This window comes from Diorhabda sublineata, chromosome 4 (genome assembly GCF_026230105.1).
Source record: "Diorhabda sublineata isolate icDioSubl1.1 chromosome 4, icDioSubl1.1, whole genome shotgun sequence".
Taxonomy (NCBI): Eukaryota; Metazoa; Arthropoda; class Insecta; order Coleoptera; family Chrysomelidae; genus Diorhabda; species Diorhabda sublineata.
This window is the reverse complement of record NC_079477.1, coordinates 5,342,623-5,881,198: the sequence shown is the minus strand read 5'-3', so window position 1 is coordinate 5,881,198 and position 538,576 is coordinate 5,342,623. Positions and strand designations below refer to the sequence as shown.

The 538,576-nt window shown below is 32.3% G+C and overlaps 18 protein-coding genes and 2 long non-coding RNA genes across 26 annotated transcripts; 9 read left to right on the top strand and 11 right to left on the bottom strand.

Annotated features, from left to right (window-relative positions):
• Window positions 1–4,492: 4,492 nt before the first annotated feature.
• On the top strand, window positions 4,493–25,874 carry LOC130442980 (E3 ubiquitin-protein ligase SHPRH). The gene is made up of 17 exons (XM_056777402.1): window positions 4,493–6,506; window positions 6,559–6,729; window positions 6,781–6,990; window positions 7,141–8,096; window positions 8,708–8,903; window positions 9,066–9,229; window positions 9,298–9,468; window positions 10,393–10,570; window positions 10,799–11,064; window positions 11,203–11,393; window positions 12,752–13,098; window positions 13,211–13,311; window positions 13,373–13,558; window positions 13,928–14,155; window positions 16,593–16,904; window positions 23,913–24,073; window positions 24,180–25,874. The coding sequence occupies exons 1-17, from the start codon at window positions 6,164–6,166 to the stop codon at window positions 24,445–24,447; spliced, it is 4,449 nt and encodes a 1,482-aa protein (XP_056633380.1). The 5' UTR covers window positions 4,493–6,163; the 3' UTR covers window positions 24,448–25,874.
• On the bottom strand, window positions 18,479–35,719 carry LOC130442981 (uncharacterized). Of its 3 annotated transcripts, none has more exons than XR_008909810.1 (2): window positions 35,472–35,719; window positions 18,479–18,490 (listed from the first exon to the last, which is right to left on the bottom strand). XR_008909810.1 is itself a non-coding variant. In XM_056777404.1 (2 exons), exon 2 carries the CDS (start codon window positions 28,561–28,563, stop codon window positions 27,427–27,429), a length of 1,137 nt encoding a protein of 378 aa, XP_056633382.1. In that variant the 5' UTR covers window positions 28,564–28,586; window positions 35,472–35,719; the 3' UTR covers window positions 26,792–27,426. The 3 variants fall into 3 exon arrangements, 2 of the variants coding, with proteins under 2 accessions (XP_056633382.1, XP_056633383.1); XM_056777404.1 differs by lacking the exon at window positions 18,479–18,490 and adding an exon at window positions 26,792–28,586; XM_056777405.1 differs by lacking the exons at window positions 18,479–18,490; window positions 35,472–35,719 and adding exons at window positions 26,792–28,586; window positions 29,495–29,910.
• A 239-nt stretch (window positions 35,720–35,958) lies between these two features.
• LOC130442842 (peptidyl-prolyl cis-trans isomerase NIMA-interacting 4) lies at window positions 35,959–36,582 on the top strand. The gene is made up of 3 exons (XM_056777209.1): window positions 35,959–36,087; window positions 36,143–36,307; window positions 36,402–36,582. Exons 1-3 carry the CDS (start codon window positions 36,015–36,017, stop codon window positions 36,548–36,550), a joined length of 387 nt encoding a protein of 128 aa, XP_056633187.1. The 5' UTR covers window positions 35,959–36,014; the 3' UTR covers window positions 36,551–36,582.
• A 247-nt stretch (window positions 36,583–36,829) lies between these two features.
• Window positions 36,830–50,430, bottom strand: LOC130442613 (uncharacterized). The gene is made up of 4 exons (XM_056776890.1): window positions 50,376–50,430; window positions 47,856–47,989; window positions 44,536–44,696; window positions 36,830–37,673 (listed from the first exon to the last, which is right to left on the bottom strand). Exons 2-4 carry the CDS (start codon window positions 47,983–47,985, stop codon window positions 37,311–37,313), a joined length of 654 nt encoding a protein of 217 aa, XP_056632868.1. The 5' UTR covers window positions 47,986–47,989; window positions 50,376–50,430; the 3' UTR covers window positions 36,830–37,310.
• An 11,338-nt stretch (window positions 50,431–61,768) lies between these two features.
• On the bottom strand, window positions 61,769–64,483 carry LOC130443147 (ATP synthase subunit delta, mitochondrial). Its single transcript, XM_056777642.1, has 5 exons — window positions 64,352–64,483; window positions 64,068–64,182; window positions 63,801–63,998; window positions 63,567–63,671; window positions 61,769–61,978 (listed from the first exon to the last, which is right to left on the bottom strand). The coding sequence occupies exons 2-5, from the start codon at window positions 64,176–64,178 to the stop codon at window positions 61,916–61,918; spliced, it is 477 nt and encodes a 158-aa protein (XP_056633620.1). The 5' UTR covers window positions 64,179–64,182; window positions 64,352–64,483; the 3' UTR covers window positions 61,769–61,915.
• A 55-nt stretch (window positions 64,484–64,538) lies between these two features.
• Window positions 64,539–74,902, top strand: LOC130443188 (thiamine transporter 1-like). The gene is made up of 4 exons (XM_056777701.1): window positions 64,539–65,023; window positions 68,605–68,809; window positions 71,211–71,422; window positions 71,477–74,902. Exons 1-4 carry the CDS (start codon window positions 64,715–64,717, stop codon window positions 72,020–72,022), a joined length of 1,272 nt encoding a protein of 423 aa, XP_056633679.1. The 5' UTR covers window positions 64,539–64,714; the 3' UTR covers window positions 72,023–74,902.
• A 458-nt stretch (window positions 74,903–75,360) lies between these two features.
• LOC130443187 (protein FAM210B, mitochondrial-like) lies at window positions 75,361–78,326 on the bottom strand. The gene is made up of 3 exons (XM_056777700.1): window positions 77,817–78,326; window positions 77,434–77,761; window positions 75,361–75,681 (listed from the first exon to the last, which is right to left on the bottom strand). The coding sequence occupies exons 1-3, from the start codon at window positions 77,875–77,877 to the stop codon at window positions 75,480–75,482; spliced, it is 591 nt and encodes a 196-aa protein (XP_056633678.1). The 5' UTR covers window positions 77,878–78,326; the 3' UTR covers window positions 75,361–75,479.
• Window positions 78,327–81,194: 2,868 nt separating this feature from the next.
• On the top strand, window positions 81,195–92,313 carry LOC130442434 (uncharacterized). 2 transcript variants are annotated; one of them, XR_008909770.1, is made up of 4 exons: window positions 81,195–81,323; window positions 81,652–81,769; window positions 86,058–86,196; window positions 87,830–92,313. It is a non-coding gene; the product is annotated as an uncharacterized LOC130442434 (long non-coding RNA). The 2 variants fall into 2 exon arrangements; XR_008909769.1 differs by having other exon boundaries at window positions 86,792–92,313.
• Window positions 92,314–117,116: 24,803 nt separating this feature from the next.
• Window positions 117,117–349,663, bottom strand: LOC130442432 (frizzled-7-B-like). The gene is made up of 3 exons (XM_056776528.1): window positions 348,433–349,663; window positions 128,116–128,408; window positions 117,117–126,798 (listed from the first exon to the last, which is right to left on the bottom strand). The coding sequence occupies exons 1-3, from the start codon at window positions 349,556–349,558 to the stop codon at window positions 126,574–126,576; spliced, it is 1,644 nt and encodes a 547-aa protein (XP_056632506.1). The 5' UTR covers window positions 349,559–349,663; the 3' UTR covers window positions 117,117–126,573.
• Window positions 349,664–352,550: 2,887 nt separating this feature from the next.
• On the bottom strand, window positions 352,551–354,962 carry LOC130442433 (frizzled-7-B-like). Its single transcript, XM_056776530.1, has one exon. The coding sequence runs from the start codon at window positions 354,824–354,826 to the stop codon at window positions 353,666–353,668; it is 1,161 nt and encodes a 386-aa protein (XP_056632508.1). The 5' UTR covers window positions 354,827–354,962; the 3' UTR covers window positions 352,551–353,665.
• A 2,404-nt stretch (window positions 354,963–357,366) lies between these two features.
• On the top strand, window positions 357,367–360,555 carry LOC130442493 (uncharacterized). Its single transcript, XR_008909778.1, has 3 exons — window positions 357,367–357,469; window positions 357,813–357,993; window positions 358,090–360,555. It is a non-coding gene; the product is annotated as an uncharacterized LOC130442493 (long non-coding RNA).
• Window positions 359,850–366,594, bottom strand: LOC130442492 (2',5'-phosphodiesterase 12). 2 transcript variants are annotated; one of them, XM_056776649.1, is made up of 6 exons: window positions 365,701–366,568; window positions 364,494–364,633; window positions 361,581–361,691; window positions 361,243–361,466; window positions 360,522–360,639; window positions 359,850–360,216 (listed from the first exon to the last, which is right to left on the bottom strand). In XM_056776649.1, exons 1-6 carry the CDS (start codon window positions 366,468–366,470, stop codon window positions 359,957–359,959), a joined length of 1,623 nt encoding a protein of 540 aa, XP_056632627.1. In that variant the 5' UTR covers window positions 366,471–366,568; the 3' UTR covers window positions 359,850–359,956. The 2 variants fall into 2 exon arrangements, with proteins under 2 accessions (XP_056632627.1, XP_056632626.1); XM_056776648.1 differs by having other exon boundaries at window positions 361,243–361,691; window positions 365,701–366,594.
• A 1,539-nt stretch (window positions 366,595–368,133) lies between these two features.
• Window positions 368,134–370,973, top strand: LOC130443159 (solute carrier family 35 member B1 homolog). Its single transcript, XM_056777659.1, has 3 exons — window positions 368,134–368,979; window positions 369,070–369,279; window positions 370,568–370,973. Exons 1-3 carry the CDS (start codon window positions 368,410–368,412, stop codon window positions 370,751–370,753), a joined length of 966 nt encoding a protein of 321 aa, XP_056633637.1. The 5' UTR covers window positions 368,134–368,409; the 3' UTR covers window positions 370,754–370,973.
• A 1,816-nt stretch (window positions 370,974–372,789) lies between these two features.
• LOC130443189 (ubiquitin-conjugating enzyme E2 N-like) lies at window positions 372,790–374,095 on the bottom strand. Its single transcript, XM_056777702.1, has 2 exons — window positions 374,035–374,095; window positions 372,790–373,979 (listed from the first exon to the last, which is right to left on the bottom strand). The coding sequence occupies exon 2, from the start codon at window positions 373,968–373,970 to the stop codon at window positions 373,515–373,517; it is 456 nt and encodes a 151-aa protein (XP_056633680.1). The 5' UTR covers window positions 373,971–373,979; window positions 374,035–374,095; the 3' UTR covers window positions 372,790–373,514.
• A 243-nt stretch (window positions 374,096–374,338) lies between these two features.
• On the top strand, window positions 374,339–399,266 carry LOC130442382 (caspase-8). Of its 2 annotated transcripts, XM_056776443.1 has the most exons (10): window positions 374,339–374,469; window positions 374,525–374,662; window positions 375,111–375,235; window positions 376,783–376,984; window positions 377,361–377,677; window positions 377,762–378,136; window positions 378,508–378,724; window positions 379,491–379,631; window positions 380,010–380,193; window positions 389,000–399,265. In XM_056776443.1, exons 2-10 carry the CDS (start codon window positions 374,581–374,583, stop codon window positions 389,163–389,165), a joined length of 1,809 nt encoding a protein of 602 aa, XP_056632421.1. In that variant the 5' UTR covers window positions 374,339–374,469; window positions 374,525–374,580; the 3' UTR covers window positions 389,166–399,265. The 2 variants fall into 2 exon arrangements, with proteins under 2 accessions (XP_056632421.1, XP_056632420.1); XM_056776442.1 differs by having other exon boundaries at window positions 374,339–374,662; window positions 389,000–399,266.
• On the bottom strand, window positions 380,235–386,344 carry LOC130442383 (uncharacterized). Its single transcript, XM_056776444.1, has 3 exons — window positions 385,553–386,344; window positions 382,632–383,474; window positions 380,235–381,337 (listed from the first exon to the last, which is right to left on the bottom strand). The coding sequence occupies exons 2-3, from the start codon at window positions 383,415–383,417 to the stop codon at window positions 380,921–380,923; spliced, it is 1,203 nt and encodes a 400-aa protein (XP_056632422.1). The 5' UTR covers window positions 383,418–383,474; window positions 385,553–386,344; the 3' UTR covers window positions 380,235–380,920.
• LOC130442384 (transmembrane protein 198) lies at window positions 390,088–460,172 on the bottom strand. Of its 2 annotated transcripts, XM_056776445.1 has the most exons (8): window positions 459,847–460,172; window positions 437,277–437,431; window positions 412,137–412,342; window positions 404,823–404,933; window positions 402,310–402,537; window positions 401,941–402,177; window positions 401,734–401,867; window positions 390,088–401,590 (listed from the first exon to the last, which is right to left on the bottom strand). In XM_056776445.1, the coding sequence occupies exons 3-8, from the start codon at window positions 412,330–412,332 to the stop codon at window positions 401,426–401,428; spliced, it is 1,071 nt and encodes a 356-aa protein (XP_056632423.1). In that variant the 5' UTR covers window positions 412,333–412,342; window positions 437,277–437,431; window positions 459,847–460,172; the 3' UTR covers window positions 390,088–401,425. The 2 variants fall into 2 exon arrangements, with proteins under 2 accessions (XP_056632423.1, XP_056632424.1); XM_056776446.1 differs by lacking the exon at window positions 437,277–437,431 and having other exon boundaries at window positions 459,847–460,146.
• A 13,071-nt stretch (window positions 460,173–473,243) lies between these two features.
• Window positions 473,244–491,379, top strand: LOC130442497 (FGGY carbohydrate kinase domain-containing protein). The gene is made up of 9 exons (XM_056776657.1): window positions 473,244–473,381; window positions 473,463–473,623; window positions 478,024–478,135; window positions 481,328–481,568; window positions 481,652–481,962; window positions 485,544–485,748; window positions 489,197–489,347; window positions 490,105–490,179; window positions 490,989–491,379. The coding sequence occupies exons 1-9, from the start codon at window positions 473,333–473,335 to the stop codon at window positions 491,355–491,357; spliced, it is 1,674 nt and encodes a 557-aa protein (XP_056632635.1). The 5' UTR covers window positions 473,244–473,332; the 3' UTR covers window positions 491,358–491,379.
• A 964-nt stretch (window positions 491,380–492,343) lies between these two features.
• Window positions 492,344–500,648, bottom strand: LOC130442735 (CCR4-NOT transcription complex subunit 9). The gene is made up of 6 exons (XM_056777082.1): window positions 500,242–500,648; window positions 500,050–500,187; window positions 499,806–499,983; window positions 497,703–497,897; window positions 496,561–496,652; window positions 492,344–495,842 (listed from the first exon to the last, which is right to left on the bottom strand). Exons 1-6 carry the CDS (start codon window positions 500,352–500,354, stop codon window positions 495,665–495,667), a joined length of 894 nt encoding a protein of 297 aa, XP_056633060.1. The 5' UTR covers window positions 500,355–500,648; the 3' UTR covers window positions 492,344–495,664.
• A 791-nt stretch (window positions 500,649–501,439) lies between these two features.
• LOC130443158 (E3 ubiquitin-protein ligase MIB2) lies at window positions 501,440–513,537 on the top strand. The gene is made up of 14 exons (XM_056777657.1): window positions 501,440–501,791; window positions 502,520–502,687; window positions 503,161–503,332; window positions 503,507–503,622; window positions 503,768–503,953; window positions 504,136–504,281; window positions 504,501–504,716; window positions 506,144–506,318; window positions 506,539–506,828; window positions 507,085–507,310; window positions 507,919–508,185; window positions 508,579–508,859; window positions 509,359–509,566; window positions 510,531–513,537. The coding sequence occupies exons 1-14, from the start codon at window positions 501,734–501,736 to the stop codon at window positions 510,959–510,961; spliced, it is 2,940 nt and encodes a 979-aa protein (XP_056633635.1). The 5' UTR covers window positions 501,440–501,733; the 3' UTR covers window positions 510,962–513,537.
• Window positions 513,538–538,576: the final 25,039 nt, after the last annotated feature.

The window sequence follows — 538,576 nt, the reverse complement described above, 5'->3', positions numbered from 1 at the left end:
ATGAAAGGGCTTGAGTTACTCAGTGTTTTTAAACAAAAAAGAGCAAATTACCTCAGTTAGAACTAGAGATATACAGTAACAATTCCAGAAAAATTTAAATGTGAAGCTGAATGTCCGCGATAAACTCTTGTCAGACTCAACAAACTCACTCATATTATGTATCAAATGAAAGATTTCGATTTATTTAGTGTTTATGAACCAAAACGAACAACTTACCTCAATTAGACCTCTAGATGTGCAGCAAAAATCTCAGAAAAGTTAAAAGTGAAGTTGAGTGTCCGCGCTTAACTCTCGTCAGACTCATCCGATTCGTTCAAATTATATCTCAAATGAAAGATCTTGATTTATTCACTGATCTTAGACCAAAACGATCAACTTACATTAATTAGAGCTCGATATGTAAAAGAAAACTATAAAAACATTAGAATTGAACGGGTAAAGGTCATGTTTGAGGAAAATTTTATAAGGATAGCATAAGTTGAATGATTTTAGTGCTTAATGACAAATCTAAGCATAAATACCGTGCAGTCAAAAAAAACATGAAATCGGCCGGACAGATTGCTATTAGATTTTTATAAATTTATTTAATATGTATATGTTACCGGCAATGTGTATAATCCGGTATTGTATACAATACCTAGGCAATGTATAGAATACCTAAAACGGGCAGGTAAAGTATGAAATAGAATTTATTTTACACTTTATCTAGGTATTCTATACAATGCCAAACTTGCAGCAGGTAATGTAACACTCGAACGCAATTGTGGTTATTACAAACAAATAAGTACGGTAAGCTTCATAGAACCCTGACACCCTTCCTAGAGGCGCCATTTCAAGCATTAATGGAAGTGAATCGTTTTAGCATGACCGTTCACTCGCGAGTGTACGCCGCACGCGGGTATCCTTTGCAAATAAAATTAAATCCTTTGACAAGAGACGGCACGGCGCCAAGGCGGCGCGATCAAAGTAAGTTTGTTTAGACAATGTCGGTACACCCGAACGCAATTGTGTTTAATAAAACAAAATACGAATAAAAATTATCGGGATACACAAGCTAGGTGCAAAGATAATTTTAATAAAAAATATGCGAAAGTAGGTAAATTCCAAGTAAAATTACACCACAATTCTTCATCACTCGAACTGTCAGAGTTACTACCACCCGTATTTTTAACAAGAGAGCCATTATCACGCTCTGAATCCAAAACAAAATATTTAGGTACTTATTTTCTTCTGTAATTGCGTGAACTACGTATACTTATGTTCCACATAAATGTGGAATTACCTTTTTTATTAAGACTTTCTTTTAGTTTGACTTACGGCTGGAGCGTCTGTAGGTTGCTACGGAGGTAAGTACATAGGTGTAATTTATCCAGAATCTTATCAAATGTCGGATTTTTTGAGGATAAATTCAATTCGTAGTACAACAGTTCACAAACACAATCTTTCACTACGGAGGCGCTTCGATATAAAACTGTCAATTTCACTTTCGGGTGTACGCCGCGGTAGCCTTTGTAAATAAAATTAAATCCTTTGACAAGAGGCGGCGCAGGCGCGTCGGGCGGGCGGCCGGTCAGGTCAAAGGAGCCGCCGCTTGAGAAAAAGGATACCGCGACACTATTTAAGCAAACAGCCGCATTTCTCCATTTCATTTCGCGACGTGCGATGATACTGTTAACACGTGTATTGAGCTATTTGCGTCATAGTTATTATTTTTGCTAATTTTCGTCAGGTAGGAAAGCAATTTAATTTATTAAAAAATGGCGGCCGAACAACGAATAGCTGAGATGAAAGAAAGATTTTATTTCTAATTAAAAATAAAAAGAGAAGCAGCAAATATAAAAAATCGCACGTTTATTGAAAAAAATCGTTATGAACAATTGATAGAAGAAACAAAAAATGCAAAAACGGCTGAAAAAAAGGCTTCTCGGGATTACTGGTTATTGAAGCATTATGATGTTATAACTGTTGGTCAGAAAGATAAGTTGATTTTTCCTGTGGATGCTACTACAAATAACAATATTATATACTACGTTGCTGATACTGAATTATTTCAAATACTTCACGACGCACATCAAAGTATCGGCCATGGAGGACGAGACAGAATGATGAAGGAGCTTTCTTCAAGATATAAGAATATAACTCGCCACGATGTTGAACTATTTTTGCAACTTTGCGAACCCTGCCAGCAAAAACAAAAAGGAATAAAAAAAGGGATTGTCGTGAAGCCCGTACTTTCAACAGAATTTAATTCTTGCTGTCAAGTAGATTTGATAGACTATCAATCTCATCCAGACCGGGATTATAAATTCATAATGCTCTATCAGGATCATTTCACAAAGTTTGTCATATTAAGAGCCCTGAAAACAAAACGCGCTGAGGAAGTAGCGTACAATTTACTGGATATTTTTACACTGATTGGTGCACCAGCCATCTTATAATCGGACAACGGTCGAGAATTCGCAAACCGAGTGGTCAGTAATCTTAAAATATACTGGCCGAACTTAAAAATTGTGCATGACAAGCCTAGACATTCCCAAAGTCAAGGGAGTGTCGAACGAGCTAACCAGAACATTGAAAACATGCTTACAACTTGGATGCAAGATAACGATAGCGAACGTTGGAGTGATGGTCTGCGATTTGTACAACTCATGAAGAATAGGGCGTTTCACTCAGGAATCAAAAGAACACCTTATGAAGCTCTTTTTGGGTGGAAAATAAAAGTTTGCATATCTTTGCCTTTTGAGGATACTCACAACCTGGAGAGCGCAGAAGATTTAGAAAAAGTGATGAAGTCATCTTCAGAATCTGTAATAGATGCGGCTGAGACATCAGAAACTGAAACAGCTGACACTCAACCTCTACAGGCACCAGATCAACAAAACGCTGCACTCGATAGTTTTAACATCGATAAGGAAGCTTTAAATGTCCAAAGTGCGCATGATGAACACATGGCTATCCCAAATACTAAGAATGTTGTTGAGCCTACGAATGTCGAAAATCTTCCTTGTGAGGTAAATGATCAAGCGTTACATGATCCGAATTTGGTATCAGTACGAGAGGAGTCATTGAGTTGTGCACTTACATGCTGTGTTTGTTTCGAGGAGACAACAGGTGGTCATTCGTGCAGAATGTGCAATAGGCCTATTCATACTATTTGTGCTGCTACGGAAGAAAATATTGCAGAAGGTTTTGGATCCAAAGTTGCTTGTCCTTTATGCGCAAAAAACGCCTTTTCGATAGAAAACCGCATCAGAGCCAAAGAGAATTTGATAGTACAAGCTCAGAAAATGATTAAAACTTCTGAAAAAAAAATTCCCTCCCGTATCGTTGGGTACGCATTCCTGTTCCAGAAGTCGATAGAGGTCGTGGTGATGCTCGCAATATACTGGCTGTAGTATTACACAAAACTGATGACGATCTATATCAACTAGGCACAAAGCAAGGCGTTGTCAAGACAACAGTTCACTGTTTGCCATCAGAAATTACTGCAAGAAGAAGACGTCCCCAATCTGAAAACGACACTCCGTACAGTTGCGACTTTTCAATCTACGGGGACAGGAGAGGGCTTTGTGAAATGTAGCTGCAAAAAAAACTGTGACTCTAAAAAGTGTTCCTGTGTCAAAAGTAAGGCTCTGTGCTCTTCTAAGTGCCATAATAGTTTGTCGTGTAAGAATAAATAAAACCTACTTTTACTTAAAATTGTGAATGCCTATTAGACCTACTTTTTGTTATAAAGAGAATTGTTTTGTTTGTGAAGTTCAATTACAAAATTACTTATATTATGTTAAAAGATACTTGTAATGTTATGTTACAAACAAGAAGAATTTTAAGTTTCCTGTTATTTTTTTGTGATTTTAAAGTTGATAATAAAGTTTATTTCAAGTAAATACAACATGTTTTATTTGTCCGCTATTTGATAAGTAAGCCTGTTAAGATTTATTGATATTAACCGGCTTACCTAACATTAGTTTAGTCTCAAGTTTTATTTATTTTACACATTACCGGTGAACCAGCAGGTATTCTATACAATCCCTAGGAATTGTATACAATACCTAGGTAAAGTATGAAATGGACAATGATATTCATGATATTTCATACATTGCCTGGACGCCCCAGGGATTGTATACATTACCTGAATTATACACATTGCCCGTAACATATATAGATTGTCGAATCCTAGATCATCCAGGGTCGAATAGCCACTATCATTATGCGGTACTTCTGCATGCACGGAATGTAAATAACACTAGTCGACAAAAAAATTTTTTTAGGTAACATAAGAATTAATATCATATTGTGATAAAATGGACCTTTACAGATATGAAAATATGAAAAAAATAATTGTAGCACCTAAGGTTTTTATGTTACATTTATAGAACCATATTCATTGGTAAAATATTTAATATTTATTAAAAAAATAATGTCAAGTATTTTTAAATCGTAATTTTGACAATATTTATAGTTTATATCCAATAAACATGCCCCAAGTATCAGATGGCAATGGAGGAAATGAATTTTAAATGACATTCGTGCATCAAGAGATTTGTAGGCGTCTAGAAGTTCATCAACTAACTGTTGGTAGTTTGGATCCATATTGTTGCCAAAAAATCCCCTCACTACTCTAAAAAATGCTCCAAGTTCCTGTCTGGTGAGCTTTTTTTGCAAAATTATCATCGTCCAGCAATTTTTTTATTTGTGGCCCCATAAAAATACCTTCCTTTAATTTGGCATCACTCAACTGGGGAAAGACTACTCTAACGTATTTGAATCCATCATCCTCTTCATCCATAGCTTTTAAAAAGTTTTTCATCACTGTCCCATAGACAAAGAAAAGAGCAATGTTTCGTAAACCCTCCCTGAAGACCCATTAAAATTCCAAACACCTTTAGGTACCCACATATCTACCACTTATACTTGTAGTTAATTTTGTCTAAAGCAAGCGAATATTTTCATAAGTTTCTTTCATCTTCACAGAATGAACAACTGGTATAGACGGTTTTAAATTTCCATTGTGTAATAGCACTGCTTTCAAACTGTATTTAGACTACTCTATAAATAGGCGCCAGTCAGTGAGATTATGCTCATTATTAAGTTCCTTTATTCCATTCTGTAGAATACAGAAAATGTAACATTTCTTTTTCTAAAGGTCATAATTTTTGTCTCTTTAATAATAAGCTCCATTCCTTAAGACGGGAAGCAAGAAGTTCGGACTGTTGTTTTGATAACACCACGTGCTAAATCATTCAACTCACTTTGAACAATCAAATGTGGCTCGCCGGAACTGGTACTTGGAGTAAAATAGTATCTTCTAAAACAATATTTTGTGGATCTAAAGGCGCAATTGGTCCTGGTAAATCTTCGTTATGGGGAATAGGTCGTATAGCAAACGGCAAATATGGATACTCGATTTTGTGCTTTCCTTTCTTAGAATAACCTTCAGTCTTTGTTAGACAAAAATAGCAGTCGTCAAAAAGGTTAGTAGGTTCCCACCATACCATTGGAATTGCAAAAGACTTGCTTTTCGTCCCATTCATCCACTGCACTAATGACACTTTACAACTAACACAGCACGCTTGGGGGCCCACTGCTCGTCTTGATCTCTAATTAAAGTACTAAAATATTTGAAATAGGCTTTTTTCACATTTTCGGAAAATGGCCTGGCTTGCGATTTCACCATAAATTCTTACCAAATTAGCAAAATTTGTCACAAGTTTTGCAACTACGGCGCGTTTGACTCCACATTTTCGTCTTTATAATCACTTTTTGCACTTTGAACAGAGAAACACTTAGTAAGAAACTCAACAGAATACTAATTTTTAAGTTATTTTTATGTTTATTATTCTGAATAATACAGTTCAGATATTTTTTTGGCCATAAAATTTACCGATATTAACCACCCCTTTATAAAATTACATACCTGCTAATGTAAACAGGGATAATTAAGCTATTGAAAGGTGGTATGTGTTAGGGCTTAATTAATACTTTTTCTATTTTTGGACAGGTATTTCCATTTTTAAAATAATTGTCTCGCCTGTGTTACGAAAATCTTGTTGGTCAGTGTAATTGTCAAAAAGTGTGGTTAATCGTTTAAAAGCTAACCTTACTTAGTCTCAGAAAACTTTATTTATTGTGGTGATTTAAACGATGCATTAAGTTATTGAAAATGGGGAGGCAAAAAAATACTCCTAAAAAGAATGAAATAATAGAAGTTGATCGAAGATGCCTTGATTACATTCCTGTAGTTACGAAGAGAAAATGGAGAAATACTTCTAAAAGGGAAAAAACATATAACATTTTAGCACCTACGAACCCAAAATATTATTTAGGAAACTTGTTTGTTGGTCAAACAAATAATATATTTCCTGAAGAATATACCACAGTAAAGATTTCATTCAACTTTGCCAAAAATGATTCCGAAAATTTAGAATCCTGTGATAACATTATATTGCTTTGTGGTACTACTTCAGTTATAATTAGAAGTTGTAGCGATACAGTTTTCTTAAAAGGTACTCTTATTACTTAGAAAAAGTGGATACCTACTACACAATTTTATTTTAGACTTAGCTTCCTATGGAAAATCATTTTTCTTTGAATTTGTACCGCACAACGAAAACGTATGGTTGAAGGTTTATTTGAGAACTTTACCACTGGAAAAGTTTTACCTAAAGCTTGGTAATTGCTTGAAGAGATTATTTTTAATGCTTTATGGTGAACGATGCTCTGCTAAATGTATGTATTTCAATAACAAAATATATTATTCTAAATATTGAAATATTTCAGTTGATGCTATTGAAAACATAGAAAAATTCCATGGGACTAACAAAATTAAATTGATGTATTCCCAATTGATTGAAAACCGCAAATCTAATAAAAAAAATGAGAATATGGAAGCTGTTCAACATCTGCAATTAAAACCTAAACTAAGACCATATCAGGAAGATTCTGTTAGGTGGATGTTACAAAGGGAAAGAAAAAGTATTTCATATACAGGCTAGTACACATATACTCTTCCCAAGAGAAGAAATATTTTTATTTTTCATTGAAAATTTTCAAAATGTACTGAATTTTTTAGATAATTATTGAATTGTATATCTGCAAATTAAGTGAGAGTGATAAAAAAATGTTTGTATTTTATTTCAGATGATCTGCATCCATTGTACATTCCTATAAAACTGGAGTCTGGTCTTGAAATTTACTTTGATAAATATACAGGATATGTTACTTCTGAAAAACCAGTCATTTCTCCAACTAGTCGAGGAGGTATTTTAGCTGACGAAATGGGTCTAGGCAAAACAGTAGAAGTTTTAGCTTGTATATTACTGAATCCAAAGTGTCCTGATAAAGTAGAAGAACTTACATGTGATTTAGAAGATATGCCAATTGTAAGAAAGATACCAAAAAAGAGAAACTGTATAATTGATTCAGACGATGAATTAAGCTCAGAAAATACATCTCTAATAAAAAAATTGAAAGATACAGAAGAAAGAGTTTCAGAAGAAGAAGATGCAATAATTCCTATAGTAAAATTACAAAGAAAAAAACGAAAAATGGTTATTGAGACCAAAAAAACAGATTACGCCCATAAACCAAAACCACTGAAAATACCAAAGGATTTTGTACAGCCCGAAAGTAAAAAAAGTGCTACATTCCTAGCTCTTGATATGTGGTACAAAAACATTCTATCAGAAATCAGTACAGTTAAACCAGAGTCATATGAAGATCCCAATAAAAAATCAGTTCAATGTATTTGTGGCAGTATTTCTGAAGAAAGAATTATTAAGTGTTCTAATTGCATCAAATATCAACACATAGAATGTTTAGGATACAAAAAATCTCTTGGAAAATATATTTGTCCGCAGTGTTGGATGGAGGAACCTCTAATAGAATCAAAAGCAACTCTTATAGTTACTCCTACAGCTTTAAAAACTCAGTGGAAAAAAGAAATATGTAAACATATTACTGGAAACTTTAAAGTTTTGCAGTATCAAGGGTTTAGTGCTACTCCAGTATATCCCACAGAGTTGAAGGAGTACGATGTGGTATTAACTACTTACAATGTATTACAGAATGAACTTAGATTAACAGAAAATGGACAAGTAAGAATAATATTACCATTATAATGATTCATCTATATAATACTTCTTTTTTGATATTACAACTCCAGACGACTGTTACTTAAAATCACTATTGCCCTACACCTTTGACAATCTTATACTACTATTTCCCATTGCTGGCTTCCAATCCTAGTTATATGCTGCATTGACATCCTTGCATATTTTTCTAGGTCACACTATTGATCATTTGTTCGTCAAAAATACTCATGACTATACTATCACCTATTCTGTATTGTGATGCCTTCTTCATAACTTAACTTTCATCTACTTGGTATCCATTCCAAGAACCTCGTTAATTTATTTTCTTTTGTTGAGAATCTGAGTTTCAATGCCATAAGTTGATTTGTAAATTTTATTTTTAGCAGTTTATATCTTAATAAAGATGGTTGTACGATTCTGACCTACTTATCTCATTTCGTTCGCTTTTATGTGACTGACTATTTTTTCTTTGCCAAAATATCTCTAATTCTGCCTTGTGTTGTTTCGACTTTTTGGGGCCCAAATATTGTTCTAAAAGGAAACACATTTCAGTTTGGTTATTTCTATTTTGAATCTATGATTAGATCTTTTGAGTATATTAAATTTGTTTTTAGGAATTTAATTTAAGGAAAGCAAGGAAATACTTAACTCCTGGAAGCCCTTTAACAAGATTAAAATGGTGGAGACTATGTCTTGATGAAGCACAAACTGTAGAAACTCCAGGTCGTATGGTGTCTGCAATGGCTAGAAAAATTGAAGCTTTTTATAGGTGGGCAGTTACTGGAACTCCTATTTCAAAAAATATCTCAGGTAAATTGCGTCAAATATAATAATTGAGATAAGATTTTTGTCATATCCCCATTTGGTTATCTTAAAAATTCAATGTTGCACTCCATAGCTTCTTACATTTTCATTATACAAAATTTTATCCATTTCCATTATTTTGTATAGAAATTTTTGGTTTTGTTATAGATCTTCAAGGATTAATAGACTATCTTCAAATTAATTCCTATTCTGACATAACCGTTTGGAATAAGATCTTGTATGAACCTTATTTGGCAGGTAATGAACAACCGTTGCTCAATTTTTTGTCAGATGTTCTTTGGAGGACTGCAAAAAAAGATGTGACAAATCAGGTAGTACTAATTTACTTTTAAGTATATATTAATTAGTTAATTTTTTAAATTTTGTAATGTGTTTACAGATAAACATACCCCAACAAACATACTTAGAGCATTTGTTGGAGTTTTCAGCTGTTGAAAAATATTTCTACAAAAGGGAACACGAATTGATCTGTAATGATTTTTTATCTAAAGTTAGAAAGTATGATTTATCCATACATCTTGAAAGTTTGGATAAGAGTACATTGAAAAAGGTAAAGTGAATAAAATGTAAATAAGTGAATTTATTTAATAGTCAGTTTATATTAAAAAAAACAAACTGATGTCAGATTAATGCATTTAATGCTTAAACTTTGATTTTACTTTACTTGTGATTTTATCTATTCTAATTTTATATGCTGATTAACTATGACGTTTTCTAATTAGGCGTTGAACATAATGAAGAAGCCTAAAAATGGCCGAACTTTATTTGATCGTACTGATTAAAAGCCTAAATGTGATTGAATTAGGGAGTCGTTTTGGTTTTCCAGCCACTTTGAACCTTTATCTAAAAAGATATTTTGTGCATAACTTTGGATCTCACTGATATGCCTCCAAAATAAGTAGAGTCCTTCCAGGGGCGGTTATTTTTCTGGACATTTCCCAAGGTGTTAACACTATTTCTTCAAGGTACATAAGGCCATTTATATACGCTCTACCATCCCTAAGGTTTGCTTGCAGAATCTGCAAATATCTTCGTCTTTGGCCTGCCTAACATCTTGAGTTGGTATTTGACAGAGCAGTGACCTGTCAGAAGACTGACCACCAGTTAAATATGTTTGCTTTGAAAAATTTTCAAAATCTCCAATTTAAATTCTGTGATGCTCATTTATCTACTTTTCAATTATTTTTTGAAACCTTAAAACATTTTTTTGGGGGCAAAAGAATTTCCAAAATCATCTAATTAATTCATATTCCATAAAGTTCTTATTTATAAAAAGGTCAAATCCTATTAATTTCGAAGAAAACCGTGAAACAGGAGATGAGGTTTGATCGTTTTTATAGTATGATTTTGTTTCTGCTGCAGTTAGATTTTTCATGTGTATCCTATACATTTGGAATCTTTCTCAGTCGTATTGTTTTAAAATATTCTCATATTATTGAATTAACAATTATAATGTAGATCTGAACTTTTTAAGTTATTGGCACCTTTATTAACGTTAAGACATGCTTGTACACATCCAAATACTGTACGAGGAAGATATTTAGCCACAAAAAAACAAGTTACATCGATGAAAGACCTTTTAAATGCACTTATTTTAAAAAATACGAACGATAGTGAAGATTGTCTGAGGTTGATCATCTCAGCCTATAACGGTAAGCATTTTAATTATGCTTATGTACTTTCATTTTTTGTTTAAATTGTTCCAAGTGTTCCATTATACTTGTCTATCATATACCAAGAAATGGGGCAATTTACTAGTTAAATTAGCCAGTGGTATGTTTTGAAATGATGTTATATTGAAGCCAGCTTTGGGAATTTATTCACTATAGAGGGGTCTGCCTTTTAACATTTGAAATCATTGTCTGTTTATATAATTATAGGTTTAGCTGGAATCCACATTTTGGAAAACTCCCATCAAGAAGCTATCAACAATTATAGACAAGTGCTTCAATTAGTAGCCAGATTTTCTGGTGATAAATGTGAAGCAAAATTAACAATTGATAAACCACAAGTTATACATACTTTGTATAATTTAGCAGAAATAATAAGTATTTATCCTCCAGAACAACCAACTTTAAGGGATGAAAACTTGAAAACTGATTGTATTGAATTGGAAAGAAAGTATATGGAAAAGTTTATCAGTGATGTAAGTATTAATTTAAAAATATAACGTCTTGTTATGTATTTTATTTCATAATTCGGGATACTTTCTACACTCTATTCAGTTTCATTTAGGTTTATTAAAAGTACAAGATAGGTTTATTAAAAAAATGTTTTTTTGTAGTCTACCAGTGCTTTTGATAGCTTCAGTGCCATTATGTTGGAAATAGAAAAAATGCAAAACCAGTTTTCTCTGAAAGATGGTCAGTGGTATTCAGATGGTTTGGATTGGCTATTTTTGAATGGTCATTATAATGAACTTCTTAATAAAATCCACATGGCATGTGAAAATGCGGGTGTGCCGAATAATTTGAGGTTGGTATTTCATCTATCAATACTTGCATTTATTTTTATTCAATTCTTTTAGCCAGTTCACGGTGACGTGTATGACTGTTTGATTGATGGTCATAACATATACTTTTTCTCTCATTGCCTTTCTCTTTTTCCTCTTTTACTCCTTCCCATTTTATCTCTTTTATCTCAGCAGCTTTTATCGCATTTTTGACAGATACCTAATTAATATCAAAATATGACTTTTAATTTCTTATTACTTAAATTTTATACTTTTTTGTAAACTTTTGTTAATAAATGATCTTAATTTCAAATCTCTTTGCATTATTAATGGATTTGTCAGTAAATAATTTTTTTATCAAATAGAAATATTTATTAAAAAATCCATTAATAATTAGAAGAGACCTAAAATCAAGACCATTTACAACAAAATTATCAACATTATGATTGACTCGTAAATCTATTTGACTAGGAAAAGCATGATTAAACTTGGGTAGGATTAACTTTAGAAGAATAAATTTTTTTCCAACGCTTATTGCTAACCCTGGACGTTCCGACTACGACTTAGATTTTTTATTGAATGAAATACTAATTTTTATTATTATTATTATATAACAGAAAACTTTTAAAAGAATTAGTAACAAAATACACACATAGAGTTAATAAAAAAGTTTACAGTTTTTGAAAAAACAATGAATCAAAACATTTGAGACATATATCAAGTTCGTGTTCACCACACAATGATTTAGTGCATTTGTGGCAACTGCTTTTCCTCATTTTTAGTTTTTCTAACGAGCATATGGCACAAATTTTCCTTTTTTTAACTATATGATAACCTGCAGCTTTTATTTCTTCAGTCTCAAGTATCAACTCGATCTACCACTTCAAAATCTGTCTAATCGAATCCTAAAGGATAGTTTGAATTAGTATCAAATATCTTCTTTGATGGCTTCATTGCTGCAGAAAACGTGAAAATCCCAATAAGAGCTCCAACTTCTATTCTATATCTGTTGGTCTCTGAGTGGCATATATTTCTCAGATTTTATTGCAATTTCATCATTTACCAAATCATCTGTTATATAAGACGAAAAGCAACACAAAATCTAATTAATTTTTGCACTCGCGTGAAGCTCCAGATCTATTGTGCACAATGTTTCTTGAGACTTTCTAAGTAGTATGGTACTCGATGGTGTAACGGTAAATGTTTTTAATACAATAAATTCTCATTCTCTTTTTTGTGAACCAAACTTACACCTCCATGCTCTTAGTTTGATATTGATCGATTTCGATGCTAATAAAATTCCAAATAAGTAGGGGGGATCAATTTTTCCCAATATTGTACGTTATTTGAATACTGATATACTTTCATTATTTTTGCGCAGGAATACTGATGAAAGGCAGCTACTTCGATCAATGTGTGTATGGGATGACGAAATATTTGAATTGAGATCTAAATTATTTGAAGCTGTTGAACTTCTGTATGATAACCAACCGGAAAGCGTCCATAAAATAATTATCAAACAAGATCTTGTAACGCAAGCTATGAATTGTCATTTGAGGCCCCAGAAAAAAAGCAGACAAGCAAACAAGTGTTCAGTGTGTGTAGCCAACGATCATTTGAAGAAATATGAAATAAAGTTGTTTTGTATGACTAAAAGGGAGAAAACATTTGAAGAAATGTCGCTGGTAGGCAGTTGGAAACCTACGTTGCAAGAGTTGGTATTTAGAGGTGTGTTATTGTCAAATTTTATAGATTTTTCAAACGATTTATTTTCTTTATGACTTGGATAAACTAGTTTTTAAATTATCAGTTTTTTATGAAATTTTTATTTCTGTTTTAGCTATTCATAGTGCCTTAAGAACAAAACATGCCAAAACAGAATATGTTAAAGATGGAGAACTTCATATTAACATAATAGAAAATTTAAAAAAGGAATTTAAAGTAACTTTTAATCATGAATATATTTTTATTGTATAAAATTCATACTAAATTCGATTTTTAGGAGTTGAGAAGACTTTGGACGTTTCTTGATCAGCAAATTTGCGCTAGAGATGAATTAGATATATGCAAAGTTAGATTACAATTAAAAACAGATAAGGAAATACAGAAAACTGATAAAACGTTGAAAAACCTAACGTATGAGTTAGAAAACAAACATGAAACTATAAATTTGTTAAGTGTCCATGAAGTAAGTTTCACTACATAAACTATCTGTTTAGATGTCATCAGAAATCTGACTTCATCAATGTTAATAAGGAAAGAAAAGTTCTTCCATCTAAGTGTGCCATCTTTTAATACTATTTAGTACCATATTTGATGCTAAAACAACACTTTCTGAATTGCACTTTGACGACCAAGTTTTCATCTTCAGAATCTGATGCTAAACAATTTGACCATCTGTTTCTGAAGACTATAACTTTGTTACTAAAACTCTTTCAAACAGCGTGTTCAGTTTTAATATAGCCAATAGTTGCAAAAATTCAAATTGAGTCAAAATTCCATATTTGATTTGACATTAATAGCTTATCAGGTGTACTGCATAATTTTTTTTTATTAGTTGGATTATCAAATGTGTTTATTGGAAAATGAAGTTAGACAAAACACAGCAAAACTGGAAAAGCTGCTAGGTACTCAGAGCTATCTAGAAACATTAAGAAAACAACAGTATGAAGGTCAAAGTCCGGACCCTTGTCCAATTTGTAAAAATACACTTGAACAGCATTGGAGCATTTTATTGTGCGGGCATAGCTACTGTTTAGAATGTATACAAGTACTTTTGGAGCAGGTAAGATTTTTTTCAATATTCTCATTACGTTGGCAATTGGCACTACATCTTGATGTGAGCCTTGGCTTCACCAACGTTCCCCATCCTGTCACATTCATTATTTTTGCGAACTGATACGGTGTGTACCTCTTTCTCTATTCTATATTCACTTAGACATTCGCTTGTCCTCCATTCTTTCAATGTGGTCAAATCATCTCAACTTCTGGACTTTAATGGTGAATCAAACGACGTTTTCATTGCCTAGTATTTCATCGAGTTCTCTATTATTTCGGATTCTTTAGTCTGATTCGTTCATTCTCATTCCTCCATCTAATCTTTCTCTCAAATATTCTTGATGTTTCTTACCCTTACCCACTGCTATAAGTTATGCTTGGTCTTATTAGAGACGTATAGATTTTCAACTACATTTTTCTTGTTATTAGTTTGTTTTTCAGAAGCTTCATATTCTCATTGAAAAACTGAATGTGTGCTTTCTTCATTTTACTTTCTTATGTATTGGATGATCACTCTTGTACTTATTTCTTAAGCTGTTTTTTACCATCTTCATTAATTTCTCTTAAGTTTTTCCTACTTTTGTTCTCAGTTCCTTTATTTGGTCTATTTAATTTTTTGTTGTTCGCTTTTTGGTTTTTATGAGATTTTTAGCCTCCACTATTTTTCTTATTGCCTATCTGTCTCCATTTTAACATATACATATACCAACACAGCTGTTTATTCTTTTTTCTATTGTAATTTTTTTGAAACTTCTTTTCTAATGTTTAATTTTATGTTTTTTTAATTTCCATTTTGTTTTATCTTTCTCCTATCGTTCCAATAGTTTGTACTTCTTTTATCTTACATATTTAGAATGAATCAAATTATGTAATGTATAGAAAATGAATATAATGAAAAGAAAAGTGTAAAGAGGAAATAAAAGAAAAGAAATTTGCAAAATGGAGAATCTACTAGAGGATAAATAAAGGAAATGAACACGCCAAAGGTGAAAATCTACACATCAAAGAAACATATATGTTGTTGATTGAAATACTACTTTTAATGGAAAATCAAATAGTATGTATAAGAACAAAGTATATGTCCCAAGAAACAAATCTCTTAATCGATAGAGGAGAAAAAGATGAATGCAACAATATGAGAAATCAATGAAATATATAAGGTAATATTAATAATAATTGTACACAAAAGTCAAATAACAAACTGGTGGACACAAAAAGGAAGAAAATTGAGGTATGTTCCTATACTGGTTAAAGAATTGAAGTAGAAATTTATTGGACATACTTCAAGACTAAAAGGCACCCTATGAAATGAGATATAGATACACTGTAGATTATGGAATCATAATTTAAAAAAATGCTTGTCTATCTTGTACACCAGCTCAATTAGAACCCAAGTTTTTTTGTTTATTTTCTACTTTCATAGTCATCTACGCAAAAGGATGCTTTAAGAATTCACTCTGTGACATAGTTCAAAGAGGACACAACTATACAAAAAGGTGATGTTGATCGGACCATGTACATAAATCTACATTATTGTTTTCTAAAATATTTTTCATGATTGTGAACCAATTCGAGAAGAGCTTTTTCCACTACAAGGTCTAATGCAAACTACTAAGAAATATCTAGAAAATCGTTGACCTCGCAGTTTGTTTTCAATGTGCTGGGACAAAAAAGTCATTGGTCTCAAAATCAAGTTTCTAAGGTGGATGGTCCATCAACTCGACCTGGGTAGTTAATATTTTTATAATAATGAATCTAAATGTTGTTGATTTTAGGTCTCGTCTGTTTTAAAATTGTTTTTTTTTGATAATATTTTCATAAAGACTTAAAGAAAAGTAGAAACGTCAAAATTTATCTTTTAAAAATTATCAAAAAAAACTATTTTAAAACAGAAGAGACCTAAAATCAAGAACATTTGGATGCATTAATATATCAAAAGGCTTAAGAAATAAGAAATTAAAGAAATTTATTTTTATAATTAGAACAGCTATGTGAGAACTTCTAAACTTTTTAAAAGGAGTGGGATTAATGGATCAGCTGTTAACACTGGATTTTCCAGTATCGTAGCGAGAAAGGGGTACACAAAGATCCTTTGGGTTACGTATATACTGCGACGACCCAAAGGATCTTTGTGTACCCCTTTCTCGCTACGATACTGGAAAATCCAGTGTTAACATGTATGTACATATATACATGTACGTAGGATCCAAGTTTTTTGTTTATTTTTTTACTTTCAATATACATTTGAATATAGTACTTTTGTACAACCCTTTTTTTATTTACTTATATTTTCAATGATTTGTTGGAGAGAATTTCTATAACAAGCTTTTATGAATTGATTTTAATTCCCATAAATCTTTTAAGATCCATTCAATTAGGATTTTGGTGTTTCAAGGCTTCCTCTTAATCAAAATACATTTTTCAGTTGATTGGTTTTATTTCAGACCGCCGGTGACCACATACAATGTTCAGTATGTAGAAATAAACAAAAATATCAAGAAATTTCTTACATTAAAGCTGGGACTACTGTAACAGATGACGATTGTAAAAAAATTAAGGGTAATTATTCCACGAAAATAGAGGGTGTCATAAAAGTGTTACTGGATTTAAAAAGAGACGATACTGATGTTAAGGTTTTGCTATTTTCTTCTTGGTTTACTGTGTTGAAGTGTTTGAAAGAGGCGCTGATTAAGAACAATATTTCCTGTGAGTTAGCGAATAACGGTACTTTGGATACTAAAATTACAAATTTCAAGGTAAGTAAACACAAGTGTCCAAAGTTATTTCTATTTGAATTAATAATTTTCTTGTTAGTAAATACTATTATTTGATATTGGTATTGGTGTCTTAGCGTACAAAAAGTCTTCACTTAAGTGGAATTGCTCGCTTTTCTCTGGACACAATTTGACATTGATTTTTGTAATATCTCCTTTACTAAATCCTACTCTTTGTCCCATTCTCTCTTGGAATTCTATGTAATTCTCCTAGAATTGGAAAAAAAATAAAGGTGATAAAAGCTTCTGTAGCTACTAAAACTAATCATTTCAAGCTTTAGAGGTGGAGAGGTAGATCAATACTTATTTCAGTAACAATTAGGTAACATTTAATTCTTGTGCGTGCTTAAGGGCAATTGGATAAAGTGTTTTCATCATAAAAGATGGAACTGTCCCATTCAGTAATTACTAAAACCAATTTTTGGTAAATATCTACAGTGTAACCTCATAGTTTATTGTGCTTCTCATCAGAGTTATTTTCTACATCTACAACTTCTAAAAAACTCCAATGTCTGTGCTGGAGGTGAATAGGAGTTACTTCCTCCTCCTACCCAACAGAATTTACTCATCACAATTTCTCATTGCCCTGACCTTATCATGTGTTTTGGGAAGCATCTCCAGTGTTCATGTTCCTTTTCTGGTAGTTTTATCGATTTATGTATGACTCGGAACCAGCGCCAGCTTATGTGGTGGTTTTTTAAACATTTGCTTACCATTCAGCTATATTTCTGTTGAAAGTGGGGATAATGCATTACCTTTTTCTGTCTTTGTTCATATCAGTGGGAAAGTTTTTTACCATGTTTAGTTTTTTGAAATCGTTTGGGGAAGATTTGCTACTTGATTAGGAAGAACCAGGCTCCCTGATTTTTGATATCGACATAATTCAGAAGAATGTCAATAAACAAATGAAATAATACAATTAAGTACGAAAAATAGAAAGCAGCTGATTGATGGAATAAAATATATAAAGACATCTACTGGTTTGGTGCATAATTCTACTGTTGTGATGCATCTACCAAATCATCGGATTCTACTTTTTCTTACCTTGGCTTCGATGGTAGGTGCATCATTCGATTGAAAGGCCCATGGAGAATAATGAAGTACAGAATCAAAATCGTATGGTAGACCTAATGTGTCGTATTCTGTTAATATTTCAAATTGGTCTTCATAACCTATGAATTTAAATGATTTATATTTAAAACAAATGAGCTACTTGTCTTTTTCGCATATAATATGAAATTCATAGTTCTAAATTTTAGACCTGAACTAGTTATTTCATAATATCAGAACCATTTTTACCCAGAGTATATAAAAAATAAAATTTGGGATCATTACCATTTTGGATATTTTCTGAAAGTATATTAATGTATTCCTCTCTGTCGGGTCTCATATGTTCATGTGCGAATCCCATTGCATGCATAAATTCATGTAATGTGGTACCAACTCTGAGCAAACAATCAGGAGCTAATTCAATCAGCACAAATTCATTTTTAGAGGATGTACTACATTCACTCGAGTTGCCACTAATAAATAAATATTCTTGGTCCGAATCAGTTCTGGATCTGAAACTAAGAAAAAACTTTTGATAACTCCCTTGTTCAAAATAGATTAATAGTACAACCTGAACAAAATACAACTTATTCCTTAAATAATAACAGTTCTTGTAATTAAAAATTATCTACATAACTCACTCTATTAGCTGTATGGTTCTGATGAAAATACATGAGTCAAATGAGAAACACTCAAAACAATCCAACATTTCCTAGCAATTAAATCAACAAGAAAAATTTCGAAAATGAACTAAATTATACAGAATTTCATAGAAATCTCAGGAGAGATCTTAGACGCTTAACCGTAACGTTAAGTTAAGTTAACTTATTGTCTTCTCTAAGGTACGATAAAAACTGCTTGGTTTATCCACGATCATGGAGAATATCAATCAGTTGATTCATTCACCTTTAACAATCCATCATAGCATTTTTAACTTCATGAGTAATTAAATGTTCCAATTAAGACCCAAATACAGTTACTTAAGAGTCTTGTTTTGGGGATATAGACTTTGATAGCCAGTTAAGGGAAAAAAATATCTTAACTAAATGAGTTTCCGAAACCACCTTTTGTTAACGTCGAGACTAAAATGTATTTTAAATTAACAAAAATGAACAAGGAATAATAGTTATCCACTTCAATGTGTGGAAACCACCGAGTCTAAAAATTTCACATATAACTGTACACAAAGAACGTTTAAGTATCATAATAAAATCAGGTCATCTAAGATTCTACCAGTGACAAACCAATAGATCAAATGCATAGCATGATGGAGACAGACATCACATTCGAATTGGTAATCAACGTTTGCCAATCATTGGCTAACTCGAAATGCATCTCTCTGGTAAACATTTGGTTATGTTTTTTCGGATCAAAAGACAAGTCTCCATACCACAAGGCACTCACTGTTTGTCGAGCAGAATTGCAGTTAGCAAAGCCGCAACGAGTGTTTCCGTACCAAACAAGTTGATGGAAAACGTTGGTGGACCGACGTCGAGTAAGAGGTGGTTTCTGAGGAGCAAAGTGTCAAAAAATATTAGCACAGGTGTAGAGAAGAGCGACTTCAACTTATCGGACAATCTCGGAACCAGCCATAATGACTAAAACGGAGATATTTGGAGTAAGAATAACACAAAGGAAAAAATTCGCATGATAGAAGAAAGTCAAAATCCTTGGGAACAAAATCAAAAAGGAATATTAACGAAGCGATAAATGCCAAGTGCAATCTTTAATAAAAAGGCATCATGGTAAAGCTGGATATTACCTCACACTTAACTTCTAGCTGGAAATGGGTATTTTTCGCGTTACTTGCACAAGACGGGCAAGGGGAATTGGCCCAATTGCTCCGACTGTAATGGAGTGGAAGATGATGTTCTACATATGTTTTTCTACCGTGAACGATGGAAGGTGAATAGAGAGGAGTTGCACATCTGCGGACACTATCATGATCACAATACAATCAGGGCGTCTGCTTATCCAGGCAACGATTTAAGCGAGACAAAGGGGGAACTCATTTAGAAGTTATGCGTTTAACAGTTGCAGGTTGGTCTTTGGAAGAAGAGGTGGAGATTTTACATGGTAGGTGAAGTGATAAACTTACGAGTCCAACACTTCGTGGGTAATAAACTTCATCCACCAGAAAAAAAAATAAAATATTTTAAAATATAAATGGTGCTTTACCGTATACAAGTGTACTGTTTGAATATATCCATCGCTGATTTTATTGTATATTCATCTTCTTCATTTTCTAAATTTTCAAGTTCGTATGGAATTGCTTCTCCCATTTCTAATGTTCTTAACTTTTTATGGATTACGTTTTTGTCGAGGACTATATATTCTTCCTTATCTGGTAGAAGTTGTCGAAATTCGATTTTTAATAACCTATCATCATTGGGAATGCGCGAAATAACTTCACTAGATATTGTGAAAAAGAAAAAAATTCCCAGTAGTTTTCTAAACATCGCGAAAAAAATTCACCTAATCCAAATATTGCTTTTTATTGATAAATTTTTATGACATATGAAAGTTTTATGTTCCAATTGTAAAAAAAATTAATTTGATTTATACAATTTGTGATTGCACCACAATAAAATGTTGTCAATTACTAAAAAGGGATTCGTGAGTATTTGTTGCAGTATCACGAAAAAATTTTTGTAGAAAAAGATGGCGCATGGTACATATTATGATAAAATAGGAAATTTTTTTATTTGTATAAAAAAATTTTCCAAACATGAATTAGGTACGTGGAAGGATGAACTGTTCATAATGGAAAACTATTTTTATTAATAATAAAAAAATTGAAACAGTTTGTCCTAACAAGTTGTTTACAAATTAACAAATTTGTAACTAACACTATACAACAATGTAAAAATAAATAGGTGTACAAAATAGAATACAGGAGAGTTATTAAATAAGAAAGAATAGAATACGTGGAGAAAGTAGAGGATATTTTAAATCCACACGAAATGAAAATTTAGAGGAAGAATGGAAAAAAAATATTTAAAAAGATCTACAGAAAGTAACAAAGAAACAATTATGAAAATAATAAAAAGGATCAACAAAAGAGTAGTACAATGAGAAACGCCATTAAGATGTAAAAATAAACGGGTGTTAAGATTGAGATTAAAAATGAGAATAACCCAAATTGGAAAAAAATTCAAAAAGGCAAGAAAAATACAATAAAACAATTAGAAAAATAAAAAGACAGTAGATGACAAAATAAGGAACATGAAAATGAATAATAACACAAAAGCATTTTATAGGAAAATAAATTACATAAACACATAAAACACAGACATAAGAGGAATTGAAAATAAAAGTGGAGAGTGGCAGAAGAGGAAAACTAGTTTAAAGATATCTAAAAGGAAAATTTGCAATATCTTTTAACGGAAAATATAGATTTTACTGAGGTATTGGAAGAAAATGAGAAATAATTAACAGAGGAATCAACAAAAGATGAAGTAATAAAAGTGATTAGAAAGGGTAAGAATGGGAGAACACCTGACAAATATGAAATAAATAAAACTGATAAAACATGGTGGGAATTACGTACGTAAACGATTATATAAATTGATATAAAATATATGGAGATAAGAAAAGATAACAGAAGTATGGAAAAAAGGGAGAAAAAGTTACAGTACACAAAAAAGGAAATCAACAACAGTGCCAACACTATAGTGGACTTACGTTTTAAAAAGTATCTTTCAAAATTATTTCAACTATAATAGATAGACGCTTTGTAACTGTAAGGAAAGACCAATGTGGTTTTTATCAAGATCAAGTCCACAGAAGATGCAATATATTCATAATGGAAAAACAGATGAACATAGAAATACTGTTTATAGATTCTCAACTAGGTTTCAACTCAATAAATAAGAAAATGAAGAATATGAAAGATTGAGGGATAGAAACGAAATTGAGAAGACTCATCTTAATGACTAAGAAAGAATTAAAAACAAGTGTACTGACCAGCAAAAGAGAAAATGAAGACTTCGAAATTACTAAAGAAGTAAGACAGGAGTAATTTGTAAGAAATATAAATAAATGGAACTTAAGAAACAGCGGAGGTCAAATGATAGCATAAGCAGACGACATAGTCCTAATTACAAAAAGAAGAAATGAGTTTTAAAATAAATACAAATGATACGAGAATTTTGAGGTGTGACAAGCAATTCAAAGAAGGAGAATTATTAATTTGATGAAGTACAAATATCTGAGAATAAGATTAACAAATAATAGGACAGAAGATCATAAGTAAAACAAAAAAAACACCGATACTAGCGCAGAAACTATGATAATAACGAAAAGAGAAAAGGAGTTAATAATAGTGTAAAGTAACCATATTTAGAACCAATCAAGATTGATGAAAATGAATACATATAACGTATGAATTATGAAATAAAGGAGGAACTTGAAGGGGAAAATATAATGAAAAAGATAAAAAACAAATGATAATATGTATTTATGGGAACCTGGCGAAGACACAATACATTTGTAACGCTTCAATAGGATCCAGAAGATAATGTGGTTAAAAGGAGTAGAGGAGGATCTGTGTAGAATGGGAATCAAACAATGGAAAGAAAAAACAAAGAACAGTATCGCACGGAGATTTACTTTATTATTTGTAATACTTGGTTGAGGGTAGCATTAAAATATTATTGATGTGTGCAAAAGTCATCAAACCATTTAGATTACTCACACATAATAAATATGCCACATATCTATATCTATCTGACCTAAAAGTGAGATTGATATATTTAGAAATGTTTTGATCGAATATGATTAAAAAACACTTAATTGCTTAGAAGGAGATGGTAGATACGTTTTATAATAATTTATTTATATATTTCCGATGAAACTTTTAGTTGAATTTTACTATTATTCTTTGTAGAAAGTTTTGCATCATATTATGATTAATAATCATAAATTTAATTTGTAAAATATTTAGTTGATTACAAGTTAAATTCAAAATTCGAATCCAGGTTAATTCAAAGGATTAGAGGTCGATTTAAACGCATTCATTCTTATATAATCTTTTTACAACTAATCATATGCAGTTTTCATAGACTGTTTTCTTAATTTAACCAAAAAATAAACAAATTTATACAAAAAAATTATTTTTGATGATCGATAGAATTTAAGTCCAGGGTACGTATAGCAACAATTTCGCCAACCTGTAAACACTGCCGTACCGAACCTACAGTATATGGACGGGCATTGTCCTGCATTAGTATGAAGCTTTAGCCGATGAAGCTGGAATTTATCCCTATATATTGGTTCGCCGTTAATCCCCCTGTTCTACCGCCAGCTTCGATAAAGACCAATTCGGTTTTTGATTCCATTGGAATGGCTTCCCTAACCATCCAGGAATATTCTCCAAAAGCCACGGTTTCCTTTATGCAACACTGTTGATTCGTTCTCTTATATCCCTACCATGCAGACACACTCTGCTTCCATGTGCTGCTGCTTTGCCCTTTTTGGCTCAAACTTAGCTGCCTTAAGTCTTGTTGAACTTATACACCAGTGAGGGCCCGATTTCACAGCGATGTGAATCAGTCATCTATCAAGGATGTGCGCGAGTCTCTTGGTAACGACGTTAAACTCTGGAAACAGCAAACTAACTCATGTTATGCCACTCTGGCCTTAACGTAATAGGGTGACCACTTGAGCAGCTTTATCACTTGTGTCAATTTTAAGGTAGAATACTCGTTTCGTTTGTTGATGATGGAGATGTATATAAAATTACCTAGTTTTTACTATTATTCTTAATTACATTATAGAGTATTGTGATCTCTGTATAAAATAGTCAAATCGTGTACCAAAAAAGTCTAAATAGTGTGTTATTAGTAACAAGTTCTTCCAATAATGAATTAAAAATACTTTTGATCATGAAAATTTATATTAAAAAAGTCGTCCTGGTATATATTTTTGTTTTTTTTATAGGATCCGTTAAAAAAAATCATGGTACTACTTTTACCAGTTAATTTAGGTTCGAAAGGTCTAAATTTAATTGAAGCTACTCATGTTATTTTAGTAGAACCCCTATTGAATCCTGCAGATGAACTCCAAGCCATAGGAAGAATTAATCGAATTGGACAAACAAAGTAGGTTAAAAAAATACCTAATCTCATTTTTTTCCAATCTTCATGGGATTGTTCCACTTTATATTTCCTATAATTCATATTAAATATTTTGCTTCTTAATTTGTAGAAAAACATATGTTCACAAATTTCTCATAAAAAACACCATCGAGGAAAATATTCATCAAGCTACAACATCAAATGCGGAAAAATGGGAAAAAAGTTCAGTGACGTTAAGACATTTAGTGGATCTTTTTAATACTACCGAACTGAACGATGAAATAATAGAAGATACGCAAATGACAGAAGTAACTTTAGAACATTCTACTGAAAATTCGATAGATTCGACTTTGGAATCTGCGGAGGAGGATGAAATAGAAGAAAATGATATACAGTAGTGTTTACATCAAATAGATAGTGTCAAAAATAATGATGTAGATTGTACTAAGGTGATGTCTGTGGATCTCAATTTAAGTTAAGAAACATTTTTTCATATCTTCAAAAATAAAGTTTTATTGTACTTATGATAATTTAAATTAGGTAGCAGTATTTATTAGAAGTTTTAATAAAATATATCTGATTTTTATATAATGATCCTTTTTATCTATCAAATATTCTCAATTTATTGCTTTTTTCTAAAATAAGTGAAATATGAGAATGAAACAGAATGTATGTACCAAAACAATTTTTTCGAGCCAAAAAAAAACTATCAAAAATCCACAATATTAAGTTTTATTAAAATTTTATATGTTTCAGTATATAAAATAATATTATTTATCTTCTTCGCTTTCCAATCTACTTTTCGGTGCCAGATGAGAGTTCCTATATGTATCATATCCTTATAGTGTATTTTCCATGTCAATTCCTCTAATTTCTTCTCTTTTTGTTCCCTGCTCTTTTATTTAATTTATTAATTTCTCTCTTGGTCTCATTTTCTCTTTGTTCTCAGTTTTTTTTATTTTTTATCTCTTCATACCTCCTTTGGTTTCTCCTCCCAATTTTTCCTCTTTTTGCCCAATTTATTTATTTAATCTCTTTATCTTTTCCTTGGTTAGTCCAATTCTTTCTCTTTTTTTTTGGATTCATTCATTTGATCTATTAATTATTTCTTTAGTCTCTCTCTACAATTCTTCCTCTTTTTTCTCCTGCTTCTTTATTTGATCTCTTCATTTATGCCTTGGTCTCTTTGCTATGATTGTCATGTTTTTCATTCCTATCAAATTTACTCGTGTCTACATGTTTCCTTGTCCTATTTTTTTGCATTGGTACTGTTATCCCGTTATATATTTGGAATTTTTAGCCTCAGTATAGTCTTACTTAGCGCATTGTAATTATTTATTGAAAAAAAGTCAATGAAGACTTAGGTGATGTGTGACCCATGTGTTTCAAATTTCCATCTTACTGGTAGGTTTTTCAAATCTGCTTATAACACCATTAACAATATTGCAATAACTATTAACAAAACTAAAAAAGCTAACAGTGTATTATCAAATAATGCATACTCTCATGATGAGTGGATTTTTCCCTAGTTTAATTTTTTGTAGTTACCCATGTAATTGTTATTTACACTCTATTTTATGCTATTTATACATTCTTTTAATTTACTAGCATTAATCAATAAAGATTTTAACACTTATTAGTTGTATAGCATTCCTTGGTTGTGTGCGTTGTCATTTCTATATTGTCGAGTTTTTTTATAATATTAAAATGTACTAAGTAATGGACATAGTTTGTATGAATTTTGAAAAAACAATGAATTACTACAATTAAATTGTCTTTTATTTGCTTAACATCTACAATTAATGAGAACTAAGTTAATGTCAAAACTTTGCCAATTATAATTACACTAACAAAAATTGTTTTCTTGGAAAATATAATGTGAATAATTTAGTCCACAATTAATAAATGTATTTTTTGTATGTTTATAGTCGCGTTAAAACTTTTATTATTACATATTTCTTAATTTGTAGTTCAAAAAAATTATGATAAAGACGGACTATCAGATTCTTTGTTTTTGATTAACCACAGAGAAGCCCTAAAAGCACATTGTTTATGTGTTGAGGTATGGTATATGGAAATATTTTAAAGCCTCAAAATTGATTGTACAAAAAGTGAGGAAAGTAATTCAATAAAATGGGTCCTCGAATGCGAAATCTGGGGTTCATGAATTTTTTATATAAATTAGTATAAAGTATTCGATAGATTTACAAAGAATTTTCTCTCAGGTAAAAGTTTGTGGTAAGGTTAAGGTTCAATGCAATCTTTTATCGATTTTAAAATAACTGTACATACATTTTTATATAAACATCTAACTTCTTTTAATATCTTACTTTTCTTGGAAGCAACAAAATCAAAGTTATAGATCTTTCAATTTTACACAAAAATAGTTTGAAATCTTATACTACTATCGATATATACAAAATTAAAGTGGCTAGAGATTAGAGAATGAAAATTACAGCTGTAAAAAACTCGCTGAAAAGTTGCGTTAAAAAAATTGAATGGAATTTTAACGTGTTTTTTGAAGCTGCAATTATCATTTCGCAAGCTATAGCCACCCTAACTATGTAAATATCAGTAGTGAAAAACTTCAAGCGAACATTTTTGTGTAATATTACAAGATATACAGCTTAGGCTTGAAATTTTTCCCCCTAAAATTCACCTTTTTTTTAATTAAAAAAAAACAATGTTTCAACGATATGATTTTTTTGAAGCTGCAGTTATCATTTCCCAAGCTCTAGCCACCCTAACTATGCAAATATTAATAGTGAAAAACTTCAAGCGACCATTTTTGTGTAACATTACAAGATCTACAACTTGAGTTTAAGATTTTTTCCCCCTAAACTCCACCTTATTTTTAAATTAAAAAAGACAATGTTTCAACAATATGATTTTTTTTAAGCCGCAATTATCATTTCCCAAACTGTAACCATCCTAACTGCGTGAATAACAGTTGTGAAAAACTTCAAGCGACCATTTTTGTGTAAAAGTTTTACAACTCTGATTTGAAATTTTTTTTTCTTAATTTGACGATTGTTGCAAAAAATACTAATAGTTATTTTTACCACATAAAAATCTGGTCAGATACATTGTCAATACTTCACAGTAACTTATATAAAAAATTCATAAAGTTACCCCTGATTGCGTCCAAAATGCCCATTTCCTTGGATTGAATTAATCTACTAAAACACAATTCACATAGTATAGGAATCAATACATGGAGAAATATTTGGAATAGTTGCCAGTACGGGTTAAGTAAAATTTATATATTCATCTCTTTAATTAACATTTATGAAGAGGGTTGTTCGAGGAACAATTTTTTGTCCAACTATTAATTAATGTGTGACTACATATATTTCAAAGGTTAACAATATGTAGATTCACCAACATATTCTTCTATAGAATACAACTTCAATTATAAACACTATAATAGCAAAAAGAATACCAAACAGCATGTATTCGAAAATCGTAACCAGATTTTTGAATTTAATTGTATTGTAATCCATAAGATTTTCCTTGTCGCTGTAAATATTAACCTTCCTTCGTTCCAATATGTCTTTTTCCCATTTAGATATGAAGCCTGCACTTTGTATTCTGTCTATCAAGTCTACAAATAAAAATAATAGAGGAAAGCCTTTCCTCATAACTATATTTATAGGTAGACTGAGTATTGGTTTTTTGAGACAATAAGGTTTGTATCGACTTTTATGCAGTTGTCCATATTTTGTAAAAAGGTATTCTTTAAATAGTTCAGTTGTTAAAAGCGCGTTATCATTTCCTCCTAATACTGCTTCCATACAAATTGTCGCGTTCTTACAAGTATTCCATTTTTTTTGTATCAAAGATATTGGTACACCCTCTATATAATTTTCATTATCTTCGAAGTAAGGTTGAAAATATTTTTCTGCCAAAGGTAAAAAGTAAGTATTCAATTTGTTTTCGTAGATATCTTCCATTGATCGGTACTTTTCCTTAAATTTTTGACTGGCGATGGTACTAGTGAGAAAAGTAGTGTATAAAATATTAACAAATAAACTAAATATCATAAAATGACCTGTAAAATACCGACTTCTGTTGGATGTAGGTAGAGCTTTTGCAGCAAAACCTATTAGCATTAAAAATGTGTATAAAAAACAATTATCCAGTTTTTTGTAAGTACACAATTCACTTTCGTTATTTTTACTCAAATACCAAATACTTAAAGAAGTTATGAAGTAAACTATAGCGATTCCCAACCAACCCTCTATGGGTAATATTTCTATCATAGGCTTCAGTCCTAGGAGTATTGGTTCATGAGGAGTACACCATATCAAAGATTCTTGTATAAAAGAGCGGCTGCAGTCAAGGAAAAGCATTTTTTGAAATGTTTTGGTGTATCCACCAATTAATACATCAACTTCATCATTCATTAAATAAATCAAAGTTCCAATAGCAGTTCCATTATCGTATATATCTCCCCAAGCTTCATCTTTATCTTTTTGGTATAGTACAAAAAGATTCAAATTTTCAGCTATCATATTGAGAAGATTCACTTCAATACCTAAAATTAAATAGAAATGAGACTACAAAATAGATATATCAAATACTAGAATTTATGAAAAATACAGATATAGCAAAAATGTTGTTATTGGTTAGATTTGAATAGAAATCATTATACATCTTGATCCTAATATATGCAGATGAAGCTTAGATATTTGATTCCACCAAGAGAATTTATCTCTCGAAGGTACAAAGACTGGCTGGCTTTTGTGCAACCAGGGATATAATAACATGCTCAACAGCTGCACTAATACTGATTCTAAATCTTCCACATCCTTATATATTATAGTGTGTCCGAAAAAACCTCATTCAATGGGAGAAGAAATAAGGAAAAATGCCATCACAGATTTATAGATGGTTCCAGAACAGCAGAGAGAACTGGAGTAGGAGTGTAAGGGTCCAAAATTAAATATTCGGCAAGCTAATGCAAAACATCAAGTATTTTTCAAGCAGAAATATACGCAATTGGAAAAGAAGGTAAATATGGGAAGAGCCAGTACAGTACAGGTAAGAATAATTTACGAATACTGACAAGAATCTTATCTTTGCGTTCCATAGTACACCTAAAGACTCCAGGTTTAGTAGATAGTGCAACGTGCAGATTCTGTAACATAGAGGACTCTCTTAATGTAAGATAGAGGGAACTCCATAAAATTACAACTAGGAATGTATGAAATAGAAGATGAAGATCCTTGATTGCTAGAGTCATACCACATCCTGAATTTTCTGAAAGAAATGGGATTGATAGATCAGCTTTAAACTCTGAGTATCCCCAGTTCCATAGCAAGAAATGGAGACACAATAGATCCTTTGGATTGCAGTGTATATGACTTTCTAAGAACAATATACATGCATACATTGATTCATGCGCACTTGCATCTTCATAAGTTTTAAATTAAAAGTACTCACCCAATGTCAGTCATATCAGCTGAATTGTTAGTGCACTTTTACAAGTAACTTTGGGCACAAGTAAGATAAGCCACTCCTCAACGATCATCATGGAACTCTATACATTGACTATTTTATGCGCAAACATTTGCTACCGGGGATACCAAAGATGACCATTATTTCAGGAAGGCTAACAGATATGGAACTATGGATAACTTTGTTCGATAGATCTCATCAAGATCTATCTGTGGGTGAAAAGTCATGATGATTGACTCATAGACAGAAGAGTTTCTGTGGAAAAAGTATGCAAATATATTATTTTCACGAAAAATCAATAGGTAAAATGAAAATTTAGAAATTTTTGTAAGGTTAGGTTAGGTTAGGTAATAATAATGAAAGTTGAATACATTGCAATAGAAGTGTAACAGTGTACTGCTGCCATCTACTGATTGAATTTAATTGATTTTTCGTGACTTTTCACACACAGATATATCCTGATGAGATCTATCGAACAAAGCTATCCATAGTTCGATATCTACAAGTATCAGCCTTCCTGAGATAATGGCCACTCCTGGTATCTCTGAAAGTAGATGTTTTTTGATAAAATAGATATAATAAATCGATCATCAATAGTCTATGTATGAGTTTCATAATGATCGTCGAGGGGTGGCTTATCATGCTCTTACCTAATTTTGTAATTTTCTGTAGTAAATATAACATCATAGTTTATGATTTTTGTTGCTGACATTAAATTACTTTTATCTTTGGAGGATTAACAGGTATATTGAAGCGAAAAAGGTAATTTTGATTAGTGGTAGCCAATATGCATTGGTTAATGCTTTGTATATCAAATAACACGCTATTGGTATTATATAATTTTTGTGTGGTTACAAATCATCTAACAGTGAAAGTGGACAGCAGCGAATGATACTGAATACACTGTTTACATCAACACTCACAAGTACACCGTCTGACGCGCGTTTTGATAACCAAGTTATCGTCTTCAGTGACTGAAGGTAAACAGTTTACCTTCGACATATTAATCCTCATATTCTTTCAAATCTAAGCAGAGAAAAATACATCTTATTTCACAAAAAGCATTTACTCCAAAATAAATGTATTGAACCTCGTACATTTTGGAGTAGATGCTAATATATTTTATGCACTTCAAGGTGGTATGCGGTTTTTTCCGGCAGTTTTTGAGCGCGCATACCAAGATATTTCTAAAAATTACATAATAATAAAATAAAAACAAAGTTTCCAGCAAGATGGAGATATTTTAGCCCTACTCACACACTTCAAATAGGTATATCAAACCCTTCCGGCAAAAAAATGGCTTACGTAATTTTTTTTCTAAAAGCCAATAAAATTTACTGTCGATTACATTAAAAAAAATTAATATTCGCGATGACAGTAAGACATTTTTTCATTTTTTTAATAATTTTTTTACAATGTTTCGGCAATAGGAATCCACGCATACCGAACTTAATTTATTCTTGCTCTACAAGCAATAGGGTAAACAAAAAGAAAGTCAAATAATGTGATTATGTATTGTGTAATATCCATATATGTAATACTCGAATTTGGACAGTTGGTATGAGAAAAAACGTAAGGTTAAGGTAGCGACAATATTCATTTCTCTCTCGTTCGAGACACTTTATCTATACTACGCATGCCTGAGAATACGCAAACAGAGCTGAAACCTCAGAGAATAGAGAAATCGTTGCCATTCTGACGGAACAGCGTCCACTTATATAAACTCTCCATATAGAAGTATCACATATATGGTAATAACACTTTTATTACCTTGTTGTTGTAATAGATGAGATTTTTGATAAGTCGGTTTGTTTGCGATCACAAAAGGCGGCCACTTTGTATATAAAGCTTTAATAGTACAATTGTAGAGGTCCCCAGTGATTTTTTTATTGAACCATGGATTATTATACTCGGTTTTTCCGTACGAACATCGGTCTATATAAGTATTTTCAAAATTATCTCCACAACTTCTATTACTATAAGGTTCCCAAGAGTAAACATTGAAGACAGTTCTATCTTTGGGATCGGATAATAAAATTACAGCGTTTTGAATATTGTAATTCCACATATTCTCTGTGATTTCAGTAGCCACTACATCTGGATAATTAAAGAACGACGTAGATACTATCAAAAATTTAGCATGAGGATTCCAAGATTTGAGCTGTCTGAGTTTTTTTAGAGTTTCAGCAAATTCCCCACTTTCTCTTATTTGTATGATATACACAGTTGTTACATCAAGAAATTTAACGGATTGAGGAGGTATATTCATGTTTCTTACTAAAAACGTCCAGCGGTGCAATTTTTGTAAATCACTCAATACAAAATGGCTTATCACAAAATATGAGTTTATTTTATTATCCAGTTCCATCAAAGGTAAAGAATAAGTAATTACTTCATAATCCTTATTGAAATATCTTGTACTGGTTTCTACTATGCAATTACCCAAAGATATTCTGGTCTCTACCGATATTTGGGATGTGTTCATTATGAAAAGATTTGCGGAGACTGTTGTTAAAAACAATAATTTTACCGCATAAATTTTCATGGCAACGAGAAGCATCGTGCTTCTGTAAGTAAGTGACATTGAATTTTAATACATTTTGCGCGTGCTTTCGATCAGATAAGATGTGGTAACGTATAATTACGAAGGCATTTATTCATAAAACAAATGGTTGACAAACACAGAAAATATCTTAATTGTATCATAAGAATATATCTTCCGATCATTACGCATTGACTGGGTGGTCTATTGAACATGAAAATTTAGCGGTGCTTTTGAATATTTATAAGTGTCTATTTGAATGGATGAATTTTCTTGGGACTTTCTGTGACAGATCCAAAATGCCTTAAAAACTTTCTGCAGGAATTACATTATTTTTTTTTGCATTATTCGTGGATTTCCCCGAAGTTTAAAGGTATTTAAAAGATATATTGATTAGGAAAAAAATAAAAATACAGATATATGTTTTCTTAGTAATACGCGAAGTTTCATTTTTGCGAGCTGCAACCTAATTTTACATTCTAGAAATCACTGGTAGTAGTAGGGCATATTCATTTGAAGATGATAAAAAATAGGATTTATATTATACTAAAGGTCAAATAGTGATAGGTATAAATCGTGTATGGAGAAAGCATAAGAGATTGGATTCCAAAGTAATTTGGGGTGTTTAAAAGTTGCAAGAGGAACGCGAGGCTATCCTTCTATTGTAACTGTAGTTCTTTCAATATCAATTGCAGAAGACAGTTATGCGAGAAACAATCAATATCTCAACGGTTTCTTCAAATTTTGTATACTTATAAATTGTGACAAAACGTTAACAGGTGCACAAAACTAACCTTTTGGGAAGTACCCTCCCTTTACTTTTACGGTACGACGAAAATGGCAATGATTTTTAAGCCACATAGTAATAGATCAAATATGGGTGTCATACGTTTTACTAAAATAGGAGAGGGTGGATTTCGTACCTCGTGGTGACACAATAAGTCGACCGACTTTGGCAACAGACCGCTGAGCTATTCAACACAAAAGGCGTGGCGTACTAAGTGCATGTACAACCCACAAGAGGACATCTCCCTGGAGGACACGGTAACTCCGCATCTAATAAGCAAGTGCCGAGTTATACATCGGGGACATCTGTAGAGAAGGCGAAGGACCACTCGGATCAGATCTTTTATTGCCGAAGAAGGTTAGAAAAGGCTTACCCAATGCAGTGAAAACACACACACATTAAGACGTCCAGACCAAGAAGACAAGAGTGTATAGTCAACAAGCTAACTCTTAACGAAAATATAAGACTTCCCGGAATCTACAATAGAACTCAGGGAAGAGAAAGAAAGAGAAACTGCGACGCGAAAGACGATGAGGACCTGTCAAAATGACAGGGGGTGGTGGAATATTCTTCTTCACATCCATCCGCGAATTTATCCTATGCTTAGAGGGACGTGTGTGTGTGTATACAGTTTGTTTCAAAAAACGTACCTTTTGTGTATGTTTGGCGATATAGAGCTACGAAATTCATTACTAAATATTGACTGATAAACAATTTTTCCACCTAGAGAGCAAAGTCGTACTTTTCCTTTCTATAGGAAAAAAATATATATCATTATGCCCTTAAGCAGATCAGACACATTTATTTGTCTGCCATAGAGCAGGAAAATGTATCAACCAAATGGATGGAACAAATAGGTACTATTGCTAATATTTCGGAAAAAATTGAAGAATTTTTAAAATTGCCTAATACCATAAATTATAAGGGGCATAGTTTCACAAGAACCTCAGCAAGTTTACTTGCAAATTCTAGAGGAGTAATTTTTGCTTTAAAGCAACACGAAGTTTACAAATGTCGCTGAAGGATATTGCCAGCAACCTTTTACGAAAAAGCGAAACATTTCGAATCAAATTATGGGAGTCACTAAAGTTATTGAAATTAATTGTAATCGGCCAATTACTTCCGGGGGATACCAGCTGAATAATAATGTTAATAAAAATATCACAAAAACTGCTCAAAATTTGACCTTCAATATTAATATCAATAATTACTCTATCACAAAATAAAAATATGTTGGATGCAAGAATGAAAATAAAGTACCTATAAGTTATACTATACCTATTTAGTTTTAGTTATTTAATAAATTTTTTATTAGTTTCATGAATAAATTATTTAAAAGTAACTCCTTATTTGAGGTAGGTGGAAAAATCATATGTATAACATGGGAGTAAAATGCTTTTCCTTCCTCGAATGATTACTGCCCGACGTGTAGTGGAACTACATCCTCGGGAGGAAAAGTAGCACTCTCCTCCCTTGTTATACAAATAGCTATTAACCTTTACGTGAAAAAAATTCAAGGACAGCTGGTCGGACATAATGATAAGGTTCAATAATTATTTTGTTTTCCTAGGTAGTATAAAGTGAATTTTACATGCTGTTTACAATACTGTTATGTATGAACTTTAATTATCAGAATACATAATGTGATAATTTGCTAACTTAATACAAACCAGCGTAGGTTGTAGACTATTGTTATGTTTTTCTTATTTATTTAAAATATTTATGACTGAGGGGTGAATTTATACACACTGCCTTTTACTTACTCAATTTATTTACAAACTTTAGACACTTTAATAATTTATTTAAATTCATCAGTCACTTCTTACTATTTCGTTCCGTTCACTATGACTTTGAATTATAAACTGACACGAATATATACTAGAAAAGAATTTCTAGAATTTTGAAAATTAAACAAACAAATGAATAAATAAAAAAGCTATCCTAGAAATAAATTAAAATATATATATATATATATATATATATATATATATATATATATATATATACAAATCACTGCAGTGATAAAAACATGAAGAAACAATATTAAACGCTTTCCGCTCAGTGCATTCACGGTCTATGTCATGGACGAGTTAAAAGCCTAATTTCATTTTTGTAATAATTTCAAATTAATTATTCAAATAACTAAGCAAATGAGATGAAGAAGAATACTAATACTAATATGTGGATAAATCTATCTTGGCAATCGCACTTGCGCTCATATAGTGTCATTAGACAAAAAAACAAACTATTGAGTGATAAACATTTGAAATTAATTCTAATTATGCTTTTTACATTCAAATATTTTGCATTACCTTAAATTATACTTATAAGTTTTGTTATTGATACAATTCGAGCAATTTTAAATATAAAAGAACATTATTGAAAATAAGTCTTGCCTCCAATTCAAGATTGCTGATAATACTTCGTGTTTTGTTATAATAATCTCATCTATATCTCTATAGGAAAATATTTTTATTGTTTTCGAAGTGCATCTTATGGATGTGTGGTTATTTTTATCTCATAAAATTACTTTAACCATATATTATTCTACTCTTTAGACTGGAATTTCATATAACACTTTCTATTGTTTATAAAATAATAACATTAGTTCGTATTTTGGCTTTTTTGCTCACCTCTATTGAAGTTTAAAAGAAATTAACAGATGTCGCCCATTTCGTAATTTTCGCGAATCAAGGTGAGTTGATTACTCATAAATCTGTTTGAGTATTAGATATGATACCGGGAAAATACAGCACTTTCGTCCGCGACTAACAGTACGGGACGAGAATCGTGTACTCGTTGTCATATAGACACACAATATTTGTACAATTTCTTAATCACCCAAATTTGTAATGAACAAATATTGTATGCTTCGGTCTTGCAGATATTCACAGTTACAGGGTTCTAGTATGATCTGGTAGCTGTTTTCGATTATTTCGACAGGTGTCACTAGTGCTACCGATGGTCTCGTATAGCTAAAAATGCTGCAAATGTTATTAGAAATAAACTGAAATATTATGTTTCTATATAGATTCCATATATTAAGTATTCAAAGTGATAATCATAAAATTAATAGAATTATAATAGTCAGTATGGATTATGATCAGATGTTCTAAACTGACTTCAGAAACGAAGAAGATTAAAACCTTTATTCGCTATTTGTCAAAAATATAAACATGCCCCCTAAAAAGGATAAAGGGGGTGCCAAATCTGCAAAATCAGGAAGAAACGACGAATCAGGGGATAAAGGTAATAAAAAGAAAACACAAATGTTAGTAGAAATCCATTCATATTATTTTCTTAGGAGGAAAAGAGAAAAAAGGCGGTACAGCAATTAAAGTTAGACACATACTGTGCGAAAAACAAAGTAAATGTTTAGAAGCGTTAGAAAAATTGAAAGCTGGTCAAAAGTTTCCAGAAGTAGCAGCTGCTTACAGTGAAGATAAAGCTAGGTCAGGGGGAGACCTAGGTAAAGTGGATATTTTATATAAATTTAAATTGAAGTGAACAAATATTTAATTAGTAAAATTTAATGGCAATGTCTGATACTGTTAGTTTTCTAGGTTGGATGACCCGTGGTTCTATGGTTGGCCCTTTTCAAGATGCCGCATTTTCATTACCTATATCAAATATAGCTAATCCTATTTATACAGATCCCCCCATTAAAACTAAGTTTGGGTATCATATTATTATGGTTGAAGGTAAAAAATGAATTTGTTATTTTCTTTTTTGTAAATAAAAAATTTGCATTACTTAGTTGTTTTTAATGAACTTTCTGAATAATATAACAGAATCCTTATTGGGGCGAGGAAATAATAAATAAACATTTTGGTAAGTAATTGTATTGAAGTATTTAGTTTATTGTATTATTATGAAAGAAATTTTTTCTATAATATTCTAAAATTTTAAATCTGAGGGGTGTAACCTAATCTAGATAATTAGTTTAAATTGGAATCATAAAATAAATTTCACCCTGAGACAATGAAACACATTTCAAAATAAATTATTTGTTTATTTTAATAAAATAAATACATATGTTTACACTTACAGGTTAAAACTACATCCACTATGCATCTATTTTTATTCAAATCAGTGTACATTTTTTTAGAACTTTATTTTAAATATAAACGCAAATTTGAATCATAATTATTTTTCGTTTGGAGGAAGCTATGCTATACATTCAATTAATACGCCTGGCTAATATGAATAGATATATTTATCAATAGCCTTGACATTTCCTCAAAAAATATTTTTATTACAAAAGAAATTTCAAAGCCTTTTCAACAATATTTATGATTATTATATTAGAATTACTATTCAGAAAAAATTGAAAAGGTGGTAGTAAATATTCAATAAACATTCTAATGAAATAATAAAAATAAATTAAGATTTTACTACCATTAAATATTTACATTATTGCAACATTATTTACAATGTTAAAATTTTTGAAAGGTAATCAAGTGAGCCATAGCTTAAATTAACAAGTTTGGATTGGTATACCTAACATATTTTAAAAGGTCTTCATTTTCTTCGCATACCCATGGTTTAACATGATGACAAGCTACATCATGCCAATTAACTCCATCATTATAAAATTGGTTTAGAATAGCTAAACAATTTTCTGAAGCTCCTCCTTGAATGAGCTCTCTATTATCAGGTTGTGGTTTACCAATTCCACCAGATTCTGACCAATCATTTTGATCTCTTTGAGTTGTTGGGGCCAATTTTTGTAGAACTGCAGTCCAAAACCATCCATTTATATTATTAGGTAATAAATCTGGTCGATCGCAGCCAGGGAAGTCACAGAGTCGACCTGAAGTCCAAATATACTTCACCTAAGAATTAAAAACATAAAAATGACTTGAAAGACAATCTCCATATAGTCACGAAATATGTATACAATATCTTAGAGAAAGAAAAATCGAAAGTGCCCTACAAACATATGAATTTTGATTCCCATAAAATTTCTTCTAGTATCTGTTCGCCATTAACCCCCCCGCTCTTCCACCAGTTTCAATAGAAATCAACGAAATGCCCATCCAAACTACAGGAACCTTCTTCAAAAGTCTCTGCGCGAATCTTTCTCCAGGTCTTCTATTGACTCGTCCTCTTCTATCGCTACCATGCAGGTACACTCTGCTTTCGTTTGTTCAATTAACATGTTCTCTGGCAAAACGTAGATGGGCTGGGGTTAATTTGGAGGCTGTAGCTGGCCTCCTAGGCTCAAGGTTAACTGCTTTAAGTCTTCTTCTTCTGATTCTTTAGCGTTTCTCCGAGGTTTTGTTGGACCTTACAGCCAGCGAGAGCCCTTCTGGCCTTTTCCAAATAGAGTGATCGCTTGAGCAGCTTTATCACTTGTGTCCGTTTTCAGGTAGTAGAATTCTTCATTGTTGTTAACGGAGATGTATATCGATTGATTGTTAACTGATAGTGATGGATTAGGTAGATAATATTTTATAAGGGTTGGTTACTCCCAATTAGCATTATTGTAAACAAGCATAAAAAGGGTGGTTACCGATCATTAGGTACATATTTGGCAAATACAGGAGTGAATATCAAGAAACGTACGAAAGGCACAAAGTTAAAATGAGAAAAAATTCGGATGACAATCTGGGGTAATATGCGCTTGGTGAATCAGTACAGTAAATAATCAAAGTACTAACTTCTGTACCCCAGAATAAAATATATATTCTATCTCGGTATCCAGTAAAAACAATAAAAGTAGGTACCCACGTAGTGATCTTCACTATCTAACAGACTATAGAACTGACAATAGTAATCAAATGTACCTACTTGAGAGACCGTACTAATCCCTACTACCATCATCTAGTAACGCTCATTTACGAGCGTGGCTATTTCATATTCATTCCTGTATTTGCCAAAGTGTATTTTATATGATTTTGAAGCTAATACTATTGGTTTTAAGATTTTACTAAGAAAAATACAAAGTCATGTTAAGTTTTTTTGCCTGTGACTTGCGATAGCAGGGGTGTCGTCTGAGTCGATTTTTTTGATTTTTGAACAGCTAAGCATCGAAATTCCGAATCTTATAGCCAAACCTATAATCACTAATCTTTTTGTGACATAGCATTAGATGAATTGAAGTTAAAGTATTGTCTGCGTTTGCATCATGGTCAATCTTGGAGTGAACTTAAATATAAAATTCTACTCGCTTGTAATGGATATTATTCACTCAGATAATTCAGATCAATCGCTTTCGGCTGGGCTTGTGTTATTTGGAATGGACAGCAATTATTTCAAATTTAAGAAGGACATTTTTTTCTTAATATATCGGAACTCTATACCCAATTAATTCAAAAATGAATTTTTATTTAAATAGTTTATCGGGATAGCGATGAATTAAATTAAATAATTATTTCATTTTATTTATTTAGATATCATTTTATTTTCTTCAAATTATATTCTAAAGATGCTGAAATTATTTTAATGTATTCACTTCATTCGCGGAATTAATTATCTCGAAGGAAATCGTTAAACAAAAAGAAAGTATGGCACACACCTTCCTACACATAATAAAATCAGTTGTTTCCGGTGAAACTCTACTTTGGGCATTTTTTGCAACATTTAAAGTTTGTAAAGACTAAAACAAATAACTGTTTTAGTCAAACTTTCCCACATTCATCAATTTTAGAGAGGCTTCGCATACTTAACGTAATATTTTAAACAGTTATATTTTAATGATCTGAATGTTCGTAATCCGGTATTAGACTAGCATTGTGTGACAGCTTGTTATATAACAGTGAACTATCCATTATTTGGAAAGAAATGAACAGAGAAACATAGTTTTATAAATTACGGATAAATTTAGGTGTTTTTTTCGCAGCCTCTCTAATCACAATGTGCAACATGGTAGCCTAAAAAATTAAAAATCAAAAGTCAACAGTGAGAAATTAAATTAGGTAAAAGCCAAAACGTAATATTTTACTCAAATTTTTGGAAAAGTAAAGAAAATGTGTTCAATGATTCACTGAAACTTGAAATAAAACCATTATTAGAGATACAAATTACCATATCAGGAGTGTTGAACACAAAAATGAGTGTTATTTTTGAAAAACTAAAAAAAAAAAATGAAAAATCATTCATATTAAAAATTCCGGAAGATAGTCTGTTAACATTTATTGCAACTATTGATAATCCAATTATGGTGCCGCATTAAAACGAGATACATTTTTAGAAAAAAGTACTACAAGTGATCAGCTTTTAGATAAATTGATTTTTGCTGACGAATCATAGTGTAGCATTTTACAGCCGCACAAACTACAGTTAGAAGTTCGAGGCCAGTTTAACCTTTTTTTTTTGGTTGTTCTATTTAATTTTTTTAGTGTCAAGGAAAAAGAGGTAGAATGAGAAGCTATTATCCAAGTAATAAGGGCTCAAACAATTGCGGAAAAAAGACTAGCAACTAGCAACTTGCTACACAACTTTAATCCATGAAAAGAATACAGATGCAACTCAGATTTTAGAGAAACTTTTCTGCTGAAGAATCAATTAGTCTGTATTCAATGTACCAGTGAATACATTTTTGTAGTCGATCCCGAGAGTTCATTTTAATAATAACGGAATTAAAAATTAGTTGATTATACCACCCCTTAATGGCACATACAAATAATACGAACTGTGTATATTAAATAATAGTAATCATTTTGAGCAATATAGGGTGTTCCGGTACTTGATGTAAAAAAATCGAGAGTGAGTAGATGACGTGAAAATAATATTGTGTAATACTTTCTCATACGCCCCTTCGTTTATGAGTTACATGCCTTTAAAGCTGCGAGATCAAAACTAAATAATAATTCTATACTACTATCCGAAAGCCAGGGGCGGCTTATACCCAATCATTAACAATCCGTAACTTTTATAAGGACAACCTGTACAATCTAAAGATAGCAAAAATGAAATTTTCAATCGATTTTTTAACAATAAAGTACCTACTCTTCCTTTAACTCGATTAAATTTATAGTTTGGGAGAAATGTAGGGTTTTAGATCATTGTACATGCCAAGAAAACCGTTCGCCATAAAGAGAAATTCTGAAGAAAATTATCATAAATTATAATTATTTTTTAAAAATACTTATAGAAGGAATTAAAATACAATCAAACATTTCTAATTAAACTGCATACTGTCAAATATCATGTTACTTACTTAAGGAAAAAATTGAAATGTAGAAAAACATAGTTGGCTTACAATTTATCAAATAAAATCAGAAAAATTATAATAAATGTTTGAAGTGGGCACCTTGCAGAAGTCTACGGAGGATATTTCTTTGAACTTGGACGAGCATTACCAGATTGTACCTTATAGCGTCACAATGGAATCGATCATTTCGTTCCTTGTATTTACCGGTGTTGCATATAATAAGTTTTTAAGATATATATAAAGTATATAATATATGTATATAATTCAGGTGGACGTGGTAACCAAGCAAATGGACCTCCTCGACTCATCCACCTATTAGGAAAAATGTTAGTTTTTATATTTTAATTATAGTTTTTTCTTCTGCCAGTAATAAGATCTGGAATAGTATGTAGTACAAATGTTTATTTATTTATTCTTTAGTTCTTCAAGATATATTTGATTGTGTTTGAAAACCTCCTGTAAGTATTTTCAATAAATTATAATTACAATTTATGATAATTTGTCTCTTGATATAAAAATCTACATGTCTTCTCAACCATAAATTTTATCTAGTTAAATAGAGAGTACTTTTTTGTTGAGAAATCGATTAAAAATTTATTTTTGCTATCTTCAGATTGTACAGGTTGTCCCTGGATATATTATGGATTGTTAACCAATGGGCATGAGCCGCCCCTGACCTTCGGAGGTTAGTGTAGAATTATTATTTAGTTCCGATTTCGCAACTTTAAAGACCTATAATTCAGAGCATTATTTTTACGTTATCTAGTCACTCCCAAATCTTTTGCATCAAGGAAAATATTTTTAATGTATACCCTATACTTACATAATGTTATTTATATTGGTTATTATTCAAGTACTACTAAATTTTCATTGAAAAAACTTTGGATTCATTTTGTGATATCATTTTGGAAAAAATCTCCATTAGTTACAAATGATCGGATAGGTCAAATAACATCGAAAAACCTGGGTATAAATTTGAGTTAGGCTCAGATGAATTATGTTTAGATTTAAATATTTGGTGTGATTTATAATCCAACGTTTTATTACATCCTCTATACTTAGATGTTAAGATCCGTATCTTTAGTTACGTTTAATGTAAACTAATTTGCAATGAAAACATTACCAGAATGACGATATCAGAGAACATCCTGTATGCAAAACATTTTTATGAAATCACAAGGTGATAAATCGTTTCGCAACTACATTGTATTACCTCCGCGTAATTAATATTAGGTCAATGATTTTTTATTATGTAGGTAATTCGTGCTTTGAATATTTACTTTGTGAGGGAATACCGATACTTATAATTATAATCGAAACGTTAATATCACGTGAAAACATACATGAAGGATTTTGTCACCATTTCTAATTTAAAACTTAAACAAAGACCATGGCGCATGTGTCTTTTTGAATAAAAAAGGTGGTCCAACAAAAATTTATCATAATCTAATCATAAATACAAAAACGATTTCCTTTAGATAAATAATACTATTAACTATAGGGAATCGGTGGTTGAGTCACCAAGTATATAATATTCATCCAAAAATCATATTAGGCCCATTCCGATATAATAAATTGCTGCGAGTCGAATACAAAAACTTTTATATTGACGATTCTATTGTTTTTCTATAAAAACTCGTTTTTTATAATTTTATCATGTAAAATACTATTAAATATTCTCAATTTAGTTCTGTATATATAAAAACTAAACTATATAAAACTAAAATTAAAAAATAAATTTTTCTAGACCAAATTCAAACCCGGGACTTGCAATTTGGATACACGGAGCATTAACATTGATCTATCAGCAACATTAAATGTTTTTGTAGTATATATGTTTCTTAAAGTGGTTTTTGACATCGAAGTACTTTTGGGAGAAATATGAATTTGACTCAAACCTGTATTATTGCGACTTTAAATGTCTCAATATTTTAATATTTTATGTCACATTATGGATATAGAAAATGAAAGTGACTTTATTTTAGCTCCACCAGAAATTCGAGAGGCTGCTGAAGTTGCCTCATCAAATTTATTGGCGGAAAGTATAAAATATTAAAAAAAATTCTAACAAAAAAACTTCAATAAAAATACTTAGTAGTCGTAGATAAAGTATAGGATTCTACTCGCATATAATGAGAATTATTGACTCATGAATTATATATCACTAAAAGGCATTTCTCAAATTTTTTTCAGTTATTTTTGCAATTTCTCTTTTATATTTTCTTGCTACTACTGGTTCGCTGGAAATACTCCTTATATCTGTGTGTGGGATTTTAGTAACTGCCAGCAAAACATTAGTTTCATTTCGGGAAAACGTTCATAGTATACTATACTCTATATTTTTATTGCATCCTCCCAATATCCAGATCATATCAATCATTTCATTTACTTACATTTCGACATTAATTTTTAATAATCAAATTATCTCAAGAACTAGTAATTTTAGGTATAGGAAATGCTTGCTAAAAAAAGAAGTATGTTCGCAGTACTTTCAATAACTGATAAAAAACAGGGTGACTCATTTAAAAAAACCGAGAAAAATATGTATTAGAATTTTGATTAACACTGTGTCAGATTCAATGAATATTAACGAAATAAAAAATTCTCTTCCAAATTTTTTACTACTATTCGAATGCTTTGGCCACTACAAATCTTCATTCTTGATTTTCTCTTACATTATACAGGTTATTGAACTTGTTACGATTTTGGTTATAACACCATAGAACACAACTCTATATTATTGTAGTCAAACTGATTCCAAATATGCAATAAAATGCAATGCAATTTAAAAAAATGTTACTTTGATTTGACACAGCATTCTGAAACATCATATAAGATTGTAAATAATTTAAAAATGTAATGACTAAGGAGGCACTGAACTTCGTAAAAATAATCAATCATCCTGTATAAATTATTTTGGAAAGACCTTTAATACGTTTTGTTGATCACAACCATGTAAGAACGAAATAAAAAATGATTTTACTTCACAAGACAACCTGACATTGAAGAATTGAGAGGATAATGGTTCTGACGACGCGATATAAAATGAAGTTTTTTGTTAGGTGAGACACTTTGAAACAACCCTCGTAGAATCGATCGTTAAAATATAGTTTCTTTTTTACCAAAACTACTCAATAAAATAGAAATGAACGAAACTAGAAGCAGTAAAATTTTGTTTATATCTCAATTTAAACGTCTAGTAAACATTAGAAATAAGTAAAAGCTGGCAACAGTGTAACTTAGCTATTGCAAACAATAGCGATTTGTTATATTATGTAACTCAAATTACAAGGTGATACGATGTCCATGGCGCTATAAGGTTCTCGGATTTTCCTAACAAATAAACTTGTTCTGTGCTAGATTTTTTAAAAAGTTTCGCGAACTTAAAAAATAACATTTTATGATAAATTTTCACTTCTTTAATAATTAACACAATTGAAAACATCGAAAAGAATCGTCGTATATTCGTTCCATCCATATACTAATACTTATAAAAATGAATATTTGCAAAACACCATAATTCAACTAGGATCTCTTACCTTGTCTTGTACAATGTGTCTTTTTATCCACTCATTTTCGGCACTGGTTTCCAGAGAAACTAAATCCATGCAACGCTTTCTACAATAATTTCTTGTGCTCAACCAATCTTGTTCAACACCTTTAGTATTTTGGTCCTTCCAACTGAAAAAGTATCCTTTTCCTAAAAAAAATATAGGTGCAGATGAAGTACAAAAAATTTTTATAATTTTGTTAACATTGGAGGCTAGTGTAACAAACCAAAAATGAAATTGGTTAGCTATATTATCGGTACACAAAAAAATATTCAAGTAGAAGCAACTATTATTATCATGTGTCTTAAACTACTAGAGATAGGTATTGCTTTGTTTAAGATTTATTGATATTTCGATGTGTTTTTTTTTATGTCTAACAGCTCAAGTTTGTTCTGAACAGCTTCATTGGTTTTATGAAAGTCACGTCGACCAGTTGTCGGTACATCAGTTTCAGTGTATGATCTAACACATTATCATCATCAATAATTCGTGTGACGCACTGAGAAAAACACATTTTTTGCCAAAAAATCGTTTTATTAAATTTTTTTGCCAAAAATCGATTTTATTTATCAATTTCCTTCAAGAGCAATTCCAACGCTTCTCTAACTTCTTGATGCCGTGCTTGTAGAAAGATTTGTGTTTTGCATCAAAATAGGCTTCAGATTCAGCAATTCAGCATTTTTTTGAGATCAGCGAATAGCCAGCAGTCACGTCCTGACTATACGGTGGATGAATAAGCTAATCAAAATGTAATTCGTTCAAATTAACCACTACTTGAGAATCGGTGCATTGTTTTGGAGAAACAGTGGTTTTTTCTTCGACATGAAGTCGTTTCTCCTTGATTTTTGCATTCAAACGATCCAACAACTCTATGTAGTATTCGCTATTGATTGTCTTTCCCTTTTGGAGATAGTTGATGAACTATATACCATGCGCATCCCAAAAATTGAAACCACAACATTCCCAGCTAACTGTTGTTTCTTTCGACTTGGTTCACCGGCTGCATTCCACTTAGATGATGATTCCAAAGTGATGTGATGGATCCATGTTTCATCCATTGTCACATATCGACACAAAAAAAATAATTATATTATATGTGGACATTTTTTATGTTTTCTGGAGTAACCACTTCAATTGGACGACCAGAACGTTCACCATCAACGGTGTCTTCATGACCAAGTTAAAATTCAGCAAACCAATAACAAATGGTTCTTTTCGATGGAGCAGAGTCCGGATAACACTTTTAAAGACATTTCCAAATTCATTCGAAGAAGATACTTAAATTGGTTCCTACTAAATCTTAGGACAAACTCTTCTACATAGTCTATGCTCTTCGGATGTACTTCCACATCGTCTAGTTCATTTTCAAAAGAATCTCCAAACGCACAAATTAAAGCTACTGCTTTCTCCATTTTTGGAATTGCATTGACAAGTCAAAAATCAAAACAAATATGAAAATTTCCTTTCAAGATTCGGAGCAAAGATATCTTACTAAAAATATTCAAAAATTTATACAACTGAACGCGAATAATGGCTTGCCGAATTTACCGCACAGTCAGATTCATCAGATGTACAGGGTCCTTCACTACGAGCAGAACCGATATATACATATATATATATATATATATATATATATATATATATATATATATATATATATATATATATATATGGCAAAGTACTGCGACTAGTGTTCTGAAAATTTGCTTGCATGGGTTTTCAGAAATGCACGTTTCAGCTAAAATAATTTCAGTTTTCTGAAACTTCCGGTTATATCGGAAGTGGACCCAAACTTTGTTATTTTAAGCGGAATGCTATGGTTTTTATTAAATTTTTTGGATCTACGCGAAATTTCAATATAAGGCATCGTATGCCTAAAGTCCACCATTTTTTAATTATTTCACATTTTCGAAATTTATGGACACATGCAGCCCTCCACTAAAAAAAATATATTTCTAAGTTTAAGTGAGTCAGATCTAATATTTTTGGGATTTGGATAAATAACACTTACAGCTTTCAAAATCTGTGAAAAACTTGACAAAAATTTATATAGGATGTTCAGAAAATGGTGCCGAATTTCGCTATCTAAAAACTTCGAAAACTTAATTTTTTCAAATGGCAACCCCCATTTTCTTTTTACTATTGGATTCTACGCTTTAAATTTAAGAGGATTTCGTTAGTAAATTCATATATCTGAAATTAACGATTTTTATAGAAACTAAAAACTTCATAGTTTTTAGTTGTCGGTTGTCTGGAACGATCAAAAAAAAGCTAACAAACAAACAAACAATAAAAATAGCTTGACCTTTAAGCATTGCAAAAGTGTTCATCATGTCCCGTTTAGGATTTATTCATGAAGATTGTTTCAATTTGCAGGTAATATACGGGGAATGTGATAGGGTTATTAAACGAGCCTGCGATACTTTCCGTTTGCAATATCCGGATAGACCACGACCCACCCCTGATACACTTTCCATGAAAATTTCAGTTTTTAATTTGAGATGTATGAATTTACCAAGGAAGTCCCCTTATTTTAAAGCGTAGAATCCAAAGAGAAAAATGGGGGTTGCCATTTGAAAAAATTAAGTTTTCGAAGTTTTTAGATAGCGAAATTCGGTACCATTTTCTGAACACCCTATATAAATTTTTGTCAAGGTTTTCACAGATTTTGAAAGCTGTAAGTGTTATTTATCCAAATCCCAAAAGTATTAGACATGACTCACTTTAACTTAGAAATTTTATTTTTTTTTATGGAGGCTGCATGTGTCCAAAAGTTTCGAAAATGTGAAATAATTAAAAAATGGTGGACTTTAGGCATACGATGCTTTACATAAAGTTATATTGAAATTTCACGTAGACTCCAAGACTTTAATAAAAACCATACTATTCCATTTAAAATAACAAAATTATTTTAGCTGAAACGAGTATTTCGGAAAACCCATGCAAGCAAATTTTCAGAACACTAGTCCCAGTACTTTCCAATATGCATATCGATTCAGCTCGTCGTGAAGGACCCTGTACATGGCTGAACGCAGTAACTGTATCGTCTACCTCAAATGATCACCAAAAATTCTTTACCATCACTGAATTTTGATATTTAATAATAAGAAAAACGAAACACTAAAATTTCATTTGAACGTTTCAAAGCGTACCTGCTTTTTGGTGGCACTTTGATTTCTTTTTGGGTGTCTACAGTCCGCCAAGTAAGAATACTGTAATTCGTTTATTATGCTCATATAGCTTATGTTAATTTCAAAGAAAAGTCTACGGATTCATTGTTTCCTCAAAAAAAAAACTAAATAACTTACCATCGGGAGTTCTTTCATGAATGATTCTTTGTGCACAGAGAGCTGGAATGGGAGCTTCTAGAATTCTTTGGTTTTGTTGTGCTATCGAAATTCCGAAGAATGCAACAACCAATACAGCATATTTAATCATTTTGCTGCAAAAAACGAGCCAAGTTACATAATTTAGATTTTCGACGACTTCATAGCTACAAAAAATCATTCAAAAATCGGTTTACATCGAGCCGCTCTAACTGATACCAAAATATACAGAAAGATATTCTCATATAATAATCATATTTAATCATTTTTCTGCAAAAAACTTTATAGTAGTGTCTTGTAGAATTTAATATTCATTGGAATTCGAATGTATAAATTATATATTACGAGTGGTATTCAGAAAGTAATGAACGATACCCTGTATCTCATATATCCACAGGGCCTGTTGTTGATTATGAAATTTTAAACATACTGTGGGGTTTAGTGTGTGATATAGTTTTGTTTTCTGATGAAAATTCATCAGCAAATGTGGGAAAAACAGTTTTCTTATCTAATCTAACAAATAACTGTCTACAAGTACAGCAATGTTCTAGATATTTTTCAACTTAGTCTCAAGATATTTGCTAGTCGTGGGATCAACTTTTGTATCTCTCTGTCGTAGAATTCCGCTGTCTTCTAATAGAATTATCTTTTCGTCGCTGCCAAAACGTTCAGCGGAGGACCAGAATGTTGTTAGATGGAAAAAAACATGAAAATCTCTAGTAATAACATCAGGGTTGTGGGGTGGATGATCAAACAGCTTCCAGTTGAATTTCGTTTAAACAGATGTTGTGCGTCAAGTTGTATATGGAGGAGCATTGTCAATGGAGGATCACAACACCTGCAGTAAGCATTTCACGTCTCTTGTTTTGAATGGCATGTCGCAAATGGGACAGAGTTTCACGTAAAGCTTTGTGTATTCAAGAAATTAAAAACCGACCGAATCTCACATCTACCGCAAGAAGTACTAAGAGCTTCCATTTTAGAACATACTACTAACACTAGGCGGGATCTGTCCAGCTGGCATATGATTGATCTGATACGAATTCGGAACTGACACGGCTGATTACGTTTTTTGTGAAAGGAAAAATATCGGGAAAGTTACTTTCTGGATGTACCTTGTAATAAATAAAAGTTCCGTCCAGAAATGGTGCATTCGATGTAAAATCATTATTTTTCAACATTTAATTTCTTGTTTAACAAATAAAAGCGAGGTTACCAAATAGTTTTTACATAATAGATGCCTTAATTGCTCACAGACCACCATAAAGGTGTAGTCTATATATTTATAGATGTTTACACAAGTGATTGTGGTTCGTTACTGACAAATTTCCTCAGAAAATAATGGAAATGATTGGAATCCTTGTCACCAAGTAAGGTATGCTTCATTTTCCAGAATTTTAATTGGGATAATAATGATTTTAATATAGATGAGCAATATCTCCATCACCTGCTGATGATTGAGCATTAATCTATCAAACAAAAAACTTGACTAATCAACAAAAACAACTCCAAAAGAAATAATAATCCGAATAAAAAACATCAAACTGAAGAAATAAAAACAAGACTAAGTTTGACGAAGGCGGCATCATTCTGAAAGCTATCAATACATCAAACAATGAAAAATATGCCAACTACCTAAAAACAAAAGTCTTTCGCCAATGTCATTACACACGGCTGTCAAAACTGGACATATACAGAAGAAAACATTTATAAAATAGAGAAGAAAATGATACGTGGAAAGACAAATAATCACGATCAAACTGGAAGACAGGAAAAAAGCAGCTGGAACTACGCACCAATGAATGGCTGAGATCTCTATCGAAGAAATGTGAAAACTCATTGATAAATGACTCAATTTCCCAATAGCTTTGTAGAAAAGTAAAACTTCAATTTCCCTTGCACATAGAGATAATATTTTATACTTCTTTCAAAACTCTGAACTCTGAACAGACAAAGTTTGATAAAAACACTTTTAATTTGTACTTAAAATCCCCATCTCCTTCTAAATATAATTCAAACGGCGTAGCTAGCGTCATCTAGCAAATGTGTTGAAATTTTTTTTGTAATATCACAATAAAACACAGTAAGTCAAAGCTCTAAGAATTTTTTAATTATTCAGTTCACTTTAATATAATTACTTTTCAAGTAAGATTTATACTCAACTATCGTAAAATTATAACTAATATCAATAAATTTTCTCAATTATCTAAGAAAATTACTAAAATTGTAATGAAATTTGAATTAGTATAAACTGATTAGTAATTTTAGCCATTATATGTAATATTTGTAATTTTACTAAAAATTCTTACAGCATAATTAAGAATCTGAAAGACACTCAATTGCATCACGAAATGTATATTGACATGTCGTTAATAATCTTTGAAAATGATGCAACAAAAAATATTAGAAAAATGAAATTTATTTTTTAACAAAAAGTACTAGAATTAAGTTTAAATAACAAAATAAGGCAATAATAAACCTAAAATTTCTAGAAATATTCACCTGCCAATACTTATTAACTATTTAAGCACTACTTAAACACTTTCGTTTATCAACTGAAAATGAAACGGAATACCTTCCGTGTATATATAGAAAGGTGGGGTGTGATTCGAAGAAAAAAAATCAAATATCAATAATTATATACAACACACATACATAGTACCTTCGGTCTTCTTTACCTTGACCTCCCAACGCTTCGTATTACCACCAAGAATCCCAAGTACGTCTATGACGGTACTGAAATTCCGTAGAGAAAGCACAATAGAATAATAACTTTATTACTTTGACTATTTATTCTTTTTATAAGGATTATAAGAAAAATAGTAAAATGATTAGTTCAATTTACTATCTTATATACATTTATTTCATTATCACTATATTCTTTTCTTCATTTTACTTCGTTGTTTATTTGTGAGTGAATCCGCAATTTGCGACACTATTTTAATTTGTATTGTGAGGTACTCAATCCTTTACAAATACTCAATAATTGAGTCTTGATATTGAGGCTTTACTATTTAGCACTTAATATATATTTCTTATGTTTTTGATTAATTTTACTGTCACTTTTCCACCATATATAATTTACTCTTTTGACTACGATAAAAATTTTAACAATGAATCTCAATTTATTCAACTGACGTAATTATAGGAAATAATGTTTTGTAATTCATTTATAATGTTTCAAAAATCATTTTCATCTGGTGTTATTTTCAATATTATAAATATATAACAGAGAAATATTATTGACACCATTTGTTTAAGTGAAATGCAACGCAAGTTTGATCAAATTACTCTCAAATCAAAAAAAAATCAAACAAATATCAGTTATTACAATATATTGCGAATGAAATCGTTCTTTCTTCCATAATAGGTCTAACGCCCGGTCCTTCATCGATATCTTTTCTCATCCTGGCTCTAGATTGTCACTCCACCTCTTTCGTGGTTGACCTCTACTTCGTGTTCCAATTGAAGATTTATCCCTTGCTATTTTTACCAGTCTATTGTCTGACATTCGACTTATTTTGATACCATTGTTTTATAAGTTGTGATACTCATTCGTTAATGTTATCTTCATGACATAATCATCTGGTGATTTCGCTTCTTCCTCGGTCTATGAGTGTACTCCCCGAGATCCACTTGAAAATTTTTATTTCTTTGGTCTCTAAGAAATGTTTCATTTTTGATGTTTCTGGTCTTGTTTCTAATGTGTAGGTCTGATTGTCGCTGTGTAAATTCGTGACTTTGTTCTTTTTCTTAGGTGTTTGTTCCGCCATACTACGTTCTGAAGGCACCCGCGACCTTATTTGCTCCAGCTACTTATATTTCATTCTCTGTTGTATTATTTGACCTTCTAGTTCTAATTTGCATTTAATGGGTTCTTTTGATGTCATATATATGATTTTTTCAGCCGAGATAGTAATATTCTAGTCTTTGAGGATCATTTTCATTTTCAGCAGGTCCATTTGAATAATCAATTTATGAGATACAACACAGGGTTGAGTGGAAGCGAGAGAATGTTATTTGTCCGCACTTGGATAATGATTTTCTAGACTCTTCCTCATTGAGGAGTGTTATAAAAATTGATTTGTCTTTATAATAAAATCGCACCACCTATGCAGCTAACACATATTTACAATGAATCATATTCGTTTATTTGAATTTCGAATCATGCCAATAATTATAGTCCTACAGTGTTTCCTCTTTTGCAAGTTTGAAGAGCATACTAAATGTTGCTCTCCCACGAAAAGACAGCCACGAAAGAATAAATTTGCCGGCGATATATATCAATTAGAAAAATTAATATTAAATAGTCCGTTCTTCCAAATTCTTCACGCCTTCGTCAAGCAACGGTGAATCCCGTGCGTGATTTGCATGCAAATTATCAATTGATGTAACTGAGATTGATCAACTAACTTCCTTCTTATAAATATGAATCGAGTTATCTATCAGTTTAAATCGTTATTAAAAAAGATGTAAATGGTAACCACTTGTCGAAAACATTATACAAAAGATGCAACCGTTAAGACAAATTTCCACTTAGATCCAAAAAATATATTAGAATAGTAATGACTGCCAACCGCCACTTCGAAATCAAAAGCAATAAGTATTAATGCAAATAATAGGTAGGCTTCTTCAAACTAATTAGCTGTTTCTTGGGATATGAAGACAATTGTCTGATTTATTACTAAAAAGTTACAAAGAATAGAAAAATTCACAAATTTTTTGTGTGAATGGATATTATTAACGCTTTTTTAAAACTCGACCAAGTACATATCAGTTCTGCAGTCGGAATTTTTTTATACTTTTTATTTTCTTTCAAGTAATAGTAGATAAAGTTTATATAACCCATTTCTATTTTCAAAGTAGCGTGGATATTCTAGAATTGTCTATATTTTAACACTAATATTTATCAACGAATTAACTTTTTTTGTTCCGTTTCTCTAACGAGATGTTGACGAAAGTAAATAACCAACCTGTTGTTGAAGTATTGGAATTTACTCACTGTTCACATCATTTTACAATGCACGAAAGAGAGAAAGTTGCACGCCGAAATGTTTTTAAATACCAATTGAATTTTCATTTAATTACGTGGCGCCCATAAGTTGCCGTATAGTGCTGACTGATTAAACAGTTTAAACAATGAACCTCGCCCTGTGGGTATTTCATTTTCTGCTTTAAAATATTAACGAAGTTGATCTGCATTTTTTCATTACTGAAACCGTTGAATACGCTTTCTCTAAACTTTTAAAAATGCACGGTTGTAAAAACGTTTTTATACTAGAAAAAAAAACCTCAAATATTATCTGTTGTGATATACCTACTGAAGCTTCGAGAAAGATTTTTTAACACTAGCTCTTCCAATATCAATTGCAGATTATAAAAACTGGTTCGAAACCCTTGCAGACAATTTTGTTCGATTTACCATTGGCGTAGATACCTCATTTTATAAATTTATTATTTTTATAAATACTCCTCAAAATATGTATATCTTATGCGAGAAAATAAATTAATTATAATAATAATAATTAAAAGGCAATCGAATCATTATAAATTTGACGGCATTGTATGCCGTTATTTAGACAGAAAACAATCATTATACCTCGTTAACTTGCTACAACTGAATATTAAATTATAAAACGTAAATAGACGAGTAAAATGTACCTGCCTGTAAGGGCGTTTGGTTTAAACATTGCACATCTTGTCAATATAATAAATTATCTCTAACTCTCTAACTTTAGACCTTAACGATTACTGAGTGTGATGGAATGTTAGGTAAAAGCTGTTGATTAAACCACTTTTAAAATAATTGCGCTGTCATATCTTCAGGATAATAATCTGCAGAGTTTTTTTAGCATAAAGCATTAGGCACGAAACCGTCTTTGCTTTTAGCGTGTACTATTATAATGCGTTTCTCTTTACAACATGGCCCATTCAGACAGCAATTTTTACTACTGTCAACCCAACCGAAATTTACTACATTGTGACTAGTTTGGTTTAAACAGGGTACCAGACGTGTACTGAGCCCTTTTTGTACTCCATTCGTCTATTAGAGCTTTGGTAGTCTAGAAACCCCTTTCGTTACTACTCGTTAAATGGAAACTTTATTTACTCTAGTTATTTCAGCAATTCTTATTATGATTGCATTATCAGTTTTTTATTTTATTCTCACTTCACTGTGCAATTTCATTGACTTCAATCCCCCATGGTCTAAAGAACACCATATTTCTATTTATTTAAAGAAATTTATGAATAAAATGAATCTCACCAAACGACCCCTTTGCTTATCGCAGACTGTCAAGTATATTTCGAAGAAATTGTGTACATACGCCTTCCGACAGCTACGGCCAATAGAAATGCATTTATGTTTACGATTCGATGATTTCTTTGGTAAACAGTGGAGATGATGATTCCACGTAGACTGACGGTTTGTTAGATGTTTACCGAATTTTATACGGAGAGTAAACATTATTTTTCATTTCTTAATTTGTATACGTGCCTTGCGTATTTATGAAAAATTGATTGGTCCTCGCGTAACTGTCTTCTTCAGTTGATATCGGAAGAGCTATAACCACCATGTGACAGACTAAGATTCAAAGCCTGTCATTCATATGTTGAAATATAAAGGCTTGCAATTTTTGTATAAAGATACTCTGGGCATTACAAACATTAACCAACGGTTAACTTTTTAAATAAAGTATACAATAAGTAGACTAATTAACATGTTATATCATAATCTACAGCAAAGTAGTTTCAGGATCTCATAGTTCAGATTGCGAAAAGGGATTTGTTTATCTCAAATGAAAATAAAGCAAATCTCTTTGTTACCATTTGTTCTGTGAGATCCTGAGATTAGTTTCAATAAGATTTTATTTAGCATAATTTCTGAAATAAAAAGAAAACAAACTTGTAGAATACTCATGCTCACACAAATGAATACAGATTTTTCATAGACTTCTAAAATTACAATACTTCACAAAAGGCACGTAGATCAGATAAGCCTGCAACTAATATACAAATTCTGCTACTGTATATGTTCGTAGAGGAGGATAAATGAAAAATCATGATTATTATATCCAAACAACATTTGAACTCAAATAAACTTTTCTAAGTTCTAAGTTGTACTGCCCTTCACCGATGTTTCTAATTCCCATTTCTGAACTCAAATCCTAGCTAAGCTAGCTGCGATAGCATTCTTCTGGATTGGCCTATCCAATAATTTGTTATCAGGTGTTTCAGTGTTTTGGCTGGTCTATGATCTTGAGTTCTTTATTATACAAGGAAAAAAACTACTAGACGTAAGCTTGAGCATGTTTTATTTAAAACCGAAAACTAAAATCTAGTATTTTTCTCGTGTATAATACACAATTTTTTCTGTGACGAGAAAAACTATTATTTAATACTGAGAGATTATATTATTACAATATTCAAGGCAGAAAATTATCGATGTGAAACTGATTTTTGAAATTACTAGGCTATGTTGTACTTATAGCGACAATTAGATCTGCGTTGCTAAAGGCCGTTTTGCATGACGAAATACAACGTGCAAGAAATTGCATGCAAGTCTGTGTAAACAGTAAAAGTAAACAAATACCTAACCTCAAATTTTATCTAACATTTTGAACCTAATTTAACAATGAAAATAACAAAGTTTTACTAAAGTTAGCTGATATGTTAAGCCAAAAGTAACTAGATTGCAACCTGCACGCAATAACAATGACACAAAACCGATAATATCTAGATCTTGCATGAAACAATCCGATGAAGTTCATCTGTGCACGCTTTTGATCAAGAAATATTGCATCTTGCATTGCACGATGTATTGCATCATGTCAAGCGGCCTTAAGGAAACTTTTAAAGTAATCAAATTTTGTGATTTGATTTAAATCTTCAATTCTTTCTTGGAGACGATTTTATTAGCTTATTTTTCGAAATTGGCCCAACAACAAAAGCCATAGACATTATGATTGAATTATTCAATGATTGAAAGTTACAAGCCTAATAAAGCTGCGATTTTCACGAGTACACAAATTAGTGATTTTTCAAATAATGATGAAATTTATTCAATGGTCAAGGTTGTTGTTGTATTTGGGATTGCAGGAGCTTGTCAAATTTGTGAAATCAGTCAGGTAACATTAGATTATATTGAAGATTCGGGAACGTTATTAATTGTAAAACTTAAGGAAACAAAGAATGATTTGTGGTTACTGAAAAATATGTTAGATTTTACCGAATGAACATAGCCCTTCGTCCATTAGTTTTATATGAGGTTCCCGAAACAGTGGCTTTCATTTCTAAGATCGTCTGTTGGGGACTCTTGATGACACTAAAAAACTTGGCGGCTGGATGTCATCAACGGTTGCTGAAGTCTATGTTGATGAATCGGTAGTACATAGGACAGAAATAGCGCATTAAGAGTTTAGAACGTGTTGTACTACTGAAATAATACCGGATTTGCGGCCAAGTACATTAACGGGAGTTGTGATGGCAGGAAGAAACAAGAAAATTCGACTGTTGTACCGAATCTTTTGAGAAAGGTGTCATTCATGCAATGCACATTTAAAAAGTATACTTTTGATGCAAACAAAATGTCACTTCATTATATAATAAATTCATCAGGGAAAAAAGTACTTATTTTTTCCCGTATTTATTTAATAAAAAGTGACATTTGCTACCTGACAACAGAGATAAAATATCAAACTTATTTCCCACCATACAAAAACAATATTTTCTTATGTTATAAATGACGGATCTACTGATATTTTTAGACCATCTTCTTATCCATGATATTTCGAATTATATATATATATATATATATATATATATATATATATATATATATATATTTCAATACTCCACTTCAACTGGATAATTAACCAATTAACCCCACAACAGCAAAGTTAAGACAATCCTATCATTTTGTATATCACATATTCATGTTTTTTTCATTCTACCGACAGTTACCAAGACCATTAAGTACCATAATGACGCGTAAGGTTCATAGTTACTTTACAATATTCATTAAAACCCATTATCCGATAATCGTCATCTAGACTAGGTCAAATTATGTTGTAACCCTTTCTTTCAGCTTCCAGTACACCACTGTTAAAACTCCAAGGAGCCATGGATACATAATAAACAAGTCTTTAATCAATTACTTTGAATACCGATGAAATTGAAACCACGACGACTGGGCCAAAGAAATGTTAAGGTCGAAGAAAGTGGTTATTGAACTTTAATACTAAAAAGTGGACGATGGGAATTGATGATCAAGTCAAACCATTTGATAAATAATAAACCATAAAATATATTATATGTTTACGAACTTTACGATATAAATGAAAATAAATTTAAAATATTAGGGATCTAATATGGAGTAATTGAATTTTTATTTATTTATTTTTTTGGTCATAAGTTAGAACTATTCAGAACTTTTGTATGATCAACTTTAATTTAAACGTTTTTTGGTCATCAAAAACCTTTGTCACATAATATAATATTCAATTTATATTCTATTTATTCGCATTTACATTTTATTCGGCACATTTCATCCAATAACTAAAGCAACTGTAAATTATCATTTCATTACGTTTAATCCATCTCGCAAACGTTCATTAAACTTAACATTACTTTTGTATGAAGAATTTCTTTTCTGCAATATAATATATGATATAAATTTCTTCTAAATATTGAAAACAAAACTTACTAACGTATTAATCTCTTTACTAATGTTAAACGACGACGTCTATTGATTAGTTGAGAAGAAGAGGAAAAGTTGGGCGCCAAGCGTGACGTATTATCAAACACAATATAAAAAATAGCAAATTTAATGAAGCTATGAAACTTCTCTAACTATGAATAACGAACTAAAAGGGATGAATATTTATTTTAGGTTAGGTTCGTTCCAACCTATCAAAGAACCGTCTTTGGTACAGTGACGATTCTGCGCAATAGAGATTGCGTGTTCGAACCGGGCGGTTACCGTTATACGAACAATTCTTATTTGTGTTCCAACCAACTTAGGTATCGGTTGTGAACGGTTTCCAGGAATGTCTTTTCGATACTTGGTTGATAGCAAGTACTGTTACAAGAGCCGTGCATAGCCAGAGATTGCGCAGAATATATCTATAAACCAATAACCGTTCCAAGTACCATCCCGACTAGCAGGTTGGAACCAACCTATTTACGGATTCGCCTTCACAGTTCAGTCCAATATATCTTCCAACTCGTACCAGATCTTTTTCTTTCGGTCACTACTCACACTTCAGGATTCTTAATAATTTTCAATATCTCGTACAGGATCTTTTATCTTTAGTGCACCACTCACAATTCCGCATTTTATTCATTTCTCCCAAACTAACAATCTTCTTTTCCGCCTTTTATAGTCTTTTCAACGATCGTCATTTTATATAATTACGTTTTTTTTACAATATGTCTGTTCTTTTGGAATATACTGAGAATTCTCTCGTACTTTCTTCCTTCATTTTTATAAGTAATTTTCGTCCGGGAGTCTTTTTTCATTGTGTCTCCTTTCTGTAATTTTCTTTATCCCTTGTCGTTTTTATATTCTATTTTGTCCGTACCATCGTAATCTTTTTTTACATCGATATTTATTTTATTTAATTGTATTTACTATATCCTCATTGTTTAAGATCTTCAATTTCTTTAGTCATCAACATTCACTACTTCCAACTTTCACGGGACTATGATTTTCCCTAATTATTCTCCTTTCATATATCCTTAGTTGTTCTTCGTCCATTTATGTTAGTCCCTCTTGTATACTATAATTTAATTGCTCAGCTTATTCCCTTACTTCACATTGTGTAATTTTCAATGAGATGTTTCCAGATTTTCTTTTTTCTTTTCGATTTGTTGAAAAGCTGATGGCATTAAATTTAATATTTATTGTTCATCCCATCTTCAACTGAACCTGATTAGCACTCCCTAGAAAGGTATTCAGTCAGGGACAACATGATTACGTTAAATAAATACCATTAATGGGGATTTGGAACAATATCTAGTGAAAAGAAAAATTCACTAATCGCCTTATCACTGTAAAAGCAGATATTTTTTTTCAAGTATTTAATGTAATGTAATGTAATCAAAACTTTTAAATTAAACACGTATTTAACATAATTTAACATAATTATAGATATTCACAATTCTTTTCAATAGGGTTTTCATGTCATTTGGAAAATTACATTGTTGTTTTTGTGACGCGTACAATGTACATTCTAAAAGTTATGTCTTACAGTAAGTTCTCGGTTACAATTTTCACACATAGGTTTGTTACCTCTACATAGTAAATATTCGTGCGTAATTTTAGTGTGACCTATTCTTAGGCCGGGTTTCTTCACTTCCTAATAAAGTATTTACCAACTATTATTTACCGATTAACAAAAAATTCGTTTTTTTTTCACCTTCTGATAAATTAAACCACCGAATGAATAAATAAAGTTATTTGTCAAATAAGTTATTAGGCAGTCACAACTGTCAATTAAAGAGTTTAGTAGAAACTTAACCTAAAATATTATACATCAAAAGTGGTTTGTTTATTTATTATATATTTTATTTTTGAAAATATTCGTCATACGAATAATTAATTATTTAATATGGATGCTTTCCAAGATTTCGAAGATTTGTTTGACGAGGAATTGATCGAGGAAATACAGCAAATTCCATAAGAACGAGTTTATTCCGTTCGTCATAAAATTGATCATTACAATTTTTGGTCCGATGATGAAATTTTTCTTTTACTTTTTCCTTTCCTATCAATTATTATCAATATAAACTATAATTTTCAGACCAACACAACTTTCTGCAAGTAGCGACTATTTCAACATAACCTTAACAAAACACGTGCAAATTTAATTAAGCACAGATCGTTGTCACAAACACAGATCATAGGAAACCGTCAATAGAAAAACGTTTTTTTTACTTATTTCTTTCCTTATTCAATATATACTTTTTCATAGAAACTCTTCTGCGCATGCGCCAATCATCATGATTTTTCACACACAGATAGATCTTGAAGAGATCTATCGAACAAAGTTATCAATGGTTCGATATCTGTTAGCCTCCTTGAGATAATGGCCACTTCCGATATCTCCGGATGTAAATGTTTCCGCATAATATATATATATATATATATATATATATATATATATATATATATATATATATATATATATATTAAATAGATTTCTCGTGTCATCAATAGTCTACGTATAGAGTTTCATGATGATAGTAGTGGTGGGGTGGCTTATCATACTCTTACCAATTTTGATATATCACGTCACTATATACCGCACTATTCACTATATGTAGGTACATCGCTGCATCCGTAGCGTCTTTTGCATATTTGTCAGCATCTTCATTTCCTTGTATTCCTTGATGAGAGGGAACCCACAAAAATCTGATATCTAAGTTGTGGTTTTGTATTAGATTCAATTGTTTCTTGATTTGTAGTTCAAGAGGGTTGTTGGTATAGATATTTTTAAAGGAGCCCAAGGCATTTAAGGAGTCTGTTATAATTAGGTTTGATGATTGAATTTCGACCAAAGCTTTTAGGATAGCATATATTTCTGCTGAGCTTACCTGAGGTAATTTATATTACAAAGGAGGCTTATGAGAGGTGATAACAGCAGCATCAACTTCAATGGGGGTTTTGGATGCATCAGTGTGTATTTTATGGTAGTTCTGATATACTATGGAGGCTGGCGTTTCTGCCTTGTTAAAGATATTCAAACTTGTGTCAATGCTCGGTGTTTTATGGAAGGAAGCAAATATTTTATTTATATTTGGTACGTATTTATAGTACTTTACATTGTCCAGTTTGGTTGTACTCCACAGTGACACAGAAAATTTAGAGATAAATTTTAGAAAATCAGTTTGTATGTAGAATGTTTTAAATTTTGATGTCTGTTTATTCTTCAATTCTGTTAATAAAAATTGACACCTTACTGTGTTACAATTATATGATTCACCTAAATTTCAATCATATAAATTGATTTTGGTTTTTAATCCTTTGCCTTATAGAGGATACCATTAACTCCAGCTCTTCATTAGTTACAAGTACATACCTGTGGGGGAAAGAAAAACAGAGTCATTACAATAAAACAAAACATTTCTCAGCTATTTTATTTATAAACATATCCTAACTTATATTATAAAAGAAAATCATAAATTTTAGGGTTTAAAATTTCTCAAAGTGTGATATCCGCTTCGTCGTTGCTTTTATTGCCCGAGTGACCGGGCACCCAAATGAACTGAATCTTGCAGCCATCACTCACCAAACAATTATCCATATACATTCGGGGTTTACCGGTCCAATTATTCCGAAGTTTATTATTAGAACACACAAGACAATATCTTCTCTTGCCATTTCGCAATATGTGCAGTCATTTGACCGGTCTTGTTTCATGTGTTCAAGTGTCTTGATCGATCTTCGCGGAACTCATCAACGACTTTATCGTCTAATCTTTTGACAAACTTCAAATGAAACAGTGGTTTTATAATATTGTTTTTGTTTACACATTTATATAAAATGTATACATTTATGGCAGACATTAGAAACAGTAATGATCCACGCGATCAACAACACCCACTGAAATTTTGTTTTCTCAATTTAATCTTGGCTTAACTATTTGTTTCTGACATAATTTCGTCCACTAACTCTTCGATGTTGAAAACTTATGGCTCTGGTACTCCATGCATTACTGTCTACAGGTGGTGTATCTTTGTCATCTTAATCAAATTCAATAATACCTAACTGTTAAGACCGTAGAGTCAGTAAACCATCCATCTCGCCATAGCCGCGACAGTGAATATAATATTAACATTTTACTGTCAGAAATACGACGACAACGGAGTGTAATAGGTTAAATGAAACAATGAAATTTTGGAACAAAAAGTGTATACTGATTCTCGTAATTTTCGACATTTACATAACTAAGGTTGCCTGATTAAATTTCATTGGAAATAATCAATGATCCATTAGTTTATTTCATTATAAATAAAAATAACAAAAATTACATTGTTCTTTTCTACTCAGCAGCTTTTACTAAAGCTTCTCCTACTTCTATGGCAATAGCAGCTTCAGCTCTAGCCTATAACAAAAACCAAGTTAATTATTAAAATACATTGACAAAATCCTAACAATATCGTTTAATAAGTTGATAAGAAGTCTCTTTTAGTCATTCACTAAAATTTGTTGGAAATATTATACCCTGAGCGACTTTTTCATATTTGTTTAAGAGAAAAATCAGCTTGATTATGATTATGAATTAGAACAGAAGCACACAGTACTTTCAAATGTAAATTAAAATCAACAATAAGTTTCAGAGAAGGTTTTAGGATCACGTGCCATTTCTACAAAATTCATAAAATGATGTTTTCAATTCTCAGTTGATTAGATCAAATGACGAATGTCCCTAAGAATTTTTTAACTATGTTAAAGAGATTTTACTTTGGTATAGAGCTAAAACAGTCTCCATACACATTTTGAAGTGTTGGTAACGATTCAATACCAAATATTTTAAACAATCTCAATATTTTCATTAGAAAATTCGCAGATCGCTACTTTGCACCAAGATGTGTCATTTTTAACCTCTTATTTATTGTGAAATGAATGATCATCTGCTGAAATCCATAAACAATAGGTTATCAGAAAAGTTCATATTGTGTATAATTATAACACCTTAGTACATAGCCCTTTAACATAAAAATTTTTCAGCAAAATCTAATAAGAAATCTTTCCACTATACTCTAGTAAAGTGCAGTGGTAATATACTGAAGCAGTTGAATGAATTTATGAATGGTTGAGGTAATGAGAACAATCTGTGTATATGAAAAAGTGTCTGTTGAAATATGTTAAATGAGGGAGGAGCCACATTAGCATCAGGGTAAATTTTAAAGAAAGTACACCCTGGACGACTTTTTACATTTTTGTACAGTGCAAGTTGTTGAAATCTTCAATAACTATATTTTTTTATGTCTGCATACTTCAATTCATCTACAATTTCTATATTCATCTCCATATCCTTCATTTAGACCAGCGCCATTTTACAAGGTTCTTCAACTGTTGTTCATCTTATACAACTGGACGCATTTGCAACTTTTGCTTCATTGCCTCTACTGCTACCACTACACAAACACTAGCTGAAAAGTTTACTTTCATCCCCTGAATATAATAACTTAGTTATGAAAAACTAGTGTTGGTGTTCAGTGGGAATATCACTAATGGATCCTGATATCCAGTTATTCTTCTGCCAAGAAATGTGCTACTACCATAGGATCTATAGAGCTATCTTGCCATAAGTTTAACTGGCAAGAATTTATAAACATAGTAGTATTCACTGAATAAGATTGATAGAAGTTGAATTTATTCCTGATTAGCAGTAGCTAATTCACTTTTTATCCCAAACCTCCAACAAGCCAACAACCCTAAGATTTCAGTAACTAGGGAGAAAATCAATGGGGAAATATTTTATTTGGTGATAAGTAACGAGTTTGTTATTGAGGTGACAACTGACAGAAGAGAATTTTTTAGCATCGACTCCAATATGTCTGATAAAACAGTGGGATTATGGTCTAGGAAAAAAATTATAAGATCAAAATGGAAAGATTAATAACTTGAGAATAAAAAATTTTCAACATTGTAATTGATTAATATATATGTAAAATTAGAAATTTTACCTCATCTGTACTCGCTGATGACAATTGACTTTGAGCTGTACTAAGGATGTCTCTAGCCGCATTTAGATCAAGATTTTCTACAGGATGCGCTTCTTCTGCCAAAATCTGAAATATTTTAAAGATAAAACTGATAATAGTTTAGGTTAAACTGGAACTATAACAGGTTTTTATTTCATTTTGTTTTGTAGCTGCAGTAATAAAACAGAATGAGACAAGTGAATTCTATAGTAGTACCTGTACAGATGAATCATCATTTATTGTTACAGTACCACTGGAAACAAAGATTTTCTTAACATTACCACCATCTTCATATACTGTAACTACTCCTGGTTTAAGAACAGCTAATGTAGGTACATGGGCAGGTAAAATACCAAAATTTCCAGAGAATGAAGGTACATCTACTTGTTTCACTGAGGATGCATTATAATACACCTAAAAAAAAAAATAAATTTATCAATTACTTGGCTTACCTATTTTGTCACAATATACAAAAAATATTACCTGGTTTCCAGCGGCAAAGATGAATTTCATTTGATCGGCGTAAGTTCTTCTTACAGTCGTTTGAAGGGTTCTGCTAGATAAAAGACGAGACATTGAGCGAATCGAAGCCATTTTTCTAAAAATTAATTTATTTTTATTAGGAATCAGTAGTAAGAATGTCTCTACAAAAAAAATCTCAGCAAGTCACATAACCTCTCATTACATAATAGTATATCGTTATCAAATGTTTCATTGTCCAACTCCTTATTAAAATCATAGTATCAAAATTTAAACTAAGAAGTTACCTTTAGTTTTGATTTATAATTTCAAATGTACAAAAACCTTAGTTTTATTGGGAAATAGAGCCCACAGTACCCAAAAAATGTACGAGAATGACAGATATGTTAACTGTCAATTTAATAAGGATGTGAAGAAAGGATATTCTGTATTTTGAACATTGTACGTTTGACTATTCGGGAAGTTGATCATCTCAGATACCAAGGTCGTAGTAAACAATTTAAAAATGTTTAAAACATTTATAATTAAAGATGTATCAGTTAACTTCGTGTAGAAGTGGTATGCAGTAAGTCGATTATTTAGTGTATGAAATAATTATGGTTTACAAGGCATAATATTCACTATTATATAAGTGCAAGAGAACACAAAATATGAAGGAATGGATAAGAATTTCTTTGGCACTTAGTATTTTTGGATTTCTAAAAGAAATACGACCTTCCGAACCATTTGTTTATGAATTTTTGATTGACCATCGATGGAGAAATCTTACCGAAGAAGAAGTAACTCAACAAGTGTACCCTGTTGGTACTTACAGTTATTTAGCACTATTAGTTATAATTTTTTTAATTACGGACTTATGTAGATACAAACCACTCATCATATTGTTAGGAGCGTCTGGAATTGTAATATGGAGCTTATTATTATGGACGAAAACCCTTTTTGAAGTTCAGATTGTAGAGGTAAGTGTGTAGTTAATATTATATAATATTAATACTAAGAAAATATATTTTGAAAACTATTGAGAAACAGCAATTTTTGTGCCTCATTCAAAACCACCATTGCTTCGCAATAGTTATAACTAAAGAAAAAATCCGAATATATATTTAAAGAATATTTTTAGAACTATAGAAATTGAGATGTTTACTTTTTTATTTGAAAAAATGATCTTAGTACAGATACGATTTCTTCATGAATAGTTAAAATTGAATACTTATAATGTTTTTACAATTAAAATTTTTTATTTTTGTTTCCTTTGAATTTTGTTTCTGAAGAATCTAATCATACAAATAAAAGTATTTTATTATTTGATTAAAGATGTATACCATGTGTCATTCAGAATTATATTATTTAGAAAATAAAGAATTAAATATTTACATTTATAGATTTTACAATAAAAAATAAACGAGTAGATTGTATCCACAGAAAATCTAGTCATATGATTACAACTATTCCAAGTACCTACCATATCAGTAGATAATGAGTTTAACAGTTGTTATCACAATTATAATATTTATTTTAAAAATTGATTCATTGAATCCCAAAATTAAATGTATTGATTGTTATTTTTCAAAAAAGAAATGAGTGAATTTGATCTACAGTAAATCTAACCATATGAAAGAATTATTCCAGGTTTCATATTAACAACAGATTAAGTGTATATTACAATGAGTAATTAACAGCAATAATTTCTTTTTTTTTGGTACCTAGAGTAACAGTTGTGCTTATTAATTCTGAGATATTTCAAACATGAAATTTGTCTTCAGATTCGTTTTTTTCTATTGTGTGGTTAACAACCTCAATTATTATGGTTTTATGTTTTTATTCATTAATACTAAGTTATTATAAAAATAATAATTCTTATCAATAATAAAATAAAATCAACAAAAAACGCCCAACCTCCTTCCTCTTTTTTTAAAATTATCTCAACATAAAACAACTAAAAAATTAAATCTTCATATCATGACATCTTCCCCTCAAACAAAACAACATTTATTCTTTTAATATTTTATATGGTGTTATAATTTGACAGGTTTATTAAGAGCCCTACCTCTACTAGAAGATGTTACCAGAGACTCTGAAATGGTGTTTGATCTTCTGGCTGAATTTTGATTAAATTTCCCACTTGTGCTTTGGTCATGTTTAGTTTCTCCATGACTCTCGTTTAAGAAGCTTTTATGTTGAAATTTATGAATGCTTTAAATTAAAACTATTTCTTCGCACAATTCGGCCGTTGTCTTTTTCTATTAAATAGGATCTTGGAGTATTCTCATTTTTGGCTATGATTCTAGTCAAACTCAATATTTTTCTATCCTTTACTACAACATTGTCATCGACTTTTAAATCTGTTCCATTAGCTGTTGTCTTATTATAATATATTTTGTAGAGATGTAAAGATAATCAATGTCTGTGGGACCCAATAGCATTGATTAGATAGGTTATTTTGTACTGAGTCTTCTGCTTTGCTAAATCTGCGCTGGAACGTTGCCTGCACCTGACAGTGGGGTGTTCCTGCATCCTAAAAGTGCTGCCTGTGAATCATCGCACATTCTCAACATATTCTTTGACGTTTGAATTGAACTTTCTGCTAGGTTAGGACTTGAACTACAAAACTGAAATTTCCGTAACCTAGCAAATTCTCTACATATCTGAGAATGATAAGACATGTTGTTATTTTGAATTGATTTAAATGTATTTACTAAAGTTTTATCATTTTTATTTTTAGTAGATATAACTTCAATCCACTTGGTAAAGTAATCCACTAATACAAGGTATTGTTTTGCTCAAATGGGCGTTCTTAAAAATATCTTGAAATCAAGAGTTCTTTAACATTATTTTTACTGTAGAATTCCTTCCAATAAATTATATCTTGGGCATTCCACTTGATTTTTAATCAATTCCACCTCTTCTTATTCCTAAAAGGATCTTAATCATTGTTATACACGTTATTTTTATCTTTTTTTATCTTTTCTTAGTTTTTTATATTCTATGAATAGATTTTTATTTATTTTTATTATTTTAATTTAACCATTTTATTATATTATATGAGCTATATTAAAGTGAACTATTATGTACATGATTTCACATAGGAAGGATTTAAACAATTACTGTAATCTATAATGGTTGTTTATATACATTTTATTGGTGGTATAATTATTGTAAACAACAAAAAGTAAATATTTATGTGATATTAAATAGGTACCATAAAAATAGAGTTTTCTCAACCTTCATGATTAGAAAAGAGTGTTGATTTGTCGAAAACCAAACCCAACAAATTAGGCGTTTGATATTGAATCCAGAACATGTTGCGAAACTTATTTTTCAATACATTAACGTAATAGTTCATATTTTGTTGGAAATATTTTCTAATAAACTGAAAATAGTTAACTTTAATGTAAAAAATATACAAATTGTTTGTATTTTTTTATGCCAAATTAAAGCTTAATATTTACTTATTCACTCACTGTTGCCTTTAAAATAAGAAGGTAACCTTGACAACATGATTCACTTTGTGTGTGTAATAACCATTTAAAAAAGTTAAAACTATCAATATCACAATCTTGACTTAAAATTGGCAAAGCCAAGGACTGATTCATCTAATAATTGAACCTGAAATTACTATTTATAACCAATTCACGTGATTTGTACACATTTTTATTTGTTTAAATTTTCTAATTAGAATGTAGTTAGGAAGCTATGTTTACCTACGTATATTTACAATTAAATAGGGCTGCTGTAGTTCTATTGGGTTCCCCCTTTTTTGTTGCGATACAGGGGATACCAGTGTTTACAGCTGATCTATTCATATCACTCCTCTTAGAAAAGTTCAGAACATAGGGTGACTGCAGCTTAGTTTTCTATTCCATACGTGTGCACTGGCGTTCTGTAGTGTCTCACACTTTGAGAGCATGTGGATAGAGATATCATTCTCTGCACAACAGAATTTGCACCCTGCATTATATGTCAAGTCGAGCGTCTGCAGGTTTCCATTGAGGCGACATTACTTCGACAAGATAGTATTCGTAAGTTGCTCTTACTTACTAATACATCAACAGATCTTTTCTGGTTATTGTTTCTTAGGAATGTTCTACCTTAGTAAGTAATTGTGAACTGCTACATTATAAAATCGTAGAAAGAAATGTGCCATAAAATAGTAAGGCCGACCGCTTTCAATGCAACTGGTTGCAAACAAGTTGGTCTTGCAACATTTTGGCTTAGGTATGGATGGATCCAATATTTTCTCTGTACCCCGTATTTTCTAGGATTTTGATAATAATCAATGACGTGTTCCTCATCAAAGTTTGAATACATTGAAAAATTACGTTTCACTGTTGCATCAACTGATTTAATACTGATTATGAGTCATATCCATGTGCGCTGAAAACTGTTGCAAGAACAAATGCTTTGCCATCTTTGTTTCAAAACTTTGGACTGTCGGTCTAATGCTTCCCAATATTAGTGCCAACAAATTATGCCAATATTTCCATGTTCTAATTGTCTATATTATATACTGAGTGTACATGAAGAATTTGGTTATTTCCAGTTTTTTTATGGAGTATTCTGTGCAGCAGAAGTAGCTTACTACAGTTACATATATGCTAAAGTTGACAAGGAGTATTATCAACAGGTTACCTCACACACGAGAGCTGCCATCCTGGCAGGCCGAGCTTTCTCTGGAATATTAGCTCAATTATTGATATCTTTTAGTCTGACTAATTATAGAGATCTCAATTATATCACTTTCACTGGTAAGTACAAATAGATAAATGTTTATAATTCCGAAAATTACTTACCTACTAATAAAGAATGAATCTCTATATTGCGACACACTAATTGGAAACGCGGAAAAAAATCTAAATTCATCTCCTTGGCGGTTGAAGAAAGCAACGATACGCGATCAAATTTCATGTAGTTTTGGTAAAACGGGCAAAGAGACTATCTACCTCCTATTAAAGTACCAAAATATTTTGAATTTCCTCAAAAGAAGTTTTGCAACTGCGGTGGGTTTGACTCGGCATTTGTTCTATTATTGGACGGGTATTTCCATTTTAAAAATCAAGTTCTCGCCTATGTTACGAAAATCTTGTCGGCCAGTAATGATCTAACAAAATTTTCCACCATAAATATTTACTAGTCGTAGATAAAGTATAGTATTCTACTCGCGTATAATGAGTCATTATTCACAGGGTAAACTCTTCGTGAATAATGATCTTATTGATTGCAATTTAGAGCCATTCAAACTGTTGAAATAACCGTATTTTATTATCAACATGACGTCTGTATCAAACAGTAGTATTATCCCAAAGGAGAGTTTCATAATTGAAGCTTTTTAACATACACTGTATGTTTTTTTACTCATTTCGTTATCTCTTTTATTTGATTCACTTTAAAAATAAAATCCCTTCCTTATTAATTTGGAAGATATAAAGTATAGATGTATACTGATATATATCTGGCAACATCAAATGAAAAATTTTAATTTTTGATATCATTCAAATTGTCAGGTTTTGTTTTGTATAAATTTTAGTATAAGTATTACATTAAAAAGTGATCTAAAGATGAAATAACTGGTAATTAGAGTTATTTCCCGTAATCTGCTTGATTGTTGGAAATGTTCCATATTATTTCTAAACATTTTAATTCATTAATTTGCTTCCAATAAAAAATGAACCAATCCGCTCGAACATCTGTTTTCTAAGGTCTCTCTAATATTCTCCATTAAGGCAGATTAAAACTAGCAGTTTTATCAGAATATAATAAAAACTATCCTATTATAGAAACTAGTGTGAATATTTTGCTTTTGCATTATGATTTCACAAAATTCTCGTAAAAAAGATACTTTGTAAGGATAAAATGGATTTTGTTCCAAAATACTATTATTGAGCCCACTTACATGGCGAAGGCATTTACAAGTTTTTGCACTTTTGATTTGAAAACCATTTACATATTACTTACAAACATAATAATGTAATTTTTTTTTCTTAAAACGCCAATGGAAACCCTGCTAGGAGTGTAAACCTGCTAACTCACTTTAACCCAAATTTACAGGAGAAAAACAAAACTTAATAAATTAGAATTTTGCAATTTTAGGTTAAAACCAAAAATATAGTTGGTTTATTTTTGCATATTCTACATTATTAGAAAGAAATTACATAGTTATTTTTTATTGCTAGAAAGTTATAAGTGTTTTTATTTCTTCTTTTTACGACGATAACTCCCTACGGAGGTTGGCGATCCAAATGGCTATTGTCACACGAGAAACCGCAGCTCTGAAAATTTCTGTGGACGTCTGTCCGAGCCATCTGCGCAAGTCTTTCAGCCATGAATTTTGTTTACGGCCGACCGTATCCATGGTCCAACTTTCGCATCCGTACAGAAGAACAGGAAAGATGTAACAGCGAAGTATTCTGGTCCGTAGTTCCAGGCTGAGGTTGCGGTTTGCCAGAAGTGTCCTCATGTTGTTCAGAGTTTTCCGCGCTTGCTCAATTCTTGATCTGATTTCGAGTTGACGAGCATAGAGTTTAAACAGTATGAGAGAAGAGAGAGAGAAGGGAAGAGAGAAGTCCGGTTATGATCTTTAGATTTTGTGCGTCAATCCCGTTTGATTTTAGGATTTTGATCATTTTTTGGTGTGACACATAGTTAAAACCTTTTTTATAGTTAATAAAGTATGCAAATACATCAGCATTCTTGTCTCTACATCTTTGAGTCAACACATTCAAGGAGAAAAGATCTTTCCGAGTTCCCATTAAAGTCGTTAAAAATTAATGAAAAAAGACAAAAAAACTGAAAACAAATTAATATTTATTGCCAAGAACAATAAAAAAACTTTCAGCAACAAATAAATTTATTGAAAAAATAATAAATTCGCATTAACTGCGCATCCAAAAGAGCACAGCGAACAAAAGTAGTTATAAATTAAGAACAACTCTGATTTCTTTATATATTAAAGATAAGGCTGGGACTTATCTATGGAAATCCGGAATGGTTGCAGCCTTCAACTGGATTCCCAGATGTTGGGAGTGAGTTGTACTTGTAGTCTGGTGGTTGGATCATTTGTGGTCGAAACTACCAACCTGACAGCTGTAGAACAGCGAATATAAAAAATAAAATTACCACAGATTTACCAAAATTATCATTTGTTTTCAGCCATGATCGTTGCTACAGTGTGGAGTGTGTTATTGCCATCAGTTGAAAAAAGTATATATTTTCACCCAGAAGATCTCAGAACCGAACCAATAGTGACAAAATTGTCAAACGCTTTCAAATTGATGATATCTCATTTTACAACTTCATTTTCAAATACCTACGTATTAAAATGGTCTCTTTGGTATGCTTTATCAACTTGCGGGTTCATTCAGGTAATTCTTTTATAGCAGTTAAAAGGACAATTCTATTATTTTGTCATGTTGTAGGTACAAACTTATATGCAGCCTCTTTGGACTGCTATAGTAAATGACCATTCAAAACCAATATACAACGGCGCAGTAGAAGCAGTATTAACAGTATTGGGTTTCCTAGGTGCATTAATCGCGGGAATCATCAAAACTAATTGGAGAATGAAAGGAGAACTTACTTTGACGATGTGTTCTATATTGCAAGCCTTTGCAATAATATACACGTCAAGAACTGAAAAAGTTTTTTTAAGTTACGTTTGTTACGTCATTTTTGGTGGACTCTATCATTTTATGATAACAGTTACTTGCAGCGAAGTTGCCAAATATATCGAAGATGATAGTTACGGCTTGGTGTTAGGTATTAATACATTCGTAGCTTTAATTTTTCAGACTATTTTAACAGCGATTTTTGTTACCGATGGTGTGGGTTTTGCTCTTAAGCCCAGAGATCAGTACTTTGTCTATGGTTGCTTTCATCTTTTAATAGCCGTCATTTTTATTTGCATAGGATTGATAGTGTGGATGAAAAGGGAAAAGGACTACAGAAAATCCGTCGTATTGTAGTTTATTCGAGTACATTTTCAAAAATTTTTATTTTATTTTTATTTCTTATTGAAATTGTTTTTTCAAATCACAATTTCAATGACTGAAGTGCTTAATTATCAAGAATTTTCTTTACTTAATGCTTTTATATATATAACAACTTATTATGTTACAGAAAAAGAATTTTGGGGGATTCCTACGCCCCAAAATTGTTAAATGAGCTCTATTTTATAGTGGAATGTAATTTTACCCTCAATTAGCTCAATGTAGTTGAGTGGCATGATTTCCTTCCAATTAACACCAATAAAAACCATGAATTACAAGAATCTCCAACGCAACCTTAAAATTTACCATAATCATGAAAACTAGGACAATTATAGTGGAATTAATAAGAATAAATTTCACTGTCCTTCTCTGTTCTCATTGCTGGGTAGTACTTTTACAATCGCCTTGTTCACCTCGTAACATATGGAATTGGAAATTCTTTCAGGCATCGTTAGTTTTAAAGCAAGGTTGTTCCACTAGAATTTTCTTTTATGATTTCATAAGAAAATGTGTATCATGATTTCTTCCTTCACCAACAGCCCAGTATATGTAAGATGGCTTCCGTAAGCCTTGTGACTGGGGCTACCAGAGTCTTCCTTCTACTTAAGTGTCGCCCTATCCTGAGGACTAAAATTACCTATGAAGATTTTAGCTCGTTTGTAGTTATGCTTCCTTGCTTTTCCCCTTTCACACAGCTTAAGATATTCCTTAATAAGCAATTTAAGAATTCTCACTGCAGTTTCAGGTCCTATCAGTGGTAGAGTGGCACAAATTTTAAACATTTAAACAGCACGTCATTAATTTCATTGCTCCTAAGTCTCTTATGTCCAAGGATCCAGAACAGCTCTTCCCCGTTTTCCTCAATCAGTTCTTTGTAACATTACAGAATTAGCTTTGATCTGGAGATCATGTTAGGTAATGTTATTAGTGCCACTGTAATGTCTGTGAAGATTTGTACACTAATGTTCTTATTTTTTTGCAACAATACAGTGAGCATGGTTACTAATTTGGAATTCATAACTATGTACTTTTCTAGAGGAAGGATTTGTTGTATATTCCCTATACGTTTGTATATTTCTGCTCAAGCAAACTCCCCTTTTTGGATCCAACCCTGTGGTAAAGTTCCTTCGGCCCATGACTTGTAACCCGTATATATTTTTATACCAGTAGTGTGCTATGAAATATTAAAATTAGTGCGGTAATATGTAACATTTCATACCTCACTTAATTGTTTGAATTGTTGGTCTGTTAGAATCGATCATTTAGTGAAAATAAACTGAAATGCTTTTAAGAGGAAAATTCATACTTGGAATTTCGTGAGCTAGTTTTTCATTAAAAGGGGGGAAGGTAGCCTACTATTCTACCGATTTTTGTACTGAATTTTCTAGGCTAGAATATTTGTGATATAGTTAAGTGCTTTTTGTTTAGTAAAAGTGAGAATAGCAAGTTTTAAAATAAAGTTATTTGTTTTTGAGTAACAGAAGCAAGACTGGTATTGTGGATATTCCTGTACATTTTCAATTACCCGTATTTTATGTATTTTTGACTTCATCGTTCTAATTTAGTTATTCCAATCACTCTCAAATCTTTTGTTCCAGTATTTGAGTTTAGTGATATAGATAGGTAAGGTAACTCATGTATGATGGGAATATTTTATTTTTCAAAAAAAAATTGCACCACATATAATATCAGGTCAATTCATATTTAAAAAACAAACAGCCATCTAGATGCCACATCCTGAATCTTATTATTAATTTTTATAATTTGAAACAGAAATTCCATTGTAAATAAAACTATACAGAAACTTATTAAAATAATAGATTATTACATTTTATTTAAGCTACTTCCATCATAAAACTAACAGTTTTCTTGCAAATTAGAAAAAAAATAGATTTTTCTTCAATGTTTCTAACCAAGTATACTTCAATATTTGTAAAGAGGACATGTCCAAGTCCAAGACAACCTGTTCTCAATTTTTGTATCCACTGATTAATTTATTCAAGTGCTTTATGGGTAAAACTTTTTCGCTGGCTTTTAAAACTATGGTGGTTGAGTTGTCATTCGATTCGTAATCGCATGTAGGAAGTTATTGAAAAAATTGAAGATGCGCTCGCAAAAATTATAAACAATTGACTAAAAAAAGTGTAGTTTGCTTTTTTGCTTGTATCTCAAAAACTAATTGAGATATTCTGAATCTGAAAAAAGCTTCGAAAAGCGGAGGAAAGTTCCTAAAAAAAGATCCAATTCCCCTGAAATATCATTATTTACTTTGTTTAAATAATATTTTTTGTTGCGCGTATTCGCCCTCGATAAAAATTATAAATATTGGTCCTACAGTTCCGGGAGTCAGGACTTTTTTTTTGTAAATTTCCTCCGCTTTTCGAATCTTTTTTCAGATTCAGAATATCTCAAATAGTTTCTGAGATATAAGAAAAAACCAAACCCTTTATTTACTTAATTGTTCATAACTTTTGTAATATTTGTCAAAAACTTTCTGCATGCGATTATGAATCGAATGACACCAGAACCATATTTTTAGGAGCTAGGGAAAAGTGTTGACCTAAAAAGAACTTGTTGATTGGACTAGATAAAAAGTAGCGTTGTTCTATGATTAAGTAGGCCACTAAGAAACACTCAACGTGTAGTTTACAAAATTTTTAAGAAATTTGTTTGATTTTACACTTTTATTTCACTGTTTATTGAATTGTTTTTTTTTATTTTAATCAAATTGTTTTATTTGATATTTTATGGGAACTTCATGATGTGATGTTATGTATTGTTTTTGTTCCAATGTTTTCAATCATTATATTTTTTAAGAAATAACCGTTTTGTAATTAAACATTTTTTTCATAAAAATGATTTTTCATTGTAACTGCTCTTTTCAAATGGAAAATATTAGCACAGAATACACACCTATGATATGAGATTGCTCCTCTCTCTTATATCGATAGAATTGTACAAAATTACCCCCAGGAAATGAAAATGTAACTACCTTGAATTGAACAGACGTAAGGTATCAAGCTTTTAGCCTCTTGGAGGATTTCATAAAGACTAAGGATTTAATGAGATCAAATGCAACTAGAAACGTTTGTTTGAGTATGTATGAACCCAGTTGTTGTATTATATGCACCTCATTATTACATTATATAGAAAATACCTATGGAAGTGATGATTGTATTTTGTTATACTGGCCAAGGTATTAAGTAATTGGAGAACAAACATGTTCCTGTGTCCATCAGAGGTGTCGCTCTACTACAGTTTTTTCTTATTTATTATAATACCAATGACAAGTTTTATACCACAAAAACAAAAAACCATTTCCAATTTTTTTATTAGAGAAAAAATATTAATTTATATTTTTTTACAAAAAATAAAATAATGTGAATAGTATATGTAAACATGAGATAGTATACTTAGTGATAATAAACTTTGGTCATTTTTTCAAAAATCCTATCCTCCTCAAATATCTAACAATGAATGGTACAGCTGCTAGAGTTATAGTGATTCTGATTGGAGCAAAAACTTTATGAATAGCATAAGCAACAGCAAAAGTCCCAGCATTTGTTGCTATGTTACTATTAGAAAACCAGTCTTTTAATCCTATACTCTCAAATAGCGACATCACATCTAATCCTCTGAAAAAAAAAAATAATATGTCTCAAAAATAATTCTTCTATTTCAGGTTGGTACAAATAAAATTTTTTAAAATCAAATCAACTACTAAAGGCCAGTTTCATAAAGATGATTGTTTACTGTTTAATTTAAGGACTTGATAAGACAATAGTATGTCTGCATCTAAAGCTAAGGTATGCATTCTTCTTATTGCAATCTACAATTAGAACAAGAATGGTATGAATCTTCCAACGAAGAGTCGCAAGGACTTCCTACTCCAATAAAAAGTTAAATACACTCTTTGTCCTAAAATATTCAAGCTAGAAAAAATTATTAACATTCAATTCCAGTATCCCGAGATACTAATTTTAGCGAAGAATAGAAAATTTCACTGTTAGTGGAAGTGGTAAAAGAAAAACATTGCAGAATGTAAAACTATCCACAAGCAAAAATTTTTTTTGAAATATGATTGTCAGCTGCTTGATAAATTATTCTTAAATAGGACAGGGCTGCCATGAATATTGATAGCAAGAACTTGTTGAATAGATTTGTGAAGCATATAAAATTAAAAATGAATTTTATGAAACCAAACTGATTTTCTTGAAAAAAGAGATTGAGGCTCAAAACAAAGTGCAGATATAGCAAAAAAGATGAAGAAATAATGCAAGAAAAACATAAATTGAATTTATTAAATATGGAATATGCAAGGCTATATAAATAAATTGAATAAAAGTAATTAATATGCATATATATTAAAAAATTGATACACTTTTGTAATTTATGTATTGCTTTTCAGCTCAACTCTCCTATCATTTTGGATTTTTAAAACAAGCATATGTTTTTCATTCATAGTTAAACAAGCTTGCCCTGTATTTTTGATACTGTGTGGCCCAGCAAAGTCCTGATTTTTTCCACATACCTTCGTAAATAACTCTCTAGAATTTCAGCTCAATACTCCTATTATTCTAGCATGGATGATTTTCAAACATGCATATGTTTTTAATCAATATTTGAACAAGTTGGTTGTCTGTATTTACAATACTATGTGACCCAGCAAAATCCTGTTTTTTCATATACATCCAATCTTCATAAACAACTCTCTAGGATTTCAGCTCAATGCTCATATTACTTTGATGTGGATGATTTTTTAAACATGCATATGTTTTTCATCTATATTTGGACAAATTTACCTATTAATAAATAGATGGAGACAAGGATAGTTTTCTGAATTTTGAGGATCAAACTAGAAAGAGTTGGCTACAGGTGCACTTTAAAAAATATGTAGTATAATTTTATTATTATAAAATAAAACAAAATTAAAACCGACTGCTGCTGCTAATAGGCTGTGCTAATGGAAAGCAATAATATGTTTACTGTTTCTTTCTTCAATCTGAAGCATTGGAGAAATTCACTGTCAAATAATTAATAAATGTGCCTTTCTTATTTTGATAAATCTTTCATCTTCTAATAATTTCAGGTTCATCATCAAATAACTTGTAACTAATATGTCATGCTTTATTGACAATTACAATGAACCAAATCTTTGGGGTTGTAGTAGAAAATTGAGATTATATTCAATATTGTTAATATTTCATGGATTGCATAAAATCGATTTACAAATATAGATGTCTAGAATTCGAAATTACAACTTTAAAGATCTCTAAAGTGGCTTTAAGCTTAATGCTTGATTATGAAATTGAAGAAGACTTTAAAATTTAAGGCCAATTTGATTGTTGGAGTCAAATATGTACACAAAAAATAAATTTTTTACTTACATTGATACAAGAGCATATGATGTACCCAATGATATTAGAGATATTCCTACATGAAAAATGATCACTGTTGACCCATATTCTTTAACGGCCTTTTTTAATTTTTCTTTTCTTGATAATGACTCTGTAATTACTATTTTATCAGGAGCTTGTTTAACAGAGGTACCACTATCTTCCTTCGCTTCTTTAAATTCTGTACTATTAAGTCTAAATGTTTGTCTAGATAAAATATTTTGATGCATTATAGATGGAACTATAAAAGAATTCACTACTGAAGTTCTGGATAGAGGAGTCAAACTATGACAATATGGTCTATAAACAGTGCAGTTTCCTAAAACAATGACCAGCGTTTTCTATGCAATTATCATTTATTTACATAGCATTACCTAAATTACTAGTACTTTTTCTTATGACATTTATTATTTGCGTATAATTTGCACGACCCATTATTAATAGTTATAAACAAATATGTCTTATTGAGTATTTAAATTTATATTCTTATATTTCCAAATAAAAAATCAGCCATAATAAATTTGTCAATGTCAATGTCTGTTATGTTGCCAGTATTACCAAATGCACATCTATATTATTCAAAATTGGCTAAATAGTTGACAACGGAAATATTGCCAATTGTATGTATGTTCCACTACTTCCAGCTACTGAAAGATGCATAAGCAGATAAGCTCATAGGTCACCAATAGAATCGATTCCAAACTATGTTTGATAACCAATTCGGAATCAGCGGTCCAACTTTTATAAAAACGTAGCGGAATCGTTCGATTGCACATACGCTACAAGAGGGCTCTTAATTTTTACTAGGTAGCGGCAAAGAACAAACCCTAAGAATGTTCTGTGGGTAGCGGTACTGAAAACTGAAACAGAGCCACACCAAAAATGCGTTAAATCAACCGTGTTCTGTGATCAAACGTTAACTTGTGACCGTTTTACATTTTTATATACATATATAAGTAGTTGCATGCGGATGTACGTTATTATGTAAGAAGAACCACCAAATAACAATTTACTCAGCCAATTACTAAATTGACACTGGCTTAGGGATACTAAAAAAATACTTGCTGTATTATTGGTGTTGGCACATTTTGATACAATACAATATTTAGAACAAACCTTTTCGATCCAGACTTCGACATTCTAACAAATCATACAATTAATCCGACGTGATACGATGGTAAAACAAAACAACCTGGTGTGGATGATGTCGGGCGAAACTCGATCGGCGCTGGTGACGTAAACAAGCTATTGGCGCGTTTCAAGAAGAAAAGAGGGCGGAGTAAAAAGATTACACTTTTAAAAATTAAAAAATATACGAAGTGTAAAATCGAACGAAATTTATCGTAATGGGACGTTAAAGACGAATTGTAATGGTAAAAAAATAATATATTCCATTGTTAAAAACTAAAGTAATATTAAAATAATACACCTTTTTAAATTCAAATATTTTATTTATATATAATAGCTCTTAAAAAGTCCAGAGTGTAGGTGGGCAACCGTGAAAATAACACCCTTGAAATTCAAATACTAGATTCCAACGAAACCATCAATTTTAACCCCCTATCGTCTACCCCCCTGCACTCTGGACCTTTTAAGAGCGTGGAATATTCTAAATCCATTGTGTGTGTGTGTGTGTGTAATCAGTAATTTTGAATCAATAAAATTGTATAAGGTATAATCTAATAAATACAATTGAAAAGACAGGAGCCCAAAATATATATATTAAGGTAGAGAGAAGTTTCAAATTGATATCCTGTATATGAAGAATATTCTAAATTCATTTCTAACATATATGCCCTGTCAATCATCCGATACTGATGTGACATCAATGTTTGTTTCGAGATCCACTCAAATCCTCCGTAAGGTAGAAATTCACACATTGCCCAACCGTATAAGCTATTTACATCCAATTACATTAAATATGTATCTGGTTTAAATTATATTCGGTACTTGTTGTTTGCTTATATCTATGAATCCTAAAAAATATATATCTTAAAATATCACTTAAAACTTTAGTATCATATGAATAGCCAAAAACGTTTCTATTAAAGGTATTTCTACACCAAAAATATACATAAAGTGTAAAAAAGACTATTGGTTCAAAGAAACTATTATTATATAAAAATACCTTCTTCTTCAATGATTACGTATATCCATTGTTGATGTTGTATCATCAATATCAAAATAGAATTTTGTTATTGAACCAACAACAACGATAAATAGCATCGTAAACATCAAAACGCTAAATTTTTTGTTAAAATGTCAAATATAGTGCAAAAACATCAAAGCGTCATACAAATTATTATTATTGAAATATTCTCTTATAGCATAATCATAATGACTTTCAGTTAATAGTATAATTGGAGATGTGGGAGTCACGTGATCAATCATTTTTTTATTAATTCATAATATACTAACCAAAAAGTTCCAGTAGCAGCAGCAGCAGCTTTACGATTGGGTTGTCAAATTGGTTTCGTGGTAAGTGAACTATGGAATTGCGTCTTCTTCTTATGGCATAGGGTGTGAATAAAAAAATAAACATTCCAGTCCTTCAAAACATTCTTTACCTAAAGCTGAAATGGTATATGTGAGAATAAATCTCAGTATAGGTCTTCATTTCAGTCACGTTATTACACATCTAAAACCCTCTCTAGCGCTTGTGCTATCACCTTCCTTCCCAAAGAGGTTGGTTACTGCAATCTTAAGGGAGGTACGAAGGTTTTCCACGCATAATAACGTAAAATAATAAATTTATTTGTTATTGAATATTTATTATAAAATAGAAGCAAGTGCAACACAATGCTCTGAAAAAAATCACTATGATAATTATTATGTAGTTTTTCATCATAATCTAAATCTACTTCTAAATTCAAAATGTAATTACCTCGTTAACCGCAGCGTTTTCACGCGGTTATTATTATTGTGAGGAATGCCATGTTCCTTTTTTATTAACTTCAAGTATATCAGCTATATCATATTCGTATAGGTAATATTCGACACCATATTTTCCAACTTTTAACAATTCCTCGTTATTATTATATAGTTGTGTAACTTTGACGAAATCATTGAAGACAAACACCATCAGGTCATTCTCATCCGAATAATGAGTCACGTTGAAAAAGTCTCCCAATTTTTGTTGAAGTAATTCGATGAAACAAACCCATTCGTATGTACTGAAGGAAATTTTACAACTTCTATTATGAAATTTCTTTAGAATTATAACAGGACTAAAAGGTTTGAGCTGGACTTAGACCACAGCTTATATCATATTCACTACAACGATATACTGATTCGAGTAGGTAAAATAATTCATCTTTTGCATCTTCCACTTGTCGACCACCATTGTCTTCAATATTGGAATCTTTCAGATGCTGGTAACCACTCTCTTGACTATTCATTTTGAAACTGACTTGTTTTTAATTGAATGAATGAATTTATAGGAAAAACTAGAATATACGAAGGGAAACTAGGACTAATACTTTTAAAATAATAAAAACATTTAAATTTCATAAGAACTCTCTCGGCACACGAATCATTTACCCCATATCTTTTTCTGGAATACATGAATCATATTAATATTCATAAAAAACCATGATTAAAATTTATGTTATTTTCCTAATTTCAAAATATCTCGTATATTTTATAAGCTGAATTAAACTGAAATATTCAGCGTAAAAGTGAAAACAAAATATATTTTATCATACCACATGAAATCATTTCAGCGTTATCGAGAAGCCTTATCCTGTGTGTGTGATATACATTTATGTGATAAAGAACATATATAAAGAACTTTTCAGTTTTGTGTGTGTGTTCATATTCGTTCGTTGACAAAAAGTGAATCAAAATGTAAAAATTTATTTGTGAGTAAAAGCAGGGAAAAGGTAAGTTATTTAGAGTTTGATCTATCTATCTAAAAATTCTTGATCAAATAGAATATAGAAACGCTCTCTCACTCAGTCTCTGAAATCATTATATTACTTTTTGTGATTTAATTGAATTTTATAATGAAATAGGAGCAGTTATTGCAGAAATAATAATTTACATTTTTTACGTTGAGAATTCAAAACAATAATTTAGGTTTTTTTCGTTAAAAATAATAATAATACTCGAAACTTGAACTCTTAACACATTATTCTTCAGATTTTTTTCTCATATTTAGATATATAAAAATTCACTTAAATGTTGATAACTCATTTTTTAAAATTCTAGTTATTCGAACAAGAAAATAAGAGAGAAGAACTACAGGTGAAAAATGGATTTTCCTCAAACCATATTCGAATAAGACAAAAAACAAAAGAGAACAAATGTGGATTTTCCTCAAAACTGAGTAAGTTAAACTTTCTTTTACTATTAAGGGTGAGGAGCAAGTACAGACATTGTTCGCCAGGAAAAGTTATGTTAGTTAGGGATAGACAGTTAGTAAATTAATGATTTTTTGAGTTTTTTTTTTGTTTTTTAAAAAGATTTTTCAAGACTCTAATTTTTACATCTGTTGCCTGAAAAATGTTTTGGAATAATTATCATATTAAGGCTCCAACTATTTGTAATTGGCTACCTCAAAAATAATTATTTTCAAAGTTCTCATATATTCTCAAGGCTCCAACTATTATTGCAAATGGCTACATCAAAAATTATTTTAATTTGGCTAGAAATTTTGGTTCAAGACTCTAATATTTCCATACTAGGTACCTCAAATCAAATTTTATAAGGGACTTTGGTTCAAGGCTCCAACTGTTATTGGCTACCTCAAAGCAAATTTTGTTAGGAATTTTTGGTTCAAGACTCTAATATTTTTCATACTAGTTACCTCAAAATGGTATTACGATTACTTTATTTTACAAAAAAGAGGCATCCGCCACCAATTTTTTATAGATCATTATCTGTGTTTTGAAACTTTTATTCATTCATAAAATTATTTTGAAATAATACAACAAAAATTAATTTTTCAGTTTTCAAAAGAGGCAATACTTATTTTTTCAAAATTAAGTGAAACGCATCTTTTATTGTGTTATCACCACTATCAGATCATTATTTGTGTTTTGAACCATCTTATTTTGTACGTCTTACATTTATAAAATATTACAAAAAAAATTAAAAACTCAGTTTTTTCAAACCGTAAGAAACAGAACTGTGATCGGGAAGAAACTTCTCTTTGTCGAGTTAGGCCGATATATTTTTGTACAATCGCAAGTCATCACCTCATGCTCTTTCGTTCGTCTAATTTGCCTCGAAGCTACGCTTATATAGCCGAATCGTTTATTACCATTTCCCTTATAGAATCAAAATTTATCTGTTGAGCTGCAGAATAAGAAACGGATATACCTTTAACTTTGCATACAACATCACCTGAACAGGTCTTATAAGCATAGTTTTTCGGACCCCCAGACACAAATTCCGTAATATATGCATCAGGACCATAGGACTCTAATTCATTAGTCATATCACCAATGAATTCACCTGTGGGAATGTCAGATTCTCCAGGTCTGGAAACATAAAAGTTAGAATCGGTGTCGTGGCGCAACAGTTGTAACGTATGACGCAATAACAACATTAACCGTGGGCATTCATCCATATATTCCCAATTAACAATTAAAGTATCTTCATTGATCGGTAGAATTGTGTAGAATTCAACAGGTTGATTAACAATTGTTGTCTTTGGTTGATTCTCAAGTTGAACAAACTGACCCCAAAATGAATTTAGCATAAGTTTAGTCAGGGAGCGCAAACCCGGGTTATTGCAAATTTTATCAAATTCCAACTGAATATCTTTCCTTTGTAAAAACCTTTCTATATAACTATCTTTTTCCTTCTGTGTACGACAATTTTTCGGCCAGTCGGAGGACTCTTGCTTAATTTTAATAAATTTGTTTATCATTTCGGTAAACAATCCTGTTACATATATTCCAACCTGAATTTTCCCATATAACCAAATTTCAAAAATAGTTTGTATTTTGTACCCAATTTCGAGTGCCTTTAAAACCTCTTCAATCACCCAAGTACCCATTAACGAACGCTCTTCATCTGAATGTAGACATTCTCCTGAATTGATTTTTTCCCCGCACACACGACAAAGAACGAACATTAACTTGTTATTCATTTTCATCGGTAAAACGGAGTGGAACAATTGATGAGAGGGAAGAATTTTACATTTAATGAGGCCACTAATACTAGAAAGATCTATTGAAGAACATTCCTTATTAATGTAAATTTTCGGATGTCCGATTGGAAACTTTCCATACTTACAAACCCAAGGAAAAGGCGAAAAAACATCTACATACTTAATTTTCTCCCCCCCCCCTTAGTTTTGTAGTATGTGTAAGTATTTCCAGTTCGGCCACCATAAAAAGCTTCTCTTGAATTTAGAGGTGGATATGAAAATCTTTTAATTTCATCCGTTAATTCTTTTCGAAATTCGCATTCCCATTTTTCTATGACTCCATACCCCAGAGATTTCAATCTTTCAATTTTAGCTTGGGTGGCTTCGAATCGAAGATTGGAAGTTTCAGAGGGGTTATCTTTGAAGTGTAAAGCATGCGGGGTAACCATGAAAGAAACAACCCTGAAATTCGAAAATTTGATTAGCGGCCTCGCAATACCCATCCACTTTAACACCAGCAATTCGAACCTCTTTGCCTTTACCGGCGTGACGTATTTCAATACCTCTTTGGCATTCATTCCAAACCAACCATCGTATAGCAATTACAGACTGACTATCACGCCGTCTATATCCACCTTTCGGAATGATGCCAATAGTATTAGACTTTATTGCATGCAGAAGCAATCGTAGTAGCTTCCATGAAAGGGTATACATTTGTTTCGTGTAACATTAATTCTCTGAATTTAAGACATGCCTTGGTTAAAATTTCAACGTCTCAAATACAATATTTCACAATTTCCTTTTGGAAATGAAAAACATAATTTTCTTGAACATTTTCTGAATACCATTTTAGTATAGAATTTCTAGCGTTAAAAGAAAAAATTATCAGGGTCATAAAATTTAATATCAGGAATTGGTCCAACGTAACTTTGCTTTTCACTGCGACTGAAGAGATGAGGAAAATACCCCTTTTCCTCTGAGAAATTGAAGGTGGATGGAAGTTTAAACAAAGCCATCGAAAGAAAATTATAAGAATCCAGAAATTTAACGTTCCCTACAACCATCGAAATTAATTTTGTTCCTCGCATAATCAGATCGGGCTTTAAATCTATTTTGGTCAGGATATAATTTAAAATAAATTGATGATCAAATGCGCCTCCGTTATGTGCGAGTATGACAATATTTTTAAATTTTTTTTGCGAAGACTTAACATATGATGCATGAACGGCGAAATCGGATCACTACATTTAACAACTTGTAATCTTAGACCACATTTAGAACAAATACACAAAGATTTGGTTCATGTATACGTGAATCGTCATCAAGTACCCTTTCCTGTTGTGTTTCCAAATCATAGAAAACGAAAAGAAAATCTTTCAATGATGGAATACGATTATCAGATTGGATGTAGCAAAGATAGATTGAAGGCTGGTGTTTACTATAAATCTTACAAAATATTTCTCTACAGACATGTTTGCGTGTGTGTGGTACGATTTTAAAACACTCCTCGCAGCGACGTATCTGGTCGCAAATGCCATACTTTATATGATTTTCGAAGCATACTTGTCCACGAAAAGATCTTTTGCAAGATTCACAAAAATTTTTTCCATGTTATCGGTTCGAGAACTTTTCTTTGAATGATTTTTTAATTATGATATTTTGTTTTTAATTCGTTATTATATTCAGAATTTAACAAATTACATTCTTTTTCCCGCGTTATTATTAGACTTAATTACTTTGTGGTTAAAATTATTTTTATCTCTTAGTTGCTGTTAAAATGTCACACAGTGATTATCTGATGAAAATTACCCTGGTATATTTTAATAGGACTGTGCAGGTTACTTCTGTAAATATTGTGCAAAAAGGGTAGACTAGTGGATGTCGTTTATAGGGTGAATGGAGTCGTTTTTCGTGATGAAGTTTGTCTTGCCTCAAATTACGGTCTTGGTGATTTGTTACAAAGACAAATATTTCGAAATGTAGTTTTATTAAGAATAATAAACTTTTATATTAATGAAAATAATATGGAGTCGGTGGAAAACGATGAAGCTGTTGATACTGCCTCTTATATATGGGAAGTTTTGTGTATACCTGCTGAGGAATAGGTAGGATTTGCTACTATTAGTTGAATAAAATGTATTCGTAACAGTGGACACGACGAGAACGTTGTAGGGAAAAAGGGGATTAGGGTTTTTAGTTTAATTTTCTGAAAAACAAAAACTATTAAGATTTACTTACATACTCTTCATTACAACAATGTTTCCATTGTTATAGTAGCTGAAAATTAAATTATTAACAAAATCCTTTTTTTATTTTTCTACTTACTAATATTCGTCTGGGCTGAAAACAAAAAATTAATAAATTTTCATACATTTTTTTTAATACTTACTCGCCAAGTCGTCTCTTAGATACCCTAAAAGTATAAAAGTATTATTATCAGAATAAAATTTATTCAATCAAACTTACATTTATTTTTCACGACAATTTTTTCAATAACCACAATTTCTTATTTTTATAGATATAACGGCATTGAAATTTAGGAAACTTGTGGTATTCTGTATGATAATAAGAAGCTTTTTTTACCCATTAATCTGATTGTCACTTTCTTTTGTGAGGCTCCATATTTAAAGAAGAAAACCGCGGGCTAACGGAAAAAGGTATGTGGTATTCTATTACAAAACATTTATGAGATAACAGTAGATATTTAAAGCGGGTTCAAGAATGGTAATTGGGAAAATATGTGTATACTCGTGACGTCTCATATGTTTAAGTAGACCAACTTTATTGAAAATTTTACGCTTTCTTCCTAAGGTAAATTTGAATTTTTTCTATATAAAATGACAAGTTCTGATATGTTTATTAATTAATTTTATATAATATCTTGTATTAGGAATATCTATTCTAGATTTAATCGCATTATCTATACTGCTCAAAATATCTTTTTCATCTTACTATCTATTAAAAAAATAAGATAAAAATAAACTTAATTTTTAATTATTTCGAATGATGAAAGTTGATTTGATTTTCCAGTATCGATTCTCCCTCGAAAAACTATAGAATATTTCTTGTCTGATAAATATTGCACTTGCTCAAGGTACATTTTTGTGACTCTATTAGGAAAAAATACTTGCACCTCTTCTAACACCAATAGTACTGTTTGACCAAAACGAGTGTTTACCACATTGGCACTTATAATTGGATAGGATGTGTCTTGAGTTAATTCATGAAGTTTTTTTGTTTCTTTCTTCTAAGTATACATCCTGTTTTTGACGTTTTCATCGCCCACACCACCAGAAAGGGCCCGTCATCTTTAACGAAAATTCTAAAACCCGGGACATCCCCCAAAGAATTAAAGTCGGCAGGCGCCCCTTTCATCGGCCCCTCGAAATAGATGGTTCGTTTGCTTTACAAAAATAAACAAATAAATTAATAAAAAGTAAAGCAGGATAGTTAATTTTTAAAAATATGAAACATGTGTTTTATTAAAAACCCTTATAATACATAAATTGAGTTACTTTTAAAAACTTAAATCATCTAATTTTGAAAAAACGAAAAAATAATTATTAAATAAAAAGTGGTAGATACAACTACTTATTCGTTGATAAGGGGTTAACATCCTCCTCAAGTGGGTTAATATTTGAATTGGAACTAAAAATATAAATTTTTAATAAGATGTTATAATGTTTTCGAGAACTACTTAATTGCGTCACACATTATGATGAAATGAATCTTTTATCCAAAACAGTATTCTATCTACAAAAAATGAATAATTAACCAACCAAAAGAATTTTACAAAGAAGCTATGATAATAAATTTTCTTTTTCACGATATTAACTGGAGTTGACTGTAGAATATTGTGGTTCATTTTTCATCGCCCACACCATCTGAAAGAGCCCCTCATCTTTGACGAAAATTTTGAAACCTGGGACGCCCCCCAATGAATTAAAATCAGGAGGCGCCCCTTTCATTGGACCCTCAAAATAGATGGTTCGTTTGCTCTACAAAAATAAACAAATTATGTGCAAATGATCTAATACATCGTTGTGTTGTAGATTTTACTTTACACTCTTTTAAACATTTTTCATAATCCTTAAAAGAAATTTTATTTTTAACGATGTTATATTTAACTTCCTTTGATCTTTTATAACTTTCCCACCGTGAATCTCGTACGTATACATTTTCGATCGTAGTCTTATGAAATGAGTAAAATTTTTCCTCATTTGCGATCGTCTATGGCAGCCACGAAATTTCGATATCTTTTTATCTAATAAAGGTATGGATTATTTTCAGGATAATCTATTTCAGATATGGATGATTTTATGAGTGTACATTTCGACATCTTTGTTACGCCAACATGTGCTATTTTTTAAGTCGCCTACGATAGCTTCCGAATCTAGCCAAAGGTCCGTTTATAAAATTCGAGCTGTCGATAATCTTCATATTAATTAATTGCAAGTTTGGATTCCCACATCTCGGTCATAACCGATATTTTTAAATATTTAATTTTGCTTTGAGAGGATCATCTCTCTGATATGTAAAGCATGCGGGGGCAACCGTGAAAATAACACCCTTGAAATTCAAAGACTAGATTCCAACGAAACCATCAATTTTCATCGAACTGCAAGAGAGTGTTTCCTACCAATACGGGGTAATCGAAGAGATATTTTGGATTGATTGTCTTTGAATCTGTATCCTCTTTTGGTTTTAGGAATTTTCTGCGGAAGAACTTTGTTGCAGACACTTGGTAGCATTACAATTGCATTCATTTTGTAAAATGTCTTAAATAGAATCAAACATTTTTATCTTATAAAATATTGTATTCAATTTATCTTAGATGTTTACCACTAATCATTTGAAGAATATAGATGTTATCTATCTTGAGTTAGACACCAAATTTACATGTTTATGTTTCTTATCTTTTGAATGGTATGTTGGTAACGTTTCAAAAACATTTTTTATTTTTTCGTTAAAATATTAATGTCATAGGAAATTGAATGGCTTTAGTAGATGAGCAACGTATGTCTGACTACAGAAATAGGGAAAACCGTGTGTTAGAGAGAGAGCAGCGAGACAATGTGTAAGAGAGAGAGAGACTTCGTTTTTGCGCATGCGTAAAGTTATATATTCGTTGCGATGATAACAGCGGGAGCGCTGATATACCAGGTCGGTTAAAAGTCTTTGGGTTTTAAAAAATTATATATACCATTATAATTCTCTAATCTTTTAACATAAAAGTATAACGTATAAATAAAAAGAGATTTTTGTCAATGTAAGGTATCACGCACGTAATCGAGACAGATTCGTTGCGATGATAACAGCGGGAGCGCTGATATACCAGGTCGGTTAAAAGTCTTTGGGTTTTAAAAAATTATATATACCATTATAATTCTCTAATCTTTTAACATAAAAGTATGACGTATAAATAAAAAGAGATTTTTGTCAATGTAAGGTATCACGCACGTAATCGAGACAGATTCGTTGCGATGATAACAGCGGGAGCGCTGATATACCAGGTCGGTTAAAAGTCTTTGGGTTTTAAAAAATTATATATACCATTATAATTCTCTAATCTTTTAACATAAAAGTATAACGTATAAATAAAAAGAGATTTTTGTCAATGTAAGGTATCACGCACGTAATCGAGACAGATTCGTTGCGATGATAACAGCGGGAGCGCTGATATACCAGGTCGGTTAAAAGTCTTTGGGTTTTAAAAAATTATATATACCATTATAATTCTCTAATCTTTTAACATAAAAGTATAACGTATAAATAAAAAGAGATTTTTGTCAATGTAAGGTATCACGCACGTAATCGAGACAGATTCGTTGCGATGATAACAGCGGGAGCGCTGATATACCAGGTCGGTTAAAAGTCTTTGGGTTTTAAAAAATTATATATACCATTATAATTCTCTAATCTTTTAACATAAAAGTATGACGTATAAATAAAAAGAGATTTTTGTCAATGTAAGGTATCACGCACGTAATCGAGACAGATTCGTTGCGATGATAACAGCGGGAGCGCTGATATACCAGGTCGGTTAAAAGTCTTTGGGTTTTAAAAAATTATATATACCATTATAATTCGCTAATCTTGTAACATAAAAGTATAATGTATAAATAAAAAGAAATTTTTGTCAATGTAAGGTATCACGCACGTAATCGAGACAGATTCGTTGCGATGATAACAGCGGGAGCGCTGATATACCAGGTCGGTTAAAAGTCTTTGGGTTTTAAAAAATTATATATACCATTATTATTCGCTAATATTGTAACATAAAAGTATAATGTATAAATAAAAAGAAATTTTTGTCAATGTAAGGTATCACGCACGTAATCGAGACAGATTCGTTGCGATGATAACAGCGGGAGCGCTGATATACCAGGTCGGTTAAAAGTCTTTGGGTTTTAAAAAATTATATATACCATTATTATTCGCTAATCTTGTAACATAAAAGTATAATGTATAAATAAAAAGAAATATTTGTCAATGTAAGGTATCACGCACGTAATCGAGACAGATTCGTTGCGATGATAACAGCGGGAGCGCTGATATACCAGGTCGGTTAAAAGTCTTTGGGTTTTAAAAAATTATATATACCATTATTATTCGCTAATATTGTAACATAAAAGTATAATGTATAAATAAAAAGAAATTTTTGTCAATGTAAGGTATCACGCACGTAATCGAGACAGATTCGTTGCGATGATAACAGCGGGAGCGCTGATATACCAGGTCGGTTAAAAGTCTTTGGGTTTTAAAAAATTATATATACCATTATTATTCGCTAATCTTGTAACATAAAAGTATAATGTATAAATAAAAAGAAATGTTTGTCAATGTAAGGTATCACGCACGTAATCGAGACAGATTCGTTGCGATGATAACAGCGGGAGCGCTGATATACCAGGTCGGTTAAAAGTCTTTGGGTTTTAAAAAATTATATATACCATTATTATTCGCTAATATTGTAACATAAAAGTATAATGTATAAATAAAAAGAAATTTTTGTCAATGTAAGGTATCACGCACGTAATCGAGACAGATTCGTTGCGATGATAACAGCGGGAGCGCTAATCTTGTAATATAAAAATCCGCGGTTAACTGATAGCGTCTTATTACTGAAATACAGTTAAAAGTAACGTATACCGGGTGACTTAAAAGTAACATAAAAAAAACAACAATAACAATAATAATTATTTATTTAAAATAAATTGAGATAAAGGTATTCCATTCATAAGTACTGAAAGATATTTTGCTGAACTTAAGATGTTGAGATAAGATAATAGCAGGTGTGAATGATCTTGCAGGACTTATTCCACATTTTACTTCATACCCCGAAATTGGATACTGTGTTGAAAGCGGGTAAATGTTTTCAGACTTGACAGCAGTCTCATAGTTTTCCAATATTCTATCTAACTCTGAACTGTAGTTACTCGAATCAGATTCGATGTCGACAATACCACTATCTTGGGAACTCATGTTGCTAACTGGGTTTGATATCCAAAGCTCACTCCAATTTATAGAGCTCTTTCAAGGTTTTTAGCGCGGCGAACCGAAAAAAAAAATCTATACAATATCAATATTTTCTATCCAACTGTTGTGTTTGCTATCCAAACCAAGCCACTTGACGTACATTTTGTTACCCTTTCTTGTAAGCACCTTTTCAACTAAGTAAATGTCTGGATTCGATGTTTTCTGTAGTTCTTCATGATAGAAGCAGCCGCTGATTGGTGTACCTTGCATGTCTTCAAGTAAATACGTAGCAGGATTGGTAATTTTAACTTTGGTGATTTTGAATAGTTCTGTAGTCCAATTGGGTGTATATCCTTTTTCAAAGACATGCTTTGCCTTGGATATGCGCACAATGTCGCCAACTTTAAATTTTCGTGGACCGGCTATCTTTAAATGACTATAGGTGTTATTCAAAATAGATTTTTCGTTGGATTTGTTGACTTGAGAAGGTTTATATTTTGATGTGGAATGTTTTGTATTGTTATAGTTTTGAGTTATTTCAGGCAGAATATCAATCCATTTGTAGGTGCCATTTAAACTGAAATACTTGTAGAGTTTCGATTTTAGCGTTCTTATAACTCGCTCTGCCATAGAGGCTTTCATTGTACTAAATACGCTATAATGATAGTAGTCATAGAGGCGGTTCAGGCAGACAGGCAGACATCCGGTCCAGCCGCTCTGACCGCAGCGCTAACCGCAAGTCGAAAGCAGTGATAACAGCGTTTACTATACTACGTGTAAACCTTCTAATTAAGATACATTAATTAATCAATTTATTTAATTAAACAATTTAATTGCGGTGGAACTGAAAGTTTTAGACTTTTGTGTTTGAAGGATTTTGATAATTTTAGCACATCGCGCGTCAAGCATCGTAGATAATGAAGGTCTTTCGTGACAGTAAGATCCGCATTCGATAATGAATATACTTAATTGTCCGCTCTGTATATAAAATAAATATACATTTATCATGCAAACTGTGGGTATAATGAATTATATTCCGCCTTGTCTGGCCTGTATGATAACGGCGAAAAGGGTGTAGTTACTAGATTATCCAGGTCGTCGAAAAAGTTACTAAACACTCTGTATAAATAATATTAAGAATTGTGCATTTGTTGTTGAAGTGTAAAAAATTATTTTATCACAAAGCCACAAAGGACGATAAGACCAACGGTCCGTGCTGAAAAACACTTTATTCAGGTCGACGAAGTGAAAGTAGACCGTGTCTTTTTGGAAAAACAAACAGGTGCGTGTGAACAGGAGCCATTCTGAAGCATGTTTAAAAAGGTAAGTCACTTTGTTAGGCATTCACAAGTATTTAACGCTTTTACTATTTATGTATCGAATATGTCTAAAAAAATAATATTTTTACTGTCAATGGCTACAGAACCATTACACACACAGTTGTAGTGAGATTAGTGGTGTAGTTTATTTTAAAGGTACATGGTGGGGCAACGGCAATAGAGTCGGAGTAATAGAGATTTTTACACCTCCTAAACAATAGGTAATAAAATTTTTGTTATTTATGAAAAATATAGTTTCTCCTACTAACAATCCTAACAGGACAGCCTTGACGATTCGATATAAAATCGAGAAGCAACATCATCCAATTACTGGTAAAATTAACGTTTTATCAAAATTTACTATTTTTCTTGGTCTTCGCGATATTTTTTCTGAATTCCGTGAAAGTGTGTTTTTAACATATCTATTGAGGAATGAGCGTCTAAAAACCTCTCTCGAAACATATCTAACCGCAAGTCGAAAGCAGTGACAACAGCGTTTACTATACTACGTGTAAACCTTCTAATTAAGATACATTAATTAATCAATTTATTTAATTAAACAATTTAATTGCGGTGGAACTGAAAGTTTTAGACTTTTGTGTTTGAAGGATTTTGATAATTTTAGCAAAAAATGTTACGAATAATCACCTATTATATAATTTTGCATACAAGGTGGTAAAAAGTTTTTAGAAATTATGTAGTAATAGTTGATACAATATTCCGAGACCTTCCTTGGCTATAATTTGATTTTCTTGATCATACACTAAAAAGCCGTAAATAAAAACGTACAATGAATAGTCCGTTTCCACAGCACCTAGGCGGTAGGACTAACGATGCGCTGTATTTAATCTTTAACGTGGCAAATACATCCCCAGTAGGCCTACGAACCACTAGTTATTGCTGAATTATGTCTAGACTTTGCAGCATCTTTTCATGGCTCTTCATGAGTAGCATCTTTTAATGGCTCTTATAAATTAATGACTCTTAGATAAACTAAGCTATCACTAATTGATGGCATCTTTTCTTGGCTACTATTTATTGGCATCTTTTTGTGGCTGAGTCTCCGAGATGATTCAGCAACATATCTTTTAATCATTATAAATGTAAACTTATAATATTGCACCTTGATTTAAATGGAGCTGATATTTAATACAGCTAGCATGTTAAATCGAATGTTTCGGCAGAATAGCTATGAACTGACCTCTCAACCTCACTCTGTTTTTCTTAGGTGGATAACTTTACAAAAATACTACTTTAAAAATATTACCAATACTAGATGCATTGCCGTTTGTATCCATAAGGAACAGAGTCATAGTTTTCAATTCGTTTCCGTTTAGTAAAAGTGGTGCGGAATACTTTAGTTACCTCTTTGGTGACGACAGAATGGTTGGTATTTCTTAATATATTTCGAGTAGTTACGTACTTTTCGGTGGCATCGTTAAGGACCATATCTTTTAATTTATCGAAATTTACTTGTTTATGTGTGCTATAATTAAGTGTTATCCCTTTAACTTTTATAATATCAATGGTTTTATCTTTATCTGTTGAATAAACCCTATAAACATAGAGCTTAGGGCCGCCTGAGACAAAAGTCTGTAATATAACTACCCTCACCGTATTCAGCTAGCTCGTCCGTCATCTCGCCGAGATAGCTTCCAATGGGTACTTCATACGTATCTCCAGGGCGCGAGACGTAGATAGCAGAATCAGTATCGTGGTACATTACTCTATCACCTAGTTTCTCGAGATATGAATATAGTTTTAGTCTAGCATGTGCGGTCGTGAAGGCTGCCAAAACAACATTTACGGTCGGTAGAGAAGTGTATGCCTCATCTTTAAAGGACCAGTTAACGATGAGAGCGTTCTCGTTAACTGGGAATATATGGTTAACTTCTTTGTAAGGCTGTGACAGAATATCTAATAGTTCTGCTGGGTCATTAACAATAGAACATTTGCTCTGGTTCTCTAATTGTCCAAGTTTTCCCCAGAAGCTAGTAATTATAGATTTGCCGACTTGTCTACGCCCAGAATTGTACTCAATTTCATCGGGGTTTAGCTCTACTCCCTCTCTGTCAAAATATTCTTTTATATACATCTTTTTGTCTTCATCAGTCTTACATTCTGGAGGCCACCCGCTAGCTTGTTGTTTTATTTTTAAAAATTTAGAAATATATTCAGCAAAAAGACCGCCAGACTTTGTGGAAGGATCGTACTGTACCGTTTCATATTCCCAAATTTCATATATATCTAATATTTTATAGCCTTTTTCCAAAGCTTTTGTCACCTCTTCCATTACCCAACTCCCCGTAATTGCACGCTCTTCGTCCGCATGACTACACTCTTCCTTTAACATATTTTCACAACAAGTACGGCATAGAGGGAAAATTAATTTATTGTTTGTTTTATATGGAAGAACGGGATGATAGAGATTTGTAGGTGGTAACACTTTACATTTAATTAATCCATTTGTAGTCTTTAGATCTAAAGCATAACATGCTTCTCCCACATAAACCTCTGGATGACCTATGGGGTATTTTCCATATTTGTTTAATGTACGGATAGAGGCTGCAAATATCCCGATAATTTATTTTCTCCCCTTCCTTACAAGAATAATATAATTTTGTGGCGTCTGTTCGCCCACCGTAAAAAGCGTCACGAGGCTCCAGAGGTGTTTGTGAAAAGAGAGGGTGTTTTTCAGTATATTTGCTGATTTCAGAATTTTCAGACATCTCCAGACGAAAATCACACTCCCATTTCACAAGCACTTCGTAACCTAACTGTCTTAATTTTTCATTTTTTGCCGAGGTTGCTTCGTAACGTTGTTCATATGTGAGGGATGGATCCTCATAGGTAGGTGTGCCACGTTTGTATTTAATACATTTTGGACACCCATGAAAGTAACAACCCTCAAATTCAAAGACTTCTCGTGTGGTATTACAGTACCCGTCCAACTTAAGACCGTTAATAACAACTTCTCTGCCCCGAGATGCGTGTTCTATATACCTCTCTGCCGTTCTTCCCAAATCAGCCATTGAATTGCTATCTTTGATTGTTTATCCCGACACCTATAGCCATTCTGTGGAATCAGACCGATGGTATTTGGCTTCAAAAAATTTCTGCGGAATATCTTATTACACGCCCCGGGTAGAGTAATAGCTTCTGTAAAAGGATCCACCCCTCCTTCTTTTAAAAGCAAATCTCTGAATTTCAAGCATGAGCGAGCGAGAATACTGACGTCGTCAATGCAGTACGCTATGATTTCTTTTTGGAAATCAAAAACGTAGTTTTGCTCAGAGAGACCTTTGTGCCAGGATATAAGTTGATTTCTAGCATCCTCTTCCTCGTCTAATTTTGGAACATATTTTAAACTGTCAGAGTCATAGTATTCGAGAGCAGGTAACGGACCAATATAGTTCCAATTATCTTTTTTATTAAATAAATGTGGAAAGTACCCTTTTTTTATATTTTTTAAATCAAAGACTTTTGGTAACTTTGCTAGAGGCATCGGAAAATAATTTAGCGGGTCGATAAAACTGACGTTACCCACTTTTAATTGTAATAGTTTTGTTCCTCGTGTAATTAGTTCAGGTGTGAGATCTGTCTTTGTCATTATATGATTTAACATAAACTGATTATCGTAGAGTCCACCTGCATGACCAACTACGATGATTTTCTTGAATAGAGTGCGCTGGTTTAATACATATTCCATAAAACGAGCAACGAGGTCTATTTTTAGAACTTGGTATCTAACACCACAATCACACCATTTTATATCTGTACCTATACATAGTGCACAGTGTTGTTCAAACACACACAAATTACAGTTATGACGATGAGTACCGTCAGGCATAACCTCTTCTTGTGTACACTCGAGGTCGTAAAATATGAAGAGAGTACCGTCCATTGTGGGTTTATGTGTATCTAATGGCATGTAACAGTTGTGGGGAGAGGGCTTAAATTCTCTACACACTTTACAGAAAATCTCACCACATGTATGTACTCTATCTTTCCTAAAAGTTTTTAGGCATAATGTACAAGCTACCACCCGGTCGCAGAGTTTAGTCTGAATGTGATAAGCATAACAATTTTGCCCTCTAAAATAGCGATTACAGTTGGTGCACACAATTTTTGTGCTAAAAGTACAAGGTGGAACTTGTTCACAGGCAGGACAATTTCTTTCACAGAGGTGTGAGGTCTTGTGTGTGTAGGGGCTGTGACAATTTTCGCAGAAATATGAACGGCGAAAATCAGATGTTAAAGAAATTATTACGTTATAGTGATTTTCGTGATACAGCAAATTAATTTTCTTACAGCCACCTATTCCTTCAAACACGACGTCACGACCTTTTGCACCATAGTTGTAAACAGTTAAAGTATAGTCTGTTAAATATTCTTGAAATTTATTCAATTCTGGTATACCACCACCCTCTTTGGGTATCTCGATACCACTAGATTCTAATAGCTCTAGAGTTTTTTGCGTCTGAAGCCCCGTAATTTTACGAAGCTTCGTTTTGTCGGGGTCATTATCAACATATGCTTTGGCCACAACTATGGCTCTAGCCAGGCATAGGTGGTCTTTATTAACTATTGTTATAATACCACTACGACGAGCACATTCTTCGTCAAAGTTGTTATATTTACGCCCACGCAAATTACCTTTACCGCTAGGCATTTTTACAGTTGTTGCCCCGAGACAAAACGTTTCGGTATCGAAAGCCGACGAATTAGACTGGTACACTTTCGAAATCATATCCCAGATATCTTCAAACTTTATTTGTGAAGCCTGTCGAAAACTCTTTAGAGCAAAAAGTAAAACCGATCTGATCACTGTCTTTGATCCATTTTAATAGATCATAGTCTTCGGGAGCCGGGCGAATCTTAAACTTTATATGTCTACCTGTTAAACCAAATTTACGAACTTTCTTAACAATATTTTTGGTTACCAAAAACTTTTCCATTGTTTCAAACAGTAACAAATTCTATAAATAAGTCAAGATAAAAAAATGAAAAACACAATAGTGAAAAAAGAAAAGTTTTTCGACAAAACTCAAAAAATCCTAAAAATGTTCGATAATCAAAAATTCCAAAAATTTTTCAATAGTCGAAAACTCACAATCAAAAATTATTTTAGACTTACCGCAAGAGCACGTCTGAAACGTCACGAGATCTAGAGAGAAAATAGGCTTAGCAGCTCTGTGACCTACTTTAAATAGAGAAAATTTGTGGGCGTGGCTTGAATGCTGTCACGTGATCTTCTCAAGAGAAAATATCTTTTTCCAAGGTTCTTAACATATGATTTGTATTTTTTAATCAGGGAATTACTACTGTGAATCATTTATAAAGATATGGGTGTAATTTTTCGAGTTTGAAACGCTTAAACCAGCGTGTGGTTAGATAACCTCACTTTTATTATTTCGATAACGTCTGGCTTTATCAGCTGTTATGATTAATGTGGAATCTCCTTTCCAAAATAAAAGCTATTCTATTGAATGCTAGTGGCTAAAACTAAAAATTGAGAAAATTTTAAAAATACGTGAAAGATATTTCAAATTAAGTATATGGTGGTAAGTGACGCGCTTGCATATAAACATAGATAAGAAAAATGGTGATAATTTGAACAGTTTTTATTGAAAACTCTTATCTCTAAAAAAGGTATTGCGCAATTTTAGATAACATTGCATAATTAGTGAAAATGTCTGAAAAGTGGCGTGACAAGCATAAAATAGTGATAAGAAAATTCTTTGAAAAATTTCATTTGAAAAGTTTATTGAAAACTCTCTAAAAAGGTATTGCACAATCTTAGATGACATTGCATAATTAGTGAAGAAAGTTGAATAAATTGTCTGAAAAGTAGCGTGACAAGCATAAAATAGTGATAAGAAAATTATGATTATTCTTCTCAGTGCAAAATTATAGTTTAAAGTTGTTGCTAGTTAAGAAAATTATAATAATTTGAAATCCTCATTGAAAAATGATTTATAATTAAAAAGGTAATGCATAAACTTAAAAAGCTAAGTATAATACCGAAAACTTTTATAAAATTGCTATAATTATTCATTAATGTAAAACTTGTAATATAGGATAATTAAAAGTAAAACAATGTAAATCGAGAAAAATATTTTATTAATAAATAAATTTTTACAAAATAATACAATATGGACATTTTTATCTAAACACTATTAGAGTTTTACTGAAGTAATTTTCAAACAAAATGTGCTAAATCCCGTTGAGTTGGATTGATAGATGGAAGATATAGTACCCCACACGTCATTAATAGACACATCTTTGGCTTTCTTGAAATTAATCCATCCTTGTCCTTTAGCGAGGTCTTTGGAGCAGAAAGTGAAGCCTACATAAGCTTCGGGCGACAATTCTTCAGTTCCTCTACGAACAATTTGGTTGATACCCATGCTACTGGATCGGCACCTTCTGAGATCTCTTTAATTCTAAACTCCAAAGCTCTGGCTGATACACCAAAGCGTTTACATGTTTGTGATTCATCTTTAATTATTATAAATTTTTCTATAATATACGTCTATTCACTACAAGAGGTAAGACAAAAATGGGGTACGCGCGAATGAGCTGCTTAATATATAGAACTTTTTTTCTTTAACCAACATTCTTTACACCAAGCTGTGAACTTGTAATATTCGATTCCTTTCCGGTCACAATTGTACTCTTCATCGTGCTGGTATACTTCTTTATTCTGACAAAAAGAACAAAAACTTAATCCGCAGTCGCTGCAGTTACACGCTTTCCCCCAAGCACAATTAGGCATCTTCACTCTAGAACGGTTCGTCTTGAAATGACTACCAGAGCCTTTGGAAATGTCTTTTATTCGATTATGACTGCTCGCCTGAGCTCTTCAATTATTTCCAAAATTCTTCTTCTTTGTTTAGATATTTAAGTGTGTTTACGAGATTATTTGGTCCATTTGGCATCTTCGCTGTAGAACGGAATTCAACTTATTTTTATTCGATGATACCTGCTGTCTTAAGTTCGTGAATTATTTGATGGAATTCGTCATCTTCTCTGTTGAGCTGTTTTAGACGATCAACAAGTACGTTCGGGTTTGTCCAACCTTGGAGCCACGTAGTTTGTCTTGAATAATTCCTCACTTTTCTACGGCAATTGTTCTTATATAGAGGCTTAATAATCTCATCAAATTTAGTTGATCGTTGTTGATGTTTTAAAACCCCTCTTGAATCTCTATGTACCCCCGACAGTTCCAATATTTGCCTATATAGTTGCAAATCGGTGATGGTAAAAGCTCGCGGGGTTCTGCAAAACACTAGCTGTTGTAAGCCGGGTGTATTTTTAAATATTTTGTTGTCTACAATTATATTTTCGTCATTGAATTCTAAGCGAGAGCGTCCAAGTAGCCATTCTCTATTTTCAAGCACAGGTCCATATATCGAATCATTGTCGTTGCATGTAACACTGTATTGATTTGATGGTGCTGCTCTATATCCTGTAAATCGTGATTTGGTTGTTCTGTTACGTGTTGTATATATCCGTCTTGATGTGATAATATAGTTTCAAGTGGTTCTGTCACAGGTTTAAATATACGTTGAAGCTGTTCTTCATGGCCACGTTCAGACCTTTTAAGTAAATTATACTTTTCTCGAACAGCTTTAGCAAGCTTTGGCACCTGTTGCTTATATGACATCCTGATGTTAAATGAACATTATATGCGAGTGAAGTTCTATTTACAGCATTGATATCTGCCTTTCCACTGACACGTACCTGACTGACGTACACCTGACGTATATCTGACACATACCTGACATGTACCTGACGCGTATCTGACACGTACCTGACACGTACCTAACACGTACCTGATACGTACCTGACACGTACCTGACGACGCTGTGACGCATAAGCTGACGCATCTGACGACGATGTGACACCTGTCAACGTTATCTGTCATAGCTGTCAACGTTATTTGACCCATCTGACGACACTGTAACGTGTAAGCTGACCCATCTGACGGCGCTGTGACACGTAAGCTGACCCATCTAACGACGCTGTCGCTTCTAGCAACGCTGTACCACGTAAGCTGTCGCTTCTGCCAAAGTTGTGACGTGTAAGCTGTCGTACCTGACTGACGTACACCTGACGTATATCTGACACATACCTGACACGTATCTGACACATACCTGACATGTACCTGACATGTATCTGACACGTACCTGACACGTACCTGATACGTACCTGATACGTACCTGACACGTACCTGATACGTACCTGACACGTACCTGACTTGCATTATTTAATCTTAGCAATAGAAACCAGTGAGCAGGTGGTGTCTTTCTTCTGTCGGGGGTGGTAAAGATACGGGAAAGTGTAGAGCGAGAATACTCCTTTCCAAGGGATGAGGAGACATATGTACCACCGCTCCCTAGAGAGGAATAACATACCTTATTGTGGAAAATAAGCGGGTATTTGTAACATATACTTTTTAATAGTTTTCACTCATGCTTCTGGTAACTATCTGTCAATGTTAACCTTATTTTTCAACGGAATATAAAATAGTTTTAGAAAAAACAATTCATGCCTTGCTCATTTTTTGTTTCAGTTTTTCGAAATAATTATAGCGCTTTTTAAAATAAAAAATTTACAAATTTTGACATAATTTTCTAGGGATTTTTTCTATTATGATTTCTCAATTTTCTAATGTTAGAGGGGATAGCTAAGTTGGTTGTTCATTTTTTTTTTGTTTCAGTTTAATTTTTCGAAAATACTTATAGTGTTTTTAAAATAAAACATTTTTACAAACTTGACATATTTTTTTTAGGGCATTTTTCTTTCAATTTTCTAATGTTAGAGGGATAACTAGGTTGATTGGATGAAAGTGGCTATTATTGTGTTATTAAAATAATAGAGGAAGAATATACACTGTTTAGAAATGAAATGTATTTCCTCTAATAATTTTCGTCTTCTGACGCGCTAGTCAGAACTTCACAGCTAAAATATGATTATTCTGTTTTTATTCTTTTTTTAAAACGTATTATCATTTCAGGTCGGATATCTCGTATATTCTATATCAGAATTTAAATGTAATGATATAAATATTTGTGTATTAATAACTTACTCGTAGAGGACCGGCTCTCCCAACAACTTCAACATATCATCGCTACAAATAATTATATTTAATACAATTTTACATTTTATGAACACTTTTCAAAATAAACACCACTACTTATTTTTAGCAGTTGAAACTGTAGTCTTTTAAAATTATTTTAGAATAAAATAGACCGTTAAAAGCTTACATTTAATTCATTTATGTTAATTTATGAATAATATTTGGTAAGTTGTGTCTGTTAGTCAACATAAAAAGTTGTCCAAGGGTGACCAAGCGGGGAGGTAGACACTTTCATCAAATTTCTATAAAACTTGACTACTTCACCCTCAGGATAATGGGGGAATAAAGAACTTTGGTTAAGTACTGGGTGAGGGTAATTAAAAACAAGAAAAACTCTATTTTTTATTTTTATGTTTCCATCTGAAAAAATGTTACTACAGATTAGTACATACAAAATATAAAATTTCATAAAGTTTTATATATTAAATACTTACAACCGGCGAAGTTCTCATCAGATCTCTGAAAAAAGAATATGAAATAATTATTTCTGTTTTAATATAAAATTGAAGATTAGAAACTCACGGGTCATGATGCCGTTGATACACTAGAAAAAAAGAAAATCGATGATTTTTGGATCGGTTTTACATTTTGAGTACTTACAATTCCGTTGGCTCGCTGTAAAAAGGTACGTTTTTAACATACTAATTTTATTTTAAAAGCTCTTGTTTACTTACGCGTTATGTCGAACCAGACACCCTGCAAAAAATATGTTAAATTTTCGGTTTAAAAATATTATAAAACGACTTACATCTATTTTTAATCACCACAAATGGGTCGGGGACACAAAAGACCCAGCGGGTACCTACCGGTGCCAGCTGGTATGTAGTCGATTTTTTAAATTTTTCTACAAACTCGTTCCTAAAAACATAATTCATTAATTTTACCAATAATATAAAGTTGATTACACTTACATGGTCACTTCTAATTTAATAAGCTTTAAAAGATATCAGCAGCTTTTATAAGCCACAAGAGTTGTTTACGACACTTTTGATTTTATAAATGATTATCTGAGGTTTTTTCTATAACACTCACTGATTATTATTTATTACTATTATTTTTCTTTGATATCTCATGTGCATTTTGACCATCTAATGTTGAGTTATTGACTTGCTGGAATGAAAACAACTATTTTAAATAGGTAGCACCACACATTTTTCGTTGTATTTTTTGTTGAGAATTCGTGTATTTTTGAAAAAACACCATCTGCTTCTGTATTCTATTACAAAATTTTAATATAGGATGTCTATATAGAGAAAGAATAAACACGATGACCCCTAAACCGATATATATGATTTGGACTCAGAAAATGTATACGGAAACGAAACCTCAACACATCTATCTCGCAACCCAAGCACTTGGCAACATCTCACATATGATGAAGACTTTTCAATATTTATATTATTAGGTAAGACTGTGTAAAATATTATAACTACAAAAAGGTACAAAAACTTACAGCTCTAAAGTTAAAACTTTGGGTCTCCTAAAAATTCCTTCGTCATTTTCCACAAGTTTCTAAAATGTGTCACTGCCTTATTTTCATAATCTATTTGGTGTACTCCTCGTTTAATGTATTTGTTTTCTTACTCCTTGTTTCTTGAAAGGGGTTCGATGCAGCACCCGTGTTACCGAAGTCATCATGTTTATAGTTATATACATATGTATTTACTTTTATATAGTTTATGTCCACAAATCGCTACGTCAAAAGTTACACAAGTTAGCGTTATCCTTTTATGATGTACTATATATTATAGATACAAAATGGATCTCTTAAGATTGTCTACAGTTTCATTTACCCTGTGGTTGCTTCAAGATTGAGAAAACTTATGTTTCTGTATTCTACAGATTTTTAATATAGGATGATTATCTCTAGAGAAAGAATACAACATCAATCTCATTTTAGACTTATATCCTTTTAATAAACACAATAAAACCTAAACCACCCTTAATGTAAGATAATTCTACATCAGGGTGTAGTTGCCCCCGGTCCATATGGTGAAAGACTCGTGAGATAGAAAGTGTGACCCTGTTGGCAAATCGTCACACAGTTCTATACGAATCATTTCTTTCAAGCGCTGCCTCATGCTTCTATGTGCCTGAAAAAGAAAAAAAGAAAATTTAACTTTTTATTTCCTTAACTTTTTTCTTTACTTACGATATTTTTTCTCTCCATTGTGACGTATCACAAAAGGATTTTTAATACTATTTGGTACTATTCTATCTGAAAAAACAATAAAAGCTCAGCAGACTTTTTTATGACATGCTTACCTCCCATAGTCGCAATAAATAAAAATCCTGTTTTTTCATATTTATACAACTCTACTACACTTTAGTACATAGGAAACGAAACCTCAATAACTTGTGCTATCACTACTTGGCAACATCTCACATGGGTATTTTCAATTAAATAAGGCATTTTAAATATATCACCCTGTAATACATATTTATCACGTTGCACAAATGGTAAAAACTTTTAGCGTATGGAACAATATGTTCCTAGTTTTAGTCATTTTAAAAAACATCTATATGATACCAACAAGTTGTGGAAAAAAACAACGACCCTTCTTTTTGAAGTAAACTGTTCATAAAACCTAGAATATGATAACGTTTCTTTTAGCGTTCCTGTTTTGAAAAACAAAATGCTTTATATAAATCGCAACCGTTATCTTTGTAAAAGATTAATTTTAAAATTTAAAATATATATTGTTATCACTTTCGCACTTTGTGTTAATTGAAAATTTTCAAAGTCTATCTTCCTAATTCGAAGTCGAATTTCAACATTTCTCATATATTTGAGTGAGTTTGCATCTAACTTTGTCAGAGATAGTCGATCGACATCCATTGAAGCCCATTGAGGTCGACTGTCACTTTGTGTTAATTGAAAATTTTCAAAGTCTATCTTCCTAATTCGAAGTCGAATTTCAACATTTCTCATATATTTGAGTGAGTTTGCATCTAACTTTGTCAGATATCGTCGATTAACATCCATTGAAGCCCATTGAGGTCGACTGTCACATGCTAAAATTATCAAAATCTTTCAAACACAAAAGTCTAAAACTTTCAGTTCCACCGCAATTAAATTGTTTAATTAAATAAATTGATTAATTAATGTATCTTAATTAGAAGGTTTACACGTAGTATAGTAAACGCTGTTATCACTGCTTTCGACTTGTGGTTAGATATGTTTCGAGAGAGGTTTTTAGACGCTCATTCCTCAATAGATAGGTTAAAAACACACTTTCACGGAATTCAGAAAAAATATCGCGAAGACCAAGAAAAATATTAAATTTTGATAAAACGTTAGTTTTACCAGTAATTGGATGATGTTGCTTCTCGATTTTATATCGAATCGTCAAGGCTGTCTTGTTAGGATTGTTAGTAGGAGAAACTATATTTTTCATAAATAACAAAAATTTTATTACCTATTGTTTAGGAGGTGTAAAAATCTCTATTACTCCGACTCTATTGCCGTTGCCCCACCATGTACCTTTAAAATAAACTACACCACTAATCTCACTACAACTGTGTGTGTAATGGTTCTGTAGCCATTGACAGTAAAAATATTATTTTTTTAGACATATTCGATACATAAATAGTAAAAGCGTTAAATACTTGTGAATGCCTAACAAAGTGACTTACCTTTTTAAACATGCTTCAGAATGGCTCCTGTTCACACGCACCTGTTTGTTTTTCCAAAAAGACACGGTCTACTTTCACTTCGTCGACCTGAATAAAGTGTTTTTCAGCACGGACCGTTGGTCTTATCGTCCTTTGTGGCTTTGTGATAAAATAATTTTTTACACTTCAACAACAAATGCACAATTCTTAATATTATTTATACAGAGTGTTTAGTAACTTTTTCGACGACCTGGATAATCTAGTAACTACACCCTTTTCGCCGTTATCATACAGGCCAGACAAGGCGGAATATAATTCATTATACCCACAGTTTGCATGATAAATGTATATTTATTTTATATACAGAGCGGACAATTAAGTATATTCATTATCGAATGCGGATCTTACTGTCACGAAAGACCTTCATTATCTACGATGCTTGACGCGCGATGTGCTAAAATTATCAAAATCCTTCAAACACAAAAGTCTAAAACTTTCAGTTCCACCGCAATTAAATTGTTTAATTAAATAAATTGATTAATTAATGTATCTTAATTAGAAGGTTTACACGTAGTATAGTAAACGCTGTTATCACTGCTTTCGACTTGCGGTTAGCGCTGCGGTCAGAGCGGCTGGACTGGATGTCTGCCTGTCTACCTGAACCGCCTCTATGACTACTGAAAACGACAATATTCTACATTTATGAGAGAGATTCATTCCATGAATATTGTTTTTACTGCTTTTTCTTAAATAAAAGCTCACATTATCGCTGAAACTCTTTATTACTCTCGTGACTGTCATAGTATAACACTTATACATGAAGGATGACATCACAATGACCAGTGGAAAGAAAAAAAAATAAAAATACATTTCTAATAAAGCCCTGTTGGGCACAGACTTATGTCTAACACTAACAACGCTCATATAAATCACCTAAAACGCATACTAAAAAACTATGATAAAACAGATATTTTGATGTGGCATTATGAACCGCCACCGTTCATAATACCGCAAAAACACAGGAATAATTTTATAATAAGAAAACGACAATATTCTACATTTATGAGAGAGAGAGAGAGAGATACATTCCATGAATATTGTTTTTACTGCATAGCGGCCTCAAAAGTATCAATGTCACTGTCTATATCAGAATCATCAAAACGATTATTTCTAGGCATCTCATGTAAATTATTAATACAGGACTCATGTGATTTTATCATGAATAAGACTTTGTTAAAACAACTCTGACACCAATAGGACATTTCTTGATATACACATTCAACAATTTCGTCACCATGAAATACTTCATGACAGTGATCATAATTAACAAAAATGTTCTTTTTTAAATATTTATGGACCGTTCTAAATACAAAATAACATGATTTACAAACATTTATACGATATTGTGGAAGCCAATATCCACTAGACCATACGCAGTAAGTAGATTCTTCAAACATATCTCCCCAATTTGTTTTACTTAATATAGTGTTTCTTAAATATAACGGTATTTCTTTATTATAGTCAATATATTCTATTCCAATGGATGAAGAATTTGGATTATTCTCAGCCTCTTTTATCATCGCATTCCATTTGTAAACAGGAAATTTTTTCACAATTTTTTCGGTCAATTTCCGAGGAAGAGGGGATTGCTCTGCGAAATCGGCTGCTGACTTTATCGTTTCACAAATTTTTATGATGCATAATTCCATTAATGTTGAGGAGTTCATTATCTACAAGAGAGTAAGTTTGGAATACTATAATGACCCCACGGCAGCGTATCATAACTATTGGTAATCAAATATCTTTTATCGTCATGAGGACTTAGCGCAATTTTTGTCTGTTCTATGCTATATACGTTATGAGCATATGACCTAATACAGCGTTGAGTAATATTTTTTTCTTTGAAATCATTTAAACAGTTTACATAATCTTCAAAATTTATTTTGTTTTTTACTACATTATATCGAACTCCTTTTGCCTTTTTTACTATTGCACCTGATTGAACTTTAAAAGAATACATTTTAGACCTCAAGCCTGCAAAATGAGTCATAATTTGGCCTTTGTTTTCATCTTTCATAACTCCCAGAACTTTTTTATTTACCTGTGGAATATTATAGTTATTATTGATGGGGTAATCTGAAGTATCGAATTTTGTTAAATCAGCTTTTAGCACCTCCTCATATGCATCATCACAGATGAGCTCATACACAAAACTGTCTGTGTCCATGTACATTAATTTACATCTATCAATACCCAATTTCGGAATCATGTAATCATAATGGAATTGATACATACACAGCTTCGACAAATCCAAAACTGTCATACCAACATAAAGAGGCTTATTGAAAACCAATTCTGATTTAGTGAGTTCTACTGCAATTAGGTTTTCATTAAAAACTGTTCGACTATGAAACCTAACACTAGATATCAAATTTTTGGCGCCGTATCGACCATTCCAGGTTTTAACAAGTTTTACAATTCGGTGCTTCCGTATATTTTCCATCGTCTTTCCAAACACAGCATTATTTGCCAATTTATATAAATTTTTCTCAAAGTCATTGGTAGCTGCAGCCCTCAAACGAGTATTTAGTTCGATATAGAGCCGCAGCCATGCAGATTGATTGAATTTCAGAATTTTATGTATCTTTTTAATTTTCAAACCGTTGGCTAACATTTGTTTTAAATTACGATAGTGAACTGTGTATTCTTTTTTACAATAAAGCGTTCTCATTAATTTGGAATAATTTGAGCCTACAGGCTTGCGGTGTTCGGGAGCAAATGGAAAATCTCTGTGAAGATCATGTAATTCATGTGGATACTCCAAGTCTACTTGTAATATATATCCTACGGAAGAATTATCTGCCACAGACATAACATCAAAATTTTCATTATCTAACCATTCAAATCTTCCGTATGGTAATGGTTCACACATAGCCCACCCGTATAAATTATTGACGTCCAGGTAGAGTAAGTACTTTGAGGGTTTTGTAGAATCATATTCAGGCATCTACTTATTGTTAGCATTCGATAATCTACTGCTACAAACCGAAATTCCTCCTCGAATTGCTTTCTCGATAAACATGATCATGTCTACGTCATGCAATAACTCTAATTTACATCCTACATATTTCAACATACAGTCCCAAGTATATCCAGGCATTGTATAGTACCATGTAGGGTCTAAACCATAAGTAATTGAACATTTTCTTCGAAATTGTTCGAAAACATCTGATAAAAGTAAAACATCGATCTTTAAGTACAGATCAGAATACTGACCCAAATTTTCAATATCAAATGATTTCCACTCTGCATGAGCATGAGAATACTTCTCAATACTGATGTTTTTATCCTCCAATTTATTATAAAATGCCTCTATTGGTGGTAGTTCACAAGTATTTAATTTTTCCCAACTATCTATAAAATCGTAACAGAAAACCCCTTTTTTGGCTATTAATTTAAATTGTTCGACACTTAAATTACTAAATTCTCTTTTGGAAATTTTTAAATCATTATCATTCAATGTAGCAGCCAATTCTTCCAAGGAAGCACCCAAAAACCTCAGTGAATCTATGAATCGAAATTTTATATTTGTATCTGAATCGTTAAGTGTAAATGAAATGTATTTTTCTTTATTTATGGGGAGTAAACTGATGTTTCCTCTTTTACTTAATTCCGAAATGATGAAATGGCTATCGTAGTTACTTAAGTTATCGAAAACTGTAGGTACAACAAACAGTTTTTTGAAATTTAAATTGCATACTTGATGTGCAAAATTTCTAAACTTCCCCGTAAAATGATCGTGATCTCTAACAATGATATCTGTAGAGGAAAAACCCTTTTCACATATGTGACACATTGTTGTCACACGTAAATCTGGTTTTTCTTCCATAGGTGTAATAGTTTTAATTTCTGATTTAATACTTTCAGCTAAATTCGATAATTCATTTGCAAACCAATCCATGCAATCTCTACCTCTGTAGCTCTTGAAAAAACTCAAGTCTTCGTTGTAGCTACATTTCACATAGTAACCAGCACTATATGCTATATGTTTTTGATATTTATTTGTCTTATTATGAAGCTGTGTTTTATCTGTAAATTGTTCTAGCATGCACTCAAAGTCGGCATGAACTACAAAAGGCGTAGTTTGTTTATATATATAATTTCTAAAACTAACAGATTCATATTTTGGAAAAGACATTTTATAATTATTTAATTCAGAGCATAATTTCAAGTGGACATTCAATTTACTTTCACTACTGAAATAATTTATGCAGCGATTGCAAATAAATTTTTTATATGTAGTTTTACTTAACTGACTATTAATTAAACGTGGCAAATCTTTGATCCAGCAGTAGTGATATGTGATTTCTGAATTGTCATTATCTATAGGAGGTGCTTCATAATCGTTTAGCTTTGGAAAATATGTATTTTGAATTAATAAAAGATTTACATGTTTCTCGTGTATTGATTTAGCAAGTATTACTGGATATACTTTGTAAAATGGTTTTTTATTATTTATTTCAATTAAATCCAAGGCATAGACATTGACGGAAATGTTATTAGATTTTTCAAACTTTGAAATTTGATGCAGGGGCATCGGAGCTTCCAAGTCTTGTGTATTCAAGACTGTGCTATAATATGGATATGAGGAAGTGAGTTCTTTATGATTTTTGGCTGGGTACAAAGCACTAACAATTGACCAATAAAAACATGCTTGGTCAGAATTTTTAATGTTTATGCACCCTCGCTTTTTTTGAATAGGTTCTGGAAGTTTAATATAAGATGAGCCGTTTCCAATTTCAAATTTATTGATATTTACTTCTAAAGAAATAATTTTACTTAATGCAAAACCAGAGTCCCTCTCTTGAAATTCTGATAATTTAAAATTAATTTTATCTTTGACGTTCTCGAAAAACCATCGCTCTATATCGGTCGATACATCGATAATAGAATTTTTAGTCATAAAATAATGGAAACTAGAAATTTCATTTTCACCAGATTTTTTAATGAACTCTCCACAAAAACAAACATAAACTTTAACAACAGAATATTTTTTCCTAAAAATTTCCCTTATTTTATTTTTAAAAATTATTTGACAATCATTTAAAAATTGCGTTAAGTCCTTATGATATAAATTTACTATAAGTCCGGTTTTAATTCTTCTTGTAAATGCAGAAGCTACATTTTTAATAACTTGCAGTAAATTTTCAGATTTTTTTACAATATTCATGGTACTCACCTCTCTCTCTCTCTCTCTGTGTGTGTGTGTCTTAGGCACGTCTATAGTTCCTCAATTTCAAATGACGCTAGCCGTTGATTTTTTCCAACATCCACTAATCCCTTGAATATAATTCCGTATTTTTCCTTTTCAAATTCTTCAATGACTGGTTTGTAGACACTTGTGACTCTTTGCGGTAAAAACACTACTTCTGTATCTAAATCCAATAAAACTGATTCTCCGAATTTGGAATTGACTATTTTTGCCTTCTTTATAGCCCTCAGAGTATTCAAAGGTAGATCTTGTATTTTTGTTATTGGTTTTCTCTCTGTAATTAGAGACGTTGCGTTAATTTTTTTTAAATCCATCTGAAAAGAGAGAGAGCGCGTAACCCACAAGAAAAAAAAATACTTACATTTTTTGTTAAGGCACAATTTTTTAACAGATACTAGTATTTGTTCTTCAGAGATGGTTTTTCTCTTGCTGGCAGTGGAAGAGACCGACTCCAACACAATGCAACATCTTATTTATACTCATGTCACTATCTCCATACGATTGTGATAGAATGTTCTAGAAAAAATATTTTATTTGCGACAATTTTGTAATTTTGTAATTTCCTGTAAATGTGGTCCATATGGTTTCCGAATATTCTAATAAATTTTCACTATTTCCTGTACATGTGGTCTATTTGGTTTAGAAATATTCTTATGAATTTCCTGCGTTATCAAAAAATTTCTTATTAATAGGTAAAAGTTATCTTAAGATTGGCGTTCGGGAATTTCCAAAAAAAAAAAATTTAATAAGAGTTTATTTAAAATATACATCATTGATAAAAAGAAATTATTTTTGTTAATAAAATTTTGAGATGATTTAAAAGGTCTCCATTTGGACATGGAATATCGAACACGTTCCAATTAAAGGGTCCGGCTGCAAAAAGATTTTTGGTAAACTCATTATATTTGTAGTATGTGGTGTTTTTGAAAAAGTACATGTCTCCGTTAATGTACATGGAATGCTCCTGTAACATCTGTGGGTAGTCCAGGAAAAATATCTTTTATTTGTCCTCTATTCCGAACAGTTTTCAAGTTCTTGTCAAATTCAATATAATTACTGTTATTATAAAATACATATATTTTCCCATGATTGCTTTGAAACATTGTGTTTATTTGAGAATTCTTAGGTATAATTAAATTATTTTCCTCAAGTATTTGTAGAGCGGGAAAATCTGCTACATAGTATTTACGGTCATTGACTGCTATTAAATTATCTGAAGAACTTTGAAAAATCTGAATTATGGGACCCACTTCTTCAGGTAAATAATCATCGAGTATTTCTGGTTGCGAGGGAATAAGTTTCGAGTTCAAATCAATTTTCCATAGGGAATTTTCATTAATAATATATAAATGGTAATTTTCAAATTCACCAGCCATGGCAATGAACATATACTCCGGTGTTATGACGCATAAATTTTTATCCGATTCATTTGGTTGATGTGCAAGTGTCTTTGTAGTCGGTGGCAGCGCTGATGTGGGTTTGAAAGGATTATTTACATATGTATTGATTGGTCCATAAAGAGCTTCAAGGGCCACTTTATCATCCTCATCCAATTTAGGAGCAATGTTGAATTGATACCATGGATACATTATTGCTGTCTCAATATCACTGTGAGCAATTCCTAAAATATGCCCAATTTCATGAATTAATACCATAAGTAGGCTAGTCTGATCTTCTGAACTTGATCCATCCAAACTTAAATCCCAATTCTCATCAGCATCAATATGAAGCTCTATACAACTGTTGCCTTTTGGGAAATAAGCATGTGCCAACACCTTTCCGGGGCCATCAAATGTACTGGAGCACTCACCTCTACCTTGGCAATTTGCTCGAAAATAGTGCTTTCCTCGTACAACTGTAATAGATATATCGGGAGCATAAGGCCGTATTTTGTGTATTAATTCAAATTTAAACTTTGAACTGTTACTCCACACTTCAAAAGCCTTTTTGGTTACTTTAAGATATTCTGGAGTTGCCTGAGGGAAATACCATTTCAAATCAAATTTTGACCATTTTGATTTAACTCTAAAAGAATAACCATCGTCGGAAGCTGCTTCACTCACATTACATCTTGGTCTATTTAGAAGTTGAATTGTATTTTCATCTAATTCTCCCGTTGCAGGAATATTATATCTTTCTTGAAAACTCAACAAATAATCCTCAAGTTTAGTCAAATCATTTTCATTTGCGTACCCGAACCGGTGTAAATACTTCATAGCATACTGTTGGTCGACAACGCATAGTACTGGACATAGTACTGCAGCTAATATAATGATTAACATGATCTTCACTCTTCTGCTATCCTCAAAAAACTAATTTCCAATCACATTAATAACGGAATATATAATTTTTAAAAAACCCAAAGACTTTTAACCGACCTGGTATATCAGCGCTCCCGCTGTTATCATCGCAACGAATCTGTCTCGATTACGTGCGTGATACCTTACATTGACAAACATTTCTTTTTATTTATACATTATACTTTTATGTTACAAGATTAGCGAATAATAATGGTATATATAATTTTTTAAAACCCAAAGACTTTTAACCGACCTGGTATATAATATATAACTTTACGCATGCGCAAAAACGAAGTCTCTCTCTCTCTCTCTTACACATTGTCTCGCTGCTCTCTCTCTAACACACGGTTTTCCCTATTTCTGTAGTCAGACATACGTTGCTCATCTACTTATCTACACTGCTCAAAATATATTTTTTCATCTTACTATATATTAAAAAAAAAGATAAAAATAAACTCACTTAATTTTTAATTATTTCGAATGATGAAAGTTGATTTGATTTTCCAGTATCGATTTTCCCTCGAAAAACTATAGAATATTTCTTGTCTGTTAAATATTGCACTTGCTCAAGGTACATTTTTGTGACTCTATTAGGCAAAAATACTTGCACCTCTTCTAACACCAATAGTACTGTTTGACCAAAACGAATGTTTACCACATTGGCACTTATAATTGGATAGGATATGTCTTGAGATAATTCATGAAGTTTTTTTGTTTCTTTCTTCTCTATAAGGGATACTCTATTAAGTACATTTAAATTTTCATCATATTTCATCGGCCCCTCGAAATATCGAAATAGATGGTTCGTTTGCTCTACAAAAATAAACAAATAAATTAATAAAAAGTAAAGCAGGATAGTTAATTTTTAAAAATATGAAACATGTGTTTTATTAAAAACCCTTATAATACATAAATTAAGTTACTTTTAAAAGCTTAAATCATCTAATTTTGAAAAAACGAAAAAATAATTATTAAATAAAAAGTGGTAGATACAACTACTTACTCGTTGATAAGGGGTTAACATCCTTCTCAAGTGGGTTAATATTTGAATTGGAATTTTTAATAAGATGTTATAATGTTTTCGAGAACTACTTAATTGCGTCACACATTATGATGAAATGAATCTTTTATCCAAAACAGTATTCTATCTACAAAAAATGAATAATTAACCAACCAAAAGAATTTTACAAAGAAGCTATGATAATAAATTTTCTTTTTCACGATATTAACTGGAGTTGACTGTAGAATATTGTGGTTCATTTTTCATCGCCCACACCATCAGAAAGAGCCCCTCATCTTTGACGAAAATTTTGAAACCTGGGACGCCCCCCAATGAATTAAAATCAGGAGGCGCCCCTTTCATTGGACCCTCAAAATAGATGGTTCGTTTGCTCTACAAAAATAAACAAATTATGTGCAAATGATCTAATACATCGTTGTGTTGTAGATTTTACTTTACACTCTTTTAAACATTTTTCATAATCCTTAAAAGAAATTTTATTTTTAACGATGTTATATTTAACTTCCTTTGATTTTTTATAACTTTCCCACCGTGAATCTCGTACATATACATTTTCGATCGTAGTCTTATAAAATGAGTAAAATTTTTCCTCATTTGCGATCGTCTATGGCAGCCACGAAATTCCGATATGTTTTTATTTAATAAAGGTATGAATTATTTTCAGGATAATCTACTTCAGATATGGATGATTTTATGAATGTACATTTCGACATCTTTGTTACGCCAACATGTGCTATTTTTTAAGTCGCCTACGATAGCTTCCGAATCCAGCCAAAGGTCCGTTTATAAAATTCGAGCTGTCGATAATCTTCATATTAATTAATTGCAAGTTTGGATTCCCACATCTCGGTCATAACCGATATTTTTAAATATTTAATTTTGCTTTGATAGGATCATCTCTCTGATATGTAAAGCATGCGGGGGCAACCGTGAAAATAACACCCTTGAAATTCAAAGACTAGATTCCAACGAAACCATCAATTTTCATCGAACTGCAAGAGAGTGTTTGTTTCCTATTAAAACGGGGTAACCGAAGAGATATTTTCGATTGATTGTCTTTCAATCTGTATCCTCTTTTGGTTTTAGTAATTTTCTGCGGAAGAACTTTGTTGCAGACACTTGGTAGCATTACAATTGCATTAATTTTGTAAAATGTCTTAAATAGAATCAAACATTTTTATCTTATAAAATATTGTATTCAATTTATCTTAGATGTTTACCACTAATCATTTGAAGAATATAGATGTTATCTATCTTGAATTAGAAACCAAATTTACATGTTTATGTTTCTTATCTTTTGAATGGTATGTTGGTAAAGTTTTAAAAACATTTTTTATTTTTTCGTTAAAATATAGGAAATTGAATGGCTTTTAAATTCAAAACTGAAGAATAGTGGGGATATGATGAAGTTCTATCTGTATTATGAACATCAGGATAGAGAGCAGATGTAACAAACAGTCCAGGCGAAGCATGCCTGATCTTCATTCCTAACATTTATACATGCTTCCTTCTTTTTGATTTGTGGAAGTAAATCAATATAAGAAGATCCAAGTTGTGGATTAATTCTCAAAATTGACTAAGAGTTTTTCTTCTTCAGTTATAAAGTAATGCAGACTTCAATCACAAAAGTATTTTGCATGATCTTTTTTTTACTTAGTTGTTTCGAAAGTAGACGGGACAGATTCTTGACCCATACATAATGATAAAGAATTGGTCCTTAAGTATCATCATATCTATCTTGAATTAGAAGCAGGTTTACATGTTGATCTTTCTTACCTTTAGTTAGGTAAGTTGGAAGAGTTTTTTATTTTTCTGAAGGATGTAAACATTAATAGAAATGTTGTTTTGTTTTTCGAAATTAGATATTTGCTTAGGGAGCATAGGGAACTGAATTCCCTTCAATTTCAAAACTTTCAAGTAATGCGGATATGATGATATTCTATCTCTGTGATGCATATAAGGATACAACGCTGAAGTCACTGCCCAGGCGAAGCATGCATTATCATGGTTCTTAACATTGACACATGCCTCCTTCTTTTTATGTTGGTAACTCAATATATGATGAGCCACTCCCGAGATCTAATTTATTTATAGCAATTTCCAGAGATATTATCTTATACCCACTATCAAATTCTTGGAATTCTTCAAGATCTTTCAACATGGGTCATTGATTTCTTTATTAACGGTTTAAACGGAAAATTTTAAAACAATCTTCACAGCGTCTTATTTATTCGCAAATGCCAAATTTTTAAATGATTTTCGAGGTATTTTTACCGACATATTTCATCTGAAAAAGTATATTCATGTTATTAAGGAATGGAAGAGTTTAAATATATATTCGCTTGACCAATGCAATGAATATGAAAACAGACATACTCCTCTTGTGTCTTTTGAATTTAGAAGTTGATTTAGATTATGATGAAAAACTACATAATAATTATCATAGCATTGTGTTCCACTTGCTTCTATTTTATAATAAATATTCAATAGCAAATAAATTTATTATTTTACGTTATTATGCGTAGAAAATCTTCGTACCTCCCTTAAGATTGCGGTAACCAATCCCTTTGGCAAGGGAGGTAACAGCACAAGCGCTAGAAAGGGTTTTTTATGTGTAATAACGTAACTGAAATGAAGACCCATACTGAGATTTATTCTCACATATACCATTTCAGTTTTAGGTAAAGAATGTTTTGAAGGACTGGAATGTTTATTTTTTTATTCACACCCTATGCCATAAGAAGAAGACGCAATTCCATAGTTCACCTACCACGAAACCAATTTGACACCTCAATCGTAAAGCTGCTGCTGCTGCTACTGGAACTTTATGGTTAGTATATTATGAATTAATAAAAAAATGACTGATCAGGTGACTCCCACATCTCCATTTATACTATTAACTGAATGTCATTATGATTATGCTATAAGAGAATATTTCAATAATAATAATTTGTATGAGGCTTTGATGTTTTTGCACTATATTTGACATTTTTAAGCAAAATTTGGCATTTTAATGTTTACGATGGTATTTATCGTTGTTGTTGGTTCAATAACAAAATTCTATTTTGATATCTTTCCCGGATATCCTACCATTATTAACGCTGTAATTCGCGCTCCATCTTTCCATATCTCTATTTACTTCACCGATAGCGCCATCTTTCCATATCTCTACTCACTTCACCGGTAGCACCATCTTACCATATCTTACCAAAACTTACATTTTACAGATACCATATAAGGAATCAAGCGAAAAGGCGTGGTCACGTGACTTATGAAAAGTGGAGTGGAGGGGTTGGTCTCAAGTGCCCCATTACCTACTGACCTTAAATGATAAATACCAAAAGTGTTACCAAACTCTGAAAAATCACGCTTGAGTCAATCCGCTTTCAAGATTTGAGTAGGTTTATTTGAAATGAGAGCATCATGAAAATACTAAAATTTATTTTTGAACAAAATACAAAAACTTTGTTATTTGTATGTCAAATACAATTGCAGAACGTCACACTTATCTATTACTATTTAAAATTTTACACAGCAATTCTCTATATTTAAAAAATCAGTCAAAGACTTAGAATATAATGAGTATTATTTACACTGTACAAATTATTAACATAGATGACAAGAAACATAGAAAATTTTGATATTAAAAATATACTTTTGTGCAATTTTCCTTTTTCTTTGGAAGCTTTATTAATTATTGCATAGTTGAAACTACTAAACAACTTAATACACAGGACAAATATATTTATGATTAACTAAGTAGAGTAAAAAGCAATTAGAAAAGGCACATATATTTTCTAATATTTTTTGAGGGTGTCTAAATAATTTCTTTTATCCTATATAAAAGTTTCTTCTTAAAAATATACAGAAGATTTTTCTTATTTATTTAATTTGAAACAGTAAGTATAATACTAGTGTAAAAAATATTTGTAATGTAGAGGATCATTCAAATAAAAAATGTGGGTATGTATTTCAATAGTTCTAAAACTTCTCTATTTTTCTGTATAAATTGACAAGCTAATGCTTTTATTTTTATCTTTGATTGATGTTCAGTCTTTCCCCTCATTCATAAAAATATATGCAACTGCCTTGTTGTATAAAAATAGGCGATCATATGATTTATTATTTAGAATTTATAGAGGTAGACAATATTATTACCAGAAATACAACCACAATTATTTATGTTGTTTCATTATAAATTCTTAGTTTAAAAAAATAGTGTATGATTTTTGAGTAATAAAAATCTATATACATCTTGTAGAACTTAAAATTCAAAAATTTAAGATTCTCAACAATGTTAACCGCTATACAGAGGTCGGTATAAGTCAGGCAACGCTCTCGAAAAATCGCGTAAGTCCGGCAACGTTCATAAGTCTGGCAACGCTGTCGAAAAAGATTAAAACGAAGCATGTTCGTGTTACGTCGTATCTCGGTACGAACGCGAATTATGAAACCGAATTTCAACAACAATTTCCGATCTCGTCGCTACCAAATCATTCAACAGTGTGGAAGACCTACAAGAAATTCTTTAAAAAACGGGCTCTGTTGCCGACGCGTCTTGTTCTGGGCGGCCGGTATCTGTAACAACTAACGAAAATATGGAAACAAACAGCGGCAACTGCAGTGTGGATTTCGGAAGAATTTCAAATATCCGACCGTTTTTTACAATGAATGCTAAACCACATGTACTATCGAGTTTACCATCGGCGACTCCTTCACTCGCTTCATGAGGATAATTTCGATCGCAGATTGGAATTTTACAAGTGGTACCTCAGATAAAGATACGGATGATCCGCAGTTCTAGCATTCAGTTTTGTGGTCAGATGAAGCAACCTTCAAGCTGAACGGTACGATACGGTCAATTGACATAACTTCATGAACTAGTACGACCTGAATCTTAACGTCTTCATTAAAGAAAAATTAAATCTGCCTGGTGTGTGTGTGTGTGTGTGTGTGTGTGAACTCGCGAACATCCGTTATTTGACGCATGGAACTTGGCCACACTACGCGTTATGGGTGCGGGAGTACCGTAATGTTCATTTTGGAAGAGGATTCGTTGAGAAACCCGCACGGTCATGTCACCTGACACCCTGTGGTTTCTGTGGGGGTTGGCACCCTGAGGGGGCATTCTTAAGGACCGCGTTTTTGTATGATTACCACGATATCCAAATTAAAATTCGCGGACAGCTTGACATGTTTCGTCGGACATTCCTCTCTGTTGAGAAACGTTACCGTAAATGCTTTGATCAAGATAGGCATCAATGTGAATCCTTTCTCAAATCCCCTTTGTAATATCTTTTAATACTCTCATTTTAACGCTGCTTTTTTATTTTAATGTAAATTTATTGCCTGACTTATACCGACCTCTGTAGTAACTTTTTCACATATCAATTCAAATACAAAATATATTAAGAGTGCCATAAACTAGCCAGTATGTTATAGACATTATAAAGGGTGAATAAACTCTTATTCCAAAAGCAAACTGTAGAATCTAGATGAGATTTGTTGTCCATCTAACCCAGTTTAAATTCAACCAAAAAGTTTCTTCTACAGGAGCTAGCATCTTTTCAAGATTACATGTTTAATCGGTACTTTAAGCACAACTCATTGTATTATCTAGCAGTGATAAATTGGTTACTATAAAACAGTTAAGTGTTTTGTATTGCCATCACAAATGTTAAAAGCGAGAGTATAAATTGAATTAAAATCTATTAGTTGTCAATTTGAAAATGCATTTACATTTATTTTTAAGCTAGTTTTGAACCACTACAAAACTTTAAAGAAATCTTAATTTGAAAGAAGTGTTAACAGATTTATCTTTCTAATTACTTTTTCAAAACCATATTCTTGGCGTCACTATTACTTATAATTAGATATTGGATGAAAATTATATATTTCCAGGTTAAGTGGGGGATAGGACCAATACAATAGTCAGAAGTCGACTAAGTGTCCTTAGATTTAATCTCATCAAATTCCATAAACTTTGGCTGAACTATAGTCAATGTGGGTCCTCGCCCCACAGGGGGCAATTTTATTGTAAAAGGGGAAAATGAGCTCAGCACGAAGTTAACCTTTTGCTCTAGGCCATTTAAATGCAATGTTAGATTTCAGGGCCAAAATTGAAAGAAACAAGAAAATTCTGAAATAATTGCAGTCAATAAATATTATAAATTCGTTTGACGAGAACAAAATGTCAACTGGGTTTTTGGCGTCGTCAAGTTAGCTGCCATGCGGCAGACTAAAGGATCCGAGCGGACTCCCGGACGGTTCAAAATCAAAGTTGATGATGAAAGAAAACTGAGGCGATTTGTGAAGAATCCGCGGTATGATGATGCCTAGCAAAAAATGAAGATCGCTGGCATGTTGTAGCCAATATTAGTGAATTTGTCTGATATATCATATATACAGTATTGAGAAGAACTCACAGAAATACAAAATGATAAGTCAGTTAAAATATTAAGAAAAGTATAGCTTTCCTGAGTATCTTTCTATTTTCTATAGGGGTATTTTCACTATATGTCATTGAATGCAAAAACTACAAAATTAAAACTTGATTTTTCTCGAAAACTATGAATAATGGCGAATTTAGACATTTTTTCTGTAAAATAACTAATAATAGTTATCCATATTGCTATAAAATTTGTCAGTAGCGAATAATTTTTTATTGTAGGCTTAGAAAATTTAGCAAATTTGCAGTTAGTAAATATCAATTTTTAGCAGACAGAATTTTTGGATAATGGTTAGGTTAGATGGGCATAAAATCACATGTTTTGTGTGAAGTTTGCGTTTGACGGAAAAGTTTCTGTACACTGTGTATAATACAAAAAAGAGGATTCACTGAATATTAAATTCATTGAAGGAATATTTAATTAACAGACATTAACTTATACAAATTTTAACAATATAGTGAACTGTTTTACGTGAGTATATTTGAAATCATTAAAATATCTAATACTAGAAAATTACACAGTATAAGTCAAATTATATAATGACATTTTACCATACAAATTCCATTAGATTGATACATTCCTAACGTCCAATAAATTACTATTTATTTGTCAGTATATATTTCACATTAAATAATTAAGTTATCAATCATAACCATCATAAAATTCATTTATGTGTACAAAGTTACACTTTTTCGATAATTGCATCAGTGATAATTTATTTAGTGCGTAAAAAAATTTATTATATATTTAGAAATAAAACATTTACAATCACCCCACATTGTTTTATGTATAGACAGATACATAGATAGAAACATCTATTTCTATCACAGTAGAAACTCCAAAATCGAGAGAACCACATTTCAATTCAAAATGGATGGTGTCGAGCAACTTGCGGTGATTAAGTACTCGAGTTTATTCATGCCAACGCAAATTCCGAAAGATTTTGTGAAAATATAACGGAATCTGCATGACATAGTGCACACATGTTGTCGTGAGTTTAAAGATGGTAGGCAGTCGTATACAAAGGAACATGAAAGTGGAGCATAACATAATAGATGCTCACAAGTAAATTCGAAAGGCATTTTTTTTTCAACATACCTAGTATACACAATATTAATTACAATGAATGTGTCATATGGCTCCAGTAGTATGATGTAGAGACCAAGTATGCAGATTAAGGAGTGGCGTCATCGAGGTTCAGCACTGCTGAAAAAACTGGAGATTAAACCATCAGCAGCGAAGGTCATGCTAAATGAATTTTGGAATATTAAATATGAAAAATATTGTTAGATTACCAGTAAAAAGCGGTCACACTCACAGGTGCTTATTGTGTCTATTAAGTTTTAAACAAAATGAGGTGCAAAGATTTTTCTTGCATTAGTATAACACACAGTCACAGTTCTACCATTACAACAGCCGCAATGGGTGGAAGCAAAGGGTGTATGGGTGTATTAAAGGAAGTTTTGATGGTTCAATATGCATTAATGAGGTTAGCAATCGAAAATAATTGGAAAACACCACGAAATTGCAAAGTGGATAGAAAATATTGGAAATTCATATGGAAGAATAATATTACAAATTAACACATCTGAAGACTAATAGCTCGGACGCAGAGGAAAGAGAGATATTTATAATGAAGGAAATCATTATATGGGAAGAATCAAGAATAATAATAGAGTAAGAAAAAACTGAAACACAATGAAATATAAAATATATATGGAAAATATTACTAGACACAATTGAAAATCTGACTAATAAAACCTGTTGATATTTTTATGATGGTTGTGCAATATTATATAAAATTATATAACCAATTATTTTCTCATGATCTTTGATAATTTTCATCCCAAAAAATAATATTCAGTGAATTCATTATAAATGATATAAAAATAGAATACAATAAAATTATCACCACTACTATTATCTGTTATACAAACAATAATTCTATAAAAAAAAGTAAAAACATTTTTTTGGTTGGTTGAAAAAATATTCAAATTATGCAGTTTCACAGAATATATTAGACGATAAAAACTGTCGAATTCTTGTAAATAAAAATTAGCAGACTTGAGAAGTTATAGAACGATTTATAAAATTTATATGATTATAAGTATCCTATCCATTATAAGTGTCCTATTCATATATTGGACAACGACAATATTTTACCATTTCATTTTATTCCAGGAGTTGTGTTCATCCAAAAACCTTCTCGATACGTGCATGCAAATACTTTTGTATATAATTTGATACTTTATTAGTATACGAGCTCAAAACTTGGATTTGAAGGCCATATTGTGTATATTAATATCCTTTGATAAAATATTTTTAGTCGTTTGGAGATAATTTACTATTGTTACTAACTCGTCCCCGACATGAAGCCGGCCCTGTCGGTTATAATGGAATTCTAGGATTTGGCAAAGTTGCGGCTCATTTGATGTTTTGATTGTTTGATTTTTCTTTTGAACTAATTTCTAGAACGGTCTTTTTATTTATTTGCTTTGTTTTTTATTTACTTTAATTTTTGAGAATTTCTTTTTGGGTATATAAACAAGTTTGTTTAGCGGAGTTAGTTAGTTTATAACAAGTAGTCATAGTGAATGGAACGAAAGGAAACGAAAAATTTAAATTAATTATATAAGTTAGTTAAATGTACTGTAAAGTGTTTAAAGAAATTAAGAACGTAAGAGACAGTGTTTATAAATTTACCCAACGATTAGAAATAAATAAATAATAAAACCATTACAATATATTTTTTCAAATTATTTCCGTATAAATGTGATTTTTTTTAATAAATGTTTTTTGGAAATTGCTGTTAGTTTATGATTATTAAAATCTTATCCATCACAATAAATTCTATTCTATAAAAATAAAATTATTTTGTTTTCTTTAAATGAAATCCAACTATATATGTTCTGGGGTTTTGATTACAGCCTTGAACATTTGCATGACTCTCTTTGCTAACAACATTCTTTTCTACATTTATTTCTAGAAGAGAATGGAATTTTCTGTGAGATAAACATTCACGCATTTGTTGGCTATTCGCTTTGGATTTCTCATTTGCTAGCATCTATGTTACTGATTAAATTTCGCATCCTACTGACTGCGCCAATTAATTAATGAGAACTTTAAAATCCGTTTTTTAAAACAAAAGTTTATTAAATTCAAATTTACAAATGTAATATCACAACTTAACTATAAAACTGAATCAACAATAATAAATAATTAATGCCGCAATCTTTGGAAAAATTGTTTTTTTATACGACGATACTGCAAGATTGAAGACTCCTACGTCTTCAAGAGGGTGGAGATAACTCACGCGAAACTAGTATTTTTATTTATATATTTTTGAACTATCAATGAAAGGTTGGATGCACGTTTTTTTGGATCGATATCTCCTGGACTATTATTCGAAAACTTGGACTATTAAATTATTAAAACAAATATATGAAGTTGGTAATTGTAATTTATCTAAAACTAGTAATTGACAAAAGTAATTGTTAAAAATAAAAAAGGCTTAAGTAATAGGTTCTCAATAATAATAACCTTGACGAAAAGATCGGTCAATTAGTCTAAATGAGATTATGATCAAATATAATTTGATGGAATTTAGTTCTCTGAAACTGTGATTACTACTGTGATACTTTTTCACCAACTTATCTGTATAGTTTTCATAGAAATACTGCAGTCTTGTTTATTTCTCTAGAACAAATATACAATTATAAAATATAAAGTTCCAAAGGTAGATTCACCAACACTTTCAACCTTTCAAGCTCTTTACAAGAATTAAGACAAGAATTAAGATGGTATAATCTTTACTTACTTTCATTTAAGTACATTCTGATTTCTATATGCCATAGTCAGAGGTCTCTTTCCTGAATGACTGATTTATCTTAGGTTTGACCTTACACTAAAGTATTTATAGTGAAACCCAGAAGTATCTAAGTTTCCGCAAACAAGTTTGAAGTTGAGTGGATAGAACAGTATTATTATTGATAACAGAGATGAATAAGGTATAAACATTTCGAAAGAAAAGCTCTAATTAGGAGGAAGTGGTATTTTCATATCAAAAATTTACGTATGTATTAGCAAATTACCATATTCCCATTCCGATAACAAGTTTTCAAATTCTTGGGTTTGCATTTAGATGAGAAACGTACATGGGAAAGACACATCAAAAACAAGAGAAAACAGTTAGATTTGAAACTAAAAAATATGCATTGGCTACTCAACAAAAGGTCTCAACCAAGACTCGAAAATAAATTGCTCATCTACAAAACTATATCCATACCAATCTGGTCATATGCAGTAAACCTTCAAATACGAATATACTTCGAACTTTCCAATCCAGGGTATAGCCCGCTGGTACGTTACTAACTAAACAATTCATAACGATCTGAAGATCCCACTAATCAAAGATGTGATAAAGAACTTTTCAATGACCACAACCATGAATTAATAAATAATCTATTCAACCAGCCACTACCAGAGAAGATTGAATAGAATATGCCCAGAAGATCTCCCACAATAAATACTCTCAGAGTACCGTTAATGAATGGTTCCTGATTCACTTTAGTAACTTATAGACAATTTACTTATTACTCTGCTTTTAGAGTAGATTGTAAAAGTGCTGTATATTATTAAAAAAAATGTATTGTATTGAGCTATAAGGGAAAAACTACAAAGTTGCAGACCACGATGACTTCGGAAGTAAAGTAAAATGCATACATTGGAGAAACTAAAGAAAAGAAGGCATTTATTATATATTTGAAATTGGGATAAAGGGCCTATTTCTTATAGCCCACTATATAGTTAAGTAGTTAAGGAATAAATGTGAGGAATCCTGCCAAGAGGATTCTCCCGCTGGAATTATTTTTCGCAGAAGAAAGCTTATTGGTGGAAAACTGTATGAATATGACCAACGGCTCCAAAAATTTCACCTTTATGTTTTAGGTATCAAATACGATAAAATAGTTGATGGCTTATATACGGTAGAAAAGATGAATAAACCCATTTTTGAGGAATGAAATAAAAGAATGCAAAGAGAATTTTTTTAATTTTAAATATGCGCCCGACGAAAAGTTATCTATGAGGAAAAACAATGGGAAAGGTTTTAAATTTGGGGTCAAGGTCAAAGCATAATAATGTTTTCATGTAAATGATGTTTATATTCAAATCCATGAAAGTTTTTAATGGCTACATATGAATATTGTTGATATATTATTTTCATTACCCTTTTTTATCAAGTACTTTTATTAGAAAGACATAACCTGCTAATCAGAGCGTCATAATCAGCTAATTGATTTTAATGAATTAGGAAAACGTTTTATTTAAAAATATAGAAGAAATGCAATAGGTTGTATGAGTTATCGTCCATAAATTTAGGGTGCTACTACAAAAAATGGCAGCTAGCCCATTGGGCTCCGTAAAGAATTGTGTTTTTAGATATATGGAATTAGATTTTTCAAGTTCAATGAAAAGATTAGAGACATCTTGTAATTTGTTTGGAATCGATTCGATTAGGAGAATTTTATGACATTCGTTAAGAAGGATAGGAATTTCCTTGATGTAAGGCACCAAATGACGAATTAATAAATTATGTATATTTTATAAATATTTACAAATTGAACCAATCGACATTCTAATAACAGGACGTGTTTTAAGAATAATTTTAAATAATCGTACTTGCGGTGAGGTTCGATCGTCACGGTGTCAAACCAAAGTTATACTACGAGATCTGGTAGAAAATATAATAAATGCTTTTTGTATCAACTAGTAGTTTTTTAAAGATTTTGAGACAATAAGCGTTGAGTTTGAATTCGTTTTGGCTATAGTAAGATCATGTTTGCAGTACCTGTTATGGAAATCTATGTTTAGTGATAATTTAGAACCTTCCAAACTGTTTGCTAATGTAAGAGTGATTTAGAAGTGGAAACGGACGAGTAAGAATAAGCAATTTTTTTATTGTGTGTGATAAAATAAACTTGTAAGAATTAATCAACTACTTTTTTCTTCACCATGATAACGCGCTGTGCTACAAGTAACATTTCACGACCGCCACAAGTCTTGATGTCCAAATCCGCCTTACTCACCATTTTCAGTACCATGAGACTTCTGGCAAAAAGGAAATGTACTAAAAAAGGAATGTTTCAACTTCAAAGCTGATTTTGAAGAGGTTACGGCAAAACAGATATTCCGAAAGAAGCCTTCCGATCATGGATGCAACGTGCATTAATAACCAAGAGCAGTAATTTGATAGAGATTAACTCAAATTTTTACTTATAACAAAGTATTTCTGCTCAATAAGCAAGTATCAAAAATAAGATATTTTAATATTGAATGTACTTGGGAGGACTGTTTAAATTATGAAAGAGCTTGATGAATCTATCTTTTCAAAAACTTCAACAAAACGCTCAGGTAACATTTTATAAATTAATATTTTACACGTACGCTTCAACATGTCGACCTTCCAGTCTATTAAAAAATACTTTCCAGCTATGTACAGTTTTACCCGACCAGATCCACACGCTGGATGTAATACCAACGATCATGGTCATCAGATACTTGACCATGAATACTTCAAACCTAGGATGAGCTTTTTCTTTCAAATCCCTCGGACAGGGTATGGCGTATTTTGATTTTTCACACATATCTTGATTCCATGTCTAAAACAGAATATGGAGTTGATTTTAAAAAATAAACCACTATTTTATTTTTCACTTAACAAATCGTTTCATAGGTAGAATATTTTATTTATATATGAGGATTGCCTGGAAACTTTGTAACTTCAACCAGAAGATATTAGAACTTAACAATTGAAGTTGGAAAATATACATTCTCAGGCGTTGATAAATTCTCTCTAAAATTTCAGCTACTTTGGACTTTTTGATGATGATATAAGTGAGTAGTTGTGAAGATTTTTCTGAAAATGGGGAAAAATGGGGAACGAGCTGTCATTAAATATTTGTTTTTGAAAAGCAATACGCCTACACATACAAAAGAAGAGTTAGACACTTTGCACTATCATTTACAACCGTACACTTTTAGGCAGCTGTCTACAAACGTAGCCGTATCAGCTTGAATGACGAAGGGCGTTCAGGATGGTCAAAAACTGCGACAACCAGCGATATCATCGATAAAATTAACCAAATGGCACTGGCCAATTGTCGGATTAACTTTGAACCAAAAGCGCAATCTAATGAATATTTCCTTGGTCTTATTGATGCCGTTCAAGCAAAACGAGTCGGATTTTTTCGTCGATTCACAGCAGTAGAAGAAACCTGGATCTATAACAACTGTTTTTATGGGATTGTCATGTGAATGTGTTCATCGACTCTCTTCAAAATATTAAAAATATAACAGGAAAGAATTATACATCACTGCTTGATTAGATAAATGAGCAAATTGCAAAAAGTGACTGAAAATTGTCCCATCAGTACAACACTCTTTAACACGTGACACCAGAGAACTGGGGAAAAGCAGTCCAGCATGTCATTAAAGAATAGAAGAAAATGTGGGATCTTGACTACTTCATCGATCGGACCGTTGACCCGTTAATTATAACGTCAAGAGGAGATGACAGTTCCTCAGATGACGAAGAATTATGATTTTTTATAATTTGATTTCTGTATAATGTTCGATAAAAAATAAGCGTACCTAATAGTATGTATATAATGCCTAATTTTTATTCTGTTAAAATAAAATTCTTTCCTTTTTACGAATATCCTACCGACACGCCTTTGGCACACTATTTTCAGTGTTTGTGAATGGATAACAATAGGTTAAACCCATAAATTGGGCCCAATCCGGTGGTACTACCTGCACTTGATAAATAAAAAATTTACAATGAAACCAATGCCAAACTATGAAAGTGGCTTAAATATTAGTTAGTCCGTTTGCATACCTAATCAGATTTTGTTACTCTATACCTTTCTAAAATAAACTATAGTTACACAAACTACTATTATATATTAGTAACTCACCAGCATCCATTCATCGAAATAACTGTGTTCGTAAATCAAACAGGAAATTACTACAAGAGCAGGAAGCGTGTACAGAACGGAAAACACACCAATTCTAATCATTAGTTTTTCTAATTTGTCCGTCTTTGTGCCGTCATGTTTCATAACTGTTCGTATGCGGAATAAGGAAACGAATCCTGAAGTAAGGAATATAGTACCTATCACCAGATACACGACGAGAGGAATGAGAACGAACGTTCGCATCGCGTCTACGTTCCATATACCAACATAACAGACCCCGCTAAGTATATCACCTGAAACAAAATAAATCATTAAAAAGAGAAACGAGATAATATTCCTTATTATTAGTGATAATCTTTTCTGTATAGATTTCAGCATGAACTGGTTGGTATCCCGGAACAACTAAAGTCTAAAAATAAGTTTGATCCCAAATACTTCCTCAATCCTTCGAAGATATATTCCTATGCCTCTAATTTGCAACAAAAAACTTCATTAAGTTTTAGTTGAGGAGTTACGGTATCTTCTTATTTTCGATTGATTGTTTTTCGATTTTTCACCCTGAACACAAATATGTGTGTTGTGTTGTACGGAAAGGTGTTTATTATCTCGAAAATAATGACGTTAATATTTTCAAAATTTTCCATTTATACCTATTTACTCCAGGTAATTAATATTGGAGCCACACGAAGTAGAAAATAAAGGCTGCGGGTGAAACTGAGGGGAATTTTACGTGAATCCAGTTTTTGTCGTCCTCGTAGCAAATAAAAGCCAATCAAATTTGTTTTCACAATTTACCTTATGTTAATTATATATAGATATTTATGGAATTTGTAATTTTGTTTTTTATTTTTCAACAATAAGATATTTGTATTTGAAGACTGAAATGTTATGGAGGCGAACGGAACCTCAACTAACGAACCTGTTTATTGTATACCAGAAGATATTAATGATTTGTATATTAATCAATGTTTTTAGTTCGAATAAATAAAAGGATTGTTCTCATTTGCAAAGAAGTAAATAGATTCTCATTAACGAAAATTCCGCATTCTAAATCTTCTTTGATCTATCCATCTATAAGAGAGCCAAAGAGAGGAAATCGTCTTTCGTTGATTATCTGATCAGGTGAATTATAGGCGATACAAGATCTTAATCTGAATTTGAAAACTTCCATTAATTTATAGTATTCATGAAAAACGTGACGTTGCCTTAATTTAAACCGCTGCAATAAAGGATGAGACATGGTAGGTATCAGAGTCGGAACAAAAACAGGGTTAGGAAATTTGAGAAGGTATCATGATACTTTCGTTATTTCTTTTATTTTGGTTATACGGTAAGGTCGCTTAAGAGTACGTACCTAACTTTCTCTGGGCTATAAATTAGTTATACTCAATCGATTTTCGAAAATAAATATTTATTCAAGTGAGAAATATATAAAAACGAATCAAAACTTAACGATTTTCAATTATGGTTAAAAGAAATCTAAAAATAGTAAACCGTAAAAAAGAAACATCCCAGAGAACGCACGCGTACTCTTGAAGAAGTCGTCGTTGCGCACTCTTGGATTTCAATCCATCTCGAATTAAAACTGAATTATCGACACTAAATAAAAATCTATTGTAGCGTGTAAAGCGCATAAGGTTAAACTAAAGATATATCATCTCGTCGGTTCTGGATACTTCTGGACCAAATATGAATGAAGTTATATTTCCATTAGATCAAGTAAAGATCGGTTTAAGACTTTGCGTTGATGACCTGTCAATGAGAGGTAAATAACTGATTAGAAGATCGGAACATATTTATAGTTCTTTCTGTGATGTTGTTTTCCAAAAAATATATTTTTGTTCGTGCTTTTTTTGTGTGAGTTAAACAAATCGATTAATGATCGAAAATAAAAGAGTTGATTGACAGTTTGCAGCCATTCAAATCGTCTGTGGAGGCCGAATATTATACCAGAGATTCGTCTCTGTTATCTGCAGAAACAATACTAAAATTTGTTTTGCAGTAGTGCTCACTCAAGACACAGTGTTAAGTACTGAATTATATGAAGTACTACATTCAGGGGTTGGAACGTCACACAGGAATATTAATATACGAATCCAAACAAATATCATGAAAATGTAAACCAATTTGATGATAAATCTACTATGCAAAAAAAATTATTGGATTAGAAATGAGGAAAACTTATTCAAGATGATAACTTTACAGAAAATATGGAAGAAATAGTAGAAGGGAACTTAGATTCACCGTCATTAAGAAATTATACATTATAGGAAGATTAATAATTTCAAATCTAGAAAGATGCCATGTGCTTAGCATACATACTCAAAAAGAGAAATATTTAAAGCACTAAAAAGGAAATGCTTGCAATTGAAAGTTATGGGATAATACTTGTCTGCTATTGCTGACAATAAACCCTATAAGTACAAAAGCTGAAAGGGATTTTCTGGGCCACAGGCTATAATTGCAGCTGTATCAGAACAAATGGCACGAGGAACACTATTTGTTTTCTAGGATCTCTTTTTTATTTTACAACGAAAAGCGAAAATCATTCTGATTTGACCAATCTATAGTGTTTCCACGAGATGTATTACGATTTTGTGTGTACCCTACCAAAATTCAACCTTCATCTATTTTGTTATTAGGTACATACTTTACATGAGATTAAAAATTTTTGAAAATATTCAAATTATTGCTATAAAAATATGGTTGCTCCGCTCATGTTTGGGATTCTATGTTTATAGCTAAGAGACTAGATTAACTTTATTGTATATTTTAAACGGCTATTTGGAATACGTCTTTATACATGAAGAAAATTTTAATTGCTACACAAGAATAGAAAGCTTTTAGTAAGCACTTAACCTCAAACAGAAGCAAGTATCGCTGTAGAAAAAATCTTCTTTTAGAAATTAGGGTGTTGAAATGTTAATAAATAATAACAAGAGAGTCAAATAAATAAATATCTATTTAGTGCAAGTCATTTTGTCTACCTCTAAAGAGGAACAGAAACATATAAAATTTAATATTTATAAATGTACTTGCGGATACAAAAGACGTTGTTCTGCATATTCAACAATTCGTTATAATCAATAATATTTTATATATAATCTTAACGCGAGTCGATGAAAAATATTTTTAGTTAATTCTTGAGGAGTATAAATGAATAAACTTGACGGTTTTGCAACGCGAGAAGACGCTACATATAATTGGATATGTGAAAAGACCGGATTTTCTAGATCCAACCCGCAAATCGACATTGTTTAATTTTGTGACTTATTAATAGTCCTGGCAAATGCCAAGAGAATTTGAAATTGGAGGCCTTCGCATGGAATGGGTGCGTCTAAAGAGATCATATTTTAATGTCTAATCTTGTACCGTGCATAGCTTAGGTGTATTTTAATTCCGAAGCAAAATAATAAGTTGTTTGGTGGCATTGCTAGTAAATCCAGCGAATTCAAAAATTCAACATTATAGTTGACTGCGTCGTCAGGATCGGTAACAGTGTGATCGATTTGAACAATATCTCATTGCGGATCAATATTATGAAGTTACTAGCGTCAACGCCACGTATCGTGCTGATTTAAGAATGTAAACTTCCAGGCCCCCATTTGAATGCATACACAAAAATTCATTCAATTCGATCCAGGCGTTTAGTTGCGGTATAATTAAATAACTAAATACCGACTGCAGCGCTATCTACTTGTTCTATTTGTGACTCTGAACCATCCAGGACCACAAACCACATATTTTATAAACATTTCACACAGATGGCCCATTATTGTTGTGTTGTACTCATGTTTCTGAGTCCTTTTGTTTATGTACAGTGTTAGCTGTGGTTAATTTTCCAAATTTACTTTCAATAAATGTGTAAAACATTAAGAATCTATTAATATGATGCATTTGTTCCCAAATCCTTGTAAGGACCCAAACTGTTTTAATAGATGGCTGATGGCTATAAACAATACAAAATTAACTGCAAGGAATTTATCATGAAATTCAAGTGATGCATTTTATTAAAATTGTATATAATCATTTAAAATGTAATATTTTCATTAGCTATTTTCGTATCCAATGTTTTGTTTCAAAATATATGTATATATACTTTCCTCAAGTTTTATTTTTACCTTATTAATAAATACACACACAGTATGTTTAGATTATTATTATAATTGAAGGAGTATCAGATAACTTTCGAAAGCCTTTTTGCCTACATTTTACTTAAGTAACGAAATAAGTGCTCTTGCAATAACTTAAATATTTTTCTCTTACCAAGATTGCAAGTAATACATTTCCAAATTTAATTTTTTTCATAATTGTTCTCAAAATTTCATGTATTGTGTTATTATATTTTGAAAAATATTATAAACAAAAACATAAATGTGAAAATTCATTAGTTTTGAGATAACAGTGTGAACTACCTTCAAATTACGCACTATTTACTATATTTACGCCAGTATTTTATGAAGGATGTCATATTAGTTCAAGTTCAGACCCCCAGTCTGAACTTGAACCCCCAATTTGGTTAGAACAAATTACATTGTCGTGATCCATCTAAATATAGGTGATTTGTGTCCAGGGCGACATTCAAACACATGCAAAAATATTCATTCTTTCGGTCCAGCCGTTTAGGAGGAGTTCAGTGACATAAACACGTACATAAAGATTGAAAGAGAAATAAACGTGTTCAGTGGAATAAAATTGAGTAAAATATGCAATTTCCCACAAACTTTATCACTACGGCAACAAATAGTGACACCTTTTTTGAGTTTATTTCAATGTAATGCTTACCAATTTCGATGAGTCAGTTTACAAAATCATTTCTACCACTTGTCATTTCGCACATAAGATTTTGGAAAAACAAGTTATAGAGACGTGTGTGTTAGAGATGAATGAAGTTCTTTTTCAGTCTGAAAGACGAGCTCCTATGTTCCTAAAATGTCTCATTTCAATACAATATCATAAGAAAGTGCCAATCAAAAACACACAGTTTAGTATTACTTGGTTCTATCTCATTCAAAACTTTTAGCTCTAAAGCAATAACATGGATTTATATTTGAAAAGTGAGTTTTAGTGCTATAACTGATGAAGAAGATTGTATGAGAGTTGATGATACAAATAAAGGGCACATAGATAAAATATACATTAGGTATTAAAATTTTGACTAGAATTCAAAGGGAAAGTGGTTTCATAGGATTTCACGCCTTTCAAACGCAAGAATAATGCTTTAAAATATCTATTAATTATATCCAAAGATATTCCAAATCTTTTCTTCTAGAGACCATATATAAATATTCAGGATTGCAATACTTTAGTTGATTAATCATCCAAAATATAGAAAGATAAAGTTCTAGGCCTAACTCAAAGACAACTAAATCTAAAAATGTTAGCATAGCTTTATTTCATCAAGTAAAAAATGATTTATGCACATAACTATGATGAAATGATGAAAAAATTGGACAGAACTACTTCCTAAAGAAACTTGCGAGTCTCTCAACCTTTTTCAGAGTCCAAAACTCCATTGGGAGATGCTCGCTTGCGAATTGAGAAACCCCTTACGCTATGAGAATGGAAAAATCAAAGAGGCATAGATTAAGGCGTACGAAAACTAGTCAAAACCTTTGAAGGTGAAACGTAGACAGGAGGCAAAGACTCTGGTAGGTAAAATCACATGGCACGTAGTCGTCGGTTGTCCCAGATACAATACAGGTATGGCTGCAAATTCGGATTGCCAAGTTTCTAGTACAGAGGAAGAAACTTTGCAATGGTCAATCAATATGAACATGTGGAGAAAAACCGTAGGATTTGAGCTAGTAGAAGAGCCTTGCTTCAATCCAGAGATATTTGTATTATTCTCCAAGGGAAAGTGCGACCTTAAGGACAATCAGATCACCCAGGCAACGAGGGCAAATAAAGCCTCTCCACTCTTAGTAAGAGTATTATTAGTTTTTTTCTGATTTCTTCTTAATACTTTATTGTTATCGATTCAATTAGAAATAATACGTGCGGAATAACGTCAAGTATTGCATTTTAATATATTAAAAAGGTATCATTTCCGAAAACTTCGTAATGAAAATAGATAGGGATGCAAAGAAAATGAGCCGACGAACGATGATGAGATTGAAATAAAAGAAGACATATGTAAATTATTGGAAAAAGTATAATTAAAAATGACTGAATACTGTCAATATTGTGTATTTTTTTGTAATCGTAAATGTTTTATTAGCTTATTTTTTTTTAAATAATGGTCATTCAAAACGCAAAAATTCTCGATGGAAATTAAAACTTGATTGAAAATAATAACCAAGCTATTACCCAGTCACAGACTGAAAACGAGCAACTGCAATTTGCATTTTGTTATGTTCGTTTACTTCAAGTACATCCTGTGACACAGGTACTAATTAAATACGTGGTTGCAATAATTATTGATTCTAGTAATCATCACATCGAGAACATATTTTTCTCCAGGAGGCTGAAGTTTTAATAAATCCTGAACTACAAGGAGGTCATTTATAAGATATTCCATTGGAAATAAGGATGGAAAGTTAATAACTATCAACCACGTACTATTGATAAGTTGGTTAAGCTAACATGACATTAAAGGAAATTTTTCACCACTTTTGACAGTCATATAAAGCACTATTTTTCATTAGAGAAGCAGTTGAGGCATACATAAATACGTTCGAAATTAGTAGTACATATAATAATTTTATGTTTTCTACCTTTAACTGGTATGTTCATTTGAATTAACAGTTATAGGTAATAATGGGTGGCGCAAAAAGAGCGCATGAATTTGAGATGAGTAGTGGGAGTGGGAAAGTAAAGGAGCCGAGGGACGGGGGCTGGTTATTTTGTAGGTTATGGCGTCCAATTATAATAGCAATGTCGCTATATGTGAATCGTGGCGAATCGCGTTTTCATTTTCATTGTTGAACATTTTCAACGGCTTTTTCGCACAGAGTTCAATATCCCACGAAATGGTTCGATATCTGATTGCAACACAATACTTCATTGGGTTGCCTCTTTTCGCATAACTGGATCAGTTATGTAGGAGAAGTCTTCTGGTCGTCTTAGCCAGGCGCGAACTCCTCAAAATGTCGACAAAGTTAGGTCGTCGGTTCTTTAAGGTCCTCGCCGCTCCACTAGGGGGCGCGTTCAAACTCCGAACTTGTCTCGACGCTCGCTGCTATGTATCCTAAACGATGATTGTCAGAAATAACGGAAAACTTCGGAGAAAGAATTTGATGTGTTTCGACGCGGAAGGACGCGACCTGTTTGAAGTTCAATTGAATCGAATTCAATTGAACAAAGTTATAAATTGGATAATCTAAACATTGTAATCATGTAAGTCCATTTTGTAATCAAAATGAAGCAGAGTATACTTTTTTGAAATTCATGAGTTCTTTTTGCGCCACGTTGTATAGGGTTAATATTTGCCTATTGTTTATAATAAACAACTCAGAATGTTAAACATACATATACTTTGTTAATGTTTGTTTATACACAATGAAAATTGAAGATATAACTTATCCATGGCGAAACACAAAAATACTTGATTTAAAATGAAAAATACTTTGCAAAAAAGATGTTCATAACACACAAAGATTATTTAATTTGAACTTTTTTATTCTTTCATGCTCCGACTCATGACTTATAGTTTCAGATCTTATATGAATTTTGTATATTCGTTGTGTTGTACGAGGATGACGCAACATCAATATATTAAGAGAGAGAAAGAGAGAGAAAATTACTTCCTCCGTAGTGAAACTTTGATTATGTAAATGTTTCTTTAGATGTAGTTCCAGTTAGTAAAAATTCAACTGTCTGCTGTGCAGTGAGACGAAGCATTATTGTTATGCAACATTAACTCGCTGGTAAATATTTTGTGGTTTACTGTAACTCCACATTGATCTTCAAGCTTAGTTGCTTTCACTAATCCCTTCCACTACGAAAGAAACTGCGTACATAACTTTGTTTAGAGACCTTTGCTTTAAGCCACATTTGGTGTTTGTGAATCTTCGTGAATCCACACACGACTAACCTGGCGGGTAGGAATATCATAAAATGGTATGCCAGTTTTATGAGCTGTCACTATCTTAAAAAGAATACGATGTACTCCAGCACTTACCTCATTACCTTCAACCGACCTTGAAATCATTCATTCTCTTGACGAATTCATATTCATATTTAGTTCGGAAAATATGCGTACCACTATTTTATATGTAGCTCAAAATATGCAAAGAGGCCCTCATATGTACATAGCTGTTTTTTTATTTTCTGTGATGTTTATAATCTTAAAGTTTTTAAAAAGATTAGTACAGTTTAGTGTGCATTATAGAAGGTGAGATATAGACAAAAGATCGGAATAGGTCAAGATCATACGATCAATTCACAATTTTCAGAATTTCCTGTTTTTCCTTGTTTTCATTTGACTTTTTGTTGGTGTCGTTTGCCAGCTATGTTTGCTTTGTCTTACATCAGAATCATTCAGTTTGTCACAGGTCTATGATTTTATTGCTTAAATTTCAATATATCTCAAAATATCAGTTAATGTTTGCAATTTTTTTGTTATTTATTACATTATTTTATTCACGTTTCTTTGTTGTTTGTGGGTGAATCTGCAATCTTGCAACACAATCTTGATTGGAATACTGAGATTCTTAAGCACCTCAAATCCTTCTCAAATTTTAAACACTTACTAAAAACACTTAACACTTAATTAAAATAAGTACTACAGTTTGCTGAAAGAATTTTGAATAGCCCGAACTCATAAATAATCTAGTTGTTAGAAATAAAGTACAAAGCATTGGTTTGAAGAACAAAAAAGTGAATAAAATTTGGAAAAAAAGCTACTACAACTTGCAAAGTAGGTACAAACGTACATTAATAGTGACAAAATCGGCAAGGAATGGAAAACGTCATACCTTAACCCAAGTCATAAGAAGGGAAGCAGAATGTATCGTGGAACTTACAGAGGTATTACAGTAAAGGCATCGATAAACAAATTATATAACAGAATACTAAAATCAGAATAAAACAAGAATCCTCTAACATTGAGGCTGATAACAAGCTGGACATGTAGATCAGCAGTCGATCACCTAATATATCTTACAAAAATTCTAAAAAATAAAAGGAGCTCCACTTATGACTTTTTGAACCAAAAAGCTTACCACTGGTCATACTATGGGAAACTGGAAACTTCAGTCTCATCTCTTCACGCGACACTATAGCGTGAGCCTTGGTAACTTCAACATTGCACCTCTATAATTTAGTGTTCGTTCATTTGAACCACAATCCTATAATTCGCATAATTCAGATTTAATTTTTGGCTTCTCTCTTATCTTCGTATTGTACACTTTGATATTCAAAACTTTCTGCCATACAATAACTGAATTACGTCTTGATTTTATAGAATATGGTTTATATCAAAGTTATCTTGATTCATCTTCCACTTTCATACGTTCATATATTTTCCTGATGACTTATCTTTCGAATTCTTCTTAATCTTTCTTTATCGTACATATTTTATAACCGTATGAGACTACTGGGTAAATAAGAGTTTTATAAATCTGCATTTTGACAGTGCGGTTTAGAAGTTTGTTCTTTAGTAAACTCTAATTTGTATAGTAGGCTCTAAATCTAGCTTCTATTCGCTCCTTGATGGATTCTGAGTAGTGTGCAGTGTTGTTATCAAATTTTCAAAGTACTTTAAGGTTTTCACTGCCTTAAATGTTCTATACACTTTGTTGGAAGTTTGATTTGCTAATGCGTTTTACTGTCATTCATTCCGACCTCTCTAGCTTTCTCTTCTGTCTTCAAAAAACGCCGTCAACTAGTTTTACTTCTTGCTAACAGTGCGATATCATCAGCTTAGGCATATATTTGTGTCGATTTGTTTAATACTCCGGTAGTTAAGATATTTAATGATGGAGACATTAGTGTTAAAATTAATGAAAGATTGCCGGAACAAATTCTTCATTGAAATCAATCGGAAAGACTAAAAAGGAAAAAACCACGAAAAAGTTAGCGAAAAGCCGTCGATAAGAAAATAAAAGAGCTTGGACTTGAGGTCTCTGGCTGGATAGAGATAGAGTCAAATGAGGTGGAAAGAAGATAATACATATTTTGATATATTGGACGTACCTCATTTATCTTTTCACGTGAAAATGAATGTTTGTAATGTATGATGTAAGTACATCCTCCAAACCTTTCAATATACGAGGCATTTTTTTTAAGTAAGTACCGTTTTGCGATTCCGCCGTCGCAATCCAAAGGTCGGCGTTCCGCACATGCGCGTTGGTTACCTACATCTCTTGTCTACGCACTGACGCCATTACAGTCCGATTCTTCATTGTGTACGTTGTTTACTGAGTGTTTAAGATGCCTCCGATAATCGTGAGTCCAGCCGATTGTGAAGTACGGGCTGTTATACGATTTTCTTAGTGCTAAAGGCGTAAAACCGATCGATATTCATCGTGAGATCTGTGAAGTTTACGCACAAATTATTATGAGTGATCATCACCAAAAAAATTGAAGTTTAAGAAAACAATTTCTGTCCGGAAAAACATGTGCACAGTTTTTTGGGACATAAAAGGAGTATTGCTGGTGGAGTTTCGGCCTCGTAATGAGACAATCAATGCAGCGTCTTATTGTGAGACATTGAACAATCTGCGTCGTGCAATCCAGAACAAAAGACGTGGCAAGTTGAGTAAGGGTACCATTTGTTCCTGCACTTGAAGAAACACCTGGGCGGTCAGAGTCTTCAAGACGATAATGAAGTCAAAACAGTTGTGATACTGTAGTTAACAAGTCAGGTGGTAGAATTTTATGAGGAGGATATACAAAAACTGGTGCCACGTTATGACAAGTGCTTCAATATTCACGGAAATTATGTAGAAATGTAGATTAAGGGACAGGCTTTCATGTAAAAATAAAATTATTGCGATATCTTTGCACTTCTTTTCTTAATTCCAAAACGGTACTTACTTAAATTTCACTTTGAAGGAAACTTAATTTATTCAACAGACGTGGTAGTTAAAACGAAATATTTATGCTGATATGGAGTTATTTTTAAGAAATCTACTTTATTTTTCCATTGTAGTGAGAAAATCTATCAAATAAATTATTTGGGATATCTGGTTCTCATCATTTTAATAAATTATTTTATCTTTCTTCCGCTTCCTCGCTCAGATGTTCCGATTGTAATAAGTAGGATGCTAAAAGAAAAAGTGAAAAATTCAGTGGAATATTGAATTTATTATTGTTAGGAGCTCGTCTATTGACTTAGACTTTAAAGACGGTCCTGTTCTATCATATCAATAGAATCAAAAACTAGAGTGGACACGATATGCAACATATTATTCTTTGTAACTTATTTACAGTATGTTATGTCTGTTGTCATAGAATCAATTTCTAAAAACGCCTTTTTATTTGTTTACATTCTAGAACCTAAATTATCAAGAAATTCGTTTTGTATAAATAGACGTTTGTGTATCAGCGAGTTAGTTACTAAATTTTATCCCGAACATATCGGGATAGACAAGTAAACGGTGTGTTTAAATAAATAAGTATGTTTTAATTTAATTAATAAGTCATAATGCATTGTTAAGTGCATAAATAAAGTAACTAATTAAGAAACACAGTTTAAATTAATTAGAAGAAAAACATACGTTAAGTCATTTCGTTTTTCTATTCAAATTTATACCGGTAGATTAAAGATTTGTTTACAAATTTTTTCCATCACCACTGTACAACGTCAGGTGTGCTAACTAGAAATACTGGTAGCATTTCTATAATTGTGAACACACTCGCAGTAATTATTTAATTAGTACCGACGGCAAAACAAGGAAATGAAGGAAAATTATAATACCCATAAAAGTTTATTCTTACGAAATAGTAGTTTGAAATGCCACCACAAATGTGGGCAAATAATGTAATTAACGGAATGAAGTTCTATAAAAACCAGGTATTCCTTTGGTTTATTAACTTGTCAATAAATCTATAGCTCAGATGATTAAAGATATATTTACTAATTTTATTATTTTTATTGCTTACGAAATCACGAAGTTATAAATTCATAATGGTGTCACACATGTTTTATACGTTGTTTCAAATAAATTCAACTAATTTCGCCAAACATGTGAGACATAAGGCTCTTTGTTACTTTTTTCCTGTATTATCCGTAGTGGTCAGACTCTTCTTGTGGGCGATGTGTTAGTTCACATTGGCGATGCCGCTTTTGCGATGTCATCGCGCGTTGTCCTGTTCAAATGGGTTAAGCGTCGTTTTAGTTATTTTCTAGCTTTCGAACCAAAAGGACGCAATGAATTTGGTATCCAAACGATTATTACTTATAGAAAGTACACGACTGCGAAGGCTAATTTTAAAGAAAAGCAAAAAAATACAAGGCGTTTGTGAACTTAATAGAAATAGACTTGCTTATGACGAATTCCATCCCCTTTATGTCAGTGGAAACGTTTGATTACATTCTGGTAAAAATCAAGCATCGACTTCAAAAGAAAACAACTACGGTCTTCGACTTCATACTGAATAAAAATATAAACATGAGCGCACCACAAAGGCGATGCCGCTCAAAAAAACGAACAAGATCGAAGCTCGAGCGACGTTGAGCGTTGGTCTTTTGAAATGTGAACACATTCATTCAAAGTCTACATCCAGAAAGATTTTTTAACACCGCTGGAGCGGCCTCGCTCGACGCTCACCGCTTGAGCGTTGCCAAAGTGAACGTATACTTACTCTCGACATCTTTCAAACAGACTATATCATATCTCCGTATAAAGTAATCATATATTTCCTACTTCTACCGGCGGTATATTTTATAACGTTTTAATTCACTAGGAATTATAGAATACGGTTAATTTCCTAATGGAATTTTCAATGTCTCTGTCAAGATTAACGCCTTACATTCCGTGATTTATAGAATACCGTTGCATTATACTACGGCATCTCAATATTTCACAAAGAAAAATATATTAAGATACTTTAAGTTATTGCCACTCCTAGAAGAATTATAGATATACTGTTTTTTGTATGCATAATAGGCCACAAAATTCCCTAATGTGTTGTTAAAATGGGCATGGCAAGACCAAAATAGGCATCAAAGTAATCACGTGGGATTTATGGTCATTCTTACATATACTTCGTATACCTTGTGATCGGTCTTAATGATCGTATTATTTTTTTTTTTTAGTTTAGGTAAACTAACATCTAACCTACGGGACTTGTATGGCAGATGTCGTGACTTTCAAAGTCAAAGGTCGTTTCATGCCTTTGAAAATCGCTATGGGATTGTTTAATTGGCATTGCACGAAGAATGTACGCTATAAAGGGTGTGTCAGTAATTGCACATCAAGAAAATGATGAGCGTATTAATTTGAGATTTGATATATCTACTTCCATAAAATATTTTAGTAAATATATGATAATCGTGAAACTTATCTCAGTTGTATTAAACTGAAGTGACAAGTCATAGTTTTATTACTGTCGAAAATTAAAAGGACAAGATACTACTTCAATGTTTTTATTTAATTATTTAACTAATCTAGAAAAATGAGTGGACATTAATACGGTTTTTGGGCGGAATTGGATCATTCTCATTGGATCTTTAATAAAACAAGAATTGACTTATATATATTCAAATCAATCAAATCAAAACCTAAAGAGAGTTTACGGTCCTCGAGGCGGTCGACAGATCCACAGAAAACCACCTATACTGTATTAAACTAATTATCGAGAAAAAACTGCAATAGAACAAGAAATCCATTTACTATATGAGAATCTGCTGAAGGCATATGACAGTGTACCACTTAGCAAACTGTGGACAACGCTAGAGCTAACAGACATCACAAACAGATTAATAAAAACACTCCAATGAACATACGATAAACAGGGTGATGGGAATACCTCTTAATGACAACACTATACTATACATAGGTATCGAAGTAAATGTAAATAAAGCTGAATGTATGTTAATCGGAGCAACAGCACTGCAAGGAATGCAAATACATAAGAATGAAAATAACACAAGATGGAACACACAATACAGAAATCAAAGAGAGAAGTATACAAGGCAGAGAATCCAGCTATATATATGATAAATCGACTATTATAGGACCAAACAATATCAAAATCTAACAAACAACGAATATAAAACACGATCCTTGAAACATATGGCAGTGAAGCGTGGCAGATAAGATAATTAAGCGAAAAAATGGTAATGACGACCGAAATGGACTTCTGGAGAAGAGTAGCTACCAAATCCAGAGGGAAAGGATAAGAAATGACAGAATAAGGGAGATACCTATTGGTAGACACACATTAATCGTTAACATCAAAACCAAACAACTAATCTGATATGGTCATATGTACAAATATATAAAGACATAGTCGAAACTTTCAATTTTTATATTATTTTCTTCTTCTTCTTCTTCCTGCTGTGTATAGGCATCATTGCCTGTTTTTCTTCACATCATTGCCTCTGCTCAGTCACCTGGGAGGTTGTCACTCCATCTTTTCCTAGGTCTTCCAAGGCTTCTTTGTCCTGCTGGTGATTTGTCCCTTGATATTTTCACAAAAGATTTTTTAAGAAATTTGAGTTTATAATGAGATGCGATCCATCAATCATAGAATTGTAAGCCGCAATCACGAAGCATTGGGCTATCAAAACTATTTTACATTTGAAACCTCATTTGGCTAAAGACACATATAAATGATTCGTTTGAAAAAAAAATCGTGATGAAACTTGTGAAGTTAATCTAATTGAAAGTACTATTATAGAAAAAGAAGAATGCAAAATTGCACATTTCTTAGCCGAACTTGAGCCTGCGACCATTTGGCTGCAAGGCGACAACGTAAATCGTTGAGAGACAAAATTAACATATGATATTATAGTCAATTTGATCAATAATATTCAACAGTCAATAATAATTTAAATTAAGTGAATGCTATTGACATAATAAATATCACTTAGAAAATATTAAAGTCATTTTTTGACTAATTTATAAATCTTTTATGTTCCTTGTAGCGCCATCTGTTAGTTATATTTTAAAGTATAATAAAGAAGTTTTCTATTATTTTGTTTCATATAAAAATAAAGTTAATTAACTCACGCATTGTAATTAGATATTTCACATTTTTTTTAATTAATCATATCATTAAGAATGAGAGAGTATACGAAATTTTAAATCAATAGGTTGACTAATAAACAAATAAACTGACAAACTAACAGGGTCAGTTTAACAAAGCGTAGTAAAACTATTGCATCAATTCTTACGAATAATTTGTTATACATTGACAATGAGAAATATTGATATTATTATAATTTTTTTGAATTATATATATAAGCGAAAGTTAACAAACAATCTCTTACTAGTATTTTTCATGAAACTTCTATCTGATCACTTTATATGAATGAGCAAATTTCAGTGTGTTCACTTTCATATGCTATCAAAAATCAGTTATTTCAAGGTATCACTTTCGCACTATAGTCTGCTATAAACACATTTATTTCAAAAGCTCATAAGACAGTGAAAATATGGCAAGCTTTATAAGACTCAATTACTATGTCAATAAGTAATTCAGCCATGGGCATACAAGATCTGTAATATATTTCTATATATTTAGTAACATAATGTATTGTGCAAGTGTACGTATTTCATCTCATTCAGTTTGATTTTCTTTGCTATGTGTGCAGAGTAAATGTTTTGTTCCTTCATTTTTGCTGTTATGTATGGCTCCAGGAGTTGTCAATATTACTTTGGCAGGTGATGTTCAATTTAGTTTCAGTTTTCCCATGACATAATTTATCAAAATACCAAAATATATTAAAAAATGATGAAAAGTAGATTGTCTTTTATTCTTATGTTAGATGATATACCCAATGAACATTTTTGATATCAATCAATGCAGTAATACCAAGAAAGGTACTTTTTGTGATTATTAAAACCAAAAAATCAATTAACTATTTAGGATATTAATTAATTATTTATCGGTAATGTAATTTATCATAAAATACAGAGACTTATGTTCAATTTCTATGCTAAATTTTGGAAATTGTCCAACCGTATAACATTTGAATAATTGTTCTGTGAAATATACTTATTTCAGCTACATAAAGTACCTTACCAATTAAATGATATGACATCAGTTTCTTCTGTACTTCATAATAATATCGATAAAATGTCATTTGTGATCAAAAATTGTTTTTCATCTTTAATGAAGTTTTAATACGACAAAAACTTATTTATGACCCATGAATGAATAAGTTGTTAGTTATATGGACTTAGTAACTATTTCAGAATATATATGAATAGAATTTATGACTTTGTATACAGGATGATTAACACTATAAAATTACTCCCACCTATATTGAAGCAAACAAGGTGGCCTAGCAGCCAGTGACAGCTTTTGACTTTAACAGAAGGTAATATAGAAAATCTAATTAGATTAAAAAAATTTTTTTGTTACTTCTGGAAAACGCTAGGACCTTTAACCCAATAGACAATTGAAAAAAAGAACTTACTCACCTATTATTAAACGAAAGTAGTCATAAGCTTCAAGACACAATAATAATGATCGTCGTTTAAAAATCATTTAATTTTTAAATTTAGAAATTTTATAGTCCAAGACGAACAATAGTTGCAGTCAATTCTACGAACTTCAAAGTCGTAAAAACATTTATTGGAATTGTCAACAACATTGAGAAATTATTTTTCAGTAAACAGCTTTCCAATATCTCCAGGAAGGTTTTAATACTTGAAAAAGCAAGGATGAAAACGAAATGACACCAGATATAACTCTAAACTTGTTTTTTAGCTTATTTTCATCAGGGACGGATAACATTTTATTATTTCAACTATAAAGTCATCTGGAAATTAGTCACCATCAGGGGTTCAGTAAAAGAAAACTTTACTTTAATCAGTTGCATAATACGTCTTATTTTAACCTTCGATAGTTTATAAATAAAAGACAAGTTCATATAAAACAATAATTTTATTACCAAAAAATTGGTACACTTACGGTTACTTTTCCACATAATCAACGAAGAGATTGAGACATTTGTTATATCTCCGTGGACAAGCTTTTCCATACCTTGTTCAAAGAAAGTTGCCGTCAATGTAGCGCACCGTTCAGTAAGAATAGATTACAAAACAGACTGCGGTTTTCTTCAGCCATTCTGTCAACTCGTTGAACCAGGCTATTTAAAACGACAGATTTGCGTCCTTGGCCCCCTTCATCCTGCACATTACAGCCATTTTGAAACTTTCGACACCATTCACGTCCAGCACTATCACTAATAAAGTTTTCCCAATACACACGACTCATTCTCCGATGAATTTCTGCATCATGGCCTTTAATCTGTAGAAAACGAATCAACTCACACTTGGCGTGAGCATCAATGATAGCGGACATGTTTACGTGGTTGTAGCACAACGCCGAATGACGTCTGAATATCAACAATGGTGGAGTGTGTAGTGCAAGAGCTTCGCAGTCGCCTACAACGCATGCCCGCTTTCTTCTGCCCGCGAAGCGTCTGCACGGAGTTATTGGTGGTTGAGAAAAAAACGGCTCTCATATCTATATAGTTTTGGAAACTTCTCTTTTGTTGTTTGAGGAGAAAACGATGGCGATGTCTCATGTAAAAATTGCAACAATTTCCTCAACCATTGCGAATATTTTGTATTTGTTTTTCAAAATTTTCTAAATTCTATTCTATTTTTAGCGTTTGGAATTGTTGAAGAATTATAACGACATGAGTCAAAATGTTTTGAAAAATTGTAAACCAAAAAGTGAAATCTTTATCATGTAGTCTAAGTTTATAGGCGCTGACCTTATGGATTGCAGATTTCACTGTGATGTCATCATCATTCTCAACATCTAACGTTAATCAGTTCTTTCGTATATTCATAAACAGTATCAACTTCTCTTGAATGGAAATCCTACCTACTCTATGATGATCGTGGTAATCTCTTTTAGATTATTACATCTAGTATCTGAGTTCTATGAGACGATAATAAAAAAAGAGCAAAATCTTCATACGTGTACGAAAAAATTCACACTGATTTGTTGGTTGTTGATGCTGCAGATATCATCAAATGAATTTGGTGTGCAACAGTGTATATAGATGGTTACGATATTTATTTTTTATTGTTTTTAGAAGCTCATTCAGATCACAATTCATGACTTATACCACATCATAAATTAGGGCAGTTACCTCGTGAAAAACTTCAATAATCAGCCAACCAACAGGTGCCCATTGCTACCCTGGAAGCCATATTACGATGATGATAATGAATTTTATTCAAAATACTATCAGCTATTGAATTAGCCTTACGACTGAATGGATTTACGAAGTTCCAAAAAAAAAACAAAAACAGTGCCTGGATTTAATGGAATTCTAAAATTCGGCAGAGGTATGGCGCCTTTGATGTTTGTTTTTATTATAGCAGGCGGTTTACTTACAATGTTTCTTTTGAACTAATTTCTAGGAAGGTCTATTCATTTTTATTTGTTTTGTTTTCTCATTATCTAGAACTTTCGAGACCTTCTTTTGAGATATATAAGGAGTTTGTGTAGCTCAGTTAGTTAGTTTACAATAAATAGTTATGGTCATGAATAGAGAATCAATAGAGAATAATAGAAGAATTTAAATAAATTATTCAAGTTAGTTAAGTGTTAGTGATAAGTGAATTGTTATAAGTTAGATAAGTATAGTGTATGGTGTTTAAATAAATTAAGAACATAAGAGACAGTCTTTTATTAATATACCTTACGAATAGAAATCGTATAAATAAAGTAGTAAAAAATTACATTATAATTGCTTCTCTTTATTCCAGTCGCGATGTATACAATACTCTAATATATACATACGTACGTAAAAATGAAAGGATGCATCATATTCAAGACCAACTTTCATGGTATGGTTGATACAATTCCAATGGAATTTGGTAATATAAATATGCCGCCAAAAGCAGAAAAGAAACTGTTTCTATGTACGTTTAGTACTGCTAATAAACCAAAAGATGGCTGAAACTCGAGGCTATCTAAAGGATATGGTTGATCTATGGCGGTTACCACAAGAGCGACAGAAAAATCAATCTCATTACTTAATTGTCAGATCTCTTACTGTGAGTTAAATCTGTATTCATTTCTTTTATGTTTGATATTCAGCCATTATATTTTAAATTATTAAAATGTTTGTCAAACAGCACAGTAAGAAATAATTTTATTATAGTATTAAAGTTCTTGGACACAGCATTTTATCAATAAATCAAAGTTATGCGTGTCAAATTCATTTAAAATCGTTGATTCTATTTTGTTCATATTAAAATAAATGATGAAACTAGTTTTCCACATTCATGAACGTTTTCCTAACATGGTTAAAAGCCGTCTATCAAATTTTCCACCTGTTGGGAAGGTGTGCGTGTACCAACACCGACAAAACACGATCAATAATCCTCAAAGTCACCTCAAATCCTGGTGTGTCGTAAATTCCTTTGTTTGTAGAAGGTAAACGCACTTGAATATCAACTTAGTTATTTTACACAGGTTCAGAGTTTATACCTGAAAGAACTACATAATGTATCGATAACGGCTGGATTTTATGCTTAAATGATTATGTTCAGGTATTGTTACGATATGATCAGAAAGGTGATTAAGTGTAATCTTTTTAGAAGCAAACAATATAAATTTGATGTGGATTTATTAAATGAGAATATGTATATAGAGAAACATGCGAAGTGTACTACAAAAATACGGTGAATGAATTTTTATAACATTATTTACCTAAACTACTAAAAAATTTACAATTATTTAATAAATTCTATATTATCTATAAATTTTTAGACGAATAAACATTATAATTATATATATAATTATTTTTATTATAGATTTTTCTTTCGAAAGTTGTAAACCAGTTTGAAAACGGACGAAATGTTTGATGAAAAATGAAGAAAAATCTTCTCTGAAATGTTTCTCTTTAAAAATTGGGTGCCAATTGAAACGGAAAGAGCCTCTTATATCGTACTTTCAAATAAACTGATTGAAACAGATTATTAACATGTAACAAATCTTGTACAAGACGAAAGTAGTTTCCTCTAAATACTATATTATACTCCATGGACATTCAAGCAATTTTTTTCTAAGTTTCAACTACCGTATACAAAATTTTTGCCAAAAGTTTAATCCTAATGGTTGATAACTCGCCTTGTATAATAACGAAAAAGCAGTTGTACTGTAGAATCAGGGTCATTCTTTCGATTATTTTGTAATACAACGTTTCCCTAATAAAACTGTAGGTACAAACATACACGGTTTCTTCAAAAAAAATATTATTAGTGAGGGTATATAAAAAATTATGTATGATATCATTTATTTTCTTCCAGAGATTATCAAAATCATAAAAGTTTTCTAATTGAAAGTATGGTTTTCCGGAAAATTCAATTTTCATGAATTTTTTGATATAATAAATTTTCAAAATCAATTAATTGTAACAAGCATTCATTATAATTTCTGTTTGAAGGCGTACTATCAGTTAGATCTAGTTATTTAGTAACATTTCAATTCTTTTTTGAAATTGCATATTTCAAATTTTAAACTTATTTATATATATATATATAACCAAAGTATCGTCTTTAGGGTTAATTTTACAGCCTAGGGTGAAGCTAATGTTTATACTATAGTTTGAGCTCTAGTTTAAACCAAGAATAAACAAAATTGCTCTATTTTATAGCTGACACTTAAACAGGCATTTTTCTGTCAATTTTTGCGGCATCGATGGGTTATCTAAGTTATTTTCAACTTTTTCAAAAGTGTTGATTAACGTTTCATGTTCTCTAATCAACAAATCTCTGGAAAAGGGCTTTTCCCTAGCTGTCTAAAAACAGCTATAATTGTTTCTCTGCACAAGGGTGGCGAGAAAAATAACACTGGTAACTATCTTCCTATTGCATTATTACCAATTTTATCGAAGATAATTGAAAGACTAATGAAAAACCGTCTATTGCTTTTTCTTTTTCAACATACTGCTTCGGTTTTTTCTGATTTCGCTAAGGCCTTCGATTATGTTGATCATAAAAATCTGATTAACAAACCAGAGTATTATGACATTACATTATCTTGAATGTAGAAAACAATTGGTAAGAGCTAATAGTAAATGCTCGAGTAATTTGTCAGTTGGCAGTGGTATACCTCAGGGTTCAGTTTTAGATCCAATTCTTGTTTTGGTATTAATTAATGATGTCACAGACTTACGAATTAATGGTAAATTCACTTTATTCGCGGATGAAAGCAGTGTAACCTGGAGTGGTCTAGATATACATTCTACTATGGGTAAAGATCTCATAACTATTAAGTCCTAGTTTCACGCAAACAGACTCTGTTTAAACATTTAGAAAACTTTAGTTTTATCCTGTTCTACAAGCTATAAAACTCAATATTGAGTTAATACGATCCTACAATTAATTCAATTGAGTTTCTTGTACTCTCTCTGTACATGTAGATCTTGGCGAAAAATTATACTCTGCTTGTTTTGCTATTATAGTCCCAGAGCTGGGACTATAAAAACCAGGGTCGATAAGTTGCGCGCCATTTCAGCTTATAAACTGGCAGCCTCAACTTAGTACATCACCAAACGCCACTTCTTAAAGTCAGCACAGGTCGGATATGAAAATGCTAGCCCGTTTTTCTCGAACGAAAAAATTGGCTGAAAAACCTCATAACGGGCGCGCGTGAAACCTTTTGTAACGTGGGGTTTAAACCTCAAATAAGAGCGGTATAATAGAGCAAGAAGTTTTGTAAGCCGGTAACCCCTCGTAAGAAGTGATCGAAAGTGTCGGAAAACTCATTTGAAAAACCACATAACGTGCGCGCGCGAAAATTTTTTAATTAGTTTTTTGGGGTCTCAACTAAGAGCAGTTTCTTGTGACACCACGAGCTGTTACTCAATACTGAGCAACAACAACAAATAATAAGGCATTTCTACTTGAAATAACTTATTATTCTGTGACAGAATATTTGTTTTGAAATTGAAATGTTTGGAAAAGTTGTATAAACAGAAATGAATAAGGAACAAAAAATGGTTCAATTTCTATGAAGTAGTGATTCTGGTTAACATTGTGAAGAAATTCAAAGAAACAAATAGAACGAATCCAAAAAAAGTAATCTGGCAGCCTAGAAGAAAAAGGAAAAAAATTGGGAGGAGTTGACAAGGAAATTTAATGATGAAAATAATAAAACCAATATGTGGAACAATTTAAAGATTCGTTCTAGAACGAATAACTTTTTATTTTCTCGGCGCGTCGACAATGTTAATAATTTCTTCATCATCATCGTCAAGTTCATCAAATATGAAGTGCGATCTTTCTACCAAAGACTTTTATAACATATGTAAAAATTAAGCAATTTGAATTGAAAAAGTTAGGTTCGGATCCTCTGATTAATGTTAAACTGCTGTTTAAGTTACTCACAGACCGCTGATAACGTTCAAACCGAAGTTTGTCAGTAAACACCATCTATGAAACGTGAAAACAACGGTATCTGAAGTTTAAACCAACGTTTGAGGTTTAAACTTCACTTGTTAAATTTGGTCTTAAATGCTGACGATAAACTACAGTTTGGAACGGTTGCCACATAAAAAAACCACTATTCATTTACCAAAATATTTCTTCTTATTTTTCTTCATCTTTCAAAGAAAATTCGCAATTTTTCAATTTTTAAAACTATCCTGATTTTAACCTTTTCAGTAATCGTGTTGAGAGATTGTTCAATAAACTATGGTAGTATGCTTTCGAAACGATGATACATCGGTTTCTTATAATTTATTGTTGGGAAATTTTCTGCAATAATTTCCAAAGTTTTCCGAATAGAAAAGTAATGCAACTACTGGACGCTCTGTAAAATTAAATAGATTTTTCGTACATTCTAAAAGAACATCTTCTAAAAAGTACACCTACTTGCAACATTGAAGAAGCAAATTTAGACAATCGAATTAAGCAATGTACGAAGTTAGCAAAAAGATATTTTTTTCTTAAATTAATGCTTGAACGTCTGCATGCTGGCCGCTTAACCTCGCTGCTCTATGAGCTTTCAGAAATAAAGTAAATCCTATTAGGATAATGTTTAAATCATCAGAATAATAGAGACAAGCATTACATTAAAATAAAATACGACCACTACACATTTAGATTGATTTCTATTTATATAGTCCTCTTTACTATCAGATACCATTAACGCTAAGTAATCATTAAATTAAAAGATGCCGATCACTATAGATAGAAACAAAGGTTTAACCGCAGAATTGTCAAGAATTTTATTTGGTATCTATTAAAATAGCAAGTGAAAAGAGCACGTTTCATCGTCTAAAAGGTTATTACAATGTTCTATCTTTCCGACTTGTAAATTCTTCTAAAACAACTTAAAACAAAGCCATTAAAAATACTCGTTAACTATTAACATTGTCAGATAATTATGCGAAGAAATTCCAGATGAAACTCAAATAATTAAGTTCCCTGCGAAGAGACAAGTAGTTTTATTACAAAAAAGCAAGTTCATTAGTCAGCATTATCATATTATATTTGAAGATTGTAGCCATTGGTACTTCTATAAGGAGTTTTATCTTGGAATAACAGATAGACGAACATTCGTATAGATCATTTTTTTAGACTCTAAAAGATGTCTCAAATGCCTTTTATTTACGTCTTATGATATTCAAGCTCAAAATTCAAAGAAATCGTTTGTTTTTACAAATATTTCTTAGCTTTCTTGCTTAGCTATTTACAGTATAATGTACACATAAAATGAGTATTGTGGGGTTGTGGCAATGAAATACCAAATAATAAAATATATATTTCAAGAGTATACTCTAATATTTTGTTGCCACAACCCTACAATAACCATTATATTCACCAATTTAGCAAAGACTTGAATTATGAACAACTCGCGATTCCCGTCGCGGCTTGAAAAGTTCAATAAAACAATTATTTCCATACTTTTTTCTGGCAACGTGGTTTAACCGTGACCTCTCTCCTGTTTACTTTTTTTTGCCAATCTAATGATAATTGACTTTTTGAAGGGTAATATATCTATATATTTGTATATAGATATATATCAGTGATCATGATATTTTCTAAAATTTTCATCAATGATCAAATGCATAGTTTACGATTCTATACAAACATTCATTTTTATATACATGGTATCTCTAAATTCGACTGCCAACGCTCTAGTGGAAATTCCTTGGGTCAAATTATGCCTATGGGGATAAGTAACTTATGTCTGCAAATGCATCCTTTCCAATATACAGGGTGTTCAAGTTTTAAAAATACAACGATTTTCTTTCGATAAATTTCAAATGGTGTGATCGATTGTTATTGAAACTTTTTCACAATTATCAGGTTGATAAACTTGTTCTAACATAAATAGGTGATCTGTAATCCATTTTGTGAATTGTAATAATTGTAAACGTCACATGAATCAAACTTAAACAATTTCATTTTAACATCAACACAGTTGTTTTCAAAGCCTCCCAATTTTTTAAGTCAAAGTAAATTTGTAACACCCAAAGTTTTCGAAAACGTACGCTTACCAATGCTGCCAAAGGTCGTATTTAAATGAAGGAGCTAGAAAATTTGAGGTTACTTCTTCATTTTCTATGATTCGTTTGTGTAAAATTGTTATTAATGTAAATTAAGAATTTTCGAAAAACGCGTAGTTTAATGAACAAATATCATTTTGTGGGACATCATTAACCTATCGATGTAAGTTGATTCGGAAGTTTTCTATTTTTTTTTTTTTTTGAAAAATCACAAAAAAGTTCACAAAACGATTAATTTCAGCGTAGTCAAAAGTCATTACTTTTTTATTAAGAAATGATGGTAGAAAAATTTAAAAAAAACATTTTATCCAGTGGCGGGTAATTAAGGGGTGGAAAGAGTGTCCTTGATCTCTACTACACAACTCTGGAAAAAATTAGAAATTATCTATTCAGGTTTATCAACCTGATAATTGTCAAAAAGTATTCAATAACAATCGATCATCAATTTGAAATTTATTGACAAAAAATCATTTTATTTTTAAAACTTCAACACCCTATATCTCGTAAAGGATGCGTTTGCGGACATAATCCCGATATATATAATTTGACACAAGTAACTTCCCCTACAGCGTTGGCAGTCGAATTTAAGGACACCCTGTATATAGATATGCTTTTATTAATTATCACAGTGTATTTAGTAATATTATTCGATAATAATTAAGTATACGTTTCATTATTTAAAAAATGATTTAATAAGATTAAAAAAATGTTAATTTTTTTTTCTTTTTCTTTAATTTCTTCTGATCGCTCAAAAGTATTGAATATATTCTCTTTGTCATAATCTATAATCATCTTGGTCTATGCGAGATCATCCACAAAAGGCATTTTGAATAATTCCTGTTTTTTAAATATTCTCTTGTTTTTTTCTTCTGTGATCCCTAGTGGATTATTATTATATATAAATGTAGTAATGTAAAAAAATCTAGCTTCATATTCAAAAGAATATTAATAAAGAACTAGCTTTGACTTTATTTTTTGACTTTTGATGTGTTTTTATATTTTTCAAAAAAATTATGAATTATGAATTTATATACATTACTTTATCAACCGTTAGACTTATTTGAAAATCAATTAATATATGTGTAAATAATTAAATAGTAAATAACTAGTAATACCATAAAGTGTGGGTGTTTGATGTAGAGAAGCAGAAAATTTGAAATACTTTATGGTATTAGTATCTTCCTTTTCTCTATAACTATAATATTATCAATATCACATTGTACGTTAATATCCGTTACCATAAATTCAATAGCAGATTTTCAGAGACTCATAGTTCCTGTTTGATGGACTCTACACAAAAATTTCTATATGTAACTATATGTATCAATATAATTTTTAGATTACACCATCATTAGGTTCTTTTGTATACCAAAATAGTTCCTAATTAAAAATACCAAGATTTACACCAAAAATTCTATTTGTTAGTGCATTTGAAATGTGTGGTTATTTCCACCTTTCAGTTTTATAAGAATAACAATAGTTTTATTGTATTCAGTAAGTTTTTTAAAAAATAATGATTTTTTTGCACGTTTCAAATGAGATTCGGCTACTAATCACAGAATTGTAAGCCGCGTTTACACACCGTTGAGTTATTAAACCTATTTTACATTTGAAACCTCATTTGGTTAAAGACCCAAATCAATGATTTATTTTACGAAAAATTATTATGAAATTCATACCAATAGAGCATGAACCCACGAGAGCATCAACGCATTATTAATGAAAATCGTTGAACGACAAAATCATACTATAATTCAAATAGTGATATTTAACATATAATTTCTTCCAAAGTTATAATTTTAATAATAAATATCAGTTTTAAATTAGTAACGCCATCTGTTGATGAAATGTTAGGGCTTTAATCAAAAGTGCTCTTTATTCTATGAGGATATATTCAAAAATTCTTAGCCTACTATAAAAACAAACAAATTTCAATGTCAAAATATTTTATTATTCAACATATTCTCCTCTTAATTGGATACATTTATTACAGCGAAATTGCAACGTCTCTAGACCTTTTAAAAAAAATGTTTCTTCTTGATTTTCAAACCTCCATAGCTTTTATTGTTAGTTGGAAGAAAATTTACGACCTTTCTAACTTTTTTTAAGTTGAGGAAAGAGATGATAGTCGGACGGATCCAAATCTGGTGAATAAGGGGGGTGTTCTAGTAATTCAAACCCTAAATCACGATTTTTTGCATGGCAACATGAGATTTGTGTGCAAGGTCGTTTTCATGCAAAAACAAAACACCTTTGGATAGCTATCTGAATTTTTTCTTTTCGAATAGTAATCTCCTGAACTTTTCCAGCAGATTTTTGGACTCGAAACTTCTTAAGTCTTGAAGAACCAGAGTGTCCCCATTCTATGGATTGTTGCTTTGTTTCTGTATCGTAGCAATGTACCCAAGTCTCATTCATGGTAACAATTCGGTTTAAGAAGTCTACATCGTTTTCAAATCGAGCACAGATCGAACGCGATGTTTCTACCCTTGCACGCTTTTGGTCAACATTCAAACATTTGGGGATCCATTTTGCAGCAATTTTTCTCATATCCAAATTGATGTGAACTATAAAATGAACGCGTTCGTATGAAACATTCAGTGTTTCATATATCCGTTTTAGCTCAATTCGACAGTCTGATAAAATCATGTCATGAACTGTATCGATATTTTCGGGGACTGACACAGAAACTTGCCTTCCCGATCGGTCATCACCTTCAATGGAAAATTTACCTCTTTTGAAGCTTGCAGTTCAATTTTTCACGGTCGCATACGAAAGACATTGATCACCAAGGGTATTGAGCATATCTTCGGAAATTTGCTTACCTCTTAACCCTTTTAAATACAGGTATTTGATGATGGCTCCATACTTCAATTTTTCCATTTTCACAATTTCGGTGGACAAATGTTTTCTTTTAATTTTTGAATTATGAATTGTCGTCAAGAGCGAGAACGTATCCGAAATGTGAAGTCAATAGATTCATTGAATTAAGTGAAAATTTGATTAGAATATTTCATCTAAATTGACTAACTAACATAGTGAATTTAAGAAAGGGCCATGAATAATACAGATGAAATACCACGTCTCTGACGAAGTCTATTGTTTACGAATTTATTAGAGGCAGATGCACCCTTTTCCCAAGCAACAGTTATTAATAATGTAAAAAGATTAGACGGGCATTAAACTAGCCAAACGGTTAGAGGGATAAAGTGACGTCTAAATAATTTATTTAGTTAGGGTGGCCTCAATAATGATTAAAAACTTATATTTTAATATTTATATTTATATATCTATTTTTCACTTACTGTATATTATAAAAATCTAGAAAACACAAAATTTGGATATTTGATCTTAATTAAAAATATGCTTCTCTTCTGTTGGCAATGTAAAAGGATGCTAGTGAATCTAAAAAGAGAATATAGGAAACATTTAATGATGAGTGGACAAAGAATAAATAGAACGAACAGATTTGATTACAAGACGGAAAAATATATATAGAGATAGAACTGAGTAAGAAAAGTCAATCAAATGTATGCTCCAAATAAGACAATTTTCGGGAAAAATAAATAGGCGAAGACATAAATAAAAGTATCATACAAATAGATAACAATACCTGAGTTAATATATGGGTGTGAAACCTGGATAATTAATGCAGCAGAGATAAAACAACTAAAGAAAATAACAGAGAAAACGATGGATAGGAAATAAATGAAGTAATTATATAAAAGCTCAAACAGGAACCAATAGGAAAGAAAATAGTTAAAAGATGTTTCAACGAAAGCGGGCACATAAAGAGAAGAACACGACAAATCCTTATAAGAAAAAAGACAGACAGAAAGAAAAAGACATGAAAAAAGAAGAACCAGGAAAACTAGGCTACAACAAGGAATGAAATCTGATTATTCCGACGCTCGAAAGGATACAAAGTGTTTTAGAGAAGAAGAAAATGAAGAAGGAGATCTTGATTAACTTCTTTAGCACACATGGCAAAGAAGAACTTATTTCTTTCGGTAAACCCAAGGCCTTCATCAACATTTATATCTAGAAATGTTTGAAATTTCTCTTTCGACCGAACAATATGGAGGTATTTATTTGAAATGGAGATCCCTTATTTTTAAAATAAATGTGCAAAGATAAGATTTTATATTTGTTCTTCGGTAGAAAACTGGATATTTTATCTGATAATTGAACATTCTTTTTGGCGGATCCTATGTATCAGAACATCCTCAAATAACAGTTTTTATTAATTTCTGTGCAACTGTTAAATAAGAGAATAACTAGATATAAAATAATATAAATAAACAAAGAAGTATGTATTTCTGTTTTATAGCAGACTTAAGTTTACTGAGACATCTCATGTATTGTCATTAATTTCAGACTTTTTATACAAAATGTAAATGAATATGAATGCCACACGTACGATTCATTTAAACACATGCAAAACGAAATAAGGAACAATGGAAGTAGAACGGTCTTAAAGTTGCTATAAAGACATCTTTGTTATTTCCTTGGTATATAATGTTGGCATTCTTGAACGTATGCGCTCATTTATTTTATTTACTACAGAACTATAAAAGGATCAAGTTATATTCAACTAAATGTGGAGTTTACATCAACTTATTAGACATAATTGATTTAGCTTATTCCCTCGTGGGTGAACAAATAACCAGTGCTATGTCCATTTTGGGTCATGTTTCGTTATTCCTTAATAGCTATAGCCGATAATTTGATAACAGAAATTATAGATTGGAATAGAGAGTTCACCTCATCGTAAGTTGGTGATTCTAACGGTGGCAGTTGTAGTGAATTATATGAATAATATAGTAAAACATTCTACCTATTTATAACTAGGAGATGTGTGGAACGGCTTTTAGTAATTGTACATATTAGTGAAATTTTGATATTAATATATTAATCCACAAGCTCATAATGATGGATATTAACCACTAAGATGAAACTGCAACACAAACCGGTGTTTAATATGATACTTTATACATATGTTCAAAAAATACAAAATTATTTTTTCCACGAATGCTATAAAATGTTCCACTTCCTAATGGTCTAAACGGAGAATTTTTAACGCAGTGAGAAATACCCATTATTATAGTGAGTAATAATTTCTCACTGTTATAATAACCATGAATTGTTACATCTCCAATTGATATCGCATATCAGGTAGACGACGCCACGAAGAGTTAAGTTTTCTGTTTTCATATTAACGAAAATATAAAAACAAAAAAACATATTCATCAAAAGTTAGAATCCTTGATAACTGATATTCCAGTACCAGAACCAGAAATGTTTTATACGACATGTCAAAAGTACATAAATTTGCATCCTGCAAGCAGTACTTACTTACTCAATCCTGATGCCTTTCAACCTCTTCAGGTGTGAGGATTGTTAGAGTTGAATCATCACGTGGCTTTCTTTTCCACCGCTGTATTCTTTCTTATCCCTTTTTTATTTGTTGCCATCTTATTCGTGGTGTTTCCCCTATCTTAATTTCTCCTGTCCAGCTCCTCCTAGGTCTTCCTTTCTTTTTTCTTCTTAGTTCTTCTTCCATACCTCATTCTCATGATACGGTTAAACCATCTTAATTGTCTTCCTTCGATTTTGTTTTGCATGGATTTTAAGTTCAAATTTTCTGTAATTATTAAAACTTGCCAATATTCTGGCACTTCTCCTGTGTCATATACTTAGTTCAGAGTTTAGTCTATTCTTGATGCCTTACTAGCTTCAGTTTCTGTATTGCTCACTTATTTCATCTTTTGTTGTAAGGGTTTCTGCTATTCCTACTTGTTTTTTAGCCTCTTTATTTACTTTTCTTCTTAAAGTTTTCTAAAATATTATCTTCCATAATATTATTTTCGTTTATTATTATATTTCTTTTTGTATCCATTATGATTATCAGTCAGTTGTTATTGTTATTACTTTTTTGCGTTTTTAATTCCTCCCAAGCATAGTTTTTTACTTTCCTTGGCTCACCTAGAGCTTAGTACAATGTTTTTTTCATTGTTAATACATCTAGTGTCATGTTTATTAATTATATCTGATTCCTTACTCACAAACCCTTCATGGGACCTGAACCCTTCATTGGTATCAGCTACAGAACAATGGAAGAAGTACTGAAAACGAAGGTAGATAGGAGCAAAACCAATTATTGGGATAACCCTGAAGGGCTGAGACAGGCAAAAACCCTCCGGGGAAACTATAACCAGAGAAGATCAGCTGAATGTATCAACCTAAGTAAGAACAATCTATGAATACTAACAGGTGGTCTATCGAGGCACTGTCATCTCAACAAACTCCTGAAGACGCAGATAATGCGGCTTGCAGATTTTTTTGCACAGAGGACGAAACCTCTATCCACATTCTCTCGGAGTGTGAAGCACTAAACAGCAGCTATCCCACATTCTGGACTTTTTATTAAAAGGATTAGGATTAATGGATCAACTGTAAACGCAGGATTCTCCAGTATCGTATCAAGAAAGAGAAACACAATAAATCCTTTGGGTCCCAGTATATACGAGACCCCAAATCCATACATAGGTACCCACATTTATTTAGATGCTTTTGAGACATAGCTTATTATTTTTACTTAATTTATTAGAGAAGTTAAGTAGAATTAACAAATCAGCTGTTCTCGAGTATCGCAGCAAGAAAGGGGGACGCAATAGATCCTCTAGGTCGCATACCCCAATATCTACATACATACAATCTTGTGCAACAGTGCTTGTTTTCCTTTCTGCTTTACTGCGCTAACACAAATATACTATTCGAGATTATTTAATTCAAAAAGGTAGCTATGTGTTCTTTTATATAAGCTTATTTGTTGATACCTCATCTTTGATCATTATATTTTATATTATACATTAAATTCATTAATGAGCGTTTCCCATGGAATAGGTGAAGTATTATATATTGTTGCTACCATCGTGAATTGTACAGATTCAGTCTCACGAAATAATTTGTTCAAATTGTTAAGGTAATAAATTACGTTTGTCTCTTGAAGGATACGATCTCAAGGATTCTAATCTTTATAAGTTGACATTTATTTACATTTATCATAATTCAATATTTCTTTTCTTGTATGGAGTGTCTACATTTTTGATGAAGTCGAAATTAATCTTGTTTATTATCTGCTAGTCACAATTGTCGATGCGATTTCATTAGATGAGGATTTCTTTATACTTGTTTTTTGCTAATTCTAGTTAACCAATAAGATGACATCGAACTATCTTTATATAGGAAGTAAGATAGTTTATCTGAATGTTTCGCTAATGATATAGACGTTTTATAACGTTAATGCTAAATCGGTTAATATTCAATCAAAATTAACAGTCTATTTGGCGTGCTTACTGTTTTTATGTTAAAAAGCGCAGTATTTCTATTAGTTTTTGTCGCCTAATCATTAAACGTACAAATATTTATCTGAATAATTTATAACATTTGTTTATGCGATCGTTCAACACAAAAGAAAAGAAAATACACAAAGATTCAAAAGTTTTGATACACAGCAATTTATTATCAACAATATTTTTTCGGGTCTCATGTTTATTATTAAGAATATTCAATGAAGCATATGGTTCAGAAAACATTTTTTTGATTATTGGAATGAGTGAATGTAGTTGAATTCCACGGTATTAGAAGTATTAAATTCAAGAAGAATAATTTCTTAGCACTAATTTTTTGGGAACATAAGGACCATATTCATAGCAGATATAATAACAAAGACTATAGAAAGTATCGAAGAATTCTGACAGCAGAATGGCAAAAATAAAGAATTTTAGTTGTTAAATTATGTATTCTTAGTAGCCCCGCTAAGAAATCAAAATGTCACTGAAGAATGGAATGTGTGGAATAGAGATGTAACTGAAACTGAAACTGACAAAAAATGAGTCTTTATCCTGTTGGTAAAAACGAAATGAGGAGATTGAAACTTATAAGAGGCGGCCACATGGCTTCCTAGACAAGGCCGCTATAATGTACAACTGCCTGTATCATTTCTAAATATTTGAGTTTGAACAACCCCAAACATTATACTGGTCATTATTTAAGTCTAACGTCGGCAACCTTTGAAAAAGAATCTGGAGAAGTTACTGAAGGATATTAAGAAAATAGCATATCCTCAAACAATTAGGTTTCAAGAATGTTGAAGGCGTATCATCGCATAACCTACCAGTAACTAGAGAAGCAGACAATGAATTAATTATTATATTTTGTTAACAAAAAATAAGTTAATTGAAAACTGTTATATGTGCCTTAGGTCGAAGACACACGGATCAATTCAAAAGCAACTCATTTCTGACGCAAATCACTAACCAGTTTGAAATAATCAATAACCTTTGTATTTGAATAAGGCAACTGGTTGCCAATCTGTAGGGAAAGCTTTGGCAACCAGTTTGAAGAAACTCGACCTGTTGATTCGCTGGCAACTTGAATCACCCGCCTCTCAAAAATTTCAATGGACGAAGGTTATTTTTCACTGCAACAGGTTAGTACCTAATTCGTTCTAGTAGAACTACTGTATGTATTTTATTTTTTGTTTGTTTGTTGGAAATATATTTGTTATTTTTTTACATAAAAAGCAAGCGCAAGAGGGTTATCTCGTTTACAGTAAGAGTGGATATTGATGTTGAAAATTGTAGAAGTCGGGAAAGACATGGTAGTTAAATAATAAGAATTGTCTACAAAAAGCCATAAGAGTTTTACAGATTCAACTACGTCAATGGTGGTGTTATTTAATAAAAAAGGCTCCAATTTATCTTTACATGATGAAAACTTTAGTTTTAGAAGATGCGCCATGATTTAAGCGCGATTAGGTCATTAAATATGGTCCTATGAAGTGCCGTGAGATCAGAGTTGCTCCAAGAGAAATTAGTATCTTCTACATAAGACATATTACACACACTAATGTCTCGATAGGCTGTGTCGTTGATAAACAATAGAAAGTAATGAGCCTTGAGGCACTTCACATTAGCAAGAAGACATCGTTGTACCAGCCAGACTTCTGTTGGTAAGGTATGACTTAAACATTGCGAGAGATGTATATTATATATTATGTATGTATATTATGTAATACTTTTATTTTGACTGTATTATATTCCACAGTTGTAAATAAATTACAAAGTATTAACAAATACTTTAGTTGTGTATGTAACAGTGAATTTTTCAGTTCGCTTCTTAACTCTTAAACATAAAGTACTTATCTACAGAGAACTTCATGTCAGCACGATATTCAAATTTATTAAACTCGTTCCAAAACACATAACATGTCGACTGTAAATATCTGTATACCTAAAGAAATTGAGTGGCGGATGAAGTTGAATCTTGACGTTTGAAATCTGAAGCAGAACATAAGGTATTCAACAGAGCAAGACCGTATTATTTGTAGGTGAATACAGAGACAAAAACTATTCATACATTAACGATTTAAGAATGTCCAGTAATTTTTCGCTTTAATTGAGATCGTGGGAATTCAAAATTTATATTAGTAGTAAATCGTTTAATTAGATTATGTTTATAGTTGTATATAACAGTATTTAATAGCAAATAAATTATTAATATGGACTTCTATTCGTCGTCTTATGTTAGAAGATTCTAAATTTATATTCAAAGTAATGAACTGAATCCAATGAAATTCCATTAAATATGAAATTACTATTTTTTTGTCGGTAGCTTCAACCGAAATGTTGTACTTCTTTCTTATTGCTTCATCTTGTTCAAAAGGTTGGTAATATATTGATATCTCAGTTCGTTTTATAAGATTTTTATGGGGTCGTGTCACTTTTTCAAGTAGATATTTAAAAAATTTCAGAATTTGACTGCCAGGGAACTGATATAGTACTGATAGAATACAGAATTTTGTAAGAATGAAATTCAATAAAAATTAGTTTAAATATCTTGAAATTCAATAATGGCACATGTATTTTAAATATTAAAATCACTCAGTAACAATTGAAAATAATTATAAATATACTTATAATACTGGAATTTTATGATATTGGAGCTTAGAACTGTTTGCGATAGCTCATCTCTAGATTGAACCGAACCCATTTTTCAACTGCATAAATTTCTGCTTGAAAAATGTTTGGTACGCTGCTCAAACTTTCGAAGTATTTGGTTCTGGGTCCGTACATTCCTATTCCAGTTCCGTGTGCTGGTTTTGATCCATCCGTATACCATTTAACGGCATTTTGTACCCACTTGCTTTTATAGTTTATTAATGAGGCGAAGTTTCCTCAAAGCTAAACTTTTTCGATGCAACGTTCTGAGGCATGTCCCAGGGTTGGTTAGGAACGGGTTTTCTTTGATGATTCCGTCTTTGAACATTCTAAGTGATATTTCCTCTGCCACGCTTTCCAGAACTATGTGGAGAGGTGGGAGATTTCGAATCATTTCTAGTGCAGCTGTTGGGAAAGATTTCATGGCCCCAGTTGCACATAAGCAAGCACAAGTTTTTGTACCTTTGAGAGATTGTTCCTCGTGGTATTCAGACTACTTCTACTTAATAACGACTTTTCACACTTCCTCAGCAATTTGCTGGGAAACTTTCACCACCTCTGCGGAGTCCTGCTTTGCAGAGGGGCTCGGACGGTTGGAGTGTCCTTCTAGTCGTCTACGGCCCCTTTTGTCACTTATGGCATCGTTCCTGGAACATACTTCATGAGTATGTGATGATTAGTATCACAATTGCCATGTACATCCACCGTAGGATCTTTGGGTTACAACCCCAATTCCTCCCTGTAAAATTTCTGCACACCATCAGGACTTTTGTAGCTTTGGTGATTATCTCTTTTTTATGTTTGTTCTAAAGAGATAGGAATAATTAAAATAAATTGAGGTCTCCACATAAAATCGAAAAACAAAGGTTGAAAAGAGTGCAAAAATAATAAATTAATTTTCGAAAATATCAATTTTTTCCTTCATCACATATAAGTACATTATAAAATCTCTCAAATTTTGTAATAAACGATCAGCATTCGCTAACTACGTGCACCATAAATTTTCCTATGTGTTTCTTAAATAATCCAACAAACGAGTTGAATAAATATTTACTGTGAGATAAATAAAAGAAATTTCAGAAACTGGTTGCACAACCGATTCGTTTATTGGGATATTATTGAAACCTGCTTGAGATCATAAATTCTACGCGTAACATTTTTTGTTTTTACTGTTAATAGTAAGGTATTTGGTATCCGAAGAAATTGTTGTAATTTTTGCTTTATAATTTAATGAAACTTTATTGCGTTCATTAAAATATAGAATATAAAAAGTCATATATACAAGATGATAATTAGCCAATTTTATAAAAAAAATTTAGTATAGTCTACCATATAGAAAGTTTATATTATTGGTTCTATAAAAAAGTTATTCTCGACAAGAAGGTTTTAGCATCAAAATATAAGCTTGGTGATTATTTATTTCAGGTTATAAATTATTTGTAGTCGTAAATTTTCATAATGACTCATTCTCATATTCTGTACAATTTTTGCGCAATAGGTCGAATATCGTGTCGGTGTCGTGTTTATGTTTGATGTTTAGCCCAATTCAGTGATCGGGAAACTTATTAGCCAAAGAGCCAAAATATGATCTTTACAATAAATTGAAAAGACTTAATAGAAATGAGAGCCAAATCTGCTGTTTTAGTCAACTATATCACACGAAATAAAACGAAATTTCTTATTTAATAATTATATAATTAATGAGAACCATGTGCTTGTATCACCTTGGAAAGTTTGAGAAGATCAGATTTATATGTTGTTTTTAATGGCTTGATTCCAAGTACTCATCAATAAGATCAGTTCTCGTTCTACTCTTGATAATGTAAAAATGTAAAAAAGTAAAAAAACATTGTTCGCATAGATATGTAGATCCAAAAAGAAAAAAACAGCAAACGCGAGCTTTTTCAGCTGATTGTAAGAGTCAGGAATAATATTCCAAGCGTTGAAAATGATCATGTCGTCCTTCTCCAGGTCAACACAAAGATATTCGTATTTAAAGTTCCATAACTCCTTGTTTTAAGATCCACCAATTGTATTTCAAGCTACCAATGACAATTTCAAAAGGAGAAAATTTCAACTCAGTTATTGTAGCATTTGGAGGATTTTTGACGAATACTAAAGTTGCTCTGGTGTTTTCAAATTCCTGAAACCTGCTCATTAGAGGAATTATTTTCTTGGGGATGTTTCAGCAGGATCGAAAAGTGGAACCATTTGAGCAAAATGGATAATTTCTTCTCGAATTTGGAGAAAAAATTACACATGTTTTCGATTTAGGGTTAACTCATCAAAATTCTATTCTCACCAAGTTTTTTTGAATGAAAATATCATTGCACCTTTCGTAGATACTTGTGTCAGAGAGGCACTTAAGAAGCCAAAAATCCACATGCAATTCTGAAGCCGCACTTGCCAACCTCTAGCCTAACTTAATAATTCATTTCATTTTGAAAGTTTTTGTTTTTCGATTTTCTGTTATTATAGACTTGAACGAAATGGCTGCTGTGCTGAGGTTATAGTTGGATATACAATTATGTTTGTTAATTCAAAGCCAAAAAGAAAGCCAAACAGAAAATGGAATAGGCCCTGGATTCAAAGGAGAACCAGTCGTTCGACTTTAAACGTGTTTAATTTGTTAAACGCTTTTGCGAGAAGATCCAATAGCACATAACAACTTTTTAAGGATGTTTCAGGCACAATTTGGTTATTTTTTTAAAATGGAAACGAAACCAATTAAACGTTAACATAAAAAATACTCATTGGTAAGTTATATTTACACAATGAAATAAGTCGAAAATGTTAATTGACAATGACTTTGGGCAGCTCTATACTACCAATCAGAGGCGTTGTTTTTATAAATTTCGTATAAAAATCTTCATAAGTGTCATATAGTTGTTGTCGATATTGACAACTGTACAGAAACGATATTGAAAACTGCATACGATCTTATCTTCTGTTTATACAAAAATTTAGCAAAATTATATTTCAATTGAAAATCAATTGAAGATTGGATATAGTCACTTACAATTCTTACATTTTTTTAAACAGTACAGTTTTAAAATAATACTGAATTTCCTTCAAACATATTTTCAAGAAATATACTAACGTTCACTGTAATGTGGATACACCACAAAAGATTTAGACGATGTTTTAATGGAAAATCGTCCAAAAATGTATCCTTATCCAAAAATTAATCATGATTACTCCATGGCAATCCCAAACAACTGAGGCAAGAACTTTTCCAGCAGATTTTTGGAAACGAAACTTCTTAAGACTTGGAGAACCAGATTGTCGCCATTCCATTGATTGTTGCTTTGTTTCTGGATCGTAGAAATGTACCTCATCCATAGTAACAATTCGGTTTGAGAAGTCTACATCGTTTTCAAATCGAGCACAGATAGAACGCGATGTTTCTTCCCTTCCACGCTTTTGGTCAACATTCAAACATTTGAGGATCCATTTTGCAGCAATTTTTCCCATGTCCTAATTGACGTAAACTATATGATGAACGTATGAAATATTCAGAGCTTCAGATATCCGTTTTAGCTCAATTCGACGGTCTGATAAAACCATGTCATGAACTGTATCGATATTTTCGGAGACTGTTAGAATTGGTCTATTTATTGTTTTGAATATCTTTAGTGAGAAGACTCTCGATATTTCTTTTTTATTGATGAATTTAATGTTCATGGCGTAATGTAGTTTATTGGTTTTTGAAATTCTGTTATCTATATCTGCATCTTGTGTCCCGTTTTCGTCTATTATTGTTACTAAGTATTGGTGGTGTTTAACGTGTTCCAATGTTTCTGTATCGATTCTTATATTTATCTTGATCTCTTCTTCCCCAATCACCGTTACTTTTATCTTTTTCTTGTTTATTCTTTCACTAATGTCTATTACTGCTTTGTTCCACGCCCCAATATTTTTTTGTAACTCTTTTTCGTTCTTGCTATTAGCATTACATTATTTGCAAATAGTACTTCACTGATGTTAATTCTATGTGAATGTGAATGTCCCACACATATATTTTTACTTAACACAGTGCATCTCTTTATGATCTTGTCCATGAATATAATGAATGGTACCTAAAAGACTTTAGCTTCCCCCTTGTCTTAAACCTAATTTGTAGTGAATCTTTTTGATATTATGATATTTCTCATGACTGCATTATAATAGTTTTCAGAAAGATTTTGTATTATTTTTATAATTTTTACATTAACTCCTTTTTCGACCGGTATCTTCCATATTTTCTCTCTAAGTAATCTATCAAAGGCTTTTTCTAAATCTAAGAAGGCCACCTACAATTTCTTCTTTTCTTGTTTTGCTTTTTCTGTCATATCTAGTAAATACATGATCTTGATGTTATTTATAGTAGTTCTGGTAATATCAATGCCTTCTGCCAGTCTGGTGGGAGTGTCTCAGTTTCTATAGCTCTATTGGAATTGTCTTTTCCTTTTTGACCCATATTTTTTATCATTGTCGTATCCTGGTGCTTTTCCATTCTTCAATTATTTGATTGTTCTGTCTCTTCTTCATTAATTACTGATTTTTCCGTTAGATCAATTTGAGCTATTTCTTCTGTTTTTTAAAAGAGTTAAAAAGTTAAAAAGTGTTTTCTTGGGCAGCAACGAATGTCATAAGTCCTTGGTTTTCATGTGTATACGAATTGGTATTATAATGTTTTCTCAATTCTAATTTGAATACCTTTGAAACTATAATTTCTGATACGTTCAGAGCTTAAAAGAGGTAAAATAGTAGCAGTAACTGCTACTCGACCAGAAGCAACAAATCAAATGTTTTGAATGTTGTTGGGGACTGAAATGGAAAGTGGAATGAATGAATGAGCTGACTAAGTGGTAAACTCCGAGTTTATGTAGTTCATATTTTGAAAATAGAACGCAACCTCTATTTAGCTTAATTATGAGTAGAATATTTGTCAGTAGTACTGATTTATCCCTTCGGTAATTGGGCGAGAAATATTAATTTATAACAAAATTATGTTCTGTTCATTTAATACTTGTTTATTATCGTAGTTCAACTTTTACAACTGTAATTTGTACTTTCCATTTCTGAATAATAAAACATGGTCCTCCTTACGATTTATGGACGTTTAGCAATACATGGATCAACTTTAATTTAATATGATTGATTGATTGCCTATTTACTTGGGTATTTATTACAGCAATAGCTATACTTGCCTGTAATATAGAAAATAGCTACTCTATAATAATATCCAGTCATTAAAGAATATTTAGCCACTGAAAGATGTTTTGATTCCGATCCGAAGTAGATAAAATATAATTATTAGATAATGATGGAACGCCAAGTTATATTTAATTTCTTATGATAATTCTCAAACAATTACGTTTACACACTATCGTTGTGATCTGGAAGTTACTAGTTAGAATATTCAAATTCTGGTGATACTTCGGTTTTCCTCATAATATAAGTAACAGATTGGCATGCTCATCCCAAAATATTGATATTATTACCGTGACTTTTGCGTCTTTCCACACTTCGCAGTCGGTTAATCTCGTGCAGTCCACTCTGCTGACTGTTGATTGGACTCCGAAATGAAATGATAGAGCCATGATTCATCCATTGTCTCGACGCAAAAATTTATTATGGTTTATTACGATGTAACAGTTACAAACACTGCTCAAAATCAATCGTTGTTTTTTGTACACAGCTTTCGCATACCTAAATATTAATTCACGATATGTCCTCTAATATCTTCAGGTTCTCAGCTATATTACTCTGCTTCACTTTACAGTTATCTGAAAATATTTCGTGGACTTTTTTCATGTTTTCTTCGATGACAGCTTTATTGGAGTGTCCACATTTGAACTTAGTAAACTATTTATCAACTACTTGTTTCCGTGGGGCAAAATCCCAGGAAATGTTTATCAAGTCATGTATTGGCAATGCTCCATTAACACACGTAATTCCTTTTTTATCTATTTCTCGAACTAACAAAAGTTGCTTCCCTCAAATGCTATAGCTCACAAACTCAAACTATAACTTATCCAAAGCAAGCACAGCAGAGTAAACCTTATTACACTCAAGTAATTCGAGTAGTGCCTGCCGTGTGGAGATGCCAGGTAGTAGTGCTCGGAAAAGACGTGCCTTGGTAGCTAATACCACAGCCATGCACTTCTCCAAAGAAATGAGTTACGATGAATTGAAGCTCAGAGTGTCTGTAGGAGAAGTCTGTCGAGAGAACTATCGAATAGTTCTTACAAAAACTGCTCTAGGCGGGATCAGACAGATCAGAAAAGCATTTGCCTTGGTAGTACCGGTAAACAGAGTCAGGTCGACGACCTTTCTTCTATGCTCTAAGCTGTTTAAGTTTGTGGTCAACTCTGAATCGCTTATAAGTCGAACTACTCTCTTCTGCATTGAATCGAGCATCTTCAGGATATGCTTGGGAGCCGAGCTCCAAATGTGCAAGCAATATTCCAAAGATGAACGAATTTGGGCCTTGTAAAGGATTAGAAGATGTTCCGTATTTCATTGTTGCAATTTCTATATTTCTATTCTAACATCTCTTTATACCTGCTACTGCTTGTAGGACTGTGATACACAATTTTCAATTGAACAAGAGTGTTAAACATGTTATTTTAATTGTTTTCCGCTCTAAAACAGTTTTCACAATGTGATGCACACAAATACTTAATCAACCTACATCATTTATTTTTAAAAATCTGGAGAGAACAATATTGTAACTAAGCTATACTCAATTGATTGCTTCAACAAGTATCCACATTGCTAGAAAAATATTCTGTTTCTACATGCCATGATGTGTTACAATTTCAGCACTTTTTGAGAAATAATTACAGATACTATAACAAGACAAAGTGAAGTGAAATTTGCTTTATCTTACTTCTTATGCAGCTAAACAGCAGATTTATAGAGTATATTATGAAATACAAACCAGAATAGCGGAGCTGCAAGTAAAAAAATAATATTTTATAGCCAATAACAACTTTATTACCACCAACATCCTATGACCTACTGAATACCGTCTTTTGTTATTGCACGTTAGATTGTGGCGGCAAATGTGGACGTAGCCAGTCATACTTAAACGCAGTGTCAAAAAATTATGAAAATGATGAAGATGCAGATGTAAATTTAGAAATGAGTCCAATCCACGTTATGTCAGCAACTATTACTGATAGAAAAACTGAAGATATCGACAATTAATCAAAAAATATGTAGTAGTTTATTGTTTATGTTTTACTGAATTCCAATAAAAAATTATTTATTCTTGAATAAGAAAACCTTTTATTGAATACCATGGAATATGCGTACGGGAGAAACAATGTTAAAAAAAAGCGCCTTGCATTGTACCTCGCTTACTCAGCGCTCTACTCAGAAAACGGTTAATTTCACAGAAAAATGCAAAAGACATTTTTTGTAGATAATTTTACTAGAAACAATTTTTACACGTACTGCTATTGACCTCCGAATAATAGATCGCGAGATATTTTCGAATCACTGATTTTCGTGACCTTTTCACCTTTATAACTGTTTTACCCGGTACGATTTCGATGTAGATTTTTCACATCTTCATTACAACACCTTAATAAAGGTGTATAAAAAAAATCAGCTTACTAGTAATTTGCACCCAGATTAAACCAAAAATGACTGGACTATTAAAATAAATGTAATTTGTTATCTTTTTTTTTCTCTTCTTCAAAAATCGTTATATATTCTAATTAAAAAGGAAAAAAGTTTGAATATAAAATACAACAACAATCAAAATAATCAATCATTGTTTAGCTTAACAATAGGAAATTTCGAAATTTTCATTGAAGGTTTTCGTTTTTTTTAAAGGTTATTTTCCAGTTACCTGAACTACTTACATTATATTCATTGTTGGTTACAATTGCAGGTACAATGATTTAACATGCACACAATATGTAAAGTATTCAATGTTTCCAGTTTGTTGGTTTAGCGGGTTAACAAAGTTCCAGTTAACTGATACATAGTTAATCAGTATGAAACATGGCAATTGTTTATAGAACAATTGAAAAATACGATGAAGAAACAGATACAGGAAATAAGGTACTTATTAATTTATTTCATGTTTCACGAGATAAAAACCTAATTCGTTACAATTGGTATTTAAAAACCAACTGATGTTGATAATTGGGACTTAATAAAGCTCAATGTTAACGGTATACGTTTATTATATTTCAATTATGTTTTATTACTTTATATTTAAAATCTACTTTCTAGACAATTTCGCCACTTTTTAGATTAGTAGACCAGTAGAATTGTGCTTATAAGCGAAAAATAGTTTCAAATTATCATTTAATACTATGTATCATGAATTATGACAAGAAATCAAAAATCACTACTACGACAGCAGAAGATATACGTGAAACAATAATCATGGACAGGTATAGAAAACAAAAAACAAAAGTTAAGAGGTTAGTAAAACAGCCTAAAATGAAAAGGGAGAAGATAAAAACCCTGAGAAAAACTGACAATATGGAATAAAACCAGGTAAAAAACTACAAAATAATAACAGACGATTAGGGTAAAATGCGAAGGTAATGAACAATCCTCAATGAAAAAAGATATAAAAGAAGACAAAAACTGATAATAAAGGACGAAAGGAGAACTGGAGAAGACAAATCTGAAGGTTGTTGTTGGTAAGAATATAAAAAGATGTATGTAGCAAAGCAAGGAGAAAAATTGAATAAGCCGAATGAATTAAATATACAAAAAGAGGAAACAGACGACGTGGAAAAAGGAACGAATCTTTAGTGTCTCGAAACTATATCATACAATTTCAAGGTCACTCATAGGCAAAAACGAAAGCAGTAGGAAAACCAAAATGACGGTATTAAGACAGTATACGGGTCAATATTATCTTAAGGAAGTGAAAGCTAGGTACTTTCAAAGCAGAATACAAGTCATGGAAACGAAGTACTTGTGGAAAATAGAGTGAATAATACGTAAAGACAGAAACATAAACGAAGCAGTAAGGAAAAATTAATTATTGATTAAAGGATAGAAAACAACGGTGTTACCACAAGGCTAGAATGACCAATAAGAGAATGGTAAAAGTTATATGGAAAAGAGTGTAATTTAGAGATAGCAGAAATCTTGTAAAGAAGAAAAAATCATGGCATCGTACAAGGAATATGATAAAAAATGAAATAGAATAGGCAAATTTATTCATTAAAAGAAAAAAATATATTATCTATCAAAAGTTGTCTATTTACCAGATTATTCATTACAAATTACCCACCTTTTGTAATCGTAAAAAAAGTGTTAAATAAGGGAAATCAAGAACATTTAAAATATTCTCAAATATACAAAATATCCCATTGAAATGTTATTGAACAAATAATGGATCAACCAGACACGATCAAAAAATGTTCGTGCGAAGATTATGGGATAGAACATACGGGGATGGTCCCAGAATTACCTGGCCTGACCTAGAGATAGCGGTAGTTGCTTGAAAAGTACCACTGTATTAGAAAGTACACAATCTATACAGCATACATATGTTTCAAGTTTGAAGCGAACTTGTAAACATGGCAAAAATTTTGTCATTGCTATGTGATACAATACTTTGAAACGCCTTAGCCCAACCAATATAAAAGTTGAACCATATTTTACTCTGGGCAAGACTGTTCTTTCATTATTATGAATAAAATATTGGGCCGTACGACCTTCTGAAATGTTTAGGAAAATCCACAAACCGGTACTGGATGATCGTTGTTTGAAGTTGCATATTAACTGAAAATTTGAATATGCGAGAGCTGCGTGCAAGATGGATATCGTATTTGCTCACAATAGAACAAAACAGCGTTGTGAAAATGTTTTCATCGAGTGTTTGGCAATATTTTACAGAAATAAAGCCAAATTTTTGCGGGGTTCCATAACCACAGATGAAACGTGGGTCCATCACTTCACACCCGAAACAAAAGGAGGATCAAAACAATGGACTGGAAAGGGAGAAGTGGCTCCAAAGAAAGCAAAGTCTGTTCCATCTGTAGGCAAAGTCGGCGATTATTATGCGAACTTATAAGGCATATAAGGCATAAAAATTTGATTTTGATTTGTTAGTCATGCACACTTTCACAGACCCTATAAAACTAGGTATGCGCTACAACTAGTAGAGATTTTTAATCCGTTGTTATTACGATACGCCAACTCGGAACGGGTATATTTCAGGTAAACGAAAAGGTAGTATTCATAAGGTTGGAAAATCCAGAAATTAAAACCTAGAATTTGTAAATCTTCTAAATTTTATCATTAGGTAGGTACCAAACAATATATAATAGAGAGATGAATTTTTGAAATTTGAGGAAATTCCATATAACATAATAATGCACATTTGAAATTGGTTAGGTTAGGTTAGTCAAATAAAATAACAGAATATGAAATTGTGAAACCTTGTCCCTTATAGATACAAAATGTAATATTCTTCATGTGTTTTGTTATGTGTTTAGAATGTAAAATATTTTTTACTGAAATACACTGTAAATATATATATTTTTAGTTATCTTATATTCATGACAACCACGAGCTGGCACAATATAATAGAAGTTAAAATTTTATGGCGGGTATTAAAATCACGAGTTGGAGCACGCCAAAAAATGGCCATCAAAATTTCAGGGATCCTATTTAACAAAATTAACACACAATAGAAATTTAATCCAATCTATAGACTATCCCTATAAAACTTTAATTAGTCAACGTTCAGAAAATCTGGAACAGAGCAATTTTATATCTATTTCACCTTATTGGATAGTAATGGTAATTTATACTAGTCCTTTACATTTACTTTAACATACGTAACTGATTGATATTTAAATCCATTTTAGCCGAGGCTGAATAATCCACTGTTAATGTTTAATTAATTAATTGGAGTTAATCACAGAGTTATTCAAATTAAGTTCCAAGATAAAATAGAACTTTTATTTTTCATGCATTCAGTGTACCCAAAATAAATAAATTGGAGTGAAATTAGACTGGATACTGGCAAATATTGTAATCAATCTATCAACTGATTATACGATTGTTAATTTTGGATAGTTATTTTTCTTTATTCATTACGAGTTTTTTCCTTCTAAGAACTATCACATTTCATTTTCACATTATTCAAATAAACCAGTTTCCTTTGCCGCGGCAGCTGCTTGATTAAATAATAGAATAATTAATAATAATAAGGTGCAAACTGAATAAAAAAGCTCCACGTCCCAACATTCAAATTATATTTCGAAATATTTTTATGATTTATTATTAGATTTTTGTTAATATATTTCCTACTTGTTAAAAATATCTACAAATTATACTATGCTGTCAAAATCCATTCACACCACGTCATTTTGGAATGATTATAAAATTGAGTTCGAAAAGTAACTCCCACTCAAAGTTATTAATTTTTCTCAAAATTTGTCCTGTACAGTGCGGCGTAACATGTTATATTGTAAAATAACGCTTTTTTTGTTCATAATAGACGGACACTTTCCAATTATAGAGTTTATCAAGATTTCAGCACTTCAAAATTTCCGGAAATACTCGGTCAATCACACTGTGGCGCTTTTTTGGGATGTAAACCGGGCCATAATTCATAGTGAGAGCCAGTATCTTTTGCTTTTTGGATTATTACACATTATTAATTTTTTTGTCTCCAATAATCAAGCGATCAAAAGCAGATGTGTATGGTTCTGTTAAAACAATACTGGCATGGATTTGCTTCAATTTCAGCGCTGATCATCTCGTTGTCTAATTTTATTTGTCTTCCACCCATAGAAGACAGATCAAAATTCCTGGATCTAAACTTAGAAAATAAGTTTTGACATTCACGAACATCTAATTTCCTTAAAAAAATATGGCAGATGTTTTTTGTCGCAACTGTTACTATTAATACACTCAAAAATTAGAAAGCAAACAATTCTGGTTATACTCTTTTGTACGTGGCTGGTAATTTCACCCAAAATTACAAAAATTTGGTAATATTAAATTATCTAGAAACAGACGAGCCACAATAACCTTAAAAAAGTACACCCTGAACTAACAAATGGCAATCAAACATCAACATGCGCAGAAACAACGTTAATTTTCTGTCCCCCTATACATAACCTAAAACACAAGCTACAAATAAAATTAGTCAGCTATATTATCGGCATTTCAATTTAAAATTGGTTGTGTTTTATTTCATACATCACTGCTATACAAAATTTGCATGGCAAAGTAACATTTCAAAGTACCTTATCAAAATGATTCAATCCGCTTCTGCTGTTTTAAAAAAACAATATTGTCAGGTTTAAATAGTATGAATCTTCGAATTAAGAAGCTCCAGCAGAAAAAAATTGAAAGGTGTTAGCTCCGGTGACATATCATGCCATTTCGTTGAATGTCGTCGTCAACTTCATCTACCTCGATATTCGAATTTCGTATTTAAAAAAGCGTGCACCACAAAGTGGTTACACATGATTTACCTCACTCCAAAACAAATAGTTTCCACATAGTTTGTATAAAATTTATAGTCTGCCAGATCGTTTCTCTACATTGACACTACACGTCATTTTCAAAATTGGGAGATCGAGAAACTTTTTTTAATTAAAAATGCGTATCGTTGTATAGATATTGTGTCAAATATCACAAAGAATTAAGAATTCTTCGCTTCAAATGTGTCCTTGAAACATGAAGATATTGAGCGTGTATTTGAATTTGAATATTATTCAATCAAAATAACATCAACCCAAACTATATTAGTATCATTAATTATATTTTTTTTCAATTCATTTCAAAAGATTCGGCGTTTGCCGTATGGTCCCATTTATTGACTATAATGTCATCTGCCATGATTACATCACCTATCATCACTAATAAGCCAGTTTATTACGGCCAATGTTCAGTTCCCGAATTTTAGTAGTTTATGAAGGCTGATCTCTGACCCACCTACAATAATAAATTGGTTTAGATATAAGTTGTATTTTTCAATAAGTCTTTATCAAGGTTTACACATTGAAGGTGCACCTTCCGCAGGGCAGGTTATGCTAACTGTATTTTGAGATGCTGAAGGCGAATTGTAGTAGATTACTTACAAACACAGAAGCTGGTTATGCCAGTACCAAAATTAAGTGACGAAGTTATAGAAAAAAATAAGGAGTAAAAGCTAGAAGAACACTAGCCTGGTAAATTATTATCTTTGGATAATAAAATCATATGTGCGGTGAATCGTTTACCATGCAAGTCTTCTTCAGGCTTTTTCGCAACTATCTACTAAAATCACACCTTCAGTATCCCAAATTACAGTTAACATGACCTTCCTTGCTAAAGGTTTCGTCTTAAATTGTCATTCATCTTGGAAAAAATTATTTGTTTTGTTCATGTCTTTCCCAGTTTGCTTGTGTCTATTTGTTAACATTCGTGATACCCATAGTGTCGTCAAGTGGACAGTGAGTATAATATAAACCAAGAACATTATTTTTATTTAGGTGTCTATAGCCATACATCGATATTGCAGTCTAAGATCATGGACCTCTCTTACATTTTCGTTTGTTATAGCGCGGTTGCCAGTGCTCCGCGTGATTATTCGTCTATATACGATTGTTTAATACATTTAAAATCACAACATCACCTTTCCAGTATTTCATATGATACTGCACTCTTTTAATGTATCCAGTTATAACGAACATGTAAAAATCTAGCGAAAGAAGCCATCAACAACGGATTGCCAATAAATAACAAAATAACTGTGGAAGAAGGTATTAATTAAACAAAAATTAAGTTGAAAGAAGATTGGAAGCGCTTTTGGTACGAATATTGTATCAAAAACCAACAAGATATACACAATTACATCCAGAAATTCCCAATCAATACTAACATAAGAAGTATGAGTTACCTCGAAGTAACATAGTCACTATAAGTAGAATCAAGTTTGGACATGCATGCTATCCAGTACACTTTTATAACAAAAATATAGTAGATTCCAACATGCGCGATAGATATGAGGCTTGGAACGTATTTTTTTTAACGTAATAGGTATATCCAGCAAAGAAAAGAAATGTATGAGAACCTAACAAAAATCGATGTCTTACCTCCATGTAACTTAATGAGCTTACTGGCATTGAATAAGGAGACTGTCTTCAAATTTATTAGAGATTGCAAGTTAAAACTATAACATAGTTAGTTTCGTTTCCTCTGTTACTGAACTAAAGAGACCTGTTCTTACTTGCACCAAGGTCTACCTTGCCTTTGAGTTAGTCACCTCGAAGGACCCCTGGGTGTGAAACATATAACATTAACCCATCCAATGCGATAGTGACAACAGGTGATACCTTCAACACACAAGCTAAAGCTAATTGGACGATGCAAAAAAATGTATCCACCAAATTTAATCACTGTGTGTTCATCGCCACGTTCCATTTTGACTCGAATTGAGGCTTCTACTGTAAGCACGCTTCAATAAGTGCAGACTTGGCAATTGACTGTTATTAGAGTGAGTCTATATAAATAATAGGTTATAATGTGACTCAATTATAAATAATTGATTTGATTTATAAGTGGGTTGGGGACAGAACAAAGGGACTAGCTCTTGTGGTATTAAAACATCTATTCGTTTTAATCAATTGATTTATTACTAAAGAAATTGTTACTATAGATAAAACATGATGCTGAATAAATAACTAAAAGAACAAAACGGTTGTCAATAGCAATCAAAAACTGCGTAATAAAGAATGAAAATTCAAAATTCTTTTTGTGCAATTAAAGATCATTACTTACTAAAGAATATAAATTATAAGTCAGTTGGAGCGGTATCCCAAGGAATATATCAACAAATATCTAACAACAACAGATTAGAAATTATATATTTACATGAACTAATATCTAAGAAATTTGATAACAGATAAATTGAAACTGTCAAGATATTTGCTGCAGTCAAGAACCTTCAGAATTGCAAAATAATGAGTCAGTTAAAACTATTTGATATAAAATGAGGGATGATATGGCTTTGTGAGGAAACAAAAGTCATATACCCAAATTCAACAAAATACGCAATAGAACATTTGCTGCAATTTCCATCTTAATATTTAATTAAATGTGGATTTATTGCTGTTATTATTAATTATTTACTGGTAAAAAAGAAATATAAGCCAACGTGAAGACTAGAGACTGAAGCTAACCAAATTGGAACCTAATATAAGGTATTTTTCCGCCAAGCATCAAGTATAAGGATCTTCTTAGAGAACTAAAATTAATAAATTAATGCTCACATTAATGTTCTTGATTTTAGGTCTCTTCTGATTTGAAACTAGTTTTTTCGATAATTTTTGGAAGAAACATGAAATTTGACGTTATTTTGTTATATTTTGATAAAGACTGAAGTTAAGTCGAAACGTCAAATTTTATCTTTCTTCCAAAAATTATTAAAAAAACTAATTTTAAAACAGAAAAGACCTAAAATCAAGAACATTTAGATGAATTAATATATCAAAAGGTCTAAGGAATAATAAATTATAAATTAATATAGAGATATGCCTATTAAAATTATTTAGAGTTTGAATTCCAGTTTTTAATCACATATTTTGGAAATGTACTATTTACTATGCTTTGTTAATAATTACATTATGATTTCTTCCTAAAACCTGTTTTAATTTAAGTTAAAATTTTTATTTGTGTTATATAGGGGGCATAAGAATGTAGATAGAATAAAGAGGGGCATGGCACAAAAAAGATTGGGAAACACTGGCTATGATCAAAGTATTATAATTTTTAAAAAATTCTTTTATAATTTATGCTTAGATTCAGTTAAAACTAACGACTAATCATACAATTATATAGATACGTATAACTCATTTTAATCATCACTTGCTGCCGACAAAATAGATTGAAACATTTCCTTTAATGTAATGAAACCAGTAAATAACTACATAGGTTATTCAAGTGTGTCATAGTTGTGAATGATAGATTAAAATATGGCTTTAACGAACTAATTTCGGTTATTAATGTTTTTTTTTCGTTGTAGTAGTAAATTACTATGGATAACAAATGAAAGATTTTATTTCGTAATATTTTTGATCTAATTTATAGTCGTGAGAAGCAGAAATGTAGACCTAATATTATTTACTCCCAAACAATTAGTTGAAGATGAATAGTAAACTGATTACATCCATTCATAACAAAATAATTTAAAATTGAGTTGGCTCCGTGATTTCATAGTCAAACAATTTAAAAAAAAACAAATAATTATTTGATATACATAAAATGATTAGATTAGATTGGTCAGATTAGACCAAAGAAAAGATTGGAGCTATATAAATTCCCACCAATCTGAAAATCAATAAAATTGTTCAAAATGAGTTTTTCGCGATTTACCAATAATTCAAATTGAAATGATGTTATCAGCTCCCTTGTTCCCACTTTGATATGGTGGGTGAAATACAATGATAAACTGAGACATTCGTTCAGCTCATTGTATTGTAACCTGAAATTCACTTGTGAATACAAAAATGGAAAATGGAAAAAAAAATAAATTCGCAAATATCTGTCACATCTCTAACCACTAGGCACCACAGAACATACCAAAAAGAAGGTCAACTTGTATGTAAATCTCGGCAACACAAATTTAATACTGCCACCTACCAATCGTGACGCTAGTGTAATAAAAATGTGTCATTACTGTCAATGTCAATATGTCATTCGTCATTAATTTCTGAATTCCCGCGTGTTTTTATAAAATTCAATGCTCAACACCAAATTATCGCTTGTGTGAATTCATTTTCGGGAAAATTATTTTCCAAATTGTAATAGAAAACATTTAAAGTATGAAACTATCCTATCTATTCTTGTCTCTCGTCTGCTTCATTGTCTACTTCCATTTATGAAGATCACAGTTACGCCAAAGTTCATGACTGTATAGTAAACCAAGAATATTCATATGCTGCAAATACAGGTAGGTATAAGAGACCCTGTTATGATTGTCGAGAAGCATCAAATTGATAGTTCGAGTGTTCATACCATAACATGGCAATTTACCTAAAAAAGAGCCATTGCAGTTTTCAAGTGAATTTACAGAGGAAATTAATAGTTTTGACAAAGAAGAATCGGGTTTTTTTACTGTAGCTGGTACTAGCAAAAACATTTAACATCTAGGGAAATATATCAAGTTCATCAGAATACAAAATATCGAAATTGAAAAACAGTCTAAACAATAACAAAAAGCAGTTAAATACATTGAAGAAGACGTGTCAAATTCGAACATTTGAGTGTATAGAAGAAAATTTAAATAATGTAGTGGAAGAAGGCATTAATTACAGATAAGAAATATTCAATTTTGTCAAGAATACCTTTTGGTGGTGTCAATGGTACTATCATGGAACAATTGAAGCTCCAAGTGAATAAAATGATTGAACTTTATCGCCACTGTGTATTATTACTTGATGAAACTTCTCTGTTTACTGTACTGTACTCCAGAAGCAGTTTACCCCTCATGAGGGAAGCATCATTTAATGGAAGTGGAGGACGAAGAGATGTATCTGATGGAATCATGTGGGATCAAAATTTTCTTTTGTTTATTATAGAAAGCTGATTTACATTACAATTTTATTGGTTTATGTTTAAAGAGAGAATATTTATTTTTGTTTTCCTAAATTTTTGTTTTTTTCAATTTGTTTGTTACAAAATATCTGTATTTTGTTAGTTCTCATTCGAAAAGTGATATTAGAATCATGTGGATGAGAATGAAGAACATGAAATTCAGTAGATATTCTTTATTACAAACTTAAATGAACCGAGAAAACTGCCATCTACCATCGAGGGTACTGGCATCACAAATCCACCATGTTGTTTCCAATAAAACAACTAAGTTTGCATTACTTCTTAAGGTAAGTTCTGTGTTAGGTTCTAACCAAAAAACAAGTAAATTTAACCTCAAACTTTTCAGCCATTTGTCAAATAAGCTGAAATGAGTTATTTCCGTAACAAAGTTTGTGCTGAATCGGTAATGGAGGAGATAAATTCGTCCCTTTTTCATTGAAAACAATGAACTGAGATTATTATTTGGAATTACGAATTACTTCAAAATTATGTCCTTGCAACTTTGGTCAATTTATATGCCGATCTAGGAAGCTTTTAAGCTCCAGTAAATGAAATATGTGAAGGGCATTGTGTGCAAAACTTTTGATTCAAACGAATTGAATGAACAAATTACGCTTGTGATTAGATCGATAATTTTTTATATTTCATTACATTTTGCATTATATTTTGGTTGTTGATTATATTGTACCGATTTCTATAATCATAATTTTAAAAAAATAACATTCTTGATACATGTTTGGAATTAATAAGTAATTCTTGATATAAGAATAAAATGATAGACTCGAGAGACTTAATGTCAGTATTCTAGGAAGAAATAAGCAAAGAAAGAAAGGTACAGGTTTTATAAAAAGCAGAAGGATGGAAAGAAATATACTAAAATAAGCAATTATAAGTGATTTAATATTAAATTAATATTAAGAAACTGTATGACAAATATAACAATGAAGAATACTTACGCACCAACAGAAAAAGCAAAAGATGAAGAGAAATATGAAATTTATGAAAAACTGGTGGAAATATGTAAAAAATGCATGATACATTAATGATTATTGGAAATCTAAACGCAAAAATAGTAGTAATAAAGTACAACTAACGATAATAAAAGTAGTAGTACTAGTTTTAAGCTTAAGAAACCAAATAAAATTACTTGTACTTCAGCAGGTACTACTATGGGGAAATAAATCATATTTTAATAGCAAAAGATGTTGAGTAAACAGATACAAAATTGGCAAAAATTTTGTTTTTTCTATAGACATTTATTGCGCGTTTTTCCACTATAAATTTTTTCGTTTCAAACTTTGGTTTCGATTCTATTTTACTAGTAGAAAGAAGAGTTAGAAATGTATCCATTCCACATTTTGATCTGAAAATATCACCCTGTATGAAAACATATATATTCCACTACTATATTTAGTTTGTTAGACTAATCAACTCTTGATTTTAATTACCCAACTTGAATAGATTCATCTCGTAAACTACAGGAAAGTAGTTCACGGAGCCGTTCGGCTTTTCTTTGTGACCTTTTCTGCAATCTTGAAATCTAATGTTGTATCAACTTTTATAGCGACTGGTTTAATATCAAGCGACATCGATAATAACAAAGTGAAGGCGACAATGAATAGCGCCTTTATTAATAGTTTCAAAGCAATTTTAAAAAATAAACGAACCGTATACACCAAGTTAGCGGTAAGCACATTTACGTTAACTGTGAAAGTGTCAATACATCAGATTTTACCTCGAGGTTACTAAGCTAAAAGATGAAATATATTTTCGCGTATAACATACACTATTTTTTATGTTATGTTATGAAAAAAGTCGTTTTGGAATTCGCTCGTTAGGTTATATCTAACCAGCAAAAAATTTTTGTAATGTTGCTACTGCACAACTCGGCGTTTTCAATAATTTTTACGGGGAAACCATTGAAATAATTGAAATAGTCATTGTCATTGTTTTTGCGAGTCGAAATATACAATAGAATAAAAGTTATAGTGGCCGACAGGAAGACATCAAGTAAAAGAGTTGCTTGATGATGACCAAGATTTTAATATTGTTACAAACAAGCTCGCGAATTGGGTCCTTATACCGTCCCTGTCCAGCTATATGGAAGTTTAGAATTTGGCAGTAAGTTTAGTTTTAAATAAATAGTCGTGGTGAAAAAAAGGAATTGGTAAAACTAATCGCAGAAACTATTTAGGTGATATTCATAAGTAAATTATTATAAGTTAAGTGTATTGTATAGTGTGTAAATAAATTAAGAACGTAAGAGACAGTGTTTATTAATTCCCCCCACGAATAGAAACAGTGTAAATAAATACGAAAAAGGTTACAATATTCATATTTATGACTAGCGATTGAACTACAGTGAATTCTAAATTATGAAAATTGACTTTTTTATTTTTTAGTCAATTTTTCTCGTAGATAAAAAAACTATAGAAGCAATCATGCTAATCGTACTTGGTTTGGCTTGTAACATACTAAAGATGCTGTATAAATTTGAACAAGATCGGTCCAGTAGTTTCTGAAATATAGGGGTCACCGTTTCGAAAAATAGTACTTCGAGAAAAACGGATTTGGAAGTTTTCGTATCTCATTTATACTAAACCTTTCATCATATAGTACGCTTCGCAACTGCCACATCAAAACTGAACTAACCGTCGCTTCAAAGTGTCTTAGTCAATATTCGAGTGTCTTAGTCAATATTCGAAAGTGTCTGTCAACGGTCTCGGCTCCCATTTACTTGGTCCTAATTCACAGAAGGTTCAAGTAGCAGTTAGATTTAGGGACATCAGGGCCGTAGCTTGTGAACCACGTCGAATATCGAAAAATCCTTTAGCACACATTTTCTGCTCATGTTGTAAATGTGATTTATGGAATCGATTTTTTTGATCCGAGAAACTAAAGGATTGCTTATTGACTTTTAACTAAAAAGATGCTTCGAGATAGAATCTGAACTGAATCAAAGAGATCAAGATTATTCGTACACTTGCCAAGTACATACTTGTTTATACTTGTAGAGGCGCTCTGAGGAAATGCGCAGACGTTTCGTTTGTGTATCTTGAAAACTTGAAATGGGGTGGATAAATGAGCCGGTTGAAGGACTAAGCATGAAGACCATAAAATGAAGCGTGGAAAATAATGCAAGTTAACATGTCCGTGCAGAGTTAAGGCTACATCTGGAACTGGATCAGTCACCGTCGAAATTTGTATATGGTTGATTCCATCTCAACAAAAGCCGCGGAAGCCACAGAGATTTTCCAGACAACCGCTATCCATACTGATACGTCGTATGAGAACCCTGCTTGCTGTCGCAAATCGAAAATCTCGTATACTTGCCAAGTACCAAATAATTGAATATATACACGAGTCGTTTGAGCCCTGCTTAACATTGATACCGAGTACGAATAAAATGCAAGTTGTGAATATGATAAATATGATTTATTGGTAACCGGTACGGCAAAGAATTCTAAGGATGTTCACTGGGCCAACTTTTTGCCAGTATACCAGTGAAAATGAAATGAGCCAAATGGGCAAATCCACGTTCACATTAAAACAGTTTTTTAAAACCTAAAAAAATAACATTTCGAGAACTATTTACCATCTATAATAACAAACTAAAAAAGAATGTACCATTACGGTTACATACCGTACTAACGAAATAATAAACTTTGCAAGTTTGGTCATGCAATAAGTTTGAAATTAAAAAAAAAATAGTTTGTTTGACTTAATTGATCCAGTTCTCAGTTTATTAATTAGGGTAAGTGACCGAAATTATATATTTGATAGTATGTTGCGTATTTTTTTGGCATTTATGTAACATTGATAATCGTGGGTAAAAAATATTTATGGTATACAAAGCTACTTTTTCTAGGATGTCTCCACGAAGTTGTCACCTTCGTGGGAATGAAATTATTGACTTTTTTGTTATTCGTGAAGACAGTGAAGATGGAATGGATTTTGATAACGATGAGATGATAGTTTCGACTTTGAACCATTGTAGATGGTATTGAAACTTCAAATGTTGCTTATAAAGACAATAAAATTGTTGCGATGGTGTCGAATTTCGTAGTTGAAATACCCAAGGACCAGGTTCGACGTTATGAAAAAAATAAGAGATGCGTCAACATTGATCTGTCCAAGATAGTGAATATAATCAAGACATGGGTTCTGTTTATTTAGTTGACAGTATCATGTGATACTTTAAAATCTTAGTGCGAAGTAAAAGGTGGTAAGTACGTGTATTCTCCCATCTATTAGATCTCACAATGGCAAACGCGTGCCATTTATACCGGCGAGTGAAAAGAGCATCACGAAACCGTGAAAAGGATATGTCTTCGACAGATTTCAAATTCGAGGTAGCTGAAACTTTGCGCAAACTTGACAGACAAAAAAAGGTTATGTGCAAATTCCCCAAGTGTACAGAAGTCTCTCAAACATTCTTCATCTTCTTACGTTAGGACTAGGTCCTGTATTTTCATCAAGGGTTTGCCAGGAGTAATTGGGATGCTGAGGACCAGCTTACATATCACCTTATAGGTGGTCGTCCAGGAGGTCGAGTTGTCAAACCATATGTGAGAAATGTGGTGTATATGTTATATTCAAAAATAAGTCACAAATAGTTGTCTATTTTGAAATTTATAATTGTGGGTTACAAGGGAATATCGAAGTGATGCAAAGTTAGGTCATGCATAAATTTTAGTATATTTAAACTCCTAATTTGTATGTACCAAATCTTCAAGAGAATTTTATGGTATATTGAATTTCAGATTCGATACCTTTTAAGAAGATTAAATAGAGTAAAAGTGTCGTTTTAGGTTCGGCAATTGGGTGATTTAAGTGTAATTAAAAAGACTTTTCCAAATACGTTTCTCTACGTAAGGCGACGTATGCAAATTCGAAACAATTACCGGTTCCAGTCGTGTTGTGTTCTCAGTGACACAATCCTAATGTTATTCATTACATGTATTTTGAGTGGGCAGAGGGAACATGTTATACTCGAACAATAACATATTGTAATTCTTATATATATATTCGTATATAGACAAGGTCAATGAACCAAGAAGTCTTGAATAACAGAATATATTTTATATATCTATTGAGAAACGGAATTTTCAACAATCATGTTCAAGGATAATATTATTTTTTACTTCTCGCTAATCACACTGGTATATTAAAATTTGGGACTTGTGTTGAAAGACAAAGAATATTTTATAGAAGGAGCCATATATTTTTGAATTTTTTTAATTTCTTATTTCTTAGACCTTTTGATATATTAATGCTTCTTGATTTGAGGTCTCTTCTGTTTCAAAATTAGTTTTTTTAATAATTTTTAAAAGATAGATGGAAATTGATGTTTTGAAATATTTTAAGTCTTTATCAAAATATGATATAGACACTCACAATTTGCGTATTTATATTAATCAATAGATCACCTACATCATGAACATCAAAATACGAATAAAATCAAAATAGAAATTTGTTCAAATAAGAAAAATTAATTTTTCCTCCGTTCTTACGTCGCAAATATGTAGCAGTACTTAATCAATCAAATTATTTGTAGTTTTATTAGAATTTACAAAATAGAAAGAAAATAATTAACAGGAAAAAATGATAAACAATATATTCAAGAAAAAGATAAACAGATACTACAATCAATTAAAAATCAAAACAGAAACGAAACATCAAAACATAAAACATTTTTCTTTACCATATGTACAAGGACTCCCAACAACTATCAAATTATTTTAATAAATATGATAAATATATAGTATAAGTCATAAAGGACATAATATGTTATCCAAATATTTCACTAAATTAAAACCTAACACCAAAAAACAAAAGAAGTAACATTATATATCAAGTGCCTTGTACTCATTGTGACGCTGTCTACATAGGACAGACATCTCAGTATTTAGAAAATAGACTAAAAGTTCATCAATACGATAAAAAAAATAGAACTGCATTAACCAAACATGGGATATCGAAAAAACATAAATTCAATTATAAAGATTCAAAAATTCTGGAAAGGGAATCTAATACACGAAAAATAGAATATTTAGAAATGGTTTTCATTCATAAGAACGAACAAGCTATAAATGATAAAAAAGACGTAAATAATTGATTACAGCTACATATTTGAGATGTAAGGTCTAAAGAGAAATTAATTTTTCTTATTAGAACAATTTTGATTTTATTCTCATTTTGATGTTTTTGATCATTTGATGATTTTGATGTTCACGATGTAGGTGATCTATTGATTAATATAAATACGCAACTTGTCAGTATCACTATCATATTTTGATATAGAGTTAAAATTAGTCGAAACGTCAATTTTCATATATCTTTTAAAAATTATTAGATAAATTAATTTTGAAACAGAAGAAACCTCAAATCAAGAACATTTAGAAGCATTTATATTTTTGAATAAAGTCGTATGAAAACCTTTTTTCCAAGTCTGTACAGTAGACTTCCGGTGCTGCAAGTGACTCCTCATTCAACTCAAATGTCTGCAAAGCGAGTGCATTTTCTGGTTTAAAAATTGAAACGAGCGCTGATAGTTTTCTCATGTCCAAAAATTTCATCCAGGATATGACCATGTAAAAATGGGAGTAATATTTTTTGAGAATCAACGAAAGGTCTATTTTCTTGTTTTTTGTATCAAAATGATACTTAAAGTACTATGGTTATGGCTTGTTTCCATAGTGAGATCTCGCTTACGGCTGCCTCGAAAGAAACAATATTTTGTGTACCCCGATTCCAATCTAGGAAAAGGCCTATGACTCCAACGTCTTCACATATATTCGATATAAAAATAAGCTCTAAAAAAACGCGTATCATACAGATGGATATAGCAGTATATTAGATCCTCTTGTTGATTCTTATAAATAAGTGGTAAACAAAGTCATATACAAATTTTAAAACAGATGTGGAAAGTATACACATTGTGTTGGTCGCCAATTTTAATATCAAAGTGGAATTCAAAGCCCTGATGGTATCTAGAAGCCTCGCAGTGAAAAGTTGGGGTTATATCCCAAAGATCCTGCTGTGTATGTACACGATGATACAGCTTGGGCCTTGAGAATATGCCCAATGGCTGCACTAGAAGTGATTCTAAATCTTTCACCTCTCCATATATCATGAGAAAGTGAGGAGAAACAAATTTCTAAAAAACAATTTTTAGAAAATGAGTCGTCAGGGATAAACTGATACCAGAATACAAAAAAAGTTTAGCTTTGAGAAACCATTTACCTTAAAACTAAGCTATCAAAGTGAATAAGATCAAAACACCATATCAAAAATTCATAGAATTACCATTGAATGGTACAGAGATTATTCCAAAAAGCGGACAGATCTGGAATAGGAGTGAACGGGCTTAGAAATAAATATTCTGGAAGTTTGGTCAACACACCCAGTATTTTTGAAGCAGAAATATATGCTGTAACATGCCTTTCGGCTTGTTACGTTTTTCTTCAAATACTTTGAATATTCCTTTGTTTACGTATTGTTTAGGTTAGGTTAGGTAAGAAATTAATTTATCGACATTCATTCGAGAAATTCAGTAAAACCTCAGAATGTATTCGAATTCTTCCTCTGCCTATTTGCACTTTAAATCGTTAATAAATTTGTGGTGATTTTATTCTTTATATTCGATGGTAAGTTTTTCTTTTTTCATAGTGCTCAAAAAATTCCCGTTATCTTTAAGGATTTTCTTTTGTTTTAAACAAATTTTGTATAATAGTTTTCATGCAAATTCGTCCTTTCTATTTATTTGGTAAATGGAACAAATAGATTCCTGTTTGGTTATATTTTGGAAAATATAAGTTCTTTTTTTTATATGTTGGGGCATAAGCCTCTTTTATTCACATCTGTTCTTTCTACTCGTTCCTTCTTCAGAAATTTTCATCTCTGTTCCTTCTTCACTTTATTTTTTCCCACGGTTCTAAAACAACTAGGTTGGAGTTTCAACCACATCCAAAAGACTCAATCCGTAAATCCCAAACAAACAAATTTAACTCAACTCCGGCAAATGGGAATTCAGTTGAGGGCTGCAGCCCTCCCGGATTTCCATAGAGTTGTTTTTAATTTATAATTGCTTTTATTCAGTGTGCTTTTTTGGATACGCAGTTAATGCGAATGTATCATTTTTTCAATAGATTTATTTGTTACTTAAACTTTTTTTATTGTTCTTAGCATTAAATATTAATTTGGATAATCAAGTCCGGGGATAGTTTTAGTTTGATTAGTTTTTATAATTAATTTAATTCATACGGTATTTTCAGAGTTTCAACGTTTTTAATTCGTATCAACGTTGTTCGTTAAAAAGCTGGTGGCGTCTAATTTAATATAATTATTAACCATATCAGTATCAGTTATGTAAATACTTTAACTGAGGCCGAATACCACTTCCTGAGGAAGAGACCCCAGCCGGGGAATTCAAGGTTATAATATGTCCAGTTCAATAACAAGAAGTTATCGCAAACAGGAGATAATCATTATATCTAATAGCCAATGTCATAAAATGTCATGAAAATTTCTGGAAAATTTAAGTAAGGGAAAAAGAACAAAGTTACCCTCCAATGGGTTCTAGGATACACTGGAGTAGATAACACAAACTGGCTGAAGTAGGGGCGAACAAAGCCTTTTTTGGACCTGAACTCGTCTATGTAATCGGTTACAGAGAAAATACTACAAAATAGTTACTAGAACAATATACAGGGAACTTCTGGGAACCTATAACCAACGAATATCTATTGTATCAAGGTATTGTTGCCTCAATGGACATAAGGAACATTATTCCTTGGGTAACATAGAACACGAAAATCTTCGGATGCTAAAATCGTCGTACATCCTGAATATTTTGAATGGAGTGGGATTAATAAATCAAGTATAAATTCTGAGCACCTCCAATATCAAATCGAGGCAAGGAGACAAGAGTATAGATCCTTTGGTTCCTAGTTTATACGGCACCCTATATACATACAAATATACAAACATATATAGAAACAATTGAGTTAGTGTGGATTCACTTGAACAATATAAGAAACAAAAGCTTCTATATTAAATATAATCAAAAGTTAATTTAATGTTTTATCACAATCAATTTTTTAATTGCGAATTGCGTTTATGCTAAGAAGTTGATGTAATAATTGAAAACTGTCTCTATTCACAATATTGGAATAAAACAGGGCCGAAATATAAAAGGTGGTACGTTTTCAAATTGACGTCCTGTGTATAAAACTTAACCTTTAAATATATATTAACATAAACGTTTAATGTACGACTGAAAAATATGTAATCAACTCTCTTTCGATTAAAATCTGTGTAGGTATGCCACTGTGCATATTTTAGTCAGTAGCAGTCTTATTAACACATTAAAATATAATTTAGTAACTACTTAACTAGCTTTCAAATGTGGTTAAATGAACCAGATCACTTTTTATACAAGGTAGATTAGATTGTTAATTATTTTTGAGATTGGTCAGTAATTGGAGCAAAATAATTTCGTGTTGGAATTCAAGGATTTTCTGTTGGGTGATTTAATTGAATGAATTGCAAATTTGATCGGTTAGATTAAGATATATTAAGATTGCGAAGAATGGAAATATTTTTCGAGTTGTTAGTTGAAAACACTAGTATGGCCACACAGATTCGACATCAGTATATTTTAATAATATGTAATGCAATAACAAGACGCACTTGAGACGCTAGGGAAATATCACCAACTACAATCATTATTTTTTATTATTAAAAAATAGTTAATTATCTCGAGATATTTTGATCAAACTTTATTTAGGGAATCAAAGTAGGATACTGGCAAATAGTTGGCCATAAAGAAATTGTCAAGACCATAAAATAAGAGTTTGTTAAGGTATCCCAAAAATGGATATAAAATTAATTTATGAACAGTCATTGCTCTTAAGACCATAGGACCTCATATAACTTGTCTCTTGTTTTAAACTTGTCACTGCTTGGATCAAAAATTTTCCTATAGTAGACACCTACCGTTTACAATAAACATGAATCCTCTAGCATCCTTGTGGAGAAAGCATTCCTAGAACTTCTTCATAAAAAATCCTTCGATCTATTTCTATAACGGATACGTCCAAAGCTGAATCCGGTGCTGGTTGCACAGTCACTACAAACCACGAACTCATAAGTTCTTTCGGCTAACCTTCGACTTGTAGTGTTTACACTGGTGAACTATACAGTGTCCTTCAAGCTTTCAAATTTATCCTTCCTCTCCATAAACTCTCTTTCACCCATACAGTCAATTAAAACCATATTCATCGACCATCCAATAGTCCAAAACATTCACGACATCTACCAAACTCTCATCATACGGAATGAGGTTGTATTCTAATTTTGTTAGTTGCACAGTGTTGAAAATGAATAGTAAAAAATCTAATCTTTTTTGAACCAATTTGTATCTGCTATACCATAATAAAGCAGTTGAGTCTCACTCATCTATTAATGTATTTCAAAAGCTTGCAACGTGATTATACAGTTAAAGTAATTAAAAAAGTAATTAGAGAGAATCTAATTTGATAGCGTAGCTATACAATTTCTACAAAAAGAAATCTTGAATATCAACCTATAGTTGCAGTAAAGAAGTATTTACGTTCAACGTTTAACAACGGAGGATGAGATAAATGAAATAATTCATCAATTTTTGTGAGCTTTCCAAAAGATGACTGACTTCAAGCTTATATCCTCTTAATAATATGTTCATTAACTCCTCAACTATTTTTTACACATTATATCCATTTTAAATCATTTTAACTCAACTTGGTAGCTATGATAATAAATTTTTACTTTTTCATCTTATTATTAAACAATATTAGTTCCTATATTACCAGCTTTACTTTATATTTCTGTATTTTTTCCAGATGTACCAAGATTCACGCCAAAATTTCTTTGCATTCTAAAGTTTACCGAATATCAAAAGGCTCTTACTAGGCAAGATTTCCACTTATTTTTTGGTGTTATTACCAGAAAACTTGAAAGAACATCTAGACATTTGTAAAACAGATATTTATTATTTTATTGGGTATACTTAACAAAGTTAATTTGCAGCCGCAGGGTAACGATTTCATTTTTATTAAAATAAAATGAATAACATCGGCCTTTGTGGGCAGGGTTATTATTTAAAGACAAAATTTGAGCGAATAAGAAAAATCAGTTACTGCGTTCATGAAAATTACCAGAAACGCTTCTAGAGTTTGTTATATAATTACTCACTGGGATGTATCTCTTAAAATCAAATCAAAGTGATAATGTATGAAGAGTTGATCCTCATCAGCACGAACAGAAGTTTGATTAAGGCTATTAGAAGTTACCGATAACATAGCGGCATGTAGACATATTTTTGAACAGGCCAAAGCCCACCCCAGCTTAGAGGGTCATTTGGTAAAGTAAGGTAATTATTAATGATATTCACTGAATTTTACCAGTTATTAAATTATTGTATTTTGAATCTAAAGAGAAAAAACTAGAGAATTTTTAAAGTAAGTTGGCTGTAGAGATTCATGGTATCAGTTTATTTTGGAAAAAGGATTTCTAGCTCCAAATAAGGGAAGGGGGACAAAATCGGACTCTGTGTTGCTATTTCATAATCAAACATCGAATTAGGTTGTATTTTATACTTCGTTTACCCCTTTCCCCTATTTTAAAACCTTTGATTCAAAATATGCTGCAATGGGGAATGTTTTCACATGATTATTCGATTAGATTAGATTAGATTGGATCCTGGATTGGTTTTCAGGGCCGAATTTCATCGGTAAGTTGTGTTTTACCTACATGCAAATATGCGCTTATATCAGTAATAAGTTGATAATTTTGAATTAGTACATTAGTATTAACAATTAGTAAATTCGTACATTAAGTACAAAGTAGAAATATAGTTAATTATTTTGCATACACCAAAAGTAAAATAAATAACTTTGTAAAGTTTGAATTCTGAGTTATAAATAAAAAAATAGAATTTTAGAATATCAAAGTGCACATTGTGCACATTGTCTATTGAAATTAAAACCATATGTGCGATTGAAGAGCCGAAAAGCCGAAAAAAAATGAGCATCAGCTCAATTAAATATAACTTAGGGTTTAATTCCGAACAGTCCGCGGAATATATATCTCATTAATATACGTAAGATTTTTTTTATAATAATCTCACACATAAATAGCGGTATATAATTAATTGAAAGCTACCTGAAAAGTACCTACTTAAAGTGTAAGTGTGATTGTTTGTTTGCATGATAACCGAGATATCATAAATGTCTTACTTTAGAGGAATAAATTTTATATAAGTGAAGATTTCTGCAAACGTGAGCTATATCAATACTGCAATAATTTTTTTAATAGAGTTATTTGCTTTTGTTATAAAGTTGTGGAATTGAAACATAAATAAAGGAACTGTATATTTAACATAGATCAAATTACACAGTGCTTTTCAGATAAAAGTATCCACCTTTAATAACTTTTGTAATACTGGTATTTAGAAAAAATCCAAAAACACGTCAATTTATGTTGGAAGCGGCAAGCATTATGGCTTATTTAAACTTACTGGAAAAGCCACCCCCTCACCACTAGCAGCATCCCCTTTATTTTTTTAAATTACTTTTCATATTTTTTATGTAAAATTTGGATACTCCTCTTTGACCTGATTTCAAAAATGTATAATACTTGTAGGTTAAAGTGGTTAGTTTGAGAGATAAACAATTTTTCTTTTAAGAGCACAAATTTTACTTATTATTTACTTTCACTTTATTTGCCTGTACTAAAATGGGTTGTACAACAGTTCAAACTCTTTAATCTTTTTAACTGTGCTATTTATTCTACTTAAAAAATCCAAACAACAAAAAACTCTACTTTTTATTAAAGTTTGACATTGTCAACTAGAATTTGTAGTCACTATTGATAGTGTAATTTGATACATTAATTATTTTGTTTCTCTGAAATGGTTTACTCTTTGCAAGAAAGAATTGAAATTGTAGGTTTATACTACCAAAATAATAATTGTGCAAGAGCTGCTGCTAGAATATTTAACGAATTACATGACGGAAGACATGCAACTCATAAGTATGTAATTCAACTGATGGAGAAATTTACCACAACAGGGTCTGTTTGCAATAAAGTGCATAAGCGAGAGGGTAAATAACGAAGCAATCGAAGTGGCAATTTTAGGGCAAGTCAGCTTAGAGGCTCAACAACCCCAATCGTTGTCAACAATGATTTTGATCGTCGTCTAGAGTTTTGCGAATCAATGACGCAAATTATCAATAACAATCCACAATTGTTAAACAATATTTGCTTTTCTGATGAATGCTCGTGGTCATTAAATGGCTTAGTAAGTAGGCATAATTGTAGATATTGGGCTGAAAGTGATCCACATATTATGCGTGAATTCCGTACACAACATCCCCAAAAGTTAAACGTTTGGTGTGGTATCCTAGGTGACCACATTGTCGGACCTTTCTTCATCAACGGAAATTTAAATGGTGAATCATATCTTGAGTTACTCAGGGAAGGGGTTGACCCACGTATTACAATAATAATAGAAAATGATGATAACCTTTCCAAAGATTTACTGGTATTTCAACAAGACGGAGCTCCCCCACACTATGCTATGCCTGTCCGACAATTTTTAAACGAAACATTCCCCGCTCGTTGGATAGGTAGAAGGGGGCAGATGATGGAGTGGTCACCTAGGTCACCGGATTTAACACCCCTAGACTTCTTTTTATGGGGGTATTTAAAAACAAAAGTTTATGCTACCCAACCAGAATCTCTGGATGATTTACGAGAGTGGATAGAAAATGAATGTCGACAATTAAATCCAGCCGTATTAAGCAATGTCAGAGAGGCATTTCAAAATAGATTATACCATTGTATGGAAGTGAATGGTACTCATTTTGAACACTTATTGTAACTTCATAATAAATAGCACAGTTAAAAAGATTAAAGAGTTTGAACTGTTGTACAACCCATTTTAGTACAGGCAAATAAGGTGAAAGTAAATAATAAGTAAAATTTGTGCTCTTAAAAGAAAAATTGTTTATCTCATAAACTAACCACTTTAACCTACAAGTATTATACATTTTTGAAATCAGCTCAAAGAGGAGTATCCAAATTTTACATAAAAAATATGAAAAGTAATTTAAAAAAATAAAGGGGATGCTGTTAGGGGTGAGGGGGTGGCTTTTCCAGTAAGTTTAAATAAGTCATAATGCTTGCCTCTTCCAACATAAATTGACGTGTTTTTGGATTTTTTCTAAATACCAGTATTACAAAAGTTATTAAAGGTGGATACTTTTATCTGAAAAGCACTGTATATAGGAATATTGAGATCTATCAGGAATAGCTTTCGAGTCAATATACTGTGGTATGTGCTTTGGAGTGTTTAACTCTAAAATATGAAGGAAACCACGCGACGACTGATTATATTCATGTTAATATATACAAAAAATAGAGTATGGAAAAAATAAGTTGATATACTAACATCTCATAAGAAGGGTCATCATTATACATAGAACATACTCGGTGTTGTTTATAGAAATGTTTTTGGTAATGTGAAGGCCTTACATCAAGCATGGAATGATATGCAAAAAATGTTATTAACATATATGTACTCAGAAAAAGTTCATAACGTGTTTGGTACTCCCGTAGCTGAATATACTTCTGTACAAGTCTGGGAAAAAGGAAGAATACCTGCTTATTATACTTCGTTCCAAGCAGCTCAGCGTCTGTGTAAGGTGGAGCAAGTTATACAGTCTTCCCCCCATCATGTACCACAACGTTCTATGGGATTTGAATAAGGTGACCGGAGTGGCAACGGTAAAACATTAACGTCATGTTCTTGGAGAAACTCCACAGTGCGACGTTGCAATATTTGGAAGTGCGTTGTTTTGTTATAAAAGAATAATGTAGTGGAGTTGTTTGTAGGACATCCACAACATACTTACATCGAATAAATACAAATCACCCAACAGTCCTATGCACATGCCTTTCAACAATGTCACATCGCTCTTCACAGCCGTTCTTTTTTCTGCATCAACTTACATGACATGAAACAAGAAGCAGTTACACGATAGGACAAAATTCTATCCATACCACAATCGTTAACATGGTGAAAATTTTTACGTATTCTAGCTCGAGGCATTTAGTTATGCTACAGGTGGACAAACTTACAGGAACTAATAATTTGCTTTCATCTTTAACTAGCGTTCTTAGATCTTCCCTTAGTAAGGTTTATTTTTAAGCTAGTTTCAAGACGCTTTCATCTCCAAACGCTTTAGTTCAAGGACCAATGATGTTTGGAGTTTTATAAAGATGTTAAATTTCCGTGTTGAACGTTATCCAGCATTCTTCTATGTTGTTGTACCTATCGGATCTATAATTTTCTTTCTATCAAATAGTATACCAAATTCTCTTTGTATCAAAACCTCATGCTTCAGAACCATACGAAGTAACAAGTCTAATGTATAGATGGATAATTTAGAATAGTCTATGCCAACAAAATCTAAATACAAGCTTTCAATCCTATTGATTCTTTCCTTACGTTCGAAGTCATATTCTTTCCAATTCTATCTTTGTTTTGATTGTTTTTTGTGGTGCAGACATAATTTGCTTTTCTTTCAAACATACGTAGTTTTATGGTACGAGTTTGCTTCTTAATAGATAATATTAATGATGAAAGGATTTTATTCAACAATTTAATGTTGACATCTATAAGTTAACTAATACCTAAGGCAGTCACATAAATTTTGTCACATCAAGCATTAACTCAGCAGTAGCAAAAAAATGTACAATACGACCATAAAATGTTTGAAAAAGACAATCAGCACCTATAACAACAAAGAATAAAATATCCAATTGACACCTGACTCAGTTTCGTAGTATATTACAAGTTTTTACTTTTAATAGCTGTTGTATTCATATGTGGAAAAACGTTAATAAGACATAATTATTTAAACTGTGTTTTTAGTTGGAATAAAATTTTGTATTCCCAAGAAACATTAAAAAGACATAATCATTTGAATTGTGGATATATCGACGTTATCTTACCGACCCCATGGTTTGATAAAATAGTAAGAGTTGGTTCAAAGAGATACCGTTTAGGTTTTATGACTAATAAAAGGTATTTGTAAGCGAGAGAATAAGAAAGAATATCAAGTATACGATCGTAAACGAATTCCAATGTTTTATTATCGACACCTGATGGAACTGTATTTTCATTATTGTCCATTTGGTAAGTAAATAAGATTAAAAAGATAAATGCAGGACAAGCCACATAACAGTGAAAATGCTAAAAACAGAAAATGACAACAATTATAAACATCAACTCCTAAACACAGTTGGTGAACTGTATGGAAGGATAATGTGTATGAGTATACATTATAGCTTTCCTCATGACGAATGACTATCTTTTATTGGAATGTACAGAAGAGCTATGATGACAAATGTACTGTTTTCTATCCATGCAAAAAGTTTGATTTGCCTGCTAATATACTATTGAAACTATCGATTAATGTTAAAGTCTATTTATCGAAGAAAAATAGTAAATCAAAACATAATCACGCATAATGCACATAATCAGGGTTGAAATGCAGAGCATGTAACAGGACCGTACTCCGCAGAATAATGATATGCACAATTATTATAACAAAAATATAGGTGAACGTGAAGTTTGGAATAGATATAATGTAAGCGTCCTAAATATGACACACATTCATTTCAAAATGTGGATTGTATGGTGGAGATCACCTAATTTTGTCCTTAGTATGTGCAGCATTTCCCATATTTTATTCAGGTAGCAAATTTTTCTATTTTCTTCACGAAACTTCTAAATTGTTCTGAGGTATTCTGGTCTTTACACAATTATATCTGCTTTTTCTATTAATAAACTGTTCCTTCTTCGTTTTTTGTATTGAAATCCCATTTTTTTTAATAAATTATGAAATGTTGATCTTTTAAAATCCGGAAGTCTTCTTGTCCTTGTATGTGTTAACTACTCTCAGAACTTTATCCACTGTAGGTAACTCATTTTGGAAGAAAAAATTATACACAATTCTTCTGATAGCGTTCCTGTAGATATCATCAATTGAATTGTTAATTTTTTTTCTTGATGGATACCATGCCGCGACGCGTTTCGTCCGGGATGTTTATATGCTGATCACGCACTGATCTTGTAAAGGTTTACCATTTTTTTCTTCAATAAATAGAATAAATAGTTAATAATAATAGTTAAATGCAAATAAGATATCGAATATTGTTAACAAGCTGAAACAATTCAATATTTTGACAATGCTATTTACTAATATTGCTCAAATATCTATTGACTACTTGACTAGTCAATAGACTTTGACTGGAAAGCAAAGTTTTTTTTTCGTAGTGCATGATTAGTGAAAGCTTGAAGATCAACGTACAGTTACAGCAAACTGAAACAATTCAAAATATTTGACTACTTGAATGGTCAGTAGACATTGAATAGAAAGCAAATTTTTTTTCGTAGTGTAAGATTAGTGAAAGCTTGAAGATCAACGTACAGTTACAGCAAACTGAAACATTTCAAAATATTTGACTACTTGAGTAGTCAATAGAAATTGAATAAAAAGCGAAGTTTTTTTTCGTAGTGCAGCATTAGTAAAAGCTTGAAGATCAACGTACAGTTACAGTAAACTGGAACACCTCAAAATATAAAATATTTGACAAATTGAATAGTCAATAGACATTGACTGGAAAACAAAATTTTTTGTCGTAGTGTAAGACGTACAGTTACAGCAAACTGGAACACCTCAAAATAGTTGACTACTTGAATGGTCAATAGACATTTAGTGGAAAGCAAAGTTTTTTTTCGTAGTGCAACATTAGTGAAAGCTTGAAGATCAACGTACAGTTACAGCAAACTGAAACAATTCAAAATATTTGACTACTTGAGTAGTCAATAGAAATTGGCTGGAAAGCGAAGTTTTTTTTCGTAGTGCAGCATTAGTAAAAGCTTGAAGATCAACGTACAGTTACAGTAAACTGGAACACCTCAAAATATAAAATATTTGACAAATTGAATAGTCAATAGACATTGACTGGAAAGCAAAGTTTTTTTCGTAGTGTAAGACGTACAGTTACAGCAAACTGGAACACCTCAAAATAGTTGACTACTTGAATGGTCAATAGACATTTAGTGGAAAGCAAAGTTTTTTTTCGTAGTGCAACATTAGTGAAAGCTTGAAGATCAACGTACAGTTACAGTAAACTGGAACACCTCAAAATATAAAATATTTGACAAATTGAATAGTCAATAGACATTGACTGGAAAGCAAAGTTTTTTTCGTAGTGTAAGACGTACAGTTACAGCAAACTGGAACACCTCAAAATAGTTGACTACTTGAATGGTCAATAGACATTTAGTGGAAAGCAAAGTTTTTTTTCGTAGTGCAACATTAGTGAAAGCTTGAAGATCAACGTACAGTTACAGCAAACTGAAACAATTCAAAATATTTGACTACTTGAGTAGTCAATAGAAATTGGCTGGAAAGCGAAGTTTTTTTTCGTAGTGCAGCATTAGTAAAAGCTTGAAGATCAACGTACAGTTACAGTAAACTGGAACACCTCAAAATATAAAATATTTGACAAATTGAATAGTCAATAGACATTGACTGGAAAACAAAGTTTTTTTCGTAGTGCAAGACGTACAGTTACAGCAAACTGGAACACTTCAAAATATTTGACTACTTGAGTAGTTAATGGTGATTACTTTTAACGTAATTATAAATTTTTTCCTGAAATAACTTGTTTTCTTGTATTATAAAGCGTTAATGAAAAGAAATTTGCTCAATTGATAAAACTAACGCTCCCCGAAATTTATAAATTAACTATAAATGATCCGATTTTAAACTTTTTTCCATGCTTCAATAACCAAGGACAAAACGCAAATTACTTTAAAGTCTCATTGTCAGTTATATTTATTCATTTGAGCCGACCTTCATACATGAGTTAGATCGATTAATGCAAATGTTTCGTGTTAGACTTCACAAGGAATAAGTTAAAAACTAAAGTTCATGGACGCCAATGACCATGAAAGTAAAATAAACAGCAATGTCACCCGGTCGCCTACGAAATTACAACATACTTTAGTATTATATGTCGTAAATAATGGCCAGATAGGATTAAAACATCGCTTATCAAATGACAGTTCCATGTAAATCTTTTACATTACCAGTTGCTTCTTTACTACATTTTATTCTTTATTGTGACTTGAACGAAGAACGACGTAAACTTACAATAAAAAGAATACGTTAATAATATGTCAGCTTATGAAATAAGATTATAAGAGTATTTTTATGGAACTTAACAATAAAAGACAATTTCTTTTACAAAATAAGAACTTCAATATTGCATAGTACTTCCTTTAACCCATTTAAACACTTACAGTCATCAAAGGTGGTGTTTTTTATTGAGATTGGACTGGTTACTTAAGATCTACATCTTGATTTCAAGTCATCCATCACAAACTGAAGGTAATTGTGAGTGTTGGTATAGACGATACCAAAAATCCCAACTTAGTAAATTCCTAATAGATTTTGTAATGTTAAACCTTAAATTATTTTCATTAAAATCTCCTTAAAATGGCGGAACGCATCTCACTTCACCTTTTTTATGTAAAAAGCAAGTCCAAAAGAGTTAACCCTATAACACTCGTTCACAAGCTTCCACTTCTCCAAAGAAAGGAGTCCCCATAAATCTGTCTGTCTGTCAAGTAAGTCTTTCAAATACTGCTCTAGGTAGGATTATCTTCGGAAGAGCATCTGCCGTGTTAGTATCGGTAAAGCAGAGTCAGTTCAACCCAAGTTTCTGGTCAACTATGGGGCGACTATAAGTCGCATTTCTATTTTCTGTATTGAGTCGAGTGTCCTAAATGTATGCTTAGGAACCGAACTCCACATTTGCAAGCAATTCTCCAACGATGAAGGAATCTGGGCCTTATAGAGGATTAGAAGCTGTTGCGTGGTATATAGCTCTTTGGTCTTAGAGAGTGCTCCAAGTGCTCGTGACGCTGTCTTGGCCATGTGACAATGTCAGGACATATTGCTCCCAACACCAACATTGGTGCTGTAGTGCCTGCCTTCTTTGTAAAAACAGAATGTTTTCAAGATCGGTAATGATGGTGGCGATCTATAGAGTTTGCACTTTTATCGGGTAGATCTTTGATGTACAGGAGAAAGAGAGTAGGTGGCAAGATGCATACCTGGGTAACACCAGCGTTGACCTCAAACCTCTATGAGGTGTGACCATCAATAACGAATTGGATAGATCGGTCTATGAAAAAGCTATTAAGCCAATCGATGAGTGAGGACGTCAAAACATACGATCTTAGCTTATTTAGAAGGTCGGCATGCCAAACCCTGTTAAATACCTTCGATATGTCCAGTGCGATTACTCTGGATTCCCCTCTCTGGTAGATTTATGTCGTAAGTATTAATGGTCGTTGATGATGTTAGCAGACTAAAGATATTTTAAGATTGGCTAGTTAACGACTTTTCAATGAACTTGACAACGGCTGGGACTAAAGCAATTGGACTGTAGTTGTTGCGAAACTTTTTTTTCCTTTTATTAGTATGGTTTGAACCAAAGTTAGTTTTCAATCTGCAGGGAAGAGATTCATTATTACGAATTGCGATAGGAAAATATTTTACTGACCAAATAGTTTTCAGTTTTTTACTTATTCTAGGGACGGTTACTGACCAAATCCTTCCGTAAGTGTAATTGAAAGATTGTGAAAAGATTTACATACACTGTTCATAACGGATGAAAGTATTTTGGTGAAATGTATCCCCCTTCACTCGAGTTTACCTCAATTTGTACAGTTGTACATGTACAATAGAAAGCACTCTTCCAATGATTTTTTAAATAAAATGGCTAACCAAATGATTTCAAATTGTTTTCTATCCGTATTTGATTTCAGTAGCTTTAATTCAAGCCCAACATGTATTTTACAACCTGAGAACGTCTACAGCGTTTTCAGCGATCATTTTATCCAACAACTTGCCATATTGGTCTTCTTCTAATTTCTCAGAAATTGTAAGTAATGTTCGTATTTTATTGTCCGGTATTTATTTTTTAAGGAAAATACCTGTTGCCAGCATTGTTGTGTCTAATTAGGGTGAACAATTTCCCACAGGTCATTAAAATACTGACATTAAAAATATGCAGATTCCAAATTATACAAATTTTTTATATTATATAATAGTTATTTATGCAAAAAGTGAGTAAAGTAATACTTTTTTTCACGAGTAGGACGGTAGGCGAGTGAAAAAAAAGTTACTTTACTCACAAGTTTCATACAAAAATTTTTAACCTCCGTAGACTCAAAAAAATTCGACAAAACTTTTATCAATTTTCATTTTGTAATAGTAATATCAAAAGTACAACTTTGAGTATTATTAATTTGTAGTGAAGAAGAAGTGACATTACAATTAGTACTTTGTTTTTTATTGAGTCGTCTACGTAACCCTCTGCAACTGTGTTGGATTTTCTCCCACCGTGCTTCTTTAGTTGAATTATATCATCACCGGAATTCACTAATAGACACGCCGAAATCTTGATACACCAAAACGTGGTCCATAAGATATCACTTCATATCTCTTGAAAAAGATCAATTATTAATTTGACTGATAGAGCCATCCAATGCTCGAATAATTATTTTTCAACGAAAATAGCTACAAATTAATTATACAAGGATAATTGTGTTTATTTCAAGTCGATAGAATAAGTATCAACAAACTTACAAAGTTTAGAACTCTGGATTTATTTCATACGGACCCAGATCCGTTCCAAATAGGTACTACGTCACCAGGGCCGATTGTGTAGGAGAGCCTGCCTGTTTGACAAAATGCTGCAGTTTAAATTGCTATTGTGATGACAAGGAGTTGATTTGTTGATAAAAATGGAGCAGGGGTTTTCTCGTGGTTCGTCAGACAGCTTGCCTCAAATACATTCCCTTGCAATGACTAGTTATTTGCGCGGCATGAACCAGATCAATAGACAGATCGATAGAATGACATATGGGGAAAGTTTAAATAAAGATATTACATTTAATTTGGAGTAAATCGACTTCGATTTTGTTGTACTTACTCACAAAATGAGATAAGGAAATACTATTGTTTGATCAATGTACCACACATCGATATTGGATGATCTCAGACTTTTAAACACAGTGATATCGACAACTTCATGAAGAAGTTTTTTTCAGAAAAAATAACTAAATATAACGGTGATCAGAATAACCTTGGAACGTAAATTACAGGTCGATTAACATTAGCATCCAGTCTATTGAAGCAAATTTTAATTCTTCTCATTTTTCCTTTTGTATTCTCTAGTGCGTCGGAAATTCAAAGAAATTAAATACCAAAATTCTCGGTCATATTCGAATTACAACATGGTTATATAATATCTAAACAAAATCTTCCCAAATGTAGCAACCATGATATGAGACTGAACGTTAACACCTGGACTGTGCAGAATTTCACGAACAAAGAAAAAAACAAAATCTCCTAAATAAAAATCTAATAATTTCAAAGTACAGAAAAATATACAATACATGGAATAAATCAAACTGTATTGTATGTTAATGAATGTAATGTACAAACAACGTACGTAGTTAACAGAATATTTGTGCTATTGTCCTTCGTAAAAAATTACCAAAAAAAAAAAAATTTAACCACAGTCTCGTCTCTTACAGACGTCTAGATTTCATCTTTGTGTTATGCTCTGTGTAAATATACCCCAGTTTGCCATATACGAGGGTCATCTGAAAAGTTTCCGATCTCCACCTGAAGTCAGTACTTAAAAATAAAGCTGGGAAATATATTTGCGCAAGCATTGGGAGATTCTCACTACAGCCATTTTAGACGCTTAGTTTCTATCAGAAAATCGCATAGGTAAGTCGTAGTGAAGATTTTTCTGAAAATGGAAAAAATTGAGTATCTAGCCATTAAATATTTGGATTTGAAAGGCAATACGCCTACGTAAATGAAAGCTAAACACTGTACAATCTGTACTATCACGACGAAAAATCATGGAAATCTGAATTCAAACGAGGTCGTATCAGCTTGACTGACACTTCTTTCACAGAAAAATGAGATATTTTACGGTTTTATTTGATAATACAACTGCTAATATACTTTTCATTTCTTTCTGAAACAGAAATTACTTTAATGAGGCCTCATCAATCTTCATGAGTTTATCAGTAATATAAGCCACATTGTAGTCTTGGCAAATTGAAATAATTGTAGTCATCTTCAATATTTTCACGTATTTAGTATGAATGCTTATAATTTTTATTGTAATTTTCTTTTTATTTCTACTACAATTTCTATGTTAAAGCGTTGAACAATTAACGTAGAGTAAATTAAAATCTTAAATTACAAAGCAACGTATCAATGTCACTCAACAACCAGAAATTAGAATACCTATCATCCTACGATCATTTGACCTCACCGAGATCTAGATAAAACTAAAACTTGTACACCTGTACCCCATTATTTTCAAGATATGTTATATATAGTTTTTCTGTCGCCTCTTCTTCTAGCCTCCCAAGTTTGTTTATTTTACACAGTAAAAGTGTGTTTCGTCGCGGTCGGCAACTCGGTATTGTTGACACGTTTTCCGGAAGCACTTATAGGAATAAAAATGAGGAATTCAAGGGTGAGGAAATAATAAATACAACTCTAAAAGCTTGTCCCGACGTCTTATTGGCGCCTTTTGTTATGGTGTTTAATAATCGTTAAAAATATAATCTGTAATGTTAATAAATATGCTACTAAGGTACTAACATATTAATTTTATGTGTCTTTAATCTCATTATCCAATAACTGATCATAAAAAGATAAGTTAACACCGCAGACTCTCAGAATAACATATAATATATCAAAGTAATAATCATTTTATTTTATGATAAAACCATAATATCAAACCTTTCGGTAGATTATATTTTTGAAAAAATTCACATAAAAGTGGAAATTAAATATCATTTGGTTTAAATTTGACCTGATCTTTGAATGTTTCTCCACTTTTTTCAAGAGTTTCAATAACTAAGTTGGAATTTCTAGAACTGTTGGTGATATTCATACTGTATACAACACCAACAATCATAATTACACTGTCTGATGCGCGTTTAGTTAACCAAGTCAAGGTCTTCAGAGACAGAAGATAAACTAAGTTAGTTTACCTACCGTTTACTGTCTCTGAAGACAAACTTGTTTATCGAAACGCGCATCAGACAGTTTAATTGTAAGTGTTGGTATATTCAGTAAGAGTTTCAATAAATAATATTTGTCATCAAAATAGGTATTTATTAAAATATTTCATCGTTAGATACATATAGTATGTAAACGAACAATTCCTAGACTAAATAATCGATTTTTGCTATGGGAACTGTCCGGTATGGTCATTATGTATATTCTTGCCAAATGCGCTCGATTTTTTATTCGAATCCTAAATAAATAGACTCAATAACTTGGCTCATTTCAAAATAAAATATTCAAAAGCTTTTAATTGCATTAACAATGAAGTTTTGATAAAAAAATAGTTTAATAACATTCGTGGTACTCCTTTGGAATGGTTTGAATTTTACCTTGAAAATAGACAATAACTTGACAGTCAAATACATATATGAATCCATTAATCAGTAGTAGTATGTCTCAAGGCTCAGTTCTTGGTTTGATTCTCTTTCTCAAATCAATGAAACCTCTTTACCTCACTTGGAAAAACTTGAAATAATAATAATCACGGATCTTGCTACTATTAATACCTGGTCTAGTTTAACAGAGTTTTCTATGATAACAAAGTAGATTATTTCTTTATATACTCGTAATATTCTCAATTGGCCACACTTTTCAACATTGTCACTGTGTATTACACCTTATACTCGTCCTTTGTCTTCTTTAGCGTTGATTGATCCACTGTTTTGACAGTTGTCTAGTCTTTGGAGTGTTGTGAATATGAGGTTTCGTCAAGGTTTTGAAATTGACGAAAAACTCGACTATATTGTGGATAAACAACATCAAACACACCTGCGATTGCGTTTGCGGTCTAATGTAATCAAACTTGGTAATAAACTTACTTTGAACCATGTAATCTTAGTATTTAATTTCATAGTTTCAAAACAACGTATTGTTGTCTAATTCACTACAATTGGGAATCCTACAAAGGTCACGCTCATTTGCGATTAACCTTTCAAGGCACAAATTCTTCTACTAGATACAAGCAAGGTCCCAGAAGTACCTGGCCTGACCTAGAGATGGCGGTAGTTGCTTAAAAAACACCACTGTATTAGAAAATACAATCTATACAGCATATCTTTTAAGTTTGAAGACACCACGTTGTTTAGTAGCCATCAATAGTGAACGTTTTCAGTGGATTTGTTAACGTGGAAAAAACTGGTAATCGTTATGTAATATAATACTTTTATTTGAAAGGCATCAGTTCAATCTATATAAAAACTGAGCTTAATTCTACTCTGGGTGAGACTGCTCCTTCGTTATCAACAGTAAAATATTGGGTATGGACTAAAAAAAGGTAGAACCTACTCTAAAGAAGGCAAAGGCCGTTCCATCTGCAGGCAACGTCATGGCGTCTGTTTTTTGGGATGCGCGTGGTATAATTTTTATTGACTATCTTGAAAAAGGAAAAACTATCAACGTTGAGTAATATGCGAACTTATTTCAACGTTTGAGCGAAGAAATCAAGTAAAAACGGCCACACTTTGCTAAGAAGAAAGTGTTTCATCAAGACAATGCCCCAGCTCACACATCCGTTATTGCAATGGCCAAAATTAATGAATTAGAGTTAGAATTGCTACCTCATGCACCCTATTCGTCGGATTTAGCTCCCTCGATGGCTCAGAGGTCAAAGATGGAAAGGTGATGGCGGCAATTAATGGCTATTTTGAAGAGCTCGCGATTCTTGTTATAAAAAGGGTATCGAACTCATTGAACATCGCTGGGAAAAGTGAATGGAGCTAAAAGGAGATAAAATAAATATATTTTTTTCAAAAATTTTTCTTTGTTGGGTCAAGTACTCCTACAACCATCCTCGAACTTCCTCTTTAAAACGATATACGTCAGTTTTAGAAATAAGAAACCAAAAAGAAACAAGAGAGAATGTTTAATGGTTGTTTATACGTTGTTAGTTCATAAATGTTTATAAATGCTGTGCCTGAGTTTTCCACTGTAATGAGTTATGATCCCTACTTCACAATCAAACTTCATGGAAAAATCCATCAAAGAGCCAGACTTCTAAGGCAAGAAATCATGTTAAGATAACTCAAACCAAAATATATTATTATAAACGCTCAATAATTATTAGGGTGAGTGAAAACTGTTACGTAGATTAATAGGGGATTAAAATAAATATCAATTGCGTAATAAACTTGGAAATGGTGCAGTCATGTATCTATATTGACACAAATTAGGTTCAGAATGACAACAAAGTTGTTATTAAGTTTGAACTTTTGGAACAGTTGGTGATATTCATACTGAACACAATGTTCACACTACCACTACACCAACACTAACAATTACACTGTCTGAAGCACGTTTCGATAACCAAGTTATAAAGGTAAAAGTTTACCTTCAGTCTTTGAAGACGAATGTTTATAGTTGAAGGTAAATAATTTTTCGGTGCATAATGAACTCTTGAAGACATTCAATTATAATTCTTACCACTTACGAACAGGAAAAACGTGATAAGCGAATATAATTCGCAACACGTGTTCTTCTTTGATAAAGTAGATGAGGGGTGTACACTGCACAACAGCACATATATTATTTATAGAGTTATATTTAGGTATTCCTTGATTAAATTATTACTTCCTCATTTAAGATAAAAATAGGATTCTGTTTATCCTGTACACAAAATCGAGCTTTCTCGGACAACGACATTTACAATGAATCCTAAAAAAGTTTTGAATAATTTTATTGCGAGTCATTTTTTGAGTGTATTGCAAGCAAAGTAAAAGACGCATTCAAAAAGCAGTGAGATTTTACAATTATTGCATAATGAAAAGCAGAATCGTACGAAATTCTAGCTTAAAGAGAGTAAAAAAACACTCGTGACCCTTTATAACATTTTCCTCTAGGGGAGATATATGCGGTAATGCAGCAACGTGCTGAAAAGCGGTTCTTCAAAGTGAAAGTAAATAAAATTTTCGCTCCGTTATTTGTCGTGAAATGCACTCTGCAACTATATTCTCAAGAGCTTTGTTACTGTTTAGTTGACTGTTGAATTTGTGTTATCAAGCTGCAATCAATATTGGAATAAATTTTTGTTATCGATAAATAAATCTATAATAAATATTAGCATTCAATTTATCAAGTGGGTTATGTCAATTGCTGCAAATTGGAAACTATCATTCCCCTAGGAATATAACAATATAAATATAAAAATACTAAAACAGAAGTACAGAAGAATATATTAATGCACACACTTTGCTAATTAGAACAATATGGATAATCGCATTGCAAATTGTCGAATGGCACTTCGTGCAGATTCAAAGGCATCTGTGGAATCAAAACTTCTTTGTCTTTATACTTTACCATTAAAAATTATACCGTTGATAACGTTGTTCGAAAATCACATTTGAAAGAACCTTATGAACGCAGCTCAAGCAAAATGAGTTGGTTTTTTGAATGAAATCTGTTAAGAGAATAGATTGCAATAGGTGAACCTGCTCCTTAAAAGTCCAAAATGGTTTCATCGGCTGGATAGGTGACCACGGCCGTTTTTTGAGATAATCATGGAATTGTCTTCATCGATAATATTCAAAAAGGTTGGAAAAGAAGAGAGTAACGTGCATAAATAATCTCAAATTCACGAATTCCACTTCGATTTGTTTGATCAACCCTCGTATTCATCAGATCTGATCACCAGCGACATTTGCCTGTTTCCTAAGAGAAAGATGTTCATCAAAAGGAGATGTTATCTTAAGTAAATGCCTATTTCGAGGTGAAAGGTAGTGGAAAATGTTTAAAAAGTTGGAAAACCTTGTCACACTTCGGTGATAACCTAAAATTCACGAATTGCACTTCGAATTGTTTGATCAAACCGTCGTATTCACCAGATCTGGTCACCAGCAACTTTTGCCTATTCCCTAGAGAGAGATTTTCTTCAAAGGAGATTTTATCTTAAGTAAATATCTATTTCGAGGTGAAAGGCAGTGGGAAATGTTTAAAAAGTTTGAGCACCTTCTCACCTTTCGGTGATAACCAAAAATTCACGAATTGCAATTCGAATTGTTTGGTCAACCGTCGTACTCATCAGATCTGGCCACCAGCAACTTTTGCCAGTTCCCTAAGAGAGAGATTTTCTTCAAAGGAGATTTTATCTTAAGTAAAAACCTATTTCGAAGTGAAAGGCAGTGGGAAAGGTTCAAAAAGTTTGAGCACCTTCTCACCTATCGGTGATAACCTAAAATTCACGAATTGCAATTCGAAATGTTTGGTCAACCGTCGTATTCACCAGATCTGGCCACCAGCGACTTTTGCCTGTTCTCTAAGAGAGAGATTTTCATCAAAAGGAGAGTTTATCATAAATAAATGCCAATTTCGTGGTGAAAGGCAGTGGGAAATGTTTAAAAAGTTTGAGCACCTTCTCACCTTTCGGTGATAACCTAAAATTCACGAATTCTAATTCGAATTGTTTGCTCAACTGTCGTATTCACCAGATCTGGCCACCAGCGACTTTTGCCTTTTCCCTAAGAGAGAGATTTTCTTCAAAGGAGATTTTATCTTAAGTAAAAACCTATTTCGAAGTGAAAGGCAGTGGAAAAGGTTCAAAAAGTTAGAGCACCTTCTCACCTATCGGTGATAACCTAAAATTCACGAATTGCAATTCGAATTGTTTGGTCAACCGTCGTATTCACCAGATCTGGCCACCAGCGACTTTTGCCTGTTCTCTAAGAGAGAGATTTTCATCAAAAGGAGAGTTTATCATAAATAAATGCCAATTTCGTGGTGAAAGGCAGTGGGAAATGTTTAAAAAGTTTGAGCACCTTCTCACCTTTCGGTGATAACCTAAAATTCACGAATTCTAATTCGAATTGTTTGCTCAACTGTCGTATTCACCAGATCTGGCCACCAGCGACTTTTGCCTTTTCCCTAAGAGAGAGATTTTCTTCAAAGGAGATTTTATCTTAAGTAAAAACCTATTTCGAAGTGAAAGGCAGTGGAAAAGGTTCAAAAAGTTAGAGCACCTTCTCACCTATCGGTGATAACCTAAAATTCACGAATTGCAATTCGAATTGTTTGGTCAACCGTCGTATTCACCAGATCTGGCCACCAGCGACTTTTGCCTGTTCTCTAAGAGAGAGATTTTCATCAAAAGGAGAGTTTATCATAAATAAATGCCAATTTCGTGGTGAAAGGCAGTGGGAAATGTTTAAAAAGTTTGAGCACCTTCTCACCTATCGGTGATAACCTAAAATTCACGAATTGCAATTCGAATTGTTTGCTCAACTGTCGTATTCACCAGATCTGGCCACCAGCGACTTTTGCCTTTTCCCTAAGAGAGAGATTTTCTTCAAAGGAGATTTTATCTTAAGTAAAAACCTATTTCGAAGTGAAAGGCAGTGGAAAAGGTTCAAAAAGTTAGAGCACCTTCTCACCTATCGGTGATAACCTAAAATTCACGAATTGCAATTCGAATTGTTTGGTCAACCGTCGTATTCACCAGATCTGGCCACCAGCGACTTTTGCCTGTTCTCTAAGAGAGAGATTTTCATCAAAAGGAGAGTTTATCATAAATAAATGCCAATTTCGTGGTGAAAGGCAGTGGGAAATGTTTAAAAAGTTTGAGCACCTTCTCACCTATCGGTGATAACCTAAAATTCACGAATTGCAATTCGAATTGTTTGCTCAACCGTCGTATTCACCAGATCTGGCCACCAGCGACTTTTGCCTTTTCCCTAAGAGAGAGATTTTCATCAAAAGGAGATTTTATTATAAGTAAATGCTTATTTCGAGGTGAAAGGCAGTGGGAAATGTTTAAAAAGTTTGAGCACCTTCTCCGGAGCACCTGATCTGGCTACCAGTAAATGCCTATTTCGAGGCGAAAGGCGATAACTATTATTGGGACAAGTTGGAGAATCACTGTACTAAATATATAGATTTGAAAGCAAACTATCTTAAACAATAAAAATATTTATGTTAAAAAATATTTTGGAATCTTTCTAGACAACCCTCGTCATTTGGGCAATTCCAGCGAATTCTAAAATTTCATTGAATAGTTGACATAATCTTAATCAGTAACGAAATCAATTGATTAATATGTCAGCTATCTCATTTTGAATTTGAATAGTCATTTCAATGATATCAACGATTTTTAAAGTCATTGAAACTCGACCAAATATGATTTTTGTGTTCGGTCTCTCATTCAGTAAAATGACGGAAATAGGTACATAATGTATCAAAACTATGAGTAACAGATATTTTGCCATTACTAGTTTTTATAAATTATTTGGAAAAAACTCCTTCAGATTGACAGTCCTGCAATTCGACTCTCAAAAATGTCGTAATTCCTACCGTATTACTGATATTAGTGATGTTTGGCTTTGCGTTATATGTTTCTGTAACTGCGTCTAACTCTTATTCGGACTACCCTATATCGATGCTCTTTGAACTTTTATTTTGATCACTTTTTCATCAACCTGTAAGGATGTAACTAATATATTCATCGAGGGTATCATTTCCTTTTCCATTTATCCATTTATCCATTATTAAAAGCGTCTATTTCGTAGAAGTTTTGTATTGACTAGACTCGTTATTACAGGAGGGGTTTAGAGGATAACGGTCGGTCGAGCAGTATCCATTTAAAATTGCGTCTAACCGAATAGGTATCGATAATCAATAAATGGACATGTATGTAGAAAGATACACACGCGAACAATTACGGGACAAAAATAACGTTTAGAGTGAATTTGCGTTTTGAAATTGAACCTACGACATTAACTATGACATACTCAATGTCATTTATCCTTTTATAGTGAATAAAAAAATGTATAATCCGATGTAAACGCCTTTTTCCGTAATGATATCCGATAATTTGATTCAATATAGCATTCAATACCAAGTCTATTAAATAATTCAAAACCGTCTTGTCAATATATTTCTTCCGAGTTGTCAATACATTAGTATCGGTCATCGTCAAACGAAGATTGCAAAAATTCAAATCTAGATACATAAACTCATTTCCTTTACATATTCACATTCCTTAGTTTACTACCCAGTCTAGTTTCTTGTTTCTTTTTGTCCACGCTTATAAATCTTGGAATTGAATTTGTACCGCACTTACGAACGCAAATTCTTATATGTCCAGAACAGAAATCAAAGGAGTCATTCATCAGTGGTTACAAAAATTAGGAACGGACTGGCTCAACTAGAGAATCGCATTGCGACATCCTTAATGAAACAAAAAGAATGGGATTCCAGCAGAAATTATTGAATATGGCGAGAAAGACAAACAGAAAAGAATATCGAAATATTTTAAATGAACAACAAATGCTCGAGAGAAGGTATAAAGCAATAATTTGGCCAATATTCGAGAAAGGAGGGGTGAAAATTATAGAGAGGTATCACTGCTGGATCTGGTAACAAAGTTTTGGCTAGAGCTGTGAGACATTGATTGAACTAATGGAAGAATACCAAGGGGATTTCAAGAAAGGAAGAGATATGCTTAAAAATAGTAAAGCTAGATGACATTAGACCACTCACACACGAAATTGTTATCAGAGAAATTTAGTATTCATAATGGATTGAAACAAGGAAATCCATTATCGACAATGGCTTTCAATCTAGTGTTTGCCAGATAGAAAGGTACACACTACAAGGTTTATAAAGGCAATAGCATTCTGTAAACCAGAAAAGATTACAGCAGTCAAAATTAGAATAGATGGATTAATAATATGGAAGGGAAATATGGGTTATATTGGAAGCAGACGAAGCACGAATAATTAACCAATAACTGAAGAGACAGTATAAATACCTATCACTAACAAGTTTCATAAAAGGTCAAAGAGTGAAATGCTTGAGGTTTTTCGGTAAATAAATGATCATTGAAGAATGAGCAAGAGGTAAAACAAGAGCTTATTTTCTTCGGACAGGTTATTGAGTAAACAATGATGGAAGATAATATCACAAATAGTAAAATGGTTTATGAATAATTATGTTTCAATATTTTTTTTCCAGCTTTGGAGGTTTTCAAGTACAATAAAGTTTTATTCTACAAGCGACAAATTATTTGCTACGTGAATAGCTAATACGGTGCTGATAGGTACGAATCGCGAAGAAACGAAATGAACTAAGTCATTTATCACTTACATGCAAGGAAATATATTATAAGTATTAGTTAACAGATTCTCATTCTCCCTTTACCCAAGAGTAATTGAATCTACAGCCACATTTCATAAAGATACATTACGACTGAGTTTAGAAACTTGTTTTGGAGGTTTACTATTACATATGCGCGTACATGGGAAACTCCTATTAAAAATATGAATATAAATTTTTCTTTCCATAATTTGTGGTATTTTGTGTAGAGAAACTGAAGTCGACAAGGTAAACGATTCGTCTTTGTTTTAAATAAGGCAATAAAAATAATTAAAGCTCATGAAAATCATAATCATTCAAAACTAACACATCTATCAATAAATCGTGTCACTAACAAAGAGAAACAATTTTTTTACAAAAAATAAATTTTATTCCTCAATATAACTCCTTCAAGAGTAATATAAACATTCCAACACTTCTCTAATTTCTTCTTGCCGTGCTTGTTAAAGGATTTGTCTTTTGCCTCAAAATAGGCTTCAGTTTCAGCAAGTGCTACTTTATTTGAGCTTAATTTCTTACCGGCGAACATTTTTATGAGATCAGCGAATAGCCAGTAGTCACTTGGGGCCAGATCTGGACTATACGGTGGATGAGGAAGCAATTCGAAGTGTAAATCGTTCAATTTAACCATCTTTTCTAATGATCATTGTCTTGGAGGCCAAACACTACTTTGAATCATCAACACGATATTGTTTTTGAGCAACTGTGAGTAAACGCAGCACCCACTTTGAATAAAGTTTTTCCATGGTCAAATTTTTATGCAAAATTGTAAACACACTGCCTTCTGATATCTTAACGGCATCAGCTATCTCACGCAATTTTAATTTACTATTAGATATAACCATTAACAAATGGTTCTTTTCGATAGAGTAGAGTTTGGATTCATTGTTCTGAAAATAACAGAAGTACCTCCACTTAAATTTTACACATTGTTGGTACTTTATAAACGTTATGTATTCGACAATGGCAGCGCCATATGTGTCAATCACACGACTCATTGAGTGATGTAATTCTACTAAAATTATTTTATTAGCATCACCATGATATCTCATAAATTATCAACAAGACATCAGGCGCCTAAGTCTAAGTTGAGACAGAGGAAAAGGTAGATCCCCTACTCAATATCGTTGAGATATTCCTATATTTCGAAGTCTTTTGAAAAATTATGTAACTAAGAAACAAATATGTAGAACTGCAATTTTCAACATTCAAATATAAAATACATAGTGATTCATGTAGAAGAAAGAAATATAATTTATCATTTTCAAGATGAATGTAATCTTAGTACACGGAAATTGAAATGCCCATATCTGCTTCTTGAGGAAAAGTTAAAAATGACCCTATTCATTTTAATAAAGGTATTATTGTCTTTGAGAGGCTTATGATTATTTTTAACACGTTTCCAGTGAAGAAATGATTAAGAAAAGATCGAAAAGAACTATGCCGCATTTGAAATACAACAATAAAATTTTCAGAAGAAATACTATCAATGACCAAGGTTGGAACTGGTACTAAATATTAATCATCACTAAGCTCTTGTCCAGCAGAAATATTTGTTACCAAAAAATGTATGGAAATAAACCTTTAAATGAATAATCAGAAATATGAAATATCAATAAATTTCGATAATTTTATCAAAGTACAGAGCTCTGTGGTGTACAAAAATGCTCCTGAAAGAAAGAAATTCAGAAGAAAGAAGAAACCCATGGGACGGCCCAAACTAAATCATTCACGAACTGCTGAATCCAAACAGTATTTCGATCTAAGTAAACAAACTACACTTCCTCAGGAGACTATGAAAAACCTGATGAAATTAGGTCTAACTGAATATAAATTCTTGGAAATATTTCTTCGACGTATACTCTGACAATAATATCAACATAATATGTCGTCGTGATATCAAGATAACTTTTTTGTTCGACACTGCACCTCCTACTTTCGGTTTATATTTCTTCGTTAGCTAGGACATGATCTGCTCGAAATTTTTTTTATATATAGCTAGTTTGGATGATGTTATTCATATCAAAAGTAAGCCAAACCCTGTCTTATAACTGTCGCAATTGAAATTTCTTTTTTCAGTATTGATCAAACAAATGCCAGAATTTAATATAACTATATCGGATGTATTTGATCCAAACATAACATCACTTTTGTCACCTGTTAACTGCTACTTAATTTAATTGGTAGTTTTTATCCGTTAAATATCGAATTCAAATCAAACGCATCTCGCAGCCTTCCTAGGATAATGATTATTCGAATCAAATATGCAATATTTGCAGAGTCGGAAGGCGATAAGAACCAGATATTCTCTTATTTCATATGTGCAATATGTCCTATGAGTTATCCTAATTAAATATAAATTCTGTAAGGAGAAGAGAGTGCTACAATGCCCCGTCATTGGAAACTTATGCAAAAATTGCTATGGACAACGAAGGGAGCGAATATCTTTTTAAAGTCAGTATAAATACTGAAGTTTTGATAAGGAAGAAGAAAAAATTTTGTAGGACAATATGAACTACTATTTAAATCTACAAGTTCACATCAGAACTTTTATTTTGTTGTTTGTATCCTTTCAAAATTCTACCGTACGGTTAGCAGTTTACATAAACACACATAACTTACAATTTTAACTGACACATTCTATATATTATGAGGAAATGTACTTAAGAGCCAATTTTATCAGGTACGCGAGATCTCTTAATTTAATTTTCATATGCCAGGTACTTGTAAGTAAATAATGTGCCGACTTTAATCATAATTTCAAATAGAAGTTATTTCTCGGTACGTTATCCCGTATAATTCTAATATTAACGAAATCGTTTGATGAAAGGCGTGATTTTAAGATAAGTCTGAATCGATTCAATTAAATTATTAAGTGTTTATGAGTAGTTTTAGATTAGTGAGAATTTATATTAATTTTTTTAATGTTTAATCAAAGTATCTTTACGGGGATAGTTCCAGAAGTACGGAGTTGGAGTTAGAGACGGCGATAATTGCTTAAAAAATACCACGATATTGGAAAGTACAGTATATGTTTCAAGTTTGAAGACACCACGTTATTAATTATTTGTTTGGCAGCAATCAAACTGGAAACATGAAGAAAATTTGTTAATACTTTTAACCTTAGCCCTACCAATGTAAAAGCGCAACTAGATTCTACTCTGGTTGAGACTTTTCCTATGTTATCAACATTAAAATATTGGGTAGCAGTGAACCAAATGAGGTGACGACTACAGGCATGTTGAAGAAAATCCACAAAGAGGTACTGGATGATCGTCGTCTGAAAATGCGTGAGCTAACAGATATAGTAGACATTTCCAAAAATTCGGCACATCGCATATCGACTGAAAATTTGGACATGAGAAAGCAGTGCGCAAGATGGGTGCCGTGTTTGCTCACATAGGAACAAAACCAGCGTCGTGAAGATGTATCCATCGAATGTTTGGCAATTTTTAACAGAAATAAAACCGAATTTTTGCTCCGACTTGGGTCTATCATTTAACACCCGAACCAAAATAACAATAAAAATAATGGGCTGAAAAGGAGGATCCGGCTCCAAAGAAGGCAAAGATCGAGCGAACTTATTACTACATTTGAGCGAAGAAATCAAGCAAAAACGGCCGCATTTGACTAAGAAAAAAGTGTTGTTTCGGTGGTCAAAGTTTTTTCAACAATGAAAAGGTGATGTCGGCAGTTTACGGATATTTTGAGGAGCTTGAAGATTCTTATTATAAAAAGGGTATCGAACTCATTGAACATCGCTGGGAAAAGTGAATGGAGCTAAAAGGAGATTACGTTGAACAATAAATATATATTTTTCTAATATTTTTGTATGTTCTTTGTTGGGCCAAGTACTTCAGAGACCATTGTCGTAGATCACTCGCAATCTTGCTTAAACACAACATTACTTTCTAATCTTCTATACCAATCGCACCCTGATTACGTGTGTAATTAGAAGTTTTTTTCATCTTGCTTTAGTTCCTATGGATCTTATTGTTCCTCCAATACATCTTTTTCAATACAATGCTGAAAGATTAACGAACACATTATAAACTCATATCATCTTTATATATTTAATCTCAGCTAAGTTCCTATCATAAGTACATATTATACATTACTTTATACTTGTCCACGATAGTCTTTATTCAATTATTCTTTGTTCATTATTTTTTCTTAAATCTGGAATAGTTATACTTCCAATTATTTTACACATTTCATTGATCTCAACATTCTTAGATCATTTCACGAGTATTTAACTAAAACCTTCCTGATTTTCTATGCTTTTTAATTATTTTGAATAATCCACCACACCTTCTTTAATTGTTAATAGTTTGGTTTTAATTAACAGTAAGTTAATTGAGACTAAGTGATTTGTTTCTCTGATTATTTATAGACGAAGAGGAATTTCTTGGGTATTCTTTTTCCAAGTACTGATTGGATGTTGAGAGTTCAGAGTTAAGTTAAGACAGTGACATCATGCCTGAGAAGCTTTCCAGAAATGCCTCCAGTCATGGAAGCATTGAGATAAGTGCATTGCTTATCAAGAAATTGACTAGTTTTGAATGAAATAATTCAAGATATTTTTTGCCTTAGATCTAGGGTTGTATTGCATATACTAAAGATCGGGTTCCATAAATACATTGGAGATTGTTGAAATGTCGGGAGATGTACAACTAACACCAGAAATTATCTCAATTACTAGATAGGTGAATCTTGGATCTTCTTCTATGTCTCACTTTCTCGATATTTCCAACAGTAACTGAAGAACTGAATACCATTCTTCTTTTCAATTCGTTAAGTATGAAACACAGTTAACTGTGAAGGAATTTCATCTCCAAATTCGCGTTGCAACTAATCAAGACTATTATTTACTTGAACCGTTCTTGAAATCAAAGTTCATCAGGCATATTCACTTGACAAATCTATAGTTCAATGGTAAACCTTAAGTATCACTATGTCATCAAAATATACGAAGTTACTACTCAACTGCAGTTAGACCTTACTACTTAAGGATAGTGGTATCTAAAAATATAGTATTACTAGCTCTAGCTTCTGCCGTAGCAAAACAAAATATACAAAGAGGTTCTCAATTTATCATATAACATCAAATAACAATTTTGACGACTCAAAACATGGAAGATGTAGACATTCTGTTTTCCAATATTATATAAAAAGAAGTGATAAACACAATAGAATTAATCGTTTTTGTATTTGTTAAGCCTTTTTAGAGTTATTCTACAACTACATTATATTCAAACGTCTTACAATGCGAACAAATAATCCAGGCATCATGAATTGGAATTTATTTGGTCGACTTTAATGACTACCTAAAAAATAAGGCAAGTCTGAACAAGATGAGTAGACCGTATTATTTGAGCTGTTGCATTGTTTCATTTTCAGTATCTGTTCAAGTTGTAATTTCAAATGGATGAAATATTTGATTACAATAAAACAACAGCGAAAATAATCAAAAGACGTATTCAGAATATTTGTACAAAGAGTAAAATCAATACTTTCAAGTTAACAACCGGAACTTGATATTGCTTCGGAATGGTACAAACACTTCTGAGAATCGTTAATAAAAAGAAAAATCTAGGGGAGAAAATGTGCAAAACATTTAATGCATCGCATTCGTGCGTTGCAGACGGAAATAAATTGAAGAACTATTTTCGCAAAGTTATTTTCGGTCAATAAATAGAGAACGCTTAGCTTTGAGGTTTTTAAACCCTGCGCGAATGGTTTACACTGTAAAACTCCAAAGTAAGTAATATCGAAAGAAACAAATATTTTTATCATTTATTATTTTGAATTAACTGAAAAATACATTCAAGATTTACCAGATTGGTAAAGCGAATTAATAAAAATTCAAATAGATCAAAACTTTCTTTAATAAATAGTTGCAATAAATAAATTTCATACTGAGTACTGCTTTACATCTTCTAAACATACTTAAATTCAGTTTTTTTATTACATCTTGATTGCCACCGGTTACTTATTGATTGAAGATTAATTTTCACTGGACCCAATCGTTCACATTAAAGATTAACAGTTTGTCCATGTATCGGCACTTCCAAATGAAGAATTTCGTATATGTTCCACTTAACACACAATGAATCACACAGAATGACTCATTTGGAAAGAGCCACTGCTTCTCACGCAAAGGACTCAAGGTTGGTTAAGGATGTTTGCGAGTCCTTGATTGTTTGACATGGACATGCTCCAACTTCTGTTCTTAGCATGTCTAATGTCTAATGTTGTTGGTTTTTTTTACATTATTTGAAGGTGAACGTCATAATGACCTTAAAACATCTTTCATAGGACTTTGAAGTACAGGCAAATTACGATCAAATATACTTTCCAGTCCTCCTAATATTTTGACAATGTATTAGGTACATCCTTCATCAGGACTTCGATACATCCTCCTACGAAAAAACAGAAACAAAAAAAATGTTATTAATGGTCAACCTTTATGAACCTTTTCCGCACAGTATCTTGATTATAACGGTAATTTTCTACGAAAAAATTCTTGCTGTGATACAGTAGTTGGAACAAGGCAATCTCGTATTCAGAAAAATCAATTCTGTTTATTCCTAAACAGCAGATGTCTGTTTTCACAGGGGTTTTTAATTTTTTTAACTTGCAGTCTCCTCTTAATTCGAAAACTTGATGTATCTGCAAAGTATCCGTTGCGACGATACCTTCTCAATTTGACTCAAATTTCCTGACTGGTAAGAGACTTTTTCTAATTTAAGAATAAAAAAAAATCGCACTCTGGGCTAAATCTGAGGAATACGGTGTATAAAGTAGCAGTTGAGTTGAGTTGGGGCTCTTTTCTTCAATTAGGCATGGATCAGCCAATTCGTTTTGTCTTTTTCCGCTCGCTTTCATATGCGGTCAAAACAAAATTAGAAATTTTATCCGGCTGAAATATTCAAAGTAGTCCTCCACGAGAATGTTGTGTGATAATAGTAAATTGCTAGTGCTATTAGCGAAATTAAATACAGATCAGACTGCCCTTGTAGTTTAAAAATTTCATAGGATCATTGGTTAAACAAAAAAATCTAAACTTATTCTGATTAATATACATTTACAACAAACACAGTATATGTATATAGACAAATGATTTCATCTAATAACTCTACTTACAAACTTGGTCACTACTTTTCAATAGAATGGAAACCGAAATTCATTTTACGTTGGACGTATTTGTTGAAAATTTAATTTCTGCGTCTCCCCAGCTGATATATCGCTTGTAAGTTCCTTGAAAAGAAATGGAATCTCACCGCATATTTTTAACATTCGCGTACATTTCTTCATTATGAAAACTTTTCCATTGAAGATTTTACAGTGTACTTGCTATTTTGAACAATTAGAGTTTATCCAGACTGTTTTCTTGAAAACACAGACATCGTCGATATCAAACGTTTCTTTTATGACCGATTAACGATGACTCATGGATGTTATTTCTATTCTATGTATTTCGTATTTGATTGGATTAGTTCTAATAGTTTTAGTTCAAAGAGAACTCGCTGAACATATACAAATTTGAAAGCTTGTTTATCAAGTATTAAACAGCTCCGGTTAATGTATATACCGTCTTGTTATTCACGGTTTATCGTTTAATAGCATATAAATAGTGAAGGAGATTTCAAGATATTATAGTCATAAAAAGTAAATTTGAAAAATGCTTTTGCTAGTAAACCACAATTAAAAATATAAAACATATATCTGGAACATTTTGATTGTTTATACATTATTCACTGAAATTTTTTGTAAAAATGCGATTGAAATGTGTCATTTTCATATAGTTGGATGAATTTGGTACGTACGGTGAGATGTTCGCAGATGTACAAAATGAACTAAAATCAGTAGCTCACTAATTTGATGAGATAGTTGCTTTATTTGTCGTTGTTTTCTCCACTTACCTGTAACAAAAATTAGAAAATTAGGTATATTCGAAAAGTAAGTTACAGTATGCATAGAAATTAGGGTAGTCCATTACGTATTAATTTTTTTTAATCTCAAATCAGGCATTAAAGCTCTGGCCTCGAGACTTGAACAACTTGAATAAACAATTTAAGTTGTTGCATTACGCACTTTATAACAGCATTTACTACGTATTTAAGAAGATTTACATTTTCTAATAAATATTTGATAAGAACTACTGAATTAAATTTCACTACTTAAACTATTGAAGATTTTGGATGCGAGCTAAAAAGGATTATTTGAACCTACGTTTTGCGATAGATATAAGTCTGTATTTTATTTTATACTGTAACTGTGTATTTCATTATTTGATTTAAAGTTTGTATTTACTTTTGGCAGGTTATTTAATATTTTATAAACAAGTTCACATTGTTCAAGTTGCACTAAGGATTCTAATTTAGGTGTCTTTAATTCTTCATGTAAAACATTTGTTGATGTGTGATACTCATAATTAAACAAAATTTTCAAAAATTTATGATTTGCATTTCATTGAAATTATCTTTCTCATAGCTACCTCATATGAATAAAAGATACCTCAGATGAGATAGAAAGAAAGCTGGGTATATTTGCTTCTTAATATTGAGAGAAAGATAATTTCTACACCTATAAATAAAAGGAATTAGCGAATTTACTTTATCTATTATTTTATTTATATGCATTTGCCAATTCAAAAACTCATCTATTATCAGTCCCAGATATTTAAGAGTACCAACTTTGTCCAAATGAATTTTTAAATAAAAATTGTTTACTAGTTTATTTTTTTGTTTAAAAACTCTATAATTGGTTATCAATATTTATTTTTAACTTGTTAGAAAACAGCCAACGGCAATATTCATCAAGGTTTTCGTTAATTTGTTCTTCCATTTCTTTTTGATTTTCACCTGTGTACACTAATAATGTATTATCTGCAAATGTGCTTTAAGATTAGCAAATCGTGAGTTAACTAATACAAACAATAAAGCAGCGGTCGAAGGGCTGAACCCTGTGGTACTCTATAATTATGTAACTTTATGCTACGTGTGTTACGCAATTTAACATATTGGCTACGTCCCTCTAAATATGATTCTATAATGCAATTGATCACTTTCTAAAAGTATATCTACATTAACTTCATCAAATGTTTTGCTGAAATCGACTGAGACGCAACTACTTTTTTTTATCCAAAGCTTTTGTTACAAAATTTACAAAGTCAAAAGTTCCAGACAATGAACTACTTTTTTGTATGAGACCATACTGAAATTTATCATAATATATATTTAGTGAATTACTAATCATAAATTGAGTAATCTCTTTTTTAATTACTTTCTTTCGGTGTTAATGCTATATTAACTAGTTTTGCTATTGGGTCTGCTATAAAGTCTTTATGGTTAATTATATCCATAACAGTTACCTCATCATACCTAGGTGCAGAGTTATTTTTAAGTACCAGTATAATTTCAGTTATTTCTTCCTTACTTGTTAACTCTAATCTAGATACTAAGTTGTGACTAATAAATTAACTAAATGTTTCGTTTGTCCCCAATTATTTTTATAGTCTGATAATTCTTTAGCAATAGTTTCAACTATTTTTACAAAATATCGGTTGAAATAATTTACAATATCTGTATTGTCTCAGACTTTTACCCAATTTATTTCTAGACATTCAATATTTGTGTACTTTGCTAGTATACCAAAAAAATTTGGTTAGGTAAACCCGCTGATTCCCAATTTTTGCGAAAGTATAGATTTTTAGCTGATTTTATTAGATTATTAACCCGATTTTTATGTTGCTTAAACTCAACATTAAACTGGAGAGCTTCTGGGTGCTTTTTTTGTTTGTGTATGCTTCATCTCGGAATTTAATCATATTTAATATATTTTGATTAATATGTTGTTGAAAATTTGACAAAGTAAACAAAATGAAGACAATATGAAAATAGATGTCTATAGCTTAGTTCGCGACTCAAATTTCGAATCAATTCCAGTTGTACCCAATTTAGGATCGCTGTAATGAACATGTTTGATTACATTCACATTCAGAAAAGGTAGTATGGGCTTAAAAACCTCTTGAAAATACATCGAACTGCGGAGCCGTGGTGCTCCTCCTAATCGCTAAACTCCGCGATGACTCCTACGCTCTATCTTCTTTTCAATGTGGTCAGTTTTCGTTTGACGTTAAGGTCCAAGAATCGAGGTTTGGAAATCGAGGCGCTACCACCGCAGCCGTACTTTACACCAATTTTGACAAACAAAGGCGGTGTACACGGTGGAGTCACCTTCTCTTGGAAAATACAAGCTATCAGGAACGTTTCGGATCCCTATACGATTGATATGGTGAAATGGAACTCTTTATAATGAACAACAGTCAAACGATAACAAAATATTATCAAGTACCATACACAATCATAAATAAATATAAAAGCATAAAACCACCAATCTATTTTTGGGTACTCTTGGTATCAATTAATATATGAATATTTATATTTATTTATATAATAATTATTCAACAGTGTTTGCGAAATTAATATATACAGTACATAATTAATAATATCTATGAACTATAGCCCTCGCCTCGTATTTATTGATCTGGAAAAGGCCTACGACGACGCTTTTTGATATATTGGCGGAATATGACCTCAGCATTGTTTATGTTCGAGCTATTCAGAACATATACAGAAAGTCAAAAGGTGTAGTCAAGTTGGGAAATACCCTTTCAAAACCATTTTCGCATTCGAAAGATTTCCGACAAGGGTGCAGTTTATCACCAACATTATTTGAAAGAGGAGAATTTGAGAATTAAAATTGCAAGAATGGGAATTGAGATAGAGGATCAGTGCTTAACAACTCTATTTTACCAAGTTATTATAGCTGGCGACGAGGACGATACAGATTATATGCTTGACGACGAATATGCAAATGGGGTTTGAATATGAATATGTCAAAAACAGCGCATAAGGATACTCCGAACTGTAAATAAATGGGGTGAGTCAATGTAGACGATTCAAATGCATAGGAAGCATAATTTCGGAAGATGGTACAACAAAAGACTATGTGAACTTATTGCTGTGGTCAGAAAAAATTAACCTAAACACAAAAATGACTATATACAAAATCATAGCAGAATTTCTTTCAACGTATGGATGTGAGTGCTATGGAAATGGACTACTTCAGAAGATCGTGCAGAATATCCAGAACAGAGCATATACGGAATGCAGATATACGACGAAGAACAGGACTTCAGATAGAATATAGGGATAGAACAAGCAACTGCTCTAGTACGGGCATGTGATGGAGGATGGAGCAGAACAGGTGACCGAAGAAAGCATTTATGTTTCAAGCGCAAAATAGAAGGATACGAGGAAGACTCTCAAGGATCCGAAAGGAAGGAATTGAACAAAATAAGAAAGACAGAGCTATCCAGGAAAACGAATATCCAGGTGATTCTACTTATGTAAAAGTATTGTGAATAAATTTGTTTTCTTTTGTAATCATAATTCACTCAGATGAAGTGTGCGAATTTATAGTTAGATCATTTCTCGTTAAATAATAGACTATTAGATCATATTTCCAAGATTCTTTTTCACAATCAAATATTTAGTGCTGAAGGATTCCATTGATTCAAAAAAAATGAGGACGACTTACATAATTTCTAATTGCTCGTAATATTAACAAAACGATAAAATGTGCTACATTTTTTAATAACCTTGCAGGAGCATTTCATGGCACTAATAACTTCAAAGAATTAATGAATTTAATGGACGTACGTAATGTCCCATCAGTTCATTGACGAATAAATGATACGTGAATAAATGAAATTCTGAGACTTTACACTTAATTGGACATTCTGTTTGGATTGAATTTTACTGGTTTTCTTAATTTATTTTGTACATTGAAATTCATTTTGTTGTTGATTTATAATCACGTCTCTTAGCTAATACTCTGTCGCCTTTGGTCACATTCTTGTGATTACAAAAAACAAATAAAAGTAACGAAGGTAGTTTGAATGGAATTTTACAGCAAAACAAAACAAAATGCTGCCAGTGAGACTAATATGATAGTCAGTACATGTTATAAATTAAATAATTATTGTAAATGTATTGGATTGCTATTATATTTGAATCAGTGTAATCATAGAAATAAGTACAAGTGATTAATATTAAACACACTATTTACACTACTACTACACCGCGATATTCATATAAAATCTATCAGTCTGCTTCATTATTGACTCCAGAATCCCCAACGTTATGGTTATGCAAACGAGGGGCAAAGTTTATTGTTTAGTAGAAATTAAAATTAATAATGATTCCAAAACATTTGAATTGTCTATTATTTTTTATTGTGAAATATTTGTTTCATAGTCAAAAGAAAATTATCTTTAGTGAATAAGAAAGATAAAATAAGTGATATATTTTTGGTTTATAGTAGTGATATCTTTATTGACAAGATCAAAGCCTCTTCGTATGAACGGATCGGACTATTTAGACTCAGTAATGCTTCTCAAAACAAGGGATTGTCCTCGATACTTCCTGCCTAACCTCTAGGACCAGCGTAGATACATTATAGTCAACTAAGGCCTCGTTAGAGAGGTGACTAGTGAGTCCTTAGCACTTGGATCCAAAACATCACGCTTAGGTTCGTATAAGTAAGAAATAGGAGGATGTGTCACGGAACAGTGTGGAAGGTAGAGGAAAGTAGTTATGTTAGTTTTTCCAGAAACGTGCTACCAGGTATATCGAAGAGGATAAGATAATTGAATGCCATTAGGAAAAGTTTTCAAAAAAAGGTGTCTTGGAATTCCCTAAAAAAGGCAACAAGTCAGGCGTCGTATTGTTTTATTGAAGAAACGCTCGAAGGATGATAATGTAATCAATAAAATTGTACTTGTATTATTTATTTTTTAATGGAACGAGAGGGATGCACATTGCGTCGCTACATACTAATCTATTAAACAAAAGATTGCGTAATTTTCGCGTCACACAAATTCAACAGCACCAATTTGGTTGTCAAAGTTTTTTTTGCGTTTTCATCTGTTGGTAATTCCTTACTCATTAAGAGTGACTGAGCAAGTTTTTTTCGTAGATTGCGTGTAACTTTTATTTATATTTGTGCATTCATTCACAAAAATTATATCTTGTAGTTCTGTTCGGAACGCTGAGAATTTAGCATCCAACTTGTTTTACTGCACTTTTATGCATATTCTAAATTTTAAAGTTAAACGCCCAATTTTATAGTATACCTGTTAGTTTTTCATTTGAAATTTCAACACAAGTTCGTAATTTCGATGTTTCCAAACCTGATTTTTATTTAGTTTTTGGCGAGCAACAAACAAAAGTCAATTTGAAAATATTCACATTTTGATAGGAGGCAAAATACCAAAACGATTATACGTCATCAAAAATATAATCACTTACTAATATGAAGTAACTAAAAAGTCATGGATTCCATGGGTCCATATAAACATAAGATAATTAATCAGTTGTAATATCACAGGAGCTTCAAAAATGATTAACGACAAATAATCAGCTGAAAATCCGTTGAAGAATGACCAGTAATTTGAATAACTTTCTGTAAACTCCAGATTTTTGACGAAGGAGAAACTAATTTATTAGAATAATTGTTTACTTATACATTCTCTATATCAATCCCAATGTCTCTAAATGAATTTCCATTTACTGATAGCAAATTCCGGATTTGGAGTTAGAAAACCTGAGTTAATATGTTTCCAAGAAAAATATCAACTTAACTTGATGTAGATGGTAGGAAAAAAATTATTTATTTCGAAGCTTACAAGACCATTTGACACAATTTGTCTGACATATATACTAGAAGAAGGGGTTGATTATTTATATGCACATAAAAAATACTAACAATACAAACAATGCAAACACTAGTTTATCTTAGGCAATAATCGATATTAATCAGTGTCATTGGAAATATATTATTCAAGTTGTTGAAATAATAAGTCAAATTAATTAATTAATGATAGAGGAACTTAAATGACTAATAAATAAATAATAAATTTCAATACGAAAATAGGTAATGAATGTTACAAATAGCTTCCTATATTGGCACGTGATAGAAATAAACTAATAGGAAAGATATAAAGTGTTACACAAAAACCATGGAGAAATATTATCTAATAAAATATACAAGGTTTATAAAGGAGTTTATAACGAGCCTAAATCGGAATCAAATTTATCAAAATCAAATGGAAACGTTAATTATGAGAGATCGTTGTTGAGCAGAGAGAGATGGATGATTTTTAGGTAGGATAAGAGAAATTTTTTATATGAGGAAAGTTTGTTGGAGCTCTGATATACAAGTTTTTCCTTTGCAGGGCTGGCGTTGGTTGTTGAGCAGTAATATCTTCCAAAAGAGGCAATACTCTTTGTATAGGTTTTTGCTTATAATGTTATGTAAAAAATTCTCATCATTTATCAAAATTGACTTTGTTAGTTTATCTGTTTAGATGCAAAGTCCTGATCGAATCTCCACTTTTAGGTAATCTATCAACAAGAAATTTAAGTTTCTTTCTACCTTTCAAAGACTTTACATGATTGAATAAAAAAGTTTCTGAAATATTAATTTTAATATAAAACAGAATGTTAAAGAGCTTTTGAATAAAACTTTGAAATTTCACTAGTAGATGGCGCCCCAAGACACGAAGAAAATTTAACAAATGAGCCTTTTTCCTGAGAATAGTGCAGCGAACGTGTCATTATTTAAAAATATAAATCTGATATAAAAAAATTTTTTTGAACTTGTATAATGCCAACAAAGCATTGCAGTTTTGCGAATTGTACGTCAGATAATCGATATCCAGAAGAGAATGTGTTTTTTATACCATTTATAAAGCCTCATGTTGATGAGGTTAGATGTAATAAATGGATACATGCTTCGAGGAGGGTGGATTTAACAGTACAAAAAATTAATAAATATTCATATGTGTGCTCTAAACATTTTATTGGGGGGAAAGGTCCTACTGAAGAAAATCCAGATCCTGTTTCTGCAACAATTAGTAAAGTAAGTAATGATAAATTTTTTTTTTTTTAAGTAATGTTTGTGATTGGAGTAAAATAAAAATTTTTTAATAAAATATAAATGATTTAAGACGTAGTAGGCATGAAACAATTCTAAATAAATAAAAATAAGGTAAAAAAATACTATTTATTAGCAATACACATACTGATTTAGTAATTTCTTACGTGTTGCTTTTTTTTTATTTTAAGGTTTTTGCTATTTACTGGGCTGATTAATTACTTTACGCTTTTCACTCGGATTTTTCGTAGATTTAGCTTTTTTATATTCAGCAGTAATGATACTAGATGGATTATTTCCAGTTTTGCGACCTTGGTTCCATTCCTTGATTTTAGAAGTACAAGTTAGCGGTTCAAAACCATGTTGAAGCGTATATTCTTCTAATTTAAAAAGTAATGCGACAATATGAGAACAATTTAAAGATTCTGATGCTGGACATTGACATGCAGCATTTACTACGATTCCATCTTCATCAAGACCTATTACCACGTCATAAATCGTAGTTTTAAAGGATGATTGGATTTTAGCCCTTAGATAATAATTATTTTTACAACAATTATCTTGTAAATCTTTTATACGATCACTGATACAGTATAATCTACCACGTTGGATGGATTTAGAATTACCACAAACAGGCATTAAATCATCATCCATTTCTTCATCGTTGTCATCGCTCTCCTGTAAATTTTTCCCTTGTGTGATATACTCATGTATGATACCGTAACAAAATGAACGGGGAATCTGTTTCGACGGAAAGGTTTGCCAATTATCATTAGAATAGAAATTTGTATGAATGGGTAATGTTGTAGAAGAATCTGTCACTGTTGATCCAGATGTAGATGCTGATGTAACTGTTAAAGATGCTTGCAAGCGTTGTTTTTTCTTGACTAGCCATATTGCTTTATCAATACCTTCAAAAATAACTCCTTCTCTTCCATTATTTATACAGTCGTTGACCCTATTGTATACCAATAAAAGATTACTAAAATATTAAATACTAACTAACTGATAAGTTTATCACTGAGAGTCATCATCTGCATATGTGTGCGAAATTATTTTTAAAATTAATTAAATGAATAAAAAATGAATAATAAATTTTTTATTGTTGATTACCATTGATTACAATAGCATATAACCTCTATTTTTTATTAAATTATATTCATTTATTATATTTAATTAAATTTATTTCATTACCGTAAATATTTGATACATATTTCACTCGGAAATAAATCTGAAAATCATAATAATTTTCAATTTCTTTTATTACAGTTTGAATCTACCGCTACTATTTTACTAGAGTCTGTATACTAACCTGTCTATTAATTCATTTTTTTTTCCACTTATTTTTAAATTACGACAAGCAAGCCAGCGTTTTAATGTTACAACATTGTTATCTTTTACGGTTGCAAATTTTAATTTTGCTCCAGGAACATCGTCCTCTGTTAAAAACATTTTTTTTTCAAGTACACTTTACTGTGTGTTTATATGGGGATTTGACAGTGTTTGTCCCTACTGAACTACTAGCGCTGCTAGTGAGTAATTTTTCGTACTTCAGGGAAAAGGCTCATTTCATACATGTTATTTGTAACTCAATGATTTATAACTAAACTGAGTTAAAGATCGCCTAGTTAGGTGGACGGTTGCAGTTACATGAGATTGAAGTTTCAAATGTAAAATATTTTTGGGAGCTATCGAATATTTTTGGTAGTTACCAGGAATTAATTGTTCCTATAGGACTAACTTTCCTGCACATTTCTTTACCTATATGTTTATAATATAACTTTTTAACTTTATCATCATCAGCTTCCTTATTTTCTAATAATTCTTAGTCCAATTCTATACAAATATATGCAAAAAATTTCAATTTTTAATGCATTTTAAATAAAGTGTGTTATTTCTAAAAATGTTTTTACTTAATTTTCTTCACAAACTACATAATTGTAGTTTTTCGAATATATTACGAAAAATAGTTAGTTTTGAACTCTATCCTATTTTTCCAAATCTCCATAACATAATCTATTGAAAGTTCCGCAAAACGTGTTAACAAATCAGCACAATATTGGCGGGTTATCCTTTTCTCTTTTCCTGGAAAAACAATTGATATTACACCTTTGGAATCTTCAAACACCAGCCAGAATTTTTGTTCTGAAGTATAATGTTGAACCCAAGATTCATCTACTATGACATAGCGAAGAAAAATATACTTTAATTACATTTGGAAGGTATCTAAACATTTTTAATGCGAATACAGGTAAGTATTAGGGTACGGATGTCTAGAGAAGTTACAATAATTGACAATCTCCGAACTTAGAATAATATTTACTTAACTTTTTCTCGGTTTTTTAAATTGTTATTCCACTTAAAAACTGATGATTCATTAACAATCGAAATTCTATTTTTTCGCATCTACCCAACAACAAAAACACTTTTCTTTATATAAGTAAAGAAACTAATTTCTCTGACATACAAGTTTTCGTTTAACCGTAATTTTATTTTGTTTCAATTTCTCTGGAATATATGATGTCTTGCATGTGGAAAATCTATAAAATTATGCTACACAAGTACAAATGATATTTTTATGATAAATTCTTAACTTAACTTAAAGTATTGAAACGAAAAAGGCATTAGCTGCTTTTAAAAACCGGTAGCGATAAATCATAACAAAAAAATTAGTCTCGTTAAAATTGACATTCCTAGTAAATGAAACTTTTAATTATAATTTTATTCAAGAAGCAATTCAAGCGAGAAACTCGAAAGTGCCACAAATTGCAGTCAATGGGATGTAGTATAATGGTACTACAAAATAATTGTATATAGTAAAAATAGAAAACAAGATATCTTAAAGATTACGCCGTTGTTAAGGTTCGATTTTTTTTTCAAAATTATCGACTTCGAGGCAATTTTGTCTTATTTCAAACCCATAATGCTGGTATGGATTCAATAATCGTCTCGTAGGATTGCTCTTTTTAAACGAGTTTTTGCTAAATTAAGTTTTCATCAGCCTGGACCATAGGTGGCGAGTTTATAAATTAAGTAGGTATCAACAATATTGATGTACATTGATTTATGAATATATTGTAATAAGATAAAGTCATCATCGACAGCAGTGCAAACACAAAATCATACGATTAATGTTGCGAATCCAACACCAAGAGTTGCCTCAATCTCTCGATACGTCTCACTTTCTCAATATTTCCAACAGTACTCAGTAAATGAAAAGAAAAATGTTACACTTTCGATTTAATGTCGACACAAAAGTCCAAACCAACTTACTCATCTTTACTTTCCATAATTAAGTAATTTAAAAAAAAACAAACATTTTATTCAGAGTTCTCAGTTTCATTTCTTATGTCAGGTTAAAAATCATTTAAGAGTAGGAATTTTACATTTAAAACCTCATTTCAAAACTTGTTAATATGAATGTTTCCTCAAAAAAAATGTTGTAAGATGTATGAAACCAAAAACTATTATAAAATGACAAAAATGCAAAATAGAGCATACTGTATTAGATAAAAATTAAGTGGATGATAATTTTACGCTATAATATTAAATCTTTCACCAATTTTTTAACGCCTCTTAACGTGTATGCGAAATTCCAAATAAAATTTTTTATTGAAAATAAGTGAAAACAAATAAACTAGCACAGCAAGTTAAGTAAAGTGTGGTTATACCAGGATAATCCCATAAGTACCTAGACCAAAAAAGAAAACACAGAAAGCAGTATATATCTGCCCATGAAAATTATTGGAAAATCACATGCTGCCTGGATCAGTTGGTAGATATAGAAGAGCAAATCAACTTGGTTGGAAACAAGATGTGTGCATTTAAGAAATTGTCGGTAAATCCGTTACTAAGCCGACATATCTGGACAAGAAACCAGTTTATTCCAAGTAAATTTCCTATACTTAGTATAGGAAGGTAGAAGGAGGAATCTTTGATGATCCTGAAATTACTTTAATGATACAAATATGATCAGCTATGACTGTTACAGAAAGTGAAGGATTTGGAATTGTTAGAAGTACATTTTCTAGGTAATTATGAAGCTCCAAAACTGCATAAAAATTGCGCAAAACATATAGATAAGCTTTAAGATGTGTTTCCGTCAATTTGCTGTCTATTTATTTTGACTGTAGAGAAAATGAATCGTTTAATAGATGGCCAGTATAAAAGGTCGGTATTAATTCAAAGTTACTGTTAACTAGAGTTATCTATTCCATAAGCACAATCTTTGAATATTACTTCTTCTTCTTCTTCTTCTTACGTTAGGACTAGGTCCTGTATCTTCATCAAGGGTTTGCCAGGAGTAGTTTGGATGCTGAGGACCAGCTTTCATACCACCTTATAGGTGGTCGTCCAGGAGGTCGAGTTGTGTCTGGTTTCTTTTTCTTTGCAATTTTTGCTAACCGTTCATTTGGCATTCTGTCAACATGGTCTCTCCATTCTCTTGCCCATCTTACTACATCCTGAATATTGCACATGTCCCTTATTTTTCTTCCGATCGAGTAACGTAGTCCTGTTATTGTTCTCAGAGTCCGCATTTCTGTTGTTCTTAGGAGCCGTTTAGTGGTTGTGTTCTTCGCTCTAGTTTCTATTGCATATGTCATGACTGGCCTTACGCAAGTTTTATATATTCTAATTTTACATTTTGTGCTCATGTATTTATTTCTAAGGTATCCTGATATTAATGCTGCCTTCGTTGTTTGTGCTTTTACTTCTTTCTTTAGATTTCTATCGCTTGTTATGTTTGTCCCTAGATATTTGAAAGGACATCACTTGTTCTACGCTCTGATCGTAGATCACTAGTTTACATCTTCTCGGTTCTTTAGATATTGTCAGAGAATACAGTTACATTAATGCACATATTTACTTCATATACTAAACAAATATACCATGTCTGATATGATATCTCTATCTAGTGATCAGTAATAAAGTGATAAGTGTAATTTGTTTCTTCTTGATCCTTTTGGTTTCTTCAATAGTGGTCTTGGTTCAATTGCTTTGATGTTTAACATAATATTCCCTAATTTAATCCATCAATTCCCTCTCCTCAAGGGATCTCCTCAGCTCTTCAAATCTCATCCTGGTAGTGTCGCTTATAATATCTTGAATGTTTTTTCTGGATCATATCTTATGCTTTAGAAATATACTAAGGGGTAAAGTTTAATTTTATTCATGACCTATAACTATTTTTATCCAACGGCTTTAGCTTCAACCCTCTACGTCAATAAAATTAGGATTCACATTTATTAGAAAGATAAACTACACCACTGATTTTGCTCCGAAAGACAAAAACAAGTACAAGCTACCGTATAGTCATTTAAGGGATGTAATTATTGCTTTTTAAATTGATTGATATTATTAAATGAATCTTTGGTATCTCGTGGTAATTAATTATAGACAGGTTTTGTTTAAAATTCATAATTGAAAAGGATGTTCAATTTCCTACTTGGTGAGTAAGGAAGGTTGATAATCGTTGTTTTATATACGTCTTTATGGGTTTTATCGAAATAAAATCAAGGCGAAAATAGAAACAAACCATTTTGTAATAATTTCTCTACATAGAAGAAACTTAAGCATAATATTTACGATAAGATGGTAAGTAATCCTATTAAATAGAATGCAAATTTATTCCAATTTATGTTACATCTTATAATTTAGTGCGTTAATAATATCCATAAATGAAGGTACCATTTTGGACAAAAGAGAATTGATTGTTGGGTTAGCAAGACGGGGAACGACCTAATATTTATGTACGTTCCAGGCCGTTTTCGTCTGTTGGTATTACGATTTGATCGTGGGAAAAATACAGCCTCTTCCCTCGTGCATTTTTTTCTATCGATTGTGTCCAAGATCCAACTAGATATAGAAGATAATTCGGATTTCTTCCAATGTGCTCATGTGATTATTGAAAAATAGAAAAACTACTTTGATGGACATCAAAATAAAATTTTGGTGGGCTATAAAAACTCTATTATAATGCTTTTAAATGTTCTTGATTTTAGGAGTCTTCTATTTTAAAATTAGTTTTTTCAATAATTATGAAAGATTGATGAAAAATCGACTTATCTTCAGTTTTTATCAAATTTTGGTTTGAAAGCATTAATATACCAAAAGGTCTAAGAAATTGAAGAGTCCATCTACGTTATGCTTAGCCACGTTATATTTGAGAATGAATCTTAGTGAGGGAACAGTGTTTTTTTCTCAAAAAAGGTGGACCAAATTTGAAATTAGTGACGGAAAAATATGTAATTTCATAGAGAGGCACCAACCAACGCAGAAATGCTTTGTATTGTCGAAAAATTTCATCGTTCTGGCAGTGTACGAGGACGGTCTTTGAAGTATCTGGCCCAACAAGGGAGAAAACAAAAATATATTTATATTTATATAATATAATATAATCTCCTTTTAGCTCCATACACTTTTCCCAGCGATGTTCAATGAGTTCGATACAAGGATGGTAAGAAGGTTAAATCTGGTGAATGGTGAACTTTAATTCAATAATTTTCCTTTCATAGGGGAAAAATTGTAATGTAGGAAAATTTAGTTGCACTTCTTCACGCTTCTGAAGTCAACGAAGGATATTTCTTTGAACTTGTAAGACCATTCCAAGATTCTACCTTAAGGCGTCACAATGGAAGTTTATTCTATAGATCATCTCCAAAATGATTTCCCGCTCATGTTTTGTGATATTCCTCTAAACATTCACAGAGACATGTGGTTCATACACGATGAAGTCCCTCCCTACTTCCTAAATGATGTATAAAATCATCTAAATAACATTTTTCCTAATAGTTGAACTGGTCGGGGAGGTCCATTTGCACGGCCATCACGAATTAAATACAATGTATTCGTTTTTTTGGGGATATGCAGCACCGGTAAACATGAGGAACTAAGTAATAGATAGAATTTTTTGTCACAGCAATATTTTCACGTCATCTAGTCATCTACTCACTTTTGAATTTTTGCAGCAAGTCCTGGAAAACCCTGTATTAGCTGTTCACGAGTTCACGGTTAAAAATGTATTATCTAGTTTACTTTTTTTATTAGCTTAATACGGCAATGTACAGATATATTTATATACAACGTAACAAAATTGATGAAACGTACCTACCGTGAAAATGTGTTATATTTTTTTCTTTTGGATATAGTCCTCATAAATCGAAAATGATTGTATCCCCCGCTTTCTTGTCGATTCGAATTCTGTTTGTAGGGATACGGCGGGAAATATGTTCCACAGTATCGGAGCTCTCATCGAAATGATTTACACGTTTCCCTTCTATATTATTGGGAGAATGTGTCAGTTTGGATACCTAGCAACCTTTACGAAAGGTCCGTATTTCCCGTTTCCCGACATAATTTGTGCTTATACCTCAAATACACTCTAAAAATTCAAAATAAAATATGAAAGAAAGATACTTCATTTCTTATTTATGTTGTTGGACTATTCCGAATCTTACTAAGATAATTATCTGAACAATATAGAAAGGAAACGATCATTTCAAAACTATAATAATTTTTGAAAGTTATATCGATTGTTAAAAATTAAGAATACATTAGTATCTGCCCTGGTTGGAATCATAATAAAAACGTTGACATTTTTGAGGTCGCAGAATCTCCAAATTTAACAAATTTCGGAAATTATTACTTTTGGTTATACATACAGGGTGATTCATTAAGAACGTCCAATCTCTGAACTGTAGATTCTAGACCTCAAAATATGACGATTCTGCTCAACAAACCTTATGCAAATATTGCTAGTTTCCGAGATACGGGGTATTCAAAGTTTAAATTTAAATTTTCGCAATAATTTTTTATGTTTTCACAATTTCTCTTTGAAAATTGGCAATTTTACGTTTTTTGGCACGAGGAAACATAATTAGCACTCTAATTTAACATTGCTAAAAGAGGGCGCTAGTTACACTTGTTTGTGTTAATTAAATCAAAGTAAACTTTGTTTGGGCTCAACTTACATCTAAAATAATAAGAAAATATTGAAAAGCTTTAAATTCTACAAAAACATTACTCTTCTTTGATTCGTGTAACTCAATCGGTCATCGAGTTATTTGCTTATAAAAAGTTCAATAAATTTTAATTTTTTCATAAAAAAATTTTATTATTCCTTAAATATGTAACAATAACAAATAACAAAAATAAAAAACTTCAAAGCAAATACTCAAAATGCCCACCATTTACTAGACGTTCAATTATAGACATTCTCCTAGTAGAATTTTTAAAAAATATATACAGGAGACATTTAAATAATCATATGAATTATGTTAAACTTATAAGGGTATGTTGTGTACTAAACAATATTTGTATAATACATTCTAATGAAAAAGAGGTGGAGGAAAATGTCGCCGATGAAGAAGATACACCTAAATATGATTTGGTTGCTGGCCAGAATAGAACGGAACGAAATAATGAACCTAGGGTTAGAGAAGTATTCAAAGAAATGTTTTTTGTACAAATTTATAAATTTTTTAGTGATAGTGTGTGAATATAGTATAGTATAAATGTATACTGAGAGTAAGTACATTATAGTAAAAAAATTTATTCTTGTAAAAACAAAATATAATACACATATTTATTTTACATCACGTTATATTTCAGTCTATTAATTGAAGAAAACTTGAAGAAATGCCAAAAATACGTAATCAGATTTTATGGAATAAACAAAAATAAATAGCATTATGGCACACTCGTCAATTATTGTTATTTTAATTGAACTTCTGAAATGTTATTACTTTCTCTTTCAATATTTATTCTGTTTCTATGTCGTTTGTCTTTATTCTTTTCTTTTATTTCAATATCTCGCTTCCGTCTTTTTTGTTCCGCTCTAATCACTTTTCACGTTCCCTGAATATTATTCCAAATCAAGTGTAAGGTCGGAATTATCAAAATGTACGTAATGTGAGAAGGTACTTATGTTTTAATGATCCAGTACTTACACTGGATTTATGAATTACAAGGAACAACAGTTAGGAGACAATCAAGATAACCTAATAAAAATAAAGTGAATTTAACCTAATCAGAGAATGGATTAGATCCTTGGTTGGCTCAGCAATATCAAGAGCCAGATCAGAATTCGAAAGTAACTAACAGATGAATGAATCAAAATTACTTTTTCTTTATACCTCTGTCGAAAGTACGCATCTTTAAGAGGCAGAGGCAGAAAGTTGAAGATTCGTGAACGACCCAAAAGTAGTTGGCATGAGAATCTATTATAACAAATATCTTCCTTGATGATATATCTCTTCACATTGTCTTTCTGATCCCAAATCAAACAAGATGTGCGAATTTATTAAAAGATTAACTATCGTAGGAAAAATAATTTAGTAGAAGCAGTAGGTCTTTTCTTTTCTAAAACTATCAATAGTCAATAGAAATTTTATTTCTCGTGCGAATAGCTTATTTTACGTAAGGATCATTATTTTAGATTCTGAAATTCTAACGTGACGGTTTAGACATTTTGGCTTAATCAAACCCTGACCTAATCGACCCTAACATAATGTCGAGTCAGAGCATCATCCTCCATAGCTATAGAATCCGTGTGGAATATTGTTAGCCTTGATTATTTCGGTAATTAGAGAAAAGCACTCTCATTCAAACTGGATTAATGAGCGGAGGAAGAGCTTTGTAGGTGGAACTCTTAATGAAATTATACGATTCGTAGAGTGTTTTACATATGAATGCTAATTATGCCACGTTAATACGGAACGTGGAATATATATTATAAACCGTTTCTTATTTTTTTCTCAAATACGAGACTACCAACTTAATAATGTAATGAAGACTACTGAATTGGAAGAGTTAGAAATATTGTATTGAAAGTTTTACAAGATAGTCAATGAAAATTATTCCACGGACATCCCAAAAAACCCACTCCATAACATTGCCTGCAGATGAAACGGTCTTTGCCTTCTTTGGTTCTCCCTTTTCAGTCCATTATTTTGAGCAAACGCGGCACCCATTCTGCGTTCGATTTTTTAGTTAATATGCGATATACCGCACTTTTGAAATGTCTTCTATGTCTGCTAGCTCGCGTACATTTCTGGAGGTTCTACGGTCTCGTTTAAACTCTGCTACTCAATATTCTACTGTTGATAAGGAAGGAGCAGTCTTACCCAGAGTAGTTTCTAGTTCATCTTTTATATTGGTTGAGCTAATGCCTTTTAAATGAAAGTAGAGTATTGTATAACGATGACCATTTTTTCCAAATTAAATCACCACCATTTCATTACAAACTAAGTCCGATGGAACGGACATGGGCACAGATTAAGGAAAAATCTTCAAGAAATAATAATACTTTTAAAATAAATGATGTTAAATAGTGGTTATTAGAGGCTGTAAACTGGGAAAAGGTAGTAAATCGTGCCATTAAAAAAAGGAATTGTGGAAGCCACTCATTAAATGTTTATTGCGTCTCTCTCATCTTTTGTTTTCGATTCTGATTTGGATTTGTTAAAAGTAGCTCCATGTATACTGGTGAGTTTTCCTATTAAAATTTTATTAAAATTAATGGAAGTAAATATGTTTAAAAGTCAAAGTATAAATATCTAAATTATCAGTATTACATAATGTTCTTAGCATACCTTGTAGAAGAATAAAACATTTTAGAAAAAATTACACTTTTTTACCACCAACAGTTTAGAAGTAATGAGCAGGTTCATTGGGTGAAAATATAAGTGTATACCAGATATACTAGGATGTATTGATATCTAGTTAGCCTAGACCAGTTCCATGTATAAACAAAATATTGCGTTACCATAGCAACGAACAATAACTTATTAGATGTGTCAGTGTAAAGTTTGACGTCAAAAAAGTAAACCAGAGTTATGCAATAAATTAAAAGATGTCCACCGAAATTGTGAAAATCGAAAAATTGGAGTATCGACCATCATCAAGTATCTGTATTTAAAAGGCTTAAGAAGTAAGCAGATTTACAAAGATATGCTTAATATCCTTGGTGATGAATGGCCTTCGTATACGACCGTGAAAAATTGGACTGGAAGCTTGAAAAGAGGTAAATTTTCCGTTGAAGATGGTGACCGATCGAGGCCAGTTTCTGTGTCAGTCATCGAAAATATCGATGCGGTTCATGACATGATTTTATTAGACTGTCGAATTGGGCTATAACGGATATCTGAAGGATTGAATGTTTCCTACGAACGCGTTCATCATATAGTTCACGTCAATTAGGACATGAGAAAAATTGCTGCAAAATGGATCCCCAAATGTTTGAACGTTGACCAGAAACAAAGCAACAATCGATGGAATGGCGACACTCTGGTTCTCCAAGACTTAAGGAGTTTAGTGGCCAAAAATCTGCTGGAAAAGTTCTTGCTTCAGTTTTTTGGGATTGCCATGGAGTAATCAAGAATGATTTTTTGGATAAGGGTAGAACAATAACTGGAGATTACTATTCGACATGACCACTCTACGGGAAAAAATGAAAAAGAAAAGACGCGGAAAGCTATCCAAAGGTGTTTTGTAATTGCAGGATAATGACACAAATATCATGTTGCCATGCAAAAAATTCGTAGGGTTTGAATTACTAGAACACCCCCCTTATTCATCAGATTTGGCTCCGTCCGACTATCATCTCTTTCCTCAACTGAAAAAAAGTTTAAAAGGTCGTAAATTTTCTTCCAACGAGGAGGTAATAAAAGATGGTTTGCAGTGCAAGAAGAAACATTTTTTTTAAAGGTCTAGAGACGTATTCAATTAAGTGGAGAATAAGTTGAGTAATAAAATATTTTGACATTCAAATTTTGTTTGGTTCTATAGTAGGCTAAGAATTTTTCAATATATCCTCGTATTTTATTTATTCCTATATTATTTTTCTTTCTTTATAATCTTATCTGCGATTATACCTTGTTTACATATACAATACGCAACGAAAACGATGTAAACTGGCAAATAGGTAAAGATATAATCATGAAATAATTTTCCACACGATGCGTAAACAGAAAATTAAAAGGTTAGCTGGATTCAAACTGTGATTAGATATCCAAGTACTGATTTTACGTTCTGTTAGTTTTATATATGAGTGAAAAAATGAAAGTATATTACAAGGGCACACCCAATGAAAATTTTATCTCATGTCGTTCTCAAATTATAACCTCCAACAAATGTGTAATATGGAATTATTTCAACAGGAAGTTTTTCGTATCCTCACGTTCTTGTTACTAAATTAACACTTTGCTCTTCTAACAGATTAGATACTATTATCGACACGTAGGTTTTTTTGTGTTACGTGTAATTGATACTGATTTTTACCAATAAATTTACAATTATTCGTCAAATGAGGCGTTAACTTGTGTTATATGAGCTACCGTAAAATCTCACTTCAATTTTCCTCTAATTATGTATAATCATGTCTATTTATTGAACATTTCATGCGTTTCTGTAATATAATAAAATACACAATCATAATTAGCTCACGTTAGTATGAAGGAATTCAACTCAATTAATTTTATTTACATAAACCAAAAAAATTCTTGTACATAAGTAAATAACATAGTTGATAGCGTCAATGACATAGCTATTTAGTTTATGCTAGAACTGAAGAGTTTTGATTAATTTCATTATACACCCATAAAACATTGAGAGAACATGAAAAAGAAACAAAATGATCCAGATAATACACCCGAATAAAAGTATATCAAGCAGACCTATCTACGTCTGTAGTACAGCAGTGGTAAATAGATTTAGTAGGTGGAGGAAGATGGTGGATTTTGAAGACTCTAAGGAATTATGAAATGAAAATAGGAGATACCAAAAACTTTATGAAGTTGCTCTAACGAATAGGATGTATTAATTATGAAAATAATAAAAATACTGCATATAAAAACTGAATCTAACTGGTACCAAATTTTAGTCTCCTATTATCATATCCAGTTATGGGCGCTACCCTTAGTTTTGAGGGTAGTGGATAGGGACACGGTATCTAATAGAAAGTATCGATGCTGTACTCATCAGTAGTATCGAATGGAAAGTATCGTACTTCAAAGTATCGAGTACTTTTCTTAGAACCTAATGACGTACGCGTCAGAACATCAATATCAGTCAGTAAATAAAAATAAAAGGTTTTTGCACACAAATTTATTACGATAATAAAGAGATTACAATAATAAGGCGACTGTACTTTACAAATTTTGAACTTTATGAAAAAAGAGTTATTAATTTAGGCGCACATCAAATGTATTAGATTAGAAGGTTCAGAACGATTGGACTAGATGACGTTGCCATAAACATGCATGGCCGTAACCGTAAGATCGCAAGTTTCTGGGTAATTTCTGATATTTATTCGATACGATACCTGTTGAAAAGTACTCATTGAGTAAAAGTATCGATACTTTTTCCGTGTCGCTAGTAGTGGAGAGGTAGCGCAATAAACAAACTTCGTTAACTCAAATTTACTATAATACATCAAGATTGAACTACGTCGCGCTAGCTAAGTCTCAGGAAACGGCGCAGTATCGCTGAGATTCTGAGACCCGATCGCTTCGCTGTCTCAGAATGAATCTCTCCTCGATTCCATCGCCTCGCCTGGGTTAATTAGGTATGGAACAAAGAACAGGTTGAAGGTTCTGGTTTTTTCCAAGTCAGGTATATCGAGAACGATTAATTTAATTGTATGCTATTTGGACATTAAGAAAGTCACTTGAAATTTTCTGGGCCTGGCAACGGTCAGTCAGAAGTGAACGGATTATCGTTTTATTGAGGGAGTTGGTTCAGAGAAATGTCTACCTGTATTAAGTATTTTCAAAGTCACATGGCGTGGTCATGGTTTCATTAGAAATTCAACTGATCTACTTCCTTCAATCTGTTATCTGACATCTATCTGTTTCATATGTTTTTTATTACTTCTCTATAGTCAAAAGCCGTTCTCAGATCTATGTATATTAGATATCAGTCGTCGAAGTTCATGAATGGTGTAGATTGTTTGTCTACCCGGGCGAAAAATTACTCATTCTTCCTTCCATACTCCACATATTCTACATGTTCCCTCGAAAGCCTGTAATGTTGTATGTAGTATCACCTTTTTCTCTTTGCTTCGAAATATTTTTCATGTTTGATAATGATCACAGAAGTGTGAGAAGCTGCGTTGTCCTTATGGAAAAGAGCTTGGAAAACTGATGGAAAATGCTTTTTTAAAATATCTGCTTTTAGCTTATCAAGTAATGATGCAGAATACTCTTCGTTATTGTTAATAGTCGATGAACACAATCCTCAAAAACAGCCATAAGTAGTTTTCCAGCCGATGAAATCTCTTTTCCTTTTTCGGCCTTCGTATTACACTGTCATCTTTGTGTTTTCCTTGCAGGAGTGTAGTGATGGATCCAGGTTTCATTTATGTGAATCATAATCATAAAAAACCAACTCATTTTATTTAAACAACATCAATAAGGTATAAGAAATGTTATTTATTCGAATATTCTTGAGTTAATATGCGTTCTTTTGATATGATTACCTCTTCTATCTCTCTAACCTTTTTTCGACCGTCGATCAGTACCATTTGAAATTTTTTTTTTCATTATATTGATTAGTGATTAGATTGAAGTTGGAATCTTTTCCAACAACTCTCGTAACATAATTTTCGAAGACTATTTACTGTTGTAAAAAGTTTCTAGCTAACTTAATACAAAGAAATCGGTCTATTTTATTTATTTAACTAATGTGAAAGGCAGGGTTAAGTAGCTGTTCGAAATTTCAAACACTTCTCTTTGTATCTAAATACGATTTTGTCATTTACCATCTTAAGCGGGTGACAAAAAACGATTAAAATTAAAAGCTTTGAGATAAGTTTATCGCATGACAAGAAAAACATAGTATTAAATGGTGTACTAATAGTTTTATATAAATTTATGACCGTGTCACAACAAAAATGCTTCAAATATTTCTAGTGGTTCAGTAGCGAGAATGTATTCAAAAGGTCCGAAAGAAAAATCTGTGTTTCCGATACTTTGACGGCACCAATCAATTTTCGATTCTTGTCTAGGTGTCGAATTATTTCCAGATTGTTCCATGGGTGGGCCAATTAATTTCAAGATAATGAAAGTGCTTTTAAGATTCACAGTGAATGAAAAAAATATTAACGTTGCTCGAAATTCGTAAGACATTTAAGATAAAATGCAAATACTTAAACTTAAACTTAAAAAACATATGGATCCAGTGATTTCAACTATAAGATATAAGGTACATCCTGTACAGAATTGAATTTCAAGCTACGAAAAATAATTATGAAAATCCCAAGATATTCGGTAGGTAAGGCAACTGACAACCGCAGAACGTAATCCATCTTTATAAATGAACCCCTCGCTGTCATTTCCTGTAACTATTAACATCGGAAATGACAGTTTAACGAAGATATTGCCGAATAAGTTCTGGAAGTGATTATTTTCGATATTGGATGAGTTCGGAAATTACTTTAAATCGTTGCTTGATTTTCATTCATTGACGCGAATTTACTGAAATAAAATTAGAAAATATATGTATTATTTTTTCTATATATACACATTCGAATTTGAGTAATTAATTTTCAATCTATTATATAATTTACGCGTAAATTGCGTGGCCACCATACCCTCAATACAGGTAAACATTTCTCCAAACAAATTCCCTCAATGAAATGATAATCCATCCATACCTGCCTGACAAACACCTGTCTCTAGAAATTCCAAGTAACATTCTAAATGTCCAAATAGCATACAATTAAATTAATCCTCCCCAATATACCTGACTTTTGGAAAACTAAAGACCTTCTATCTGATCTTTGTTCCATACTTACGCGAACCCAGGCGAGGCGTTTGGAATCGTGGAGAAAGTCATCCTGCGAAGCTGCGCCGCTCGTGCGACGTAGTTTCATCTGTCGATGTATACATTTTTGTGCATATAGTTTTGTTGATATATTATAGTAAGTTTAAGTTATTAAACTTTGCGTATTGTGCTACCTCTCCACTACCTTCGACACTAAAACTAGCGCCCATAATTGTGTTTTTCTACAGATACTATATCATGTTATACATACCTCATCGAATCATTACGTTCATTCACGCAGTTAAAAATATCGACATTATAGTGAGAAATAATTTCTCATTGTTATTATAAAAATTCGAGTCAACCATGAATTGTTACATGTCCAGTTGATACGGTTTTCCGATTACCACGCAAATTTGCACGCATTTTTTGAACGAAAATCGGAAAGATATGTTTCAAAACGGACAAAGACCTTAACTTCTGAAGAAAATGAATCATTTCCAAAAAATGCATCTGATGAAAAGTATTTGCTGATGAAACTATGATCAGACTGTTTCAGCTATTAGCATTATAGGGGCATGCCCTTGTGATGAACTCCGAAAATTAAGAATCAATAACACAGGAGATTTTAATTGGGCTCTTTCGATAAAATTATCCGATTAAAAGGGGGTAGACATAGTTTTGTCGCAATATTGCACTCGTAATGTAGCTCTCTCAAAATAAGTCTGTTGATTTCTCTCCACAATATTGTTTCTGACTGCTAATCCGTTTTGTTGTAGGAGAAAAACGTCCGTGCATATAATACTGTAGTGTTACAGATAGCTGGTGCTCGGAGGACTCTCCAGAAAACATTAACCTTATCAGAAGATCAATATTGCAGTGTACTGTACACAAGCCACATACGCTTTGGTGTTGTCTAATGATACTGTGCGTCGTATTCTCCACGAAGAACTCACTTTCCAATCAAAGATGATCACCTTCTAATAACTCATACAACGCAATTGGACAAAACGAACAAACATTTCATTGCTAAATTGCCTCTTGATGAACATGTTTTGATAAGCGACGATAAGTAACTTTCTATGGTCAATGTTGTATGTAACTAATACAAAAAGAAAAATTGTAGTGGAAAAAATTGATAATTGGAGGGCAACAAAGTAATTTGATTTGATGATGCAAATTCACAAAAGTTACGTGAAATCAGCACTCCACAAGAGTGTTTGACAGTCAATAAGGAACTTTATCCATACAGAGGGTCAAATATTTCATTTTGATTAACTATATAGGAACTTCATCATGTCCTCATCATGCTCTAACCATTTTTTTAATAATCTTGTTTTAATACCGATTACTTTTGATTCTAATAAGTAGGATACTAAAAAATTAGTATGGGAATCCAATGAAATGGATTATTATAAGTCATAGCAATGATTAATTGAATTTTACACTGGTAGATTGAATATCACTTGTAGACTTGGTCTGCACCTATACCTAGAAGATATTTTGTACAAGATTCTACTTTAAAAACGCATTTACTTCTTCCAAAAGAAGCTATTTTCCTAGGGTTTTTGTGTCCCACTTTTCTTAGTACTACTTATTCGAGGTGGTCAAGACTTTTGATGGAATAAGCAATATGTTTCCAGAGTAGATGCTGCTGTTGCCATGGTTTGCTTCCAGAACCTAAAGTTGTCTTACTTTGCCAAGCCTATCATCTTAAGAAGGTATTTGACCGGGTTGTGACGTGTGAGAAGTCCGACCAGCAGTTGAACATGACGAAAAGCTGGATTGTCTTGAGCCTGGAGTGTTTTTCCAGTGAGATATGATTCTTTGATTGGAACTAACTTGGTAGTTTATATTGAAATCGTCCCTATACCTTCTACAGGTAGGTGTAGAAAGATCTCTGAAAATGAGCTCAATTATGTTTGTTAATTATGAATAATTAGAGTCAATTCTGAAGTGCAGCAACTGATACATCGTCCACTTTTTACACTACTTTCATCTATTAATTGAGAAAATGAATAAATAGTGTACATTCATATAGAAATGCCTATGAACAATTGCTTATTACAATAATTGAAAGCGTATTAAAGTGCATTGGGAAACGATAAATAATTGTCAATCAAATATTTTTGCTATTAAACTATTCTTCGTTGATTTTCTAACAGATACTATGGAAAAAAATATATTAAGTGAGCTATACATTAACGTAAAAAGTAATTGGTATCATTAATATTATTTCTTCACAGTAATAAAACAGATGGTATGATTAATGAAAGGAATGAACTATTATTGTCAGTGTTAACCAGATTTATTTCAAATTACCTATAACGTTATTCTAAATACCAGAATCATGATTTTTTTAACGCATTAAAGTGAAAGGAATGCCGGAAACGTCATTAATGAAAAACTACTTATTAAAGAAAAATTACATACTCAAAAGTTCACTAATCTACATAAGGATTAAGCACTTTCTACTTGGTCGATAAGTTTTTAATTTCTTTCTCTTGTAAAAAGTTGTATTCCTACAACTCAATAAAATAAAACTTGGTGAAATGGATGGTATAAATTGGATTCTAGTCAATTTTTACAAATTTTCCACTACATTTGAACTCTTAATTACAATTTTCTTTTTTCGGTCCATGCAAAAAATCTTACAACACCATTTTGTAGAAAATTCGTCTACAATTTTTTCGAAAACCTCACGTTTAAAAGATGTTGGAGGTTGTTTTGTTTACCATTTTATAATCCGTAAACGAATGAGCATAATCGAATAGTCAATACAAAATAAATTCTCTGCATAAAAGTGTTGATGTTTTTTTCTTGTTAACGGAAGCATTTTAGATATTGAACATCAAACTGATATCTGTTTTATTATTAACAGTTTTCCATGAATAAATCGAATAATTTCAATTTTATTTATCATTCCGAATTCAGGATTTTTAACCCATTTGACTCAGATTCTGCAATGAAATGAAATTCGTTTTTTCTACAAAATCAAGGGGAAAATTTAATGCACTTACAAAACTTTTATGGTTCAACAGCCAACGTACAAAATCACTTATGTTTCTGAAAATGTCTTACTCGTGTTTTTTTCTGAATTAAACAAGTAAAAGTCGTCCTAAACTACTAGTGGTGTGTGTGTGTGTGTGTGTGTGTGTGTGTGTGTGTGTGTGTGTGTGTGTGTGTGTGTGTGTATCATACAAATTGTTGGGGTTGTCGGAGTATTAGAGGGAGGTACTACTCAAGAACCGTGGTCTTTTAACACTCCTCCCCTCCCTCGCTACACCCGTAGATACTTTTTTTACTCTATATCACCATAAAAAATAGTTATTGAATTTTCAATTTTTCCATATGTATTTTTCGATGATAAAATAAAAAGCCGTGAGAAGCAGAGCTCCATCACGAATGTCGAATTTTTCGTCGAATGAAGAATTTAACTAATACACAAACAAATCTTTCCATAAAATGAATTTCTTGGAAATGATATCAATTCTCAATCTTATTTCTTTATATGGAAAATTTGCTATTCCTCAATAACTTTTCATTTCACAAGTTAACTCTCTCTCTCGAATGAAAATTCATAATTTCAATAGACCCGGTGGTCTCGAACCTCCTTGTTCAATTCCAATTGATAACAAAGAAAAAATTGTCATAATGACAAGAAATTTCGAAAATGGGAAGTAAAAAAAATCACCCTAGCAACGATCATACTCGTATTATTCATTAAATAGGAGGCGGTCCAGTTCAACAATTACAACGATCAAATTGATTTCGGGCGTTTTGTACTAGAAGAACTGAAGAAGAAAAAGCCATCATAGATGGAACGGAATATCGCTGGTGCTTGGAGAAGGAAGAAATTGAATACCACTTTAGCGGTGCATGTCCAGTACCTGCAGGTGCTAGGTTGAAATACAAGGGCCTATCAGGAAGCCAAGTGTGCAACGACTTATGACTGCCCGCTGTCATTTGAACAAAAATGATCAAATAAATCATATCTTTGAACTAGTTGAAAATGGGAAGTAAAAAAAATCACCCTAGCAACGATCATACTCGTATTATTCATTAAATAGGAGGCGGTCCAGTTCAACAATTACAACGATCAAATTGATTTCGGGCGTTTTGTGCTAGAAGAACTGAAGAAGAAAACTTTGAACTTGAGAAAGACAATTCTTCAACATCACCCCTACTTGCATGCGAAGTTCGAACTCTCTAGTTCTGGCCAAAAAATAAGAAAATATAACAAAAATGACCATAAAATGGAGAGGGGTGGAGATGGAAAGTTTCGACCTTAGACAGGAAATCATCTCGCAACTAATTGAACCTACATGTCAAATTTCACTTTTCAGTCGCTTTTCGTTTGACCTGCAGAGGAGAGCAAAGGTCAAAAACCACTTTTTTTGCACTGCGACCCCTCGAAATATTCATTTGTTTTCAACCAAATTCTAATAACATCAATCCGCCGCCAAAAAAGCCATGTATGCTAATTTTGAACCAAATCGGACCCATAGCAATTGCTCGAGAAACGAAAATAAGAATTGTAGCTTAAACAGATATATAGATGTATATATAAACTACAGACATTCGAAAAACCATCATAATCGTGTCCAGGAGGTCTCAAAACATGGGAAAAATTCGACTAATAATTACTTATGGTTACGACAACTAATAATTATAATTGTTCATAATTCCACTGAGTTAATTTCATATATTTTTCTTATATTATTTTCACTATTTAGCTGTATTTTTTGTTTATATATTTTAAAATAAAATTTATAATTTATTAACACACGTAAATCCGAAAATGTCAAATTTTTATTCTTTAAGCCTCTCTATTTTTTTAACAAAGGATGACCGACAGCTGGAATAATTTTTTTTGTGTTCAGTACACTTTTTTCATTACCCCCACAACCCCATGATCATATTAGTATAGTTATTAATTATAATTAGCATAAAATTATTGTATTTGTGAATAATGGCTACTACTCGCTCATTGAATAATATACCATTAACCAATATAGCATAAACAAATTATTATATTGACATTTTATCTTTGTTTATAATGGTTATGAAGATTATAAAACAAATATTTCATTAGAATTTCCGTACTCCAGTCATTGGATTTATCAACGTATTACATCATTTCTATGTCACACCCACATTTTATTTCAGACAGAACTTACTTTAGACGACTCAGTAAGTTGTAAAGCGTTATCAATCAATAATAGAACGACTTTCTAATCATTAATCCTGTCAGTAGGAACCTACCTATAAAGTAGGTAATATTTTTATGAGTAATCAATAACGGCTGAACATGATTACGTAGTAACCAATCGAAATATTAACATATTCTCATCTATACACATATGTACACAACGGTTGTTTTTTTTTTTTTAGAAAGGTCATTATGCTATCTCGAAGTGTATGGATGTTTCTTTGTTCGTTTTGGCCAAAGTCAAAGGTGTACTCACAGGGATTTATTAGAAGAAACAACGAATATGTTATTTCAATGTAGAAACTTAATCTATTTAAAAGCTAGTACGTCCATTTTAATTTTTAGATTATATGAGAACAGAATCTGAAAAGAATTCATAACGATAAAATTATTCGGGCTTCTATTATGCGCTTGACTCAATATTTATGCTTTGAACTTTACCTAAATGAAACTAGGTACTTTTGAAATGATTTCTTTACTTATACACGATTCTTGAACTTTTGTGTAGGTGGTTTTGTGATATTATGAACTTTGCTCTTTATTATGACAGATCTTATGAAAACTGAAATTATTCTACCTAATCCCAAAATACTCAACATCTTTTGAAATATTATTTTGAATCACATAATTACTAGCCTGCTTTATAATTCTCTAAACACGCTTATGGTCTAACCTTTTCATAATTGCTGACATAATATCTGAATTTTGAGTTAAATTTTGTAGCTCATTTTAATTTATAAAAATAGATCGCTAAATTTATCACAAAGTATCGATGGTAAAAGTAAAGCTCGGTAGAACATATCCATTCCAAAAAATAATACAATATTAAATGTCAGTTTTGTATTATCTTCTTCACAGTTAGGTGAAAGACTACGTAGCCCCACAGTATTACAACAAAAATCGCATGAAATAGAAGATGAATATCTCTAGTAGTTAAAGCTATCCCTCAACTTTCTGAATGTAGTGGGAAGATAGGTTAGTTGTAGACACTTAGCATCCTCAGTCCCACAGCAAGAAACGGAGACTCAATAGATCTTTTCGATCTACACTTTCTGATCACAATTACAGATAATTATTTTGCCCATTTAGTTTCAGGAGGCGATAAAAAAACTTGCCCCTAGTGAAAGGTCCGCCGTAGCAACAGTCGTATTATCTCAGATAAACTTCGAACTACATATTGCAATAAATACACTCAGTGTGTAGAAAATGTGGCAACGTATTCAATATGCAATAAATGATCTAAAAGGTGATGATTTTGGTCGAGGAAATAGCGAAATTTCGTTACGTAGTTAGTTGGTATTGGCAAACTCGACTTATATTGGTCATGGTTTACTTGAAGACCTAAGGCCCATTACGTTTTTCATTATTTTCCCTAATTTGCAAACTATTAACCACCTTCCTACCTTTCCCAGTCTTGTAGCTTATTTTAAAACATTTCGTTGATCTTGTCTTTATGTCATTTCACATTTTTGCTAACAGTACAATGTTATTTGATAAAATTCTAATCAATAATCAATCAATCAATAATATTAACGAATTATCTAAATAAAAATTCCGTGAAATCTATCAGAGTAATTCTTATGAGGAGTACCATTTTCTAGACAGTTCTATTCAATTAAGAATTATAACTAGTCGCTGTCAACCAAAGAAACATCTCTACAACCGGAAATAATTGATACAGCACGCCATTTATGACTGTATAGCATTTTCATCAATATGGAAATCAATGCTAAACCTGCATTAGTTTACATCTGCCATCATAAATGTTATACAACTTCATGGCATCATGAGCCATATAAAAAACTATACTGTTGGACGAGTTAATAATTCGCTTCTTTTTTCAAGTTAAATGTGTAAAGGACATAATGTGCCGTCTTTGTGAAATAATCTTGCTATCGACATATTTCGTGATTTATTACGGTTTTTTAAAAAACTATTTTGTTGCAGTTATTTATGACAAGACTACGCAAAGGAATCTATTCCGTACCAACGACTTGAATCAAGTAGAACTAGTCTGCTGTGATGCTAATTTTAATTAATTGAATAGTTTCTTTTGCTTTATTCGTATGTCACGTCCATTGGCATATTCATCTTTACGTTTTCATTTATGTTTGACAGCTACTTATACTCTAATAGTCCGATCAACCTGGCTCGAAAAAACACTCCAAATGCTGACCCCCAGGAACACGAATTTTGGCTGTAAGAAAGTTTTTGAGAAACACGTGAAACTTACGAAACACAATTTCGATTGATTTAAAAAGTGGATCGTAGATATCTACTTCGAGATATGTCTTCATACTTAATCCCTCCATATTGTGAAAAAAGCAAATACACCTGAACGTTTCCACTAGAAAAGTTTTTTAAACGTCGCTTGATTCGATAAATTTAGCCACAAGTAAGAAAAAATATTCAAGAAATACCAAAACCCTCTTTCCTTTTTTTTCTAAATTTTTTGCAGTGATGATATGGATGATATATAACGAGTTTTTTCTAACTGATCTAAACTCAAGGCGAAAGGTCGGTCGGGATCCACTTTGATGTCGATTTTATTCAATCTCAAATCGCAATGTAATGGTATTAACTAAAATAAGAGTATTTCGCTTTCTGCAACGACTACATGATTTGCAGTTTGTACTAAATTGTAGACTGTTACATAGAAGAATTGAATTAATTTCTTCTTACTAGCTGAGTAATTCAGAATAATATGGTTGTTTATAATAACGCATAATTTACTTTTTGTCGTATTTTAATCGACGCAATGACAAAAATATCTGCTCGAAGAACGAATACTTCTTAGTTTTATTTAGGATTAACATCTGACCAGATAAATCCGATCGAAAACGGATTTTAAGAGTGCAGACAAAATTGTTAGACATGCGCGTTTTTACTAGTACTGTTTCCACAGAAAAACAAAACATTTCAGTCTCCTTTCAAGTCTATTAACTTATATCAGCGATGCTCTAATCTTCATAACCTCAAATAATAGCATTGGTCTGTATTCTCAAATTAGTCAAGTACGTACATGCGATAATATCATCGTCTGATGAAAAACTTTCTTTTGTAAGTAGACTTTAAGGTTAGGAAACAGGAAAAAATCGCTGAGGGCCAAATATGGTGAATACAATAGGTATTGAACCAATTCGAAGTGCAATTGTGAGAGTGCGTTAATTGATGGAAAAGCAGAGATGCCTAGTACTCTCCTATTATTGATTCACTTTTTTGAAGATGAATCCCATGACTATTCCTAAAAACACTTTTCCGGCCGATGAAACTGTCTTTGCGTTGTTCGAAACAGGTTCGCCTTTTGCAGTCCAATGTCTTGACTGTATATCCTTTTCCGGAGTGTAGTGTTGGATCTAAGTTTCATTCGAATGCGAAAGATAGCTTGTCGTCACAAATTTTATCCGTTCCGTCCCGCTCCAGTCAAGTTGATACAACTGATGACTGGTATTTTAACCAGAAACTGTCATTTTAGACGCCAATTCCATGGTAGAGCCATCATAGATGGAACGGAATATCGCTGGTGCTTGGAGAAGGAAGAAATTGAATACCACTTTAGCGGTGCATGTCCAGTACCTGCAGGTGCTAGGTTGAAATACAAGTGCCTATCAGGAAGCCAAGTGTGCAACGACTTATGACTGCCCGCTGTCATTTGAACAAAAATGATCAAATAAATCATATCTTTGAACTAGATTTTTACTCACTATTACTATTACTCAGTATTATTAAATAAACTGAAAATGTTGCACACTTGTCAAAGACCGATGACAGTACACTAAATTAATCATTTTGTCTTATAATCGTTTACAGGAAAATCAGTTTTAACGATTTCTTTTTGAAGATGTAGCCTGAGAAACGAAGTCTACTAAACTAAATGGCGACGTTTTTGTGGTTAATTGAACTAAAGCAGATATATACAGATGTATTGTACTTTTAACATTTGTCTACTATACTTTTATTTTTTTTACAGTAAGAGATAATTTGCAATTTCAACAGATAATTGAATTGCTCAAATATAAAACAAAAAAACGTTTAAGAACCAATACGTACACGTCAATTAAATGAATGCACTAATTTGACAATGAACCAAAAGAAAATATTCGGCGCTAACTGTTCCTAAATTCATTTTTTTAATACATAGTTATTCGACTATTGACAAACTTGTAAAGAGTAGACGATTTGTTCCTGATCTTTTTTGTTTTCACTCAATGGCATTATTGAAGTTATTATGTCTGCGGTTATTGTGGTTGAAAATTTCAACGAGGTGCTCAACAGTGTTATTCCATGGTAGTTTATTGTTATCGAAATAAAATAATAACTAGTAAGGTGTAATAAAAGTAATAAAACAGAGAAAAGGTAAATTAAAAAAAATCTTGTGAGCTTCCACACTATTTGAAATTTTTTTCGGTAAGACTTCCGTATCATGCCGGTGACGAATGGGGATGAGGTTTGATATATTAATTGGGTTGGAGGTGAAGACTCTAAATATGCAACCATTCGTTGCGGGAATAAAAAGAGTTATGAAAAAGTGATTCTACAGCTGCAATTGGACAAAAAACGGTATTGAAACGAAAAAATCGCATATATGGCATATATTTTGAAAATAGATTGCTAGAGTCTAACCTAACCTCACCTAACTTAACCAAATCTAACCTAACCCAAACTAACCTATGGGGCGACCATGCCATGTGACTTGCATTTAAAAATATTTAATACGTAATACAACGATAATCCATCCATACCTGACTCTCCGATACCTGACCCAGGAAATTCCAAGTAACCTTCGTAATGTCCAAATAGCATACAATTGAATCAATCCTCCTCAATATATCTGACTTTGGGAAAAACCAAAAACCTTCTTCTTGATCTTTCCATACGTTCCATACTTACACGAACCCAGGCGAGGCGCCTCGAGACGGCGAAGCGATCAGATTTCTAACGTCGAACGAACGCCGAATTTCTAACAACGAAACTTTTCAGGAGACTTAGTACGCGTATAACGCGTAGTTATATATATTTTGTGTATATAGTTTTGTTGATATTTTATAGTAAGTTAAATTTATTAAAATTTGTTTATTGTGCGCCTCTACCTAAAAAAATGTTTTTTTCTTTTTAGATTTTAGATTCGAACCGAGAACCTCAAGTTACGCCATGTCAAGCACCTTAATCAATTTGGTTATGTATGTGATAGGTGACATTGCTTGATTAAAAGTACCATAATTATTTCACTTTTTAAACATTTTTCGGCTTTTGCATGCTCAGAACACTTTTTAAAAATAATTATTGCACCTTTATCTATCCCTCCCCGATATGATTCGGTAGTCTAGGATTTTTTTGTCTTAATGAAATGTCCATATAAAAAATATCATTTTTCGTGATAATCGCACGCTTTATTCCATTGATAAATATTTTGATAATTGTCCTTTGCTACGCTACTAACCATGTAAATATACCCTCCACAAAAATTATCGCATCTTTGGTATTTTAGGATATTTTTAATACTCAATTTTAGTTTTTTTGGGACAGTCTGTATATGTATCAACTTAATAGATATTTCTGGTTTCTTATCATGAGCAAAAAAATATCACAATTTCTTACAAATTTTTTTAGAAGCAAAAATGCTCGAGTAAATCATTTCTGTCTTGGAGAATGCTTTGAGATCGAGAACTTTCTAAGCAAATTGTGTTATTGTATAGTGAAAATTTAAATTTATTCGGCCGCAGTCAAAGATACGTAGCCGGGGTAATTGGAGTTCAACAAAGCACCATATCCAGAGTTGTTATTCGCTACCAAGAAACAGGGCAGCTAACCAGAAGACCTGGAAAAGGCCGCGGAAGGGTAACTTCGGTATTAGTTGGCTGCTCGTAATGTCCGAATAAGCCTACAAACAGTTCGAAATAGGCTGAGAGAAGCAGGTATATGAGCCAGAGTACCAGCTAGAGGTCCACGTCTTATCAGAGAACATCGAGTAGCAAGATGGGAATTTGCTCGAGAACACGCAAATTGGAATATTCAAGATTAGTCCAATATTTTATTCACGGATGAATCAAGATTTTGTCTGTATTCTTCAGATAGGCGTGTACCAGTATATAGGCGACGTGGTGAAAGCTTTGTTGGTGGCTCTATCATGCTGACAGGTACATAACCAATATTCTAGAACCCCATGTAGTGCCCTATATGCCTTATATTGGTGACAACTCTGTGCTAATGCACGATAATGCTCGTCCACACGCTACTAGAGTGGTTCGTCAGTACTTAGAAGAGGTCGAGATACCCATCCTGAATAGGCCTGCACGTAGCCCGGACCTTAACCCAATAGAGCATGTCTGGGACCATCTAGGATGGTAAATTCAGCAACATCCGGCACCAATAAGAACACTAGATGATCTTCAAAATGTTCTTTTTAACTTCTAGGAAAACATGCCGCAAGGATACGTCCAGAACCTGTTTAGAAGCCTTCCAAGACGAATTGAAGCTGTAATTAAAGAGGGGGGGGGGCAACATACGCTATTAGAAATTCATTGGCTGGTTTTAGTTTAAGCACCGTTCATTTTTTTTTGGATAGATGTTTTGTACAATTTTCTATGTTTTGGTAAATCAAACTTTTTGTCCTCTGTAGATTAAACTGATATAAAATAAATGTTGCAAAACGCGTATCTATTGGTGTTTTAATTCATAATAATAATAAAATTCGAAAAACAAGCAACACACATTTAAAATATTTAAAAAATAATGAGTGATGCAATAATTTTTGTGGAGTGTTTATTTTCCAGGATATGCATAACCCCCTCCTAGTGGGCAAGTAGAATATTAACAATATTATCATTAGGCTGAATCAATTCATTGAATTCACCTTATTTCAAATATCTAATATTGCAAGCAAATATATCCTATAGCCCATAGGATAGGATAAAAAGTTTATTTCACCGGCAGTGGTCCATAAAAAAAACCAAAAAAAAATTTATTTCTGTTGTATTAACTTTAAAATGGAACTCGGTCGAGCGTAACAAGATTTCTAAGCACACGTCTATTTAAACAAAAAAAAGTGATAAGTGAACCGCAAGACCGTAACAAAAGAGTCCCTGTGGGGATAATTGTCTACAAAACAAATATTTCTAGGCAGGTCTTTAAAAGGTTTCGGTTTTTAGTTTTTAAGTTATCAGTGCATTTCCGTCATCGGCGGAAAGATGCTGCACAAGCCATCGGTTATTGCTATTTGAAACATTTTAGTTGGATAGTAGAATAAAATAATTCCAATTAACATAATGAATTGTATAGTATTATATCTTATATTTGTATTAAAAAATTAACATTATTTTCTGAAGTGAAGCCTACTAAATTATATAAAAATTAAAGCAGTTTCATCTACTTCTGGTTAAGTTTAAGAATCCTTCATATACCTTTATATAAGACTTAACTAATTAAGTAATTGTAGAGGTTAAAAATTCCAATGCAATTACAAGATGAATTGAAATGAGCAAGATGAGGAAATTGGTTAACAAAGAAAGTCGCTGTGCTTCTTGTATGCATCCAATATACGATAATTACATGGTTGTTTCAATCGTGAAGTCAAATCAATTAGAGACGCTTTTTCAACTAATCCCATACGTAATTTGGATTTCTAGAAAAACCTATTCATAGCTATACATTAATGAATATACCGAGTGTCCCAATAAGAATGGCTCTCAGCCATATCTCGGGAACCATTTATAGTACAGCTTCGGAAAAAAAAACTTATAACAAAAGTGACCTCGAGAAAAACCTGGAAATTATTTACAGAGTTGTAAGTCCACCGCCAGAGGGCGTCATTTAATACCAAGAATTATAAAATTAATAATTTACAAATTTTGCCTAATTAAGATGCATTTAAACTATGAATATCGGATTCTTCAAGAAGTTCGGCGTATATTTGATTTTACAAGTTTTAGTCTATCTCTTCAAATAAGAGGTGGGGGGAAGCGGGAACTTTATTATGAAAAAACGCCTGTTAAGTCCAGTTCTACTCAACCTATCTATGCAAACTTAGTCTTTTTGAAGAGAACTCTTTTCTACCAATGTAAGAGTTATAATTTAGAAACAACCTAATGAGTAACGTATACGCTAGAGGGCGCTATTTATTTATTTTTCTAAATCTAGATATCCTTGAAAAATGTTGAATGGAAACATGCAGTTTTAATTAAGGAATATAAAAGTAGACCAAATTAGCAACATAATAGCGAAAACCGCATGTCGATATCTTTTTCGTATTACGAAATATCCTAAGAAATGTGTGAATTTTAAGCATTCTCCTTTAAACATAAATTACCCCGGGTTGACTGAACGGATTTTAACATTATTTTGACTCCTCAAAATTGTCATTCCTTGTTCTATTAATAATAGTTCCAATTATTACTTATTCTGTCACCGGGAAACTGCGTTATGGAAGTTAAAATGGAAATATAACTTAAGGTACCTCGCTAGTGACGACCTAAATATTCAAATTGACGCCCATCATTTTCGATACAAGCGTTTATTCTTTGAAGAGTAGATTGAACAGCAGTCTCAATTTCTGCTCTCGAAATACTCTGAATGGCGTTTCGTATTCTCTCGATCATGTTATCTCTAGTAGTGGGTCTAATTGCACAAACAAGGTGTTTTATCCGGCCCCAGAGATAGAAATTTAAAACGGTTAAGTCTGGTGACCTAGCTGGCCAAAAAAATAGGCCTCCACGTCCTATCTACCTCCTATATACGTTACTCATTAGGTTGTTTCGAAATTATAACTCTTACATTGGTAGAAAGGAGCACTCTTCAAAAAGTTTGCATAAATAGGTTAAGAAGAACTGGACTTACAGGCGTTTTTTCATAATAAAGTTCCCGCTTCCCCCCACCTCTTATTTGAAGAGATAGACTGAAACTTGTAAAACCAAATATATGCATAATTTCTTAAAGAATACGATAATTATAGTTTAAATGCATCTTAATTAGGCAAAACTTGTAAATTATTCATTTTATAATTCTTGGTATTAAATGACGCCCTCTGGCGGTGGACTTACAACTCTGTAAATAATTTTTTTTCCCGAAGCTGTACTATAAACGGTTCCCGAGATATGGCCGAGAGCCATTCTTATTGGGACACCCGGTACATACAACAAGAAATTTACTATTTTGCACCTACTTATCTTTATATTCATTCATAGTCTATTCGATTAGCGTGCGAAGCAATTTTATTTCAGTGAAAGCAATAAAAATAATTTCAATCTTCATAAACAATAACTGTCCTTTTAATAATTTTTATTTAATTCGCTAGCTCCGTCAACTACAATTGACAAAAATCAACGTTGTTTAATAATTGGAGGTGATGAAGGTTTTGTACATGTTAGTTTGCTTGATTTTGTGACAGTCAAATAGAGACCTTTAAAAAAAAAGTTTCTTCTTGCTCTGCAAACCAGACCTTCACATATTTTATTACCTCATCGTTAGAAGAAAATTTACGACCTTTCAAACTTTTTTTCAGTTTAGGAAACAGATGATAGTCAGACGGAGCCAAATCTGGTGAATAAGGGGGGTGATCTAGTAATTCAAACCCCCATTTACGAATTTTTTGCATCGCAACATGACATTTGTGTGCAGGGACGTTGTCCTGCAAAAAAACACCTATAAAAATAGTAATCTCAGTTATTGTTCTACTCTTAACCAAAAAATCCATGGCAATCCCAAAAAACTGAAGCAAGAACTTTTCCAGCAGATTTTTTGACACGAAACTTCTTAAGTCTTGGAGAACCAGAGTGTCGCCATTCCATCGATTGTTGCTTTGTTTTTGGTCAACATTCAAACCTTTGGGGATCCTTTTTGCAGCAATTGTTCTCATGTCCTAATTGACGTGAACTATATGATGAACGCGTTCGTAGGAAACATTCAGTGCTTCAGATATCCGTTTTAGCCCAATTCGACGGTCTGATAAAATCATGTCATGAACTGCATCGATATTTTCGGGGACTGAGTCAGAAACTGGCCTTCCCGATCGGTCACCATCTACAATGGAAAATTTACCTCTTTTGAAGCTTGCAGTCCAATTTTTTACGGTCGCATACGAAGGACATTGATCACCAAGGGTATTAAGCATATCTTCGTAAATCTGCTTAATTCTTAACCCTTTTAAATACAGGTACTTGATGATGGCTCGAAAGTCCAATTTTTCGATTTACACAATTTCGGTGGACATACTTTTTCTTTTAATTTATTGCGTAACTCTGGTTTACTTTTTTGACGTCAAACTTTACACTGACACTTCTAATAAGTTCGATGCTATAGTAACGCAATATTTTGTTTATGCATGGAACTGGTCTGGGCTAACTAGATAACAAAACATCCTCGTATTAATATTCTTAGAACTAATTCAGTATAATCGTAGCTTAGCGAGGTTTTTTCTATGCGAAAAGGAGTGAAATGCGTATCCGCATCATCGGTGGCCATAAGAGGCCAAATGGTGTGTGGGGCTGAACTTGGACGACCCACTAAAACACTTTCTTTAATCTAAACCTCTCCGAACCACAGAATGGCTGTTCTTTGATTTGCGTTTGACATTCATTCATTCTTCCTACGACGTCCCAGTTCTGTTCTTTCTCGATTCCTTCGTATTCTCGGTAGTTAATTTTCCGATCCTTTTTTGTAGTGTTCCGCGTTGTGATTCCAGCTGCATATGAAGAATGTATGTGATGCGTTTTTCGTGGCTTATCCGCTAGCGAGACAAGTGAGGCTATCTACGTTTCCTTGTTTGAACAGATAGCATCGAAAGTAACTATATCCAGGCACTAATTTGGTGGGGTAATAGTTCACCGTAAGGGGCGCACAGTCCATCTACTGCCATTGCTATATTGTCACGAATCTTTCTTCCTTCGCGACTCCGGCTCTGTCGATGTTTTCCACGTTGCGTATTATTTTGTATTATCTCCTGCGTTCGAGTGTTAGCAGGTCTACTGAGTTGGTTCCCGTAATGTTTAGTAGAGCAGGTTCTAATACAGAGCGGTATACACTGCATACTCTAAGAGCAGCTCTGCGTTGGAACATTGCTATGGACTTCTACCTGCGTAGTTTCTCCCCATATCTTTGTGCCGGATAGAAGTGTGGAGTTTGTGACTTTTGGTGATAGTCGGACTCCGATATTTCTCATTAGTCGACTTAGCGATTGGGTGACCGTTAATTCTTTGTCTGCCTCTTTTCTTATATGTTCACAAAAACTCGTTTTCGTGTCTAGTGTGAATGGTAAATATTTTATGAGTTCTTTCGTCTGGGTGAAGAGCTCTTCCGTATTCATCGCTTGGATATTGTTAATTGTTGTCAGTCAATAAGATCAAATCGGTCTTTACCGACGCTAGCCATAATCCATGGTTGTCGAACCATCTTCTCAGACTTCGCAGCGTTGCGTTCTGTTGACCAGATGATGAGCAGAATGAACCAAAATATGAGTCTTCCTGAGATAATGACGGTTTTCAGTATCTCCGGAAGTAAATGTTTCCGCATAAAATAGAAATGATAAATCGATTTCTCGTATCATCAATAGTCTATGTATATAGTTTAATGATTCTTTTAAACAATAAAACAAGTCTTAATCCTTCCCAAATAAACACAATTTTTCTAAATAAATTCTCAAAAATTATTTCTATTATGCATTTAGAGTTCACGGAGTCTAACTACTAATCAAAAATATCCACAAGCTAGGAAGGCGCTAACAAAAAAGGGAAAGTATACACAAATACTTGTTATTTTCTTACCATTGGTTCTTGTATACAAAAATGAAATTACTTAATTAAATACCGGGATATTATATGATGTAACGAATTAACGCTTCTGTCTACCACATTCATAAACGTTTTTTCTTCTGCTAACAGCTAACGAGTACAAAATGTAGATAAATTAGTCGCATCATCGGTGTTAGTAAACTTTTTTATTTCTGTCATCATCAAAAAGTAGATATATCGAACATACACCAAACTTTTCTGCTTATTTTAATGAGAAAAAGTGCATGTTCAAAATAATTGTAAATTCAATTCTGTGTAATTGTGATAATAGGTTGGATAATTTCAATCTAAATAAATTACAACACTCTTAAAATGATTGACGTTAATAACTTCTACTTTCCCAGCTCAGAGTGAGAATTAAAGTATAAGAAGTTGCAGAAACAGACGAAATTTTCATTTAATTATAGATTATAGAAAAGAATGTATATACATCCAAACTGCTTTTAGTTCTGCTTTTACCTTTAGGGTCAAATATATACAGAGTAATTCATTGATAGCTGTTAATATTTTACATATAAAATCCTGTAACTAAAATTTGGAGGTTTGAAATGAAATGTATGCAAAATAGCGTACTAATCCCAAATACAGGGTGTTTAAAAAGTCATAGTCTAGAAATTGGTTCTACTCTTTTCGTTTATCTATTATTTGTATATCGAAATTTGTAATCAAATGTCTATAGATATATCATTCACTTTAGCAAAGAATTATGAAACATCTTCAATTCCAGCTGCGAACCATCAGTCAGTTGTGTCAGCGCTGTCTATAAAAACTGCGAATAGAACTGCGGGAAAGAAAAGAGAGAAACTATTTTCAAAAATATATTCAGGATGTAAATATGAATCTTCTATGTACCAGCAATTACTATTCGTTCAAATGCACATTTTTCTACGAGTTAAAGTAGTCATCGATACGACAGGAATTTTTGATGAGAAAATATTTTATTTATTTTGGTCTTATCTTCTGTGCAAATTCCTATCTTGGAAGATCCCTTGGTAATAAGTTTTGATCAAACGTGAAATGATATAGTCCAATAATCCTTAATATTTATCGAGTGATTTGAAAATTTTCTTCGATTTTTATCAAAATATCATACTTCTGAACAACAAAATTCTATATATTCTATTTCTATAACGTTCATAAATTTTCACTTTCTTAAATCTTTCAACAAACATTATCACCCTGATAGATTTGATCAATTATTGATTATTATACTTCAAACAGCACAGACTACAATGTTTTATTCATTTATTGAATGCAATCTCATGATTACAAAGGAGTCCTTCTATGAAATAAACCTTTATATTTGAATACACGCGATCTTGTAGCCCCTCGTTCGATTGTAAATATTTTGCCTTAGCTGACACGAAGTCGGAATGTGTTATGTACATAGATTCGGCAAATGTAGAATGTAGAAAGGAAAACATGTCCTCTTGTTCCTGTTTAATCCTTTGGCACAATGCGGATATTTACAAAGTTTAATGCATAATCACTTGCTGTAATCCATTCCGAAGTAAAATAAATTTGAGAAACAAAGCGATCACATTTCTATTATTCTAAATTTCAGATTACGTTGATTTCAGAAAGACATCGAAAACAACTGTATGAAGCATTTGAAAAAGTAGGAATACCTGAAAAATCTCACCAAAATGATCCTGATTATACATGAATTTGTAGTTGAAAAAGAACTAAGACAAGGCGGTCCTCTTTTACCAACCATTCAAATTATACGAGGATGGTCCCAGAAGTACCTGGTCTGATCTAGTGATAGCGGTGGTTGCTTGGAGAAAATTGGTCATCGTTATGTGATACAATACTTTTATTTGAAGGGCATTAGTCCAACCAATGTAAAAGCTGGACTAAATTCTACTCTGAGTGAGACTGTTCCTTCGATATCAACTGTAAAATATTGGGTATCAAAGTTTAAACGAGGCGGTACAACCTGCGAAGAGTAACGACTCCAGAAAAAGAAAATCCATAAACCGGTACTGGATGATCGTCGACTGAAAGTGTGCGAGATAGCAGAGCAATTAGGCATTATAAAAAGTGTTAACTGAAAATTTGGACACGAGAAAACTGTGCGCAAGATGGGTGCCGCTTTGGATCACAATAGAACAAAAACAGCTTCCTGAAGAAAAAAGCCGAATTTTTACGCTATTTCATACCCAAGGATGAAACTTTGGTCTGTCACTTAACACCCGAAATAAGAGAACAATCGAAACAATGAACTGAAAAGGGAGAACCAACTCCAAAGAAGGTAAAGACGTTTTAATCTGCAGGCAAGGTAAATCAAGCATCAACCGCAGCATTTGGCTAAGAAGTAAATGTTGTTTCATCAAGAAATTCATCAGCTCATACATTCATTAGTGCAATGACCAAAATTAATGAATTAAAGTTTGAATTGCTACCTCATGCACTCTATTCGCCAGATTTAGCCCCCTCGGATTATTTCCTGTTCCTAGACTTGGAAAAATGGCTCGGTGGTAAAAGATTTTCCAACAATGATGAAGTGATGTCGGCAGTTAATGGCTGTATTCCAGATCTTGACGATTCTTATTATAAAAAAGATATCGAACTTATTGAACGTCGCTAGGAAAAGTGTATAGAACTAAAAGGAGTTTACGTTGAAAAATAGATAAATATTTTTCCAAAATTTTCGTGTTTTCTTTGTAGGGCCAGGTACTTCTGGGAAATACAAACATCAGAACCTATGTTTCTCGATAAAGCATCGTGCGTTGCATACACGGATGACATAGTGTTTTTAACAACATCGATGAATGTATAGGATGGATAAGTGGAGAAATGTATAATTTCGAGAAAGTAAATCAATTTATAATCTAAAAAAAAACGAATCTAGAAGAAAATTAGATAGATAATAATAGTAAAAGTTAACAAAGCGATAGCATTGATATCAAAATACTTGTAAGACCAGCTGTTCTATATGTATCAGAAACATGGACAATAACAACGAAAGATGAAAATGAGCTGGATATGAGAATAAGAAAAATATATTATGATTTCAAGCGATATCTTTGCATCGAGAGCGAAGCAAAGAGATCAGCCCTCGTACATACTAGAATGACAACTGCGATCTATTATAAAAAGTTTTTAAGGGATCTCATTTCAAAATTCATCGGAGATAGACATTCCATAGGTGGTAATAATTTAGAATGCTCTCGGCTCTACCGGTACGTGACATTTTTCATTAGTGAAAAAAATAAACATCAAAAAACCTCGAACTGAATATAAACCAATCGTGGATACGGGCAACAACCTTCATAACGCGGCGATTCCGTCGAACCCTCGTTATGTGTCCAACGCGTTTGCCATTTATCTAGAAAAAAAATAATTGGATTTTCGATTGACTTTGCGTCTGAATATTGCCACTTAAAACCCTCAGCGAATCAGAAACACTGACGTACCTGATATAGTCTATCGATAGATTATTGGTAGAAATAAATATCATGTGACCATGTTATTTTTTGTTTTGCTCCATTTTATATTTCTTTTGATGTTTGGAAGCCTATTCAATGAGTTTCATAGCCGAAGGTTAAATTTTTTTTGTTTGATTTGTTACGTATATTAACATGAACATACCTATGGGTCGTTATGTCCAAAAGTATATAGAAAATCAAAAGCATAGTTTCAATTTATGCACAATTTTGTTAAATAAGAGAAATGAATTATGAATTGAAATTTTATTTAAAGTTTAAATAACATTTATTATTTATTTTCACACCTCATCTGCAACTTGCTCTTGTTCAATACATTCTTCTTCAATGTTTCTTGCATGGACGCAAAAGTTTGGCAGATTGCCATATTTATTGTTCTTCTCGTATATTTAGTATAAAGTTGATTAAAATATCTTAAAAGTACATTTTATATAAACGATCAAGTTTTTTATGCACCTTTATATTTGTTTTGTTTGGAAATAAATTCTATGAATACAACACAATTTGACTGTGCTATTACATAAATTGGATATTGGATATATTGAAAAATTCTTAGCCTACTATAGAACCAAAGAAAATTTCAATGTCAAAATATTTTATTAATCAACATATTCTCCTCTCAATTGGATACATTTATTACAGCGAACCTGCAGCGTCTCTAAACCTTTCAAAAAAAATGTTTCTTCTTGCTCTGTAAACCAGACCTTCTCAGCTTTTATTACCCCCACGTTGGAAGAAAATTTACGACCTTTCAAACTTTTTTTCAGTTGAGGAAACAGATGATAGTCAGACGGAGCCAAATCTGGTGAATAGGGGGGGTGTTCTAGTAATTTAAACCCTAAATCACGAATTTTTTGCATGGCAACAACATGAGATTTGTTTGCAGGAGCGTTGTCCTGCAAAAACAAAACACCTTTAGATACCTTTCCGTGTTTTTTCTCTTTAATTTTTTCCCATAGAGTGGTCAGTAATGTCGAATAGTATTCTCCAGTTATTGTTCTACCCTTATCCAAAAAATCAATCATGATTACTCCATGGCAATCCCAAAAAACTGAAGCAAGAACTTTTCCAGCAGATTTTCTTAGATCTTGGAGAACCAGAGTGTCGCCTATCCATCGATTGATGTTTTGTTTCTGGATCGTAGAAATGTACCCACGTCTCATCCATAATAACAATTCGATTTAAGAAGTCTACATCGTTTTCAAATCGAGCACAGATCGAACGCGATGATTCTACCCTTGCATTCTTTTGGTTAATATTCAAACATTTGGGGATCCATTTTGCAGCAATTTTTCTCACATCTAAATTGACATGAACTATATGATGAACGCGTTCGTATGAAATATTCAGTGCTTCAGATATCCGTTTTAGCCCAATTCGACGGTCTGATAAAATCATATCATGAACTGCATCGATATTTTCGGGGACTGATACAGAAAATGGCCTTCCCGATCGGTCATCATCATTTACCTCTTTTGAAGCTTGCAGTCCAATTTTTTACGGTCGCATGTGAAGGACATTGATCACCAAGGGTATTAAGCATATCTTCGTAAATCTGCTTACCTCTCAACCCTTTTAAATACAGGTACTTGATGATGGCTCGATACTCCAATTATTCGATTTTAACAATTGCGTAATTCTTGTTTACTTTTAACTTACCTAAAGAAAAGAAAGCATGACAAAAAAGTGGTGAACGGTATACAACAGAAGATATAGATTCTTTTAAAATAAACTAGATGATACCAATAACTTTGGTTTTTCCTACAAAACACGTAGCATTCGCGCGCAAGAGGACAAGAAGTGTGTGTAGTTGTACCACAAGTGTTGGTTTTTCAATGACCAACGTTCCAAGCAAAACATTCGTCGAATGAAAGGCGCACTACGGCAACACGTTGCATCTGATCATACCATTGTCCAATGTTGGCACCATTGGGCGCATCGTGTGGTACCAGCTTTACTAGAAGACAGTTGAATGTGTCTATATGAATCATAGATGGTAAGAAAATCAACTACCTCCAGTACATAGTAAGTGTTCATATTTTTAAAAAAGCAATATCGGATATTTAGATTGTGTGGAAATGATAAAGAAAACCTCTAGCAGCAATTTAAGAGAAACTACAAAATTAGATGATTTACAATATTTTAACCAATTATAATAATTATAAATTATCAATCAATAATTAAGAAATATAAGTATACTGTTATAATATTATTTGAAAATGTAGTTTATGTCTTAAAAGTTACACCCAAAAATACACTATAATTATAATTTCATTATTATTTTTTTCTCGAAGCCGAACCAATCTACCTTCTAAGAAACACGCCTTTGTGAACATCTAAGAATCAATTATGGTAATAGTCATCAGTAAACCAGACAGGTTTCGACCATGAGTACCAACGTCTGATGTTGATACAGATCTAATAGTGAAAGAAAAAAGGACATCATTTTGATCGAAAAGATAGAATTGTGGATTTATTTTTACTGTAAATATTTCATTATTTTTTTACATTTTCATCGACGGCATTATATGAGAAACAACGAGTACATGTACTGGATATTTCGATATAATTTGATAATATAATTAGCTTTGTAATAAAAATGCATTATGTACCAAAAGTTGGGCGAATTCAATGAGTTTTTTAATAATAATTCCACAGAATAAGAGTATGGACAATATACTTAAACATCATGTATTTTTCTAATTAGTAGAGCTTCTCGTAATATCAAATATTACGAATTTTAAGTATTATACTTTATTTCAGAAAGGTATAGAGTAATAAAACCTCATTAGGTATGCAAAGGGACCACAGAGTGACCAAACGAATATTTAAGCCACTTTCATAGTTTGGTATTGATTTCATTGTAAAATTCTTTTTCTTTTTATCAAGGGCAGGTAGTACCGCCCGGGTTGGGATCAATTTATGGGTTTAACCTATTGTTATCCATTCACAAACACTGAAAATAGTGTACCAAAGGCGTGCCGGTAGGATACTCGTAAAAAGGAAAGCCGAATCTGAAATAGGGTGGGAATTAGGCAGAGGCACTAATAGAAGGTTAAACGGTACCAGTTAAACACAAAACGTAACTGTATAATCTACTACCTAAGTAAACCCTACACAATATTTCATGGCCTACACCGAAATTTAGCCGAACTGGACGGAATTACACAATTTATTACGCTAGACCTTTCTGAAATAGACCATAACTGTCAAACTCAAATTCAGTTGTTAATAGTGAGAAATGAAACGCCCGTTATAATATACACGTTTTTTTTAAAATTCATTTGCATTCATGAAGAATGTAATTTCTGAATCAGTGAAAAAGAGTGAAAAAAAGTGAAGAAGCGGTTCATTTGTTCACGCTTTTGCGTTAAAAAAGTGCCTTAACGTGTAATTTTTTAACGCAATTATAAAATTATTTTATCAAAATAGTGAACTGTGAACGCTTTCTTTCTCATGGCAATTCGTTTCTCCGATAAAATGTCACACTTTTATATCATGCATAAGGTGTGACAGCAAAAAACTTTATTTTAAGCTTAGATTTTATTTATAACTTCATTGTTGTTGCTTCAATATTCGGAATCGCAGGAGCAGTGGAGAGGGAGGAATTACATAAAATGTGTAAAAGTGTAACGGTATTAATAATACCGGAAATATTTTAATTATCACAGTACCTGATACAACAACTCATGTTCAACGTCGATTTACTGTTATTGGTGAAATATCTTACAATAGATTAAACTTGAAACATTTATAAAAAATATAAAAAACAAGAACCAACTTCAAAACAGATCATTTCTTTTTGCAGTATAGAAATGGAAATTGCAAAACTCAAATTGTAGATATCAATACCTTTTCAAAAATTCCCTCGCTTATCGCAACATATTTTTATTTACCTAATTGAAAAAATTACACATGGCATACATTTCGACGCTTCTGCGTCTCTATTAGTGGATTTCGGTGGAAATCCAACACAGTTGCGGAGGGTTACGTAGACGACTCAATAAAAAACAAAAAGGATTCCGCAGTGAAAATTTTAACGGGAACAACTAGTTCGACTTCAAGCAACATTGTAAATATTCACGATCCTCTAACAATCCAATAAGTACTAATACAACTACAGACGATGTTATTTCTTTGAACTCGTTAAATGTTGCCAATTCAAATACTAATAGTAATGTAGTAATAGTAAACTTCTTCTTCATTGCAAATTAATAATACTCACAGTTGAACTTTTAATATTACTATTACAAAATAAAAATTGATAGAAATTTTGTCGAGTATTTTTACGGTCGTGAAAAAATTTTGTATGAAACTCGTAAGTAAAGTAAATTCGGCTCGTGCGATCAAACCATCCTATTCGTGAAAAAAAGTATTACTTTACTCACTTGTTTCATAAATAACTGTTATGTGAGGAATCATAAAAACAAAAAGCGACAAAAACAATAATATATTTTTAAATATTCACAATCGTATGAATCTTTTAAAGTCTTTGAAAGAGAAGCGTCTCTTAAAGAATTGAACTAGACATAATGTATTTTTATTGTAATGATACTACAATTATTATATGATTTTAATTTAACCGCATAACTTTGTAATGTGTAATGTGTCTCAAAAAAAATAATTTTAAGAAAACTGGGGAGTTTATTGTAAAAATGATTGTTACATATTAATAAACATTGTTAAAAATTTATTTCAAACATTGTTTAAATGTAAACCGTTGCCCTCACGGCTTTCATTTAATCGAGAACTGAAATTGCCTAAGACGGCTCGGCATGTTTTCTCCGTGATGGTTGCCATTTCGTGACAGATATTTTCTTTCAATTATACTAGGGAAGTAGGTTTGTTAGCGTAAACTTCAGGTTTGACATAACCCCACAGGGAAAATGCAACGAACTCATGGCAAAGATCTATTGGACGTATGTGAAGTTACTCCGACCTACTGGAACCATGTTCTTTGGTTATAACTATTAGTTTTATACTCCAGATACGAAGAAGTCGTCTAAACTTTGCACATAATGCTCTGAATTCACTGTAAAAGTACGCGCCTATAATTCTTCACGCTAAAATCGCAGCCTATACAGACACTTTTTGCGAAAGTGGGGGTTTCTGATGTTTGTGTTGTGAATTGATTGCACTTCAACAGCGGCATTTTCCTTATTGACGTGTGAATTAAGATAAGAATGAGCTTCATTTGAAAACAAATGTTGTTGAACGTCGGACACCTCTGACCAGCATCCTGAGGCTTCAATCTTGCCCCAACTGAGTTTTGTAAGAGTATAGTCCAAAGCTTTGTGTACACGACTCGGATTTGGACGCCAGTCATTTTTCAATCACTCGTTCCTCACACATTTAAGTGACGAAAATTGCTAATATTCAGAATATGAGTACTCCTAATAATTAACATATACCACAACGTTTTTGATGCATTATCAACCGAAATATTTATGTTTACTGACCGTACACAATTAACATTATAGCATGTAATAATATCGCCTACGGTTTTTTACGGACTTGGTATCAATTAACACAAAAAACCCCACTTGAACTCGAAATAAACTGTCCAAGGATTCACATACCCTAACCAGCCCTTCGCAAGGCACTTCCCACGAGTTTTGGCATGCGGAGGTAACAGGAGCGTTAGCCATCCACACTCTCGATTTATTCTATGTATATTCAACCAATTATATCCCTTAACTCACACCTAAAAAATCGACACGAAGGGGATCGATAGAGAGGCAAGTCGAGTGAAGGCAAGAGGAGGCGAGTGCATTGTCTACACTCTTCCCTCGTAGAAAGTGTTAACCGAGAAATATGTAGATTATTACAAAAGAATCAATATAACGATACTGATACAGATCACTATCAGCACATCTTTCGTAAAAATGGAAACGGAAACGCTTAGAATTCTGTCAACAACTGAAGAAAGACCCCACTTCATTCATCATCGTTTTCCCAAAAAATGTTAATTCACGTTAACATGAGAAACATATTCAAAAAAGATACTGCTAGGAGTAGCTCAGCCTCTCAAGAAATATTTTGGTAACATGTTGGAGCGCCTAGGCATAGACATTAAAAGGTTTGAGAACATTTAATTGGTTGTGGTGTATCAACTTCATGGCAATCAACCGATAACACGTTTTGGAACCATTTGTTAAGGAAAAACATTTTGGCTCTAATATTGTATTAGTTAAAACTTGAATTATTGTTCAAAAAGAACCTATCTTCAAGAAGAAAAACCACTACGTATGTTTGAAATAAATTGTTCAAGGGTTCATAGAGTATTGGAAACGAACCCAAATTTTTTAATTAAAACATTGAAAATTTGAAATAAATCCACAATCAATTTTTTTACTGATTGGAAAATCTGATGAATGTTAATATGTTTCCTGAGAGAAACAAAAATTGTCCAATTAATATTCAAATTATTGAGGTATATAGGACTATTCAATTTAATTTTTCGTTTTCTATTTAAAAAATAAATTTATATTGAACGTTTCATGTGAGTGACTTCAATGAATAACTAAGTATTTCCTCTTCATTGTAACCCATATTTAGACGATTTCTTTGCGAGTTAGCAAATTGCAAGGTCGTATTGTGTGACTGAATAATGCTATTAATGATTCTCAACATTTCACATACCCGTGGGAAGTGGGAAACGCCATAATTGTGTATTATTCTTTATAAGAAGAATAATTCTGAAAGAATGTTGCAAGAGACTGAACTTTCAAATTTATAATAAACTACCTTATCAATAGAAAAAAAGTGTTTATCGTATAACAAACTAAACATGAAATAAGTCAGTACCATATAATATTTTTGTAGAAACTAATTATCTCAATAGACTCGATTAGTCTGCAAAGTTGATATGGAAGTTACTACTATTTTCGATCCCACAATGAATAGCAATTGTATCCACTACAAAATATCATTTCCTCAAGCGGTGTCCTCCCTTTTCAACGTGATTTTCAGCGTTCTCCTTTGCCAATGGGGTTATAACTTCATGTATTGCAATACGTAGGGAACGCTCCACGTCTGCGATTCTAAATGATTAATTCAATTCTTTGTTCGTTATTAAAAAGTTGAAAATTTGAAAGTTGCCATAAACTCTGCTTTATAGAGTTTCATCATACTAAATCCTTTTTAGCGATTGTTGCATTTTAGTTTTTCGAATGTTATGATACGAAGGGTTTTCCTTTACAATAATTGACTCTTTCTTCGAAACGATATTCACTTCCTCGTGATGGTAAGTAGTTTTTTTAGATATAAAGAACATGCTATTTTTCACCAGAAATTGACTTACACTCTCACACACTGCTTTATGAGTTTCTATACGCAACTTCCTTTACCGTTGATACTTGGAAACCTACGACAAATTTTCAATTCAACATTTTTTCGACTGCTTATGATGGTTGCATCAATCCATACTTTTTCAACAATCTAGCAGCTCAGTATTTATCCATATTTTCATTACATTTTTTTATTTTGTTACCAAAATAATTTAAGGGTAGATCATCAGCAGATGTTTATTTCATTTCCTGTCTTTCTTTCAATACCAATATCCTGTTATGTATAGCAAAGTAAAGTTTGAGGAATTGTTGGAAATTGTCATTGCCTTTAATTGCAACGACTGTTATAATTCCTCCATTTTTTGGTTTTTGTCCCTTTTACCACAAGAATCATCGACTAAGGTGAGAGAGGCGCTACTTCCTTCGAAGTCTGTTTTCTGGCCTTCTTATTAATTATATCAAAAAAAAAATTCGTACATACTTCTGTCTATTTATTATTATAGATGGTATACTATGAAACGCCTGCAATACAGAGAGGAGACAAATTCTAAAAAGAAGGCTGTTAGACTAGTTAGGCTACAGGAGGCAGAAAACTTGAAACAAATCAAGATAAAAACTCAAATTTTGTTCTACAAAATTGTTTGTTTTTGTTTATTTTACAATGTCTATTAATAAACACTGTCTCTTACGTTCTTAATTTATTTGAATACATTACAGTAAGTACACTTAACTAATTTGTATAATTCAATTATTACTATAACTTAATCACTTAACTATCTTAAATTAACTTTCTATTTCGGTCTGTTCACTACGACTATTTAGTATAAACTAAATTGCACTGTGTTTTACAAACTATATATACCAAAAGAATTCTAGAAAATTCTAGAAAATAAAGAAACAAAACAAATGAATAAATAAACCTTCTTAGAAAATATCCAAAAGAAAAATTATAAATAAACCGCCTGCTATAATAAAATGAACATCTAAGGCCGAATTATAGAGTTCCAGTAAATCCAGTCAGACCCGGCTCGACAGTCGAAACGCATTGGTAACAGTAATAGCGAATTGAATCCATCTATGTTTTTAAATTACCAACAGGTGATGTATTTCGTCATATATCTCTATTTGCTCATATAACATACCTAAATCATGTTAGATTTCTTAGATATGACAGAATATTGTATTTTCTACAATAAAAATGTACCAATGATGCTGGTGATCATTTTCGGTGAGTAGCCACCCTTTCGTCATAACAAACATAACAGCGTGACTTCAATTCTAAGCGACAAGCGTCTGTTGCGTTACAATGTCTGCCTAAGGGCCGCTTGACATGATGCAATACAACGTGCAATGCAATGCAAGACGCAATATTTCTTGATAAAAAGCATGCGCACATGAAGTTCAGCTGTTTGTTTCATGCAAGATATCGCACTTGCAACAATACCTGTTCGGTGGCATTTTTATTGCGTGGGAGAAATCTAGTTACTTTTGGCTTCACAACCAACCTATCCATCAGGCTCCAAAACCAAGGCAGCAGTAGATAGAATGATGCAATGACAAGAGACACGTGACGTGCAATATTCATCTATGCAATATTTTAACCTTGCACCATGTCAAGTGGCTTTAAAGAACTACGAAATCCCGGAAAGTTCATGCATACTGGTGTAATAGTCATCAGCTCACAATTGAATTCAAACGTTTTTGTGTACGACAGATGTAGTTGACTAATTTCATTTTCAGCTTGTTTAACATTAGACGCTAGCAAATACAGAAATAATAAATAATGAAGGTCACCGGCGAACATATATTATTCATTTTAATTTCGTTTTAAAACCCAATGGTGTCAATCAATCCACCAATATGTAGACCTAAAAAATTTTTGTGTAGTCTGCCTATTCCTATCAATATAAATAAGTGTACAAACGATTAATTCATCTTTGTAATAATTCATCATTACGAAAGTTTGCTTTATATTTTAACGAAATTTTAATAACTTTATCACGCGAGTGTTTAACTTAAATTATATTCGAATATATAATTAGAAAATGAGTACTTTGCCATTATGTCTTAATCACGTTCTTGTGCTACACGGATTAGGAAGTTACCGAATACGTTCCTGGTGACGCGATCCAATCGAAGTCGGGTCGATGAGTTTTCTCAAGGCCACAACTTTGTTTCTTCTTTTCTTATTCTTCGTCTTTGTCCCTCTTGCCACGAGAATCATCGACTAAGGTACCTAAGAGCCACGATGCTTTCGTCGAAGTATCGTACTGCGCAATTCAAAGATTTTCTTGTCTTTCATACTGCTTATTACCTTCAAATGGCGGGCAGGCGGCTGGCTGGTCATCATCTGCTTTAAATAAGTACGGAGAAGAGGGGTAGCGATATAAAAAATGCCAGATGGCGATTGTATGTTAATAAAAGGATCAAAAGTACAGAATAACTCAAAAATTCGCATTTTTTCTTGGATATTCGTGGATTCACTTGAAAATCTCGTATTGTAGAATGACTTTTTTCTATTTTATAGGGTTATGATGAAGTAATGCATAATATTGATAAAGTATACATCATTTTTGAACAAAATGGTAAACACATCGAATAGTTTATTTTATGCTACGGTTTTGGTACAAGTGAAAAAATTAAAACGGCACATTTGCCAAAGTTATGACGTCATCAATACTTGTTTAAATTAAGAAGCTTTTTTTCCACATTATTTGATGTATTGAAATAAACTTGATATTAGTAATAACTTGTTCAAACTGTTCACTATCTGATGATAGTAGATCTGATTTAGAATGTTTTCGATCATCTGCGGATTAAAATGTGTCATTTCAGGTCAAATCCGTACCATTAAGTATTCTAAATCGTCTGGTCTGTTAACGTAGAGCCGACTTGTCAAATGTTCCCAGAGCAAAAAAATCAAAGGCGTTAGATCAGCTGACCTCGATAGTCACTCCATTGATTCTTGTATCCCAATCCACATTCGTTCAAACTGTTGATCTTGAAACGTTCATACACTAACACCATAATTTTGAAACCAAATAGTGGGATCAAAGTTTGTCTTTTTATTTGGATCCGGAAGCACTGCCGTATGTTCTAAATGTAAATTTCCCCCTAACAGAAACATTAATTTTTTGGGACTCTGCGTGTATTTTGCCTGACTTTAGGGAGTTTTCCAAGCCCAGCAGTGATAATTGTTTCGATTATACCACTTGAACAAAAAGCTGCCTCATGTGAAAATAAAACACTATTAAGAAGGTTTGGATTTCTATCATAATGCCTCTTGAAGATTTCACAAAATTCCAAACGTCATCTCACGAGAGTTCATGAGCAAGTTGACCTTTGTATGTTTATTACAAACGACTAACATTTTGTTGTGAGACACTTTTTGTAGTTGCGTTGGGGCTACCTTCTATTTCAGAAATGTATAGAGCAATAAAATGGGGAATTCCGTCCAGTTCGGCTCAATTTCGGCGTTGGCCATAGGTGTAGGTCTTGAAATATTCTATAGGGATTACTGAACCATTCGCCGTAAGGACAATGGTGCCCTTACCCAAAATTTTGAGGCCTTTATAAGTATATTTGTTTAGTTTAACGCATCAGTATTTGCTGTTAAGCCGGAAATAGTGGTCACAGTATCATAAGATTAGTAATAAAATGGCAACATTTACACCAACAAAAAGATATTCCAATATTTCTCTACTATCAGTGAATGAAAAACTTAATATTTGAAATGTACACGATTGCATAAAATACGATTACCAAAAATTTAGTGTACAAGAAACTGTCGACCGATGTTCCCGAATGACTGGAGTTGGAAAGTCCACCGTTTTAAAATTATTGCAGGGAGAAAGATAGCAGTCCAAGTGGAACCTCCCAAGAAAAGTCCAAGCAGACCAGTAAAAGTCCTTGATGAAGACACCAAAAGTGTAATTCTAAGAAAAATTCACTCTTTTTATTTAAAAAAAGAAATACCCACCCTAGATAAGATTTTAATGGATCTTGGTCAGGATGACAGTATTCCGTTGATAACTAAAAAACTTTTATGGACCACTTTGAGAAATATGGATTTTGCCTGGGAAAAGCATAACCGTAAAGAACTTTTACTGGAAAGCGATGAAATTGTTTGCTGGCAACGAAAATACTTAAGAAGTATAAAGTAGTACAGAACAGAGCAGAAATGGTTTATCTGGATGAGACATGGATCAATGAAGGTTAAACAGTATTAAAAATGTGGCAAGACAAAAATATAACCAGTGCTCGCTAAGCTTTCATGGAAGGCCTGTGTGAAGGGTATTAAGGTGCCTTCAGGTAAAGGAAAAAGATTAATAATCGTCCATATTGGAAGCGAAGAGAGATTTTTAAAAGAAGGTTTGCTAACTTTTCAGTCGTGCCATACGAGAAATTACCACGAGGACATGGGTTCGGATGTTTTTGAAGACTATTTTGGTGAAATGATAAAATATCTTCCGGCTGATTCAGTAGTAGTTATGGATAACGCAAGTTATCGTTCTCGACGCATAGAGAAGACTCCAACTTCATCTTGAAGAACAAGAAATTATTGATTGGTTAACCACCAAAAGTATTGAATTTCAAGATAATTTGATAAAAAAAGAACTATTAGCTATAGCAAAGTTACACAAACATCGTTTTATGAAATACGCCGTGGAAGATATAGCAGAAAAACGTCTCTGCGCAAAACCGCCATATCATCGCGAACTAAATCCTATAGAACTTATATGGGCGCAAGTGAAAGTGTTTGTAACAAGACGCAACACGACAATCAAAATGAAAGATGTTAAGCTACTGTTCGAGCCAATAAGGAGGTGACACCAGAGAACTGGCGAAAAGCATGTCATTAAAGAAAAGGAGAAAACGTGGGATCTTGACCCGTTAATTATAACGTCAAGAGGAGATGACAGTTCCTACGATGACGAAAGATATTATGATTTTTTATAATTTAATTTCTGTATAATGTATTTTTCGTATACTGTTAAATAAAAAATGGGTGTACCTAATACTATGTACATAATGCCTAATTTTGATTTTGTTAAAAAATATTCTTTCCGTTTCACGAGTATTCTACCGGCACGCCTTTGGCACATTATTTTCAGTGTTTGTGAATGGATAACAATAGGTTAAACGCATATATTGACCCCAACCCGGGTGGTACTACCTTTACTAGATAAAAAAAAATTGTTTACAATGAAATCAATGCCAAACTATGAGTGGCTTAAATATTCGTTGGATCTAGAATAGAGACAGCAGAATATCTTACTTGGAATCATCATTATGAAGCATTCCTCGCGTTTCTGGTTCAATTCAATAATGCAACGATTTTTACTGTATTTCTAAACGTATTTCGTTAAATAAAGCAACACTTGCTTCTCCATGACATCAAGTCAATCGTCTTAACCTACTATTATTAGAATTTCTTTTGTTTCTCTTTCGATCAAAGGGGCCATAATAAGTCTGACATCGTCAAATAGTTGTTTTGTTTGATTTAAAAAAAGTTTATTTTTTTATATATTCTCTCATTTGTGACGTGTTATTGCATTTTTTTGACAATGAACGATGTACGATGATGAATTTTGTTATAACTTTGTATACAAAGCGTGGCTAGAGTATGGTACAAATTAATAATTTTTCAAAAAATTTACTCTTAAAAATCTTGTGTGCCGATTTTTAGTTGTAAATGCAAATATTATACGTACATTGTGACATAATTGTTACTTTTTGTCTTAATATACCTCATTCAAAAGGTGTTTTAAGCTAACTCCAAATAGTGTCTTTTTTCGTGCAACTTGATGCTCATGTCGTAATAATTTGTATTTCTTTCTTTTTTTGTATGCACTATTTGAAGCGCTTTAATAGTTTGTATTTTGCGCAAAAAGGCAAACAGACGCAGACTATTGAAAATATTTATGCATTATATTTACGCATAATATACCTCTTGGTATTTTTACGTCAAAATGGCATGAAACAATGAACGAACAATTGAGTTGATCGACTTGTTTGTGGCGATGTGATGACATAAGTTACTGAAAACGTATTGTACGTAATGAAAAACCGTATTATACGTAATAATGCTGTTCGAAAATTATATATACAGTCTAAATCCAAAACAAGTATTGAACAAAATTAAAATCTTGAGATTTTACTTCCATAAAAATTATGGAAAAGAAAAATCGACGTTCAAACTCCGGAGCACAGTCCAACTATAATGAATCTTCAGCTACTTATAGTTTTGAATATCCCAACTCAACTAGATCAGAAATGCTTAGAGTTCTACGCTAAAACAACTACAAAAGATTCAACATCTCGACCCCGACATAACAATTTTTTTTAAATGAAGATGATCTTGTAAAATTGAATTTACTGTTGCGGATCCAACACCTAGAGTTGCCTCAATGGCTTTGTTAGGTACATCTTGGATTTACTTAGATTATATGTCACACTCTGTCATTGTTTCGAACATTATCTGAAGAAAAGTGTCTATGAATGTATCTTAGGGTACCATTCAACATTGTGAGCCAAAGGATCTATTTGGTCTCTCTTTCTTGTTGTGATACTGGCGATCCCACTCTTTACAGCTGATCTATTAACCCCACTCATCTTCAAAAGTTCAAAATGTTTGATGGCTCTAACTGCCACAGACCTACGTCTTCTATTTCATACGCTCCAAGGTATTGTGCTCTGGAGTTCCTTTGAAGGAATGTGGATATAAGTGCGCAGCACAATCTGCATGTTGCATTCTATGCTAGGTCCAGTGTTTTCAGGTGTCTATTGAGATGCTAGCGCCAGGACTGTGAGTGCAGACCTGGAGATATCCGTCACTGTAATAGCGGAGCACAATTGCTAGTGAAAGACTTTCATGACCACATTTGCATTGCAGACTTTATTGTTCACTGGAACGAACCATAGTAGATCATAGTGCGTCTAGATTCATTGTTCCATGACAAATCATATGCACCACTATTTACTCTGTGATAATAGCAACTCATCTGAAGTCAGACTTACTATTAAGGGTTTCATGAATAAGTACTGGCAGCTCTAACTCTTCTAGTTGTGGCATGTCAATATAAATATAGATACTATGTAAGTATATAGAGTTTCTATTTATAGAAGTTTTTTATAGTATAAATAAAATTAAGGAACTGTGTTTATATATTGAGGTAAAACTTCGAATAAATGAAAACTTGACATTATTATGAACAATCAGCATGAACTTTACCTTTTCTGTGTTTAATCGAGTTCAACCCACGCTATTATAAGCTACAGTTTGAATGCTCTTATAACCTTCAGAATCATAAATTCCACTATAATTGAATTTACTTGAAGATACATAAATGTTCTGACCTTAAATTCATAATAATAAAACCGCTATAAATTTTTAATTTACACTTAAAATCTAAACGCCTGGACGTCACTGTTTCTTTGTCTAGATCAGATCCCAATGAAAATAAAAGATCCACCAACGAGAATACATAGTACCATAAAAAGAGTAAAGCCGCAATGGTTCTCACAAATCATTTAGACAGATAGCATAAATTAAATTTTGGAAGATGCATGTTTATATGTCGTGTTCGGTACGGCCGACATGGTTCAAGTATTGTGAAACTGTTGTTTCACCTCTGGCACCTACTGCTTAAGTAAATTTACTTTTATATTTATTTTCATTCAGTACTTTATCTAGAAGATGTCAAGATAACAAATTACGTAATGTTAGATGAATGTACCAAAAGAATAAGAAGAAAGTGGAATATTTTCATTACTAAGTATTTGGAAGGTTAACTTGTTGAAATGTTTGTACCTAAATTATATACTACCATACCAAGCTGTCTTCAAAAAGTATCGTCACAAATTATAGTCCAAAAAATTTCCACTTCCAATATGCTCTTTTCTTCACAACTATCCTACATTAGTTTCATATAAACTTTTCTTATCTTTCAGTAACCAAAATTAACCTTGAGTTAATTATCTCTCATCGCTTCTTCACAAATAGTGTCCCGACTTTAACTTTTTCATTACATAAATGGGATTAGTAACTTTGATCCGCTCGTTGGTCTATATTGATAACAACATAATCTAGAAAATAAATCCCTTCTGCACTAATACACCGACTTCAGCGATTTTTCCAGGCGTTCTAGCCATGCTGAAAGTCACGAAATACAACACCCGACAGCACTCTTGTCATAGTTGTTTGGATCCAAAATGTATTCCTTTACGAAGCTACTGATTCTGGAGAAAAGAAAAGTTTCAGAGCACAAGATCCGGGGAATAGGGTGACCATGATAACACTGGAATTTTTTGGAATTAACAATTAACAGCACCCATTTGTTTGCGATATCAATGCTCTGATTTTTGCGCTGTACTGTCAAAGAATTTATTTTCCAGTACCACACGGATAAGAAGAACTTGTTGAACGGAATCGCGACTGGTGACGAAAGCACATTTCAATTCTGAGCATAGCATGGAATCAAACTCGCTCATCGAATTTGTGACATATGGAACCAGAAATTTATTGTCCTAGGTTGAAGAAACTGAAAAGACACGTACAAAACAAACGCCGAGGCCCACTGAGTTCACTATTGCCCCCAAACTGTTGTAAGAACAGGAGACGTTCAAGGACGCCTTTCAACATCCTACCAGCATTCTGGATTGATAATCATTTGATCGCTGCAATGAACAAGTACAAGATAATAATGCTGGAGCTTTTAGAAATCCACCATCATTTATTGATGACGTTTCAGTGGGGTTTACCTCTTGGTGCAAAAATATTGTCACGTTCCAAAATGAATTAGCTTTTGATCGTTTAGAGGAAAACGGCATGTGATTAAGCGCGTGAAGTAGCAGATATTTCCATATAATGCTGGGATAAATCGTATTAAACATTCGCATAAAATAGATCGGTTAATTGAATTCAATTTTTAACCTTCATAAACTTTCTCAATCATATAATTTTTTAATTTATTCATAGCAAACGTACTTGAAGATCGAAGTAAAATATATTTTATATTCACAGCTAATGCTGTTTTTCATAAAAAAATTCAATTGAAACCAGACATCTCTATATATAAAGATTCAGCCTTCGTGATATGATTTTACATATCAGAATAAATAGAATCGAGATAGATCTATTAGAAACTAACGTGTTTGAAACAATTCTGAATACCACACAAATCACTATTTGAATTGAAACATAAAGTAAGGAATATACTATTAAAATATTTCTCTTTATTATGAAATCCCACGCTCTATACCTTACAGAGTTGTCTCATGTAAATATAACGGAATTAAAAATGAAGATGTCCTTTGAATGGATTGCAATAAAATCGATAAGTTAGTATAGGCCGGTCATTCGGAATGTCCCCAAGGTCTCTTTCTAATTCTAAATCTTCATTAACACTTTTCAACATAATCAAATGAAGTTATTAAATTAATTTATTAACACTGAAACTTTGTGGTGATAACGGTTTTTTTTTAAATATAATAAATATTAAAATAAACATCCAATAAAAGCGAAGAGGTCCAACTATCGCTGATATTTATTTCACATTATAAAAAACGTTAATATCAGTAGCGACTCGTCTCAATGTAGAAGTTATTTCAAATTTACCGTACATTATTTATCAGCTTTTTTTCCCAAATGATTTTGTTTCACACACCACTCCGTAGCTACATTACGACCATTTTCCAAATCTCGAAAAAAGTGAAATTAGATCTATCTATGGAAACTTGCGTTTTCGCTGAGTTTCAAAGACGAATTAACAGTTTTCGAAAATTAGAAATTCAGAATTTTCAATTCATTGTGCTGTGAGTAAATATGATAAAAGCAAAGCTGATCAATCAAAAAAGTGACTCCCACCAACTTTTTTTTTGAAATCTACAGTGACTCACAGAACAAAAGCCAGTCAGTGTTCACAAATTTTCTTTAGAAAATTTCCCATTTGATAGGGTACGATTGAGGGATGTAACAACTCTATGAAGAGAAGGAAGATTCACCCCAACATAATTAGAATGGAAAATAAACTGAGCACTAGAATACCTGTGACGGCCAGTTTTAAACAAGTAGGTAGCCTCAGCCCGATCTTGGTCAGCATAATAATAGATGAGATTATAAACGAGATAAAGCAAGCTGGAAGAGGATACTGGATGGGAAACAAAGAAATTAAAATAGTTTGTTATGCTGATGAAGAGATGAAGATAACTTACAAAGGCTACTCTATAGGTTTGAACAAATAGCGAAAGCTTTTAACATGCAAATATCCCTGAAGAAAACCAAATTTTTCACAGTATCCAGAGAACCGAGAAGATATAAACTCGCCCATATACGATCAGAGTGTAGAACAAGTGATGTCATTCAAATAACTAGGAGCGATCATAACAAGTAATAGAAATCTAAAGAATGAAGAGAAACTAGACTACCAGGAGCAAAGTCAGAATACACCTGTGAGACCAGTAATGACATACGCGATAGAGACCAGAGTATAGAACACCATAACTAAGCGGCTAAGAACTACTGAAATGCGAACGCTGAGAGCAGAACACACATTATTTGACCACAAGAGAAATGATGAAATGAGGGAGATATGTGGCATCCAGGATGTAATGAGATGGGCGAGAAATCGGCGAAGGGAATGGAGAGACCAGGTGGACAGAATGTCACATAACAGGTTGAATGGAGAATGCTTGAGTAGATGGCACAAAAATTCACTAACGTGATAACAGAGAAATTGGAATATTTAATGGATCCCCAAATACTATAAATAACACAATTTAAAAAACCAAGTCTACATTCATTAATGTATTTGTTTATATTACTGAAATAATACACTATTAAGTCACTTCTATTTAAAATACAGTACAAAATATGTCTAGTTAACTGAACTTGTCATTTAATATGATCAACGACAATAAATTGAAAAGCAAAAAATCGTACAAACGACGAGTTGCATATCAACGGGATTCATTATCCACTTTAATACTTGACTCTTCGTATCAGTAAATTGAATAATCAATGTTCTCACTGAGGATGTTCGCATCACTGTTAAAATCTCCGTTCGAATAGTTGCATATATTGATGTGATTACACAGTGCGGTCGCAAATTGTATCCTCCTTCACTTCAGCAATTTATAAAAGGAATGCAATGTGGACATTAAACATGATAAAGATGAAATTGGTATGTAAGTATAGACATTTTTGTTAGAAGAGAATACGACAGCGATTTGATGGCCAAAAAAATCTCTGCACAGTTAGTTCTGCTAGTTTCCAGTTTCTTGAAATATTACGAAAATCTATCTTTCGAAATATCAGCAAAATATGCATTTGTCTCTGCTCCCACCTTTTGATTTGTTTAAAATCGCTTCTAACAAACTATTTTTATAAGGCAATAAATCTCGGTCGTTTTTCTTAAGTTCTGCAGCAGAAACCTCCTGTGATTAGCATCTTTTAACAATTCCATCGGTAGTAAAACTTTTCGGCGCAATCTCATCTCACTTTTTTCAAGCTTGCTTTAGGAACAGTTCTTTACACTTTTGATTCTGTTTTTTGAAGCTATTGTTTTAAAGGCTACACGATTTCTGTGTATATTGCAGTAGTCGCTTTTCCTGTGAACTGGTGGACCCGTTCATCAGCCAAATAACTAACGTAAAAAAATAATACAGTCGCAGTTGTATCCCCTATTATATAGCAGCGCACAACCCATTCACTCACTCAATTAAATCTTAAAGTTGTTGGGTTCACGGAGCTTTTTTTTGGTCCCAATATTTAAATTTATATCATCCACTTAATAGTGGATGCACAAATACGCATTGAGTCGATTCCTCACGTAAAAATTCCCTTCACGCCTGCATAAGAAAAGTGTTCCTATATCGGAGCTATAAACAACTCAATAAAGTCGACCAGTTGAATAATCCACCTACCTTATGTTTCATATAATTGCAGTAGGTATTATTATTCATCTTGGATACATAAACGTGTTCTATGCGCTCTTTCTATGACCTAAGATGACCTATGTTATAATTCCGGTCATTTACAACATTGGACTCTGGAGAAGTATCTATTTTTTCGAGACTCTACAAACTGTCGAGGGTTTGTTTTTAATATTCATAAAAAAGAGAAAAATTTAAAAACGAGAGATAGGTCGTTTCCAAATATTAATATGAAAAAACTCTTATAAGTAGGAGAAATAGCTGCACATGAAAATTCACTCAATGTATTGATGCCAAAAATGGTTGGATTTGTGGTTGTAGAAAAAAAGTGGATTACATTGTTTTCTCTGGTTACTTTTTGGTAGCGATACAGCTTAGATGGACGTAGAGGTCATCAGATCCCTTAAATTTGAACACAAAAGGCAAAAAAATTTAAAAGCCATCAATTCTAGGTGAGTCCTGAAGCGTATTGTGAACAATCACTCAAAATTATACCTGCACGGAAGGAGTTTTCGCATGTTGGGACCAGTCGTGAAATTTCCATAGTCTACATAAAAATGTCCTTATTTTCTCAAAAATTAACAAACATAATTTGTTCATCACATTTTTTTAAATTTAAACATTACGAATTTTTCGTTAATGAATAAAGTAGTAAAGCACAATGAAGACCTTCATATTTTTCTTGAGTATGGGAGTACATCAGTACGGGAGCCGATAAAATAAAATAAATGTTTAAAACGACAAACCTTCTACAAGGTAAGATTAATCGGAAACATTACAAAGCGCCTAAATTTTTTTTACACAAGCCTCCCTTGAGGGAAAGTAAGAAATATTTTTTAGACTTATATTTTAGCTCTGTTATTTCATTTAATAACATTAAACAAAACCGTTGATATAAGAACATCAAAATTAAGGATCAAACACCACCAAATGTAATTTTATTCCTAAATCCGAAATAGTAATTTATTAAAAAGTTTCAAACTAACCACAATAGAGTCACGTGTAATGTACAAAAGTTTTAATATGTGACCCCCAAAACTCGGAAACTTCAGAATTTCCAATGATAAGACCAAAAAATAGGATCCTATTGGATCTATAAGCAAATATTGTCTTTTTCAATTCCAGGAATGTCTAACACACTCTCCCAAAACACAGATCGTGGTTTTTTTCATATACAGGTGGTAATAAGTTTCAATCAAATCAATGTTTGCCCCTGACACATGAAGTGCAAGTTACATTTGATATTCATAAATTTTCAATGAGACGAATTAATGGTGCTTGATTACCTCGAGCCATTTCTAGATTCTAAAATAAACATAGAGATTAATTACCTCAGTTAATAATCTCGTATCATGAACATTTTGTGCCTAACTTATATTTAACATATTCATTTAAAAGGATTGAGACGTGAAAGATAAGAATATAACATTAATTCGTTTAAAGCTTTGAGGTAATCTTAAATCAAAAAAATTGTAGTAGGTTATCACTTAAAGAGTGCGTATTGCTAACTCATTAAACATTTCACCACGGCCGATCACTTTAAAAGCTTTCAATTTGTTCATTAATTTCACGTATCTAGATGGATGTTTCCATATCAATTAGGTTTTGGTGGAATGAATCTTACAGATGCAAATAGATTTATTTATGAACTTTTATTTTATTAAAAAACTTGTTTTCTCGATATATTTACGTTTCAACATTAAATCGGACAAATCACCAAATATATTTAGTTTTAAGCAGTTCTTAGATGTCAGAAGATTATCTAACGAGGTTGTGTCAGTAGAAATAAACGGTTCAATGGTTATATTAGTAGACGTATAAAACTTACCGGATCCTTATCAAGAGCCTTATAAAAAACTTACCTGAAACATAGAGAAATATATTATTATGATTAGTAAAATTAGAAATGAAAATCAAATATAAAATATAAAATAAAGGTTCTAGAGGACTAAAAAGATTAAGAGCAGGATCCAAACGAGATAATTTATGTTGAAATTAGTCATTTTGCAGGCAGTTTTCTAATTTTTAATAATAATATTAGCAGCCAACTAAACCTATATGTGAATAAAAAAAGCTTTTAAAGAAATATGATTTCTAACCCTTTTACTTTGAAATCGTTGAAGAGCCATATGAAGAGATATTGGATGATAGAGAAAGTAGATGTATCTGAGTTGTGCTAAATGCTTACCCCAGCAAAAAGAAAGTGGCAAAACATCTATTGGGACTAATTTCAACCTATGAGGATTTTCGATTCGATTTATTGAAATATGGAAATACAATTATTCAAAAAACGATTTTAACAAATGCTTGTTTATTATTTTTGATTTCAATTATCAAATTGAAATATAAATTTCTGATTTATTCTTAATAATCGATCTCGAATTCTTGATAATAACAATTATCTTTTCTTAAAAATTTTCCTAAAATAATTTTCTATAGTTTTCAAACTTTTTACAAGGAACGTAAACCTTTTTTGAACTATGAAATTAATGGAAAAGCTTTTTGATTTTTTGAGGTCCTTTGAAAGCATCTAAGTAGAAAAATAATCGTACAAAATCTTTTCGAATCGAAATCCTTTCAAATATTCTCTTGGCCAAAGTAGTGATTTGAGATGAAATGTATAAAATTTGGAAGATACAAAAAAATTAAAAATATGCCTTTCCAGAAACAGTTATATAAGAATAAATTTTCTTTTATTTTTTGGGCATTTCGACATGCTAAATCTTGATAATAGGTCTCTTCTGATATAAAATTAGTTTTTTTATAAGTTTTGAAAGACAGAAACGTCAAATTTCTATCCCTTTAAAAAATTATAAAAAAGAACTAATTTTAAATCAGAAGAGACCTAAAATCAGGACCGATTTATAAAACTAGAAGAAAATTAAAATACTTGTTTCCAGAATAACTGATCTCCCACATAATGAAGAATGTAAGTAAAGAAAAAAGGAACAGAAACTAACTACAATGGTAATATGACGGTTTCCGACCTCAACCTGAAGATGTCAGTAATCGAAAGTTAATCGGAACAACTAAAAACTGCGACAACTAGTGACATCATCGAAATAGTTCAGCAAATAGTTAAATTTCGGACGTGTAATAGTTATTTATATTACAAGGAGTGTAAGTAAATATATTTACAAGAGATGTGTGTGGGAACTTTGAATAAAAAATAATCAATCAACTCTACACAACGATTCCGACGTCGCTTCTTTGGTTCAAAGCATTTTTGGAAACCAAGTTAGCTCATTTAAAATCACTATTACAGCTTATTTGATCTCCTTAACGCCAACATTATGGTGTAAGTTAGGTGTGACTTTATCTTGGGAAAGAAAAAATCGCAGACATCCTTAGAATGCCTTTTACTCCAGCACAAACAATGAGGAATGGAGCGGTGCGTTGTCATAGTGCAGTATCCATCCAGTCTTAATGAATTCCAGTCGCACAAGGAAAACGCGTGTTATCAGCCGCTTCAAAACGCTGACATGGAACTGCTCAGCAAATATTTTTTGTAAACGTTCGTCATTCGTGTCGGTAACCGGAATTCTATGAGGAGGATCTTCTGCCGATTCTCTCCCTGCTTTTACCGGGAAGTGAATCGGCACATATTTTCTTCATGGAGTACGAAGGATTTGTTATAATGTGAGTCATCTATTTTCTCGGCACCACTAAGACAGTTTCTTCAGAATACACACAAAATACTTGAGGTAAAAATAGAAGAAAGTGACATTTTTATAGGCAGATGTGTGTGGTGGTTATTAAGCCCGAAGATGATAAAAAACCAATATGAACTAAGTTGAACTAACGCGAGGAAAAGGTTAACAGACACCAAAATTGCATTCATAAAATGATTAAACATTTAAAAGTTAGTTTAGGAATTTACTGAACAATCTGTATAATCAAACAAAGAGTGAATTGTTTACTACTAGTCTCAGGTGACCAAAAACAGAGGCCGTGAAAGAAAATATATATGTATATACATTATACTTATTAATCATATAAAATATTTGTGTTTAGTTGTGAATAGTTTTATACAATGGTATATAGAATTGTATATAATCGTGTATATACAATACGCCTAGTTGATAGTCATATTTAATATATTTATAAGTATTGAACTTGACCGTAAATTGGTATTCATAGTATAATGATAATAGTGCAGGCATTCAAGCTCAAAATACTGTCAAACCTCCGAATTCCTTAATGCAGCTCCGATTCTCCTAAAAATTTAGAATTAAGCTCATCTTACCCCCCATATCAAGATCTACATGGTCGCGAGGTGTGCAAATTGATTTTAAGGGGTGAAAACCACCCCTTCTCCAAAAATATCAATATTATAGTTTTTCCTACTTTTTTTCAATTCAAATTTTTTTCGTTTATGAAAGCATATATATCTTAACATGCTGTATAATAGAAAATTTATATATTTTTTAGTATCAATCCTTAAAAATCTTTAAAAACTACCCTTCTGATGAAAATAATATAGGAAAAAATATTTTAACTATTTAAAACATTGCAATTTCATTTTTACAGTGAAAAATTCATTACATTTTAATAAAATTTGATTGGTTATTAATTTTTATTATTCAATCCTTGAAAACTACTCTTTTGCAGAGAATGAAATAAAAATAAATCTAATAACTGCCAACTTTTAGATTTTGCATTCTTTTTGGTATTAAAGTTTCTTAAATCTAATTTTTTATTACTGTCAATATTTTTATTTCTTCACATATATATATATATATATATATATATATATATATATATAGAAAATTTCATTTCTTATTTTTTATGTAACTCCATTAATTTTTTAGGTTTCACATCCTACAAAAAACCATTAGGGCTTGAGACCCTTCACATTTTATTAATAAAGGGTCAAAGGGCTGTCGTATTATTTAATGCTCATTTTTTTCAAAATTATGCATTTCTAATCAGCCAAACTTTCAGATGTCGTAAATAATATCTAAATAAAGTATTTGGTAGAAGGAATAAGTTTTGATTTTCAATGAAATGGCATTAATTTTAGTGCAATATTTTTTTAGCTTTAACTACTTTACATCATATATCACTGCCGAAACAACTTTTATCAGTGGTCATTTGAAAGATCTTTTTAATCTCTTTAAGAAGTATTCTATGACTTCTTATTGAAAAAGGTACCTTTTTCCCGTTATTTGAGGTTAAATTCTCAATTACGTAAAACAAAAGTTATATCTATAACTTTCTCTAGCAAGAACATTAAGATCTTAAAATATGACTTAATTTCTTTGATTTTTTATAAGCTTCATTTTTGTTTATTACACTTTTTCGATAAAATGCATCATTACAAAGTTATACATAACAAGCTATTTAAAATGCGTTTTTTTTGACGAAAAATCGTACTTTTCAATTGCGGATAACTCAAAAATTAATGATCTGGCGTAAAAACTTTATATCACATTTTTTACTTTAAATTTGCTGATCTTTCGATATCTGAGGTTATTTTGGGTGAAGACTTCGGCACCACGTAGATCTCGCTTTTTGGATACACACCTATCAACTGTCAAAATTTCAAATAAATCGGTGTTGCATTAAAGAATTCGGAGAGGAAATGCTTGAATACCTGGCCAATATACCAGAAGATGTCCTTCACTTTTGACACTATTTCGGATTGGGGTAAATTATAACTCAATTCACAGATCTTTATCGCGATATCTCGTAAACAACACTTTTTCCATTCGACCCTGTATTTCCTAGGATTAGCGCGTTACAACAAACTACATATTATTCTTAATAGTATCAGTCGATTAGACAATTCTAATTAATAGTTGTTTAAACTGGAAGAATTCTTAGTAATTTTTTGCAAATAGCTGATCACGTAACTTTAATATTCATCGAAATTATCACACGTTAGTCACGTCAGTGGCCCGTATCGCTTTAGAAAATAAACAGAAGTTACTGGTATGTCACAACAGGGTATTAATATAATCCCATCGCTTATTTCCTCAATAAAAGTCGACAACTATAAATACGAAATGTCGATTCAGATTAACAATATATTTATACAGCTTTCATGAGTACCAACATAACGGTGTGAAAGAAAGATTGACGGTAATGGTCGAGATATGAGAAATATAGAACAGTGAAGTTATACTAAAATCGTTAACTCTTTATTATTATTGCATCGTGTATGTTTTAATCGTTTTATTGTCGGTCGCTGTTGAAACGTGCGTTATTTTATGTACCACTGCCTTTTCCGTTGTATCATAACCGTACATTATTAATTTAATTGCTTATTACCAATATCAACATCTTTGACGTTACAGTTCACTCTCCCATTTTGTTCACAATACCAATAATTGTATTGTTTTCATGAAATTGCCTGTGTCGTATTTGATATTCGATTCCGTTACTTTTGTAATAAAATTGTATTGTGAAATTGTAATTACCCGTCTAAAATTCTCAAGAAATAAGCAAGTATAGGCAAGACTAAGAATAAAAACAACTTCCTCTCGGTCTAAAGAAACTAAAGATATTTCAATGATGGGTTAGATAGTGCCATCGTCAAATTACCGCTTTATATGCAGTTACCGGCAGGTTATCGATTTTTTGCTCCTTATTGGTGCAAAGTATATGCTTCATTCAGTATATATTCTGACTTCTTCCTTCAAACTGCTAAAAGTTGATATGTTCTTCTTCATTGAAGTTTTTAGCTGTAAATGTCTTTAAGCATAACACCTTTTCTATTCAAACCTGAACGACGTTTCTTGGAAAAACATTCAAATTATGGAAATATACATCGCGAGTCTATGACTTTACCCCCTCCCCACGAGATCCTCTTCTTGTTTACATGATAATTAAAGGCAAAATAATGAGTTGGAGGCGCATAGGTCGGCAAGCAATATCGATAACCAATAACGGTCACGGCACGAAAATAAGAAGTGCTCATCTCGCTTTGAAGTCATCCGATTCCTACGGATCTGAATCATAAATAATGTTGAATTTATCTCATGTACCTATTGATTTAATTCTCTACTTCTCTGTAAAAAAACGGACAATCCAGACAAGAATTTATTAACATACTAATAGTATGTAAATTAAAGCTGTTTTTTTTCTCTTGGCATTTCAAAAACGTTGTTTACCTACACATTATTAACTCAACATACAGCCTTTTAAGAGAGGCAAAAACAAAAAACTTGATGAGTATTCAGATTAGTTGGTACCTCTTGTCAATTAGTAATTTCATAAAAAGTAATATTTCAACTGGGTCTGGTTTTTTATAGATTCAATTTGTCAGTGTTATGGATTTTCTGCAGTTTCCCTCTAACTTGATTAACACAGCCAATTGACCGACTACAATAATACAGCCGAAGCAGTATCCGCTTGATATATTTTTATTCAACAAGCCATTGCAAAGTCAACCAAAGAATATAAGATGTAATTATCCCGCGGAAAATTACGCGCGTGCGAAACCAACCTTATTAGAAGCCTTACAGATGAAAATAATCTTATATCAAATCTATTTAAAATCGAAGAAATAGGATATTTTTCAAAAAACATTTTATGTTTTTGATTCACTTTTTTAAGGTAGTCGATGAAAACATAACTTTTTCGACCGATAAAACCGTCTTTGCCTTTTTCGGAGCAGGTTCGCCCTTTGCAGTCCATTGTCTTAATGAAGATACTGTTTACAGCAACACTCACAATTACACTGTCTGACGCGCGTTTCGATAACCAAGTAATCGTCTTCAGAGACTGAAAGTAAACTAAAACCTAATGACATAGCTTACCTGTTTTATACTAAATTTTACCACCAACAAACCATCTTCGCGAAAATTAACTCCAGTGGGAAAACCCCAATTTATTATTGGATACATTTTTCAACAATTTTATATTATTAATATTTATGTCATGATTATAACTGACAACGTGAAAGGCAATACCCGATATTCCGGTCCGTCCATATTTTAAATGAGCTACGTGCTCTTTAAACCCGACAATAACGGATCTCTTAGTCTGCCCAATATAGTTCCCGATTGCTGATTGCTGATCAATAAATATTAATTGTGTAAAATTGTTTAAAAAATGGTGAATGCATTTTTTAAAGCATTGAAATTGCTAAACGCAAGAGTAGCTTAAATAGGGACAAAGGGCCAATTCTTCACAGCTTACTGTATACTTTAGTAGTCAAGGAATAAATGTGAAGATTCCCGACAAGTGGGAGAAAAGGTTTGTTGGTGGGAAAATTCATTATAAAACAGGTAAGTCAAGTCATTACATTTTAGTTTACCTTTAGTCTCTGAAGACGATAACTTTGTTGTCGAAACGTGCTTCAAACAGTGTAATTGTGAGTGTTGGTATAGTGGTGGTGTAAACAGTGTGTTTAGTATGAATATGTTGATGGGTCACTTTTCTGGTATTGGATGGAGATAACACCAGACGAATCCCAGATTATGATTACCTTAATTTCACCAAGAGAGGGTGTAACGTTAAATTTCTTTTTCTTTGGATCTCTAGGGTATTTCTCAGCCTTTGTTTTATTATTGGTGAGGATGAATTGATGATGCCCCTTAAAGGACGTGATTGAAGAAGTTCTGACAGTAAGAATAGTATTTTCAAATTTTTAAGCCTTTTACCACTTTAATATTTGGTAATAGTGTAGAAACTCTCACAGCAACTGTGTGAATAGTAGCTTCTAAGGAAAATTTTTCTACAAGTTTCAAATGCAGAAAATTGTCATTTTTGTTTCTGTAGACTTTGTTAAGGTGATAAATCCTTTTATTCGTTATAGGACAAGCAAATTAGCTTCAAAAAATGGTGTGCCTGGAAATAATTGATGGAATTCTGGAAACTGTCTTTCCAATGAGATAATATGCGATTTCACATTTTGGTATGAAGGGGGATACGTTTTTATGACAAATTGATTATCTATAACTTCTATTTTATGACATTTCGTTCTAAAATTCGTAGTTTTATAGATATTTTACGTTTTATAGTAAGAAAATGTGTATTTTTTAAAAAGTGTAAAAATTTTCCATTTCGACGTATCCCTTTTATAAAACTATGTTATCATAATATAATGTCCTACTTTTTAGAAGCAGAATTTAATGCTGAAAATAATGAAATTAGAAAAGATATTGATGAAACTTCTAGTTATTAAAGCTATTAAAGAAAAACCTAAAATAGTTTCGGGGTTTTTCGAACGTGAACACATACTGAGAAATTATGGCAAAACTCAGACTACTCATATTAGAGGTCTACATGAATAATTGAAGTAGTTTCCAGAACTCCACCTATTATTTCCAGGCAAAAGTCTAATTTACTTGCACTATCACCCAACACCGTAAGGGTTCATTCATTTTTTAAATGAATTAAGAAACAAAGAGCCAACCTTATCAGATGTGATTTTGAGCAAATTTGACTCACAGAACTCAAGCCAGTTTTAAATGAATCCCCACATTTTTCCGCACTATCAATTTTAATTGCTTACAGATTTCAATAATATATCATTTTCGTTGGCAAATTCTGAACGACTTCCATATTTCTCAACGTATTATGTTACGCAGATAAAACTATATCATTCAATAATTCGAAATAATGGCGATAATATCTATACGTTTTGTTTTAAATCTCCAATCTAACTGAAAGTAATTTCGATTTAAAAATGCAGCGTAAGAAAATAAGTGATCAGATAACATAAAAAATGAGTTAATCATTACTTCATTACACTTAATCGATATTATCATTATTATACGAAATGAATCAAGGCTGGGTTTATCTCTGAAGCAGTTATTATCAAAAACTGCACACATAATGATTGTTAATCGGTACGGAGCCGCTTTGGCACGAATTAAATTGTTTGTAATTGACATGAAGTATATGAATATACGCCCCTTGCAGTTTAATTGTCTAAACTTCTGTTTTATACGTGATTAAAAAGATGTTTCATTTACATTTTGGTGATTGTTAATTATTAATTAATACAGAACATTACTAACATAGTTAATACAGCTGTTCAGCTGTAAGGTAGTCCAAAGCTAACACATCACTCAATAAGTCGTGTGACTAACTAAGAAAAACACATTTTTTGCCAAAAATTGATCTTATTCAAAAATTCTCCTTCAGAATCAATACAATCATTTGAACGCTTCCCTAATTTCTCGATTTCGTGCTTGTAGAAGGATTCGTCTTTTGCCTCAAAATAGGCTTCAGATGCAGCAATTGCTTCTTCATTTTTTTGAGATCAGCGAATAGCTAATAGTAACTAGGGGCCAGATCTGGACTATACAGTAGATGAGGAAGCAATTAGAAGCATAATTCGTTCAATTTAACCATCGTTGCCATCGGCTTGTAAATCGGTGAATTGTCTTGGAGAAGAAGTGATGTTTTCTTCGACATATGACGATCCAACAACTCTATGTAGTATTCGCTATTGATTAATTCTCCCTTTTGTCGATAAACAAAATACTAAAGTCAAATGATGATCGTTTTGATTCTGGAGTGAAGTGATTGATCCATGTTTCATCCATTGTCACATATCGACGCAAAAAATCTGATTTATTACGTGTAAACTGTGAGTAAACGCAAAATATCTAACAAGCTTTCTCTTGGTCAAATGTTCATGCATAATTGAAACACACAGCCTTCTGATATCTCTACGGCCTCAGCTATTAGATATGACCAATTTGTGGAAATTTCTGAAGTAACCACCTCAATTGGACGACAGAACGTTCACCATAATCGATATCTATTCGACCACGTTTAAATTCAGCAAACCAATAACAAATGGTTCTTTCTAATGAAACAAAGGCCAGATAACACTTTTGAAGCTATTGATGAGCTCGTAAAGTATTTTTTCTCATCAAGAAGCAATGATAAATTAACATAGGAAGTTGTTTTGAAAATAACTTCACTTAAATGACTGCCACTGTTTTCTGACTAATCGAAATGTTACACATAGTCTTTCGAAAGTTGGTACTTCATCGTACAAATATCATATGGATTTGACAATGACAGCGCCATCTGTGTGTTAGTCACACGACTTTTTGAGTGAAGTTCACCAGGCATTTATGATGTAGGACAATTTAGTCCTTTGAAACATATCGTTCAATAAGATTTATCTAGCTATTATGCACAAGATTAAAGTTTTGCAGGTGATTGGATATAGAAAGAGAGTAAGTACACAAACGGAGTTTGCCAATTCAAACTTTCATGCAAATCGCAAAATACTTCGTTATTCTATTAGTTTAGTCGTTTGACAAAATTTATTTAAGTTCAGAGATATTCTTATTCAATATACGTTTATTTAACTTCAATATACATGTTCCAGTGATGTTCTAATTAGTAATTGAATCCCTGAAGTGAGTTACAGCTGCTATCAACCCTTAGTTCAATGTACACGGTTTCTTACGCATACATTTCTTGAGATGTGACATCGATCAGAGGTTAGAGAAAATCAAGTCTTGCGAATAGGATGGATGTTGTAGCATTTCTTGTGTGAACCAGGTCTTTCTACACATTTTCATATCTATTTGTCCCAAAATATTTTTAAAACTTAACTCGCTATAAGGCCGAAGTATCCAGTTCTTACCAATATTTAGCCTCTTGTTTCGATTCAAGATCATTGTGATATACGGAAATCTCATCTGCAGTTATAAAATTATACTTACAATCCTTTATTGAACTCATCAAATGCTGATAAAATTGATCTTCTAATAATTGTTTAAATCAAATTGTGTGAATTTCTTTACGCGGAAAATCGTATTTTCTATTTATTTGGTAAACACAACGAATAGAATAGAACAGATTTTTGTCTAACTACAACTTGTGATGATTAGACCATAAGCCTCTTTCTATCCAAATTCAATAATTTCCGTTTCCTTACAGTAACAGGATCAAACCAAGCCACGAACAACTACACTCTTCAACGTCGGCATCTCCACCAACTTCAACCACTGTTTAGGGTTGCAGTCAGTCTGGCTCTCTACATATAGTTACATTTCTTACTTCGGACATGTATAAATCTAAGTTGTTTTTAATTTCTATTTGCTTTGAATTCGTTGTGCTTCCTTTAATACGCAGTTAATGCGAATTTTCTTATTTTTTAAATAAATACATTATTGCTGAATCCTTTTTTTTATTAATTTGGAGAATGCTGATCGGGAATCATTGTAATCGTTTCAGTGAAATTAATTTCTATTAATTAAAGATTTTTTTTAGGCAGCACTAAACTTATATTAGAAGAGATTGCTGATAAGTAAGTAGTCTTTATGCGGTTCTATGGCGTTGATATTGTGACGTTTTTCGTATTTATTCACAAACTATTCGTGGGGTGAATTAATAGACACAATCTCTTACGTTCTTTATTTAATACTTATAATAATTTACTTATAAATATCACTTTAACAATTTCTGCGATACTTTCACTACAACTATTTATTTAAAACTAACTTACTACGCTACATAAACTTATTTATATACCACAAATAGAATTCTATAAAGTTCTAGAACAAAAGAAACACAAGAAATGATTAAATAGATTTAGAAATAAAAAGTGCATAAAAGGCGCGCCCGCCATTTGTAAAAAACAGATTAAAAGCGCCTCACGAATTCACCGAATTTCAAAATTCTATTGTGGCTGGACAGGGCCGTCCTAAGGACCCATTTCGCGAGCTTATTCGTAACTATATACTTTTTGGATTTCCTTACATGGCTCGTGTTAAAAACTTGTAAAACCACTTTTAGCTGTAGTGCTATTTGAACAGAAAGTTAAAAGTACTAATAAATTTTTAACAATCTTCGTTTCTTTATTCTTCTTGAGACTTTAATAGATATGTTTTATCTGATCGTTCCACAATTAATTAACTCAATTTTCTGTTATGACTCTTAAAACTAAGCGACTTAATAGTAGTTTCTTAAACTCTAAAAAAAAATTAAAATACGCATGGTTTTAATATTTTCCTTATATTATTTTGAGCGGCTGGTATCGAAGAGTTAATTAGAGACGATGACTTTTAATTTGGATCGCATGTTCGAAAATATGCAGTACCAGTTTTTACCGCGAAGAAAACATCAAGAGAAATATGATTGAGAAGAAAAGGATGTTTCCGTTGTTATTTATAATATAATACCCTTTTGGCACGTCACTTGATATTTAGCTGTAAGAGGTGTCTGTAAAAGTTCTTTATACACGCCTACTGTACAACATATTTCTATATTTCTTAGACCAAAACGGCTTACGCGATTTTAATATTAAGGATTGTCAGTTAGTTAATGGATGCATGTTTTGAGAAAATACTAATATAGGAAGTGGATTAGATAATATAAAGGATATTTGGTAGGCGATTGATGCATTTTTATGGGATATATTGAAAGCTCGAAATAATCGATAGAAAAAACGCCATTAGGCAGAATCTTGCTCTTCCAATTTCAAAGAAATATCCTCCTTAGACTCCAGGAGTGTGTAGAAGTGCAAGGTGCCCACTTCGAACATTTATTATAGTTTTTTTTGGTTTTTAGCATCGCTGGGAAAAGTGAATGGAGCTAAAAAGAGATTACGATACACACAAAAAATTTTGGGTTTTCTTTGATGGACCAGGTACTTCTAATTTAATTACAATTATCACTCATTCCAGAGAAATGTACATTACATCCGAGTAATCCTCATAATGTCTAGAAAGTAGCAGTTTATATAAAGTATACATTTCGTCCACTAAAAGATGGAAAATTGCCACACAAGAATTAGGTTATTGACCGTATTATTCATTCAAGAAGGAATCATAGTTTTTTTATATGTAGAACAATCAAAGTAGTATTTAAAAATATAAAAACAATAAGAAAACGAACTAAACGTGTAATAATTCAATCCGATGGATATTTCGAACGAAATAAAAAGATTTTAAAGTGCACGCTGTGAAATTAAATAATACCTTTCAAGTTTTTATGTTTAGAAGAAGAAATCTTCGAAATATTTATCATTAGACCTTAAACTAACACGTTATGCTTATCCAACCATAACTTATTAAATTGTAAGTCGATACTTTTAACTTCTTTAATTTTTTTAGAGAAAGTAATGTCATTCCAAGATTTTTAAAATTCTATGAATTATAATATGAAAAATAACTACTTCTATGGGAAAGAAATTGTTTTTGTCTAGTTCAGGTAGCTTAACAGTATAAATCTCAAAAAACGGTCACCTCTACTTTATTGGATTATACGAGAATGGTCCCAAAAGTACCTGGACTAACAAAAAAAGACAAAAATTTTGGAAAAAAATATATTTCTTTTCAATGTAATATCCTTTTAGCCCCATACACTTTTCCCAGCGATGTTTAATAAGTTCGATACCTTTTTTATAATAAGAATCGTCAAGATCTTTAAGATAAACGTTAATTGCCGATATCACCTCTTCTTTGTTGGAAAATCTTCAACCACCCAGCCATTTTTACAAGTCTGGGAACAGAAAATAATCCTAGGGGGCTATATCAGGCGAATAGGGTGCATGAGTTAGCAATTCAAGTTTTAATTCATTGATTTTGGCCGTTGCAATAACGGATGTGTGAGCTGATGCAGTATTGATGATGGTGGTGGTGATTTTCTACTTAGCCAAATGCGGCCGTTTATGCTTGATTTTTTCGCTCAAACTTTGCAATAAGTTGGCATAATACTCGCCAAATCCCAAAAAAGCCGATGCGATGACCTTGCCTACAGATGGAACGGCCTTTGACTTCTTTCGAGCCGGTTCTGCCTTTTCAGTCCATTGTTTTTTTGTTTCATGTGTGAAGTTCCACGTGAACTCACGTTTGCTCAACGGTTATGGAATGTCTACTATACCTGCCAGCTCGTACACTGTCAGTCGACAGTCATCCAGTACAGCTTTGTGGATTTTCTTTAACATTTCTTAAGTCATCTCCTCATTTGGTTGACCACTGCGATGCTGATCTATTGCTGTGTTGTTGATATACGTTTCAGTTGAACAACATTCCGACGAAGTTGTCAAATATTCTTGTGAATAATTGTGAGTAAACTTGTTACCCATCAAGTTTTTCGTACTCAAATAATCATTTAAAATTGAATCTTCAATCTGGTCACCAAATCTTGGGTTTTTGTAATTGAAAGTAGCTTCATGATTAAAAAATAACTCTAATAACTCAGAAGGTTAGGCCCATATTTGGACACGCCATCATTCCTCAAGTATTTACAAAAAAGATTTCACAGCTGATAGTTTCATTCCAAATAATATTTCAATTTTCAAATCCTCTATAGTAAATATGTATACGTTAAAGTTAAAAAGATATAGCCTACTTATAGAAACAGTACGAAATGATGTTTAATATTTAAAGTTCCATAAAAGACCGTATTCCAACGAAAAGCTTGTTTTATTCAACTACTACTACTGTAAAGGTGTATCTTATTATTCTACAACTCTTGTTAAGCTATTTTATTATAGTATCACCCTCGTATATTTACACATAGTGTCGAACATCTCTTTCCAAGTTACCGTATCGGGTAATCCTCCAGTAAAGTGTAATATGATCGATAAAAAAATTTATGGCTGACTGGTATGAAACCAAAGGCTATAGTTGATATTCATTTTATTTATCGTTCGGAAAACGGCGGGAGACGTAAATATTGGAGATATTAATTCAGCAATCTTGACACCCTTAACGAGTTCGCATAGTAGATATGGGATTGAATTTATCTGTGGGAAACGAGACATTAAATGAATATGATAAAACAATGGACATGATGATTCGCAGGAAAATTGATATTTGAAGGATTCATTTCATTTGCGAATATAATGTTCACGATATTCTTTATTTTTCAGAATCAAAGCCAAGCTGTATAAATAAAGTTTTAAATAAATATTTTCATTCTTGATTTTGGTAATACTAAATGCTTCACTGGTATTACCTGTATGAACTTAAGTTGGGTCATTTCAACAGTGTTTAATTAAAGTCGAAATCAGGTGATTGTGAACCTGGTACAAAAAACAGGGGACTTTCTATAAAGTAGTATCATGGTGAATGAAGCATATTATTATTAGGATCACAACCTTCTAAAGGTCTTCCAATAAGCTACCAAGTCATGGCCATAAAAAAATGGAAAAATCATGCAGTAAGAGCCAATATCTGAAACAATCGAAAATATTTCTTTCTTATTCTAGACATATTCAACTCTCAAGTTCATACTGACGGGAAAGATCGACGGAAGGAGAGGACCAGTGCGTAAACAACATTCCTGGCTACGGAATATAAGAGACTGGTGGCATTCAGGGTACGGCAACAATTATTAGTTGTGCAGAGGGGTGCCTTCAGATAATATATTAGAAGTTTTGGACAAATGAATACCTACACGCTGCAAACTGTATGGTACGTTAAGAAGAAAAATTCTACCTTCTGGTCCCAAAAGGTTGCTCACTCCACACTGTTCGTTAAATCACCATCTCTAAAATATCTGAGTAATTCTAGCTCCTGCTGTATTGAAAGATCTTGGTGAAAAATGTATACCATAAGATACTCTTAGACTGATCCCTAGTGATTTCCTCAATTCTGTTTATATCAACACCGCTTACTATTACATTACGTCAACCTAATTACCCAACATATATTTCAACCACGTTTTGGTAGCCATACTGAAAGATCAATTATCTCTCTGGCTGCTGGCAGATCCATTAATGGCTGGTGTAGCTCTGAGTTCTTAATAGTTGTTAATTAGTCCTAATTCTTCTGGATTTGACATTTAAGGTGGCAGTAATGTAAACTAAGATGGAGTCTGATTATTTTTTGCCATTACATATCACTCTTATCATCATATTCGCTATAATGTATATTCCCAAATAAAAAAACGAGAAGCAACAAAACAAACCTTGATAAAAGAAAAACACTTTGCAATAAAATATCGAACTACTCGCTTTTATATGCAATTAAACAAAGTGTGTCCCTCAGGGCCCTTGTCATAAGTCACGTGAACCTAAATGATCAATTATTATGTGATTTATAGCATTTTGAGTGAGGCGAATTCAGTCAGTGTGAAAAAATGATTGGAAAGAAATTTCGTGACTTAATAAACCATTGAAGCCAAGACTTTGCTTGGTAGAACTTATACGATCCTTGCCATGAGGAAATCAACCATTGAGAAGTGGTTTGCTAACTTCCTAAAGAGGCTGTTACCGACGAAGACATAAAGGCCACAGAATAATTTCAGATAACTGTTAAGTGAAGCTGGTAGAGTTAGCTGATACCCTAAAGGTACCAAAGAACCTGTTAGACATATCGTGACTGTATATTTATGTATCTAAAATTGTCTCGAAGAAATAGCAGAATTACGAGTAAGTAATTAAGTAAAAAACTTAATTCTAGTTGGAAATGCATAAAAATAAGCTACATAAGGGAAATAGATGAAAGGGTGGTTAAGACGTTAACCAAGTTTTCAAATTTTGGAGATCAATCGAATAATCTAAGTTAGGATTGCTTGCACCAACCTAACCTAACGGTGCAGCATCCTGTATACTTTCAACAAACTTATGAAGAGAGTCTGAATTAAATGAAAAAGTTTTTACGCAATATTTTGTTTATAAACCTAATAATAATATTAATGTTAAGGAGTTACGTTATTTTATACCCCGTTAACACTATAAAATGGGAGCAAAAATAACAAATTACCAAAACAAAAGTACAGAATCACTTGGAGATAATGTGATTATATTTTGCTTAAGGATAGGGGTTATTCTATATATTATTGTCATTATATCATTATTATATTATAAATTCAAGTGAACCTCCATATTATTATTTATATACATGTACATGCGTGACGGTTACCAAAGAAAGAGAACTAAGTCATAAAACTTTACCTTCAGTAATTCGTAAACAATACACGCTTCTACGGCTAGATCCCCCCGAGCCTTATAAACTTCCTGTGTACCAAAGGGAATCAAAAATATCTTGAAAAAGCAGTTGATTTCTCAAACAACGCCCTATAGTGTAAAAGCACAAAGACTTGTGTTCACATAAGCTATAGATCAACGCTGGCGCAGGTGCAAAATAAACATAATACTAAAAAACCAGTCAAGAGGTCTGTAGTTTATCGCTGTGAATTCATCTGCATTCTAAATTTGTTTTGTAATACAGGGTGCTTCTACTTCAAGTCTTTATGTAAAAACTTGAAAATTCTACTTTCTTTTGTTTTATACATTATTCAAATCTGGCAAAAGTATAATAACTTGAGAAGGGTTAAGATATTGTTTTGATATAGCAGCTGAAGTGGATATAATGCATGAAAATAGAGACTTTATTAAATTAAATTTAAACCGATGTTGTGTAACAGTAATCTCTCTTTCACCTTCAATGAATGGTCAAATGTTATGTGTGGTCAATTTTACTGGAAGCCTTCGAAATGTGGACCCTTCCAAGAATGTTGCGTACGAGGATGTACTAAGAAGAGCGGGGACTGAGAGAGAGTTGTTCAACTTGATCGAAGTGCGAAAGGTCGGATACTTGGGTCACGTTCTTAGAGGAGAAATATATACAATACCTCAATTAATCAAACAAGGAAAGATCGAAGGAAACAGAGGCGTAGGCCGAGAACTAATGTCATGACTAGGCAATATAAAACACTGGAAACAACGCACTATAGGTGCAAGGCAGTAAAAGAAGGAGAGATTTTATACTATATCTAGATTGTTTACTATTTTATGAATCATACATCCCTTTTTTGTTCACATACCTACCACAAGGAATAACCTCGGCCTAGTCAATAAAAACTACTTACCATTTCTTTCACAGAATTAACACATATCTATCAAGTATGAATCTGCAATTCCCAAATATCTATGATACATAACTAATAGATGCTATTCCCCATGTACAATATATCTCCTTAGTAGAAACCTAGAACTTGCCCAACTCGATAAATCAGCAATCACCAACAAACGTAATAAAATAGGATTTCCTCAGAATCTTAAGTAAATACAGTTTTATAAAGTGTACACAGATGCTTCAAAAAACCAAGATGAAACTGGAGCCGCCTTCCACTTCGAAAACTTTGATATTCTAGAAGCACTTGAGAAATTTCAGATTCCCAAAGTTCATTAACATCAATCTACCAACAATATCCCAACCATACTATTGCCATTCTTATTAAGAAGCATCTACTCGCGCAGAAACAAGATAAATATATCCGGAATAGAGGAAATTGAAAGAGTAGATGGGATAGAAAAAAATATATAACAACGACTATATCATATCGACGCACTCGTTTCCTCACCACCTACAAGGTAAAATTCAAGACGCGATTTTTGGTTGGTTTCCACCATACGCATACTCCATGACATTCAATAAATAATTTCCTATTTCTTAGACCTTTTGTCAACAGCTTTCTTTTGCGACCAATGCGTCTTAGTACTTTGTCGTTGGTGATTCTGTAAGTCCATGGTATCTTTACAATGCGTCTATGGAGCCACATCTCAAATTCCTCAAGATTTTATATCATTTGAGCTTTCAAGGTCCAAGTTTCCACTCCGTAAAGCAGTACTGACCACACATAACATTCCATGAATCCTATTCTGACGTGGAGGTTTAGATTTCTGTTTGCAAACCTTGAAGAGTACTTGACAATTGCGTTCCGAGACATTTTAATCCTGATCTTGATTTCTTCGTCTGGATCCATTTGGGCGTTTATGTCTGAACCGACATACCAGTATTTTTGCACCTATTCTATATCCATTCAGTGTGAGTATAGGGTTATTATTAATATTTTGGTTTTTACTTATAACCATGAATTTAGTTTTTTCAATATTTATAGTGATTTCTGGACTTTAAAAAAAGGCCTTCTGGAAATCAATGAACCCCACATATACATTTTTGTTGTATTCTCTGCACTTCTGTAGTAGTACTGTGATAGCAAATAATGCTTCTCTAGTTCCTAATCCTTTTCTAAAGCCAAGCTGCATTTCACCTAGTTGTTATTCACATTTTCGATATAATCTCTGCTAGATTATTTTCAATAGTACTTTTAGTGTGTGGCTTATCGAACTGATCATCCTATATTCGTCACAGGACTTAGGGTTGTTCTTTTTAGTCAATGGAATGCATACTGATTTAAGCCAGTCTTTTGGAATTTGGAATGGGTGAAGTTCCTATCGTCCAAAGCTTTCAAGCACCCTATTTTGATGTTGTTAGATCCGGCTGCTTTTTGGTTTTCAAGATTTTTATGGCATGCTCTACTTCGGACTCTTCCATATGTCCCTGGCTATGTGAATCTGGCTTAATGTTACTGAAGTGCCGTAGAAGATTTTTTGTCAATCTATATGGGAACACAATCACAAAACGTATTTTAATGGACAGAAAATGTTTGCTTCAAGTGAACTATTGAATATGTATTAATAATTCATAAAAATTGATAAAAACGACTGTTTATGAAGGATCCGCAGTATTCAATCATATATTTACGCCAATTTAAAAATAAAATTTACTTTCAACTCATGAATTCATCCGATACATCTCTTTGTAGTCAATATATCTATCATTACAACTGTATAAAATGTTCTTTGCTTGTTAACATCAAACGATCCGAAACCGTGGGTGGTCTTTTAAATATATTTACTTCCATTTCATAGTCATTCTTTACATTTTCTTGACAATCGTGTTTACGGGATAAAGCGAACTATCATAAGTGTCTAAAAAACTGAGTAAATAATGTTTTTTTAAATAAAAACTTTATTCTATATGAAGGGAGCAATAAAATTTTTGGCGGAAATTTTCGTACTATTGGTCTTTAAGAATGATTTAAATAATACCTGATATGAATAATGATAAAGTTGAAAAAGTATATTGTGAACATAGAGATACAAAAATGTGAAGAATTAGCTGGATAATCTGCTATTGATTTAAAATTTATTGTCATAGATGTGACTTAAAATGTGATAAATAGTACGGCAGCTACGAAGAAGTTCCGTAGCCCCTCAGTTTTAGAGCGTTTCCCTATGTTTTTTTATGCATATAATCGATTATTCGAGGGTGACGAGTCCAAGCCTGGTCGATTTATTGTTATAAACAATTTAATTGTTTATAAAGCGATAACTCTTGATCAAAGAGAGATATGAAAAAAGTTTATTTAACTTAAAAAAGATTGGTTGATTGCCAGAATATTTTGGGCTTCCTTCATTGATTTTTTTTTCAATTTGTAAGCTCGCTGTGTCTCGGCTGGAGTTTTTGGAGGTTTAGATTTTTTCCTAGTCAAAAAATATAAAAAAAAAAATTAGAAAATTTATAAATGCATAATTATAAAAATTTTAACCGACTAAGAAAATTGATAAAAAAAGGTTTTTATAAATATTTTTTTAAAATTATTATAATTAATTTTTTATTTAAAATATATTATCTTAATAATTAACAAAAATGGTTATAAAAAGATAATTATGTCACTAAATCTTTTACATACAATAATAAATAGTACATGAAAATTATTTAAATAAGCTAAAAAAATAACTTTTCGAAAGAAAATTATATAAAAACATTATTATAATGAAAAAATATTGTCGATTTTTCTGATAATATTATCGAATTATTGACTACAGTTGTTAATATTTAAAAATTATTTATAAAATAAATCATAATATCGTGGAAGAATTTATAGACATCGACAAAAAAATTTTTGGTTAGGTTAGAAATTTTCTATTTTATGTGGATGCCCTCGATAATTCATATTGGGTTGATTATCTAATTTTATGTGTTGTTTTCAAATATATATTTATATGAACTACATCGATAATTATTAAAAAATTTAATAAATACAAATTGCACATGCTCATACATATAATACATAAATTATAAGGTACCTTGCAACCACGTGTTTGTTAGATGTTCCGGCAATATCATTTACACCTCTTTCTGCCATAGTTATTTGAAAATACTTTCAGTTCACTTTAGCGGAACACAATGATAATAAAACTTCACAATGACAGCATTCATCGATAGATTTTACTCCTCACATTTTTCTCATACCGGGCCCCTTATATATGCAAATCGATTCTTAAGGAGTAAACTCCAAAAATATTTGTTTTAAAAAGGTCTGTAACAAATATCTCCGCAGTGTTTTGCAAAAAAAACAATATTTAAAAAGGTATCGTCAATATAATGCAAAATTATTGCAAAATTGACGTTTTTTCTCACTTTTTCAGGCATTACTTGGTTCCTACATGACGTAAAAATATTTAAAGCAGCTAATTTTGAACGTTAAAGTTTAAGCTTCGAAATGGAATCTGTAAGAACTTTCAAATATTATCTGCTAAAAAGTTACAAAAGTTTGAATGTACAAATTTTCGTGAAAAAAAGCACCGTAAAATGACTTTGTCTCCACTATTTATACCGGGTTATGGCGCAAAAAATCAAACCCGCTGCTGCTCTGCTCATGCTTAACAAACTTCGGTGAAGTGATGAATATATCTGACGAGGATAATGTAATATTGGACATATGACATAAAAAGAAGCAAAGCACTTGAATATTTCCATTTTTAGACATTACCAATTACAGTTTTTTCCTGATTTTAAATCATTATTAGATCAAAAATGTATAGAAACATATTTTTATGTGTATAATTGTCTATTACCGCCACACGTTAAACTTCTAGAATATATTGAACCAAAAGCAATTATTAGGTTTAATTGTTAATACAATACCTACATTATTATTATTTGTATGCATTCAACAGCTATTCATAAGGAGAGGAACATTTTTGGATGAGAAAGGTACAAAAATATTTTTTTTTAATCTACAACCGCCAGTTCCTAACTAGGCGGGTGTATGCGGCAAGTGCAGGCGGCAGGAGTGCTAGCCATCCACACTCTCTATTTATTCAGTTACTTGCTATGCCTACTACAAGTGACGTTCATACAGAAAACAGATTAAATTGGAGCTTTTTCCTTTCTCAGACGCCGTATTAAAGTCGCCATTAATAATTCTAACTCATTTATATTTACAGTACATTATAAACTGTATTCATTGCATTCGACACGTATTAAAAAAATGTCTATCGTTATTTAATTACGTTATTCAATTACTTAAATATTGGTATACAAAATCTAAACTATTCATGTAGTCCAATAATAATAATAACCTAGTAAATCTACTGTGAGATAACGCTGAATGTTATTTAATTATTGTGAATTTGTAAGAATGTTTGCAAGTAATTATGAAGTGTCATTATCACCAAACTTTAATAGACAATAGAATCATAATGGGAAAAATCTGCTCAGTGAAAAGTTGTCCGAGTGGACGTAAAATGAAAAGTAATTCAAGAAGTACGCCGAAGTCATTATCTTTCTTTAAACTTACAGTATGAAAAACATTGATTTTTAAATATATTTTTTAATTAAACATTTACTATATTCATACATTTAAAATTTATATAAAGAAAAATGTATTTACTCGTATATGTATATGAATTGTAATTAAGTCTTTGCCAGCTATATTACGAGCAGTTTTTTATTGGGAACGTGGCAATGAAACACCAAACTTTAATATATTTTCCGAGCTCTCGAATACTTATGTATTTTTGGTATTGTTAATGCTTTTAAAAATTTACACTCATGCTATAGTAGCGCTTCCCTAACGTAAAGGATTTGATGGACACTTTTTGTAGCATAGAGATGGTTCTCCTTACCTCTACCCTCCATAATTAGAACAAAAATTCTCCCCGAAGTGATACTAGATAAATCCATTTACCCAAGTTAATCCAAAAACCCGGCGGCTGATAAAATGTGTAGCATAGTAAAACTAAGAATCACCGTTACGAATCCTGGTTCTACAATCTCTCACAGGTAATATTATTTTGTGGTCAGTTATCTGCCAATTATTATGAATGATTCTTCGTGCTGTTAATCTGACGATACGCACGTATAAATTCCTTAAGTTAAGTTCTGTTTTTTGATTACAGTCTTCGTTTTGATAACGCAGTTGATTCAGTAATTGCTCATGATAACATACTTTTTATAATTGAATATATAAATATATAATAGAAATACAATTTTTTATAATTTGGTTTGTTATTATTTCTTAAAAGTGTCTAAAAAAGTGGTGTCAAACTCAATTTTACAGAGGTCCATATATTAAATTCTGAATTCGTAGGTGAGCCAGATTGAAAATAGAAAAAAAAGAACTGAATTATTATAACATTTTATTTATTAAATTATATAAATATATAATATACGGTTGTTAAATATCATATCAAAGTTATAAAAGATAGTAGGTGATTATGTTGAGCTCGAGGATCCAGATACTTGTTTTTGACAAGCTCATTGATGGCTCTTTGTTCTTATTTATTATCATGACGGAAAACATCTGCTCACATAAATAGGTGTTACCAAACATGCATGCTTTTTTAATTTTAATTCCGGGTAATTATCCAAACGCCATTTGTAAATGAACTGGTGCGTGTGAAGCTTCAAAATTGAATAAATTGTTGAAAATTGGGAATTCCATTTTATTCATTTTGTGAGTCCTCAAAACGATTGTTGAATTCCGTATCCGAATTTTGCAGAAGTTGAGAATAATCATCCAATTTTTTTGGTTCACAGTTCAAATTTTTTTAATGATTTTCCCACAGCCTCAACTTTGTTTCAAAGGCTTCAATATATGAATACATTTGAGTGACAATCAGACTTTATGTTCAGATCAATCAAGTCTTTATTTATATCTGCCAAAAAGGCACAATCAATCCACCAGTCATTGTCATAATCAATTGGTTTGCCTTTTGCTAACATGAGAGCTTCAATAGGGCACGTAATGCAAAAAATCTTTCTAAAACTACTCCTCGACTGAGCCAACAAACTTCGGTGAAATAAAAAAACTTTTTGCCCAAATCTTGTAAAAATTGCCTGAACTGTCGGAGATTTAGTCCTCTGCTCCTTATAAAAATTTACAATTTTAATTAATGCATGACATGGTACATGTTTAAATGTTTGGATGTCAACGATTCCTGATTTATTATACAGTGAAATTCCAGAAAATTCCCTGATGTTTTCTGTTTTAATTTAGTTACAACGCCTGAATGTTTGCCAGCCATTGCTGGAGCGCCATTCGTAGTTGTGCTGCTAAGTATATTACAGTCGAGTTCATATTCTGTTATAAATATCATTTGCTGTTGTAGTACCTATCAATCGAAAGCACTTTAATAGTTCTTCAGTTATTTCAAAGTCACTGTTAATGCCTCGTATAAAAATAGCAAGTTGAGCTGTACCAACAGTATCAGTGCTCTCGTCAACAACCAGTGAAAAGTTTGTAAATTTCTTAATGTTCTCCTTCAGTTGAAGAACCGAATTTTGAGATATTTTTTCAGTGTAACAATTGAGTTTTGACTTATGATTCGTATCATAGTGTTTCTTCAAATTAAATCCTTTAAAAACAGCAACTGTTCGATTACAAATCAAACACAGTGGTTTACCTTTCCATTCTACGAAAAAATATGCAATTTCCCATTTAGACTGAAAAATTCTGCAATCACACAATGTTTTTGTGACATTATGCCAAAATCGTAACAATAATGCACAATAGCTTCACAATCACTACTTCGCACTACAATTAAAATTCTTCTAAAGCCGTGTCGCTTCGATAACTCGACTCCACTGACTCACGTCGCGCCGGCACATTCGTTTTATATGGTTCTTGTCTAGACTCGAAGCGCGTGGAAGATTCTATCGTTCTCGACAAAAATAATAGGATATTTCCACTTGCTGCTAAGAGATGGCGATACTGTGTCCCTCTCTCGCTTGTTTATGCACGCGCTGCTCTTGAAATTACTTGTAAACATCCATAGACTTGAGGAAATCAATTGGAAATTGATTAATTAACCGTCATAGATTTAAGAAATTTCTATGAAACAACCTTTTTCCAAACTCAAAGTAAAAAGCAAGAAAAAATTGTTCTGGTAACTGTCAATCCTGTATACAAAAGGATTGGAAGGAAAATTTAGCAGAGTTTATTTTAAATTATTTAAGTAAAATACCAAATTTGGAAAAGAGTGGTAGATATGAAATTAGTTGTGGTAATTTTGAAAAATATATTGGACAGACTAAGAGATCCGTTATTGTCCGGTTTAAAGAGCACATAGCACATTTAAAATATAGACGGACCAGAAAATCAGGTATTGTCGATCACACTGCCAGACACAATCATGACATTAATATTAATAATGTAAAATTGTTAAGACATGTATTCAATAATAAATTGTTGGATGCATTTGGAAGCATTGAAATTGCTAGATATAAGAGTAGCTTAAATGGGGACAAAGGGCCAATTCCTTACAGCCCACTCTATAGTTTAGTAGTCAAGGAATGAATATGAAGATTCCCGCCAAGGAAGGTTTTTTGCTGAAATTAATTTTCGCGGGAGAAGGCTTATTGGTGAGAAAATTTAGTGTAAAACAGTCTCTGAGGATGATTATTAAAACGCGCGTCAGACAGTGTATTCAATATCTGATGACATTCAAGAATTGTTTTGGTTCTCAATTTATCTATATATTAAAAAGAATTCGTTCTAATAAAAATTTAATCAAAATGACTTTGTAACGTGAATAACTGATCTATTAATTTATTTATTTAACGTTTCTCTCAATTGCACAAACAAATTTAAGAAGTTTCATGAATTATATTTAAAATGATTCCTTGTTTACAAATCATTTTATTCAAAAAAATAATCTAATATCAATAGTATCTAGTTATCTGTAAACGCTTAAATTAACTATACTCGAATGAATATGGATCGGTTTCATTTATTTAGTTAATCCTCTTTCATTTTTCAGAGTAACAGCCCCCAAGGATCGTTAACCTATCAGAGAAACTACTATTCTTGAGACGCGTTACATTTCTAACAAAAAATAATCTACTCCAGGTAACGAAAAGAAACTAATTTAAAACCGCCTAAAGCAGTCAAGTTAAATGTTTACAGCTGTTAGTATATGAAATAGAACCCTCGTCATATTTATGTAAATGAACTAAAAAGCAGTATTAAATTGAAAATTATTACGGGTTTTTTAAAAATTACTCCTTATCATTGTTTCATTAAAAATAGAAGCTCAAAGAGATACTTCTCAAAGTCTGAATCCACTTAACCACTTCGTTACAATGTTTAAAATTAAACTCTTATATACATAGGGGGTCGTAACCCTCCTGAAATTTAAAACTTTATGACGGTGCTTCCGACAAGCTTCTGTACATAGCTATTAGAAAACAGATGACTAGTTAAAGTATACAAGAAGGGACAGGTGAAGGTCTTCAACATAATTTTTAAGTTCAAATATTATTTTCTAGGTTCTTTAACTGGGGTTGTTAATAAGACACAATGAGTCACACTCGATATATAATTTGCAGTACTTTATTAAATTCATTAAGCAAGCATAACTCGACAATTTTAATTTGGCACGTTGATTATGCGTTAACTAAATAGAGATAAGGAACGACTGAATAGAGATCAAAAATTATTTGACGGTGCTAGAGGTGTTTGCAACATCATCATCGTATAGATCAAATGTGTTAAGTATTTATTTTATTCTATCTTTCTTACACGTCTTACACGAAGCCACCTGATACACGGATTGCTCTATGATGAAGGAAATACTTGGCATGACACTTCTTGAACACATATGACTGACTGACCATTTAACGGTCATACAATACACTTTGATCCGGAAAGCAACTAGTGTATAGAGGAGGAATAAACTTCAGATCAGATCATAGGCAAGTGGATAACACTCACACATTGGCAAGCTTATTCAATACGGAGAACGTGCCGGCACGCTCTTCGATTCCTTACCAACTGACGGAGCGCGTGCCGGCACGCTATTCTTTCCCTTCACCAATAACGGAGAGCATGCTTGTTTCCCTTCACTATACAACTCGACACCAAACTATCCGTTACAACCAAAGGATTCAGCTTTGTACTTTCGTGATTCTCGAAGAAACAGTGTAAGATACGCCGTTCGCCGTTTTAAAATCAGACAAGTGAAAGTGTGCCTTTTTAAAATTGAATTTCAGGAGAGTGAAACACAATTTTCGTTGATTTTACTTTTGTTATAGCTATTAATTTTTAAATTCCACCTGTATATAAGTAAAATCATGTTAAAAAACAAATATGACAACTAAATCGTTTACATAAGTTGACATTTTTTCTAATTAAAAATATTTAATTTCAACATTTCAACGTTCAGTCTATTTTCTAAAACTATTTTTGATAAATAACTTTGCAAATTGGACCAAACATTTATTTTTGAGTCCATTTTTAGAATTATCATCATTTTTAAATTATTTGTTTTGTTTTTTAGTTATTTTTCAAGTTTTAGGATATATTTCTCCATAAAACATTTTGTTTTTATATTTTTTGATTTCACTTTATTCCAAACAATATCGTTTCTATATTTCTCACAGTGTATTTTTGTTCATTTTTTCAATCGACTTTTAGAAGTTACAATACGATATAATCATGAACATCCCTCAGAGAAAAACCCCATCCCGTCCAAATAAACCCCCCTTGTGCTTAGTTGACTGTTTTGTAAACCATCATAAAAATATGGAGTTGTAATTGTAGTACATAAGTGTATTGTTTGTAAATATAATTTTAATTGAATTTATATAAATTTTCTTATGTTAATTTTAGTAAATAAGTAAGATTTTGAAAAATTGTACATGTAATAAACGTTTTATGAAAAACAATGTAAAAGGTTGTTTATTTATTATATTTCCTACAAAATTTTATTTGATTGACAATAAAAAAAAAGGTGAAATATGTATGTGATTTTGAGTAATCGTTAACTTAATTACATTTTTTGAAATTGTCGTTTTTGATTTTTTTTATTGTTAGTTTCATTTCTCGGTCTGATCCCTTTACTACTGACGGAGAGCGTGCCGAGACGCACCCGCTTAATTATCGGAAATAGGACCTCGGGATTTTTTTAATCCAAATTAATATTAGATCAAATCATGAGTATCGGAAAACCTTTCCGTAAGAGCCAAAGGTTTATCTCAAATAGCCCCGTACTCAGTGATAATCTGTGAAAATAGATGACGTATTGAATGGGATTTACGTTAACAAGGATTAATCCACTGTGCCTTATAAGCTTTATCTTAAGTGGGGCAAGATCAGATGGACTAGATGCGCGACGGTCTTGACCGCCAACTGTCTTAACTATGAACTATAAGATCCTATGAATGCTTTATCGGACGAGTACAACTTGATTAAAATCTCTTCGCTCGTTCAGTTGCATGAAGCGTAGATTTAAAAAAATAACTTAGTAAATACTACACACACATAAACTCAATCCCAATATAAGATATTTCATATCAAAAAAAAAAAAAACCAAACCCAGAGAGCGTCTCTCTCATAGCTGTTATCGCTTTCGGCATGATTCCGCCATAGATAAATCGTCTGGGAATTTGCACTGCTTCATTTTAGATATAAATCCATAGTGAGTCAATCAGAATGAGATCATTCAAATTCATACTTACTATTATTTCAATGTGGGACTGCACACAGTATAAAATGCAAAAATGGTGTATAATCGTTTCCCTTTTCAACAGAAAGAACCAAAATTCATTTGGTGCTTGTGAGTGAGGCGGATGTGGCCAAGCGGAAAGATTTTTAACATCAAAAAGCTACCGACTTGTGACATGGTGTATTTTCACAATGAAGACGAAAATTGTTAGCGCGTTAACAGGTTTCTTCCTTCGCTTATCGTTTTTTAAATATTTTAGAACCCCCTTGCAACTTTCAGGATCAACAAGGAAAAAATGATCATGACCTTGATGATAGGTGACCTATCTTTTTAGTACGAAGTATTTTTCCTTAAAGTCATCTTATTTGACGCTATTATCGCCTGACCTATATTCTTCTATTACAGCTTCTTTTTTCTTTATTTAAATTTGTAATTATTAACTTGCGTGTCTGTATTCAAGTTTTTTTTTTAATATTATGTAGAGAAGAAAGTAATTGCTGCTACTGTTTCATATATTATCCTCGAACCAAGAGTTTAAGAAGTTATGATCTGTTAGGCACAAGTCAAAAATTGAAGCTTTATATTTAGCACATTTTCAACTATTGTTTTAAAATCAGATTATCCAAAATATCGTTCAATAGGTCAAACAAGTATAAAATATTGTTTACCGAATCTTACCACCGATAAAAGATTTTGGGGAACAAGGAATGTTCTCCAACCTGATTTGACAATTTTCCTTCAACTACAGGAGTAGCAGTAACATTGAAAATATTGAGATGGATAAAAATATGTAAACGCAAAACGTTTCCTAAGTATATCTACCCAAAATCTCATCTAAAATTGAAATGCTTTTTCGTCTAATTTTGCAAAATGTTACTGATGAATTCAGGTAAGTGTTGCCGAGACAGAAAGCAGATAGATTTCATGTTTCAAAGTTAGAAAAAATAAAATTTTTATCACCTATTTGCTTCCACTTGTTTGAATCAATCAGAACGACCAATACCTCACACATCATATGGAATTTGATTACATCTACACCGCTGTTTACATAACCGATGAGACATTTCATCTAGTGGCAGCTCGTAGCCTATGCCTTAGTTGATCTGATGCAAGCAACTTCATAAGCTTGCTAGAGGTAAGATCACCGAAGAGAATCGTGAGTAGAAATAAACCAACTGCTGGACCAAGAACGTATAATATATATGTTCCACTTGGAAGCATAAAACGTGAATATTTATTCTTGAAAGAAACGGAAATCTTGCTAAGTTAGATACTGAAGATAGCTAGCAGTCTTTATGAAGGTGCTTGATCCATACAGTTACAGTCATTAAATTTAATCTTTATAATTATTTACAAGATTCGGCCGCCATAATTTCGAGCCTCAGTGGAATTAGCCCGTCAACTTGTCAGAGTTTCAAGCAGATGCCTCGATTGATGCATCGCGGCACTTGGAAGTGAGGCTAAGAAGCAGTTTGCCTTTCACGTTTAATTTGCTTTGGAATTATACTTTGTATATGCCCTGAACATTGGCAAGATAAAAGAAGACATGGACTTATTTTTATGAAAATCTTGAAAACGAGCTGAGAAAGATACCGGTAAATGTGAAACTACTCATAATGGGTGACCTGAACGCCAGAATCAGAAACAATATATTACCCGGAATAAAGCACCACTTCAATGGAGAACACATCAATGACAACGGAGAAGCACTAATAGACCAATGTTTTCTTTACAATATGAGAATAAACAATACATTCTTTAAACACAAAATCACATGTCAGAACTCAACGATAGACTACATAATATCGAACAGAGCCATACACCCAACCCAAATACTAGACACAAAAAGCCTGACTTCAGCGAACATAGGATCTGATCATTTCCTAGTTGTTTGTAAACTACGGCTAAACGAACAGAAGAAGAAGAAACCAAAAAACACGTTTAAAGATAAGCTCAACATTAACCTAACCAAAAAAATCGAAGCAAAAAACATTAAAGAACATGACGATACAAAGACGTGTTGGAAAAAGATAAAAACGAATATTACCGACGCAGCTATAGAGGTGTTAGGCCGAAGGAACGTAGGAGTGAGCAAGAATAGTCGAAGGAAACAATGGTATACACGTAGAAGAGCTTGGAAGGAATACGTGGACAGGATGACCAGAGAAAGATTAGCAAATATCGCACGAACCGGTAAACCAGGGAGACGACGACCTTTAGGAAGACCTCCAAAAAGATGGATGGATTCATGGACCTCAACATCTCAAGGATGACAAATTGGAAACTACAGGCATAAGGCCTACAATAGTTGAAGAAGAAGAAGAAGTATGTGTTACCCAAAACAAGGTTACAACTAATTTCCAACATCTTGGATCTCAATAAGTGGATTCTAAAACCACGAAAACGCTAAATTTGCGTGTTATTATTATGAGTCTAAGCCGGGCAGATACGGAAGTACTTCCGCATATCTTATGGATATTTGTGCATATCAATTTATCTTTTAATCACTAAGAGTGATTGATATAAAACTCTACTATGAGCAGAAAGATAGATGCAATATACTACATACTAATCATCTGAGTATACTACGGACTTCGATTAGAAACATACCTTATCAATAATTAAAACGCCCCTCGTATTACTACAATAAAGAATTATTCAAAAACTGAATTAGTGCTGTTAGCAAATAAACAATGTAAATATTATTTTTGTTGTACGTGTTTGTGTAATTTATACCGGAAAGAAAGATAAAAGTAAACGTAATACTGTACCTACTCATAAAATCTCATCAAAGCGGTTCAGATCAAAGTTGTTTGTATGCGGTAGTATGGCTACGGCGGCATCGAGAACTTTAACCAGAATCGGTGTGATGAAACATTGATCAAAAAGGTTTGAAATACATCGTTAGTGATATTTGCGTTATATCATACTGTTTGACAAGTGGGATCTATAAATATAGTCAGGTTGATATCCAAATATACACCTACTTCCTTACCATAAACGAGTGAACGAATATAGAAGTAAAAATTTATTTAATTGAGTGGAAATATTAATAGTTGGAAGTCAAGTTGTCACACTTTATATCTTCTAATTTTTCATTTAGTCGTAATGAATCTAAATTCAATTATTGTAAGCATGAACTCAACACCTAGGTCAGGTGTCGGCAACTTACTCGCATGCCACATGAAGCCATGCCACATTCTTTGGGTATGAAGCTGCTGCTCGAAAGTTCCATATTATAATTTTTTCAAAATATTAATGAAGAAGAGGTGACTTGTACTCGTTTTTTTTCACCTCTTACTCCGTGACACACTTCAAGGATTGCTTCATACATGCACCTGAAAAACTGTTTCATGATAACAAAAACAAACCAGAAATGTTTAAAAAAATTTGCTATTATCCGCTGAAACAGTACAAGATAGAAAAGCTAAAATGTCTTCAAATGTAACATATTTGCAGTTGGAAAATATTCAAATTCAATTGGCAAGTGATTGTGCATTATTTTGCATTGTAAAATATTGATCCCTTAACTAATTCTGAACGTGAAGTAGGTAGGTGAAGGGCGTACTCCGCATTCCTAAGTGGATAGCCCTGCAACGATCTTTTTGAAATTGGAGAAGAATTAGGCAAACGGATTCAAATGAATAAAGAAAGAAGAGTCAGAATTTTTAATCTTTTAAAGAAGTGCTTGCAGTGAGACCTGCTGTGTAGTTCGAGTGAATATCTAACTTTTGTAGTTTGAAGATTCGCTCAAATTGAGTAGTAGCACTTCACGTACCCCAGAAGGAAAGGGCATATCGGAGATGCGACTCAATGAGGGCATAATAGACTGTTAAGGAGGTGCATAAGTTCAGTTCTTTGGAAATTGATCTCAGCGCAAAAGAGGAGGAACTTAATTTTTTAGATAAGGCCATTACAAGCAATTGTCCATAACAAGCGCTAAGAATTTTACAGATTCAACGACGTCATTGGTGGTGTTAATCAATAAAAAGGGTTGCAATGTATTTTTATTTGATAAAACTTTGGTTTTAGAATCGTTGAGACAGAGATTACACCATGATTTAAGGGTGATTAGGTCACTAGTTATGGTCCCATGAAGTACCGTGAGATCAGTGTTGCTCCGAGAGAAACTAGTGTCGTCTGCAAATATACACGGCGAACAGGAGAAACAAGATAGGGCCTAGTACTAAGCCGTAAGTCACTCCACATTCTATTGGCTTGCAATATGACATCGTCGTATCAACCCCTACAAGCTGACTTCTGTTGGTAAGGTATGACTTGAACCATGCAAGAGGTGTAGCATCATTTGTGTTTAAAATTGTATTTACAAAACCAAATTGATGGGTAGTAAGTATTTTATATTTAAACAGAAATGCTATAAATCTCTTTTTGACCAATCTTTCTATGATCTTAGATAACGTGGGAAGGAGTGCAATTGAGCGTAGTAAGTAGTAAGGTGAGATATTCCCCAATTTATATTGCTAGGTAATGAGTTTGAAAATTTTCGGGAAATCCTCATAAATTATTTCTCATATCAATAAAATCCATTTTCTAGTCTTAAATATCTTCGTTTTCCTAATTTATTTAAGAAGATCTTCCCAAATTTACTTTTTTGCGTATACAAAGTTACTATTAAATAATTGTTAAATGTAATTAGAACAAAATTATAGAAATACTTGAATGGTGAATAATACGGCTTAACTAACTTTCTGACCAAGCAGCGACAATGCCATTTTCAACCATAAGGATTTCAGTTGAATTTTTATTGCATTTTTAAATCGTGGCGAGACTCGCAGCTTCCACAGCTAAATACCGACCCTTTTGGTATTTCTTTTTTCAACACATCGACTTTCAACCGTCCAAGCAAGTTCTTTCGTCCTTTGTTCATAAATTTTTTTAACATCATTAATCACTATTCAAGACGGTATTTAATGGGATGGGTCTTTTTATCATACACAGGTAGATTATACGTATGATGAATGGTATAACACTGAGGATTTAGTGTTTTTTCTGAGACAGTCTTAATTTGTATGCTAGATACTCTCTAATACTACCTATATGAATTCGAATTTAAAATGGATTCTTTCAATTATTGGGTTCCTATTACATATTACGTCAGTCTCCTTGTAGGTGATGGAATGTAAACGACTATTATTTCCTTCGATGTTTAATATTTTAATCGGTACTTAGAATTCACCTTTTATTTAATCTTAACATTTATCAATTTTTATCATAAATCATTATGCAATAATTATAAATTTTTTTTTATTTTCAAACCCTAATCCCTTTTCACGAGTACTTATTTGTAATTTTTTTTATAACATTGTATAACTAACTACAAAAACAAGAACCTGAATAGCTTTAACTGCGAAATTAGAAAAAATCTAATATACAAGGTATAACCATAATGTAAGTTCCGTTTCTATTTCTATAAACGGCAGCTCCGCGTCCGCAGTTTCCATCATATGCGGCAGTTACTCGTACTCAATCAGAAGAAATGTACGTCATTTTCAGATTGCTGTTACCGACATGTTCTTTGTATTGCTTCTTTATAACGTTGGGCTTAATTGAAAATAGCGATGTTGGCTGAACTTTCGTAAAACGCCAATGGAATTTTACAGGTGACGTCGATATTTTTGAAATTCCCGCGACCTCGCAAGGTCGAAAATCGAAGTCATTTCGTGCGCAGGTATGTAGGAGCAGAAATATCCAACCATCAAGAGCACTTTGTTGACCCAAGGCACATGAAAAGAAGAATATCGAAGGGGGAATCAGAAGTAACTTGGACCTGCATCTTTGTGAATTTCTCTGGAGACGGCGAGTCCGGCGAAAAAATGTGGATCCATTTGATGCCCTCCAATGGAACAGGATGAGGAAAGTGACTGAATTTTTGTGGAATAAAATTGCTTTACATTTATTTCTATTGTTTTCATTGCTCTTTCGGGATCGGAAAATACGTCGATACTATCGATTCGGTCAGGTTAGGTTAGGTTAAGTTCGGTGCTTTTACTATCGTATTTCTATTTTTCTTTCCTTTTTCGTGACACGAATAGGCCTTTTTTGATTCACGTTTTCCGCGCATGCGAACGATCCCAGGTGTATTTTCTTAGTCCTTATTCGATTGTGACAATTCCCTATCATTTTTACCTTCCAATTTCTCTTGGTATTTTTCGGAAGTTTATCCGCGATGTTTTTCTATTCGTCTATTGAGATTCGTTTTCTACATGCAAAGAAAGTAGACTCAAGTGAAATTTATCAGCAAATCTGCTTTGTTATGAGCAATTCAATGATTTGAAGATGGGTCAGACAGTTCAATTAAAGCACACGTGATCGCAAAATTTAAGTCTAAGCAAATCTTGTGTAACGTTGTTTAGAACACAAAATGCTTTTTGCTGATTGATTTTTCACCACGAAACTAAACAATCAATGCTCATGTTGGCTTCAAGACCATTGAAAAAGGTGTTTTATTCCATTATAATGTCCGACCTCACACTACGAATGTAACGAAAAAACTTGAAGAATTTGGCTAGGGCGTGTTTGATCATCATCCGTACATCCCAGATTTTGCTCACAATGACTTTCATCTCTTTTTATATCTAAAATCTTTCCTTGGTGACCAACAACAACGATTTTGACTAGTCAAAAGATTATGTTATCACATCATTTAAACACAATGGATTCTGGAATGAATTTTTTTCCCTGATGATGGGAAGAGCACTTCCCAAAAGCTTGGAATTATAGTTTAATAAAGAGTTCTCACCTCCAAATTTGCGGCAATCCCCATTATTCTAGTTTTTGTTCAAACTAGTCAGCAAACACTACTCGTCAGCTTTTGAGCCAACAAATTGACTTACATGGGATTATTTTACTCAAATCATTATTATTATTTTTATACTATAAACTACTGTATAGAATAATTTGAAATTTATGGGAAATTTTTTTCAGTTGGATACAATCAAAACGTAAGAAATATTAGTTACTATATTAACTTTTGCCAAGAGTAAATTGCTATTTTTCAAAGATGTTGCGACTAAGTCAACATATAGTATTTTTTTTATCGTTAAGACTTCATATGCACCAACAAGAAAATTTTGAGAAATACAATTATTACAGTGAAAAACATAGCAACTATTGCAGTTGAGCGATTCCATCTAAACTGCCTTTTAGGTAGCCTTAAGCATTCGGTTAGTGCCATGATCTCGGCTAAAAGCTTAGGGCGTCTAGACATTGTGGAATGGACTATGTTAATGGTTTCTTGATGATGCAGAATACATTTTTGTATGATTCGACACCCTAACAGAAAGCAAACTTCCTAATTTAAAAAGACATCATTGTCTTGAACCCCATAAAGAACCCGTGGAAGTTCATTAAGCAAGCTATCGCCAAGAAATAGATCAAAGCAAGAGTCGGTATATAGAACTGCTCCGATGTCCAGAAACTGTGATTGTAGCAATAGACGACATCACTAAAATTCACGATAATTGAATTAGATTTTTATTAATCTATATTCTACTTCGCAATAAGCAGTTTAGTATGATCCTAATAATTCAATATAAATAAAACATTTGTACAATTTCTATAATCAGTTATATCTTCAACTAAACAAAAATATTGAAATAAGAAGTCAAAATAATAAATGAAATTATGAACACTCTCAAACTTGTCAATGGAAACTTTCTCGATGTCATTCCTACCATTATTGTTCAATATCAAACAATCGATACGGACAGATTCGGAACCATGTGGAGTCAAACAGTACTTTGTTCAAAAACAACCAATTTCTTCATTAGTAAATCTGTCATATTGCATTATTTTTATACCAGAACGCATTCATCGTAAGCAGAGTGGGGAGATCCCGACAGATAAAACAGCAGTCTCTGTATTTTACAAACTGCACCCCTAAATACATTCGAAATTTGATTCTGGGTCAAAATAACACAAAACAGATCCCGAAGGTACAATACAAGTATATATCGCACACCCTTCTTAACGATTAAAGGGATAAAAGTTCTGACTGCAATTTGCAAAGGGTAACTGACCTACCCCAAATTACAGTAGACCCTCTTTTATGGTTATTGTCCTTTGTATCATGAACAGAGATGACTCAGTTTTATATAGTTGAGTTTTATTTTATATTAGATTGCTATTTATTGTCATTTCGGCCCGTCATGAAGCCTTATCTTAGTTTATAACCTCTTATTAAATATGATAAGAGACGAATTAATACTTTATAAATATGTTGAGGAATAGGGAACATGTTTTATTGGCGGGTATTACAAATTCTCCGTCGCATTAAACACTATGGGTCTTTTGAAAAACTCCGATGAAGGATTCTTAACTAGATAACTGCCACTATAAACTAGTATTTGCATTGTCTACATTGTTAGTGTTTTTATGTGCAGCTAATAAATCAATTACTGTAGATCCCAGTCCCCATGAACTCCCATAATTATAAAATAGACGTTAATAAATATTTTTGTAAATCATACAAAGACGCCACAATAAGTATTTGAAGTAGTAAAAAATAAATTCATATTGATTTTTATTCATCGCTAAAAGTATCAAAAATTTCTAGAACGAAGAATTTTTTCGAACTTTAATAAAAGAAATTTATGAAATTTTTATATTATGTCATGTGATCAGAAACAAACTGTGTACCAACCATCTACGAATGAAGTTATAATACTAAATAGTGAACGTCCGATGCAGACCGATTAACACCATTTAATTCACTTTGTTTTGGCTATCAGTGGATGAGTAATTTTATTTTCTTGTGGTTTACAGACGAATTTACGGATTTATACAATAGAAAGCAATTCCACCTTGCCTATACTGGATGCCATTTTGGTGCAGGTTCCTTTGCAACCAATAATTTCTGTGCTGCTGACTGTAGGACTTTAACTATTTACTTTATAGCCGGTTCTTCATTTTAATATTTTTTATAAAATTGAATAATGAGTTATTTATATTTACTGTGATCTTCAGAAATGTAAATTGAAAATGTGGATGATATTTTCGTGGATTTCTTTGAAAAGGTAGTAACCACTTTGTTCTTTTTTATTGCTGTAGGCTGGTGAATAAATAGATTTTTTAACTGGTTTCAAGGAAGTACTAGGACACTGAAGCACTATACAAGGATGGTTCCAAAAATGCCTGGCCTGACCTACAGATGGCGGTAATTGCTTGAAAAATACCACTTTATTAGAAAGTACACAATCTATACAGCATATGTTTCAAGTTTGAAGACCCACGTTGTATAGTATTTGTTTGGCAGCCATCAATAGTGTACGTTTTCAGTGAATTTGTGAACATGGAGAAAATTGGTCATTGTTATATGATACAATAATTTTATTTGAAAGGCATTAGCCCAACCAATGTAAAAGCTGAACTAGATTCTACTCTGGGCGAGATTGCTTCTTCTTTATATTGGGTAGCAGAGTTTAAACGAAGCCGTACCACCTACGAAGACCAGCATCGCAGTGGTCGACCAAATGAGGTCACGACTCCAGAAATGTGGAAGAAAATCCATAAAGTGATACTGGATGATCGAAAATGAAAGTGTAGAAGTTTCAAAAATGAGGTAATTAGCATATTTACTGAAAGTTTGGAGAGAAAGCTGATTGAAAGATGGGTTCCACGTTTGCTCACAATTGAACAAAAACAACGTCTTGTTCCGCAATGTTTCACAGAAATAAAACCGAATTTTTGCTCTGTGCCATAACCATGGATGAAACGTGGGCCCATCAATTCAAACCTAAACCAAAAAACAATCAAAACAATGGAATGAAAAGGGAGAACCGTCTCCAAAGAAGACAAAAACCGTTCCATCTGCAGGCAAGACCATGGCTTCGGTTTTTTTTGCTAACTTATTGCAAAGTGTGAGCGAACAAAGAAAGCAAAAACGGTCGCATTTGACAAAGAAGAAAGTGTTATTTCATCAAACCTTGCACCATCTCACACATCCTTTATTGCAATTGCCAAAATTAATAAATTAAAGTTTTAATTGCACCCTATTCGAGAGATATAGCGCTTCGGATTATTTTATGTTTTCAGACTGGAAAAATGGCCAAGAATTTTGAGAAATTTGACGATTCTTATTATAAAAAGGTATCGAACTTTCGAAATTTCCCAAATTTTTGTGTTTTCTTTGTTAGGCCAGATACTTCTGGGACCATCCCCGTATGTCAACCTACCTTCCGTGCCTATATCACGCCACATTTTTTTCGATATTTCTTACTCAACGTTTAATATCTTTCATATTTGAAGTGTCGAGTAGAAAGTGCGAAGTTTCTATCGTTTGACCTCGTATATCCTAAACTTGGTGAATTCTTTTTTTATTAATAAAAGAGGTAAAACGCAATTTATTCACTGTCCAGAGATGACAAAGAATTTCTTAAAAGTGCAAGTAAGGTATATTTGAAATCAGTGTTGAATCTTTAGCAGTAGTCATGCTCAAATATCCATAAATAAAAACTCAAGATACGATGAAGCGATAGCCGAGGTGTATTGGAATATAAAGATTTACAACATCGCTATTCTCAAGTCGTGTTCCTCGAAAACGTTCAATAAATTTTCTAAAAGTCTCACGACTTTTTCAAGTCTTTGTTGGCCGAGTATGCTTTGTTATTATCTAATCCAAAAAGGCCTTAATTAAATGCGAGACCTATCAAGAGCCGAGTCGTTTCAAATAATAATCATTATTTTGTTTTTTTTAACGAAATATAAAAGGCAAAAGATGATAAGTAGACATGTAGATAGTGAATAAATGAGACAACTGCAGTAAACATTTTGAGAAGGATTCTACTCAATACCGATTTATTTACTCATAATTACTACAGTCTGAGAAATTCTGTCTTTATTTTCATGTTTTTGAAGAAAAATATTGTTGGATTCTCTATCTACTGACATTGTGATTAATGGTGAGAATAATCAAAAATAATAATAAATTAATAATGGTTGCAATGAAGTAACAGGATAATGATATTTTAAAATACTTATTAAAATTAAATTAAAACAACGGAATATAAATACATTTTTCAATGGTCTTTGACAGATCAATTTCCACCACTTCCCAGTCCTTATCACTTTTCTATTATTGCATGTTGAAATTTAAACCAAAGTAGAAAAGTTGTACTTGATAATGGTTTTTAGCATATCATACTGCATTAAAATTTGTTAAGATGTCCTACCGAAGGACTAAGAAAGGCGCAATGAGGATTTTTTCATTCTCTCCTTTTTTTAAATTTAGTTCTAAAACTCCCTACAACTTTTGATTGAGCGATTTTATTCTAAGTGTTTTGATTTTAGTCCTCGTATTTTGGACTTGTAATTTTCTTTTTAAAAATCACCCAGTATAGAATAACAACGTTAATATGATAAATATGATTTTCTTACAATTATTTTGTATATCAAAGTATACGAAAATGTGTGTAAAGGACTTTGTACATAGACGCAGTGACCTAACCTAACCTAACCTAAACTAACTCTACCTAACCTTAAACCTAAATAAATATTTTATTCTCGTACCTCACTAAGATGAGATTTCGTTCGAAATAATTTCGATTTACATAATATCTCGATTACTTTATCTCCCTTATACATGGGGAGGAAAAATAATAGTACAATAAAGATACCACATTTAATTTAGGAGTTTTGGAGAGGATGGGATAAAACTAATTAAGAAGGAAGCAGTAGGAAGCACTCAGAAAAGAATGGACGAAATATGTCGCTGTAAATGTAATATAAAATATCTAATCTTACATGAAGGGCTGTAAAAACAATATAGGCAGAATCCTTTGTTGATTTTACTTAATTATTACTAAATTTTTCGCTCCTTCCAGTAAGAGTACAACGATTACACTATACTATTCGAGGAAATTTGGACAAGTGGAAACATTTCGAATAAGAACAAAGGCTAATATGTGTTTAACAGAATTCATCTTGCTTACTATAGGAACTAAGCTTCCAGTGTCATTTTTTGTGGAAAATTCCAACTCCACTTCATCTAATTATACTTAATTGATATCAACTTCAACCCCTTTTGGGCACTCAGACTTTAAAATTATTAAAATCCTAGAATACAGGGTGTTCCGAGACTCGATGCATAAAGTTCGAGAATGAGTAGATGAAGTGAAAATAATGCGGTGACATAAAAAAATTTTTCTCATACGACCCCCGATTTCTGAGTTATATTTTCTGAATTATACATTCAAACGTTATGAATTTTTGATGAATGATTACGTATGTCCATGTAGTGTTCGGTGTAATAAACCATTCTTCGCTAATATCTGAAGGCCAGAGGCGGCTCATGCCCAATGTTTAACTCTTTACCGATTTATTTATGGTTTAGGAGATACATAGATTTTTAAATCGTTGTACATGCCAATGAAGACGTTAGCCATACAAAGACATTCCGAAGAAAATTATTATAAATTGTAATTATTTATCGAAAATAAGTATTTCTAACATTTCTAATTGCATACTGTCGAACATTTTGTTACTTATATATGGAAAAAATTGAAAAATAAAAAAATTTAGTTGATTAGCCTACAACTTATCAAATAAACAAAAAAACTGTAATAAATGTTCGAAGTGGACACCTTGTACGAGGCATATTTTTTAAGTAAGTACCGTTTTGCGATTCCGCTGCCGCAACCCCAAGGTCGGCGTTCCGCACATGCGCGTTGGTTACCTACATCTCTTGTCTACGCACTGACGCCATTACAGTCTGATCCTTCATTGTGTACATTGTTTACGTTAAGATGCCTCCGACAATCGTGAGTCCAGCCGATTGTGAAGTACGGACTATTATACGATTTCTTAGTGCTAAAGGCGTAAAACCGATCGATATTCATCGTGAGATCTGTCAAGTTTACGAACAAAACATTATGAGTGATGGAATGGTAAGGAAATGGGTGAGAGCATTTAAAGATGGCCGCACAAATGTGTATGATGAGGAACGGAGTGGGCGTTCTTCGGTCGTTAATGAAGATTTGGTGCAGAAAGTAGACGAAAAGGTGAGAGGAAACAGACGCTTTACAATTTCATCATTGTGCGACTTCTTTCCTCAATATTCTCGTAGTGTTTTGTATCGCATTGTGACCGAAAACTTGAAATACCGGAAATTGTGTTCACGTTGAGTTCCAAACATGTTGACGGATTTGTACAAACCCAACGTTTACGCAGTGCATTTACTTTCGTTGAGCGGTACCACAATGAAGGTGAAGATTTTTTAGACCAAATTATTACTGGTGACGAAATATGGGTGACCTACGTCACACCAGAATCGAAACAACAATCCATGGAATGGCGACATTCATGGTCACCCAAAAAAGTGAAGTTTAAGCAAACAATTTCTGCCCGGAAAATCATGTGCACAGTTTTTTTTGGACAGTGGAATTTCGGCATCGTAATGAGACAATCAATGCAACGACTTATTGAGTAAGGGTATGATGCATGACAATGCCCGTCCACATGTAGCTAATCGGACCAAAGATCTCATTTAATCTTTTCAATGGGAAACTCTGGATCATCCTCCCTACAGCACTGAATTGGCGTTCGGCGACTACCATTTGCTCCTGTACTTGAAGAAACACCTGGGCGTTCAGCGTGTCTTCAATACGATAACGAAGTTAAAACAGTTGTGATACAGTAGTTAACAAGTCAGGCGGCAGAATTTTATGAGGAGCGTATTCAAAAACTGGTGCCACGTTATGACAAGTGCCTCAATATTCACGAAAATTATGTAGAAAAGTAGATTAAGGTACAGGCTTTCATGTAAAAATAAAATTATTGCGATATCTTTGCACTTCTTTTTTTAATTCCAAAACGGTACTTACTTAACAAATATGCCTCGTACTTCTACACACTTCCGGAATCTACGTAGGATGTTTAAATGTTTACTGATGAAGCTGGTCTTACACGAGACGGTTTTATTAATTCCCATAATTTACAATACATATTTTTTTATAATAACCTGAATGGTCATAATTAGATTTTCTCCAAAATGATTGCTCACCCATGTTATTCATTAAACATTAGCAGATATATGTGGTTCATGCACGATTGGGTGAACATAAAAAACTATTAAGGCAGAGTCTTGAACTGCTCTTCCAAGTTCAAAGAAATATCCCGTATATTTCATTGTTTTTAAATTTTTAGTTTAAACACAAAATAGGAAATTCCTTCCAAATGGCAACAAGATGATGCCCTCGTGAAGAAAGGCGCAGCTCCTTTCATACCATATAACAACCTTTAGTAGGTTTTTCCAAAATTTATCATAAAAAAGTGAGATAAAAAGAGGAAATCAGAAACATGGAGTAAGACTTCAGGTCTGAAACAATCGAAGAGATTTATTTCTCATTCTAACCAAAAAATATTTCCGTTATTTAAACATGAGCCAACGAGAGTTACTGGTATGCTCAGCTGGCATTGTCCGGTGAAGCACCACGTAGAGAATATCGGAGAAACTCCCGCAACCCTTGTCGCTGCTGCAAGGAAATAAAAAAAAACAGCCAAGCACGTAACTTACGAAGTCATTGCTACTTGACTGGTAAACAGTCCAGGGTGGAACACGACGATGAGCGTTACGCGCTAACTCATTTAATCTAATTTAACCCTCTTAGTGTTAAAAAATTGAAAAAATCTCCTCTTCATGAGAGATTACGTTGCAAAAGGAACATACAATCAAAACTTCATTGTTGAAGTTTTAGTAATTTCTTCTGTGCGCTGATGAATCGGTAAGCCACTCAATCATTCAGTGAGGACATGTTCTTTTATATACATAATCGGATAAGAAGCACATCTTAAAACCGTTTTAAAAAACATCCTGTTCGTTAAACTAGTTAGCATCGGAACAGCCTTATCGTGTGTTCCACCTAGTTAATACAAAACAACGTCTAGAATTTATTTTTCTATAAATTAAAGTTAATTCATAATAAATATCAACGTTTGTATGGAACAGCCACACGCTAATTAAACGGACTCAAAGAAATATCTTCATTTATGGGGAACTGTAGGAAATAACATAGTTGAGAACCGAAGATAGAGGATCGTAAATAAAATACGAAATGTTGGGTTTTTTTTCAGCGGCGTCACTCAATAAAATTTATAGTCATCTTTTAAGGAATTTTTATTTTGTTGTATAAATATTATCTATTTATCTACATCAAAAGCAATTAAAACAGCGTGCGGGATGGTAAAATGAACCGTAGCGTACTCTGTTGGTTCATTAACACAACTAATACGTTTATAGGTTTGACGGTAGGTAACCCTAGGGGCTATGATATCCAGCAAATCGCAGAGCTGAATTGACATTTGAAATAATGTAGTGGATGCGTAGTTGATCTGGGGCGGATGCCTACCAACAACATCTTGTTAATCACATTGTACCACGGGTTCAGTCGAAGTATTTTCATTGTATTCACGTAAGGAGTTATTTTGTTAATTGAAATGGATATGTAGAAGTTTCTAGTCTTTGTCAGCTAGATTATGAACGTTTTCGTAGTGGAATTGTGGCAAAATTAAACATCAAATTGTACTAACTCTAATATATTTCGAGGTTCCGAATATTTATGTTTCTTCTTCGTTCGGGAAATAATTAGGCGTTTTAAGATTGGTTATTTCTTCTAAGAAACATTAAATTCATCGATGTCAAAAATCAATATTCCAAGTGACGCTTGATTAAATAAAAATAATAATTTGCATACCTTACACGAATAACTACAAGAAAAATGTTATTAAGGATTCGAACACTCAATCTGACAAATGCAGAAAGTGCAACAAATATCAGAGACAAATATATAACATCTGTAGTGTGTTAGCTAATACCGACTATCTACACCGGCATAACCAAGTGTGCAACATCCTCCACCAGAAACTCACTTATAAGTTCGGTCTTCTCAATGCTTATACATCGTATTACAAGTCCCAGCAGCAGGTGCTTGAAAATTACAATTTTAGCCTCTACTACGATCCATTATCACCGATAGACAAATGACGAATAACAGACCTGACATCGTGGTGGTTGATAGAAGAGTCCTTGTCGATGTAGCTATACCGATCTCTCATAACGATCTCAACAAACACCAGGATAAACTGGCCAAATTCGCGTATCTCGCAATTGAGATTAAACAGATGTGGCCCAGCGAAAATGTGAAATAATCCCAGTTACTATGTCAGCAACCAGCGTCGTGCCTAAGACCCTGCACTATAGCATCGCCAAACTGTGATTACCAGCAAACACCTTCGGCGACATCCAGAAGGCTCTAATATTGAATACTTGCCACACAGTGCGCAAGTTCTTTATGTGAACCGAACCTAATCCTTTTGGTACTTTGCATCCAGGATAGGTAAATAAAAACGGCTCTAAGCTGAGTAGTACATAAGTCTTTTGCATAGTAATAATAATAATAATCAATAGCCTCAATTTGAATATTGATTTTTGACATCGATCAATTTAATGTTTTTTAAAAGAAATAATCCTTTTCAAAACGCCAATTCTTTCTTGACTAATTATTTTCCAGGCCATGAGTACATGTGTACTCGAAAGCTTTGAAGCCCCATTCTTCCCATAATTAAAAATGAAAGTATATTCAAGATCAACTTTCGTCCAGTTATTTTCGAAACAATTCAATGGAGCTGTATCACGATCACGATCGTTTTGGTTGATACAACTCTATTGAATTGTTTCGAAAAATAATTGGACCAAAGATTTGAATTTAAAATTTGGAATATGCCGCCAAAAGCAGAAACGAAACTGTTAATTCCAAGTACGTTCAGTAATGCTAATAAACCAAGAGATGGCGCTGAAACAGGCACTCGAGTTCGAATGAATTCGAATACCTGAGAACAACACTGTCAAATAAAAGCAAAGAACGGACTGAAATAAAAAAGAACCGTAGAATCATTATGTAAAAGTTAAAAGTACACAGGAATTATCTCAAAATTAGAATATATCCAACAATAATAGAACCAAAAGTTATATACTAAAAGGAAGTTCTACCCAACAGAGGTAGAATAAACGGAATTGATTATATTTGAAAGAAAGGTGTTGAAGAAAATTTCTGTAAAATATAAACACATGAACTTTGGAGAATAATAGCTAACCAATTATTTGTATAAATACCCATCAATAACAAGGATTGGATTGGATGATAAACAGGATTTGCAAAAAGGGTCATAGAAGAAGTAGGAGATATAAGAAGATAGACGCCAGAGAAAAAATTGTTGGACGTGGCGATGGAAGATATGTGAAGGGTAGAATTGGTGTGTAAAAGAATGGCAACCTGTGCAGAAGATTGAATGAATGAATTCAGTTAAAGACCGATTAGAAAATAAAAGAAATTAAGGCCCGTAGGGACCTTTGTTAATAAGACAATTATAATTATAAACTCTAGTAATTTAAAAAGTGGATAGTGAAAATCTTTTTAAATGGTCAAAATCTTTAGTACCTTGAAACCCCATTGAAACAGGTTTCACAGTAGCAATCAAATATACTACAAATGAAACAGTAAAAGTCTAATAGAACTATTGGTTCTGACAATGTTTTATTTTAATTTTCAATCCCTCCCTGTACTTACTTGTCTTCTTGCTACTCGATGCCGAGGATACTAAAGTTTCCTTAGTGGGGTTCTAAGGGATTGTTCGGAAAACTAATTATCTTCTGTTGGGCTTCTCGCCGTTTCTGTTTTCCTTTTGTAGTATTTTCATTACAAGCCTAATAAATTGTTGTTGAGCACTCTCATTAAACAGTCGGGATATCCACCACTAAATAAACATTTTCTTTCCCACGTAACTTTATATATGTTTCGCAGTAAAATCTGAGGCACATAGTTACTTGTAGCTTAATGGGTTTGACCATTTGTTATAAAATAGGGAAGAATATATATTGATGATGTCTTGTTCCTCGCGTATGAGTATTTTGTCTATCTGTTTTATATTCTGTACAAAAGTATTGTTCTTTTTTCAAAATTTATGTAGAAAGCATGTTCTGTAAGAATGGTTCGCCATTTTGATAATGATTTTAAATTTTCAACATACCATAACTAACAAATTTGTACATAAATTGAAACGGAGTCTACTAAATAATTAGCGTAATTGTTGTGGGATTGTGGCAATGAAACACCAAAGTGTACTCTTTCAATTTATATTTCAAAAGTTTCACGACCTAATGACTATGTATTCAATTTCAAGGATTGAAATATGGTCGAAAATATTGTAAAAATATAAACATAATTTTCTATAATTTTTTACTTCTTAGACCTCTTTTATATAGTTTTGTTGATGAATTATCTTGATTTTAGGTCTCTTTTAATTAAAATTTTGAAATCATAAAATATCGACGTTTCGATCTACTAGACATACCGATATAGATCTCCAATTTTTCCATAAATAAATGGTTTAAAAATTCATTGTACTTAACACAAGCAGTAGTAGATTTCAATTTTTGGTATCCATTCTGATTAGCATTAATTTTGCTTTTACAAAATCGATAAATGATACAAAAAACTGGGCAGACCACTGATTGGTAGAAAATTTTATTTCCTTTTTTAGAATTCGATTTAACAATTGTCGATTTCAATCTACAGGGAAATACTTCGCTCACCACAGAAGCATGGATAATGAAAGTTAGAGATTTTAAAATCAATGAAGAAATTTTTAAGGGCTTCGAATTCAAAAGACGGGATATTCTATTGGATCTTCGAATCATTTTGATTATTAGTACAGGCAAATTAGGCGATTTTGAGCTAAATTAAATTGGGCGGTTTTGATTTTCTATATTTTGGGAAGTTTTGGGATACAGAATGAGTCTAGCAACTCTTAACAAAATTACGGGCACGGATTTTCGAAATTTTGGTACTAGAAACTTTAAAAAGTTTTGAAACCGGAATAACTCGATAAAAACTGCCATGACAAAAAATGTTGAGTACAGGTATCCCAGGTATTTGTTCCTAACCACAAAATTTTCACCGTATAACGAGTTTATACGCTCAAAAATATTTTTAATCGCAAATAACTCAAAAACTGCCAGGAATTCCATAAAAAGTTCTGTAATTGTGAGTATTTTTTTCTAACCTCAAAATTTTCACCGTAAAATGGGTTCATGTACTCAAAAACATTTTGAATTGCGGATATCTCGAAAACTATAAGGATTTTGACACAAATTGCCAGGACAAAAAATGTGTATCACAACATTGTGTACAAAAAAAGGTTTCAATTTTCCTAACCTCAAAATTTCCATAATAAAATATTTTGAATCGCGAATAACTCGAAAACAGTACAGTAAAAAATAAGTAGCCACATTTTTGTGAAAGAAAAACTATTAAGAAGTTTGTGAATATTGAAATAATAATCAACCGAGAAGGAAGATAGTGTTTGTTCAAGATCGCGTTTTTTAAAAGTTAGTTCATTTGAAACCAAGAAGTAGTTCATGTGTTTTATATACATGAAAATATTGATAATAACACGACCGACAAATCTGTCGTTGGATTTGCGTGTTTATGTGGCGAGTGATAAAATATATCCACTGAAACTTCAAGTGATTATATGTCCAATATACCTCTTCATATACCTTAAGTCGAAAATTATGCTAACTAACTGTATTTTTTGGAAACAATGTAGTTTTCCAAGAGTTAGAGCACTTTCCATGTGCGCCTGGAACGTAAATTGGCTTAAATTTGCCAATTTGCACTGGCGGAAATTTGCTAGCGGATTCTCCGGCTTTAGGCGTTGAGAGAGATTTACTCAAAAATAGTGGCTCCAACGAAAAAATGACTGGAGACCTTTTTTGTAGAAAATTTGTGCCCTACATTTTTTGTTCGGGCAGCTTTTCTCGTATCTCTCTTAGTTTTCGAGTTATTCCCGTTTCAAAATTTGTTTTGAGTTACAAGTTACAAAATTTCTAGAACCGATGCTCGTAATTCTGTAACTAGGCTTATTCAGTAACCGAAAACCTCCGAGAATCTAGAAAATCAGAAGCGCCCAATTTAATTTCGAGTTTAATCCTAATTTACCTGTTCTATATAATAACATCAAGCTGTGGATTCCTTGTATCAATATCAATAATTATTTCTTCCTGTGGTCGAGAATATCGTTAATACTAATTGAATGAAAGGTTTCACACGTTTCTAACGTAAAATGTTGGTAATCCCGACGAAATTGACAAAATGATTACCAAAATATCCTGCACTATCAATTACAGAATATATAGGTTCCAATAAAAGTAACTAACTAATCGTATTTCCTGAAATAGTTTTACGTTCCGAAAATATTGATAATCCACTCGGTACTCAACAATACGTTTCTGTCTTGAATGTATAATCGTCAATGTATTTTTTTTTTAGAGAAAAAGACCAATAAAAAAGAACAATGAGCTGGTTCAATGTGTGCTACAAACGTGAAGGCGATTATTATCGTTGCTTGTGGAGGCGAACGAAATACGACTTGCATATCTTATTGCAGAGAATAAAAAATTATTATTTATATTCATAAAATTTAAAACGGACGTATTATGGTCTGCGCTTTCAAGCTCTGTTTTATATATAGTTGATTGAGTATGTATCCGTGACAAGAAGTTTATTCATTTTTATGTTACAACGATACAAATTATTTTGCACGTGTGAGCAGCCTTTTGTGATGCTCTGAACGTCACGGTGATACGCTTGAGATTAAAGAAGTTGCACACGGTTTACCTCTTTCTAAAAAGTATAATACATTCACGAACTACAAACAGTAGCGTGGACTATGAAATTTTCCATTAGAATAGATCTACGTTAATGCTGAAAGCTTTGTCATATTCATTATGATTTTAAAAACGGAAAAGTTGCCTCTGTTCGGGTTTTGGTTTCATAAAAAATGATTGTACGAGGGCTGCTAATGAAGTTTCGAGAACAACAAATAATAACAAATATTTATAACTGGATATGGTTTTATTGTTTTTCAAAATAATCTCCATTAAAATTAATACACTTTTACATGCCTATGAACCAATTGTTAGTTCCGATTGGGGTATCTCCAAAACATGTGATTTGATCGCAACGATTCTTTAGGGTTAGCGGAAATAAGAAGAAATCATCGAGTGCAAAACAAGGAATGTACGACGGATGATCCATCAATTCGATGTTCAAAAACGTTTTTATTTGAACTGATGTGGGAGACCTCGTATTGTCGTTGTGGAGAAAGGTTTTCGAACACTTTTGGCAAACAAATGCTGGAATTCCATTCAGAATTGACCGTTCTGCGCTGCTCTAATTAAACGGAGGCGACAAAAACCGGGACCATTTGCTTTGGAAGAGCTTCGTGCGCGAACAACTTCTATTGGATTTGACTCTTCTTGAAATCCCATACACTAGATTGTTATTCAATTTCGGATTCAAATGCACATAACTCGTTGCCTGTCACGATTTTATCGACGTCTTTTGAAACACCGTAAATTTTTCAGCATTTCTCTACACCAATTGACACGAGCTTTTTGTGAGCGATTGTCAAATTATGCAGTACGCGAAAAAATCTTTTCGACAACCTAATGTTCATTCAATATTGAATGTATTCGAGTGGAATTAACGTATGCCAAGTATGCTTCAATCTCACACGACAATCTTGCACTGCCGATGTTTTCTGGCACAACAGCTGGTTTTAGACGATCTCCACAAAATTCAACCTGTAGTTGAATGAGACGACGATTGAATTCGAAAAACCAGCGAAACACGGTGGTTTGAGATGGTGCTTCATCAAAATGTCGAATTAATCGGCACACTGCTGTGGTTTAATCCATGTCGGAAGCCAGATTTGACATATTCATATCAGTGTTACTATATCTCAAAACTCAAGTAACAACCTTCGTAGAATATGTACCGTTTTTGTTCACAGTAAATAATGTTATTTATTATTTTTATATTGTGCAATCGTATATCGGATCACCTTGTATAAACATTTGTACAAAAAAATGTGAGTGTGGGTGGTTTAAGAAACAAAAGTGGTATGAATAACAAATGAATTTGCAGATTGCTCGTTTGTAACCTAATTCAAAGTCACTTGTAAGCTTTCAATTAACAAGAATTTGCATATAAACTTTTTATGTGTCTTCTGATTATGTTAAACAGCAACAGATCGGAAATAAACTGTTAATAATATAGTTTTTTTGATGATTATATGTATAATGCTCGAAAATTAGTAGATATATATTACTAATACAAAATTTTTCATACATAAATAGAAATATAATGGACAGAGGAATGATACAGTTGAAGCCCGATTCATGGTTTTGAAATTCACCATATTATTCTACTAATGAACATCTATAAATGAGAGTGTATATCGGGTGGAAAGTTTTTTGATTTATTCTATAAGGCGTTTGTCTAAGATCTTATTGAAGGCCTGAGAGACTTCCACGAAAACTACTGCGCAGTAGCTCCTGTTTTCCAGGCCGGTTTTTGCTACATTACGTTTATTAATCGATAGAAGGAGGCTTCCTTAGATTTTTTTTTGGGCTTCTATATTAAATTATTTGTAAAACTTGAAAATATATAACATTAGCTCAATGCCTACATCAATTCGTAGCCAGGAGCTTTTTTGAGCATTGGTAAATCTTACAGCTTGATTGACTCCTACGAAGGTTATTTTGATTAGAAACCTCATGTGAAAGGGAGCACCAAACGTGTCCTTATTTTGCATTTGGTGTGAGAACGAAGTTAAAATTTTTTGGTCCATTCAGCATTGATGTTTTTTGGGAACCTTGGCTTGTTGTGTACCTATATGATGTTAAATATGGAGACTAATGTTGACCATGTTCCAAATTCTAGCAGCTGACAGTTCGTATTTATTTTATGTTACAAATACAGTAAAGTATGCATCAAAACTGTAGGAAATTTTATGCCCTATGACATTAAATTTATTTTTGCGGCACGTATAGGAAAAATAACTTAGTTTAATATTATATGGAAGTATGGGGAAAATGTTTCACAAAAAGTTATAAAAGTCAAAACGGATTCAGCGAAAACTGAGTTCATATATTTCAATAGATAAATCAATCGCCGTTCATTTCATGAGCAATAAAAATTGGGAGATGCAATATAATGCAATCTACAGAATTTGATAGAAAATACCAACAAAATGATCAAAATTTTATTCACATATTTATTACTTGTTGTAGATTTGTTTGAAAAATTAATTTTAATAGAAAATTTTGCTGATATTGTCTTTCAAACAACTTCTTCTCTGTTGATTGCAGTTAACCACATCTTTAAATGGTTAATAATAAAGAATTAACAAGGATTTATGGGATATATAAATTGAGTTAATAAAATATATATAAAAAAGTTAAAAACACCAAATAAACTAATTTTTGTGAAATTAAGAGTTCTAAAATTATTAGTTGGAAGTATAGTACGAGCAAAAATGAAAAAGATTATTCAAATTTCGAAGATATGCTTGCAAGCTGCGTCTTAACCTCCAGCGGAATTTATTAGAGAATACAAAGAAATGATTGTTGGTCAATATATTTTCTACTAGCTTTTACCCGCGGCTTCGCTCGCATTGAAACCATTAAATAAGTATCAGAGATCATTAAAATAGAAATGAATCAATATGATTGAAAGCAAGAGTTATAATTTCTCATTTTGCTTAAAAATTATTTTGACTCATGGTGGATGTAATTTGGGCGCTAAAGGATTAATGTACTTTTTACAACAAGAAAACTAGGCGCCAAGACCGAAGGGTCATTTTAATCCTATGTGTATTTTGGGCGCTAACCGACTGAAGTACATGATTTATGAAATACGGTTATTTATTAAATCACCGACATTTATAATAAGATATATTTTTGTATTTTTAGATTTTCCTATAAGAGAAATGACCTATTATCACTTAAGGTCTGAAAAAATTTACCGTTAGAGGGGGCTACTTTGCACTTTTTTTAAATGAAAAATCTGCCCTTAATAAAGTTTCCTCACAACATTTTTGTAATACTCTACACTCTACAGAATAAAGTAAATTTTATATTTTTATTTAGTACTTAAGTACATATTACATATAAAATAAGAGATTTACATAACCTAACCTACTTAAAAATCTATCAACTTTCCCTCCATTGGGTTATTTTATGACTCGACCTACCTGCACTTCTTAGCGCCGAAAATACATGTCGGATTATCTACCCTTCTTGGTCAAACAGGTAAAGAAGGATGGTTAGCGCCCAAATTACACCCCCCGTTGACTCAACTGTGAAACTTAACAATAAAGTTGTAACATAAAAGGTCACAGGTTAAAAAAGTTACCCGCAAAAGCTCATGAGTTTTGGTTTACAGGAAATAGTTAACCAAGTAATGAAAGTGAAACTTTACCACTGGAACAGCACATTCCAATAGTTTCATCTTTCTATTTGAAAGCATCGCAATAGTGACATTTTTTATTCATTAAGCCAAAAACAATCAAAGGATGATTATTATATTAAATTGAAGAATCATATTTAAACGCTTGAAATTTGACGGCGCGTGGTCTTCATTATGAATTCTTCAGTTTCAGCTGCTCTCAAAACACTTAGTCGCTCTACTTGCTGTTGTCTTTTCTTCTCTGCGTGAACCGAAGATTCTTTATTTCGTACAACTTTTGCTGCAAGTGGCTTTTGCTTCCGAGGCATTTTTAAAGAAGAACAGAGTAAGAATTAAAACCAAAGAGTAACATCTAAAATGAATAGCATGTAACCACGGACACAGATACCTAACTTCAAAAATTCAAATAGTTTTATACTGCATATATAATAAAATAACAATAAATAAAAAAAACAGCTGAAACTATAGTCAATTGGTTTGGATATTGATGTGACCGTTGGTAATACATTGGAAAGGTATTACAGAGCTCAGGGTTGGAACTCCATTACTGGAGATGCTAGATGGCGTTGAGGAAGCTTTGACAAAAAATGTTATTTCTAATACCTCCAAGAATATGTGTACAAAGTTTTATGATGATCGGTCAAGTAGTTTTCGCGCAAACAAACTTACATTCACATTTATAATAGTAGTAAGAATAAGGGTTAGGGATATGATTTTCTATCTTTCTTTCCCAGACTTATTAATTGATAAAATATATAAATAAATTATTTTAGAAGACATTAAATCATTTTCATCTTTGGTGGAATAAAAATAAAAACTTTTTGTGTATAATAAAAGAAAACTATTATTTATGATAACAAGCTGTTTCTATTCAATACCGTTGAGATGAAATGCATTCCAAAGCAAAGCACAAACCATTTCGAACATTTCCGCCGTTTTTCTTATAAATCAGAAACAATCTCCATATGCTTTGGAACACAAACGACTAACGACTGCATAAACTAAACGTCATTTGCTACAACCCGTCCAGGGTAGTAATAGGAATGCCACAATGTTAAGAAACCAGTTTAAAATTTATACGAAGCTACTGATCGTTCGTATCATATCGAGAGTCTGTCTATATTTCAGTGATCTTTTCAAACTCAGTGGCATACAGCTTTAAATTTTCCTAGGTTTAGCTCAACACAAATCACAGTTCAACTCGGTTATAAGACAATACGTTTTAAGGCTGATTTTATATAGATATAGTAGCTGGCGCCAGCATCCCTGGGTCCCCTGCGTCGTTTACACGCGTCTGGTATTCATTTTTACTTTCTTGCGGAGACTACACGTTGAGAAATCCGTGTTACACAAAAAATGTATTGAAAACTTGCCTCTTTAAAAAATTGTTTTACAATTAACAAATCAATTTTGGATAGTTCATATGATCCGAATTTTGAAAGACTTTCGTATAAGTTTCGCCACACATGGTGTAAGTCGTATTTAATCAGTTTAAAGAAATAGTTTTGATCTTCCTTATTTTGTCTAATCTCTTCACCTCCACTACTTGTCTCATTTTCATTTCGCACGTTATTTTCTGCAGCTATAGATCCGCATTGGCTGTAGTACTGATTCGTAGATTTTCGTTTTTCAACGTTTTTTTATCTCTTTTTTATTGCAAAATACTCTGTAGAGGGAAGCATATGTGGAACTTAGATATTCTTCGCCTTATCCGTTGGCTATCAACAAGGCTATTATTATCCTATTGACTGCGTTTCTATCAGATCATCAGATAGATGACACACTACAAACTAATGGCGTAGGTTAGGAGGAAAACTCCAGTTTCTTTTTTCTTTTTTCTATGGAAACGACTTCCTTCTCTTTCTCTAGTCTTTGCATAACTTCAATGTTAGTGATCCGTCCAAGATATTTTCCGAATACGCCGATATATCCACATTTCGAAAGACTCCAATCTTTTTAAAGTAGCCTTGGTTGTGATCCAAGCCTCTACACCACAGAACAGAACAGAAAATATGTACCACCTTCATCATCATCATCATCAAGCCTTTCAATCCCATGTGGATTATGGCTATCGCTTTTGGCGCTTTAAATCCTTTTTTTTTTTCGAGGTGGATTACTCCTCGTTTTCTAATTTTTATTTTCTCTATAGTTCGTCGTTTGTTTTGGCTGTTTTTGTTATTATTTTCCATTCATTTCGGTTCCGGCATTTTGATCTCCAGTTTTCTATATTGAGTGGTCATATGTCTTCCTCTATTTCATTTTCAAGTTTTTCTCAGCCTGCCCCTTCTCCTTGGTCACAATGGGATCCATTACGTTATTCTTTTGATCATTCCCATTGGTTTTCTTCTAATTATGTGCCCGTTGCACCTCACTAGTCTTAATTTTAGTTGTAGAAATATCTTTGTTGGTACATAGTTTCTACATGTTATTGATCGGAGCTCAGGCTCTTCTATTCTTGATCATATTTCTGCTCCTTGGCCCCATTTCGCGTTTACTGTAGTTCTGAGATTTATAACCGACATTTAAAACCGATCTGTCTTGACTGGTCGACAAAAATTTTTTTTTTCTAATAAGACGAGAATGAATAGCATATTGTGATAAAATGGACCTTTACAAATATGAACATATGAAAAAAATAATTGTAACACGTAAGGATTTCATGTTACATTTAAAGAATCATATTCATTGGTAAAATATTTAATATTTATTGAAAAAAAAAATTTCACGATTTTTAGATCGTGTATATTTATAGTTTACATCTAATAAACATGCCTCACATCTTTTAAAAACAAAAACTAAAAAAAATCAATTTAAATATATATTAGCTGTACTTTTTCCTTTGATGAGAAGTTACATCTACTCTTTTTAAAAATCAATAGTAATCACCCATCATGTTCTAATATCTTGGTGGAATCTTTCACTTTGCTCATCACTGACAGCTCCCAAATTTTCGGGAAAAAATGTCAGATGTGAATGGAGGAAATGAATGGAATGGACATTCGAGCACCAAGGGATTTGTAGGCGTCTAGAGGTTCACCAATCAACTGTTGGTAGTTTGGATCCGTATTGTTGCCCAAAAATCCCCTCATTACACTAACAAATGCCTTCTATGCCCTAAGTTCCTGTCTGGTGAGCTTTTTTGTAAAATTGTCATCGTTCAGCAATTTTCTTATTTGTGACCCAATAAAAATAAGTTCCTTTAACTTGGCATCACTCAACTGGGGAAAGAATTCTCTAAGGTATTTGAATCCATCACCCTCTTTATCCATAGCCTTTACAAAGTTATGCATCAATCCAAGTTTAATGTGAAGGGGGCGCAGGACATTTTTGGGATCTAGAAGGGGTATAAACTTAAATTTTTGATATCCCGGTTGAAACTCACTTCTTGCTTGCCAATTTTTTTTACATAATGTCCCATAGACAAAGAAAACAACAATGTTTCTTAAACCCTCCCAGAAGTCCCAGTAAAATTCCAATCACCTTCAGATCCCCACTTATCTACCACTTATTGTAGTTAATTTTGTTTAAAAGCAAGTGAATATTTTCATAAGCTTCTTTCATCTTCACAGAATGAGCAACTGTTATAGACGGTTTTAAATTTCGATTGTGTAAAAATACTTCTTTTAAACTGTATTTAGACGAGTCAATAAATAGGCGCCACTCGATGGGATTATGCTCAATATCAAGTTCCTTCATTAGACCATCAATATCCGTACACGCACACAACGAATTTTCCATACTGGAGAATGCAGAAAATATAGCATTTTTTTTTCTAAATATTGTAATTTTTGTATCTTTGGCTAACAAGCTCCATTCCTTAAGACGGGAAGCAAGAAGTTCAGACTGTTGCTTTGATAACCCAAAATCACGTGCTAAATGATTCAACTCACTTTGAACAATCAAATGTGGCTCGCCGGAACTGGTACTTGGAGTAAAAATATGGTCCGTGCATTGTTCTTCGGAGCTTCCTGATGATACGTTGTCTCCAGTATCTTCTAAAACAATATTTTGCGGATCTAAAGGCGCAATCGGTACTGGTAAATCTTCGTTATGGAGAACAGGTCGTATTGCAGACGGCAAATTTCGATACTCGATCTTGTGCTTTCCTTACTTAGAATAACGTTCAGCCTTTGTTAGACAAAAATAGCGGTCCTTAAAATGGTTCGTATGTTCCCGCCCGCCATACCATTGGAATTGCAAATGCCATGCTTTTTTTCTTCCCATTCATCCACTGCACCAATGACACGCTACAACTAACACAGCACGTGTGGGGTGCCCACTGCTTATCTTGGTCTCCAATTGATGGACCAAAATATTTATAAAATAGGCTTTTTTCACATTTTCGGAAAATGACCTGGCTTGCGATTTCACCATAAACTTTCATCATCGTCTTTATAATCACTTTTTGCACTATGAACACTTACGATGAAACTCAACAGTTTCGATTGTTTATTAATCTGAATAATCAGTTCAGGTATTTTGTCGGCCATAAATTTTACCTATATTAACCGCCCCTTTATAAAATTATCTACCTGCTAATGTAAACAGGGATAATTAGGGTATTGAAAAGTGGTACGTGTTAGGGCTTAATAAAAAATTTTCTATTATTGGACGATATTTCCATTTTAAAAATAAAGGTCTTGTTGGCCAGTGTAATCACATGTTTTATTTTTGATATATTCAAGGGGGTATTGGGGACGTATGAAATAGAAAATAAGGATCTCTGACATATCGCAATGAGAGAGAGATTTTTCAATACCTACTTATAGTTTGATTAATCAAATGCCATAAATCAACATATTATCGTTTACAATCTTTATTCAAAAAATAATAAAAAACAAAAAAGACTGATAATTTAAATTAGTACACGTATTCATGTAACCGTTATGTGGTATAAAAACTCGATAAAATATCAATATCATTTTATTACCTACCATAAAATGTGATAATGAATGTGTTATTTTATCTCAACAATATTATAACAGATGATTCTAATACTACAAAAAAAAACAAAAGTAATAAAAAAGATGTGTCAAGAACGTAGTGAAGGTGTCGATTGAAATTTCCTATAATTTCACCTGTTCTATTAGAAGTTTCATTTATCTATGTTTAAATATTTTTCAACAAGTGAAAACGTATTTAACTCAACTTACTTTAAGAAATAAATATTCTCAATGTGTCAAAAGTGAGAACGAAACTAAATCAATCCGGAAACAGCTTGTCTTAAAAGGTGTTTTGTAATTTGGTTCATTTTATTCGGGAGAATACATTTTTATGTACGAGAAAGTAATAAAACTTATCTACTTACTAATCCAAAACTTGGAGGTCAGACAAGTTACCGGGCCAATTTATAAAAAAATAGATTCTGACAAGCTCAAAAACTGCCGTTTTTATGTTTCACAACATTGACTTAACCTAATATCCACTACACAGCACTTGCAACACAGCATTAAAAGAGCTGTTCCGTGAAGTTCACATCCTTACGGTTTTGATTTGGATCTGTTATCGATCATAAGAAGCATTTTTGGGATTTATCATTTGATATTTGCTGGTCGTTCGGAAGATCAACCCCAGTTCGGAGCTCTTGGTTTTTGTTATTTGAAAACTTAGCTATCCCGCTAAGCAGAGGGTATGTAGACCCTTGCCCCCCACATTTTCCAGGCCAGCCATTGATATTTTCGTAAACGGCAATCATTCAAATATTGAAAATGCACGAAGAAAAGCAGCACGGCTGGAGGTAGCCCGCCAAGTTGATAAGCATACCCAATGTATTCAAAATAACCCAAAGCGTGCCGCAAAATCAGCGTTCGTAGTAATTATCTATGAGTGCAGTTTGAATATCAGTACAAAGGAAATCTATATTCCAGGGAGTGGCCAGGTAACTTAACTCTTAATGTAACGAGCCACCCCATGGGATAATAGTTCCCTCTAAAACAATAAGTATAACACAGCACTAGATAATTGCTGCTACTTTGCCATTCAAGAAAATATTATTGCTGCTTTCGAGGCTCTTTGGCATCTGAAGAAAAGCCTTTTCTTGCCATTAGATCATTCCGCACTTCATATGTAGAAAAGGGTTTATCTCGTTTTGCACCGGATGCCGACGTATTCCGATATCGGCAATATTAATTTATTGAACAGCAAACCAAACGGCAAATATCTATGTAATTAGTTTTAGTCATTGTAAAAAAAAGAATCATATTCTAGGGGGTAGCCATCCCATTATTTATAAAGATAGTTAACGTCAAATTCTGAGAATTTCACGGCAAAGAACGGCAGTTTTTGAGCTTGTCAGAATTAATTTTTTTAAAAGTAGGCTCCCCAACTCTACAGACTTAAACCTCAGTCTGTTCATTTTAAATATTATTACAGAATAATCTAAATATTTCCTGGAATTTTCATAAATGTACCTGAACTAATACAACAATAGAAAAAGGTTTGGAGTCAAAAGTCCTATGCATTAAAGATTAGATATAACGAGATATATAAATACCTATTTGTGAATAAAAGCTTGAAATTTTGTTTTATTTGAATTTCAAGAATCACTTCCCTACAAATTTCACCGAAAATAAAATTGTAGGTTTCTCCATTTATTAAGGAGATCCAAGTTGCGTATTCAGTGTAAAAATATTGATGACACATAGTTATTGAAAAAGAGAAATGTCAGTTTCAAACAGCACGTAAAGCTCCGTGAAATAGAAAATCATTTGAAGGAAAGACTTCGATGATAAGGATTCCCTTTACTGAGTAGAAGCACACTATGGAAGCTTTTAAATAAACTAGGTTTTCGCTGGAACAAGTATTCCAAAAAGATTATTTCAATAGAATGAAACGAAGTTGTGGTATTGAAAGAAAATACATAAAGATTAAAAAAGAAATGAGAAATCAAAGAAGAAATACTGTGTTGCTGTACTGCTGTTTATTTCTGGAAGCAGTGTATTTTTCTGTTTTCCATACCCTTAATAATGAAAAATTTCATGTGTTATCCTGTACATCAGATTGTCTTGATACAACAACAACAACATTGACGTTTAGAAAAATTATAAATGTTGGTATTTATTGAAAATTACAATGTGTCTGAGAAGAAACGAAATGAAATTTCTGTAAAACTATGGTCCAGAAGAACATATCTTAAATAAAATTTAAATCCTAAACCATAAAATACAAGAAGATATATCGTCCAAAATAGTATAAATAAATAGATTTTTCAGTCGGAGCATCATAGAACAACTGCATCAAAAAAATATCTCATAACTATGCGCGAAAACAATACCTAAATAATCTGTTCCCAAAATGTAGAGTGATTTTATCGAATGGTTTTGTGCCCGATAATTTTCTGTGGAGTCACAGCCGCACGCCATCCGACAACGTCGGTCATGTATGGGTGACTCCATCTACTAGGTAAACCTTGAACTATATTTTAATGTTTCAGGAAGAATCTGACTGTTACTAGACACTTTGGAAAATTTTTCTAGCATGTTCTGGAACATCGCAAGTCAGGAGTCACAGTAAGAGAGATACTTACGAAATTGTGGTTTCATAAAGTTATAAGTGTTAATTAATTCATAAATTTTATTGACCAACCTTACCCGCGAAGCGTTAAACAAGATTAGCGCAGATATAAGAAGAATTAGTGGTCAAAGATGTTACAAAATTTATGGTAAAGTTTTCACTCGCATTGCAAATTGTGTTGAAATAACATCTGTTGTAACGGCATCTACTTTATGTTTTTTTTTAAGTTCTTAATTTGCTAACTAGTCAAATTTTAATACTTTGGAATGAAAACTCGCTATATTTCCAGAAAAACGAAAAATCGGACAACAGTGTAAATACCTCTATAATATCGGCACATTATAAAATCATTACAAACCCAAACTTATAAATATCGTGTAAGCTGTTTCCGAGATAATTGAAGCGTTTCATATTTTAAACGTAAGTTATGCATGATGAAATTTGCCAAAATGGTGTTGAAGCAGTAGATGACGTCAATATCGAAAAAGGATTTATTTGTCGGCATCTCTGTTAAATATTTTGAATCATTATTAAGATAATAACATAGATTGATGTACAACAAAATTGAATTACGAGCAATTATTTTAATAAAAAAAATTAAAAATGTGTTACTGATCTAAATACGCACATGCAATTTGTCGATTTAGTTCCAAGCCTACTAATGACATAATTTATTTACGACTGCTACTTTTCATGTATCGAGGAAAAGATTAATTTTATGGAAAATATATTTATTGTCTTTTAAATATGAATACTTCACTTAAAATAAAAACAAACTTCTTTGATATCGACGCATTCAAATGACAAAAGAAATCATTCTGTGTCAAGTGTCTTGAAATAGAATGATTCGACGTTTTTGGAGTTTACTCCTTAAGAATCGATTTGCATATATAAGGGGCCCGGTATGAGAAAAATGTGAGGAGTAAAATCTATCGATGAATGAACTCGTTACGTTTTTGGTGCGCATCCTATGATGTGCAACTTTCTAATTTGTCAGTGTCAACATAGTTATATTGCTGTCATTGTGAAGTTTTATTATCATTTTGTTCCGCTAAAGTGAACTGAAAGTATTTTGAAATAACTATGGCAGAAAGAGGTGTAGGTGATATTGCCGGAACATCTAACAAACACGTGGTTGCAAGGTACGTTATAATACATGTATTATATGTATGAGCATGTGCAATTTGTATTTATTAAATATTTTAATAATTATCGATGTATTTGAAAACAACACATAAAATTAGATAATCAACCTAATATGAATTATCGAACGCATCCACATAAAATAGAAAATTTCTAACCTAACCAAAAATTAATTTTTTTGTCGATGTCTATAAATTTTTCCATGTTATTATGATTTATTTTATAAATAATTTTTAAATATTAACAACTGTAGTCAATAATTCGATAATATTATCAGAAAAATCGACAATATTTTTTCATTATAATAATGTTTTTATATAATTTTCTTTCGAAAAGTTATTTTTTAGCCTATTTAAATAATTTTCATGTACTATTTATTATTGTATGTAAAAGATTTAGTGACATAATTATCTTTTTATAACTATTTTTGTTAATTATTAAGATAATATTATATTTATTATATTTTAAATAAAAAATTAATTATAATAATTTAAAAAAATGTTTATAAAAACCTTTTTTATCAATTTTCTTAAAGTCGGTTAAAATTTTTATAATTATGCATTTATAAATTTTCTAATTTTTTTTTATATTTTTTGACTAGGAAAAAATCTAAACCTCCAAAAATTCCATCTTTTTCAAGTTAAATAAACTCTTTTTGCGTCTGGTTAGACTATCGAACTTAAGAAGTAAACTCCAGTCGTGCGTCGGAGCTGACACACACACACACAATTTTTTTATTAGTTTTTCTCAGTTTAACGAAAAATTCAAGTAGATCCGCATCTTCGAGTTGTATTTCGATTTATAGACTTTCGGGGAAAATACGCTTTTCAATGGTTACAAGACGATTTTGGATTATTATTCAATATTATAACACTAAAAATTACAATCTTAATCTGGCTCATTTAACCTGAAGATAGTCGCATAATTGGAATTATGAGAATGAATTTTTTTGGGATTCATTATGCAAAAGACGAAATTAGTTGAGTGTGTAAATGAAAAAATGAAACGACTGAATTCAAATGATATGGTTTTTTTAGTATATTAGTAGATATTTACGTAACTAGTATTTGCCAAAATGAACGTTAGCAAGTTTTGCAAATTAGGCGAGTTGAATATGGCTTTTTTCATAACGTGTTTACTTACAGAGTTTTATCCAATTCCGCCCTTTTATAATATTTAACAGAATCTTCAATTAGAATAAAAATATTAATGTGGATTCAAATGTCCAAGTATTACTACTATGGAAGCAAATCTTGAAATCTTCAAAATAAGTCAGACAAGTCAGAAGTAGTAACTTGAAATGTCTTCAGATAGCGAATCAGACATTCCATTTGAAGTATGATAGTCTACAAATGCTGCAATGGGTTTAATACCTGAAGAATCAAAAAGTAGAAACGCCCTAGCCTACCAAAAATTAGAAAAATGGTGCGATTTGAAAAATATAAATAACATCAACTAAAAGGTGTTACTTGCTTATTTTGTAAATTTAAAAACATTTAAGGCATCCACTTTGTGGATTACATATTCAATGTAGATCTGAACTCACCGTACGCAAAAATTTTTATATCAAGAAGTACATTATGTTGAAAAGACTGAAGACGAAATATGTCTATTTGCAATATGTTTAAAATTTATTTATTTATTATTAAATAAATCTATTCCTTAGATCGTAATGATAATAGGGATTGCGGGAGCCTGCAGGAAAGCAGAACTGATTATCTTACGAGAAAGAGACGTATTTAATGAAGGCACCTTTTTTAAAATTACAATTCCAGAGAGCGAAACACACGTTATTCACGAATTTGTGGACAGTGCTGTAAATATTGCTGATGTCGATCTTGTTGACCTCAAAAAGTATAGAAATATTATAGACCTCCTGCATAAATACCACTGGAAAATTACCACCAAAGATTGCTCAGTACCTGTGTCTACTTAATGTTGAAGGATATTGTTTTTTAGACCCTCGTCAGCGTCTCTGCTGGCAGGAAAGCACATCCATAGAAATATTAGACCTCCTGCATAAATACCACTGGAAAATTACCACCAAAGATTGCTCAGTACCTGTGTCTACTTAATGTTGAAGGATATTGTTTTTCAGACCCTCGTCAGCGTCTCTGCTGGTAGATCCTCAGGAGAGGACATTCTGAAAATATAGTAACACTGAGGATGGAAATCCAGCATTGTAGCTGAAGTATATTTTAAGAGTTCATTGAAAAATAAGAGAAAAATTTCAGAAAACATTCTCGGCAAGTTCATGGAATACATGTAGATATCACAGTTTCAAATGAAATTGACATTAGACAAGAAGTCAAAAGAATATTCACCCAGAAAATGGACTTATAGTTATAGACTTATAGTTTTGAGAAACTAATGATTTAAAATAATGAGTTAATTGTCAGTTTAAATAATGAAATAACTGTCAGTTTTTACAGTAATTGATAAATAATTCTTTGAAACTTATACTTTATAGTTATGTATAGTTTTTACATAACTACTTTTCATAACTGATATATGATGGTTATATAAAATGTGACGTTTCCTAATGCCAAGGAGTGTCACATTTGATAGTAGAATTAGATAAACAAATTTATAGTGTTATTTCATACAAATAATGTTTTGTTATTTCACTTTTTCTAAATTTTCATATATATCCTAAGGCTGCTTTATTTCACAGTTTCGAACTCCAAAAACTATAATTTATGAAACTACCGAGAACATATTAATATTTCTGAATGAACTACTAATTATTTAAGAAGGAATCAAATTGTTAATATTTGTTGCAAACATTTTATATATTACACAACGTACAAAAATTTCTTGCCTACCAAACCAAAGGCCTGGTCCAACAAACTAATTATTGTTGGGGTTTAAACAACTTTTGAGCAGATGATTATAAGAACTTACCGTCAACTTTCCCAGTGGCTAAAATGCTGATTGTTTTAATGGCAGGAATGGCCCAAGCCGCTAAATGAAAATATTGCGAATTAGCCTCAATCGCTTCATGTCCCCATTTAAGTCCAGCTGCCAAAAACCACGTTAAAGTCAACACCACCCACCAAATACTAGAAGCCATACTAAAGAAGTAAAGTACCATAAACAGTATGGTGCACAATTCATACTTGGTTCCTTGAGTGATGGTACTTTCCGTTACTATACCATGTTTACTCGGATATGCTTCTCTACAGGCTATCGTATCTCCAGCGATGAAGCCTATAACATAGGCTATTGCGACCATCATGTAACAAACAGATAGGAAAATAATTGGTCTTTCTGGATAACGAAATCTATCTGTATCGATGAGAAAAGTACACACTGTAAATAAGCAACTCACTGAGCATAATATAGCCCATGTTCCTACCCATATTTTTGAAAAGTTTTTTCTGTGTTCAAAAAACATCAAATGACAAGGAGCTCCACAATTTTTTTCAACTTTCTCACCAACTTTAAAAGAGTATTCCAAAACATCGGGTACTTTAAACTGTTCAGGACACACAAAACCATAATTTTTACCATGATATGGAGACCACTTTTTCGTCACTGGATGTTTAGAAACATCGTCACTCGTAGGATTAGGAGTTACTGTTAATTTATTTTGACCGACACAAAGTTCATCGGGTTCTGGAAAGTTATCGCAGTTTAAATAATCCGGCCACTGAAAACCGAACCTTTGCATTACACCTTCACAACCGTTCCTGGCTGATATACACAACGATTTGCATGGAGGTAAATAACGGTCCAATATAGTGCAAACAGGAACATATACTGAACATAAAAAAAACTGCAAGTCCGGACTACAATCAATCTTAACCAAAGGGAAGTACTGATGAATTTCCATGCCAGCTTCCTGTAGGTTCTGATGACCCAACATATTCGGTAATATCGTTTCATTATACGCTATACCTATACAAAAAGGTACGGTTATAGGCTGGCATTTACCATGAGGGGGTATTTCGTCTTCAGATTCTATCATATCATGTTGGAAACAGAGAGAACAGGAAATTAACAATAGCACATGGATTAAACGCATCATTTTGTCGACACTTTAATTCAATTATCAAACTTTTAAACAATTATTAACACTCATATTCCGACACGAAAATAGTGCGAGTGCACAAACAAACCCGGTGTTCGAGGAACGAAGCTTCCCCTTCGGAGTGTAATGCATTACTGACGCAGACTGCGGTCGGTTAATTTCGTTCGGTTTGCCGGGTCTCCTCGGAAATAGTTTCACTAAAAAGATGACAGTTCATTTTTGGTGGATGCGCTTAAAAGACGTTAGCTACAGTCTAATGCTTCATGATTGTTCAATGACTCCATATCTCATAGCTCGCCAATCAAGTTTAAAGAATTAATTTTAAATATTTCTGGAATTTTCCTAGTAAAAAGAAGAGAATTCTAGTATCGTTCAAATCCTCAAAAAACAGTATAAAAATCATTTGACTTACAGAAATTCTATAAAAGTAAATCGATCATTCGCTATGTTATTTGTCAATACTTGTTGGCGCGTAAATTTCATTAATATGTTGCCGCCCATACATACATGTGGACAGGTGAATGTAGCCTCCTTCGATTTTTCTTGTTTTTTTATTTTCATGTTCCTGCTAGTTAAATTACAAATGGATGGTGAGTAAAATAAATATGATATACTGTACAGTACAGTACAGTATAAATCCAGAATCACTGGGAAAGGATTGGTTCCGGCTTTTACGATTTTCTGTATTTTAGATCATACCAACATTTGAATGCATTTATGATGGCGCCATCTATCGCGCTAACAAGAAATCATATCACATAATAATATAAACAGAGGGAGAGGTATGGAAAAAATCGCGTTTGATACGAATATTAAAAAGATTAAATACTTTATAAACATATTCTTCATACTATCGTTATGTATGGTGCTAAAAATTACGATACGAAAGAATCAGTCCGGATTTTAGATATTCTGCGTTTTAGAAATCCGAATTTATGATGTTCAACTGTATTGGATTTATTCCTGGATAAATAATTTTTTGTAAATATGCGCTGTTTTTTGGTTGTATCAGATCTGCAACATAACGTTTGTTGCAGGGTTAAAATGGACGTGAACTAGAAGAAATTGCAGCAGATTTTTGGAACAGAGACGACGACTTGGACGTCAACCAGTCTAAAGCATGCCTGGAAAGTGAAATGCGAAAACAAAAATGTCATTGGACATTAATCTGCAGATCTGCAGCACAGCATTTGTTGCAGGGTTAAAATTGACGCGAACTAGAAAAAATTGCAGCAGAATTTTGGAACAGAGACGACAACTTGGACGTCAACAAGCCTTAAGCATGTCTGGAAAGTGAAATGCGAAAACAAAAATCTCATTGGACATTGATAATATTGTTGTAGGAAAACTTACTTTTAGAATTTGAGGACGGGATCATTGCTGTCTATCCATAAGGTCTTATTTTAGAGAATGATATCGCTATAGTATAGCATTAGTTAGTGCACAGTTAGTACAAAATCCACTGCAATTTAGTCATTGTTGTAATAACCACTTTACATTTAACTTTTATAACGTCTCCGAAAAAAAGTAAAACAAAATCATTAATTAGGTATTTAGTTCTTGTTAGGTATTGTTCTGTTGGTTCTTTTTTTTTCGTTTTTGTCATCTCTACTATCACAAAATAAAAAATATTTTGTAGGATTTTTAACATTTTCAGTACACGTATTTATATACTTTTCAACACATGTGTGATATTGTTTAATTGACTTTCTTATTTAAAAAATACGGTTTTTTGAAGAATTTTTTTCGTGGTCGTAGGAAAAATAGTGCAAACAACTCGTTGGAAAGTGTATTTCGCACTCGTTACGTTGTGTAATGTATCACTTTCCAAACTCGTTATGTCACATGAATATATTATTACAAATCACGAGATAAAATTACTTGGAAAAGGGTTAAAATATGCGTGAGGCGTGCCTGAAAAGTTTCCGACTTCGACTTGAAGATGTCGGTACTGGTCAATATAAATTGGAAAATATATTTGCGACATCATCGAAAAATTTAAGCAAAATGAGATTTTTTGTGTGACAAAAGACAAACCTGCTCCGAAAAACGCAAGACGGCACCATCGAACGAAAATGGACTGGCGACCGTTTTTTGGATAGTCATGGCATTACGTTCGTCGACTCTTCAAAAAAGCGACCGCATTTGAATTGCTCTCGGTTTTAGTTGACCAGCTACCCTATTTAGCGGATCTGCCCCTTAGCAACTCACCTTTTCCCTAACCTCAAAGTTACAGGAGATATCATACAAGAATGTTATCGCAAAAAATGTATAGACTTAAAAGGAGATTATTTATACGAATAAAAATAATTACCTATGGAAGAACAAATGTCTTTTATCTGTGTTATTATGTTGGAAACTTTTCAGACAAAAGTTGGAATTTCTGAAACCGTTAATATTGTGAGTGTTGGTGTAGTGGTAGTGTAAACATTGAGTTCAATAGTCGTATGCCGAAAATAGTTTATTTCTATTGAGAATGAACTCTCTTTTAATTTGATTTTGCATACTATTATCCAAAAAGTGTCTAAGTAAAAAGTATAGTGTATAGTGCATTTTAACCGTTAGCAATCAGTAAATAGTAGCAAAAATCTTAATTAACGAAACGAAGTTTCCATGAAATATATCAATAATTTCATTTATTTAATAATTTTGTCCTCATTATTTCTTGACAATTCTCATAATAATTCGTTTATGAAATGAAAAATGACACGGGCGTCACCAGGGGGGAACAGTTTTCCCCCTCTAGAGATCCAAAGTAACTAGCCGCAAAGCGACCAAAGTCCTTAGGCCGTGCGAGCAATTGACTTCCTTACGTATTAATAAATTCCGCTTCGCATGACAAATTAAGGTTTAATGTATATTGTAGAAAGTATTGTAATATTCAGTATAACATTGCGATTTTAACATCCGTTTTATATATTGATATTAGAACCGTTCTTATTACAATCGTCATCGAGGCAAAGACTTCCAAAGTGTAACGCTCCACGCTCTCGACTGTACCAGGCGTTCATATTTTTTATCCTGCATAATATTGCCCCGTTGCTCCCCCTCTAGTCATAAGCTGGCGACGCCCTTGAAAAATGACATGAATTCACGTTCATTGGAACCAATTGACGTCTATAGTTATTTCATGTTGATGGATGTCTATTTACGTGTCTATTCATGTCATTTGGCCAATGGAATCACATTTTGGTTAATTTTTCATATTATTTTTTCGTAAAAAAATCTGGTGTCTTACAGATTCAGACCTCCCTTTGCTTTTATCAAAAAGCACAAATATTTGAAAACTAAGTATCGAACAAGGCATAAATTGTATTGTATTTGAAGAAAAAAAAAAGCATGTTTCAATCGGAAAAGATTCATCTGATCTGTATCTTTGATAGTCCAGGAAACAGATTATAATATTAACGAAATTACTATTTATACTCGTAGTATAACAAAAAACTATTTATTGATAGATTTCAATATTTTGTATTTGTAAAAAATGGTTTTTTCCAACTATACATGTATGTTTATGAAAGTTGATTCGATTCTTTATTTTATTTTATTGACTATAAGTGAGGATTTATTACCCCACGCCTTAATTTTACGTTGTATCAAGTAATTGGTTTTAGATATGTGTAATCAATAAATGAGCTGAGTGAAACATCCCATCATTTACAAATAGTAGCTACAAAACCAATAACCTCATGGTAAGTAAGATTTTCCTAATGAAACGTAAATTATCACGTTATATCTTACTCCACCACCCAATAGACCCAACTTAACGGGTCTATTAGATTTATCCAATGATAAGATTATGCAACAGAATGTGTTAGTTGTATTATCATATTTTTACTAAGGGGCAGTAGCGTAACAATGTTGGCAGGACGGGCTGAATGCCACGGACCCCCAGCCGGAAGAGGCCCCCAACCCGAAGGAGAAATTTTATTATTAGAACATTTAGTGAAATTCATTATTTTTAAAAGCGTTTTATACATCTCCTTTATGTAGTATTTATTATATTCTTTATATTGCGAGGGAAAGGGCCCCATCAGATTAATTTGCCATGGGCCTCGAACAGTAATGTTAGGACAAAATCACTTGTTTGAATTTTCAATAGAATTAAAGTACTCTAACTTCATTATTATTGAACTTACCGTCAACTTTCCCAGTGGCTAAAATGCTGATTGTTTTAATGGCAGGAATGGCCCAAGCCGCTAAATGAAAATATTGCGAATTAGCTTCAATCGCTTCATGTCCCCATTTAAGTACGGCTGCCAAAAACCACGTTAAAGTCAACACCACCCACCAAATACTAGAAGCCATACTAAAGAAGTAAAGTACCATAAACAGTATGGTGCACAATTCATACTTGGTTCCTTGAGTGATGGTACTTTCCGTTACTATACCATGTTTACTCGGATATGCTTCTCTACAGGCTATCGTATCCCCAGCGATGAAGCCTATAACATAGGCTATTGCGACCATCATGTAACAAACAGATAGGAAAATAATTGGTCTTTCTGGATAACGAAATCTACTGGTATCGATGAGAAAAGTACACACTGTAAATAAGCAACTCACTGAGCATAATATAGCCCATGTTCCTATCCATATTTTTGAAAAGTTTTTTCTGTTTTCAAAAAACATCAAATGACAAGGAGCTCCACAATTTTTTTCAACTTTCGCGCCAACTTTAAAAGAGTATTCCAAAACATCGGGTACTTTAAATTGTTCAGGACACACAAAACCATAATTTTTACCATGATATGGAGACCACTTTTTCGTCACTGGATGTTTAGAAACATCGTCACTCGTAGGATGAGGAGTTACTGTTAATTTATTTTGACCGACACAAAGTTCATCGGGTTCTGGAAAGTTATCGCAGTTTAAAAAATCCGGCCACTGGACACCGAAACTTTGCATTACACCTTCACAACCGTTCCTAGCCGATATACACAATGATTTACATGGTGGTAAATAGCGGTCCAATATAGTGCAAACAGGAACATATACTGAACATAAAAAAAACTGCAAATCCGGACTACAATCAATCTTAACCAAAGGGAAGTACTGATGAATTTCCATGCCAGCTTCCTGTAGGTTCTGATGACCCAACATATTCGGTAATATTGTTTCATTATAAGCTATACCTATACAAAATGGTACTGTTATAGGTTGGCATTTACCATGAGGTGGTATATCATCTTCAGATTCTATGATTTCATCTTGAAAACAGAATGAATAAGAAATTAAAAATAGCACTTTGAGTACACGCATCATTTTGTCGGCGCTTTTAATCAATTATCAAACTTTTTAAACAATTGTTGACACTCATATTTAAATACATACTAAGCTAACGAGAATACAAAACAAACCGGCGCTTGAGGAACGATGCTACCCACACAGCGATCGAGACATTACTAACACACACGGTCTGTTAAAAAATACTCGGAGGTAATCGGTTAATTTCGTTCTGTCTACCGGGGTCGCTGTTCCTCTAAATTACTTTAATAAAAACATGAAAATATATTTTTGGTGACTCCGCAAGTAAGACGTCACATTCTAATATTCAAAGATGTAGAGATTAGTAGAGGAGTTATGTAGATAGAACTTGTGATTGTTTTTGTAAACATCAAATAAATTTATATTAAATTAGGCTATGAACATTTTCCAAATTTTGAGTTTAATCCACAATTGTCCTCTAAGAACCATCATTCATATGAAATTCTTAATTGATTTGATAAGTACAGAAAATAGTGAAACATCTGAGTTTTAATATCAGAAGATTCCACGCACAAAATAATAAAATCACTGTAGCTCGGAAACTGCAATATCGGAACAATCTCATATCGGTACACTAATAAAAATTAATATTTTATTATTTCATTTATAAAGCTTTGTATTGTTCAAGAAAGATTTCCCTCGACTTTCATAATTTTACATTAGGTATTTCTTAGTTCTAGTAAAAAGTAAAAATCAAATTTCCGTCTTTCTCTCGGTTCTCCAGCTTGGTTTTCACATTTTCCCGATTGAAATTTCATGAATTTACATGCTGCACTGCTGCAAGCTGTTTTTGAGAGTCTTCAAGGATTTTTTCTTTTTTGTTCCCAGTTTTCTTTTCTTAGTTTTCAGCAAATTTTTTGTCTTTTTTGTATTCCTCAAAGAGAAGTACCATAGATTTTGAAATATCTACATTTCTAAGTCGACAAATTTTTTTTAAGAGAATAGTACACTAATCTTTGGTCTATAGTGATTATTTTTTTATATTTTCAATCAAAATCTTCTTATATAGACAGAAAATCCTCTTTCTGCTGTCACATTGTCGTGAGAAATTATAAGGAAGGAATTTTTTTACTACTGTTGTCGATAATTTCCATCCAAAAATCATCTACTCTATCACATCTAGAATAGTTTTTCATTTTATATAGAATTGTTATCTGATTCATCAGAATATCTTTCAAAGCCCTGTCTGCTTCTTGCAATTAGTGACGTTGCATCTGTTTGCAGTCAACAAAATGTCAAATGCTTCAGACATCAGTTGCACGGATTGTTCTGGATCGTAGAGTCTTATTGGGAATAATATATTGCTTTATTTTAGTGGACGACCACCTATAAGGTGGTATGAAAGCTGGTCCTCAGCATCCCAACTACTCCTGGCAAACCCTTGATGAAAATACAGGACCTAGTCCTAACGTAAGAAGAAGAAGAAGATTTTAGTGCTAACGGGTATTTTTCCAACAGATTGGAAACCATCGTATACATTAGGTACACAGTGTCTATCTTGCATTTTTGTGAGGTTGCAGAATACTTGCAACGGAAGTGCAGTCAATTTTGAGAAAAACGCAAGTACCAATTCACAAAATCCATATTGAATGAATTTCAACAAAGTCCATGTGAAGTCCTTATTTTAAAGTGTACGTTTTCATCTTATATGTAATACTCCTATATGGGCAGTTGGTATGGGATAAAAACGTTCCTACGTTACGGTGCCGACAATATTCGTTCGAGACACGTTATCTATACTGCGCATGCTTCATGCGCGCAAAAGATGCGCAGAACTAACTGAAGCGTTTGGAGAAGAGAAAGGAGGATACACTATTTGTTTCACTTAGTCGGAACACTTTCCACTTATAGGAACTGTCCATATAGAAGAATTACATATATGGTCTTCTTCAATCCGCCTCATTGTTAAACCTGCAGCATATGTACTCTCTACCTATAGCTTTCGCCTACAAAGCACACTGTTACTTTGTCTTATAAATAATAGACAGAAGAAGACAGAAAGTCATCATTTGACACCTGAAAATGCATAAGAATACGACAAGAGATTTTTGCCGTTCTTTGATCCTGCCTGTTTACATGTCTTTTAGAACATAGAGTAGTAAGGAAGGAACGTGTGCTATATCTCACATATTAAAGAAAAGAGACAAAGTCAGCCATTTTGGATAATCATTTTACGACTCACTCAATGTTTGCGACCAAGCAAACATTGAGTATTTTCTAATGTTAAGTTGGGTTTTAGTAGCAGTGCAAAAGAACTAATTCATCCAGTTTACTGAACTGCTTGCACTAAGTCTAGAGTTAGTTCAGCCAGTGCAGCGCAAGACAGTGTAATCTGGAAACGGTGGCACTACATCTTCGTCATCGGACCAACTGAATAGTTTTCCATTTTTGTTAATACTACAAGGGCTGAATCACATCAAATAACCTCAAATACAATAATCAACACTATATCGTTATTTGTATCCGATCGAACTATTTCTATACACTCATGAACTGGCCTGCACTACTCCAGTTCAGTAGTTACTAAGAACAAACTTATACTCTCAGTGATATAAATAGTTTTCAAGACAATAAATTGTTAGTTGTAGTGCTTGTGAAAGTTCAAAATCTGCTTAAAACGATGCTTTTAAAATTACTTCGGTAAGTACATATTATTATAATAATTATGATCCACAGATGTGAATATTGGTCTTTACGTTAAAAATTTTTAAAAACACATCATAGTTGTTCGTAACCTAAATTTTCTCCCAACATGGGCGTACCATTTTTATTTTGTAGTTTATAAACAATGATATCAAATTTAATTTTAATATATCATTATTATTTAGAGAACTTCTAACTTTTTATCATATATTTTTGACTCAATATTTTCTATTCTACTAAGTTTTAATTTTTATATCATATTTATTAATAGTCTATTTATGAATATCAATCAATTTTGTGAAATTGATCATTTAAATCTAATGAAAAGATAAACTTCCAGTTTGCCAGATAAAGAAAATCGGGGAAGCCAATGGATAAATATTGTGGAAAAGGGTAGCTGGACTCCTGGAAAAAACAGTTTCTCATGTTCCAAACACTTTACATTTGATAGATTATCCTCTCTTATTTTTAGATTGTTAGCAAATGCTGTAACTATGATTAGAGCCACTCGAATGAAATATGTAAGTATTTATTTAAATTATTTCAATTAAATTGGTAAACTTGATGTTCCTTATTGTTATTTGTCAAATCAAATTAGATTTTTTTTATATTTTTAGGTGAGATCTGACTACCATTCTGTTGAAGAAGTAACAGCTGCATTTGTAACTGCTTCAGCTTTTCCCGGATCTTGAGACTCTCGATAATTGGTATTCTCTAAAGGGCTAGAGCATAATTTGATGTAAAATGCAATGCAAAAAAAATAAAGCAGCTCTAGACATTATATATGAAAGTAATGCAGGTAGAATTGCTGATCTAAATGAAAAATGGGATCATATTCCATATTTTTCAAGTGACCATGAATATGTTTCAGTATAATAAATATTCCCAATATAAATTTGAAATGTCGCGTTCCGTTACTAAAAAATAACAGACCTCTCTGAAATGAGAACAATGCATTGATGTTTTGCACGGAAATAAACCAGACTTTTGTATCCCCTAATTACAAATAAGTCAAAAGGTTGGTTAAGATATCCTAGTAAGTATGTAATTAACAAATGTTCCACTTGTGAAAAATATTTAGAACTAGAGAGGAACGAAAATAATAAAATTAATGTTACTTAAATATGTTGCCAGGTATTGCAAAATTATAATTAAACATATATTTATTGATTCCACATGGGAACAATCCTATTGAGAGTCCATAAAATTTTGTTTGTCAAGAGTATATACCGAATAAATTTAAATACACGACTACATTTTATTTGTAAAAGTGTTATAAATGTTGACGAAATTAGACAAATTTATACAACACTCATTCAATTTAAGGGTTTAATGTTTTGATAAATTATTCACTCGTAAAAATTTTCAATTGAGTCATTGAAAATATAAATTTCATTTTATAGAAATAGTTTTATCCTATCTATATTTAGGTACGAAGCCACTGATATAGTCTATTTTGCGGCAGCCATTTTGGATAACCATCCCGGTTAACTGTCCTTAACGTAAGAATCATTCCTTACTACTTTATGTTCAAAGACATGTCTACTTCTTTATCAAATTTTAGGGTTACCTTAAATGTTTTCTAATGCCTGTTTTTAGTGACTTCCTAGATTGTAGATTGTTTGTGAAGTTGTTTTGGCTTTGCACTTATACCTAGAAACTATTTTGTACAAGACTCTACAATTTATTGTTCTGCTTCTAAAATACACAAACTCCTCCCATAGGATGTTATTTTTTTAGAGTTTTGTGTCCCACTTCCATTGTGTTAGTAAGACTCCTCAAGGTACTTGAATCTTTCGATAAAATGAGCAGGAAATTGACAGAGTAGATGTTCTTTTGTCTACATAGCTTGCTCCCATGCATATCATCTTAAAATGGCATATGACCAAGTAATAAACTGTCAGAACACTGACCACCAGTTTTATGTCATTTCTAAGCTAATATGGTTATGAATTTTTGGATTGCTTTAAGCTTATAGTGTTTCTTCAATAAGACTCCATCTTATTATTTAGCCATCAGTTCAGTTCGTTATTAATGTGGCGTCGCATGAGGTCACATTTAGTTTGGAGACAAGGGTGTCATCATTACCTGGTATACCCTAGTAACAACTTTAAGGTTACTTTGTTTTTAATAGCTAGTGTTGATAAATTTTTTGGTATTCCCAAGCCAGCTTGGATGTGCATTCAATAACCTTTAGTAACTTCAAGTTCACTGACTTGAATATATTTTTTGTTTGATTAAAATGTTGGTAGTATTTATCTCTCCGCTTGTGCTGTTCTTTTTATTTTTGTAAATTTATGTATTTGTTTGAAACGCCCAATTATTGATAATATACATAGTTCATTAAAGAATCGAAATCCCATCAAAATAGAAAAAATTGATAGTGATAAAATATATTTATAACGTAATATATGTATAAATGAAATCAATGATTAAAATAAAACCACTAATGAATATAAAAATTGCCCTTGAAAGTACATATATTCACAACCACTTTAAATCTGATATCAAAGCGATGTGATCAGATGGAAATACAAAACTGGGTAAAGCCGTATTTGCTGTAACTTCTTCATGACTTGGTAATGGAACTACTTGCGTTACTTCAAAATTGGTCTTTTCATAAAAAATATAATCTAAACATCCTTGAAATTGTGCGGTATAATTAGTATAATTTGGAGTTCCACAAGCACTTGCTAATACGAAAGGTTGCTTCAACTCTACTTCGGTTACAACTTCATCTTTATCTGAAAAGAAAATTCATCAACATTACATGTTCCATTTTTCATAAGATTCAATTCAAAAATTTCATTAATTCGTTAGTATTTTGTGACAGGTGTCAACTTCGAGGTTAAGGATTACACATTTAGCCAGAACAATTGACATTGTTGTAATCCATTTAAGTATAGGTTGTCTGTAACTTGTAATTACTGATTTTTAATCTATTATATAAGATTCTAATTAGATAATCAGAATTACTGTACAAAAAACAAACAACCACCTAATTTATATGTAATGGCTTTAAAAAGCTAAAGCACTAAAAAATACTTACTACTGTGATAATCAATAAAATTCTTGGGCACTTCGCCTTCTGTATATAATTTGAATATCCCACATTCCGGAACACTATTAAAATCTCCACAAAATATTAAAGAAACTCTTTTCGAAGTCTGTAAAAGTACAAAAAAAAATAATATTTATATGTATATATACGAGAGATATCGTTGTGGGATTGTGGAAAAATTAAAAGCAATGTTGTGAGTATTGAAGCACTTTTGGAGCACTCCACCATGACCCAGAAAAATAAGTGAAATTCAAAGAAATTGTAGATAAAAGTAATCCTCAAAAGATCTAAAAAATTGTTTCGAATTAAGGAAATTTTTGCACTTTTTTGCTCATAACTTCTCAAATTTGCAATTTACAAATTGTTTAATTTACAATTAAACAAAAAGTCATATAAATATGAATGTTGGCAAAGCGATTTGCCTCAAATTATGTCTCTACAAATTTTTCATACTATGAATAGTTCGTGAGATATAACGAAAAAAGAGTTTGCACCCCTTTTTCTAATATGGTTGCCGGGCGACAACAAATGGTTTTCCTGTGGACATGCTTTAATTTCACTTGTGAATAGAAGGATACTAAATAATAACTAAACAGCTCCAAGAAAGTACTTGTTCAGGAGGATTTATTACTAATAAAATTATCGGAAAGAGCTATAATGTGCAACGTTGCTCCCAATCAGTAGTTAATACGATATTTAGTTTATTCACCTTTTCCTTTAAATTATTAATAAAATGCTCCAGATATCTTATGGCCAAACCACCATGTAACAACCGTATGTGATCTGCATCTGGATGGAAATATAAATGAGTATTTGCAACTACCAACATTTCTTCTCGATTTGATACATCTAGAACATTGACTTGCATGGTAGTAGACCTGTCTAAAATTCTCTTTGCCAGATTTTCATTTTTAGCGATCTGTTCCCATATATCTGAGAAAATTGGATCTTTAGAAATATGTTCAGAAAAGACAAACCGATGTGATTCTACGAGACTGAACTTTTTTTTGTAGTAGAACAAAGCTAAGCCCTCTGCAACCTCGTTACCTTTGGTAAAAAAATTGCTTCCGTAGCCTAAGTGACTTAGTACTGAGTTCAAATCATACTCGAATACCTTTCTATCTACTTCTTGAAGGCATATGATGTCTGAATTGTAACCTAAAACATTTGAATCGAAATTATTTTATATATATGAAATTAACACACCTATTAATTAAAAATTATTTCACATTCATCTTCAAAATAGATTAAATACAGTTGGGACAAGTGAAGAGTTATAAATATTAGACATAGACAAAGAAAGCAATACAAAGAGGCGAAAGTTGATGAAAAAATCAGTAAGCAGTTAAAGTATTAAGCATTAAACAGAAATTTTCAGAAAAAGCAGAAATTTCAAAAGCCACCTAAATAAATGTTTACAGATCATTTTTTAACCAGTTCTTATGAATTGTAGTCAAATTTGGATAGTTACAAAACCTCTTAAAAGTAAAATACAAGCAACAAAAATGAATTATACATAGTCAATAAAGGAACCAATACAAAATAAAAATATGAAGGACACTTTAATTTAGAACTGATACGGAACAGAAGCGTACCAAGATGGGTGCGGGGGGCCTCCCCGTGTGCCAAAGTCATTGTGACAGAAAGGAAAAAACACCCCAAAATCGTGTTGTGTTAGAAAAAATTCAAATAATTTGCGGTGGTCTGTCAAAATAAAAATTAATCTACATACTCTGTGACTGCCTCTATTATTTGTATCAGAGGGTGCAGCGCGCAGCGTAGCTTCTTGTGAAAGGAGTTTTTTGAAACTCAAACTAATAAAAAACTGAGATCAACAATGAGCCAAGCTCGTCTATCCAGCTTAGCTATTTTATCCTTTGAAAATAGTATCGCTGAAGAAATCGATTGTAATGAGGCTATTTCCAAATTTGCTGAAGCCAAAGTTAAAAAAAAAGAAGTTTTAAGTTTAACAAAGACAAGTGACAGTTATCAGATTGGTAGCACCGCTAATAGAGAACGAGTTTTGATTAACCTTAGTAATAGGCTATTTATTTATGAATGAATTATAAACACCCTAACACCTTGTTTTAACAGTGAGAAGTCCGTAATTTCAACTTTTTTTGTGGGAGGAATTTGAATGTTTTTTTTTAATGGAAAATATATTCAAATTCATTTCTGAGGGGTTAAGATAATATCCCGCCCCGAGTGCCACAAGACCTTGGTACGCCACTGATACCGAAAACAATCCCTGAAAAAATAATTTAGATGGTGTCGACACATAGAATAGATTGGAATAGGGCAGTAAAAAATATGTATCCAAAGAAATAATGGAAATACAATCAATTTATTTTTCTATTAAAAGGATTATTTGGACAGATGTTATAATAAAGCTGAACATAAAAAAGATTTGTGGATGTTTGTCCATGATTAAAAATATGTACTATATAAGGTAAGAACACCAGCGGCAGACATTTGAGGATACTTCTTTAAAAAACAATTTCGAATAAAAAAATTAATGAATATCTTCCATTTTCAATGCAAGGCTATTAGGTAGTTAGTACTAATTAAACTTAAATTACAAGTTCTGAAGATTTTTATTTCTTTGGATATGCATTTTTTTAAATTAAAAGTACAAAGTCCTATACTATCAAAGTCCAACATTGCCAAGTATCAGTGACAGACAGTCTGTTAATAATACTAAACTAATAACCAAATTGAAATAAATAAAATGTTGAAAAATAAAATAGTATAATTCTAATTATTTGAATAAAAGATACAAATCTCATTATCAGTATTTGGCAAATGCAGACTTAATGTAGGAACTTGAGTAAAAACTATTTTTCCTAAACTTTTATTTACATTTTGGCTAATACGATGATATAAAACTGCATGGCGATACATGATACTATTAACATCTGCATTAAGACCGATTTTTTCAACTAATCTGCTAGTTTCCTGGTACACAATATTGTATTAATCTTTGTTAATAGAAATTTCCTCTTTATCATAAATTCAATCAATTCAATCACTTTTTTCTTCTTGTTCTGAAGGAAAAATTGAGGAAGGTCCCATATTTTTCCACTCAGAATATTTTCCATGTAATTTTCCCCAAAGGGTGGTTCTTCATACATTAAACTGTTTTGTAGAAGTAACTAGATGTATACCAGTTCAGTAGGCAGACGGAGCTGAAGACATCTGCTCTATGCCAATATTTTCTTAAGACATGTAAACTTGAAAAAAAGCTGTCCGTCTTTTTGTCTGAATTTATTTTTATGATACAACATATTCTTCATTATACCCATAGTTGACATATTATGTCAACCACCGATACCAATTAAAAAATATGTGTACCCAAAGTCGACACACCCCTCATTTTGAAAACAAAAATGTAACTTTGATTTCAAGTCTCGCAATTTTAATGGTTTTTACCCTAAAGTAAAAAAACTAAAAATATGAAGTATATACTTTCTGTTTGAAATTTAAGGGTCTGTATTTAACAGTACTTAGCGAAATCTTATTAGAATTCACAGAAATATCACAATTTACCTGACATCAATGCAAACATGTCTTGTTTACTCCACTAAATGGAGGAAAGTCAGTTGTTTAACACGGTTAGTACATGAAGGGGATCCTATTTCTAATTTACCTATTAATAGATAGATCGAGACAATGATAGATTTCTTAATTTTGAGGATAAACCTAGAAGTGTTTGTTATAGGTACACTGTCTGGCTCGGTGCTCTTATATATATTGAAAAATAATCTAAAAAACTGCATAAAAGTTATATCTTAGATATTCTCCTATCTAATTCATGTCAAAATTATATTCCAATCTATTCACACAAACTAGAGAGGTAGCTTTCATACATGTTTATTAAAATTTTCCATTATTTATATAACTCTGAACAAATATTGGTTACACACCAAAGAAAAACTTATTTTAACAAAAATGCTTACTGACCTATAATTTCTTTGATGAACAATTGTTTTCTATAATCAATTTCAAGAGCATAAGGTGGACAATAAGGATGCAATTCAGTTCTTGTATAATCAGAATCACAATACAAATCAGCCAAAATATTATAGGTAACAATTCGTAATCTAAAAAGATTCATAATTAAAGAATTTCTTTGGATTCTTCTTTCTTGAACCCTTTTATGTGTCTTGATTTTAGGCACACAAATATCCTTATTTTAAAACCTATAATCATTTCTATAAATTAATGTGTTTGTTGCTAATTGTTTTGATTTTAGGTCTCTTCTAAATGAAAATTAGGTTTCATAATTTTTCAACTGTTATAAAACCCAATTTTCTTTCAGAAGAGACCTAAAATCAAAACAATTTAGCAGCAACACATTAATATATTTTAGAGTTGATAGTAAGTTTTAAAATAAGGATATTTATGTGCCTTTATTAACACTTTTTTCAAAAGTTTAATCATAAGGAAGGTACAGATCTTTGTAGAGGTAAATAATTTTTTTTCATATATTTGCCAAACAGTTTTCGTGAAGGAGTTGATATTTTGGCAGTGATTATAGTCCTAAGGATAATTAATTTCATGTCATCATTTACTCCATCCTTCATTAATACAAAGTAATATTAGTTGACATATATTATAACACATATTCAATTACAGTAAAATAAATGTATACAAGGGTTTGTACTCAAGTTGAAGCAAGTTGATTGGCACACTGTTGTTGGTTCAATCCACATTGAAAGTGATAAACATCATTACATGAAAATATTCGTGATTTAATTCCATTTTTTTATAAAGATGAATGTTTCAAGTATCTATAAGCAACTCAAAGGTACTTGGATGATAATACATTCGTTCATTAAAAATGTCAAACTTTATGATGGCAATGTTAGATTTGACATATTCACATCATTGTTATCATGTTTAAATAGCCACCTTCACTCTTTTAGTTTGAATAAATTAAAAAAATTAATACCAATGGCATAGAAAATAATTTTCAATAATAATGATTAAAAATTAAAGAAAATTTATTATTATAACTCTTATTTTGCACACCAAAACTACTTCGTATTTATATGGAATTGGCTCAAGCGATGTCATGAAATTAATTTTTCTGGATCACTTTATACAAAATTGAATTTCAAAAATTTTACAATTAAACAAGTTACATTAGAGTAAAATTCCAACTTACTCATTTTCTTTGGTCCTTTTTTGAGTAAACAGATGCCTGGTTTCAAATGGACATTTACCAGGATTTGCTTCAACTCTACAAATAGATACACATTCAACAACAGGACCTTCAAACTTTTCATTCTTTGGTATACATGTTAATTTTAAATAATTATTTATATCTTCATTCTGTGGTTGGTATATGTAGTCATTACCAACAATTGTCCAATTTTTTTCATCTACTGACTTTGACCAAGTAAATTGAGATAACAACTTATCAGTAAATACAGTTTCAAATTTGGTGGGATATGTGGGAAATCCTGCTAAAATGGAAATTGGCAAAGATAATTTATCTACCCATGGAGAATTGACAATTACTTTGTATTCTTTGCCCATTATCTTTAATACAATGTCATTATCGGCTTGAAATATTTCTTCACAAGTTTTGTCTTTAGAAACTTCAGAATTATTCAACAGTACCATAACATCTATATTTATACCCACTTCCCCAGCATCTGATTTCTTTTTGTTTTTTTTTTTCACTATTTTCTCAATATTTGATGCCACTCTAGAGGAAAATGTATCAATATTTTCTTCGAGTTTACGATTAAAATTAAAAAGCCTGTCGACCCGTAATTCAGGATTGCTAAATTTTAGAGTTAATTCAAATTGACTACCATTCTCAACATGTCTTAAATACGCCTTTTCCATGTTGAATATATACTTGTGAATAAATCTGTTCACTTGGAATGTGCAAAATATTTTAGGAGACTTTGAAAAAAACCTAAACATAACTTTCAAATCGTTACAATATTATATTCATTTTCAGAGGTTATAGTCTTCTAGTAATTTTTCCAGTACACATCACTAAACATACCCTAAAATTGAGTAGGTTAGGTTAGGTTAACCTAAGATTGGGTATGTTTTGTAGTGTACATCATAGATGAACTACGTGCACATCGGTTACGAACTTAGAGCATAAAGTACTAGTACTGCTCTATGTAGATCACCAACGATAGAAGAAATCCCAAAATAGAGTTTAATTATAAATTTTGCCGCAACTACTGGCAACATTCTATTGAAATTCTATACGAATTGGTTTTGGAAGCTGATACATCCAATAATTTTTTTATCTCAGACTCTCATAGAGGGCGCTAGTTACACGGTTCGTACCACTACCAAGTAGTATGAAACAACTTTTTCAATAATAGAATTATTAAGCAAAATTTCGAGTGAACTTAAACATCATTCAATTTTACGCAAAAAAGGTACTCTTGATAAAACTCGATACTGTGTATCGTTTTCGGTATATTTTCATTAAGTAAGTCTAACCAGTATAGGATCTTGTTTTCCAAAGTTATATAAGTATGGGCACTGAGCTACTGGAGACCTTAGTATGGAACAAACAACAGTTTGAGTCCCAGAACCGCAATACCTAAGATATCCAATAGCTCAGTGTCCAAACTTATTCAACTTCGAAAAACAAGACTCTATACTAATTAGACTTGATTTTTGTGAAATGTTACAAAAAACGAAAACACATAGTCCCAATTTTTTTAAGTGTTATAGATGGGGTCTCATTTACGCGACAAAAAATTGTCAATTCACATAATGCTTACCAATAATTAATAATAATAGTCAATTAATAACTTTATCAATACTTGATACCAGCATCGATTATTACTTTATAATTTTCAAATCAAAATATTTCGAAAACTGTATCGAGTTTTATCAAGAGTACCTTTTTGGTGTAAAATTGAATGATATTTAGGTTCACTCGAACTTTTGCTTAATAAATCTAATATTGAAAAAATTATGTTTCATACTACTTGGTACGAACCGGATAACTAACGCCCTCTATGAGAGTCAGAGATAAAAACAAATTCATTGCATGTATCAGCTTCCAAAACATATTCGTATAAAATTTCAATACACTGTTGCCAGTAGTTGCGGCAAAATCGTAAAAAATGTGTATAATTTTTTCTTCAACGCCCTTTATCTTGAATTCGGATGTCGTTACGAATTTTTTTCCTTGAGCACACCCCAAATATTTTCCAGTTCACTATCTATCCTAAAGATGGGATTACATTTTTTTGAAACACCTTGTATAGTAACACAAAAAAAGTTTCTCAGACGATTCTTCGTTTCTGTGTTTATACCTTTGAATTTAAGTATACGAATATGATTTTTCGGATGGCTTTATTTGTTTTCTGGTCGAAGACGATTGTTCATTCTTTGAGGGATTAATTCTCATTTTTTATTAGCTTATAACACTTATAATATATGTTAAGTTACAAAATTATCATCATAGACAAATTTCAGTATGTTTGGCATGTTTTTCTATGCCTTATTATTTACCTGAATATGTAACGAAATCATAGGACTCGATTTTCACCTACTTAAAAGTAGAAACTTTCTATACTTATCGAGTTCGATGCTTAGAACATAGTGTAGTAGTTTTACTTTACGTTCAAAGGTTGCGAACTATATCTAAAGAACGCCACTTTTCATTTAATTGGACTCTACTCATGCTGTTAATCAGCTAGTGTACCAATTACCAATCAAAAATAGACATGAAATCTCTTGTCAAACGGACGCGTAGCGTAAAGTTTAAATTTGTTATATACTACTAGGTTATGTATACGTAACCAGATGGTATAAAATACTTCAACTTAATATAATAAGCTATTAGTAATAGCTCTTTTTATAGTGAATTAAATACTCTCCAATAATGCACAAAAACAGATTTTTCCTTTATGCAGCTGGGATATTCATGTCTTATTTTTATTTTGGAATAGTACAAGAAAAAATTACCAGAGGAAAATATCCATATGAAGTTGTTAAAGTGGATGGTACTAAGTCCACTGAATATGAAAAATATACTTATGCAGTAACTTTAGTGTTAGTGCAGTGTATTATGAACTTTTTAGTAGCTAAAACTGCAGCAACTCTATGGCATCAAGGCGAAGACACGACCCATAAATTTTATTATGCAAGTATGTCCATAACTTATTTATTGGCAATGATTTGTTCCAATATGGCACTACAATGGGTGCCATATCCTACCCAAGTTATCGGAAAATCCGCTAAACCTATACCAGTAATGATACTTGGAGTTTTAGTTGGTAAAAAGAGCTACGCTCTTAGGAAATATATTTTTGTTTTTATGATTGTATGTGGTATTGTATTATTCATGTTAAAAGATAAAGTAAAATCTCAAACTGAAGAGAGCTCAATAGGTATAGGTGAATTATTACTAGTACTTTCGTTAATAATGGATGGATTAATTGGGGCTATTCAGGTAAGAATTTGTCTTCATTAGGTTGTATAAGATTTTACACATTTTTATATATTTCTCTGCATAGAAACCTGAAAAGAAATTTTTATGTAGGAAAGGATTCGAGCTGAGTCTAAACCCACAGGTGTACAGATGATGGAAATTGCAAATGCGTGGAGTGTACTATTTTTAAGTATAATAATAATAATATCAGGAGAATATTATAAATTCTATGAATTTGCTACTCGATTTCCATATGTAGTCACTAATCTTTTAATGTTAGGAATTACATCAGCTGTTGGACAATTATTCTTGTATTCTATGGTAAGTTTAAAGTTGAACACAGTTTTTAAAAGTTCTACAATGAGGCACTAAGATTTAGACACCTTTCTGGCAGGCTTATTTCTATTTGATATCAAAATAGGTTTTTTGGCGTCATCTCTTTATTGAGGTCTGCCAGCAGATAGAAGAGTAATTTATACTATTGGGAAAAAAATTTTTTGACATGTTTTGTTTTGAACAAAGAACTTTGCATTTAAAACAAAATTTTTCTACCAATCTTTTGAACCATAAGATAACATGTTATATCAATTATACTTCTAATTACTAAAGAAAGACTTTAGTTGCTGAAAACAGAGGTCAGGGCTGTATGGAGATTGGTAAATCATGTTGCAGCCTAAGCTAAGTAGGAGTGTTTTTCCCATATTTGTAATGTGGTGAAGCATTGAAAATCACTATTGATTTGCAAATCACATGTTCCTCATACACCTCAAAGATTTATATGTATTTCAATTGATTTAATATTTTCATATTCAAATAACAAGATGCTAGTAGAATTTCACCAGCTGCTGCACTTGTAATCATTAAAACAAAATATCATCATGCTCTACTTTTGGCAATGCAAATGCCGCTCATATGTATGGATGTAACTTTAATACTATTGTGGGATAAATAGAATTAGAATTTGCTGTATAAAAATAACTTATATATGGATTTCTAATTCTTCTCACAGAAAACCCACAATTTGAGAATTTTACTTCATTCTGTTATCTATTTTTTATTGTTTATAATTATAGTTGTGATTTTGATAACAAAAGTTTTTGATGCTTAGAACTTTTTAATATGCACTACAACTAATCACATCTCTGCTTAAATAGTGTGATTAGTGAAAAAATTAGATGTCTTTTATTGTACTATTGGTGCTTGGAAACTTAACAATCTTATTTCAGATAATATCATGTAAATGGTTTATATTGCAATCTTGTCAGTTTTTTAGTTATTGGAAAAGTGAAAAATAAAGTTAATTTCAAACACTTATTACTGTTAGTTTGTTGTTTTTTGACTTATGACACTATTTATGTACAAAGCTGTTGTCAGGAATCTGGATAAAGTCTGGCATTTTAGTTCTATGTGTGGCCAAATTTCTCATGTATCGGTTTAACTAATGATTTGAAAAATAAATACTTAATTCAGAATTTATTTCATTATAATTTAAAATTCTATGTTTACCAATTGATTTTTTATAAATTTACTTGTATGTCTTTTCATCAAAGTGTCCTGCTTTTCCAATTTTCAGACCTAAATATCATAACTAAAGCTGTTTCATTTTTAGGTATCTGAATTTGGCCCTCTAGTTGTATCAGTAGTTACTACAACAAGAAAATTCTTCACAGTTTTAGCATCTGTTATTCTATTTGGTAACGCAATTTCCATTAGACAATGGATAGGTGCTATAACTGTTTTTACAGCACTTTTTTTGGATGCTTTTTATTCAAAATCTGCACCAAAAAAATTATGAAAATTTCTCATTAAACCATTCCTTTTAATTTGGTTTACTTCAAATTTGTTGACTTCTTCATCTTTATAAAAATATTTATTTTTGTTAAATTATAGATATGATTTGTATACACTATTTTTATTCAATTTCAAAAATAAAAAGTATATTCCAATGGAAATAAAATATCTTTGTAGAGTCCTAGTTTTTATGTTGAGCAAGTAAAGAAGAATATCCTTTTTGATTATTTGTTTCAATAAGTATCTCTTGCCACAACACAATAAAACTGTTTAGCTGAAGCACAAAAGTATGGTGGAAGTCACTACAGATCTTTCTACGGTATCATCCATATGTTACACACCTACACCACAAAAAGGTTTCTAGTGTATTCACGTACGTCTTAGATACATCATTAGGAAAGATTATTGTAAAATGACTTTGACATGGGAGCTACCATCTTCTAACGAATTATGTTCAAATGCATGTGTTTGCTTAATTTGGCTTATACAACTGATCTTTGGTTAGAATAATCAAAGTAAAGTAGCATAAAAAAATAATGGACATCAAAGAATCATTATAGTCTTGTAAACTACTACATTGGCAGATAGAACTGAATTTGTTATAGAAAACATTTTAATATGAATATGAAGTGTACAAATATTCTATTATGGTTCTAGTGACTTATAGATACCTCTGTTCAATAATGTAACAAGTCCAAATAAATTCAAATTTGAGTTATTACATGCATAGAGTAACAATACCAAATTTGTAAATGCTTCAATACCTTAGTGAAACAACTTGTCACAGTATTCTTTGTTTTTCTTTCTAACATGGATGACCATATTACAGGCTACTCCAGCACTCTCCCCATCGTTGAGATGTGTTGCTCATTTTTGTGCTCTTATCAAGTCTATTATCTACCATTATTTTTATATGTTTGTTCCATTATTTTCTTATCTGTCTCACACGCCTTCCTATGTCCTGTATTCCAATTTGCTGTTTAATATCTTCATTCCTTATTCTGTCATGTAGAGTGTTGCTTTATATACTTGTTAGTATTTTCATTTTGACTGTTTTTATCGTCTGTATTGGGTCTTGTTTCTGCTGCCTTTTAATATTTATTATTCCAAACTATATCTTTCAGGAATCCTGAAATTCAAGATGCTTTCATTGTTTGTTTAAAAGGTTTCCGACTAGTTTAGTTGTTTTACTTTAGTGTTAAAGGAATGTAGTAGCCGCATAGTAGATATCATGGAAGAATGTATTTCCCATTTTAATTCTTGCTGTTTTGGGAAGAGTTTCTATTATTTTATCCACTATCAAATTAAATATGAAGGAACTGAGTGAGCCTTCTTGTCTGAATCCTGTGTTTACATTTATATCTTCTGTTGTTGTCTATTCCACTCTGATTGTTGTTTTACACTGGGTATTAATATCTTCTATTGGATTAATTAGTCTATGATTTAGTCCTTTTTCTCTAAATATTTCTAAGACACCATTAAATTCCATTCTGCCAGAAGCCTTGGTCATATTGACAAAGCACACAATATTACGTTGATGGTAGATCTGTTCTTTCAGCAGCCTTGTTATGGTTTCATTGATTTTTTCCAGTAAAGTTTTTGTGAAGATACCACAATAAAAGTGAAAGTATGGATACCACAATTAAAAAGGCTAAAAAAAATAAAACTGGAGTGTTAATGAAATCTGTATTCAGGATATTTATGATTTGGTGTTATTGGATACTGAAATGGAAAAAAATTCATAAAACTGAAAATTTGGAACGATTTGAAAATTATTAAAGTAGAATAAAAACAACTCAATATAATTTCCAAAACTATTTAAACACACGGTAATTTTAAAACTATTGATATCAGACAAAATATCAAACAACTTAAAATTAATTAGGAATAGAAGAAAATCCTGCCTTAAAAAAACGCCTATTGGACAGTGTCAGACCTGTTTATTAGCAATTTTATGAAACTTTTTTATATTAAGATTTCCTGTTAGATCTGCTGAAGTTACCAAACCAACATAAATGTGTTTTTTTAAAAAAATGATAATTTTTCAATTTTATAACAGTTGTTTTTATTTTAAATCTAGTAAAAAAATTAGAACAATTCACCAGTCATCTATCCAGAAAAACAAGTAATATATCATAATTTTAGAAAAAAATCAGTTCAATAGTGTAACAACTCAAAGTTCAAATTTCTATTAGTTTGAAAGAAAATGTCCCAATTTCATTATAATTGTAACAATATTGAATTCATATATCTATGAAGTTTAGCTTTTTAAATGGGTCCTCAGTATAGAAAAGTTTATCAAAATTCCATTTTTTATTACTATTTGGTATTACATTTCCCTATAATAAAAATATGTATTTTGGCATTCATAAAAAGTCACAAGTAGATCTCTAGAAACAATCAGTTTATATTCTCTTAATTTGTATTTATCAGATCAGCAAAATTAATTGCTATTCTTTCATCTATTGAAGTGGAATATTCAATTTTATCAAATCGTACTTCAAAATTTATACCAAATTTAATACGAATTTTCTGTCAAACTCCCAAAATACAGAAAATGTTCACATTAATTAAAAACGAAACCGGGAGATTTTTCAATCTGAAAGCTATAACTAAACTAACTTACTTTGTAAACATCAGATACAAAATTTTAAGGCTACAAGTTTATACATTATCCAAAGATCACATTAAATGAAAATATATTATTTTAACGTTAACATGTTAATAGATAGTATCACAGTCAGTCTTGTGACATTTTCACTATATTATTCCATAGCATATTGTCTTGTCCATTCCTTCGCTTTGAGAACAGCTTCTTGTTCTCGGCTTTTCCACATGTTGGCAACATCATTTGCAAGAGGATCATCAGGATTCGGACTGCTTAATAGTGCTTGGATTGATAACAAAACTGTTCTTACTTGTAGAGCAGGAGACCACTGATCCTTGAGAATATCCAAACATATTCTTCCTAGTTTATCTATATTTGGATGATATATTTTAGTTAAAAATCTTACATTGGGTGGAGACATTGGATAATTTTCAGGTAAAAATAATTCTAGTTTAAATAATCCACCTTCATACGGAGAACCAGCTGGCCCAGCCATTACTACGTGAAAATATCTGCAATTTGATTCATCAGGTGTTGCACTTATACCAGGAGGAGGATCTTTCGATAAATTTTTTGTTTCCACCATAATTCTTTTCTTAGAACCACTCGCCATAATAAATATCTAAGATTTGATTAGTTATTATATACTTGTTGATTTATATATTATTAATTATTACATTTAATGTTTTACCTTTACCGGAAATCAGAATTAGAACTTCAAAAGTTCTGTCAAATGTCAAATACATAATAAAATGAGAAGATATATTGAGTTGAACAATGTGGACTTGCAACCAAGGGCTCATTTGTTTTTTTGATAGAACATCTACTTATAAATATGAGTAATAACCATATTTATATGATCATCACTTATAGATGCCACATTAGACAAAGGAAGCCTTTTCTAATGATGCCACTTTCCACAAATTTAGAAGGATAATCGAGCCTTTAGCCTATTTGTCCGAATTAGGAAATGTTATAAATAAAACAGAAGAATATAAGAATGTGTCAATAACGTAATATTTTTGTATTATTAATAATAATCGTTCTCTTGAGTTTTAGCCTAAGTTTAACTTTTATTTTTCACTTTTAAACTACATACTTAGTTTACTAAAGTAAGTAAAAGTTATACTTTCCATATGGGCAAAGTTATTATTGATTACGTCGTAGGGATTCCCCTTAAAATTTCCTATTAACAGTACTAAAACTTTTAAATTATACCAACAATGGGCAATACAAATAATAAATATGATACCGATAATTCAAATTATGTAGAAAGTGATTCCGAGAGTGTTGACGATTTAAGTGGTACGTAATATTGTCCTTATAATCCTTATAATGACAAACACTCAATATAAAATTGTTTATACAAAATTATTTAAAAGATATGTGATGACTTTTGTTTGTAAAAATGGTCAACAGTAATTTTTTAATTTAATTTTGATTTTAATGACTGTAATTCTAATTAATTCCATATGTACTAATACTTTGTTTAGATTTAATAAGAACTGATCATCCTTTTGCATAAACAACTGTTTATGCTAGAGAAAATTTAGTGGCAATTTGATGTGTTTAAATGTTTTGCAGAATCTGCAATTATATTATCATTTAGACACATTTAAAAAGAGACAACTTGGATACAGCTTGAGATTGTAGTTAGTATTCTTACAAAAGCAATAAAAAACTGCCAGTAAATGAAATATTTCTAATTCATGAATTCTTATTTAAAGTAAAATAAATAACATTTATCTTTCAGACACTTTACCATGTGAAACTACAGATGCTGCAACAAATCCTATAGTAAGTTTACCGGATGCAAGGAGTCTTTTGAATGTTGAAAAAGTTAAACATATTGAACAAGAACTGGATATTGATGAATTGGTAACTATTCTGATTGAGTGCAACATATATAATAGATATTAATTATTGGTTTTAGCTATTTTTGGTAAAATAATATTTAATAACCTGCATTATCACAAGTATTTATTTAACAAAATTTCCCAATATTTTATTCTGAAGAATATCTTAGGAGATATTACAGTTTCAAGATAAAATTGAACCAATTGCATAGCCAGCTAACAGCTCTACTCTCCATTTAATAAAGTATCTTTTAGATTTAATTATGAGCTTTATTAAATCTGCCTCATAATTAACTCCATCTCTTAGACTCATTAAAATGTGGAAAGCTCTTGTGTACACCCACAAGAAGTTGGCACTGGACTGAAACTTTGAAGTTACAAAAACTTTAAAGGTTGTTCCAGGTTTTTCTAGATTTGTTCTTCATTGTTCCAAAATGGCTGAGTATGAAACTTTTAGTTAGAGAAAATTAAAAAAATAATGACTTCTGAGCTGGTACCCCAAATTTTAGGTATCAAAATTCTAGTGGTTGTTATGTGTTATTCTAGGTTTGTTCTATATTTTTCCAAAATATGGCATTGACATATTATGTAAGAAAATTGTGAAAAATATATTTTCTTTGATGCTGTATTTTAGAAGAATATAGAATAAACCTAGAACAATTGTCAGAAAATTTTTTTACTTAAATTCTTGAAATAATAAACCAAATTACCACACCAAGAGTGTACTTACCTTCAAGTGATAATTTATTTTATAATAAAAAATAACTTATTTCTTGGTAATTGATTATTTCAATAGCAAGTGAATAGTATTAAGTTAATAATCAGTTTTAAGTCTATACAAACATGCAAACACCACTATTATCCAAGGGTGTTGTATAATATACTCATTATAAATCTGTTTATTTAATTTAATAATACCTGATAATCACAGAAAGAATTAATGAATCCATTAATCACTTTTGCCAGATGCTTCTTTGATTTAGCTATAATATTATATGGTTGAATTACAAAAAATTGGTTTTTAAAGTTTTATCATGTAAATCACTAAATATTTCCGTTACCTTTCTGCACACATAAAAAAAAATTAGAAAGTGAATTTTTATAGACTAAATTCTAACCCAGTTCGAATATCTACACTGATCCATCAGTAACTTGGAATGTGCATAAATGTTTATTAACAAAAATATTTAGTAGTCGTGGATAAAGTATAGTATTCTACTAGATGAACTGAATTGACAAAAGAAATTATTATTAACTATAAATAAATATCACCATCTTTTAAAATTAGATACTTAATATTAAGAAAATATTCAAATACAAAATTCAATAAAAATATTTAGAAGTTCTGGATAAAGTATAGTATTCTAGTCGCGTATTTACTCACTCTTAGTGATTTACTCCATGCGCTAGCGGTTGTGGCAGTAAACTTCGCCTCGTGAATAAAAGACTTTGTTATACACTTTTATTTGTTCGTTTAATTACTTGGAATTTTGGTTATCGGAATGTTCAATAACAATTATTTTTCGGTGTCTATTTTTATTTATATTTCCATAAATGTTTTGATTTTAGATATCTGTGGTTTACTTATTACTAGAAGATCGCACTGAAATAGAAGTTCAGCTTCAGAGAATATTATTATTATTGGCAGGTGGTAGTAAAAATATATTGTCTTTATGGGCAGAATACCATTCGCACAAAAGAGATTATTGGGAAAGAAAATTGGTAGAAGCATTTTGTACTATAAAAAACTATGCAGTTTTACGGAAATTAGGTGAGTTTAAATTATCAATTTAATATAGTTCTAAGAGCAAAAACACCATAGAAATATATTATGGCTTGAATACAAGTATAAGAACTAACATTGAGCAAAAATGTGTGTAGTGAAAATAATGGTAAGTAAAGAGCCAAAGAAAATGTTGATTTGTAAAATCTAACAATAATCATGTAAGAATCATGTATTGGAATATATCTGAAGTATTGATGAAATCTTTCTAGCTGCAAAAGAATAAAACTTGTTTTTTGAGATGTATTTTTAAAAATAAATTGAAAGAGAGAAATGTTTTATTGTCAAAAAATTGTTAAAATTTGTAGACAAAAGCTTAATTAATGGCTAATTAAAATAACTCAACTTCCTATATTATTTGTAGGCTACGAAAAATCGGATGTTATCGCTCATTTTCTACCAAATCAACCCCATTCTCTATACATTAACAAGCTTAAAAAAACCATTTATTTAATTTGTGACAACTTAGATAGAAAAGATACAAAAACTTTTCTCAACTATGTCAGGGAAAGCTTCAATAGATGCAATATATATTTTGATGAATATGGTGAAGAATACCTCGAGGTGTACTTTTTAAAATGGGAAAGTATAAATCAATTGAATTATAATGAAATAAAACAAACCCTGAAAGTTATGGGAATGGAACATTTAAAAGACAAATTAGAAACTGCGTTATCAGGGGTAAGATAAGATTTTAGATAGTTATGTAAGAAATGATTTTCATCATTATTAAATATGCAATACATTATAGTGTGATATTTTTAGTTTCCAGAAGAAATTAGACAGAATTCAAATAGATCTGTCAATAAAATTAATGATCAACCTTTACAAAGTGGACATCGGAGCTTAGAACCAATAAGTCACAACAGACAAATTTCAGTAACTTGTATGGATAATCAAAGAGTAGAGAGGGCTACTAAAAGAAATTTGGAAAATATGTCATTACAACAAATTGTTGAAAACGAACAACATGAAAATTACTTTATGGAATATCAACATAACTTAACTCCTACCATTAAATCTGTCACAAATAGTGTGGAAACATTGGAAGATTGTTATGAAATAGATCCAAGTAGACCTGGAGTAGTTCTTATTATTAATCAGGAATTATTCTATAATGAAGTGCATAGAGAATTTAAGGTTAATATATAATGCTTAACAAATTATTATTTTAAATCACAAATTATTACATGTTTATTTTTTTCTTTTGTGTAAGTATTTGCATGCATTTTTACACAATATTTTTGCAGTTTAGAAAAATAAAAAACAACAATTTGAGGTAGGGTAACATTTTCATTTTATTAAGAATTTGAGTATGTATGGCAATAACGACTATGCTTTGCTCTAACTTAAATTACAGCCAAAAAATAATATTTATTCTTGAGAAAATTTTCAACAATAAAAACAACGTAAAAGCTTTTAATAAATTATAGGCTGTTTGTGAGTTGATAGATTTTGAAAGTCAATGAATTTTCTTCTGTATGTGTATATTATTTTTTTTATTATTATAGCACTTATTACCTCCATCTGGTAAAATCTTGCTCAATAGACAAGGAACAAATAAGGATAGGGATAAACTTGAAGAGGTTTTCAAACAATTTGGATATAAAGTGATTGTAAAAAATGATCTGAACCATTTAGTAATGTTGCAAGAGATTAAGACTATAGTAGATTCTATATGTAATGAATCTAGTTTATTTATTTGTATCATGTCACACGGGGACGAAGGTAAGTAATTCAATGGTACAATATTGTTTATTTGTATATATGCAAATCACAAAATTATTAAAAGTATTTGATATTCTCACACTAATTTAGTACTTGGTCTGTAGGTCACCAAATCACACAACAAAACTAACAATATCAAGAAATTGAAATGGAATTTTTGTTGTAGAGCTAAATTGTTATAAATTATATAAAGCACCGAATTTCCATATTATCGACTCGAAATTGACATATGATTGCTAATAAAACATAAATGGGCAATAATTAAAGTGCCTCTTTAGTTTCAGTTACTCGTCACATATAAATAAAAACCAATTAGAGTAGATTCTATAAGCAGGAAGCAGCACTCCACTTTACCTAGTTCAAAAATATGTCACTGTAACAAGTATATGTAAAAAATGCTTCTGAAAATAAATCTTTAGGAGTGAAGATTTCTTCCAGATACTGGAATTTATTGGAACTCTGCAACTCCGTAGACATTAAAAACAGGCATAATATATTTTGAGGTTGCAGGACATTGTGATCCCCAATCTACATCTTTGTATACTAGACATAATGTTAAAAATTTATCACTGACAAAATTCAGTGGAAAATAGGACTATCGGTAAATGGAAAAGCTGTTGACTACCAGAAATTCACTATACTGGTTATTGTGCTAAATAAAAAAAAAAAAACATTGCAGTATATGTATTGCAAAAAAAATATGTGAAAATGATTCAAATTGTTACGTGCTATTTTTGTATGGATCATTGCTTATGTTTGTTTTTAGGAGTGATATATGGTTGTAATAGCTGTCATGTAAAAGTTTCCAAAATACAAGAAATTATGTTTACTAGAAACCAGAGGAATTTAGCAGGGAAACCAAAAATTTTAATCCTTCAGTCATGCCAAGGCAATGAATGCCAAAAATGTATGTAAAATAATTTCCAGTATAATTCGTAGAATCATAAAAGTACACAATAATGCAGCTTTTAAATTTATCCAGTTTTCTAAATGCCACTTGACATGGGAGCAACACAGCAATGAAAGAATTTAAGGAAACAATAATTTTTAAAAGAATTTCTGATATCCTAAAAAGAATATTCAAAATTGAGATTTAGTAATAGAAAGAAAAAATAGAATACCTCAAAATTGTAGTAATATGTTCAAATATTATTTTGCTATGCTGTTTCGCTGCATTTGATAAGAAAAAGAAACTTAAAGATATCTCAGAATTTGAGAAGTCTAAGTTGTACAACTAAGTTATCGTATTTCCAAACGAAATAATTATTTTTTTTATCATTAACAGTATTAGAAAGTAAAAATGTAGAAGATATACATACTACCTTGACAACTGATGGGCCCAGTGCAAATATAAGAGATACATTAACGTTTTGGGCGTCCTTTCGTGGATATGCTGCTATAAGAAATAGAAAATTGGGATCTTGGTTCATACAAACATTTTGCAGAATGCTGCAAGATTATGGAAATAAGTATGTATAAATTGAATATTTGCTATTAGAATTAAGTGATATTGATATTATAATTACCATTTATTTGGGATAATCTTAATTGTCTTACAAATATTACAGTGTCTACAAATGGAAAGTGATTTTAAACTCAATTAATATACATTTTATACTAAAATTATCCCCTCTATAAAGGAGATTGAAAAAGAGAAAAATATATGAAGGAATAAAGATAACAGTTATAGGAGCAAAGGGAAAGGTCTCCTGGAAAGGAAACGGCTTAATTAGAATGAAAAATTGTAATACAACATTGAAACCTTTTTTACAAGTATTTTAAAGTGTACTAATTGATTTAAGAAAAACTTCAGAAGTCTATCGATTTCTCAGAGTCAAAAAAAATTTCCAGAATTATTTTGGAATTGGAATCTGATTTTTCACTTTCAAATTCATCACTTGACTTATTTGAGAGTTGAAGAAAATTTTCACAGTTATCAGGGTCATACGCTTTTAGAATATAATTACAAGGGACCTTTTTTTATCGAAAAAAACTCCATACCCTACAGTGTAATATTTTTTATTTTCCTCTATTTTCATCACAGACTGAAATAATGAGAAATCGATAGACTTCTGAAGTTTTTCTTATATGAATTAGTCAACTTATAAAAAAATTTCAGACTTTTTGGTTATAACTAGTGGCCTCCAACAGCATGGTTATATTAATTATATTAATTAATCTATTAAAATGTATTAATTACAAAAAATCATTTTCAAACATGTGGTTAACTAATTCCAATAATTTTCTTTTGATAGTTTGGGCATCATCTTGACTAAAGTTTTGTACGCCCTCATCATTCATTTTTGCCATGTCATCTAACGAAACATTTTCCGATAATTTGATGTCGATTAATATTATCCCAAGTATGAATCCACACCGTCCATAATTTTTCCATTCTTCTTTCAATTCGTCTAACGATATGAAATTCGAACAACTGAATTTTAAACAGGTATCGCTTAAACTTTCGTGGTAAATTTTAAGGTAGTGATTGAAATTATCGAAAATTTCTTTACTACCACCTGCATACAAACAGTATGATAAATCGTGTACAACGGAACCAACGTTTGATATTTGAAAGTCAATCATTTTCATATCTTCTAATTTTCCTATATTCTAAAAAAAAGAAAAAACGTTAGGGAATTCAATAAAATAATTATAAATAGTTGAAAAATAAACTATGTGAGGTCACTAGCAGGAGGAGAAGAGTATACCAGAAGGAACCAAACCAAATCACTAGAAATTGAAGAAGAGAACAATCGCAGGAAGCAATATATAAGCTGAGAAAGGATAGTGGTCAGAATAAAAAGACTCAGTTGGATAAGGCATATAACTAGAATGGATGAAAATAATTGGAAATGAAGGAAAGTAGTAGAGCAATTCCAAGTCTTGTGCCTTTAAGGGCTATTGAGCCCTTTCATATATTATAAAAGTCCTACTGGGCCTCCCACCCTTGGATCTAGCCTACAGGCTGAACTTCCACAAAGAACTGCAGGCTGGACCAACTGACCAGGCAAAAATCTGGATGCAGGCAACAGGTGGATACTATTATTTCAATGGGCAACGACCAAATGACGCCTGCGATCGTTAATAATAAGGGTTTGGAGGCAAACATCACTGATCGGTATGAGTGGAATGGTGACTCCAAGTCCCTATACTGAATAATGGACACAGACGGTTCCAGGAGGAATGGCTAGATCGGAGCATACTTCTGCGAAGGACACCCCGAAATAAGCGAATCTTTTCACTTGAGAAATACGCAATCGTCTTCCAATCCTAGGTATTTGCTGTGATGGACGCGCGCTACTCAATCGACGCCATAGAAACACGGTTATCTCATTCTGCTCAGATAGTAGAGCTGTCATACAAGCATTAACAGGGGTGCTCTAGGCTAATGCTGGAGTGCAAGAGAGTCCTACAGAATCTGGTGAGTGATGGCTGCAAGATTAAGCTCGTTTTGGTCTCCGGTTACTCGGGAAACAAAGGCAACGACAAGGCGGACTCACAGGCCAGACTGGGAACTCACCGATGGGTCCAGAACCCATTCTCAGTGTTGCTATCGCGTCTTTCAACGGTTTACTCGCAAGGCAGGATCGAAATCCGACTAATGACGGGACTTCTAACCAGATACTAAGACGCCATTTCCATACCATGGGCATCACGGACGATCCGGAGTGCATGGAGGAGGTTTAAACACTTAGACAAGCTTCACAGCTTGCCTAATGACGCCAAAGGGTTCAAGTCAAAGCGTTTGATCGGTTTTTCAATCGGCCTTCGGTAACGTCTAGTGGGACACGAAGGGCCTATCTGAAGGCGTATGTGCTCAAGGGACCCTTGGCCACCCAACATGGCAACTATGAACTATATATTATAAAATTCCACCTTTTATATAATTTTATACAATACTTACATTATATTTTAAAAATATATTATTACTCCAACAATCTCCCTGTAAGATAACACCGTTGTTTCCATTGTATGTAACAGAATTTTGGAATATAGCTACCCCGTTTTCTACATATCCCTTAATTTTTTCTATGATATTTAAATCAGTGGAGGGATCTAAATACCGTAAACATTCGGTAAAACCTTTCTTCATTAAGCTTTGGAATAAATCTATGTTTGACAGTATCATCCAGTAAGGTATTAATACTTGGCTCAATGCTGAAAATTCTTTTGGATATTTATTTTTATACGCAAACGACAGACCGTGAAATTGACCAAATTTTATAAGGATGTATTCAGCCTGCTCTCTGTTGAAAAAGTGATTTTTGTCTATATTAGAAAAATTATGCTTGTTTAAATTTTCCAATATTAAAAATTCGTTCCCTGGTTTTAGATCTGTTGCATAACACTTCGGTAAATTATTGAATATCAATGTTTTTAAATTTTCTTTCTGGAAATCGATAAATGTCGGCCAAATTTTCTCGTAAAAATTACTCTCATTATTATATAGAATATGTATCGGTATATTATTCCTAACATACTCCGAATCTGTTGACTGCTTCACGACCAATTCCAATTTCTTATTACTGTTTTTATCCTGTATGTTCAAGAAAAAAACGTCCCCCATAAAACCTTGTCCTTTTTCTATTTTATCGCAGTAAGTTATCACGAAATCAGTAAAATTTTCTTTTTTAGATATCGTTTCTAAAGCACTGTGAACGTTTGGAAATAACTGATCTATTAACGCCATTTCTTTATAACAGTTTCTTGTGATATTCCGTTGTCAATTTTCTCAAGATAGTACTTCCTAAAAACAAATTCATGTGATCCCCAAAATTTTGAACTTTTTGTAGATATTTATAAATCAGTTCTAGAGAAAATCATATTTGAAGAAGTATCCTTGTTTTTTAACATACTTTAGAACAGTGATTACCAACCGGTGGTTCACGAACCACTGGGGGTTGCAGTGTTTGCAGAGGGGGTTTACGAAAATAATATTGTGATGACGGATTTTTTTTTAAATGCCATTAAAATCAAAAGCAAAAAATAACAAAACAAAAACGGATTGTTCGCTGTCCGTTTGTTAAGAAATCTATAATACATTTGAAATTTAGCTTTACAAACGACAATCAAAACAGTAATTGCAGATAATTAAGAATGTATTCTTATGAGATTCCCAAAATTATGTACTTTTTGTAGGTATTTGACATAATTTACCTCTGTAAAGGGTTGTAACTCCTTTATTAATCAATTTAAAAAAAATCGTATTCGAAGAAAATTTTTTTACATACTTTAGAACAGTGTTTTCCAACTGGTGGTTCGCGAAACTCTGGGGGTCGCAGTGTTTGCAGAAGGGGCTCGACAAAATAATATTTCAATGGCGGATTTTTTAAAATGCAAAACAAAAAAATAAAGAACACATCCACTGTAAAACAGATTGTTCGCTGCCTGTCTGTTAAGAAATCTATAATAAATTTCAATAAATTCATATCTTTTTTCTTTGTTTGTTTTTCAAAATAACTTCAATAATATTGAATTATATCAACAACTATATATATTATAATTTATTCCTCTTATTCAAGTAATTAAATACTACATTTTCTTATTACAAATATTTATTTATATGACGGCAGTGTTTTTTCTCCGAATACTCCGTTACTTTTCGACGCTTTTCAATACCCTCTTTAAAGAAAGTTGCCGCCAATGTAGCCTAATGATGTTCAGTATCAATAGAGTACAAAACACACCTAGAAACTTCTGGAAATTCCTTAGACAAAGCAGTAATGGTGGATCTGCGGTTTTCTTCAACTATTCTATCAACTCGTTGAACCAGGTCATCTGAAACTACAGATTTGCGTCCTTGGCCCCCTTTATCTTCAAACTTTCGACACCATTCGCGCACAGCGCATAGATTTATGTAGCACAACGCCGACTGACACATGAATACCAACAATGGCGGAGTGTGTAGTGAAAGAGTTTCGCCTACAGCGCATTTCCGCTTTCTTCTGTCCGCGTAACGTCTGCACGGAGAGATGGGAGGTTAAAAAAACGCCCCTCGTATATAAAACATTTTATCAATGTGATTAGTATCATGTTCTGCTTTATGTTTAAAATTATTGCAGCAGTTTTCCCTTCTATGTGATAATAAGATACAATGAAATAAATAACAAATTAAGACAGTTCTCTAGAGATTTTAAAATTAAATATTTGTTCACAACCGGGAACTGGGAGAGTAGTTTTGTATTTACCGAGGTTCATACATAGGCTTAGCTTGCTTTAGAACCTTGTAGATGAGTAAACTTATTGAAAAGTATCTGTTGAATGTATGCTTTGAAATTTGGTAGGAGAAAAACGGTCAAATGTGGAGAGCAGTTATAATATAAAAAAATATATGTCATCATCAAAGCATCTTCAACATTAAAACCAAAAGTTTAGGGTGAGACTTGATCATGTGACGTTTCTGGAATAAGATAACGAATATTTCCAGCCCTATTTACTACTAAGATGTTTTATTCTTTTCAAATAATTTTATTTTATTTTTTAGATCACTTTTATTAAATAATACCTTGAAAATTTTTGTTAGAAGAATTCTAATATTTTCAATAATTAGAAATTATATTAGTGTTCGTATCTGCGCAATTATAAACTATGTATATTTGAATTATTTTATCTTTAGTAAATAAGATAATTATTAGACAATTAAAATGTTTTAAAGCTCTTCAGTTTTCGTCTTGAATACAATAATTAATTAAATCTAGTAAATGTTTCTTATCTCATTCTAAACAATATTTAAGCCACTCCTTGAAAACCTTGAATATTTACCTTTTTAAACCAAATAATTATTCAGATATTTAACTATTATTAATATATGCTTATGTTACTTACCTCAGTAATGATTTGTAATTAATTAAACGAAATTTATCGATGGAATATTGTCTAAGCTACTGTAAATACAGTTTTTGTACTGTATACTTGAAACATAACGATCTTAACAACTTAAGTCTATTGTAAATATGTGTCGCTATGATCTGCTCATTTGTACGAAGTTGCCGAGATTATTCGAAAAGAATCGAAAATATATCTATTTATATTAGCTGTACAACGGCAAAAACTATTATACGAGGTCTGGCTAATAAATAACGAGACTGCGCACCTAGAGGGCGCCCTAGACGGGTGAGATTTACTATTTGTCAGTTTTGGCAACACTGCGATAACTAGTTGTGCCCGAGTTGTGAAAGAACACCCGTGAAGTTTGTACCTGTCCATAACGCGCTATCTGTGAAGCAGTATTTGGCCAGTAAGCGCATTCCAGTGCTCTAATACTCGCTATACTCACCAGATTTGACACCGTGCGACTTTTTTTGTTTCCGAAGATAAAATCTGCTTTGAAAGGGACCCGATTTGGGTCGAGGGAAAGCGGTAAAGCAAAAAACGGCAGAGCTCCTAAAGGCGCTCACCAAAGAAGACTTCCAGCACTGCTTTGATCAATGGAACAAACGTATGCAAAGGAGTGTAGCGAGTTTACTGAAGGAGAGCATTCGATTGTAGAGAAATTTTTATAATAAAACCATTTTCGTAACCAGCCTCGTTATTTAATAGCAAGACCTCGTATATAGAAATGTCTTAAATAATATCGAGGAGAAAATCATTCTGTCTCGGGACAGCAAAGCGAGTAGTTCTTAGACGCCTACATCTCTGCGGAGTTACGCTGCTCCTAGAGATTTGGCACGCGCGACTAAGTTTAGCTTTTCGTTTTATGTATAATTTTGTATACATTGTTTTGTTTGGTATTATGTATACATAGTAAGTTTGAGTAGTTATCGAAATTTGTTTATTGTGCTACCCACCCATACATTAATAACTTTCAACTCAGTGTGTAGAAAAACTTCTCGAACCTAATTAATTACCACAACGCTAAATCATATTAACACTCTTCTCAACTCAAATCTGTAGTAAATATATCGAAACAACTGCAATATCCACATCAACCAATTTTATTTTCAAAAATACACTTTGGAATTTTTAATAGTACTTAAATATATTTTACTAAAACAAACTATTTAAAAGTCTGTGTTCTATTAATTTATAATATCTGGTCTGCGGATTAAGCATCGGCCGGCAACCGTCTGCCGTTTCCTTATTCTTACATTTTTCCTCCCTTCTTTGGCTTAGACTTCGTCCTCAAAGTCCTGTAATACTTGGACCTGGGCTGGTTGCAGCTTGGGTCCAAAAAGGAATGTTGAGATTCTTCTTTTCTTCTTCAATAAAATTACTAATAAAGTTACTAAAACAGATATTAATAAAGTATTAGATGTGGCACTGAGTCCTGTTGAAATCTGGGGCAGATTTTCCAACGGCTCTATTGATTGGATTTGACTATGGGTTTCTGGAATTTTCAATTTTTCTATCTTGATTTTGTGAAGGATACTCAATAGCAATTGGTTTTTCGGTTAACAAGACACTGGTTGATCGGATCAACTGATCTTGGATTTGAATAGAATGGACTATTCCTATTAATATGACTTGCGATGTTTCCTGCACAAAATTTTCTGTTCCTGTGCATTTGGTGCAGCTATTAACATTTGGAATTAGACATCCCCATGATATAGGAATTGTACAAATATTTTTGTTTCGACCAATACATTTTTCCTACCATCTGTTAGGTATAGGATAAATTCTGAATTTAGGATAAGAGTTGATATGAAGGATTGAGATCTTGATTATTATGAGCATTGTATTGGTGATTACGCAGATAAAAGATTTAGAAGATTCTGTTAGTTCATAGTGATGTTAGTCTGTTCTATTCTATTCGTTCTGAAATTTTTGTAAGCACAATAAAAAAAAATAAAGAAAAACTTACCAGCGAATATAAAGAATAAAATCATCTAAAATTTACTTTTATTTAGAGTAAAGATAGGTAGAGGAAGAATTCGAATCAATTTCGAGGTTTTATTAAATTTCTCGAATAGAGTGTTAGAATAAATTAATCAGAATCTTACATGCTTACCATAGTATTCCAATTAAAATTATTGGTCACAATGCACATATCATCTTTTGACAAATTCATCATCATTAGAAGGGAATTTCATAACCTTTAATATCTAAGTTCAAAATTTTACTTATTTATCTTTCCAAATATGAGAGAGGGGATGAGGAGTTCATAAGTACTCTAAAATATTTTACAAGGTTTTAAGGAACTTAGGAGAATACTTTAGAATCTCAGACTGGCTTAATTTCTGATCTCGCTTTGTGCGTAATGAGGTTAGAAACTCCTGTCCGAGGATACGTCGTCAAGAACATTTAGAAATTGCAGCAATTCAAAATATCATAGTTTTGGTTGATAAATATCATCAGTCCCTTTTCCACATCTAATTGAAAAAAATATGGTATGCGGAAGAAGGAGATCTAATGGAAGGCGAAGGCAAGAAACAGGAAAGAATGGAAGACAATTATTACCACGCTATGGGCCTACTAGATTACCTATGTGTAGCTCGATAGCATAAAATACATGTACTGATAAAGTAGAACACTGTAAACAAACTTGTCTCACAGATTTTGTGTTTTGATACTGTTTAGGTGTCGGTGTTTGTTCTATTGCTTCTTTTATAATAATAATACACTATTGTACTTTGGAAACGCACAAACTTCAATTACATCTATTATTTTTGTATTTTATATGGATGTGAAATATATTTATATACATTAAACAGATTTTTACATTTTTAACGTCCGCAAATCTTGTATATTGAATGCTGCCGGTTCTCGCTGTGTTTCTTCTGGACCCCCGTAGTCGCAGCGTTGCCGGGTTTAGCTTCCATTTTGTAACATATAAAATTTAGAAATCGAAACAGATACATTATCATTAATCACATTTCAATTATTTTGCAGCTGGCTCATTGTGTGGCATGATGATACTCTTTTAGTAAAACAAATATATCTTCAATTCTAAGTCTACAGCTTTTTGCAAATCTTTTAGATTAGCAAAGTTGATAAAATTGCTAATAAAATTCCTAAGTTTTGTGCTGTCTGCGTTTTTAAATTTTTTCTTCCTGAACTCTTTGATTTTGAAGTTCGTTTGCTAATTTCTTTGTTATCTATGAAAACGACAGGATATTATAATTTTATTTAATTAATTTCTGTTCTCCATTTCTATAGGCGAAAGAGATGGTCTTGTAGGTTCACAGATACAGGTCTTTGTGGCTAGCCAGAATGTCATATTAGTGCCAATTGTTTTAAATTCGTTGTAACTTTTTTTAATTGATTCAATCCATAGTGATAATTCAATTATATTGTTATACAGCATTTGTTTCAAATACTTTTATTTTATTTTAGACAAGATTTTCTCAAAATTTGTACCAGAATAAATGGATCAATACAAAATATGGAATGGAATAACGAAGAAGATGAAATCTTGATCATGACACCAGTACTGGAATCTACATTGGGAAAAGATTTTTATTTACCACCGCTAAATGGATATAACAAAGTTCGTATTTGAATCACTCACATTTGGAACCATTGATGATATTCGTATTGAACACACTTTCACTATCACTACTCACTCACTTTATCTGCTGTGTTTCAATACATCATTCATCATGCTAAGATACCGAAGATACAAAACATGATTTATTTCCATTTCCCATTAATTATTCTTTCTCCTATCTAATTATAGATTATTTTACAACCATCTTGTTTCAAACTACCGTTAATATCCAACTCATGTTTTCTGATACATGTACAGATAAACTTTATTACCCTAATCTTCAAAATATTGGCTTGTTCAAAACCGTAACTATAGATGATTGAAAAAGGTATAAACGATGCACCCTGTTTGACATGATTCCAGCCCTTGTAGTGATCTGTAACAAAAAATTTGAAAAATCTGTAATCTGTAAAGATGTCGCTATCGTATTGACCTTAGCCAAAAAAAATGGCACAAAATGGCGTCGACATGAAATATCAATTTTCTTGCCTTTTTCGAATTTTTTAAAACTCAAAATTGACTTTTTTTAAATCCAAAACAGACGCGATAGAGAGAAATCAAAATCTATTGTATCTCCGGAAATACTGTGGATTTTTAAAAATCTGCTTAACGACATATTTTTAAGGGTCTTGAAAATATGCAAATTTTTAGACCAGAATACCCCTTAATTTAGTGGTAACAAACAATCTTTAAAAGTTCTGAATTCCCAATCCTTGCATTTTCTATTTACTATTATGTAGGTGTACTTGTTTTTTGTTATTCTTCATATTTACTTCTCTCTTCCGTTATTAAATTCTTGTAATTTAATTTTCATTTACCTCCCAACAAATGATAATTCACATTGAAATTCATCTAAGAACATTTTAGATTCTGCGTACCAAAAAACGTTTTTTGTACTATTTTATATTATGTATAAAACAAATAAATAAAACAATTTTATTGAGTTATGAGCAAATTTTAATTTTTGTGCTATATAATAAAAAAATATGTCAACAAAATAATAATGAATTCAAATAATTCATTTCTAACCTTTGGTTCAGAGATAAAAGATTTTTTTATATTAAGAACTTTATAGATCTTTGATCTTTCAACCATTTTAAATATCCGAGAATTTACACAAAATATCTTAGATATACTTTTCGAGAAATAAATGTAAAGATAATATGCAATATTTATGTCATTGTATTTTAACGTTTTTCTTCTAGTTGTCGCTACAAAGCTTTTATAACAAAATTTGTTTTGCATATTAACTTTTCTAATAAATACATTTAGAAATATGCGGAGCCAAACTCATTCATCAGAGTACCATTTGTAATATATTTACAATAAAAATAAAACATATACAGGATATGGAACTGAATTACAGTAGGGCTTCGGTAATTCGGACTCCCGCTTGTTCGGTGATCGCAGTAATCCGGCCGCGCAATGGGCTTCGCGGTGGAGGCGAGCGGGTGTATGTGCGGGCTGCCATGAGCCAATGCGCCGCCACCTAAACATTAAGACGAAAAACACTGAAGAAATCGGAAGATCCTGTTTTAGAAGATGCTTTGTTTACGTTGGTTTTTGCAACAAAGGCGATTGCATGTTCCTGTAACTGTCAGATGAAGCCACTATTAGACAATTCCAATTAGAGTTACGGAAAGTTATTAGAGAAAAAACCTAACAACGGAACAGGTTTCCAATGCTGACGAATCTGGTTTATATCGGCGATTATTGCCAGATCATATTTCAGCCTCCGGCAATGAGTAGTCGGCTGCCAGAAGGAAAATGATGAAAATGAGGATGACATTAATACCTTGTGCAAATGCGGCTGAAACCCATACACTTGAATTGCTTGTTGTAGGGAAATAACAGACTTGCGGGCGTTTAAATCAAAACGTCTTTCTGTTTGTTATCGTGCACAAAAAAATGTTTGGGTTACGAAAGACTTGTTTCTTGAGTGGTTTAAAACGAAATTCGTTCCCGCGGTTCGTCGCCATCTTTTTTCCGTTAATTTGCCACCTCGACCTTGAAGAATGCGAACAGATTTTATGTGACAGAATAAAAAACCAAATAATTAGTTAGATTAGGTACATATAATTACAGCGTTACATATATTTAAATCTTGAAACAAGATGGATATTGACAAACAATATTAGAGACAAGATTAAAAAAATTTTAAGTTGAACGATTGAGTAATGAAAGCCGTTCTTATCATCTCTTATATCGATTCTAAAACTGATTTTTAAAATAATTCAGCGATCTATCACTTTTGAAATATTATTTGTACTCCATTTGAGTAGATAGAAATAAATATGAAATAAACACCCTACGTAATAAATAAATTTCAATGGAAGCACTTATTTAAACTATACTTTTTACCATATATAATCTTGTTGGGCCCTTTTATAGTCTTCTTCATCAAGTAATAATGCTTATTCTGAGATTCTGCATCCAATAATGCAAAAGAATAATTTTTTTCAACAGCACGGTTGTCATTCCATTTTAAAAACACAAATATGAATTAAATAAATTTAAAAATGATGCCTACATAACCTCAATACTAAAGTTTGTGTTTAAAGTGCAATTTGGAACATGCGTTTGAACTATTTCGCACGCATATGCTCGATTGGGTCCTAAAATTGTGCAAATGGGGAGCAAAAACAGGTTGGTATCACTAGGTGCAGTATTCGATTCCCCCCTAACATATTCAAGGTACAAAATATCTTTTTTACTTTCATTCGGACGTAGATGGAAATTTTTTCTTAAAATCCCTTATCCGATTCAAATAACCCTTTGACGATTAGAAGTCAACAATTCTAACTTAATGTTGCTATAATCCTATGTACAGTTCATTTATAATTCATATCTTTCAAAATACCTCAACATTCTTATTAATGAAACCGTTACACTTTCTTCTATATATACCAATTAAAATTAATATTTCTAAAATACTTTTACTTCTTCCTATAATGGTCCCTTAAATATCTCACAATTCTCAAAAAAACAATGAAAAATGGAACAATTTAGTTAGAAAAACATTCCCGAATATAATAAACAGACATGGATACGATTTAATACTTGGGAGACAGCTGTTGTAACTATCAAATTTTCTCTTCCCTAATCTAGAAAATTTGCTCTGTATATACTGGCAAACTTAATAGTATACTTTGGCCTTTCAAATAGAAAAATTTGCATATGAAGCTACACTCATTTGCCTCTTTACATTATATTAAGGGGTACATAGAATAAACGCAAGCAAGACGCGCTATAGACGTTCATAAATGTCAAAAATGTTAAAAACATAACCTCAATCTTCTAATAGTTGTAGTTTATACTTGCAAATACCCTGAAAAATGACTTTTCCGAGTGAAAAGCTGATAGAATTTGTAGGTGCTTGTGAGTGTGCTACATAAACAATCTGCTAGGTACAAGTGAACTAAAATTTGGTAGAAAACAGGGAATCATTTTCCAATTTGAAAATTTCATGACAAGAGCTGGTGATTAACTTCCTGACCTAATCGACAATCAGGTTTTCTTATTGAATATTTTGTTACGTCTCTGATCATATAAGCCCCGATTTATTCATCTATGTTTAAATAATTCTTATGTTCTATTTCGTTCATGTTAAAATATGTCGTAATAAGGTAACTGTAGATATTTTTATTTAAACTGAGGGTCTCACCCACCAACGCCGTGTCAACTGTCGCTTTGTATATATTTCTGTACACATTTCATACAGTAAAGTAAGTAAATAAAACATTATGAATAATTGAAAATCATCCATGATCTTCTGATCGCTGATCTTCAAAAACATAATCTCAAATTTCTAATGTAGTTTGTAGTTGCAAATACCATGAAAAATGACTTCTCTGAGTAGAAAGCTGATGGAATTTGTAGGTGCTTATAAGTGTTTGTTAAGTCTCACACATTCCATACAGTAAGTATATAATACATTATAAATAATCCAAAATCGTTTATCACTGTTCAAATTTTATTATATACAATCACTTTTAAGGTTTAAAGATATCTTCAGTGATTATTATCTTGAAACTATCAATTTCCCAAAATATAACAGATACAGATCTACTCGCTAGGAATGGAATCTTGATCACAATATCTACATTACGGCAACAAGATAGAACTTCATTCCTCCAAAAATTAGATCAGATACAACCTTTATTAAGCACTTTTCTCTTGAAGCTCCTCAAGATAAATCCTAGTAGTAATAAGGGGAGTGAGAATTGGTCTTACCAAAATACTCATGATTGTTTTAAGAAATCAAACAACCAACCATATTATTCGATTTGCAACTATAACTTCAACACATTATAAAGATAGCTTCAGAAATTATCTGGTATCTACCTACTTTCTAAAATATAATATATACAGATCAACTCGCTAGGAGTGCAATTATGGAGATAATATCTAAATTATGGAAATTACATTAGGACTTCATTTCTTCAAAATTACAACAGATACAACCTTCATTAAGCACTTCCCTCTTGAAGCTCCTCAAGATAAAGCCTAGTAGTAATAAGGGGAGTAAGAATTGATTTTACCAAATATATTCATAATTTTCTGAAGTAATCAAACAACCAACCATTTCATTCGATTTGCAACTGTAACATCAACATATTAAAGAAATCCAACAATACACAGATAGAAGATAGTAGGTGAACTTTAAAGCAAATCTGCGAGAGTTTCTTCAATTTCTAAAAGATGCCCAGTTATAGAACAAAATCCCCTGCTCAATTTATTCATATATCTAACTACATTTCTATCACAAACGCTGGTATTGTGATTATGATTTTTTTGTTTTCCTAGAAGTATGTTTCTTGGAAGATGTCTTCACAGGTTTGACTGATTTTTTGTCACAGACCATTGGATCAGAACTAAATATTTGCCTGTCAATAGAGTTAAGTTTTAATTAACAAGATCAGCAAAATCATACTAACACATTTACAAAGTGAAAATTTTTTACATAAATTAAAAAATTAGCCTATACATTGAGTTTTAGCCTTTGTCTAGAAATATCAAATAAAAAAAAAAATAAAATGATTAAGAATGCATTTGTATCAATGTATCAAAAATGATTTTTGGGAAATGACAGTCTTGAATACTCTCTGTCAACCCACTTATATGTTTCTCTTTACAACCATTTCAAAATCACTCTTATTTACAGTGAAAATCACTGTCTATATAAAATATTTTTCACGAGTACATGTATCACTCATTAATAATATTCAGTACATTATTAATTGTAAAATTATTAATATTTCACCAAAAATCCTTAATGTTTAGTAACCTGGATTAAAGATTTCAGATGAATTAAATGGAACCATCTCAACAATTTGTATTGAACACACTATTTACTACCAATACACAAACATAATTATACTCTCTGAGATGCGTTTGACTTCAACTCTCTGAAGAGGATAACTGTGTTACTAAAACGATTGAGTGGTATTAAACAATGTGTTTAGTATGTTTGAAATTAAGGATAAATTCTCGGTAATCAAAAGGTTTTATATAGTAAATATTCTACATATACCAGTACATAGATTTTTGATTTGCTATCAGGTATTTGTTACGTCTTCAATCCTTTTGGCAGTATATTTTACAGTTTGTGACAAGAAAATAGCAAGAAAATATTTTACATTTTTGTCACATCCTGTAGATATAAAATGTAGCGATAAATGACGAATTAAATATGCGTCATTGTTTTTTCTGATTCAAAATCTACTTAATGTTTGAACTAAAGATACCGGCAGAATTTAATTAGCCATTTGTCATACTACAACTAAGATTTTTCAAAAATATTTTCATACTCTATTTTGATATGAAAGGAAATGAATTTAAATCAAAATCATTCTACATTGTTGAGATAATGCATGTTGGCAATATATTTTCTGTCACTTCGAAGTACATTGGAACCAAAATTGGTTTCGAATAACAAATATTAACTAAATTTAAATTAGTAAATAAAACTTGTTATTGATCTATTGACCAGTATCAATTTTATTTTGATATTTCAATACACAATTCTCAATTTTTTATGTTTTAATAATGACATGGTCAAAGAACAAATAAATCATGGCGACGACAGCTTACAGGCATTTGGCAGATTTGGAAAACCGAGAAAATGCCAGAAGCATGAAGAAATGCCATTATATTACCCATTTTCAAGAAGGGAGACAAAACATTGTGTGAAAATTATAAAGGAATTATAGAGCTAGACGTCACATACAAAATACTCGTATCAATTTTGAAAAGAAGATTGGAAATATATGTAGAAAAATTGTTAGGTGAGTACCAAGGAGGGTTTGGAGAAGACAGAGGAACATCCGACCAAATGTTTATGATAAAACAACTGGCTGTTATGACTATGAGATACCAATACAAATCAATGCTTAGCTTATGCTGATGATGTGACGTTGATAGCAAGAAGTAGAAGAAAGCTTGAAGAAACCACAATACAACTAATAACAGCAGTAGAAGAGATAGCCTCCTCACACAATAATGACAAAATAAAGAACAAATGTGGAAGCAATTTCAAAGTACATAAACATGATGAGATGTTAATAGAATTTGAGGAAGTAGAAAATTTCATATATTGGTGTGTACTACTAGATAATAAATGCCAAGAAGAAAAGGAAATCGAACTAATAATTGCCAGGTAGTCTTAGAAGAATATTAACATCGAACATACCTAACACGCCTGTGAAACCTGGATAATGGTGAACGAAACTGAACAGAAACTGGAAATCTGGGAGAGGAAAATACTAGAAGGAGGAAAACAGACATAGTTAGGATGGGAGATAAGATCATACCATGAAAATTGCACACTTTTCAATGAGTCACCAATCAGAGCGTTTATAAAGACAAGGTTACAAAATGGCTAGGTCACTTAAAAAGAATGGATTAAGACAGACTCTTGTAACGAGTTGCATGGAAGATACCAGAGGGTAAGAGGAAAAGAGGTAGATTGAAATCATGGAAGGGAAGTAGTGGAGACCTTACAGAGAAAATTATCCAGAGCTGGAGAGAAAAAGCAAGGGACCGAAAGACGTAGATATGAAATTAACAAAGCTATGGACCTTCTTGTTAATAATATGCTCATCCACCAAAAAGTTTCACAAGAAATATTATGGAATTAGAAAAAACATTTTTTTTTATAACAAGCTTTGAGTATATGCCCAAATCTATTGCAAAAACGTTGTATCGACTAGGAATGAAATTATTCACTAGCTGTAAACTATTGCTATAAATGAATATAATTTTGTGGAAAATATTTTTGAAACTAAATTTAAATATGATCTGATCACCCACAAAACATTGATTTTTACATGAGTAACAACGAAGTAGAGGTGTAAAAGTAACGAAAAAAATTGTAACCATATGTATTCGTTACTAAAACAAATTAGTACTCATTACTATAGTATCGTTACTTTATTAGTTACTTCTGATACTTCATAACGTGCTATTCTAGAGCAACGAATAGTACGACGTCGCGGTGTCGCAATATTCGTAATTTGCAGAAAACTAAATAATACATTACATACCAAGCTGCCTAAGGTACATTTTTCCACTGTTCTGTATTTTGAATCAGACTTGGATTCAAGTTAGTCTAGTTTGGCAATACTATTTAAAAAATTCCGAATACATACGGTTTGCTACAGCTCTACAACGCAGTTTTTATTATTGTATTTTGAAGCATATTAAGTATAAGTAGAAAATTTATTTTTCATGTTTGTTCTCATAATCGTGTTTAATAATTTTCAAATGGAATTATTCGCTCCCAGAAACAGTACTACGTAAAATATTTGTGTTGTAATTTATACAGTGTGTCCCTTATAAAATCAAGAAAGGTCAAAAGAATCTAATAGAAAATTTACAAAATTTTAACATTTGTAGTATAAAGTGTTGATACTAGACAAAATATTAGAAGAATAAAGAAAATTATAACCTTGTCAGGGGAAATTACATTCTAATAGTTGGTATTTAGCATTATTCTTCCGCGAAAGATTTATTGATCTCAAAATCAGACAAATTTGTTTGGCGTTTGTCGTTTTTCAGGATATTTTTTGGCATCTTAAAGTACCGAAGATCCTTAAAATTTGATAATTTCCGGTCGTATTTCCTATTGGTGTTATTGGTAACCAAAATCTACTTACAATACTGGTACAATACCTACTACTTATTTTCTGAAGAAATGTTGTTAAATGAGATGTGGTGTGGGACAATCGTTAGACAGGATTACTAATAACATCCAAGTGAATAATCTATATTATTATATAATAAAACTAAGTCGATAAAATGTGCGTGCCGATAAAACTTAAAAAGGAGTCCCGACACGATAAAGGGACTTATGTGGTGTGATAGCCCTTTATCCCTCCTCGAACAAGAAAGTTCCCGTTTTAATCTAGAGGGCATGTTTTAAGGGACTTTCCGACCCTTCAACTTGGAAATTAAGTCCAGTGGCGCCATCTGTTATCGAATATTTGAACTTCGTTCAAGACAACTATGGGGACTATACACTCCAATAGTCATAGTGTATAGTCTCCATAGTTGTGAGCCATTGCAGCATGTGTAGTAGTGGCGCGAAATTTAAAATTCCAATTTCAATAAAATCTTAAATTTCATTTGTTACTATAATAAAGTTGTTAAATTTTGTGTATTTATACGTCATTATTTAACGTATATTTTGGAGTTAAAGCGACATAATTTTAGTTATCCAAATTAGTTCTCAAAATATTTAAAAATTTAGGTTTTTAAATTTCGCGCCTTTACTACATACGCTACCGCTACAGAAGCTAGAAAGTTCCCGTTTTAATCTAAAGGGCGTGTTTCTAAAGATATAAGGAACTTTCCAACCCTACAACTTGGAATTAAGTATAGTGGCGCCATCTGTTATCGAAATTTGAACTTCATTCAGGACAACGATTGTTTGGGTTGCATTTCCAAAAGCGTTGCGAGCAATTGTAGCATGTGTAGTAGTGGCGCGAAATTTAAAATTCCAATTTCAATAAAGTCTTAAATTTAATTTGTTGCTATAATAAAGTTATTAAATTTTGTGTATTTATACGTCATTAGCTAACTTATATTTTGGAGTTAAAGCGACATAATTTTAGTTATCCAAATTAGTTCTCAAAACATTAAAAAATCATACTACTCAGAAATCTCAACTCCCCAAAATTATGTAATGGAACTAGAATGATCGTAAAACAGCTATCGAATAATATCATTGAAGCTGAACTTATTTCTGGAAAGACCAAAGGACAGACAGTATTTATACCTAGAATACCTCTGATCTCTTCGGAATTGCCATTTCAATTTAAAAGACTGCAGTTTCCAATAAAATTAGCCTTTAGTTTTACAATTAACAAAGCGCAAGGACAAACTTTAAAATATTGTGGCATTAACCTCAAAGAATCCTGCTTCTCTCACGGTCAGCTATATGTAGCTTGCTCAAGAGTAGGAAATCCAAAAAATTTATGTATATATACTCCGGACAATAAAATGAAAAATGTTGTTTATAAACAAGTATTGTAAATAATGAGAAAACGTTTTCAATAAACTTTTTTTTACTTTTTACGTCATAGTTTATTTTTTTATTTCGGCTTTACCACGTCATCTCATATCAACTCCCGGGCGAAGCCGGATTTTTTAGGTAGTAAATAAATAAGATTCATTAGTTTGTATTTCTACTTACACTACCACTTATTTCAAACCTTAGTTACAAATATAATTGATATTACTCCGTTAGAATTCTTCTATTATAATTATTGTACCTCTATCTTAATGATGGATTACTTCTTCTAGTTGGAAATATTTTCTACGGTGTAAGTTTGGTCTAGTGAAACACATATTTGTCGTCAATAAACTCAATTCGACCTCTTTAGTCATTCCAAGGAACTTAAGACTTTAGCATTATTATTACCATAATTTTTTAAAGGCAGACAAAAGTAGGGCCGTAACCCTCACCAACAATTTTTTTTTCAAATAGGACTTGTGTCACCTCTTTATAAATGTTATAAAAAAAGAATCTACCCATATACTTTTTCTAAGGTCCACCAAACTACCTATTGATCAGGCTATTTAAAGAATAACATTTCGGACTCTAATATTATAATATAAAAGTCTAGTTACTACTACCAAAAACAATTAAAAATTCAAGTACTACGCCTCATTTCTAAGGATTAAAAATTGTATTCTTGAGAAAGTAGACAGTTCAACGTGAATACAATAGAGAAAATGTTGGGTTTTCCGCACAGGAAATAATGGGACTGAACAAGACTCCGTAAAAGACTTAAAATATTGAAATGCCAAAGATGATCTGAATTTATTAGTTTGATTTTTCAATATCTGAAAAAAATCCAATTACTCCTAGGTACGCCAGACATAAATTTCAACAGAGAAATTGAAATCAAGTGGAAAGAAAGAAACACTATACAGTTGTATATTGTTTCACCGAATAGAAAGACATAAGGACACACATAAAATAATTTAGGAGAATTGAAAACAATGAAAGTAAGAAAAAAAGTTATTCGGATATTAAGACAAAATATGATGGGAGTTATATCTTGATTCCAGACAAATAAGAGGAAATAAGAACACTGTTGGAGCTGTTAAGTTTAAGTTGGTCCTGAGTAAAAGGAAAAAATGTGTGTCCGTGTAAGGAGAAAACATTACTGAAATTAACATAAAATATCCACAAACACTATGGTACCGCATCCACAACAAGTGGATTAAAAACCTTGCTAAGCACTGTTACACGTTCCCTTGGCAAAACTTTCACACGAAGAGGAAATACAAGGTTAGAGGTCAAGAAATTGTAAGCTTCTAAACTATTGTAATGCTTTATAAATTCCTTGGTCATAAAGCTCGTGCGGAAAACTAGGTACTCCAATCTGTATAATTAGGTCACGCGTGGCCATTGGTCCTTATCTTCGTACCGCAGCTCAAACGGTTCACGATCACACTCCTGACTTCTGATAGCGCTCACAGTCGTGATGAGTCAATTTCTCATTATATCCCCTCATCAAAGCCATACTTTATCAAACAATAATTACTAGCAATGCTTCGATATGTCATCTCTCCTCGAAACGCATCAACAACATGGCCGACGCCTTGTTGTTTAGACTGTTCAATAGATGGCGCTCGCGCCGCCCTGCCGGGACCTCGTGCACACAAAGGATAGAATCCAAACCTTATCTAGTATTTTTCAGAAATGCGGATTTTCAAATAAAACTAATATAATTCAAAACTCTTTATGTCGACAGAAGGTGAAATCCAACAATATTTACAGTTTTTAATGTGGTTTTAAAACCACGATAAGCACAATATGTACTTAATTATAAAATAAGAAGTAAACCGGTTTCACATTTTTTTATATGACCTTGAAAGAGGGACGGATGTGTTTTAAACAAATGTTAGTGGTAAATTGAGGCAAGTCAACTATTTATTTATGTATATGTGGAACTTCCTTTTAATTGCCAAACTACTTTTCTGTCTCGTCTATACAATTAATTTCCACAAAAAGGATTAAATATCCAGATACCTACTTCCATCATTCAAAATTGTTAATACCTGAAACTTTTTTTGCTTGAAGGATTTTGACCACGATATCTCTTGAATTTTGCCCATGTGCGTCTCCACTCACTTTTGATAGCAACAGGTTAACTAAGACAAATAAATATTTTTTATTTGAACCTGTGCAACTTTAATAACCTTTCATTTATTTTAAATGTTTGATTGATAGCAAATTTGTCTTTGGTATTGGTTTTCACTACATAGAATAAAGAAGTATAATAAATGAAAATTTACCTCTTCCCATATTCTTGTTCCCGAGATACCAATAAAACTCATGATCTCGGTTGAAATAAAGTGTGGAATAAAATTATCTAAACACGATTACTACCAGAACAATTTTAAAATAATTTTCTACATCAAGTTCATATTTATCAATAACCAGTTAGTTTTTACAATATTTTTTACAATTCCTATATCTCTAGTAACTATTTCTAGTGATAAATGTAGAAAATAACTGGTATTTCAATAATTTTCTTTGTTATATACAAATTTTTGCTCCTCGACGAAAATACTACAGGATTAATATCAGGATTAGATTGTTTTGTGGGACTATTTAGCAAATTGTCATCTTTTTATGGAACATCTACTACATCGAAGAAAAATGTCACTTATTGTCTTAAAGCTTGAAATTGTTTAAAACGATTTGAAAATCTAAGTAACTTCCGATTAAAGAAAATGCAATTTTATTGCATAAATTTTCATCGTCGAGCATTTATTTCTGTCTGACTATCATCTTCACTTTCCGTTAAAGCTGCCAGTTGAGTATCGGGTAATATAGTAAGATGAGTCGCATCCGATTGGAGGGTACTACATTCTCCTTGACTATCATTGTTTTCTTTTTTTTGGAGTTGTTGCACAAAATTCTAAAAGATAAATATTTAATAATATCTCGATATTTAATAGGATACAACAAATAGTAAAGTGAGTAGTTCATTATTTGTGATTTGATGTAAAGCAGGTACCGAGCAAAATACCACAATACAACTATAGATTTTTTTAAACTAACCTGACTTATCACATCACCATGAGCTGTACGAACTTGATAAAGATATCTATATTTTTTCTGTTTCATTTCAGCTCTTTCAGCTCGTGTCACCACCCTCGTAGGTGCCGCTCTAGATTTTTTTCTACCAGCCTTCACTGAAATAAATACACATCATAAAAAAAAATACAAAATAAACATTATAAAAATGTCACGTAGAATAATACATACCGTCTTCGTGGTGAATACCTCTTCCGGTAATTCCAAACTGAATTATCAATCCAGCCAGTACGAACGAGGGCCAAGCTCCGAGCACTATCCAAGAAAACCAACACGGAGGAGGTTGGACAGGTCTCAAAGACACCCTTTGCCACAGCCAAGATACCATTGACAATTTTTCTACGAAATAATCAATGGCTATAGATAATGTTGCTCCACCATATAAACTTGAGCCAAGTATTGTGAGACCTGCGGAAAAATTTGCACTTATAATAATGATTTCTTCATTAGCTGTATACTATCAACTTTATTTTACTTTGGGCCGTTAAAGAACTTTCAAATGATAAAATATTAACATTAGAAATATATAAATTCACTTACTTTTTCTAAAGTACAAATTAAAAATAGCAACCGTTAGCGCAGAACAGAGTAAGACACCAACACACAACCATACAGATCCCTTCGGTGACGTTTCCACAAAATGATCAGCCGTAAATAAGCCAGCAAGGCCTAGAAGAACTCCTGTATGTAGACCACTCATGAACAAGCCTACATACTGTACCAACATCGTTATCAGTCCAAATAAGACGCCAGCCAATAAGGAAACGCCTAAAAATAATAGTTATTGATTATAAATATATACTACATACAGTGTGTTGCTGTAAAATGATATTGAAAAAAATAAAAGATTTTTAAGGCCGCTTAACATGTTTTTTCAAGGTCCAAATATTGCATATGATGATTGTTGCATTGACCAAATCAATTCTTTTCTTTCCCGCTGCCAGTACTACAAAAGTAAACAATTACCTAACTTGAAAATTTATTTACCACAGACAACGAAACTGTTAGTTCAGCTAATCTGACGTTTGGTTTGTTTGTTGTTAACGTTCCACCAGGTGCTAACCGTATTTTGAACGTTTGTTCACTTTTCAATTTAATCTTAATGATGATGTTATTACCTATATGTATTTCGCTAACACTTTCCATGGAATATAAACAATCTTCACAAGCAATTTTGGAATGTTTCCTACACAATTTTCATATGTTTACACGAATCTCTTAGCCGTGTTTTCTTAGGCACTGCAACTGAAGATGTAGCAGCCTTTTCAACATCTTCAATTGCTCTTTTCGGATACTTTTCGGCTTTAACGGCAATGGGAAGGTTTTTTTATACCTGACCCAGCATACATTTATTCCATCATCAAATCTTGAGCCAGATTTTTGAAAAAGGTGTTTCTTAAATCAAGAGATTCTGATCGTAATCCTGAAGTAAACAACCTACGTATTGATCCCAGTTATATTCATTACAATATGATGAAAACTTGTCTTAGTCTTGTTACTCTGTTAGTAACGAACGAGTAACTGAAGCCTAATCTATCATTTACACTATTCGTTTACAGATTTTCACTTTTCAATGAACGAATGAGATTCGCTTTTATTAAAGTTTAATTTCCTGATAAAAACCTGACGGAGATCTGGACTAAAAATTATCATATTTCTCCATAGAATTGCAACAAAGACACCAAACCGATAAAGTTGGAATTACGATATTATGCAGACAAATAATGGCAGGCTGGATCAAATGGTCATGCAAAAATCTGGACTGTTAACAACAAGGGTTTGGAGGCACACATCACTGAGCGGGAGCAGTGAGTCGGTGATTCTAAGTCCGAAATATTGGTATACAGTCGGCTCCAGGAGGAATGATTTGGTTGGAGAAGGCTTCTGCGGAGGACACTCCAAAATAAGCGAATCTTTTTCGCTTGAGGAACACGCTGCTGTCTTCCAATCTTAGATATTCGCTGTGATGGAATGCGGATACTCGATACTCAACCGACACCCCAGGAACTAAGTAATCTCTATCTCTTCAGATAGCAGAGCTGCTATACAAGTCATAACAACTGGAAATGTGTGCACTAGGCTATTGCTGGAATGCGAGAAGTTCTCTGGTGAGTGAAGGCTACAAGAACTTGCTCGTTTGGATGCCCGGTCCATCAGAAAACAAAAGCAATGGCTCTCTCAACGGTTTGCTTGCAAGATGGGCATCACGGGCGATCCGAAGTTCTGCTAGTGCATGGAGGTGGATGAAACGGCGAACTACGTCATTTGTGAGTGACTAGCCTCACAGCTTGCCTAATAGTATCGAAGGGTTCAAGCTAAAACGCCTGATCGGCTTCTCAAAGGATATCGTCATTTGGTAATGTCTAGTGAGGCACGACTGACCTATCTGAAGGCCTATGTGCCTATGGCCGTCCACAATCCTACTACCAACTATGATATCATGTACACATATTTCTAATAAGCAAATCATCAAGTAGGGGCAGTGCTATGTCATTGACGGAATGTCTAGACCATGAATGCGGATATGAAATAAATATCATAGACTACAGAAGTGAACTAAGATGAAAATATAAGATAAAAGAGAAGGTGTTAGAGATAAATATGGAATCAAATGGAAGCAAATGATACCGTAGTAGATAGGAATGAAGGAAAATCGTTTAAATAATTCAGGCGACCTAGAGGGATGGATGAAAACAGTTGGCTAAAGGCAATATTCCAATGGATACCACTTAAGAGATGGAAAAAGGAATTTATGGAAAAATACTACTGAGTAAGGAAGGTGTTATTAACAGACGGAATCGGTTAAAGGAAATGGGCAGACTACGACAGCTGTTGCTTTTTGATATATTTTTAACCAATTCTATTGATGAGCATCCGTATTATATACATATCTGGTGAGGAGTTTCGTGGAAATCCCAAGTTTCATCAAAAAATTATTGGTCACATAATACAATTTTAAATTTTATGAAAATCGGGTGTTCTACATTTAGTTACAAGTCTCGTTCAAAGAGATACAGAATTATATAATATTAACAATCATATAGCAACGTTACCTTCATTCCCATATGTCGGCATTAAGTCTCCTTGTTGGCATATCAGATAAACTATACTCGACGCAAAAATAAATCCAGTTAAAAACATAACGGTTTTGAAACATCGGTATCCTGAAAAATAAAAAAATTATTGTCGTTTTTTAAATTAACATTTTATAAAGTCGTAAAAGATATATCGGTTTTATATTTACCCAACGGAGTTACATTTATTACCCATAAATTGAGTAGTTATTCTACTATAAAGTACGTTTATGGTGTTAAAAGCGTGAAATTGACTAAAGAATTTTTCAATGTTTTTTTTTAAATATAGAAATTTATAATCTGTACTTATTTGCAGTAATGATTACATATTTACAAGGAAAGGTATTGAATTATCGTTCCAATCATTGTTCGTTGGTTATAATTATACAGGGTTAATATATACTGTGGAAACATTTAAATATCTCACAAACGAAACACGATAGGAACAATTTTTTAACACGTGTTGCAAGATCGCCATAAGAACTATGCAATGTTTTTTTAATGGATTAACTTTGGGGAGAAAGTCTAGTAATCTACAGGCAAGTTGGACGGTGGAGCTGAGCGTTAATTTGGACAGAGTACGGAGACGAATCGGAGGAAAACTCGGACGGACCCACCCTTCTACTCTACTTTATACGTATAAAATCTACTCGCAAACGAATATAGTGCAAAAGCCAACTGCACTCTATCCAATCATCTTCTTGCGAGCAGTCAATTGTCAGGTACTGCCAATACAAGTGCCGATGCCGCTCCACAGCGTTTATGCCGATATAGAAATAACGCCAATCCCGAACCGCCTAAATGACCCATAAGCCCCATAATAGATTCGCAAAATAAAACCAAGCATCACCTCTCGGATTACTATTATACAGCCCTTTTCCTCAAAATTCAAGAGGAAATTTTCCTATCCCTCCTTTGGCTGCTAACAATGGCCTACGAATTCCTTGATAATTACCTACATTTCTTCGAGAACTCCCTATCTTCTTCTTCTTAAAGTGCCATCTTCGGACGAAGGTTGTCGACCATCATGACTGTATTTTATTCACTCTGAATAATTGGTTTGATGTCCAGTTAAACCAATCCCTCATGTTTCGTAGCCATGATATTCTTCGTCGTCCTATGCCTCTCTTTCCCTAAATAATCAATTATTCTCTTTGTGCTGCCATTTTGCGTAAAACTTCTTCATTTGCGATTCTATCTCTCCGTAATATTCGTAGTTTTCTTCTCAATATCCCCATTTCAAAGGCTTCCAGTTATTACATTATTGCTTTGTTTAAAGCAGCTGCCTCCATTCCTTGCGGAAAGATCCAGTATATGTAACATTTTATCATTCTCTTTTTCAATTCAATATCAAGGTTTTACATCGAAAGAAGTTTTTCATTTTATAAAATGAACTGCGAGCAATTTCAATCCTTACTTTTATCTCTTCAGTGCTATCATTTCTCGAATTAATTTGTATTTGTATTTCTGTACTTTTTCAATGTGGTTATTTCCAATTTGTAACTGTTCATTCTGATCTCACATTTTCGAAAAGTGCATGTATTTAGTTTTATTTCAATTCATGTTCGAATCTTCGAACTACAAAAGAGAGCTTTTACATATTTACTCGGACTAAACAACAGGGGTCACTGCAGGACTTCTTTAAAAGATTAAAAATTCTGACTCTTCCTTATTCATCTTTGAATCCGTTTGCCTAATTCTCCAATTTCAGAAAGATCGTTGCACGGTTATCCACTTAGGAACGCGGACCACGACCTTTTCCTACCCAAGGTTACTAGAATAATAGAAGGTTTGTGACATGCGCATGTTTTTGTAAACAAACGATCAGCTGCTAGAACACCAACAACGTCATTGTGTTTACATTTTTGTTTTGTTTATATTTTTATGTCAAACAGAACCTCACTAACATTATGTTAGAGTTATGAGGATGTGTGTTATCTCTTGCTGATCTGGCTATACAAACGAATATATTTCACAAACCTTCTGTTATTCTCGTAACCTGTACTTACCTACTCCACGTTCAGAATTAGTTAAGGCTCAATATTTTACAATGCAAAAAAATGTAAATCACTTGCCAATTGCATTCCGCAAAAAATTAAGGGCATATTTACTGGAAAGTGCCTTCTACTCTGTAAAGGACTTCTATTCTAATAATAATATTTGATTCTGGACATGCTGCATACTGTTTTAATTTTTGCTATGGGCTTATTTACTAATTATTACCTATACTTTAGTTACTCATTATGGTTTTATTCTGTATATTAAAATTTTATTTCATTTGTTTTATCTTTATTTAGTTATTTTCATGTTTGTTTTTTAGTTTTTACAAGCTTTTGTCTACAAATTTTAACAATTTTTTGATAATAAAGCATCTCTCATCTGGTTATGATAAAGTGTCTATTAGTTTGAGGTCTCTGTAATCTAACTCCCTTATCGCCATTAAATGCCATGCATTTCTAACTCATCCCGTTGCTAGTGGGTTTTCTGCGGTTTTCCTGTAACCTGACAAACTACCGACGACAGAGGATACCGTACTCACCCTTATACACACCCTCTACTCAATACACTCCAAAAGCTGTTATTTTTGAGCCATTTTAATTAGTTTTGGTTATTTTCAGTTTCAATTTCAAATTTAATCCCTCGCGTGATAGTAGGAGAACGTTTATACGATGGGCGAGTCTCACACGAAAAGAAGTTCTGTCAAAAATCACCTCAATCCTAGCCCTGCAGAGGACAATGGTCATAATGAAATAACACAACGAGTTTCTTTTTCAAATAGATCAACTTCATTATGTCCAAATACATTTTAAATGTAGGGTTTTTACGGAAAATAAACCAATTCATTGAAAAAAATAATGTTGAAAAATTGCATTGTACCTCGTCGGTGAAGTGAATAGACAGAGGCACTCACAGTTTAGGCTCACTTAAGAATATACGGATAAGAATTTTATTTCCATAACGGCCCTCATACTAGACCAATTTAAGCATGCATTCCATACATTTCCCGACCAACGCATTGTTTATTAGTTTCCTCAAATTTTTTCTGAAAATATCTAGACCCCTCGATCGATTGCTCGGTTCGATGTACAGCTTAAGCAGATCGCTTAAATTTCATAACTTTATGTATTCAAATCATGTTCTAAGGCCTGATTGAAATTTCTATAATGTATAATAAAGTATACGGTTTTGTATCGTGTAGAGTGGTCAATAATTAATTTTCAACCGCATAGCTGGTGGTGTTCGAGATATATAGGAAAGCCGGTATGCAGATTAATGTTAATTGTCATATCAATTTGAAAAATATAATCGTCGGTAGAATCGTCAGCAATAGGTTTTATAAACTTTATTAAATTTCTTCTGTCTTGGATCCATTCGAAATCGTCGTATGCACGCGCATTGCAGTTCCATACAAATTATTCTCGTATGTATAGGTAAGTACTTTAACGCCTTCTTCATGTCATATTCATTCATATCTTTGTTGTTTCATATGCTGAATTTCTTGCAACACTGTGTTATCCCTCCTTTCATAGCATATTAAACATTGCATCCCATACGTTGCAAATCTGTTTCTCTTAAATTATCTAAAACATCAACCAAAAAAAAAAATATGGATGCGCATATATACGAGTATCTCTATATTCCTCAGGTGTTTAACACTGAAAGATTGCCAAACGTTTTTAGAACGCTCATATTCATCATCAGTTTCATTCGCATCGTTTATTGTATTGTATCGGCGGTCATATATCATACCTTTGCGTATTAATATTTGTAAATTGATGATTGCTTTGTTTTTAATTTTCAAATTAGTGGTGTTCAATGTTTTACCGACAACATCTTAGACCCGATCCCAAAAAATGTAAGGGATAAATAAAACTAAATTTTATGTTTGTGTCAGAGTCGTGTTGTGTGGTAAAAAACTGGTAATACATAGTTTAAATGGTGATATTTGGACTTATTTAGAAATGATAATGTGTCGCCAATATCAGCCATATTTTTCCATCCCAACAATCTACTGATAACATATAATATCAAAAAGATATGGCTACCCCTAATTACACCCTGGCTGTATGTAACTAACGAGAGATGGATAAGATGTCGAGGAGCATTAAAATGGCCGCCATGGCCACCGAACTTTAGATTTTGTATTATGAAAATAAAAATCATCGGATTTACAAACTCTACAAGATCTTACATTGAAGAGACAAATATATTTTCGAACATTATGCAGTTGAATGATTTGGACTAAGTAACGGTTAGGTAATTATTATACATTCTTTTTAATGATGGTCAATGTTATTGCGACTTGATTCTGATTGAGCTGGATGCTCAGCAACTCATTAACTGCGCCCTCTTCTCACGAGATGCCCGCTCCAATATCCCGAAGACGATTAATACGCGGGTTGGGGTTTTCTTTGGATCGTTTGGATCTTGGGCACTAAACATCTTATACAATATACCAGTAGTCAGTTTTCAATCAGTTGATCAGTCTTAGCTGATTTCTTTTGAATCGGAGGAGATTGTTTTTAAGTAGCTTGAATGGATCTCTGAAGAGGGTCTGTCCCATGCTGGTGGTTTCCAGCCAAAAAGCTGTCTCGTGCTATTCTGTTCCTTTTACTTTTGATGAAACGATCCGGTACGGAATTTATGGAAATACCAGTCTCCATTGATCGTTTCATGCACTTTCCACTAGCCTGTTTTCTCTTTTATTCGTTTCTGTCCTATAGTATAGCACCATGTCCATACTGTGCTGATCGCTAAAGACCTTGTGATTAATATTTAGATTCGGAGGCCTCACGGTTATATTGTGTGACTAATTTTAATTACTGTCATAATGGCGAGCAACGGTATGTTAATAGACCTTATCAACAGATTTGACATTTATTTTCTTTTTCAAGGCGTTCCACTACACGCAGCTGATTTCTAATTGATCAATGAGATTAAGATAGCGGTATAGATCCATCTAAAAGCAATGAGGTCTACGGCTTTATGTTTCACCAACCATTATTCGTAAACTCAAAAATTGTTTGATGCTTTTCGGGCCTACTTATTAATGTGGCTTCTCCAGTTGAGCTTTTTGTGTAGTGTAACACCGAAATAGTGTCTTAAAGATCGATGGAGCTCATGAAAAATTACATCTTATTAGAAGAATTACTGTAATTGACATTGACGGAGGGTTATAGTCAATAGGTAATAGGAGTTATAATATTAATAGAATACACATTTTGGTGCTTCGAGATACCCTTTTATAACAACTCTGTGTATTTTATTTGGCAGCACCACCAAAACTTGTAATAATTTGTCTCTATATTTACCATAGAAACTGATATAAAACACCTGGTATTTTATTTATTCGATTCTTAGGACCACCTTATTTTGTTTCAACGCGAAAATATGATCAAATGGCAAATAACGAATATAAAATTTTTGTTTATATCTTTTCCCGTTAACAAATATACATACTTTAAACTAGACCTTTAAAAAGTTACTGAGTATTATTTATATGCAAGATATGTGCGATTCAAACCAACAATCACAATTTTAATGAATATTCTTAACTATGAACTAAATTAAATATTTCATATTTCAGTAGTAAATTTAAAGTTTTTTGTTGCCTTTAGTTTGAGACAAAAGAAGCTTTCACATATAATCAATCATGGGGATTTGACAAAGATTTTGGCAATCAGCAAAGTAATAAATCAGTAAGTTTAGAAAGTGCTTAGATTACAAGTCTTCCAATTCAATTATACGTTACAAAACAACGAAAGAGCTTCATACAAAAGCCAAAATAAAAAATTCCTAGGATCCTAAGACGATTTGGTGAAATAATATTATGAAAGGTTAAACAGTGTGTTTCCTTTCTAGGATAGGGTTTCGTATTCCAGATAAAGGGCAGCGAAGAAAAAATTATACACATTTATCACGATTTTTCCGCAACTACTGGCAACATTGTATTGAAATTTTGTACGAATATGTTTTGGAAGCTGATACATCCCTCTCATCGAGGGCGCCAGTTACACGGTTCGTACCAAGTAGTATTGAACATAACTTTTTTAATATTATGAATATTGCTTACAATTTTTGACTGAACAAACCCTAAATATTTCTCAGTTTTCTATCTATCCTAGAGACACCCTTTGTACAGATAATATAATACTTCACTACAAGAATATAAATTCCAACATTTTTCCTTCGTAGTAAAAGATGCAAATGTACATAAAATGGAAATAAAAACGATTCAGTCGGCTCTTCTTATTTATTCAAGTAAAATATTATCCATTTATAGTCTCCAATCCCTATTTTCAACTCCCGATTTGCCAGTCATGGTATTGTATTTAGGAAGAGTACTAGTTTGCAATTTTTATGGCATTTACTATATTTTGAACTCTCGAGAATTGTAGAAGATGCATTACATGGAATTGATTATCAACGCCAATATTTAAGTCAAAGGTTTATCCGAACTACAAATTATTTCAAAAATACATAAATATACAGTGTGTAAAAGCCAAAACGGAAATGTATAAAATAACAGTTTCACAAGTGTTTGGTTACTGAGATAACATCCGAACCCAACAGATTGCAACTCTCCTATTTTTTTTTTCGATAGCAGTTTAGTGATGTGAGGCCAGCAGCTATCAATGCACTGAGTGGTGAAATCAAATTTGATATGATTATTTGAAACCATATCATCGGTCATTTTGTCAATGAGAGTAAGTTGACTGACTATCATTATTTGGAGCTGCAAACTTCGAAATGTAATTCCAACTTTGGCAAATATATATCCCGATACAGGAAACATATCAGTTCAAGTGAATGTAGGGTTGCTCCGAGATTGCCCTAGTTTAAAAGATATCCGGGGAGCGTTCGATTTATTTCTAGATCGAGTTTAAAGATTTTAAGTCTTGGGCCGCCCGCGAAACACGCACGGTGTCCCCACTCCGCGATCAAACGACGAACCGAGTCGCTAATTAGAGAAAAGTGATAATTCGGTCATTGAAACTAGAGTGCATCCATAACAAAAAGCTTAGATGATCGAATTAATATGTTAAAAAGCTTTTGAATTCAAGTAAAATCTTGATGGTACCGGAAGCTTAGTGGGAACTAACCTTATAATCATCGAAGGAGAAAGCTTTGCGATTTTCCAACTGAAAAGTTATTATTCCTAATAGTAAAATTCCCAATATTATCCTAAAGTTACTAAGATATAATTCTTATTACAAAATTGTTTATTTCGGCACACTTATAAGAACTAATTTTGTTTATTTTCGAAACTATCAATTTGGATTAAAAACTTACCTACAAAAGTGTACACTATACCAAAAATAATGTAAAGGGAAAAGACGATGGCCACTTTAATATCATAGTGCGTATCGACGTGTGTGCATGATTCAACGCGTGGACCGTCGTCGGCTGGGGGAAGTACTAAACCTGGAAAAGCAGTTCCATTCACTCTGGGAGGTACCAGGGAGCCAGGCCTGGCTCCGCTAGCCATCCTCTAACAGCTGCAACAAACATAAAATAAATAAAATAAAACAAAAAATAATAAAATTTACAAACCTATATGAAAATGCAGAGCAAAATCTCAATGATACATTAAGAAGGAGTATAGCGTATAATTCGAAACATTACAGAAATAAGAGAGTAACAATTCACATAAATAAAAGTATAAACTTAAAATTAGACAATAAAGTACATTTATCAATATTTCTGTTTTCTGAAAATTATAACTTAGTTTCGCATATTTAAGCCGGCATCGGTAAGGTGACATTTTTTTACTATATGGAAAGTAGTGTCACGTGTTAAGTCAAAAAGCAAAAATCACAGCTTTAGGTTGTAGAAAGTGGAGCAGATATTTCAAAATTTTAATTGTTCATTTATGATATGTATCACAAGTAATGATTGAATGCTCTAGCAAACAAAGATTTTACATTTAATACAGTTGTAAAACGATTTCCGATCTTTGTTATGCATCTGCCAGATTTTTTTTGCCCTTTTCTAGGTCTGTCTTCGGTTTTTTCGTGCCAGAGCTAGGTATTCGGGTTTATTACGATGGAGTATGAGGTAGACGCGGTAATAAACATGTACATATCTCCTACGACAGTCCTCTGTATACTGAAATAAACACGTTGCTGCATACGTATAAAACGAAGATACTCAACGATTCGCGAACCTTGTGTATGTTTAAAGTTAGCTTCCGAAAATTTTGCAGTTTATTACTTACGAGGTCTGGCTATTAAATTACGAGGGTGCCCTAGATGGGTGGGATGAAAAACGAGTAGTGCGTTAGGTATCTAGATATACTGTCTATGCACGTCCCAAAACACGTTTCCGTCACGATTACATTATTTGTGCAGTAGCGGATTAAAACAAACGTGTTATTTTTTTCTCGTGACGAAAACCATGTGTAACGAAAAACAGGAGCAATCTCAATCTCAAATTTCTCGTTAAATTGAAAATTAGCTCCAATTGAGTGCTATAAATTGTTGCAAGAGGCCTATCGGGACAATTCTCTATCTCGTGCGCGTTTTTGAGTGATGTAAGTGCTTTAGTAGTCACCGAGAGAGCACTAAAGATAACCAACACCCATGCCGCCCTGTGATTGTTTCAACTCAGGAAACAGTGACCAAAATCAACCAAATTGTGCGTGCAGATCGTTGAATGAGCATCCGGATGATTAGCGAGACTGTAAACGTCGACAAAGAAACGGTTAGAAAAATTTTACACATAACAAAAGTCTGTGCGAAGTTGATGCCAAAAAATCTGACTCCTGACCAGATTTTATTGAAAGATTAGAAGGGTAAGGAAAATATCTGCTTTGAAAGGGACCCTATTTGAGTCGATGAAAGTGGTAAAGCAAAAAACGGCAGAGCTCTTAAAGGCATTCACCAAAGAAGACTTTCAGCACTGCTTAGATCAATGGAAAAAACGTATGGAAAGGTGTGTCTTCAGGAGAGGAGAGTATATTGAAGTGGAGCATTCGAATGCAGAATAATTTTTATGATAAAACACTTTTTCGTTATCAGTTTCTTTATTTAATAGCCAGACTTGGTATATCGTGTATGCTCGTATATCTGCAGCTTCACACAATATTCTATAAGGTGAACATCCTGAAGATAGATGTAATAAAATGAAAACAAAATTCGATAAAACAGTTCGACTGTCGATAAAAAGCATCTCATTGTATAATAATTGTCGTATTTCCGGTACGACAACATTTCACTTCAAGTTCAACTGCTGTTTATTACCTTTCGTTGAATTGCTCGATTCTACCTTATATCGCCTAGTAGTTCACGTTCTTCAAGAACCGGTACTCTAGAAGATTAAATATATTTCTATACAGAATGTCATATCTTTGAAAATCTCTTAATATACAAGATCTTTTAAATTTTTTTTGTAGGTAATAAGTTCAAAGATAGATAATTTTGTGCTCATACAAGGTGATTCATTGGAGTGGGCGGAGATGGAAGGTGTGTTAACTGATCATTTCGGTATACCACCCGTGGCTGTGTTCTACGTCACTTGTCAATAGTCGAGTGTTTTATTGGTAAAAATGTTGGAGCTACTTTTAGTTACAATTTATGGAATCAAACAATTTTTTTTCATGTCAATCGAAGAATGCATCACTATATGAAATACTCCAATTGCTTTTGAATAATTCAGTAACGACACTACGCAAGTAACACACCTTATTCTTTTCTTATCGAATCGCTTTAAAGGTAATTTGGAATACGTATTAGCTTATTATACCTTTTGGTGATCTATGTTGTATAAACTCTTATCATACCTGACTGTCAAGTTTTCATAAAACAGCTTTATTGTTGTTTTATAGGTGTTTCAAGAAAAAAGTCATTTAATTGGTCCACAAGTACCGTTTTTCACATCGTTTATACACAGAAGCTGCTTTCTACTTAAGAGATCTATAACAAGTTTTAAATCGCCTATACAACTATACTTATAACCTTGACAAGATTCGATGAGGATAGACGAACTAACGTAGTTATTGAAGTTTGTTAATATATAATTTCAGCTTTGTTATATAAGTAGTGTGACGCCTCCATCTACTTAACTTAAAGTTATTTTATACATTTTCCATTTTCTTTCTAAATCTGTTGATTCATTCATAATATGACATACGGCATAATGAGCAGAAAGTGATGGGTCATTTTTTTCAACCTCCAATAGGCTATAAACAAAAGACAAGTTCATTTACAACAATAATTTTATTACCAAAAGTTTCGTACACTTACGGTTAAGAGATTGAGACATACCCTCTTCAAAGAAAGCTACCCCCAATGTAGCTAACAGTTCAGTAAAAATAGAGTACAAAACAGACATAGAAAGTTCTGGAAATTCCGTAGACAAAGCAATAATGATGAATCTGCGGTTTTCTTTAACCATTCTGTCAACTCGTTGATCCGGGTCATCTAAATCGACAGATTTGCGACCTTGTCTCCCTTCTTCGTACACATCATTACGGCCATCTTTAAACTTTCGACACCATTCACGCACAACACCATCACTAATGAAATTAACCCCATACACCCGACTCATTCTCTGATGGATTTTTTCGCAATTTACACTTGGCGGAAGCATCACACATGTTTACGTGGCTGTACCACAACGCCGTCTGACGCCTGAATGTCAACAAAGGCGGAGTGTGTAGTACGAGGGCTTTGCACGGAGCGATCGGAGTTTGAAAAGAAACGACTGTATCTCAAAAAGAAGGTAATGATAGTGTCATTAGTGGATTTTGTTGGTAATTTTGGTTAAAGAGTTGTCTTAAATAACATTTCATGATCAATAATATTTCTTTTTCAGACGCCATGATGGACATATCGAGAAAAATTGCAAACCTCTCGAATATTATGTCAATCATCTTAAATGCACCATTATACATTTCAAATCAACAACTTTTTCAAATAATAAGTAAAAAATAGTAAAGTCTTCTTTACTTCTTAGTAATAGTTACTAAGTAATGACTTAAATAATTTTATAGTCGGTATAGAATATCTAGAACAGAAATGTGGTACTATAGTAGCTGTTGTTCTATTGTGAATGTTTTGACCACCTCAATAAAATAGTCGAGTAAAATGGACCTATTCAGATATATAAGAACTGTTTAAATAATGCATAAACGTGTTCCTAACTATTTTGAGCGCCGTTTAGCTACCGAAAATTGTTATGTAAACGGTTTTTTTTCTTTAATAAAACTAGTTGTGCTACTTGGGTATACGGTTTAATTGATTAACACGTTAAACTCCGGCGCAATCCAAAGGTCCGGAACTAAACATCCCTCACAGCCCTGAACGAGCCCAAGGATCTCATGACGAAGTTTATTTCAAACCTTCACCACAGCGTAAGGGACTACATTTTAGTTGGACTACCCTGGGTCCCCGAACATTAACTCACACTTGAGTTATTCGAAGTTTCCTTTCATTTATAATTGAACAACTTTTTTGCTAAAACGTGCGTATATGTAAAGTAACAAAATAAAATTCTTACAACTTTTATAAATTTAAAGTTGGCGACAGTCCATGTAGACTTACTTTAACTGCGTCAACAATAAAAACCGTAAACTCTATGATTAAACGCAGTGTATTAGTCAAGAGACCACTTTAATGGTTCTGTTTCTTAAGTCCAATTGGAAACCATGATAATTCATTACGTCCCAGAATCACGTCTTCTTCAATGTCAGCTACGATTATCTTATGTGTTAACTTTTCTGCACCAATTGCCAATTGGATTATTTGTATTTTTCCGTCAACACCGGCACTCTTACTTGTGGCGGCCCGTAGTCAAATCCTGATGATAGTGTATAATGGTTTTAGTTGCTCCAGTATCTACCAGCAGTGTATATTTCTTCCCCTTCTCTTCTCCATCAACATATACACTGTCATTGCGACATCTTAGAGAAGCTATCAGTAAGAGAGGGTCTTTGGAACGATCATGGTTCGGTGCTGGGTTCTGGGACGTTCACACAAACTCCATACATGCCTTAGCTTTCCACAGTTCCAGTCTGGAATCCTTCTTGGTATCTTTTCAACCAAACCTTCTATCAAATTGAAGATTTGGTCAAGTTTGCTTTCGTCACCTTCTTCATGTATAGCTCTGACCTTGTTGTATGAAGCTATAGTGGCTGCTTCATATTCAAGAGCAGCAGTCAGGGCATCCACTAAGGTTTTCCGATGGGATAATCTATGCCTCCTCTACATATCATGGTCGCTCAAACCATGAAAAAATGCCTGGATGCCCAAATATTACATCATGTTCTCTTGTGCTATTTGATAAGCGAATCGGACAAGTCGAGTAATGTCTGTCTCTCTTGAGGAGTTTCGTCTCGCTTCAGCCCTCGGCTCTTCAGCTGCGAATGGTACAGGTGTTCAAGAGGTTCGTGACCATATCTCATGTCCAACCTCTTCTTCAGCCGTTCGAAGTCATCAGTCTCTTTAAGAGGTATCGGTCTGGAGTACATCTAACGCGTCTCCTCGCAGTGCAATGGTCAAGCTCACTGCTTTTTCTTTGGTCCGAGACATCTTGCCGTTGATCGTTGGAGCCTTGACTCGCTTAAAATTGTCTTTGTCTTCGGTCTTGAGTGGTGTTTCTAGATTGCAGGATTTCGTTTGCCACTTCTTTTTATCTACTAGAATATCTTCTGTTCTCGAATTCGCGATCTTTCTTTATGACTCCTTGATTTTCTCGTCAATTTGTCCTCCATATCTGATTGTATCTACTTATTCATCGTTGTCATCTTGTTTTCAATATCTGATTTTATAGATGACATTTTGTTTTCTACGTCAGTGGTAATGTCGGTTTTCAATTAAGAAATTTCACCAGAAATGTCGCTCTTCATGACTGAAATCTTATCATCCATATTAGCCGAAATATTATTTTACAAAGTTAAATTCCTGTGTTCCATATTAACAGAAACATCGTTTTTCAATGTCGAAATCTCATCCATATTATAGTATCAAGGTGGAAGACTCGTCTTTAAATAGATATGTTTCTGGATCAATTCATTCACTTACCAGAGCCTCTTTTGAGTCTTTCTACTAATTCGCTCTTCTTACTGGACGTTTCCAGCTCGCGATTCTCCAGTTCGGGTTTCAGCTCCGTCACTGTCAGGTCATTTAGTCTCTTGGCCATGTTTATGTCACTATTTATATACAATACCACGTACCTGACACCAACGTAATATTTTTCTGATCTATTTATTTAATTTCTATTCGTGGGGTGAATTAATAAACACTGTCTCTTACGTTCTTAAGTTATTTACACATTATACACTACACTGAACTTATTACTATTACTTAAATAATTTCTGCGATTACTTTACTAATTCGTTCTATTTACTACGACTATTTCTTTTAAACTGAACTAAACTGCGCTAAACGAAGTTTTTAAAAATTCTAGAAAAAAAGAAACAAAACAAACAAATAAATAGACCTTCCTAGAAACGATTCGAAAGAAACAATGTAAATAAACCGCTTGCTATAAAAACGAATAAAAAAACACATCAAACGTGGTTTATAAAAAGTAACTCAAAAGCGCAAAGAATTTCAATACATCTAAGCCGGACCGGCTCTAGGACGGAGACACGTAACAATATGATTTGCAGAGCTCTCGTCACTGATCAATACCTTTATCTTCGATGGTTTGTAATTATTTTGTCGTTTTATTGTTATAAGAGATGAAACAGAGTGGACTAGAAAATTAATTTGAAAACACGGTCCAGTCTATAGAAATTTGTTATTATTAATTTTATTTAAATGACGTTACACAATTTTTCGTAGATTTGCATTTATAAAGAGGGTGCACAGCTTTTTTAAAACCAGAGAAAACTATTTTCTTGCGCATTTTAACCTTGTGATCAAAAAATTGACAATGCTGTTTCATAAAATTGCCGTTATTGCAATGTTTGTATTGTGCGAGAATAATTATGACGAAATGGTCTCGCTCTACCGCATCCAAACCAATAATTAACCAATTTGGACTTTCTTTACACATTTTTTTATATTATAGGTATATTTCACAATACACGTGGTTCATTTTTCAACAAAATATCACTATTATCTAGCCAGTTTTATATTTTTGTTCATTCCATATAATAGAAGTGTGTGTCTCTGAGTCAGTCACGCGTGCAGATAATAATTATAAGATTATATTCGTCCGGGCACAATGAAAAATGTTATCAAACGAGGTGAAAATATTGAAAAGTGGCAACTTTCCACGCTGAATAAAATGCATATAAAACCTCAGATAGAGTAGATATTGATGTTAGCGATTAGATGATTGGTGTGTGTAAGAAAAAACAGCGCCTACCCTTAAACATTCACACCAAAAGGTCAAGGAAGACACGGGATTCGGAGGTGGTAAATACGTAAGCAATATTGTGAGAAGGATCGAACCATTATACCCATGGATGAAACGTGCAGTTATTTTTCTCACACTTATCAAAAAGCTTGATTTGATAACTACGAAAACACCATTGTCGAAGAGGTAGTTTAAGCAGTGAACTCGATGATAGTGAGTTATAAAAATCGAATGTGGATAACACGTTATCATTCATCTTAAGTTACTTTATTATTTAGCTCCGATATATAAGTCATGTTTAACTGTTAAATTAAAGAAACCCTTCTCCATCTAGCGAAAAATGAAGTTTTCCCTAAAACTATACTCTTCCATTACTGGGGTGTATCAGCACAATAATAATTATTTCTCATTAGCCAGCTTCTTTAGTTCTGCAAGAAATAACGCTAATCCATTGTCTGCTCTTTATTTTTCAATTTCTTTTTCTGTTTGTATATATCCGTATCTTGTATAATCGTCTTACGGTATTAATAAATATCTAGCTTCATCAAAAGGCCCTTCTACGTCTTTAAAAAAGAGCTTTCCAGGTTTCATAGCTTTACTTCGACTGTTTGGTCTGTTGTCTGACATCTACCATCCTCATTTGATCGTAATTTATAGGATCTAGCTTTTTATACCAATCATCAAGATATAAACTACAAGCTCATTAACTTATTCATAAAACTGAGTTTTAACTGTTTTCTATATGGATTTCCTCCCCTTACCTGTTGACTAATACTTCGAGTATGTCTTCCTTATCCACAAACTGACACCTATTTTGATTTGAGTACTTTTCTTTGTTTCTGTACAGTGCTTAACGAGAACAAATTAACAGCTGAATCTATTATCTACAATACATTTTCCAACTTTATTCTCCACTACTCTGTTTTGTTCTATGCCAATACTGACACAGTACCTACACCTTTCACGTCTACTAGATTTTTAATACTTACCTACCTACCTGTCTTGTTTCAGTAACATTTTATTTATTTGATTTGGCTCTGAAGACTCACTGACCAACCACTATGAGGTTTTTCATTTTTTATTTGTCTATTATAGTCATTATATTTGTAGTTTGATGAAGATTCACTTATCAATGCTCGGTTAATTGTAAAACCATTTTGCTTCTTAAGCCAACAAAATTTTTCCTTGTGGCAGGGCTTTTAACATACTCAAAGCATTAGATATCTTTCTTTTTTATTATTCTCACTTTTCATCATACTCGAATCAATACTACCAAATCTCTGAACTGCTGACGATGTTGATTCACTGCTATTCTTGTTTTCATCTTTCTTGAGCATAAGTTTCTACATCAGATCAGTGATAACACTACTTAATTAAGGAATTAGCTCTCAAAATGTTACGCTATGCGTCATAATTTCTGGTGAAGACTTTTGTCATGACCATTCTCTCGCCTATTTCTTTGCTCAAGGACTTCCCCGTTCCTCTAATCTCTTCTAACTGTCACAAAATTGAATTGTATACTGAAAAATTTCAGTTCAATCCACATTTTAGAAGATAGTTGCCATTCATGTTTAATTACTAAATATGATAATTTCTTAAGCAATTCTATCTTTACTGTTCCATTTCTTTGTATCATTCGAAGGAATTGGTCTTTATCTTATGCCTTCCACAATATCAAAAAATCCTTTAGACATCGATGTTGCCTGAATTTGAAATTTACACACTGGCCATTCCTGCTTGGTCTCCCATTGCCTCGTCTTCAATTCCACTTGAAATTACCGGCTAAATATAACTTAAAACTTCACCAAAACAATGCAAGATAAGTTTTGTGTATTGGTTATTGAACAAAAATCTTCAACCGTCTTCTTCTTTTATAATAAGGCACTAGGTGGCTGGCAATAAAACAGTATTAGTAGAATAAATAAACTATATCAATTTATGTGTAGAAACTTCTTTTGTACATAAAAAGAGCAAAAGTTTCATCCTGTATATCCCATCGTTTTGCTGTACCTTGTCTATGAATATTTCTCAACGGTAATTGATGAATTCTTTCATTACATTATTTAAACTTTCTTCTATACACTGAAATGTTCCAATTTCACACATATTCTTCAAAGTCTTTAACTGCTCTTTGTTATTCTTGGAACTTTCACGTTTGATATTTTGACTCTTGTATTCCGATGAACTTGATACATTACCATTTCCCTAAGTGTTAAATTGTTCTTACTAGTTCCAGCTACAGTCAAAAAACCCGATTATTCTTTGTCAAAACTAGCAATTTTGTAATGGTGTCTGAAAATTCACTTGTAAACTCCAATTGCTCTTCTATACGTATGAGCACACGGACTACCAACTTGATGCTTTTCGACGATCATTTCAGTGTCTAGTCTACTATACCTGTATTTACAGCATATGAATGTTCTTGGTTTACTATACATTAACTTTGGAGTAACTGTGATCTTTACAAATGGAAGTGGACAATTAAGGCAGGAATATATAAGAAAACTTTCTAGGAGTACTTTAAATGTTTCTATTAAAATTTGTTAGATCACTTTCCAGAAAACACTGTGGATCGCTAGGGTTTACAAACGCCTGAAGCTCTGGTTTCCTCGACGAGATTTTCTGCTTATCTTACTCTTTGTAGCTGGGACGTTTTCCCTTAAACGAAAAGTGCGCTTAGACTGGAGAGGAATTGGTTATCTAACGATAACACTTATATTTCAACGATGCAAAAATATAAATAAATAACAAAATTAATCAAATATTAAGAAAAACAAAGGCAAAAAATGAAATATATATATGCATAATCTACAAAATTATGTTTATCTTGGTCAAATCGAATTTTTGGTAATTTTCTTTGGGTACAAAATCTGTACCTCCCTCATAAACACGGACTAATTTAGATATGTGATACTGTAACAAAAATCAGACTATTAAAAGGGGTAGCAACTCTGCTGGGGGTAGCTGTTTGAGCTCTCCGGCAGTCGCGAGACTGCCTCTTAATTTTTTTGGATCTTTTTGCAGTGTCACCTAAGTTTTTTAACGTGAAAATAGGTCGTTTAGGCAATAAACAAAATATCGTTTGCTTTGTTTAATTCTAGGATTTGAAAATATTTGTAAGTATAGAACACCTTGTATGTTAATCAATCCAAATCCTAGGAGGACAGTTGCTGTCACCAGTGTTGAAACAGCACAAGGGCAACAAAGTTATCTGTTACCCTTTTAGTGAAAAGATGGGCCGTTAAACCGAACGGACGGTAAATCGTTAAGCTATGGTCTCATATAAACGCCGTAGGCCGCGTACAGCGTCACGCCGTCCGCCGTATCACGATGATTACGGAAGATCCTTTTGCAGTGTCACCTAAGTCTTGTGACGTGAAAATAGGTAGTTTAGTCAATAAGCAAATTATCGTTTGCATTTTTTAATTCTAAGATTTGAAAATATTTGTGAGTATAGAACACCCTGTATGGGAATCAATCCAAATCCTAGGAGGGCAGCTACTGTCACCAGTATTGAAACAGCACGAGGGTAAAAGAGTTATCTGTTACCTTTTTAGTGAAAAAATGTGACGTTAGACCTAACGGAAGGCAAATCGTTAGGCTACGGTCACATATAAACGCCGTCGGCCGCATACAGCGTCACACCGTACGCCGTATCACGATGCTTAATACAGAAACGTACTGTTCTGGTCTCTTTAACACGCTGACTTTGGCGACTCTGCTGGGGGTAGCTGAATGAACTCTCCCGCAGTCTCTAAACTGTCTCCTAGTTTTTTTGGGAACTCTTCATTTTACAGAAGATCCTAAGCCTTGTGACGTGAAAATAGGTCGATTAGGTAATAACCAAATTATCGTCGCTTTGTTTAATTCTAGCATTTGAAAATATTTGTGAATATAGAATACGGCAAATAGCCAATTCTGCATAGCTGCAACTTCAGTGTTTATTACACATAAAAGTTTTTCTGTAGTTACAGGGAGTTCTTGAATTAAATTACTTTAAATTATTATTCTCTCCTTTTTTTTTCATCAATTCTTCATAGGTCCGTGTTCATTACAGTACTATTAACAAAGTATATTTTTTTTTAGAACTTGGTAAATCATTCTCTCAACGTATATATTGATAAGAATCAAAGTGTATATAGAATTTTTAATCATATCAAATCGTACCGTTGCTCGAGCGATTTCCGTTTGGACTGACCTAAACAATTAATTAAAAATTTTTACTGTCATTATATAGACATCCTGTGCAAGTAGGGCAAGTATTATACATATTCAATAAATTGAATAAACGCACGTATACTGTTTTTCAGGAACATATATAAACCTACCAAAATTCAATGTGTATTTCTGAAATCTTACTAGGAAAGAGAATTAAAACGCGACTAGAACAAAAAGGGCCTCGTATACAAATCATAAACGAATAATAAAATTATCTGTTGATTTTCTTTCAAACTTTAATACAGGTGAACACCAAAACCAGAATACGAACTAATTTTTTTGTTTTATGAACAATAGAAAGTGTTATTTGAAATTTTAAACTAAATAGTAACTTGTTTAAAGTGCTTTTCTGAGACAAAAACAACCACACGTCCATAGGAATATTTCGAAAACAATAAAAACGTGGTAAAAGTTGTAGTGTACCAAATGTACTAGTTGTTAAAATCCTATGTCCCGCTTTAAAAACTGCTTCACTTCTTTTTATGGTCTGCTTCAAATATTCCATGATGTTAAAAAGGGTTACTTCAATTTTCATCATTTTCAGACCAATTCTTAAACACAACTATTTGTTCTAACCATACATACACGTTTAGAAAATAACGGAAATTACAAAAATAAATAAAGTACTACCAAAATCACTAAATATAAATTGAAAAACTAAACAGCATGGTGCTTTTTCTTTTTTAGGGGTGAAAACTACCCCTTACCGTGAAAAATTTTAAAATCCTCGATTTTAGCATGTATTTGGGTAAAATACAGTTTAAATAAATTATTCGTAGATCTATCGATATTCTCAAACAATATTGAAAACTTTGTTTAAAGACACTCATTATAATCTCGATTTTCAATGAAATTTGAATTCAAGCTTTACTTACCTTCTTCGACGAAATCCTCCGTGTGCCGAACCGGGCTTTTTATATTTTGGGGGATGTAAAGAACCCCTTATTGCAAAATCTGATTTCATGCATGTTTCGGGTAAAGTTTAAATATATTATTCGTAAATCTGTTGACAATCTCAAACACGTTTATGATCAATCAAAAATGTATTTATATTGAATTGAAAATATTTCTTCAGTATTTTTAGAAGTTTTTAAATATTTTAAACCTTATGAAACCCGCTTTCAATGACCAAAAATTTAAAAATTGTGGTTAAAATGTTTTTACAGAAATAATAAAAGAATATTTCTAAAATCAATAAAATTTTTTATGCATAAAATAATACACTCGTAAAAAACAATTTTAAATAATTATATTTCATCATCACTTCCTCTTCTCATTCGTGCCAGCTCGGTTGGACATTCCACGTTTTTTTTTCATACTTCGTTATATAAATTAAAACTTTTATCAACCCCCGGTTTCGAAAAGGGTGCGGTTCCAGGGGGTTGCACGAGCCACATTTGGTACGCGAATGCAAACTTTGAACTGATGTATCTTCTTCAATTTTTATGATACATAGATTTAAAAAAGCCTAAAATTTTTGTCAAAAAAGCCTTAAAATCAATATTTGAAACAATTTCTCAAACATGAATAGTTCTTGGTTTATTTAATAATTTTTTTTCCAAGATTACTGTGTTTAATATAATCAATAATTTTTTCTAAAATAAGCATTTAAAATATAAATTTTTTCCAAAAATTTCATCAATTCCAAGTTATTTGAGGTTAAAGGTTTTCAGTTTTGGGGTTCCCCAAAAATAGCCATCCCTGACCGATCAATAAGTTATTATTGAATTTATAGAGGTCCTCAAAAAATGAATCCCTTTGTTTTTTTATTAGCTACATTTTTGTTTATAACGATTTTGCTGATAAAATGAAAGTTTTTCAAGTTATTCATGAAAAAACGTGAAAAATATGCGATTTTTCAATGAAAAATGAGTAGTTTCAATTGTTAATAACTCTAAAAGTACCAACTTTAGAAAAAACTTTGTGAAGTAAATGTTGCTTAGAATTAGTCAATCTATCGAACTACGAGATTATTTTGATGAAATAAATTTTCAAGGGTTGGTTTTCACCCAAGGTAGATTTTGAATAAGATTATAAATAATAGCTTCATACCAATTTTCAAGAAATTCGACTTTGATTATCAAAATTCCACGGAAAATCGGCTGGTACCATGCTTAAACATCCATTTCGATAATTCCCTAATAATTAAATTTTCATTTCGAGCCAAAAAATTAATTTTTCCAGTTTCTAAAGGAAAACGGATTTTTCAAAATTGTGTTAATGAATACAATGTAAACGGAACTATCAGAAAAACTATTGTCCACATTGTTGTATATGTTATGGGCTCTGAAAAAAAGGGAGTTTTAAGGATTTGGGAGTTACTTGTGAGGAATTTGAAACCAAATTCACGCAGTGTTCAAATCCATTTGTGATATAATCAATTCAAATTGATTCCTATTATAAATAACGTTGTATATGACATTGTATAAACGTAATTATGGGAAAAAAAATTTGTTAATTTATAAATGAAGATATTAAATACGTAACCAATTACATTTTTTAATTAATAGTGCTAAGTGCATTGCGTGATAAACTCGTATATTATTAGCGAATAAGGTGTGCCAAAGAGGCGTTTATCAACATCATCAAGTATCTAAAATTATTACATAATTTATTTATAGGATCGCTTGAATATTGATCTACTGATTTCAATTAAGATAAAAAAAGGAGCCGCTGCTTCGCTCCAAATTATCCAAAAAAATTTCTTGTCGACAGGACTGTACCCCAAGGAATCTGATATTGAGATAATTTCATCTAAGAAACAAATCAAAAGAGCGAAATATTATATTTTGTGCGTACTTTAGTCCATCTATATTTTTATCTAATGAAAAATTTCTTATCTTCTTATTGAAATAATCAATAAATTGTTCATTTTTGACAGAAAAAAGTATACAAGGTCTGGCTATTAAATAACGAGACTGCTTGCCTAGAGGGCGCCCTAGACGGGTGGGGTCTAAAACACTTTTCCATCACTATTATAGTATTTGTGCAGAAGCGGATTGAAACGAACGTGTTTTTTCCTTGTGCAGAAAACCACGTGTGACGAAAAACAGGAGCAACTTATCAATCTCAAATTTCTAGTTAAATTGAAAAAAAAACTTGACTGAGTGGTATAAATTGTTGCAAGAGGCCTATGGAGATAATTCTCTATCTTTTGCGCGTGTTTTTGAGTGATGTAAGCGCTTTAGTGAGGGCCGAAAACGCAAATCAAAATTCAAGGTAATGTTGATCGTTTTTTTAGACATTGACGGTATCTTGATGACTGAATGGGTTCCAGAGGGCCAGACTGTTAACTAGACTTACTATTTGCCAGTTTTGGTACAACGCACCTGCCCATCTGTGAAGCAGTATTTGACTAGTAAGCGCATTAATACCCACTCAACAGATTTGGCATCGTGCGACTTTTTTTTTTGTTTACGAAGATAAAATCTGCTCTGAAATGGACCCTATATGAGTCGATGAAAGCGGTAAAGCAAAAAACGATAGAGCTCCTAAAGGCTCTCACCAAAGAAGACTACCAGCACTACTTTTATCAATGGAAAAAACGCATGGAAAGGTGTGGTGAGGGGAAGGGAGTATATTGAAGGGGAGCAACCGAATGTAGAATAATTTTTGTAATAAAACCTTTTTTCGTAATCAGTCTCGTTATTTAATAACCAGACCTCGTAACTTGTATTATTCGAGTCACAAATTTATGTCGTGTCATGTCATAATCAACTTAGTAATCAATATAAATGCAAAAGGGCATATATTTTATGGCATACATAGTATATATTCGTGCTGCTATCTCATAACCAATTGTCGATTCACGTTGTACAAACAGTAACCTCACTTATTACATATTTTTGGGAAATTTAGGGTAAGTAATCTTATTTTTGTGTATTGCAAAACCTGGTCACCTCTAGATGTTAAATTGGGATTAAATTAGGCGAATAAATTGTTAATTCACCTATAATTGATGCTAAAATAGAACTTTTAGGTTATGTGATATTATGAGAATTCAGACACTGTTTTGTCTGTGAAGTACACAAACGGACAGACATGGCCAGATTGGACGACGATAGATTCTGCATAATTTTGTTTTTCCTATTTGTTTAAGAATTTGATGAAGCGGAAATATAAAACAACGACAACCAGACAATGCTTCGATGTTGAAAGCATGAAAAATGCTTTAAAAACCACAAAAACAGAGGTCTAGGTGTTAACTCTTGAATATGAAAAAGGGTAAATCAATAACAACCAGGTCGGGCAAGAAGAAATTATGATATTGATGATATCACGAACAAATTGGATTATTTCTTTGTTAGGGAGGGGTGCATAAGTGCATAAGAAAACTAAAAAAATTATTTTAGTGAAAATTTTCGAAACTAATGCAACATTGTAATGTCTCGATAAAAAAAAATGCAAACTGCGGCTTTCGGTAAAGTTGACTAGTTAAATAATCCATCAAAATTCTGATCCACGCTGCTACAATGTTATGCAATGAATGAAATACTCGATCCCGCTCTGCGCGCCCTTTCTATGACTTACGTTATAATCCCGGCGTTCTAAAACAGTGCGACGCGATTCAACTGGAGAAATTTGCAGCATTCAATGCAGCGCAAGGTGTAAAATGATGGTTAGGTGCCGAGACAATAGCGACTTTCCGAACTGCTTTGGAAATTTGACAAATAAAACGAAATTTCTACAAGGAATGTTTTTATGGAAACATCGCAGGACACCTAAAATTTTTTACCACGAGCCGTAACTGTGTTAGGCTAAATCATACTGTGGGTCCTATAATATACCGTTCAAAGATTCTACTTTCTCAACAGATCCCCGGAAATGAAAGGAAATTTACCGGTTAGTTTATAAAATCCCCAATGAATGTGATAAATTCGGATTATTTTGTAGAAACAAACCAAACTCATATTCTTGGTCTTCATTAATCTTTATCTGTAAAAGTAATACAGATTTTTAAAAGCATCATAAAATATAATTAAAGTAAATTTTATGCCTGAAGCTACGGCTTTTAAAAGTGTAACATCATTTTCAACATTGATGGTTGATCGGATTTAACGTCAGATTTAAATCAACGAATCCTGCTTATTGGGCTAGTAGAATAGAGTTTTTTTTGAGTCGTTACTACTCAACGTAACCACTGTTTGTTTTTTTAGTAACCAAATTATAAAGTAATTTGGAATTAAAACGCTCAAACATACCAGTCATGATTCTTTTAGATTTTATTATTTTGCTTAGTTCTGCTTCTCCAAATAGATTCCTTATTTCATTATTTGTTCTCCTCAGCCATAAATATCCCTCTTTTTACCACCTAGTATCCTTCTAAGTATTTTTTCCCATGAATCTAGCTTCTCTTCTTCTGCTTTGTTAAGAATCCACGTTTCGCCTCCGTAGCTCACCGTTGGTCTTATTATTGTTTTGTATAGATGTAGCTTCGCCTTTCTGGAGTTTTTTGGGATCTTATTATCATGTTCAGCGCTCCCAACTGTTTACTTCCCCTCGTCATCCTCGCTTCCACATTTTCTCCCTCGTCACCGTCGTTACCCCACGATATACATAACTTTGAAATTGTTCTAAGCTCATTGCCTTTTCTTCGTTTAGTTGTATTGACAAACTTCTCATTGCTCTTTTCCTTTGTGGTGTTGTTAGTATCATGAACTTCGATTTATCTTCGTTGACTCTTAGATCACTGTCTCTGCCATTTCTATGAAGGCTCCGCAGGTTTCCTTAAGCTCGTTTTCCGATGAAAGGATTACCACATCGTCTGCGTATGCCAGTAGTTGCGTTGTTCTTATTTTAGTGTTCCTGTTCTGTTCAAACCGATTTTGAGTACTATCCATTCTAATGCTATATTGAAAAGCGTAATGGATAAAGAATCTCCCTGTTTTAGTCCTTTGTTGGTCCGGAAACATTTTAATAATTCTTTGATTTGCCTGTACCTTCGTTTTTGTATGTTCGAGTGTCATTTTCGTAAGAATTATAAGTTTTTTTGGAATACTAATGCTGTACAAATGGTTTCTGTGCACACTACCGTAAAATACTAACAATTCAGGAAACGGAAAAGTGCATTAAATATTAATCGAATTCGAAAATGTCTATAAAATGTGAATTGAATGCATAAAGCAGTTTACAATTATTGTGTATTCAAATTCAAGGACTTTCACATGTATGTTTTGCACATTAGCACTGCCTGAGTATATAATTTTTATGATTCCAAACAACGATTAAATAAATTTCTACAAATCATTCATTTAGGACCGTTTGTTTATCGTCAATTATGTGGGCGCTAAAGCTATCTAGGTTATGTATACAACCAGTAGAAGATCGTAAAAGCTAAGAAATAAACAAAATCCAATCTAAAATGATCTATTGAAAATTTGGGGCAATCAAAGAGATCGTACTCAGCATTAGGCTAAAATTAGTTTACATTTGCAAAAATTGGTAATAAGCTTCTGGTAATTTAGTTGCATCATTGGAAACGTATTGAATTATGTAAATTTCGTTCACTACGGATCATTAATATTTTAAGTTACAGGACTACTTAAGAAAACGAATATACAGGGTGGGCCAGAAAGTTTCGCGAATTTAAAAAATAATAATAAAAAAACTAAATATAATCTACATACAATTTTTTATTTTATTTGAAATATTTATCTAGGAAATTCATTTCTTAAAAAGAACATCATCCAGGTGTGCACCATCGCGCTGCAAACATTCCTCGAATCTAGGTCTCAAATTAGTAAAAACTCACTAGCACATTGCGCGGAGGATAACTGCTATTTCTTCTCAGATGTTGGTCTTCAACTGATTGAGCGTAGATGGGTTATCGAAGTAGACTCTACTTTTCAGGTATCCCCACAAAAAAAATCCGGTAGTGTTAGGTCCGGACTTCTAGGCGACCATGCAATGTCACTTCGGCGAGATAGCAGCTCCCCAGCAACCATCTGGTTTACGACCACCAAAGAGGCATTAGACATGTCGCGCCATCTTGTTGAAACCATATCGTACGATTATACGCTTCAAATTGTTGCAGTTGCGGAAAGAAAAAATCCCTTAACATGGCTATGTATTGTTCAGAATTTACAGTGACTGATTGCCCCTGTTGATTTTGAAAGATATTCCGTGCGATGATATGAACCAGCAAAGGAATCACGTTGTACCTTTAGTGACAAATCCTGTTTAGCTTGCAATTAACGATGGCCTGGCAAGACGACATCGACAAAGAATGGATCTACATTTTTGAAGGACAATATATGCAACAGGAAAGTCCGACAATACGCTCAAAATTATAAGGAGCAATTTGCCAAGTTATACCTTCATTTTCACTAAGACAGACTTAGACCATATATTTCCAGAGAATCTAGAACCTACATGGATCAATACCACATCAACTGTTTAGGATTACCATCAAATTCGCTAGTCGTAGACACTTCTACCGATTTTAGAAGCGCATTTTTATGAAGTTGAGGTAGGGCGGCAAATGTTAATTTCCAGGAGTATCGTTCTGTTTTGTATGGTTCATACAATATACGATGTATATTTTATGATGCCATGAAATTAGAGTTGGGTATAACAAATTTCAAAGAGGAATATCGCTTGGTGATGAGGCACATGTGGGTAGACCCTATTCTTCAGATTTTGTCCGCCTTCCTTGGTATAAAAATATAGATTACTTTCTGTGAGCTTGAAATCGCTACTAGCATATTAATCTAGTTTCCAGAGGATTTCACTTTACAAAATTTGAGGTAGGGTGGCAAGTGTGTTAATTTCCAGGAGTTTTTTCAAAATGGTAAAATAGCCAAGTGACGTCTTCTTTTGTGTGTGTTATTGCGACCCATGTATTGTTTGACTCTATTTTTGACTTTGATTTTTGAGTGTAGGCATATAGAAACAGTCCAATGCAATGTAGAAAAAGCATTTCAACCTATTCGCCGAGTTTTCTCATTGTTTTAAAGCTTCATCAGTGCCTAAAGTCAATACAGTGAAACAAAACTGTGGTGCCTAGCAGAAAATTTGAAATAGGCGTGATTTTTATGAAAATGGAGTAGACTGATCTATAACTTTTCTGTTAGCCCCCTGTCACAAAATTAATCACCAACTGAAGGAACCTTATCTGGAGAACCTTAATCCACAAACATCTAAGTCAAAAATAGAATAGAATGACTTTTTTACCATTTTGAGAAAATGGTCCATCTTTAAGATGCTGTAGCTCACTTCCTATTGGTCGTGACGACGAAATAAAAAAATTAAATCCTCTACCCCACCTTTTGTAAGGTGAACCCCTTTTTTTGACACTGGGAACTGAACTATATTTAACGAAGTTTCATATATATACCGTTTCGAGTGTTTCCAAATCCATATTTGCCTGTAGTTCTTAAACACAGCAGATAGTTGAATTTTCACATGAAAATAATATAACAGTCAATGAACATTTACTCTATCGCCTGATTTGGCAATGTGTGATTTCTGGTTATTTTTCAATTTGAACATTAACTTGATCGACGTTTTACGACGGAGGATGAATTAGACGAAGCAGCTCATCAATTTTTTGAGAATATTCCGTTTACAAAAGGGCATTAACGAATATAATTAAAATCTTTTCTGAAAAAGAGCTGTAATTGTCTGTTATGTCAAAATGTATATTGTCATTTTGTACCTAATTAATTTGTTCTTGTTTTTGTCGTTCCCCTTGGACCCAAAAAATATTCCCATAGTAGACACTCACTAACCGTTTACAATAAACATGAATCCCCTAGCGTCCTTGTAGAGAAAATATTCTTAGAAATTCTGCATAAAAAATCCTTCGACCTAGTTCTCTATACTGAATCCGGTGCCGGTTACGCAGTCACTGCAAACCACGAACTTGTAAGTTCTTTCCTTCAATCTTCCAAATTTATCTCTCCTCCCAATAAACATACAGTCAATTAAAACCGATCATCCATCAGTCCAAAACATTTATGACACATGCGAAACTCTCATTGCTCTTGATATAACATTCGTTCTCATCTAGCTTCCATCGCACACTGGAATCCCTGGAAATGAATCTGCAGGTCGCCATGTCATGCAAAGAATCCTCCTGATATCCCAGTTCAGCTTGCCAATGATTTGAAAACTAACTTCAAAAACTTCATAAGATCCACCCATCTACTTCTCACCTGCCTCTCAACTTTTTGAGTAGGGGAGAAGCTGTGATAATAAGAAGGCTCCGCATCAAACACACAAAACTTTCTCACGGCTATTTAATTCCGTTAGAAAGTCGTCCTGTTTGCCAAAGTTGTCACGTTCCTGTGTCTGTTATGCACATCTTCACTGACTGCAGAAAATACCAGCAGTTTGATATGAAAACCATGCTCAAGGAGATACTTAACTGCCTGACAGAAATAAAAAAAATCCTGAGGTTCTTAAAGCCACCAAGTTGTATGAGAAAATATAATTAATTTGTGTTGTAATAGTATTTATAACAGATCTTATGTATCATATGATTGTTTTTGTGTGCCAATGACCAGGGCTGTCGAGACACGATAAATTGATATAAAAAAAATGTTCACTTATTTACAAAAATTAAGGAATAAAAGTAAGACAACTTTTTACTTAACGGCATATAACATACGCTGCTTATTAGAAATGTGAAAAATGTATATCATCAGCTGCGAAAATTCAATATCATTGGAACTATTCCAAAAAATCTGTGATAGATAAGGTTTCGAGTAATATACCGGTCATTACTATAGCAAATCTTCAACATCACTGTTAACTAATGGAATGCAGATATGCGAAATTTTGACATTGGCAAAGTTCCAGATGAGTATTTATAAAAAAATGTAGAAGTATTCAATTTGGTATGTTTCTTAGTTCATTTAACAAATGCTGTCTAGAAGAAAAAGAAATTAGTTACAATGGAAATTATTCTAAATTAATTATAGGACAATCTCACAACAATATGGAGCTGCTGTTCATTGATTGCTAACAGGCGTTCGACCCATTTAATACATGGACATACGACAGATGCGTCGTGTATTTGAACTGATTAAGTATGGACTCACTGTGAATTATTCTCAATACAAAATTATAGTTTAATTGATCACCAAAAAAAAACGACGATAATCCTCATCGCTGACGATTCAATTTAATTTCAAATTATTTTAAAATCGGTCTGAAATTCCAAATTATTGAGTTGGAGAAACTCGTGGACATTACATTTATTTACCTCTGTAACATTTGCCAATTCCCACGTCAAATGAAATCTATCGGGTATCGAATTTTATTTTCACATTATATTTTATCTACCACAAAAGCTGGATCACTAATCGAGATCATATAACCAAGGGATGCAACAGCCCGAGATCCTACCAATCCAGATTAGCAGATGTTCTCTTTCTCTTCTCACTTTGTTTTTTTCCAACTTGGTGATTTAACTCTTGACAGCGGTTCAGCACAGTTGTTCGAACGTGCAAAAAACTAAAACTTTTTATCGTCAATCCCCACTATGTAGCACTTATCAACCTCTCAAGAATATTCAAATGTGAATATGTCCCAAAAATCTTGTAGAAATGTTAATCTTACCTTCCCTTTCCTTGACATAGAGCTGATCTGATGATAGCCATAGAAACTCCGTAATTAGACCACGCAACTCCATCCGGTTTAGGTTCGTTTGATTCGTCTTGACGAGTATTTTGGTTGGCGTGAATATGCAACACCAACAAATTTCTGTTTGTTATGAATGTGGATTAGATAAATGACCCAATGCCAAGGTCAGCACAAGTTGAGGGCTGAATGGTATGAGAGTGTATAAACATTTCATAACGCTAACGTTGCGTCTCAGGGTACCAGGGCAGAAGCTCATCCCTCTTCAATGAACCTCTTGGAGGGATGAACCATTTTTTGTCCAATATTCGTGCTAACAACATGAACAAAGAAGAAAAAAATGACTTACAAGAAGAACACTTTGCCAGGCTCGAAAAGAACAGAGTGCTAAGGCAAGCAAGTCAGTTAACACATACAGCAGAGGAAGACATTGTAACAGCAGAGAATGAACGACCGGAAATATCTAACCAAAAGACTTTGCAACGTGGTAGCGTTAATCTTTAATCTAACGTTGACGTTTCTAGGGGACTTGTGAATGGAGAATTTGGTAGCGATGATCACATAATACAGCCTAAATCAGTTCATTTTCCTGCTAAATTTAATCACGGCACAGCTGAAAGAAAAATGCTCCCGATTGTCTTGTATTGGGCTTCAGCTGTGCACAAAAAGCAGGGAACTACTGTAGATCATGCTTTTATTTATTTAGGCCCCAAATTGTTTACTGCTATGGCTTTAAGTCGAGTTATATCTTTAGCAGGTATTCAATTCGAAGAACTTGACTGGTCCAAGTTGACTTCGAGGAAACCTCGTAATGTTTATGAATTAAAAGAAATGCATACAATGCGAAACGTTACAAATAACTAAGTAGAGATTACATAACTGATTTAAACAATGGATATAACACTTCTTAAGTTCATTGTAACCTTTAAAGATAATTAAACTTTTTCGTCTACAACAAAATAATTCCTTATCGTAAATAATTACATATTTTTAATACTAAAACCTTCATAATCTCAATTTTATAAATAAAAGCGTGTTTAATAGGGAGAGGAAAAAGAAGGTGCTAAATGTTCTTAATTATACCATCAAAATGTAACATACTTTTATTTATAAAATTGAGGCTTTGATAAAAACGGGAAGATGTTCAAGTGTGAAGTTTTAGTGTTAAAAATATATGTACGGTATATATGGAATGATTTTGTCGTAGACGAAGAAGCTTAATTATCGTTACAAGGTTACATTGAACTTATAAGTATAATATTTCTTATTAGAATTAGTTTATTTTTAACTTTTTAGTTAATTTTATTAACAAATAATAAAAGCTTATTATTAAACGGTGTATTTTCTACGTCTGTTATAATATTCACGTTTTTTTCATTCATTTGCATTTATAAAGAATGTAATTTCTGATTCGGTCAAAAAACGTGAAAAGTACCGTAACGTGTCATTTTTTAACGCAATTATAAAGTTGTTTTATCAAAATGTTGACTGTAAAAGCTTTCTTTCTCATGTCAATTCGTTTCCCCGATAAACTGTCACACTTTTATTTCTTGATATTCGTTCAAGAAAATCCGTTTTATGTCTAATTAAAATGGGTTTAGTATTATTATTAGTGATGGAGAGTAATATTGAAGAAAGTTTAAACTGCACACCAGAAGATGTTGTTGAATCGGCAACTTCAGCGACTATGAATCTCCTCCCAGGGAACAGTATTTAAAGGAATATAATTCTTTGATGGAGTGGCGTACTAAAAAAGGCATAAACAGCTTCACAGAAAGAGTGTTATTAGCTTACTTTAAAACTAAATCCAAAATGTTGAGGTCTTCAACACTTTGGTCAACTTATTCAAAACTGAAAGCACCCTAATGGTAAATAACGACGTAGACATCAGTAAATAGTCGAACCTCATTGCATATTTTAAAAATAAATCATTTGGCTATAGACCCAAAAAATCTAAAACATTTGCCCGTAAAAAATTAATAAGTTTCTGTTGCAAGCTCCAGATGATCATTATCTCATGCATAAGGTATGACAGCAAAACATTTTTATGTAAACTTAGATATTATTTGTAACATCTTTCAGGTTGCTTAAATATTCGGAATCGCAGGATCTTTGAGGAGGGATGAATTATATAAATGAAGTGTAACGGTATTAATAATACCGGAAATGTTTTAATTATCACAGTACCTGATATAAAAACTCATGTTCAACGTCGATTTATTCTCATTGGTAAAATATATGACAATAGATTAAACTTGGTAAATGCAAATAACTACGCTGGGTATACATTTCGACGCTCTTCGGCGTCTCTATTAGTGGATTCCGGTGGTGATATAAATCAACTAAAGAAGCACGGTGGGTGGAAATCCAACACAGTTGCGGAGGGTTACGTAGACGACTCAATAAAAAACAAAATGGATTCCGCAGTGAAAATTTTAACGGGAACATCTAGTTCGACTAGCAACATTGTAAATGTTCACCAGCCTACCAACAATCCAATAAGTACTAATACAACTACAGACGATGTTATTTCTTTAAACTCGTTAAATGTTGTCAATTCAAGTACCAATAGTAATGTAACTTCTTCTTAACTTCAAATTAATAATGCTCACAGTTGTACTTATAATATTACTATTACAAAATAAAAATTGATAAAAGTTTTGTCGAATTTCTTTATGTCTACGGACGTAGAAAAATTTTTTTATGAAACTCGTGAGTAAAGTAACTTATTAAAGTATTACTTTACTCACTTTACTCACAATTTTATTAACGGATAACGATATAGTTTGCGTTCTGAGCTAATTCTCCTACTTCATCCAATTCCCAGCAAAATAGTTGTATGTCCATAACTCTATTGCCTCTAAGGGTTGTTTCAATCAACCGGAAAGCGCCTTTTAAGGCTACACCAATGATCAATTCTATAGGCTACAGGTTTAGAACCTATTGCTGTTCAAACTACGTAAAACGGATAAAAATTCAAAACAAAAAGGTAGGAAATTTCAAATTGGAAAAGATGGTTATAACGGTGCATGAAAGCCTGTAGAAAATTAGATATATAACAACAGTTAGTCAAATACGAGTTGTACTTTCCATGAAAGAGGATTAAATTCGAATAAGTATCAATTTTTTATAAAATAATTCACCACACCCCGTATTATAAATGAATTGAATTATTTGGTTATCAAATTTCGAAATAACTAGTATATAATTAATTATCCTGAAAATATTATTTACATTGGTTATTGAATAATCTGTCTGGAATCAATATATGATTTATATTTCGACAAAAATTGTTGAGGTGTAATTTCTGGAAATCATTGTTACCTGTTTATTCACATGGTTCTCTTAATTTGTAAAAACATCGCCACAAAGTTTATAGTAGCTCTTGGAAAGATCGTCAGTAGAAGATAAGAGATATCAATGATGAGCAATCACCATCTCGTTCAAAAAATTACGTTGACAATAAGTAATCACAGAATCTGTAAAAACAAAGAAATTGATTAATTTTCAATATATCCAGGCAACGAATACAAAAACATATTTTTTACCCTGCTCCGTGCTTACTTTCGAAATGTAATTGGAAATTTTTTGTCCATCAAACGGGTTTATACATAACAATTTTTTCAGTGGAATTCATTTATGATGGGAAAATCACAGTTGATAAGCGTTATCTGGAATATGCAGGTACTAGGAATAAAATCAAATTTCGTTAATGGATTTAGTAAATGTTTACGTTTCTTATAGACGCTCCAAACTCAGCGCGATTTGCGGGTAGAAATGCAGATAAAATCGCAAATAAGGATGGAATAAATCCTGCAATTTACAGATAATTGTATATAACAGTGAAATATATAGAAAATAACTTGTTGGGTTTGTAGGTCCAAGTCTTTTTAACAAAATTCAAATCTAGTAATGCTTTGATAATCTGCTCGACCAATATACTGCGTTCAACCTTACGATTCACCTTTCTAATTGGTTAAACCCCAAAGATTTTACATTTTAATGTACGTCATTCAAGTTTATATAGATTATCTCTTCCAACCCTTAAATTTACGAAAATTATTAGACAATTTGAAAATTTTTGTTTATTTATGCAGTAAGTTTAATCAAAGTAACAAAATGGAATTAAAAACATATGAAAAATTCAAAATGACGGTCGCGTAAACTGACTTTTGAAATTTTATTTTTATATTTTTTCAACGGTTAAACTAACTTTAGTTTTTCCATGATTTTCCATTGAAAAATTGTCAGCTTACGTTATGAATTATAAAAAGATTGGGCTTCACAATTTGAAAGAATTTTTTTTTAATACGATCATTAGACACGGAAATTTTTTGAAATCTACTTATATGACATAAGATTTCTTACAATTTTGATGTCTACAATTTTCTTGCGACCAAAAATGAAATATTTATTTTCGTGGGTCGCTATATTTTTGATTAGGGGCATGATATTCCATGGGGAAAAGTTGCTGAGTATTGCTAAGTATTTTTCAAATAAGTGAACTCCCTGGATATAATGAAATTTCAACCATTAATTATGGTGAATTCATATTATCATTGTTATTTCCCCAATAGGTATTAAACTGATTAAATTTTAGAACTAATCAGAATATTGAATGTCATTGTAGTATTATAAATCAAATAAAATTGCCTCATTCGTCACACTATTTGAAAAAAAAAACATCGATGATGTAGAAATAGAAAATGACAATGTAGGTGTGTCAGAAATTAGGTAGTTGAATTTAATGGTGCGTTCCTACCTACAACCATTTACACATTATAATTGTACATAGCGGAGGTCATATCAATTTCCATTTAATTTTCTTATACAATATATTGGCAACTGGGCGCGAAAGTTTCACCTTCATAGTTTCATTTGAGATAATACGAGTATGTTCCCAGAAGTACCAGGCCTGATCTAGAGATGGCGGTAATTGCTTGAAAAAAACCACTGTATAGAAAGTACACAATCTATAGAGCATATGTTTGAAATTTGAAGACGCCACGTAGTTTAGTATTTGTTTAGCAGCCATCAATAGTGAACGTTTTCACAGAATTTCTAAGCATAGAAAAAATTAGTCATCGTTATGTGATACAATCTTTTATTCGAAATGTCTTTACCCAACCAATATAATAACTGAATTAGATTCTACTCTGGGTGAGACAGTTCCTTCGTTATCAGGAATAAAATATTGGGTAGCAGAGTTTAAACGAGGCCGCACGACCTGCGAAGACAGTGGTCGATCAAATGAGGTGACGATTCCAGAAATGTTGAAGAAAATCCGCAAATGGTACTGAATGATCGTCGACTGAAAGTGCGCGTGCTAGCAGACATAGTAGGCATGTCTAAAAGTGCGATACTTGGCATATTAACTGAAAATTTGGACATGAGAAAGCTGTGCGCAAGGTGGGTATCGCGTTTACACACAATATAACAAAAACAGCGGCATGAAGATGTTTCCATCGAGTGATTGGTAATGTTTCACCGAAATAAAGTCGAATTTTTGCACAGTTTTATAACCATGGATGAAACGTGGGTCCATCACTTCACGCCCGAAACAAAAGAACAATCAAAACAATGGACTCAAAAGGGCGAATCGGCTCTAAAAAAGGCATAGACCGTTCCATCTGCAGGCAAGGTCATGACGTCGGTTTTTTTGGATGCGCGTTGGATAATTTTCATTGACTATCTTGAAAAAGGTAAAACTATCAATAGCGATTATTATACAAAAACGGCCGCATTTGACTAAATGAAAGTGTTGTTTAATCAAGACATTGCACATCTCTCACATCCATAATTGCAATGGCCAAAATTAATGAATTAAGGTTTGAACTGCTACCTCATGCACCCTATTTGCCAGATATACCTCCCTCGGATTATTTTCAGTTCCTAGACGTAAAAAATGACCAAAGATTTTCCAACAATGATGAGGTGATGTCGTCAGTTAATGGCTATTTTGAGGAGCTTGATGTTCGTTATCATAAATTGGGTACAGATGAGCACCTATTCCGATGTGATGGATGATAGAATTATTGACATTCAATATGCATAAGGTAATGAGTGTTATGTTGGAAAAAACAACCCTACATGCACGAAAATATTTTTGGAGTAAATTTGGGGTGTAGCCCCACTTCTAAGTATTCACCTCCAAATATATTATAATTGCAAAGAAAGTTCTAGAATATAATGGACTTGACAGAGTTAGATTAAAAGACGTGGTTCACCTTTTATACAATAGACAAATACAAATACAAAACAATCGAAGACATATATAAGGACAACAAAATACAGGTTAGAATAGACGGAAAACTTAAAGACTCATAGGGTATAAGACATGGAGATTCCTTAAGCCCTCTACTTTTTTATCTCATAATGGATGAAATAATAAAGACAGTGGAAAGGAGGAAAGGTTATAAGATGAGAAATAGAGAAATAAAAATTCTCTGCTATGCAGATGATGCTATCCTCTTAGCAGAAAGTAAAGATGACCTACAAAGATTGGTCCACAAGATTAACATAGTAGCAAAGAAGCTAAACATGGTAATTTCATCCCAAAAAACAAAAACTCGGGTCATTAGCAAAGAACCGATTAGATGTAAGATAAAAATTGACGGTATCAGCATTGAACAGATTATGGAAACTAACTACTTAGGCATCACACTATCAAGCTATGGAGATATAGAATCAGAAGTATTAAAACGGAAACTAAAACTAGAATTTACAAAGTTGTTATAAGACCAATAATGACATACACAGCAGAAACGCGACCGGACAAGTCCAAAACACTCTGAGGAATACTGAGGAGAATTACGGGGAACACACTGAGAGATCGAGTAAGTAGCGACTACATTAGAACAACACGTACTGTGGAGAAGATTAACGAGTGGTTATTGAATAGAAAAAAAGAATGGAACAACCATATGAGTATAATGACAGATGATAGGGTCGACCTCGGAAAAGATGGAGCGATAATATAACACAACAAAAGAAAGAAACAGCCAGAATCGCATATAGAAAAAATTGTAGAAGAAGAAATATATTATAATAAATATTTTAGTATGCAACACCGATTATCAAGTAGAGACGATAAAAAAAATTTGAGGTTAGTTACACAAAACACGTTTTACGTCATATTAGGTTTAATAGCTTCAAAAATTAGGAAATTCCATCCGCTATTTTTGACTATGTGTTAAATTTAGCGTGTTACTTATTTCAGAATTAATGTAGCTTGAAATCTATCTATCGAATAGGATACGTTTATCGGTAAAATGTGAGCTCGGAACTGATGAAAATCAATTACATATCATTGGAATAAATAGAAATGTCTCAGTAAGCTTTATACTTTGTACTTTTTTACTATAATTGATTTTAGTTCCCTTCTAATTGAAAATTTTGACCTATTTTGGTCTGTATCACAATATATTTTCTAAAAGCGAAATCATGAGTTATCAACACAAACTTTTTTATATAAATTCCAAAAAATCCTTCACATTTCTACGTCTCTATTGATACGTGAATGTTACTTCCTTTCACCGTGAAAAAAAATAGTACATTACGCACCTAGCAGGAAAGTAAGGCATTCTCGCCTTCGGTTCGGGTAACAAAAATCACCGGCGAAAATTCCCTTCTTTTCTCCCATGGTGCGTATATTATTTAATCTCTAGCCGGAATGAAAAGTTCGTCCTTGAAGTATTCTAATTCACTATCACTAGAATCATCTAAATTAATTTTTTTAATTTAAATCCTGTATTTTCACGAGATAATTAATACTAAATGTTATGTCAAGCAAACTGTCATCGAGAGTAAACATTTTGATAAACAAGTCGTTGCTACGATACCAGTAGCAAAAGAAAATTCTTCCGGGGAGAGAATAGGTCACTTTTGTCCCGCATACCAGGAACGAAAAGCGAAAAAAAACTTTTCTTTATATCTCGGTCGAAAGTACGTACTTTTGTCGCTTGTAACAGGGACGAAAGATTAACATTTATTCCCTATAAAAAGTATACGCGGGCATTGCACTACATGTGCCAAATGTCAAATTTTCGGCCCTGTGCGTCCCTGTACAAAAGTATGTACCTCCGACAGAGGTATGAATAAAAATCATATGCACTACACGGGCAGAAAGTTGAAATCTCGGTCCTGCGTGGTCGTGATGCCCTTGGCTTCACCTCGGGAATAATGACCCGCAGGGTCTAAAATTCAACAATCGTCCCTTGTAGTGTAATATACTTTGAACATACTTTAACCAGTAGTGCGTGAAGAAAAATATTATTAAGGTCTCCGTAGTGTAGTGGCTGAAGTCGAGGTTCGTTTGCGGGAGGTCGTAGATTCAAGTCGTCCTCATTAAATTTTTTTATTTTTCTACTTATGTAGTAATAACTATTTCTAGCTGGCATTTATAAATGCCGAAAAGAAGAGTTGAAAATTTAATAACACAAATTCGTCTGTTGTTTTATTAATTTGTTATAAACTTCATTAAAATGTTCAAAATATTAATAAATATATAATATATTTTATAACGAATTAATAAAATCAGTATCAGTAGTCTTTTACACACGAAATTCATGCAATATTGTCTACTACTACCGAAAATTTTATCAAAATACAGAAATTCAATAGTAATTTTCCTTATAAAATATATTATATTATGAACATTTTAATTTTTGTCTCCGGCATGTATAAATGCCTATTAAAAATTATTATTCCTAGATAAGTAGAAAACTGAAAAACGCATCAGCGCGACTTGAACCTGGGACCTCTCGCATGTGAGCCTCGTACACTAGCCATTACACTACGGAGATCTTAATAATTCCGTTTTTTCATGCACCACTGCTAAAAGTATGTTTTTTTTTACCACTAGTGTGGAAAGTAAAGTTTCACGCACTCGAAATTGTGTATACAGGGTGAAAGCGGATCATAAAGTGTATTAAAGTAAATGGTGGGCATTTTGAGCATTTACTTTGAAGTTTTTTATTTTTGTTTACAAATTTGTTATTGTTACATATTTAAGGAATAATCAAATTTTTTTAAGAAAAAATTTATTGAACTTTTTATAAGCAAATAACTCGATAACCGATTGAGTGACACGAATCAAAGAAGAGTAACTTTGTTTTTGTAGAATTTAACGCTTTTTATTATTTTAGTTGTAAGTTCAGCCCAAAAAAAGTTTACTTTGATTTAATTAACACAAACAAGTGGAACTAGCGCCCTCTATTAGCAATGTTAAATTAGAGTTCAAATTATGATTCCTCAATCCAAAAAACGTAAAACTGCCAATTTTCAAAGAAAAATTGTCAAAACATAAAAAATTATTGCGAAAATCAAAATTTAAACTTTGAACGCCCCGTATCTCGGAAACTAGCAATATTTGCATAAGGCATGTTGAGCAGAATCATCGTATTTTGAGGTCTAGAATCTACAGATTGGACATTCTTAATGAATCACCCTGTATAGTACGTATTTTACGCTAGAATATTTCACAAAATAAACATGAAATATTACTTTTTGAAGAATTAATTTTTAACAGATTCAATTATTAATTGATTATTCATCATAATAATTTCATCATCATCAATAATTGATAGTTAGATATTTATTGATTCCACAATTTTATCAGATTTTTCAATTTGTTTGGAAGAAGATAAACAATTCAATATTTCGTTATAAATCTCAATCAGCCACCGCAACGTTTTATTTCTTATTCTTATTTTTTTCAAAACATTTAAATTTATTATTTTGTTCTTCAATTACAGATCATCTGAAAGATATACATATGAAATAGTTTGGCCGTATTCTGACGATTCTTGGATGATTTGTGTATGTCTGGAAGTGTTGTTGAGGCTTCTTGCCTACGAGGCATTATCCAGAAGTTTGATGCGTGTAAAATAACCCTGTCCCCGGTCTATAGTTGTGACTGCTCTTTTAGCTGAGTTATCCCTGATAAAAAGCGATAACTTATCGGGATAAAAAACCACGTCAAGTTGTATTAGTAGTATTTTTAATATCTTTCCTACAATGTTTATTTACATTCACAGTTGGGCAAAAAATGTTGTATTTCGTATATAAAATTCGTGTGTTTATGACTCATTTCTTTCAAACTTTTCCAGGCCCTCATACTCGAGTTGAAAATATTTAAAAATGAAAGTATTTAAGAATTTTCTATTTATCACAGCCTATCACTTTACAACAGATTAATAAATTTCCAAAAGTTGTATCATAAATGGATCTTGTCCTACAGCTTCCTGGATAGCTCTGTATTTCATAATTTGTTCAATTCCTCCCTTCTAGGTCCTCGAGGGTCTTTCTCGTATCCTTCTATTCTGCGGGTGATACATAAATGCTTTCTGCGTGAATAAATGCGTTTTTTATCCTTGATGCAGAAAGAAGATACAAGAAATAGAGTGCAACAAATTGTATAAATAATGATACAAATTGAATTCCACGATCAACGATTTCTAAAGTTATTTAGGTAAGTAGCAACAAGTGTTATCATGGACACGCACTTACTTTCTTGAATTAAAATATTTTTCACGCATTCAACTTTCAAGTTGTAAAATGTTTTTTTTTCACGTGTTTAATATTGCAGTGATAATATAAACATCGCTATCAACGAAAAAGTTGCACAGTTACCTACTTTTACTTTATCAGCAAAATTTAAACACATTATATCAGCCCAGAAGGCGTTATTAAAAATGAAAAAGCAATTTATATATCTCCTTAATACGGTTATGAATAAATTTAAGATTGAATATTTTTTGAATCATCACTGAATCATAATTTATTTATATTCACCATAGGATCGGATCATCTGTGTTTTTTTTTTCAAAATGCATACATTACTTCGCCAGTCTTCATTTGTAGGGAAAATAATTGACGGGTGATTTGAAGTCATGAAGGGGAAAGGAGTGAGAGTTTAAGGTTTAAGTTAACGATTTATCTCGATTTTTGGCAAAACTACGAGTCAGAAAGCAAAGTTGTAGGTCATAAAACGATCTACAGCTTTTGTGATTACACTTTTTTGACTGAACCTCCAAATTTGTGTGAAAAATTGTGGGTTTTAATTATCTTTTAACAAAATATATTATTTTCATAAATTTTGGTGCACCCTAATTTCCAATCAAAAATTGTCCCCTCAAAATATCAGCTTTTAAAGTCGGTGAGTGTTTTGTTAGTTGAAATCTCTACTTTCCTATGGCGTAAAGAAATATTACCATAACCATGGTAAACTTCCTCAGAATAGGCAAAAAAGAACGAAAAACGACTTTTTATTAATCATTTGTACAATTATTAGTTATTCATTAAAATTTTACACTCTAATTACACGACAAACGTGAGATTCCTGTTAAATTGATAAACATAAGTAATTAGAGTGTAAAATTTTAATAAATAACTAAAATTATTGAAAAATAATTTTCGCCTGCACGTTTTTTACGTTTTTTTGCCTTCTTTGAGAAAATTTACCATGCTAATGGTGATATATTTTCACACCAAATTTCGTGAAAAAAAATGTTTTTGTAGAAAAAAAATAAGAATCCGAAACCTTTTTTTAATTTTTCACATACATTTTGAGGTTATGTGAAAAAAGTGTAAATACAAAAGCTGCAGATCCTTTGATTACCTACAACTTTGCTGTGAAACTTTATTACATGCTTGCAACTTTACCACAAATCGGGATAAGCCGTTTTTTACCTTTAAAAACTCAACCTCTTTTCCTTCCCGACCTCAAATTGCCCGTAAATTATTTTTCTATCATTTTTATCATATTCTCCTCCTTTTCCAATGGGTTTCATTCTACTATTATTTCTTCAAATTCTATCATTTTTAAAAGCTTCCACCCTAGTCTATCTCCTATAGATTCCCGCATAATATCAGTTTACTAAATTGTGTCAAACAATTCATCTAATCCTCTAGATAGGAGGCTATTTGTCCTATAAGTGTTCCATCGTGTCCAAAGTGTGGAAATCTACGTCTTCAAGTAAAATTGTATTGTCCGAGTGAGCATTACCGTATATTAATAGCATTTCGTACCCTATACGAGTGATAAAATTCTCTTTCCCGCAAGTGAAACTCTGAGGCGATCAGATCTGACGAATACGGTGGGTGGTCAACCAATTTTAAGATCAATTCGTGAATTTTAGCTATGGCGATCATTAAATTGTGAGAGAATGTGTTGGCCTGATGAAAAAATACTTTATTTATCTCTAATGCGGTCTCTTATTGTTTTACCTTTTTGAAGATAGTCTACGAACACAATCCCCATGACTATCACAAAAAACAGTCGTCAGCACTTTTCCGACGATGAAACCATCTTTACCGTTTTCGGAGCTGGCTCTTGAATGACAAGTACAGTAGAACTTGCCTGATGGTGTACAATTATTGTGAAGCTATATCGGGATAAGTATGTTGAAATTATCTCAACTTGAACATTCATTCGGAACTGGCTGTTCAGAAGACCTCTTGAGTACAAATTTAGACCCCTAAACCTAATTCTAGGGTTCCTAGATTCACAAACTTTTTTGCTCCATAGTTGTGCTCCAAAAAATCTGAAAATTTTAATGGAGTTGCTTTTTTTATTGAGAAAACACCCTAATTTGTTCAGATTTTTAGGGAACTATATTGGGCCATTAATGTTTTTATTTTGCAATCATTTTTAAAGTCATATGCTCGAAAATAAAGTAACCACTTTATTTCTCATAGTTTTGGTACGTTACCTAAAATTAAGCTAGTCCTAAAGGCGCCAGAACGTTTGAAAATACTCTAAAATCTATCACATGTATAAAGAGAATCAGAAATCTGAAAAGAGCAGGGTGTTTTATATGAATTTTTCAACACTTTCTGGAGAAAACCTTAAAGAAAGTTTTTTAAATACATTTTTTGGGCATATTGAGTTAAAAGGTCTGAAAATTTGGCTTTAGAAATTTTCAAATATGTCCTTTGGAATAACCACTTCCGAATAAATATCTTGTCTAACTTTTATATTATTAGATTCCAATCATTCACAATTTAGGTAGTAATGGAATCATCGGTGTGCTCGATATTCTCTGTTTATTTAAGAAAACAAATCTAGCATATTATATAAACATTGAATCTAAATTGTTATTATAAAACGGAAGTAGTATTTGACTACTTAAACAACTACATCAAACAATGACACAATTCGTGACAATATTGTCGTTGATAAGACATGTCTTTATTGAAACGTTACAGGGTGAATCATTACATAGAAGTGAGTCAATAATTTACGTTTTTGCGTTTATATTACATATTTGTACGTTTGGTGACGACAAGAAGCGATTCTGAGAATAATTGAAACATGATATCCTTTTCAGAAATTTAATGACATAAATAACAAAGAAAAATTACATTTGAGCGCGCCTACAATTTTTTTATAAATTTAGTAAAATCTCAAATGACAATAAGAAATAAATAAGTTAAGGGAATCGCGGGAAAAACGGGGATGTCGCAGGAATTGTTTTCATAAAAAGGGCATTAATGGTTGATAATATCATACAGGAGATAATCTGGAAGCATCGGATATAAAAGTGAAATATTGCAAATCATACTTCTGACAACAAAATTTTACCGTTTATGGAAGAAAAATAGTAAACCAAAATAATGATCAGTGCGTGATCAGCATGTGAAAATCCAGGGCGAAAGTTGTTGACAGCTATAGTTTCGACTAAAAAGAGAGCTAAAACGCTTCATTTCAATGCTAGCGGAAAACAAATAATTATGAATATTTATAAAAATGACATGCAAGAAAATGATGACAAGATTGTTGATGATGTTATTTCTAAAACGGCAAATATTTGGGGAGTATGTAAGTGTCTACCGAATTGTTCGTGAGTACAGGGCTAATCATTAAGTGGCCGACCCAAAAAAGTATCAATCAAGAATGATGATGATTTCGATAGGAGCTCCATCAGAAGAATTGTGCATAATTTTTTCTTTCAAAATGAGTTACCTGCAGTGTATAAAGTTCTGAGAGTAGTTAACGAAGATAAGGACTTGCCGGATTTTAAATATTTTAACATTTATTAAAAGAAATTGGATTTCAATCCAAAAAAACAAGGAAAAAGCAGAAATAATTGTGTGGGGGCGAGAATTCCTTGGAAAAATTAAGAATTTTCGTAAAGAAAATAGAAATATTTACTACTTGGGTGAAACATGGGTAAACGCTAGACTTACTAAGAATAAGGTTTTGGTGGATTCTTCCATAGAATCATCAAGATAAGCATTCATGGATGGACTTTCCACCGGATTAAAAAGCCCATAAGGTGGGTTGTGTTTCAAAAAACTATTTTACAAGCTTTTATTTAGTGTCAAATGTCTTTATATGTATGTGTGTAATCAAATCGAAGCAGTTCATTTTGATTGACCTATATCTTCTCTTCTTATTTGATCAAAGTCCAAAACTATAAAACATGATTGAATTTCCTTATATGTATTTATTAATTTCTCATTTAATCGTCTAATTGTAAATAAGTTATTTGAGTTTCTTCCATTCCTAAAGACACATTGTGAGTCCTATAAAATTTCATTCAAATAAAAGCTTGTTTCTAAAAAGATTTTTTTACCATTATTTATTATCGGGTTGACTTAGATAATTTCAGTATTTATTACAAATCAAGAGAATTCAATTAACGGCACATTTCATGTTTGATTTTATACGTGCCTGGTTTTATAGGGAAAATTTAATTTTAGGAAAAGGAGTGTGTCTGGGAAAGAAAAAAAATGGCTTGGTAACAAGTCTATCAGCCACAGAATTTTTCAATGATACTACTTAGATACTAATTTTAATATCCTTGATAAAATTTACTAATAGATCTAAAATTTGTCGGTTATATATGCTTAAAAGGTACATGAGGTTTAGAGGTAGGGGGTAGTTTTGTTTAACAAGTAACTGCTACAAATTGTTTGTTTTATGAATGTGATTGCTGCATCCGAAAACAAATTTGATTGAGATCAGCACAAGAATTATCACCGCAGGTACAGGTTGATGATTGTATAATACCTAGCCTGGTAAGATGGGCGGGATATCACCCATGACCAGTCTTCATTCTAAGTATACTTGCTGAGTAAAATTTCGTTGTGTATTTGACAATATAGTTCACGGGTGAGGGTAAAGTAGGATAATATTTGAAAATAGGTGTTATTTGAGGATCGTGTACCCCAGTGTTTCTGCCAGGTTGCGTACATTTTATCTTTTATTGAATTGATCGCATCCCTTCCTGAATATACGTTACGAAAAACTCCATTTAGTACTGAATCTTTTGCTAATCGATCGGCTGTTTCATTTCCATGTACTCCAACATGTCCTTTAACCCAAATGAATGTCATAATCAAATTTAATAATGTAGTTTTGATGTCACATAAAATCACACCCCCATCTTTTTAATTTGACTTCAACCAGGAAAGACCCTGTGAGATAGCATACAGCACCGCAGTATATATGCTAGATGCATCAGTATGTATTATGATCTGTCAGCAAACTCTGCTGGTATGGATTTCAACAGGATTGTGTTAATGCGACTAGATTTTAGAAAAAGGAAAGAGACTACATACATCGGTAGTGAAGATGGTTTTCTGACAGATGCTTTATGGGTAATTGAACCGAAAAAATTGGGGGACTATCACGAGAAAATGGACGGGTTTCTTTCGAAAATTGGTTTTTGCAAACTTTACCGAAGCTTGAAGAGAATTGTGTGCTTCGTATCACAATAGGAAACTTGAGAAAACTTCAAAAATGGCAACAAGAAATGGTTTACTTCTAAAAATATGGATTTTTATGAAGCGATGATTGAGGTATAGCTTTTACAAATTGTCCAAGAGCATAAAAATAAGTATAACTCAAATATTATTAATGAAATGGCCAAAAAACACGTTTACCACAATACTATTGCGAACTCAATTCCATTGAGTTGATCTGGGCAGATGTGAAACAACATGTTGCATGAATTACTATTATACTACGTAAATAAGTATATGAATCGAATTTTTGCATTTTATGTTGAGAATACTCAAAAAATCACGTGCTCTGGAAGTTCCGATGACAAATTAGAATTTTTCGCTAAAAATTTATTGCCAAAAATGAAAAATTTGTAATAACAAAATGGATCACTGAAAAGTGTCATTTCCTATAAAAATAACTCTTTTTCGATAGTTATCATAGTCCTAAAATCTATGAAACTATAGATATAATCGTTTAGAAGTGTTCTTAACTTAGAGACATTACTGTAAGTAAAATCTCATACATTCATACTAAAACAGTGAATTTATTACACACTGCGCTATCAATTTTACACCGCACCGGTTTGGAAGAAGAATTCACAAAAAAAACCAGCTCTTATCAACTTGATATGAAGTGGCCTGTGCCAAAACAGGTCCGCACTCTAGAATCAAAGCGGAAATATTTCTAAAATTAATGATGCAAGATACAAATGTTGGGACTTCTGACTACAGAAGCTCTCAGAACATAAACCCTACAAAAACATACTCATCTATACTTAGTCAACCACAATTTCCTACAAAACATCAAGCAATTGTTTTTCCAGCTGTTGATAACCTGAAAATTCAAGATTACCTGATATCACTTGGAGAACTAATCGGTCCAAAAAATATACTATTCACATCAAGGCTATCAAACAATAGAATATGCATGTACCTCGCAAATGAAGATATTGTAGACCGCTTCATGACCTTTCATAAAGGGCTGATCATTATCAACAACACTTCGATCCAAGCCCGAAAGCTTATAACACCTTCCGAAAGATTGATACTGTCAAATGTATGCCCCACCATACCACAATCAGTTCTAATCGATGAACTTAACAAAATAGGTCTCAATATACTCTCACCAATGTCCTTCCTCAAAATTAGCTCCACAATTCCTGAATATAACCACATCTACAGCTTCAGAAGACAAATCTTTATTTCACCATCCACAATCCAAATACCCGACTGTCTAATGATTACACACGAGAACACCAGCTACAGAATTTACCTATTCCAAGACCGTCTACTATGTTTTACATGTAAAAAACCAGGTCATACTGCAGCAAACTGTAAAAACTCCCAATCACAAACTTGAGGACTTAAGGACACTTAAATAACATACTCAATGAGTACAAAAACTTTGTACATATTTACACAGACGCATCAACATCTCAAGACGGTACGGGGATCGCAATCATTACACCAACCTCCAAATATATGATAAAAGCTCCTCAAACCCTATCCACTTTCACTGCTGAATTATACGCAATATATCGAGGTACCCACTTCGCCGCTTCATCAAACGAGCCTAATCATGTCATACTCACAGACTCTCTTAGCTCAATCCAAAGTCTTCAAAAAATTCACACCACAAATCCATTAGTAATCAAAATCAAGCAAAAACTGAAATACATACAAGACAACAACAAAAAAATAGTATTCTGTTGGATCCCCTCACACATTGGAATAAAAGGAAACGAAGAGGCAGACCTGATGGCTAAGGAAGCTGTAATTAGTGATAGTGCGGAGTGCGTGAACTTTTTAACTACTACCGATATTAAAACAATCTTAAAGCGTAAAGTGTTTAATGAATGGGAGATCAAATGATCAACATCCACACACAAACTTCGTGAAGTGAAAGACTCAATAAAACCATGGTCAATACTACCGAAAAATCGCAGAGATGAAGTTCTTCTAACACGTCTGCGTCTAGGCCATACGCGACTGACGCACAGCTACTTATTTGATGCGAAACCCGAACCAAAATGTAGCAACTGCAATTGCAAATTAACTATAAAACACATAATTGCAGAATGTCCATCTCTTAACTCAGAAAGATCATCATCAAATCTACCACTCGGAACAACACGTGAAATTTTAGGACCAAAGTACAACATTACTTACCTTAAAAATTACCTTAAACAGATCTCTATAATAAAATTAATCTAACAATTATTCATAGATTAAATACTTAATCTGTACTAAATCGCTAATAACCAGTATACGGTTGATGCGAATTTTGTAATAAAAAAAAAATGGATCACTCGGTTTTAGACACCGCTGCAGATTTATCTACAATCTTGTATGGAATAAATTGCAGTTAACTAGCTTAAAATAATTTTCTAAAACATTCTCGAATTCGTAGGATTCTTTACCGTACAATTATTATATAGATAATAGTGAACTATTGAAAAATCCATAAAAATACGTCTTCGTTACCTTTAATAATGAAAACACGGAAGAAATACCGTAAGATATTTATAATATATAATAATTGACAACATCAAGGAGAGCGTGAACCATGGAGAATGGTTTCAAAAAATAGTTTCAAAAGTACTGTTACATTTTGAACTCCTATATAAAAAAAACTGAACTAAACTAACATTCTACTCGAATTAATTCTTGTTTCTAAAATACATGTTAATATATGTGCCTATCATCGTTTCGATAATGGGAAACATCGAGTTAGGCTTTTTGTTTCAGGTGAACGACCGTTAGAGTTATAAATTAAACAACGTAAACATATAATATGGTACCATTATTAGACATAACCTGCTATGTTGTTTATTTCCTCACTAGAATCGTTTCAAGTACTATCGACGAAATAAATAAACTTAAGGGGTCCTGACTATGATACTGGACAATATCATCAAAAAATTGTTAAAATTTGTAGACAAAAGCTTGTAAAAACTAAAAAACAAACATAAAAATAACTAAATAAAGATACAAATGAAATAAAATTTCAATATACAGATGAAAACCACAATGAGTAACAAAATTATAGACCATAGTAATAGGTAATAATTAATATATAAGTCCATAGCAAAATAAACCAGTATGAACTAAATATTATCAGTCGAATAGAAGTCATTTAGAGAGTAGAAGGGACTTTCTAGCTCTCAAATTATTGGGAAAGATTATATCGATTTGTTTTCAATTGGCAAATGATAGTGCATTTTTTGCATTGTAAAATATTGAGCCCTTAACTAATTCTGAACGAGGAGTAGGTAGGTAAAGGTCGTACTCCGCATTCCTAAGTGGATAGCCCTGCAACGATCTTTCTGAAATTGGAGAAGCGTGTTTACGAATTAGACAAACGGACTTAAAGATTAATAAGAAAGGAAGGAACAGAATTTTTAATCTATTAAAGAAGTCCCGGCTGAGAATCCTGCTGTTTAGTCCGAGTGAATATCTAACAGCTCTGTTTTACGACTCAATAAGGGCATAATAAACTGTTAAGTTCAGTTCTTTGGAAACTGATCTCAGCACAAAACAGGATGAACTTAATTTTAATATGTAACCCCCATTTCAAGGAATTGTCCACAACAAGCACTAAGAATTTAACAGACACAACGACGTCAATGTATACGCCCCACAAAAAATATCGCATCACTGGTATTTTAGGATATTTTTAATACTTAATTTCAGTTTTTTGGGACAATCTGTATATGTATCAACTTAATAGATATTCTTATTATGGGCAAAAATATCCAAATTTCTTACAATTTTTTTTTGGGGGCAAAAATGCTCGAGTAAATCATTTCTGTCTTGGAGAATGCATTGAGATCGAGAACTTTCTAAGCAAATTGTGTTATTGTATAGTGAAAATTTGAATTTATTTTGTTAATAATGGATGTGCCTCCTACGTTTAACAAGACGTGTGCAAGCACCATATCCAGAGTTGCTATTCGCTACCAAGAAACAGGGCAGCTAACCAGAAGACCTGGACAAGGCCGCGGAAGGGTAACTTCGGTATTAGATGATCGTTATTTGAGGTTAACGGCGGTAAGAAATAGGCATACCACCGCTCGAAGGCCGCAAACAGATCTGTTGGGTGCTCGTAATGTGCGAATAAGCCTACAAACAGTTCAAAATAGGCTGAGAGAAGGAGGTATACGAGCCAAAGTGCCAGCTAGACTTAATCTAACCTAACCAGAGAACATCGAGTAGCAAGATTGGAATTTCCAAGTGACTGACATAAAAACTGATCACGAAATTGTATGTAACATCTTGGGGCTAATAGCACTGGTAAACACTGTTTTAGTCACACGAACTTTGTGATGATTTTTATTTGTTTTGATGTACCCTAACACAAAAAAACTATTAGTTTGTTTCAATCACATTCAGCTTGGACCACTTACTACTATGCAGAAGAATGTTAAAAATGATCCTTTAGTGAAACCTGACGACATACTTTTACCACCTTTGCATATAAAGCTCGGCTTGATGAAAAATTTTGTAAAAACTATGCCTAAAGGTGGTAGTGGATTTTCATATTGGAAGGAGAAGTTTCTAAAGCTTAGCGAGGAAAAAATTAACTGGTACAAATACGGGAACTAATGAAGGATATAAACTTTGAGGAAAGCTTTGGGATGTAATATGTCTTCAAAAATACATATTCTGCACTTTCATCTGGATTTCTTCCCCAAGAATTTGGGAGCTGTGAGTGACGAAGAAGGCGAAAGATTTAATCAGAACATTTTCTTAATAGAACAGCAATATCAAGGGAAAAACTATTGGAACCTACCAGAAGCCAAACATTCACGAAAATCATAGCTATTTATTGTACATTAAGGAATACTGTTAGTGATTTTTGTACTTTTTATAAAAATACATGACGCGATGTCACAAAGAAAACTGATATATCAATTTTTTTCCATTGATATATTATTGTTTGGTGGCGATAGTACATTCAAAATTTGGTTAGGTTTAGAGTGACAAAAAAAGTTTAAATTTCGTTGACCAGTATAGTTTTCGCTTAAAAATAATATTAAATATTGTAATGGTTCTTGCTCTCACAGTTCTACAATGTTATGATCGGTAACCATTCTTATTATGCTTGTTTACTGACATAATAAAAGGTTATCTACCTAACCTACCACTATCAGTTAGCCGTCAACTGTCAACTGTCAACAAGAAAATAGTCACAACAAGTGATAAAGCTGCTCAAGCGGTCACTCTATTACGACAAGGCAATAATCAACAAGTGCCAGTGTTTCTAGAGTTTACAGTCATTACCCAGAGACTGATAACTTTCATCTGTGGAGAGATGACTGCACACAGCGCTAAGAGATCGGGCACAAGTCCAACAAAAGCTTCTGTAGGAAGGTAAATGCTCATTTTTATCTATAAATACCCGACAATAGAAATGACGTTTGAGTGAAAATCTGGCGAACCCTTTCTATGACAATAGAGACATATAAGAGGTTTGTGCGCATTTTTTTGCTCAGTAAATGAGGTTGAAGTGATACAAATCAACATTTTATTCATCTACAGTATTTTAATCGAGCGCATTCGTAAAGGGTGCGACGCAAACCCTAAAAATCGCAACATATACTCGATACCCGCTGAAATAATGGAGAACTGTAAACGAACTAAATGGCAAAAGACGCTCTTGTGTCAACTGAAAATTGAACTGAAATTTTAAAATTATTATTAATACTTTTCATAACTTTGCGGGAAACTATAATTTGTAAGCGGTTTAAAGCAGTTATTGCCTATAAGAAACTGTTTTTGTCTGTTCTGTAGGTATCGGGAATGTATTTTGGTACAGCAGACATATTTTCGAATATATAAGTTATAAAAACATCTTATGGAAAAGTAATCTAGAAAATGGAAATAATGAAAATATTTTTGTATGTGTGAATATTAACAACTGGTATGTATATTTAGACATCCTCATACATCGTTGTTTAAATATATCTTCATAATGTAATGCATAATGACCTGTTTTTTTTGGACGTGGTAATTTTCAAATATGAAAATAACAACAATGACTTTCTAAATGTAAATAGTCTCACCAACTTTTACATCCTTTTTGTAATAATTGGTCTTATCTCAATTTTAGTATTATAAATGTTCTTTCGGGATAATCAAACAGTCATTCCTTGATAAAGTTTAATAAAAATAATTTTCATACAATTATTTTAGGAAATAAATTTTTTCAAAGTAGTTTCAGAAAATGAATTAGATTAATACATTTTTTCCAATTCTTGGTAGCCTTTCTTCTCCTGATCTCGTATATATATGAATATAAATGTCAATTTCTCGCATTTAATAAGTTATCCTCTCTGTATATATTTCATTTTTGGCAGCCAATTGGAAAAAAAAACTTGTTTGAAGCAATTTATAGTGAAAATCCCGATACGTATTCTCATAAAGAGGTCAGCATAAGTCATGCTACTAATTTGCATTAAGAGAAAAAAATTAATTTTTTTTTTAAAAGAAATCACCAAAGGAAATTCGAAAAAAGAGTTACTGTAAAGTGTTCAAATTCATGCACATTCACGGCAACGTTTCTCAACGGAGAGGCAGATTCGGTGAAGCATGTCAAGCTGTGTTCAATTGCTGTTCCGAGGTCGTGAGGTGTGCGTGGTCTTGTTGTAAAAACGCGGTCCATGAGAAGGGCCCACAGGAAGAAATACCAGGGTGTCAGGTCACATGACCATGCTGGCCACTCAACGAATCCTCGTCTGTCTATCCATTTTCCAAAATGAACATTAAGGTAATTCCGCACACATAACGCGAAGTTGGATCGTTGTCCATTTATCTACGTAAATCTGCGAGCATATCCAGACAAGTTTGGCCCTTCACATCAATCTTAAAAAAGTACGGATACCCAGAGACCCACAAACATACCCCATACAGGTTTAATTCTTCTTCAATGAAAACGTGAAGATTCTGGTCGTTCCAATACACGCAGTTATGCCGATTGACCGTACCGATCAGCCGACCACAAAATGGATTGTTGGTACTGCGGATCATCCTGAATGCATCCGAGGTACCACTCGCAAACTTCCTATCTGCGATTGAAATCATTCTCGTGATGTGCGTGGGGGAGACGGGGACGGTAAACTTGATTGTGCATGCGTCGTAAAGGATAAACTCTTCATACCACCTGACACCTTTTAGAGAATCAGTTACAAAATTACAAAAATCTACAAGAGTTGAGATAGGCAAATATACACGTGGGAAACTATAACCACGAAAGCTCTATTGAACTACCAACCCTGATAAAAAAGATCTACGAATACTATCAAGAGGCTTATCTGGGCACTGCATATTTTGTTACCTAAAAGACGAAGTGTCTATCCACATCATTTCGTGATTACACCTAGGAGTATATGGAATAAAAGACGAAGATCTTTGACTTTAACTAACGCCATCCCACTTCCTGCATTTTCCAAAAGAAATGGAAGTAATACATCATCTGTAAACACTGAGTATCTTCAAATGCCACAAATGCAAGAAAGGAGACAAAATAGATCCTTTGGATCACGGAGTAGATGTCAACCTAATACAATACACCCTGTATACTTCTAATGCATTAGATGGCAATTATGTGAAAAACTTTTTTTTAAACATATCAGAAATCGATTTATTAGTTATTTTAATTCATTAACTGTACTTATATTGGTGTTTAAGATGTGTTATTTGATTGTAATATTATTTTATCCTAGAGCAGTTTTAACTCTTACAATGGCTACATTCTGGAGGATGAAGATGGTTAGATTAGTCGTAGTAACAATTTTTTGATGACAGATAAACTGATTGAAATTTCATAACCTTGAAGCCCAAATTTGTTTACTCGTGTGAAGTCATGCACGGATTTCTGTCACGAATATTTTTTTATAACATTAATTGAGCTTTAGCGAAAAAATATTAATACAGTAGACATGTAATGACATTATAACAGGCTACATAATTTTACTACCAAAAATTGAAGATTAAGTAGTTACAAAATTTTTAAACACGAGTTTTTTGCACATTCAAAAAATAAAAGAAATTATTTAACTAGTACAAAGTTCAGTTTATCTCATTAGAAAACAATTGACCAAAGATTGTGATTAGTTTTTATAACGCAAAAAAAATCATAAACTCAATATCTGAGTGCTGAGGCGCATCGTTCTTTTTGAAACCAAAGCCCCGAAATTTTTTCAAATTTTCTTCAACTATTGTAAAGGACACTCAATAAGGAGCCTACTGACAAAAAATTGTGACGTAAGTATTCTTAATAACGCCAAAAAGTTCTCAAAATTTACGTTTGATCGCTGATGCGCGTCGTTCGATTTTATATAAAAGCCTCAAAATTTGTTGGAATTTTCCTGAATTTTTGCAAAGGACTAAAAATAAGAAACGCAATAATAAAACATCATAATGTAAGGATTTTTTATAACGTCAACATTAGTAGTGATTATACATAATTATACAAGAAATACGTTTTTTTTGTTTTGTTCACCACAGTATAGGCATTTTTTTGATATATCATCGGTGCTCGAATGAATTATGTATTTCAAGTATTGGGGGTAGTCATTCTGGCTAAAATCCATATCAATTATAATATTTTTACCCGCTCCCCTATCCTCTTACTAACTGTCTACATGGTAAAGCCAAATTCTGATTATTTGTAAAGTTGAGCAAATTTGTATTTTACACTCTGTTTTCCGCAATATTGAGAAGAAAGTACTATGAATCTATGTAGATTTGTCATACTGTCTTTTGATTCGTTCTTGGTGCATTTTTAAAATGTGTTATTCCTTGCATTTTGGCCGTGTGGAATTTCTCTAGGTATCTAAGAATTCGATATTTATGTGCTCTTTCAATAGTTGAAGAAAAATTGACGAACTTTTGGGACTTTGATTTTAAAACGCGTTTTTTTTTCTTCACAATCACATCACAATTTGTTAATAGGTTCGTTATTAAGTAACGTTCGCATTAGTTTACTAAAAATTTGAAAAAAAATTATGGCTTCAATTTCAAAACGAACGATGCGCGTAAGTAAGGTCAAATGTAAAACTTATTTTTTTTGGCGTTATCAAAAATACTCACCTCATAAGTTTTGGTTGATTTTGTTTTAATTGGGTAAACCTTGTACCAGTTAATAAGTTTTTTCTGGTTCTTCGGATCAGAATCGTGAAATATATACATGTTTACACGTGTTTAAAAATATTTTATCCACTCAATCTTTAATTAATTAATGCCTATAAATATTTTTATCGCCAATATTTAGTTGAATATAAATTTTATGTTAACTGATAATTTCCTCAAGACCTTTCATTACATAACAATTGATATAGATGCTTTCCAATTTTGATAAAATCCTAAATTGAGATGATACGCCAAAAAATAATTTAGATACATTTACTTATTTATTTGTAATTTGTAACGTTTTCCTCGTATGAAGGATATGATCAGAAATTATAAATGGAACACTGTCACTAATATCCCCATTAATAATAGGTGAAAATGAAACGCTAGGAACATGATATGCAGAGAAAGAAAAACCCACCCTAAACGGTAATGGACATTTGCATGACTCAACCCTTCCACCACCATATTGTCAATGCCCCAATAAATATAAACAAAGGAAATTCTACATCGAGAGATAATTTGAAAAAAGCACACGCTAACCTTTATTGTGAATTTGCACCTGCCCTAGTTCTTACCACTATTTGCCTGTTTACAGGGGTATGTCGCATAAAGACAACAAATTTTCATGCATCTTTCATATGAATTTAGTATCAAGAGGCGATCGCTCGTCAGTGATAATCGATTTTTAATAAAGCAAACAACAGAACTTTATAATGAACGACTAGCACTTGAACTTTTTCAATAAATTCTATTTCCTTATACCTAACATATATCTAAGTTTCATGAGAACAACATATTTTAAATATTTAATATTGAAATTATTTCAATATTAAATATTTCTGATTTTATTATGATGAAATTAATTGAGAAAAAATAAAAATATATTATGTAAATATAAACCATAATTACGCTGCTATTATTTATCAATTAAAATTATTAATAATAATGACGTTAACATTAACATATAATTGAAAGGTAATAATCAAACTCAAATTGATAGTGTTATTAAATAAAATGAGATACTGACCATAATTTAAACACCAATATTTTCCAGTTCACTAAACACTTCCTTTCATAACACGATTATAATCGACTATTAACTTGATATTTATACGTTTAACGATACAAAACAAAGATGTTCAATAGCTCTTTGTGTAGTATACTTAATCTTCCTCACTTGTTGTACACCGCAAAGATATCGAGTTACCGGAGCGACGAGTAGATGACAAAAAGTTGGTGTTCATTTGTTGATCGTCAATTATTTGTTGACGTGCTATGCACCGCAAGCTGCAACACAGACCGTCGCGAATTATTTTGATAAAACGATGATCGTAGGTTGTTCGCGTCGAAAGCGTTAGACTGTCGACAATCGCTGTTGCCAAGCCTTCCAAGCAGAAATATTCATTGCTACGAACTTTAATATCGCCGTTCCGAAAAAACGGAAACTCGAAGTTTAAAAGCCATCTGCGAATATATAAAACACGTATAATTGTAATAACTTACTTTCACATCAAAGTTTATACACTCCATACGACATAAAACACTGAACCAACCGAGTTTAAAAAAATAATAACACAGAAAAAAATATATAGCTGTCAAATGCTATCGTCAATTCTCGAGAGGAAAATATTGTTAAATGTCAATGTCAAGATAAAAGTCTTCATAAGATGGGCTATACGCTTGTTACGTCACAAAAATGGTTTGTCTATGGTTAATGAAAGTAGATCGCCCTTTTTTTCGTGGAAGAGTCCTTGCATTTGCATGAGTGTGGTACGAAACACAATTACCCTCTATGTAACTTTTGAACTTAACTGAGCCATGTGGCATTGTTTCTTTGAACGAAGATAATAGCAGTTGATAATTCGACTATGACTCAAATACTCTATGACGGTTCTGAGTGGAGCTATAATTCATATTCTTGGGAATGGGATGTGCTTTCTCTATTATCTCTACGTTGAGAGAGAATAAACTTGAGCCTCGCAAAATTCGGATACTTAAATACATTCAAGTAAATGTCACAACATCTTCTGGTATGAGTTTTATTATTTTCTAGTTGGTTCATTAAATTGGATAATTGTGAAGATAATTCCTCATATTCTGCATTGATTTTATATTCAGTCTTTGAACTGCAGTATAATCATAGTTCTCTTCTGATACAAAAAGCAATTTTATAAATTTGGTTTTTCCTACTTCTGAGCTCCTCTGTGATTAAGAACCTCGCTAAACTTATATACGTGACGGTCCGGCCCTCTCCTAGCGCGGTTTAAAAGCTCCCAAGACTCTCTCATAACCTCAAAGGTATGAGAGAGAGAGAGAGAGAGAGAGAGAGAAAATAAGATTCGACGCTGAAGAAGAATTTGCTACAATATTTAAAATATCAGAAATTATAACCACACTTTGTAATAAATCCCCTGACGAATAGATAATAACACAGAGAAACAATAGTGCATCATATTTCTTTTGTCACCGTCATTGAATGAAGTGTAAATATGAATCTGTTTAAAATTGAAAGATATTCATACACTCCCCTCAAACAGCGTTATAACTGAAAAAATTTAAAAATCTCTTTTATTGTATTATTGGTAGAAAACTGGAAAATCTTATCTCAAATAAAACGTCATATAAATACTTGCCATTGCGGTAACAATGTCAGTTTCAGAGTTATCATCGGAAAATTGAATAATAAAGTTGGAATTAATTTCAAAATTTTATTACTCAATAGTTTCTTGACTTATGATACTATTTGAACGGAGGGGCGATATAGCAATGCAAATGGGTCGCGTCAGCCCTGAACTGAACAGTGATAGATTCAGAAATAAAATTCTGTAAATTATCTGTTAATTCTACAGATGTGTCAACAGCGCGGACGTTTCGAAGCAAAGCTCTCTACGATTGTAGCGTGTCGCGACTGCGTATTAACTTTGCTCCAACAGAAACTGTGTCAATAATTGGTTATTATAAAAATCAGTAGTTGAATATTAAATTGAATCTTATCATGTATTGTTACAATGACAGCAGAAAGTAAAAACGTCTAAGATTTATTTTAAATATAGGAATAAAACCTTGAATTATGTTTATCAATACCTCTCATATTTACAATTCTGTTTTGTGTATTATATCTAAAGCGAAAAATTTTATTTCGAAAAACGGTATAACAAATATACAAGGTATTTAAATCAATAGAAATGAGGTATTACTTAGTAATACGTTATTAATAAAGCGGACAAAACATTAAGGTTATAAAGGTTTTAGGAAAACATTTACATTTTATGAATCAAGAACTTTCAGATGAAAAGGATCAATTTAATAGCTTATAGAGATTAAGACAAAGGATTTATAAGCATATTTGACTTAAATGTTATTAAGAACTAACCACAATATCACAACCTTGTATTTGTTATGTATATTTGTATACGAGGGTCGATCAAATATAATCAAACCTTTCGTGGCTGACAATGGTTTATTATGTGTGAATGTGTATTTGAAGTCGTTGGGTGAGGAAACTACATAAACCCTTGTTTGTGTCTGTGTTTGTTGGGCGAAATATACTGCTGGTTTACTTTGGTGGAAGAAATTCAATCAAGATATTCCTTTCGTACCCGCACCAGTATCTTTAATAAAAACATCGCACGTATCCGTGAGCTAATCAACCGCTTCACAGTAAATCAAATTATGGAGTTACTTGGTGTCAGCTATGGAAGTGTCCAATAAATCAATAAAAAGTACTTGGGCTTCAGAAAAATCTCAACATGTGGAGTTACAAAATTGTTATCAAATCAATTTCTTCGAACTTGTTTTGAAGAAGATGGGTGAGTTTTTTGCATTAAATTGTGATTTGTGACAAAGAAATAGAGTGATAGTATGGAGTTCAGAAAAGTGATAAAAAACCCGTGAAATCCAAAACTCAGTCATCTGCAGGCTTTTGGAATTTGAAGGGCGTCTCATTTCCGTAGATCCCTTACGTCAAACAATCAACACATCAAGTTAAGCTTCAGTATAAATGTGAACGACGAGATTGTTTCATCTGCGACAACGCCGGACCCCAAAAAGCATCTGGAACGTATCAGAAACTGATGGAAATGAACTGGAAAACACTTCATCTCACTATCCAACGGAAGGAGATATTAGCACAATTATATATAATAAAAGAAAGGATTGTAGAAACGTAGATGATACTTGTAAAATGAATTCTGTTTATTAAACAAGCTCGATTATATTCATCAGTATTTGTATACGTTCAAATGACATATAGACGAAATGGCGTGTCAGGCATGTGTTTTAGCTGGCACACCGCCATAGTCCGTAAAATTTTGTACTTTGTGTCTTGAACAGCTATTTTTTATAGTATTTTGATAAATATTGAATGTTTTTGAGAACTACGCACAAGTATAAATCACAAAATATCTTAATCTAGTGGCCATAATAATGATATGAGTTTATTCCTCTTATTTCCATTTTTTAAAACGCTTATTTACTACAATTCGATGTCATCGTTCTTATAAAAGTAATAAAACATGGGGAATCGTTTAAACTAATAGATTAAATATCTCTTTTATCATTAATTAATGCATAGATGTTGAAAAAATCAAGTACATTTGCCTCATCGGTATCGTTTTGTATAATTGCTTAGAACTCTGTAATCTGAATAGAAAATGAACCGTTAAAACGAAGAATTATTCGCTATTGTCAAATTTTGTAATTGTTATATAATGGAATCGATTAAAAACTATCAACTGAGTTACAAATAATTGACACTCTCGTTGTTTTGTCTATTATATAACATTTTCTGTAATCAGAAATATATATTAAGTACTTATCTAAAGTTCTAATTTAATTTAGTTTTTTGGAGTTCTAATGATTAGGTATTTTTTCTTCCTTGGAGAGTATTTCACTAAGCACTCACAACAATCACGTTTACGACCACGACCTTCCCCGTTCCACCTAGTCCAGAGCGTTATAATCGTGGAATGAATTAACAGGTTGACTGTCGACTATATTTTTGAGGCACTCTCAAACGCCATTAAGTTTTATTTGTTTTGTTGCCTTTATTTATGTCATAAATTATGTGAATTATAGTTTCATTACCTTACCTATAAATTTTAGCAGCATTACGAAAAAAACACATTCTAATTATTCCATAAACCTTTATTTGAATATAACCAACACAAAACGGGTAAATAATCATAAAAAACCAAAACAACATAAATAAAATTTCTCAAAGCGAATAAATATCACACCAAAAGTAGCAAGTTTTTATACCTACAATAGAAAATCACATGCTTAGTTTACGGTGAATAACCAGGTAATTGAAAATCACATAAACAAGTGGCAAAAAATATAGGAAATACCAGACTGAAAAGAACTACATTGAAAGTCTTCAAAGCACTTTACACAAAAACCAGGATTCCTAGGTCATTGATTGCATTCAAACGTCGTCTGTTTCCTCAATTTGTTTTGCCTGCAGGTTTTAAATTCCTTCCTAGACACTATTTTGGTTTCAGCACGCCCCCTCATTGTTTTCTCAATTTTTGAAAGACAATGTCGAGCATTCGGATTCTTTTGTTGATTTGGAGGACGGACAACTACATCATCACACAAACGTAGGCGACGACCACCAGAGTCTTTGTATGTAGATAGTATGTATTAGTCAAACTCATTTACAGAACATGAATGAAAAGTTTTTGTACCAACCTTATCATTTTTCTATTGCAAAGATAGTACGACATCATTTGATCCTGGCGATCCATTCTTGACATAAAGTTATTATAGTTTAAAATGGCTTTAGGGTTTTCAGTTTCTTTTCTCCACGTTTTAATTTCGCCTTCATGACGTCTTGTGTGTAGGGCTTACGCTCACTTCATTGGGTGCCGGTGTAATAGGTGTCATTTTCCAGCAACCTTTTAGCTAAGTCAACACTATTGTAAAAGTAGTCGAGGTTAACCACGTGTCCTTAACCAAACTTATGTTCAAGCAAGTGCATAACTATTTTGGTTGTATGTCCAGTACCGCCATATTCATCTGATGAACCTTCATACATGCGGAATTTCAGCACCAATCCATCAGGTTCTGCTTTATCCCGTACTTGTGAAGTTTATTTTGTATGTTTTGTTTGAATTGTGAAGGCCCTCGCCATATCACCATAGATTCGACCACAGATCTTATTTTGCCGAAACGATCGTTAGCTTTAGTGATGGTAGATGTAAAATGTAGAGTGTAGACCTCAAGACGAGAAGAAATCTATTTCTTTACATATGTTTCTGGAAAATGGGTGTATTGAAGAGCGGGTCCGTTTTCCAGTAGTCATTTACACGTGTAAGTTAAATAGTACTTATATGACCTATGAAAATTTTCAATTCTGGAACCGTCAGGTTCTTCCAATTTGTGGTACGTGACTTTGCTGAGAAAAACTTGAATAGCATAATCATTTGACTGGTCTACAATCTGCGATAGAAAAAGTGTCGTCAATTATAAGGCTGAAAAAATCTATAGGTATGCTTCTGTCCGGAACCGGTACTAAAACCTCTTGAACTTTTCTTTGAATTTTTCTTGAACGTGAATTGTTTTAATGTACCTGTTTTTGTCCACTGCAACTTTGCTTGTGCATTAGTCGGAGCTGGACCAGTAATTACAGACGAAGCCGGTCGATTGCGACTGGTCATCATCATGTCCATCTGCATTTGAATCACTTTCTACCTCTGATTCGTAGAGATAATCTTCACCTTCCGATTCCGACAAATATTCGTAACCAATGCTATCTTTTAAACACTGCAATAGTTCTTCATCTGTGAGTTTTTCCGAACAATCGCCCTTTTTTTCTGCAGTTCAGAAGGTCCAGCTGGGCATCCATGTTCAGCGACAAAAACAATAAAAAAACGCGTAACCAACTAATCACGTGTTTTACAAATGTTTTTAGAAAGACGCTGGAGCATGTTCAACATACCCTCGCTAACGCCGACTGCATATTGGTACGTAAAAATTAATCATACACATCATTCCGATCGGAGTAGTGGCCGTCCTTGATTAATGCCAATGCCCTCCAAGACGTTTGGTTTATATAGGACACCAGACGTGAACTGAGCCCTTTTTGTACCCCAATCGTCTATTAGATCTTCGGTAGTGTTTTATCTGACGCAAATAATCTTGTCGCCATCGAACTATTCTTGACCATTGGGATATTGCTATCCGTTTATTCATTTTCTGATAATACTGGACCCAACGTTTCTAAACTGGTATAATTGTATTCTGGATAATTTGCTACCTTTTGCTGTATTACTTCTAATGTCGCAACCGTGTTCTCCTTATATAAACTATAAATTGTCCTACGTATAAAATCTTGCGTAGCTTTGTCAACTGATTTCAGTTTTTCTTTACATGTTTTTCGGTTCTCCGAATGATTCGCAGCAACCCCTTTCGTTACTACTCGATAAATGGAAAATTTATTTACTCTAGTTAATTCAACAATTCTTATTATGATTGCATTATTAGATTGCGGAATATTTTCCTTTTTTAAACATTCGAATATATTTAAAATAACTTGCTTTTTCTTTATTCTCCCTACACTGTGCAATTCCATTGTCTTCATTCGCCCATGGTCTAAAGAACGCCATATTTATATTCATATAAAGAAATTTTTGAATTAAATAAATCTCGCCAGGCCACGCCACTGCTTATCGCAGACATCAAAGAAATTGTGTACATACGTCTTCCGACAGCTTCGGCTAATAGATTAGATGTTTTCATTGGTAAACAGTGGAGATGATGAGTCCACTGACGGTTTGTTAGATGTTTACCGATTTTATACGGGGAGTAAACATTATTTTTCATCTCTTAATTTGGTATGAATGCCGTGCATGTTTATAAAATATTGATTGTTCCTTGCATAACTGTCTTCTGTAATTTATATTGGAAGAACTATACTCAACGTTTTGAGCGTTGAGATAAATATTAACAAAACAGAAAAAAAATAAAGCAAAAGCTGTTATAATTTGCAAGTTTTTGATTCTTAACTGATTTACTTTAAAGTAAAATCAAAATATATTCCGCGCCAATGAACCTGTGCGTTGGGGTAAAAAAGCCAGCCTCAAAAATACCTCAGTTTTTGAAAAAGATAACTCTGTAATCAAAACGCGTGTAAATAAGTAGATGTAATGGTAGTGCAAACAGTGTGTTCACTATGAATACCACCAATGATTTCAGAAAATCCAACTTCAGACTCATGGACATATCTTATTGATACTGTCACCGTATTATTGTGTGTGAAATGGTTTGGACTACATTGAAGCAAAACTACGTAAATATGATCGTTCACCTACTTGAAGTGTGGTAGTGATTGAAAACATCCGTTGACATACATCGTTATATGTGTGGAACGTGATGAAGATTATTTTATTGTACAACTCGTTACAGCAATAATAATTAATTGACGATTCCACTTCCGAAAAGTCTTACTTTTCAGATTAATATGTTGGTAACTATAGCAACAATTCCCGCGACAAATGTTTCTTAAGGCAGCTTGACATAATGCAATACAACGTGCCAGAAATTGCATGCAAACCTCTGTAAACAAGAAAAGTAAACAAATTCCTAACCTCAAATTTTATCTAATATATTGTACCTAGTTTGACAATGAAAATAAAGCTAAGTTTTACGAAAGTCAGCTGATCTGTTAAGCCAAAAGTAACTAGATTGCAACTTGTAGCAATAAAAATGGCACAAAACCGATAATGTTAAGATCTTGCATAAAACAATCAGATGAACTTCATCTGCACATGATTTTGAACAAGAAATATTGCGTATTGCATTGCATTGCACGTTGAATTGCTAAATTCCATGAGTTTTTTTAATGATATCCATTACAAAATTTGTAAACCGAAAAAAACTTAGGGTGGAATTAATTTTTAAGAAATGGATTGTAACATCGTCGTTTTTGTTCAGGAGTTGCCACTGCTATCACGTCATCTGTAAACTCTAGTAGACAACGTGACAACCGTTCAGTTTCACTCTCCAAATTATATTAGCGAGATTTAAGTGAAAAAAGGACTTTTGAATACTAATTAAATTTTTCTAGCTTTTGTTTTTATTCAAGCTTTCATACGAATCATACTAATTCTTTTTTCTACTATTAATTTTGTAAAAATGCCAGTTTCTAGCATAAATTGATATTCAGTTACTTTATAAGTATGTTGACTAACACACCAGTATGTTGCTAACTTAAATACAAAAGTTTGAAACTTATTCAATAATGAAGTTTTTCGAATGGTTACTGCACAATGACTAGACGGATCGATAATGTTAACGACATATATACATAACGAGGCGATATCACGTGGCAATTGACAACAAATTCCTTGTAATTGTATGTGACCATGCAAATAATTCATCACTTACAGCTCGTTAAAATACCAATGTACTATACGAAATCATTGGAACAATTCGATTTCTTTTTTGTTTTGTATGTATAGATGAATATCACTAAAAGTTTCCTTTCAATATTTTATCAATCGTTTAACTCAGACGTGTCAAACTCAATTTTGCAGAGGGCCATATATTAAATTTTGAATTAATAGGTGGACCAGATGGAATTATTATAACATTTTATTCATTAAATTATATAAGTATATAATATACGGTTGTTAAAAATCATATCAAAGTTATAAAAGATATTTGGTAATTATGTTGAACTCGAGTATCAGGATACCTTATTTTTGACAAGCTCAGGTATCATATTCGTTTTAGTTATTTTAAGAATTGATTAGAGATGTTCATTCGTAAGTCTTGTGCAATGTTTGTTCTTATTTATTTTCATGTCGGAAAACAGCTACTCACATAAATAGGTGTAACCAAACGTGCTGAGAATACGTGCTGCATGCTTTTTTAATTCCGGGTAATTATTCCAACTCTTGAAATATTGTGTATAAAATGTAAGAGCGTTAATCGTATTAAAATTTTCTTTCAAAATACTGTCCGATTAAAGATCTATCAACTGAATGCAAATGAACTGAACTGGTGCCTGTGAAGCTTCAAAATTGAATGGATTGTTGAAAATTGGGAATTCCGTTTCATTCATTTTGTGAAAGTCTTCAAAACGATTGATGAATTCCGTAATCAAATTTTGCAGAAGTTGAGAATAATCATCCAATTTTTTTGGTTCACTCTGCCAAATGATTTTAAATGAGGGAAATGATTTTTCACTCGGTTTTTCCACAGCCTCAAATCAGAGTTTTAGCCTGTAAATTTATAGATATCAGTCTTCATATCTACCAAAAAGGCACAATCAATCCACCAATCATTGTCATAATCAATTGGTTTCCTTTTTTTTCTAGCATGAAAGCTTTAATAGGGTCACGTAATGCAAACAATCTTTCTAAAACTACTCCTCGACTGAGCCAACAAACTTCGGTGAAATAAGAAATCTTTTTGCCAAAATCTTGTGAAAATTGCCTGAGCTGTCGGTGATTTAGTTCTCTGCTCCTTATAAAATTTACAATTTTAATTAAAGGTTGCATGACATGACCCATTTTTAAATATTTGGATTCCAATGATTACCGATAAATTATATAGGGGAATCCCACAAAATTCCCTGATGTTTTCTGTTTTAATTTAGTTACAACGCCCGAATGTTTGCCAGCCATGGCAGGAGCGCCATTCCAGTCGAGTTCATATTCTGCTCAATTGCAAAATAAATATCAAGTCATGAAATATAAGTTAAAATAAAGTAAATTATTAAAATAAGTATCAATAATAATTTCTCAACCGCTAACTAGGCTATTTATTAACAGATAAATTCCTCCGATTTTTCAAAATAGACAGTTTTTTCCGTTTCCTGCAAAGCTGGCAACAATGACTTAAGCGGTGTTGTTAGCTAAATGACGATATGCTAAAATCTATTCATTGATCTTATTTGACAAAAAAAAAAACCAAATTCATTTCTAAAATAATAATGATTAATTATCATTTTTATCACTACGTTACCAATATATAAACAATTACTTCCAAATTATTTGCAGCTAATTAGCCAGCTGTTGTAAAGTTTGGGAAGGCTGTAGAAGTCGTTTCAGCTGCCTGGATATTTCAGATCAAACGTCCTAAATGCAATTTATGTCTGGTGAGTACTGTAGCCATTCTCTGGCACCTACTGCACCAACAAATAGCACGATTATCGGCTCTATAACCCTATCGCGATATCATACCGCCGTCAGAGCGTCCATTATAGCATATGCATCCCCAGACACAAATTGAGACGTCTCCTAAGAGAGTAGTTTTTCTTTCCATAGCAATATTCACCCAACAGACAGATGGGAACGATATCTGGAGTAGTCGAAAAAGTTTCAATGATTGTACTCAAGTTCCGAACGATATCTGCATGCAGGCTGCTCCTTCGTCGAGTGTAGGTGTGTAAAAATCACCTTTCCTGTAGCTTATCTAAAGAAGTTATTTTTCATTGACGCATTATATGCTCTGGTTCTTCTTACAGGCAGGACTATTGAACGATCTTGAGTATGTGTTATGGCTGTTGCGATGTCTATTTAGGACAACTCTTTATGTCTCCAACGTACACTTCTGTTCATTGAAATAGCAAACAAGTCTTGGGGCAGATGTTTGCAATTTTTTAACTGTGTAAATTTACTCGATATGTGTTGAGACATTAGGTAGGAACTCAGAATAATGAAGGAAAATGCAACTGTATGCTTTTTTAGTAAACAGATGTGCACTAATTGCTCCATCCGCGCTATTTCAAATCGTCGTAAACGTTATTACTAACGACAACGGTATTAAAGCCAGTAAAAGCACTGCTATAAGAGTTCAACGCTTTCATTTTTAAACCACTTCCGTACATTTATTAATTAAAAAACACGCAAAATACATTGGTTGTAAATTTGTGTTCATGCACGTATCTACTGCAATTCCTTTGGGATGCAAAATTTACAAGAATATAAAATATCCAGCTCGATTTTTGCGCAGTATATCCCGTATAGGAGCCGCCATACTTGAACGACGGGGCTCAGCTTGGACCAATGCTGGGCCTTGGCAAACCCTCAATGGTCCAAGCCTGGTTGACGTTTGGGTAACTTAGCCCCGGCCATTCTATAGTCACCCAAGCCTGGCTGAACTCTGGGTAACCTGCCCTCGGTCATCCTATAGTCAGCCAGGCTTGGCAGAACTCTAAATAAATATATAAATACTTGGCCAAGTCTGGACCTATACTGAGCCCATCGTAAAATCCTATATGGGATAATAATTGAAGATATCTATTTGTACCTAACGAAAAAATTTAGTGACAGTTTTCTTAATTCTCAATATTCCAATTTTTGAAAAATATCCTGAACAAATTAACACTTTATCTTTTCCAACGACAATAAATCGCATGCAACCCTAACCTAACCTGATCATTTTTAAGAATATAAGCAAATGCTACGAGAAGTATCAAATTCTTCTGCCATAGATATTTAGGTGATTCAATATGCAATAATTGTCGTTACGATAGATTGTCTTACGAAAAATTGTTTGATGAAAAGTTCCGCTCTATAATATGTAATTGTAAACATCCTGAGGCAAAAATAGCATTTCCCAAATTAAATGTAACCAATGTACAATTTCTGGATTCTTCGGGTCTGGGTCAAATAAAACCGACAGACAAATTTCACTATTTAGGACCTTATACAGCTTGCACTTTGTCGAATAGCCATTGCAATGCTGCAAATAATTTGAAGAAAGTTTAAACTTAATTAGAATCATCAATTAACAGTCTGAACGCTGTGCAATATGTAATAAATCGTTTATTAGGAAAAATCATAAAAACGGAAGGTTTACGATTTTGAAAAAAACTATATTTATTTCTCAATGTAATCTCCTTTTAGCTCCATACACTTTTCTCGGCTTTTCACTTCTCTAATATAATTAGAATCGTCAAGCTCCTGAATACAGCCATTAACTGCCGATTTATTGCCGATCACTTATTCATTGTTGGAAATTCTTTGACCACCGAGCCATGTTTTCAAGTCTGGGAACAGAAAATAACCCGAGGGGGCTAGATCTGGCGAATAGGGCGCATGAGGTAGCAATTCAAACTTTAATTCATTAATTTTGGCCATTACAATAACGGATGTGTGAGCTGGTGCATTGTCTTGATGAAACAACACTTTCTTCTTAGCCAAGCGCGGCCGTTGTTGCTTGATTTCTTCGCTCAAACGTTCGCACAGTTCGCACAATACCCGCAATTTCTTTTTTCAAGATAGTCAATGAAAATTATCCCACGCGCATCCCAAAAAACCGACGCCTTTGGAGCCGGTTATTCCTTTTCAGTCAATTATTTTGATTGACCTTTTGTTTCGGGTGTAGTGATGGATCCACGTTTTATCCATGATTATAACACGGTGCAAAAATTCTGCTTAAGCTTTGTAAAAAATTGCTCAATGGAAACATCTTCACGACACTGTTTTTGTTACATTGTGAGCAAACTCGGCACCCATCTGGCGCACAGCTTTCGCAAGACCAAATTTTCAGTTAATATGCGATGTACCGCACTTTTTAAAATACCTACTATGTCTGCTGGCTCGCGCACTTTCAGTCGACGATCATTCAGTACCATTTGTGGATTTTCTTCAACATTTCTGGAGTTGTCACCTTATTTGGTACAGCCTCGTTTAAACTCTGCTACCCAATATTTACCTGTTGATAACGAAGGAGCAGTCTTAACCAGAGTATAATCTAGTTCAGCTTTAGTATTGGTTGGGCTAAGGCTCAAATAAAATATAACGATGACCAGTTTTTTCTCTGTTTACAAATTCACTGAAAACGTTCACTATTGATGGCTGTCAAACAAGTACTAAACAATGTGACGTCTTCAAACTTAAAAGATATGCTGTATAGATTGTATTTTCTAATACAGTGGTATTTTTCAAACAACTACCGCCATCTCTAGGTCAGGCCAGGTTCTTCTACACTTCTACACAAAAGATCCATCAACATAATAATATGTTGGGTGTCGGGAACATAAATATGCTATACCCGACTTACAAGAAAAATTTAAAACAGGTATACAGTCAAACTGTTTCTTTATGTAGAGCACCATGCACTTCTTGACTTGATAGTGGCAGAAACAGTAAACAAATACGTAGATTTCTATTAATATATTTCCACTTCTTTGGTAGTTACATACAAACCAGATTTTCCATGTTGTATCTTGTATTATCTAGGAGTGACCGTCGCTCTAAAATGATCCAAATCTTTACAAATCAAAAAATTATGCCAAACATCAGAGTGTCACCAATTATGTTCAATTAAGGTATTATACAAAAACAGGTATAATAAATTTATGGAATGTAAAGAATGACATTCCTGTGATTAATAAATGAAATTTAATGTTGACATTAATATACCGTTTATATAATACGTCACTCATTACAAAATTTATCAAATCGTAATTTAAATTATGCCATAGACCTTGAACCGGTATCCAGTTGTGTCTTAGACCTGTTCACGGCAGCAAGTAACAGTAAATTATTTATTTAACAATGACATGTAATTGCGCCAATACAAAATCTGGTAAATCGTATTTCGTAGGTAAAATATTTTTTTTAATATGGATAAATAGAGAATATATTTGTGTATTATGATAATATGATTCATATGGTAATGTTGCAGGTGTAGATGTAGGTACCGGTAGTGTCAGAGCAGCTCTTGTAACAGAATTCGGAGAAATCGTCAAATCAGCTGACCAAACTACGAAAACTTGGAATTTTCAACCTGATTTTTATGAGCAATCCACGGAGGATATTTGGAATGCTGTTATCAGCTGCGTGAAGGTGAATATTTACAGGTGTATTTATATAAAATTATTGCTTGCTATCTGTTGTAATTAACATTCATTCGATGGTGTTTCATAACAACCATGAAAAATTTACTAATATTATAGTTACTATCAAGATATTTCAGATATAAATACACATAAAAATTCGTTTTGTAATACATTATCAATTAATAATAATAACTTTGAATCAGTATATCATTTATACGTATAACGTATATTTACTTTTTGAAAAGCAATATAAATATCAGAGCCGGTTCTTGACAGGGACAAGCGGCACGACTTCGATACTTTTTCTTCTCTATATAAAAATTTTCGTATTTATAGAAAACACTGTTTTATAAACGTTTCAATTCCCAATAAATAAAAAAAATCGCAGACATATTTCAGTATTTTAAGGAAATAACTGAGATATAAATTTAGTATGGACGAAATGGGAAGTGTCTAACGAGCGCTACAGAAGGGCTTCTAGGAATATAAGAACTGTTTCGAACGCAACTAGTTTTCCAGTAGATCCTGCGTGGTGCCAAGAATGATAATCGTAAAGTCGTGATGACATGGCTGGATTTATCGAGCTCTTTCCCTTGGCAGCCACATTCTTCCACCCACCGAGCACCACAACATCTGCCGGTGGCATAATCGCTATACAAGAAAATAAAAGACAAATCCATACGAAGGAGAGGTTCACTAAGCAAATAAATATTTAATACGGAGTGCGACAGGGCTGACCCCTAGCCCGGTTACCTTTAATATACCTCTGGAGGTTGTTCTGAGGTTAATAACAAAAACAGATATCTGCTTTCGGATAGGCGCCTCAGACATCAACTTGCTATCCAGCTTAGAAGAGGAAATGGGAATGCTCCTACAAATAACAAATAAAGCAGCAGAAGCAATCGATATTCAAGAAAAAGCGCTACGCTATACAGACAATTCCGACTCTAATCGGCATCATAAACTGCTCCATCCAAGCCTGTGAAAGCCGCTAAATTCCGTAGTACAGAACTGGTAAAGCCGAAACCCTGCGGATCGATATAGTGACATGAAGCTAGTCACCAAATCACCAAATTACCTAGTCATTCAAATGTACAGGGTATTCCGGGTTGCAAAAAATTCGACAGAGAGTAGATGATTTGAACATAAAGCTAAATTTTCGCATACGACCCTTCGTTTCTGAGTGGAAGTTGCGAAATTAGAACTTATATTTAAGTATGGTTAACAATCCGTAAATTTTATAGGGACAACCTGTACAATCAAAAGATATTAAAAATGATATAGTTACGGATTGTTAACCATTGAGTATGAGCCGCCCCTGTCCTTCAGATAAGTAGTGTAGTATTATTTATTCCGTCAAACAGACTAAGAGATAAATCCATTAAAAATTCATAATGTTCGAAAATGAAAAATATCCTTTAATTCAGAAACTAGGGGTCGTATGATTAAAATTTTTTTATGCCATAGAATTATTTTCACCTCTTCTACTCACTCCCGAAGTCCCGGAACACCCTGTGTATGATATATAACTTGATTACTGATTGTTACTTTTAGTATTTTTTCTTCGGAAACATCGGGTTAGAAATGCAAATGAATCGAGAAAGCCAAATTTTGCGTATTACGTGTGGGGAGGGTATAGAAAAGTTTAAGTACAAATTGTCGACCAAAATAATCTTTTTCATCATAACTCGGTCCTCCGTTGAGATACGAAAATTTTAATGCAGAATATAAAATTATTTAAGCAAGTAAATGTAGATCCGGAGATGCTAGCTTGCGCGGGAAAGCTATTCCTTATCGCTCTGTATGGGGGTCGTAAAGAGGATACAACGATGAACGCTTTGCAAAATCAATGACGACAAATAAGATGAATGATCTTTCACTACTTCTACCAACGGAAAGCGCAGTCTACCAACACGTTTTCCGGACATATCTACAGGTACAAAGGTTGCTCGGAATTTTCAGATCCTCAGGAATGGGGACAGACTAATGACGAGCTTGAACAGCCACAGCCGCACCCGCTCCTCCTGAACTATCAAAACTATCAAATTAGTTGCTCCGTTATTTGCCTGCACTGTAGTGGACAGACATGCAACAATGTCGCCAGAGTCGAGACTTTATTCAACGACGATCACGATGATGATGTTTATTATGAATTATCGACCGCAACAGCAGCATTTCCTGCGATTGAAGAATTTTCACGACTCGAAGAGTAAACCGAGGAAGAACTTCTACAACCAGGACCATCGAATCGACGAAAAATATGTAAAAAAAAGCCGTGAGCAGCAGAGTTCCATCACAAATCTTTCCATAAAATGAATTTCTTGGAAATGATATCAATTCTCAATCTTATTCCTTTATATGGAAAATTTGCTATTCCTCAATAACTTTTCATTTCACAAGTTAACTCTCTCGCTCTCTCGAATGAAAATTCATAATTTCAATAGACGCGGTGGTCTCGAACAACCGGGCACAGTCTTACTGACTTTGCAGCGCGCTAGAGGTGGTAATTTTTCTCGAAAATTAAAAATAAAAAACCGAATTTGTAGGTCTGAGCACGCTCTACAAGTTTCATTGTGGAAATTTCTCGTTATCTTTCACGAAAAAAAAAGAAAATAGCGAAAAGCAATTTTTTCCCCAAATTTATGGTTTTTTTTATCGACATCTCGATAACGATGATCGGTACGTGAAAAATGTCTGGGACGTTAATTGTAGATCGTACAAAGAGCAACAAAAAAGTATTGCATAAAAAATTTCGTATCTCAACAGGGAATCGAGTTATTATGAAAAGCTGAATTTAATCCTTTTTTCAAGATGGCTGAAAACCCACAAGGTTATTTTGGTCAACAATTTGAACTTAAGTTTTTTTGTCCCCCCGCCCTACGTAATATCCAAAATTTGGCTTTCTTGGTTCATTTGCATTTCCAAATGTATATAATGACTGGACTAGTTGTGTTTTATTATATTTTTCTATCGTTGTCCTATGTTTACATAGTCCGGTCAAATTAAACCAAAAAATAAGAGTGAAGCTACATAAATTCCTATCAAGCTGAAAATAAGTAAAATTGTTTAAAATACAATTGAAAATAAAATTTGAATGTTCTCCATCATTTCCGTGTATGGAAATTAAATTTTATTCAAGGTCAAAGGTCAAAAAATGAGTTTTTCCCGATTATCAGCAAAACGGTAAGTATTATCATAAAAATACTTCAGACAAAAATTGTAGACGATAAAATTATCTACAATCACCGTTTGTGAGATATAACGATTCCAAAAGATGTAAAAGTTATAATGTTTCAGATTTACTGTCGTATTCAATGGCTATAATGATTGCACGAGAAATACCAAAGCTGCAAACTTTAGCAACATCTTCGTCAATTGATAATTTATTTGATGAACTTATGACAGTTCCAACCAGTCTACAGAAATTTCTTACAAATACTCACAAGTCTCGGTTAATTTCAATGTTGTAAGAAAAGTTAACTGCTGAATATATATTGATGAAACCATTAAATACAACAACTTTTTGAATCATTATATGTCAGAAACGGTGGCTCGTAGGAAAAAAAGTATTGATACATTTTTTGTAGATAATTTCATGATCTACAATTTTTGTCTAAGATATTTTTATGATAAAACTCGCCGTTTAACTCTGAATAAAATGTTTTTTAATCAGATCAAAGCAGCTTATTGCGTGCTGCATCTATATGCAATATGTCTAGTGATAGTAGTAAAACGATTATATCTATCTGCCAGTTGTACCACCGTTTAAAGCCGCTTGACATGATGCAAGACAATGTGCAAGAATGATTGCACGCAATTTCTTGCAGGATCAATTCAATAAACGAATATTGCACGCCCTTCGACATGATGCAAGTCCTTTGCCATCGCGTCATGATTGCCAGTAATCAAATTTCCATAAGAAAGAGTAAGCAATTTCCTAACCTCATATTTTATTAAATATTTTGTGATCGGTTTAAAAATAAAAATAACAAACTAAAGTGCATCCCTCGTAATAATTATATCTGCTGCTGCCTTGCTTCTTTAGTCTCATGCACAGAAATAGTCCTGGAAGTAGATGAGAAACCATATATTCGAGAATGGATGAAGAAACATTGGAAAAACTTCTAAGGAAGATGAAACATAACTAAGAAATCTTGTACACAACTTGTATGCAATAAAAATGGCACCAACCGATAATGTTGCAAGTTCTAGATCTTGTATGAAACAATAGATAAACTTCATCTGCGTATGTTTTTTGATTAAGAAATATTGCGTCTTGCATTGCATTGCACGTTGTGTTGCATCATGTCAATCGGACTTTATACAGATCTAAGCAACATTTCTATTGATTCTATGCTATCGACATTTACACTAAATAAGCATTCTTTTTATATTTACCGTTTTTAGACTGTAATTAAAGATGTCAGCCCTGATACAATAAAAGGAATTGGATTCGATGCTACTTGTTCGTTGGCATGTTTTGATAAAAATGGTTCACCTTTGTCTGTCAGTCCTACTGGTAAGAATTACTACTCTTTAATTCTGACAATTAATATACCAAAAATTTGGACACTGGAATTTGAGTTTTATAAGAATTTTATCTCTTTCATGAATAGTATACGTTGTGTTTTATCCTCAGAAAAAGCACTTATACTTTTGGTATCGTTATAATATTTTTTTTCTCTTCCAACTATTATTACCAATTTCTGATATCATATGTACCAACCTTCACCTCCACGATCCCATTTTTGTCCTTGTTTTTAACTTTTTAGTGCATTTTCAATGGTTGCTTTATTATTATTTTCGCTTTTTAGTCGTGTAATTGTATTAGTAAAATTTTATGATCGAAATTTTAAATATTTCTTATGTTCTATTAATTGTTTACTTCTGAAATCAAATTGAAATTGCAGAAAGGTGCCCTATCAGTGAACCTTACCTTTTAGTGTGCGTTCCGAGATTCAATATGTATGTCCAAAATCTTTCAATTTTACACCAGTGTTCTAAATGTTTCCATCTTTGCTAACGCTTAATGCGCAACAAAATTAAAAGCCAAGAAATGTGATGAGCTCAGACTGATGAGCTTGATGAGCCAAGTGCTTAAGATCCTCCGTAAAATTATACAAGCCGACCTAAGCGATACCCAATTTGGATTTCGCAAAGGTCTAGGAACAAGGAAGGTCTAACCAGCTTATTAATATTCTTCCAGTCTATTTCATAGACTACGAGAAAGCCTTCGATCGAGTTAATCATACCGTCCTTCTGACATTACTAGGGAAAAAAGGGTTAGACAAACAAGACATCGAGTTTATTAGAAATCTTTATTGGAACCAAGAAGCGACGGTTAGATATGGACAAACGACATCAGAACCGGTGTGTATAGAAAAAGGGGTACGACAAGGTTGTTTTTTGTCGCCAATACTGTTCAATCTGTACTCTGAGCACATATTAACCAACCAATAAGCGATGACGAGGATGGAATAACAATTAACGGCAAGATCTTAAACAACATCCGTTATGCAGACGATACGGTTATAATTGCAGACAATCCAGAAGCCCTTCAATGCCTAAAAGTTAGAGAAGTCTGAGATCAACTAAGCATGAAAATACTTCCAAACCCACAACTGAACATAAATATCTATGACACCGCAATAGAGAAAGTTGAGAAATTTAAATATCTTGGCAGCTGCATAACGACAAATGTAGACCCTGATGTCGAAGTAAAATCACGTATAGAACAAGCTAGAGCCATATTCCTAAAAGATACCGTTTTGTAAAGGCGTACATGCACTCAGTTCTTTTTTAAGGAGCAGAATCAGACATTAAAAGTGGATACCATGAACAGACTCGAGGCTTTTGAAATATGGACCTTCCGTAGACTACTAGAAATATCATGTATTAATATACAACACCCGGTATATTAATACATTTTTGAAATCAACGTAAAATGTTAGTATACTTTTGTCTAAAAACTTTTTTCGAAAAATGCGTACTTTTCGAGTTATTAATTTATTTGTAAAAAATTTGACCATTGCAGACCCTTATAAATTATTTTTCTTACGAAACTACCCTTAAAGATATGAGCATGGTTTCTATTTGGTTGCTTTTAGCAAGGTCAGACGTATTTGAATCTATGTTGAAAAATTTTCTATATTATACAGAGTGGTTAGAAAAACTGTTCAAAGTTTAACTTCATAAATATCAAATTTCTTTATTTTTTTCTATTTTAATGCATTCAGGGGTAAAAAATAAGGCAAATTCATATTTACTTTCCTATACCTAAACCTTATCGTCTTATCCAGATATTAAATTTTTAGAGATACAGGTGTGGTCTAAATTTTATTTTGACCCGTTGATGCAAGCACTAAAAAATAAAAAAGTATTTTTCATTATCCTGTCAAGGTCTGTAAAAAAAGATCATTATTGTGTTTTTTAACAAGTTTTAATTTTTATGTATACTTTTAGTCGGCTTTGTAATAAAAGACACTTACTTAACAGTCATTAGTCAATTATTGATACTTTCGAAAATCCTTAAAATGGCTCGTTCTCAATTCAATAACGAAGATAATGTAAATTTGCTTTTAATACATGATGAATGTGACAAAGTTGTTACAAGAACATTTAGTTTATTTGCTGCATGATATCCAGATGGACCACGACCAAACTCTCATACTGTTAAAAGAATCCTCAACAATTTGAAGCTATACGGTTCATTTGAAGCAAAAGTTAACGGGTCAATATAAAATTTAGACCACACCTGCATCTCTAAAAACTTACAAAAAATATTTAATACCTGGATAACGGTGAGGTTTAGGTAAAGGAAAGTATGAATGAATTTGGCTTATTTTTTACCCCTGAATGCATTAAAATAGAAAAAACCGGGTGGTTCTATTAAAAAAATAAAGAAATTCGTTATTTATGAAGTTAAACTTTGAACAATTTTTATAACCATCCTGTATAATATAGAAAATTTTTCAACATAGATTCAAATATATCTGATCTTGCTAAAAGCTACTGAACAAAAACCTTTTTCATATCTTTGAGGGTATATACGTAAAAAAATAATTTATAAGGGTCTGCAACGGTCAAATTTTTTACAAGAAAATTAATAACTCAAAAAGTATGCATTTTTCGTAAAAAGTTTTTAGACAAAAGTACTAAAATTTTACGGAGATTTCTAAAATGTATTAATACACAGGGTGTTCCATTTAAAATATCAAAGTTACAGTCGACTTCCGGTAGAACCGGAAGTCGGCCATCTTTGAAAATATTTTAGTTAAAAAGATCTTATCCGGAAACCCAAACGTAGAAATTTTCATGATTTTACTATGAGTATTTTGCCATATACAGATAGTTTCAACTCGTCGTGGGATAGATAGTATAATTGTTACTAGTGTCATATATTGGTAAAACAAATTTATCCCTGAGGAAAATTAATTAATTACTACTAATTGGTCAATTAATTCGTATAATTTCAATGTATTGTCATCGGGAGTAGATGAGCATGGAAAAGTTTATTGGTTAACAGGAATTTAGTTGAATATTGATTAAAAACAATTTATACCATATAAATAGTGTAAGTTGAATAGTGCCGTAAATAATTCTAGTTGACTAGTTTCAATAACTTTTTATCTTATTTGTCAATTTACACTATTGATATTTAGCCTCATTTTGCAATCAAAATAATTTTTTTTAACGAAAATACTGTTTTCAGGTAATAACGAACAAAATATAATTTTGTGGCTAGACCATAGAGCTGTCAAAGAAGCTGAAGAAATTAACAATTTAAATCATCCCGTTCTTCAATATGTCGGTGGAAAAATATCACCGGAAATGGAAACGCCTAAATTACTTTGGTTAAAAAGAAATCTACAAAAAGAATGTTGGGATAAGGCTGGTTATTTTTTTGATTTACCCGATTTTTTAACATGGAGAGCTACAGGAGTGGATTCTAGGTAATAACATTCACTACATTTATATATTTTTATCAACCAAGAATTAAAAATTTATATTAGAATAAATTTGATCCATTTTTTAGATCATCTTGTTCTTTGGTATGTAAATGGACCTACGAGATGTCTATAGACGGTACCGAAAATTGGAATCTTTCGTATTTTAAACAAATCGGTTTGGAAGATTTAGCTGAAAACAATTGGCAAAAAATTGGTAGCGTTGTTCTTCCTCCAGGGTCAGCAGTAGGAAAAGGAATATCCCAAAAAACGGCTGAAGAGCTTGGTCTCTTAGCTGGAACTCCTGTTGGTGCATCTATGATTGATGCACATGCTGGTGGTCTTGGTTTGATAGGCTGCAGAGTTACAGGAGTTGATCCTGCTTTTCATACCAGAGTTGGTAAGTATAACGTTCTAAACAGAGATACAGGAACGGAATAAATGAAATCAAGAGAGGGAGTGAAGAATGGAATATTTGCAAATTTGAAAATTAAAATTTTTAAGCCTATCCATTGATTTAATATAATCATATATAAACCAAGTATAGAAAAGATCGTCCTGGAAACAGTTCACACTAAGTCGATTGGAACACAAAACAGAATCGTTCGTAAAACGGTAATCACCCGGTTGGAACCCGTAATTTCTATTGCGCAGTATCGTCACCGTTCCGAGGACGGTTTTTAGTAAACTAGTAATAATTTTTCTGTATATTCTTAATATTGTCTACTAATCAGATCTTCGTTTCTTCAATAATGCTGCGTGATTTGAAGCTCGTTTAGTCTTGTTTTAGCTTGTTGAACCGATATAAGAGGCGGCAGATCGTTTTCATTTACTGCTATAAGAAAAATGTCATTCTCAAAAAGCGATCGTTTATTTTGAATCCTGCAACAACCTTGCATTGAATTTTTCTGAATTCAGTTATCGGAAGGATCATTATTAAAAATAGCTTCAATCGATTTTTGAGTAACCAAAAACGCATTGTTTTTCTTGTCCCCGCAATCGAGCGGGTGAAATATATCTTGTTTAAATAGTCACAAAACAAATTGGGACACTTGTCATTTCTTTGACTTAGAATGTTGCCGCCTACCATTATTTCATGCGCTCAGCGACGTACCCTCACTCTTCTAGCAAGCACATTCTTGGAAACAAAATCATCAGGTGCCAGAAAGAGATTATAGGATGGATGATTGAAAACCTGTTATTTGAATAAACTAATAGGTGAGGTCGGGCATTGTTGCAAAATGTCGTCAAATGTATGATATACCTCACCTTACAATAGGCGAAATTTTCAATTGCAGCTCACATTTTAACTTTGAATTTCGATTAAAAAGCGAGCTCTGTGGAAATGTTCCCGTTGGAGTAGTTGAATATCGACTTTATGAATAGTAGTTGCGATAAGGATCTCATATATCGATGAAATGATAACCAGAATAGTCTACATACAAAATAATACAATATGTATTTTTTTTCGGTCTCCTGCTACCTAATTTATTAAAGCAAAGCTTGTTGAGAGATTAAAAAAAGACTAAATTCGTTTCCAAAGGAAGAATTTTCAAATTTCATCTCATAGTTTTGAGCCCTCATACAACGAAAATAAGTAAAAAACGGCGGAATGTAGGTCATGTGCAATTAAGTCTAAAAAACAGTCCTTTGTTGCTCCATTCCAGTTTTACCTGTCAGTGCACATAAAAGCTGTATCTCTACCAATTAACTAGGTAATATTTACATGACCTTAATTTCTGACAATGTATCTACGTTATTGAAGAACCCACTTTCCTGGAAACACAGAGACGAGTTGTGTTGTATAAGTGTTTAGTAGATTCTATGTTTACTCTTCCTCAGAGTCGGTTTTAAAAATATATTTTTCTACGACCGTGCGTTTTAACCCACTTTCCCGCACGCATTTTAGCTTTGAAAGTGTCACTTTCCCGCACTAGTGCGGAAAATTAAAATTATGCAAATTTTGACCTCATTAGATAGTTTTCTACTTCGGAGGTTATAACTATTGTTGCACAGGTAAATAAATATTTACGAAATAGTCCATTAAATAAAATTTGAACCTTTTTTAGCTTTTTGTAGCATTTTTAATTTTTTGAAAATATAAAATAATGAAGATATTTTTTATATAACCATGTACATTTTTCAAAGGAGTGTCACAAAACAACTATCAAACCACCAAGGTTTGATATCAATTGCTATGACAACCCAGGCGTGTAATTGTTATTAAAACGCCAAAGTTGTTCAAAACGTCTTGGAAGTGACCGAATAAGTACAATCTTCTTCTAAATTAAACCACATTAAACCGAATCCGATACAATAATATTAATTCATCATCATCCGATGAAGAACTTCCCGAAGTCATTTTGAAGGCTGCAAATGAAGCTAATTCCGAGCTGTTACCTGCCAAATTCAGACTAAGGTATGAGAAGCAATACAACCATTTTGTTACATGGTGTAAGGAGAAAAGGGCCAAAACTTATAAGGAAGAGGTATTTCTGGCGTATTTTTCAAACCTAGGTAAGGTTTTGAAATTTAATACATTATGGTCCCGCTATTCGATGGTAAAAAGTTTAGTAAAAATAAAACAAAATTTGGATATAGGAAACTTCCATAAGCTAACGTCGTTTCTTGAACAAAAAAATATTGGTGTTCGAGCACAGAAAGCGCAAGTTTTTACCAAAGAAGATATATCCAGGGTTATGCTACCTCCCGATGAGGTATACATGATGATTAAAGTGAGTACCATTTTTGCACTGGCTGGCGCTCTCCGCAGACATGAGCTTGTGAATATCTCTGTCGACGATATTCAAGATAAAGGCAACCTAATTGTTGTGAAAATCCAAAAATCATTCGTCAAGATCATTTGTTTTATCTAAAGAAATAAATGATGGAACCTATTTGACGCTGTACAGAAAGTACGCAGATTTACGACCACCTACCACTAGCACCACGACACCGCCGATTTTTTATTCATTATAAGAATAGGAAATGCTCAGTTCAATACGTTGGTAAGATGCCAGCAGAGATTGCTGCATATTTACGTCTACCTAATCCGGAACGTTATACAGGACACAGTTTCAGACGTTTTTCGGCAACGTTCCTAGCAGGCTCCGGCGAAGAAATAACCAACCTAAAGCGCCTTGGTGGCTGGAAGTCTACTACAGTCGCTGAGGGCTATTTGGAGGACTCCAAGAATCAGAAGAAAAAAATATCAAATATAATTCTCTGTACTACAAATGACTTAAAACCGTTACCGTCTTCGTCATCTTTATGCGACCTGCAACCGATGCCATCCTCATCGACGTCATCTACCTTCCAGTTGAAACCAAATAACTCCACTGGACCGGCAATTCTTACTAGTCTACAGAATGCAACAAATTGTGTTTTCAATATTAATATTTATAATAATTACTGGTTTTTGGTTAAAGTTTTGCATATTATTATGTTTGTTGGAATAAAATAATTTTTGAAAAATGGCTTGGTATACAAACATACAATCATGTTAATGGTGTCATTCAAAAAAGTTGAGTGTTACCCCCAGAAGGAATAATTTGTTTAACTAAATTTTTTGATAATTTACTTTGTGAGAAATTTTATCAAAACAAAAAATTATGTTTGGCGACACTTCAGTAAACGTATAGGCATCGATGAGAGGAAGCGGTCGATATCTGTGACACTCGTTCCCAACAACTTCGTGCATAAATTGCGGGGTGTGTGTGTCTGTGGGGTGTTGTATAAAATGAACAGTCCGCTTTCCATCATATTTCACACTTGTTCGATTGGATTTTTATCTGGTTTCTTGAGTAGCCACGACAAAATATTGATGCTTGAGATAACTACCACTAATTTTTTTTTAATCGGATTTCTCTAATTTCTGTTTAATGAATAATCATCATTTTAGTAAATGTTTTTGCTTTTACTAATTTTAAGATAGATTTCAATTTTTATTCTTCACTGTTTTGCACATTTTCGTTTTTCTAGGACTTATTTGTGGAACATCTACGTGCCATATGGCGGTTTCAAAGGAAGCAACTTTCACTCCAGGAATTTGGGGTCCTTATAAAAATGCTATGATACCAGGTATGTGGTTGAACGAGGGAGGTCAAAGTGCAACTGGAAAACTGATAGATCATATTATAGACACTCATCCTGCAACAGAAAAAATTAAAGAAAAAATTGGCGATATGTAAGTTGAACAGATAAAAATGCTCGGTTGCAACAGACGATCGTGATAAAATTTCGTAAACTACTTCTTTTATGAGTATTCTGGAAGAATAATTATCAAACATAAATGTATGCTATCGAAATAGTACGAGGTTTGCCAAAAAAGTTTCCAATCCCAACATGAAAATGTCAGCACTGATATTAGCGAATACGTTGAAGGTTTCCCGCTAAAATTTCATCATTCGTGGATTAAAAAAATGCGACCGAATTGAGGATATAAGCAAACAGAATAAAACCAACCTCATTCCTCAAATCATAGAGTATATTTTTCAATGCTGCCACATATTAGACGTCGTTTGGTAAGAGCCGCATTGCGTGTTTTATGTTTCATTTTACCATTCGTTACAAAACATATAAAATGCTGGAAGACATTTGACGTAAAAAAACATAGGGCGAGATGAGTTCGAACAGATATAATCAATGAAGTGACATTCAGGAGCTGCTTGAATCGTAAGATGAAGATTTGACTGAAACCGACTTGGAGGAAATGTTAAATTCACAGTCCATTGAAGAAAAGGCTTCAACAAGGAAGTGACATTTAATTTGTAAAATATTGGTGAAGGTTTAAGAATGACAACTGAGCTTTGTGTTTTCTTTATGGAAATTGATCCGTCTATGGAACGAAATCTTATTTTTAAGAGGCAAATTGTTAATGCCACTGATGAATATCAGTCTGCATTGAAGGAGCTTTCAAAAACTACCAAGCAAGAAAAATTACAAAATTCTTTGAACCATTGCCTAAGTCTGAAGATAATATGTAATTTCTCATTAAGGTCTAAACTTCAATTTTTTTTGTATTATTTGTTTATTATTTTATCACCTAGGAACTTATCCCCTATAACCCCATGAAATTACCATTCCATATTAAAGGTTTCTGTATTCTACGGAACATGATGAAGAATAATAATAATGAAGAGCTTTTAATGTATCGAACTGTCATTAAATATTTGTTTTTCAAATGCAATACGCCCATGCAAATGAAAGAAGTTCTAGACACTATACACCATCATTTACAACCATAAAATTTTAACTGCGACAACCGGCGATATAATCGGGAAAGTTCACTAAATGGTACTGGACGACCGTTGGAAAAACAAAAAGCGTATTAGAATGAACATTTTTCGAGTCCTATTGACGTGGTTTAAGCAAAATGTGTTTTTTTTCAACTATTCATAACTCTAGATGAAACCAGGAGGGAAAAGTGATAGCGACCGTTTTCTGAGATAATCATCGACTATCTTCAAAAACAATAACAGCTTGATAATGTAAAGCGAGAAATTGCAAAAAAATGACCGTATTAAAGAAAATGGAAGAATTTTTCCATCAGGATAACGCAGTTTCCCACATTTCGATAATCGCTGTGACTGATATTCGAATTTGTTCACCTTCACCGTATTCACCAGGTTTAGCCCCTAGCGAGTTTTGCCAGTTTTCTAATCTCAAAGAAAGACTATTATTTGAAAGGGTTAAAAAGTTTAAAGCATCGATGATCTAAGAGTATAGACTTTAAAAAAGAAGTTCGTAAGGTAAAAATGATTATGAACAATATTTTATTTCTTTGTTAGGTCGGAATTTTTTTAGACAACCCTCATATATGTCCAAACAAACTAACGTTGTACGCCTGTTTTCAATACGGATGAAGTGAAATAACTATTATTAATGTTTTAAAGCTGAAAAGTTTGAATTTGGGCATTTACTCATCCAAATGGAAAAATTATTAAAGTATTGGATCGCCCATACATAGAAGAAGGCTGTATACACTTATTCAAAATAGATTAAAATCTGCTACTACTAACATTTGGTATGGTATTGCAAGAAGAAGAATTATTTATCAAAATACTCAATTTAGCAGTTGACAAATGATAAAGTGTCACTGAAGTCTGACACATAGCAGTTGAGTGACAGTCATTTACTCTAACTTTACCGGAAATGGATTATGAAATTCCTGCTTTATACTTAGGAATCGACAAATAAAAGTTGAGTTTACCAATGACGTAAATATTTCAATCAAATTATTATGTCATATTTTGCTTGAACGGTTACATACGAAAAACTATTTGCAAGGTGTCTGCCGCAATTGCTTGATTTCGATCAAAATATCCATTACATTTAAAATTCAAACAAATGTTTGGATATTTCAAGGTAATTCGTCGATATTTCACAGCAGAGGAAACTTGGGAATATTAATAAGCGTATTTTGCTGAAAGGATTATTTTTTATTTGGTTTGAGATAATTTGTCGCTAGACTAACTGTATAGAGTTGAAAATGAAATATTTTTTAACAGTAAAGTATCTTTTACATTGGTCACTTTAGTGTATCGTTCTCTCTCTCCTCCGGGCGCTTCAGTTAGTTTTGCGCATCTTTTGCGCGCATGAAGCATGCGCAATATAGATAAAGTGTCCCGAACGAGAGAGAAAATGGATATTTTCGGCACCGTGACGTAGAGACGTTGTTCCCATTAGAACGACGCTCATGAATTTCAAGAAGTTTTGTGTCAAGTGTCAAATTTGAAAACATGTCACAAATTATTTGTTTTTTTGTTGCCGCGTCCGAGATACGAAAGAGATTAACTGATTATAAAATACGAATACTATGGAAGCACTTATTTGAAACGGTATTTTATTACTATATATTTTACAGTCTTCTTCATTAAGTAATAATGCATATTTCCAATGTGTCTCTAAATCCAATAATATAAGAAAATTTTGTAAACATACACATAACGTCAATCCTACAGTTTGTGTTTGAAGCACAATTTGGAAGCTCATGGAGACCAAACCTTTATCTTGTGCTTGAAGGGAAAACGTAACTGTGTTCGACGCACAGATCTCTAAAAACGACAATTTGGAACATGGGTTTGAAGCACCCATGTGCTCGATTGGGTGCTCAAATTGTGTAATTGGAAAGCGACCATAATTGAATAAGGTATACATAAAAAAACCGGAAAACATCATAGGCAATCACGTTACGGTGTCTATAAGACCACTGTAGGAACTGTCATCATCTGACAGATGTCAGTAGGTGCCACTAAATACCTAAAAAACTTTTCATATAAATTCGCTATAACTAGAACCGAAATGCAGGTTGTCAATTCGATTACTGGAGTAAAAGTTTGGAAATAGAAAAATATATTCTTCTAAAATGAAGCGGATCGATAAATCAATACATTAAAATTGTTATAGGGCGTTAAAAAGCTGCTAAAATACTGATAAAATCTCATATTTCATCACAAGAATAGCTTGTTCTTCAGATTTGCTCGTGAGATTATTTGTTTTTGATGACTAGCAATTAATGAAGTAATGAATTTTCTGATTGTAACCTTAAAAACTAATGGAATTAACTCATTGTTGCAATAATAAATACTGAACAAAATAGTAGATTGAATAAATGATATTTAATTTTTCTTTAGGCATATCCAACAATATTTGAGTAATATTTTAGAAGAAATGTCAGGAAAACGAAACCTTAAGTCAGTAGCTCTTCTTACTAAAGATTTACACGTTTGGCCAGATTTTCATGGAAATAGATCTCCAATTGCGGATCCATCTTTAAAAGGAATTGTAAGTTCATTACTCTATCCAAAAAAAAACGATGAGAAGATTACTAAAATTTAATTTTATGTTTTTGAATTTGAAAACTTCAATTCATTATTTTCTATGCTCATACTGGTGTCTTAACACTTTTCGTTAAGGTAGAAAAATAGAGTTGTGCCCACAGACCTAACACAAGAGATCAAATTGTTTAAATTTCTAAAGTAAGCCACCATTGACTCAATATTAATGATTATTGGTATTGTTTGGAAATAAAGTCGATAGAAATAGGCATTGTTTTACGTTTTTAGTATCTAGTATGTTAATATTGTTGGACAAAACCCATTAGTTTTATTTGTCATTTACATTACAGTCAAACAATGAGCGTCACCCCTACTAGCAAGCGATAACCACTTTTTCTGTGTGGGTTAGGTAGAATATTCAAAAAAATCAAATAAAACTTTTGATAAATTATAGAAGTAAAAGAAAAGTTTTTCACAATATTATTAGAGTACCATAGATTTAATCTGAGGAGGTGTATAGAAAAATTATTTTTTCTGGATAAATCGTCTTGAGTTTTAGGTATTTTTTGATAAAAAATTCATTTCAAGATTTGGAAAAATTATTATTTACATTTAAAACGACAATACAAACACACACACACACGCGCTGACAGTTATCACTATTAGAGTCATTGAAAATATCTATAGATATTGCTGGTGTTGATTGAATATCCATAGTTTTTTTGGAAATTTAATTGTTTAATTCGTAACTCATAATGTTTTAGATATGTGGACTTACACTTGCAGCCGATGAAGAAAATTTAGCATTACTTTATTTGGCTACTGTACAAGCATTGTCAGTAAGTATACGTTAAGCATGAAAATATTTTCAATTACCATAAGTCAACAATAAAACAACTATTCTTCTAATTCATGTTTTTTTTAAATCGTAATGTGTCAAATTGAAAGTTCAGCTATTTTCTAAGAGCAGAGAAAAGCATAACAAGTACAATATAGCCCGAAATAAATAGTACTGAACTTGTAATTATTATTATTATTATAAACCTAACCTAACCCTTTTTAACATCATGGAATATCTCAGAAGCAGACCAATAAAAGAAGGTGAAGCGGTTTTTGAAGCGGGACGTATAGTATTATGTGGCCTAGAAGGAACAAATCAAAAACCATTAAAATTTTGTATCTACAGATGTCAGGTATAACTTCCCAGCCTCATTAAATAACAATTAATCTGAATGATGTATTTAAAGATTGGAATGCATTTGTTCGCGGAGGAAGAGTTTTGAATATCTACACGAAACTACCAAAAAAGTACACTAGAGTTTTATTGGCCACTAGAATAGGATTTTAACAATTAGTACATTTGTAACAATACAACTTTTACCACGTTTTTATTTTTTTCGAAGTGTTTTTATCTTAGAAAAGCACGTTAAACAGGTATATTATTTTACTATTTGGACTAAAATTCAATATAACACTTACTATTGTTTATAAAATGAAAAAAAAATAGTTCGTTTTCTTGATTATTGCTCACCTCTATTGAAGTTTGATAGAGGAAATTAACAGACTCACTTAGAAAGACCCATGTTTCAGTACTCTTTAGTTCGAGTTATGCTGTATTTAAATTGTCACACTAAACTCTCTTTTTTAGTATGGAACACGTCATATTATTGATACACTCAAACAATCGGGTTATAATGAAATTAAATCGACACTCATATGTGGAGGCCTCAGCAAAAATCCAATTTTTACACAAAGCCAAGCTGACGTTTGTAACCTTCCCACTGTATGTCCTAATGAAATAGAATCAGTACTCCTTGGTGCCGCTATCTTAGGAGCTTGTGCTGCAGGTCATTTTAAAGATATGACATCTGCTATACAAAGTATGGGAGGAGAAGGACAAGTTGTCGAACCAAATAAGGACGTTATAGATTTTCACAATAAAAAGTATGAAGTGTTTTTAAAAATGTATGATGATCAAATTAATTACAGAGATATTATGAAATCCGCTCAATTCTGAATAAATTATATCACATAATTGTGTATTATAGTTATTACATTCATCCAGAAATGACTTGAAATGTGGAACCTTTACTTAAATTTTTATTTTCATCCCTAAAATCACAGTAACCAATTCCTCCCGCAACTATGGATAAAACTATCTGTTAAATGTTAGATAAGTTTTCTATTTGAATTAATATCCTTGTTATTTTGCAATTGTGATTGGCGAGGGCCATCAAAGTTTACGTGGGCATCAGGAGCCAAATCTGTTTATACTTTCTTATTATTAATATAAAGTTCGTTCTATATTTGCAAAATGTGCATTTACATGTTGAAACAGACACGTAAATGCATATTCACTGTTGATACCCAAGTTATGAACCATTTGTACAAAATTCTTGAAATATATAACAAGTGGGGATTGCATCTCCCACCCTTAGATAGGAGGGGATATCGATAAGTCAGGGTAGTCGTAAAGACGAAGTTGTAACAAGTCTTAGTTCGATCGTTAGAAGTATAATCAATAAACAAAGTACTAACTAAATACAGCCCTCATTTTAACACAACAGTCCTTTGAATACAACCGACATATGTTTTGTCTAGTGAGAAAAATCTCTATTTAAGTCAGTGGTTCTCCTCATTGGTCCACGCCCCACAGAGCAGCTCTGAAATGGACTCGACACAAATTTTCCCTTTAACAAAATATGGCTAAACATAATCCTTATCATTTCAACAAATCGGTCTTTCGAATAAAAGCAACACCTTTTCCATATTTGGTACAGTAATCGAATTAGGGGAAAGCTCATAGGCTTAACATTCTAGAACGCCTTTATCGTCAGTATTTCCGCTTGTTCGTTCCACCTGTGTAGATGCTACTTTTATAATTGACAGGTTCTTTTTATCAGTATATCAGTAATGTAATATTTTTATTCCAACGTAATATCTCACAGATTTACTTTTCATCTATTTGCTATCACTGGTGGAGAGGCTTAATAATACAATACGTCAGACATACACATTTATTGAAGAATTATACAAATACATTTACCTAAATCACAAATAAATTATACAGCCTCGATTCGGGATTTAACAAAAAAATGATATGAAGTAACATATACCTGAACAAAAATATTAAAAACACATAAAAAGTCAGAAATTTTAATAATAGTATACAAAAGAAAATTAAAATGAATAAACTTGTCAGAATGGCAATTGTATTTCTCTCGTCTGCTGCAATCATACAAGATTTCAAAGTAAAGTTCCAATATAATTCAATAACATACTTCAAATTTTGACTTTTCATATTAGTTAACCCTCTACCGCATATAAACCCATACATGGTTCACCAGTTTTAATATATTTTTTTCGCGTTATATTGCACAAGCAATAACTACACGCAGGACATTCTAATTGTTATGTTGGCAATACGAAAAATTTTTGTGTTGTCTATGGTCTAACATCCTTTTGGTTATAACCTGACTTTTCTAAGCTCTTCTGTCAAATACAACTCAGTGTCTGTAAACAAATTTTTCAAAAGAGATTTTCTACATGAAAAAGACAAGTTTTGTGCGATAAAAAAATAAAACATGGTGTTGTTATTGTACTATTCTATAAACCTGTTATTTGATCCTTACTTTTTTACATATTGGGGGTTTTTGGTATGAAACCATATATGGTTTAATATGCGCTATTAATTTTTTACCGAATGGCATGAGATCGTTTTTCCTTGCTTGCAGAATGGACGGGGGACGGCTCGCTTAGTGATGATGAATTAGCTTCTCATTCTGATAGTGAATATGTTCTCCATAGACAATTTCAACATGTTAGATGTTCTCTTGTTATACCCGAATCAGATAGTGATTGCTCTGAGCACGCAGAAAAATGGAAAGTCACAACAAGATAAGGCCATTGAAATAAAATGAGTATCCAAAAAATTAAAGGCTTTTGATGAAAATAATTTTAAATTTATTGAAGCCACACAGTTACCAGAGTTTATTAGAAAAACTTGAAACACCTGCATATTTTTTCTTATTTTAATTTCTGAGGATCTGATATAAACTATCACAAACGAACAAGAAATGGAGTAACTTATTGGCAGGGTAATATTCATGTCTATAGTATAATTACCTGCCTCACGATATTATTGGAACAATACTTTAGGACGGCCACAAATTTTCGAAATTATGACATGCAATAGATTTGAAATAAAAAAAATTACACTTCCACGTCATGATAAGTTATTCAAAGTATGCCCACTTTTAGATGGCATTAGGCAGCAACTTTTACTAGTGTCCGAAGAGGAATATCTGTCAATTGATGAACAGATAACCCTTACAAAAGTTCGTCAGTTTCAGGATTTAGTTATGATTTTGATATTTTTCTGATATTTTTGATAAAAGTAATATACGACCTGAAGATGCACCAGATTTGGGTGTTCGCGGCAATGTCGTAACTAGTCTTATTGAAACAGTTCCAAGATATTTTTGGATAATTGGTTCAATAGCTCTAAGCTCCAGGTACATCTTAAGAAGATCGGACTTTTGCTTCTAGGTGCAGTGCGCCTGAGCAGAGTTCCTAATATAGATATGCCGCCAGAAAGAGTTGAAAAAACAAAAACGTGGATTTTTCATTGACGAAGATAGTGTTGGTGCCGTTACTTGGTTTGATAATAAACCGGTTAATATGCTTTCGACTTAGGTAGGTAGTGAACCAACGACGTATGTAATTGGCTTATGCAGGGCGTTGCTTTATTGGACTCTATGCTTGGGTTGTATAGAATTCATTTGAAATCCAAAAAATGGTAAAAACAGCACAGAAACAATTCAGACGTTTACATGTCTATATTTGATTTCAAGCAAGCTGTTTCAGAACACTTAGACAAATTAGGTAAAACTATAATGGCAAGAAAAAGAAGGCGTCCTGTAAATCACAGTAGAGATGGAACACCAGTTTCTTGGCAAGGAAGTCCTACTACCAAAGAAAGTGAGGTAAGTTCCTATCAGTCATCAAGATGTACCTTTATACTCCATGAGAACTGACAAAATAGACCATATACCTGAATGTATGAAAAAACGACAAAAATGTCAATTTCGTGGCAAAAAAACTTACACAAAGTGTAACAAATGTTAACGAAACTGTTTATTTATCATCGTGTCATAATTAAAATTATTGTAGTTTTTATTTTATACTAAACACCTCAATTTGTATTTGTTTCTTCATTCTTCATACGAACCTATATATGTCTGTACTTTTTTTATTAAAATTTGTTTTGGGTGCATACGAACCCCTATACGACCTTTATTGTTTTTTTGTTTATGTAAGTAAATTTTTTTAATTTTCTTTTTTGTAGTAAATTTTATTTTCAAATAAAGCCTAAACAACCATCAAATATTCAAATACAATCAAGTAGAGGGTTAACATGAACTTAGTTTTGGGATTAAAATATTTTACAAAATGAAAATTCATTTTAGAAAGCTATGAATTAGACACACAGGTTTAAGTTGTAATCTTCAAGTGGTTTCTGATTTTCCTTATAGGGTACATTCCACTAAGCACCCAATCACTCTCACGGCCACTATCTTTCCCGAACCAGAGCGTTATAATTGTAAACCCAAGTGGAATGGCTTGCAAGGCGTTTTGAACGTTGAGATAAATATTAACGAATAAAATAAATCGAAAGCTTTAAGAGGTTATGTTATAATTTGTAAGTTATTGAATTTTTATTTGAGTGTTTAACTGATTAATAGTAAAATGAAAATATCTTTTGGAGTTCCAGTAAAATATTTGGTGGTGTCTCATAAAAATGCTTCAAAAGTATTCTCATAGTTGCAATCTGGGTAGCTCACTTCGACCCACCTCCCGACAAGGGTCGACCTGAAGTCATGAGTGAAGTTCTAGCCGCGACGATATGTGGAACGCCTAAAAGAGTATTTCAGGCGCCGTGAATGCTTAGTGGAATGCACCCCTAGAAGTATCTATTGTAAACGTTTGATAATGTGATTATTTAAATTAAATGAAGATTTCCAGTTATTCTCATAATAAATTATAGATGCTTGGAACTTCACTATTTTAGTTCCCTAATATTTTATAAATTTTCAATAATCAACTGAAAACCTAACATATAAAAAGTTTTAGAGTAAAATATATTTTTCACGGTTAACAATTCTTTTGTGAATATCATACTTAATAATCTTTTATATTATGTTCATTTTGCAAACTTTATATTTTCAATAACTATTTTTAGATGTACAGTTGTCTTGTAAATTTGGTTACACAGCCGTTTCATACAAGTTTTCAGATTATTTACCTTCCCAACAATCTTATATACTATTGAGAAGTTAATGGGGACATTCCAACTTGTCTTGGATCAGTCGCAGCTGTTGTTTCCAAATTTTTCAATAACTGGGCTAACCAATGTGTCGTAGATTTATCTTCTTGAAGGCATACATTGAAAGTATTATCTCGCAATTGATCAGGAAGACATTGTCTAAGAGCTTCTCTAGCCCTACAACAAATATATATTTCCAAAAATAAATAACATACATTAGTAGCCCATCCTTACGTTGCATAGATAGTAGAGCTTTTTATATTTGGTCTGTCATAGATTCATATCTCTCGTCATATGAGTCAGATAAATGAATTAGATTTAAATGTGATATAATATCTTTACTACTTGAATTATATCAATATTCTATTATGTGAAAATTCAAATCTAGACAAGGTCTTTTTGGTTAAGGTATATGGTCATTAAGGAATCGAGGGAAATGAGGAGGCCAATATACTTACCAGAAAAATAGTACAAAAACCTTTTAATAAGGCACAATCTTTCTGTTCTAAAGAAAAACGCAGCCTCAATGAGGTCATATCCAAATACTAACTTGTTTTTTTGTTTGGTTTGATTTCATTTCACCTCACTACTTACATAAATATTATTTAATGCTTCTAAATGTTTTTGATTTTAGACCTTTTCTATTTTAAAAAAGCTAATTTTATAATAAAGCATTAATATATCAAAAGATCTAAGAAATAACAAAATTAAAAAAATGAAAATTTTTAAATGATTATGAAAATGATTACAATTATTATTTGGTAACTAAGAGAAATTTTGGTGTGCATAATGCATATGGTATTGAATGAATGACATTATCAAATCAAAGTTACAAATTTAAAAAAATGAATTTCCAAATTAGAAATATATTGAGCACAAGAAAATATAAGCTTACCTTGGATTATCTGATAACCGAAGATAACACCTTACAACATGTTTTAATAGCCTAGCTGAAGGTTCTTTGGCAAGAGATATAACCATTTTACCCTAAAATATAGATAGTCACTAAAGACATTGTAATTGGATTAATTATTTATACGTATTCCTAATATTATTATTTCCTGGAATTTCTGGACCGTTGGTAATATCCATTCTGACCATATTGTATATATAAATGATACAGAGATCTGAAGTACTACTATTAGAATAGAATATTTACATATAAAAGTTTTTTTATAAACCTACTATCACTACATTCAATCAGTACTTATCTTGGAACTATACCTAAATATATACTTTCATTAGTAGTATAAATAAGTGGTTGTTTGTTATGTAGTACAAGTATGTTTGGGCTGATATCCTGTGATATAATTCCTCACTTTTTTATGATAATTTGTATATAAAAATAAGAATTTAACAATGATACTGTTCACTGTAGGCACTTATTTGTTCTTCAACAGAATTAACTTAGACATCTTTAGACTGAAACTCATAATCTCTAGGTGAAATTTGGCCACTCTCCTCCATAACTGGATTCCATAAGTCCATATTAGCTTGAAAGCGACTTAAGTTGGAGTTTCTGGAACTGTTGTTGACATTAATACTGAGCACACTGTTTACAGTACTACTACACCAACACTCACGATTACACTGTCTGACGCACGTTTCAATATCCAAGTTATCATCTTCAGAGACCAAAGGTAAACAGTTTACCTTAAACAGTGTGTCAGTATGAAGGAGACTTTGTGAACTAGGACTTTATTTTACAACAATATTTGGATTTCCATCCTAGTAGCCAGTAGTATTTGTCGAATTTGATTCCCAACTGTTTCCTTTTAGTAACGATATGTGTTTTCCAGGTGAGTTCTTTATATGAATACCCAAGTATAATACACATTATATTTTGTGAAGGTGGTTTCGATGCCAAACCTTATCAAAAGCTTGCCTTAAATCTAGTAAGATACAATAATCACAATAGCTTTGTTCTTCAACACACTAGGTAAATAAATTAAATTCATTAACTAACATTAACTTCAGTAACTGAAAAACATATCAAATAAATTTTTTGTATACCTAATACAAGAATAATCTACTTACCAAAATCATAGCTACATGACTAAACCTATCATATGTTTGACAAATGTAGGACAATCCACTATCATCTAATAATATCTTTTGTAAAATAAAAGTTGCAACAGTCTTACTAAGTTCAGAACCAGATTCCATAATTCTTAAGCACAAAGGAATTATTTCTGTGGTTAATAAGAAAGTTATCACCTCTTGTTCATCCGTCTGAAAAAGGAAATTTATTAACCAACTTTATTTTTAGCATATCACAATATTGAAAATATAAGATAAACCTAACTTTAATAACTAAAAATGTGTACTGATATTTTTCCAATACCTTTCTAATACACTTAATGTAATTTTGTAATTATATTAAAGAGGTGGCTGGTAAGAATTTGCTTCAAAATCAAAATATGTCTATATCAAAGGGCCAAAGTATGGCTCATTGTATGGGTTTAATCCACGTCGAAAAAAGTCCGAGAAATGAATGGTACCAGAGACTTAATAAGGTGTCGCGAATAATGCCTATGAGAAACCTGGCGAAATTCCAAGGGCACTGCGAGAGCAGGGACTATGACAAAACCTCTTTCTCTCCGATGGCTCTGAGCTAACAGAGACCACGAAACCTACGACCCCCAAAATATTGGTTTCTACTGAAGTCAAAGCATTGACTAGTGCCTTTGATAAGACCTCGCTGAAACGCCGCAACATCGGTATTATGGAGAAAAAATGAGAAGGTCAAGGGCGCCGAGACGGCTCAGGGCTTTAACGGCCTCGTATCCTAAGGTTAGCCCGGCTTCCATCCTCCTACACCCAGTGCTTTCTGCCTGGAGGTCCAGACAAAGCCTACTAAGAAGCCAAGACCCTCTGGTTCAACACTTATCAAACAATGAGTTAGCTCTAGAAGCTGTAAAACTGCATCTACAGTAAGGTTCGGTACTAGCTGCGTGATATTGGAGGAATGAATGAATCTGCAGCTGACCGATACCAGCTTCACGCAAAATTGGTGCTGGATTTTATTGATGAGGTGACTGAAGCCATCATGTGGCCTCCATTCGACAATGGAACCAATCCACCGCAGTTTCTCCCTCTTCAACTGGTTATTAATCTTATCCTAATTTGATGAAAGGTTCAGGCAAACACGCCTGAATGGGTCTTAAAGGACATTAGCCTTTGGTATGTAATTTTAAATATGGCATGACTGGCCTATCAGAAGGCTTATGTGTTCAATGGCTCTTGTCTATCCACAATTCTACTATGAACTACAAATATAAAATTTGGGTGATGCCCAAATTCCACTAGGTGTTTGTATGTTACGATTAAGTTATTGTGGTATCAATATTATAAAGACTAGAGTTTGTTAGTTTGGCTGAAAGCGAAATGTCAGAAGCTATTGGTTCTGATGGATACACTTTTCTAGTGTTGAATAGCCTCTTTGATTGAAAGACCAAATGATATTAAGAACACACTAGGTCAAATTGGAGTGAAGTATAAATCAAAAATGTTGTGGAAAGGTTTACGTAAATGTATTCTTTTTGGCATATTGGTAATGTTGCTTTTCAGGTTGCCAATAATTAATGATAATTTTAGGAAATACATGTATTACCAGGCACACAATTAGTTCTTTTAATTTTAACAGGAAACAGACAGATTATAAGCTCAACTTTATAATATTTGTTGTGCAATTGAAGAAACCTATTGAAACAGTACAACAAAATCTTACTCACCTGAAATGTGGAAGGGAATTTAAGGAATTTCAGCTTCATCTGCATTATATATGACAGGATATACTTAATTTCTTATTGGTTGTTAAGGGAAAACACAATCAATTATATTTTGTTTGTCTACAAAACTATCTAAAGAAACTAATGATTTTCCAAAATTTATAAAGGTATCCTTGTTAAAATAGTGCCAACTGTATTAAAAACAAATTTAGAATATTTGTCAATTGCTAATCAAAATGAAATATTTATATTTTTGAAACTAGACATTTTCAAAGCATAATGGAAAAAGAGGAAAGTTTCAAAATAAACTGGCATTTAAATAAAGTACTGGGAAACAAAGATACAAATAGTAAGTGAAATTAATTAAGGTTAGTTGATAAATATGTTTCTGCACAGAAAATATACATACCTTTACTAAAGCTCCTATAACTCCTAAGCTTGTTAGTCTTAAGTATTCAAATGACCTGGTCTTTGATGAAGTGTGTAAAAATGGATATAAAAATAAAGGAACATGGGCGAGTAAAAACTGTGACCTAGTTTCTGAATGTGAAGCTACACACTGAAGAAGAGCTAAAGCATTGCACACCCTACAAAAAAAACAAAAGAAGATATATATGTATATAATAAGTGGAAGCAAACAAATTGAAGCTCACCTATTAGACTGATGTGCAGTAAGAGTTGGTGGGTTTATTGCGGGATAAATATTAATAATTTCTTGTAATAATGCAGCAGTTGTGCCAAAACTATTCCACAGCATGGGTGCTAAATCCGGCACTACCTCCCTTTTTTTACTAAAATATTTTAAAGTCAGATTGTATTGTATTTAACTAAATATAGTATTTTACCTTAATTCTAAAAGAGCATTTTCTCTAGTTTCTGGATTTGTGAGTTCCAGAATCCACATATAAACCCTTTCACGTTCAACTGTTTGATTTGCTGGGCTTGGTTGTGCACTCATTTTTAAAATGTTCTTAGATGTTAGTAGGTATACCTTAGTTTCAATGTAAAATTTTATACAATATAAACATTAACTAATAATCTTAACCTAAACCAAACGTAGTATACACCATGGAAAACCTTTATAATTAGTATTTATATGATTTGCGTACACCATCTACAGAAAATTATCACAGAATAACAAACTTAAATTAATTATTCTAATGAATTGTGTTGACCTATAACATAGATAAAACGAAAATTGAGCGTAAAACTATCTTGACTATAATGACAGTTGACATTACGTAAGTCGCTTGGAATTATTTTGACTTTTCAGAAACTATGATCTGGTTAACACGATCACTATCTGAAAGTTTCGGAAATCTTAGACAAGGAAAGTCGGAAACTAACCTGGATAGTATATAAGATGTAACTACCTGATAACTTCTCAATAATAATTATTAAAACACCTAAATCTATAACACAACTGAGACCTATAAATACCGATAAACTAAAAGTTATAAATTAATGTAGGAAACTATGTAATGAAAATAAAAGGTTTATTTAGGTTGTGTTTTGAATTTGAAATTTCCACCGAAAACTAATGCGACATTCGAAAGCTCGTTCTAGACTAAGATCCACAATCAGCTGATAAGCGATGTATTTAATCACAAAACATAACCCAGGGGATGTTCGGTAATTATAGTTTTCCAAATCCATTAATCTTCGCATACATGTAATACTTCTATATGGACAGTTTCTATAAATGGAAGTTGTTCCTACTAAGGAAGACAGAATGATAAAGCTTTTTCTATCCTCCGAGGTCCCAGCTAGGTTCTGGGCATTCTCATCTTTGTCATTTGTCTATGTTAGTATGAGACAGGTATTGAAGTTGAGGAAACTTTTACCAAATTCCATTAAATTATAACAATAAAAAGTTATACGCATAGCTTAAAAATATATTATGGTTTGATATATAATTTATTTTTGTTGAGAAATCTTAATATTTCAAAATATTGACGCAATTATAATAACAGTAACTCACAAACCGGTGATTTGCGATGTAACTACAAAGAGTTAAAACTAAAAGAAGACGAATGTTTTGACAGTTAATTTTTCACAAAAGAAATGAATTCTGTTTTCTTTTGTAAAGAGTTTGTGTCGTGTGCTTTTTATTTTGTATTTTAATTGAATTCATCTTAATGATAAGGGTGTATACTGGAATTGAAAACTCTTTTTGTAAATGCATTATTAGAAACATCATTGTTTGTTGCTTATCTAGATTTTTTATTTAATCGATATGACTTGATTGCTTTAAGCTGTACGCTAGATAAACTTACCCTTTCATATAATTATGTAAATTATATAGTGTCGGTTAGTTTATTTCATTTTTGATTAATAATGTTAACGCCTGGTGTGAGGATAGTTAGGGGACCAGATTGGTCATGGGGAAATCAAGGTAAATAATACTTTTGATTTATTTGATAGTTTTTTACATTTATCTCAGGTTTAAATATATCACATAAATTCACTAATTCACTTTTTATTATATACATGAAATTTAATTAATTGCTATTTTCCTGTATAATACTCATACAACTTTATCATGTAGCTTCCATAAATTGTTTATGATTCATCTACTATTTTAATCCATTTATGTAAATACAAACACATAATGAGTAATTTTGGTTATAGACTATAACCATAGCTGTATACATACTGTATGTGTTGCATCAGTGTTGATTTGTCACAATAATAAATTGCTGGTTTTTTATTTATCCCATTGAGAGGATTTTGTTTTTATTCAATTATTACTTTCAGTACTTAATGGTATTATTGCTTAAAACGAGAGAAATTAAACATTTTCTTACAAATAATGGTTTCATATGTTGATTCTTATCATTGTATCTATAAAGTATACAATCTTTAAAGGGAAAAGTGTCTATGAGAGATTGAAGTCACATACTTATTCAATTCTGATCTAAAGTTTATAATCAATAAACGATGATTGATCAAAACAATTTTGTTTTTTTTATTGATATTGATTATAGTAATTTTAAAATGAAAGCAAAATGATATACAAACATTGAAGAATATGAAACTAATCAGTTACATTGGGGAGCATGTTTAACTAGAAAATCTCAAAAAAATACATTTTTTAACCAGTTTTTGTATATATTTTTTTAGATGGTGGTGAAGGTCATGTGGGAACTGTTTGTGAAATAGGCAAAGCAGGTACTGTAGGTTCTCCTGAAAGGACAGTAGTTGTTCAATGGGATAATGGTACTAGAACAAACTACAGAGTTGGATATTTATCAAAATATGATCTTAGAGTTGTTGATAATGCACAAATTGGTAAGCATATAATATCCAGGAACTTTGGCCATTTTATTGAAGAATAAAGTTTACATAATTAACAATAGTATATGAAATCATTGAAGTTACTGAAAACTATTTTTTTGTGACCTTTTATTTATGTATATGTTCAATTTCAGTAATTCAGCCATATAAAACAAATATCAATATATTTATATTCATTCATTATTATATTCTACCACTAGATGTAATGTAATGGTGAGATCTTTTATTTGATCTTTATCAAGGCTAAAATATATAGTACACTAACATCAATGTTTGAGTTATAAAGTACAATATATTTTAAGTCTTGATGAAGATCAAATAAAAGATGAAAACATTGGCATTTTAAAAAACTCTTAGAGAGTTTTATTTTGACACCTCAACACCATTCGAAATTAACATATAAGGAAAATAGGCTTGAAATTTTTTTGACACCTACATAATAAAATCCTTATTATTCATATTTTTAGGTGTTAAACAACCAAATATCATTTGTGACGGTTGTAGCGGACAAGGTATAAGTGGAATGAGATATAAATGTGCTATCTGTTATGACTACGACCTTTGTTACATGTGCTATCATGGAGATAAACACAATACCACTCATACTTTCAAAAGATTTGACTCAGTGACATCTTTGGGGTAAGTAACTTGAAGATCAAAGTTTATGGCTGTATTAGTCATTTTGATTACCAAATATGGAAAAGAGTGGTATATATGAAATTAGCTATAATGATCCAGTTTAAAGAGCACATGGTTTATTTAAAATATGGATGGTATTTTGTGTAGTACAATAATTGAAATGCACTTTTTTAGAATTGATTTACCTCCAAGATCAGAAGGGAGAAAATGTGAGTTAAGAGGTATATTTGTTGGAGCTAAAGTTGTAAGAGGATATAGTTGGGAATGGGGAAATCAAGATGGAGGAGAAGGTATTAAAATAATTATATAAATACTAGAAAATAAAATTTTGCATCCAATTTAAGGAGCATGTATAAGTAAAAATACTTCATATATACAAATTCGACAATATTTTTTTGACAAATGGAAAAATTGATGTCACCAAATTTGTTTTAGGAAAAATAGGCGTTGTCTTGGATATACGTGGTTGGGACAATGAAAGTAGTAGATCTGTAGCCAATGTGAGATGGTATTCGGGCTCTACCAATGTATATAGAATAGGTCATAAAGGAAATTGTGATATAAAATTTGTAGAATCTGCTTCTGGTGGACAGTACTATCCAGAACATCTTCCTATACTAGGTACGTTCAATTGTTATAATATTTTTCAATTTATTCTGGATTGAGTTATTGACAACAATGCAATTGAATTTCTCGCATCTTGAAAACAATGTATCCCTCTTTGCTTCGAACACATTTTCACAAAAAGAAGTTGTAATTTTTATGTGAATAATAAAACTAAATCTCAATTATTAATATTTTAGGCCAAAATGTAGATCCTGTAGTTCGACCAGGTAGATCTGGTCCTTGTCCATTTACTGTAGGTGATAAAGTACAAGTAAATGCTTCTGTAGAGCAGCTCAAAGCAATGCAACAGGGTCATGGTGGCTGGAATCCCAGAATGGCAGAGGTAATTTTTTTAAAAAATAACTAGTGAAATATCTAAATGATAAATGAGCAATTTGACTATCACTAAATACTGAAGACCTAACTTCGTAATCAAAATGAGCATCTGACAGTGTAATTATAAGAGTTAGTGTAGAGGTAGTAGCAAACAGGATGGTCTTTTTGAATATCACCAATGGTTTTGGAAATACCAACTTAATTTGACTATTATTTGATTTTTCAGTACATCGGAAAAATAGGTACAGTGCACAGAGTAACTGATAAAGGTGATATAAGAGTCCAGTATGAAGGGTGTAATAATAGATGGACATTTAATCCCATTGCTTTGAATAAAGTGAACAGTTTTGCAGTTGGAGATGTGGTTACTCTAATAACTGACGTTGAAAAAGTAAAAGAACTTCAAAAAGGACATGGAGAATGGATAGAAATTATGAGAAATGTAAGAGTCATTTCTATTAGTACTATAAAATTTAAAAATTGCTTGTATCTTATGTCTGTGGTTTTTTTAATTGTTGCCTGTATATTAAAGAATTCAGACAGTTTGGGGAAAACTATCTAAAATTCTAATAAAAGTATCGATAATAATATATGAATCAAAATTTTTAGAAGTACGCCTGGACTATTTTTTAATTACCAAATTTCCTTTGAATATAAAAGGATTTACCAGCAAATATGTGCTAATAATACAATAGAAAATGGTTTTTATAACCAACATTGATCGAAGACTCCCTAGATATACACCTCCTATACATTTTTATTTGGGACTCAGAAATGTGGCCATTTCCTACCAATGTGAACATCCTCGACTAATTATTTTACAGATTCCTGTAACTTGTTATTTAGCATATAGAAGTTGCCTATTGTAAATTTTATCTGAGTGTCTTATATATTCAATACTATTAGTATGTTGGCATCAAATAAAAATAGGACCATGGGAGGACTCATGAATGAACGAATAGGGATGGTTCTAAGCGACGTTTTATTCAAAAATAGACTACTATTGTAGCTAATAGACCAATATATAAAGTTTTTGAAGTGTCAGTAGAAGTTGGACGCTAATTATTTATAGCACTTGTTGAAATCATATTTGATATTTCATTATTTTTGATAATAAATTTAGAAACGCTTAGCTTTAAATCTGATTATTCATTTTTTATTATTTCTTTAGGTGATTCTTGTATTGCCCAGGCAACTAAATTTATATTATTGAATTTTAAATAATATGGATATAATTATATTCCTTTTAAAACAATCGATACATTGGTTACCCAAGCAGACATGTAATGTGTAACTGGAGGGAATACTGTAAAACAATAGAAATAAACAACAAACTAGTTTGAAATTCGAATATCAAATAAGACCTGAATTGGGAATGAAAATTTAATTCAAAGTACGTTCAAGACTGTAGTTTTTGTAATAAAATCAAATTATGATTTTTATTAATATTCCTTTTTAAAAAAGTACTATATCGAGGAGATAGAAATAAATGCAAACGGTTCCATTTAAAAAATTATTCGATTTAGAAATTTGTGGCAAAAAAATTTATTACCAGAGGGGCTAGAAGAAGATTGTGGAAAATATTTTTAGTTTCACACCTTGTAAGTTATCAAAACAGCTAAGCTTTATTCCAGTCAACTACTTAATAACGAAATTTTCTTCTGCAAGTCTTTAACGGTACACTGCACAGCAACCTGGTACAAAATAAAGCTAAAATTTGGAAACATTTTCTAAACCTTGAAGAGCTTGGAGAAATGTGTTTTAATACCATGTCCTTTAATGAACAAACGTTTTTAAATATGTCTGAAAACCAACCAATTTGCTCTAAGTAGATTTTATTAAATGATCATATTTTGATTTATATTTTAGTCTTTGGGAAAGCTTGGAAAAATTTTAAAAGTATATTCAGATGGTGATTTGAGAGTTCAATTAGAAGGACATGCATGGACTTTACATCCCCAGTGTGTTAGAATAGTACCAGGAAGTGCTGCAGAATTGGCAAATACAATGCATGCAGTACAAAATCAAAGACAGGAACCATCAAGTAAGACTTTACTTATGATTAAAAATATACATTAAATGTTGAGTCAACAACAAACTCAATAAGATACTCAATTTAAATTTTTTTATGAAATATGTAGATATACTTGTTAACTTTGCTCTTCATGGTATAACCAGTACATTGTAGCATAAAACTAATTTTCACTGTAACAACCTAAACATACCAAATACAACTGCCATATGTGATTTATATTTCCTTTTAGTACAATGGTCTCCAAACCAACAAGCAGATGGTCTTAGTAATGGATTAGCAGATCAACTTGTACGTGCAGCAGCTCAAGGACACTCAGATGCAGTTCAAAGGTTACTTGAAAATGCACCTCGAGAGACTGTAGATGCTAGAAGTAGTGGAAAGACTGCATTGCAGGTAGCCGCACATCAAGGCCATGCACATGTTGTTGGATTATTATTGAAGTTTGGAGCATCAGTTAATGCTAGTGATAATGACGGAGATACTTGTCTGCACTATGCTGCATTTGGAAATCAACCAGAGGTATGTGCAAACAATTCAATAAAATATCCAAAATTTTAATTTCTTATTACCTGCAGCTAAATTATATTTTCAAAGTAATTAAAACCCTTTAAACTTTGAAAGAGTAAAAATCTGCTATATTTTCAATATTGTTCATTGTAATATTTTGAAACACTACAAAGCATTTAAGATTCTATCTTACCTCTAAGGACTAGTCAGTGCTAATTCCACAAATTTAAACCCAAATAAAATAGTTACATTTTTCTTTTATACACAGGTGTTAGATTTGTTAGTTAAGACTGGTGTTGAAGTAAATGCTGCCAATCGTAGTGGATGTACTGCTTTACATATAGCCGCTCACAAACAACCTGCCAAATGTATACAAATATTATTAGCTGCTGGTTCAGATCCAAATTCTATTGATCTCTATGGAGACACTGCCCTTCACGATGCAATAGGAAAGGATAATTTCCAAGTAATTGAATTGTTATGTAAAGCTCAAGGTAAGAGAGGAAAATACATAATAGTATTTTTTATATTGTTATATTGGCTACAACCCTAGTTTGATACCATATGGGTTTCAGTTGTTATGTTTAGATATTTCAAAAGTACCGAATCTAAAAATAATGCACTTTTATATTAGCATTCAGTTAATTTATATTGAACATAGTCACTTTTAGTTAATTATCATACTAATCTTTCTTTATATTTCTCATTTGTTTTACTTAAAATTGACTTTATAGTACAGTAAAATTAGAGAATTCATAATAAGAGATAAGAAGCTGATCTTGTTGAACTGTAATCATTTTCGTTGTGATAAAATTCCTGCACTTTCTTTCTTGGGGTTACTTTACAATGGAATAGTATTAACTTGCCTGACACCAACTCCAGATTTTCTGAAAGTTTTGAATAACGGAGGTGTATACTAGGTTCATTCTAAGGTTGACTCGTTTTTTTGTTCAGGTGTATCAATTTTATTATTTAAAATTAATGGGTCATACAGGTTTAAAAATGCTGATAATATAGTGATATCAAAACTATTGATATGAAAGCATCTTAAAATATATAAATATATTTCGGTTGATTTAAATAGATTCATGTTCTCTCATAGGTACGGATTTCACGCTTCGAAATAAGCGTGGCTTCAACGTTTTACATCATGCCGCCTTAAAAGGAAAAGCTTTTGCTACCAGAAAATTACTCTGCGTAGCAAGGCAGTTAGTAGATGTTAAAAAAGATGATGGATTCTCAGCGTTACATTTGGCAGCTTTAAACGGTCATAAACATGTCGTGGAAACTCTTGTTAGAGTAGGTCAGGCAGATATAGATCTAAGAAACAATAGAAATCAATCAGCATTGTTGTTAGCTGTTAGCCAAGGTATGTAGAATACTCTCATACTCCATAATTCTAAATTTAAGGCAACTAAAAAGTTTAGGTTTGGTACTAATTAATTATTTTCAAAGGTCCTTTTTCATCATAACATATTAGATTTTTATTTGTTTTTATAAGTATAATCGTTTATTTTGTTTTTATTTTTATGAGATAAATATTTGGTTTTATTTTTATTAAAAACCATAATTTCTAAATTTAATATAGAACCAATTTTCTATCCATCTTCTCCTAACCCCATTATTTACATGATAAGATAGTCTCGTTTAGCGCTGTTCACATAGAACATATTCTATGCATTGAGCAGGGTCTCACTGTATATATATTTACTACTATTTTAGTACTATTTCCAGTTATAAAAATGATTTTTTTTATTTTAAGGCCACTGTGGAGTTATAGAATTACTGATAAGACTGAATGCCAATATAAATGCCAAAGATGAAGATGAAGATAATGCTTTACACATAGTACTTACAAAACGCAATCATTTAACTGGAGAAGCACTAAGGGAAGATAGTCCAGGTATTCACTCAATCTACAAAAATCTCGGACATCTACAAGAATATCGTTTAGCTATTACTATAGCATGTTTTCTTGTACAAATGGGAATTGATTTAGATGCTCCCAATAGTAAAGGACAAACTGCATTAAGTTTGTTACAGGTATTGTTAATATAAATTTGTGTTTTCATAAGAAACAGTTTTATTTTTAATTACAAGCTAATTGACCAGAAAAACATTGATGTTTTTGAGAGATATATTTCAATCCTCACAATTCCTCTCAATATTTGTCATTGTCAAATTTTGTACTATCGTAAGTTTTAATTAAAAACCTACATAAAAATATTTCTAGAAATGTTTACAAGCACCCGAATTATCTATGTACTGCTTAACTTTCAATTATCTATGTACTGCTTAACCTTCAATTATCTATTTTTACATCAATTCTAGATCTCTAAATTTAAAATAAAAAATTAACTTGACCTTCTCTTGTGAGTCTGGAAAATAGGTAGTTTGTGATATCAGCTTAAATTTTTTGTCCCTTGGGGCAGTCTCTATTTTATACAATTCTGCATTCAGCATATGAATTCCTGAACTGCTTAACTAAAACTACAGGTATAAAACTTTATGAAGCATATTTTTTGCTCATGTATTATTTTAGGATGAACATTTACAAGAATTAATCAAAAGTTATAAACCAGTAGCTGATGATAATAATCAAATAGATATTAATCAACAAGATATGCCAAATTTAGAGAGTTTAACTGTAGCAGATGATCAAAGAGAAGGATATAATCTTACAGACACTCCTACAAAAATTAATCCCACTTCTGAAGGTAGTAGAAGGAGCAGACAAAAGATAGACAGAGGTGAGTCGATTTGTTTGTAAATTGGCTTTTCTGTCAATGTTCAATTTATTTTCTCTGTGGAAGAAATTTAGAAATGTGCCTGATCGTAAGTCGATTTATTTATTATTTGTAACATACAAGACAAACACTGTCTATACTTTAGAAATTCAAGTATATCAAGTTATAAAAAAAGTTCTATCTAGGAAGTATTGTATGTATGTATTTTGTTGCTTCTTCATTAATTGGAAGTCATCAATCATTGCCATTTAAGAACATTTTAATGTACCACTGGTGGACTTTCCATTCCAAATATTGTTCTTATCATGTTGTTTGTTTCCTTTTTACCGATAGCGCCATACAAAATTTCGACGGATCAAACTTAGAGTAATAAATCTGAAAGCACAAAAATCAGTTACACACTTACTGGTTTTAATGTTGTACAATTCCTCATGAAATATTTTCCCTGCTTGCCCTTATGAGACATCTTCATGGAACGTATTGATATGATCTTATCAGTCAAAAAAAAACTTATTTTGTGTAGAAATATGGTGCGGCAATAAAATTCGGTAAAATAGACACACAATTAAAAGTTTTAGCCAAACAACAAATGGAACACTAATTTTGCTGGAATGTGTATACCAAGCAAATTCAAATACATGGAATGTAATGATCAACTTGTGATGTTTGGAATGCAATACATCAAATTGACATTAAAGTAGTAGTACTTGATGTAAAAGTATAAAAATGTTAATTTTTCTTTACAAGGAGCCATGACAAAGGTTCTTATATTTACTAAAGTAGCTGTTGTTTAATGAAATAGGGAAGATGGAAAATCTGATTAAACTTCTAATATTGATTATTATAAAGTTTCATAATAAATACATTTTTTTATTAATATACCTAAAACTTTGGGGTCTGTCATAATGGGGAATAACTTTGAAAATACTTTATTCAATAATAATTTTAACATTTTTTTTATTTTCAGATAAAGTCGGCACTTCTCAAGACAACCGTACGGCCAACTTAATTCCCAACAAACCAGTCGAGTGTCTAGTTTGTTCTGAACTATCAGAAGAAAACGTCCGATTAGAACCGTGTAATCACAAACCGGCATGCGAGGATTGCTCTTCAAGAATGAAAAAATGTTTGCAATGCAGCCAGCCCGTACAGAAACGCGTCACCAAAGATGGTCGCGTCATACCGGCAAAAAGTCGACAACCTAGTGCAGAACGCATGCGCTATTTAGAATGTAAGATACAAGAAATTGAAGAGAGTCATGCATGCAGTATTTGTATGGAAAGGAAAAGAAATGTGGTATTTTTGTGCGGACATAGCACATGTTCGAAATGTGCGGACACATTGAAGATATGTCATATGTGCAGGAAAACCATTACCAAGAAGATACCTATTTATTAGTAGAGTTTTGTTAAATGAGGTTGGAATTTATTTTTACATGTAATGAACAGGAAAAACGTTGAAGATTATGTTATGAAAATAAATGGTACTCATTAAGCAAGTGTAGTATCTGAAAAAACTAGATATATTTATTTCAGCTGGTTCATAGAAATTATATTTATATAAATTTCGTTTTTTTATCAATTTTTTCTAGTTTTTCGTGATGTTGATCAACAAATAATATTGGTGATATCAATAATTTTGACCAGAAGTGAATAAAGTGGAATGGAATTTTACTAAAACTAGCTTCCTCATATATCTTTTTTTGAAATGAAAAATTTTTCATTGAGCAAACAAAATATAATCAAACTTTTATATTCTATTTCACCGATTAAATAAATAACGAAGTTCAAGACTAAACAAATTGAAAAGAAACCTTGTGCTTCATTTGTTGATTGTGTTGAAAATTAGCTGATTGTTTTTTGGGTATAATACTATAATAATACATTGATTATTAAATTTATTTTTTTTATAATCTGCAGTTTCTCTCATTTGGAAATTTCAGTTTTCGCCTTTTTTGGGGGGAACAAGGGTTTTCTAAATTCAATTTGATTGACAAATGGCCTACATAAAATCAATGTTTCAAAAATTGTCTTTTTTAAGTTCAATCTGGTATGAAATTTATTTCTGTAAGTTACATTTGATTAAAATATTGAACACCTGCCTTTCCTAAGTTTATTTTCATAAAAATTCTCTACAATCATTCTCATCAATTGACTTTCCCAAGAAACATTTGGTCAAAATTCCACTACTCTAAATTGGCTACCCATTTTTTCAAAAATTCTCTTTTTTGAGTAGTATTAGGGTCACAATTGGTATTACCTGTTTAATTGTTTTTATACTAAGATACTACCTAGATACATAAAAAATTAGAAGATAATACCTATAAAATATGACAAAATGGAGAATACAATGCCTCACACCACTAGCTCAAATCTAGATACTTAGATTGAATATCAACATATCATTATATCATGTTCTGTAACGAATGAATGTATCAGTATCTATTGTGGAATTTATAAAAATTTCATATATTCAATCATTTAATAATGAATCATTAAGTATCGTGCTTAATACGCTTTCCATACCAATTTTTTTTAAATCCTTTTAGAACAATCACTCAACATAAACTTCATGTTGCTCTTCCTATTGTATCTTTTTATATCTGTAAACAAGTAAAACAAATTAGTGATTATGGAAGGTGAGGCTTATTTCCATTGTTTTGTATATTCGCAAATATGTTTTACTCCAAACTTTGCTATCTTATATTTCCAGAATTTTTTTACTGTTTGTGGGACTATCTGATTCTACTAAGGTTTTAGTGATTGTTTATTCTTATTTGTAATATTTTAAACATCTCAAGTCAATGCTGAATCTAAAAAGTATATTTTAACCATTAAATAAAAGTTTTCCTACTGAAAAACTAAAGTAGTAATTGTGTCAATTTGAAAAACTCTATGATATTTGTATTACTTTAATAAATTTGGAAATAAATATATTGTCTCGTCAGTATCCTTATATTGATTTCAAAAGTCTTAAACTAATAAATATCATGTCAGTATTTCAAAAATTCATTTCAATAATTTATTCTTAATGAAGAGATTCGTATATATGTTACAGTTAAAACCTGTTTTCAATTAATTTTTACTTTTGACTAGGGAAAACTAGTTCTCACAAATCTCTTCAGTTGAAACTAGTTTTTACTAATCAAACTAGAGTTAACCTTTTTATTGGGTAGTGAAAACTAGTGTCAATTGAAATAAAATTTTATAGTGGGTATTATAATTTTTTTTTTGGATAATTGAATTTTAACCAACGATGTTTATATAGAATTAGCATAAATCATTAGGTCAGTCTAAATTCACTGCATGAGAGTATTTCTACCAGTGGATGGGGTCTCAGATACAACTTTATTTCTTTGCAGTGCTATCGTAAGATCCTGGAAAGAATCTTGTGTTTGTAATCGTGTTTTGAACAAAAAAACTAATATACCACGGAAGCTTATTAGAAAATTCTGACTTTTCAGTGTTCTACTAGAATAAAATTTTAAAACAATAAATTTTTCAACAGGAATCCCTGAAAAAGGTAGTCTCGACTGAAAATTATATTAAATGAGAGAAAACTTCTAAAACCTAGTATTTCCTAGTGAAAATTATTAAATAACTAGTTTTAACGCCGAGGGTACTACTTAACACTAGTTTTGACTAATGAAAACAAGTCTAAACGAAATGGGTTTGTGAAAACTAATGTTCCATTGTCAAAACTAGAATTAATTAAAAACGGATGATTTTAACTGTAACGTATATATTTGGTTCCTGTTCATTACATTAATAAATTCTGTGATATCTATAGTATGTAAAAATATATATAACGAATTTATATTATGTACTTTAATAGATATTTATTTACGTACATATATTTTTTTTTCGATATTTGAATTTTTACCAACGATATATCATAGAGGTTTATATAGAATGAGCATAAATCATTAGGTCAGTCTATATTTCAATATTAGAAAATAAAGATTTTCACATTTATAATTGTTTTATTTATTGTTGAAGGACCTGGCATACGACAATAAACAAGCTGATCATCTGCCAAAGAAAGGCAGAACAATTTCTTTCATAACATCACATCCTTTGTTACTGGTATGCTCACTGGACACTGTTTAGTAAATTACGATCTGAAGAAAATCGGAAAAACTCCTGACAACTTTTGTTGTTTCTATAAGGAACAGAAGGAAATAGCCGAGTACCACCTGTGAGTGTTGAGCTATCCATGACAATTGCTACAGTTCTTACATTCACGCTTGTTAAAACCAGATGAGGTAAGCTGCTTAACCCCAGACACTTTGCAAAACTCTGAATGGTAAAAAGTCGTCCGGGGTACGCAATAGTCAAAGCCAGACTAAATCAAGATTTTTACGCCCTACCTGATCTTATCTAAATTTTTTGAAAAACGACATATATCCTTATAAAGTTGGATTTAGGATGCTTAAATGATATTTTTGGTATGTTGTACGATAGCGGATCAATAAGTCGTGATTTTTTTAATTTCTGAGGTCTTAAATGAAAAGGTATGTATGTATGGATTTTGGGGTATCATATAAAATGCGACTCAAAGTGTCTATTGTGTTCCCCTTTCTTCCTGCGATACCGGAGAACCCAGTATTTAGAACTAATCTATTTATCCCACTCCTTTTGAAAAGGCTAGAATAGAAATAGGATAGAGATGCCCCGATAGAACTCCTGTTAGTATTCGTAGATTGTTCTTACTTAGGTTGATATATTCTACAGATCTATTTTGGTTATAGTTTCCCAGAAAAGTCTTTGCCTGTCTCAGCTCCTGTAGGTTTTCCCAATAATTAGTTTTGCTATTATCTACCTTCTTTTCCAGTGCTTTCTCTATTATTGTGTAGCTGACACCATAAAAGAGTTCTGGTCTCATGAAGAGCTTGTCTGCTCCCGCTGTAGCGAGCTTACTTATCAGCTATTTCATTTGTATGTATGTCCCGGAATCCATTATAGGGAATGAAAAGGTAATCCTGTTTCTGTCAACATTTGACAGAAATGAAAAAAAGTGAATTTCTTGTGATTTAAGCTTTTTACAAATAAAAAACCATTACTCGAACCCCGCCTAAGGCTAGGAGTATACCTATAACTTTAAAACGATCGAAGGTCTATACGTGTATGGAATCAAATACGAGTGCGAATACAGCCAACACGATAATTGTCAACTAAAAAATCATAAAATCATATAGATGACCTTTTGATTAAAAAGTTTTTCAACTATCCTACATCGAATTTATGTCCATAGCCTTATATTGCAGATCACTTGTGTTTTAACGCTTTTGAGAGAACCTAAAATTATTCGGGTGCTCTCGAAATGGAGAGATGATGTCGAGCACTTCATTGAATGTATAGAGAAAAGACCTGCGCTATATCTCAAGTCATTGAAGGAATATTCACTTCGCTTTACACGTTTAGGAGATAACGGAAATTACAAAAAAACTAAACATCATCTAACACTTTTACAGATTGTATTGTTGTCCACCGCTGTAGAAGCGAAATTATCGGTGATCCATATGAAATAAGTTCATTATTTTTCTTGAAAAGGAAAGATCTGACAACAATGTGAATATTCCATAATACCGGCCGTATCACAAGACCCTTGTACACAAAAATTTATAAAAATCGTACAAGCCGTTGCCGAGATAATTAGGGTCCCATACATAAAACTCACTCTGTATATTGTATAAGAACTGATTTATGTACATAATATTTTACCAAACTCTGAGAGTTAAGCTACTAGGTATCTAAGACTTTATGAATATGAAAATAAGAGATTTTGTTTTATATTTCATAAGATAATTAATAAAAATAATAAAGAAGTTTAAAACTGAAGGTTGTACCTAAATAAACAATAGGTAATACTAATAAATTACTTAATTCCACTCGCACTTCAAAGAAAAGCTCGTAAGTCCATTTTCTTAATTATCTAATTTGCAAGCTTAGAAATAATGAATAAAATTGAATACTTTGATATTTATTACTATTAGATTCATAATAGAATTAAAATAATTTCCATGCATAGTAAAAATAAATAGTTTTTACTGTAAAGTTCACCCAAAAGGAATTACGCATTCTGATAATTAGGCCAACGATATGGCAACGAAACTACGACAGACACATCCATCTACATATAACGTAAATTATTTTTAAATCCAATCCTGACATCAGTCAATCCTGCATAAAGAATAATATGAGTAGTACCTATATAAGTTTTTATCTAACCGTTTTTCGTTGTGTATACGCAATCTCTCTCAAATATTGATTTCTTGCATAACTTCGATCTAACGCAAACTCGCCATAAATTTAAAATTAAACTAATCGCCGTTTAGGATATAATATTTCTATTATTTCTGTTTGCTTTCCCTTCGTTTTCCAAATTGCCGTGTGTGCATTTTTATATAATTAAAACTTTTCCTCTCGATTATAGTACGTGCCAAATATAAGACAGAAACAAACTGAAAAAATAGAGATAACATTGAAATAACAAGCTACGTACATTTAGATTAGTATCAATATATAAGTGGCGAGCAAAATTTATTTATAGCAATAATCACTATGTTGCATATATTTCAAGTAGTTTTTATTAAGACAAGTAGAATAGTTCTTCCAATATCAATTGAAGATTACAAAAACCCTTGCTAACAATTTTGTTTGATCTACCATAGGCATAGATACCTCATTTTATAAATTTATTATTTTTATAAATACTTTTAAAAATGTGTATATCTTATGCCGGAAAGTATTCTTCAAAAGACAATTCGATCATTATAAATTGGACGGTATTATACGCCGTTATTTAGACGGATGCACTTAATTGTAGTCCTACTTGGAACTTGGAAAAAAATCATTATTATACCTCTTAAACTTGCTACAACTGAATATTAAATTATAAAACGTAAATAGACGAGTAAAATGTACCTGTTTGTAAGGACGTTTGGTTTAAACAGGGTACCAGACGTGAACTTAACAATTTTGTTTTTTTTTCTGGAAAAGGAAATTTCAAAGCAAAAACCATAAAGGAAAATAAATTCTTTGCAAATAAAACAAAAAAAAAACAAATAAATTCCAAAGTATCTTTATAAATGATAATGGTAGTCAGAATCGTCTGAACTAGAGTCATCATTTGATTGAATTTTGAGAGGTTGTAAAGAGGTTGATACCACATACTCATTTTCTTCCTTGATAACATGTTTAACACGGTTTTTCCAAAGCTCCTGGTGGTCTGCTGGTAGCACTTTCTTTAGTTCAACAACCTCTTTGTTTGCGGTTGTAAAAATATATTAAATATTATAGAAATAATTATTTAGAATAAACTCTAACTCCCCCTATTAGTTAGTTATACAGAAGCTAGACAATTTAGAATTTTATAAACTGTGTTTAACATCAACAAAGCCTACATCATACAGAAACTCCAACTTAGTTGTCACCAACACGTGATTAATCAATTAATCACTCAATTTTTCATGGTTAGAGTCTCACAAAAAGTACTCTAATATCTCATCCTTTATTTGTTGATTATGTCGAATGTACTTCCCTGCATGGACAATGAAGACATTTTTTCATATTGTTTTATAAAGAGTCTTAGCAATGAAATCGATTATATTCACTTAAAAATATAAAATCATTCAATTTGGAATATAGTAGTGAAAACTATAAGGTTCACCACTAAGTACTTTCGCTTTTTACTGATAGAGAGCGTTGCTTTATTTTTTGAATAACTTATATTAGTGCTGTACTTTGCCATTGGTCACGTGATACTGGTCACATTGACGTGTTGTGTTTTTTGAACTGCTTCCAAGGAACTAAACGATCAATTCTGATGTTTACTGTCAACAATTGTTGAAAGTGGATAAAGCAATCAAAGAAAAACGACCACAATTATTATATCGGAAAGGTTTTGTGTTCCTACATGACATACAAGGCCTCACACATTTTTTGGCAATTCGGGGGAAACTATAGGAGCTTGGCTGGGAAATGATGCCACAACCCCCTTACAGCCCTGATCTGGAACCATCCGATTACCATTTATTTTGAAGTTTGCAGAATTCTTTGAATGGTCAAACTTTCAAAAATGACAATGACCTTCAATCGCATCTGATTTAGTTTTTTGCTGAAAAGAACCAGAAATTTTATGAGCGCGTAATCATGAACCTGAAAGAAATATGGCAAAAGGTCATTGAGCAAAATGGAAATTATATATTTGATTAAACATTATAGTTCTTTTTTATACTATAAAACTGAAATTACTTTGTCGCCAACTCTATATATTAATATATAAAAACAATAATAAATTATTGAATTAGTTAAAAAAATTTTTTGTTTATATTAAGATAAAAAATGTAACCATATTGTAAATACTCGTAGTTGACGAAAATTATGAACAAGAACGGAAGTATGAAATATTTCCAACTAAAATACCATTTAAATTAGAAGGACTTAAAAACCGAGTCAATAAGGAAGAAACAAAATCTGCACTTTAGTGTCATATTTACGAATGTATTACAGTTAGAGAAAATTATTAATAAATTAAAATAAATTTAAGAATAGATGAAAGATATTCATTAACAACAACATAAACAATTGATGAACGATATATTTAGTAGAAGTAGAAGATTGAGTTTTCTTATAAGCCGTTGGGTATATATAACTTGGAATTACAAAATTTCTGAGGAAAATCACAACGTACCCAGCTTTCTTAACTTGTAGACCAATCCTAAAAATAATAAATACAGTTTCAACGTATGTCAATATGTGATTATGATTTCTTAGTTCACTAAGTACTTCGAGGTCAAGATATTTCAATATTATTGTGACTAATTCACTTCTCAATTTTTTTTGTAATTAGGGGTGAAATAGCCTGTTAAATCAGAGCAGAGCATATCCGGCATTGTATGCTTTTTGAGTTTTGGCAGTGGGTAGTACCTAACACAATAGTTGTGACTAAACATATGCGATGCTTATAAAAAGGTATTAAACGTTCGTTATTACCAAATATGGTATAGTTTATATCCTGTAATTTTGATCTCTCCGACACTCGATCGGGAAAACCAACAACAGCAGACAATAATATGCGAGGTGTAGAAGTGCAAGGAAATCCATGGCAGACAATCGAGGGACTATCACCAAAACTTGGCCGAGTATCCAAGGACATTTGCAGCAGATTGTAAAAACAAGCAGATTAGATATTTTGGTGTTTCCCCCTTCTCCTCCTCTTTCTATTATCCTTCAAAGGATGAAGTGATACCATTTATATTTGATTTAGCAATTGCTTCCATGCTTGCCTATCCTGTGCAATCTTTTCAGCATGATGCAGTCTCATATTTATTAAGGGTTTTGTTTGGTCTACCATCTCGTTGGAGATCTACCCCTTGGCCTATTCTAGCTATATGTCCCAGGTAGTGTAGATACATGCGGTTTATTCTGTTTAGCAGCCTTGAATGTGGACCAATTTCTTGTAATACGGATACGTTGGTTCGGTATTCTGTCCATGATACACGTAGAGTAATCTATACACTCAGCTTTCGAATGCCTCTATTCGTTTTTTTTTTGCTTTGTTCAAAGTGCATATTTCCGCTGCGTACGTTACAATGCAGAAGATAAGGGCATCAACTAGAGAGGGTTTCGTTGTTTTTGTGATAGATTTATCTTTCCATATTTTATTTAACTTGGTAGCCATAGTTAGACGATGACGAATTTCGCTTTCTAATTTTCCAGTGTTGGTAATCAAGGAACCAAGATAGTTAAAATTGTTTACCATTTCGTAGTCTGCAATTTCTGATGTTTGTAAAGAATTGTTGTCTTGTCTATCAAGTATCATTATTTTCCTTTTGGATTTATTTATTTTTAAGCCTTATTTTTCGCTGATAACATACAGTCTGGTTGACGCTATGATCAGTGTGTCGTCGGTGTAGCGCAGGTTGTTTGGGTAACACAAAATGTAAAAGTCGGTGATTCTCTTCAAATAAATCACCACAAAGTAGGTACTGTGAAGCCGGTTTATATTCCAAAAAGAGACTTCTGTGTTGTAAAGCACGTATACGAGAAATTGTTCATTTTGACATGTACAAACCTGGGTAACTTTCCGGCTATTGTCAACAGAGAAGTCGTTATTCTACTTTGAGAGACGGGTTTTGTATGAAATTAATGAATTTGGGTGGAAGATACCGCTTCACTCATCATACTCGCCCGATATTGCACCATCGGATTAATCTCTATTTCAATCACTTCAATATTTTCTTATTAGCTAAAAATGAAAATATTTTACTCAAAAGTCGGTCCGTGTTTGAAAATTTGCGCACCAGATGGCAAAATTTTGATTATATTATTGACTAAAACAAAATTTTATTACTTGCCGCTTTCGCTTTGTATTTAAAAATATTAACCTTGTTAAAAGAGAAATATAAATAATAAGTTTGTCAGTTATATATTGAATTGAATTTAATACCATCTATTCGCAGATAGAATATTAAACTTTTAACCAGAATATGGTATAATTATTTAACTCTAGTATTACAGAGTTTAATAGAAAGTACCATTATTAAATAATGTATTCATCAATTATGTGATTTATCGAATGTTTGCTGTGTTATAAATGATTTGTACTATATTTAGTTTCACTTTCAGTTTCTATGTATGCGTACGATAACCCGGCATCGGGGTAGAATCGACCCCTCGTTTACTTCTCCTTCAACCCCTGTCGTGCCACTTCCACTACGTATGTTTGGAGGGGCAGTCAGCCATTACAAAACGGGCGGGAAGGTATAGTCATTCACCCCGAGACGAGACGTTTATAATTTAAAATATCTTTGTATTAAACAAAATGAATTTGTATTTGATTGAATATTCTTTTTTTTACCTTTGAGGATGGGTTGTGGAATGAATTCCAAATTTCAGACAGGTATTTGATGTAATTAAAATATGGATAGACAGACAATTAATAAATTACTTTGTGTCATACCCATACACTAATCTGGAACCTTTTTTGGAAAATTTCGTTTGATATTTTCGCGGCTATACACTATTCTTGTAAGACTGTGTTGCCAAACCCAGCATAGAGTTAAACTGTAGATATGCCAGAAAAAATTGTGAATATCAAATTAACACGTTGACTGCCAACTACGCGATAACTCGTAGATTTTTTTCTTTTCTAGGACGCAAACTACGAGTTATATCGTCTAGTGTTTACTTGCCATTTTTATGCAGCTACGATTAAGGCCCGTTTACACGAGTTTAGTAAGCAAGTATTTAGTTAAGTGTTTAGTTAATTTTAAGCCGTGTGAACAGAAAGTTTAGTATTTAGTACCTGTACTAAACTTGTTCACTAAACTCGTGTAAACGGGCCTTTAAACTCGGAATATATAAGTGCTAATATCGATAGATGGCTTCTGGGAAAAGAACCAGAAATCAATGCTGGCTTGAATGAACTGAAAATTTATTAAAAATCGAACAAAAAATATGATTATAAAAATTAGTTCAAATTCACGAAATAAAATGATATTTTATTGTTTGTGGAACTTCTTAAATCAATCTTCCACACAAAGGGCTTTTCTTTATATGCTGGACAGAAATAACGCGTTTCTCTGCCTTTTTTTGCTTGGGTACATATACGACATGGCTTTGTTGAACGCTATTTTTTTCAGTAGACTCTCTAAATAATGAAGCTTTAGCAATTTCATTTTTTTCGAATCTGGTTGAATCTCTTCCCCAATCAACGCGACGTCGAATTCTTCTCTGAACTTAATCAGTTTTATTTTAGAAGTTACTTTTTGAAAATTTTGAGCAATGTATATATATAGATATAATATGTAATGAAACCTTTTTGGGCCATCTAATAGTCTTTCTTAGAGATGAATAGTACGAAAGCATTTGACCTGATCGATCACTGCCAGAAATTCCATTATTGTAATCTCGAATAATATTCGGTTTTATAGAAACTTTTCCATGGCGATTGGGCACCTCTACCATTTCAACAGCATGTATGTTCGAAATGCTAAGGACATCTTGTTTGTAATTCCATTCGCATACAGTAACAGGACGATTTAGCTGCCAGATACACCCTTTTTTCAGTTTACGATTTACCACATCTCTGGGGTTTCTTTTTCTGTTATTTCGTAGGGTTCCGCACACATAAGTTTTTCGTGTATTTAGCAGTTTTGTAAGAGTAACGGAATTATAAAAATTATCTATGTAAACCGTGTATCCTTTATCGAGAGAGTCCTCAAGTAAATGTAAAACGACGTCAGTTGTGTGACCTGCATTATTGTCAGTTTCCTCCGATTTTCCGCTGTAAATATTTATTTTCATTACAAGACCGTCGGACTCACGTAGTTCATACAGTTTGGTACCATATTTGTGTTTTTTATTTTTTATATATTGGCGAAAAAACAATCTTCCCCGCCATAGCATCATGGATTCGTCAATATAAAGATTTTTATCTGTTACATAGTTTTCAAGCATATTATTGAAATGATTTAGTATTGGTCTCACCTTGTATAATCTGTCGGTAGATGGTATTGAGTATTGAGAAAATAACGAAGTAACAACTGGAATCGATTTCGATTCATATGTGAGCGCCAAAAATTTACATTATATAGCTTATTGGTGCTCCAGTAATGTTCAATTGATGGAAAAGTTCAAGGTCCCGTTTGCAACAAAAGTCCAATAAAATATTTCGTCTCTGCAACACTGAGGTTTTTCCACAAGTAATGCAAGAAATGCATCCGAAAAAAATAAGTCCACCAGCGTTTGTACTGTAAAATTTGTCGTACCCAATTTCACACCAACATTTTCTTGGAAAATAAATAATTCAGGATTTTGTTGAATTTCTGACCACAAACTATCATTCGCATTTGATGTTGTTTCTCGGGAATCATCGACATTATCTTCAGATTCGGGATCAACTTCATTTTCACTATCACTTGAATTCTCAGAAGGTTCATAATCGCTACTGTCGTTACCATCCTCGCTAAAAATCCCCTCTAATTCGGAATCACTCAGATTTGCGTAGTAGTGGTCTTTTCTTATCCATATTGGAGTCTTGATCATTTAGTTATAACAATATTTACAAAACAAAACACTCAAGAAAGACGAAAATGTAATGCACTCGACAGGTCGAATCGTGTCTGTGCGTGTCTATTTACGAATTAACTCGTAGTTGACTTTCGTGAAGAGATTTATGTTGCAGAAGCCAACTACTAGAGATAATTCGTAACACCTTTTTTTATACTTTTTATGATAATTATGTACTAGAATTTGAGTTTTTAATATTATAGTGTAATTAAATCAAATTGTCATTTTAAACGGAACTCTAAACCTTGCCGCGGCAGTCAACGTGTTAAAAAACAGTAAATATACAGCTTTACCTTTTTATTAGTTAATGATGGTAATAAATAGAATAAATTTTAGAGAGGAAACTGAAAGCAAAAAAAATTATGCGATTATCAATGTTTTAAGGAAATGAAATATCAAAAGTCATTATGTCACATAAAATTAATAATATCTAAAAGCTAGTATTGCAACACTACGCGAAATGTGACTAACTACCTATTTTTGAGGAAGTTTAATTATAGCAGCTGATAAAGGTCCGTCTATAACAATAAAATAATCAGCTGCTGTTGATACATATTAGATAGTATCACTAGCTATTATCTCATTTTCAATTTGTAATTTTCTATTCCATCTATATTCTTGAAATCATACAAAAACTATTGGACAAAATTAACGCACCACTTTAATTATTCTAGATACCTATTTACAACATAAACACAAAATAAAACTAAGTTACATTGAAATAATAATGAACACCTACAAATCAGTCGAATATGACCTCAACGTAACCTTAATTTGCCTCATTTTTTCCCATAAAAAAGCTATCATACCTCCAAATTAAAAAAAAAAAAGAAAATCAGTAAAAGATTCAACCTTAATACCGCTTAGGCCCTCCTCTACTTCTTATCACGGCATTCATGCGTCGCGGCTTGTTTGATATCAAATGTTCAACAACCTCTTGATGTATATTCTCCCATTCTCTATGAGTTGGTTGTGATTAGAAACCATGACTTCGTATCCTCTTTTTAAGATAATCCCATAGATGTTCCATAGGAATCATATCCGGACTGTTAGGTGGTCACTCTAATAAATATCATGTAAGTAACCAATAATCTGTCTAGCCACGTGAGGACGAGCGTTGTCCTGAATGAATAAAAACTTAGTGCCAACGGAACAAAAGGCATTACATGGTCGACAATAATATTGTCTAAGTGATATTGGGGATTCATAGAACTCATACGTATAGGGTCTAATTCCGTACGAGCATCGAAGCAAATTCCTTAACAAAACATTTTAGATCCACCACCAAATAGCACTTTGGTAAAGATATTACAGCTGGCAAACCTTTCTCCTTGCGTTCATCTCCTTGCCTGTTTCATCGGAGAGCAGAACCCATTTCCAATCATTGATGGTCCAATTCTGATGTAGTCTTGCAAAATTGGGCTGGTCTTCTGTTACTTAAGCTTGTTTCATGTAAACGTCTCTTAACCGTTTGAGACGATATATCGATATTTCGAACATCTGATAATTTATTTTTTAACAGATTGCAGATCAATTTGATTAGTGCAACGTCTTCGATGGTACGAGCCCGTTTTATTGCGTCGCCCCACTATGCGACTGATGTCTTCTTAACAAACCAGCAATATATCACATTGAATATCCTTCATTCAGAAGAGTCGATGCTCGCACGACCTCCTCCAATGACAAATTTCTTTGGCGGTTAATTTTATTCCTTGATATACTCCCAAATGAACTTCCAAACATGCATGTAATGAAAACAATTACAATCAACTGCTTGTTTCTAACAGAAACTTTGCTTTAATCAGCACGTTTTAAGAAAATGTTTACGCAGTTTTAGTATAATACGAGGTTTAATACGAATTACTGTTGAATAATAACTGTCACTGTCAAACAAGGTCCTACTTGTCGTACAGTAAGTTATCAGTAAATAATTTTTTTTCAATGGGCATTTGTCACATTGAACTCAAAAAAATTTTTACTTTCTGACTTTGTGTGTAAGGTACCTTATAATGTGGTCGTAGAAGTTTATTTCTTAGCTTCGTTTTTTATGAGATAAATGATGTAAAAGAAACGTTATACCGTAGCAGAACTGTACGACAAACATAAAAGCTTCCTGGTGGAAGTCGATAACAGTTGAAGCATCGCAGAACCATGACCTTTTTTTATTTAGAAATATGCCATCAAAATTCTTCTACACTGTGCGTCTTAGTCCCGATAAATTACAAATTGGTCTTGCGAAGGGTTCTCCATTCTATTTCTAATTCTTTTATATTTTCTGCACAAATACTTGTTAATTAATATAATAGTTAAAAAATTATATGTTTTTGATCAAATCATGATTTAAAATAACTTTAGGTTCATCATCTGTAAACACTCGTCGTGTCTGACGTTATATATCATCGAAAGGAAATCTTTTGATTTGGGCTGCTGCATCAATGTAAAATTCTACATTTCGAGTAAAAATTGACAGTTTAACATCGTCTAGCTCTTGAGTATGTCTTTTAAATCGAATCAAATTACTACTAATACTAGTATCTTGAGCAAAAAACTGTATATTTCGATGCCTAAACAAAAAACTGAGAGAATTTCCAAAAAAAAACTGTACATCTACAATTAAAACTTTAGGGTTGAAGACACAGTTATAACAATACTTGCTATTGATATATATACATAAAATTTCAAACAAGACAGTTCAGGACTAGCTTTCTTTGAAACTGCAGACAATTGTCGAAAAATGGATTTGAATCAAAAACCCGAACGAAATACTCCTGCTACTTCATAAAATTTAAGCCTAATACGCAATAGCAACAAGTCCATTTCTACAAAAAAATTTATCATCTACAAAATTGCATTGGGTATAATCTTTTCAAAAATGTACCACAAGGCAATGTCTAGGAAGAAACATTTAATTTGATGTATGGAAAATTCTTTTCTGAGGTCAATTTATTTTTTCAAAATGGTTTTTTGATGGAAATTTTTTCCAATTTTCAAACATTTGATTTTATTCATCGTAATATATTCAGATATTTTAAGTCTGTGTGTAAAATAATTATTTTGAATAAAACAAAATACTTGATTGAAGCAGTAAATAGTGATAGTCCGGAGTATGTAAATTTTTTAACTAGTGCCGATCTAAAACAACCCTATAACGTAAAGTGCTCAATGAATGGGAGATCAAATAGTCAACGTCCACATACAAGCTTCGTGCTACCGAAAAATCGTAGAGATAAAGCTCTTCCAACGCGTCTCCGTCTAGGCCATATGCGACTGACCCATAGCTTTTTATTTGATCCCAATCCTGAACCTAAATGTGACAACTGCAATTGCAACATAATCGTAGAGTGTCCATCTTTCAAAGCAGTAACATCATCATCAAATCTACCACACGGAAGAATATCTGAAATTTAAAACCTAAATACAACATTACTAACATCAAAAATTACCTCCGACAGATCTCGATCATAAACTTAATTTAACAAATATTTGTAGATAAAATACATTTAAATTCTACCGTTAAAAAATGGTTTATGCGAATTTTCTAATTTCCATTTGGATTTGGCATATTTTGCTTTAAAATAATTTTAACGCACCGCAAGTTCGTCGAGTTCCCATTTTCTAAAGAAAAACTATGTCAAGTCCATCTTTTTTCACAAAAATTATCCTTTTGATACACAATGACAATTAAAATTTTAATAATCCCTTGAAATCTATGTTCTTGCATTGTTATATCATTAGATAGGAAATGAATTCAGAATTGCATTCCTTTTATTTGTATAAAAATAATGAACGACTTTCCAAAATTTTAGTAAAGTTTGGTTGATTTTAATATTGCTTAAAAGAAAATCGACACATACAGATACTGCAAATCGACTGTATGTGTCCAAAATGTCATTTTGAGCAAACTTAAAACATTGATTGTTACCTGGGACTTACGGCTCAAAGAAATCCGCGTAATACCTGCAGAAAATTGAGAAGAAGACTTTTTAATGCTAGAGGTGTTTTTCTATCTTTCCAAATAATAAGAGAAAGAATCCATAATGCTAATTACAGATCCTGGGTATTATTGACATCTGCAAGTAGCAACAAGGATAAACTTTGGGGATTGAAACACCAACACTGCAGTAATGAATGGAAGGACGCGATCTCTATAGATATGTCTTGTTATCGATTGTATGTTATGTATTAATATAATCAACATTAGTTAAATATATTGATTGAATTATTTCCATTTTAAAGGGTGTAACAAAGACTTTAATCGTATTTCTTGAAAGGATCAACTGTTGTATACGAAAAACGAATCATAACATAATTTTATCTTGGAATACTGAAAACTGAATGAAGTGCTGATATAATATAATGAAATATGGAGGACTTTGTATGCTTTCAGATAAATTTTCCAATGAATTTTGTGTGAGTTCTGTCTAAAGTTGTAGAACAAAATTGGTTACTGGTCGGAGATGGTGGTCCTCTATGGCTAACTGAGCGGAAGCGGTTGATGATGGAAACCTTGATATTTAATTTCTTCTAAAGCCATCGAAACTCAATGTGATCTCCAATTATCATATAAAAATGAACTGGGTGCCTAAAGCAGCATAAAATTGTGGCAGTATGTTGGCTAGCACTTGATCCCTCTACCCTTATGCTATATTTCCATCCAATACAATTACTAAGTACAGCTATTGGAACAAATATCTACCAAGACCATAATTGAACTTCAATGAAAGATTTAAGCATATTTACTTCGTCTAGTCTCTAAAACCAATACATAACAAGACGAATCTATAAAAATCGCGTCCATTCATTCCAGATGTCAATTATTAAAAGTGGTCAGGATCTTAATTTAGCATTACGTATTCTTCTCCTTATAGTTAAGAAAGATAGAGAAACATGTCTAGTGCAAGACCTGCAAGACTAAGACTGGAATCTGCGAGATTAAGATCACTTATCACAAAGACTAATATTGGTGTTGGACTTGCATTCAATAATTATGAAGGGACGTTTTTTTATACGGCTATATAAGTGAAATATTGAATATTAGAAAACCATATTCGAACCGTGTGTCATAACATGAAGAAAATCTCGAATTAAATCCTACAAAAACCTTTTTTAGAATTATGATTCGATTACTAGATTTGCTTCTAGAAAACCGTTAATTTTTTAAAGCTCTCTCATATTACCTGCAGCGAGTTTTTATTATAAAAGATCCCCTGTAGTATATGTCATAGGTGAGTAACTGTTCTGTCTACTTCTATTCCCAAACGGGACCCTATATGAAATTTCTCATGCGAACAGGACGCAGATGCATCAAACTTTTGTGTGGTTTTTTTAAACCCGAAAAATGGGAGAAAAAAAGCTAGTAGACAAGCTGAGAGTATTTTTATTGTCTATTTGATATCAACTATTGGGCACTAATATTTTTTCTTTTCAGTGATTATTTTATATAATCAATATTACTTTTAGAATTAAAAACATGATGGATGCTACATTAATTGTGTACTTAATGACACTGGACGTTATGGTCATATGTCTTATGTCAATATGTCATTAGCAAGGACAGTGATTGTTTTTTCCTTAGAGAAACTGCAGATTATATTCTCAAATTATTAAAATTTGAAATAAAGGTGAAAGTAGTATATATTATCGTTGATTGGCCCATCAGGTTCACTATGAACATTATATTCTTATCTTTTATCAAATAAATTTTCAACAACGTGCATACATGAAGTCCCGAGCTGCATAATATCGTCACAAGTTGTCTAATTTTCGTTAAAGCCCCGATCACGACTATGCACATTGTAACAGAAGTTAATATTTTATTGCGAGTATTAAAATCACGAGCTGGCGCGCCAATTTTTCTTTTCGTTATTATTTCTATACACCCAAAAACGAATATATACTCCTAGAGTATGACGGAGGTTACAATATTAGTGTGCTCGATGGAACTGGAAGGGTAATAATCAGAAATAATAATTTTGTAATCCGATTCTTTGATCATGATTATATGTCAATATTTTTCGCGTAATTAGCAAGGACAGTGATTGTTTTTTCCTTAGAGTAACGACGGACAATGTTTTCAAATTATTAAAATTCGAATTAAAGGTGAAAGTGGTATATATTGTCATTGATTTGCCCGTAAGGTTCACAATAAATATTATATTCCGTTCATCTTTTATCATTTACCGAATAAACTTTCTAAAAACGTGCATAATTAAAATCCCGAGCTGCATAATCTTCAGCCACGAATTATGTAATCTTCATGACAACGATCACGAGTTGGCATATTGTAACGTAACAGAAGTTAAAATTTTATTAGTGTATTAAAATCACGAATTGTAGCGAGCCTATATTTTTTTGTTTGAGTGATTATTTTTACAGATGAAATATTAGAATAACAAACATGATGTAGGTTATAATAATTGTCTGCTCAATGACATTGGACATCATGGTCATATGTCATATGTCGATATGTCATTAATAAGGACGGTGATTGTTGTTTCCTTAGAGACATATGTCATTTGTCAATATTTGTCGCGTCACTAGCAAGGACAGTAATTGTAGAGAAACGGCAGACTAAATTCTAAAATTATTTAAATTCGACACAAAGTGAAAGTAGTATATATTATCGTTGAATTGACTATTGGGGTTTATGGTTGCCTATTTTTCATGTTTTGTGCCAAGTTTTTTCTTTTGTAAAGTTTGTACATATATACAATTAATGATTTCACTCAGTCCCTCGCCATTTTCTGTTTTTTTACCAGATTTTTTAACAATTTTTCGCATCCAGTCTGGAACTTAATAACTTAATAACTTTGGTGCTATTCCATCTTCCATATTATTATCTGTTATCTCTTCTCTAAATTCACAGCAACTTTGCTTTTTCTTTTCATTCATTTTTATTTGTATTGCGTTTCTATTTTGTGATACAATTTATTGCCTATTCCACCATATTCTCCTGGTGTGGCTTCCGATTACTTTCTGTTCCCAATCTTAAAAATAGGACTTGGTGGAAAACTATTTAAGACAAAGATAAATGCGTGAAAACTAATTCTTCAGCTCTACCTCGTACAAGATGAAATTTGATTCTAGTATTTTAATGAAATATAATTTTAGATCGTTAAAAGATCTTTCCATTGAGCAACTATACCATCAATATCTTCCGTGACCCATCACGGCTAAAACGCATAATAATTTTACATTTAAAACATTAAACTATGGAACAAGGGTCGGGTGACCATTACATAAAGTGCATCACTTGCACATGCATTAAATCGACTGCACACAGAAAGAATCGCGATTGGCCACCGCGGGACAGTTTCTACCGCCAATCGGCGACTGCAAGTACTGCAATTCGCGTGTATGACTCTGTACATTGCATGTGCTCGATGTGCATTCTCCGGTATGCGTGAATTGCATTTTTCTATTGCTCAATGCAATTATTTGCAGTTATTACACTCGGAAGGTACAATAAGGGAGTGACGGATAGGATAAAGCGACAATGAGTGGTTAGTTAGGGAAAGCGGAGGTAAAAGTTGAAATTACATTGGTCGAACATTAAACTTCCATTATGCAGTGGCGTTTTAAGCATTTGAGACGAAGTACTTGAATTATATTTATGAACAATACATTTGTCACTTTTTAATCTCAAGAATATATATATTTATATATATATATATATATATATATATATATATATATATATATATATATATATCAAAATACAGGATTTCTACTATTCACCTCTAAAATCATTTCGAAAATGTATTCTGCCGTTATCATTCCCAATGGTCGCAATTGCAAGGAGGGCTTCTAACTACTGACTAGTTTCGACGTTATTATGTCTCATCAGAGTAGTTTAACAATCCTCGTTCGGGCTTGAGAACTGAATTGAAGACCACGTCAAAAAGCGTCGTTAGGTAGTCAAACATTTCCTAGCAAGTACTAAGTGGCGCCATCCTCTCTTCCAATTGCGAACCACTGGTTAATTAACTAGAAACACACACATTTTGACAAATGTTAATGGTTAAAGTTAGTAATGTTGAAAACGATAAAATCTCGCGTTTAACAAGTAGCATAGAAGGTTTCACTCAATCTTGATCTCGCAAAAATATTGATACTTTTTCGTTGGAAGTATTTTCGTGTTCCATAGCTAATTTTAAGATTTTTTTGAAATAGGCATCTCCAAAAATCAATTATGATTACTTTTATCGAAAGTAATTATTAAAAATGTTTTAACCGAAGATTATATTTTAATTATTAATATTAATAGCACCTTCTATTGCCATCTATATAAAAAGTATAATTGTTCCAGCGCCATCTATTGTTGAAATCATGAATAAATTTCTTCAAATAAAATTGTCCCCAACTGGTCAATTGATTCGAGGATTTTTTATTTGATTCATATATTGCTGCTATCAGGAGTGAGTGAGTATGTAAAATTTCAAGTTGATTGGTTGTCTGGAACCCTTTAAAAAGGAGAGAAGTAGAATGAAACCCATTGGAAAAGGAAGAGAATATAATAAGAATGGGAATACGGAATAACGAGCAATAAGATAAGAATATAAAAACTAAAAACTTGGCTGTGAGAAAATTGAAGAATTTTGAATTAACTACAACCTTTCTTCCATGGGATTTTTAGTCTTTTAATTTAGTAGTTTTAACGCAAATCAAGATAAACTGTTTTTTACCATTAAAACTTCGCCCTCCCCTCCATTTACCTACATCAGATCACCCGTAAATTATTTTTCTCTCTTGATGGATTTTATCCTACTACTACTTTTGTTTCAAAAATTCTCGATCCTGCTCTAAACAGTGCGAGTTGAATTAAATTAGGTAAAAAGGAATAAAAATAACAATTACACGTTAATTTCTTGTATAGGGCAGTGGGATAAAGATTTTCCAACAGAAAAATATAGAATAAGAAATTTTATTAAGAAAAATTTGGGCCACCTGACCAACGGTTCATTATTAATCTGAAATTAAAATCACTAGAGTATACGAAATTAAAACAACATTATTTGAATATAAGATGCCTTACTAATCAATTCGAGGAGTTTTTAAAATAATGGTTTTGCTTATAATTGTCTATGTTGTCCAGAATAGTCACTATCAAAGCTTATAATTTGAGCCAATTATAATACTACATGGGTATTGAGAGCATTTAATACAATCAATTTCCTGTTACCAGCTTTCTCATATTTCCTATTCATCTATTCGTTTAAATGGAATAAATTTAGACAATTTTTTGTTATACAAAGAACTGATATGAATAGCACGAGTCCATTTTGTTATTTATTCTATCCTTCATTACAACCGACCCTAAAATGGAAGTAGATGTAATGACGGTGTTTCTGATAATAGAAAAAACTTTAGATACCTAAAAATCAGGTTAGAATATAGTTAAAAAGAACTTTAAAATACAATTTGAAAGTTCCCCATCATTCCCGTGTATGGAAAAAAAATTATTCAATGTCTGATGTTAAGCAAAACGGTAAGTTTTATCAAATAAATACTTCAGACAAAAATTGTAGATTATAAAATAACCTACAAAAAAGTATCACTACTTTTTTTCCTACGAGCCACTGTTTCTGAGATATAATGATTCAAAAAGTTTCAATCGTCATAATATACACACGTTTCCACACCACATCAGGGGAAGTGTACTTAGTGCGTTTTTTAACGTGGTTTGAAAAAAAGTTGTGAAATTTAATCGTCCGAGTCGTAACTTTCAAATTCTTCTTCATCTTCATTCTTAGTGCATGTAAATTGCGTCAATATCGCATGTCGCCTCGTTGGAATCAAACGGATCCTCCACTGTTGGTGATTCTATTCTAGAGCACGACTGGCCTTGACGAGGTGTACATACTAGAGAATAAAACAGTCCGACTTTTTTGCAACAAAATTTAGCACTGCAACCGTTTATACAGTTGCAAAAAAATGTGTTCAGCAGTTTTTCCGGCTCGAATGGGAATAGAGTTTGAACGGGTTCTAATATATTGCTGACCAACTCACAACCCCAGTGTCTAGGGTCTAGCTGATAACCAAGCCATACTTGAACTAGATAATATACCCGAAAAAGAAGTTGGAGGAAGACAAATTAATTGAACATTTTACTTTTAGCATTTTTAACGAAACATGCTTATAGATACTTATCTAAGCAGGTAGTTTTTTTAGGAGCTCCGTACATAGAAAGAAGAAAGCGAATGCCGTTGGTAACTTCTTGTCGATTTGTTTGTAGCTGTGGCACTGAGTGGACACCCTCTGACTAAATAAAAACAAATTTGTGTAAGCGGCTCAGTATAACACATACTAAGTGTTTGCATTTTGATGCTGAAAACAGTATTCTGTAGTATACTTTATTTTTGTTCAACAGTAAAAAGTATAATTTAGTGAAAAACAGTATAAAAGATCTGCACATGGCCATACCAGCTGAGTTGCTTACCTTATATATTGTCCAGTATGGATTTCTTAACACTCATAATATTTCGTATTGTCTTCTTCTTCTTCTTCTTCTTGTAGTAGGACGAGGTCCTGTCAGGTCTGTCATCTGCCCTCTTGTGACGCCAATATCCAGCTATCGTACCAGCGTTTTGGGGGCCTACCGATTGAGCGTCTTGTGTCTGGTTTCTGTGTTTTGGCCCATTTGGCAATCCGTTCTGGAACCATTCGTTCTACATGGTCTCTCCATTGTCGGCGTCTTGCTCTTACCCATCTAACGACATCTTGTACTCCCAGTTCTCTTAAGGTATCTGTGTTGGGTATTCTATCGTGGAGTGTGGTACCCTTTATTGTTCGTAATATCTTCATCTCTGCTGTTCTCATTTTTCTCTTTGTTTGTATTGTGTCTGCCCTTGTTTCTGCGGCATAGGTTAGTATGGGTCTGATACAGGTCTTGTAGATTCGCGTCTTACTTTCTATGCTCATATATTCATTTCTCCATATAATGTCCCGTAAATATCCCGATATTCTAGTTGCTTTCTTGATCTGCTTATCTACCTCGTCCGTTATGTTTCTACTGCTCGTTGTTTCTACGCCTAAGTATTTGAAATTCATTACTTGCTCTATAATGCGCTCATTTACTACCAACTTGCATCTTATTGGGTCTTTGGATATTACCATGCTTTGTGTTTTCTCGCATGAGATTTGCATGTTAAGTCTCTGTGCCGTCAGGTTAAATTTATGAAGGAGGCGTTGTAGATCGTCTTCATTTTCAGCTATAAGTATAGCGTCATCTGCGTAGCAAAGGATTCTCAGGCGACGGTTATTCATTTCGAATCCTGCATTAACTTCGTTTACGCTCTCAATTATTTGGTCCATTATTACGTTGAAAAGGCATGGGCTGAGGCTATCTCCCTGTCTTATGCCGGATGAGACTTTGAGTTCTCTTGTTAGCCCACAGTCTGCTTTTATTCTTGTTTTGGTGTTGATGTTAAGTTGCCTTACTAGATTTGTATAATGCTTCTTGACGCCTTTTTGGTTTAGTCGATGGATTACATCGTTGAGTTTTACTCTATCGAATGCTTGCTTTAGATCTACGAAACATGTGTACATGGGTTTATTGTATTCTATGGATTTCTCTATCAACTGGCGTAATATAAATATTGCGTCTATAGTGGATCTGTTTGGGCGGAAGCCTTGTTGCTCTTCTGAGATGCCTACCTTAGCAGTTATCTTATTTGCAAGTATCTTGGTAAATAACTTTAACATTTAATATTTCGTATTGTGATATTTGGAATATGTTGGAGCTTTGAAATTCCTACTGTTCGCCGCCAAAAATCCATTTCTAGAGATAATAATTTTGCTTGTTCTATTCTTGACGTCAGTTGCCCCCTTTAACATCCATATAAGACAACACTCTTGAAAATTGTGTTAAATTGATGTTTTTTTCTTCCATATTTCACTGGCACATAGTACGGTTATATAAATACCAAATTAAAAACGTATTGTATCCAAAATTCAATGTAGATAAGTCACATTTTCTGGATGTACAATACTTCTAGTGAACTTACAAAGAGCATTCATTCTTTTATCAAAGGTCTAAAGGTCAATATAATGTATAATACGGAACCGGAACTTGCTAGCGTAACAATCGTTACTACCAAAAATAAGAACAAGTTTTTCGTTTTCAATATCCACCTCTGAGGTACACAATTACATTATTCAAATAACTGCACGAGGTGATATATTCAGATGCAGGATTTCTAATTCTTCCCATTTAGGAACTACTGCTTTTACCAGTGGCGTTACCATTGATTTTAAACATTAGCATAACAAACTTTCTTCTTGATCTATTATTTATTCTAACACTTTCCTTATGTACTATCTTGTCTTATTATTAAACCTCTAGAAATTTCTCAATTATTTATAATTCCTTTTAGTTTTAAACCGCATGTCTTGGCACATAGTTGCATTAGGGGGCGGTTAAGGACCGTAGCGTACATAAGCTTTCTGGCCATTTAAAACTACTAAACTACCATGTTTTTATGTGGGATGTGCTTGTGGGATACACACGAAAATAAAATTAGATTCAAATAGTATTCACATTGATTTACTGACAGTTGATAAGTTGACGTTATCACAAGAAATTAATTCATGATTATTTACTTATTCAGTATCTTCATCTTACGTGAACTGCTACTTTAATCCAGAAAGTGGCAAATCATCTAAAGAGACTAACGTTTTTACGATCCTATATTCCTTGATTGTTTTTAATATTTCCAACAGAACCAGAAGGCTTTTCCAATGTTTTAATGGTTAGAAAAAGAATTTTTTTTTCTTTTTTTTTTAATTAAAGAAGAATCAGAAATTATTTCTATACTTTTCAATAAATCGAGATTGATTATGAATTCCTAAAAAAGGATCAGAAATTAATGGTGGCATTTGGTAATTGAAATGCAAAAAGAGTAGGAATGTTGCGTTTTGAGTGTTCCATGTAGTGAAAGTGACAGTTCCGTACTGCAAAACACTTTCGGGACGCTCTGGAGTAGAAAACTTCGACCTTAAATGTGACTCTAGCCACTTCAATATTGACAGTTGACTGTTGACAGTCAACAGCTGACAGTCGACAGTTGGCAGTTGACAGTTGACAGTTTCACTTCAATAAGTCTCGTGCAAGGTAAGAAAAACAGTACGAGCTCTTTATGAAGTGGTGTTACCAGAAAAAGGTGAAAAACCCAACGGAAAACGTAGTGCTCACTTATTTTTCAGAAAAGTCTAAGATCTAGAAAAGTTCTACTTTATGGTCTACATTCTCGATGATAAAACAAGATGTTCACTCAATTTCCTGAAAAAATAAAACAAAGGGTACACTACAAAAAAATCAAAAACTTTAAACAAAGAAAATATGATAGAATTCTTGTTATGAGTCGTCTAAAAAATGTTGTGTACGCTGCGGCTAAAATAATACTTTGTTGGACGAGTCCGAAAACAGACGAGCACGGTAGTGTCAATATTTGCAAAAGAAGCGGATCTAATAACTGGGCTTCAACTTGGCCTCAACAGAGCAAAAGCACAAACAGGGAGGAAAAATTATAAATATTTCACATATTGTTTTTATTTTAACTCTTTTAAATAAGAAATTGCAAAAATTTTGTGACGATTTTTCAAATAATTTACAACAAAACTGCAAGTTGTATAACTTAATTGATGAATCAACAAATATAAAAGGTAACTCACAACTTGCTATCTTATATCTGGTTAAAGTTGGTCGAAGTTGATATTGAAGAAGCCTTGAATAGGATTTTAGTAGAATATTCAGTGCCTATCAGTAAGATTCTGCATGTTGCTATAGATGATGCACCATCTATGACAGGTGAAAAAGAAGGCCGCGTCGGGTTTTTGAGTAACAAATTTCATGATTTGTTATCTGTCCATGGTATCAGTGATAGAGAGCATTTATATTCGTCCAAGTTCTAAAAACACCCTCAATTTATTTAAATAATTAGTTGAAGAGCTGAATAATGTCTATCTACCTGATGATGATTTATCTTGACATCGTTTAGTGATGTGGTTATTGATAGGCAATGATCTTGAAAAAATTTTCAAAATAACTTCAAATTTGAACAGTTTTTTGCAGAAAAAAATGTATATATACCCTCACTGGTTATTAGATTTATTATTAGTATTAGTAAATACTAGATATCATTACAGATATCTAGTATTTACTTTGAACATATCATTATAAGAAGGAAAACCTGTATCTGATCAAGCGCAGAATGTATTCAATTGAAAGTCTTGAAACAGAAACATCGAATCGTTACGAACGTCTTAAGACTATCAGATAGCGTTTGATATGTTCAAGAGAAAACAAACCAATACTCAGCTATAGGAAATACAAGGTTGTGAAGGCGGAAGAAGGTGTAATGAAATGGCTGTTCAACAGTTTACAACAGTTTTGGAAAAATTTGCCTCAGTATTCAAAAATAACGGAATGCACAAAGATAATTATTTCAATAGTAAGAACCTATTATATATGTCAATCATTCTACTCAACTTTCAAAGTTGTTAAATTTAAGATAGTTGATCTCACCAATTAGCAACCAGATTTTAAGTAACATGTTATCTTTGATTATGTAGCTCAGTCATGTCAAAGATACAACGCGCGGGCCGCTTCCGGCCCGTGATCGAAATGAGTCACAAAAAGAAGAATCATGTTTTTTAGAGCTTTCAGACTTCATTCGATTCCTGTACTTTAAATACTCGTCCTCTCAAGTCAACGTATGTTTATAAGTAATTTCAAGGGCAGCGCGTGCCTAGACAAGCGAGAGAGAAAGACAGTATCGCCATCTCTTAACGGCAAGCGGAAATATCCTAATATTTTTGTCGGGTACGATAGAATCTAAGCGATAGAGTCTAAGCTAGAACCTTCCTTAACCATATAAAACGCGTGCGTCGGCGTGACGTGAGTCAGCTGAGTCGAGTAATTGAGAAGGATTTCAACTGTACTGCAAAGTAGTGATTGTTGTGTTGTGTTCCATAATTTTTACGATTTTGGCATGTCACAAAAACTTAAAGTTGAAAGCGAATGCAGAGTTTTTCAGTCTATATGGGAAATTGTATAGTTTTTCATATAATCGAAAAGTAAACCACTTTGTTTGATTTACAATCGAACAGTGCTGTTTGTAAGGAGTTTAATTTGAAGAGACACTATAATACGAATCAGAAGTCAAAATTCGATTGTTAAAATCTAAACAGGTCAACAATCGATGTTTACTAAAGCTAATACGGATAGCGAAGATGCCCTGAAAACAAGTTTTATTATTGCATTAGAAATCGTGAAAAGATCAAAACCTTTCACTGATGGTGATTTTATGAAAGACTGTATATTGAAAGTTTGCGATGTTCCTTTTTTATCTTAAAAGTCAATAATTAAAAATATTTCGCTTCCAAGAAACACTGTTGCTTCAAGAATAAATGATTTATTTCATTATTTGATTCTTCAACTGAAGGACAAAATTAAGAAATTTACAAACTTTTCACTGGTTGTTGACGATAGGACTGATACTGTTGATACAGTTTAACTTGTTTTTATACTAGGCATTAACAGTAACTTTGAAATAACTGAAGAACTATTAAAGCGCGTTACATCGACAGGTACTACAACAGCAAATGATATTTATTCTGCAATTGAACATTTCATAGCAGAATATGAACTCGAATGAACTGGAATATACTTAGCAGCACAACTACTAATGGCGCTGTAACTAAATTAAAACAGAAAACATCAGGGAATTTTGTGGGATTTCACTGTATAATTCATCAGGAATCATTAGCATCCAAACATTTAAAAATGGGCCATGTCATGCAACCTATAGTTAAAATTTTAAATTTTATAAGGAGCACCGACAAATCAGGTCATTTTTATAAGATTTGGAGGAAAATTTTTCTGATGTCTCTTATTTCACCGAAGTTTGTTGGCTCAATCGAGGAGTAGTTTTAGAAA

Coding starts and splice junctions, on each gene's coding strand:
- LOC130442980 (XM_056777402.1), top strand. CDS start 6,164: ATGGGGAGGCAAAAAAATACTCCTAAAAAGAATGAAATAATAGAAGTT. Junction 6,991..7,140: donor AAAAAGTATTTCATATACAG/GCTAGTACACAT, acceptor ATTTTATTTCAG/ATGATCTGCATCCATTGTAC. Junction 11,065..11,202: donor TGGAAAAGTTTATCAGTGAT/GTAAGTATTAAT, acceptor GTTTTTTTGTAG/TCTACCAGTGCTTTTGATAG.
- LOC130442981 (XM_056777404.1), bottom strand. CDS start 28,563: ATGATAGCTGAAAATTTGAATCTTTTTGTACTATACCAAAAAGATAAA.
- LOC130442842 (XM_056777209.1), top strand. CDS start 36,015: ATGCCCCCTAAAAAGGATAAAGGGGGTGCCAAATCTGCAAAATCAGGA. Junction 36,088..36,142: donor CGACGAATCAGGGGATAAAG/GTAATAAAAAGA, acceptor TTATTTTCTTAG/GAGGAAAAGAGAAAAAAGGC. Junction 36,308..36,401: donor TAGGTCAGGGGGAGACCTAG/GTAAAGTGGATA, acceptor TTAGTTTTCTAG/GTTGGATGACCCGTGGTTCT.
- LOC130442613 (XM_056776890.1), bottom strand. CDS start 47,985: ATGATTAAATATGCTGTATTGGTTGTTGCATTCTTCGGAATTTCGATA. Junction 44,697..47,855: donor TCATGAAAGAACTCCCGATG/GTAAGTTATTTA, acceptor TATTTTTTTTAG/GAAAAGGATACTTTTTCAGT. Junction 37,674..44,535: donor GACACATTGTACAAGACAAG/GTAAGAGATCCT, acceptor TTTAATTCTTAG/GTGAAGTATATTTGGACTTC.
- LOC130443147 (XM_056777642.1), bottom strand. CDS start 64,178: ATGGCTTCGATTCGCTCAATGTCTCGTCTTTTATCTAGCAGAACCCTT. Junction 63,672..63,800: donor ATGATGATTCATCTGTACAG/GTACTACTATAG, acceptor AAAATATTTCAG/ATTTTGGCAGAAGAAGCGCA. Junction 61,979..63,566: donor CATCAGCGAGTACAGATGAG/GTAAAATTTCTA, acceptor TTTTTGTTATAG/GCTAGAGCTGAAGCTGCTAT.
- LOC130443188 (XM_056777701.1), top strand. CDS start 64,715: ATGAAGGAATGGATAAGAATTTCTTTGGCACTTAGTATTTTTGGATTT. Junction 68,810..71,210: donor CAATTATATCACTTTCACTG/GTAAGTACAAAT, acceptor ATTTGTTTTCAG/CCATGATCGTTGCTACAGTG. Junction 71,423..71,476: donor CAACTTGCGGGTTCATTCAG/GTAATTCTTTTA, acceptor GTCATGTTGTAG/GTACAAACTTATATGCAGCC.
- LOC130443187 (XM_056777700.1), bottom strand. CDS start 77,877: ATGGGTCGTGCAAATTATACGCAAATAATAAATGTCATAAGAAAAAGT. Junction 77,762..77,816: donor AAAAAGTACTAGTAATTTAG/GTAATGCTATGT, acceptor TCATTGTTTTAG/GAAACTGCACTGTTTATAGA. Junction 75,682..77,433: donor TCATATGCTCTTGTATCAAT/GTAAGTAAAAAA, acceptor TTTTTTTTTCAG/AGGATTAGATGTGATGTCGC.
- LOC130442432 (XM_056776528.1), bottom strand. CDS start 349,558: ATGATGCGTTTAATCCATGTGCTATTGTTAATTTCCTGTTCTCTCTGT. Junction 128,409..348,432: donor AGCCACTGGGAAAGTTGACG/GTAAGTTCTTAT, acceptor ATTTTGTTTCAG/GTGATATACTTAGCGGGGTC. Junction 126,799..128,115: donor ATTTCGATGAATGGATGCTG/GTGAGTTACTAA, acceptor ATTCTGTTTTAG/ACATGGAATCAAGATATGTG.
- LOC130442433 (XM_056776530.1), bottom strand. CDS start 354,826: ATGATGCGTGTACTCAAAGTGCTATTTTTAATTTCTTATTCATTCTGT.
- LOC130442492 (XM_056776648.1), bottom strand. CDS start 366,470: ATGTTTAGGTTTTTTTCAAAGTCTCCTAAAATATTTTGCACATTCCAA. Junction 364,634..365,700: donor AAAAGGACCAAAGAAAATGA/GTAAGTTGGAAT, acceptor GAATCTTTTTAG/ATTACGAATTGTTACCTATA. Junction 360,217..360,521: donor TTTTATTGATTATCACAGTA/GTAAGTATTTTT, acceptor TTTTCTTTTCAG/ATAAAGATGAAGTTGTAACC.
- LOC130443159 (XM_056777659.1), top strand. CDS start 368,410: ATGCACAAAAACAGATTTTTCCTTTATGCAGCTGGGATATTCATGTCT. Junction 368,980..369,069: donor GATTAATTGGGGCTATTCAG/GTAAGAATTTGT, acceptor ATTTTTATGTAG/GAAAGGATTCGAGCTGAGTC. Junction 369,280..370,567: donor AATTATTCTTGTATTCTATG/GTAAGTTTAAAG, acceptor TTTCATTTTTAG/GTATCTGAATTTGGCCCTCT.
- LOC130443189 (XM_056777702.1), bottom strand. CDS start 373,970: ATGGCGAGTGGTTCTAAGAAAAGAATTATGGTGGAAACAAAAAATTTA.
- LOC130442382 (XM_056776442.1), top strand. CDS start 374,581: ATGGGCAATACAAATAATAAATATGATACCGATAATTCAAATTATGTA. Junction 375,236..376,782: donor AACTGGATATTGATGAATTG/GTAACTATTCTG, acceptor TTTTGATTTTAG/ATATCTGTGGTTTACTTATT. Junction 376,985..377,360: donor TGCAGTTTTACGGAAATTAG/GTGAGTTTAAAT, acceptor TATTATTTGTAG/GCTACGAAAAATCGGATGTT.
- LOC130442383 (XM_056776444.1), bottom strand. CDS start 383,417: ATGGCGTTAATAGATCAGTTATTTCCAAACGTTCACAGTGCTTTAGAA. Junction 381,338..382,631: donor ATATATTTTTAAAATATAAT/GTAAGTATTGTA, acceptor TCTTTTTTTTAG/AATATAGGAAAATTAGAAGA.
- LOC130442384 (XM_056776445.1), bottom strand. CDS start 412,332: ATGGCTAGCGGAGCCAGGCCTGGCTCCCTGGTACCTCCCAGAGTGAAT. Junction 404,934..412,136: donor TATAGTGTACACTTTTGTAG/GTAAGTTTTTAA, acceptor TTTATTTTTCAG/GATACCGATGTTTCAAAACC. Junction 402,538..404,822: donor GCCGACATATGGGAATGAAG/GTAACGTTGCTA, acceptor TATTATTTTTAG/GCGTTTCCTTATTGGCTGGC.
- LOC130442497 (XM_056776657.1), top strand. CDS start 473,333: ATGACATGTAATTGCGCCAATACAAAATCTGGTAAATCGTATTTCGTA. Junction 473,382..473,462: donor TGGTAAATCGTATTTCGTAG/GTAAAATATTTT, acceptor GTAATGTTGCAG/GTGTAGATGTAGGTACCGGT. Junction 481,963..485,543: donor TGCTTTTCATACCAGAGTTG/GTAAGTATAACG, acceptor TCGTTTTTCTAG/GACTTATTTGTGGAACATCT.
- LOC130442735 (XM_056777082.1), bottom strand. CDS start 500,354: ATGAGTGCACAACCAAGCCCAGCAAATCAAACAGTTGAACGTGAAAGG. Junction 500,188..500,241: donor AATGCTCTTTTAGAATTAAG/GTAAAATACTAT, acceptor AAAATATTTTAG/TAAAAAAAGGGAGGTAGTGC. Junction 496,653..497,702: donor GTCATGTAGCTATGATTTTG/GTAAGTAGATTA, acceptor TCTATATTTTAG/GGTAAAATGGTTATATCTCT.
- LOC130443158 (XM_056777657.1), top strand. CDS start 501,734: ATGTTAACGCCTGGTGTGAGGATAGTTAGGGGACCAGATTGGTCATGG. Junction 503,333..503,506: donor GACTCAGTGACATCTTTGGG/GTAAGTAACTTG, acceptor GCACTTTTTTAG/AATTGATTTACCTCCAAGAT. Junction 508,186..508,578: donor GTTGTTAGCTGTTAGCCAAG/GTATGTAGAATA, acceptor TTTTATTTTAAG/GCCACTGTGGAGTTATAGAA.